The 576,716-nt window shown below is 46.3% G+C and overlaps 1 protein-coding gene and 2 long non-coding RNA genes across 6 annotated transcripts in view; 2 read left to right on the forward strand and 1 right to left on the reverse strand.

Moving 5' to 3' along the window:
* The first annotated feature begins 66,055 nt into the window (after positions 1-66,055).
* USF2 (upstream transcription factor 2, c-fos interacting) lies at positions 66,056-307,371 on the forward strand. Of its 4 annotated transcripts, none has more exons than XM_078655437.1 (10): positions 66,056-66,188; positions 117,176-117,222; positions 132,977-133,092; positions 153,031-153,153; positions 162,217-162,370; positions 167,466-167,553; positions 178,064-178,122; positions 234,315-234,409; positions 292,611-292,739; positions 299,260-307,371. In XM_078655437.1, exons 1-10 carry the CDS (start codon positions 66,151-66,153, stop codon positions 299,347-299,349), a joined length of 939 nt encoding a protein of 312 aa, XP_078511563.1. In that variant the 5' UTR covers positions 66,056-66,150; the 3' UTR covers positions 299,350-307,371. The 4 variants fall into 4 exon arrangements, with proteins under 4 accessions (XP_078511563.1, XP_078511565.1, XP_078511564.1 ...); XM_078655439.1 differs by having other exon boundaries at positions 292,618-292,739; XM_078655438.1 differs by having other exon boundaries at positions 153,031-153,150.
* A 170,243-nt stretch (positions 307,372-477,614) lies between these two features.
* On the reverse strand, positions 477,615-479,083 carry LOC144767657 (uncharacterized). Its single transcript, XR_013598298.1, has 3 exons — positions 478,963-479,083; positions 478,483-478,868; positions 477,615-477,746 (listed from the first exon to the last, which is right to left on the reverse strand). It is a non-coding gene; the product is annotated as an uncharacterized LOC144767657 (long non-coding RNA).
* Positions 479,084-574,469: 95,386 nt separating this feature from the next.
* Positions 574,470-576,716, forward strand: part of LOC144770710 (uncharacterized) — a 6,494-nt gene continuing 4,247 nt past the window's right edge. Inside the window, exon 1 of the long non-coding RNA XR_013598992.1 lies at positions 574,470-574,715. This is a non-coding gene — a long non-coding RNA (uncharacterized LOC144770710). The remainder of the gene's footprint in view (positions 574,716-576,716) is intronic.

Consider the following 576,716-nt stretch of genomic DNA (forward strand, 5'->3'; position numbering starts at 1 on the left):
CAGTTTTGACTAGAGCCTGTGAATTAAGTAACGATTTGACTGTACATATCAATGTATATGCCTTTGGAGTTGCCCACTCATTCGGACGACTGAAAAAAAAGGGGCTTTTTGACTTTGCATGGTGATAAGATATAGTATGAGGAATGAATAGTAAAGTTACTGGATACCTTCATGTTACCAAAAAGAGTTGCTATTGTTAAATGTTTTGTCCACAAGAAAAGTATAGAGGAGGTAATACAGGGAAATACCTTTGCCAATGAAACAGCTAAACGAACAGTCTATTTAGAGTATAGTTTAATGTATATTGTAGGGACAGCTAGATGGACACCTGAAGTGCCTATGTTTAATCAGATGCGACAGGATGTTGGATAGATCTGTCAGGAAAGCAAAGATTAGTGCTTCCAAATTGTTATGTGAATGCTATTGTTACCATGGGCCACAGTTCAGCCCACATCAGTGCTAAAGGAATAGTGGCCACGTCAGATCATGTATGGTTCCCAGGGTGGCAGAGTTCTATGTAAAGAGGTGCATGATGTGCCATACTTGTAGCACAGGAAAAGGTACCCCGTTTCAACAGGATATTTTATACCCCCAGTTCTGACATTCGAGGTCTTGCAACCAGTTGAGGTGGTTATGGGGAGGCCAGCAAATGTATAGGGTGTACTAAGATCAAGGACAATCTGACAGTGAATTTACCTTTCTTGTTGATTAAAGATTTGCATTTGATTCATTCATAGGTGAAGGCCAGTCTCTCTCCCAGTCTTAAAGTTCCAGGTCACAAGCTGAGGTCTAAAGATTGAGTCTTTGCTCAACAGTTTCAGAGGCCAGAGCAAGTTCTCTTCACCACTCAGACTGCTGTTAAGTGCACAGGGCACAGACACTGGATCCATGCCAGTGATGTGGAGAAAGCAAGCGCCACTCCCTTTGTCATATAATCAGTGGATAACAAGAGGAGCACCTGATTTTGGATAGGATCAGATCTCTCAGCAAGTGCCTTTTGGGGATGGTGATCTTTTTGAAACATGGTGAACATGGTGAAATGGTGTCATAGGAACAATAACTTGCTGCCAGAATGCCTTACCCAGATGGACAGATTCTGTTTGAACATCCTGACATTGTTCAGCCCTGATACTGAACTATAGACTGCGATTGAAGAAACTATCTCTGGAGAGGTATCAACCCATGCCGGTGGTCAAAACCACCAACGTCAGGGCCGGTACATAAGCTTGCCAGTGAGGCTTTGAAGCAAAAGACACTTAGGACTTAATGCTCCCTGATAGTGTATTGAGGGAAATTTGGAAGAATTGGAATTACATTGCTCTGTTTCTGGCCGATCGTTACACTACTCTTTGTTACCTTGGCAATCAAACAACAAATACTACAGTAAGAGGAAGGAAGGTTAAGAAACATACAGGTTGAATATAAAAGATCAGCATAGGGAATAGTGGTTGGTGTGCTTCTGAAATAGGTATTTGTATATAGATTCGGTTGAAATGGGTAGAGCTGTCGATCTGCCATTAAGGCCCTTTGGGAAGGTGTTTTTTTACCTATTAGGAGTAATAGATGTTCTTCCCCCGAATGCCCCCGCTAAAAGCGGACAGTTTTGGATTAAAAGGAGAAAACCAGGGATATTTGTATCTCTTCTATTGTTAGTATTGGGATTTTTGGGTCAAGTTTGGAGGCTTGAAACAGATTACCCTGTCCACAGCCTAGTGTCCCCTACTCCTATCGCATCTGAACATTATCACTTCACCGTGTCCTCTCTTAAGGATTCACACTGTCAAATATATAAGCACAATACATTTGTTCAATATTGATATAAAACGCACTTAATGTTAATTGAGCCACACAAAAGCTTCACCAAATGGCTGCAGAAATACACCAGGGAAAAGGAACATGGACTTGGTCAGAATGGTTTTGGTTTTTTTCTAGTTGGGGCTGGAAAATATTGATGGGAATAGTAATTATAGGAGCCATCTTTCTCACCTGCTGCTGCTGCGTTCAATGTGCCCCAATGATATGCACACTTTTATAAATACTTGCAGTAGTATTAAGCCTTCCCCAATTAATGTTCATGATCTGAATCGAGAAATGATGGTACAACTTGAAATTGATGAATTTATGAAGATTGATATTTAAATTAATACATGTACCTTTTTTAAAAAAAACATTTTTATTGAAAAAGATTGTCACTGGAATACACAGCGACACGCCTACAACCCTGGAGCCGGCGTCTTACTAGAAGGAGGCACTTTACACAGCTTTGTTGCCAACATCCCATGGGGAAGGCAGCGTCACATACTCAGGATTACCGCAAATATTACCCTGCGAATCTTGTCTTTGGTGTACCAGCAATCATGAACATTTACAAAGAAATTTCTGCATGGTTTGCTACTGTCAGGAAATCCTACAACCTGCATCAATGCCTAGCTACAGTGTCCATAGCACGTTACCAGCTTATACATTCTCCCTCCTGCTAGTTGTCTCCAGGACCATCGGCTCTCCTACCTGGGCCTACTATTCTGTCTGTGAGTCTGGGCTCTCCTCTGGTCCCACTGTTAGATGTGCGTCTTTATTTATGTACCATAAACTCCCATCTACTGAGTTGAAATACTAGTGCTCTCTCCAGGCTCTGTCGCTGTCTCATTAGTCGGATGAGATAAGTAAAGAAATACAGTTCAACCGAATGAACCAACTGTTTACAATAATAATATAATTGCCCAGGTTCATAGGGATACTGGGTTACCCCATTTGATACTGAACTAGTCTCATTAGTCGGGTCATCCCCCTTAATAAGCAGTTATGTTGTGTATAGCCCCCAAAAATTCTTCGGCCTGATCCGGGGAGGGAGCAGTTTGCTGACATTTTCCGATTGCGTCCTGAAATATAGAATATCATGTGACCACTGTGTTATCGAGGGAAGGGGGCCTCTCATCCAACACATTGCAACTCTGAGCTTTGCCATTAGTAACCCCATGTCCACTAATTTGCGCACCGCCTTAGGCAGTGGTTTAGAATATCCCAATAGTGCAATTGCTGGGTCAGGAGCAATCTCCGAGTCTACTATGGTACCCAGCCTTTCCCAATAATTAAATACTCCCGGGCAGCTCCATGCTAAGTGCATAAAGTCTGCTGCTGGAGAGTGACACCTGTGCAGGTTGCATCCTCCCTCAACCCATATCTATGCAATCTCTCCGGTGTGTAGTACACTCTATTGATGTATTTGAAGTGTATTAGTCTATGCCTGCCGTGTAGTGAAATGTGTCTCGTGTAAGTGCAGCAGTAGTTCCACATTGCGTCGTCTATCGTCAGTTCCAGATTTCGTTGCCAGGCCAGCATGGCCTTAGTATACTGGTTTGCTCTGTGGGACATCGCGAGAGGTGTGGCGCCGCGGCCAGGGCGACTGACGCTGGAATTTGGGGACCACGGTTCGATCCCCGGCTCCGGCGGCAGGTTAGTCCAGCACCATGTGACTCTGGGCAATAGCTCGCTTAATCTTCCCGACGGCCCCCAGCGCCTAGAGACCCTTACGGGTGATTGTGCGCTTTACAAATGTGGACTTTACTTTACTTTTATATATGTTGGAGACGATCTTACGGGGTGACTTAGTTTTTATAATATATGACCGTTCTTGTACCTCTGGGAGTTCATTTAGATCTTCCCCCAGCAGGTTGTGTAGAGCCCTACGCACTCTGTGAAACTGAAAGCGTTGCAGCAAGGTCACTGCGTCTGCAGAGGCCGTGACATATGTACCTTTTAAAATGGATTCAGCATAGCTGAAAAGGAATGACTGTTGAAATGTAAAATCTAATTCTTTCGTTTATTGATTAAGCTGTGCCTCATCCATTTTTCACCCCTGCCCTGCTTTCAACCTGGCTCTCTCCTTGACACCACACCTGCATAAACATTGGTAAAGAATCTAGATTGGGGCATTGTAGGCTGTGCAAACATGCACAGTCAGCGCAAAAGAACAGCTGGCAATCTGCTCGAGGGTTTTCAGGCAAGGGTTAATCCAGAAGTAAAGTCTACTCAGATAGCCTATCTTGTTGTTCAGCCCTAGGAGGTAGCAATTTCACAAGATACCGAGGCTGTCGATTCTTGCCATTACCTCATTTGTGTGTTTTTCCCAAAGCTCTATTTACCTCTGGGCATCCCTTCTTTGTAGTCTATCCCTAGCGCCGGGAAACCCATTGTGGGTAGCTGTGCGCGATATAAGCTTAAAAAAAAAAAAAAAAAAATCTCTTGCTATATAAACCCATGTAACCATCATTCAGTGTGCTCTCTCCTTGAGTATCTCTATGGTGCTTGTCGGACTGAGCCCCATCATGAATGAAAAATAAATGACCTATGGTTTGTACTTTGCTCCACTGTTGATTCCTCCTTACTTGTTAAGAACCCGTGGGCTAAGGGTGACCCTGCACTAGTGGGTTAATAATAATCCACTTCCACATTATCATTGTGGTTCAGCGTATCATCTTGTGTATTTCAAGAGGTGTCCTGTTACAAACCAAAAATGCTCTGAGTTTGACATTATTGGGCACTTTGCCAAAGTATGCAGAAGGAAACAGTAGAATACTAAAAAGGAATCGCACTGAATGGATGAAGATATAGGGGTGAATTCTGATGATTCAGTTGACTAACACCACCAATGTTAACCACGTATTTTGTATTGATTATGACATACTGGATGTTAATCAAGTTACAATAAAGAAACCTGTGTGTGAAGTAAAAATAGGAGGGATGCGGTTGAATGTGGTAGCTGACTCTGGCTTCACTATAGTCAGTAATGTATGGTTAAATAATTTTGTTGGCAAATTGGGTTGCCATTTAGACAAGTCAAAGGTGATTGCCAAGAGTTACATTGGAGGCAGAATAGACTTTGTGGGTTGTAGAAGTCTAGAATTCCAATTAAAAAAGATGAAAGCTACTTGTAAATTGTTTGTAGCAAAGAAAGGACCCTATGAGTTTGGTTGAAACGATCAGGGGGAGTTGAACATCCCCTTGAATCCCAATTGTATGGATCCTGTGTTACCTATTAATGATAGGGATGAAGATTGTGCTAAATTGTTAAAGAATACCCCAAGAATTATTTCTGATAATGTTGGTTTATTGAATGATTTTTCAACATAGAAATAATGTAAAATTAAACAGCAGTACCCTGTGTATACAATGTAAGACACTTACCCATATCCATCCATCGATCTAAAATATACCTTTTATCAAGTGCCCCTACACACGGATAGTAAGAATCAGGCTATATTTATCACACCATTTTAGCTGCCATCAATTCACCAGAGTACCATTTGGGTTAGCATCTGCCGCAGCCCTATTCCAAAGAATAACAACTATTTTTAAAGGAGTGGATGGCGTAATGATTTTTCAGAATAATATCCTAATTATGGGGAGAAACAAGGGTGAGCATGATGCAAGACTGAGACAGATCCTGGATATCCTAAGTGAGAAGCGGTTAACCATAGAATTCAATAACTGTAAATTTACACAGAATGAAGTCGTTGATTTAGGGCACAGTATTTGAAAAGTTGATAATAAACCCAAACTGGGTCTATTTGGCGCTATTAAGGATGCACCCTGCCTTACTGGTAAAGATGAAGTTGGCGCTTTTCTTAGGCTTATGGAATATTATGTTAAATTTATTTAAAACTTTTCTGAAACAATTTACCACATTCTGAAATTACTTAAAATGTAGGATGGCCTATGTGTGTTCTATCATGTGATTCCATAGGTGACTGTTATACCAGTGAGAGCAGCATTACCACCTGGGATGCTGAGTTAATCCGATGTGTCTGTTGTAATAAGCTTATCTAGAACCATACAATCTGCGTGCTATCATTACTACACGGTTGACTTACAGAATATCCACACATTACCATTTACAACTTTTTAATACAGTTCACAATTGTCAATACGATATCACAACTATACACATTTTCTGTACTCATGGGTACATTTCGTGTGAAATTAAATTACTAAGATTTTCAAAATAACTTTTACAGGTAAATATAGGTTATTTTAGTTCCCAATACAACTACTGATTTACAGAAACGCAGAAACATTTAAAAAACAAATACTTTATACAACAATAACAAGAACCGGAACAAGATCAATATTTGGTTGGTTATCTGGCCTACTGTAAAAGTGCCTGGAGCTGATGGAAGAGAAAAAAAACCTTTAACAATGCCACATATAAGAGTAGTTAACAAATGTACAATGAATACAGTAAAAGAAAACAATACTGCAGAAATAGCCTATGAGCTCAAATGTGAGGTGTAAAACATAGGATTACAAAGAGGAAACTCATTTTAAATATGTGAAAGTGTGAACTAATGTTAAGGCTTTAGTGGGCTTCATGGAGGTATGAAGCAAATTCACAGTTAAATAATGAAATAGAACATCCCGTTAGGATGTTTGTGTGAATTTGCACTTTTCTCGTATATAAGCATTTATTTAGGCATGTATGGAAGTAACTTCAAGTTCTCATTGCAAAAGAATTTGCTTAACTTGTACGCACACTTGCACCATTTTAAGAGTTGCCTGGCTCGGATTAGGATTGGCACCATATTTTAGCAGGTTCTTAACCCTTTATTGTAATTTTATTTGATTTCCTCACAATCATTTTAATTACTATTTATTTCCAAGTATCCTGCCTTTCATGGGGGAGCCTGCCGAGGCTCCTGGGGACCCCAGTTTTGTGCATTGATTTGCCCTACCTGTTTTCTGACTCGATTCGCTCTTGTAACAGAATGTGGCCACACCTCCATCGCCGCGCAGGCTATTTTTCTTTAAGGATAGCTCGTTCGCGCAGCCTAGACAGGACGGCTTTACTTTGCCCAAATCTGCTTACCTAGTAGGCACATCTGTGCTGTTTTTGGAGCGGTCTCTCTCGGATTAGGCTGGGTGACATATTTTAGCGGGTTCCTAACCTTTATTTTAGATGTATTATTTGATTTCCTCACAGTTATTTCAATTATTCGTTCAGAGTATCCTGCCTTCCGTAGGGGAGCCTGCGGAGGCTCATGGGGAAGCTAGCTGGACCCCAGTTTCGTGTATTCATTTTTCCTACCCGTTTTCCGACTTGATTTACTTTAATGGCGGAATTTTCCCACACCCCCCTCAGGCTTGCCCCTCTCGCTGGGCGGGTTATATTTTATAAATTATAGCGCATTCGCACAGAGGACTTGCGCTGCTAGTGCGCCTCCCATCTGCACCAGTCTGTGGCTGGACTGCGCCCTGGACTAGGAATTCTGACCTTTTGGTAAGTACTCTAAAATATGCCTTTTATCAAGTGCCCCTACACACGGATAGTAAGAATCTTGCTATATTTATCACACCATTTTAGATGCTATCAATTCACCAGAGTACTATTTGGGTTAGCATCCGCCGCAGCCCTATTCCAAAGAATAACAACAACTATTTTTAAAGGAGTGGATGGCGTAATGTTTTTTCAGAATAATATCCTAATTATAGGGAGAAACAAGGGTGACCATGATGCAAGACTGAGACGGTACTACTTCAATATAAAAATGTGGGTGCACACAGGGGGCAATCATTTTAGTTTTTAACCTGTCACAAGATAGTTTGTGAAGTCTGCCATTTCTCTTGCCACTTAGGTAAGAGTTCTCCCATAACACCTTTTTATTGCAAGCTCACCAACAAAACTGCACTTTATTGAACTCATGTTCCATGATTAAACACAAGGAAGAGCTTTTTGAGTATCTCGAAATCCATAGACCTGATGTTTCTTTTCTCTCGGAAACCTGGGCAAATACTTTTTCTGACCCAGATCTAGTCACAGCATTACCAGCCGGTTTTCTAATTAACAGATTGGATCGAGAAGGAAAACGTGGTGGTGGACTAGCACTAATATATAAGGACTCTTTACAGCTCTCCTGACACCCAGTAAAGATCCCCAACTGTGAAACCTTATCCTTCAGCTGTAAAGTAAACCACAATGCCATGTTTCATGGACTCTTGGTTTACAGATCCCCAGGTCCTAGAACTACTTTTACATAATCTCTTTGTGATTTCTTGGAAGGGAGTGTGCAATTTAGCAATTTTACTGTATTAGGGAACTTTAATTTTCATTTAGAGGACCTAGACAATAATGACTCAAAATCTCTCATTGATAGTCTTTTTGGGTTTGAACTCCAACAATTGGTGAATGTACTGACACATTGAGCTGGACATATACTAGGCGGTATGTTCCCGAGTTTCAGCTAGTAGATGTTCTCCCACTGGTCTAACCATATGGCATTGAAGTTCGGTGTGAATTTCAATCCCGAAAATGTAACATCTGAACATACTACCAAGGAAAAAATGGTCAGGCCCTGGAGTAAAGTCAATCGAAGAGTTCTGGTAAGGAACACTGAGGCTTCTCACCCCATCTTCAATGATGCTTCTAATGTAGCAGCTTCCATTATTTCAATTGGTTCCAGGAAGCAGCAAACAAACTGCATCCACTTAAGGTCACTAATCATCGAAAGCGCCTCCCGGCCCCTTGGTACTCCCTTAGGGACTTAAAAAAGAGAAGTCGTCGCCAAGAAAGGATTAGGAGGAGTAATTCTGCTTCAGATGAAAAAAAGAAAAGCATGCTACTTATTCAAGACTATAAAAACCTAATGATCTCTGAGAAAATCAGCTCATTTTCTGAAAGGATCAAGCCTGCTGCCAACTCTTCCCAGGTACTGTTCCAAACAGTACAAACACTAGTATTTTGGACGCAGCAGGTGGAGTAGCTATTCACGCAACAGCTTTGTAACGATCTAGCTACTTTTTTCAGAAATAAAGTAGTGTCCATTTACAGCAATTTTAATATCAGCAAAGGTACCCATACATTTCCTTTGGCTACTATCTCGCCAGATTCCAGGTCCTCAGTTCTTCACAAGTTCCCGAGTATCACGACTAAATGCATGATTGAACTGATAAATCTCACTGAGTCTGAAGCTCTGACGGACCCTTGTCCCACCAAAGTGCTTCAAGAAATATCACATCTCCACTGGCTCTACTGTATAATAACTTTTTGAAGGCTGGTTGTTTTCCCTTAGAATGGACCCTTTACTCAAAAAGCCATCCCTAAATCCCTTAGAGAAAAAGAATTACAGACTAATTTCCCAGTTCCCTATGTGTGCCAAACCCCTAGGACGACATTTAAATATCTCGCTTTCTGAATTAAAATGGCATTCTGGACAGTGCCCAGTTCGGATTTAGGAAAGCGCATAGTACAGAAACTAGTAGCAGTTACGGAAGAGATCAGGGACATTATGGGCAAAGGAGATATGGCTGCAGTGGTCCTTTTGGACATATCCGCAGCCCTCGACACAGTGAGTCATAGGCTCTTGAAGCAATGGCTGATTGAGCCAGGCATTCAAAGCTTAGCCTTCAACTTATTATGCTACTTTCTTGATGAGAGGGAACAAATAATTAAATTTGGAGATTTCAGCTCTAAGCCTTTCACCCGGACTTGTGGCGTCCTGCAGGGGTCGTACTGAAGTTCAACACTAATCAATATATATATGGTTCCCGTTGCACCTGGAATTCTTGGTGAGGGTGTCCCATGTATTTTTGCCTTTTTTCCCTCTGTTTTTACTGTATGTTGGACTTTGTTTTTGCTGGTCTAGATGCTTTGGACACTATGCCACTGCTATTCAGTGGCCAAATGCAAGTGCTCCCGCTGTAAATTGTTGTCATGGATTAGTGTTTCCATAATTGGCTTAGATGCTTAAGTCCCTAGTACAGTGCACTGTGTGTGCCTAGGGCCTGTACACTAAATGCAGCTAGTGGTAGTGCCACCCACCCAAGCAGCCTTGCAAAAGGGTCTCAGGCCTGCCATTGCAGTGTCTGTGTGAAAGGTAGGACATGTCCTGATGTGTATGGCATGTCCTGATAGTGAAATACTGCCAATTTTGTTCTTTACTACTGAAGGATGTCTGTCCCATAGGCTAGAATGGGAGTTCATTTATATCATATATATATATATATATATTGCTCCAACCGGTCACTGTGCATTCAACCTCATGCACGCTCACCAGTACGCAGACGACAGAGTATACGTCACAAAGCCAGTCTTCAATATATGATTTTTTATTTGTTAAATCATAAAGTGCAGGGGTGCAAAAGATCGTCGGACAGACGCGTTTCGGGCGTGAACGCCCTTGCTCACTGTTGACGTTGACTGTTATATATATAAAACCTCCCATTGGGGCAAGATAGGAAGGTAAAGTTTAGTATGCCTGAACTCCGAATATAAAGATGCATCTTTCAGTGTGGATGATTTTCACATGCTGTGTTTGAAGATACCACTTTTAGAAAGTAGGTATTTTATCGATTAGCCATCCTGTGTGCCTCTGCTAGGTTTGTATATGGACTGCCTGGCTTTAAAGTGACAGGGGCTGGGGATGTGCATTCTGTTCAGCCAGCCACTTTTGGGGGTGGGGGTGATGTGTGTCCTGCCTTTCCAGGGTGAGTCAGACCTGGGCTAAATAGACTTGGGCCGCATTCAGAGTAGGGGGGAGATTTCTTTCACACCTGAATGGACGTGGTCTGCCTTGGACAATGCTGTCTCCACCTCCTGCCAGGATGCTGCACCAAAGCGGACAGAACTGATTTTGGCTGGGCAAAGAGCTTCTCTGCCACCAGAGAGCAAATAAATTTGTGCTATAAAAAGTGGGGCCCTGGCCCCTGACCTGTAGATTACTTCTGGGATTCAAAAGGAACCTCTGCCCAGGAGAAGAGCTGGAGAAACAGAAGGAGAAGTACTTCCCTTTTGCGGGGTGCTCTCTGGGGTTTTCCTGCAGTGGCTGGTTCTACCAAAGAAAGGACAAGGACCTTGTTGTGTGATGTGTCCCCATCTTGAGGAAGATCTCTAAGAGCTTGAAGTAGAGCTTGCCTCCTGTTCTGAAGTCTCTGGGACACAAAGACTTCACTCTCAGTTCCCCCTGAACTTCTTTGTTGGGAGTTCCGACCTGCCAGGAGGTGCCTGCCAGTGTTCTGGGCCTCTGGGGGTTGTTTCTGGGGCTGGGATCGGCAGATTAAAGAACTGTGAAAATCAACGTATCGCAGCAGTGCAAGATGAATTTCTGATGTATCGCCACAGCAGAAGAACCAACCTGCTTGTGCCTGAAGTGTCTGCCGTGCGACGAGGCCTGTGCACCGATCTCCAACGTCCGAGATCACTGCATCAACTCTGATGCAGGACCTGCTGTGAAAGAACAGACGCATCGAGCAGAGGCGGCTGGAATCATTGCAGTGCATCACGGATCTTCACGCATCACATCGAGGCAGGTGGTCCGTCGCATCGCTGGGGGATGCAGTAAGAAACAGGCGCAACACCTCCCCAAGCAGTAAGAAACCAACACATCACCTACTCTCCGGTAAGGAACCAAAGCATCATCTGACCTGCGCGCAGTAAGGAACTGACAGCATCAACTTCCCTGTGTGTAAGGAACCAGCATCACCTTCCCTGCGACCCTTTTTGCTTGTGTTTTTGACACATCCAATGTGCTTTGTGTTGAAAGTGTCACAACCACCATTTTCTGTGAACAGAACTATTTCTACCTTTTAAAAGTAACATTTTGATTACTGTATTGTGGATTTTTATCATTTTGGTCTGGTTTGGTTTAGATAAAGATTACTTATTTTTAGGTCTCGCCTAGGCAGTGCACATGCGCTGATCTAGGAGATGATCTCTAGATATTGGTCAGCTCTTTTCAAGCACTCGTGCTTGTGCTGGCATCTACCTTGCGGGAGCGCGAGCACCGATGTCAGCACAAGCACGAGTGCTTGAAAAGAGCTGTTTGGACTTGCCTGCTCACTGTTATGTTCTTGTACTGTACGTAAACTCCATCTACTGGCCATTGACTGCAAGGTATTGGCAAAATGTTCAACTTTTAGACTCTGCCACATTACAAATATCTGTGAATAAATAAACTTGTGAACAGCGTCCCCTACAAATGTTGAGCCACAATGACATTATTGAAGATAGGTTCTGTGTTTGGTGTTCAGTTTCCTGCTTTTTACTTTCATACCAATAGTGATGTTTAGACAACCTATGCTTAGAATTTGTTGCACAGATACATCATGATTATTCATGCTAGACATGCGTGGAAGGTTTCTTGCATTCTCGTATGAACAATTAAGAAGTAATATCTCGTTATTCATGCTCAGCAGAGATATGCAAATGTTACTGGAGAATAATTTCTTATGCTGAAACTTGCTATGATACAGAAACTTCCATTCTTTGAAATTGACAAATTAACTAGGATTTATTGCTTATTGGTAATTTCAGAGGAATCTTATATTATTTGCAAATCCTAATCACGTCCATTCTTTATCACTCATTCGGGTATCCTGTTGCTTCAAGCTGTGCTTTTAATATTATAACATGTGTTTTTCTATAAATTGGACTTCAGAAATGGGATGAAAAATGTTAAACTTATTGAATGGCCACTACTCACTCCCTGTCTGTTATATGTTATATGGCTTTCAAAAAATATTTTTCTAATTGCTCCTTACCTATATGTAATGTAGATCAAGTTATTAGTTCAGAGTGTTGCATATTTGATTGAATATGTTTTAGTTTTTAAGATATAACTTTTGTAAGAGAGCAGATTTTGCCTTGATGTGAAATATTCCAATTGCTGTTATACACCTTACATGGCTGGGGGGTGTACGGAGGTGTCAGACAATTGTGGGAAGAGCCATGAAACACACTGGGTTCTGTCAATCTTGCAACAAGCACTCTTGGCTCCATTTTCTCCTTCAGTTTGTAGTAGTGCAGCCCCAAAAGCTGAAGTCAGGCTCTCTAGGGACCTATAGTAACGACATGTGGTAGTGCAACCTAGTGCACCCAGTGCTGGATATTCCTATCCAGGAACCTCTAGTGACTACCTGTGGTAATGCACCCATAGCTCACCCTGCGCTGACATTGGCTGATAATGTGCTGCATGGTTATACACTTATAAGGTCCCAAAGGCGAGACCTATTGGCTATGCCAATGCTTGTTCTAAACTATTGTTGTGTCCATTTGTAGTGTTTTCACTGTATTACTGTATGTGTGCACAAATGCTTTACACACTGCCTCTGATAAAAGCCTGTCTGCTCGTACCATGCTACCAAGGGGGTGGGGCGAGTAGGGGTCATTTTAGAAGTGTATCCCTACTTGGACAAAGGAACCTACCTCTGCCAAACAGAGAGCCCCATTTATTACAGCTCCTATTTTAAATTTGATCAGATTGTTTGGCTTCTCCACAGTTTCTTATGCTTACCATACCCTAATTGTGTTATCAACAAATAACGACATTAACAAGGTGTTAAAATCTAGATTGCGACGTAAACATTATCGGCGCCATCTTGTCCCCTTTTAGCTCAAATGTGCGCGTAAGTAGCAGCCATTTTGAACGCCATGGCCTCTCTGCCCACTGACGATAGCCAGCGCGTCTCTCTCTCTCTCCCTCTCTGACCCCGCCAGCATCCCCCGCACGCTGACAGCCCACGTTCTCACATGCTTGGGCCATAAACCACCCCTTCAGCGCGGCCCTGCCTCGGAGCCACATCCCGTACCCGACTAACACCTCCCTCCGTCCCTTTAATGATCACGCATCCTTTGATGAACCCCCTTCCTCTGTGCCCGATTGTCCCGCCCGATCCCAGGCCATCACCTAGCCCTGCGGATACAGTTTATTGCCCCTTACAGTAGGAAGCTGTCCTTCTTCAAAGAATCTATGACTGATAAAAGCCCCCACCCCATGAGATCCGATCAGCCGCACACATTCCGGGAGCCGGCGAGATATCCAGCTGCGCGATAGTCATCACCTACTGAGATCGGGGTGGGGACTTTTATTGTAAATATGTGTGGGAACGGGTTTGGAGCGGAGATTCAGAGGATGCCTTTCCGTACATCAAAGTATTAACAAGAATGTGTTCCATGTAATAAAGCAATAAACCTGTGTATAAGAGGCCAGGCCTCAAGGATGCGTTTAGAGCACCTCGAGAAGATACCCTGTTGTCTGATTTGACGTGTTCTGCTCCGTCGGAATAAACTCCTGTTTCCTGCCTTCTGTCTCCAGCACCTGCCTCTTTGTTTGGTAATCTCGAATGGTATGAGAGGCGGCTAACGCCGGGCAAATACTGAAGGGTTCTTGGTCTAATTCGGCCCTACCATTCTACAATTGGCGTCCCAAACGTGGGGCCCATCAGCGACGCGTGGATCCAGTGGGAGAGGTCCCGACGACAGAGTGAACGACTGCAACGATCGGGAAGAGCTCCTGCCCGATAGACCCTCGTCTGGCAGCCGATCATCCGAACTTCACTGGTTCCGAGCAGACCTTTCTCGAGTGATCTACGGTCCTAACTGGGAACCATCAGGAGTGCCACAGCAATTACGGAGAATAGAGGACGATCGGGCGCTGGAAGCGGAAGACGAGAAACTGTCCATGCGGTCCGGGTAAGGTCGTGTAACACGACGAATTGCGAATTGATTGTTTGAAAACACTAGTATTACTCATTTGATTGTTTCTGAGAGATTCTCTATTTGCAAACAAGCACAGAGTCGCCATACTCTGTTTAGTCTTTGCAGATAGTGAAGGGTAGGTAACGCAGGCCTTTGCCCCCTTTGTAATCCGTCGTGCCTGCTTCCCTCTCCATTTGATTGATTGTTATCCAAGCATTTACTGTTTTGGAATTGGTTCTCTTTGGATCATTCTCTATTTGCAAACAAGCACAGAGTCGCAATACTCTGTTTAGTCTTTGCAGATAGTTAAGGATAGGTAACGCAGGCTTTTGCCCCCGTTGTAATCCGTTGTGCCTATTTTTATCCCTCATTTGATTGATTGTTTATCCGAACATTGATCGTTCGGAATTGGTTCTCTTTGGGTTATTCTCTATTCACAAATAAGCACAGGGTCGCAATACTCTGTTTAGTCTTTGCGGATAGTGAAGGATAGGTAGTGCAGACTTTTGTCCCCTTTGTAACCCGTCATGCCTGTCTTCGCCCCGTTTGTTGGTAGTTGGTTCAGCCCGGACCGCTTATTAGAGGTGAACCATCCGGCTCCACTGGAGGGCACCCCTAATAAGGACATGTTTACTAAATATGGACTAGTCACCGTGGCTTATAGTAAGCTGTGGCATAAATACACGAGAAAGGATCGGGGAAGTCAGTGGCCACTGATAGGATCCTTTGATAACGACAAAATAAACGCGCTGGAAACAGCCCTTTATAACAATAAGACAACACCCACTATGCTCGATAGCTTCGGCATGTGGCGCAAAGAAACAGAACAGCGAAAGAAGAGAAATGAGGTCAGGTTAGAAAAGGAATTACGCAAGGCAGCTCACCTGGCCGCTGACAAATTAAAGGAAGAAATAAAAGAAAGAGAGGAAACCAAGCTAAAACAAGATTCCGAATCGTCAGGCCAGTGTTCCGTCAGGACACCCTCTACACTTTACCCCGAGCTACCTTCGAAACAGCGAACGAACGATGATTTACTACTAGGTCCCCCGATCATCTACATGCCCCCTCCATATGCCCCTTCCCAACCCTTAGCACAGCACCCGCAACCCCCAACGACAGGCGAGAGTAGTGCCGGAGCCTCGGTCCTCATGGCCTCTGCGCCGACCGAACCCCTCGCACTCAGCGCAGCGCGAGCAGCGACTTCAGGTGATCCCGAAGCGGGGAGGAAAGACCCCGCGAGATCGAATAGATTAAGTAAGGATGAACGAGCTGGGATCGATAAGATTGTAAAGACACTGGTGGTGCGAAAGGAAAGCGAGGATTATATAACGGATATGTACAATACATATGCCAATAGCCACAGACGACACTTTGTCGTACGCCTTTGTTACCACACCCTTAATGCCTACGAGGACCGTTACCAAGGAAAAGGCCCTGAAAACCTAACGACTCTGTATAGGAAAATTGATGTCGGAGATGGAGGCGAGTGTGATGTGGCGAACCTCTTCACGCGTACGCTCGAAGTTTTCCGCCACCTCACGGAACTGAAACCAGAGACCAACACCACGACTCCTGCAGTGACTGAAGCCAGAGTAGAAAAAAATTACACTATGATGCCCATAAAGGAGGCCGCTCCCTATTGGGTTCTCCCACGAGGACAGGGAACACACGACGATATTAACCACCAAGATGCGAGAGGGAGGGTAGTTTACAACTGGGTTTACCAACCATGGGATCGGCAAGACATCCTGACTTTCCGAAAGTCCTTGCCTGATCTGCGAAAGAACCCCACAGCCTTCTATACAGAATTAGCCACCACTCTGGGTTCAACGATTATGACCCTAGCGGATATCGTTTTGTTTTTCGGGTTATGTCTGCCAGCTGATGTGTGGAAGCAAATCCGGAAAGTCGACCACCTTGAGCTGTTCGGACATACCTGGATACAACTCGGTGATGTAGACAAACAGCGAGAGCCGGGACAGAAACCTATGAAAGCCATTCTAGACCTACCAGATAAGATCGTGCAGAAATTAAAAACCTTAGTCCCAGAAAGGAAGGGGGACTGGTCGGTAGTAACGGCCTGTCGCCAGAAACCCCAGGAAGACGTATCAGAATACTTCTCCCGGTTTGAAACGGTGTTCTCCGATTACAGCGGCCAGGACATGACCACTGCAACCGGACATCACTTGTTTGTCCAGAACTATGTGAAAGGCCTGACACCAGAAGTCTCGCAGAAACTACAGACTAGCGAGAGTAGTTGGGCGGCCTCCAAGCCCGCAGCTATCCTTCAGATGGCTCAATACTATGAGCGACAAAAGAACGAGAACGATCAAGCGACTGAGAAAAAGAAAAAGGACTTGAAAGAGAGGGTAATGATTGCTCAGTTGCAAGGGGTGACTATAGGAAGGGAACAGTATAGAGGGAACTACCAGTCGAATGCTCCTAGAAATCCACCCCCTAGAGACCGCACACCCGCACCCGGCGCTCCACGAACAGACCTCGATGAGAACCAGTGTGCGTTTTCAAAGGATTTGGCCATTGGAAATCTCAATGTCCAGTTCTGCAAGAAGCACTCAGAAATAAAGACACGAGAGACGTAGCGGGCGGGCCGAGAAATAGAGGACATGGACGAGGGCACACAAGCGACACCAACAATGTCAGACCTGGTAGACCGAACACGTTTGACCGTCCCCGACAGAATCAGTGCCAACAGTCTGACTGCGACAATGCCCACGACTTTGCATAGGACTGCCAAGGGCAAGGAAGGGATCCAGTCGAGCTCTATGTTGACCAGCAAGGCCCCTATGTCACCGCTAAGGTCCTAGGTACGAAGTCTCCATTTCTGGTAGATACTGGTGCAACACGTAGTGCGTTGTCTAAACGATTGATTCCCAGGGCACCCTTGTCTGGCTCACATGTGACATCAATAGGTTTTGATGGAACGCCCTCCACTAATCCCTTGTCCACACCGATCTCTTTTAACTTGGACAATAACACCACTGACACGACGTTTTTGCTCTCCTCCAACACCCCCGACGCCATTATGGGACTTGACTTATTGAAACATTTTCGAGCTACTATTAGGTGTTCACAAGACGGAGTTCGAGTCATTCTGTACGACAACCCAACACTGCTCAGATCTTGTCGCACACAACGCATGTTTTCTATCACTGACACTGACTTGTCCTTACTCGACACCCTACCTCTTTACCTATGGGCAAAGACTGACTCAGACGTAGGACGCATGATGATAGACCCTGTACACATAACTGTTCGACAGGACGCAGTACTCCCCAAACTCCCGCAGTATCGGATATCGCCCGAAGGCGAGAAGGCGTTGGTAAAAATCATCCAGTCCCTGGTAGATGCAGGAGTGGTAGAAGAAGTAGTTAGCAATGTTTGCAACAGCCCTATCCTACCCATTGTGAAGAAGCAGGGTGAGGGAGATGAAAAAGCGTACCGCTTCATCATCGACCTACGAGAAGTCAACAAAGTGGTTGTACCCCAGTACCCTGTAGTCTCAGACATCACCACCATTCTGACCCTGATTCCTTCCACTGCCACCACCTTCACGGTAATCGACCTCAAGAACGCATTCTTCTCCATCCCCATTCACTCGGACAGGCGCTACCTTTTCGGCTTCACTTTAAAATCCCGCTCATACAGATTTTGCAGAGCACCCCTGGGCTACACTGAAAGTCCAAGCATCTACAGCCAGGCCCTCAAGAGACAGCTGGATGCAGTCCAATTGCCGGATGGAGTGGTGTTGATACAGTACGTCGATGATATCCTTTTGGCGGCCGACACCACTCCACTTGCAGTCACAGCCACCATCCAACTCCTGCACTTCCTGGCGGAAAACGGCCACAAGGTCTCCAAGAAGAAGTTGCAATTCTGCCAACCTCAAGTCACTTACCTAGGCCACCTCTTGTCCAAAGACAGGAGAAAGCTCACACCCGATCGAATACAGGCTATTCTAGAGACCCCTATCCCTAAAACCCCGAAGCAAGTTCGCTCTTTGGTAGGCCTCACCTCCTTCTGCCGACAATGGTTGCCAAATTTCAGCCTCATTGTGAAACCACTACTTTCCCTACTGGCTAAAGATGTCCCCTTCCCGCTCTCTTGGACCCCTGAATGTCAATCCTCCTTCAAGGAACTACGAGACGCCCTTTGTTCAGCGCCCGTCCTAGGAACCCCTGATTATACAAAGCCCTTCTCTCTCTACACTCACGAAAGGGAGGGATGCGCTTTGTCTGTCCTGACTCAGTCCATTGGCCCCAAACAACGACCATGTGCCTATTTCTCTGCCACTCTTGACCCTGTAGCAAGAGCTTTGCCTGCCTGCCTTCGAGCAGTAGCCGCTGCTGCTGTCTCTATCCGACAAAGTGAGGGGATGGTACTCTCGAATTCCCTCACGGTACTAGTGCCTCATGCTGTTGACACCCTCCTAAACCAGACAAAGACACAACACCTGACCAGCGCGCGACTGACTGGGTACGAACTGACACTGCTCGCACCTCACATCACGCTGAAACGATGCACCACACTGAACCCAGCCACCTTGCTGCCTCTGCCTGAAAACGATCCCGATGTGCCCCCAATACATGACTGTGTGACCCTCACGGACGAAGAGACTAGGAGTAGAGTTGACCTCCGAGACACTGCCTTCCCAAACCCTGACGGAGAGCTATGGGTAGACTGCTCTTGCATTAAACTCCCCGACGGCACCACCTCACCTGCCTATGCAGTTACCACAGCCCGAACTGTAGTTGAAACCGTCCGCATCACGCAACGATCCGCCCAGGCGGCAGAACTGATTGCCCTCACACGAGCATGTATCCTAGCAAAGGGGACGACAGCAAACATTTACACGGACAGCCAGTATGCCTTCGGGGTGGTTCATCATTTTGGGCTCTTATGGAAGGAGAGGGGATTTCTGACATCTCATGGCACGCCCATCCTGCACGGAGATCTAGTCTCCGCTCTGACTGAAGCGGTTCTCCTCCCCAAACAACTTGCCGTAATCAAATGCCAAGCACACAAAAAGGTGACAGACATCATTGGACAGGGAAATGCACTGGCCGACATCACTGCCCGAACCACAGCTGAGAACAGGACGACGACTCGCATGTATGTGACTAGGTCACAAGCAGAAAAATGGACGGACGCTAGGGAAACTATTAGGGACATCCAAATGGCCAGCTCACCACAAGAATTGACTGAATGGGCACGGGTGGGATTAAAGGATGATGAAGGCTGCTGGCGGACAAAAGACACGAACAAATGGTTGCTACCCAACTCGTACCTGATCCCCATATTGACGATGGCCCATTCCCCTGCACACATAGGATCTGCCCCTATGGCCGAACTTGTCTCCCGAGTTTGGCATAACGATAGAATTACAGACTCAGCCAAACGATTAGTCCAACAATGTCTAGTCTGCCTGCAACACAACCCTGGGAAAGGAACTGTCGTACCCCGGGGAGGGTTTGGGGTCCCCAACCATCCATTTGAAGTCCTACAGATGGACTATATTCAGTTAGAGAGATGTCAAGGACTGAAGTATGTACTTGTTGTTGTGTGCGCTTTTAGCAAATGGGTGGAAGCCTACCCGACGCGTGACAACACTGCTATTGCCACTGCAAAAGTACTACTGAAAGAGTTCTTCCCTCGCTACGGCCTTTGCCGTATTTTATGGAGTGACAATGGCCCCCATTTTGTAGCCGAGGTTATCCAGCTCATCCTGAAAGGACTGAGGGTACGACAGAAATTCCACGCAGTTTTCCACCCCCAATCTGCTGGACTGGTCGAGCGGCACAATGCCACATTGAAACTAAAACTGGCGAAAATAGTGGCTACCACAGGACTAAAATGGCCAGACGCTCTCCCCCTAGCATTGCTGTCAATGCGTTCCACCCCCACCAAACACCACTTGACCCCTTACGAGGTCGTTTTCGGCCGGCCCATGAGTATCTCGTCCGCACCCAAACCGACATCTATTCACGACGTCCCGGACGTCCTAATGTCTGACTACCTGTATAACCTAACTAAAACACTGTCTGTTATTCATCATCAGGTGCTGCAGGCCATCCCCGATGCTTCCAGGGGCCCCGGACATACCATCCAGCCTGGAGATTTCGTCCTGATTCGGAACTTCCAGCGGGAGAAGAGTCTGGAACCCCGCTGGACGGGCCCCTGGCAAGTCTTGATCACCACCCGAACAGTTCTTCGAGTGGAGGGGAAGCGAAATTGGCTGCATGCACATCATTGCAAGAAAATCTCTCCGGCCCTGACGTCGACCAAAGACGTGAGCACCCAGGAAGAGCTCCTGAACAAAGACCGACCATCCCTGAGCTGCTACCCTGAAACAGAGACACTCGAATTGGCGAAATTCCCTGATCCCACTGTGCCATCCAGAGAAGGGTATAACCTGCGACGAAAGGAGGGAGCTTCGGTTAAGTAGACCACTGACTAAGTTATCATTCTCAGAGCGGCGGCCTAACACTACAAAGGCTGCCAGGAGAGAAACCAAACGAAGTCTGTGGTTCTGCCCGCTACCGAGCACCTTGAAGATGATGGAAGCGCCCGATACGAAGATGATGGAAGCAACCGGACATCCGAAGACCCGCTACAGGAACCCGAAAACTGACAGTTTGCACAGCTCAAAGACTATTGCTCTTCTTATCACTCTTCTCTTTTGCCTCCTCCTCATTACTACCTTCTGGATCGTGGAAGAGAACGCACCGGCTCATAAGAGATTTCTAACGACTGCACAGCCTACCACCATGAAAGAACACTACCTGGTCTCTCTTTCACCTCAAATCCAAGAAAGGCGTAAGGAGTTCTGGAACAACTCCTTCGTACAGTTGCTGCACCAACACAACCTTGCTGCAAATGCCACGAATTGCTGGATCTGTGGGTTGATACCACATGCCACCGGACATTCCATCCCCTTCATCCCCTCACCTTTCTCTGTTCATGGATCCTGCCTTGCCTGGCTGATCCTCTTGCAAGAGAGCTACAGAGACAACGCCACTTCCAGCGAAACTATGTCACACTTTTATCATGGAGTCTGACTGAACAAAACCGGGAGAGCTGCTGCTCCTTTTTGCCCTCTATCCTCCAATGCCTCTGTTCACATGGACATCCCCGCCAAAGAAAGGGTGGAGATGCAAATATTCAACAATCCAGCCAGACCCACCTTCTCCTACCTCCGGAAACGAACAGCTGCCACCCTGACTGTGGCCCTATCTGTCGTCAATGTCTCGGGCCTCGTATGCATCACAGGCCATGGGACACAAATGGTGGGCCACAGCACTTGCCGCATCACCAGAACTTTGTACTCAACCGACCCACCCTCTTTTGTCACCTCTCCAAACATGTACTTCGTCTGTGGTACAAAAGCCTACACCTGGCTCCCAAAGGGCTGGGGAGGTACCTGCTACATAGCCTTCATCCTTCCTCCAACCTATGTGGCTCCGGCAAACCATCACCGACAGAGGCGAGCAAAGGACATCGAGCAGGCCGACTCCACTGGAGCACAATTCTTGGATGCAATGAAAGGACTTGTTCCACTTTGGGGTCCGATGGCGAACAGTCGACATTTATCCCAGGCAGTCGAGACAACGATGAACATTACAGCTGGTATCCTCACAAACAATACAGCCGAGCTTCAGGCGGTCCGTCTGGTGGCTCTTCAAAACTGCCTTGTTCTGGATGTGGTTCTGGCGGGCCGTGGAGGAGCATGTCGTATCATCGGTTCCAGCTGTTGTACCTACATACCAGACAATTCACCCTCCGTTTACAAGGCCATCGAACACCTCCACAGACTCTCCTCAGAAGTTCATCAGGAACAAGAAGGATGGTCGCTCGGGAGTTGGTTCTGGAGTACTGTAAAGGACTGGGGATGGAGGTTGCTCATGATTGTACTGATACCAATCGTCGTAATATGCGGACTCTGCCTGGGTATTCAATGCTTGCCACCTCTGTGTTCACTATTTGCTAACTGTGTTTGCCCTAAGACTCCGAACTTTGAAGCTGAACGCATGAAAGCTTTGTATGATGTAGAAATCCGTAATATGATGGGGATAGACATAAATTGACAAGCTGGCTAGATATGTTGAAAAGGGAGGACTGTTAAAATCTAGATTGCGACGTAAACATTATCGGCGCCATCTTGTCCCCTTTTAGCTCAAATGTGCGCGTAAGTAGCAGCCATTTTGAACGCCATGGCCTCTCTGCCCACTGCCGATAGCCAGCGCGTCTCTCTCTCTCTCCCTCTCTGACCCCGCCAGCATCATCCGCGCGCTGACAGCCCACGTTCTCACATGCTTGGGCCATAAACCACCCCTTCAGCGCGGCCCTGCCTCGGAGCCACATCCCGTACCCGACTAACACCTCCCTCCGTCCCTTTAATGATCACGCATCCTTTGATGAACCCCCTTCCTCTGTGTCCGATTGTCCCGCCCGATCCCAGGCCATCACCTAGCCCTGCAGATACAGATTATTGCCCCTTACAGTAGGAAGCTGTCCTTCTTCAAAGAATCTATGACTGATAAAAGCCCCCACCCCATGAGATCCGATCAGCGGCACACATTCCGGGAGCCGGCGGGATATCCAGCTGCGCGATAGTCATCACCTACTGAGATCGGGGTGGGGACTTTTACTGTAAATATGTGTGGGAACGGGTTTGGAGCGGAGATTCCGAGGATGCCTTTCCGTACATCAAAGTATTAACAAGAATGTGTTCCATGTAATAAAGCAATAAACCTGTGTATAAGAGGCCAGGCCTCAAGGATGCGTTTAGAGCACCTCGAGAAGATACCCTGTTGTCTGATTTGACGTGTTCTGCTCCGACGGAATAAACTCCTGTTTCCTGCCTTCTGTCTCCAGCGCCTGCCTCTTTGTTTGGTAATCTCGAATGGTATGAGAGGCGGCTAACGCCGGGCAAATACTGAAGGGTTCTTGGTCGAATTCGGCCCTACCATTCTACAAAGGTAGTCTCTCAATTTAATAGGTGTATGAGCGCCATAGTCAAATGGATGAGCTCCCACTGTCTTAAACTAAATTCTGGAAAGACAGAGGTGCTTCTCTTCGGACGGAACATGCTGTTTTGGAATGATGCTTGGTGGCCACAATCCCTCGGCACTCCCCATTCCTGTACCAATAACAAGGAACCTGGAAATTATTTTTTATTCCAACCTTACCTTTAAGGATCAAGTCAGTCAACTCAATCTCGTGTTTTCTTGTTCTAAAAACCTTGAAGAAAATTCTTACTTTCTTACCATTGGATTTGGAGAAAACAGTGGTAAGCTCCCTTGCATTATCCAAACTGCATTATTGCAATGCCCTGTATGTCGGTGTCCAGGAGGGAATTCTTAGAAAACTTCAGAGACTACAAAATACTACCCTTGGGCTACTAAAAAAGATCAACAAATTTGAACCAGTCTCTAAGGTTATGGAAGAACTACACTTGCTCTCTATCAAAAAGAGAGCTGCCTTTAAAGCACTTTGCACAGCTCATAAAATACTCAACATTTTGTCCCCGCCTTTTAAAAAAAAAGAAAAGAAATTCTCTGGCACACCCCTACTGATTGCTTCGATCAGCCACAGCGCAGAAAGTACAGGTCCCCTTTATTCAGAATACCTTTTGGGGCGGCAGACGTTTTTCCTACGCCACTTCCCGTCTCTGGAATCAGTTGCCATGGCACCTGAGAAATCAGCCCAATTGCCTCATCTTCAGAAAAAAAATACTTAAAACTTGGTTGTTCACTCTTCCCCTGTAGCGCATCTCCGTAGCAGTGTATATAAGTAGAAGGCAGCGCCACGATGCCCACGGGCAAGCGTTGCGCTTTACAAACCTCAAATCAGATCAAATCAAAAGGATGATTCAGTTTGCGTTTAAAGGCATGTGGCTCCCATCGCAAAAAGTGATGGTTAATTAGGAACAGATTGGGTTTTGGTGCATGGAAGATCATAAGTGAGGAATGGATGCAGATATGTGCCCGTTTTGTGATGTTTGAACGCTGAGAAGATGGAATTTGAAAAGTGTCCTGAAACTAATAACGAGGGACTGACTCTGACGTCACTCAAGTCAGTATTCCAGGAGAGGGAATCAAGTAACTGGGAGAAGCGATGAAAGGCATAGGGAGTTTTGGGAAGAGACGGGAAGTTTAGTGAAGCATATTTTTGACTAAGAGAGTACTGGGATCTGGAGTTGGCAAGAAAGGGAGGATAGGCCATGTGAAGAAGTGAATGGAGATCAAATCGCTCCCAAGGAATGAGAAGGAACATTGCGGGAGGTAAGAAATCCACTTAAGAGCGGCGTTTTACACGAGTGTTGAGTAAAATGGTCTGATTAGCAGTGCTGAATGCTGTGTAGTATCCTGTGTGACCTCATTCTTGTCATGAGTGAACTGAATAATTTAGTGTGTGATGTAAAAGCTTGGAACGTTCATTCTTCCCTGGTTTCACCCGTGCCTTTTTGTCCAGTAGAGCAGAAAGCTGAGCAGGATATATGTAGTTCCTCATGGGACCTCAACATGGACCTTGTGCTTGAAATAAAGACACTAAATAAACCTGCTGTTGTGTCCCCTCTGAGTCACCTGAGTAACTTGCATCACAACATGCTGCCAATGGATCATGGAGGGCCTGCATGGATTAAGTTCGAGGTATGAACCGCTGTCTGATAGAGCGGGGTTCAAGGAAGTCAGTTTAAAGATGCCTAAGTAGGTTGTGAAACGAAAGGAAATGAGTGACCCAAATGTTAAAGAGCCACATGCAGTAGATGGAAATAAGAGTGTTTGGCCAATTTTTAGTATTTTATTACATACCGAATAAAAAGTTAGTCAAAAATGTGCATAGAAACTAATACAAAGCCACTCTAGCTATAAAATAAATAATTGCAGACAGACCCACTACATAAAGAAATTAATCTCTACAGGCTACTTTCTATCCCCACAATTGAGGCGATTACAGCAGACTATCTACACAACAGGGGCAGTATGAAAGTATTTAGTTCAGGTGCAAATGACTAGGGTCTACTACCTTATTCAGGGCTCGAATTTTTTTTTTTTAAAGTTACTAAACCTACAGATCTAGTAACTTTAATATTCTGCTCGGCCTAACTGTAATGTACTTGACCCATGAACTGGTCTCAAATTGTGTGATTCTAGGCAAATACTTTGCCTTATGGAGCTGCCTTTTTCTTTATTATCACATAGGAGCGCACATTCAAATATGCACGCACTTTAGAACTATTTAGCATTGGTAAAGTGCATAAAGTCCTAAGGCCAACAAAAGTGGCCTTAGGACTCTAAGGAAAGCAAAAGGTTTGCAGGTGGCCCTGCAGAGAGGGCCAGGTCCAACACCTTTATATATCTGAAAGTGCTCCTAGTCGCATAAACCAACACACATCTGTATGCAGACCAAGGCAGTAGGTGCGACAAGAATAACTAGAACAAAAGTCCCACCAGTAGGATAGCCCAACAACCATGTTTTCTCAGACTGTGATTCCTGTTGCCCAAATGAATCACAATGCTAAAATAAAAAACAACAAGAGCAATGGCAAAGTCAATAGGTAAGCTGCAGTGATTTTTTTATTTGTTTTATTTGCAACTACACCGAAAAGAGATTTGTATGAATATATAACCATGCATAAAAACAAGTATTGCTGATCTGGTTATTCCAGGCCTCACATATATCTATAACTCCATGTTCAGGTCCGGATGCTTTCCCTCGATCCGGAAGGATACCCCCATCTTACCATTACTAAAAAAACCCTTGCTGGAGCCAACGGACCCTAACAACTATCGTCCCATCGCCCGGCTACCTCTACCAGCCAAAATAATTGATAAAATTATGAATTCTCAATTGACTCAATTCATTAATGACAATGACCTGCTGGACTCCTCTCAGTTTGGCTTTCGCCGTGAACATAGCACGGAGACTGACCTGATTAAAGCCACTGAAGAGATCAGGATGGCGATGGATCGGGGCGGCACAGCCGTGCTCATACTCCTCGATCTGTCAGCCGCTTTTGAAACGGTTGACCATTCTCTCCTGCATGTGCGGCTTGAGAGAATAGGGATCGGGGGCGCAGCATTGGCTCTACTATCCTCCTTCCTTAAAGACAGAAGACTCACGGTTGAGTTGGACGCCTTCCGCTCGGATGCGTACACCCTTCCTTGTGGAGTGCCCCAGGGCTCATCCCTAAGCCCTTCACTTTTTAACGTTTATGTCTCAGAGATGGCCCCACTTATTCAGAGCTTTGGTTTCTGCCTCACGTCTTATGCCGACGACACTCAGATTGCCATAACAGTACATAAACAAGCATTTACAATGCAATGGTCTCGGCATTATTAAAGGTAGAGCTATTGGCATTGCTTATGACATTTTTTCATTTTTTTTTTAAACATAAGCAATGCCAATAGCTCTACCTTTAATAATGCCGAGACCATTGCATTGGGGGGTTGAGATGCACTGCTCAGTGCCCCCCAGCGGGCTCCTCTGGCGTTGGGGGCTCCTGCCCCCCGTAGGTAGGGGCAGGGCAGTGGTGCCGAGTACAAGGGCAGTCGCAAAGGGCAGATGTTTAAGGCAGAGTGCGGAGTCTGCTCCGGATGAGGGCAGGCATAGCTCCCAGCAGCACCGACAGGCAGGGCGAGGGCACGAAGGGGTTAATCACGAGATGCAGCAAACACTGCCAGCTTTCAGCATGAATGGGGTCAGGCGCTGGGAGTCTGCGGGGGGGAGGAGGTATGCAGGGGGTGAGGGTGGGGTGAGACACAGGGAGGGATGAAGAAAGGGGGCAGGGATGATGCAGAGTGACACTGCGAGGGTGGTGAAATGAGGGTGGGGTGAGGCAGAGGGTGTAAGGGTGGGGTGAAGCAGGGGGCAAGGTGATGCAGGGGTGGGAAGGAAGTGAGTGGATGGTGAGAGCGTGCAGGCGCGTGACAGGTGAGGGATACGACTGTGAGGGTGAGGTGAGGGAGGGGGCTACGCGAGGCTGGGAGGTGTGACAGGGTGGGTGACGGAGGAGTGGGAGATGTGAGGTCGGGGGGTGAGGATGTAAGGGTGGAGAAATGCAGGGAAGTAGTGTCGGAGGGCAGACGGTTCGTGGTGATGCAAGGTTAACACTGTGGGGGAGGGGGGGCTGAGAGGAAGAGGGCGTGAGGAGGACCTGGGGCCAGGTGGCGCATCAACTTGAGCCCCCGGATTCGGGCCCAACAACGGAGGTCTGAATTTACCGCCTGGACTGATCCCCTACGTCTGCCTGTACAGTATGTAGCCTGTAGTGTATTGGGGGACCTCCGACATCGCTGCATACAAGTAGGGAGTCCATACCTGCTCCAGGATGACGGCACGTCTTCCATCGGCGAGGATACTCCCCCCCCCCTTGTGCTGCGCTGCTTGGGCCACGAATACCAGTGTCATTTCTCCAACATCGAACCATTGCACATCAGTAAAAATAGAATTGTAAGCTTCAGTCGTGCCAGCCCGGGCCACACCGACACCCTCTTCCCTGTCTAGTGGCGGCCCAGTGAAGCTTTTGCTGAGTTCAAGCTCGGGGCTCTCTCCACAACGACTCTGGTGGCTCCACCCTGGGCGGGGGTCTCGCTCGGAGACGGCTGAGTTCTTGTGGCCGTGCGAGGGGTGCCAGGGACTGCTAGACTACCATGCGGCGGCCCGAGGTGAATGATTGAGCCGCAGAGTGCCTGCCTGGCTGATCCCCGTGACTCGCAGCTGCCTCCCCAGACGCTGTGCGGGCCTCGGAGCTCGCGTAGCTTCGCACGGCGCGGACCTGAACGGCGCTCACCTGCGCTTTTAATTTTAGCCTCGTAGCAGCTATTGGGGGGCACCCCCCACACTCACAACTGCCGATCAGAACCCAGCCAGAGGATTAGGAGGGAGGAAAGCAGCGCGTTGCGGCTGGAGTGCGGCGCCGACAATGGGGGGGGGGGGAGCACGAGGAGCGCTCTGCACGTGCTGCCTTCAGGCGACAACACTTCCTTGTTTCGCAGCCCCACTGCAAAATAATGACATAATATGTACTTATGGGGCATGTGTTTTGAATAACTTGTGTGATTTATTATCCTTGTAGTATTTTCATACAGATGCAAATGTATCAGATCTTGTTCTGATTTTTATGTCACCTTCCCAACTTGCACTATCCTCACTCTTCACTCATCCTTGTTCTTGGGCACTATCCAACCACTTAAGATTCTAAAATTTGATAAATTGTTTGATACCATATTCTGGCTTCATCTACCGTGTGATTAAAACATTGTAGATTCATTTGGTGCATATATTATTTGTGTTTATTTTCTGATAAAATAATTTGTTTGATACATTAACATAATCTCACTGGGACCCCCCTCTTTGCAATACCTCATACAACCCAGGTCCCAGCGACTCTATTGGGTAAAACCCCCTCGCTATACCCCGCCTTCAGGCTCGCGGCCTCAAGCGCTGTTTGCAACGGCCGGGGTAGGCAGGAAAATGGATCACCTTCACTGCGGTGCTGCCTTCAGGCTCGCGGGCGACTCGAGGAGGAGGCTCTCTGCACTTGAAGACTCGGCGGTGGACAGGCAACAATGGCGGCTAAAAGCTTCTGAAAATTTTCGGATTCGGGGGTGTGATTTTGCTGTTTTGAGTGACAGACAACGCCACTGTCTAAAGAACAGCAAAACTTACGCCCCCAAATCCGAAAAAGACGGGGCTAAATCGGAGTGACGCATCTCTCCTCCAATGGCTGGCCTCCGTTTAGGAAGCCAGCCAATGGAGGAGAGACAGGGCAGGGAGGCGGGTTCCAAAGCGCTATTAAGGGACATTAAATCTCCGACCCCAGACTGCGCAAGCGCAGCCTTTAGGTCCGAAACCTAACAAGAGACATCTCCCGCTGCACAATTTCCAACTTGCATGCGGACAATCAACCATTGGATGAATTACCTAAGCCCTTTACTACAGAGGTTGCGTAGCAATCTCCTTCTCTATTGGTCTCTCCGACAATCAGTCTTTTACAGGTATCTTGCTCTACCGCCCCCCAGGCCCTCGAATCAATTTCCTCTTGAGTCTCAACAATCTTATTGAGACCGCAGCTGGAGCTCCTCACTATACCATACTAGGGGATTTCAATTTTTATTTGGAATCCCTCACTGACAAAGACACAAGCTTCCTCATCAGTGATTTGCTGGCAGCTGGACTTCGCCAACTTGTCACCTCACCCACCCTTGACAGAATATTTACCAACAATACTGAAATCATGGTATCCACCCCAATTCCTCTCACCTGGATAGATCACTCTGCAGTCCTCTTTACCATCAAACCTAGATGGTCCCCTCCCTCACAAGCCAAACCCATGTCCCCTTCATTAACCAGAGATTGGAAAAATATCGACATCCCCTTTCTTACTTCCATGCTGACAAACTCCCTCAATGCGGTGGAGTCGGATCCGGTACTAGCATCTAGCAACTACCTCACACACCTGGACATTGCTTGTAGCGCTTTGGCACCCCCTAAGACTACTCTCCGTAACCGGAGGTTTCCTTCTGCCCCTTGGTTCTCTGAATCCCTTCGTTTACAAAGACAATACTGCAGAAACCTTGAAAGACATTGGCGCAAGCATTATAACCCTCTCGATAAACAAATCTATAAATGCGCCTTGGCCAAATACAAAACTCTCATCTTCTCTGAAAAAAGCAACTACTACATTACCCAAATCAAACCGGCACACAATTCGGCTAAAAAACTATTTCAGGTGGTCAACCATCTTTCCAATCCCCCTAACCCACCCCCTGACTCTTCGCAAGCCCTTTGCAACTCCCTGGCAGAATTCTCTGACAAAGTTACCTCTATTTTTTCTGACTTTGTTCACAAACCTTCCCCCACTCAGAACACTTCTGTGCATGTTTCCACCATCAATTCCTCTAACTACTTTTCTTAATTTTAATCAGATTCCTTGCGAACAGATCTCTCATTTAATTTCCACGATCAGATCAGGCTCACCTTTGGATCCTTGTCCTCCTTCCATTCTTAACCTCATCCCAGAGATCATTACCCCTGCCATAGCCAACATTTGTAACACCATGTTCCTCACAGGCTCTTACCCTTCCGTTTGGAAAAAGGCCATCATTAAGCCGCTTTTGAAAAAACCCACTCTGGACCCCGCATCATCCTCCAGCTATATACCTATTGCCTGTCTCCTTTTCCTTCTAAGATTTTTGAAAATCTAATGAACAGACAGCTATCCGAATTCATTGACACCAATCATCTGCTTGATGACACACAGTTCGGCTTCAGGCTAGGACATGGAACTGAGACGGCCCTCATAAAAGCGGCTGACGAAATCAGGATGACCTTAAGACAAAGGCGGGCGGCAGTTTTGATACTGCTTGATTTGTCCGCGGCCTTTGACACGGTCGACCACGTCACCTTGATCGACCATGTCTCAGCGATGGGAATCCAACACAAGGCTAAAGATCTTCTTGTCTCTTTTTTAGCCTATCACACCCAATCCGTAAAATTAGGCCCTTTCTTCTCTCCCATCTTCTCCCTTCCGTGTGGAGTGCCGCAGGGCTCCTCGCTAAGTCCGACCTTATTCAACATTTACGTTTCGGACTTAGCGAGGGTGATAAAGTCACATGGCATCAGTCTCACAACTTACGCTGATGACACCCAGCTGGTCCTATCAGTTCATCATGATGGAGACACAGTTGCAGCTAATTTTCGCGAGGGAATGCTTGCCATTAGCTCCTGGATGACTTCCAATTTTTTAAAATTGAACTCTGGAAAGACGGAGGTCATGACCTTTGGGAAGCTCGAGCCTAGCTGGTCCCCCCTTTGGTGGCCTCGCGAAATGGGTCCTCCACCTCCACCCGTCACTAAAGTCCGAAATCTCGGGGTCGTGTTTGACGACAGACTGCTCTTCAATCAGCATGTCAATGCGGTAGTATCCACCTCCTTTTTTACATTAAGAAAAATTAAGAAACTTCTCCCTTACCTCCCCACCTCAGCAGGTAAAACTCTGATCACCACCCTCATCTTCTCTAGAACCGATTATTGTAATGCCCTCCTCCTCAATGCACAGGAAAAGGTTCTAAACAAGCTCCAATTGGTACAGAACGCCTCAGCGGGAATTTTATTAGGTATCCCCAAATTTAGCTCCATCAACCCTTTCATCCGCCAGCTCCATTGGCTTCCTGTCAAAAGCCGGACTAAGTTCAAGGCACTTTGTATCGCCTATAAGGCTATTAACAACTCTGGCCTGCAGTTCCTTAAATAGGCTTTCCGTCCACTTGTACCATCTAGGACACTTCGCTCAGCCTCAGCACACCTTCTTAATGTTCAACAAACAAAAAAAGCCAACTGGGGCGACAGGTGCTTTGTGATCTCCACAGCTAGACTGTGAAACTCTCTTCCCCTCATCATCAAAACCTGTCCCACACTCCTCAGCTTTAGGAAGCAACTAAAAACCTGCCTCATTACACACTAATGTGTACTCCACTTGTCTATCTTCAGAATCTTAAGCGCCGAGACACCCCCGGGTAATTGCGCGCTATACAAATTGCCAAAACATAAACATAAACATGAACACCCATTGCCTTAAACTAAACTCTGATAAAACAGAGATCCTGACCTTTGGCAATGTACTACCATGCTGGGGCAACCTTTGGTGGCCAGTGGAGATGGGAGAACCCCCAAAACCGGTGGCTAAAGTCAAGAACCTGGGGGTGTGGCTGGATCCTAAACTTTCTCTTATTCATCACACTAATGCCACTGTGTCAGCAAGTCACTTTCTTATCAAAAAGATCAGGAAGATTCTTCCATACATTCCAGCAGACTCTAGAAAAGCTGTAATAACAGCCTTGGTCCAGTCTAAACTGGACTATTGCAATGGATTATTGGGAAATGCACAAAAAAAATGCCTAAAAAAACTCCAAAGTGTGCAAAACTCAGCGGCTCGACTCCTTCTTAACATCCCCAGAAACAACTCTGTTACCGCCGAAATTCGCAAAATGCATTGGCTCCCAGTGGAGCAACGGATCAAATTTAAGGCCCTGTCCATAGCCTACAAAGCCCTGAACAATAAAGGGCCGATCTTTCTACAGAACATGCTTTCTTGGTACGAACCCCCCAGAAACCTCCGTTCCTCTGGCACAAAACTTCTCCAGGTACCAAAAATCTGCACTGTGCAATGGGGCGGGCGCAGTTTTCACTTCTACACCTCCAAACTCTGGAACTCTCTTCCTTTCGAGCTCAGAAACTCCCCCTCTCTCATCATCTTTATGAAGGGCTTGAAGACCTGGCTATTCCAGAACTAGCCGCTCGCGCAGACCCCCTCGCTGTCCATAGCGCCATGACAGGTATACGCGCGCTCTATACATTAAAATAACATAACATAAGTATTGCCAAAGACAACAGATCTGAGGATGTGAAGGAGTGATCTGTTGCCTTTGACAATGCTTGGTGCCATAACTAATAACAATGGAAACAAGCAATGGCAAAGTCAAGTTCGAATGGTATTGCCAATGGTTGTTCATGCCTTAAGCATGTTATAAATCGGTCTTAATATGAAGGCAGAGAATTCCAGCACTCGAGGGCTAGCACAGATGTACCTAAAACAAAAACAAGCAAATTGTCAGACATAGGGAGTAGCTTTCTTCTAGGGATCTAAGACTATAAATGTTTCTTCTAAAAGGTGCACTCCTGCAAAGGTGTTAAAATACACTTTTGCTCTGTCCTGATCAGTAACCAATTCAAGTTTCTAGATTTTCCCATACAAATCCACTGCTCCACAGTAGTGGTTCTACATGGCAAATCCTATAAGATCTAGAGAGTAGGCTGGCTGCATTGTATTGGACTAGATGTAATTTACTGAATAATAAAGAGGCAAGCTCCAAATACAAGGGATCTTAGCAGTTCAAGCTATTGCCAATTAAGACGGAGATAACCATGTTAGACCATTCTGGCACCCGGTAGCAGATAATCCTGTAGGGCTTTATCAACTGGAAGATATCAAAGAATTCACCTCAGCATCCAGTTGCAGGAGGTGATCAAATTTGGTCGGCAATGGACAAGATTTCATTTCATTATGCTAGAAGAATGAAGTCTAGAAGATCAGTCCTGCAGCATACAACTATTATCTTTCTACTGTCAGAGTTAAGCTTCAACTAATTGCAACTCATGCCAGACACTGCTTACAAGCAGCTGATGAAATGCCATTATCACCCTGCCTAAGCAGGGTCTATGTATTGTCTATATAAGTGAAAAGTTGGGAGTCCAGGGGCACAGACGAGAGCTGTTGACTGAGCCACATAGATACTCAAGAATAGAGGACACAGTGCGGGCTTCTAGACATTCACAAGTGAATGTTAGCAGCCTCAGAGGAATAAGGGCAGAGACACCGTCTGTGTCTCCCTATGGGGAGTGGGCCCCCCTCAGAACCAAGTATTTCAGGTGGATGGTTTACTCCCCAGCTACTTATTAAAAAAACTATGTAGAAAACATGAGAAGAAATGGCGTACCACTCATGAGGTGAGCGATAAAACCCAGTTTCTAACCTCTCTGTCAAGCTATCACAGTAGTATTACGAAAGAATTACATCTCCACCCAACTTACATTAGCCGGTAATGCGCCAAAGGTTTTATATAACATCTTTCAGTCGTTTACAAAACCCAAGGCATGTGAGAATGCAGAAGCACCCTCACAAATACTTTGTGACGACATTGCATCTTATTTCTCACAAATAAATGGAATTAATTTATGATAACATTGTCTCTTTGGGGAGTTCACTGTGACAATAGATGCAGCAGGATTGACTTCTCTTACGCTGCTTGAGAACTTCCCTCCTCTTACTACTACAGATGTAGAAGCTTTAATGCATCAAGTGAAGACCGGCTCCCCGCGCGACTTGATTCCTGCAAGAATAGCTAACACTCTAATTCCTCAACTTGCCCCACTGATTTAACATCTTTTGAATCTTTCTTTAAAAGAAGGTTATGTTCCATCGGAATGGAAAGCAGCTCAGAAAATGCTTATCCGAAAGAACACAGAGGCCCCTTTGACCGATCAGACCAATCTTCATCCTCTCTCACTCTTGCCATTTCTGAGTAAAATACTAGAGAGGTATGTCAATAAACACCTCTCTAGTTATGTTGAATTGTCAGGCAACCGAGACCCTTCTCAGTCAGGATTTAGGCCCAAATATGGCACTGAATCAGCCCTGCTAAATGGTCACAGAGAACATCAGAATGACTCTAGACAAAGGCCACTCAATGATTATGGTGCTATTGGACCTATCCGTGGCATTCGACACTGTTTCCCATCAAGGATTACTCAGAAGGCTGAAGGAAATAGGACTAAGAGATTTTGCCCTTCGCTGAATGGTAAGTTTTCGAACTGGTCGAACTCAGACAGTCAATCTAGGCCTGTATCGATCGGCACCCATGGAACTGACCAAGGGAGTCCCAAAGGCCTCTTCTTTCCAGGCTCTGCAAGAAAGACTCTGACTCAGGCTCTTATACTAAGTCGCCTAGATTATTGCAATTGTCTATTGCTTTCTGCTAGTGAAGCGTCAATCAAAAAACTACAGGTGATTCAAAAATTTGCTAGCATTCGCGACAAGAATTTTCAATTCTATTAAGGACACGGAGGCGAGGATTATGCTTCTCAATCTTTACTGCATAAAACACAGCAGCCAATGAAAATGGATATTTTCACAAAACAGTAAAACAAACTTAATTTCCCATGAGTACACATGAGCATAGGCACGCCACCACAGTCCATAAGAACCCCTTGCGTGCTCCCATCATCCTCTTTCTTTGAGGCGAAACAAGTCCAACAACTTGAATAATCACAATCCTCCAACATGGAAGAACAGCTTCAGATTAACATCCTGACATCCGATGTCGATCAATCCAACTTCTTATCAGATCCTGCAATAAAGGAAATAACACCACCGTAATCACTGAATAATAGGGTGGGTAAGCTTATTACAAACTGTACATTAAGCCGGGTGGGATAATCCTCGCCTCCGTGTCCTTAATAGAATTGAAAATTCTTGTCGCGAATGCTAGCAAATTTTTGATTCTATTACAGGACCGGAGGCTTCAGATTATGCTAGTTTAACGCTGAGTAAATACTACTGAAGTAATATCTCCCACCGGCTTATAGTAAAACGTTTTAAACGTTGATTCAGATGACCAATCTGCACAACGCATGATATCTTGGATACTTGATCCCAAACCATATGATTTCGACACCATCGCGCCTCGTACTGAATGAGCACCAAAGATCTGTGTATCAACACCTGCTTCTTTCATAATGAAGCGAAGCCATCTGGCAATAGTAGCAGCCACTACAGGTTTAAAGGGCTTTTGAATAGCAATCAACAATTGAGTACAGCCCTGCGGCCGCAAGGCCGTCGTACATTCCTCGTAAGTCTTCAAACATTGGACCACACATAATTTTTCATTTTCAGGAAAGGAATTATAAGAAATATGTCGAGACAATGTTTTAGTACGACCCGTAATATGAAAAGAAACCCCTTCTGGGGTAAACACTCTACCTGTAACGTCGAGTGCTCTCACATCTGAAGACCTTCTGCAAGACGATAAGCATAGCAACATGGCCAATTTCGCCGACAATTGTTTCCTGGACAGGAGAGTATTAACCGGCCATCTGTTAAATAACGAAATCACTACAGAGACATCCCACAAACCGGTATACTTGGGTTTGGGAGGGTTAGCTACCCTGATTCCTTTCAACAACTTGCAGACTACCGGATGCATGCCTACCGGTTTCCCGTCTACCTGAGCATGCCCCGCTGAGATAGCAGAATGAAAATTATTGACCAAACGGTACGCCAGACCATCGGCCGCTTTTTCCGACAGAAAGTTCAAAACTTGGGATAACTCTGCCCCCACGGGATCCAGGTGTCGTCCCACGCACCAATCCACCCAGTTCTTCCAGGCAGCGGAATAACGTTTCCTGGTGGAAGGAGCCCATGCCTGCTTGATGAACTCGGCAGTTTTGCTCGAAACTCCCGGCAGCTGCCACTGTTCCAGGAAAGCCTCCATGCCATCAGCGTCAGTCTGCCCACCAACAGCAACGGATGCTGCTCCTGACGAGGGCCCTGCAACAACCACTTCAAGTCCGGTAGCAACCGGGGGCGATCGCAGCTCCACTGCAACAACTTGGGAAACCACGCTTGTGACGTCCACCACGGAGTCACCATGACTAATTCCGCCTTTTATCTGATCACCTGAGTCATCACTCTGGGAATCAATAAAACGGGAGGAAAGGCATACTGGATCCCCTGTGACCAATCCTGCAGAAAGGCATCGGTCGCTGCCGCTATCGGATCCGGCCTCCAACTGAAGAACCTGGGAATCTGATAAGTCAACCTGGAGGCGAACAGGTCCGTCTGGAAAGGACCCCAAATCGCCCGCAACCAGTGAAAGACCTGGGGAAGCAGCTTCCAGTCGCTGTAATCCCTCAGGTGTCTTGAATTCCAGTCTGCCACCTGGTTGGACTGTCCTGGAATGTACTCCGCTATTACCGATATCTGATTCTGGAGGCAATAGTGCCAAAAGTCTTTGGCTATTTGGACCAGAAGAGACGACCTCGTGCCGCCCAACTTGTTGATATACCTCACTGCGGACACATTGTCCAGACGCAGGAGGATGCAACAAGTCGTCTGCTTCGGGGATAACGTGAGGACCGCAAACGATCCTGCTAGCAGCTCTAAGCAGTTTATGTGAAGCTCGAGCTCCTGCGTCGACCATCTGCCGCCTGTGGAAACATCTCCACAGCGCGTGCCCCAGCCCCATCTGCTAGCGTCTGACTCGATCACTACCTCTGGTTGAGATCCGAAGATCGCTCTGCCGTTCCAGGCATCCACGTGACCTAGCCACCACTGAAGCTCGGTGCGGACCTCGTCCGTGAGGGGGACAGAATCCGTGTACGAGAGTCCCCTCTGAAGATGCTTGATCTTCAAGCGCTGAAGGGACCTGTAATGCAGAGGGCCCGGGAATATTGCCTGGTTGGACGATGCCAATATCCCCACACTCTGGCCAGCGCCCTGAGCGTTACCACTTGCCTGTCCAGCAACTTCACTATTTCCTTTTTCAACTCCCTCAACTTCGCCTGGGGCAGACACAGTTGCGCTGTCAGGGAGTTGATCGTGAAGCCCAGAAAGTCTATCACCTGAGACGGGACCACTACTGACTTCTTCAGACTTATCACAAACCCTAGGCCCTGGAGTAGCAAAGTAGTCATGGTCAGCTGTTGCTGCAAAATAGACTGGTCCTGCGCCATGATCAGGATATCGTCTAGATAAATAATCAGTCGCACTCCTCTTTCTCTGAGATAGGCTACCACCGGCTTCATTACTTTGGTGAAGCACCAGGGAGCCGAGGAGAGACCGAAAGGAAGAGCCAAGTACTCGTAACATCGGCTGTTCCAGAGAAACTGCAGGAACCTGCGGTGTGGAGGAAAAATCGGAATAGAAAGATATGCATCCTTCAGGTCCAGACGGACCAACCAATCCCCGTCTTGTAGCAAATCTGCCAATAAATGAATACCTTCCATTTTGAAATGGTTGTAGGTCAGATACTGGTTGAACTCTTTGAGGTTGAGCACTAACCTGTTGCCACCCCCTTTCTTCTGAACGATAAAGACATTGCTGGAGAAACCGCGAGGGCTCCTTTGACATTGAGCGATCGCTCCTTTCTGCAGCAAGTCTGCCACCTCTTTGTCTATGAAACTGTAATCTAGTTGGGAAAAATGGAGAGGTGGCGGGGGAGACGCTTGCGTCGGGTGAGAATAGAACTCTAGTTGAAACCCCTGAATGGTCTGCAGAACCCAAGCATCCTGAGTTAGCGCCTGCCACTGCAGAAGACAACGCTGCGTGCGCCCCCCCTATGGAAACTGAGAGACATTTGTTACACTCACCGGAATTCTGGTGTGACTTGAAACTTGCTCTGTTGTTTCCGGACTGGAAACGTCCCTTGTTGAATTCTCTCCTAGACGGATAGAAGGTGCCACCGCGGGTGGAGTCCCACTCTCCACTCCCGCGACCAAAATCTCCTCTTTGGGAGCCTCGTTGGAACCCTCGGCCTGACGAGCGACCCCCGCCTCGCCCGGCCCTGTTGAAAACCCCCTGCGTGAGGGCGCGTTTGATTCCACTCTGCGCTTTATCCAAGGCGGTGAATGTCTCCGAAGAGACAACCCCCGGCCAGGGGGCCTGGTTCAGCCTCCGCAAGCTCCGTCAGGTTACTGTCCATTCTGAGCAACAAGGACTTGCGCCTCTCCGAAGAGATAGCGCAATTTGCATTGCCTATAAGACAAATAGCGCGCTGAGCCCAGCCAGCCAAGATGTCTGGATCCACAGGTGTTGCCCCTTCCTTGGCCACCAGGGCCATCTCTAAGATCTTCGCCAGGGGCCCCACAACATCAAGCATTTTGTCTTGGCAGCCCCGCCAAGCCCGGTCCAACCCCCGTTTGGGGTCCTTTGAAAACTTCTTCAAAAAGGTTAACATACTGGCTTCAATCTCCGGAGTGTCAGCCACACTGTCCGGGATATCTGGACGCGGACACTCTGACTGCAGTCAGTTGCGAACCTCTCTATTGAAACTCTTCCTGAGGTTTTCGTGAAGGTACTCAGAGACCTCCGTCGGCGGGACCCAGTCCGAAGACCGAGGGTGTACTATGTCTGATGGGTCAAAATTAAAGGTTTTGTCAGTCTTGTCCTCCGCCGATTTGGGGGCAGCCTTGGCCTTCTTAGGAGGGGGAGGCTGTTCCTCCGAGGTGTCCGTGTCCGTGTTGGTATCAGTATTGGTAGTGGTGGTATCTGTGTCCACTAAAATTGGCCGTTTACTCTTCGCCTTTCCACCAGTACTTGGCTGATCCAAAGCCTCTCTAGCTGGATAGGAAGCCAAGGACTGAGCATGCGGCCATTGCATTTGTTCGTCCGAACCTGCTGCGGAAGAAGAAGGGGCTGCTTGCTTTTGCTTCTTCTTCTTATCATAGCCGTAGCGTTTTGCAAAACCTTCAAGCTGTTTTCTTATGGGGCGTAGGGCCACTGCAAGTGCCTTTTGCACAGTCTGAGGGACCTTAGTCTCCATGGCTCGATTCACTAAAGCTTGGACAGAGGCATCCAAAGCTTCTACAATATTGTCTTCTAAGACAGCTTCCTGTTGTCCATCAGCAATCTCCTCTCCCTCTGCATCTTCCTCCTCTGGGTACTTAACCCAATCTTCCATAATGAATGCACACACTGCAAGATATAAGGGATAACACCCTGACAGGTCACACTCTTGGGCGGTAATGGGGGGGGGTCAGCCCACAGCACACTGGAAGCAGAAAAAGTCTGGTAATGTTACCTAAACCCCCTCAGCAAGGCTGTAATCAATAAGGTCAGTGACCTTGGCCCCTATAATCTCCTGAGCATGTGCACACTCTGGGCATTTTTAATTTTACAACCACTCTCACTGGCGATCTCACAAGGGGCAAGCCGGTGTGTAGAACGAGCGAAAACGCGCGTTCCTGTGAGCCAGGGTATCGCGGAGCCCAAACGCTACCAAATCATACCAAAAACTAGCCCAATTGGTCAGCATTTTGGGCGCGCGCGTCGGCCGAGAGCCACCCGGCCTGAACGTCAGGGCGTACCAGGGAAGCCCATGCGCGCCTTCAGGCTGCCGGTACCGGGCTCCTTTGCAGTGCGCGGCGGCCCCTTGCCGGTCAAGGACCGATTAAGCTAGCGCTCGAGGGCGCGCGCTCCTATCGCGGGAGCCTGTATGAACAACGCCGATCGGCCCAAAGCGGAAAAGAGCAAGAAAAAACAGGTCAGAGAGCGGCACCAATTATCTATGTAAAGCAAGCATTAATAAATGAAAACACATGTGCCAACACCCACAGCATGAATCATAAGCGGATCAACCCGCCACAGCATCAAACAATGCAAGTGAAAAACCCCAAACAGCGCCCCAACTACAAGCAGAGTGAGGGGACCAGAGGGGAGGTGCACTTAACTCTGACTTGTGAGCAGCAAAGAAAGAAAATAGTATATAAAAAATAGTTGATAGGAAGTATTCAGTCCATCGATGCTCTACATTTAACTGCATACTTCAGAAACTTAGCCACTGCTGTCACAGTGACTTCATCTTGTAACATAAATAATTTAATCAAGGCTGGTCTGCATTGCCTAAGGCCCCATAATTTTAGCAGCGGAATCAAATACCTCTTTCTTCCCCATTCGTAATATTTACAGAATAAAATGCAATGGATATTTGATTGATTTGAGGTATCGTCACATGGGCAATTAATCAATTTGGCAGACCAATCATTTACAGTGGGGAATGTTATCAGTCTGAAGAAGCAGTCAGTCCTCATCCTTGTTAGTAATAATCTCGTATAGGCGGAGTATAATGGTGATAGGTATAATTGAATACCTGCTCCGCACAACAGGAGGTGATGATGGGAAATAGTTGGCTTTTTTCCCTCTAAATAAGAGCGCCTATCTTCCAACAAACCTAGGCAACATTGTTTGAGGGCCTTTTTCGTAATTGAAAAACATGAAGTAGGATTTTCAAACAGTTCAGCGTGGCCTATAGAGTTTAGAAATTTACTAACATAAGAAAGCCACGGTATATTTCTTGTGGCGGCTAGACCCATACAGTCTCTAATAACATCCTTGCTAAAGTCTGTTTCACTAGAGGTCCATATCTTATGCCAAAGCAATATTGGACTTATCTTAATTACGTCAGTGACATGGACCCGAGCAAGTTCGTTGTGGCAGATGGTAGTAGAGATAGATCTAGGTACTGCTAATAAGTATCTCAAAAAAGCATTCTCACTAATTTGGATCTCTGTACAGTCCGCCATGCCCCAGATTCCTGCGCCATAGGTCGCAGTAGAAACGCATTTCGCTGCGTAAATATTGAGCAGGATCTGGACCGGCTTACCGCGCAATTTTTTTAGCAAATTTCTTCAAAGCGCCTATTTCGCGACAAAAGGCCAAATTGCGTGTGTTGATGGCTGTGTTCCATGATCCCCTACTATTAAAAACAATACCCAAATAGGTAAAGGTCTTTGTCAAGCTTATCTTTGATTGATTTAAAAAAGTATTGCAGTCTTTTTTAACGTGGAACACATGGTAAAGGTTTTTCCCACATTTATCCTAAGTCCTCTAGAACCCATAAATGAGGAAAAGCCAGTCAGTGCTTTCTGCAGACCTAGTTGTGTTCTTGACATTATGACAGCATTATGTTGTTGTCATTAGAAGAGAGAAAGCTCAATGACAAAGGCCAGTACAGTTTCAGCACTTTTAATTCACTGAAACTGTACTAGATCTTTTATGCAGCCTGAAGCTGGTTTAGGTGTCATGGAAGATATGATTTTCTTCCCTACATATTGAAAGGTGATTGGCCACTTGAATGTCTTAATAGTTTTGCTCCTGTGGTTGGCAGAGAAATTGGACTGTGACTTGGCAACAAGACAATGTTATGTCCTGACTTTTGAAAGCGGGAAGGAATGATCACTTCCTTGGATACAATGATAACAAAACAAAACTGTTCATAATTGCAGAGAGAGCACCATGGACCTGAGCCATATCACAAAAAATAAAGACAGAGCAGGGAGCGAGAGAAAGCCAGCTATAAGAGTGTTGCTAAAGGATTGTCCCCTGCCCCACGCTGCGTACGGGCAGGTGCCAGGCACTGTAGTTGCTTTCAGCCCCCACAGATCCGCACTAGAATCCAGGATTAATCATTTGGGGGGGGATATATCAGAGCGCTTTGCATTAGCAACAGTTGCTTACAGACGGACACATTGATTATTTTATTAGGCATGGGGAGATTCAGTGATTTGCTCAGAATCACAGGATGTTAAGCGTCCCTGCCGAGACTGGAACCTGGCTCTCCAGTTTTGAGGTCGACTGCCCCAGCCGTTAGGCCAAAATCTTCTTCCCATACTTGAAAGCTCAGGTATTTATTTTTTATTTATTTAAAAGGTTTTATATATCTCTGGCTGGACTCAGGAGTATCAGAGCGCTTTACAAGTTATATAAAAGACTCAGTTGAAATATAGCATTGGTACTATTGAGACAGTAAGATAAACAATAAGTACATGTGGCGCATACATTTAACCACTTCCGTGCTTGTGACGGAACCACTCCGTCACGAGCCACGGGTGGCGTGTGCTGATGACGGAGTGGTCCCGTCATGCTGCGGCGGCTCTGCCCACGCGGCACTGATTCCCTGCCTGTGCGGGCGAATTAGTGAGTGGGCGGAGTGGTGACGGAACCACTCTGTCATAAGCACAGCCCGCCCGTGGCTCGTGACGGAGTGGTTCTGTCACAAGCATGGCAGCGCCGCGCAACCCCCCCTCCTCCCCAGCGCCGCGGCGAAATTACCACCGCGGCCAAGGGGTTAAATGGAGCAGAAGATAGAAGATCAAGCTTAAACAACAGATCGAAGAAATTAGAGAGGGAATGATAGGATGGGATAGAACTGCAAAAGGCAGAGGGGGAGTTGAAGGCCAGTGTCCAAGTAATTAAGAGCTCCAGTATTTGTTATGAAGGAGCAGCTTGAGCTCTTTTTTTTAAGCGGGGGTAGGAGGGATTACAGCGTAACTCTTTAGGGAGAGCATTCCAGACAGAGGGTGCATTTCCAGAGAAAGAGCAAGATTGTGTTGTCTTCCTTTTTAGTAGAGGAGGGACAAGGGTAAGAGCGTTGGTGCTCCTCAGTGATCTGGTGCAGCCCACTTTGTGGAATTTTTCGGTGAGGTAAGATGGGGTATTTTGATGCAGGGCTTTGTGGGTGATGCAAGCAGTTTTATTGGTGGATCTGCCTTCAATCGTCAGCCGTTTGAGGTCCTTGAGAATGGGAGAGATGCGGTCAAATCGTTTGCAGCCAGTGATCAGCCTGGCAGGAAGGTTGAGAACGGATTCGATAGGGGCAAGGTGGACTTTAGGAGTACCTGTGAGAGTGGCATTCCCGTAGTCAATTCTTGATAGGACCAACCGATTTAAAGTCATCGGTTTGAATGAAGGGTTTGATTTTTTTGAGGTGCTGGAGTATGAAGAGAGCACCTTTGGCCGAGTTTTTTATGTGGGGGGTGAGGCTGAGGTTCTGATCAATGCTGATGCCGAGGGATTTGACAGAGTTGGAGGTGGAGAGAGAGCAGTTGAGGGCTTTGATGTCAGAGATCCAGAGATGAATGGGGAGCGGGTTGTTTTTGGGAAAGAATAGAATGATTTCTGTTTTTTTAGGCTTAAGTATGAGGTGGTTATGATGGAACCATAGTTGGATCTTAGTCAAGGCATCATTGAGATGTAGGACGTCAGCATGGGATTTGATCCTACAGTAAAGCAGGGTGTCGTCGGCATAGAGATGGTAACCAATTTTCGCTTGTTTGAGGATGAGGGTGAAGGGTTCCATGAAGAGGTTGAATAGGGTGGGAGAGAGAATGGATCCCTGGGGGACACCCATGGTGACAGGTAGATGTTTGGAAAGGTAATTACTGATTTTAATTTGTTGTGTTCTGTGTAGGAAAAAGGAAGTGAACCACTTAAGAACAGTTCTGTCAAAGCCAAAACGGATTTTGAGTATGTTGAGTAGGGCAGCATGGTTAAAGTATCAAAGGCAGCGGAGAGGCCAAGAAGAATGAGAAGGGAGGCTTCACCTTTGTCTAGGGAGCGATGGATGTCGTCAGTGATGCTGAGCATGGCTGTTTCAGTGCTGCAGCAAAAATACAGTGTTAAAAAAACATTAACAACTCCTCAAAGAGTTTCAACAGGAATAGTGTCACTGTTCGGCAGTGCAGATAGCTGTGAAGCCAGCACCAGGGAAACTCGCTTGAGTATCCGTGCTCTTTAGAAATCTCTCAAAAATAGATTGTTTCAAGTGAACGAGAGGGAGCTAACAACAAATTGCCTAGATAAAGACAGAAGAGTTCCTGAAAGAATGTATAACCTTCAGTGGAAGTATTTTCAGCCAAGGCAATTCTGAAAGAGTAATACATGTAGGGTGTCTGTACTTTGTGGTGTTGGAAGACTAAGCCTGGAGAAAGAAGTTGTTTGAAAAGCAAACTCAGTGGTGTCACCATTTGTGCTTTGTGTTTTTGAATGTGATCTCAAGCACAACAAGCATTTGCAAAGCAATCGGTATCGCCTTTGGGACCTTATATGTATTTAGATATGCAGCACATTAGCCTGGGTGCTGAAACATCTACTGTTTTTTAACATGGAGGAAAAGTAAGCACCAAACTGTGTGACATGCCAGGTATGGGAACACATGGAGAGAAATATTGCCTTTCAGCTAGAAATGGTATAGTCCAAAGCTGTTTTTAATATAAAATCAGGGCCTTCGGTGGTCATATCACTGAAAATACAAGATTTTAAAAAATATTATTGTCTATGGGTGCTCGTGGAAGACAATTTCTATGGACCGGAATCTAGAGAATGCTAAAGTGATTCTGGTATTTTACTGACCTCTGCTGGTCGTTTTCTATCAAGACAGTTAAATAGAAGCAGTTGAACAAGAGAAAAAAAGTCCCTAAGCGGAAGCAGACAAGTCCTAGGGCTGATCTCCAGAGCCCACATAGTACATACACATATAAGTATATACTAAAGTATATACAAGAGGTCTTGAATGCTCGACCTAACAAGAGGTCTTGAATGCTCGACCTAAAAAGGTGCTGAGAAAGCCAGGGCGAACGTTAGGCATGAGACTGTTGTGATGTACTGTTAGAGAACCCTAAGCATTATATAAACAGTTAGTAAATAAGCCATATTAAAAATACCTCTTGCTGCCTAATAATTACAAAGGCAGCTTAGCTAATAAGTTAATTACTGCAGACATATTAGCCTTGTGCCAGTCTTGTGACAAAGAGGGAGACTGGTGAGGCTACTGAAAAAGGAATATGGAACAATCTACAAAAAATATCTCACAAAATGACATGAGTGGGCGTTGCTTTAAATGGGCCGGTATGGAGTACCAGCACTTCTTTTTTATTCCCCCTCGAGAACCAGAACTTGTCCATGCTCAGGGAAAGTACCGGTACTGCCTGCAGCATGTCAGGCTTTCCCGAAGAAATGGTGATCATATGAGCATACAAAGCATTTCTACTCTGTGGCGCATGCTCACATGATAACCATTTCACAGTGGCAGTGACGAGCACGTTGGCGTCAACACAAAGTGTGATGTCACCAAACAGGTCATTGTGTGGCAGGAAGGAAGGGAAACCCTTTGAAAATGCAGTCTGCGATACAGGGCGGATTGTCGAGGAGGGGCAGCCAGGAGCAACACCTACTGAGCATGTTTCCCTCCAGTGCCAGCCAGAGACCCAGGGCCGGATTCCTGTATCCAGTGCCATCCGTGACCCAGGAAGCAAGGATCAGATTCCTGCAGCTGTGCCCCTCATCCATGCAGCGTTGTTGAGCACTCAGGACTGGATTCCAGCAGCTGCTGGACCCTCCACCAATGCAGCGCCTGCTGCAGGGATCTTCAGGGGATTAAAAAGGTAAGTTGGACTCACCACTTTAAGCGAGGCTAATGATGGTGCTCTGTGAGCACAATTCTCATGTATTACAGTGGGGCTTATTAAAAAAAAATATTTTAACATTTATGTTGAGTTGTTAACTCCTGGGAAAGCGGCACGGGTGCTGGAAGTATTGGGTAACCCCCAAAATAACTATGATGGAGTTAAGGAGGTGAAAGAGCAACAAGATGTATTTAAAATTTCGTTTTTTTCTCTTGCCAGAGGTCGAATATCAGGTGATAAGTCTGGCAAATTGCTGCTTATTCATTTAACATGGAGTTTGAGGTTTACTTTTATTTCTCTGACTGCAGAGTGCAAACTGAAAGTCTGTAGGAGCACTGAAACTCCAATACCGTCGTTGTGAATGATGGTGAGGCCTCTTCCTTCAAGTTTTCAAATAAAGTAACTGAATTAAACTTGGGGCAGTTTCAGTTAAACTCTCGAACTAGGTAAGCCTTTGAAGGCTTCTTTTGTGAGGCACAAACTTTGTACTACTTATATGGCTGTTCTGCTCAGACTGCGGAGTCACAGATGTTTGGCAAAAAGGAGACGGCTAGGTTGGCCTCTACCAGGTGCGTGAAACAATGGGGAAAGACATAAATGAACGAACGGGTTTGGGTTAAACCGCTCAAAAGAATACATACTGCCAAATTAACAAAATAATTAAAATGAAAAGCAAAAAATTAAAAATATGCACCCAACTGCTCATGTTACAAGCCAGATACTTTCCAATTACTAATAACCAACTTAGAGGAGGAAAATAAAAGAAACCAACAGATTACCAATACAACAGAATTATAGAACAACCTGAATTGAAGGAACAAATCAGCAGCCATTATGCCACTAATGACCTGGCACCCAAAGCAACAACCTGATTAGAAAGGAAACAACAGCAGCCATTAAGCCACAAATTGCTCTTGTATCTTCCAAACAAAACTATGTTTAGAAAGACATGCCCCTAATCAGGATGTACACTAAAATTCCAGATGTTTAAGATATAAGCTAAGTTACTACTCTTAAGACCTAGATTTTATGGCGCTATCCTACGCCTCTTTGAAGCAGGTCTACTAGAGAAACTCGCATTCGTAAGTAAGTCTTTACTGTATGTTTAATAAAAACTATTACAATCTTTAGAGTATGGACAGCTGTTATCACAGTAGTTGATAAGATCCGTAAGAAAAATATATAATTAGATAAAATAAAGGAAGATCACTAAAATGTCATCACTTTCAACAGACATGATACTACTAGTGTAAGTAATGTAGAGAGAACATGCCACACTAGAACATTGATACCACATAAACACGATATTAAAAGTAGCTTTTCTGTTGTTGTTAATTATCATAGTTTCTGTGGGCATTTCTTTACTGGTGAGACAACTCCATGTTTGCACACAATCTTTGTGCTTAGCAATTTTCTTTACTCCACTTCTATAAAGTGGCAGCGTGCCTATTTCACTGTGCTCTGAAGTGTTAAAATAAAATTATAAAATGTACCAATGCCCATTACTTTTAATACAGAATTGTTAAAGTGCCTCTGAACATTAAAGTGATTACATGCAGCGCCTTAATGCTAAACTGAACTGTAAACAGGGAAAGAGTCAGGGTACCACGCGGGTGGACGGTGCCCCCCCACTTATTTTTCAGGGTGCTTATCAAAACGCCGTCCATCCTGCCGTGCTCATCCAAAGCGTGATAAAGTGCGCACCAACCAAACTATGCGAGAGAGGGCGCCTTCTAAGAGGAACCTGCGCAGACATGGGTTTAAACCGAGCCAACTTTGGTGTGAAAGGTCACACCAACGCCCTACGGATTCCTAACAGCTGGGTATTATCTGGCTAATCCAAGCTGCTCCTTCATCGTGGTTATCTCTGATCGACAGCTGCTGTAGGAGTCTCTCATCCGATCGATAGTTTTCCCATCCAGCGGTTTGCAATGAGACAGGCCGGACTCGCTCGAGCAGAGGGAGGTTTGTGCCCACGGCGTCGTGAGTGCCAGCTGCGCCCTGGCAGTTTATGGGTAGACATCTAGGATGAGGGCAGGGTCGGCTAAGCCTCGTTACATCCTTGAAGTGCTAGGAGAGAAACTTCAGCAATAGTACGGTGCTAGGTCAAGGTTAAAGAAGCGACCTTTCAGAGATGTGGAATTCCTATAGCCCGACGCCCAGACATATTGTTTGGGGTCAAGGGCAACAAGTTGTAATGTGTATTTTGTCCTTGGGACAAATAGGCCCAACCCCCCGCAGCACAAACCCTTTGGCTTCCAGTTTGCAGTACCAAATTAAGGATCAGGGAAGGGTACTGCCTGTAGTTAAGTTAATATTTGTGTGCATGTGTTAATGCTGTTCAAACTTGTATTTACGGTTCATTAATTGAAAGCCTTTATTATTAGGGTGAGCGCTCTAAGTAAATGTACGTTCTGACTGCACTACTGAGTGGTTCCAGTATGCAAATGTGTACACACGGTTTCAAAGTTTAGCAACATGAGGCTATGCATGATGTTCAAAGAATGCTCTCTGATTAGATGCAAATATTTGCAATATAAAATGCTCCTTAAAAATTAAGGTAGGGAAAAAAAACATTTTGCTAAACTACTGTAAAATTTCAGGTACCATTTCTTTGCAGCATCATTTAGTAAAATGTGTTGATGCATGCTAGTATTTCCCAAAAATATTCATATTGGAAAATTTGTGTAACCAGTTTCAATAAGATTATGGGAAACAAAAATAAACAAGCCTTGGCAAAGCCAGTAGGTCTGACATTGGTGGTCAGCTTTTTAGTTTTGGCAATGCGTGACTTGTTTTGGCATGGCTTTTGTAAAACCTTATTGATGTGAGAGCTGCTGGGCCCTCACCATTATAACAAACATTGGCAAACGCAAAAAATTTTTTGGGTCTCAAAAAAGTACACACTGCCACATTAGTTACTGGCACTGAACAAAACTACTTTGTGTACCGATATGCTCCTTGTGAAAGAGCAGAATGCTGTCACTCACAGTGAAGCCAGCTGATTCTGAGAGAGAGAGAGAGAGAGAGAATTTTAATAAACACAAAAAGTCATGGTTAACGCCAGACCAAATTAGGGGTCCAATGGTAAAGACAGTCTCAAAAGTGCACCTTTGGTTATATGGCTTTCGTGAATTCACAAGAATTTACATTGGTAGGGCAAGAAATTGTACTTCTACAAAATATTTGTGAACTGCATTTTAGCATGAGCAAATGTGCAGGTGTAGATTTGCTCATGTGAAAACCTGGATGTTTGAAAGTTCATTTTCCCTCCAACTACTTTTATCCCAACTCTGAAAGAAGGTTTACGTCTGCCACTCTCAGGAGTAAATTTCCAACATTTCTCAATATGGGAAAGATTAGAAAAGAGTTGCTGAAAACCCTTAAAACATGCAAGTTAGTAGGTTTACACAGTCTCAAAAGGGCATTCAAACCCTGGAACTACTGCTCACCATTATCTTCAGTCCCAGTATGTAGATCTGCGGAAACGTGGCAACATAAAATGATTACTAGTATTCAAACACTACTATGGTATATGCCCTGGCATAATCAGAGAGGCTATATAAGAGCTCTTATATAATGAGATTGCTGTCATAATTTGTGGCTGCACTACATGGCACCAAAGGGACAAGTGGATTTTGTTACAAGACAAGTAGATTTATGAAGCAACCTGCCCCATGGACAAGTAGATATTTTAATAAATTCCACACCCCTGGACCTCTGTTAGAGAGCAGGATAGACATGTTCGGGTATATAAAACAGGTCTTGGTTCAAGATACTTCCGTTCTTATCATATGCATTTCTTCCAAGCACAGAATTGCATACGCCACAAGACACAACATCCACGCACACCCAACGCACATGCAGATGTTTAATGCATATACATGAACTGACCATGCAACACTCACATACCCTCACCATATGCCGTACAGGATACCACACGTACAATCACCACAAACTCGTGGTTGGTGCTGTTTATCGCACTCTGTGAATTCAGAACTTCTGGGTATCGGATTTCAATTGGTGCAGAAAAGGGCATTTTATTTGCAGTTTTTCAGTACAAGCAATCAAACAACCGGAAAAGAGTGCACGCCATCTCTTTGTGTTACAGCTTTGGAATGTGGGTCTTGCATTATCATGGACACCTATGGTCCCCATACACCCAGGGATAGAGAAAGTGCACCATGTACACCTTATGAAGAGATATCTGATTCTGTGCCATTACCAGGGCCACTGGCAGAGGAGAACCAAATTATGTAGCAAGAAAAGGCAAATTATTCGCACTTTTTATGATACTATTTCTTAATTCTTTTGTAACTTTATTACATGTTGACACTGCCTGGGCAAAGGTTTTACCTCATCCAAATACAGTAATGAGCAACAGAAAGCCGACCGATCAGCCTTTGCATAGGGTATTCCACTGAGCGGCAACACAGGACAATTTAAGTTATTCTGGTCAGTTTGAGCTAAAAGAAATTGTTGTTAAATTCTGTGTTCTATGCGGTAGATGATGGATAATGTGGCAAATACAGAATGCCTATAATAATGTGTAGAATTATGTCACAGAATCGGTTTAATGACTTAATTCCAGTGGCTCTAGGTATAATGCACAGAAACCTGAAGTAAGGCTCCCGGTTTTATGGTATTTGTTTTTTTAACATTTTCGTCTGTATTTACCCATAGTTATCTTTTGGCCATTTTATCTGTATTTATCCATATTTATTTTGTGCTTTGCGTATAAATGAGGTTGCCAAACTGTACATTCAAAATCACGATTGTAGTTTCTAGCATGTGGTTTTCTTTGGGTTTTTTCAACGCACAGACTCTGCTTTTGTTCATGGAGCCATGGTTTGGAATGCCTCGCTTACAGCACTTAATGGCTTGACTAATGTAGTTGTACGCCAAACTTCATCCACATTTGGACTGTTAATTCCTCCATACAGGGACCTTAAGTCTCAGGCTTAAGTACTAAGCAGCTTCAATTGTTAAATCTTGCAATATGTGCAATTGATAGATCTGCTGCACATGTAATGTCACTTCCTGCTGTGATGTCGCTTCCTGTGACATCACCTAACTTGGAGAGTTCCCCCACTTCTTTTTTTTAGGACTTGTGCCCTGACTGTAAACATTATATTTTTATCAGTAGGTAGGATGTCAATAAATGCTTCTGCTTGTTCTCGCATTCGTATTTTCAGTCTCTGGTAAGGAATATGGAGTCCATCAGATAATTCTCCAATTGTACACTTAAGTCTTCAACGTTGGTCCGAAAAGCTCTAGTTTAAAATTTATCTTGCGGAATAGACCACTCCTACAATTATATCACATCTCCCTCTTCGAGTTGTTTTATGGGCACAATCCTCAGGAATTGATAGTTGGAACCCCCAAAAGATAACGAGGATAAATCAATCAAATTGCTATGACAATAATGTGGCTTCTTTACGCTGCCAACTAGCAAGAGAACTGTTAATAAAAAAAATGTGTAGCCATAGATCTTTCTAGGATGAATGCTTAGTTTTTTATTCAAACTACGCAGAGCAATAAAAGTAACTTTCAATGATGATGAAATATATAAAAACGTACTTTTAGTTTTAAAACGGCGTGGGACATAATGAAACAATTGAAAACGGACATAAAGTCATAATGTATCAACTTCAAACTAGCCCAGGACTGCCTGTGTTCTGTTTCAAAAGTTTTGATAATTTTCTTTCTTGCAGTTTGCAGTGCTGATATGCTATATGGTAAAAGAGCATCTTTTCAACGTCGAACCCTTTCTTTAAATGTTGACATCTTTAAAACTGCATATTCTACTACATTTGGGACTCATTACTGAGAGAGCGCAAACTGATATAAATGTATGAGTACATCACACTTACCTATAGTAAGCACAAGTCATGATGAGAAATGCCATGAGTGCTAATAGTATCTGAAATTATATTCTAAATGTATAGCTAATATAGAGATTTAAGTAGAAGTGGAATTAATACAGAAATGTGTGACATTATATGATTTTAGTAGACGTGATTATTTTGAATCTATGTCGTGTAGCTGTTAACATATAAGATGGTCTGTGGTAAAACGCAGAACGTGGTAGGCCTCAGGGCCAGAGCTGGAGCTAAAAGGGAAGGTGTTTCTTTTCACGACACAGATTGTTTAACGTTTTTGGTCATTGCATTAATGGGCCATGATTTAGAGTAATGTTTTCTAAATAATAGAATAAGAGTTTTAACATGCTTTAATTAAATGAAGAAATTGAATGCTATAATCATAATGTGAAATATTGTAGGCCTGAAATGTTTTAGCATTGATTTACACGTACATGTCTGGGCTGAGAAATGTTGCAAGCCTTTTTAGAAGTCTATGAGAGTTGGGTTCTTGGCGGCAGATATCTGTCTGCAACAGGAAAGGGGGGATCCAATTATAAGTGAATGAATAGAGGTCTGTTCAGTAGACTGCCCAGACATGGAGGAGGGTTCTGGAATGTTTAAGGGGTATCAGCGGGCCGGAGAAGAGACTGAGAAGCAAGGTCAACTCTAACGTCTGAGGCCCAATACAAAGCATCATGGAAAAAGCCTGAAGTTGCACCACGTGAGAGGCGTTTCGCAAGGGGCGTCTCAAATGTTGTTGACTGTTTTGTATTAGGGACAGCACCCCTGGGTGGAGTTAGAGCAGAGACCTGAGGACCCTTTAGAGAGAGGATGGGTAGGCAGTGAGGGGTCATGACTGGAGAACTTTAGGTTTTCACCAAGAGACTTAGAGTGGGTGACTTCCCTTGGGGGTCATTCATTGCTGACACCTTTGTTAGGTTGGGATTTGGTTAAGTAGGGATACCATCTAGAACAGGGTAGGGACGCCTAACCTGTGTTTGTTTTCCTCCAACCTAAATGAAGGAGAGATATGCGTCTATGCTGATAGCTTTGCTATTTTTAGAACTTGTGTTAGTGATTTCTGTTGCTCGTCTGAGGGCTTTTCGAGAGCACATGTATGTAATTGGACCTGTGTATCTCGTGAATCTCATTCTGAGATGCTTGTATTTGCAGCTCATCATTTCTTTACAATAAACTTTTGAAACCTAGAAGTTGTCCGTGATCTTTGAGAGTAGAGTCCTTTCTTGGGTGAACTAACTTGCAGATAGGTGTACTGTTTCCTTCCAAGACAGGCAATAAAGGTTCAGTCGACCAGATCGAGGTTTGGATCAATAGAGATAAGGTATCGATCAAAATCTCGCCCTTTCAGTTGGTAGCTATAGAGGATGGTTGCCTTCTTGAGGACGGTGACCTAGGCCAGGTTAGCTTACCCCAAGGCCCCTAGAAATCGATGATCGGAAGAACAGCCCGCAGATGAAGATCCGGATGACGTGAGACAGAAAAAGCAGCAGTATCAGAGAGAGTGAGTATAAAGGGTTATGCGTGTTAGATTGCGGTGTTTTTGTATTGTATCTATGTTGTAATGTTTGGCGGAGTTGAATGTCTGTAGAGTGACTGTGGAACAGGTTGTGAGCGCGCGCAACCGGTGGAAATCTTAAGTTCAAGGAGAGCTTAAGTGGTTCGGGTGTATCGGACACCCAGAGTAATTGTCAACTAGTGTGAAGGGGGTCATGAGGTACCATTGATCACCCGAGAGACCGAGATAGGGGGAACGTAAGAGTGAGTGCGTGAGTAACGGACGCTGGTCGGAAGTTACTGTGTGTGTAAGTAACCTATCAGAAAGACGATAGACATCTCGTCAGTTGTGTTGACAATTACAGATAGACTGTGGACGTACAGTCGAGAGAAGTGACCGCTTGGTCGGAAGTAGTCATTTTTCAGCGTATGAATGGGACGCATGCATAACCGGGAGACGAGTTGAGAAAGGAGGGGTGCTGCTGCGAAGCGGAGAAAAGAGACGTCAGGTGGTGTCGCGCAGTGATTGGCTGACAGGAGAAAGACCGCGCTGTGATAGGCCAGCTAGCGAACACGTCATACAGGGTCGCGACGTGATTGGCTGACAGGAGAAAGACCGCGCTGTGATAGGCCAAGCTAGCAAAGCCGCGACAGGATTGGTGGATTGTCATCAGGAAGTAAACAGAGTAGCGAGGCTGGATTTTGTGCGCATAATTATGAAGTGTTTTAAATGGTTGAAAGCGCTGTTTAAGAAAGAGAGGCGAGGATCGTATGAAGGGGAAGAAGCCCCGCCGGAGGGTACGCCAGCTCGTTATATGGCAGTAAATGTTGGGTTGCATACGATCCTTTGGATATCAGAGTGGAGTAAGATTACTGAAGGAAACGAGGAACTGACGTTCCCGAAGTACGGGACGTTCAGATTAGAGGTGTTACATCGATTGAAATCAGTCATGACCTCAAAGAGACCCTTGCCTAGACCAACCCAGTTTGAAGCCCTTGAGGCATGGCTTAGGGCAGCGCATGAAAGGAATATGAACAGACGACAAGAAAGGGTGAAACGCTCGGTAAGGGCAGTGCAGGATGCCAGGTGGGATGCGGATGCTAAAAGATGGAGAGTGCATAATTTGGAAATAAATAAACTGTACCCAGTGTTAGAGGCGCCAGTAAATAAAAGCCCCATAGAAGAAGATGACGAGAGCGAAACAGAGGACAGCCTGATAAACAGATTACTGACAGACAGGCCACCCCCGTATAATAGAGCAGGGGGAGAGGTCGAGAATACTGAAGGAGAAAAGGGGGGCATTGCAGGAGAGCATAGACCGCTTCCCAGTTCAGAGTGGGATCCTGAGCCAAAGAAAGAGTTGCTCCAGCCTAGTCAGGTGCAACAGGTAGTCGGTAGGTTTGTGGTACAAAGAGCGCCGGAAACGGAAAGCGCCACATCCTACCCATTACCAGATGCACTACAGGTACCTGTTACCATAGGTCCTATAATATCGATATATGACCAAGAGAGAGCAAAAGGGGAAGAACGGAAACGGAAAGACAGAGAAAGAGCAGAGCAGGCAAGGAGGAACGATACCACTAATTCCCCAAGTCAGATGCCGATACCCAGAGAGTGGAGTACCCCGATGCACACAGCAGGGGACCCAGGAGGAGATCCTGGGGGCCCCAGATGGCCAATGGATTTGAGGGGATCTGGACGAAAGTCCTTTCAAGAACTAAATGAGTACATGAAGCAGTGGGATGAGGCAGTGAAGGCTCAAAAGTGCATCAATGCTGCAGAAGCAGAAAGGGAAAGTCAGGACAGCAGAGCACGAACTCACTGCGGGGCTGGGGAGAGTAGCCCGGAGTGGGACTGTAGAGGGAGTAGGGGAGTCACCCATTGGGCCCGAAATGGAGGTAGAACAGACCTGGAAAACGGGGGCCCCGGGAGTGGAGGGGTGGCGTGCCCGATACTCAGTGAAGAGGAGAGGAGAGCGCAAGAGTACAGAAACAGCTTTAAGTGTCCACACTGTGTGCCCGGCACCAGAGAACTGAATGGGAGTTGTGAGAGGTCGCACCATAGTCCCTGTGATGACAGAAATGAGCGCAGCCCAGGGAATATGGGGAACCAGGAAGGATCGTATCGGATACTGAGCGATACGAGGCAAAGGGAGTGTAGCGACCAGAGGGAAAATAACAGAGAGATGTGCGGTGAGAGGAGAGAAGAAGACGAGAGTAGGCAGAGAGAGAGTAGGGATAAAAGGCCCGTGTTCCATCACCTTCCAAGATTGGATGGCCGAGCATGGGACCTGGAGAGATGGGAGCAAGGGAGGCCACCCATTAATTCTCCTGAGCCCAAACGCAGAGCTCGAAGTTGGGATGGTAGGGAGACCAGTGAGCCCCCTTCAAAAGACATATTGCGAGCTGAGATAAAAGCCAAGAGACTTGATGTCTCCAGCTTAAGGTCAGATCTGGATGACATGGTAGATGGTACCCTGCCTTTGGAAAGAATGGAAATGTATGAACAGGATGAAATACTGTATATGGCAAAGGACATCACACGAAAGGCGAGAGCAGTCCATGAGAAGTTAGTCGAACTAGCAGGCAAATATATGGTGGACTTGTCAAGAACCAAAGCATTACAGGGTAACCACAGGCTACATTACTCAGATCGAGATCTAGATGAGAGGAGAACGATTGGGCTGAAAACACACATAAGGGAACTGATTACTGGAATAAGGACATGGAGGGCACTAGATAAATGGGAAGAGAGGTGGTCCAAGAAAGGGACCGGCAGAAGAAGCATGATTGGTATAACACCAGGACAGCAGGGAATAGAAGCTTACCCTTTGCGTGAAGTTGCCAATGGGAGCTATGTACATGTCCCTTGGAGTAGGGGAGATTTAGCTGCTTTTACCACATCTTTCCCCAAGTTACGAGAGAGCCCCGTGGAGTGGTACAAGCAGGTCGAGAGGTTTGTAAAGATCTCAAAAGTCCTATGGATAGATCTGAACACGCTGTTTGACATTGTAGTACCAGGAGATCTGTGGACAGCATGCAAGGTTAGCGCTGAGTGGCCCACAACGGAACCAGAGAGAGATGCTAGGACTAATGGGCCGTCCGAGATCGTGATGGCAAAATTCGAGAGAGTGATGATTTGGCTGAAAGAGAAGGTGCCAATGCAAGACATAGATTGGGTCAGAATAGACAGAACGAGACAGGAACCCAAAGAGACAGTCCATGAATATTACGAGAGATTGCTGAAGGCGTTTAAACAGTATAGCGGCTTGGATGTAATGGATCCAAAGGACATAGGGCAATTCGTGTCCAAGTTCGTCCTGGGACTGAGACCGGATATTAGTTTAATGATTCAGCAACACTCGATTTGTTGGCAAAGTAGACCCCTAGATGAAATACTGAGATATGCCAGGTACTGCTGCGATGAGGTAGACTCCAAGGCTAAGAAACTAAAAGAGAAGCTGATGGTGGTACAATTGCAGGCAGCAGGAAAAGGGGGACCGCAACAACAGCAGCAAGGGACAGGTACAGGAGGTAAGAAGCAGTACAGTCAGAACAAGGGTAATGAGGAGAGTACTACCTTCAGACCCAGAGTAGACATAGCTACCTTGAAGAAAACGACTAGGTGTCACCAGTGCAACGAGTTGGGGCATTGGAAACGCGAGTGCCCTTACAATGTGGAGATCGGAGAGCAAGAGATAGAGGAGGAAGAGGTCCAGAGCGCACCTATGAGAGGGGCGACGCCATACCAAGGAAAGGTGCTCAAAGGGGGGGGGGCTCCTCCCCGAGCCCAGTTCCCGCAACCTCCTCGAGTAGGGAGTATGGGTAAGACCTATAGACAAATGCCCCTGTTTGTGGAAGGTGAAGAATGCTATTATGTGGACCCATTAACCGGACAGAGAGTGGAAAGAGAAGACTGCACCCTTGGGGCAGCCTTAGAGGTAGATCAGAGGGGACCCTATGTGGAAGCAGAAGTAGCAGGGTGCCCTACGACATTTCTGGTGGACACAGGAGCCACTAGATCCACGATCAGATCAGCTGCAGTTCCAGACCTGCCCATGTCTGGAGAGACCATACAGGTGGTAGGGGTCGCAAACAGGAGAATAACCAGCCAATTGACAGAACCGGTACAGGTGAAAATAGGGAAGTACAGCGATGAGCACCAATTTGTGGTTTGCGATTCAAGCCCTGTGTGTCTGCTAGGAAGAGACCTGTTGTGCAAATTGAATTGTACTATATATTGTACACCCCAGGGAGTGGAGGTATTGACTAATGATGATGATGCAGATTTCAAAGTTGCAAACTCAAGAATATGTGTGGAGCTGTACCCTACTTTGACAGTAGACGAGCTTCCCTGGGATTTGAGAGAGACAGTGGCATCAGAGGTATGGGATTTCACTGGGGAAGAGATTGGATTAGTCAAAGGGGTGGACCCAGTGAAAATTGTAGTGAAACCGCATGCTGAGTTCCCAAGAACACCCCAGTATAAATTGACTCCAGAAACGATTGCAGGCATAAAACCCGTGATCGAGTCCATGATTAAACAGGGAATACTGAAAGAAATCGTGGGTAGTCCATGTAACTCCCCGATTATGGGTCTGCAGAAACCAAATGGGAAATTTCGGATAGTGCAGGACCTTCGAAAGATTAATAACATAGTCGTTTCATGTTGTCCAGTGGTACCGAATCCATCAGTGATACTGTTTCAGATTCCATTCCAAGCAGAGTGGTTCACTGTGATAGATCTTTGTCAGGCTTTCTTTTCGATCCCTTTGGACGAAGATAGCCATTTTCTTTTCGCATTTAAGCTGGAAAATCGCGTCCTAACATGGTGTCGTATCCCTCAGGGGTATACAGAGAGTCCATCGATCTTTAACCAGCTTCTGAAGAAAAATCTTGAAAGTCTAGTGCTGCCCCAGAAGTCAGTTCTGGTCCAGTACATAGACGACCTCCTTGTGGCGTCAGAAACAGAAGAAGCTTGCAGGGAAGATTCCATTGCTTTGTTAAATCACCTAGCTGCCAATGGGCACAAGGTGTCCCCGGGAAAATTGCAGTACTGCCTGACAGAAGTACAGTACTTAGGACACAGAATTGAGAAAGGCAAACGAAAAGTGTCACCAGACAGGATAGAGGCGATCATGAAAATGAACGCGCCTCAGACACAGAGAGAGGTCAGGATGTTCCTAGGGATGGTGGGTTATTGCCGACAGTGGATCGTGAACTTTTCACTGAAAGCAAAGCCCTTGCAAAAACTGACGCACAAAGAGGTGAGTGATCCGGTACCATGGGACAAAGACTGTTTGATGGCATTCTTACAGCTGAGAGAGGACCTGTGTCGTGCTCCGGCATTGGGAATGCCTGATTACAATAAACAATTCTTTCTTTACTGTTGTGAGAGAGAAGGTTGCGCGTTGTCTGTGTTGGTCCAAATCCATGGGAATGCCCGTAGACCAGTTGCTTATTTTTCAGCTACTTTAGACCCAGTAGCCGCAGCGTTGCCCGGATGTCTCAAATCCGTTGCTGCAACGGGTGTCAGCATTGAGAGATGTGAAAATATCGTCATGGGGCACCCGTTAGAGGTGTGCGTGCCACATTCTGTTGAACTGTTGATGACCAGGACCAAAACACAGCATCTGACCAATAGCAGGCTCACGCGCTATGAGCAAGTTATTCTTGCTGCAGAGAACGTGACCCTCAAGAGATGCTCTGTTTTGAACCCTGCTACCTTAATGCCACTTCCAAATGATATTGATGATGATGATGAATATACAGACCATGACTGTCTCGATGTGACTGAACTATGCACCAAACCCAGACCCGACATCGTAGATGAGCCACTGACGGACCCAGATGAAGTTTTCTTTGTCGATGGCTCATGTGTAAGAGACGAAGTTGGGCAGTTGAGAGCAGCTTATGCTGTTTGTACAATTGAAGGAGTTGTGGAAGCTGGGTGCCTGGAAGGAGTACACTCCGCTCAGGTAGCCGAGATTATTGCCCTAACACGTGCTTGCTTAGCAGGCAATCAAATTCGAGTCACCATCTACACCGACAGCCAATACGGGTTTGGGGTAGTTCATGATTACGGGCAGTTATGGTCTCAAAGAGGGTTCATGACTTCTTCAGGCTCTCCCATTCGCAATGGAGAGTTTGTGCGCTTGTTGTTAGAAGCATTGCAATGTCCAGCAAGTATCGCAGTTGTAAAGTGCATCGCACATACCAAAAATGAGGACTTTGTTTCGAAAGGCAATAGATATGCTGATGAAGTTGCGCGGTATTGCGCAGAACAAGGTTACTCTTTCACAGAGGTGGATGTGGGTGGAATAAATGTGAGAACTGAATTAGCCATGATACTGGAAACTGTTGATACTTGGGATGAATTGTCAACCATGCAAGAAAATGCTCCTGATTCAGAAAAGGAAACATGGGTAAAGGCAGGATGTGTAATGGGTGAGACTCATTTTTGGGTCTCAGCAGACGGCAGAGCAGTGTTGCCCAATGAGATGGTGAGTCCAATGGCTAGACTCATACATGGTCCCGTACACTTAGGGAGAGATGCTATGCTGAGAGTGTTTAGACAGACTTGGTACAATCCTAAGTTTAGAATAGCAGCAGAAGCAGTGTGCCAGCGTTGTGTGACCTGCCAGCAGCTGAATGTAGGGAAAAGAACACCAGTTGCACTAAGTCACATAGGAAGGTCTGGAGGTCCATTCAACAGAATGCAGATAGATTTCATTGAAATGCCAAGATGCAACCGCCTCCGCTATGTCTTGGTGGTTGTTTGTGTGTTCTCCAGATGGGTTGAGGCATACCCTACACGTAGGTGCGACACCCTCACAGTGGCTAAGTTACTGCTTAGAGAACTTATCCCTCGGTTCGGGGTGCCGGCCTTTTTGGAATCAGATAGGGGAACACATTTTAACAGCGAGCTTGTGAAGATGATTTGTGTTGCACTGAATATCGACCAAAAGCTCCATTGCAGTTACCGACCAGAAGCCTCAGGAATTGTGGAACAAATTAATGGCACGATCAAGTCCAGAATAGCGAAAGTGTGCTCCTCAACGACCCTGAGTTGGCCTGACGCCCTGCCATTGGTACTCATGAGCCTTCGTAGTACCCCAGACAGAAGAACAGGGTTGTCACCACATGAGGTGTTAATGGGGAGAGCAATGAGACTGCCATCTATTCCAGCTACTGCACTGTTAAATATCACAGATGATATGATCCTGGACTATTGTAAGGGGCTGTCTGACGCCATGCGTTCTGTGTCCCTTCAGGTGCAGGCTGCAGAGGTTCCAGCGTGCCAGGGCCCTTGCCATGACCTGTATCCGGGGGACTGGGTCCTGGTGAAGAAACATGTGAGAAGAAGCTGCTTGGATATTCGTTGGCGTGGGCCCTACCAGGTCATCCTGATCACAAGTACAGCTGTAAAGGTGGGAGGCCTGCCCAACTGGATACACGCGTCGCATACGAAAAGGGTTCCAGCACCTCTGGAAACAGCTCCTCTCTCGGATGGACGTCCAGCTGAGGACCAAGAAGCCATAGAGGGGGCTAGCCAAGCTGTAGAGGTGCCAGTGGAAGCAGGGAACGAGTCTGACCAAGCTGAGGACGGTCAGTACAACAGCGAAACAGAAGACGCTACAGAAGGAGAAGACAGCTGGGAGTACGAGTCTGACCCTGACAGGTCTGAAAGAGAGCGAGAACAGACCAGAAGGAGAAGGAGTAGAAGGGCACGTGGAGAAGCAAATTGGCCGCAAAGAAGAAGTTCTAGCCTGAGGTCAACTCCAGAAGCAACCCTTCCTCCGATATCAGAAGACTCAGACCCAGAAGAAGGTGCTCAGGGCGCTGAAGCACCAGACCGAAGAAGGTCAAGAAGAGTGCGTGTGCCTAACAGAAGATACTCCACACCTGAGTGGACATATCTGGCGACAAATGTCTGTGAAACCGGAGACAGGGAGGATCCGAGCGGTGGTGGTGTCCAGTTCTGAGCCCATTATCACCGTGGAAATACAACTGTTGGTACCCGGTGTCGAACAAGAAGGGTCACTAACATTCGTGCTCCCCAGACCTCCCCGCCTCAGCAAGTTAAAACACATGTTTCTTACAGAATTGAAATTCCCCGACTTTGGTACCACGATAACAGCACATGAAGAGCATACTCTTCGCATGGAAATATTGAACTATGCTATTGAAGCTGCAACCACAAATCTAATAGTCGATTGTTAAAGGACTTTGTAAATAAAGCAAGCAGAAGAAAAGAAGATTACCTAGCGCCCAGGAAGCAGAGAATTTTAGGGAACCCCTTGAGTGGATGGAGAAGGGCTAGGGTTGTCTTTTTGAACTGTGAAAGGACTTTTTGCGAAAAAGGCTGTCAGCCTCCAGCTGTGTGGATTCTAAAGACAAAAAAGGATTGAAAGAGACTGTAAAGGAACGAGAGGAAAAGAACTTTTTTGCAAAGAGAAAGGGAAAAGCTAGATTGTCTGACGAAATGGAGGCCGGCACCCCGAACCGCAGAGCTAAATGTATAATAGGTACACTAATAGTAGGAGTGATAATATTAATAGCTTTAGTGGTAACAATTTCTTATGTAAAGGGACATGAGGAAGAGGTAAAGGTAACTGATGCGAATTCTGTAGTAACACTTACACCCACTGTTGCAGGTGAGAAAAGGGAAAACACTCAAGAGAAAGCGTTATTGGCTGCAGAAGCCCGCAGGTTACATGTAGACGAGTCCCAAGGAGACTTTAGGTCAAATGCTTATGCTAAACTTTTGTATGAATACGTGGATGCCATGGAGGTTAAGGATTGCTACGTCTGCATGCAGTTGCCTGCGTCTGTAGATGAGGGAATTCGATATCATCACCTCCCTCTGACATATGGCATTACATGTAGCTTATTGCTTAGTATATTTTATGAGAGAGATAGTTTTGAATACTATTTCTCCAATTATGATTCTGTGTTGCCAGAAGTCCCGAATTATAAGCAGATGAATAAATGGGATTACTGGAAGAGTGAAGACAGATTGGCCAAGTTCTTCATTCCTTGGATTACCTTAGATACTTCACATGCCCGTAGAAATAATCTGACATGCAAGGTGTCAGAAGTCGAGAAAAAGTTCATAGGGCAGGTGGATGATCGTTACAGGAGACAAAAGATTTTGAAAAAATCAGGACAAGGGAAATTAGATTGGACCGAGGAAGAGAAGTCACACAAGAGAAAGGGTAGTAGTGGTCCAATAGCTTTAGATAAAGCGCAGAAAGGAAAGTTATGTCTTCACCGAGCCAAAACGTATTATGAAAATGTATACGTGGGTGAAGTTGACTGTGAACATGCTTTTAATTTAGAGTACTACACTAAGGATTTCCTGAAGGGAATGCAGGTGATTCCAAATGTGTATTTTGTATGTGGAAGAAATGCTTACGTGAGACTACCTGACAACTGGTATGGATCATGTTACTTGGCAATTGTCTTCCCCAAAATATATCATGCACAAGACTTATTGATCATTGAGGGCCAGACATCATCGAGGGGAAGGAGAGATTTAGGCGATGCAGAAATGGTTGGAGATGTCTTTGGAGCTATGTTCCCTCTTTTGGGAATAATCCTTAATGATGTTAAAATTAGACGACTGGCAACAGTTGTCGACAGGTTGTCTGCCAGCACTGCTCAGTCCTTAATGCTGGTAGAAGGAGAGATGCAATCGATAAGGGCTATGGTTCTTCAAAATCGGCTTGCATTAGATGTCTTATTAGCAAAAGAGGGCGGAGTCTGTAAGGCTTTGAAGGTTCAGGAATGTTGCACTTACATTCCAGACCTTTCAAAACCCCTTGAGAAAGTTATTAAGAACATAACTAATATACACAAAGAGATCGAAGACTTGAGTAGAGAAAATGTCTGGGAAAAGGTGGGCCATGGAATGAGTACAGTTGGAGGGTGGTTTTCCACCTTAGGCAAAAGCTTTATTTGGTATATCCTAAAGCCTATCATCATAATATTGATCTGTGGGATAATATTGTGGGGATTGGTGAGGGTATTCAAATGGTACAGAGCAAGAAGGTCAGAAAGGGCCCAAAGAGAACAGTTGCAGAGATTGGCTGCCATACAAGATAATCAGTACAGGAGCCTGAGAGCTCTGGAAGCGCAGAGAATGCCAGCAATAACTGCAGTTTAAATGTTAGTGATGACCCCGAGAGGTCATCAAAGGGGGGAACTGAGAGAGCGCAAACTGATATAAATGTATGAGTACATCACACTTACCTATAGTAAGCACAAGTCATGATGAGAAATGCCATGAGTGCTAATAGTATCTGAAATTATATTCTAAATGTATAGCTAATATAGAGATTTAAGTAGAAGTGGAATTAATACAGAAATGTGTGACATTATATGATTTTAGTAGACGTGATTATTTTGAATCTATGTCGTGTAGCTGTTAACATATAAGATGGTCTGTGGTAAAACGCAGAACGTGGTAGGCCTCAGGGCCAGAGCTGGAGCTAAAAGGGAAGGTGTTTCTTTTCACGACACAGATTGTTTAACGTTTTTGGTCATTGCATTAATGGGCCATGATTTAGAGTAATGTTTTCTAAATAATAGAATAAGAGTTTTAACATGCTTTAATTAAATGAAGAAATTGAATGCTATAATCATAATGTGAAATATTGTAGGCCTGAAATGTTTTAGCATTGATTTACACGTACATGTCTGGGCTGAGAAATGTTGCAAGCCTTTTTAGAAGTCTATGAGAGTTGGGTTCTTGGCGGCAGATATCTGTCTGCAACAGGAAAGGGGGGATCCAATTATAAGTGAATGAATAGAGGTCTGTTCAGTAGACTGCCCAGACATGGAGGAGGGTTCTGGAATGTTTAAGGGGTATCAGCGGGCCGGAGAAGAGACTGAGAAGCAAGGTCAACTCTAACGTCTGAGGCCCAATACAAAGCATCATGGAAAAAGCCTGAAGTTGCACCACGTGAGAGGCGTTTCGCAAGGGGCGTCTCAAATGTTGTTGACTGTTTTGTATTAGGGACAGCACCCCTGGGTGGAGTTAGAGCAGAGACCTGAGGACCCTTTAGAGAGAGGATGGGTAGGCAGTGAGGGGTCATGACTGGAGAACTTTAGGTTTTCACCAAGAGACTTAGAGTGGGTGACTTCCCTTGGGGGTCATTCATTGCTGACACCTTTGTTAGGTTGGGATTTGGTTAAGTAGGGATACCATCTAGAACAGGGTAGGGACGCCTAACCTGTGTTTGTTTTCCTCCAACCTAAATGAAGGAGAGATATGCGTCTATGCTGATAGCTTTGCTATTTTTAGAACTTGTGTTAGTGATTTCTGTTGCTCGTCTGAGGGCTTTTCGAGAGCACATGTATGTAATTGGACCTGTGTATCTCGTGAATCTCATTCTGAGATGCTTGTATTTGCAGCTCATCATTTCTTTACAATAAACTTTTGAAACCTAGAAGTTGTCCGTGATCTTTGAGAGTAGAGTCCTTTCTTGGGTGAACTAACTTGCAGATAGGTGTACTGTTTCCTTCCAAGACAGGCAATAAAGGTTCAGTCGACCAGATCGAGGTTTGGATCAATAGAGATAAGGTATCGATCAAAATCTCGCCCTTTCAGTACTGAGTTATTATATACATTTAATGAGAACGCTTCAATATTTAGCCTACATGAATATTTGATGACTCTTTAGGCGTGCCAGTTACGTTGTTTTTCCATAGTAACATTCATCAGAAGATTCACTTTCTACTTTCCCCTACTGAGGCAGCCATGTAAAGACAGGAGCGCGCTCAAGACGTGTTTGCTGCAGCAAGTAACCAAGGCTCGGGTGCGAGCACGCTCGTGACGTTCAGGAAGCCTTGTACGCCCTCCCGACAGCGGTGCGTGCGCACTAAGAGGCGTGGTTGCAGCTCAGACACTTCCACGACATAGCTCCGAGTTCTAGACTGCAATGCCAACCAATAAGATTACTTACCTTCAGGACGAACGTTCGCAAAATATTTTACTCCCTTCATCCCGACACCAGGGGCTCATTGAGAACACGCTGATACCGTATTGGTGCATAATAACAAAAAAATAAGCATAATTAGGAAGTCGTGAAAGCGATATTGTAAATAAGAAAATGGCGCCGATAACGTAAATAATCTTACCAAGTTCCCTTATACCGTTGAATTGACATCTGAAAGGGCGTTTCAATTACAATATTACAAAATAAAGCATTATAAATAAGCCCCTTGCGCGAGATAGCCGGTGGCGCGCGCGCCCCGCACAGGCCATACGCAATTACAAAGGCCGGGCTGTAGCCTGGTGCGCGTGCCTGCGCCGCCGTTTTTTCCCCTCCCCTCCCTCCTCTCTCGCAGGCGTCTCGCGCCCCCTCCTTTGCAATCGCCAGCGCCCTCGCACCGCTTCGCCTCGCGCCGTTATCGTTCTTTCCCCACGGAAGGCTGGCCCGGCGCCCCCGCCAGCTCGCGCGCTCCTTCTCTCCCGTCCTGTCTCGCGCTCTCCCTCCTCACGTGTTCTCCCTGTCTCCCCGGCCGGAGGTGGGGGGAAGGCAATCCTCTCCCTCACATGACCCGAGTGTTTGTCCCCGTGATCAGCAGCGCCGATACCCCGTGTCCCTGCGGCCCGAGGAGGGAGAGGGAGGCCCGCCTGCCGCCCGCGTGACTACTACAGCCTGACAGCAACCAGGAAATAAGAGGCGCCCGACCGCGGCGGGCCCTGCGCCCTCCCGCGCTCCCCCTTACAGAAATTTCCACCGCCCCATCCCCACCCCCATGGACATGCTGGATCCAGGCCTGGACACCAACTCCAGGTGAGTGCGGGGGAGGGCCCACTGACAGCCACGGGCGGAGGGAGGAGGCTGACTTTGTGAATAGCAAGCCGCGGGAGCTCTGTTTGTGTACCGTATGGCAAGAGGGACCAGCCGTGTATATCTAAAGAGAGTGATTTATTATTCTCGCTTCTAACTCGTCGGTATCATGCATTGGAGAGTATAGCATGTACGTGCACACTGTAAATGCGTAGAGGTGAATAGTTTTGTGTGCACTCACAACATTAGTGTATTATGTTCTATGGGTTAGTATGTCTGTTATAGGTACTCTATATACATACGAAAGTTATTCGTACACAGGCCTGCACAATCTGTATATATATGTGCTAAAAAAATAATATTTCCCCAAGTGGCTTTACAGTAATGAAAATGCAAAACAAATATGCAACAATGTTCATGGTAAGTATTCTGAGAAACAATTTCACTGTTGTAGTGTCCAGCGATATGCCTGTTTGGTTCTTTCCCTACACTGCTCAGAGACAGTTGAGTCCTGACAGGTCCGTGCCGCCTGATCAAATCTCAAAAGTAACTTTGCTTCAGCTTTACCATTTTTGTAAACCCCAAATTACCATTAAAAACAATGCATATCATACCACACTACACAAAATGTGTGCAGCAAATTTAAACAAGCATTGGCATAGCCAATAAGTCTCGCCTTTGGGATCTTATAAGTATTTAGTTATGCAGCACAATATCCTTACTGCAACAACATTAACTGTTCCATGGCTACACACTTTTAAGGTCCCAAAGGCGAGACCTATTGGCTATGCCAATGCTTGTTTATTATTATTATTACATGAGGCTTGTGATAGACAGAAACCTGTCTCCAGGCTACATCTAAGATTGTTACGGATACAAATGTCAGGTGCCCTACTTTGCCAAATATACTACCTAAGTACAGGTCCCGTGGACAAAATTTGGGATTTCTGTTCAAGTTCTTCTCCCAGAGAACAGACATCGGAGTGGCTGCCGAATTTCAAACAAGTAAATATTGAAATATGACATGAACTACGGCTGGGAACTTTCTGCTATTGGCCTGAATAAATTTTTTGTACCAGTACTGACTTAAAATCGTCGAAATTGTCTGTACTGTAGGAAACAACTTGCTGATTGGATTACACTAAAATGTGTGTTAATTGCACGTTAAAAACGAGGTTATTAATTGGTTGTGATGTTAAAAGCTCTTAATAGGAAAGTACTTTAGATATGTAAAAAGAGCGTTAAGAGAGGTTGAGTACAATTAATTTTTTGAGTACAATTAATTTTAATCCCTAATGAAGAGGGTTGAGTGGAAAGGGGAAGTGATATTCTAAAGTGAGAATTAACACGTGTGTGTCTAGTATGCCTAATTTAACTCCGAGGGTGTGCCCAGGTACAGTGCTGACACGTTTGCCTTTCTTGAATTGTGCTGAATGAATACATCACAGGGCTATTTGTAAATGTCAGTGTAAGCACAACAAAAAAAGCACTTACAGCAATCTAAAGTGAGGAGTTTTTAGATGTGTTTTTTCAGTTAAATTGTTTCGGAAGGACAGATAATGAAAAGTTATCAGATCAGGCTGGCACACTACAGCATTAAAACAAGCATTTGCAATGCAATACGTCTCGCATTATTTAAGTTTGAGCTATTGGCATTGTTAAATAATGCAACACCAATAGCTCAAACATTAATAATGCGAGACTTATTGCAAATGCATTAAAAACAATATAAGTATCCGTGTATATATTCAGCACGCACGCACGGTGCCCCTCAGTCCACTAGAAAAGCCTGAACTACAACAGCATTCCATTCCATGAATTTATCACTTATGGATTTTGTCTTATATTCTTCACTCCTATAAATTGATAGAAAACCATGACATTTTTAGCAGTGATTTCCTGCCATCTAAATTAAGACTATCTATCTATCTATCTATCTATATATATATATATATATGTCTTAATTTAGATGGCAGGAAAAACCTTCTAAAAATGTCATGGTTTATATATACATCTAAGATCATATATATATATATATATATATATATATATATATATATATATATATATGTTTATACAAACGCCTGAGCTATTTGAGGGTCACACTGCAGGGCTCTGCCCTCCGGGCTCTTTGTGTTCAGCGAACGTCCTCGCACTGCCAATTAGTTGTTGCCCAACGCGTTTCTGGGGGAACCTCCCCCCCATCCTCAGGGGCTGCTTCCAACAGGCACTCGCAGATGCACCTTTTAATTTCGTGACCTTTTAGGCGACGCCCCAAGGTAGGCGTGTGTTTCCATCCAACGTCATGCCTGACTTTCTGGGACTCGTAGTCACTTTAATGATGCATGTTTCTTTTCCACTTTATAGTTAAGTCGAGGGTCTTGGAACAATCTTGCGTGCGATTAAAACCTTAAGTAGGCTGCCTGTGTGATTCTGTGCGCTGTAATGAAATGGAGTCCTGCGCCCCTAATGCTTCCAATCCGTTTGGAAATCCGAGCTCACCCTGCTGCTCAGGTTTGTTCAGATTAGCAGGTGAAGGTGCTCCCTCCACGGCCAGGCAGCCGTGTAGAATGTGTTTATACAAACGCCTGAGCTATTTGAGGGTCACACTGCAGGGCTCTGCCCTCCGGGCTCTTTGTGTTCAGCGAACGTCCTCGCACTGCCAATTAGCTCAGGCGTTTGTATAAACACATTCTACACGGCTGCCTGACCGTGGAGGGAGCACCTTCCGCCTGTGGTTTTGAGTGCGGTAACTTCTGCTTGAGCGGCGAATCCTTTAAGGGCAACCTTGTGGACAAAAAAAAAAAAAAAATAAAATATATATATATATATCTCAAGAAAGATTCCTGGTGTCGAATCCCCGACAACAAAACAGACACGAACCACTCCGTGTAAGTTTTCAAATTTCAGTGCTTTATTCCTCTTTCACTCGGGCAGCATGACGCGTTTCGACCGGGGCAACCCGGTATATATATATATATATATATCCCAGACATGCCGGTGCCGCTCGTTGTGAGGATTCCTTTGCCCTTGCTGTTGTAACGCCGCTACAGGAGTAGCTGTCAAGACCTTTTCCAACCGGTTTGACTTCCTGCGTGAGGAGGAGACCAACTGCCCGGCCGCAGAGGAGGTGAGAGGCGCGGCCCCGGGACTGCGAGGACCAGCATCCACCACCACCAGCTGGGTCCTCTTCCCGTGTGAGCCGCGCCCCCTCCCAGTGCCGCGCCCCTTCCAAAAAACCCGCTACACGGGTGCTGCTCGTTGTGAGGATTCCTTTGCCCGTGCTGTTTTAACGCCGCTACAGGAGTAGCTGTCAAGACCTTTTCCAACCTGTTTGACTTCCAGCGTGAGGAGGAGACCAACTGCCCGGCCGCAGAGGAGGTGAGAGGCGAAGCCCCGGGACTGCGAGGACCAGCATCCACCACCACCAGCTGGGTCCTCTTCCCGTGTGAGCCGCGCCCCCTCCCAGTGCCGCGCCCCCTCTCCCACAAACAGGACTTTAAGCAAGGCTACTAACGCGCATCGCGGGACGCAGCCCGGGGCGAAGCCCGGGCGGGCCCGTTGTTGCCCGTTAGTGACCGGTAGAGTCCGGTCCGGGCCACCCCCCTTGGTCCTCTCAGCTACAAACTCTCCCCATCCCAGAGCCCACAGGTTTGCTTCATATGTTAATCATGCCTACTAAAACCAGAAGCACCACAAAAAACAAATCCAAAACCGCCCTGGCTGTAGCCCAATTAACTGGGCCGATAGACCAATTTATCTCACGGACCACCGAGGTAATAGATCATAGTATCTCTCTCCTTGAATGAAGAGTGTCATTGGACCTCATGAACGCAAAACGCTCGTCCTTGGGCCTTTTAGCAACTGCAGCTTCCCCTATCCAGCAATTACTACCTATTTCTTCCCTTCCCGTGAGTGTGACTAATGCTGACATCAACACAGTCCCTTGCACTGTTGATTTATCTGTAACTCAGTCTGAGTCCGAATCTCCATCATCAGTCGACCTAGAGGCAACTCCTGACTTATTAGCCTGTCAAACACTCGAAGGGGCTGACACTAATATAGATATTTATCTTCGAGGAGTAAGGGAAGGAGCCATTCCCAAACAAGGTAGCACGAACCCCCTTGACAACGCTGTAGACTCGATCACCATCCCTACAGGCTACGAGAGGGACCCTGGGAGGGAGCAACCTAACCAGTTAACACAACTCACACAACAAACAACGATAACTCCAATAGAAACCAACCTCTCACTCCCTATCACCCTCACTGAGGATATAGATAACCCCTGCAAAATCTGTAAAACTACATCTCACATACTAACCTCAATTAAAGATCTTCTATCTCAGCAGCTAAAGCCCATACAATTAAGCATACGGAATCTGGAAGCCCAATTGGCAATTTTATCTTCCGCACATCCCAATACAAACCCACATTTTGTTAAGCAAGGGTTGAGAAACGTTATTCAGCCCTCAAAAACACCTCTCCTCTCACAATCACCTGTAGTAATAAAACAACCAAACCCGATCATCCCACCTTCTCACAATCCTAAACAAAATGTCCCAATGCAAAATTTACAAAACGCAACGCTCAGGGCACAAAAGGCCAAAATAACCACGGAGCTCCCTCAACATACGCCTAGTATAGGCTTGATAAAATCAGGAATAACAGGGATTACACCAGGGAATGCAACCGCAAGCCAAATTACACCCAAACCGACGTCCATACCTTCCAAAACAACGGTCCTACCTCAGCTTCTATCTAAAAAGACCCCAAAAAATTCACCAGGAGTCAGGCGCCCAGTCCATCTGCCGCCAGAGGCTACCATATACACAATCATCCTCACTGGTGTACCTGAATTAACGGAAGGTATGTCAGAAACTGCCTGGTCACTCAAAAATAAGGTCATGCAGTGGCTAAGTATTAATAGGCCACTAGAACTCCATCATTCCGGAGGGATCTCTTCAGTTCGTAGAGTAGCATGGGTAGGTGAAGCACCTAAGTCGATTCGTGGAGACTGTATTATAGTAACATGCAGAGATCCTTCTACCGTGGAGCACATCTGCTCATGGCCCTCACTGGAGAAAAAAGGTGGAATAGATGCCCAACACCTTTCTTTCTTCTATTCGCCAACGAATTTACATCAATATGTCCCATCCTGGAACTGGCACCATCCTCAAGAAGACCACTGGAAACAGGTGGGTTATACCTATGACCATGGAACGAGAAATAGACCTAGAGACTGGCAAAGGCAGCAGCAGACCCTATCACCCACAGGAGGGTTGGCAGGGTTTTCCAATACGAAATCGCTTTGACTGCCTAGAGATGGTGGATTGACCGTTTAGGTCTCAACCAAAGATCCAAATTATTAACACCACTCCCTCACTAGCAAATTTTAGGCACCAGCTACTCTTACCTAAATCCAGTAGCCAAGCTAAACAAATTCCGCCTATCTACACAAACACTAAATCAGCGTCCATGGCAGATACCTCCCATACCTCAATTAATGACACGACCGTTAGACCTTCCGTCTTTCCTAGGGTTAGGACTGATCCAAATTTCCATCAACAAAACGATCCGAGAGATCACGTTGACCCTTCTCTGAGCTTGACAGTGAACCCGACAGTGAGTTCTTTGAGGGACCCCCTTGTTCCGTACGCATCCCTTGATCCCAACAAACTGAATCTTTCCATTATATTCTGGAACGTAGCAGGACTATCCTCCAAAATAACATCAGATGCATGGTCTGTTACAGTAAGGGAACATCAAATAATCTGCCTCCAAGAAACATGGTGCACGATCCCAAAACATCTAACGGGATACAAAACTTTTTTCACCCCAGCAGTACAGGGACCCATGGGTAGGCCTAAAGGGGGTCTTATGATTTACATCGCTAATACTCTCCCTTGTATATCCACAAAACTGTTAAAAGAATCTCAGACATACCAAATCATCCAGACAAATTTTACTAATGACTCCACCTATACTCTCATCAACTATTACAATAACGCTGGTACATCGGACTGTCTGTCAACCCTAGCAGAGATTGCCACATTCTTTACAACCCTGCAAAATGACTCTAATCAAAGCACAGTACACCTAATATGGGGCGGTGATTTTAACCTCCCTCTGTGCCCTAACCATAAAAGAGGAATTTGTGGGTTGCAAAATGAACATGGCAGTCCCATGCCCCACTTCACCCACTCGATATGTGGAAACAAATTAAACGAGATCATATTCTCTTTAGACTTGGACTTTGCAAATGAACTACTAGACCCACAGCAAGACTTTTTGCCAACTTTTCACGGAAGAGGCTTCCTAACAACCATAGACTACATGTTATCCTCCCACTCACTGAAGGGGCAACTAACAGACTTTGCAACTGGGACAAATGTAATGAGCGACCACTATCCACTCACTGTAAGAATCACTACAAAATTGGTAAATGCTCACCCTGTAAAATTAAGTCTTTTAAATCAGCATTCGCTTACTATGAATAAACTGAATGGCTACACAGTCAAATGGGCCAAGATTGACCCGGTAGAGACGACACAGAGGATCCTTGAAAAATCCAACCATTGGATACTGGAATGCACGTCCTTAGAGACGACACCACAAACGATCGTTAGTAGCTTTCACAATATCCAAGAGACAATAAGTAAAGAACTCTTCGTCAAACTAAAGAACAATAAGCCCTCTACCATGAGATGGTTCGACGTAGCCTGTCGGAAGGCCCTTTCAACCCTAAAAGAAGCCTTGCATAGACCCATAAGAGACCAAGTGGAAATTTCCAACCTAAGAAAATCATATAACTTAGCCAGGAGGGAACGTAAAAAACAAATCAAGCATGACCTATGGTCACAACAGCATGACAGCAGCCTAAGGAAGGACAGTGCCCTATTTTGGCAAGTTATAAGATCTCCATTTTTGGCCGACAGCACTGAAGGCCAACACCTAGACGTGGCAGTAACTGAAGATGACTGGGTCACGCATTTTTCCAAAACTTTTGGTCCATCCTCCGAAGTCACGGCAGATATCGGTTCAGAAGCAAGCGAAGTCCATATATCGACAAACAACTCCTATCTGATAAACATTCAATTCCAACTTAGTGAAGTTGTTAAAGCAATCAAGGCATCGAAATCAGGCAAATCCCCGGGCCCCGATGGAGTTCCAATGGACATCTTCCTCCATAACATAGAATTTTGGTCACCGATAATCACCCGGGTTATGTCAGCAGTAACTTCGGTTGGGCTCTTTCAGTCATGGTCGACATCAACTCACTTACCCATCTTTAAAAAAGGCGACCGCAACGACCCAGCCTGTTACAGGCCAATTTCCCTTCTGGATTCCATGGGAAAAATTGCAGGTCGAGTGCTCCTGGACCGTCTACAATCTTGGGCCCAGGAAAACAACATCCTAACCGATCTGCAATACGGTTTCCAGAAGGGGCTTGGGACCGTGGAACAGGCTCTCAATCTAGCCCTCCTGACCGGGAAATATGTTGGCGCCAAAGGAGGTAACATCTTCCTCGTCTATGTTGACCTTGGCGCGGCATTTGACTGTGTCCAACATGGGAAACTCTGGGAAATACTCAGCAATCTTGGAGTGGACCCTCCATTAATAGTTTTCCTACGAGAACTCTATTCAAATGCCTCGGGGCGAGTAAGATTTGGTACCAGCGGTGAGTTGTCCCGCTCTTTTCCAATTACAAAGGGAGTAAGACAGGGTTGCGTACTGGCTCCCTTCCTGTTCAACCTTTACACCAATGGACTAGAGCAGGCCATGCTGGAAGGGAGCCAGGATCTACCCCAGATAAACCACCGTCCGATACCTACACTGTTATATGCCGATGATTCAGTCATCTTAGCCCGTACTTTGAATCAACTTCAGATCCAAATAGACAAATACGGCAGCTTCATGGACTCACTTGGCCTCAAAATAAACATAAAGAAAACTTTTACTATGTACATTGGCCCCAGGGTCAAAAACCATAGACCGATAACTGTGGACAAGACGAAACTGGAAAAAACCTCAATTTACCCCTATCTGGGAATTCTGGTGGATGACACGTTAACCTGGCGTCAAGCCATTGCCGCCAGAAACCGTCATTTTCGACGTGCAACATCGGCCCTGATCTCTTTTTCGAGAAAATTGGGGAAACCCGCGCCACCCGAACTCTTGAAAATATATTACGCCATGTGCCATAGTGTGGCCACCTACGGAGCAGGCGTATGGGGATATGGCCATATAGACCACCTTCAAGTAACTGAGAATGGCTTTATTAAATACGTTCTAGCCCTTCCGCAAAGTTCCCCGATCCTCGCTTCGCACTGTGAGCTCGGTATGGAATATATTTCTGACACTATTCGCTCTCAACCCATCCTACTGTGGCAACGTATATGGACCAGACCTGAATGTCACTTAACACGCTCCCTCATCACAGACTGCTTAGCCTTATGTAACTGGCATAAGATTCCATGGTTGACTTATGTACGGAACTTTTTCAACGACCTTGGTTGCAACTCTTACTTTGAAGATCCTGCTACAATCGAAGACATCTCCAGGAAACGCCTAAAATCATTGTGTTTGACACACCTGAGAGAGCTCCGAAATCAAGTTGAGATCATAAAACCATCAAACGAACAAATCTGTGCAATACAACCTATCAAAGGCATGCAACCATATCTGTCCTACTTTTTGTCTAATCATGAGAAATTCTTACTAACAAGATTTCGTTTCAATACTTTTTTTAGGTTAGTCTCTTTTCCGGAACCTCAAAACTGGTCTCGTAACCTGATGAACTGTCCGTGTGATGGAATCTCCCCACAGACAACGATCCACGTTACATTGTTTTGCAAATATTACAAACTTCCACGAAAAACATGGATCATTCCGCTACTTCGAACCAGTGGCCATAGACATTGCTACTCGACATTTCTTTTTTTGCAGTCTTTAAACACACCACATGAAGCTAAATTCATAGTGACTTTTCTTAAAGCAACCATCACATTACGCCAAAAACTTTTAAATTAATCAGAAACACTTAAATAGTAAACCTTTGTTAAGTATGTTCCTTAAACTTGTATATTTTTTGTAACTTATGTTTGTGATGAAAATTTTTCTATGTACTTTTTATGATTATACAATTGATAATCGAATAAAAGTTATTGAACTGAACATATATATATATATGTGTATGTGTATATGTATATATATATATAGAACCCAGACATGGCAATATAGACCCACATCACATTAAGGTTACCCATTAGGTATTGTTTTTTACATTACATGTTCATTTTGGAGGAGAAAACTTGAAAAAACTGTTCTCTCTTCAAAGTGCAGCTTACAAAGAGCACAGACTGAAATTAGAATATTTAGGTTTTAGTCATGAAATAATTGCTGATAAAACTGAAAAACGGTAAAGTCCGGTGGATTTATGCGATTCTCTGGCTGTAGTGTTTACCACATAATTATATATTTACTGCATTTGCCACATACTTTTCAGATATTACACAAAAGCTTCTTTCTACTGTAAATGGGTGAAATTTATACTGCGAGAGAACAAGCTGCAAAATGTTGCCCCGTAGCAACATAACTGAAATAACTTGCAAAGGAAACTGTAGTAATGGCTATAAAAATAAATTTCCCGGGGATAGATATATATATTTTTTATATTTGTCAGTTTCATGGGAGAGGTGTATATATAACAACAACACACATGATGCGCGTTAGACGAGTGTCTGTGTGTAGATATAAAGCACTGGAAGGGGCCCAATTATACTAATCATTCGAGGCCACTCTCTCTATAATTAGCCACAATATAAACCCTGTCACACCCTTCCTCTCGCCCAGCTCTGGCAAACAAGCTATATGAGCAGTCTATAGCTCCTTCGACATTTTGCAGGCGGGAGATGGATGGCGCTGCCAGGCGCCTTGGCCCCTCTGATGAGGACTAATGCTTGGTTTACACAAGTGGAACTTCATATGTGTCTGTTTGTAGATATAAAGGATTGGAAGGGGCCCAATTATACTAATCATTCGAGGCCACTCTCTCTATAATTAGCCACAATATAAACCCTGTCGCACCCTTCCTCTCGCCCAGCTCTGGCAAACAAGCTATATGAGCAGTCTATAGCTCCTTCGACATTAGCAGGCGGGAGATGGATGACGCTGCAAGGCGCCTTGGCCCCTCTGATGAGGACTAATGCTTGGTTTACACAAGTGGAACTTCATATTTGTCTGAAATATTGATCCGGGCGCACGCCGCTGGCCGAGACCAATGAGGGAAGTGTATCTGTTTCTCTCTATATAAATCCGCAAATATGCCCCTCAGGGGCTGAAGTAATCCGGCGCTAATGACCCCAGGAAGAAACAGGCGGTATGTTGGGCAAATAAACAAACGGAGGAGGGGGGCTTTCTCTCAGTGTTTAACTTGTTGTTAAATAAGCATTGGCCGCGATATGTGGTGAGGGAGAAGCGCAAGTGGTTCGCGCGCACTAGCGGCGGCAAGTGAAAGCTGCTGCACGTGTAAGGGTTGAAAGCCAGATGGTGCTGTAAGGCGCGCGCTGCTTTGCGCACGTGCACTCTTCATGCACTGTAGCTGTATGCCAGCGGTAGCACTTTGAAGACTCCCCTACTAAATGTCTCTCTAGTAGGGCATGCGCAGTGGCTCAGCGAGACCTAAAAAGCCAATAGGTCTCGCCTTTGTTGAGGCCAATTTGGTTTTGGCAATGCTTGCTGTTGATACACCCGCCTCTGCATTGCTATGTCATTCAATGCTACACCCCCCCCCCAGCCTGGAATATTTGTGTGGAGGACAGTAAGGCCCCTTTTTCACTGCCAGGACAGTAAAATGTTGATGCCAGGCGGCATCAGACACATGAGCCGAGGAGGAGGCGGTGAAGGTGGGACAGAAGCAGAAGCGGCTGGCAGACGGCCCCATTATAAACACAGTAGGGGCAGAAGTGATCCCAGAACAGGCAGATGGGAAAGGGTGGAGGGTCTCAGGTTCAACTGTGTCTAAACCAGACCTCACTGTGTGCACGATGGTTGCATAGCGCAAGACTATGTCACAGTGTGAATTTGAGGGTATGGATGCACCAATATGATTGATACTACAGAAAAGGTCAATGTGTGATTGCGGCAACTTCCGAAATGAGGAAATACTCCTTGTGTATAAACACCCCCACTGAGGCACTTTTATAACATACCTCCATGTATATGCATCATTTGCTCAGAGACGTTTTTGTAAGAGCCGCTGGCGGAGGTCTTTTCTTTTTCAACTCAACCCCGGAAATGCAGAAGCAATTCAAATTAAATCAGCGGAATTGAAACAAGATGCCCTTCCACTATTAAGCAAAGTGGGCATGGTGGATTGAAGTGTTTACCGACCCTCCTGGAAGATGAGACAAAATAAACTGCACACCATTAATGTTACAGCATATTCAAGTTTCCAGAGTGTGCCTGCGCTTTGATCAATTGAGTACTACATTCTTTCCAACACAAACAAGCAATGGCCGCGGGACCTGGCTGGGAGTTAACTAAAACAAGACGTGAAAAAAAACGCCGAAGTAAGTCAAGCCAACATAATGAGAAGGACAGGGATACAACGCAAGGGATGGGCGTGCAGCAGCGCGCATGCTTGTTGCTCATTCTAGCAAGCTGGTCGCCGCTTTGGGAGCACCAAAGTACCAGTGCAGTACATGATTGCACACTGATTCAGTACTGATGAAGAAATTCCTTTAAGTGACTTTTTTCAGTTTGTTTTATTTTTCCACCAGATAAGTTGTGTCTCAGAATCAGTTGCATCAAGTCATTAGAGGCTGCTTCGATTTCATAAGGAGCTGGTTAAACTGGCATTTTAATTGTAAGCCGGTGTTTACGGTCAGTGTGTTTTATGGGATTGACTTTCCTTTTTCCCTCAAATTCTAAAAGAACAACCGTCCAATCAATACTTTGCTGAGAATCCGTGCTGGTTTGTTCGGCATGCTTAACTTGCAGGTAGTACCTTTTTGGTATAAACTTTAGGCTTTTAGAATACTGTCCCCAATCAGTCAGTATCGTCATCTCCCTGTTGAAATCATGCCTTTTAGAACCGCCAACTCTCGCTTAACATCTGTGCTATAGTTCGGATCCAGGCTTTGCACCCGTATGACTGGCACACTCTACCAGCCTAGCAAACACAAGGAGATGATGGACGGAGCACTGAAACTTTTCAGACACTCACTCCCAATCACAGATCTGGATTGAATCCATCATCATTCGTTAGCTCACTTCGCCACCTCAGTTCAGACCCAGCTATATGCAAATCAGTCTTGACTCTGTGCCTCGTGGGAACAGTCCAGCCCGAATTGCCAAGCCAGGTCTTCCCGGAAACAAGCTTCCTGGGACCGGTTTTTGGGTAACACCCTTGATCAGCCAGGCTAGAGTGACACTCACCCTCAGTCACAGATCTCGGTTGAATCCATCATCATTCTTTACCAGCCTACTATGATTCCTAAACTTGTAGTTAATTTTTCCGTTCAATATACAGATCTCTTTTTGGGGCATTTGTAAAGATAATATCGGATGACTCCAAGTTTTGGGTAATATTGAAACTATAGTAAATTCTAATTCCTTGTTTTAGAGGACTACACTTAATTATGAATTGTGAATGTATATACAATGTGTCAATTTTTGCATGGCAGCTGTGTCGTCAAAGCTAGCTTTTAATAAAAGACATTGTGGTTTTAGTGTGTTTTGTGTCATCTACGTATATGTGGATTTACCTTCATATGTGTGTTGATAGAAGCAAGTCTTAATATTTTAGTCTGATTTATAAATAACATTTAGTTAATGAAATATGGAAATTCATACATGCAAGGTTAGCTGGGGAATGCCACATGATGGAAATATGCATTGTACACCAACCAGACGTGTTTATAGGGTTCATTATTGTTTCATTGCCTGTTTAAATTACATGGTAATGCTTCCTCTTTTTAACCCCTTCGCTGCAAGGCACTCGTCCTAACTCCCCACCGAACCCCCCCCCCCCCCCCCCCCCCCCCGCGCTCCCCGTGCTAAGCCTTTTTTGCTATATGGGGTAGTTCGCGCTTAGGCCCCTGTAACTTTGTGACCACATAAGATATCTACGCCAAATGTGCATCCTTTTCTTCCAACATCACAGGGATTCTAAAGGTACCCAGGGTTTGTAGATTCCCCTGGAGGGGACCCAGAAATTAGCCAAAATGCAAGTACATTTGTTTGTTGTTGGAAAAAAGTGGTATCATCAAAGGGTTGTGGGGCTGAAATCACAATTTTCCCAGCTTTTTGGGACTGACAGACTTTGCTCAGATAACCACAAATTTTTATATAGTTTTGTCATTTTACCCGGACTGTGGGACATACCCTTTCTTTGCTATTTTTTGTGCTTTCACTCTTCTTCCAGTTAATGGTAGGAATGAGTATGAAAGCAATAATGGGTCCTGGAAAGCTATACATTTTAGAAATGTAGACACAATTCTGAATTCAGCAAGGGGTCATTTGTGTACATCCTTCAATGTTTCTTTATAGAAACTAACAGTTGAAAATAGGAAAAATTGCAAATGAGTTGAAAAAAAACGGCCATTTGTGCCAATGTTTTCCCATGTAACTTCTTCTAAATAGGACACATGTTTGAACGCAATATACAGTTACTTCCGCAGGACCTTTCTGGTTGTGGGGTTATATAGGACTTGTAGGTTCACCAAGAACCGGACTAACCCAGAGCCAATAACTGAGCAGCGTCTTGCAATGGTTTTTAGGTTTCGCCTATGCAGTGCACAAGCGCTGCTTAGCGAGACCTCTTGGCATCGCTCAGCACTGTGGTAAAACTCGTGCATGTTTTCTACTGCTCTATATGGACACTCGTGCAAGTTTGGCGCTTCCCTTGCCAGAGCAAGCAGCAGCGCCATCTGTTAACAAGTATCGCGGCTTGCTGCTCACTCCCGTAAGGGAAATGCCAAATGTGCACACCTGGCAATAGACAACTGTTGGCGCATGGCTGTGCGTCGTTTTAACTTTTGCGGCTGGGGGCCGCTCTTGTTTAACTTGTCTTTGTGCTCGTAATTAAATCTAAACTCTGCTGTGGGTACCTGTTTCGGGCGTTCTACAGAATCGGGGCCAGAGCGGCCCCCAATGTAGAGTTTCAAAGCATGTTTATATGTATTCTCATTGTATCTTGCCCTCTGGTTCTCTGCCATGTCAAGAGCGGGTACTTCTGACTTCAGAACCGCATACCAGAGACACGAGCGCCATCTTGCGAATTGATTCTATTACTACATTCCATTGCAAAACGTTTTTGGGCGGAATACAATTTCTCGAAACTGTCTCGAAAGTTAAATGTCATATCATTTTTCAACTACATTTTCAGTCGGCTGCCTTCTCCTGCCATAGATTTCATTCTAAGTCTGCTCATCAGGTTTGCGACAATATTGGTCTGGCACTGCATGGCATCTCATTACTAATTTCAGTTTTACGTATTCACTTTGACACTCTATAAAATGTTTACCTTGTCCAAAATATATCTGCCTTTTCAGCGTTTTTCGCTGGATGAAAAATATTTTTTTTTTAATGAAAGAACAGCTCTCATGCTTTATTTCGTGGTTTGCTCAATAGAAAATCTCTATAAAAAAAAGAGAAACCTGTTTTAAAAATGCATGGAAATAACTCATGGAAAGGACAACAACAGAATTTTGTGTTTTCATCGTTGATTACCCAGTGAACGTCCAGTGTCAATCTTTGGCAGAATACTGAAGTTAAGCCATGCTTCCTCTATAGTTCTGATTTAAAAAACAAAACAAAAAAAAAAAAACAAAAAAAACCCGGTCAATCCTAAAATCGGTCCCACGGTAAACTTTCCGCAGCTGCCTGTTGCAAAACTGACACATACATGAATATTTCAAAGCCTATTAAAAAACTAGACGGCTCTGGTCCCCTCTAGCTCAGAGACTGAGCAGACTTACCAGGATCTCCCATCAGTACTCATTGACAGCCACTAACACAAATAGCCCTACGTGGGAGGTAGCACGCAGCCCAATTCTCTTGGGCCTTGAGATCTGGAACAAGCAACCGTGAGCCTATTTGCAGGAGAATGGTCTGCTAGCATGTACTTAAAATATTCACAGAAGCAAGACAAGCTTAGAGGCAGACCCGTGCAATATTTTTATTTGCGCGAAAAATTGGAGCAGAAAATGTAATGGGAGAATGTTTCAAGCAGAAATTATTCTGCGGTAAACATTATCTACTCGAACCAGGACGCTTGTCTCGATCTCGCATAAGTTTTGAACTGAAGGTACGATCTCTCGTTCACCTTTTTACATCAAAACGCCAGAGCTGTTTTTTTTCTTTCAATTTCAAACACATTTCCTTTGCAAAATTTTGCAAAGTAAAAGTTCTTAGATTTTCCTAGCTCTCTTTAGTAGGAATCGTTCAACATAACAGGAAATTCCGAATCTGAAGATAAATGAGGCAATGACACACTAAAGGTTTACAGGGGCATGCCATTCCATATCATGCCATACCATAAATATAGATGTAAATATCACTACACACTGTGACCAACATAGGTTTTAGAATGAACAGTCCTTGTACCAGAACATATAGTTTAGAAGTCATAACTTATTGCGTCAGAACAGATAGCTTAGTAGGCTTAGCGTAGTGCAAAATGATATACAGTTTTAGAACTTGGAATTTTGCAATCGAAATTGGAGGTTTAGACAGATCGTCCTAGTGTATAAGAACATTCAAGCGCAGGTGTGGCATTGAGTACTAAATCTGACTGTGATGCCGCCTCTCCACAGTAAAAGAACATATCTGTAGCCACCAGGCGCAGTGTGGGTGACCTGTGCTGCTATCTTTTTGTTGTGCCTTAACTGACCTTATTTTGCCAAAGCCAATACGATCCTACTGCACTGCTCTTGCATTATCCCAACAGTTTGACCCTTCCGGACAAGATAGATGCCTGCCTATTTAAAGCAGCGCGTGTAACCCAATGAGTGACATACCATGCATCAGTTCCTTCTAAAGAACCAGAGAAAAACCGCTAAGACTACATACACAGAAACTGCTTAAAAGTCTTGGCTGATGATGCTAAAAAGCATTGTTGATTTAATCCTTTATACCACCAGACTTGCCCTTTTGGAAGATATCATCTCTGTCTCACCTTTTCCTTATCAAAAGATATCCTCGGTGGACATATGCTAACACTGGCCTTGTTGGATTGAGACTGACCTTTCGCTCCGCCATCTGTCGCACAGCCAATAGGTCTTGCAATTGGGACTTTATAAGTTTGGCCATGCATTTTTGACATTGCAAATAACAAATGACTTTTTTATTTTTGTTTTTGTTTTTAAAACGTAAGTAAAAGGTATTGTCATTTACAATGCCAATAGCTTAAACTCGCTTAAATGCGAGACCTATTGCATTGCAAATGCTTGTTTATTATATACCGGGTATATATCAATTAATTTGGGAAGATATATTCAGTGAAAATTGAGATGAAGGCCCCCTGATATTTCTGAAATGGGAACAAAATATAGAGTTTACAAACAGTAACTATTTGCACATTTCTGAAACTGAGTACCCATACTAGCATGAGAATTATAGGACATTTTTTAAAGTGACTTCTTTTTTACACATTGTCTTTCATTTGGAAGGCAAAAATGCATCGAAAGTCAATAGGTAATAAAAGTTGCTCTGCAATTCTGTGTTACCCTAAGTCTTCCGATAAAAATGGTACCTCACTTGTGTGGGCAGGCCTAGTGCCCGCGACAGGAAACGGCTCAAAACACAACGTGGACTCACTTCATTTTTACAGTGAAAACGGACCCTTTTTATGTCTCGCCTAGACAGCGCTTGAGTTGTGTTGTCTCTTCGGGACATGCTGTATTGAGGACATGGGCATTAAGCGCCTCGCATGTTCCGCCCATCTTTACAATTGCTCCTCTTCCTGTCCTTTGTAAATGATGGCTTTTGATTTGTTAATAGGCTTAGTAGTCCCTCCTTAGTACCTCCCGGTCTCCTGTTGGTACCGCCCATAAGGACAGCCCCTCTTACATATGTCTCTACTCACTAGCTTTCAGTAGGAGTTAGGGAGAACTATTTACTTAATTACTGTCTTGCAGAAGCAGGCACAACATGCTGTGCATGCGCATAGCAATTACTGCTGCTTCTTTTATATGGCGCTTGACTCAGCACTGCCTCTTTAAAGCATCGCTTTAGCGTGTTGTCCAACCCCTCCCGAATTTTAAATCTTTTTTTCAGCGCACCATGTGCGCTTTCCGTTTCACAGATAGCGGGATGGAAATGCTTCCTCATCCCTCCTCCGGCAGCCATTTGCTGCTCTGCCCAACCTCCTTCCCCTCTCTCTCTCTCTTCCGGGTCACTTTTTCCCCTATTTCTTTACATGCTGAAAGCAGACGCCAGCCATTTCTTTTTGTTTTTATTGCGTTTGTTACAATTACGTTGACTGCATCTTTACTTTTGATGCAATTGCGGTACCCAGGCGGGTAATGCTATTGTAACAAAAGTAATGAAAATTAAAAGAAATGACGGGCGGCCACCTTCAGCATGTAAAGAAATTGGAATAAAAGTGTTCATCTATTTCTTTACTTTTGATGCAATTGCGGCACCCGCACGGGTGTTGCGACTGCATCAAAAGTAAAGAAATAGATGAACACTTTTATTCCAATTTCTTTCTTTTCCATTAGTAGAAATACGTTTTTTTGGGGGGGGGGTTTACACGTACGTTCCTGCACTCTTAGTACCCTTGACAATGGGTCCAGAACAGTAATGCTTCTTTTAACGCACATAAACATGGTGTTGAGTATTCCTTGATTTCTCTCTTCACCTACGTTAGTCTCCTTGCTATGGCTGTGAAATGTAATATTTAAAGCATTCCAACATGGCGACTAAGTAGAGCACCGATTGAGTTACATTATGCGGTTTTAACAATTGTTTTGGGAGTACTAATTATTCTGGCCGTTTTCATTTACCATTCCTAAGAGACTTCTTGATCTTGTCTTTCACCTCTTGTCCCATACTTGGTTCACTGTCTGCCTGTGTTTGAGATCACAAGGCCTGCCTGCTCCGGTTTTTAGGTCGAGCCTAGACAAAAGCAAATGCAAAGCATTTGCTGTCTGGATCGACAACTATAGTCCGCTGTCTTGGGGGAATGTGAGACAGGGGCCGGGCACGAGCGTCGACTTCATCTCGTGGGCGCGCACGCCCAGGCCGGCGCTGTGCCCGTCCCCTGGCTCAGATTCCCCGCAGGCACGCACACAGGCACACACACGCAGGCAGGCAGGCATACACACACAAAGGTAGGCGCGCACACACAGGCACGCACCCCCATCACCACCACCACTCACGGGCTCGCGCGCACACACACACACACGCGTGCACACACAGATGCACACAGACACACATATCCCCCCCCCCCCCTCCACTCACCGTGCTCTTTTGTCGCGTCGCCTCGCTGCGCTCCTTTTCTCCGGCGCATCTCCACACGCGGGGCACTTCTGTGGATTTTCACGCTACCGCGGGGCTCTCCCTCCATGAAGGGAGCCCCGCATGAACGGGCAACACTGGCTTCTTCCGGCCGCGTCACAGGCAGGGATGCCTGACTTCCTTTTTTTTCTCGAGTCCAGTCCAGCTGCATCCCGGTCATGGTGTCAGCAGCACCTGTCGGACAGCACCGGCCGTATTTTGCAAAGCAGCGCAGAGGCAACGGCGCCGCCGAAACTAACACTGCAAGTGCAGGCATAGATAGCCGTCAGACAGGGGTACGCATGCGCATCTCAAGGCAGAACGAGGCGAGCCGGGCGCTGCGGGATGACTTTTGGTGACTGTATTCTCCGTCAGTGGTATCACTTTCTCTCTCCCACTCCAAACTTTATCGCCCTCTACTTCGCTCTTTGTCTCTTCCCCTCCTTACCTTTCCTATCGTTCTCTCGCTGTCTATAACGCATTGTCTCTCACTCTAGCATTCCCTGCCTCACATTCCCTCATCTTCCCTCCCCAATTTCGTGCGTTCTCTCTTTCCATCACTCTCTTGGTTTATTTATATAAATTTTAACTTGTCCACATGCTTGATATGCCCTCGTGCTCTTTGTGTTATGGCGTGTCCCTATGTAGCCATGCACTGCTATTCTGTTTTTCTTGGGAACTGCCCGAGCGCACAGTTGCTTTCTGCATATAGAAAACCATATATATTCATACACAGTGTGATACGTTTTTTTACGCTTTCATCGCAAAATCTTGTCTGGCTGGGTGTTTAGTCTTCATATATGTATGTGTATTTAGCTATGTTAATATATATCCATGTCGGCAGTGACTGGTTCTTGTAGCTCAGAGTTCTCAAGCGGGCCCTTCTAAAGTATTCTTTTCTCACCCGTGCTGCGATTTTAGTTCCACTTTTTTCACACAACACACCCCAACCCTCAATTCGACCCCTACTCATTTTTAGGGCTCGGACTCCTCCCCCTGGGGGAGGAGTTAGAGAACTAATGTTAAAGGAGAAAAAAAAGAAGAAGAGGGCCTTGGAGAGAGAAATTCCAGACATTCCTTAGCGTTTTCTGGCATCTGGTCAGTGATTCGTCTTCCCTGTGCTGTGTATGTAGTAGCCTTGAAGTGATAGGCTGTAAGTAATGTACGCGTGCCCGATGTGGCATTTTGTGTGCGAGAGCGAGCATGGCAGAGTGATTAATCTTAATTACGAGCAGTCAGAGTGCCCGTGTAATGCAAGCCAGATGATGCGAACGCGTTCACAGCGGTGAGCGCGTTCAATGTTAAATGACGAGAGGCAGCAGGCGACGCTCACAGAAGATGACTCATACATGCTCGTCCACACTGTAGTTCTTGTTCTAAGTTGCTACGGGGTGTCTTTTTTCTGCCTCTGCGTGACAGTCTGTAAGAATAATGAGCGATGGTGTGCTGACTGTTTATTTTTAGGGTCTGGGAAGGGGAGTGTGTCCGTCCGTTGTTTGAATGTGTGTAGGTTTCAGTTCAATGATCTAGAACACGGAGGAGAGAGACGTTGTCTACGTAATCAGATTTTTAAAAACTTCACTGCCCCACAGTTTCTAGAACAGGCTGTTGACTGCAAGACTGATGCACATTCCCAGACTTCCGTAATTTCTAATGAACTTTAGGCATTTTGAACTTTCTGAACCCTGTCTGATGCAGCCACTTCACTAATACATAACAGAACAGGCACAGTTTCCCTCGCTGCTGTATAACCGCCAAATGGTTCCAAGCCTATACAGTCCATGGCCTCTCTGGAAAGGTTTCCAGGTGGATGCTAGTTCGCTGAGGGAAAAAGTTGGAAGCGCCTATTAACTGAAAGACCGGCAAGGCAACAAGGAACGGCAATGGCCGTGAGTGTGACAGTGGAGGAGGGTGAGCGGCGGACATGGTATGGGCACACAAAGTGAACTAGACGGCTAGAGTGAAGTCACCTCACATGCGTGCATAGAATATATTCTTTGAGATTTAGGAACGCGTGCTGCTTGGCGAGTTGTGCTGGTGGAAGCTGTGCACAGCGCGAACAGGGCTACCCGCCCAAGGATGTGCATAGTGTAACTCGTTTCTGCACCCGTGGCAGTGCTTGCATCCAGGGTCATAGGGTCACTTTCTATGGGTCCGTCACCTGAGCAGCCCCAGATCGTTTTCAGTCCCGCTTCTTATAGCCCCTTTAACGTGATTCCCCCCTTGCTGACATATGTTTATATTTCTTACCAGGTCTAGTTTTATTATTTATTTTAATCCCAAAGCACGTGTTTGAGGCTGCACTGTTTATGGTGGTCTTGAAAAGCCTGGCAGACTCCGAGATAAAAGGGAGTGGGGGGCTGCTTCTGCAGATGGAAACAGTGATAACTCACTGAAAGAGGTCAGGGTGGGATTTGCAAAGCAGGCGCCCTGTAATAGAATTCTCCATAATCTTTTATCTCAACAGGACACCCAGAGACCTATTTCAAGAGATGCTGCCTCCTTCTGCGGCCCTTTCAGTTACCCTAATGCGTTATTAACCGAGAGGAAAGTCCAAATGCACAATTGCAATTTTACACTTCTGGGGGCCACGTATTTCCATTTTTTTGTCGCAAGCACGTGCTGCTATTTACGTTCTATTTCACCTTAAAGAAAGTACTTTGTGGGGCGGCGACAGAGTATACCCCAGCGGTGGGAATGAGAGGGAATTTGGGATCGACCCCAGCACCTCATTGCCATTCCCGCACATACTTAAAACTATAGTTCCTCGAATTGATTGTTAGCAGCACTTGAAGTGTTCCCTCTGACTCAATGTTGGTTGACTTTTGAAACTGTTTAAAGAGAACAACAGAAGCTTAAAGAGAACAGCAATGGATAGGGAGGAGCTATTGTAGTAAACACAGTGGGCAGTGCAAGAGGGGCAAGGAAGCACTATTTGACTGGGTCATCTCGTTGTAGGGGGGGGGCTGCTTTAAACCGAGCACGGGGCAGGAGAATGGGACGGGGGCACACCTTAATGCCTTTGCAGGGCCATTGTAGGATCACAGCGTGCCCTCTGCCGACACGTGTTGGGCGGTGCCCTTCTCTGGGGCGTCGCATATAATCGACTGTGCAGGTACTTTGGGAGGGGGGGGCTCTCTGGTGTTAAAAGAAACGTGTTATTCTGTAAACACACCACACACGGACACCCCAGAAAAAGAACGATTCGTGTATTTCCTTCCTTTAGTGACTGCAGAGTGAGAACCATGCACTTTAATCCCCAACTGGAAAATGGTTAAAACAATTGTCGACCTATTTATATTTTGGCATTGTATCGGGCACAAACACCACCAGCCGTCAGTGCAGGCTTCCACCAGGTACACACCACCAGACGTCAGTGCACACTTTCAACAAACACACACACACACACCACCAGCCGTCAGTGCACGCTTTCACCAAGCACACACACCATCAGCCATCTGTGCACACTTTTACCAGGCACACACACACCACCAGCCGTCCAGTGCATGCTTCCACCAGGCACACACACCTCCAGCCAGCAGTGCATGCTTCCACCAGGCACACACACCACCAGCCATCAGTGCACAATTTCTACGAACACACGCACCACCAGCCATCAGTGCACACATCAATTGTTAACGCATCCACAATTAAGTATTGTAGCAGGGTGTCCAGGGCCAGCAGTGTGTGTGTGCAGGGTGAGCAGAGTGTGAGTATGCAGAGTGAGCAGAGTGTGAGTATGCAGAGTGTGAGTATGCAGGGTGAGCAGAGTGCGAGTATGCAGGGTGAGCAGAGTGCGAGTATGCAGGGTGAGCAGAGTGTGAGTATGCAGGGTGAGCAGAGTGTGAGTATGCAGGGTGATCAGTATGTGAGTATACAGGGTGATCAGTATGTGGGTGTTCAGGGCCAGGAGTGTGAGAGTGTGCAGGGTCAGGAGTGTGTGAGTGTGCAGGGTCAGCAGTGTGTGAGCATGCAGGGTGAGCAGTACGTTGGTGTCCAGGGCCAGCAGTGTGTCAGTGTGCAGGGTCAGCAGTGTGTGAGTATGCAGGGTGAGCAGAGTGTGAGTATGCAGGGTGAGCAGAGTGTGAGTATGCAGGGTGAGCAGAGTGTGAGTATGCAGGGTGAGCAGTGTGTGAGTATGCAGGGTGATCAGTATGCGAGTATACAGGGTGATCAGTATGTGGGTGTCCAGGGCCAGCAGTGTGTGAGTGTGCAGGGCGAGCAGAGTGTGAGTGTGCAGGGTGAGCAGAGTGCGAGTATGCAGGGTGAGCAGAGTGCGAGTATGCAGGGTGAGCAGAGTGCGAGTATGCAGGGTGAGCAGAGTGCGAGTATGCAGGGTGAGCAGAGTGCGAGTATGCAGGGTGAGCAGAGTGCGAGTATGCAGGGTGAGCAGAGTGCGAGTATGCAGGGTGAGCAGAGTGCGAGTATGCAGGGTGAGCAGAGTGCGAGTATGCAGGGTGAGCAGAGTGCGAGTATGCAGGGTGAGCAGAGTGCGAGTATGCAGGGTGAGCAGAGTGCGAGTATGCAGGGTGAGCAGAGTGCGAGTATGCAGGGTGAGCAGAGTGCGAGTATGCAGGGTGAGCAGAGTGCGAGTATGCAGGGTGAGCAGAGTGCGAGTATGCAGGGTGAGCAGAGTGCGAGTATGCAGGGTGAGCAGAGTGCGAGTATGCAGGGTGAGCAGAGTGTGAGTATGCAGGGTGATCAGTATGTAAGTATGCAGGGTGATCAGTATGTGGGTGTCCAGGGCCAGGAGTGTGTGAGTGTGCAGGGTCAGCAGTGTGTGAGCATGCAGGGTGAGCAGTACGTTGGTGTCCAGGGCCGGCAGTGTGTCAGTGTGCAGGGTCAGCAGTGTGTGAGTATGCAGGGTGAGCAGTGTTTGAGTATGCAGGGTGATCAGTATATGAGTATACAGGGTGATCAGTATACGGGTGTCCAGGGCCAGCAGTGTGTCAGTGTGCAGGGTCAGCAGTGTGTGAGTATGCAGGGTGAGCAGAGTGCGAGTATGCAGGGTGAGCAGAGTGCGAGTATGCAGGGTGAGCAGAGTGCGAGTATGCAGGGTGAGCAGAGTGCGAGTATGCAGGGTGAGCAGAGTGCGAGTATGCAGGGTGAGCAGAGTGCGAGTATGCAGGGTGAGCAGAGTGCGAGTATGCAGGGTGAGCAGAGTGCGAGTATGCAGGGTGAGCAGAGTGCGAGTATGCAGGGTGAGCAGAGTGCGAGTATGCAGGGTGAGCAGAGTGCGAGTATGCAGGGTGAGCAGAGTGTGAGTATGCAGGGTGATCAGTATGTGGGTGTCCAGGGCCAGGAGTGTGTGTGTGTGCAGGGTCAGCAGTGTGTGAGCATGCAGGGTGAGCAGTACGTTGGTGTCCAGGGCCAGCAGTGTGTCAGTGTGCAGGGTCAGCAGTGTGTGAGTATGCAGGGTGAGCAGTACGTTGGTGTCCAGCGCCAGCAGTGTGTGAGTGTGCAGGGTGAGCAGTGTGTGACTTTGCAGGGTGAGCAGTGTGTGAGCGTGCAGGGTGAGCAGTATGCAGGGTTAACAGTGTGTGAGTGTGTAGGGTGAGCAGTGTGTGAGTGTGTAGGGTGAGCAGTGTGTGCGTGTGTAGGTTAAGCAGTGTGTGACTGTGCAGGGTGAGCAGTGTTTGAGTATGCAGGGTAATCACTATGTGAGTATGCAGGGTAATCAGCTTTTCACCAAGCTCACACACACCACCAGCCGTCACTGCAAGCTTTCACCAGGCGCACACACACACCATTAACCATCAGTGCACACTTTCACCAGGCATACACACACCACCAGCCGTCAGTGCACGCTTTCACCAGGCACACAGAGTAGTGAGTGCAGAGTAGTGAGTAGAGTAGTGAGTAGTGAGTAGTGAGTGCAGAGTAGTGAGTAGTGAGTGCAGAGTAGTGAGTGCAGAGTAGTGAGTAGTGAGTGCAGAGTAGTGAGTAGTGAGTGCAGAGTAGTGAGTAGTGAGTGCAGAGTAGTGAGTAGAGTAGATTAGTGAGTAGTGAGTGCAGAGTAGTGAGTAGTGAGTAGAGTAGTGAGTAGAGTAGTGAGTAGAGTAGTGAGTAGAGTAGTGAGTAGAGTAGTGAGTAGAGTAGTGAGTAGAGTAGTGAGTAGAGAGTGCAGAGTAGTGAGTAGTGAGTGCAGAGTAGTGAGTAGTGAGTGCAGAGTAGTGAGTAGTGAGTGCAGAGTAGTGAGTAGTGAGTAGAGTAGTGAGTAGAGTAGTGAGGTGAGTAGAGTAGTGAGGTGAGTAGAGTAGTGAGGTGAGTAGTGAGGTGAGTAGAGTAGTGAGGTGACTAAAGTAGTGAGTGCAGAGTAGTGAGTAGTGAGTTGAGTAGTGAGTTGAGTAGTGAGTAGAGTAGTGAGTAGAGTAGAGTAGTGAGTAGTGAGTGCAGAGTATAGTAGTGAGTAGAGTAGTGAGTAGTGAGTGCAGAGTAGTGAGTAGTGAGTGCAGAGTAGTGAGTAGAGTAGTGAGTAGAGTAGTGAGTAGAGTAGTGAGTAGTGAGTAGAGTAGTGAGTAGTGAGTAGAGTAGTGAGTAGTGAGTAGAGTAGTGAGTAGTGAGTAGAGTAGTGAGTAGTGAGTGCAGAGTAGTGAGTAGAGTAGTGAGTAGAGTAGTGAGTAGAGTAGTGAGTAGAGTAGTGAGTAGAGTAGTGAGTAGAGTAGTGAGTAGAGTAGTGAGTAGAGTAGTGAGTAGAGTAGTGAGTAGAGTAGTGAGTAGAGTAGTGAGTAGAGTAGTGAGTAGAGTAGTAGAGTAGAGTAGTAGAGTAGAGAGTAGAGTAGTGAGTAGTGAGTAGAGTAGTGAGTAGAGTAGAGTAGTGAGTAGGACATCACAGGCAGCAGCTGTGCAAGCTTCTTACACTCACAAGGAGACCACAGGCCGCAGAGGTGCAAGCTTCTCACACTCACAAGAAGGACATCACAGGCAGTAACGGTGCAATATTCGCACACTCACAAGGAGATCACTGGCAGTACACACCACATGAACACACTCCATAACACATAGCAACAATACATTGGCATTTACAATGCCATTAGCTCAAACTCAAATAAATCCGAGCCCGATTGCATTTCTAATGCTTGTTTAATATTACTATGGCACAGCGCCGGTATTCTGTTGACAAAGCCAATCACTGCAAGGCTGGGCTGCAGACTTGCAGCTATTAGCTTTGTCAACAGTATACCGGGCGCCCGCTTTATAATTATGACGGTAGGCACTGGGCTGATACAATGTGATTTTTTTTTTTTCTACAACTCACTATGTTTGTCCCATTTGTTGCCTCCTTACTCGCTCACACTCATTCCTTCTTCTTTTGTTCCTGCTCCTTCAACATGCCTTCAGCTTCACACAGCAAGCCTGCAAGCAGCAAAGTGTGTTGTGAGGAACACATGATGGGGTGCTGGGTATTAAAAGACCAGATTGTGTTGCTTTTGTTAACTTTTGTTTACACCTTGTGTAAGCTTGCTGTGTTTTCTAAGTTACTTAAAAGTAGATTTTTATTTGGGCGTCGTTTACATGTTAGAGCCAACCCTGCTTGCTCCACTTGCATTTTCATACCAGGTTTCTAATGCAATTAGGAAACTTAGTCAGGCGTTTTTTTACTAGAATTAACACATTTCCAGACCAACTCTTGGTTACAAAACCTCATTCTTTCTGCTGCCATGCTTTCTTCCCGTTTCAGATTATGGAGACGTGTAAAATGCACAGGAAGTGTACTTAACCCATTCGGCCTCGTCATCATTTGCGCCGCTCGCACGCTGATGACGAGCTGAGCTCGTCATGTAACGCGGCTTTTGAAAAAAGCCGCGTAGCGCGAAAATCGCCGCAGCGCGCCTGCCGTTAATGACTGGTTTCCTACTTTGAACAAGTATTTGCAATGCAATTGGTCTCACATTTACGTGAGTTCAAACTATTGGCATTGTAAATGGCAATGCGTTTTATTTATGGTTCTAAAACCAAAACATAAACATAAGGCATTGTCATTTACAATGCCAGTAGCTCAAACTCGCGTAAATGCGAGACCTGTTGCATTGCAAATGCTTGTTCTTTCACCTGTTGTCACTTACCTCTTAGACGCAAGCAGACAATCACCAAGTACCTAAGTTCACTGGGCCTGCCTGCTCCTGGTTGCCTCAAGCCTCTGTCCGCTGGGCTTCAAACAGGCCCTTCATGATCTGTCTGTATTTGCTCCTCTTGACTTTGAGCAGGTTCCCAGTCTGCATCATTTCCGTTTGTTGTCATTGTTTTATCTGCTTTTTCTTAACTTTCGCAGCTTCTCTAAACAGTTGCTCTGATTTGTATAGACCTGGATTGCATTTCCTGGTATGACAGGCCTCAAGCAGGGAGCTCCCCACGGCCCATCCTTTGTTAAACAGGCCCCTGAAGATGGCCTCCACTCCATAGGCTAGCTGAGAAGTCAAGTCTTTAGGGATGGTAAAGGGCGCAGGTAGCGCCACTTTCAGCTCTTATTTCCTGCACTAATTCCACCTGTGGTGGGGATGAGGTTGCAGGGTAAACACATCGCTAATTGTAGGATGTTCTTAGAGGGGACAGGACAGGGCGCTCACTGCCACCAGTTAATGCCTGGTTGCAAAGAGGATGAGTGGTGCATTAATGCCGCATGAGTGCCCAGTTTAACACAGGTGTGCGCACACAAGCAGGAACCCGGGACAGGCGGAAATTGAGATCAGGGCTGGGGCCTATCCAGGCTCAAAAGGGGGCAAGATCAAACCTTCCTCCTCTTCACAGTGGCCTTTTCCCCCGACCCTCTTACCTTCCACCTCTCCCCTCTCTTAGGCATTTGTTTCTTGCTCCCCCGTGTCCCCCCTGCCTACCTTACATGCTTGTATGAGTCATGGAGCGTATGACTTGTGTCGCCAAGCGCTGTAATATAATTTGTTGCTACCCAACTCCTAATATTTCATTCATTGACTCAGAAAGATGAGTGTCTTTGATGGCCTTTCTTTCATACACACAACTCTCCAGCACACATTTTCTCGTTCCCTTTAAATGCTTTTCTTTTGCTCTTCTGTGGTCTCAATGTCTTTCTTCTTTTTTGCTCTTCTGCATCCTCACGTTCTTAGTTGCTTTTCTATATATTTAATTTGTTCTTCTGGAGTTTCCTTATTTTTATATCTTTACTTCTAAATTTTTTTCTCACCTTACCCTTAAATCCATTCTCTCTTTAAATTCTCTGGTCTATTGCATCCCCTCTGGTCTCCTGTTCTCTTTTCCTGGCTTTCTCCTCTTTCACCAGGTCTTTTCAGTTTATAAAAATAGGGTTATTTACTAATATTTATGAGCGCTTCTACAAAACGACACAAAGCACTTAAGTTGATTCATGTACCACTTTAAAAGCTGCAGGTGCAACACAGTATTGTGCAGCGTAACCCTTAGTAAGAAAAAAATATTTTTGCTTTTTGATCTCTTGCCTACTCCTGCCCCTTTGCCTCCTTACAAGACTCCAGTATTTGCCCGTCACCCCCTCCTCCCCGTTTGTCTCCATACAAACTCCAGTATTTCCCCCTTACAATCAGCCCACACTGCCCCTACTTAATGTGTTTTTATTTTGTCTGGTCTGCTTTTGTTAGTAACCACAACGTGCCCTTACCTGCAGCAGTGTCTATAGTAGCCCATATTACACCCAAATTCTACCCTCCGAAGAACCAAAACAAGCATTGCCAATAAGTCTTATAAATGAAAGCACCTTTTAAGTCGCTGGTGAGTTTAGGCATTCAATAAGTCATTGTTGATGCACTCTAACACTCACTTGCACCTATTCACCCACTCATTCTTACATCCACTGACTTCCCCATCCGCTGTAAAAATAATTACACAAGCTCAACAAGCATATTGCAAGATACATTAAAAGAGTAAAAGTTGAAACAAGCAGTGAAAGAGGTGCATTTACTGCCAGCCTTTCTTCTCGTAACAATCACTATAAGTACAAAGTGCGTGTTTACGCACCGATTGCAGGTTTTAAAAAAAAACATAAATAAAAGACATTGTCATTTACAATGCCAATAGCTCAAACTCTCGCAAGTGCAAGACCTATTGCATTGCAAATGCTTGTATTGCAAAGTGCCTAGCTGTAGGTTTTGAACCCTAGCTCTGCCGGCACCTAGGGAAACCTAGCAATTCTATACATTTTTGAAAAACAGACTCCCAGGGTAATCCAGTATGGAGTGACTGGTCTGGCTCTCACCAGGTTCTGTAACCCAGAATCCCTTGCAAACCTCAAACTTTGTCAAGAAAACCACATTTTCCTCATATTTCCGTGGAGGAAAGTTCTGGAATCTACGTGGATCCACAAAATTCCACCCACCCCGCATTTCCCAAAGTCTTCCGATAAAAATGGTACCTCACCCGTGACAGGCAAGGGCCCAAAGCGTATTGTGGAGACATCAAAATTACCTATCACAAAACGATTTGCATTTACAAGGGGGTTCCAATGAGTTTTTGGTCCCGGGCTTGGCGGCCATCTCGGGAAACCTACCAAACCCACACATTTCTGAAAACTAGAGACCCGGGGGATTTCAGGGAGGTATGTCTTGCGTGCATCCCCCTTACGTTTCCCTACCCAGAATCCCCAGCAAACCTCAAACTTTGTTGAAAATAATCAAATTTTCCTCAAATTTCCATGTGGGAAAATTGTAGGATCACCGGGCTGACACAAATTTTCTACCACCCAGCGTTCCCACAGGTCTCCCGATAAAAATGGTACATCACTCGTGTGGGTGGGTCAAGTACCCGCGACATGCAAGGACCCAAAACGTATTGTGGAGACTTCAAAATGACCTATCATAAAACAACCTGGTTTTGCGGGTTTTGGGGGACTTGGGTTTTTGGCCCTGGGCGCACGGCCATCTAGGGTTACTTGACCCAGCCACGTGAGTGAGGTACCATTTTTACGGGAGACCTGGGGGAACGCTGGGTGGTAGGACATTTGTGGATCCATGGAGATTCCAGAACTTTCCCACACAGAAATTTAAGAAAAATTAGATTTTTTTTTCCAGCTAAATTTGAGGGTTGAGTTTGAAATTTGAGGTTGTGGGGTCCACGCTAGCCATACCTCGCTGGACTCCCCCGGGTGTCTAGTTTTCAGAAATGTGTGTTTGGTAGGCTTCCCAAGATGGCCGCTGAGCTCTTCCCCCAGCTCCCGAGGCTGTTAGGGGTGGGGGGGGGGGGGCGGGGGGGAGAGTGAGAAGCAATCCCCCTTGTACCCGCACCAGAGGGATTTCTAGTGCCATGTGATCGGATGGCTGGGGGACGTCCTACGCACATGAGCACTGCTGCGTTGGTTGGCCCCTGGCCTTCCGACGCACCGAAGGGATTAAAACAGACCCAAATACTCCCGGCCTCGATTACGAGCATCAGATAAAGTTTCATTTGTACAGTAACTTTTTTTACAACACATATCGGAGTATCTTGGCACACCCTGTAACCAGCAGCAATAAAATCTGTATTCTCTGATAAACTTTAGTAGATCAAACTGGTCCAGATTTACCAGTGAAAATGCACATTAAAGACTGGTAAACCTAGATTTTGCACCAAAATACACATATAATGCCCCATTTATGAAGACACCTCACAGAATAGGCAAATATTATTGCACAAAAACTTCCAGGTATCCCGCCTGGTGTCCCAGCAACATGGCTTGATTGATTGGAGGGGGGGGGGGGGGAGTGCTCGCCCTAACTAGAATCCACATCACTAGGCCCAGAAAGGAAAGTATTCCTTTTCTTTAAATAAACCTCACACACTCTAGTAGTGTCATGCATCATCATCAGGTTCACTCTGACTCCCATAGGTCCGGCTAGGCTCATCCATGTTCCAGGTAGCTCTACTAAGGGGGCGTAAGTACAGATTAAAAATCCCTCCATCGCTCCAAGGTGTCCCAATACCCGTGGAGAGGTCGGGATGATAAAACTAAATAACAAAGAGTGTTTAGGATACAATGGTCCTATGACCCTTCATTGTCCAACATGTTTCAGCTCTACTCTCAAAGCTTGAATGGGTTCGAGGCTTTCATCAGGGTGATATGACTCGCCTCCCTAATTTGTTTTGCCATTTGTGCTGTTCTATTCACTATTATCAAATTCCTTTATTTGGTTATTCCCACAACTATAAAAGATTATATCAAACATGGAATTAAAATCATTACTCATAACTGCGTATAGTTAAAACAAAGAGCATTCTTGATCATTTTAAAGAAGAGAAGACCGTGGGCAGAGTGCTCATGTGCCAATATGCATATAGATAGTCAATGAGTCTTAATAATATCCATGTTAGATGAGCGACTTACAACATATATCAGTCTCGTTCAATTTGTCAAGAAGTCACCGTAAGTCAATAGGCATCATTTGAGCTCATTATCACAGTTAAAAAATCCAAAATATAATACATTTTACATAAAAAGTATTGCTCATTATCAGGACAGCGAACTAATCCTTTTACCTCTAAATTACGTAAGCGAACTGCAGCAGAGAGCAAATTATAAACCATCTGGCATATTTCTTCTGTTTTCAAAAGCTGTAGATAATACAAAGCCTGTCTACATTTCCTCATATTCAAGGCCTTTAATAGTGGGATAATGACATTTCTCTGTGGTCCGAAATAAAGCTGGCAGAAAAATGAGAAATGAACCATAATTTGTTTAGACCCTGAATCACACGGAAATAGTTGGAGCTCAGCATCACAGTATGGCTTACGGGGATAAGAAACCAAGAAGTGAGCTATGCTGAACCTAAATCTAACCAAATAAAATTTGCTGAGCGGCTTAGAGGGAACAATAAATAAGGCTTTATATTTTCAGTGCAAACCAGCGGCAAGTACTCCTGGACTTTCTTCTTACCTAGCTCTACTTGCTCATTTTCCAGTTTTAACCTGGATAACAATGTCTTGAGTCCTTGTTGACACTGGCTTTGTGGAGTTTCTCCCCGGCCTCCTGTCTATTGGTCAGTTTGCGACTTGCTAGTGCTTGCTTATATAAAAGTCGACCGCTTCGGACTACCATATTGTCCTTCTGCTTTTGTTTTAGGGCGATTATAAGATTACTGTGTGTCCATGTACAATTGCTGTCAAACCATTTGGAGGCTCTTGGTGATGTTGAACTCCTACACCCCTGCAATGCTACATTTATTGACCCAATTATGTCAGCAAAGGCCACAAGCATACGACTTGGATTAATAGTACTCTTCAGACACCCCTCTATTTCAGTCCTGTTATTTGACACTATCTATTCCAAGATGACATCTGTGTTTATAGTTAACCATTTGCGTAATATGCCCTTATTGTTATGATGTGATATGGGGTGTAATTTTGGTATCTCACTGGATTTCTTATCGATTTACAAGAAGCGATAATGGCAAATGGTCACTTAAACATTCTTCATAGATGGAGAAACTAACCATCTGTGGTTTAAAATAGTCAGAAATAGCCATAACATCAACGAGGCTTCCTTGACCTTGACCCATGTATGTAATTTGGTCTGGTATGTATTCTGTAGAAAAACCATTTGTTAAAAAATTAGAACATTTTGACACTACAGTATTAAAAATATCGCCACATGGGTTGTGTTTAAAGTGGCACCTTTCTTCCAAACCCTCCAAGCAGATGTCTGAGATAAGGGGCACAATCTACAATTAAAATCCCACCCCTCTCCCAAAATATAATATAGTTTGTCTTAATGTTCCTAACATATACCCTTTAAAGAGTACTCCAGCTTCTCCACTATGTCTGTTAGTGTACAAGAAATTATTCTAGTAAAAGTTAACAATAACCAATGTGACATTTGGCTTGAATAAAATGTTAATAAATTGGAAGTGCGAACAACAGAGGGCTGTCTTGGAGAGAGAGAGAGAGAGATACCTTATTTCCTAAGGTGATAGCTACTAGTGTCAGTAGGCCCCCTTTATGGTGACCGCCCAGAGCCTGTCCAGCTGGGGTGTGGAAAGAGATGAAGCCATCTATGTAAGCGACTTCCCTGGTCCAGGTTTCTTGCAAACTGTCAGGACGCAAATTCCTCAGAGCTTGCTCGATGTCAGAAAGGTCCACCTCCAGGCAGCTCCAACTCTGGTTGGTCGTTATGACACAGAGTATTAGAGTAGCCAGGTTGGGGAAAGGGTGTTGCCCATAAGTGCTACAGGACTGAGGATTAACTGGGCATGTTGTTTGATAGGAACACTCAACCGATTTAATGGGATTATTTCCAGGTCTTGGCTCTCGTGGGTTGATCCCATTGGGAATAGGAATGGTGCCCCTCTCACTTGTGGGCATATAATTAGTAAGCATTTCTATCATTTTTTTAATCACACTAACCTCTTCCTCAACCTTAGTTAGTTTAAGGGTCAGTGCAAATATCAAACTGTGTGTTTCGTCGAGATGAGGGTACAGGGGGGAATATAATACAGGAGGATTACTTAAACTCCCATTGGATATTTGTCCACCACCCTGGAAAAACTCTGGGCGTGTCTCTGGGTTTTCAGCTAGAACAGAATATCTATTGGAACATTCAATAGTTACAATTCCATCTTGGATGTCAATATCTGTGAACTGTTTATGTGCTGGTTCTTTGTTTGGAACATCAGGTTTACTGGTTGGAATCAGAACCTTTTGTGACGGTGGGGCTGGCGCTACAGGGAGAGAGTCTTTTCCCACTGTCTGGTGAACTATAACTACTCCGCTAGCGACTTCCCTGCTTGGAGACTTATTCTTCTTGCAATAGTAAGATGACATTTTATTTCTGCCTCTAGTGGTGGGCTCCTTGCCATCAGCTTGCATATTCTCAACCTCTTCAATGAGATTGTCAATGTCTGCTAATGTGCAATTCTCTGCTGCTGATTTTGGGGGTTTCTGGATTCTTGGGATTTTTTCCCTACCATTCGTTATTTCTACAGCTTTTCTTTTCCCCATCTCTAGTGTTCTTCCAAGGGGGAAAATTCAATCTAAGATGGCAGTACAGGAATGACAATCGTACAAAACCCACGACCATTTTTAGCTAATGTATCTCCTGTAACCCAGAACACCCAACCCGAAGTGATTAAAACATTATCAAGATATTACACTTAATAAATGCGCAAAAATAGCTATATAAAACTATTATAACTTCTCAGCACATATCCTCCCATTAGAGAAACTACTGTATAGCTATAAAGGTCTCCACGTATCCTGAAATAGGACACACAGCCTGTAGTAATAGATTTCAAGATACGAGGAATTTATTGCAGTGAGCTAAGTGCCAGATAGCAATGACCACGAGCTATAGTAAATCAGTTCTCTTACCGGTCAAAAAGTTACAAAAGAAGTTTCATAAAAGGACCGGGAAGTAAACTTTAAGGGGGTGGCCCAGTCCAGTCTTAATCGAGCTTAGACGGGCGCGACTGGCCTGCCCTTGGCCCGGGCTTTGCCTGGGCACGCCCACGTGTGTCCCGCGCTGCTTGAGGCCTCAAACGTTTTTAAGTGCCTCCTGGCGCTCTACTGTGAAGCGGTGGTCCGCGCCACAGAGCCTGGCTGGGCAATGTAGTCTTGTCAACCCCCTGGCAAGTGTGGTGATGGCGGCGGCGGCGGCGGCAGCCGTGAGAACCAACAGCGGCAGCCGCGAGAACCAACAGCAGCAGTCCCCGGCTTTAGCTGTATTGTCTATCACCAATGTTCTAAATGCTACTGGTTGTGCGGTCATTGATTCCTGTGCACATAGTCAATTAATTTGCTCCAGAGGAGAGAAACTGAAAAGCGGACACAAAAAAATATTGTATAGCACTGTGGTCCATGGGGTGGGATCTTGGGGGGAATTGCATCACTGGCTCATAGAAATAACCTAAAGGAACTGCTGTAATATTCCCTCTCAATGAACTGTGCCAGGTGAGTTTTTCCAAAAGGAAGCTAACCAAACTCCTATTTCTAAAATTGATGACGACCCAGTCGCCGGTGTCAACCTTTGCCTGTAAACCCACCAAAGAGATTTCCTGGACATTGTTTCCAAATAAAGTGTCATAAGCCACTTTTTTGTTCTTGAGAGCGAATTGATCACTTTGTTTTTTAGTTGAGATGTGTCTACTTCCTTCTCTGGACTTAGGGGAGGAATGTTTTTTAACACTATTGATAGAGCGATCCGGAACCAATTAGCTCAGTTTTACCATACTCACCTTGGGACCATATAACATTCACACGTTGAACTAGTAGTCCTTGCCTACCCAATTTACTAATTTAATCACTCTATCAGTTTGCCCAGAGGTCCGATTTAGGACTTATACCTGTAAACCATGACTTACCAATCCTTGTCACCTTACTATAAGTCCTGTGGATCAGAGAGTTAGCATAAACAGATAGTATTTTTTTTTTTGTGTTGAAATTTTTTATTAGAAATTTTTAGATGACAATACAAACGCACATACATTTGCAAGCGTAGAATAAAATAAGGTATTGATAAATGAAGCATAATACAAATAAAGAAATGATATAGTTGTACATGACATAATAAATGTGAATAATCAAGAAATAGCAAATATTCAATGAACTATAAAGCAGGAATAAGAAGAGAAAAGAAAAGAAAAGAGAAAGGAAGAGAGAGAGAAAGAAAAAAGGAAAATCCCATATTAACAAGAGAAAGGATAAAAGGAAGCAAAACCAAAACATATGAGAAGATTTAAAGAACAAATGGAGTAAACTAAGAAGGGATAACAGACGCTAAAGAAGAAGGGATAGAAACAGGATCATCATCATCATCCACTGTGGTGTTTAGAAATGGGGACCATGTTTGGAGAAAAACAGAAGTCTGGTCTTGTAAGTTATAAATAACACGTTCATAAGAGGCTGTTTGCACCATGGCCACTAGCCACTCCTCCTGGGAAGGAGGTAAAGCAGACTTCCAATGGCGTAGCCAAAGCAGTATGAAGAAGACGGGTCTGTGGTTTAGACAATTTCGGAAGATCTCGAAAGTCATGCAAAATAATATTTGCAGAAGTCAAGGATGATGATAGTGACATAGTGGAAGCCAAAGTCTTTCTTATAAAAAACCAAAATGCTCTAGTACAGGGTCATTCACATATAATATGCGTGATATCACAACCAGAAGCGGAACATCTCCAACACAAAGAATGTGGTACCAATTTAGCATGATGTAATTTAGACGGAGACCAGTGCCATTCATGAAGGATTTTAAAAACACAAAATTTGAGACGAGCCTCTCTGACACCTTTATGTAAACCTTCTAGGATTTGATCCCATTGAGTGTTAGAATATGTGACTAGGCGAGATTGCCATCTTGATTGAAGAGCTGTTGAAAGAGGTTGCGAAAAAAGAGGATGCAGGAAAGTTTTATAAAGACCGGAGGTGACATCCTTAAAATTTTCCCACAAATGTAAATAAGACAAAATAGGAGATGCAGTCAACAAATCGGGTGGGGAATTCAAATGCTTTGTGATAGCCTGTTGAAGTTGGGTATATTGGCGGGATTGTGTGGATGGTAAATGGAATTCCTCACTAAGTTGGGAAAAGGGTTTAAAGTTGTCATTAAGAAATAATTGGTCCAGAGAGTGAACACCAGCTTTCTGCCATAGAGGCCAGGATATCATGCGACCACGAACCCGAATAGCCAAGTTAAACCACAAAGGAGCTTTGATGTGAAGCCTCGGATTAGATTTAACCACTTGGATGCTAATGACAAGGGTAACTCGTCATGGAGTGCCCATTCATTTCAATGGAAAGTACATGAAATCGTTGGACATGCCATAGCATCCAAGTGGTAGACGGTGGCTTCTTTGCCAAGATTTATGCATAGCAGATAAGATAGGATTTTTAGGATCAAAAGGACTAGTACCTTTGCCATATAGAAGGGACAAACCAAGGCCGGAAGTTAATAAGTGACGTTCCAGTGGGACCCATTGAGGTATATCTTTAGACTGAGGCAAAAAGAAGGAAAGCTGTGAAAGATGAAGGGCTAATGAATAGTGTTCAATAGAGGGAAGACCCAGGCCCCCATATAATTGGTGAGATTTTAATTTGGCCAAGGTAAGACGTGGTTTAGCCGTACCCCATATAAAAAGTTTAATTTTAGAGTCAATAGACCGAAGGATAGTTAAAGGGATGTTTAGAGGAAGCATACCTAGGACATATAAAAAACGTGGAAGAGTAACCATTTTTACCGCCTGAACCCGCCCCCAGAGAGAGAGACCGAGAACTTGCCATTTATCAAAATCTCTTTGCTCAAATGCAATCAACGGTGTCAAATTATCCACAACTATGTTATCCAATCCCCTGTTAATCAGTATCGCTAAATATTTAAGCCGGGATGGTTGCCAATGAAATGGGAAGCCAGAAATTGCAGCTTTTGTAGTACCTATGGACATGGGCAATGCTTCGCTCTTATCCCAGTTTATCTTATAACCTGAAAAGGAAGAAAAGTCGTTGATGATATGAAGGAGAGCAGGAAGAGAACGGGGAAGATCAGTTAATGTGAGAAGAATATCATCCGCATATTAATACATTTTTGAATGACCAATTGGAAGAGGAACTCCAACCACCGCAGGCGATTGACGTATTGCAGCAGCCAAAGGTTCCATTGCCAAAAGAAAGAGAAGAGGGGAGAGAGGACAACCTTGACGAGTACCCCTTCTGATTGGAAATGGAGTAGAGAGAAAACCACCGCAATTGACTTGAGCTGATGGGTTATCATATAACAGTCGCACTTGAGCTATAAATTGGTCACCTAAACCAAATCGTTGCATTACGGTAAAAAGATACTCCCATTCAATGCAATCAAATGCTTTTTCAGAATCCAAAGAAAGAAGTAGGGCATCTTGCGTAAGGTGTTTAGTTGACCATAAAGCATGAGAGAGAGTACGTAGATGATTTCTAGATGAACGGCCGGGGACAAAGCCTACCTGTGAATTATGAATTAAAGAAGGTAAGACCTTGCGAAGACGTGATGCAAGAATACTCACAAGAATTTTAACATCAGAGTTTAAGAGAGATATGGGGCGGTAACTAGCACATAATAAAGGATCTTTACCAGGTTTTGGCAGAACAGCTATGATGGCCTTGTTAGAAATAGAGCCAAGGGAAGATTCCGCAGTGGCTTCTACAAATGCGGCATGTAAAGTATCAACTATACTCTGACCAGTCCACTTGAAAAATTCAGGGGGGAAACCATCATCACCTGGTGCCTTATGGTACGGTAAAGCAGTGATAGCTGAGGAAATTTCGTCCTTCGTAATAACTCCCTCAAGTAGAGCTCTGCCGTCATCAGAGAGACATGGGAGACGCACCGTATCCAAAAAATTTGACAACTCTGATGTAGCTACGCGAGTACTTGGTGAGTAAAGAGATCTGTAATATGAAGCGAATTCTTCGACAATTTCTTGCGGCCTAGTAATCACATCACCCGAGTGTGATTTAAGAGCCAAAATTGCCACAGCAGCCTCCCTCTGACGTAATTGAGCAGCTAGTAGCCGGCCAGCTTTCTCTCCCTGCTCATAATGACGACTTTTCATCTTTTGTAATGCATATTCAGCCTTAGAAGTAAAAAGACTATTGAGAGACATGCGCGCTTGTTCCAATAATTTATGATTTTGAAGAGTTGGTCTCGAAATATATAATTGAGAGAGTCGGCCAATGTCCTTCTCCAAATCAGCTTGTTTGGCTGCATTTTCCTTGTTATATAGAGCAGCGTCTCGCATAAGCTGACCTCTGATGGTGGCCTTAGCAGCTGCCCATTCCATTCTTTTAGAGGAAATTTAACCCTCATTAGTCAAAAGGTAGTCACGCAAGTGTGACTGCAGAATAAGTTTGCCTGTTGGGGTTTTATATTTATTGATATTTAAACGCCAGGGCTTACGCCCCGGACGGGAAAGACCCAAATCAAGAGACAAGAAAACGGGGGAATGATCAGAAATGGCTGCTTCTAGGATTTTCGATTCTGTAACTAACCGGACTATAGTTTGCGACAGAAGAAAGTAGTCAAGACGGGAGAATGTCCCGTGAGTGGAAGAGAAGAAAGTGTACTCTTTGTCTTGTGGGTGACTGAGTCTCCAGTGGTCAACTAAACCAGTATCAGTAAGGATGTCCCGTAAAATGGCTCTATCAGATGCATTGACGGTGTCAAGGCAACCTGTTCTGTCCAAGGTAGGATCTGGAGCCAAATTCCAGTCACCTCCAATGAGAAATTGGGCAGCATTTATTTCTGTGAGGAGACGATTAAGTTGAAGAAAGAATTGTTTTTTGGGACCTAATGGAGCGTAGACAGAACCAAGACAAATAAAAGAGTTCCCAATTTTCAACTTGACAAATACATACCGACCATCCGGATCAGACCATGTCTTGATGATTTTAAAAGGTAGCGACTTCCGAAGAAGAATGGCCACCCCACACTTACGAACAGGGTGAGGGTTGGTGGGATCAGATCTAGAAACACTGCTATGAATGACTTTACCAACCTAATCCCTGCCCAGCTTACTAGATTCAACATCGTCTAAATGAGTTTCCTGTAGTAAGGCAACATCTACATGTTTAGAATGCAAATAAGAAATAACTTTCTTGCGTTTGATATAGTGAGTGAGGCCATGAACATTCCAGGAAATCACCGTCAGCGGATGAACAGAAGACATGACAATAGTATTGAACAAGGAGGTAATAGGAAAAGAGGAAAGAAAAAGGAAGAGAGAAAGGGGAGAAGAAAGTTGTTACTCTGGGTGAGGAGAGAAAGGGGGGAGAACAGACAAAAGTAAATAGAGATAGAAAGAAAGAAATATTAAAAATGGAGAGAAGAGAAAAGGAAAAAAAAAAAAAGAAACCTAGACTGTTAACTACGGGTCTGGGTGCACCTACATCAACGCCAAGGGTGACCAGCCCCCCCCTGAGCCAAGAAAAGTGGGGATGAAGGGGAACAAATGATAATATATGAAACGCATTTAAAATCACAGTTATAACAATAAAAATCTCAGAAAACACACAATATTCTCATGAAACATAATCAGTATATTAGGGAAAGCCTGATAAGAGAACCATATAAGAAGAGAAACATTCGAGGAGAAAGGAATTAAAATAAGATGTGTGAAAGGTGGAGTAAAAGAAATATGAAAGGTAAGTAAGGCATCATAAGAAGGGGGAGAGACAAAGGAATAGAAAGCATAGATGAGACAACATGTAAATAGAGGCAGAAGAAAACAGCAGCATTTATTAGAAAAAATACATGAAACCATCCAGGGCGGGATGAAGGAAATGGATAATGTCACAATTGACAACTAATACAGCATCACAAGAATAGGAATGTGTTGGAAAAAGGACCGTCATGTGATAGATAACCCTTTTGAGAAAAACCTGCGGTCCAATAAAAACTGAGGTCAAGCTCCTAATGCACAAACATAAAGGAACAAGAAGGCATAAGCCACAATATGAAATAATAAACAAAAGTGATCATATTACAAAAGGAAACACGACTTTAGAATAAAACCTGGACGACAATAATAGAACAAGAAGAAGAAAAAACATAACTAGTGAAGGAAAAACACATCAACAGTGTCATAGAAAGAAGAGAAAGCGATAATAGATAGAAGAAAAGGAGGGAAAACCATAAAGTCCTACAACAGAAGAAAAAAATGATCAAAGACAATTTAAACATAGAGGACAAAGAAGCAAAGAGACATCATAGAAAACTGGAGTAAATAAGAAATGAAACATTTAGTAATAAATGTAACAACAATAACAATACCATAGCTATAGGAAAGAACAGGCGGAAAATAAATATCTCCTGCGGAATAGATAATACCCTTATAGTGTATAACAAACAAAGTCTGAAAGATGATTAAATAACTATAAGACTGAAAATCACATATTAGTAGTAATTATAGAAGAATAGCAGGGCATAAAACACTATATAGAACACTTAAGAAAAAATGAATCTTATTATATCATGCAGTAAAATCTCAGTGTGCTAAGTGAGCAACAAAAGCATTGCGAATATTAAACACTACTATAAACTTATATAATAAGAAAATAAGGAAGCATTAATGCATCTAAAGAATTCAGTCAGCATCAGATGGCGTCTTAAGAGGCGATCTGGACTTGTTTCTTTGCTGTGTGTTGGTGTGAGAAGAAACAGAGCGTAAAGCCGAATCCTTGTAACCCTGAGAGTGAGGCAGACGAGTGAGATCTCTGCCACGATGTCTAGAGTCAGGAGAGGTACGCAAATGAGACGTTGGTAAATTCGTAGATGAGGACTTGGATTGAGAAGAGTGAGCATTGGAAGGAGACTGGGTTTCCATATCCTCGGACCTGGTATTATCCAAAAACTGCTGTAGAAGTATAGGATCATAGAAGTCTCTGGACTCTCCATTCCTAGTAATACGAAAACGTGCAGGCTCAAATAATCCATATTTGATGTCCATTTGACGTAACTGGGGTCACATAGTGAGAAATGCCTTCCTCCGTTCATTCGTTTCTTTAGAGAAATCTGCAGCCATGTATATGGTATGACCCTGAAACAGAAAGGGGCCTCGTGTTCGAGCCATTGATAGAATCTGTCTAGTGTGCTCATGTCGAAGGAAACAAGCAATGATTGGTCTAGGTCTTGCCGAAGGTCCAGGACGTGGCGGACCTAACCTATGAGCACGTTGGAGCTCAAGAGGAGGGGTAAAAGAAATTCCAGTCAAAGTGGGGAGGGCATCACAAAGAAAGGACTTTGTATCTTGTTTTTCAATATTTTCTGGAAAACCAAAAAAAACGGATATTATCTCTACGACTGCGATCTTCTAAATCGATGATCTTACTGTGTAGGAAAAGTAAGTCTTGACCTGAACCCTGAACAGAGTCCAGTCGACCTTCTATGTCTATTATTTTAGAGTCAATAACATCAATCCTGGTGTGAAAAGTAGTAAGTTCTGCCCTAATAGACTTAGTTTCTGTAGCCAGTGAAGTCCTAGTAATATCCAAGCCCTCCAGTCGTCGGTTGACTCCAGAAAGTTCTTGCAAAATACGTTGCATGGTGTCAGACAGGGATTTGTCGCTCTGAGGCAATGTAATTTGCGACGAAGGAGGTTACGTGGAACCATTACCTTTAGTTGTCAAAGGAGAGGATTGCTTTACTACTTCATTGTAAAGTGGTTGTTTAGACCCACGGCCACCATTCCTATTGTTAGACATGGCCACGTACCGTTTTAGTTGTGGCCTACAATAGCGGATATTGGGAGATGAGGCAATGGTGAAGTCAGGGGCGTGCCAAGTAACAAGGAGGCAGCCAAATGTATACAGTAAGAAAGAAACCAATTCAAACAGCATAGAACTAATGCCTGAAATCGAAAATATTATTACAATATTACCACAAAATAGCAAATAGGGTATCACAAAACCAGTAAGGAGTTGAAGTAAGTAGTCTTGTGTATCAAAACTACCTCATAAACTGAGCATGTAAATATAGTAAATAGGCACGACAAAAGCATAACAATGTAATGGCGGTAAAATAGTCATACACACTGAGAAGCGCGCACTAAATTTGAGGGTAAAGCGCTTCTCAAGGAAAAAGGTAACGTTTGATAGGAGAGATGTCATATATTCGGGACTTCCTCAAAGGAAAACATGAGCTTGTAGCATTTAGATAGGAGACAATGTCTATGAATAAAAGTTTTTTGAAGGCAGAGCTGGGAAAAATACACTGAAATGTTATTTATATGCCTGTCTGTAAAATTCCGACATGTAGCAGTAGTATTCCATAAGTTTGTAACATAATATTAGCACACGAGGTATATAAAGCTGAGTTGGAGGTGGCAGAAGAGAAAATCCTGCAGTAAATAATGAAGTACGTCATGTAAAAAGAAGCCTCAAGGGGTTCATTTACTCTGCTTCAATGAAATCCTCTGAAAAGCTTCTGAAAGGAGGGTGCCGTGTATTAAGGATATGCACAATGTTAAGTGCATCATGTGGTCAATGAAGATGAAACTCAGCCTCGTCGTCTGAGAGGGGCGCGGCCTAGAGTAGGAGGAGGCCCGGCCCTAGATTTGTAGGGGCGTGGCTTACCCTGAGGAGAGGCGCGGCGTCATACACGCGCTGCTCACGGTGCACGCTTCAGGACGGGCAGGCTCTGCGGCGACATGCTGAAGAAGGAGAGCGACGCTGCCGAGCCTCGGAGAACCACCACCGGGCTCAGCAAAGCTTCCGCTAGCACAGGAGCACGAAAGCAGGGGTCCCGTTCACCAGGTGAGGGCAGTAAGCTTGTGAGGGGTCCGTCCCTCGGCGGAGCTTCCTCGTCAGGCGGCCATCTTCCTGCGTGGCCAGACCACGCCCCCCAAACAGATAGTATTTAAACACATTTACTTTTCTTATAATAATCAAAGACTCAGCGAAAGTTTTAAAACCTTTATTTATGATATATTTTCTGAGTCAAATGAAAAAGGCCCCCAATCTCGTGACCATACATTTTAGAAGCAGGAATATAACCAGCAGGACGTGAAGTTTGTAAGAAATCACAGTAACCCCTTTAGACATAGGTACCTGGGAAGGTAAGAGGGAAATAGCACAGGGACATATTACATTGATTTATATTTACCTAGAATGGTGCAATGACCAATCCTGGCCACGGACTGGGGCAGAATATGGACCAGCACCAGGCTCCCGAATAATCAGGTGCCCACGGGAAAAGACATGTGCAGATCAGGAAAGGTGACCTCATGCCAGCGTCACACCCCTCTCTCTAGGAAAGCCAATTAGTACCCTGATTGGGTAATCGATTCTTCTGACAGAGTGCTCCGCCAGCACCTCTGCTCTCGATCGCCTATTGTTGTGTTGGGTCAGTGACAGGTCAGCTATTCAGACAAGTCGGACAATTTCAGACAAGTCAGACAATTTCTCTATCTAAGCCTACCTTAGTTATACCATTTCGAGGGCAATGCACCACCCCTAAATGTTGCAAATCTATGTGTTCCCCCTTCAGTGATTGGTTGGAAAGACGAGGAGAGGTTATCTCACCATACTAAGATGATGTCATTTCAATTCGAATCATATTGATTAAATCCCCACCCACAATATTATTTTCACATAATTTTATTCTGCCCAACAATATTGCTACACATTTTGAATACTTTGTATTTGGTAGCTGCCTTTCTAGAGGTCAAATGAGCAGCTTCCCAGGCACATTGTGGGTAAGAAGTGGGTTGGTAGGGGTTCAATGCCAGTGCTTCAGCAAATTCAGAGTCTGGGTGCGCATGTGCAGAGTCATCCAAGATGGAAGATGTGTCAGGGGTCAGGCCCACAGTACGAGCTAATAGCAAAGTCAGAACAAGCATTTGCAATGCAATCGGTCTCGCCTTTGGGATCTTAAAAGTTTTTAGCTATGAAGCAAATTATTGTGGGCACAGCAACAATAATTCCAGTTAAGCCTAAAAATAATAGTCAATCAGAGATTATACATAGCGACTTGGTGTTTTAGGGCAGTGGTCGAATTGCATTACAAAAAAGTAAAGGGATCTTTGATATTGTGTGCAATGGGGCAGGGTCAGTGCGTGAGGGGGCAGGGTCAAAGGTGTGGTTAAAAAAAGCATGCAAGCAGCTTGCTTGTCACTGCTCGTTTCTGAGGCAATACTCCATGGAAGTAGACTTGTTAGAAAAGATGGGGCATACACAAACTATTAGCCATTTGCAGGGTATGATTTTGGAACGACCCAGACATAAGCCAATCCAAAGCGGTTGAATGGGTCAGACCCCACAAAGTACATACAACGGATCACCTGACAGCTTCTCTGGTGATGTAAAGTTAATGAAAATGGGAATTCAGCGTTCCTACAACGCTCTGGTTCACAGCCGCAAATGTGTGTAACGTCATTAGCAAGGGGGTAAAAACTGGGGGAGAGGAAGCGAGCTTCAAGGTGGGGGATTACCACCCCACATTTTTTTTAGTGGGAGGGATATCACCCCTCCTCTCTGCCCCCCAATATCTTAAAGTGAAAACTGCAGATAAAACAGGTGCAGTCACAACAGGTTTCTCTGAAGCCCTGCTACACATTACATGCCTCCTTTAAGTAGTGTGATTGGTGGAGCAAACTCTGTTGTGAGGAGCAGGGAGGCAGTCGGTGTTCTTGTTGTTTTATTGATTATTTAATTGTGGCTACTGCAGTGTTGAACCGCTCCTAAAATCCCCCTGTGAAGCCAGCAGAGTAACTCAAGGCAGGCGAGGCTGTTTTATGTTAATCAGCAATAACAGAGATGGCTCCGAGGCCCTACAGAGTCTGTTCTTCCAGAAGGCACTTGGAGAAGTGCTGCATGGTTTCAGAGAGGCATGTTCTCTTCGATTTCCAGAGTTTCTGTAAACATTAAAAACAAACGCACAGCTTCACATCTCATGATTATGCACATGCATATATGTGTATAGTGCAAGTCTGATTTAAGGAGTGATAAATGTATTTATTGAACTTCATATACTATCACTAATTAAATACATGAATACCACTGATCTTTTGTGTTCAAAAGAAGAGAGGGATGTGAGAATACAGTCTCTGCCTGAAATGCACAATGCATACAAGGAAACCGTGTGCACCGTGTTCCCTACTTTGATCCCCCATTGGGACATCGTGGCCCAGACCTCAACAGCTAGTGGCTCAATCGCCAGGGCAAACAGGAGCGGTGAGAGGGGACACCCTTGACGAGTGCCCCTCCCCAATGCCCAGTCCGCGGAACGTGCGGTCCCAAGTTTAACCCGGGCTCGAGGCGCTCGGTACAGAATTTGGACCCACCTGCAAAACACGGGTCCCAGTCCGGCCCGTCGGAGCACCTCAAGCAGGTATTCCCAGCTAACAGTGTCGAACGCCTTGGCTAAGTCAATCGAGACCAGGACTCGGGGATCCTCCCCGCCGCGCACCTCATGTAGGATGTGGTTCAACCGTCGTAAGTTCATTGCGGTGTTGCGGCCCGGGATGAACCCACACTGGTCCTGGTGTACTAGGTGGGCCATAAGCGGTGCCAAGCGCGCGGCCAACAGTTTGGTCAGGACCTTCACGTCCGTGTTAATCATCGTTATAGGGCGGAAGGCCGCGGGATCACAACCATCACCGCCCGGCTTCAGGAGCATGCAGATTTCCCCTTGATACATCGTGGGCGGGAGGAATCCGTCATCCAGTGCCCTCAGGAAGACCTGGAGGAGGAGGGGGCCGAGCATATCCCCAAACGTGTGGTAGAATTCGGAAGGGAACCCATCACTCCCCGGGGATCTAGCCCGTGGCAGACCAGCCATTGCCACTCGTATTTCGTGAAGCGTCAGCGTCCCACCCAACTCCTCTGTCTCCTCTCTCGAGAGGGCCTGAAGGGTCAGTCCCTGGAGGTAAGGCTGATACGAAGCGTCCGTGACCAAGGGATCCGCCCGATACACCTGCTGCAGGTGGGTCTGGAGGACATGGAGGATATTCGACTCCGAATGCACCGTAACCCCATCGGAGCCCCTCAGGGCAACTATACGTGCCGGGGCCGTTTCTCTCCTCAAAATCCAGGCCAACAGTCGGCCGGACTTGTCCCCCTCTCGGTGTAGACGCTGTCTAAATTGACCCAGGGTGAACTTATCTAGGCGGGTAAGTATATCGTGTACGCGTTCCCGGGCCTCGCGCTCCGCCGCCAATTCTGGTTCCCCAGGGTCTGGTGAGGCTTGGCTGATCAGCAGGGTGTCTTCTGCCGTCTGCAATTCACGAGCCAGTTGTTTCCTGACCCCATAATTAAGCCCCATACATTCACCCCGTATCACAGCTTTCAGAGCGTCCCATTTCGTCGAGAGGGGTATGCCGTCCCCATTCCAGTTCAGATCAACGTAGATCGTTAGGGCCGTCTGCACCTGATCCCTACCCACCGGGTCCTGTAAAAGGTCCATGGGCATTCGCCACGTGCGGGGGCGACAAGGCCGGTCCACCTCCTGCATGGCGCACTGCACCGGGGAGTGGTCGGACAGGAATCGGGCCAGATGTGTAATCGTCAATGAAAACGACGCATCCATGTTCGCTGCCAGGACCCTGTCCAGTCTGCTATGGGTGTTGTGCGTAGGTGTATAACAGGTGTACAGTTTCTGAGAGGGGTGACCCAGGCGCCATATATCCTCCGCCCCCAGATTAAACATCACCTCTCGCAGCCCTGCCGTCATGCGAGGTTTCGTTCCTGCACGGGGAGGGTATCTATCTAGGACAGGATCCAAAACACAGTTAAAATCCCCAAACCATAAAAGGGGGCTGTCCAAATCCGACACCAGGACCTCCTGAACCTGTGAATAAAAGGCTGCGTCATCTACATTGGGCGCGTATGAATTGAGCAGTGTAAGGTCCCTCCCATTCAGCTTCACTTTCAGCAGCAGGTACCTGCCCTCAATGTCCGCCTCCGCATACTGCACCGCAAGGGGGATCCCGGGGGCCACCCAGATCAATACCCCCCGCGCATATGTGGAAAAGGAGGAATGAAACAGCTGCCCCCACCACTTTTTTGCCAGTTTCTGCGCACCCTCCTCATTCAGATGCGTTTCTTGCAAACATGCGATAGAGATGCCATGTCTCCGGAGGAAAGACAGGACTCTGTGTCGTTTGGTGCAGGTTCCCAACCCACGCACGTTCCATGTTAGGAATTTGTACCCCATAATCCCTGTGATCGCCCAGCCGGGCCATGCAAGCTACTGTCAACACACCACCTCCTAGGGGTCCGAACGGTGATACACATGATGCCTACAACATAGTAATTCAAACCCCCCCCCCCCCCTCCCACCAATCTCCCTGTTGCATAACTGTTAAAGAACATATCCCCCCACCCCCACCCACGAGCAGGATGACAGCAACAAACCAACAAGTCACCCCGCCCTTCTCCTGCTGGTGCCAGGACGTACACAGCCACCCCACACACCCCATACTACCCATCACACCCCCACACTACCACAAAAACTCCAGCCACCCCAGCCCCCCGTACGACCCCGTGTATACTAAAGATACATCTGGCTCCGCAAAAACTTCCTCAGACAAGAAAGACCTAGAGCCCACACCCGCACCCCCAACCCCCGACTATACACCAGCCCCCACCCAACAACGGACGGCTCCCCGCCCCACCCCACAATGCGGAGGCTGGTGGTTCTGGGCACAATAACAGTCAATATACAACTATACCGTAGTCCCCCTCTAGGAGTTACTCCAGCCAATCAGGCACATCATGCACAGTCCCCATATCACCTTATGAGGGGCCCTTCACCCCCGGCGCATCAGCTCCACCAGTTTCCGGGACCACCAATTCCGAAGGCGTCGTGCTCTGCTCCGAAGTCTGTAGCGTATCCGGGACCAGGACGTCACCCGGCTCCGGCTGGCTCGGGGTCCCCGACTCGGCCCCCAGGAGCATAGGTTCCAGGAGCATGCCACCATCCGCCCCAACCGTGATCCTAGGTCCTCCGGTACTCTCCGTCGCAGAGCGGTGTCTTCGTCTACTCCGTTGCCTCCGCCGAGGGCGACTACCCCACATCTCCTTAGGGCCACCCCGTTCTCCCGGTGGCACGCCATCTCCCCTGACCTCCAGCCATTCCCACACCTCCTCCGGGGATTCAAAGAAGTGCGCCTTGCCCTGTGCGAGCACTTTAAGTTTGGCGGGGTAGAGCAGCATGTATTGCAACTGCATCGTACGGAGCTTCTGCTTGACCCCAAGAAAGGATTTTCTCTGTTCCTGAACCAGGTGCGTGTAGTCTGGGTATATAGAGATCCGTTTGTTCTCAATGGTCAGATCCGGTGTTTCCCTCGCAGCTCGCAGGATGCAGTCACGATCACGGTAGTTCAATATTTTAGCTATCAGCGCTCTTGGGGGGTCCCCCGGACGCGGCGGGGGGACTAGCGCCCGGTGCGCCCGCTCGATGACAAATACCTCCGAGAGACCCTGAGGACACAGCTTCGTTCTGATCCATGTTTCCAGGAAGCGTTCGGGGTTACCAGCCTCCATCCGTTCCGGGACCCCTAGGACTCTTATGTTGCTGCGGCGGGCCCTCCCTTCCGCATCCTCCGCCCTCCGTTCCAGGGCGCTCGTCGTCGCCGTAAGGTGTGTGACCGTCTTTCTGAGGGAGGCCACTTCCCCCTGCAGCTGCTCAATGTTACCCTCGGCATTCGTGACCTTGTCCGCCACCTTCCGGAGGTCCGTTCGCAATAGATTGACGTCTATCGAGACGGTCTCAATCTGCCTCTCCAGTGCTGAGTGGGAGCCCTTTATCGCCTGCAGCAGCTCTGCGCGGGAGGGTTCACCTGGGTTCTCCGGTTCCTCATCTTGGCCCGTTTGGCGCGTGATCCTCTGGGACGGCAACCTCTGCGTGGTGTACTGAGTGATCGTGTTGGGTTGCGTCGTGCGGGGCATCCGGTCCTTGCCCATCTCCAGGGTGCTCCCAACGGAGGGCCGGCTCGTCTATGAGACAACAGCTGACTGAAGCACACCGTTCCCCAATCGGCAGTCCGTGCCGGGGGGAGCCTTATCGCTAGACTCACTCCCTCGCAGAGGAAGGCTGGCCCTCCGCCGCCGTCACCCCACAGGCCCAGGACTGCCACAGGGTATGCAAGACATAGGCAGGGGACTCCGCAGGCCTGGGGGGCAGACAGGATCCACCGCAGTTCGAGCCCGGTGGGACCAAGAGCCCCCACCAGCGGTACCTGCAGGCTACAGCCGGATGGACACACAGCCTCCCCACTCGTGCAGCCGGTCTCCAAAGGTAACAAGCCGATGTCCAGGAGCAGTAGATGAGCCCACAGGACCAGGGCCCCCAGGGGGCCAGCGGCAGGTCTCACTCCCCCTGTAACACCGTGTGCAGGCAGGCGGGGGGGGGGTCGGGGGGGCAACAGGTGTCGGCTCCCTGTCCCTGGTTAAGGGTCCAAAGACCAGTTCCACATTGTCTGGGCCCTCCACACCACCACGTTGTGCCCCAAGCTCACCGCCTCCTAAATCGTCTGCAGGGAAGGAGGTCCTCACTCCGCCCCAGGCCCTGCAAGGATCGCCGGCGTCCGTCTCCTTCTCCCGGAGAGTAGTCCCCAAGATGGCGGGACTGTGGGGGAGGGGCACGGTCACTCCACACGCGCTCCCGCTGTACCCCCGCTGCAGTTGGGCCGCACCGTACCTGCGCCGACCTCCTGTGACCTCGCTCAAAGAGCCCGCCTCCGGAGCATCCCCGCGGCCGAGGTGCCCCCTCACCGGGCTCCGGAGCGCGAGCCAGGAACTGTCGGGACCGCCGCTCCCCGCCGCCGCTCACAGGATCTCCGGCCTCCGCCCGCAATGATCGGGGCAAGTGCTCGAGCCAGCAAGGCCCCCGCCAGACACTCCGGTCCTCTCCGCCGAACTGGGGCTCCACAGGGTCAGGCTTCTCACGGGCGCCCAGGCCCAGACCACGGTCTCGCGTAGGCGAGGCGGCCGACACCTGGCCACCAGCACCCGTGTCCGGCGGCGCCAACGCTCTCCTCCGGCCGCGGCTCGGACAGTTGGGTCCCCCCGCCTTCAGCAGGGCAGTCTGGCCGCGGTCGCGGCAATCTGAGCCCAGACAGGATAATCAAAAAGGATTTAGGGGTCCGTCAGACGGGAGCTGGTGAAGCTCACGTCCTGTCGGCCATGCTGCTTGGCCACGCCCCCCCACCATGCAACAGTTAATGTTGTTGCACCAAGGATATTGTGCTGCGTAACTTAATACTTATAAGTTCCCAAAAGCGAGCGCTATTGGCTATGCCAATGCTTGTTTATTTCTGTTCTTCCCACTTACTCCGTTTACTTCCTGCAGGAAAGATGTCTGCCTTTTTTGCTGCTATCCTACAACTCTTTCTTCTGCTTTAGAATGGCATGCCTGTTTTCTTCTATAGTGGCCCTTACATCTAGGGGACACTATAGAAGCTAGAGAGTTGGGTACCTAAAATGATGGAGAATGATGAGCACACAAGGAGAGAGGCATCTACCAGGTCAGTTCCAGAAAACATAAAACTATGTGTGTGCGTTCACCAGTGCTGTTATTCCTACATTGACATAGGTCTATTTCTAATATTAATGTATTTCTTTTTTCAAAGGAAACCATTTAAGGTGTTTATTCTCCGCTTATGGGTGGACACTGTATTTCTACCACAAGTTTGTCCGGAGGGTAACTCTGATTGCTTTGCAAATGCTTGTACAACCAATGTCTGTGGTCAAGCTTTCAGAGTATTTGATTATACTATTTGTGTGATGAGTAAAGCTATTCAGAGGACTTAGAAGTGGATGACGGGAGTTGATACCTGGTATTTAGGCACTCTATTGGCAACGCACCACGGTACAAAGTTTTGTTAACCTAACTTGTCATGTTCTAGACCCGATACCCACACTGTCTAACTCAAATTTCATATAAACCAATGACAGAATGCAAAGTTACCCTAAATCGTTTTTTTTTGTTGCAGTAAACCATGTTCATTACCCTTGATTTACTTAGTCTACGGTGCTTTTAATAGTTGTTTCCTTTATTTCAAATTTTGAGAATTCATGTGCCTCATGTCTTTTTACTTTACATTTTTCAGCCACGAAAAAGGACAAGACACAGAGGAGGGAATAGAGCTTCAAGAAGGTGCGAATTACACATTTTGCAGTTCTTTACACTAAAACTTACTAGAGCAGCAGTACTTAACCTGTGGTCTGGTAACCTCTGGAGGTCCACGACGCACACCCAGGGGGTCTGTGACGGCTTAGAAAATCAAATGATATTAACAGATTTATAAAATGCATAGAAATAAAGTAACATGTCATTTTGAAATGTTTTGTAAATGTGATGGAATTTGAAATTGGGGTCTAACAATTAAGTTGAGACCCTCCAATTGATTCTTGGGACCAGTGCATTGGCATTAAAGAATATAATATGGGGAATGGGTGACCGCAAAGGAATTTAGCACAGCTCCAACCTTCCCATTTAAAATTCGGATTTTCTCTTATATTTTTATAAATGTAAAATAAAATATTTAATCATTTGTATAGGTGTTTAGTCATTGCTTGTATTTTTGCGTACTGTTCTGAAGTTTAAACAATGTAAATGATTCAGTGAGAATCCACGGATTCCAGTAAGGGTTAACTAGGGGTCAACAGACATCAAAAGGTTAAGAGCCACTGTACTAGAGCAAGCATCGAGCACTCGGATAGTGTTTTGTTATCTTAAATATTGCATGTCCTTGAAAATGTGCCAATTATTGCGTGATAGAAAATGGGAATTGTGAGAAGTTGGCCTGATATATAATGTTCACTATTCTAGTGAGCACTTTGTATCAGTCCAAACAACCCTTATTGATGATTGGTTGTAAGTCAACCTTATAGACCAGCTATCCTAGTAGCATGGATACGAGCGGTCTAAGGCTAAGACTATAGAGGGCGTGTTAAGCCAGCTGTTTTACCATCACATTACTCCTTGAACACCAAGTGAAAGGACACCACACAAGTTGGTATGAAAATAAACGTATATTTATTTATAACAAGTCTACCCTGAACTCTTTATGAGTCAGGGAGCTAAGCACACAACAAAACTCTTACGAAAATACTTTAAGTCGCACAATTTACACAAATGCCCTAGGGGCACGAAAAACCATATACACAGTAAGTGGAATGCGAACTTGCTAGCAGGTAAGTAATACTTTTCTAGACTCATGAATCGCTAGGCCTACAATTCTAAACACTGGGATTAGATGCAGGAGGCCTGTGGACGTCGTGTGCAGAGTGGGAACTCTCACGCGTAAGGCGGGAAAAAGTCTATGGAGGCTAGCAGTTCCAAAGTTACTTTTCTCGGGCGAACCCGACTAGGTGTGTCGAAAACGAGAGTGGATCCGAACACTTAGGGTGTTGGACTATGCTGGAGCACCGGAGTAATCAGTTTACCTAGCCCAGGGGCTGCGGCTGCATAGGGTTCAAGTTGCGTCGGAAACCCTCGTTGAAGATCCAGGAGCCTGAAGAAAGAAGTTGCTGGCAGGCGGCCAGTGAAGAAGTTCGAGGTGATCCAAGCCTGGATCAGGGAAGAAGAAACCTGTAAGCAGAGGGGACCAAGTTCTGAATCACTAGCCAGTGATTTGAGTGGGCACCAGGATGGCACCGGACGAAGTCACCTCAGCCAGGTGAGTGGGCGCTGCTGGGCTCTGCAGTCTCTCGGACCAAGAGGCGTTGTCGGCGACCAGGATGGAGGTGCGAGCTGTCCCACGAAGGTTCTTGCTGTCGACGTCGCTGAACCCAGGATTGGGCAACAAGTCTTGGCAAATGCAAGGCCCACGCGGTGGACCTAAAATGGCGTCTTGAGTGGACCAGGAGGGTCCAAGGGGCTTCTCTGATGGAGAGAAGCAAGGGCCAGTCTGGAGCAACCAGACCAGCAGTAGTTGTCGTCGTGGAGCGTCGTGAAGGGGTCACTAGCCAACGGGCAAGTGACCTGGACAACGCGGTGAGCAGCAAAGAGCAGAAGGGCCCCACGCAGATCTCGTGGATGCAGGGGGGCTAAACTTCGGTGCTGGAGCTGCTCAGGGTCGGGGTTTCTCTTACCCCAAAGCACTCAGTCGAGGGTCACTCGGGAGTCGTGCTGGACAAGCGTCGTGCAGTTCTGAAGATGGCCAGTCCCTCGAGGTCTCGTCGCACCCACGGATCACAGCTGGGCTGATGATGTAGGTTGAGGTCAGAGGTGCCAGGGAAGCCGGTTCTCGTCGTGCTGGAGCAGTCTTGATCCGAAGGAGAGACTGGCATCAAACCGCGATACTTGGTTGGTGCCTGCTGCTGCAGGGTGACTACTCCTTAGTCACAAGGGAGAAATCTTGAGAAGAGTCTTGAGTTCCTTCTTGCAGAAAGTAGTTTCAGGATTCAAAGATGATCTGATTTGGAAGGGGGCCAGTTCCTACCTTTATCCTGCAAAAAGGGGCTGGCACGCGACTAAGTCCTGCCCTATGGGTGGGACTAGGAGGGGGGTGGTTACACCCCTCTCCTTTGGCGGGCTTTCCCCAGATCAGGGGCTGGAGTGCCCCTGGAACTGGTTCCAGCCGGCCTATGCACAGTGAGCACCGGGGTGCCACTTGCAGTCACCTTCCTCTAAAGCCCTGCCTACCTAGGATACACAAAATCCTGTCTGGGACGGTGCTGGCACCGCCCCTGGCAGGAAACCCTTTGTCCTTGCCTCCTGGGCTGGGAGGACTCCCAGCAGCAGGAGGGCAGACTTGTGTCTCGGTGGCAGCATCCATTTTGTGGAGCTAAGGCTCTGTCTGACTTTAACCGGGGTTACAGGTTACATACATGTCGTGTCCCTCTAGAAGGGTGGAATGCTAACCCCGTCGCCAGAATTGGCGAGGGGTTAGTATTCCAATTCGTATGACACCTTACTCGACATGTGTTGATAAAGCGATACCAGAGTTGGCACATAACCGCGAGGATTATAATGCACTTAAGAGTATATGGTATGCGATATCATGGAAACGGCTAAGGGATGGATCCCGAAAGCCGCAGACAGGCTCAGCTCATGCCAGAGCACTATCTCACACGATTCCAAGCACTCTGCCTTCAGGATTGTTAAGGCCTGCCATAGGAGTGACTGATAGGAGATCTGTGTGCCCATTTAGGTTTAGATATAGGAATACTATATCTAAAGCAAAGGGTGATTACACCACTTTGCCCCAGCTGTCAAGCAGCCAGTTGTGTCTGATTTAGTTAGTCAGCCCAGGGGTGGCATAATACATGCTGCAGCCCCTGGGAGACTTCTGGGTGCACCTCAGGCCTGCGTACAGGGACTTGAGAGGGCCCAGTGCCAATTCAGTACCTGGGTACAATTTGGAGTAGAGAGAACAGCTAGGCTGTGGGTCTGATTAGCAGGCCCACAGCCAGGGAAAGTCGTAAACCAGTGAAGCAAAAAGCAAAAATCTGGGTGATCATAGGATTGCAGACCCTACTCTCCTACAGGAATGACATCAAAAGCCTTTTCCTTTGTGGTGGGAAATTGAGAATCACGCGGTCTGTTATGTCTAGCTAAATAGCACTACAATTCTTTCTAGTACAACCTAAATGGTACAGTAGAGATGATAACTAAACTCAATCATGTTGGTCACTTAAAGCCTATGTATATTGAATGAATTTTGACTGAAAGGTAAATGCTATGTCCTTTTCCAAAAGAGTGCCCACTCTGGAACTCTTATTTTTTTAATGCACAATGCAGAGAATGGCATATATTTGTTGCACAAACTTCAGAGTACAGTCGCCCACTCTGGCTACTGAGGACTTGTTTGTGGTTTCTCAACGTATATGTACCATCCTCTTTCTTTTCATTGCCTCCTCCCTTGTATCCTTCCTTCTGTCGTCTTTAGAAGTCGAAACAGACCAGAACACTCCTTGGTTGCTCACAATACTTTTGCCAGAGCTGACCCTTTGTGAAGACAAGTGCTAAGGAATTTTCATTTGGCAGGCGGATATCCCACAGCCTTTGCTACACCCTGATTTATGCTTTTATAGGCCGCAAAGTTGGGCAATCTCTAGGCCTCTCTTCCCCCCCAACCCCTCCTCCTTTTTTGCTAAACACCCTGAGGATTCTAAAGGTACCCAGAGTTTATGGATTTCCCTGGAGGAGAGCTAGAAATTAGCCACAATACAGTTACATTTTTGTGTTTTTTTTCCTAAAATGGGGGGAAAGTGCTGCAGAAGAAAGAGTCTGTTTTTTTTCCACCCGCAAATGGTCTTTCAGTCATTGCATTCATTTATAGGTCATTGGCTCACAGTTCTTTTTACATCCAACCACTCATCATCATCACATTTTTATTCGGTTTGAAATATTAAAACCATAAAAGCACATATTAAATATAAAATACAATATGTCTAATAAAAACAATACTCGCAGAGATCAACCGGCGAATTAAAATAACTTGTACCTATGGGGATGCAAGAAAATCACTAACTCCAATTTCAAACATGTTACAGGCTGGTTAATCAGAGCTGGATCGGAGTCTGATAGGGGATTTAAAAAAAATTAAAGTACATAAAACACAGTGATGCATGTCATAGATGAAAGCTTGGTGCACTTGCCTAAAATTAGCCTTTTTCAGAATTGGAACTTGCTGGGAATTTCATAAAAACTACAAAACATTATATAATGGTCCTGTGGAGATTGACCATCACAGCCACAGGACAGCTACATTTGGCCCTTACCACAGCCCATAGGATGAGCCAGAAGGAGGTGCAAAAGGGCAAACCGAAACCTCGTTAGCAGGAATCTGTCATTAAAGTTTATAAATCCCAGTAAGTATGGCTCCGCCGTCTTGACGGTTTTTAACATGACAAAGCTGTTTACACTCGACTTCAGGAGCACACTCTCCCTTGCCATTACTTTCTGCTCAGAGAAACTTGTCTTTATAAGGTTCATGTCTCTTAGTTGTCCGGTCTGGGTTAATAAAAAGATCACCTCTCCCCAGGCTTGTTAAGGTCACTTCAATATGCTTGAGCCACGATGTACGTGGGGCGTAATCAGGAGCCAGACAATTTTTTTTAATGAATTTATATAATTGTTTCCTCTTGCCGGCCGATATTTTTAACCAGACAGGACGAAGCGCTATCAGATCGGTTATATATTTCATACCAAGCTCCTCCTCATGTATTGTGAAGAAGGGGGTGACTTGAGGAACAGATAGAAGCCGTCTCAGAAACTTATTTTCTGCGATTTGGAGGTCCTCTGTGTCGGTGTACCCCCAAATTTCACTGCCATATAATACCTTGGAAAGACACTTGGCGCTATAGAGCTTTAATAAAGCTCTCACTTGTATTTTCCCCAATCTAGTTGTAAAATTAAATATGGCCGCTGTCTCTCTAGATAATTTGTTTCTCTTACAAGTGAGTTGGGGCCCCCCATTTCACTTTCTCATCCAGTAAAACTCTAAAGTAGAAAAGACGCTCGTCCTTGGGACGGTAGAGAACCCTACCTTAAAAGTGTATGGCCTGCTAGGGTGGGCCCTGATTTGCATGATAAAGGACTTAGAGTTGTTAACATGAGGTCCTGCTCCCCCATAAACTGGACAAAAGAGTTTATTAACAATTGTAACCCCCATTCTGTCCTGACCATCAAAACTGCGTCATCTGCATACAGCAGAACAGGAAGACCACAACGTCCTACCCGTCCTGGTCTCTATAGGGGTCCTCTCCAGGCAATTGATATAAACATTAAGTAGAAAAGGGGTCAGGATACAACCCTGTTTTACCCTCTCCTGACAGGGAACAAGCCTGAGACCTTCATGTTTCCAGAATAGAAAGAGGTCCATAAAGGCTAGGAAAATAGTGCAGTGCGGGCAACCATGTACTTGTTCACTATCAGGGAGAGGTTCAGCTATTGCTTTAACGAAATCCGTATTGGGAGTCTGACCCAATGTTATTCTCTGCGGCCCAGATGGATAGCCTATCTAACAAGATTCAACATACCACTCTGACTCTTCCGGGGGTATCCTCATCAAAGTCATAAGCAACCCACCCGCCTCCGCAGGTAAATGAGACGCTGTCTAAGTGTTAATGGATAATGTCGAGCCCTGACTTTCAGGGTTATGCAAAGAACAACTGACCTAACTGTCACCCCTGAGGCATGATGGGAAGCCCAGGGTCATGGCTGCCTTAAAGGCACAGTGCCAGTTTTGTTGAAAATGCTTTAATTTTCTATGCTTTTGGTTTGTAATGCAGCCTGTAGGCTAACAATGTCTACTTTATTTGCAGTTTTCATGATATGAGTGTTTGGCTCATTAAAAAACAGAGTTCAAGTGTTACTTGCCCTCATGTGTTTTTTATATGTTTGCAAATAATCTTTATATGGGTAAATCCATTGTTTAGCCTCCTATGGGGAGCTGCATTGTTATGAGAAAAAATGATATATGTACATACTGGACACCGTGCACATTTGCAAGCTTTTCCGAAGTTGTGCATTGGGCTACTTGTAGTCCAAGCCAGAGCACCATCTGCACCGAAGATTGTGGGCCTACACTCCACAAGTGTTCAGTGAGCCCGCTTCTAGCATTTCTGCTCGAGGCCCCTTCGCGATCCCTGGTCCGTCGACTAGTGGGTGCCCAAGAAGGGAAGTCTTCTTTTCCTTGAGACTCCCTGGTTGCTCCAGACGTGCCCTGACTCGGACCTGGCTGGTCTGCACCGAAGCCAATCTCTGTTTTCTGCGTGGGTTGCTGTTGCCAAGGCTTGTTGGTTCCAATCCGGAAACTGACACCGCAGCACTCGACATCCTTCGTGGGACAGCTCGAACCCAGCACCTGGTCGTCAACGCCTCCGGATCCTCGTGGCTGAAGCATCAAGCTTCATCTTAAATCACCCGACATCGGTGGGCATCCACTCCACGCCTTCCTGGTCACTGGCAAGTGACCCAGACTCTGTTGCCTCTGCTTTCAGGTTCTTCACATCTCCGATCCACCCAGAGACTTTCCACTTGGACGCCAGCAGCAGATCGCCATTGAAATCGACGACGAAACACGACACGAAAAGACACCTATGCACCCGGCTTCCCTGGGTGAGGTAACTCGAGTACACCGGTGCTCCCATGGATGTTGACTCTAGAACCTTCTAGTTCTAAAGGGATTTGCTCCAAGTCCTCTTCTAAGTGTCCTTAATCTTTAAAATTCCAACTGCGACTTTCCCCATAGATGTTAATGGTGATTTGCGGCTGTGTTTAGACACTGCACGCGTCCCCCCGTGGGTCCCCTGTGTCACTACCTTGGGCGGTTCTACAGGCTGTAGTCCTTGCCTCTATGCGGGTCGTGGTTCTCATACCACTTTCTTAATATATGTTTTGGTACGCCCCTAGGGCTAAATGTATATTATGCTAATTTACTGTGGGCTAATTAGTTTACTGAATGTACTTTTGCCTCTAGCCTCATAAATAGACTAGAGGGATGTGTTTAGAATAAAAACCTATATTTTATATATAACCCTGGTGTAGTTCTCCTTTCATTTGGTCATTCATGAGATTATAGACTGGTAAAACAAGCTGCTTTACATTCCTTCAAGACATAGCCTGAAGGCTGCTCTCCACAGCTACCACTAGGATAGCTTTCTATTTAGGTTGTCTTTAAACCTAGCACCAATAAGGGTCGTTTGGACTGGTGGAAGGTGCCCACTAGAGTAGTGGACAGCATATGCCAGGCCAACTTCTGTAGTAGGGGATCTCTGTGTATAGTCATAATCTAGTGAATAGTCCCGCCCATGTGCGTGGACCCCGGAGCAATCAAAAATAATCTCTCTCAAAGTGTCGAAAAATGCAGACCTGCATAGACACTTAAGAGAGAATTAAAGACAGATAATGCAGCCTATAACACAGGCTACACTGTCCAGTACTTCAACTAGAAATTCCACTAAAAAAATCCACAAAACAGCAAAGCCTGTACAGATTTCCCTTGCTTCAGCAGCAAAAACCCTCTGGAATGATAGAGAGAAGGATCTGGACAGACAAGCACCATAGGCTGCCATTATGTGGCTCAGAACAGGATAATGTGCCTTTAAGAGAACCTTCCAGAACTTCACAGTATCCCAGAATGCACTGCAGGTCCCTTTTACTTTCAGTTCTTTTTTCCGGCTCCTGCAAGCAGGACCCTGGAGCATTGAGCTCTCCCTTTTCAAGGGTTTATTGGTGATTTTTCACTATTAATTTCGTTTTGAGTGCTTCTAAAGTACTTTAGTGCTGCTCTTCTTGGTTTTTGCTCCTTTTTGATGTCAAATATGCCTGCATTATTTGACAAATGCCCGGAGTGTTCCAGGAAGAAGGCCAAATCAGATCCCCATGAGGTGTGTATCCTCTGCCTTCCCTCTTCCCATGTCCCAGAGGAGTGTGAGATTTGTCAGGGCTTCGTTGGCAGTACCCTGAAGGACAGACAGAAGATCAGGCTTCAGGGACTCGAGGAAAGAAGGCTGAAGGCGCAAGGTGGGTCTGGAGGGGCTTCTTCTGCCCGTGCTGAGGCCTCTGGAGGGCTCCCCAGAGGCAGGAAGACCAGCAGGCGTGCCCACTCTCCGTCTGGGTCGATTGCACCGACCACGACGTCGAGACGGATGACTACGACCTGTTCGCCATCTCCCCAGGGCTCTGGGGCAAAGCGCCGTCGACGCTCGACGTCGAGGGAGTTTCACAGACCGCCGTCGAAGTCTCCTGTGACGATTTCGTCGTCATCCTCGTCTGACTCGACGTCGAGTGATCGACGTCGAAGGGCCCGGCGTCGAAGCGACATCGCCGTTCGCCGTCGGTGAAGAGGAAAAGATCGGCATCGAGGGGAACCTCGTCGTCTAGGAGTGGACCAACGTCGAGGCGGAAGAGGTCGCCGTCGAGGCGGAAGAGGTCTCCGTCGAGGTCGCCGTCGAGGCGGATGAGGTCGCCGTCGAGGCGCAAGAGGTCGCCGTCGAGGCGCAAGAGGTCGCCGTCGAGGCACGAGAGATCGCCGTCGAGGCGGACGAAGTCGCCGTCGAGGCATGGAAGACGGTCGGCGCCAAGGAAGAGACGCTCGACGTAGAGGGGCCGACGTCGAGGGGCCGACGCTCGCCGTCTGGTCACCGTTCTTCGACGTCGAAGAAGCGGGAGAAGAGGCCTGATGCCATGGAAGGCTCGCCAACGTCCCAGGCTGGTGGTGGATCACCGGGCTCGGTGTATTCCGAGGTGTATACGCCTTCGCAAGTTACGCCTCCGCCTCCATTGCCGAGGGGTCTCCCTCCGAGGGCTCCTACCCCTCCTCCTTTGCCTCCGCTTCCGCAACCTGTACCTCGACCTCAGGTGCCAGAGAGGCCGCCCCCGGTTCCTCCGAGGTCGGCTTCATTACCCAGGTTTCCGACCCCTCCCAAAGGGACTCCTAAGACGCAGGCCCCGGTCAAACCTAAGACGCCCGCTCCGGTGGAACCGGCGGATCGTCCGAGGCCTAGGAAGTCAAGATCACGCTCCGGACGGAGAGGAAGATCTAGGAGTCGGCGCAGATCCTCCACTAGATCTAGACATCGCCATAGAAGGCGAGGATCCAGGTCCTGCACAGACTCCTCCAGGACACGATCCTATTCGCCGACCTTGTCGGATTCCCCGGGGACAAGGGAGTCCCCGGTGGAAGACATCAGCACGTTCCAGGAGGTTCTCCTGAGGGGGGCGACAAAGTTAGGCATCACGGTGACTGCTCCTACACCTACGACGTCCGTGATATTTGAGACACTTCACAAGAAGCATTTGTCTCGCCCCCTGCTGCCATTAGTGGCAGGTTTGGTGGAACCTGCGGAGGAGCTGTTCCTTACGCCAGCGGTGGTGAAGGCCGCTCCCTCCCGACTTCTGAAGAAGTACAGGGCCCCGGATTTGGACCCGGCTTTCCTGCGTATGGATCCAGTACCCGACTCTGTTATAGTGACGGCGGCCAGGAAGTTACACTCTACCTCCCCGTCCTCCACCGTGCCGCCTGATAAGGAAAGCCGATGGATCGACTCGGCTGGGAGGAAGGCTTGTGGGACTGCTTCCACTACCATGAAAGTCTCCAGCGATTCGGCTTTGCTGGGGAGGTACGACCGTGCCTTGTGAGATTCCCTGCAACAGTTCACGGACCTTCTGCCACGAGACAAGAGGGAGGACTTCCTAGAGATCCTTCAGGAAGTGATGCTGGTTTCTAACCAGGTCATCAGCGCGGCTGCGGATATCTCTCTTTTGGGGGCCCATGGGTACTGTCATGGGATCAACCAGCGCCGTCATGCTTGGCTCAGGCTCACGTCACTCAAGCCGGAGACCCAGCAGCGGGTGGCCAATCTGCTGTTTTCAGGTGAAACACTGTTCGGAAAACATGCCGATGATGAGATGGCCCGCATGAAGGCGGAGGCAGAGACCCTGACGGCGGTGGGCTTGGAGAAGCCCAAGGAAAAGAAGTCCTACCGACCGTTACAGAGACGGTTCGGTGCACAGGGCAGAGGGCGAGGACAGTCTTCGGGACAGCAGCAGCAACAACAGCAGCAGTTCCGGAGACCCTTCCAGAAGCGCCAGAAGGGTAGAGGTGGACAGCAGTCTTCTACAGCTAACAAAGGCCCGGCCGGGTCTCGACCCTGAGCGGTTACTTCCCCTTTATCCGTTACCTGCTCCGGTGGGGGGGAAGCGTTCAATTTTTTCTGGCAGAGTGGAGAAAAATAACTCAGGACAAGTGGGTGCTGAATATTGTTTGCAATGGATACAGTCTTCGGTTCACCGGCCCTCCTCCATCGATTCCTCCGGTCAGCTCGCAGTATCAACTGGCCGATATCCTGTTAAGGAAAAGGGCGATAGAAGATGTACCTCTGTCTCAAAGAGGAAGAGGTCTGTACTCCCGGTTCTTTCTGGTCCGCAAGAAGGACAAGAACGAGTTCAGGCCCATTCTGGACTTGCGACAGGCAAACAAGTGGATTCGCAGAGAAAAGTGTCTCATGCTGTCGTTGCATCAGATTTATCCTCAGTTGCAACAGGGAGACTGGCTATGTGCAATAGACCTACAGGATGCGTACTTCCATGTGCCCATTGCAATCAAACACAGGACTTTCCTGCGATTTCAAGTCGGCACCAATCACTATCCGTACACGGTACTTCCATTCGGGCTGAAGTCTGCGCCCAGAACTTTCTCGAAGTGCATGGCAGTGATAGCGGCACACCTGAGGAAGAACAAGGTGTTTGTCTACCCGTACCTGGACGATTGGTTGATCAAGGCCTCCTCCTCGGAAGCTCAAGCGCACTTCCAGAAGACGTGCGTTCTATTGAACAAGCTGGGGTTGCACATCAACATGTCCAAGTCTGTCCCGACTCCGGTCCAGTGCATTCAGTACTTGGGAGCCACCATCGATACGATGTCGGCAAGCGTGTCTCCTTCGGAGGAGCGACGATTATCACTCCTTCGGAAGGCTCAGGCTCTTATGACCACTCCATCTACAACAGTGAGGAAGGTGTCTTCTCTACTGGGATCGATGGCCTCTTGTATCTTCCTGACGCCACACGCGCGGCTGCACATGAGACCGCTGCAGGAGTGCTTGGAGGATCAGTGGGACCAGAGGAGAGGATCTTGGGACGACAAGATACGACTGTCTCAGCATGCTCTTCTGTCTCTGAAGTGGTGGTGTTCAGCGGAGAATCTCCTCAGAGGAGTTCCCTTTCACAAGGACATTCCCACTCAGACTATCGTGACGGATGCTTCTCTCCAGGGCTGGGGAGCGCACTCCGGAGATTTACAGATTCAAGAGACGTGGACCCCGACGGAGTCCACGTACCACATCAATTTCCTGGAACTCAGCTGTTCACTTGGCACTGAAGGCCTTTCTCCCGTCCTTTCAGACCAACTCTCTGCTTGTACAGACGGACAATACGACCACGATGTATTACCTCAACAAGCAGAGGGGTTTGAGATCGCGCACCCTGTCGCAGGAGGCGCAGGTGATCTGGCACTGGCTTCTGGCCCGAGGACTGACGATAACGGCCACCCATCTGCCAGGTGTGCAGAATGTTCAGGCAGACGCACTGAGAAGACTGATTCAGGAAAACCACGAATGGGTCATAAATGACGACGTACTAGGAGAAGTCTTCACAAGGTGGGGAACTCCAGACGTAGATCTGTTCGCCACCGCAGAAAACAGCAAATGCCGAGACTTCGCCTCCAGGTACTACCAGCCGGGGACACTGGGGAATGCGTTATGGATCAACTGGTCGAACAGCTTTCTGTACGCTTTTCCACCCATTCCCCTGATTCCGGCGGTGCTCATCAAGCTGTCCCAGTCCAGGGCGCGGATGATACTGATTGCCCCGGAATGGCCCAGGCAGTGGTGGTTCACGGACCTGCTTCACCGATCTCTCCTTCCTCAATGAAGTTGCCGTGCAGGCCGGACCTTCTCGCGAAGTTCGGGGGGCAGATTTTGCACCCCAACCTCTCGTCTTTGAGTTTGGCGGCATGGCTCCTGAGAGAGTGCAATATGGCCATCTTAATCTCCCAGAAGATTGCATGGACATACTGAAGGAGGCTAAGCGACCTTCCACTAGGACTTCTTATGCTTACAAGTGGAAGAGGTTTTGTATCTGGTGCAAGTCCAAGAACTATGACCCGACGACATGTAAGGAAGATGTCATCCTTCCATACCTTCTACATCTGGCGCAGTCTTGCCTTAATGTCCATTCCATTAAGGTCCATCTGGCTGCATTGACTGCCTACAGGAAATGCCCTTCACAGACTTCCTCCTTCCAGATCCCTGTGATCAAAGACTTTTTGGAAGGCTTGAAGAAAGTGTTTCCGCCTGTCAGGCTTCCTTCGCCTTCATGGGAACTGAACGTGGTGCTGTCCAGGTTGATGAAGGAACCTTTTGAACCTATTCATAAGGCTTCGTTGCAGCACCTGTCCTGGAAGGCGGCGTTCCTCGTGGCCATTACATCGGCCCGCAAGGTGAGTGAAATTCAGGCGTTGTTTTGCCAAGAACATTATACTGTATTTCATGCTGCTAAGCTTGTTATGCGTACTCACCCTAAGTTTCTTCCCAAGGTTATTTCTGATTTTCATGTCAACCAGACTATAACTTTGCCTACGTTTTTTCAGAATCCTTCATCTCCGGCGGAAAGGTCTTTACATTCCCTGGATGTTTGGAGGGTGTAGAAATTTTATCTGGATAAAACCAAAGATATTCGTAGGTCGGACCAATTGTTTATCAATTATGGTTCAGTCAGGACAGGTCTTGCTACCGCTAAGCAGTCCATCTCTAGGTGGATTGTGTCCTGCATACAATTGTGTTACCAAAAAGCTAATAAGACCTTAGGGGGTAAGCCTAAGGCTCATTCCACCAGGGGCAAAGCTGCCACGACTGCTTTGCTCCGTAATGTTCCAATTGCAGAAATCTGCAAGGGGGCCACTTGGAAGTCGGTTCATACCTTTGCTAAGCATTACTGCCTGGACACTGATGCCAGAGCAGACGCTCAGGTTGGGCAGGCTTCGCTGCGAAATCTTTTCGCACAGTAGTGGTGTTATTTCTCTTTCCTCCACCGCTGCTTTGGTGTGGGGATGGGCTTGCCATTCTATTCACTAGATTATGACTATACACAGAGATCCCCTACTACAGAAGGAGTAGTCTGTAACTCCAGTTCTGTAGTAGGGGTATCTCTGTTATAGTCATAAGCGCCCGCCCTCCTCCCCGGTCCAGGGAGATATTCATGTAAGGAATGCTACAGGTCTGGCGTGTTACACCTTCAAAAAAGAACTGAAAGTAAAAGGGACCTGCAGTGCATTCTGGGAAACTGTGAAGTTCTGGAAGGTTCTCTTAAAGGCACAGTATCCTGTTCTGAGCCACATAATGGCAGCCTATGGGGCTTGTCTGTCCAGATCCTCCTCTCTATCATTCCAGAGGGTTTTTGCTGCTGAAGCAAGGGAAATCTGTACAGGCTTTGCTGTTTTGTGGATTTTTTTGGTGGAATTTCTAGTTGAAGTACTGGACAGTGTAGCCTGTGTTATAGGCTGCATTATCTGTCTTTAATTCTCTCTTAAGTGTCTGTGCAGGTCTGCATTTTTCGACACTTTGAGAGATTATTTTTGATTGCTCCGGGGTCCACGCACATGGGCGGGACTATTCACTAGATTATGACTATAACAGAGATACCCCTACTACAGAACTGGAGTTACAGGACAGAAACTACTCCTTCTCACACAGAGTACAGCCTAATCTGGTATTAATATAATAATAATTTTGTCACATTTCAAAGCTACTAATAGTATACATGGACTTGGCTAGTTGAATGCCCTAGTGGTACTGTCTTGCATGCAGTGCATTATGGATAGGGTAGTTTTACCATATCTTCAACGTTTATGATGCCCACTAGGGACCTCTAGCCACAGCTTGTGCTACAGCACCTAGACAAGCAGTCCTGGTGCCTTGCTCATAGGGACACCTACGGGCAGTTTGCTGTACTGCACCTACCCCATCTCCTTTATATTAGACCTTCTATAAATTTCCCTTCATCAGCTCCACATAGAGTACAACCTAATCTGGAATTAATATAATAATTATTTTGTCACATTTTAAAGCGACTAATTGTATTTGTACTTTGCACTTTATAGTCGTTGCTTATAAGAAGCAAGGCTGGCAGTAACTACGCCTCTTTTACTGCCAGCCTTGTTGTTCATAAGAAGGGACTATAAGCCCAAAGTGCGTGTTTAGGCACCGCTTGCAGGTTTGTCACATGCTATATCACTTATACTGATTAACTGACCTAGGTTACTCAGTCTTGCCCTGTTGGATGTTTGGGCGATACCGACTTTCTGCAAATTTCTATCCTCGCTATCAATATTAGCAGGAACCTCAAGCCCTTTTGCCAATTGTTCCCTTTATCAGATACCGTATTGATCCCAAATAATATTAAGGCATGGCTTACCTTCACCTCAGCACCCATGCCTTCTTAAAGCCCCACTGACCTCGTTCCAATAGGGAGCTAGCCCATGGCATTCCACAAGCATGTGTTTGTCGTCCACTTCGAACGCTACATCTCTTACATCTTAAGGTACCTCTTGCATGTTAAGCCATCTTTAGAGGAGTCCAGTAGGCCCTGAAGAGCGTGAAGCGGTGGTTTTAGCAGTGCAGGTTTTACCTATTTATAAAGGTTGTTAAAAGATACTTACCATAAGTGCTGAACTGCAAGCTCGGGCAAGTCCTTCCAGATTTGTGAAAGCTTCCTGCTCTTATCTTTTGCTACCACCAGCAATAGCACAGAGATCCTTCTTTTTTTTTTTTTTTTTTTTTACATTAAATGTATGAAACATTTCTATAAGGAGCAATGTTTTTGTGTCCTTTTTCCTTTGTTTTTGCTTTAAAAGTAAATCCATTCCGACAGGGTAAACCTACTGACTGTTCCAGAGGGAGTATGGTTTTGAAACTTTTTTAAAAAGCAAGAAGTAAAAAAATAAATGTAGCCTTTGATAAGCTATGTGTATTAATTACTTTTTAATCCAGCATCTTTAAGAGTTCCGATACTGCCAGCCTTCCCATGATGCAACGATCAGTCAGTCTGTAAGGCAGTTTGCTATTAGAGGAAATACAATAGAAGTAAAATTCTAGTTTACAAGACTTTCTATTCCTGACTAGATATCGAAAAACCTAGGCAGGAGAATAAGTCCTAATGTAGGCGAATAAGTTAAACTGAGAAACATTACTATCGCCGTGGCCAGTGCAATAGTATGGAAACTATTTTTAAGTATTCCGGGGATTCCGTATATGCACGAGGATAATCTGTTCATGGATTTGGATGTAATGCTCTAGACAGAAAACTACTTTTACAGGTAGGTAACCTATTTTTGTTATCCAAGCGCTTGTTTCATTGTCTTTGAATGATTGTTATATTAATTTATTTTGCTTACTTTAAGGAGACGGCACAAGTGCTGATGAACAAACTGAAGTGGCTATTACAACTGTACAGCAAACATCCTACGCAGACCACAATATACAGTACCAGTTTCGCACAGAGAACAATGGAGGACAGGTGACTATTAACATTGGCTTTCTGATGCCCACATTAAAGAAAATGGTTAACAAATGGTTAACAAAAACCTATCCAAACATATTGGTCATAATTGTACTAGCGCTCCAGAGAAATTTGGGCGATATTACAGCCCTTTTTAGGAACTGAGGACTTGACAGGAAAAATGGTACTGCATTACCTTCTTTGTCAAACTTAATCTTGGTTAACATTTTATTTTATATTTAAATTAATTTAAGTGAATTGTTAGGCTATTGAGAAAAAGAAAAGTTCATTTTGGAGTCCTAGTTCTGCATCGTAGACTGTGGCGTATTTCCCGGCCAACATTTCTAATTTGATATCCCCCCTTAATCCCCCCACCCCCCCCCACAGAATCTTCATTGATAGTTGCTAACCTTAGAATATAATAGTAAGCTCGTCCTCTAGACTCTCGGTCTTGAATAGAAACATGGTTCACAAGGTGAACCATTGAATCAATTGATGGGGACTTGCACAAAATAGAATTTTCTTCGAAGTTTGACAACATACTTAGCTAAGAATTACAGCCGTAGAAATATCCAATAAGACCTTTCTCATCCGTGCACGCATATCAATTTCACCCTGTTTCTATTGAGCCAATATTACCAAACAAATAAGAGGATTTTCTTAAGTCTTTAGTTTTGTCTAAGTATCGAGGGACCTCTCTGCCATAGAGCTATGGTTCTTAAAAAATACGGGTAAAGAGATAGGATGGTTTTGATGAAAGTCAGAAGCAACCTTGTAAGGAATGAAGGGTGGGTTTTCAAAATAGCTTCATCCGAACGAAAAACCATGAACAGCTCTTGAATCCGTACCCCTATGAAATCATATGATAGTATTAATGACACAAGTAACTGTATCTGCTAAACTGTGGAGCCATTAATCCCGAAAATGCCACATTTTGCTCCCATTGCAAGATGGTTTTCATATTGGAAGAATAACTTTCTTCAGACCACTCCAGAAATCCTTTGAGTGATATGGTGAAAATTATTTTTAGAAAGGCCTCTTGGCTGTAAGATGTGATGGCTGCTAAACCTATTTTAATGGAGCAATATTGCAGCCCTGCTTTTAGCAAGATGAATTAAGTAAGAGAAAATCGCTTCTTCCTGCCAGGTAATCGGGCCTATTTTGAAGCATATTCAGCCCTTGCATTCGTCTTTGTTGCTTCTTTAAGGATGTCCATGCTGTCGTTTGGCAAGTTCAGATGGGAACATTGAATGACTTCAGGAGCTATGCTGCCAAGTTGAAGGAGATTAGGCCTCACTGGAACACACAAACCTAGACTTGGTTAATCTTTTTAGCTTGCATGGCGTTGTCTTTTCAGGCCTCTAAGATGTGTGAAATAAATCTGTGAACCACCGATGTCCTGATAACAGTGGCGGCTGGTGACATTTGAAAGTGGTGAGCCGGAAACTGATAATCATACTGCACCGTAGCGAGCGAGCGTAGCGAGCGCGCCCGAACCCCCCAAGGAGGGTTCGGGGGGATTTCCCCCCGAGAAAATTTTGAAAAAATAGTGGAAAAATGGAGCATTTCCAAGCAAATTTGAGAAAGCAGGAAGGTTAATAAAGCAATTGTGAAAGTGCAGGTATTACATTATTAAAGAGCTGTCATATAAAATACTAGGTAGCTGCTTATTCAGTATAACAACAGAGCTTCATAACAGACTTCAAGATACAATGCCGAGAACCTCACAGATTGTTTTTATTTAAACTGAACACAACAAAACAGACAACTTTTTTGATTTAAACTGCAAACCACTTTCTTCCCATAGGAGGAATGTCTCTCTACATAGTTGTTGATGAGCTTATTTTTTTCATGCAGAATAGTTCCAAAATCTTATTTCAGTAATAACAAGGGTGGCAGACCTTAATGTATACGTGTGGTTATGGCACACATTGTAGTTGTTTGCCTAAGCGTTTGTTTTACAGTATTTTTGGAGTCTGATTTTTTACTGGTAGTAGATGCACCAGATTTTTATTCTGATAGACGGACTTTCACCTTTTCCAGATTAATTTTTTTTACCGTTTGTTCCCGTGCTAGACGGACTTTCATCTTTTCCAGATTATTTATTTTTACAGTTTATTTATTTTTTACAGTTTGTTCCCGTGCTGTCAATAAGTGTGCGTTGTCTGGGGGATGGATTGAAGTAAACCTCTGATGCTAAGGGCCAAACCAGAATAGATTGCAATGTGACAACATGTTTATGGATGACACATATAAATGTGTATTCAAATTCATGTTAACATGTTACAGTACTCGTGTGGCCATATGCACTGTCTTTGCACCCGTCTTGGATTTCTGCAGTTTCTCCAAAGAGTTGCAGACCGTGGGAAATAAGTCTCAGGCAATGTCTTAGTATGGCTGAATCCTATTGTACACTCGTCTGTATCACGCACTTCCCAGTCCCTCATTTGCTAGCCACATGCATTCATTTTTCCCCAACTTCTCTTTGTCTCCCTCCAGTTTGTCTTACCGTTTCTCTCCCTTTCATTCATATTGTCTGCTCTCGTCTTTCTCTCTCGCAATCTCTCTGGCCCACTCGTACCTTTTTCAGACTCACTATCTCCTTTCATAGCACCTACAATCTAGCTGCCACTGCCCTTCATTCTCTCTGTGCCCTTCCTCTCCCCGTGCTCTGCCTGTTCTATGCCTGTGCCTCTCCGCGGCTTGTCCTGCTCGGTGGATTGTCGTCTTCCATATCTGCCTTTCCCCTCCTGTTTCTCACCGCATGATCTCTGTCTGCGGCACTCTTCTTCCTCAAAGCCTGCCATCCTTTCTCTCTTACTCCTTCTTTGTGTCTGTTTCTCAGGCAGTTTCTGCCTTCTATCTCCCCTCCTCTCCCTCCTTCCCTCTCGTCCTCCCTCTCCCTCCCTCTCTCCGTCTACCTCTCTCCCTTTCCCTCACTTCCCTCTCCCTCTCTCCTCTCTCACCCTCTCCCTCTCTCTCTCCTCTGCCCCTCTCTCTCCTCTCTCCCTCTTTACCTCCCCCTGCTCTCCTTTTTCTCCCTCTCCCCCTCTGCCTGCTCTCCTTTCTCTCCCTCCCCTCTCTCTACCCTCCGTCCTTCGCTCTCGTCCTCCCCCTCTCTTCTTACCCTCCCTCCCTCTCTCCCTCTACCCTCTCTCCCTTTCCCTCACTTCCCTCTCCCTCTCTCCCTTTCCCTCTCTTCCCTCTCCTCTCTCCCCCTCTCCCTTTCCCTCACTTCCCTCTCCCTCTCTCCCTTTCCCTCTCCTCTCTCCCCGTCTGTCTCCTCCCCCTCTCTTTCTCATCTCTCCCCCCTCTCTCCTCTCTCTCTCTTTACCCTCTCCCTGCTCTCCTTTTTCTCCCTCTCCCCATCAGCACCACCACAGCATCACTCAGCACCACCACAGCATCACTCAGCACCACCACAGCATCACTCAGCAGCACCAGTCAGCATCACCACAGCACCAGTCTGCACCACCACAGCATCACTCTTCACCACCACAGCATCACTCTTCACCACCACAGCATCACTCTTCACCACCACAGCATCACTCTTCACCACCACAGCATCACTCTTCACCACCACAGCATCACTCTTCACCACCACAGCATCACTCTTCACCACCACAGCATCACTCTTCACCACCACAGCATCACTCAGCACCACTGCGCCATCACAGCATCAATCTGTGCAACCATTCAACAACAACTGGTTCAATTATGTTCTCTCAATGTTTCAAGATTTATTACAAATGTCACAAAAAGATGTTAATATTTCACTTCTGTTCTTGGATTTTCGTCACAATAAAATACACTGAACATAATCTTCACAAAAGTTTTTTACAAAAGTTTAAGCTATTGCCATTATAAATTACAATCACTTTTATTTAAGTATTAATTACTTAAAAAATTAAAAGCCGTTGTTATTTGTAGTTCGAGGCATGTGGGCTGCTAAATTCATATCTTATGCATAGATCGCCGCCTAGTGTTGGGTCCGGATGATTGCACATTGTTGTCCTGGAAGAGTCTTCGAAGTATCACGAGATAGGTGGCTCCTCCCCTGGACTACAGTGCGCATGGGCATCGACTCCATCCCCAGATTGTTTTTTTCCGCCATTGGGTTCGGATGTGGTTTCGACGTCTCCGTGTCGGAACCGATAAACTTTCATCTTAAGGCCAAAAGGCCTTTGTTACCTGCGTCGGTATTGTTTGCGTACGGTCTCGTGCGTCGTCCGACTCTCTGAGCCGGAAATCTACGGAGTCGAGTAACTCCTCGGACATCGAGGCCCTCTCGTCGCAGCAAGACCGGCGACCTTAACATGGAGCGGAGCCCGTTCAAGTTCTGCCCCGTCTGTGGATCCAAATATCCACACATCGATGTGCATCCGGTCTGTAATAAATGCCTGTCGCCGGACCACAACGAAGAAAACTGCATGGCCTGCTCTAAGTTCAGGTCCAAGAAGACGCTCAAGCTTCGGCGCGCGGTGCGCCTTGAGGCCCAGCGAGCGACACCGGCACCCGACAACATATTCGACGACCCCGAGGAGGAAGGCGATAGCCATCATCTCCAGATTTCGCCACCGTCGACGGAGGTCCAGGCCGATCCAGAGGAATACATCGAAGGACAGGCCCCAGACCTTGAATACGTCGAGGAGGTAGGGGACGACGAAGAAGTTTATGGGGCCGTGGAAGATAGCTCAGAGGAGGAGCTATGCCCCGATGTCTACATTATTCAGGCTCAGGTCACGGGATCGCCACTCGGCCTTACCCACGACCCTGCCCCGCTATCCCCGGCCCCGCCTTTTGGCCCGGCCACGGACACTCAAGCGGAGCCGCCATTGCCCGTATCGAAACCGAAACCTTCGGATTCTACGGCACACAAGATGGCCGGCGTCCAGTCGAAACCGAAACCTACGGAATCGACAAGACCTAAAATGGCCGACGTCCTACAAAAAATATCGAAGCCTGCTCCTTCATCGACTCCGTCGCCCTCCGGCCCACAAAAGTCGAAGAAGGCTGTTGAGTCCACAGCGCCGCAGAAGGTGCACAAGGAGCCCTCCTCTAAGAAGGCCGTCCATCAGGCGTCGACCACGGTTGCTCCGGCGCGGACACCTAAACCTCTTGACACGCCTTCGGACGCTGCTACGGCGCCATCAAGTAAACGCACGGCCGACCCAAAGTCGACTAAAAGCCACGACCCAAAGGCCGCTGGCTCAACGCATCGGCACAAGAATGCCGGATCTGCTGCAACGGCGTCGGCGCCAAAGACTTCAACGGAGCCGCGACACATTGCAGCCGAAGATTCGTCGACGCAAATACCGTCGACACCAAGCGGCTCCGACGCCACCGAACATCGGCCGTCGGTTACAAAACCCTCTACCTCCTTCACAAAGCAGGTTACCGACTCCCTTCAACGTATTCGGGAAAAGACTTTGTCATCCACGGCTTCCACGCCATCGGCTCCAAAATCAGTGGACACACCTCAGAAGTCCTCAAGCAAGCTTCTTTACACTCTGCCACCGAAGGTGGCCCCAAAGGCCTTTGCAACCACGTCGGTGCCAAAACCGTCGGATCCGTCGACGCCAAAGAGCCTCTCGGATCAATATCACGCCTCAGAGGACCAATCTGAGCATTGCATCGATGCCCAAACAGGGAAATTGACCCTTTATAAGAGGAAAATCACTTCCCAACCACTGGAATCCTATATTATTCCACTGAAGAAGAGGCCAGCACAGGACATTCCTTCACTTGTTGAGCCTATTCTGCCACCACCAAGAAGGAGTCCATCACCTTCCCCCAACCAATCAGGAGGAGATGATGATGACCAACAGGACCAATACAATTTCCCAGTTGGCAATGACCCTGATGTTCAGCAGGACTCATATGGCGACACGGGGGACCAAGGTGGACATCAGGTGGTACAAGATCCACAAGGCTTTGGGACACGTACTTCTCCAACAGAGGATTCTGCTGCATTTAATGCTTTACTCGAACGGGCAGCAGCAAATCATAATGTGGACATGCATGCTGACCCGGTAGAGGAAGACTTTTTATTTGACACTTTCTCCGTCTCAGAGAGAACAGTTAAAATACTTCCTATGCTTAAAGGTGTCCTTAAACATGCCCCAGAGATCTTTAAGGAACCTACCAGGGCGAGAGTGGTGAACCCACGTATCGAGAAAAAATACAGGCCAGCACCTGGAGATCCTGCATATATTCGAGGACAGTTGCCTCTGGACTCGTTGGTGGTCGCCAATGCCCGCAAGAGGGCAAACTCCCAAACCACGGGTGAAGCTCCTCCCCCAGACAAGGAGTCGAAAGTGCTTGAGGCATCGGGCAAGAGGGTGGCGGCGCAGGCTGCCAATGTATGGCGTATTGCAAACACACAGGCACTATTGGCACGATACGATAGGGCGCATTACGACACCCTAGAACAGCTCCTTCAACACCTACCTGATGAGTTTCAGGAAGCAGCCGAAATGCTCATACAAGAGGGAAAGCTTATCTCCAACGCTGCAATAAAGTGTGCACTTGATGTGGCAGATACAGCGGCTAGGGGGATTAACACTAGCGTCATGTTGAGGCGACAAGCTTGGCTTCGCATATCTGGATTTAAGCCTGACATCCAAACTACAATCCTCAACCAGCCCGTCAATCCTGACACACTGTTTGGTCCAGATGTAGACACCACCCTTGAAAAAATTAAAAAGGACAACGAGACTGCTAAGTCCATGGGGGCGCTTCAGTCACAACAATTCAGGGGAAACACTTTTCGTCGCTCAGGAGCACGTGGTGTTACCAGAGGACAATTGGGTCAACGAACACAATACGCGAAGGGTGGTGCACAATCCTCGTACCCCAAGCAGGGTAGAGGGGGTTACAGAGGTAACAGTGCCAAGGGCAGAGGCAGAGGGAACAACAACTCCCGTACCTCTGCCGCCAACAAACAGTGACTCTTTGTCTCTGCCCCCCGACCATACCACACCTGTCGGGGGGAGACTCCAGCAGTTCCTGCCAGTCTGGACGTCCATCACCACGGACAGGTGGGTGAGAAAACTTATCCAGTACGGTTACTGTTTGGAGTTAACATCCACTCCTCCCAACATTCCCCCAAGACACCGTCCTATGTCGGCAGAGCACTTGCACTTATTGCAGCAGGAAGTACTGGTGATGCTGCAAAAAGGCGCAATCGAGCTCGTGCCAGTGGAAGAGGAAGGCACAGAGGTCTATTCCCTGTACTTCCTCATCCCAAAGAAGGACGGATCCCTCAGACCTATTCTGGATCTACGCCCCCTCAACATGTACATACTGTCAGAACATTTTCACATGCTGACACTGCAACAAATCCTTCCCCTGCTCAATCAAGGGGACTTCCTAGCAACCTTGGACCTCAAGGATGCTTATTTCCACATCCCACTCCGCCCATCCCACAGAAAATACCTCAGGTTTACCATTCTAAACAGGCACTATCAGTTCAAAGTCCTACCCTTCGGGGTGACTACTGCCCCCAGAGTGTTTACAAAGTGTCTGGCGACGGTGGCGGCGCACCTCAGGAGACAGAACATACATGTCTACCCGTACCTAGACGACTGGCTTGTTCAAGCAAAGTCGGAACAGCAGTGCGCCGCGGACATGTCCCACACTATTCAACTCCTTCACAGCCTGGGGTTCTCGCTGAACTACCCGAAGTCGCACCTTCAACCACACCATGTGCGGCAGTATCTGGGCGCGACAATAAACACCCTGACTGCTATGGCTCAGCCAAACCCAGTCAGAATCAACAGCATTCAGTCGCTGTGCCAGAAGTTCAGACCGCAACACTCCCTGCCAGCGAGAGTGTTCATGCAGTTGATAGGCATGATGGCCTCCTGCATCTTCATTGTCCCGCACGCGAGGTTGCACATGCGCCCGCTCCAAGAATGCTTGGCAAATCAGTGGACACAGGCTCGGGGACAGCTAACAGACCTAGTGTTGGTGACCGGTCGGGCATACAACTCTCTGCATTGGTGGAATCCACACAACCTTTGCAAGGGCCGACCATTCCAAGAGCCAGTGCCACAGATAATCCTAACAACGGACGCATCTCTCCAAGGGTGGGGAGCTCATGTGCACCACTACACTGTGCAGGGACTGTGGTCCACCCAGCAGCAGAAGTTGCACATCAACTACCTGGAATTGATGGCAATCTTCATGGCGATGAAGTCCTTCACAGTACATTTGTGCAACAAAGTCGTGTTGATCCGGACGGACAACTTGACCGCCATGTACTACATCCAAAAGCAGGGAGGCACACACTCTCCACAGCTGTCTCATCTAGCTCAGAGCATGTGGAAGTGGGCCATTCAGAGAAACATTTTCCTCATGGCGGAACACCTCCCGGACAAGGACAATTAGATGGCGGATCTGCTAAGCAGATACAGCCATCAAATGCACGAGTGGGAGATACATCCATCAGTACTCCACCCGTACTTCCAGCAGTGGGGTCTTCCAGAGATAGACCTGTTTGCCACAAGGGAAAACGCAAAATGCCAAAGCTTTGCCGCCAGGTTCCCTCACCCGGAATCGCAAGGGAATGCGATATGGATGAACTGGTCAGGCAAATTTGCGTACGCTTTTCCCCCAGCGCCTCTCATTCCGCTGGTGGCGAGAAAGCTAAAGCAACACTCGATGACTCTCATCCTGGTTGCTCCAACATGGGCACGCCAACCATGGTACACCACGTTTCTAGAACTTTCCGTGGTACCGCATCAAAGGCTGCATCTCACATCCCGGCTCTTGACGCAGAACCATGGCGACATTCAGCATCCAGATCCGCGACAGCTCAATCTGGCGATCTGGCTCCTGAAGTCTTAGAATTTGGCTACCTCAGCCTGCCTCCAGAATGCATGGACATCATCCGGGAGGCACGAAAGCCCACTACCCGAGCTTGCTATGCAGCTAAATGGAAGCGGTTTGTCATGTACTGTACCGCTAGATGCATCCATTCCTAACATCATCTGCTATTTGTTACATCTTTACAAATGCAATCTAGCGTACGCTTCCATTCGGATACATTTATCCGCCATAGCGGCTTATCTCCAGAATAGGCAACACCTCTCTGTTTTCAGGGTGCCTGCCATTAAAGCCTTCCTAGAAGGACTGAAGCGAGTCATTCCTCCAAGAACACCACCAGCTCCAGTGTGGAACCTCAATGTGGTCCTCACTAGGCTGATGGGCCCACCTTTTGAGCCACTGCACTCCTGCGAGATTCAGTTTCTCACATGGAAAGTGGCTTTTCTCATTGCTATCACATCGCTCAGACGTGTAAGTGAGCTGCAGGCGCTCACAATCCAAGAGCCATTCATACAGATACATTCCAACAGAGTGGTCCTCCGCACTAACCCCAAATTCCTTCCTAAAGTGGTGTCACAGTTTCATATCAACCAAACTATTGACCTGCCTGCATTCTTCCAAAACCCACAAACAGTAGCAGAAAGAATGCTTCATACATTAGACGTTAGGAGGGCGCTAATGTACTACATTGACAGAACACAACACTTTAGAAAGACACAACAACTTTTTGTTGCCTTCTCAGCACAGCACAAAGGCAACCCCATTTCCAAAGCAGGAATAGCCAGATGGATTGTTAAGTGCATTCAAATCTGTTATCAAAAGGCTAAACGTACTTTAACAATACCCCCAAGGGCGCACTCCACACGCAAATTGGGGGCCTCCATGGCTTTCCTGGGGAACATTCCCTTAGAAGACATTTGTAGAGCAGCCACATGGTCTACACCACACACATTTACCAAACATTACTGTGTAGATGTGCATTCAAAACAGCAAGCAGCTGTAGGACAGGCTGTTCTCAAGACACTTTTTCAAGCTTCTGCAGCTGGCACGGGCAACCGCCGTTAATGGAGGGACTGCTATGTATTCTATGCATAAGATATGAATTTAGCAGCCCACTTGCCTCAAACTGAATATGCTACTTACCAGTATGCATCTGTTCTTGGCATGTAGGGCTGCTAACATTCATATCGCCCGCCCTCCTCCCCGGTGCCCGTAGCGGCTGCAGATACTCTCTCTATATTCATCATTAGCATGGACATCCTTTACACTGTTTCACTCCATCTCTGCCACAATGGCTAAAATCAATCTGGGGATGGAGTCGATGCCCATGCGCACTGTAGTCCAGGGGAGAAGCCACCTATCTCGTGATACTTCGAAGACTCTTCCAGGACAACAATGTGCAATCATCCGGACCCAACACTAGGCGGCGATCTATGCATAAGATATGAATGTTAGCAGCCCTACATGCCAAGAACAGATGCATACTGGTAAGTAGCATATTCAATATAAATACATCTAAGTCACGTAATTACAAATCATGTTGCATTACAAATGCTATAGGTGTCACATTTGCGAAAATTATAACTATTGGCATTGTAAATGACAAAGATATTAATTTAGCTATTTTCAAAACCAAAACAAAAATTAAAAAATTGTCATTTACAAGACCAATAGCTCCAACTTTTCTAATGCAAGACCTATTGCATTTCCAATGCTTGTTACAGGAGCACTCTACAACATACTTCTATGCTCTACTAAGAGGACAATCTCTTTATTTCAAAACCATCGGTCCATTTTACAAGGGTAAACATTACATCACACTTGATGGAGCCCTCTGGGGAGATAGTAGCAGGATACTTATAATATGGTTGGGAGAGAAGCCCATCATTGATATTGGATGAATGGTATCTACACTGTGTTATGGCCTGTTGCGCTCGCCTTTCAGCTGCGGCGCTTCACGGTGGTGGCAGACAGTGGCACATTAACATACTCAGACTCAGTTGGTTGCAATGCCACTTACACAGATTTACACAGCTAATCTGTGAAAATGCCTAAGTAATACTACCCTTCCCTAGAGTATGTGAAATATTTGCTTCCCCTTTTAAAATACTCCAGTATTTAAACTCCTCCACAATATATGCTTCAAGAATGTTATTATGTAAAGCTCTCTAATGTGTACTACGTCTTAGTGCATCAATATGTAATAGAAGCACACCTAGGGGGTTTATAATTAGCAATATCAAGCAAACCACACTGTGCCATTGCATTGTCTGTAGCAGCACCAGACCAGCATCACTCAAAGACCCGCTGGTCTAGTCTCTTCCCTCAGTTCACAGCCAAGGGCTTCGTACATCTTTCATGTCAGGCTTCAGTGTGACAGATTGACTTTTCCCAGACGAATAGCCATCATTATTTCATTTCCAAAAGGCCTGCTTTGCCACACTCACCATTTAAGTGAACGGGGTGAGCAGGGCACGGTTATTTCACGGACTATTAACTGCTCACATAACAGTGCACTAAATTAATTTCAGGTCCCGCCTACTGTTGGCTAATGGCAAAATGTTCCTAATGGCAACACGGACTTAAGGGCAGCGTACACATAAGTGCAGATGATTTAATCATTATTCAAGTAACGCAGCATAGAGAACACATTTGTTGTGTGTGCAAGGGGATAACAACAGCACAAAGCCATGTCGACCGCATGGACAAGGGAAGGCCAGTGTGGCCTGGCACAGAATGTGGCTGACATTGGACGTCACCACTCCCATTCGATCTGCTCTTGGATTTCAGCCATTAAGTTGTGCATGGTAGAGCTTTGCTAGGAGGATATTGTGTGAGTATAGACCCCTAAGACAGATACAAAGTTTAAGCCAACAGTTGGGCACGTTTCTTCCACCCCAATGCTTTGCAACCACTTACCAATCGTTTGGCCAGCAGCATACTACATCGGTTATAGGGCCGTTTTTTTTTTACATTACAACATTGTCCTTTCTGTCTGTCCTTTCCTTTCGTGGTTCCTGTGTCCCTCTCCTATCTATCTTCCTTAGCCCTCCTCCCATCACCACTAGTCTATCCCATTCATTCCCCCTTTCCCACTCTCACCCCGTCTGTCTCCCCCTCACTTTCTTCCTACCCCCCTCCCCACACCCCCTTGCGCCATCCCCTTCCCTCCCCTTTCTTCGATCCCTGTTCTCTTCTTCCATCACTCTTCCATTACTCCCTTCCTCTCTCTGCGTTTCCCTGCTCTCCCGCTCGTTGTGCCGGCCCTCAGTCAGCTCCCCGCTCTCTTTCACTGTCCTCTCCCTGCCCCCATCATTCTTAGAGTTCCACGTGCCACAGGCGCACCGTGCCTCAGGTGTCTCATTAGACAGGTATTCCTGGGTAACCAAAGCACGCTCAGCTGGTAGAGTCCGGTGCATCACGTGACATATACAAGCATCCATCTTAAGATCAGCTTGCATGTGCCAGACTCACCGAAGGTGTCACACATGGCATGATGTCACTTGGCGCCCATGTCCGTTAAAATTATATCAGAGTGAGACAGAGCTGGGCTCGGGCTCCACATGGCTGCACCCTGTCCAAGTAGCAGGGACATTATCAGAGACAGACTCCATGGGCCTCAAGCAGCCGTCTGAATAGACTGCTGTGGCTGCAGCAAATCTCGGCTGTGTGTGCATTCATTCCAGTCTCACCACCATAATCGCCGTCAGTGTGCGCGTGCCGTGACAGCATGGCAGCATGCATGTCACTTTAAAAAGAATGCATTACCATTATTATACCAGGCTTATCATCAGTGCTAGTGCTGGAGTGGCGGCACAGGAAAAAAACTTACGTGGTGGTGGTGGGTGGTGTGGCGGTACGAACCCGTACAGTCTGTGGCACAGTCTAGAGACTCCCTCAGCTCTCACTTAGTTTACACAGACACAACCAACGCCGACGAACTGGAGACTCGACTCGAGTCAGTGGAGTGAGCAGTCTGCTGGTGGTCACTCAGTCTCTCTACTCACTGGTCTTGTTGTGACTAGACTTCGTTCATTCGTGATTTTCTGTACTTTACTACTTTCACACTTTCTGCAGCAGTGCACCACGCACGGTGACGTGACGGACAGCGTAGAAATGGCCAATCACCTCGACATGGCTGGAATTAGCCATATGGTGATTGGCCATACAGTGCGGTCTCTAAGCAGAGCAGCCAACACCCACGGGCGCCACCATCCTGCTGCAGCAGCCAATCCTGGCGCAGCGTTAACAGCAACACTGCGCCAGGATTGGGCTACGAGCAGGATACTATCTGCCCATTAGGAGACCGGGGGCCCCGGGTCCCTGCCTGGCAGTCCCTGTGTCTCGAGTACCATAGAGGGGGGGGGAGGGAAGGTCTACTACAATGCGCATGCGCGGGCAAGTAGGAATTTGTAAGACTCCTGGATTCCACATGCGCATTGTTGCGCTGTCTACTCGGAGTCTCCGACTGCTCTGTTGTGCGCTGCCTCCTCCTGTCACTCTCTCCCTCAGCCCCGCCCCCCACGGCCCACTTCCTATACGATGCCCGATTCTGTCGGGCTTTTCCGGGCAGCAGGTAGCGCGCAGTGCGCTAGATGATTTATTTATCAGACATCGATCGATGCATTTTTAAAAAAGCCTTTAAATGCATTTGTGGCGTGTGGGGTCGTCCATGGCTAGTGGGGCAACGCCCCAACGCCCCCAATGGACGCACCGCCACTGCCTGATAATTCCCTGGCAGTAAGAATCATCTCGGTCTTTGAATTTTCCATTCTTATAAGTACAACTCGCATTGTAAAAAATCCACATAGAATAAATGAATTCGGAAGTAATATGCACTGAAAATGTTGTGACCATTTAATCAAAAGGACATGAGAATTCTTTAAACAGATCCTGCTGGCTGTTCTGGACTCCTAGAAGGTGTATTGCAATGTTTGTTAAACTTCTCAGAATGAGCCACTTCAGATAGCCTCTTCCTCCTTTAAATAATACATGGTATTGTGTTGGTCGTCTTGATCAGAATCCTGTTCATTACCTGCAGTGCTTTTTAGAAAAGCCTGAAATCCAGCGTTTGGTTGCTCCGATTCCCTAGGTAGGTTCACTGCTCAACACTGACGGACATAACAGATGAAGTCAGGACTTGTTGATTGAATCTTACTATTAGGTTAAACTGCTTTTCCCGCCATGGACCTTTATTTCCATCAAAAGATGTAATTTGTCCTCCCAGGTCCCTTGACTATGTTGCCATTGGTTCGATTAACATTGCTGAAGGAGTCTCCTGTATAGACTTACATTTGGAACTATGAAGATGCATGCTGCGGCGGACTCCAGAAGGGAGTACATTTTTTTATTTTACTGTAGGAGTCCGGTTTGTTTTTCCTGTGAAAAAGAAAACATTTGACAGTTAAGGATAGCACTCTTTCCACCAAAGGAAATTATGTCACTTTTTCTATTTTCTAAATTATTGGGCCTCCTATGTATTTCTGACGGATTTGTAGACAGGAGAAGTTTGATTTCTGATAGCAGTAACTCCCTCATGCTGACAGGTGGCGCAGTTAACCTCTGTTTCAACTCTGTCCTGCCTCAGTGTGCACTGGTTTCAATTCCTTTTTTCCCACGCCTGATGATGCTGATTCGGAGCTTCGCTCAAACTTAGTTCGGATTTCACAGAATTCTCTAATTGTAAATGAAAACAAACTTGGCAGTGTCCATGAATGTTGCCCCTGAAGGCAACCAGTTTCAAGCTGTTGTGAGCAGATGTCTGTGCTGACCCACGCATCTTCTGCTTATGGTGCCTTGGGACTTGAGCATAACTCAAGTTGCGCAACATGCTTTCTGTGATGCACACAAAGTCCACCTGGGGCAAAGAAGCCAAGCTCATGTGGTAGAACACTGTAAGTGAGGCCGGTCTCACTTTTGTAGGGCAGGGTAAGGTGAAGTCGAAAGACAGATGGAGAAAGAAGCACGACTAGCTCCTTGAAACCGGGGCGCTGCTGATCCAGAGGGAGATCACTCGGCCCAGGACTCGTGGCATCTGGCTTGGACACCAATACTGACCTGAGATTCAGTGTTCCCATGTTCCTCAGGATATCGATTCTGCAGAACTCAGCAGCCTTCAGGATAGCCACACTGCAGTTTTTTAAGTTCATTCCAGCTTCCTCAGTTCCTGCTTTGTCGGAAAGGGCACTATGCACTCTTCAGGGCCTTCGCCCGCACTAACTGAACCTGAGCAAAATCAACCTGCCTCACTAAACGTGCTAGGCTGTGCCGCTCACTCCTATGCTGCAGGCCCTGCATTCTGAATCTCTTTTGATAGTGGCTATATTTCAGGCTGTGCCAGGTCTGGGTCTATTTAAGGGTGGGAGAAGAATTCCACTCTGGCACAGTTTGCAGAGTTTTGCCCACTCAGCATGTAGTGCCGAGTCCCGTAAAACTCAGCTAAGTGACGTGGTGCAGAGTTTTTTTCCTCTTGCGTGGCTCGCGAGCTTTAAGATCTGAAAGAAACACTACTTAGTTATAGATTCAGGCTTCAGACTGGATCCGGAAAGTTTTTTCGTCAGCAGTACCTCTGCGCGTCGGAAGGTGGTGTTGGTCGGGTCCGCATTAGTTGTTGGTGTCGTGTCGCCGGGATGACGTCGTGGTAGCTACTTAGACTCTGCCCTCGCGCCCTTACGTCCGTTCCTTCTTTTTCCACGCCAGCCAGCACAGTTCCGGAGAGCGCGGCACCTCCAGTCACTTTTCGACTGACTTTTTCTCGTCTTTTGTCGACTTCTTTTTTGAGTCCATCGACTCCTGGTGTACGAGGGTTGCCCTGCTTCAAGACATGCGGTTCGTGTAACTGACTGATGTCGGTGACGGATCCGTACCGCATGTGCCTCTTTTGCCTGGAGCACTGCCACAACCCCAAGTCGTGCTCCGACTGCCGGTCGATGGCGCCACAGACTTTGCAAAAGAGGTCCCGAAAGCTGCTTGAGCATCAGCAGTCGCCTCTGCGCCGTTTGAGGTTTCGGGACTGGTCGCGGAGCCACCACCATTCGTCCAAGTCATCGAAGTCTTCGCACTCTGGGTCGGGTAAGTCTAAGTATAGGTAGAAGTCAAAGAAGCATTGTCCCTCTTAGACTTCTTGTCGGTCGGCCACCCGATGAGGGATGCAGGTGATACCCCTCCCGCGTGCGAAGCCCGAAGAGTCAACACCGCGTTTCCTTCCCTTTCCGGGACCCGGAGCGGCTCCCGCCCAGCTTTGTACGTTCTCCGAGGCAATGCATGCCATCTTTGGGCGGCCCGAACCCGCTGGCGTGCCTTCGGGCCCCGCAGACTCGGTTGGGGGGGCCTAGGTCTTCTCTGCTGACGGCTCTGGCCTTGGCGCCGCAGGCCCCCCCCCTTGGATCCAGGCCTGGTTCTGGATTGGCGTCGGTTGGCCTGATTACGCCTCCACCTGCGCTGCTTCCTTCAGCACCACTTCCGCATCCGACTCCGGCGCTGAGAGGGGTTTTTGTGCCCCTATTCACTCCTGGGGTCCCTTTTCGGCCAGATTGGCACCCAGAAGATGAAGAGGACTGGGAGGGGTCAGATGACCCTCTGACTGACCAGTTGGACAGTGAACAGGACTGAAGAGAGGAACTGGGTGATGCCAGTGGTCTGGACACCTCCCCTGACCTTGGCATGTTGTCTCCTCCTACCGTGGCTACGGAGGGGGTTGCGTCATGCGCAGTGGTGTTGCGTAGGACGGCTGAGACTCTCAACTCGAACTCCCTACAGTGGCAGTCAGAACTAACCTCCTGACAGAGGTGCTTCAGCCGGCGGCAAGCTCTTCGGAACCTCTGCTTCCGTTTAACGAGGCCCTTACTGACATTCTTTTGGGCACCTGGTCCAGGCCCAACACGGGGGCTCCCGTGGATAGGATTGTTGCCTGACGCCACTGCCCGGCGACCCCACTTTCCTTTCCCAAGACCCCACTCCAAAGAGCTTGGTGGTCCAAAAGCGCATTCCCTACTGCTCCACCGGAAAGGGAATCCAAGAAGCTGGATCATCTTGGAAGTAAGATTTTCTCTTCCGCCAGCTTGGGACTGCGGCCAAGTTTACCATCCACTGTGGGCTGGATACCGCCAACTCTCTCAGTAGGACGATTTCCACGTCAGTAGCTCTTCGACGCTATGCCTGGATGAAATCGACTGGCTTTTCAGGACCCTCATGGACATGCCCTATGATGCCGGTCGCCTTTTCAGGGACAAAGCGGACACTGCTTTTGAGCGTTTCAAGGACTCCTGAGCTACGGCCAAGTCCTTGGACCTCTCCAGCCACCTTGCGCAGTCCACTTTTCGCCCTTTTCGTGGCTACGAAAGGGGTGCCTGCTACGTCCCGTCCAGAGCCACAGGCCGCAGCAAGTTACCCAGCCTTCGTGCGGCTGGGGACGGGGGACAACCGTTGTGGTTCCGGGGGCCAGCGGGCGGGCCAGCCGACCAGCCCCCGCCCCCCCCCCCCCTCTCCCCCTCTGCGGCAGCCTCTTAACCTTCCTATTCTGACGTTTCAGGCCCATCAAGTGCCAGTGGGTGGCAGGATTCACCATCACCTCCCCCACTGGTGCACCATCACGCCAGACAGGTGGGTTTTGCAGATAGTCTGAAGGGGCTACTCCCTCCTCTTCGAGGCTACCCCTTGAGATACGCCACCACAATACCACCATATGTCGGAGGATCATCTGGCCCTTCTCCAGCAGGGAATTACAGCTCTCTTGGCCAAGGGAGCTTTCAAGCACGTTCCTGTTCCATAAGTAGGTCGTGGTTGTTAATTCCACTACTTTCTGGTTCCCAAGAAGGACAAGGGCCTGAGTCCTATCTTGGATCTCAGGAACGTCAACCTCTTCCTCCGGAAGGAGAAGCTCAAGATGTTGTCCCTTGCTCCGGTTTTGTCTGCCCTCGGCCCAGAAGACTGGATGGTAGTGTTGTACTTGCAAGACGCTTATTTTCACATCCCTGTCCTGCCTGACCTCCGGCATTACCTTAGGTTTACGGTAGGCCACAAGCATTTTCAGTTTACCGTGCTTCCCTTTGGCCTTACTAGTGCCCCTCGGGTCGCAGCTCATCTGCGCATATTACGGGTTTCAGTCTTCCCCCTATCTCGACTACTGGTTGTTGAAGGCAGGCTCACCCCAGGTAGTAGTCTCCCACCTCCAGATTGCGGCCGACCTCCAGCATTCGCTGGGGTTCTCCATCAATGTGCCGAAGTCACACCTGATTCCCTCTCAGAAGCTCCTCTTCATAGGAGCAGTTCAGGAAACTGCGCGGTTTCGGGTCTATCCTCCCAAACAGCGAGTCCGGGATATTTGGGCTATGAATACGATCTTTCAGCCTCTATCCCGGGTTTTGTGTCAGACTGACCCTGAGGCTGCTGGGCCTCATTATTCAGCAAATACCTACAGCACTTATGGTGAAATCACGAGTGAATCTGACATAAGTGAAGGAGAGATGACAAGTGGTCCAAATCCAACATTGAAACTGACTTTTTTTTTGAGGAAATGCGGTTGAGGCACATCAACCAAACAATGACTTGGGAAGAGGAATGTATTGAGGCAGAGGAACTTCAGAAGCCTCAAAAAATCAAGAAAAACAAGCCGATCAATACGGAAGAAACCAGTATCCACTCCGCAGCCTGAACAAATCATAAAAAAATTTTGATTGTGAATATATCACAACACAAATTAATAGAAGAAGAAATGACACTATTAAATAAAGGACTCTCCTTCTGTCCGGAAACCCATTATGATTATACCCAAACAAAAATTGATTTGTTTCCGGTCCAGGGAAGACATGGCTTGGCAGTTCGGGCTGGACTGTTCCCATGAGGCACAGGGTCAGACTGATTTGCATATAGCCATGTCTGAACTGGGGTGGCCGAGTGAGCTAAAGAATGGTGATGGATTAAACCCAGATCAGTTGACTGGGGGTGAGTGTTTGATTTGCTCAAACGCTCCGTCCATCATCCCCTTTTGTATTGCTTTGTTCGCCCTAAGTGTGGCAGGGTATGCTCAGACGTGAGTCCCTTGCTCACTTGGCCACTGGATTCAAGATAGCCTGGCTGATGAGGATTATGAATCCGAAACCGGTCCCAGGATGCTTGTTTCCGGTCCAGGGAAGACATGGCTTGGCAGTTCGGGCTGGACTGTTCCTATGAGGCACAGGGTCAGACTGATTTGCATATAGCCATGTCTGAACTGGGGTGGCCGAGTGAGCTAAAGAATGGTGACGGATTAAACCCAGATCAGTTGACTGGGGGTGAGTGTTTGATTTGCTCGAACGCTCCGTCCATCATCCCCTTTTGTCTCGCTGTAATTCAAGCATGGCACCCATAACTTGTGGAATTCTATAAATCGATATTTATTTTCACATGGATGTGGATAGTGGTGTTTAGGGCAGTTTGTTTTCAGTTAGTGTTTTTCACAGTTTTTACCTGCGTTCTCTGCAGATGGGGCTTCAGCTGGCCAGCTTGTAGCCAGGGATTATTGAAAAGGAGGGCAAGACCTAAATGTTATAAAAATGTTTGGGATGGCATTTTTGCTGAAGAGGCTCTAGCACCTTATGATTTTTCTCCATGAATAATAATTGTAACACTTCTTTTTACTTACAACTTATTAAAAGTTCTGTTCTTCTTAGAAGTTGTAGCACTGACTGGATTTTAAAGTATTTCCTGTATTGTTTGTTTTCTTACCCTTTACACTAGCCCCTCGGCCTCCTGCCCCGTATTAAGCCTACGTTGCTCTGCTATCTCCTGAGAGTGATGCACATGCAAAAGGTGTGCAGTAGTATTAGTCACTTTTCTTACTAAAAGATTGTAACAATGTAAGATGGTGCCCAATACCCCAGGGGGGAAAACCTTAACCTCCAATGGTCTTTTGCATATGAGTGCAGTTAAAGCCAAACCTAAAAAATAAGTACAATGAAAGTTAAAGGAAGAGAGAGAGTGTGTTTGTTTGAACCCTTTGGGGTGGTCTAATCGCTTATGTCTTTCTCAAGACTTTAAACTTACATTTCTAAAGTCCAGTGCAAATGTTGTCTTTAACAGTGTTGCAAGAATACTAGGAGGATTTGGAGGTTACATTATGGCACTCAAAACATTTTGAAATATTTAAAGGTGACATACAGAGTGGTCCAGGTGACGAATGATCAGCTGGATGGACAAGGGGACACATCGGGAGCAGTCAGCGTGGTCTCCACAGCAGCCTTTGGTGGAACACAGCAAGCTGTTGCTCAGGTGGTAATAAACATTCAGTTTTTTTAATTTATTTTCTGCATTGGGGTCTGGTATTTCTTTGTAATGTCTTTTAAAATTCTGCCTACCTACATGATGGTGTTAAAACTAGAAATCTGCTTTCCGTTGCATGTCAATCAAACATTCATAATGAGTATGAGTTTATTTACGTGGATAACCTTGTCATTTTTGGAAGAAGTGTATTTGTTGTTTGTAAGCATCATAATCACTTTATTTGCCATAAGCTTGTGTTCGAAATTAGGATGCCATTTATTTTTTAAATGTTATTTTTTCATGAGTTTTTTTTTTCTTTCATTGCTGTCCCACATGAACAAAAGGCTCCTTGGGGACAGCATTTACCACCTCCGCACTTGGTGCATACTTAAGCTGATTTCCCTCTGGGCCTATCAGAACAAGCATTTGCAGTGCAATAGGTCTTGCATTTACGCAAGTTTGAGCTATTCACATTGCAAATAAGAATGCCTTTTTATTTTTGTTTTTATTTTTAAAACATAGATAAAAGGCATTGGCATTTACAATGCCAATAGCTAAAACTTGCGTAAATGCAAAACCTATTGCATCGCAAAGAAACTTATAGTTGTTGTGAGCGCTATACATTTTTGTAATAACAGATCATACCTTTGACTCAGTTCTTCTGCTGAGTGACCAAGGTGCTGCTGTGCATCAACGGACAGCAGACATGACTTGGGCATGAAGGCCGAAGCCGAACATCCTGGGACAGACTTGACCAGGAGGCAGGTCCTGGCCCCGGGGAAGGCTCTTTTCCTCTGCCTTCAGTTGCAGCTCTTTTGATGCTGTTGGTAAAGGGCAAGTCCTGGCTGGGCTTGTCCAGCACAGGCTGTGGCTGGAGCCATATCCCCGCCTGGAGAAGGCGCATATGGCACCATGCGGTCCTGGTTTAGCACCTGGGTGGGGGCAGGCACCAGTATGCAGGCACTTTGCTATTTTCAATTTCCGGAGTGAAGGCAGCCCGTGGAAGATGTATGGGGGTGTGGGCTTGGGGGGAGCCAAAGGCAAATCTGCAACGGGATAGGCCTGTGCTGCATAAACTGCATCAAAATTCATGCAGGTTTGTGCGTTTGAATTAAAGTCTGGGTGTATGGATGGACACCAGCTCAGGCGAAACAAAGCCAAAGCAGAGTGCTCTCAGCCTACCTATGGAGACAGCAAGATGGCTCAGTGACTTGTAATGTGACTTGTAGGTCACATGTTTATTAATCTCGACAGGGCCAACTCCGCTTTTCATCCTTCCGTGATCGGCACATGGATTACTATTAAAGTGGCATTAGCCTTTTAAATATGTAATATTTACGTGACTCGGAAATGGAATAGCTGGGACAGTGAGCACTATATAAAAATTGTTATCCTCACGCTGTCCACCTATCACCAAACCCATACAATGCGCCACCAATCTCTATCAGCCAGTCCATCTATTCGTCTATTGCTCACTCGATCTTTCGTGCTCTCTTGGAATTCATTTAATTAATTTGCAGCTGTACTTTCATAGTCCAGATCATTTTGGTGATGGAGCCATGTAGTTGAGGCTTCGGTATTTCTCTCTCTTTTTGAACAAATCACAGTTTCTTTCCCTTGCTTGAAGAATGGAAACTCAAAAGCCAGAAGTGTATCAAAGGCATGGTGTTGGTACAAACTGAACCATCAAGATCCTCCTGGTACCCAGAGACGTCTTGGGTCCCTCTCGACTGCAGACACTCCAAGGATTGGTACATGTTCCTCTAACTTTACACTGTTTCACATTTCCATTTGACTAACAACTCCTGCAGATCAGCTGTCTCCTGCGCCCCCTCGAGCAATCAGGATGTACATCTCTTGAGCGGTCACTTTCTAGAGCGAGAAACATCTTAAAGGATTGAGGAATCATGCCTTGTCCCCTCTGAATGAGACAGCAGTGCAAAAATAACAAGCTGTCGCCATTACGCAAATGCTGCCGCTTGTTTATATTTGCATCACGTGTTCAATTTAATGAAAAAAAAACGACTTACCGACTAATGAAAGAGACAGTGTAACGCCGCAAGTAAAAGATCCAGCTCTGATAAGCGGTCATAAAAGGGGACAGGGCGGTTACAAGGAGGGACTAAGAAGCCACATTATCAATCGGAAGACAGCTTTTACCATGGACAATGACACCAGCCAATGAAAAAAAAAAATGGGTGGAGCACCCACAGCACCTCTACAGTAGACCCTACTACAGCATGCCTCGCAGAGCGCCCAACGTATGCATTGCAATGCTGGGCTCGACCTTTAAAAAGGCAGCTTGACTGTCATTCTTGCTTGCTGTCCATGTCGAGCCATTTACAGGAACCTGTTGGACTTTTGAGGCAGATCTTAATGTTGAGGGTTTTTAAGTGTAGCCATTAAGCACACTTAAGTTTATTTGTTATTCAATGTCGAGACATTGCTCCCCAGTGAACAGCCACATCTGAGTCTTTGTCATTTGAGAATAGAAGAACACAGTCTCTCCATTATCCTATAATGCATCCTCCTCAGCGGAGTTCCAACTGCCCATTTTGTGCCGAAGACATACCATCCACTCCCCATTCACAGTAGGCGTAGTCTGACACCTGCATCTCTGCTCCTATTGTATTGCTTTCACACAGATTTCCCAGGGTAGTACATCCTAAGAAGAGAAGTTTGGTGAAGGACTCGCTTGATCCGGTGCCAAATTACCACATTATAACCATAATGTTGCTTTTCTTGTGGTAGGTTAAAAATAGATTGTCGGATGGTCAATATGGTTACAACATTAGATTTTCCAATTCCCCCACAGTAGCAATTCTCAGACTGGTTGGTACAGGAGGTTCAGTCTCACACAATAGCGTGGAGACTCGTAATTGAAGAATATTAATGTGTACCAAATTACTAGCTTTTATATGTCCTCTTCACAGCCTGTAGAGAGTGTGCCACTGTAGAAAAACTAAAAACACATCCTCCTTGAAATGTTGAGGAATTGGACTGCCGTGCTTTGAACAGGTTTGGATACATTCTTTTTTTTTTTTTCAGCCACCGACAAATGTGTTCACTGGAATCATCCTCACAATATCATGCAACATACCCCAGAAATGATCCCTCTTATTTGCTCTTGCATATCTTTGTACATCCGCTGTCGTAACTCCTCAAGCAGTACCAGGTGAATTTTCAAATGGTCACCTGAATCCTACCCATATCCTTTCTAGTAGAACAACCTAGAACAGGAAATGTTACTTGTTAATCCTAGTTCTCGACCACAGGACTCTGCACTGAAGTGAAAAGCATGGACAATTCATGCCGGCCTATGGGGACCCAGGAACACTTCTGTTTAAAAAAAAAAAAAAAAAAAAATGTTTAAGTCTGTGCATTGTTTTGGAGATAAAAGCTATAATAAGCCAATGTAGACATAACCTCCGTAGCCTAAAAAGCCAATATTGATTTCTGATGGATACTTCTAAATGCAGACTCATCACCTTAGAATACTCCTCACTTGCCAGACTGGACACAGAAACTTCTTACAGGATGCATATTTTCATATACCTTTTCTGCACTCCCACAGACAGTACCTGAGGATCAAGGTTGGCCAAATTCACACCTTGTTCCTTCGCAGAGGCTGCCAATCATTGCCACTATTGTGGATACAGGGCAGTTCAAGGCCTTCCCTCAGGCACAGGGAGTCCAGGAGATTCAGGTTATGATCTTGATGTTTCAGTCTCTGTCCTGAATCTTGGTGAAAGCAGTTTTGAGGCTTCTGATTTCTGGTCTCTCAACCTCCTGCATCTACCTGGGCACATGCAGGCTCTCCAAGGGAACCCGTAGTTCGGATGGGCCCGGCACCGAGGAAACCTATTGGATGTCCTCCAGATTTTTGCCACGACTGCTCATAATTTGTAGTGATGGCTGATCTAATGCAATTTGTGAAGTTTCCCTTCTCCGCCCAGAGCGGTGGTGACTGATGGATTACTGCTGAGCTGGGGAGGTAGTCTTGGGGAAGCCTGGCCTCAAATTCCTCTGTTAGAGATGCAGGGCATTCGTCTAGCACTAAAGGCATTCTTGCCGTCCGTCATGGGGAAGCTGGTACAGGTTTTCATGTACACCACCACCATAATGTGGTATTGCAACAAGCAAGGTAGAGTGGTGTCCTGAGTCATGTGCCAGGAGGCTCTGCACCCCAAGTTGATTAGAGCATTGGGGCATTTAACTAGTTACAACCGCCTGGTGGGACCCTTGAATAACACAGTGGACGAGTTAAAAAGGAAGTGTGTGGCAGAGTAAAAATGGCATCTACATCCCAGTGTGGGGACTGTGAATCTTTCTTGTTGGGCAATGCATTATCCCGTCTGCGTTCTCTGCTCCCCCTTAAATCATGAAAGCGAAAAGACTCCATTGGCTTGGCCCCAAAAGGTCGTTAAACTAATACATTAATTGGTATTAAGTAACATGGTTGTGTAGAAGGGGTATAGTTGTGTAGAAGAGGACCATTTCAAGGGTTGTTTTTTTTGCAGAGTTTTATATAGCGCGAACTAGACCCGGACCGAATCAGGTATCAGAGCGCTTTACATATTTTCCAGTTACGTTACAGGAGGACACCCTTTCATTTTAGGCACGGGGAGATTAAGTGATTTGCCCAGAATCACAGGAGATTTTGGCGTCGTTACCGAGACTCGAACCCAGATCCCCAGGTCCGATGTCGAGCGCCCTAGCCGTTAGGCCAACTCTTCTCCCCTAAGGTTGATATTGCTCTTCATCAAGACTTACTATGTGCTGGCCGAGAAGCAGTCTCCAGAAGGTCTTCAAGTCTACCTGGGCTACTTTTTATCCAGTCGACACATTCGATGATGCTCTGTTTCGATTCTGCCCCCAGTGCCATTCAAAATACCTGCTGGCCGACCTTCACGAGGTATGCAACATGTTTTTGTCCCCCGAGCATAAAGAGGAAGATTGGTAGGCCTTTCAGTCCTTTCGATCGAAAAAGATTTCACAGGACCACCAGGTACGGTGCAGAGAAAAACAGAAACGGGAGTTCGAACACACACCTGATACCTTCGGGCAGGAAGATATTAAACAGGAAGATTTAGAGACTTCTGCTCCAGAATAAGGGAGCCTTTTCGGTCAAAGATTCAGAATCCAACTTGGAGATCGTTCTGATGTTGCACAATCTACGTCCAACCCTCACACCTGTCCACACTAAAATCTTCCATCCTCACCAAACAAAAGGCTTCTCGGCCGCCACTCCATTTCGCACCCTCTGGCTCGGCACCAAAAGCATAGGGAAAGTCTTTTGTTTCCGCACCTGGCCAAAATCCCAACTATTCGGCTCAGACCATTCCGATTCTGAAAACTAAAATGGGTTCGGTTCCGAAACCTTTGGTACTCAAAACCTAATCTCCTCCTCCGCTCCTGGAGACCATTTTGGAGACATCACAGGAGAGACTCGATCCAAAACAAAAACTGATCCATATACAGCCTCTGACTGGCCACATCTTTACAAGGACTGTGTCGGTGACTTCTACTAAGCGGCAAAACTAATTTTCTTGACTTCCCAATACCTATGAAGAAAAATCTTTTACAACAGAAGGAAGTCAAGGAACCCATTCTGAAAAGGACGGAGCTTGAAGAAAAAGAAGTACGTCACCAGGACCTCTTCTCCAATGGCTGGCCACCGTTTAGCATGAACGTTGACGCCAGCCAATGGAAAAGAGGGGCGGGGCTTAACCTCGCTAGTGAAAATACCTCTATCTCATTAAATCTCGCCAGCTCGACTGCGCAGTCTTACGCTAGCTGAGACCTAAAAACAATAAGGCTACCAGTCCTCTGCACCCTATTCTTCCTCCTTCTCCATCTTACATGCCACCTGTGCCTTCTGTACCTCATTCACCACAGAATCCCTTAAACGTTACACCTCATGGATCTCCACATACAGATGCAGATGGGGGACATGACACTTGTGGTGCACCACCACCATCAGACCCTAGGCAGAATTATGATATTGACCCTCCTCCTGCCAACCCCTCACCTCCTGAAGATACAACATCATATCAAGGGCTCATTACTCTGGCAGCAATATATCATGGGAGTTACTTTACATAAAGAATCTATGGAAGAATTTTAATTTGAGACATTGTGCACCACACATAGGACATCAGTGTTAGTAATGGCTTCATGTAGATGTTGAAAAGCACGGGTGAAATGATATAGCCTTGAGGGGCCCCTGCTTTTGTGAAGTACGGTTTGGACGAGAGAGGTGGGGTATGGATGACATTAGTTCTGTTGCAAAGGTAGGACGCAATCCAGTCTAGAGAAGTCTCCTCTATGCCAGCTTGATTTAGTCTTTGTATCAGAGTGTCCTGGTCAACCGTGTCAAAGGCAGCCTAGAGGTCCAAGAGAAGTCAAAGAATCTTATATAGCGCACAAATCACCGTTAGGTCTCAAGGGGAGAGGAGTTGGCCTAACGGCTAGGGCGCTCTACCTCGGACCTGGGGATCTGGGTTAGAGTCTCGGTAACGATGCCAAAAACCTCCTGTGATTCTGGGCAAATCACTTAATCTCCCCGTGCCTAAAATGAATGCGTGTCCTCATGTAACGTAACTGGTGCTATGTAAAGCGCTCTAATACCTGATTCAGTTCGGGTCTAGTTCGCGCTATATAAAACTCTGCCAAAAAAAAAAAAGGCAACCCCGTTGCAGTCAACTGTGGTCTTCAGGTCATCCCAGATGGCAAGGAGAGCAGATTCTATGCCTCTTCCTGGACGGAATCCTGTTTGGAATTCAAAGTATGGCATTCTCTTCAATGAATTGTGACATCTGGGCGAAAGCTGCTCTTTCTATCAATTTGCCCAGGAAAGATTCATTTGAAATCGGTCTGCGGTTGTCATGGTTAGGCTGCTCCAAGTTAGTTTTCTTCTGTAATGGTTGTATGTATGACTTTTTGAGTTTTCTGGAAATATTCCAGTAGTTAAGAAATTGTTGATGATTCTCCTTACTAGAGTGTCAGCAGAGGTTGTTAGAAGAATTGTCTTGAAGGTTTGCAGTGGACATGGGTTAGAAGGGCTGCCGTCAGGCCGCCTTGCTCTGATAAGGTCCATAGATTCATCATATGAAATGTGTTGAAAGGAATAGAGAGGCTGGGTTAGAGTATTTATTGGACTGTAGCTTTGTAAATGGGTTAGTGATGTTGCTTTGTCTGTTTTTTTAAGTATGAGTCTTACATGTCTGCTTTGTCCGCGTAATGATTTGCCAGTTTGTCTGTGAACTCTTGAGTAATGGGATGAGCTGCTTCTAGGCAATTTGGTTTACGAAATTCATTGAGAATTTGATAGAAATCTTTATTTGCACATTTAGCATTTTGAATTCTGTGTATAGTATTTTTTCTTCGCTTTATTGATAGCTGGCTTGTACAATCTGTTAAGTTTCTGTATGCGAAGTTTGTCTCGGTTGGCATTTGTTTTGAGCCAGGCACGTTGCAGCTTTCTGATTTGTTGTTTTGTCTCTTATCTCTGTATTTCTCCAAGGTGCTTGTTTTCTTTTGTTCAGTTGTGTGGTTTTTATTGGTATCAGGATATCAATAGTTTAGGTGTGTCGCTTAGTGTTTTATGTCGGAAGGCAAGCAAATGGTGGTCTGACCATGGACTGGAGTCATTGTTTGATAGGTAACTAGTTCTGTAGTAGCAAAAATGACCTCTAGGATGTGTCCAGCGATGTGTGTGGGTTTGTGGACGATCTAATGCAGGTTCAGTGCTTTCTAGGCAAGCAGTGATTGTTATCGGATGGGGCATATTTGGTTTGTCAAACCAAATGTTGAGGTCACCCAGGTTGGAGTGTAGTGTTATCAGGTTTGAAACAGTGTCTAGTAGTGCGTCTGGGAAAGTTGCCTTGCTAGCTTGAGATCTGTAAAGGAGCAGGAAGTTACAGGAGGAAGACTGTGTAGGATTGCATCTGGTGAATAAGGCCTCACAATTTTTTATGGAGACGTCATCCACTTTAGTGATATGTAATATTTGCCTGAACACAGGGCCACCTCCTTTCTTCTCTATACATTTCAGGTGATCGTTTGATAGTCTAGAAGATCGTTTTAATGCAGGAGTAGAGCCATATCATCTCCCAGCCATGATTCAGTAATGAATAGTATGTTTGGTTTTGCCTCCGTGAGAAGTTGTGAATGTAATGTTTGTTCTTAGAGAGCGTCCGAGAATTTATTAGTAGACCGTTTAGAGAATATGCTTTGGAGATAGTGTGACTTTGTTTTGTAGAGGAGTGAGCAGTATTTTGTGGACTTGCAGCCGGTGTCATTAGTGTTAGTATTAGTCATATGAGGATAGCAATCCTGTAGCTTTTCTGTATTGTGTTCTTCGCCCAGTAGGCTAAGAAGGTATTTAGATGGGTTTGCGTGCGTAGGTGGTGAGACGGGGTTTACAGGTGAATGTAGTTCTGTAGATTCACATGCGCCCCCTCCCCAGACACCTATGGTTGTTGCAGTTCTTAACTATAATTCATATGCATGGACATTTCTTGACTTACACTTACTTATACTTATACTACATGTTTACCCTCCAGCAGGAAAACAAACTAGCAATGGAGTCGCTGTCCATGCGCGCTATTACCAAGAGGAGGAGTCACATTGCCTCGTGCCTTCTTATAAGAAAAACAACTTTCAAACATCCAGACCCAATACTAGATGACAGGAGTATGAAAAGCATGTGAATATACAGCACTACATCCCAAGAACAGATGCTTACAGGTTAAGTAACATAATCCTTGTCAGAGGTTGAACGTTGTCGCTCAGACAAGGTAAAGTAAATGCATGCATTTGACACTCCTCACTAAACCATTTGAATAGAGTGTCCCCAGCTTGATGGACCCGAAACAATTCAAACAAGTGAATCTATAAAAGGTGCCAGTGCTGGATAATCCTTATCAGAGGTGAGTACATTTTTGTTCTCCAGTATTGTCACTTTAAAGAATATTGGTAAATTAAGTGGGAAGACCTCCCTGGTCCTCTATTATTTGTCTCTTTATCTCCTGAAACTGATTGCACTCAACGATCAATGCCTATTGTTTGCAGGCTGTAATACAGAATCCTTTCAGCAATGGCGGGAGCCCAGCGACAGACACAAGTAGTGGGGAGGCACGATTTGCTTATTTTCCCGCTTCCACTGTGGGAGATGCCACAGCAGTGTCTGTACAGACTACAGATCAATCACTGGCTCAAGCAGGAGGTGAGACTTGACACCAGCTGTTTAAATATTTGTTTTGCAGGAAATGTTGTTTAGGCAACCTATTTATTTATAAAGCATATATAAAATATGTTCTGTTTTTGTTTGTAATTTGGTAATGCCAAGTTGTAGTAGTGGATTAGTAAGCTGCATAAAACTCGAGCCCCTGTAAAGTTGAGCCGATGAATTGAGAAGTCCCTGTAAAATAAAAAGTAAAATAAACTATTGTTCGAGGCATATGAGCTGCAGATTACACACTGTGCATAGATAGCCACCTAGTGTTCGGCCCGGATGTTTGCAGTTTGTTTTTGTTCTAGAAAGTCTTTGGAAGTCACAGGATAGGTGATTCCTCCTTTGGACCATACTGCGCATGGGCATCGGCTCCATCCCCAGATTGTTTTTTTCCGCCACCGGGCTCGGATGTGTTTCCAACGCTCCGTGTTGGAACCGATTTCCTTCGGCGCGCAATCCTCACCAGCTTCGACGGTATTGTTTCGAACGCGTTTCCAGTCGATGCTACTCTTCAACTCCGTAGTCTTCGATTTCGGTCGTCGACGAAGGCCTTCGGGCATACCTAGACCTCAACTTTCAACTCATGGAAAGGACGCCATTTAATAAATGTCCTCTATGTAGGGCGAAGTTTCCCCACACAGACCTACATGAGGTGTGTAACCTTTTGCCTCTCACCGGAGCACGAGGCCAAAGACTGTTCCGCTTGTGCCTCTTTCCGCTCCAAAAAGATGATCCCGGACCGAAGAGCTAGGAGAAGAATGGCTCGTTCAACAGGAGATGCTCCCCCTCCTGACAAGGAGTCTAAGATCTTAGAAGCCTCAGGCAAAAGGGTGGCCTCACAAGCTGCAAATTCATGGAGGATTGCAAACACACAGGCTTTATTAGCACGCTATGATAGAGCGCACTACGATGAACTTGAAGGTTTGCTGCAACATTTACCAGAACCTTTTAAAGCTAAAGCCAACGACCTCATTCAGGAAGGCAAATTTATAACTAATGCTTCCATTAAATGTGCGCTTGATGCAGCTGATACAGCAGCAAGATCCATTAATACTAGTGTATTACTATGCAGGCATGCGTGGTTACGCATCTCTGGTTTTAAGAACGAGGTGCAATCCACAATCCTCAACCAACCAGTTAACCCAGATTTCCTGTTTGGTCCAGCAGTAGACTCAATCTTAGACAAAATGAAAAAAGATACTGAAACTGCTAAGTCTATGGGCGCACTTCAGTTTCAACAACACAGAGGTTCCTTTCGTCGCTCCTCCTACAGAGGCTCCGCAAGAGGCAGCACATCACAGGCTTCCTCTACATTCAAAAGTAACACCCAGAGTACCTTTAATAAAGGCTCCAACAGAGGGGGTTATAGGGGAAACAATAACAAGGGCAGGGGACGTGGCGGCAATAACACCAGAGCCTCCACTGCCACCAAACAGTGACATTTTCACACTCCCTCCAGACCTTCCAACACCGGTCGGAGGCAGAATAAACCAATTCCTTTCCAGTCTGGAATTCCATTACCACAGACAGGTGGGTCAGACAAATTATCCAGTATGGTTACTGCCTGGAACTCACTTCTACTCCACGCAACATACCACCCAAACATCGTCCTATGTCCAAGAACACATCACACTGTTACAACAAGAGGTCGCGTCCATGCTAGAAAAGGGAGCCATAGAGCTAGTCCCTTTTCAACATCAAGGGACAGGAGTATACTCTCTATACTTCCTAATTTCCAAGAAGGATGGGTCCCTCAGACCCATTCTAGACCTCAGACCGCCAAATCAATACATACTCTCAGAGCATTTCCATATGATTACTCTACAGCAAGTACTCCCGTTACTCCAGCAAAACGACTTCCTTGCTACATTAGACCTCAAGGGCGCATACTTTCACATACCTATACATCCAGCTCACAGAAAATACCTCCGGTTCACAATAGAAGGGCAACATTATCAATTCAAAGTCCCCCCCTTTGGGGTAACTACGGCCCCAAGAGTTTTCACAAAATGCCTAGCGGTTGTAGCAGCACACCTCAGAAGGCAACACATCCAAGTGTTTCCATACCTCGACGATTGGCTCATAAAGGCTAACTCGTACGCGCAGTGTGCAAGCCATACGTCTCAAACACTCCAGCTGCTGCACAGTCTGGGGTTTTCCATAAATTACCCAAAATCACATCTACAGCCCTCCCACATACAGCAATATCTGGGAGCCACAATAAATACCTCAGTAGCAAAAGCATATCCAAATCCAGCCAGGATAGCCAATATGCAGACTCTCATTCAAAAGTTTCAGCCACAACACTCCTTACCAGCTCGCGTGTTCATGCAGCTCATAGGCATGATGACATCCTGTATATTCCTTGTCCCTCATACCCGACTTCAAATGCGTCCACTGCAAGAATGCCTAGCAAGGCAGTGGAACCAAGCTCAAGGACAATTAAAAGACCTAGTGTTGGTGGACAGTCGCGCTTACAACTCTCTGCAGTGGTGGAACCCACAAAACCTTTCCAAGGGGCGACTGTTCCAAGAGCCGGTTCCACAAGTACCTCTAACAGCGGACGCATCACTCACAGGTTGGGGAGCCCACCTACTTCAATTCACAGTTCAAGGGCTCTGGACAATCAAACAAAAACACTGCACATAAACCACTTAGAGCTGCTCGCAGTATTTCTAGCACTGAAAGCTTTTCAGAAGTACTTGTACAACAAGACGGTGTTGATCCGGACGGACAACATGACTGCCATGTGTTACATACAGAAGCAGGGAGGGACACACTCTCCACAGTTCTCACCTAGCACAGAGCATATGGAGGTGGGCAATTCCAAAGAACATCTTTTTCCTAGCAGAACACCTGCTGGGGAAAGACAATCAAGTAGCAGCTCTGTTAAGCAGGCACAGCCAACAGCTAAATGAATGGGAGATTCACCCTCAGGTTCTCAAACCATTCTTTCAGCAATGGGGGCATCCAGAGATAGACCTGTTTGCCACAAACGAAAACTCAAAATGCCAGTACTTTGCCGCCAGGTTCTCACATCCGTTGTCACAGGGCAATGCGATATGGATGAACTGGTCAGGCAGATTTGCGTACCCTTTTCCACCAGCCCCACTGATTCCGTTGGTGGCACGCAAACTACGCCAGCAGTCACTCACAATGATCCTGGTTGCTCCCACATGGGTAAGACAACCATGGTACACAACGTTTCTAGAACTTTCAGTAGTTCCCCACCAAAGACTGCGCCTCTCTCCACATATTTTAACTCAGAACCATGGAGAAATCAGGCACCCAGATCCCAATCAGATGAACCTAGCGATCTGCTTTGTAATAACCAAATCAACCCATTAGATGCTTCCATCCAAAATATTATCTGTTACCTATTGCATCTTAAAGATGCAATTTGGCATACTCTTCTATAAGACTACATCTTGCTGCTATTGCAGCTTACCTCCAAAATAGACAACACAAGTCTTTGTTTAGAGTACCCCCAATCAAAGCTTTTATGGAAGGACTTAAAAGGATAATCCCTCCAAAGCACCCACCTTCACCAGTCTGGAACTTAAATATAGTATTTACCAGACTTATGGGACCACCGTTTGAACCACTACATTCATGTGAATTACAATTTCTAACTTGGAAGGTGGCATTTTTGATTGCCATGACCTCCCTCAGAAGAGTGAGTGAGCTACAGGTATTAACCATTCAAGAACCTTTCATGCAAATATATAACAATAAGGTAGTGCTTCGTACTAACCCTAAGTTTATGCCAAAAGTTATATCCACTTTCCATATCAATCAGTCCATAGAATTGCCAGTTTTCTTCTAAAACCCGCAGTCAGTGGCTGAGAGAGCCCTACACACACTAGATGTAAAAAGGGCTCGGCTATATTACGTTGACAGAACCAAATCTTTCAGGAAAACAAAGCAACTATTCGTTGCTTTTGCACCACAACATAAAGGGAATCCCATCTCAAAATCAGGAATAGCCAGATGGATAGTTAAATGCATTCAGATATGCTACTAAAAAGCTAAACGCACTCTAACAGTTCCCCCAAAAGCACACTCAACACGCAAAATGGGGGCATCCATGGCATTCCTAGGAAACATTCCCCTAGAAGAGATATGTAAGGCAGCTACATGGTCTACCATACACACTTTGGCTTAACACTACTGTGTAGATGTGCAAGCAAAGCAGCAAGCTGCTGTGGGCCAGGCTGTCCTTAAAACTCTTTTCCAAACTGCTGCAGCTGGTACAGGTGACCACTGCTAGAGGAGATACTGCTATACAGCCCATGTAAAGATATGAATTCAGCAACCCACATGCCTCGAACGGAATATGCTACTAACCATGTATGAATCTGTTCTTGGCATGTAGGGCTGCTGACATTCATATCGCCCACCCTCCTCCCCGGTGCCTGTCACAGCTGCAGTACTTTTCTACATACATTTACATGGACTTCTCTTACTGGTGCTTTGGTTCCATGGGGACCTCCCACAAGTGCTAGAACAGTGTACACATGCCTAGAATTACAAGTTTAAATGGTAGTCCACTACTGCAAATGGTCATTGACACTTCAGAGATGGATGAGAGTCTGAACAAACATATGCATGCAACCTTGGCTGAAAACCTGAGACAATCGGGGGGAAAAAAAGAAATCATGTGGTTTTGGGGGCGGGTACCCTTTGTTGGGAGTCATTCATTGTGAGAGAAATTGGTTCTCTTCCATAGTTCTGTGCAAAATAAGGGACTAGACAAAAGTGTGCATTTAAGCAAATGGGAGGTGTGCTGATATTCACACATGCAAGCCTGTGTGACATGCAGATCTCTCAAAAGTTTAGAAGCAGTCTACTGCTTTGTGCAAGGTACCCAAAAAGTTGAGAATGGAAAAAAAAGCTATGGCAGAAGATTACTTCTTAAACAAGTAATTTAATACTTTTATTGTGTGTAATTTACCAATTTTAGCCAGATGTCAATAATTCTAAATGTAATGTAAATTTTTGTGACAAGAAAATCAAATGTTTTTGCTTGTCCGAGACTCCCTGAAATCATCAATGGTTATCGGCATCTATTCCTTTCCTTCCTCAGGACAGTTTTATGTAATGATGACACCACAAGACGTGTTACCCGCCGGAACACAAAGAACTATTGCTCCAAGAACTCACCCATATTCTCCGTATGTACCCTAGATCACTCCTGTGTGCACTTCTAATTGTATTGCCTTGTTTCTGTTGTCGGTGGTATGTGATAATGGTACTATTTTTTGGGCAGTTAGCCTTAAATCAACATGATGACCTAGCATGGTCAGTCTTTTATGAACTAAACCCAAATATAGCTGAGGATTCTGCATGACCGTATGACTTAAAAACAAATTGTCAGTTTAACTGAAATGGCTGCCTAAAATCCAAGACTGAGGTACTGAGCACTAGTGCAGTGTCTTTTTAAAAAAATGAAGACCATTTAAAGAAAAGTGAGCAAACTGGTGTTAGTCTAAAATGGAACAAAAAACTATACTGAATGTTATCTGTCAGTCAGAAGTTCAGTTTGTTTACCACGAAGAACCAACCCATAACACGTGAAATAGCATTTCTTCTGGTATTATTGGCGTCACACAACTCCATAAGCCATGCTTGTTTGGCAACAAGTAATAATGCAATCCACTGTTTATCTAACTGTGACCAATTAAGAAGCCAGCTCTCCCTACATACAAAGAATAAGGTGATGTTTGGCCTTGTGCATGTTTCAGTAGTATCATAAAGCTTTTTTACCATCACATTTATGTATATACCTTTCTGCCAATGAGGACCAGTTAGATAGAGAATGTTGTCTGAAAGATGTAAAAATTACTTTACCTTTTTAAGCTGGAGGACTTTGTAAGACTCATCCTCTCACAAAGCTCAAGAAATCTCTTGTTGATACAGACAGAAATACATTTCCAGAATAAGTATTGGGAGAACTCCAGATTTCCCACATGAAGCAAAACATTGAAAGAAAAGTAAATGAAGTAATGTATTCTTTAAAGGTGATTTATTAAGCGAATGATGCTGAAAGTGAATGTCTGGGAGGGTAAAGAGACTGGAAATGTGATGGGGAGCTATTCGCGACGGCACACCTTTTGGAATAATGCCCTCTTATCCAGTATTTGGGTGTCTTTCATAGATTCACATGCCTGAATCATTCCCCGTCGTCGAGACGGGAGCCTCCGGTAAATAAAAAAGTAATGTCCTATAGACATACATAGAGAAAATAGGCCCAAGGGTCTCCCCTTAGTGGCCTTTCCTTGTCCTTATGTAAAAAGGACCAAACTCTTACAGTCAGCCAATCAGCTCCGACCTCCCTCTAGGACCTCCCTGGGAGGAGCCCCAGTCCCTCAGATTTTCTACCGCACGTTGTGCTAGGGAGTCTCCAGCTTGAGCTCTGCTCAAGATTACTTATAATCATCTAACTTTCTTCAAAAGTGATTCCTCGCTCTCAACCCTTCAAGGATTCTTCACTACACTGTTTTGCAGTAAGTGGCTTCTTTCCACAAACTTCTTCCATGTCGGAGTCACAGAAGAAAGCCCTGTTCAGGGCCTGCTCTTCCTGTGGGAAGAAGAGGATCCATGTGGATGATAAGCATGAGCTATGCTTGTACTGCCTTTACCCAGATCATGTCTCGGACAAGTGCAGGATCTGTAGGTCTTTCCCTAAAAAGACTGTGAGAGACAGGGAAGGACGCCTTCTCATCTGGCTGGACAGGCTGAAGGACAGAGATAATCTTGAATCTTCTGAGAGCAGTGTTTCCAAAAGCTCAGAAGTCTCTAAAAAGAGGCCTAGGGTATCTTCCCCGGGCCCCTCAGACACTCCTCCTACGAAGACAAAAAAGTCTTCAGAGGCAAGATCTACGTCATCTTCAGTGTCTGTTCAGGCTGATCACACCTTCAAAAGGCCTGCTCCATCGTCTACCAGACAGACCCACAAAACAACCTCTGTCACAACCACTGTGTCGACGACATCAGCGTCATCGCCTTCAGCGTCGACGACGACGACTACTTCCTCAACATCATCAGGTAGACCTGTTTCCTCTATTATATTACTGCAATCGTCGTCGACGACGAAGACCCTGTCGACGACGAGAACCACACCATCGACGACGGCATCGTCATTAACGAGCCCACCGTCGTCGAAGAACTCACAGACGTCGACGAAGACGTCGACGACGAAGACACCGTCGACGGCGGGCTCGCCGTCGACGAAGGTACCGACGACGACAACATCGTCATCGAAGTCGTCGACGACCAAGGTACAGTCGTCCACGCAGTCGACGACGACACCGTCGACGAAGACACCGTCGACGAAGACACCGTCGACGAAGGAACCGTCGACGAAGGAACCGTCGACGAAGGGACCGTCGACGAAGGGACCGTCGACGAAGGGACCGTCGACGAAGGGACCGTCGACGAAGGGACCGTCGTCGTCGTCGACGCCGACGACGAAGGAAGACTCGTCGCCCATTCTAGACCTTCGGGCACTCAATGCCTTCCTACGGAGCCAATCGTTCAGGATGGTGACGATTCAAGAAATCCTGGGCACTCTCGAACAAGGAGATTTCATGACATCCTTAGATCTCCAGGATGCCTACTACCACATCCCCATCCTCAAGCGTCACAGAAAGTTCCTGCGGTTCGAGGTGGCGGGCCGACATTATCAGTTCAGAGTCCTACCATTTGGCCTCAAGTCCGCGCCGCGGATCTTCACGAAGTGCCTAGCACCGGTGGCGGCATTTCTGCGTCAGTTGGGTCACCAAGTCTTCCCTTACCTAGACGACTGGCTGGTGAAAGCACCCTCAGCCGAGGACGCGGCAGCATCCTCCTGCGCCTGCACCAATCTTTTTCAGAGGCTAGGATTAACCATCAATCTCAAAAAATCCTGCACCACCCCTACGACAAGGATCACCTTCCTAGGGGCTATCCTGGACACGGAGTGCGTGAAGGCCTTTCCCTCGAAGGAGAGGGCGGACAAGATACTATCTCTGGCCACGGCTGTGGCGACAAAAACATACATCAAAGTGCGCACTTACACATCCCTCATGGGAATGATGTCTTCGTGCATACTCCTTATCCCTCACTGCCGACTCAGGATGCGCCCATTGCAGGAAGCTCTCGCAACCCAATGGACCCAAAGCACTGGCTCTTTCGAGGACATTGTGCAAATCACACCAAAAATGTCCACAAGCCTAGCTTGGTGGAGGAATCGAAAAAATCTGAATGTAGGATTACCGTTTCTCCTTCCGGCGACACCTCTGGTGATCACCACGGACGCCTCCTTGGAAGGATGGGGCGCCGTTCTACAAGATCTTCGAATCAGCGGCAAGTGGGACTCTCAGGAAAAACTGCTCCATATAAATCTCTTGGAGCTGAGGGCGGTATATCTTGCTCTACAGGCATTCCTGCCACGCATCCAGAACTCCCCAGTGCTCGTCAAAACGGACAACACCACGACGATGCACTACCTCAACAAACAGGGGGGAACGCGTTCGCTCTCTCTATCACGCGAATCGCAGAAAATCTGGAACTGGCTGGTGTTACACGGGATCCAACTCAAGGCGGACTATGTCCCCGGAAAAGACAATACTATCGCGGATGCCCTGAGCAGGCAAAGATCCCTCTCCCACGAGTGGGAGCTGAGCGACAACGCCCTGGAACACGTCTTCTCTCAATGGGGAGTCCCGAACATCGACCTGTTTGCCACCAAAGAAAACACCAAATGTCCGCACTACGCAAGCTGGCATCCCCAACAAGGGTCTCTGGGGAATGCATTCTCCATCGGATGGTCCAGCGCGTTTGCGTACGCCTTTCCTCCGTTTCCAATGATCCCGAGGCTCCTCAGGAAGATGAAGGCGGAGCCATGTACCCTAATCCTGATTGCCCCGTTCTGGCCGAGACAACACTGGTTCTCGGATCTACTTCGACTTTCCATCAGGTCACCGATCCGTCTGAGGCAGCACCCGAACCTCTTAACAATGTCCAACGGTCAGGTGCAACACCCGAACCTCCAATCACTCAAGTTGTCGGCCTGGCTCCTGAGCACAGGGAGTTCAGTGGACTAAATATCCCGCAGGACTGCAGGGATATCCTGTCGAAAGCGAGAGCGGATAGTACAAACAAAACCTACACTCTCAAGTGGAAACGGTTCTGCATGTGGTGTGTGGATCGGGATCTACGACCACTCTCAGTCACCCCTGAACAAATACTACCATACCTGCTGCATTTAGCACAGTCAGGCCTGGCACATGCATCCATAAAGGTTCACCTCGCAGCTATCTCTAGATTCACTAGGACTTTCACAGGACCTTCTCTGTGGTCCAGTAGACTAGTCAAACAATTCCTGAAGGGGCTCTACAGATCCTTTCCGAGGCCTCGGAAAGTCCCTCCAACATGGCAACTGAATCTGGTACTCAACCAACTCATGAGAAGTCCATTTGAACCCATCCATCGAGCATCCATCAAACACATCTCCTGGAAAACAGCACTCTTGCTCGCTCTAACATCAGCCAGGAGAGTTAGCGAGCTGCAAGCTTTGTCCATTCAGGAACCATATATGCAATTCAGACAAGACAGGGTAGTGCTGAGACCAAACCCTAAATTCATACCTAAAGTCTCTTCGGACTTTCATCTCAACGAGCCAATTGTCCTCAGGTCCTTCTTTGCAAATCCGTCCACAGCAGCGGAAAGAGCGCTGCGTTCTCTGGACCTTCAGAGGTGCCTAAAATTCTACCTGGACAAAACTAAGGCTCTCAGGAAATCTTCACAGCTGTTTGTGGCATACAGCAGACCAAGAGTGGGCCTGCCTCTCACGAAGCAAAGCATCTCCATATCCTCAGCGATTGCATTCTGCCACGACAAGGCCGGACGGCCTTTAACTGAGCATGTTACTGCTCACTCCACCAGGGCGATGTCCACGTCCGCAGCACTGTTCGCTGGGGTACCAATCTTGGACATTTGCAGAGCGGCGACTTGAAAGTCACCGCACACTTTCTCCAGACATTACTGCCTGGATATCGAACTTCAGAAGGATGCGGCAGTGGGCCAGGCAGTGCTTCGCCATCTCTTTCAGTGATGTGAGCCTTCCTACATCCCGCCATCCAGGTATGCACGTTCCTTGCTATTGTGATGTTACTGTTATGCTGTCCACATGTTGTATGACGACACATGCATTGTCTACTGTGACTACAGAGCATTTCCATCACGCAGGTGCATATCTGATTGCTAGCTATTCTGATTCAGGCATGTGAATCTATGAAAGACACCCAAATACTGGATAAGAAATGCGTTACTTACCTGTAACAGCAGTTATCCAGTATTGGTGTCTTTCATAGATTCACATGCAACCCTCCCGCCTCCCCTGGAAGGTCTCACATCCCTCTCTAACAATATTACGCCAACCTAGTTGGGTGCGTACGAAAATCTGAGGGACTGGGGCTCCTCCCAGGGAGGTCCTAGAGGGAGGTCGGAGCTGATTGGCTGACTGTAAGAGTTTGGTCCTTTTTACATAAGGACAAGGAAAGGCCACTAAGGGGAGACCCTTGGGCCTATTTTCTCTATGTATGTCTATAGGACATTACTTTTTTATTTACCGGAGGCTCCCGTCTCGACGACGGGGAATGATTCAGGCATGTGAATCTATGAAAGACACCAATACTGGATAACTGCTGTTACAGGTAAGTAACGCATTTCTAAACTGCCTCTAAGACGTTATCCATCCACATCTTAACCCCTTCCCTGCTGAGCTCGTCATGGCACACACTGCTCGTGTGCTGATGACGAGCTCAGCTCGTCACCACACCCACACCTGGAAATCCCTCTGGTGCGGGCACCAGAGGAATTCCCTCTTTTTCCCCAGAGCCTCGGGAGCTGGGGAAGAGCTTTCCCAGCTCCCGAGGGCCCCCCTGGTTTCCCTGAAATGACGGTCAGCGTGCACGCGCGCTGACGTCATTTCAGTGAAACCGAAACTGAAATGAGCCAAGAGGCTCATTTCAGTTTCCCTTTCTTCGTGCTCAGGGGGCTATCTCAGCCCCCTGAGCATGTAGAAAGACGGGAGATGTATCATTGGAAAGGGGAGAATCTCCCCTTTCCAACGGTATCCCTCCCACAGGAGGGAGACCCCAAGCAGGGATCCACCCACTAGACCCCATGGATGGGGGAGCGGCCCCTTGGGCAAGGGCCTTTGCTCCCCCCAATTCTATTTGGCAATTTTTTTGTCTTTTTCCCTCCCCTAGGGGGCAGATGGGGGCATAAGCCCACTAAACACCAGGGATTTTACAATAAATTTGAAATAAGAGTGGGGGCTGCCCAAAACGGGCATGCCCATGATCCCCCCCCCCCCGGCCCCACAATTGTTAGTCTTTCGGCATTGGCCCCTAATCTGCCCCTTCGGGGGGGCAGAAAGCCCACTAAACACCAGGGATTTCTTTTTTGAAAGTTTTTTTTTTAGGGTGGGGGCTGCCCAAAATGGGCATGCCCATGCCACCGCCCCCAATTGTTAGTCTTGTATTGGCCCCTAATCTGCCCCTTCGGGGGGGGGGGGCGGAAAGCCCACTAGACACCAGGGTTTTTTTTAGATAGTAAAAGTAAGGGTGGGGGCTGCCCAAAATGGGCATGCCCATGCCCCCCTCCCCCGGAATCATTAGTCTTTCTGCCCTCCCGGGGGCCAGATGGGGCATTGGCCCCTAATCTGCCCCTTGCGGGGGGGGCACGCCAATGCCCCCACCCACCCGCCACCATTACAGCCTTTCTGCCCCCCCCCCGGGGAGCAGATGGGGCATTACCCCCCAATCTGCCCAGCCGGGGGTGGCAAAAAGCCCACTAGATGCCAAGGATTTTTTTGGGGCAAATTTGAAATAGGGTGGGGCTGCCCAAAACAGGCTTGCCCATTCCCCCACCAATTACAGCCTTCCTGCCCCCCTGGGGGGCAGATAGGGCAGTAGCCCCCAATCTGCCCCCCCCCCCCCCCACGGGGGGCATAAAGCCCACAAGACACCAGGGGTTTTTTTGGGCAAATTTTTATTAGGGTGGGGGCATTGGCATGCCCATTTTGTGCAGACCCCACTCTGATTAAAATTTGCACAAAAACATCCCTGGCGTCTAGTGAACTTTCTGCCTCACCTGGGGGGGCAGATGGGGGCATTCATCCCCAATCTGCCCTGCCGGGGGTGGCAAAAAGCCCACTAGACGCCAGGGATTTTTTGAGGGCAAATTTGAAATAGGGTGATGCTGCCCAAAACGGGCATGCCCATGCCCCCACCTCCTCCCCCACAACAATTACAGCCTTCCTGCCCCCCCTGGGGGCTGATGGGGCAGTAGCCCCAATCAGCCCCCCCGGGGGCAAAAAGCCCACTGGACACCAGGGATATTCCAAAGTAGAACAGGCTAAAAATGTATTTTTAAAAAATTGTAGCGTTTGGTATTTACAAGAAAGTACCGAGAATTCTACTGTTTTGGGGTCATCCTAGTCACAGGCCTTTGGCCCACCCACACACGTGAGGTATCATTTTACTTGGGAGAACAAGGGGAACGCTGGGTGGTAGGACATTTGTGCCGGCACGGAGATCCCACGCAAAAAAGTATGGAAAAGTGTTTTTTTTTACCTAATTTTAAGGTTTGCAGGGAATTCTGGTAGGAAAACGTTGGGGGACCCACGCATGCCATACCTCGCTGGACTCCCCCGGGTGTCTAGTTTTCAGATCTGTTTTGCTTTGGTAGTTTCACAAGATGGCCGCCGAGCCCGGGGAAAAAAACTCAGGTGCTCCGCCCCCACAAAATAAGGTAGTTTTGCTGTAGGTAATTATTAAGTCTCCACCGTACGATTTGGGCCTTTTCCAGTTGCAGCCACTATGCCTACCCACGCAAGTGAGGTACCCTTTTTATTGGGAGACATGGGGGAACGCTGGGTGGGAGGATATTTGAGGATCCATGCAGATTCCACAACTTTACCACACAGAAATGTGAGAAAAAAGCGTTTTGTTTTGTTTGCTTTTGCGAAATTTGAGGTTTGCAGTGGATTCTGAGTAGGAGGATGATGAGGGACCCACGTAAGCCATACCTCGCTGGACTCCCCCGGGTGTCTAGTTTCCAGACATGTGTGTGTTACATAGGTTTCCCTAGATGGCTGCCGAGCCCCAGGCCAAAAACTCATGGGAACCCCTTTGCAAAACCAGGTTGGTTTGCGATAGGTCATTTTGATGTCGCCTCATTAGGTTTGGGCCCTTGCCTGTTGCGGGTCCTTGAGCCACCCACGCAAGTGAGGTACCATTTTTTTCGGGAGACTTGGGGGAAAGCTGGGTGGAAGGAAATTTGAGGATCCACGCAGATTCCACAACTTTACACACAGAAATGTGAGAAGAAAGTGAATTCTTTTGCGAGATTTGAGGTTCCCAGTGGATTTTGGGTAGGAGAATGATGAGGGACCCACGCAAGCCATACCTCGCTGGACTCCCCCGGGTGTCTAGTTTCCAGAAATGTATGAGTTAGGTAGGTTTCCCTACATGGCCGCCGAGCCCCGGGCCAAAAACTCATGGGAACCCCCTTGCAAAACCAGGTTGGTTTGTGATAGGTAATTTTGATGTCATCTCTTTAGGTTTTAGGCCCTTGCCTGTTGCGGGTCCTTGAGCGAATGTGAGGAAAATGCGTTTTTTTGTTGTCCATTTTTTAGCTTTGCAAAGGATTCTGGGTAACAGAACCTGGTGGGAGGCAGTCGAGTCACACCATGCTGAATTCCCCTGGGTGTCTAGTTTTCAGAAATGTATAGGTTTGCTAGGTTTCACTAGGGTCCGGCAGAGCTAGGGTTAAAAAATGACAGGTAGGCACTTTGCCAAAAAAGGCCCATTTTTCACTGCGAAATTGAGGTGCGACCACGTTGTGTTTTGCGCTGTTTCCTGACGCAGGAACTAGGCAGACCCATGCAAGTGAGGTACCATTTTTCTCAGAAGACTTTGGGGAACGCAGGGTGTGTGGAAATTTGTTGATCCACGCAGATTCCAGAACTTTCCAGCACAGAAATGTGAGGAAAATGCATTTTGTTTGTCAATTTTTTAGCTTTGCAAGGGATTCTGGGTAACCGAACCTGGTGGGAGGCAGTCGAGTCACCCCATCCTAAATTCCCCTGGGTGTCTAGTTTTAAAACATGTATAGGTTTGCTAGGTTTCCCTAGGTGCCGGCAGAGCTAGGGTGCAAAAACTACAGGTAGGCACTTTGCCAAAAAAGGGTCAATTTCTAACTGCGAAATTGAGGTATGACCACGTTGCATTTTGCCCCGTTTCCTGTCGCAGGCACATGGCCGACCCACACAAGTGAGGTATCGTTTTTATCGGGAGACTTAGGGTAATTCAGATTTGTAAATCAACTGTTATTACCTATTGAGTTTTCACGCATTTCTCCCTTCAAAATGAAAGACATTGTGTAAAATAAAAAAATCATTTTGAAAAATCACCAATAATTCTCATGCTAGTATGAGTATTCCCAATTTTGAAAATGTGGAAATATATACTGTTTCTAAACTCTATAATTTGTACCCAATTCAGAAATACATAGGTGTCTTTCATACAGATTTTTCCATGCATACATTTTCCCAGAATAATTGCTCTATACCCGGTACATAATAAAATACCATTGCTAGTTGCTGCTCAGTTTATGGCTCGTCGGGTTCTTGGCGAAACTACAAATCCTGTATATTCCCACAACCAGGAAGGTCTAACGGATGTAACGGTATATTACTTTCAAAGAGCTGTCAAAATTACAAGAAGTTACAGGTGAAAACGTTGAGACAAAAGCCTGTTTTTTTTCAACTAATTTTCAATGTTTCCAATATTTAACTGTTAGTTTCTATGAAGAAATCTTCATGGATTTAGACAAATGACCCCTTTCTGAATTCAGAATTTTGTCTACTTTTCTAAAATGTATAGCTTTCCAGGATCCATTATTGCTTTAGAACTCATTTCTACCATTAACTGGAAGGAGGTTAAAAGCACTAAAATAGCAAAAATAGGCTATGTCCCAGAAAAATGCCAAAACTGTGTGAACAATGTTGGTTCTCTGACAAAAGACTGTCATTCCCTAAAAGCTGAGAAAATGCTGATTTCAGCTCCAGAAACCCTTTTTTGATAACATTTGCAGGGAAAAACCCAGAGGCTTTCATTTGCAACCCGTTTTCCCAATTTCTCTGAAAAAAACAAAATTTTTACTGTATTTTGCTTAATTTCTGGGACCCCTCCAAGGGAATCCACAAACCCTGGGCAACTTTAGAATCCACATGATGTTGGAAGAAAAGGACGCAAATTTGGCGTGGATACCTTATGTGGTCAAAAAGTTACAGGGGCCTAAGCGCGCACTACCCCAAATCGCCAAAAAAAGGCTTAGCACAGGAGGGGAAAAGGCCTAGCAGCGAAGAGGTTAAATGCTGAGAACAGTAGACTCATTAATCTGTCTTTTTTTCAAATAGAAGCGCTAGGCTAATCTGGTTAGTGGCATGCATGAACAGAAGACTTATTTTGATGTTGGGAAAGAACCAAAACTGTGGCCTGGGCTAAAGCAATTCTTTTAGTTCAAGTTGGAAGCACAGTGAAAGTCAGCCAATTGCTTTTCTTGCTATAAACTGTATGGGCATAAAAGGGCAAACTAAAGCTATTTTATTAATTTTCTCTGTGAAATTAGGAAAAGTGATGGATCCAGAACACCCCGCGATGAAAGGAGGCGAGCGCAGCACAACGAAGGTAAGGATGTTTATGGTGCCCTGACTTGTGCCTTTAACCAATTGTGTGGTGTTCATTCACATTAATGATTTAAAGTTGTTCACTTTTTCAAAGATCTTAGAGGCCCAGGTCTCGGATATGGGGTTTGGAGCTTGAATCTTTTCTTTATTCATGTGCTACACAGTGCACTATTCCACCTTTTAGTGTGTGGTTCAGTATTTGTTCGTGTTTCTTTCCCCCAACACCCAAGCCTAATTTGGTCGTCGACCAATAATGAGTATTCTAATATACATTTTTTGGTATTGTCATAGGAAACATAGTGGATTTGGTCCAATTAATTTAAGCCCTGACATAGCTTCAAATCATACAAACAATCTGATTATAGGCGACACATTCACATCAACATCTCTGTTGAAGAGGGAAGCATTCTGTGTATAGTGATACTGTTAGATTTGGGGGTCTCTAGTTGGCATAGGTAGGTACCTGTGACAAATGGGGACCCTAGCGTCTAGTAAGGGTAAGGGGGTACACTCCTAAAATAACCCCTGCTCACCACTTTGGTAGCTTGGCCCGAGCAGACAGGCTTATCTCAGATCTCAGAGGCAGTGTGTAACTCATTTGTGAACACATACAGTAATCAAGTGACAACACTACAGATGGACACCACACAAGTTCTATATTAAAAATAAGTTTTCTTTTTTATAGATTTAACACAAGACCATAAACAACACAAATAGGTACTTCCAAAGAACTCTTGGGGAGCTGGTGGTTGAAGTCTGTTGCCCCTGATATTTCAGCAGGAGGCAAGCTCTTCTCTCAAGCTTTTGGAGATCCTTTACACGTTGAATAAAGCACACACAACGTTCATTTCTCCTTTCTTTGGCAGTCAGGCAACCACTGCATGCCAATCCTCCAAGCAGCACTTCAGCTTAGGGATAGTCTCTCCTCAGTTTCTCTGGTTCCACTCCTCAGCAAAGGTTTCTTCTTGTTGTCCAAAAGTGATCTAAAGTTCTGGGGTTTCGATCCCCTTTTTTTTTATATAGTTTCTCTTTGTTCCCTGAAGGCAAGAGGACTGCTTTACTGCCTTTATCCTGACCACAAACCTAAGGATTGTAGGGTACGTTTTAAACAAATACTTTGAAAGATCGGGAAGGGAGTCCTCCCTTGAGGCTACAGAGGCTTCAGAACAGGGATATTGTGGTCTCTCTCTGATAAGGAGTATTGGGGTATCGTTCATAGATTCACATGCCTGAATCATTCCCCATCGCCGAGGCGGGAGTCCCACGGTATATAAAAAAGCAGTGCCAAAAGCACATTACAGTAGTAGGCCCAATGAGAAAGGCCTGAGGCCTAGATTGTAGTAGCCTATCTACCTCATTATGCTAAAAAGACCAAAGTCTTTGTTTTCCAATCCGCTCACAGCACCCTCTAGAACCCTCTCTGCTGAGCCAGTTCTCCTCAGATTTTCACCGCACGTCGTGTGGAAGGAGTCTCCCTGAGTGGCTACTCAGTTTTTTCTCTACTTCAGGATGTCTGACAAGAAGGCCTTGTTTTGACCTTGCAGAACATGAGAAAAGAAAAGGGTCCATGTTGATGACCAACATAAGGACTGCATTTATTGCCTTTATCCAAAACATTAGGCAAAAAATTGTAAGATCTACCGCACCTTCCCTTCCAAGACCTTAAGGGATAGGGAGGCCACAGTCCTTTCATGGCTCAAATCCTCTTCTACTGATGATGAAGACAGAGCTTCGACCTCCAGTGAAAGAGCAAGATCGCAAGAGGATTATCCAAGTGAGGGGAGAAAACATATTAAAACCTCCCACTCAACTTTGGGCTCTCCAGAGCTCTCCAACTTCTCTCTCTGATGCCCCACCTCTCAAGGAATCTAAAAAGAAAACTGTGAGTAAAAGCTGTTCTGTCTTCTCAGCTTTTCCTGTGACTACCATCTCAGTTACATCTTCTGCTTCTTCGTTGACGGCGTCAACTTCTACCACAGCTATCACCTATCCTGTCTACTAGGATCTCTATTGTGGCAAAAAGAACCATCGTCGACGATCCGTTGACGACAGCCTTGTCTTCGAAGAAGCACTTGTCGACGAAGATACCATCGAAGCCCCCGTCGTGGAAGACAACGGTGGTCCCGTCGACGTCTGTTCTGTCGACGGTGGTCTCGTCGACGGCGAGTCCGTCGAAGGTGGTTCCGTCCGTCGAGTCCGTCTACGATGGTCCCGTCATCGACGCTTACAACAATCCAGAAAACTGCTTCAGCAAAGCCTCCAGCCATAGAGACCTTTTCTACACCACTTTCTTCAAAAACTTTCCAGTTAATATCTTACCGGAGGCAAGAAGATTCTTATATCTCGCCACTTACGCCCTCTCACCTCTTAGAGACTTACACTCATGAAGAGGAGGATGATTTTGAGGATGATTACCACGAGGGAGCTTTTGGGGGTGGCTCACCATCCTTCGGAATTGAACATTAAGTGTCAGGATGATGAGGAGGATGATGACTATGCTGAGCATTACTATCAAGAGGACATTATAATGCCTCATCGTACAGAATACCAGAGGCGATCTCGGGCTTCAGAGTCCAGCCATTTGCCACCGAGCCTTATTCAGGATTTACAGGCCATGCTGGCAGACTATAGACAACGCTTTCCACCACAGCAGGTCGTTCCTCCACCCCAGCCTGCAGTCCCTGCTCCTCAACCTGAAATTCCACCACCTACGTCTCCGGTCATGGAAACTAAACAACCTGATTTGCCTGCACACACCCTGGACACTTCTTCGGATGAAGAAGTAGAGGAAGGCGAGTTACCAGATAATCCTCCTTTGGATCCGTGGGATGATTGTTATTCCAATGCCGTCTCCGCCAACCCCACAACCTTCAGACTCACCACCTGAAGATATAGGTGGGTTTCATAATCTTATGCAGCGAGCTGCGAGTAGATTTCAACTGCCAGTAACAGTGGAACAAACAGACTGTTTTCTTCATGATTTTAAAGAAGAAACTAGAAAGGTATCTAGAGCTATTCCTATTATAGATTATATCTGGAAGGAAGGCATTAAAGTGATGAGAAATCCTGCTTCTGTACATGCCGTGTTACCACGGATTGACAAAAAATATCGAGCTCCTCTCAGTAGCTCTTCATGCCTTACTGGACACCCGCGGCCTGGATTCGGTCATTTCACAGGCTGCACAACAAAGATCGAGAAACCCGGCCACCCCCATCACGACACCACCAGATAAGGAGGGGTGTCGTTTGGACTTTATCGGTAAAAAAATTTCAACCATGGCAGCTGCCTCAATCCGCTCTGCAAATTCTTTGGCGATTCTAGGGCGCTATGATTGCCAAATGTGGTCTGACATGGCTAGTCGGATTGATCTAATTCCGGAAGATAAGACCGGAGGCTCGCAAGATCTTGACGGAAGGGGAACGTGCAGCTGCAGAAACCATCGACTGCGCTTTGGATATTGAAAATACAAACTTTAGACAACTGGCAGGAGCTGCAGTTCTCAGACGTCAGGGCTGGCTAAAGGCTACCACCTTTCGGCCCGAGGTCCAACTAAAGATCCTGGATATGGCCTATGACGGAGAGTCTCTATTTGGGAAACACATAGACGAAGCCCTCCAGGCAATCAAAACGGACACTGGTACCGTGAGATCCCTGGGTTCCCTGCAGTACAAGCGGGGATCCTTTAGAGGTAATAGAGGACGTGGATACTCCTCTAGAGGAAGCTATTACCAACAAGGCAGACAATATCAGCCTCTATACCGGCAGAATTATCAGTCTTCTTACCGCCAGTCTGGAACAGCTAGTTTCTCTCGCCAAGGCGGACGAAAGCGCACAAACAATCAAGGGCGAGATACTCACAGAAAACAGTGAGATCAGTTGGGCGCCAACCTTATTTCCTTCCCTCCCTGTGGGCGCGAAAATATCTGGCTTTCTACAACAGTGGCAACAGATCTGAAAGAAACAGGTTAGTATTAGATTCCTTACCTTAGAATATCCTCAGGCGTCAGACTGGATCTGGAAAATTTTGCTTAGCAGTATAGTACCCCTGTGCGTCGGTAGGCGTTGTATGCCGCTCCGCGTCTGTCGTCGGCGTCGTTGGCGCCGGGATGACTTCGTCGGAGTACATATACGCCGGCCTCGCGTGCTGACGTCAGTTCTTCTTTTTTCCGCGCCAGCAAGTGCAGGTCCGGAGAAAGTGGTACCCTTTAGTCACTTTTTGACTAAGCTTTTTTGATCTTTTTTGGATCCGATTTGAGTCTACGACTCCATCGATGCCGGTAGGGATGCCCGGGTTCAAGCCCTGTGCCGACTTCAACCGACTGATGTCAGTTACCAAACCCCAACGCCGGTGCCTACATTGTCTGGGGCCCGACCACGATGACAAGTCGTGCCCCGACTGCCGGCCCTTGACGTCAAAGGCTAGGCGGGAGCGGTCCCACAAGCGCCTCTAGCTCCAGCAGTCGGCCCCGCGCCGCTCAAGGTCCCGGTCTGGAAGGAGGTCGAGGGACCGGTTGTGAGGCCGGAGTCATCACAGCTCGGCGAGTCGACACCACTCGTCGGGCTCCAAGTCCTCACGTAAGAGGCACAAGAAGTCGAAGAGGCAACATCGCTCTTCTGACTCCCATCCCACCCCCCCAACCCCCCCAATTCCCCCCCACCCCCGGCGCTCGAGAGCCGCAGGCGTCGCGGCCTGCTCTATACTTGCTGGTCCCTGGTCAGAACGCGACGCCGGAGGAGATCGATGCCTTCCTCATGGTCATGAGGTCGCTCTCTCCTCCGTCGGGGTCTGCGGCGCCTTTGAGCCCAGTGGACCCGATTGGGAGCCCAAGCGGGCCGGGTGCTTCGGCCCCGGCGCTGTCGGCGACTTCCGTCCCGATGCCGCAAAGCCCCACTGGTTCCGGTTCCGAATCCGGGTCGCTGCTGGTCGACCTTACGACCCCGCCGGCGTTAACCCCTAGGGTGTCCCCCCCGGCGCCGTCCTCTTGACGTCGTCGTCCCTGGTCCAACCCTCGGTCCGGATCCGCCGTCGGAGCGGCGTCACTCGACGCCGCATTCGGCGCCGGCCCATGAGCAATTCTTCGAGGATCTGGGTCCATCCTTTATCCCTGAATTTCAGGACATGGACGACAAGGGAGACTGGGGGGGTATCTGAGGACCCCCTAGCACGTGAGTGCCAGTCATATGAGGACTGGACACAGGAATTAGGGGAAACCAGTGGCCTGGATACCTCCCCAGACACTGGTTTTGTCTCCCCTCTTACCGTGGCTACGGAGGATGGGGCAGCTTATAGTGTGGTGCTGATGAGGGCAACCAAGGCCTTGGCTTTTGAGCTCCCCGTCGCAACAGTGAGGTCCAACATCCTCACAAAGGTCTTTAAACCGCAGGTAAGCTCCCCAGAGCCTCTACTGCCATTTAATGAGGCTCTGAGACTTCCTGTTGGGCACTTGGTCCAGGCCCACTACAGGCCCTTCTGTAGATAGGAATGTCGCTAGGCGCCACCGCCCAGCTCAGGGCGACCCTAGTTTCTTGTCCACCCACCCCACCCCCAGAGTCTGGTTATCCAGGCCTTTACCTCCCAATCCGCATTACCGACGGCACCACCAGATCAGGAATCCAAGAGGTATGAACAGTTCAGAAAGAAGATGTTCTCCTCCCTTAGTTTGGGGTTGCGGTCAGTCAACACCGCGTGCCTCTTGGGCCGTTACACCCACTCTCTGTGGGATACGGTTGCGGCCGTGCTGCTTGAGTGCCTGGAGGGAGCCCGGGCGAAACTCGCTCAAGCCCTTGCGGAGGGAAGGGACGCAGCACGGTACTCTATCAGATGTGGACTGGATACCACAGACTCGCTAGGAAGAGCGATTTCAACGTCTGTGGCGGTTCGCCGCCACGCCTGGCTGAGGTCCACCAACTTTTCGCCCGATGTCCAAAACACCCTTATGGACATGCCGTTCAATGGCAGCCACCTCTTCGGTGGCAAGGCAGATCATGCGCTGGAACGCTTTAAGGACTCCATGGCTACGGCCAAGTCCTTAGGCCTGTCGGCTCCGTGCCAGCAATCTTCTGCCCAGCGCTCATTTCGTGGCCACGGAAGGGGTGCTCCCACACGTCCTGCTAGCCACGGGCCGCAGACTAACATTCAGCGTGGTGGCGGATGTGGTTACCGTCGCGGTGGTAACAGGGGACAACGGCGCGGGCAGTCCACATCCACCCCCGCAGCATCCGCCTCAAAGCCTTCCTAGTCCGAACTTTCAGGCCCATTTGACGCCAGTGAGAGGCAGAGTTATCCAGTATTAGGGGTGTCTTTCATAGATTCACATGCCTGAATCATTCCCCGTCGTCGAGACGGGAGCCTCCGGTATATAGAAAAGTAATGTCCTATAGACATACATAAAGAAAAATAGGCCTAAGGGCCTCACCTTAGTAGCCTATCCTTGTCCTTATGCAAAAAGGACCAAACTCTTAGAGCCAGCCAATCAGCTATCACCTCCCTCTAGAACCTTCCCTGCAGGAGCCTCAGTCTCTCAGATTTTCTACCGCACGTTGTGCTAAGGGAGTCTCCTCTGAGCTCTGCTCAGATTCTGTGTTTTTTCACTTAATTAAATGACTTTGTTGTCAAGGATTCTTTTCTACTATGGATTATCTTCAAATACATTCTCTAAAGAACGTCTGGTAAGGAGAAGAAAAGATTTTTTAAGAGCCTGTGCAACTTGTTTCTAGAGGTTGCTCTGCTTTGATCCTCACACGGACCGCATTTACTTTCTATACCACAGGCCAAAGACTGCAAGGTATGTCTCACTTTCTCAAGTAAGTTGTTGAGAGGTCGTGAAGGGCGATTTTTAATATGGTGTCAAACACTAAGACCAGAAAGGAGGTTTTTCATTTTCTCCAGTGTCCGTGATGAGGCATTATCCTCAACGTCTAGGAGACCTCAGTAGAGAATCTCCTCAGACTCATTCCTCAGGGGAAAATCCTGAGAAGGCCCTCAAAAATCACCCATGGGTCTTCTGGGCGCAGTTCTTAAAAATCTCCTCACTCTGTGGTAAAGGAGAGTACAGGACTTGCTTTTGGGAGAAAAAATCATGTAAAAAAGACGACTTCTGAGCCGTCAAAATCACCTCCTCTGGTCATAAGACCCTTCAGGAAGGCGTCTTCTATACCTCCTGAGGTAAAGACTAAGAAGCCAACAACGTCAACAGGATCGTCGACGAAAAAATCATCATCATTGCCTATTACAGCCTCTTCGTCTACGATGGCCTCGTCTACGATGGCCTCGTCTACGATGGCCTCGTCTACGATGGCCTCGTCTACGATGGCCTCGTCTACGATGGCCTCGTCTACGATGGCCTCGTCTACGATGGCCTCGTCTACGATGGCCTCGTCTACGACGGCTCGTCTACGACGGCTCGTCTACGACGGCTCGTCTACGACGGCTCGTCTACGACGGCTCGTCTACGATGGCTCGTCGACGATGGCCTCATCTACGACGGCCTCATCTATGATGGACTCTTCTACGCCTCGTCTACGATGGCCTCGTCTACGATGGCCTCGTCTACGATGGCCTCGTCTACGATGGCTCATCTACAATGTCTCGTCTACGATGGCCCGTCGACGATGGCTTGTCTACGGCGGCTCGTCTACGACGGTTTGTCGACGATGGCTCGTCTACGACAGCTCATCTACAATGGCTCATCTATGACGGCCTGTTTACGGCGTCGGCAATGGCCTCGTCTACGATGGCCTCGTCTATGATGGCCTCGTCTACGATGGCCTCGTCTATGATGGCCTCATCTACGATGGCTTGTCTATGATGGCCTCATCTACGATGGCTTGTCTATGATGGCCTCATCTACGATGGCTTGTCTATGATGGCCTCATCTACGATGGCTTGTCTACGATGGCTCGTCTACGACTGCGTCGTCGACGACTGCCTCGTCTATGACTGCTCGTCTACGACGGCCTGTCTTTGGCGTCGACGATGGCCTCGTCTGACGCTCGTCTACGACGGCCTGTCTATGGCTACGATGGCCTCGTCTACGATGGCCTCATCTACGACGGCTCGTCTTCGATGGTTCATCTACGACGGTATCGTCATCGACGGCTTTGTCTATGACTGCTCGTCTACGACGGCCTGTCTACGGTGTCGACTATGGCCTCGTCTACCATGGCCTCGTCTACCATGGCCTCGTCTACCATGGCCTCGTCTACCATGGCCTCTTCTACGATGGCCTCGTCTACGATGGCCTCATCTACGATGGCCTCATCTACGATTGCTCCTCTGCGATGGCTCGTCGTCGACGGCCTCGTCTACAACGGATCGTCTATGGCATCGCCTACGGCGGCCTCGTCTATGACTGCTCGTCTACGACGGCATAGTCTATGACGCCGATCTCGTCGACGGACTCGTCGACGAGGGAAATTCTGACAATTCTGGAATCTTATAATGTGGTAGAGAGGGCTGCTCAACCGTTTAAGATCTCAATGGTCTCTCAAGAACAGGTCTGCTTCTTGTATGACTTCACAGAACCTCTCAAGAAGGCAGTAAGGTCAATACCGATTATCGATTGCTTATAGTCAGAGGGGTAAGGGTCATGCAGAACCTCTCCTCTGTATCACCAGTGATCCCTCAGTTGGATAAGAAGTATAGGGCGCCAGATACAGCGCCGGCGTGTTTAACAGGACATACTAAGCCGGACTCCGTGGTGACACAGGCGGCCCGGAAGACCTCCAGGAATCCTTCGGCCCCTCTGTCGCTTCCTCCTGATAAGGAGGTAAGAAGAGTGGACAACATGGGGAACAGGTTTTCCTCAATATCGGCAATGACGGTAAAGGCCGCGAACGCCCTAGCACTCTTAGGACGTTATAATAAGCAATTGTGGGCACACATAGCCCCATAGCTGTCGGAATTGCCAGGTTCATCCACTGAGGTAGTAAAGATGATTCTGCTAGATGGTGAAGCATCGGCGTCAGAAACTATAGACTGCGCGATGGATATCGCTATGACAGGGTTCTGCCAGTTGGCTGGAGCAGCAGTCTTGCGGCTCCAAGGAAGGCTAAAGGCAACCTCTTTCCGTCCTGAGGTGCAAACAAAGATTTTGGACATGCCATATGTTAACCAGTTACTATTTGGAACAAAAAATTGACGAAGCTGACCTTGCAAGAGCTTTGGGCACTCTTCAGTATAAGGATCAGTCCTTTAGTAGAATAGAGGAAGAGGACAGTCTTCCTACAGAGGAAATTATTAATACAAGTCTTCCTGCCGTTCAGGCCAGAGTAGACCGCAATACCAACGGCGCCAACAACAGCAAAACAAGCAATCCTCTTTTGGGAGGTCGTCCTTTCAGGGTAAAGGACAGCGGACATAACAAAAATCTACGGCTGTGTAGGAGAGTAGGGTCTGCAATCCTATGATCACCCAGATTTTTGCTTTTTGCTGCACTGGTTTACGACTTTCCCTGGCTGTGGGCCTGCTAATCAGACCCACAGCCTAGCTGTTCTCTCTATCCAAATTGTACTCAGGTACTGAATTGGCACTGGGCCCTCTCCAAGTCCCTGTACCCAGGGCTGAGGTGCACCCAGAAGTCTCCCAGGGGCTGAAGCATGTATTGTGCCACCCCTGGATTGACTAACTAAAACTGATACAACTGGCTGCACGACAGCTGGGGCAAGGTGGTGTACTCACCCTTTGCTTTAGATATAGTATACCTATATCTAACCCTAAAATGGACACACAGATCTCCTATCAGTCACTCCTATGGCAGGCCTTAACAATCCTGAAGGCAGAGTGCTTGGAATCGTGTGAGATGGTGCTCTGGCATGAGCTGAGCCTGTCTGCGGCTTTCGGGATCCATCCCTTAGCCGTTTCCATGATATCGCATACCATATACTCTTAAGTGCATTATAATCCTCGCGGTTATGTGCCAACTCTGGTATCGCTTTATCAAAACATGTCGAGTAAGGTGTCATACGAATTGGAATACTAACCCCTCGCCAATTCTGGCGACGGGGTTAGCATTCCACCCTTCTAGAGGGACACGACATGCCTGTAACCTATAACCCGGTTAAAAGTCAGACAGAGCCTTAGCATCCACAAAATGGATGCTGCCACCGAGACACAAGTCTGCCCTCCTGCTGCTGGGAGTCCTCCCAGAGCAGGAGATAAGGACAAAGGGTTTCCTGCCAGGGGCGGTGCCAGCACCGTCCCAGACAGGGTTTTGTGTATTGTAGGTAGGCAGGGCTTTAGAGGAAGGTGACTGCAAGTGGCACCCCGGTGCTCACTGTGCATAGGCTGGCTGGAACCAGTTCCAGGGTCACTCCAGACCCTGTGCTGGGGAAAAGCCCGCCAAGGAAGTGGGTGTAACCACCCCCCTCCTAGTCCCACCCATAGGGCAGGACTTAGTCGCGTGCCAGCCCCTTTTTACAGGATAAAGGTAGAGACTGGCCCCCTTCCAAATCAGATCATCTTTGAATCCTGAAACTACTTTCCACGAAAGGAACTCAAGACTTCTTCCTAAGATTTCTCCCTTGTGACTAAGGAGTAGTCACCCTGCATCCGCAGGCACCATCTTAAGAACACTGCGGTCTGCTGCAAGTCTCTCCTCCGGATCAAGACTGCCCAGCTCGACGAGAACCGGCTTCCCTGGCACCTCTGACCTCTACCTGCATCATCAGTCACGCTGAGATTCGTGGGTGTGACGAGACCTCGAGGGACCGGCCATCTTCAAGACTGCACGACTTCTTTCCAGCAAGCCCGCCGAGTGAATTCCTGGTGAGTGCTTTGGGGTCCGAGAAGCCCCCACCCTGAGCAGCTCCAGCACCGAAGAGCAGCCCCCCAGCATCTCCACGATCTGCGTGGGGCCCTTCTGCTTTTTGCTGCTCACCGCGTTGTTTGGCTACTAGCCCGCTGGCTTGTGGCCTTCCTGACGACGCCCGACGACATTTCTGCTGCTGGTCTGGTTGCTCCAGACTGGCCCTTGCTCCCTTCCAGAAGAGGAGCACCCCGGACCCTCCTGGTCCACTCAAGACGCCATTTTAAGTCCACCGCGTGGGCTTGAATTAGCCAAGGCTTGTTGCCCACTCCTGGGTAACTTCGACGCCGACGACTTCATCCTTCGTGGGACAGCTCGCACCTCCATCCTGGTCGCCGACAACGCCTCCTGGTCCGAGAGACTGCAGAGCCCAGCAGCGCCCACTCACCTGACTGCGGTGACTTCGCCCGGTGCCATCCTGGTGCCCACTTAATCACTGGCTAGTGATTCAAGAACTTGGTCCCCTCTGCTTTCAGGTTTCCTTCTTCCTTGATCCAGGCTTGGATCCATCGAACTTTTCTTCACTGGTCGCCTGCCAGCACTTCTTCCTTCCAGGCTCCTGGTCCGGCAACGAGATCCCCGACGTCTTTTCAGACCTATGCAGCTGCAGCCCCTGGGCTAGGTAACTTCGGCACTCCGGTGTCCCAGCATAGCCTCACTATCCAAGGGTCAGGATCCACTGTCGTTTTCTCCCTACCAGGTCGGGTTCGCCCGTGAACACTAACTTTGTGAATTCTAGCTTCCATAGACTTTGTCCCGCATCCCGCGTGAGAGTGCACACTCTGCACCCGAGTCCCCTGGGCCTCCTAGTAGTAATCTAACGATTCCCTAGTCCAGTCCTAGCGATTCCAAAGCCTATTAGAACTGTACTTACCTGCTAGTAATTTCGCATTCCACTTTTAGAATATATGGTTTTTCGTGCCCCTCGGGCATTTGTGTATAACGTGCTAACTTAAGTATTTTCGTAAGAGTTTTGTTGTGTGCCTAGCACCCTGTCCTCATAAAGAGTACAGGGTTGTTGTGATTCTAATAAATACACTGTTTATTTTCATAACACTTGTGTGGTGTCCTTTCACTGGGTGTTCAAGGGGTAATGTGATGGTAAAACAGCTGGCTTAACACGCCCTCTAGAGTCTTAGCCTTAGACTGCTCGTATCCATGCTACTAGGATAGCTGGTCTATAAGGTTGACTTACAACCAATCATCAATAAGGGTTGTTTGGACTGATATATAGTGATCACTAGAATAGTGAGCACTGCACATCAGGCCAACTTCTCACATTGGTGGGCAGCGGTTGGGATTTGAGCTTGCTGTTGTTTTACCACACATATCCTAAGAATATCTTGTGAAAGATCACATAAGTACTAAAGGTACATATAACTTAGCTTAGAATACTCTGAGTTCTACTGAACCAGCTGTTGTAGCTCCTAGGGCCTAGCACACCCTAAACTACAACTCTAGCAAGGGATCAGTAGGCAAACATATAGTGTAGGTAAGTGCACCACTTACACCTCACTAGAAAAGCATGTCGACTCAGGAGGACTCTACTGAGACTCCCCTGGTCAGTGTTGACCCTCCACAGGTCACTTCAAGATATGCAGCTCTCAGCTTTCATGAGATGAGACAGATCTGTGTCTCCAGAAAACTGAAGCAGGGGTCTAACCCCACCACTTCCTTTCTGATAGGTCTCCTAGAGACATATGATGCCAGAAAGCTTTCTCAGTTACATGAGAACATGCCAGCCTTAGAAGGAACCTCTGGGGATCCAGATCTCCACAACACTGATTCAGCAGTTGAGGAGGAGGATAAGGAGGTACTCTCTGGGGATGAGGTAGACAAGGGTCTTGAGGTAGTCAGAAGGCTAACTAGGACCAACTTAGACTTACTTGGGCTAGGATCTGGGGGCCCCCCAGTACTAACCCGAAGTGGGCCTAACCTTGGAGTTAGGAGAGATAGATCTCTTTCTAGGGACTCCAATAGATCTCTGCACTCTAATGCCTCTTCTCAGGGGAGAAGGAATCCTCCACAGAGGAGATTTACTTCCCCTCAGAGAAAGGAGCATGAAGCTAGGATGAGACAAGCTGAACTGAGGATTGAAAGGGAAGAAATTGCCCTGGCCAAAGAGAAGCTTGCCCTGGCAAGAGAGCAGCAGATGAGTGGGCTAGCTCCCACTGGTGGCAGCAATCTCCCAAGAGATAGAGAGAAGGGTTTAGATACTAAACACCTGACTAAAATAGTGCCCCCCTTTAAGCAAGGGGATGATATCCAGAAATGGATGGCTGCTCTGGAGAGGGCCTGCACTGTGCAGGGCATTCCCCAGAGTCAGTGGGCAGCTATACTGTGGCTCTCCTTTGATGGTAAAGGTAGAGATAAGCTCCTCACTACAAGAGTGGAGGATGCTAACAATTACCAGGTCCTGAAGAATACACTGGTTGATGGGTTTGGTTTAACCACTGAGCAGTACAGGTTGCTGTTCAGAGACACCCAGAAAACTCAGTCTCAGGACTGGTCTGATTTTGTGGATTGTGCCACTAAGGCTTTGGAGGGCTGGTTGCTGGGTAGCAAGGTTACAGATTACACAGGATTGTATAATCTAATGATGAGAGAACAAATTTTGAACAATTGTCAGAACCAGTTGCTGCACCAGCACCTTGTTGATTCAGATCTGACCTCTCCCCAAGAATTGGGAAAGAAGGCAGACAAATGGGTCAGGACAAGGATCAAGCAGAACCAGAACCAGAACCAGGGTGGTCAGAAGAAAGCAGACCAGAAGGGTAATGTTAAGAATGAGCAAAATGACCAGAAGTCTTCACCAGTTCCCCAACAAACCAAAGAGGGTGGGGGTCAGGCTTCCCAGAAGAAGAAGACTCAAGAAGGCCAGTCAAAAAGGTGGTGCCAGTACTGCAAAAGTAAATCTCACTGGTTTAGTGAGTGCACCAAAAGAGGAGGAGGACAAACTCCTGCCACTACAGCTCCTAAAGCAACTGCACCCCCTAGTACAGTCAGTAGTGGTAGTGTCACTCCCAAGGCATTAGTTGGGTTAACCTTGGGTACTGAGGGGTCTGACAACTTAGTTGGCACACTCACTCAGGCTGTCCTTGTCTGTACAGGGGATATGGATATGTCCCCTGAGATAAGTCCCAATACTTTGGGCAAATACAGGCAGACACCTTTGATTAATGGCAAAATGGCTCAGGCCTATAGGGACACTTGTGCCAGTGTCACCATGGTGACACCTAACTTTGTGGACCCTGGACAGATCATGCCAGGTACTGATTTCCTGGTGACCAATGCCAGCAATGTCACTACTAGTCATAGTGTGGCAATTGTAGCTTTCTCCTGGGGTGGAGTGAAGGGACAAAAGAAAGTTGTAGTCAGTTCAGACCTCCCAGTTGATTGTTTGTTGGGCAATGATTTGGAGTCATCACAATGGTCAGAAGTGGAGCAGAGGACTCACATGGAGATGTTAGGCTTGCCAGCACATGTGCTTGCTGTGACTAGGTCACAGGCCAGACGATGCCCCACTGAACAGGTGCTGGATCCTGAAATTATGGACCAGACACCTTCCAAGAAGAAGAGCAGTAAGGGTAAGGCTTTGCCTTCCCCCTTGCCCCAGGTTGAGGATCAAGTCTCTGAGGAGGCTGATCTAGAAGAGCTGAGGGAAACTGAGCCTAAAGAGCTTGAACTTGATCAAGTTGAGTTTCTGGGCTCAGGGGGACCCTCCAGAGCAGACCTGGGGAAGGAACAGTTGAGCTGCCCTTCCCTTGAACCCCTCAGACAGCAGGCTGCTGCTGAGGCTGCAGGGAATGCCACAGGTGCCCACAGGGTATACTGGGAAGATGGACTCCTGTACTCTGAGTCAAGAGACCCCAAGCCTGGTGCAACCAGGAGGCTGGTCATCCCCTTGTCTCTGAGAGGTTTCCTTCTCACCTTGGCCCATGAGATTCCCCTTGCAGGTCATTTAGGTCAGACAAAGACTTGGGACAGGCTTGTCTCACACTTTCACTGGCCCCATATGAATGAGAATACCAAGGAGTTTTGTCGCTCATGTGTCACTTGCCAAGCCAGTGGTAAGTCAGGTGGCACAACAAAGGCCCCCCTCATACCACTACCTGTGGTGGGGGTTCCCTTTGAAAGAGTGGGGATTGACATTGTTGGTCCAATGGAACCCCAGACAGCATCAGGACACAAGTTTATACTGGTGGTGGTGGACCATGCCACCAGGTATCCTGAGGCTATTCCCCTTAGGACCACTACAGCCCCTGTAGTGGCAAGAGCCCTAGTTGGAGTGTTCTCCAGAGTGGGTTTCCCTAAGGAGGTCGTTTCTGACAGAGGTACAAACTTCATGTCAGGATATCTGACTGCTATGTGGAAAGAGTGTGGTGTGAACTACAAGTTCACCACACCCTATCATCCACAATGCAATGGGCTTGTTGAGAGATTCAACAGGACCCTGAAAGGGATGATTCATGGACTACCTGAAACTCTTAGGAGAAGATGGGATGTCCTGATCCCCTGCCTCTTGTTTGCTTACAGAGAGGTCCCACAGAAGGGGGTTTGCTACAGCCCTTTTGAGCTTCTGTATGGACATCCTGTAAGAGGACCCCTGTGTTTGGTGAAGGAAGGATGGGAGAGACCTCTCAAAAAGCCTGCAACCAACATAGTGGACTATGTACTTGGTCTCCGCTCCAGGATGGCTGAGTATATGGAGAAGGCATCTAAAAACCTTGAGGCCAGCCAGGAACTTCAAAAAGCTTGGCATGACCAAAAGGCTGTACTGACTGTGTACCAGCCAGGACAGAAGGTGTGGGTGCTGGAGCCAGTGGCCCTAGCAGCTCTGAAAGACAAATGGTCTGGGCCCCACACCATCATTGAGCAAAAGGGAGAGGTTACCTACTTGGTGGACCTTGGAACTCCCAGGAGCCCTCTCAGAGTGCTCCATGTTAACAGGCTCAAGGCATATGTTGACAGGAAGGACATGAGCTTGCTCATGGCCACAGATGAGGGACAGGAGGAAGAGAGTGACCCTCTCCCAGACCTGCTCACTCAGAATCCTGATGATGGGTCAGTTGATGGTGTTGTCTTTTGTGGCAGCCTCACTGAACATCAGCAACAGGATTGCAGGCAAGTTCTGCAATCCTTTCGACATATGTTCTCTCTGACACCCAGCCAAACTGATTGGTGTACCCATGATGTTGACACTGGAGACAGTCTGCCTGTCAAGAGTAAAATCTACAGGCAGCCTGATCATGTTAGAGACTGCATCAAAACTGAAGTGCAGAAAATGTTGGAACTGGGAGTCATTGAGCCCTCAGATAGCCCTTGGGCTAGCCCAGTAGTTCTAGTGCCAAAGCCTCACACCCAGGGTGGTAAGAGAGAGATGAGGTTTTGCGTAGACTACAGAGGCCTCAATGCAGTCACTAAGACTGATGCCCACCCAATACCAAGAGCAGATGAGCTTATAGATAGATTGGCTTCTGCCAACTTCTTAAGCACATTTGATTTGACAGCTGGGTATTGGCAAATCAGGTTAGCTGAGGAAGCCAAACCCAAGACAGCATTTTCTACCCCTGGAGGGCATTATCAATTTGTGGTAATGCCCTTTGGACTGAAAAATGCACCTGCCACCTTCCAAAGGTTGGTGAATCAAGTCCTCACTGGGCTGGATGACTTCTGTGCAGCTTATCTTGACGATATTGCTGTCTTTAGCTCCACCTGGGAGGATCACCTGGTCCACCTGAGGAAAGTGTTAGAGGCCCTGCAAAAGGCAGGCCTCACTATCAAGGCCACAAAGTGCCAGATAGGGCAGTCACAGGTTGTATACCTGGGCCACCTTGTAGGTGGAGGCCAGGTTCAGCCACTGGAGAGTAAGATACAGGCCATCAAGGACTGGACTCCTCCAATCACCCAGACTCAGGTTCGAGCTTTCTTGGGCCTGACTGGGTACTATAGGAAGTTTGTCAGAAATTATGGGTCCATAGTGACCCCCCTTAATGACCTGACAAGCAAAAAGATGCCAAAGAAAGTTCAGTGGACAGCAAGCTGTCAGAAAGCATTCAATGACCTAAAGCAGGCCATGTGCACAGCACCTATCCTCAAGAGTCCAGATTACTCCAAGCCATTCATTGTCCAAACAGATGCTTCTGAGTTGGGTGTGGGAGCTGTTCTGTCTCAACTGAATTTTGATGGTAATGATCAGCCTATTGCTTTCATTAGTAGAAGGTTGACACCCAGAGAGAAAAATTGGTCAGCTATTGAGAGGGAGGCCTTTGCTGTGGTCTGGGCCCTGAAGAAGCTGAGGGCCTACTTGTTTGGCACTCACTTCACCATTCAGACAGACCATAAGCCCCTCTTGTGGCTAAATCAGATGAAGGGTGAAAACCCCAAACTGCTTAGGTGGTCCATTTCCCTACAGGGGATGGATTTTACAGTGGAGCATAGACCTGGGACTGATCACAGCAATGCTGATGGGCTCTCCAGGTATTTCCACTTAGAGCAAGAAGACTCACCTGGTCAAGGTTAGTTTATTGTCCCAAAGTTTGGGGGGGGGGGTCATGTAGGAGAGTAGGGTCTGCAATCCTATGATCACCCAGATTTTTGCTTTTTGCTGCACTGGTTTACGACTTTCCCTGGCTGTGGGCCTGCTAATCAGACCCACAGCCTAGCTGTTCTCTCTATCCAAATTGTACTCAGGTACTGAATTGGCACTGGGCCCTCTCCAAGTCCCTGTACCCAGGGCTGAGGTGCACCCAGAAGTCTCCCAGGGGCTGAAGCATGTATTGTGCCACCCCTGGATTGACTAACTAAAACTGACACAACTGGCTGCACGACAGCTGGGGCAAGGTGGTGTACTCACCCTTTGCTTTAGATATAGTATACCTATATCTAACCCTAAAATGGACACACAGATCTCCTATCAGTCACTCCTATGGCAGGCCTTAACAATCCTGAAGGCAGAGTGCTTGGAATCGTGTGAGATGGTGCTCTGGCATGAGCTGAGCCTGTCTGCGGCTTTCGGGATCCATCCCTTAGCCGTTTCCATGATATCGCATACCATATACTCTTAAGTGCATTATAATCCTCGCGGTTATGTGCCAACTCTGGTATCGCTTTATCAAAACATGTCGAGTAAGGTGTCATACGAATTGGAATACTAACCCCTCGCCAATTCTGGCGACGGGGTTAGCATTCCACCCTTCTAGAGGGACACGACATGCCTGTAACCTATAACCCGGTTAAAAGTCAGACAGAGCCTTAGCATCCACAAAATGGATGCTGCCACCGAGACACAAGTCTGCCCTCCTGCTGCTGGGAGTCCTCCCAGAGCAGGAGATAAGGACAAAGGGTTTCCTGCCAGGGGCGGTGCCAGCACCGTCCCAGACAGGGTTTTGTGTATTGTAGGTAGGCAGGGCTTTAGAGGAAGGTGACTGCACGTGGCACCCCGGTGCTCACTGTGCATAGGCTGGCTGGAACCAGTTCCAGGGTCACTCCAGACCCTGTGCTGGGGAAAAGCCCGCCAAGGAAGTGGGTGTAACCACCCCCCTCCTAGTCCCACCCCTAGGGCAGGACTTAGTCGCGTGCCAGCCCCCTTTTACAGGATAAAGGTAGGAACTGGCCCCCTTCCAGAGCAGATCATCTTTGAATCCTGAAACTACTTTCCACGAAAGGAACTCAAGACTTCTTCCTAAGATTTCTCCCTTGTGACTAAGGAGTAGTCACCCTGCACCCGCAGGCACCATCTAAGAACACTGCGGTCTGCTGCAAGTCCTTCCTCCGGAATCCGACTGCCCAGCTCGACGAGAACCGGCTTCCCTGGCACCTCTGACCTCTACCTGCATCATCAGTCACGCTGAGATTCGTGGGTGTGACGAGACCTCGAGGGACCGGCCATCTTCAAGGCTGCACGACTTCTTTCCAGCAAGCCCGCCGAGTGAATTCCTGGTGAGTGCTTTGGGGTCCGAGAAGCCCCCACCCTGAGCAGCTCCAGCACCGAAGAGCAGCCCCCCAGCATCTCCGCGATCTGCGTGGGGCCCTTCTGCTTTTTGCTGCTCACCGCGTTGTTTGGCTACTAGCCCGCTGGCTTGTGGCCTTCCTGACGACGCCCGACGACATTTCTGCTGCTGGTCTGGTTGCTCCAGACTGGCCCTTGCTCCCTTCCAGAAGAGGAGCACCCCGGACCCTCCTGGTCCACTCAAGACGCCATTTTGAGTCCACCGCGTGGGCTTGAATTAGCCAAGGCTTGTTGCCCACTCCTGGGTAACTTCGACGCCGACGACTTCATCCTTCGTGGGACAGCTCGCACCTCCATCCTGGTCGCCGACAACGCCTCCTGGTCCGAGAGACTGCAGAGCCCAGCAGCGCCCACTCACCTGACTGCGGTGACTTCGCCCGGTGCCATCCTGGTGCCCACTTAATCACTGGCTAGTGATTCAAGAACTTGGTCCCCTCTGCTTTCAGGTTTTCTTCTTCCTTGATCCAGGCTTGGATCCATCGAACTTTTCTTCACTGGTCGCCTGCCAGCAACTTCTTCCTTCCAGGCTCCTGGTCAGGCAACGAGATCCCCGACGTCTTTTCAGACCTATGCAGCTGCAGCCCCTGGGCTAGGTAACTTCGGCACTCCGGTGTCCCAGCATAGCCTCACTATCCAAGGGTCAGGATCCACTGTCGTTTTCTCCCTACCAGGTCGGGTTCGCCCGTGAACACTAACTTTGTGAATTCTAGCTTCCATAGACTTTGTCCCGCATCCCGCGTGAGAGTGCACACTCTGCACCCGAGTCCCCTGGGCCTCCTAGTAGTAATCTAACGATTCCCTAGTCCAGTCCTAGCGATTCCAAAGCCTATTAGAACTGTTACTTACCTGCTAGTAATTCGCATTCCACTTTTAGCGTATATGGTTTTTCGTGCCCCTCGGGCATTTGTGTAACGTGCTAACTTAAAAGTATTTTCGTAAGAGTTTTGTTGTGTGCTTAGCTCCCTGTCTCATAAAGAGCCAGGGTAGTCTTGTTATAAATAAATACACTGTTTATTTTCATAACAACTTGTGTGGTGTCCTTTCACTGGGTGTTCAAGGGGTAATGTGATGGTAAAACAGCTGGCTTAACACGCCCTCTAGAGTCTTAGCCTTAGACTGCTCGTATCCATGCTACTAGGATAGCTGGTCTATAAGGTTGACTTACAACCAATCATCAATAAGGGTTGTTTGGACTGATATATAGTGATCACTAGAATAGTGAGCACTGCACATCAGGCCAACTTCTCACAGCAGGGCTTTAGAGGAAGGTGACTGCAAGTGGCACCCCGGTGCTCACTGTGCATAGGCTGGCTGGAACCAGTTCCAGGGTCACTCCAGACCCTGTGCTGGGGAAAAGCCCGCCAAGGAAGTGGGTGTAACCACCCCCCTCCTAGTCCCACCCATAGGGCAGGACTTAGTCGCGTGCCAGCCCCTTTTTACAGGATAAAGGTAGAGACTGGCCCCCTTCCAAATCAGATCATCTTTGAATCCTGAAACTACTTTCCACGAAAGGAACTCAAGACTTCTTCCTAAGATTTCTCCCTTGTGACTAAGGAGTAGTCACCCTGCATCCGCAGGCACCATCTTAAGAACACTGCGGTCTGCTGCAAGTCTCTCCTCCGGATCAAGACTGCCCAGCTCGACGAGAACCGGCTTCCCTGGCACCTCTGACCTCTACCTGCATCATCAGTCACGCTGAGATTCGTGGGTGTGACGAGACCTCGAGGGACCGGCCATCTTCAAGACTGCACGACTTCTTTCCAGCAAGCCCGCCGAGTGAATTCCTGGTGAGTGCTTTGGGGTCCGAGAAGCCCCCACCCTGAGCAGCTCCAGCACCGAAGAGCAGCCCCCCAGCATCTCCACGATCTGCGTGGGGCCCTTCTGCTTTTTGCTGCTCACCGCGTTGTTTGGCTACTAGCCCGCTGGCTTGTGGCCTTCCTGACGACGCCCGACGACATTTCTGCTGCTGGTCTGGTTGCTCCAGACTGGCCCTTGCTCCCTTCCAGAAGAGGAGCACCCCGGACCCTCCTGGTCCACTCAAGACGCCATTTTAAGTCCACCGCGTGGGCTTGAATTAGCCAAGGCTTGTTGCCCACTCCTGGGTAACTTCGACGCCGACGACTTCATCCTTCGTGGGACAGCTCGCACCTCCATCCTGGTCGCCGACAACGCCTCCTGGTCCGAGAGACTGCAGAGCCCAGCAGCGCCCACTCACCTGACTGCGGTGACTTCGCCCGGTGCCATCCTGGTGCCCTCTTAATCACTGGCTAGTGATTCAAGAACTTGGTCCCCTCTGCTTTCAGGTTTCCTTCTTCCTTGATCCAGGCTTGGATCCATCGAACTTTTCTTCACTGGTCGCCTGCCAGCACTTCTTCCTTCCAGGCTCCTGGTCCGGCAACGAGATCCCCGACGTCTTTTCAGACCTATGCAGCTGCAGCCCCTGGGCTAGGTAACTTCGGCACTCCGGTGTCCCAGCATAGCCTCACTATCCAAGGGTCAGGATCCACTGTCGTTTTCTCCCTACCAGGTCGGGTTCGCCCGTGAACACTAACTTTGTGAATTCTAGCTTCCATAGACTTTGTCCCGCATCCCGCGTGAGAGTGCACACTCTGCACCCGACTCCCCTGGGCCTCCTAGTAGTAATCTAACGATTCCCTAGTCCAGTCCTAGCGATTCCAAAGCCTATTAGAACTGTACTTACCTGCTAGTAATTTCGCATTCCACTTTTAGAATATATGGTTTTTCGTGCCCCTCGGGCATTTGTGTATAACGTGCTAACTTAAGTATTTTCGTAAGAGTTTTGTTGTGTGCCTAGCACCCTGTCCTCATAAAGAGTACAGGGTTGTTGTGATTCTAATAAATACACTGTTTATTTTCATAACACTTGTGTGGTGTCCTTTCACTGGGTGTTCAAGGGGTAATGTGATGGTAAAACAGCTGGCTTAACACGCCCTCTAGAGTCTTAGCCTTAGACTGCTCGTATCCATGCTACTAGGATAGCTGGTCTATAAGGTTGACTTACAACCAATCATCAATAAGGGTTGTTTGGACTGATATATAGTGATCACTAGAATAGTGAGCACTGCACATCAGGCCAACTTCTCACAGGCTGCTTCTATGAGAAATCTCGATTATGCTGCAGAAAGGAGCAATAGAGAGAGTACCTCCATCTCAGAAGGGAAAAGGGTTTTATTCCTGCTTCTTTTGGTCCAGACAAAAGACAAGAAGTGGAAACCCATCTGGGACCTTAGGGCCCTCAACAAATTCCTAAGAAGCAGTTGTTTCGCTTGGTAAAGATCCAGGAGGTCTTGCGACTACTGTAACAGCAGGATTTTAGGGCGTCCCTGGACATACAGGACGCTTACTTCCATGTCCCAATTCACAGGAATCACAAAAAGGTACTTGCGATTTGCAGTAGCGGGCAGACACTTGCAGTTTCGCGTTCTACCCTTCGGGCTCAAGTCTGCACCGCGCATATTCACGAAATGTCGTACCCCGGTGGCGGCATATCTCAGACAGTGCCCTCACCAAGTCTTTCTGTACCTGAATGACTGGCAGGTCAGGGCTCCATCCTTAGAAGACACGTCCAGGCCTTCCAACGCCTGTTTAAGGCTTTTCGATTGCTTGGGTCTCACCCTCAATCAGGAAAAATCGGTCCTACAACCTTCTCAGTGCATCAGTTTCCTAGGTGCAACCCTGGACACACGGTCAGCAAAAGCTTTCCCATCCAGAGAGAGGATGAACAAGCCCCTTGCACTAGCTGCTATAGTAGCCACGAAGAAAGTCTTGACAGTCCGTCTCTTCAAATCCCTCCTGGGGATGATGTCAGCGTGTATCCTCCTGATTCCTCACTGTCGACTACGAATGAGGAATCTACAGGAAATGCTCTCGAAGCGGTGGGTCCAATACACAGGGTCATTCGACGACCACATAAAGGTGAATCCTCAAATGGTCGGAGACCTGCAATGGTGGATGTAATCTCAAAACCTGTCTCAAGGCTTGTCATTCCTGCTTCCGGCTGCTCCTCATGTTCTCACAACAGGCACCTCCTTGGAAGGCTGGGGAGCTTTTCTGCAAGAGCTACAGATAAGCGGGTAGTGGTCTCCTATGGAGAAGAAACTACATATCAATCTGCTTGAACTGCGGGCGGTCTTCCTGGCCCTTCAAGCTTTCCTGCCAAGAATAAAACATTCCCTGGTGCTCATCCGGACAGACAACACCACGACTAAGCACTACCTCAACAAAGAGGGAGAGACACGCTCTCTGACACACTCTCGCGAGTTGCAAAAAATAATCTGGAATTGGCTCACACTCCACAATATAACCCTAAGAGCGGAATATGTCCCAGGCATGGACAATGTGCTCACTGACGTGTTCAGCAGGCAGAAAACATCGTCACACGAGTTCGAATTAGATCAACAAATTATCGACCACATCTTCTCCAGATGGGGCACGCCGCAAATCGATCTATTTTTGACGACAATGAACGCCAAATGCCCACACTTCGCAAGTTGGCATCCCCAGTCAGGGTCTCTAGGGAATGCATCTTCCATCGCATGCCGCAACGTCGTTGAAACGCCTTTCCGCCATTCCCCATGCTTCCCAGAGTCCTCAGCAAAATTTAGGTGGAGCCTTGTACTCTAATTTTAATAGCCCCAACTTGGCCGAGGCGGCATTGGTTCACGGAGCTCCACCGTCTATCCCTGGAGCCGCCGGTCCACCTGCGGCAGTATCTATCTCTGCTTACAATGAACAACAATAAAGTGCACCATCCGGATCTAAAGTCTCTCAGGTTCGTCGCCTGGCTCCTGAGTTCAGAGAGTTCCACAATCTGAATATTCCACAAGACTGCAGACATTCTTGCCAGAGCAAGGGCGGATAGCACGACCAAGACGTATTCCCTGAAATGGACGCGCTTTTGTGTTTGGTGTGCAGATCACGGAATTCGGCCTTTCTCCACATCACCGGAGCAAATATTAACTTATCTATTACATCTGGCACAGTCGGGCCTAGCCCACTCCTCCATTAAAGTACACTTAGCAGCAATATCTCGTTATAAAGAACTTCAACGAGTCCATCGCTCTGGTCAAGCGGGTTGATTAAGCAATTTCTAAAACGATTATACAGATCTTTCCCGCCAGTAAGGATGTTGCCACCTACCTGGCATCTTCATGTGGTTCTTAACCAGCTCATGAAACATCCGTTCAAACCAGTACACTGAGCTGACCTAAAGTATGCCTCGTGGAAATCAGCACTCCTCCTGACGCTCACATCTGCAAGGGGGGTCAGTGAGCTACAGGTGTTTTCAATCCAGCATCTTTTTCTACTATTTAATAACGACAGAGTAATCCTGAGAACCAATCCTAGGTTTATCTCAAAAGTCCCGTCGGACTTCCACCTTAATGAACCGGTGGCTCTACGTTCCTTCTTTGCAAACCCTACCACTGCAGCAGAAAGAACATTACACTCCTTAGACCTCAAAAGGTGTATAAAGTTTTACTTGGACAAGACGAAAGGCTTCAGGAAGTCTTCACAACTTTTTGTGGCCTACAGTAGACCAACGCTTGGTCTACCTCTAACAAAACAGAGTACATCTAGGTGGATCTCTTCAGCGATAGCATTCTGCCATGACAAGGCCGGCCGGCCGTTGAATGCCACGGTTCATGCACATTCCACAAGAGCAATGTCCACATCAGCAGCGCTGTTCGCTGGAGTGCCGATTCTGGACATATGCAGAGCAGCGACGTGGAAGTCACCGCATTCGTTCGCCAGGCACTACTGCCTGGATGTTGAGCTTCTGCAGGACGCAGCAGTGGGTCAGGCAGTGCTTCGACATCTATTCCAGTGAGGTGAGCCTTCCTACATCCCGCCATCCTGGTATGCACATCTCTTCTATTTGGTTGTGTTGATGTATCCTAATGCTTACAGTCGCATGATACTAAGTGTGTTATATCACTGATTATATGGCATCATTGCTTCGAAGATGTGCATAGTGTATTGCTAACTACTCTGATTCAGGCATGTGAATCTATGAAAGACACCCCTAATACTGGATAAGAAATGCGTTACTTACCTGTAACAGCAGTTATCCAGTATTGGTGTCTTTCATAGATTCACATGCAACCCTCCCGCCTCCCCTGGAAGGTCTCACTTTCTCTCTACCTGCATTACGCCTACCTAGCTTGGTGCGTACGAAAATCTGAGAGACTGAGGCTCCTGCAGGGAAGGTTCTAGAGGGAGGTGATAGCTGATTGGCTGGCTCTAAGAGTTTGGTCCTTTTTGCATAAGGACAAGGATAGGCTACTAAGGTGAGGCCCTTGGGCCTATTTTTCTTTATGTATGTCTATAGGACATTACTTTTCTATATACCGGAGGCTCCCGTCTCGACGACGGGGAATGATTCAGGCATGTGAATCTATGAAAGACACCAATACTGGATAACTGCTGTTACAGGTAAGTAACGCATTTCTTCGCCATCACCTCCTCCACTGGTGCTCCATCACATCGGACAGGTGGGTGCTGCAAATCGTCCGACGGGTCTACTCCCTCCCCTTCCAGCCATGCCACCGCAGTACCACCGCATTTCGGGGGATCACTTGCAAATTCTGCAAGAGGAAGTTACGGCCCTCTTGGCCAAGGGGGGCATCGAGCGCGTTCCTGGGCCAAAAGTAGGGTGTGGTTGTTACTCCCACCACTTTCTGGTTCCCAAGAAGGGCAGAGGAGGCCTACGCCCTATCTTAGACCTCCAGAACGTCAACGGCTTCCTCCGGAAGGAGAAGTTCAAGATGCTGACTTTGGCTCAGGTCTTAGCTGCCCTAGACCCAGGAGACTGGATGGTAGCGTTGGACTTGCAGGATGCCGGGCCACCGGCGTTACCTGCGGTTCACGGTAGGCCACGAGCACTTTCAGTTTACCGTGCTCCCCTTCGGCCTTTGCAGAGCCCCACGGGTGTTCACGAAAGTGATGGCGGTGGTCGCAGCTCATCTGCGCAGGTTAGGGGTTTCAGTCTTCCCCTACCTTGATGACTGGTTGTTGAAGGTGGGCTCGCCCCAGAGAGTCGTCACCAACCTCCAGACTACAGCCGACCTCCTGCACCTGCTGGGGTTCTCCATCAATGTGCCAAAATCGCACCTGTGTCCCTCTCGGAAGCTCCTCTTCTACGGAGCGGTTCTAGACTCTGCGCAGTTTCGGGTTTATCCTCCCGAACAGCGGGTTCGGGATATTCAGGCTCTGAGTCCGAACTTTCAGCCTTTATCCCCTAGTCTCGGTCAGGTTGACGCTGCGGCTTCTGGGGCTGATGGCCTCCTGCATCCTTCTGGTGCATCATGCCAGGTGGCGGATGTGGGCTCTGCAGTGGGACCTGAAGTTTCAGTGGGCCCAGCATCAGGGCAACTTGTCCGACCATGACTTGATCTCGGAGGGCACTGCAAGACCGTTGCAGTGGTGGCTCACGGACCGCGATTGGGTCAGTGGCGGATCCCTCTCCCTACCCCAACCGGAGCACGTAGTTGTGACGGACGCGTCCCCCCAGGGCTGGTGGGCCCACATGGGAGAGGCGGAGATCAGAGGCCTCTGGTCTCCGACGGAGTCCCAGCTCCACATCAACCTTCTGGAACTGCGGGCGATCCGGCTTGCACTGAAGGCATTCCTCCCCTCTGTCCAGGGGAGTGTAGTGCAGGTGTTCACGGACAACACCACCACCATGTGGTACTGTAACAAACAGGGCGGGGTGGCGTCGGGTCATGGACCCTTTGCCAGGAGGCTCTGCGCCTCTGGCAGTGGCTGGAACATCAGGGCGTGACCCTGGTGGTTCAACACCTGGCAGGTTCCCTGAACTATAATTACACAAAGACGCACCTGGAGTCTAAATCATGTGTTAAATTTGATCATAAACAATGACAACCTACTTTTCTCGAAACTTGCACAGGTGTTATGTATAATATTAAGGGGGAGACATCCCTTAAGGATTAGAACCCTCACTCACCCGAAGGTGACATGCTTCATCATATGGGTCCTCCTTACCAGTGCAGAAAACCTAGTTCACTGGGAGCTACTACTTCGGAGTTTTTAAGGAAGGAGCTCAGAGATGTTTTCTGGGAGGAGGATGGGTACTAAACCCATATGTGAGAATGATGGGTGTAGTGAGGTACGCAGCGCTGTGTGAATTATAGTAATTATAGTAATGAGGGAATACACACCCACTGGTCTATAAACTGTCCCTCGTGACCCCCAATCTACGGTAGTGTGATGAGGTTCCCTGAACGCCAGGGAGGGCGAACTCCGCTGTCGATGCATGATGGATCACGAATGACGTCTGAACTCGGATGTGGCGAAAGGCCTCTTTCAGCAGTGGGGAGAGCCTTGGTTAGATCTATTCGCCACAGAAGAGAACGCGCACTATCATCAGTTCTGCGCGTTGGAATTTCCAAGGCGGCACTCGCTCGGAGACGTTTTTCGTCACGAGTGGAGTTGCGGTCTGTTGTATGCCTTTCCGCCTATACCACTTCTGCCCAGAGTGCTGAAGAAGATCAGGCGCGACCGGGCCCACGTCATCCTTATGGCTCAGGACTGGGCATGAAGATACTGGTATCCCGAGCTACTCAGCATGTCAGTCGATCCCCGATTCGTCTGCCTATTCAGGAGGACCTATCCAGTCTCCACTTACATGCGTGGAGATTGAGCGGTGGCAGTTGAGGCCATTTGGCTTGCCTCCTGAAGTCTGTAATGTGATTCTGGCAGCCAGGCGTCCCTCCACAAAATGGGTACACGCCTGCAGGTGGAACACATTTGTGGCATGGTGCACAGCAAATGCTGTGGATCCCCTTTCTGCCCTTCTTTCAGAGGTTCTCCTCTTTCTTCTTTCTCTTGCCCAGCAGGGCTCTGCTCTGGGCTCTTTAAAGGGCTACCTCTCTGCCATTTCCGCCTTCTTAAGGCTCCCTGATCAGCCCTCTTTGTTCAAGTCCCCGGTTGTAAATAGGTTTTTGAAGGGAATCGCTCATATGTTTCCTCCTGTTCCTTTTGTGATGCCTCAGTGGGACTTGAACCTTGTTCTGACTTATCTGACGTGCGCTCCCTTTGAGCCACTTCATAACTGTCCTCTTCGTCTCCTTACTCTTAAGACTGCATTCCTGGTTGCCATCACCTCTGCCAGGAGACTGAGTGAGCTCCAGGCTCTTTCTTCTCAACCTCCCTTCCTTTCTGTCCATCCGGACAAAGTTGTGTTGCGGACGCGACCCTCTGTTCGAGGCATGTGGGCTGCTAAATTCATATCTGTAGCATAGATCGCCGCCTAGTGTTGGGTCCGGATGATTGCACATTGTTGTCCTGGAAGAGTCTTCGAAGTATCACGAGATAGGTGGCTCCTCCCCTGGACTACAGTGCGCATGGGCATCGACTCCATCCCCAGATTGGTTTTTTCCGCCATTGGGTTCGGATGTGATTTCGACGTCTCCTGTTCGGAATCGTGATAGAACTTTTTCTAGGCCAAAAGGCCTTCTTTGCACCGTCGGTATTGTTCGCGTTCGGTCCCGTCTATCTTCCAGCTCGTAGAGTCGGATATCCGGGGGGGTCGTGAGACTCTTCGGTGATCGGGGCCTAGTCGACGCAGCAAGACTTCGACGGCATGGAACGGAGTCCGTTCAAGAAATGTCCCGTGTGTGGATCCAAGTACCCACACATCGACGTCCATCCTGTGTGCAACAAGTGCCTGTCGCCGGACCACGACGAGGCCAACTGTATGGCCTGTTCCAGATTTCGATCGAAGAAGACGATCAAGCTTCGGCGCGTGGCGCGCCTTGAGGCCCAGCGATCGGCTCCGGCACCGGTAGACATCTTTGACGACCCCGCGGAAGACTAGCAAGTGCGTCACCTGCAGATTTCCCCTACCCCGGTGGAGGTCGAGTCCGACGACGGTGCAGACGTCCACAGTCCCGACATTGAAGAAATCGTCGAAGGTAGGGGACGACGACGAAGCATATGGGGCCATGGAAGATAGCTCGGAGGAAGAGCTATGCCCCGTTCGTACTCTTACAAAGGCTCAGGTCACGGGATCTCCACGCGGCCTTACCCAAGACCTTACACCTCGATCCACGGGCCCGCCTTCCGGCCCGGCTACGGACACCTCCGCGGAGCCGCCATTACTGAAATCGAAACCGAAACCCTCGGTATCGATGAAAACAAAGATGGCCGACACCCAATCGAAATCGAAACCGAAGACGTCTGCTCCGGTGCAGACGCCGTCATCTTCGGGGGCCCCCAAACAGACGCAAGCTGCCGACCAGGCTAAGGTGCCGACGGTGGTTAAGGAGCCAAGCTCGAAGAAGCCCGTCGAGCCGGTGTCCACCAAGGTGGTCAAGCCGACGCCCAAGAAGACTGTCGAGCCTACATCGGGACAGTATGTCGCGCCGAAGACCAAGGGGCCCGTGGGCGCGAAGTCGGTGAAGGGCGCAGAACAAAGGTCTGGGGCCGTGACTCCTAAAGGAACACCTATCGATCCGAAGCAATCGGCATCGACGTCTGCGGCAGTGGACAGTGATCGAAGCGCACCAGTCAAGAGTGCTCCTGCGCCTCGTCCGGACAAACACAAGTCAGCCACGCTCGGGTCTTCCCCGGGGGGCGGACCAAGGACATCGGTCGGATCGACGAAACCGTCCGCTTCCTTTACGAAGCAGGTCTCGGACTCCCTCAAGCGCCTTAAGGACAAGGCTTTGGCATCGGAACCGAAGACTCCTTCCGCACCGAAGCCGGCAGACGCACCGAAGACCACATTGGCACCGCTCCTCTACACGTTGCCACCTAAGGTGGCGCCGAAGGCCTTTGCACCGCGGTCGGTGCCCAAGGACACTGTGTCGACGTCGACTCCACCGGCTGGGACTGTGGGTCATCGACACCCTTTGGTTGAAGAACGGTCGGAGCATTTCATCGATGCCGACACCGGGAAACTCACGCTATACAAGAGGAAGATTACTTCACAACCTTTGCAGTCCTTTACCATTCCTCTGAAACATAAAAAGCCTGCAGAAGAAACACCAGTTCTTATGGAGCGAATTCTTCCTCAGCATGGGCGGAGTGCAACACCTTCACCCACATACTCTGATGGGGATGGAGGGGAGCAAGATGAGGAGTACAATTTTCCTGCTCATACAGAGCCTGATGAGCAGCAGGACTCATGGATGGACACTGGTGATCAAGGGGACCAGCAGACGGTCCAGGATCCCCAGGTTTATAACGTGAAGCCGTCTCCCACTGAGGACTCTGCGGCATTTAATGCCTTAATGGAAAGGGCAGCTACAAACCATAAAGTGGAAATGCATGCTGACCCCGTGGAGGTGGACTTCCTTTTTGACACTTTCTCTACTGCTGAAAAAACTGTCAAGACTCTCCCCATGTTGAAAGGGGTCCTTAAGCATGCGGCAGACATTTTCAAGGAACCCACAAGATCACGGGTCGTCAACCCACGCATTTAGAAGAAGTACAGACCGGCACCTGGAGACCCGACCTACATCAGGGACCAGTTGCCTTTGGACTCCTTGGTGGTCTCTAATGCCCGCAAGAGGGCAAACTCCCAAACCACGGGTGAAGCTCCTCCCCCAGACAAGGAGTCAAAAGTGCTGGAGGCATCTGGGAAGAGGGTGGCAGCTCAGGCGGCCAACATATGGCGCATCTCAAACACGCAAGCTCTGTTGGCCAGATACGATAGGGCACACTACGACACCCTAGAGCAGCTGTTACAACACCTCCCAGACCAGTTTAAAGAGGGAGCTGAAATGCTTATCCAGGAGGGGAAGCTCATCTCCAACGCTGCTATAAAGTGTGCGCTAGATGTTGCGGACACGGCAGCGAGGGCGATCAACACTAGTGTGATGTTGAGGCGTCAAGCATGGCTCCGCATCTCGGGATTCAAGCCAGAAATACAAACTACTATCCTCAACCAGCCCGTTAATCCAGACAGGTTGTTTGGCCCAGAGGTGGACACCACCCTGGAGAAGATCAAAAAAGATACCGAGACTGCCAAGTCCATGGGAGCTCTCCAGTCACAACAATTTAGAGGGAACACTTTTCGTCGCTCAGGCAATCGAGGTGTTAACAGAGGGCACATGTCGCAGCAGACGCCATTCAATAAAAGTGGTGCGCAAACCTCCTACAGCAAGCAGGGCAGAGGTGGATACAGAGGAAACAGTGCCAAGGGTAGAGGCAGAGGCAACAACAGTTCCCGTTCCTCTGCCGCCAACAAACAGTACTGCCCCCCGACCATCCAACACCTGTCGGGGGAGGCTCCAACAGTTCCTGCCTGTCTGGAAGTCCATCACCACAGACAGGTGGGTCAGGAAACTTATCCAGTTCGGCTATTGTTTGGAGCTGACATCAACCCCACCACCCATGCCCCCAAAACACCGTCCTATGTCAGCAGAGCACTTGCACTTATTGCAGCAGGAGGTTCTGGTGATGCTGCAAAAAGGCGCAATAGAGCTCGTGCCAGTGGAGGAAGAAGGCACAGGGTTTATTCCCTGTACTTTTTAATCCCAAAAAAGGACGGCTCACTCAGACCGATTCTAGACCTACGCCCCTTAAACCAGTACATTCTTTCAGAACACTTCCACATGTTGACACTGCAGCAGGTTCTTCCCTTGTTACAACAGGGAGACTTCCTCGCAACCTTGGACCTCAAGGATGCTTACTTTCACATACCACTCCACCCATCCCACAGAAAGTACCTCAGGTTCACCATCCAAAACAGGCATTACCAGTTCAAGGTACTCCCCTTCGGAGTGACCACTGCTCCCAGAGTGTTCACAAAATGTCTGGCGACAGTGGCGGCACACCTCCGGAGACAGGGTATACATGTCTACCCTTATCTGGACGACTGGCTCGTTCAGGCAAAGTCAGCCCGGCAGTGCGCCGCTGATATGTCCCACACCATTCACCTCCTTCACAGTCTAGGATTTACACTGAACTACCCGAAGTCACACCTTCAGCCGGCCCATGTGCGGCAGTATTTGGGCGCGACGATCAATACTCTGGCTGCCACAGCTCAGCCAAACCCAGCGAGGATCGACAACATCCAGGCGCTGATCCAAAAGTTCAGACCCCAACACTCACTCCCAGTGAGAGTGTTCATGCAGTTGATAGGCATGATGGCCTCCTGCATCTTCATAGTCCCGCACGCGAGGCTCCATATGCGTCCGCTCCAAGAATGCTTGGCGCATCAGTGGACTCAGGCTCAAGGACAGTTAAACGACCTAGTGTTGGTGACGGGTCGGGCCTACAGCTCTCTGCATTGGTGGAATCCACACAACCTTTGCAAGGGCCGACCGTTCCAGGAGCCTGTGCCACAGATTACACTAACAACGGACGCATCTCTCCAGGGATGGGGGGCTCATGTGCTCCACTACACGGTGCAGGGACTATGGACAACGCAACAAAGGAAGATGCACATTAACTACTTAGAGCTGATGGCAATCTTCATGGCTCTCAAGTCCTTCAAAGTACATCTGTGCAACAAAGTCGTGTTGATCCGGACGGACAACATGACAGCCATGTAATACATTCAAAAGCAGGGAGGTACGCACTCTCCACAGTTGTCTCATCTGGCTCAGAGCATGTGGAAGTGGGCCATTCAGAGGAACATCTTCCTCATGGCGGAACACCTCCCGGGCACAGACAATCAGATGTCGGATCTGCTTAGCAGGTACAGCCACCAGATGCACGAGTGGGAGTTACATCCATCAGTACTCCGCCCGTACTTCCAGCAGTGGGGTCATCCAGAGATAGACCTGTTTGCCACGGAGGAAAACGCAAAATGCCAAAGCTTTGCCGCCAGGTTCCCTCACTGTGAGAAGTTGGCCTGATATGCAGTGCTCACTATTCTAGTGAACACTATGTATCAGTCCAAACAACCCTTATTGATGTTTGGTTGTAAGTCAACCTGGTAGACCAGCTAACCTAGTAGCATGGACACGTGCAGTCTTTAGGCTAAACTCTAGAGGGCGTGTTAAGCCAGCTGTTTTACCATCACATATACCCCTTGAACACCAAGTGAAAGGACACCACACAAGTTGTTATGAAAAATAAAGTATATTTATTTATTACAAGGCTACCCTGGCTCTTTATGAGACAGGGAGCTAAGCACACAACAAAACTCTTCAAGAAATACTTAAAGTCGCACAATTTACACAAATGCCCGAGGGGCACGAAAAACCACTATACAAGTGGAATGCGAAATACTAGCAGGTAAGTAACTATTCTCATAGGCTTTAGAATCGCTAGGACTGGACTACTGAACCTTTAGATTGCAAGCAGGAGGTCTAGGGACGTCGTGTGCAGAGTGGGAACTCTCACGCGCAAGGCGGGGAAAAGTCTATGGAGGCTAGTAAAAGCAAAGTTAGTGTTTTCGGGCGAACCCGACTAGGTAGGTCAAAAACGAAAGTGGATCTAGACACTTAGAGAGTTGGTCTACGCTGGAACACCGGAGTACTGGGTTTACCTAGCCCAGGGGCTGTGGCTGCATAGGGTTCAAATGTCGTCGGGTTTCTTCGTTGATGAACCAGGAGCCTGAAGAAAGAAGTTGCTGGCAGGCGACCAGTGAAGAAGTTCTTGGGGATCCAAGCCTGGATCGGAGAAGAGGAAGACCTGTAAGCAGAGGGGACCAAGTTCTGAATCACTAGCCAGTGATTTAGGTGGGCACCAGAGTGGCACCGGACGAAGTCACCTCAACCAGGTGAGTGGGCGCTGCTGGGCTCTGCAGTCTCTCGGACCAGGAGGCGTTGTCGGCGACCAGGATGGAGGTGCGAGCTGTCCCACGAAGATATCTGCTGTCGACGTCGCTGGACCCAGGATTGGGGCAACAAGTCTTGGCAAATGCAAGCCCACGCGGTGGACTTAAAATGGCGTCTGGAGTGGACCAGGAGGGTCCAGGGTGCTCCTCTGTTGGAGGGGAGCAAGGGCCAGTCTGGAGCAACCAGACCAGCGGTGGTTGTCGTCGAAGTTCGTCGTCAGGGGGCCACTAGCCAACGGGCAAGCGACCTGGACAACGGGGTGAGCAGCAAAGAGCAGAAGGGCCCCACGCAGATCTCGTGGATGCAAGGGGGCTGAAATTCGGTGCTGGAGCTGCTCAGGGTTGGGGCTTCTCTTACCCCAAAGCACTCGGTCGAGGGTCACTCGGGAGTCGTGCTGGGCAAGCGTCGTGCAGTCTTGAAGATGGCCGGTCCCTCGAGGTCTCGTCACACCCACGGGTCTCAGCTGGGCTGAAGATGCAGGTAGAGGTCAGAGGTGCCAGGGAAGCCGGTTCTCGTCGAGCTGGGCAGTCTTGATCCGGAGGAGAGACTTACAGCAGACCGCGATGCTTGGATGGTGCCTGCTGCTGCAGGGTGACTACTCCTTAGTCACAAGGGAGAAATCTTGAGAAGAGTCTTGAGTTCCTTTCGTGGAAAGTTGGTTCAGGATTCAAAGATGATCTAATTTGGAAGGGGGCCTGCTCCTACCTTTATCCTGCAAAAGGGGGCTGGCACGCGACTAAGTCCTGCCCTATGGGTGGGACTAGGAGGGGGGTGGTTACACCCCTCTCCTTTGCCGGGCTTTTCCCCAGATCAGGGGCTGGAGTGCCCCTGGAACTGGTTCAAGCCGGCCTATGCATAGTGAGCACCGGGGTGCCACTTGCAGTCACCTTCCTCTAAAGCCCTGCCTACCTAGGATACACAAAATCCTGTCTGGGACGGTGCTGGCACCGGCCCTGGCAGGAAACCCTTTGTCCTTGCCTCCTGCGCTGGGAGGACTCCCAGCAGCAGGAGGGCAGACTTGTGTCTCGGTGGCAGCATCCATCTTGTGGAGCTGAGGCTATGTCTGACTTTAACCGGGGTTACAGGTTACCAACATGTCGTGTCCCTCTAGAAGGGTGGAATGCTAACCCCGTCGCCAGAATTGGCGAGGGGTTAGTATTCCAATTCGTATGACACCTTACTCGACATGTTTTGATAATGTTATACCAAAGTTAGCATATGACCGCGAGGTACATAATGCACTTAAGAGTATATGGTATAGCGTTATCATGGAACAGCTATTAGGACTTGGTTCCGCAAGCTGCAAACGGGCTCAGCTCATGCCAGAGCACCATTTCACATTATTCCACGCACTCTGCCTTCAGGATTGTTAAGGCCTGCCATAGGAGTGACTGATAGGAATATATGTGCCCATTTTAGGTTTAGATATAGGAATACTATATCTAAAGCAAAGGGTGATTACACCACCTTGCCCCAGCTGTCAAGCAGCCAGTTGTGTCTGATTTAGTTAGTCAACTCAGGGGTGGCATAATACATGCTGCAGCCCCTGGGAGACTTCTGGGTACACCTCTGCCCTGGTTACAGGGACACAAGAGAGGGCCCAGTGCCAATTCAGTACCTGGGTACAATTTGGAGTAGAGAGAACAGCTAGGCTGTGGGTCTGATTAGCAGGCCCACAGCCAGGGAAAGTCGTAAACCAGTGAAGCAAAAAGCAAAAATCTGGGTGATCATAGGATTGCAGACCCTACTCTCCTACATGACCCCCCCCCCCCAAACTTTGGGACAATAGCTAACCTTGACCAGGTGAGTCTTCTTGCTCTAAGTGGAAATACCTGGAGAGCCCATCAGCATTGCCATGATCAGTCCCAGGTCTATGCTCCACTGTAAAATCCATCCCCTGTAGGGAAATGGACCACCTAAGTAGTTTGGGGTTTTCACCCTTCATCTGATTTAGCCATAAGAGGGGCTTATGGTCGGTCTGAATCTTAGTCAGTGCCAAACAAGTATGACCTCAACTTTTTCAGGGCCCACAGCAAAGGCCTCCCTCTCAATAGCTGACCAATTTTTCTCTCTGGGGGTCAGCCTTCTGCTAATAAAAGCAATGGGCTGGTCGTTACCATCATAATTCAGCTGAGATAGAACAGCTCCCACACCCAACTCAGAAGCATCTGTTTGGACAATGAAGGTCTTGGAGTAGTCTGGACTCTTTAGGATAGGTGCTGTGCACATGGCCTACTTTAGGTCATTGAATGCTTTCTGACAGCTTGCTGTCCACTGAACTTTCTTTGGCATCTTTTTACTTGTCAGGTCATTAAGTGGAGTCACAATGGACCCATAATTCTTGACAAATTTCCGATAGTACCCAGTCAGGCCCAAGAAAGCCCGAACCTGAGTCTGGGTGGTTGGAGGAGCCCAGTCCTTGATGGCCTGTATCTTGCTCTCCAAGGGTTGAACCTGGCCTCCACCTACAAGGTGGCCCAGGTATACAACCTGTGTCTGCCCTATCTGGCACTTAGTGGCCTTGATAGTGAGACCTGCCTTTTGCAGTGCCTCTAACACTTTCATCAGGTGGACCAGGTGATCCTCCCAGATGGAACTAAAGACAGCTATATCATCAAGATATGCTGCACAGAAGTCATCCAACCCAGTGAGAACTTGATTCACCAGCCTTTGGAAGGTGGCAGGTGCATTTTTCAAACCAAAGGGCATTACCACAAATTGATAATGCCCACCAGGGGTAGAAAATGCTGTCTTGGGTTTGGCCTCCTCAGCTAACCTGATTTGCCAATACCCAGCTGTCAGGTCAAATGTACTTAAGTAGTTGGCAGAAGCCAATCTATCTATAAGTTCATCTGCTCTTGGTATTGGGTGGGCATCAGTCTTAGTGACTGCATTGAGTCCTCTGTAGTCTACGCAAAACCTCATCTCTTTCTTACCACCCTGGGTGTGAGGCTTTGGCACTAGAACTACTGGGCTAGCCCAAGGGCTATCTGAGGGCTCAATGACTCCCAGCTCCAACATGTTCTGTACTTCTGTCTTGATGCAGTCTCTGACATGATCAGGCTGTCTGTAGATTTTACTCTTGACAGGCAGACTGTCTCCAGTGTCAACTTCATGGGTACACCAATCAGTTTGACTGGGGGTCAGCGAGAACATATGTCTAAAGGATTGCAGAACTTGTCTACAATCCTGTTGCTGATGTTCAGAGAGGCTGCCACAAAAGACAACACCATCTACTGATCCATCATCAGGATTCTGAGTGAGCAGGTCTGGGAGAGGGTCACTCTCTTCCTCCTGTCCCTCATCTGTGGCCATGAGCAAGCTCATGTCCTTCCTGTCGACATATGCCTTGAGCCTGTTCACATGGAGCACCCTGAGGGGGCTCCTGGGAGTTCCAAGGTCCACCAGGTAGGTGACCTCTCCCTTTTGCTCAATGATGGTGTGGGGCCCAGACCATTTGTCTTTGAGTGCTGCTGGGGCCACTGGCTCCAGCACCCACACCTTCTGTCCAGGCTTGTACAGAGTCAGGACAGCCTTCTGGTCATGCCAAGCTTTTTGGAGTTCTTGGCTGGCCTCAAGGTTTTTAGATGCCTTCTCCATGTATTCAGCCATCCTGGAGCGGAGACCAAGTACATAGTCCACTATGTTGGTTGCAGGCTTTTTGAGAGGTCTCTCCCATCCTTCCTTCACCAAACACAGGGGTCCTCTTACAGGATGCCCATACAGAAGTTCAAAAGGGCTGTAGCCAACCCCCTTCTGTGGGACCTCTCTGTAAGCAAACAAGAGGCAGGGTATCAGGACATGCCATCTACGCCTGAGCTTTTCAGGTAGTCCATGAATCATCCCTTTGAGGGTCCTGTTGAATCTTTCAACAAGCCCATTGCACTGTGGATGATAGGGTGTGGTGAACTTGTAGTTGACACCACATTCCTTCCACATTGCAGTCAGATATCCTGACATGAAGTTTGCACCTCTGTCAGAAACAACCTCCTTAGGGAAGCCCACTCTGGAGAACACTCCAACTAGGGCCCTTGCCACTACAGGTGCTGTAGTGGTCCTAAGTGGAATAGCTTCAGGATACCTGGTGGCATGGTCCACCACCACCAGTATAAACTTGTGCCCTGATGCTGTCTGGGGTTCCATTGGACCAACAATGTCAATCCCCACTCTTTCAAAGGGAACCCCCACCACAGGTAGTGGTATGAGGGGGGCCTTTGTTGTGCCACCTGACTTACCACTGGCTTGGCAAGTGACACAGGAGCGACAAAACTCCTTGGTATTCTCATTCATGTGAGGCCAGTGAAAGTGTGAGACAAGTCTGTCCCAAGTCTTTGTCTGGCCTAAGTGACCTGCAAGGGGAATCTCATGGGCCAAGGTGAGAAGGAAACCCCTCTGAGACAAGGGGATGACCAGCCTCCTGGTTGCACCAGGCTTGGGGTCTCTTGACTCAGAGTACAGGAGTCCATCTTCCCAGTATACCCTGTGGGCACCTGTGGCGTTCCCTGCAGCCTCAGCAGCAGCCTGCTGTCTGAGGGGTTCAAGGGAAGGGCAGTCTAACTGTGCCTTCCCCAGGTCTTTTCTGGAGGGTCCCCCTGAGCCCAGAAACTCAACTTGATCAAGTTCAAGCTCTTTAGGCTCAGTTTCGCTCAGCTCTCTCAGATCAGCCTCCTCAGAGACTTGATCCTCAACCTGGGGCAAGGGGGAAGGCAATGCCTTAACCCTACTGCTCTTCTTCTTGGAAGGTGTCTGGTCCATTGTTCCAGGATCCAGCACCTGTTCAGTGGGGGCATCTTCTGGCCTGTGACCTAGTCACAGCAAGCACATGTGCTGGCAAGCCTAACATTTCCATGTGAGTCCTCTGCTCCACTTCTGACCATAGGGATGACTCCAAATCATTGCCCAACAAACAATCCACTGGGAGGTCTGAACTAACCACAACTTTCTTTTGGCCACTTACCCCTCCCCAGGAGAAAGCAACAATCGCCATACTATGACTGGTAGTGACGTTGCTGGCATTGGTCACCAGGAAATCTGTACCTGGCATGATTTGTCCAGGGTCCACAAAGTTAGGTGTCACCATGGTGACACTGGCACAAGTGTCCCTATAGGCCTGAGCCATTTTGCCATTTATCAAAGGTGTCTGCCTGTATTTGCCCAAAGTATTGGGACTGACATCAGGGGACATATCCATATCCCCTGTACAGACAAGGACAGCCTGAATGAGTGTGCCAACTAAGTTGTCAGACCCCTCAGTTCCCAAGGTTAACCCAACTATTCCCTCGGGAGGTGCACTACCACTACTGACTGTACTAGGAGGTGCAGTTGCCTTAGGGGCTGTAGTGGTAGGAGTTTGCCCTCCTCTTTTGGTGCACTCACTAAACCAGTGAGACTTACTTTTACAGTACTGGCACCACCTTTTTGACTGGCCTTCTTCAGTCTTCTTTTTCTGCTGTGAAGCCTGACCCCACCCTCTTTGGTTTGTTGGGGACCTGTTGAAGACTTCTGGTCATTTTGTTCTCTTGTTACTACCCTTCTGGTCTGCTTTCTTCTGACCACCCTGGTTCTGAGTCTGGTTCTGCCTGACCCTTGTTCTGACCCATCTGTCTGCCTTCTTTCCCAATTCTTGGGGAGAGGTCAGATCTGAGTCCACAAGGTGCTGATGCAACAACTGGTTCTGACAGTTATTTAAAATCTGCTCTCTCATGATCAGATTGTACAACCCTGTATAATCGGTAACCTTACTGCCCAGCAACCAGCCTTCCAAAGCCTTAGTGGCACAATCCACAAAGTCAGACCAATCCTGAGACTGAATTTTCTGGGTATCCCTGAACAGCAACCTGTACTGCTCAGTGGTTAAGCCAAACCCATCAACCAGTGTATTTTTCAGGACTTGGTAATTGTTCGCATCCTCAACTCTAGTAGTGAGGAGCTTATCTCTGGCTCTCCTTTGAAGGCAAAGGTACAGTATAGCTGCCCACTGACTTTGGGGGATGCACTGGACAGTGCAGGCCCTCTCCAAAGCAGCCATCCACTTGTGGATGTCATCCCCTTGTTTAAAGGGGGGCACTATCTTACTCAGGTGTTTAGTATCTAAACTCCTTTCTTTATCTCTTGGGAGATTGCTGCCACCAGTGGGGACTACCCCACTCATCTGCTGCTCTCTAGCAAAGGCAAGCTTCTCTTTGGCCAGGGCAAGTTCTTCCCTTTCAATCCTCAGATTAGCCTGTCTCATCCTTGCTTCATGCTCTATTCTCTGAGGGGAAGTCAATCTCCTCTGGGGAGAATTCCTTCTCCTCTGAGAAGAGGCATTAGAGTGCAGAGATCTATTGGAGTCCCTAGAATGAGATCTATCTCTTCTAACTCCAAGGTTAGGCCTCATTAGGGTCAGCACTGGGGGTCCCCCAGCTCCTTCCCTAAATAGGTCTAAGTTGGCCCTAGTAAGTCTGCTGACTAACTCAGACCTCTTGTCTGCCTCATCCCCAGAGAGTTCCTCTTGATCCTCCTCCTCAACTGCATTTTCAGTGTCAAGGAGGTCTGGATCACCACTGGTACCCTCTAAGGCTGGCATATTCCCATCTATAGGAGAGGCTTTCCTAGCATCATATGTCTCTAAGAGACCTATCAGAAAGGGAATGGTGGGGTTAGACCCCTGTTTCAGTTTCCTGGAGGTACACACTTGTCTCATCTCCTGGAAACTGAGAGCTGCATGTCTTGATTTGACCTGTGGAGGGTCAATAGCCACAAGGGGAGTCTCAGTAGACTCTCCCTGGGTAGACATGCTTTTCTAGTGAGGTGTAAGTGGTGCACTTACCTACACTATGTGTTTACCTACTGATCCCTTGCTAGAGTTGTAGTTTAGGGTGTGCTAGGCCCTAGGAGCTACAACAGCTGGTTCAGTAGAACTCAGAGTATTCTAAGCTAAGTTATATGTACCTTAGTACTTATGTGATCTTTCAAATGATATTCTTAGGATATGCGTGGCAAAACAACAGCAAGCTCAAATCCCAACCGCTGCTCACCAATGTGAGAAGTTGACCTGATATGCAGTGCTCACTATTCTAGTGAACACTATGTATCAGTCCAAACAACCCTTATTGATGTTTGGTTGTAAGTCAACCTGATAGACCAGCTATCCTAGTAGCATGGACACGTGCAGTCTTTAGGCTAAACTCTAGAAGGCGTGTTAAGCCAGCTGTTTTACCATCACATATACCCCTTGAACACCAAGTGAAAGGACACCACACAAGTTATGAAAAATAAAGTATATTTATTTATAACAAGGCTACCCTGGCTCTTTATGAGACAGGGAGCTAAGCACACAACAAAACTGTTAAAGAAATACTTAAAGTCGCACAATTTACACAAATGCCCGAGGGGCACGAAAAACCATATACTATACAAGTGGAATGCGAAATACTAGCAGGTAAGTAACTATTCTCATAGGCTTTAGAATCGCTAGGACTGGACTACTGAACCTTTAGATTGCAAGCAGGAGGCCTAGGGACGTCGTGTGCAGAGTGGGAACTCTCACGCGTAAGGCGGGAAAAAGTCTATGGAGGCTAGTAAAAGCAAAGTTAATGTTTTCGGGCGAACCCGACTTGGTAGGTCAAAAACGAAAGTGGATCTAGACACTTAGAGAGTTGGTCTACGCTGGAGCACCGGAGTACTCGGTTTACCTAGCCAGGGGGCTGCGGCTGCATAGGGTTCAAATGTCGTCGGGTTTCTTCGTTGATGAACCAGGAGCCTGAAGAAAGAAGTTGCTGGCAGGCGACCAGTGAAGAAGTTCTTGGGGATCCAAGCCTGGATCGGAGAAGAGGAAGACCTGTAAGCAGAGGGGACCAAGTTCTGAATCACTAGCCAGTGATTTAGGTGGGCACCAGAGTGGCACCGGACGAAGTCACCTCAACCAGGTGAGTGGGCGCTGCTGGGCTCTGCAGTCTCTCGGACCAGGAGGCGTTGTCGGCGACCAGGATGGAGGTGCGAGCTGTCCCACGAAGATATCTGCTGTCGACGTCGCTGGACCCAGGATTGGGGCAACAAGTCTTGGCAAATGCAAGCCCACGCGGTGGACTTGAAATGGTGTCTGGAGTGGACCAGGAGGGTCCAGGGTGCTCCTCTGTTGGAGGGGAGCAAGGGCCAGTCTGGAGCAACCAGACCAGCGGTGGTTGTCGTCGAAGTTCGTCGTCAGGGGGCCACTAGCCAACGGGCAAGCGACCTGGACAACGCGGTGAGCAGCAAAGAGCAGAAGGGCCCCACGCAGATCTCGTGGATGCAAGGGGGCTGAACTTCGGTGCTGGAGCTGCTCTGGGTTGGGGCTTCTCTTACCCCAAAGCACTCGGTCGAGGGTCACTCGGGAGTCGTGCTGGGCAAGCGTAGTACAGTCTTGAAGATGGCCGGTCCCTCGAGGTTTCGTCACACCCACGGGTCTCAGCTGGGCTGAAGATGCAGGTAGAGGTCAGAGGTGCCAGGGAAGCCGGTTCTCGTCGAGCTGGGCAGTCTTGATCCGGAGGAGAGACTTACAGCAGACCGCGATGCTTGGATGGTGCCTGCTGCTGCAGGGTGACTACTCCTTAGTCACAAGGGAGAAATCTTGAGAAGAGTCTTGAGTTCCTTTCGTGGAAAGTTGGTTCAGGATTCAAAGATGATCTAATTTGGAAGGGGGCCTGCTCCTACCTTTATCCTGCAAAAGGGGGCTGGCACGCGACTAAGTCCTGCCCTATGGGTGGGACTAGGAGGGGGGTTGTTACACCCCTCTCCTTTGCCGGGCTTTTCCCCAGATCAGGGGCTGGAGTGCCCCTGGAACTGGTTCAAGCCGGCCTATGCATAGTGAGCACCGGGGTGCCACTTGCAGTCACCTTCCTCTAAAGCCCTGCCTACCTAGGATACACAAAATCCTGTCTGGGACGGTGCTGGCACCGCCCCTGGCAGGAAACCCTTTGTCCTTGCCTCCTGCGCTGGGAGGACTCCCAGCAGCAGGAGGGCAGACTTGTGTCTCGGTGGCAGCATCCATCTTGTGGAGCTGAGGCTATGTCTGACTTTAACCGGGGTTACAGGTTACCAACATGTCGTGTCCCTCTAGAAGGGTGGAATGCTAACCCCGTCGCCAGAATTGGCGAGGGGTTAGTATTCCAATTCGTATGACACCTTACTCGACATGTTTTGATAATGTTATACCAAAGTTAGCATATGACCGCGAGGTACATAATGCACTTAAGAGTATATGGTATAGCGTTATCATGGAACAGCTATTAGGACTTGGTTCCGCAAGCTGCAAACGGGCTCAGCTCATGCCAGAGCACCATTTCACATTATTCCACGCACTCTGCCTTCAGGATTGTTAAGGCCTGCCATAGGAGTGACTGATAGGAATATATGTGTCCATTTTAGGTTTAGATATAGGAATACTATATCTAAAGCAAAGGGTGATTACACCACCTTGCCCCAGCTGTCAAGCAGCCAGTTGTGTCTGATTTAGTTAGTCAACTCAGGGGTGGCATAATACATGCTGCAGCCCCTGGGAGACTTCTGGGTACACCTCTGCCCTGGTTACAGGGACACAAGAGAGGGCCCAGTGCCAATTCAGTACCTGGGTACAATTTGGAGTAAAGAGAACAGCTAGGCTGTGGGTCTGATTAGCAGGCCCACAGCCAGGGAAAGTCGTAAACCAGTGAAGCAAAAAGCAAAAATCTGGGTGATCATAGGATTGCAGACCCTACTCTCCTACACTCACCCACTATCGCAAGGCAATGCGATATGGATGAACTGGTCAGGCAGATTTGCGTACGCTTTTCCCCCAGCGCCTCTCATTCCGCTGGTGGCAAGAAAGCTAAAGCAATACTCGCTGACGCTCATCCTAGTTGCTCCAACGTGGGCGCGACAACCGTGGTACACCACGTTCCTCGAACTCTCCGTGGTACCGCATCAAAGACTGCACCTCACACCCCGGCTCTTAACGCAGACCCGTGGCGACATTCAGCACCCGGATCCGCAGCAGCTCAATCTGGCGATCTGGCTCCTGAGGTCTTAGAGTTTGGCTACCTTGATTTGCCCCCTGAATGCATGGACATCATCCGGGAGGCAAGGAAGCCCACTACCAGAGCTTGCTATGCAGCAAAATGGAAGCGGTTTGTCATCTACTGTACCGAGCACGCTATCAACCCGCTCGATGCATCCATTCCTAATATCATCTGCTATCTGTTGCATCTTTACAAATGCAATCTAGCATACGCTTCCATTCGGATACACTTATCCGCCATAGCGGCTTATCTCCAAAACAGGCAGCATCTCTCTGTCTTCAGGGTGCCTGCCATTAAAGCATTCCTGGAAGGGTTGAAGCGGGTCATCCCTCCCAGGACCCCGCCAGCTCCTGTGTGGAACCTCAATGTGGTGCTCACCAGATTGATGGGTCCCCCATTTGAACCTCTGCATTCATGTGAGCGTCAGTTCCTCACATGGAAAGTGGCTTTTCTCATTGCCATAACGTCTCTGAGACGTGTTAGTGAGCTACAGGCGCTCACCATTCAAGAGCCATTTATACAAATTAATTCCAACAGGGTGGTGCTGCGCACTAACCCCAAATTTCTCCCTAAGGTGGTGTCGCAGTTTCATGTCAATCAAACCATCGAACTGCCCGCATTCTTTCCCAACCCAGAAACGGTAGCAGAAAGGATGCTCCATACGCTTGATGTCAAAAGAGCGCTTCTGTACTACATTGACAGAACACAACTCTTTAGAAAGACACAGCAACTCTTTGTTGCCTTCGCAGCCCAGCATAAAGGCAACCCCATTTCCAAAGCAGGAATAGCCAGGTGGATCGTTAAGTGTATTCAGATTTTCTATCAGAAGGCTAAGCGCACTTTAACGGTCCCCCCCCCCAGAGCACACTCCACACGCAAGTTGGGGGCCTCCATGGCATTCCTGGGTAACATTCCTTTGGAAGACATTTGTAGGGCAGCCACATGGTCTACACCACATACGTTTACCAAACATTACTGTGTAGATGTGCATTCCAAACAGCAGGCAGCTGTAGGACAGGCTGTTCTTAAAACACTTTTTCAGACTTCTGCAGCTGGCACGGGCGGCCGCCGTTAATGGAGGGACTGCTATGTATTCTATGCTACAGATATGAATTTAGCAGCCCACATGCCTCGAACTGAATATGCTACTTACCAGTATGCATCTGTTCTTGGCATGTAGGGCTAATAACATTCATATCGCCCGGCGCCCGTAGCGGCTGCAGACTTTTCTTGTATTTAATCTCTAGCATGGCCATCACTTTCACTGTTAAACTCCATCTTTGCCACAATGGCTAAAAACAATCTGGGGATGGAGTCGATGCCCATGCGCACTGTAGTCCAGGGGAGGAGCCACCTATCTCGTGATACTTCGAAGACTCTTCCAGGACAACAATGTGCAATCATCCGGACCAAACACTAGGCGGCGATCTATGCTACAGATATGAATGTTAGCAGCCCTACATGCCAAGAACAGATGCATACTGGTAAGTAGCATATTCATTCCTGCCCAAGGTAGTCACAGCCTTCCACATCGGGCAGTCCATCACCTTGCCCACCTTCTTTCCGCCTCCAAATCCCTCGAAATAGGAAGAGAGGCTCCACCGTCTGGACCCAAAACGTGCGCTCTCATATTATCTGGATCGCACACGCCAGTTCCGGGTGGATGACCAACTCTTTGTTGGTTACGTGGGTGCTAAGAAGGGACGGGCGGTGCACACACGGACCATTTCCCGATGGGTCATCTTGTGCATCAAGGCTTGTTACTCTCCGGCTAAAAAGGAGCCTCCTGTGGGGCCACGGCGGCTACTACTGCCCTGGGTCGGGGAGTCCCCTTGCAGGATATCTGTCAGGCAGCTATGTGGGCCTAGCTGCACACGTTCGCAAGACACTACTGCCTGGACAGCCAAGTCCGGAGAGATGGCTTTTTCGGCCGTTCCGTTCTCCAGGACTTTCTTGTATGATCATTGGTTCGCAGACCCACCACCGGGGTTGGTATTGCTGGGGTATCTATTCTAAGGTAAGGAATCTAATACTAACCTGTTTCATTCAGATGCACAAGTTACTTACCTTCAGTAACGATATATCTGTAAGAAACAGTAGTTAGTATTAGATTCCTTACCGCCCCACCCATCCTCCTCGTTCTGCGAACCGATATCTAGGGTTAAGGTCATCCCCTTTGAGGGCCCTAGTTTTTATGGCACCAGTGTTGGTTTTTATCATGGCTCTGCGTTTCTGGCGCGGAAAAGCTGTGTATAAGAAGGGACGTCCGCGCGCGAGGGCGGCGTCTAAGTACTCCGACGTCATCCCGACGATGGACGCGGAGCCGCAGACGACGCCTACCGACACGCAGGGGTTCTGCTACGCAAAATTTTCCGGATCCAGTCTGACGCCTGGAGATATTCTAAGGTAAGGAATCTAATACTAACTACTGTTTCATACAGATCTATCGTTACCGAAAGTAAGTAACTTGTGCATTACATCCGATCAATGGGTGCTAGACCTAGTTCAACATGGTTACACCCTATAGTTTGTTACCAAACCACCAATGTCTCTGCCCAGGGGTCCCACTCCTCCTCGTCTTCACTTATTGTTCAAGGAAGTTCATTCAATGCTCCTCAAGAACTCTATAGAAAAAGTTCCAGTTCATCAGAGGCGGACGGGCTTCTATTCCTGTTTTCTCCTCATAAAGAAGAAATCGGGGGAATGGCGACCGATCTTGGACCTGCGCAATCTCAACAGATATCTCAAGAAGCAGGGTTTTCGCATGGTCACTCTTTCGGAAATTCTAAATTGCCTGAACAAGGGAGATTTTATGGCTTCTTTGGACATGGAAGACGCATACTTTCACATTACGATTCACCCAAAACATCGAAAGTATCTCCGTTTCACTGTGGCTGGCACCCATTATCAGTTCAAAGTACTCCCATTTGGCCTCAAGTCGGCTCCAAGGATTTTCACAAAGTGCCTGGCCCCGGTAGCAGCAGCACTACGCTCTTCAGGGGTCCAGGTTTTCCCGTACTTGGACGACTGGCTAGTCAAAGGTCCATCAAAATGCAAAGTACAGAACGACATAACAGCATGTCGCAAACTCTTTGCATCCCTATGTCTCACTGTGAACGAAAACAAATCTCAATTGATTCAGAGAAGAATCCTGCCTTTCCTAGGAGCTCGTCTGGACACAATACAATGCAGAGCATTCTTTTCTCAAGAAAGGCAACTCCGTCTACAGACTTTGGCCATAAAACTGTCAAAAAGAAAGTCACTGTCTGTTCGCCTGTTCGCTTCCCTTCTAGGAATGTGTTCCTTGGCCATAAATCTCATCCCACTAGCACATCTGAAAATGCGGCCTCTGCAGGAGGAGCTACATCTTCAGTGGGAGCAAGCGACAGGTGCCTTCGATGACATCATCAATGTAACCCCACGCATGGTAGATGCTCTTCAATGGTGGACGCAACTACGCAATCTAAAACAAGGACTCTAATTCTTGCAAACTCCTCCGGACTTCGTTTTAACGACAGATGCGTCCATGGAGGGCTGGGGAGGTCATCTACAAGACTTGCAAGTGCAGGACAAATGGTCTCAGAAATCCAGACAATGTCACATCAACAGTCTGGAGTTAAGAGCCATCTTTCTATCCCTACAAGCGTTCCTTCCCAGAATCGCAGGGTCTTCAGTCCTGGTCCGAAAGGACAATACCACCAGCATGTTTTACGTAAACAAGCAGGGAGGAACAAGGTCAGCTACGCTCTCAAAAGAGGCTCAGGAGTTATGGGAATGGCTAACGCTTCAGAACAACAAAATGAAAAGGGAGGTCTCCTCACAATCCGTTAGGGGACGAGGAGAGAAACAATTGTTACAACTGACGAGTAGTCCCTAGTTGGCCTATAGATAAGGCAGAGAGGGAGGTTCCTCAGTTAGATTGACAATGGGGTAAAGGGGAGGGAAGGGGAAGCCAAAAAGCCACCAGATGCCATAACCACATGAAAAATAAATCACAAATAATGAGGGAAAATTATAGAGACACAATTCAAAACACAAAGTATATGTACTTGCACAAAATTTTTAATTCACAATATACAACAGTTAATATATAATACCAGGTTAAAAAACATAAAAATGTACTTAGAAATGTACATGGGTACACAGGAATAATTTAAAAACACAAGAACACAATTTGTCGCAGAACAGAACTCTCAAGGCGGAACATGTCAAGGGCCTCCACAATACCCTGGCGGACAAACTCAGCAGATCCTTGTCGGATTGCCACGCGTGGGAACTGGACAACACTCAATTGGTAAAGGTGTTCCAGACATGGGGCCAGCCAACGTTGGATTTATTTGCGACCCAACAGAACAAGAAATGCTCGTATTACGCCAGCAGATACCCTCAACAGGGATCAAGAGGGAATGCCCTGTCAATGCGATGGTCAGGGATTTATGCTAACACCTTTCCTCCGATCCCGTTGATTCCACGAGTGTTGAGAAAAATGAAGCTGGAGAGCTGCCGTCTCCTCCTAATTGCTCCCAGATGGCCTCGTCAGTATTGGTTTCAGGAGCTCATGTTGCGATCACAGGAGCCTCCAATCAAACTTCTCCCGGCTCCAACACTACTGTCACGCAGCGGGGGTCAGATACTTCACCCAGACCCTCAATCTCTGAAATTGCCGCATTGGCTCCTAACTTCTTAGTTTCAACACCTCCAAATCCCTCAGGATTGCCGGGACATCTTAAAGAAAGCACGAGCCCAGAGCACATGAAAGACTTATCGTCTCAAATGGAAGAGATTCTGCTCCTGGTGTACTTCGAACACTTTACACCCTATTGAAGCTCCTGCAGAAAAAATTCTTCCTTATCTTTAACATTTGGCTCGTTCTGGCCTTTCTTTCTCTTCGATAAAGGTCCATCTGGCGGCTCTATCCAGGTTCAGGAAGATGGCTGACTTTCCTTCAATGTGTTCTTCATCGCTGATAAAACAGTTCATGAGAGGCCTTTTCCGGACTTGTCCTCCGGTAAAACCTTCAACACTAAAATGGTAGCTCAACACGGTCCTCTCACAACTGATGAAGCACCCGTTCGAGCCAATTCACAAAGCCGACCTCATGTACCTGACATGAAAGGTAGCCTTGCTTTTAGCCCTGACATCTGCCAGGGTTTTCACTATAAAAGAACCCTTCTTGCATTTCTCTCAAGAGTATGTCACTCTTCGAACGAATCCAACTTTCATACCCAAAGTGCTTTCTCAGTTCCATCTAAACGAACCAGTGAAATTACGAGTTTTCTTCCCAAATCCTACAACCCCGGCGGAAAGAGCACTGCATTCTTTGGATATCAAGCGATGTTTGAAGTTTTATCTTCAGAGAACAAAAAACTTCAGGAAATCAGATCAGTTATTCGTGGCTTATGGCAAAGCTACACTGGGGAAAGCGGTCACTAAAGCCACAATTTCCAGGTGGATAGCCTCTGCGATCCATTTTTGCCACGTCAAATCTAACAGACCATTACAAAGAACTGTCAGATCTCACTCTACAAGAGCTGTAGCAGCGTCTACAGCACTGTTTGCAGGAGTGATGCTAGAAAATATTTGCCGTGCTGCGACATGGAAGAATGTCCACACGTATACAAGACATTACTGCCTACAATCAGCAAGCCAAGATGATGCGGCAGTTGGTCAAGCGGTTTTACGTCACCTGTTTCCGTAAGAACAAATTCAGGTAACCAATGTTTTATTCATCTTATAATGAATCTATGCCTTTCAATATATCTGTGGATGTAAAGATGTACATGTATTACAGATTACTTGCTTGTTTTGCGTGTGAGTACTTTTCCTGTTTAATATTATATGACTGCTCTTTCGAATCTAGTCATATTTATCACTAGTAATGTATTTTACTTCGCAATTGTTAGTTGTTAAACATATGTTTATGGGAGTGTAACACTATAAGTCTCCCACCATCCGCAACCGACTTTTGCCTGGCATACTGCTTGCTACTCTGATTCAGGCATGTGAATCTATGAAAGATACCCCAATGCTGGATAAGAAAACAAGTTACTTACCTGTAACTTCAGTTATCCAGTATTGGTATCTTTCGTAGATTCACATGCACCCACCCTTCTCCCCGGAGATTCAGTTTTCTAGTTTTTGGGATACTCATTCCCACTTGTGCTAACGAAAATCTGAGGAGAACTGGCTCTGCAGAGAGGGTTCTAGAGGGTGCTGTGAGCTGATTGGTTGGAACAAAGACTTTGGTCTTTTTAGCATAATGAGGTAGATAGTCTACTACAATCTAGGCCTCAGGCCTTTCTCATAGGGCCTACTACTGTAATTTGCTTTTGGCACTGGTTTTTTATATACCGTGGGACTCCCGCCTCGGCGACAGGGAATGATTCAGGCATGTGAATGTATGAAAGATACCAATACTGGATAACTGAAGTTACAGGTAAGTAGCTTGTTTTCTTCCTGATCCTCCTCCAAAATGCCTAAAAAAAGACCTTTAGATGACCCTGCAGGTCCATCTTCAAAACATGTGGGGGAGAAGGTGATTCTAAATTGAAGAATGTCAGTTAGTCATAGTGAGGAGTGTAGTGGAGCATCTAAGGCCTCTTAATACATAATGGCGAAACCAGCTCCTATTTTACCCACTTGATTGTATTGTATTGTATTGTATTGTATGTATACTTATATAGCGCGGTCCTGTCACCCCAAGGGCATCCTGGCGCTTGAATCGACGTTCACACCGTATACGCTGCTCAGGCAACCCTTGGGAAGAGATGTGTTTTCAGAGCTTTTCTAAACGGGAGGAGGTCCCTTTGGCTTCTTAGGGGCAGTGGTAGCGAGTTCCAGAGCTTGGCCGCTGCGACACTAAACGAGCGGCCCCCCATCCTCACTCTCTGGAATCTCGGTACCACGAGCAGGTGATCCGAAGAAGAGCGCAAGGACCGCGCAGGGGAGTACCAGACAAACATATTCTGCAATGGAACTGGGCCTTGTCCATGCACCGCCCTGAACACTAAGCATGCAGCTTTGTAACACATACGTAGGTGCACCAGCAGCCAGTGTAGGTCTCGTAATGCTACTGTTGAAGAGCTGTGATCCTGTTTACAGAGACAATAGCCCGGTGGGGAGGGCCATGACAACATCTGAGGTTGATCTCTCTTTGAGCCAGGTCTCCTTGATCAACAGTGCATCAAATTGTTCTTCCTCTACTAAGAGCCTAATCTCTATTTTATGCTGGTAGTGCCATCCAAGCATGTACTGTGCAACAAAGTCCCTTCCCATTTGGACGGTGCACTAGCCCTTATTACTCTAATGAACTTTCTAAGCCGCAAAGTGTCCTATAAACATGGGATTTTTAGGTCGAGCCTAGAGCAGCGCATACGCTGCTTGCTTGACTTTTAGTAAGGGGGTTTTCAAAGTGCTACCCACAAGCTTTTCCTGGCCTAAAGCTTGCGTGCATGTGCGCGTGAACATGTGCAGCCGCCATCTGCCTTACTTATCTCATTAAGCCTTGGTTTAAAGTTACGAGCCGTCATGGCTCATTAAATGCTTTCGCAAGCAGCGCACACAACTCCCTCCGCCTCTCTCCCGCTGCAGCCCCCATCTATGCATTCCACACGGCCAATGCTTGTTCTTCCTCATTTCCTTGATTTCTTTTCCCATTTTTGTACCCAATTCTTTTTATTTCCCAGCTCGTCTACGCCCTCTGCTTTCTTTCCTCTTTATCTTTCCAAGTACTCATCTTTCCGATCATCTTTGTATTTACTACATAGATGCATCCCAAGATCTATTCCAGCATTGCTTTGATGTGCCACTAGAGGACACGATAACCCCATGAATACTTTGTTGTTGAATTTTAAGGTTACATTTATGGAAGAATTTAATTCCTGTCCTAGTTCTCGAGTGGTGTAAACTTTTCTAATACATTCTCCAAGGCCGAGGTGCAATAGATTGCAAGTGGTACGAAAAGGACCATATGCCTTTTAATAAATTGGTTATACAGCATCATACAACAATAAAACATCTCTTTTCACTCTGAAACTCGTGTAAGTGGAGTACGGCTGTTAAATATTATTGCTATCCCCTTAAGGCGCTTCCTCAGTTTTCTGCGTCACGTGTTAATTGAACCTACATCTGCCCCTATGCAATGGACCCTGCTTTCACTCTTTAATGTTCGGCGGATCCGAGTACCCAGTACACAGATAGCTTTTATTAGCCTAACGCAACATGTCAGTGTGGTGTAGTGCATTATTCCACGTCCAAAGAAGGGGGAAGGCCTAAATTCAAAGATCCTGCACTGTCCATGACAGTGCCTGTCTACTTTATGGCTCAGCGAGTTGAACCCTCACTACTAACACAAACCATGACTTGCAGGTCACAAATTCAAATCCAGCCTTCCATTGTTTGGAGATTGGTAATCTGAGCATCGTTTGATAAGGTAACAGAACCCCCTGCTCTTTAAAAGGCTTAGAAACAGAAAAAGTGTGATATGAGGCACTATATAAAACGTATTTTTGTTATTATTTGAAGCCCTTTTGACTTAGAAGTTTGTTATCTAGGCTCCTACACTGCATATTTATGGGTTCTTGTGGATTAGCCGACAACAGATAACACTGCTTCTCTCAATAAAATAAATCATATTTTTTAGTCTTTCTTTGGGGAGTCTGGTGCTGCTGCACTCAACTTCGCAGCGGATATCGAATGCAGAGAGAGGGCGCCCTCAGGTACGGGCGCTGCCAGGCTTACAGTCCTGGTTCAACAAGCATTGGCATAGAATAGAAGTGGCATTTATAGAGCGCATGGCTACCCATGGGCATCCCAGCGCTTGGAAATAAGAGGCCTTTGAAGCTTATCTGGGGAAGAGCCAGGTTTTTAACAGCTTGCGGCGTTATAGGAAAAAAGCCGACCTCCGCTTCTATCTCTTCTAATCCATGGTACAAAGGCCAGGTGCAATTCATCCAATCTTAGAGGCCTATTGGCTTGATAAGATTTGACTAAAGGGGAAATCTTAGGTCCCTTCCCTCCAAGCAATTTGTGAGTGATGCAAAGAGCTTTAAAATGGACTCTCTCCCGAATGGGCAGCCAGTGTAGAGCTTTCATTGCAGGTTTGGCGGACTGTCGATAGGGAGGTCCCATAAGGGTTCTTGACGCACAGTTCTGAATCATTTGAAGTTTAGAAAGTACTGCCTCTGGAGCACCCAGGTAAAGTACGTTGTTGAAGTCCAAGTGTGATAGAATAAGCGCTTGGACTGCAAGTTTCCTGGCTTGAAAGGGGAGTTGAGGCAGTACTTTGCGTAGCATTCTGAGCATGCTGAAACAGGCGGCGACCACCTTTCTGGCTTGGACTTTAAGAGTACGGTCTGAGTCCAGCCAGAACCCCAAACTCTTTATATTTGATTCGGGAATGGGTGCTGGTCCCATTGCCGTCGACCACATCTCAGTTGGTCTAAATAATGACGGATTACCAAGGAGCATGATCTCTGTCTTGTCCCCATTCAGCTTCAAATGGGAGTAGTGCATCCATTTAGCCACTTCTTTGAGACCGGTACAGAGGCAGGATGTGGATGGATCGGGATGGTTAAGCGAAACCACTAGCTGAGTATCATCAGCATATGTTACGATGTTTACTACATAGGGCTGTATGAAATCTGCCAGTGGAGCCATATAGGCGTTGAAAAGACAAGCCCTGTGGAACTCCACATGAAAGGGGCCAGGGCTTGGAAGTCGCTTCACCCTCAAATACTTGGAAGGATCGCCCTTCCAGGAATGACCTCAGCCAGGTTAACGCTGTTCCGGTCACCCCCAAACTTCTGAGACGGTCAATCAAGATACGGTGATTCACCGTATCGAAGGCTGCGCTCAGATCCAAAAGGATCACGGCAGATGATCTCCTGAATCAAGAATTTTTCTTGATTCTTCCAGGACAGCTAAGAGCGCTGTCTCTGTGCCGAGATCGGGACGAAATCCTGTTTGGGTTGAGTGGAGAAGATGGTTGGATTTTTAAGTAAGCAGAGAGTGTAATATATACATATTTCTCTTCAGATTTTGCTGATTCCCGGGAGAAGGGAAATCGGATGGTAGTTGGCCAAACAGTCAGGATCTAAGGTAGATTTCTTCAAAAAAGCACTGACATAGGGATCCAGGGAGGGGGAACTACTCCGGATACAATAGAGGAATTAACCACATCTAAGATGACTGAGCCAACTGTCTCTGTTACTTGTTTAAGAATACTGAGTGGGGCAGGGTCATTAGGTGATCCGCTTTTTACACGGCCAGCCGTCGCTAGCAGACAATTATAGTCCATTATAGGAAAGGCTGCTAGACATGTTTCCTTGCCCTCTGAATAGGGCTTATCGTGATAGATAAGATTGGGGTCTTCGGTGGTAGAGAAGAATCCATAGATATTCTTGATTTTATTATGAAAAAATCCGCCATTTCGTTACAGCGTAGATCTGACGTGGTGGGGGAGTCAGGGAGGGAAGGGACATTCATTAATTTCTTGACAATTTGGAAGGTTTCCCGAGAGGAGTTAGCAGAGGAAGCTATAATCTTGGGTGTTTCTAATTTCCTGTAGTAAATTTTGATGGCATTCTTATATTCCTGCTTCTTGTCTGGGGAGAAATTCCTTCTCCAGCCTCTCCACCTTTTTACATATTTGTTTCAGTTCTCCGAGCTTTGGAGTATACCAAACAGCTTTATTAGGACCTTTATGCAGCTTAATAATTGTTTTAGGAAGAACTGAATCCAAGGAGTTGTTAATCCAGTTGTCAAATTTCTCATTGGCCACTATCGGGTCCGGGTCAAAAACAGGCCTAGATCTCTCCAGAGTTGATGTCCAGGAATCTAGTGGGAGTTTTGACCAGCATCAGGACTTCGTTTGTACTAGTCGAGTTGAGGAATTGGTGTAAGCAGGGGACCAGGAAAAGGGATGAGGGATTGATCCGACCAGGGAATGGGTATTGGTGCTTGACAGGATAGCTCCTTCAGACCTGGAAAAAATAGGGCCTAGGAGGTGTCCTTTTGCATGTGTTGCTAACTGTACTTTTTGAGTTGGCTGCAAGGCCGCTATATCTGAGATCAACTTGGTTGCATGTTTAGAATTTATATCATCGAAATGAATATTAATAATCTCTAAGAATGGTAAAGTTGGCGGTGGAATTTGCAAATTTGGACACCATGTCTGTGTGAGTCGCAGAATTGGCCTATGGGTCCTGGGGGGCAATAAATCAGGATCCCTGAAAAAGTTAACGTAGGTGTGAATCGTTTTGAAAAATGAAGATTTTCGCAGTTTAAAAGGACTCCCCAAGATTCTACAAAGGAGATGATTCTTTAAAATAATGGCAATTCCACCCCCCTTGCCATTAGTTCGATCTAGTCTCTGTATTATGTAGCCGGGAGGGAGAGCAAGTTGCTGCGGTTTAGCTGCATGTGAATTGGTAGGACTAAGGTCCTGGAAATTATGGGAACAATGCTTACATCTATAGTTCCACCGGTCAGGAGCGATGGAGTGAAGACAAGCGGGATCTGGGGTTGGGTTTAGAAGTTTAAGTTGATTTGGGTTATACCGTAATTTTCCTGGTGTGGAACAGGCAGGGGTTCTGGCCAATGATCCCAAATGGGCGCAGACGGGCTTGCCTTTGGAAAGGCCCGTGGCATGTCCGCTGCGTGGTCGCGTCATTGGGCTTAATATAGCCCTGGTAATCTCAGCGACTAGAGAGCTGACTTGCAAGATGGCGGGCAAGTTATGTGGCAAAGAGTTCCCCCCTCAATTTCCACAAGTGCAATGAGCAGTACGTGCAGCAGTGCAATTTTAAACTAACAGGTGACGATTTTAAAATTCTATTTGCAAACATTCATAAAAAATTTTCAAAGTTCATTTGCAGTCTTTCTACTCGTATAACGCGGTTCTCACGCCAGTAAAGATTCAGGCAGCTTCTTTCACGCTGCGAGGTCGCGTCAGCGGGCTTAATATAGCCCTCACGATCTCGGCGACCAGAGAGCTGACTTGCAAGATGGCGGGCAAGATATGTGGCAAACAGTTACCCCCTCAATTCCCACAAATGCAATGAGTAGAACGTACAGCAGTGCAATTTTAAACTAACAGGTGACGATTTTAAAATTCTATTTTCAAGCATTCATAAAACAATTTTTAAAGTTCAATTGCAGTCTTTCTACTCGGATAACGCGGTTCTCGCGCCAGTAAAGATTCAAGCAGCTTCTTTCATAGCACAGCCAATAGGTCTCACCTTTGGGACCTTATAAGTGTTTAGCCGTGCAACAGTTGATGTTGTTGGACCAAGGATATTGTGCTGCATAACTAAATACTTCTAAGGTCCCAAAGGCGATACCTATTGGCAATGGCAATGCTCGTATTTCTTCCCTGTGAGTGTGGGGGGGAGGAGGCAGGATTCATATGGGAATTTTCAGCCACATGTATTTTATAAAGTTGAACAAAGTATAAATGCTATTTTATTTGTTTCAAACTAAAGACATTGTTGCGGACTCTGAGCATGTTAGATGAAAAGGTTTGTTTGAAATGAGTAATACTAATACCCAATGTAGTTGAAAGCTTTCTGTGTTTTTTTCTCCATAGTGGAGAGGAGAAGACGGGACAAGATAAACAACTGGATTGTCCAGCTCTCTAAAATTATTCCAGATTGCAACATAGACAATACCAAGACAGGAGCGGTAAGATGATGCATTTTAAGCTGATTCATGTCTAAATAATAGTGCTACATATTAACCCCTTAACTGCTGGGCCTTTCCTCCCAGTGCTGAGCCCTTTTTTGGCTATTTGGGCGTCGTTGGTGCTTTGGGCTTCATAACTTTTTTCCACATAAGGTATCCATGCCAGATATGCTACCTCCCCGCCCATCCACAAATTGGGAATTCTAAAGATACCCAGGGTTTGTGGATTACTCTGGAGAGGACCAAGAAAACTGGAAAAAGATGGCTAATGTTTCAGGGGAAAAATATGAAAAAGGGGCTCAAGATAAGTCTTCTAAACCTATGTATTTTTGAAATGGGCACAAGATATGGAGGTAAAAATGCTTAAAAAAACAGATTTTTTAAGATTATCCGTGCCACAAGGCATACACTGGCAATCTATGATATGCCAATTGTCAGACACTAGATGGCCACAAGAATCACTTCTGTCCCAGGATCTCTCCTTTCTCCTAGTGATTTCAGAATACATAGTAACAAAAGATGCTTCTATGGAAGGTTAGGGAGGACACTTACAGTTGGACAATGTCTTCTACCCAGTACACTCAGCTTGGCAGAATGGCTCCTGAGGAAAAGAACAGTTCTTTAATGAGATATCTTTTATCTCTTTCTGTAATGGTGCCGGTGAAGACTGCCTTGTTCACGACGGTAACCAGTGTTTCCTTGAAATTGTTGGTGGGATCAGTATTCAAAGGCATATAAAGATCAGAGTTGTTGAGATGGGCGTCCAAGTTTTGAGAGTAATAACTGGTGTCTAGAGCTACTAGCGCTCCTCCTTTGTCTGCTTTACAGATTGTTAGGTCTCTGTTAGAAGAAAGGTGCCTTAGCGCTTGGTATTCACTAGTAGATAGATTTGAACGCTGTTTTTGAGTGGTTCTGTAGATAGTGTGTAAGTCTTGTTGAACATCTATTTCAAATGTGTCCAAAACTTTGTGGCTGGAAGGCGGAATGAAGGTGCTTTTCGGTCTTAAACCCATGAGTGTCCCTGATTCTTGAGTTGTTTGGGGGGGACAAATGTTGGTAAAGAAGTGTCTAAGACGTAATGTTCTCATGAACTTGTAGAAAGATATGGTAGTATCAAGCTCGTTCGTGTGGTATGTGGGTACAAAGTTCATGCCCTTTTGAAGAACTTGTTGTTGGTTTGTAGTTAACGGTATCCGTGAGATATTGATTATTAGATTCTGTGACTCCTGGTATATTTGGCCGGTGGTGGTAAGTCGGTGGGTCCTACGGGACCTCCTGGGTCTACTGTTGGTACTCGGCCTGTTTCTAAAAAAGACGATGATTCAGCGAGGTTCCTAAGGTTGGTTCTGGGGTCACTGGGTGCACCAGAAGTTGAAGGCTGGTCAGATCTTTGAGGGCCGGTTGGAAAAGGTCGTGGTCTGGGTTGTCCTCGGGTAAATCCTGGTCGTGTCGTGTCCTCAGACGATGATGTATCTCCGTCAGTTGATTTATTCGTTTGAGTACGAATTTGTCTTCTGGCAGCGTAAATAGAGGAGAGTTAACTTGAATCACGCACTTTCGTGCATATCAGAGTGCCCAGGAATTGTCCTTACTAGATGTAAGGCGTACTTTGCTCTTAGATTTGTAACACCTTTTGGACCCAGAAGGTGTTTTCCTGCGCACCTATCACCATTGAAGAATATCTACCTCTGGATAACACTTTCTACCTTGGAGTGCAGCGGTCCAATCACATTCAGACTTCAAATGCGCCCATTACAAGAATGCCTAGCACGGCAATGGAACCAGGCTCGAGGACAACTAAAAGACCTAGTGTTGGTAGACAGTTGCGCTCACAACTCTCTGCAGTGGTGGAACCCACAAAACCTTTCCAAGGGGCGACTGTTCCAAGAGCCGGTTCCACAACTAGTACTAACAGCGGACGCATCACTGACAGGCTGGGGAGCCCATCTCCTTCAATACACAGTACAAGGGCTCTGGACAAACAAACAGAAAAAGCTGCATATCAACCAACTAGAGTTGCTAGCAATATTTCTAGCCCTGAAAGCATTTCAGAAATACTTGTACAGCAAGACGGTGTTGATCCGGACGGACAACATGACCGCAATGTACTATATCCAGAAACAGGGAAGAACGCACTCTTCACAGCTGTCCCATCTGGCACAAAGCATATGGAAGTGGGCGATTCCAAAAAACATTTTTCTCCAAGCAGAACTCCTTCCAGGGAAGGACAATCAAATTGCCGACCTGCTCAGCAGGCACAGCCAACAACTACATGAAGGGGAGATTCACCCCCAAGTTCTCCAGTCATTCTTCAAAGAGTGGGTCACCCAGACTTAGACCTGTTTGCCACAAAAAAAACTCCAAATGCCAGTACTTTGCCACCAGGTTCCCACATCCGTTGTCACAGGGCAATGCGATATGGATGACTTGGTCAGGCAGATTTGCGTACGCTTTTACCCCAGCACCGCTGATCCCGCTGGTGGCGCGCAAACTGAGGCAACACTCATTCACGCTAATCCTAGTTGCTCCCACATAGGCGAGACAACCGTGGTACACAACGTTCCTAGAACTTTCAGTAGTTCCTCATCAAAGACTGTGCCTTGCTCCCCATCTTCTAACTCAGAACCATGGAGAAATCAGACACCCAGATCCCAATCAGATGAACCTAGCGATCTGGCTCCTGAGGTCTTCGAGTTCGGATACCTTAACTTGCCCCCAGACTGCATGAACATCATTAGGGAGGCAAGACGACCAACCACACGAGCGTGCTATGCAGCTAAATGGAAAAGATTTGTTATTTACTGCAACAATAACCAAATCAACCCATTAGACGCTTCCATACAAAACATTATATGTTACCTGCTGCATTTACAAAGATGTAACTTAGCATACTCTTCTATACGACTACACCTCGCTGCTATAGCAACATACCTTCAAAACAGGCATCACTTTTCACTGTTTAGAGTACCAGCAATCAAAGCCTTCATGGAGGGTTTGAAAAGGGTAATCCCTCCAAGACACCCCCCTTCCCCAGTCTGGAATCTAAATATAGTGCTTACCAGACTTATGGGACCTCCTTTCGAACCCCTACACTCATGCGAACTACAATTCTTAACGTGGAAGGTTGCATTCTTAGTTACCATTACCTCACTCAGAAGAGTGAGCGAATTACAAGCACTAACAATTCAAGAACCTTTCCTGCAGGTACATGCCAACAGGGTGGTTCTTAGAACCAACCCTAAATTTATGCCTAAAGTTGTATCCAATTTCCATATCAATCAATCAATAGAACTGCCAGTATTCTTTCAAAATCCACAGTCAGTAGCTGAGAGAGCCCTACACACACTGGATGTAAAAAGAGCTCTACTTTATTATGTGGACAGAACTAAATCATTTAGAAAAACAAAACAACTATTTGTTGCTTTTGCACCACAACACAAAGGAAATCCTATTTCAAAGTCAGGAATAGCCAGATGGATAGGTAAATGCATTCATTTCATTTCATTTCATTTCAATCTTTATTCGGTTTAAAAAACCTTATAAGATACAATACATTTAATCATAATACATCATATCACAATTTAAATACATAAAATAGCGGGTAGATAAAAATATCAATACACTTCCTTTGTATATAATACATAGAATTCAATTCATTTCCCAGTTTGTCCACTTGGGGGTGGCTTGGTCCTAGTTGGCCCCTCTAATGTACAAGAACACTGAATAAATATACAGAATAATAAAACAATAAATTAAGCATCTGTTTTTGTTAAAAAGTGTACACCAGAACATTAAAGCAGGCAGCACTTTAGCAGTCAACAGGTGACTCAGTAACATGGTAAACTAGCCTATTTCCTTACGTTTTTTGGTCTTTCATCTTCCTAATCAAGGCTAAGCATAAGAGGAAACGGCTCAGGCTGAACACAATCGGTTGGGCAGTGTCTCCCTTAAAAATTCTAAGTCCAACCTTAATTTGTCGGAGACCTAACTTTTTACAGATTGGCTTTAGCCATTTTTTCCTGGCTTTAAGATATGCTGGGCATATAAATAAAACATGGGACACATCCTCTTTCAGCCCCATCTCGCAAAACTCACATATATCGGATCCGACGGCCCGACCAACCCCTTATTGCAGTTCCAGCTAGATGTCCTTTCTTTTAATTGCAAAATACCATACCGGAACTTTAAGTATAGGCTTTTGGCCAATGGAGGGTAAATTTCATCCATAAGGGGCTCTAATTGCATGGTCACTTTAAATTAAAAAAAATTCGAAGTTAGAGTCCCTGTTCTGGGGTTTGATAGCACTGAATCTCTAATATAGTCCCAGTACCTTTGTTTCAAGATCCTTTTTGAGCTATTTGTGAGAGAATCAGGGTCAAACCAAAAATCACTTAACCCTAGCTTTTCGAACCATTTTTTGACATACTCTAACCATGGCAAATGCGTGATATTCCTTATAGCCAATATCTCTTTCAATGCTTCTCTGTAATCAGTCAGCTCCTCAATGGACCATAAGCGGACCCAATAGAGCAGCGGACGGAGAGAAGCATAGTCATCTGTACGTCGAAAATTAAGGTCCCATAGTACGGGTGTCAGTGGTGTTGACCCAGGTATCCCTAAAAGTTGCCTAATGAAGGAATTTTCCCTCACTCGGAAGGTATCCTTTAAAGCATAGGCCCAGAGATCCGCGCCATAAAGTGAGGATGATTGCACTTTGTACTTAAATAGTTCAATGGCTGGTGAGACTGCTTTAAAATGGCTATTCTTATGCCTCTTTAAAATCGGACACTGATTTTGAGTTAGCCTTAATTTTGAGTTCTCCAATTGTGTTTTCCATGTAACTTTACTGTCTAAAATGATACCCAGGTATTTAAAATTGGGGACTTCTTCAATCGGTTCGTTATTTATCTTAAAAACTTTGCTAAAACCTTTGTGAGGATTGATTGTCATAACTTTTGTTGTTGAGGAATTAATTTCTAGTTCCTTGTCATGACAATACAAGCTAAATTTATTTAAAAGGTTTTGAAGCCCCCTGGGTGTCTGAGAAATTAAAATAGTGTCGTCTGCAAACAATAATGCCGGAACGGCTTGCCCGCTCAATTTGGGAGAGTCATGCTCGCAGCCCAAGAGAGTGTCGGGAATATCATTGACGTATAAGGAGAATAAGGTAGGTGCCATTACGCACCCTTGCCTTACCCCTTTCGCTATTTTTATCTTCTCACTGACTTCTCCGTTTGGTCCCCATCTAACTCGTGCGTAGTTATTCTCGTGAAGTCTAATTAAGATTTGAAGGATGTTCCCGGGGACGCCCATCTTGTTTAATGTCTTCCATAGTGCTACCCTAGGAACCATATCAAAAGCTGCCTTCAAATCGACAAAAGTCACGTATATATGGGAACCTCTTATAATCGTATATTTCCAGACTAAACATAAAAATCTAAAAACCTGGTCTACGGTGCTTATCTTTGATCTAAAACCTGCCTGGTATTTTGTATAGATAGTGTTCTTCAATCCAAGCTGAAAGGCGGCTAAGGACTTGGCGGGCAAAATTTTTTTGCAACACGTCAATTAGGCTGATAGGCCGAAAATGCGAAGGATTTGACCTGTCACCCTTCTTGAACAGTGTTACAATCTCCGCCCCCTTCCAGGTTTCTGGGACAGGAGCTCCTCTAGCAATATCATTAGATAATAAATTGATATAAGGAGCCCAAATATAGTTCTCGTGCTTCCAAAGATCACCTGGTATTCCGTCAGGGCCTGGCGCTTTCCCTGGCTTAACTGCCTTGATTGCTAGAATTGTTTCTGGCAGAGAGAAGACAAGAGGTGTGTCATGCGCATCTAAAAGAGGCTGCAAGCTGTCCCAGCCTTCAGCCTCGCCAGAGTTTTCACAAGCATATAACAAGGAGAAATGCTTGACCCAAATTTCCTCCTCTAAGAATCTATCTTTACATTCAGTCGCCCCCCTGGTGCCTCTAGCGATGAGGCTCCAGAAGGAGGTCTGATCTTTACACTTACATGCGTCCAACAAATCTGACCAAACCCTTTCGTCCCACTCTTTTTTGGCCATTATTAATGTTCTTTTGTACTGAGCTCTCTTAATTCTCACAATGTCCGCTGAATCCCCCCTGACCGCTGTAATTAGGTCTGTTTTGGCTCTCCGGCATTCCTGGTTGTACCAGGTGATCCCTGTTTGTTTACTCTTTTGGGCGTTATATGGTCTTTTTACCGCCCTAGTTAGGATCTCGCCAAGTTGATCAATTAAATGATCATGGGATTCTATCAGACAAGGATTTTGGGTAACAGTACTATTTCCTATAAGAGGGGACATGTGCCTCACAAATACATTATAGATTTGACTGATTGTTGTGTTACCCAAAACCACTGGCCACTTCAGAGATCTACGGTTATTTGCCACTAAAGGGTCCTGTGGTAAGGAAACAGTACTTTTGGCACTTTTAACAAGGGTTTTAAAGATCTGAGTCTGGACAGATAGAATCAATGGGTAGTGGTCGCTTTCCGTGCGGTCATCCACCATTAGATCGATGATCATGGGCCATAAATTCAGAGAAACTATCAAATAGTCTAAATGGCTAGGATTAGCCCCTCTGGTAAAAGTTGGTTTACTGGGGCAATCTGAGGGCAACCGCCCATTGCAGGCGCGTAGGCCTAACTCGAGGGGCAGATTCAATAGTTGTAAGGCACTCACTGTGCAAGGTGCTTTATAATTTGTGTCAACCATGGGTTATATTATTAGCACTGTCCTCGTCTTTGTGGATGTCTTCTAGGCCTATTATAGGTTCGAAACCTCTATTAATGTCACCACCTATAATCATTATTGCGTTTTGGTCAAACCCCGCCACAATATTACTCAAATGGGTTACAACTGATGATTCTTTACACGATCAATGGGGTCTACTGTAAATATTGATCACGTAAATGCTACAACCCCTGGTATTTTTTAACTCAAGTAATAAAATGTCGGGATTATTTGTATCAATTTGCTTAAAAGACAGGCCACCTGTAATTTTCACCCATATTGCTAGTCCGCCAGAAGGTCTTCCCCCATTTGTGTTGACTGCGGGGATGAAAAAGGATCTATAGTCAACCTTGAAATAATTCTCGAGCCCCCAGGTTTCCTGGAACATAATTAAATCCCCACTAGCCAAATAGTCATGCCAGGCCGGGTCTGAAAGGTTTTTTTTCAAACCTGCAATGTTCCAACAGATTATTTTTGTTATTTCTAGAACATCTGGTTTCTCTGTTACCTGCTGTTGTATAATAGGCCCATTTGCATCAAAATGTAGTGTTTGTGCCGTTAAATCAACATAGTACTGTGGCTGTTGAGAATTTTTAACAAGTGCAGTCTGCTTTGGTACAACTTCAGGATGCAAGCTAGGATGTGTATATTCTATGCCACATGACATTGCCAAAGCCCCACCATTAAGTCAATCGCAATCAGCTAAGCCAGCTAGGGCCTCAAACCTATTTGAGGTACTAACTCCCCAATTATAAGATGGAGCCCCAGGACCCCAACCATTTGCTGGTGCATTCCATCTAGGTACAGGGGTAATAGGATATGCTGGATTCAGATGAGCACCCAACCATCCTCCGTTATGGTTGCCATTGCCTATGGGTGCAGGAGTAATAGGATATAATAAATTCTGCTGCACCCCTGGCCATCCTCCGTTGTAATTGCCATTACCTAAGGCCTCCCAGTTGTTGGCAAATGTGCCCGGCCCTCGTCTGCCCATTAGATTCCAATTTTGCCCTGGAGTGGTGGAACAAGGAATGTTATGTTGGTTAACTTGCCATGGGCCAGCCCTATTTTTAGCAACATAGTTCGTGTCAAACATTTTAGATCCCCCACCCCATCCATTATTTCTCGCTATCCAAGCTGGCTTCAGGGGCTTATGATTGTTGGCTTTTTGCGACTCATTATAAAAGAATTCTAATATAAGGGGGATTATAGAACTACTTCTTCTTTGTGGTGGAAGAATGTTGGATAGAATATCGGGAAGAGCAGCTGGGTTTGAAAGATTTAATATCACACAGTCGCCCTTCCATTTTTTTGCTTATTTCCTATCCATCTAACCCTCCTTGCCATTTTGATTTCGTCAGCCAGCCGCTGTTCACCCCCCTGTGCTGTCCGCATATTATTTGACAGCCAGTATAGTGCCTTGCTTTTTAGTGACGATGTTGACTCGGTTTGACCCGGTGATAGGATTGGTGTATTAGCTAGAACTAACACCAATGGCGATGCTTCAACTACAAATTGTGTTGGATCTTCTTCTGAACTAGGGGGCACTGTAGCATGTGATGGATCAATTTGTTGAGCAATTGGGGCTTCTAATGGCAAATCATTGATAATGGGGCCAGTTTGCGGGCATTCCGGAAGAGTTGGCCCTGGTGGAATAGCATCTGAAGTTGACCCAGATTCATTATCTTCCTTTGGACAGTCGTGGCCCTTATTAACATTGCTTAAGACAGTTCCTATCACATCTGCTAATGCATTTTGTGTAACTCCCAATTTCTTTATGTCCGCAGAAAGTTTATCAATCTTGCTAATAAGTGGCTTAATGAGTGTCTGAATTTTTATTTCTAACAGCTCTGCTATTCTTGACATTAGGTCCTCATCCGATATCTCCCTCGAATAGTTCTCCTCATCGTTCTGGCGAATATTTTTTCTCTTTGGTGGTGACATAACCTTACTTTTCCAGAGCGTGCCCCCCCCCGCGTTTGTTTTGTAATCTACGGCAGGCTCTAACTGCCCTCGTGGTCTGCTTTGCAGATGGTTCGTCCTCCACTTCTTCTTTTTCTTCAACCACAATGACGGCCTGTGCATCTGAGTCATTGTCCACATGTGGCTCAGTATCCACCACATTTGCTGCACTGGTATCAGTACTAACATTTACTGGGGAGTTTGTTTCATGAGCATCATTGTTAGAGTCTAATAGCAGAGACACATTTGTTTGCGAGGAAGTCGGTGGGCTCATAGGAGGGAGAATAGGTGACTGGGACAGTCCCAACGACTGTCTGCGCTCACTGTTTATCTTGTTGACCACTTGAACAAGATAGTTTTCCATGGTGTTCTTTGGTGTTTCAGATCCCATGTGATTATTTTTTTTAGGCATAATTATACAAAGGGGTGTGATAGTCTTATACCCACAACTCAATAAAATGACAAAATATAAATCTCAAAGGTTTAAAAACAAATGTCTTACTTCAGCGCCTTATACAGGTATCCAGCGGACTATTTTCCTGGTTCATAGTGGTGTTGTGTGTGCTATCAACTTCTCACCGAGGGCCCCCTCCTCTTTCCAAGCTCCTGGGCGATTCGGTGGCAGCTTTTACAGGCTACGTACCGACCCCCGTCTGGTAACTAGGACTTTGGAGGCGATCAACAAAAAGCAATAACACTTCCACTGGATGAGCTGGCTGGAGCTGATACCTGGTACTCAGTGAAAATTTTTAGGGAGGTGGCCTAGCCTGGCCTACTCGTGCCGATGAGGGCCGTAGAGGGCCCGCCCTTTGCCCGGGCTTCGCCCCGGGCGTCCCGCGAAGCGGGGTGCAGCGCTGGTTACTCCAGTATTGGAACTTTCATAGATTCCCATTGCTTGTATCATTCCCCGTCGTCGGACTGGGAGCCTCGGTAATAATAAATATATATATATATAAATATATACTTAGGTAAATACACCCTAATAGGTGTAAAAAGTAAAAAATTAGGCCTAGGCCTCATTATATTTTGTAGCCTATAGGTGTCCTTATGTAAAAGGACCCAAACTCACATTAGCACCCAATCAGATTAGCCTCACCCTGTGGAACCTTCCTGAGAAAGCTCAGAGCCTCAGATTTTCTACCGCATCGTTGATGACAGGGAGTCTCTTTAGAGCTCTGCTCTAACTTCTACGTTGAGGTACTATTTAAGCTGTTTTTTGACAGGATTCCTTTAAATTCTTACTATGGCTGATATGGAAAAGAAGAGCCTTTTCAGGCCTTGTGCCACTTGTGGCAAAAAACGACTTTATACTGAGGATAAACATAAGGATTGTATATACTGTTTATACCCTGACCACAAGCCAGAGGGTTGTAAGATATGCAGGATGATGTCTGTTAAGACTCTTCGAGATCGTGAAGGTCGGTTACTTCTTTGGCTGAGAAAGTTGGAAAAGAAGGAAGAAGTGGTTTCTAGTGATGATGAAGATGCCAGATCATCATCTTCCAAGACATCTTTGAAGAGGGGTGTACCATCTGAGGAAGTTTCATCTGAACCCCCCTCAAAGGCTTTGCGTGGGACCTCTGATAGGTCTGGCAAGCCCGGGCCTAGCGAATCTCCTCACGTGAGTGTAAAGGAGAGGGAAAGGCTAGCACCTCAGGTGCTGAAGGCAAAACTGGATGAGGGCTCGGCTGGGCCTTCACATCAGGAGAAAGTTTCTAAGTCCTTCAAGAAACCAACTGTAGAGGCTTCAACAGTGGTCAAAAAAGGCGCCAAAGCCTCTGTGGTGACTTTGTCTCCTCATACATCGACGAGCCATCCATCGACGACGAGGATGACGACGACGACAGCGTCGACGAGGACTTCGACGACGATGCCGTCGACGAAGACTGGGTCGACTACAGCGTCGACGACGATGACTACGTCGACGGTTACCACCTCGTCGACGAAGACAATTCCGTCGACGATGACTATCCCGTCGACGGTGGCAATCTCGTCGACGACGACGATCTCGTCGACGAGGGTGAGCCCGTCGACGATGGCAGTTCCGTCGACGATGACGAACCCGTCGACGATGACGAGCCCGTCGACGATGGCGATCCCGTCGACGGTGAAGTTTGTCTCGTCGACGGTCCCGTCGACGACGGTTCAGACTATGGAGATGCCGTCGACGGCAGGTGATAGAGGCACCAGGAAGAGGAGAATAACGCCGGATATGACTTCACCTAGAAAGGTGTCATCATTACCCCCAGCCCTGTTGTTGGATGAGGATGAGTACTCGGAGAATGAGATGTATGGGGATGCATATAGCCCATCTCAGTTGCATCTGAAATACCACGATTCTGACCAGGATGATGAGTACTATTATGGGCAGGAGCAGCGACATCAACAACAGGTCGCATACCAGGAAACTCAGGCACAACAGGGCACGGTTACAATGCCTATGAGTCTTTTGACGGACTTGAGAGCAATGCTGGAGGAGTATAGAAGCAGGCAAGGGTCGCGACCAGTGGAAGGTCAGGCGCATGTTCAGCCTCAGGTGATGGCAGTTCAGTCTGTGGCCCCTTCACAGGGGGAAGAGGAGAGGGAATATCCTCGGCAGACACAGGTCCAGGATGATACCTCGGATGAGGATGAACAGAACCAGGATCAGAATCCTGATAACGAATGGAACCAGTATATAGCACAGGATCCGGCTTCTCCGGTGCCGGACCCGGTAGATTCACCTCCGGCGGATGTGGGAGGTTTCTTCAGCTTGATGGAAAGAGCCACGGCACGCTTTAAGCTAGCCATGCCGGCAACATCTACGGATTGTTTTTTGTATGATTTTAAAGAGGCATACCGTAAGACAGTGCGTTCGATTCCCATTGTAGAGCACATTTGGGATGAAGGAAAGAAGGTGATGCAGTCTCCAGCGACAGTCATTCCAACACTTCCACGCTTGGAGAAAAAGTATAAAGCTCCGGATGACAGTCCCGCCTGCTTGATTGGACAACCTAGACCAGACTCAGTCATATCGCAGGCGGCGCAGAAGAAATCACGGAATCCTTCGGCCACCCTCACAACTCCACCGGACAAGGAGGGTAGAAGGTTAGACAACGCTGGAAAGCGATTTTCTTCTATGGCTAGTTTGTTGGTCAGGGCGGCCAATGCCTTGGCGATTCTAGCAAGATATGACCGCCAGATGTGGAGTGATGTTGCGCACTATGTGGAATTACTGGCGGATGACCCTAGAGCTGAAGCTCGGAAACTTCTGGAAGAAGGACAACGGTCTTCTTCTGAGATGATTGATTGTGCGATGGACATCGCCACCGTTTCTTTCCGTGCTCTGGGCAGCGCGGCTGTTCTTCGACGGCAGGGGTGGCTACGAGCGACCTATTTTCGACCAGAGGTCCAAAATAAGATTCTGGACTTGCCCTTTGATGGGGACATGTTATTTGGGAAACATGTCGATGACACCCTACAGGGAATAAAGAAGGACACAGAGACAGCAAGGGCTCTGGGGAACCTACAATATAGAAAGACACCATTCCGTGGAGCGAGAGGAAGAGGCTTCACTTCTCCAAGAGGTGGTTATCAACAACAGCGATACTCGCAGCAGTCGCAGTCGTACAGACCACAGTACGGCAATCAATATTATCAGAGACAGTCACAGTCTCAATCGTTCTCTCGTCAGAACGCTCGTGGACGTCAGGGGCGTCAGGGCAAAGACGCTGGCAAGCGTCAATAGCGGCCTCCTGACTCTGCCAACTGTTCCTCCGCCTCTGGTATCTCCAGTGGGCGGCAGGATATCTCAACATCTGAGCAGCTGGGAAGAAATAACATCGGATCAGTGGGTATTGAACATCATCCGACATGGGCATACTCTAGAATTCCAGGAGTTTCCACCTACAAGAGCTCCCCACGCCACTACTTCAAAACATCTAAACCTTCTGCAATTGGAAGTTCAACAAATGCTTCGGAAGGGGGCGATCCAACGTGTTCCCCTATCACAAAGAGGAGAAGGTTTCTATTCAAGATTTTTTCTGATCCGAAAAACGAAACTAAAGTGGCGTCCGATCCTGGACTTAAGGGAGCTCAATACCTATCTCGTGAAGCTGTCGTTTCGGATGATTTCACTCCAGGACATATTGCGCCTCTTGAATCCAGGCGATTTCATGGCTACACTAGACCTGGAAGATGCCTATTTTCATATCCCGATCCATCCGGCTCACAGACGTTATCTTCGCTTCACAGTGGGCAAGAGTCACTTCCAGTTCATGGTGCTCCCATTTGGATTAAAATCCGCTCCTCGGATATTCACAAAGGTGCTGGCCCCGGTAGCAGCTTTTCTGAGAAGACAGTCGCTGGAAGTATTCCCGTACTTAGACGACTGGCTGCTGAAGGCACCAAGCTTCCAAGAGGCAACAGAAGCAGTGGACACATGCTTGAGCCTCTTCATTCATCTGGGTTTGCAACTCAACAGAGAGAAATCGGTTCTTCAACCGTCAGGTATGGTGAAGTTCTTGGGAGCGATCCTCGATACTCAGTTGTGCAAAGCCTTCCCATCGGAAGAGAGACAGTTGAAACTCATGTCTTCAGCCGCTCGGCTGCAGAGGAAAACTTGGATGACAGTCAGGATGTACAAATCTCTTCTAGGGTCGATTTCATCCTGTATTCAATTGATTCCGCACTGCAGGCTGCGAATGCGCCCCTTGCAGGAGGAACTGGACCTTCAGTGGAGACAAGTGGAAGGGTCGTTCGACGACAAGGTAACGGTCACCCAGCAGATGAAACGGACGGTTTCATGGTGGATGAAGAAATCTCACCTCGCAGTGGGTCTCAGTTTCAGAGCGGCACCGGCTCCTCGCGTCATTACCACAGACGCCTCCCTTCAGGGTTGGGGAGCGGTCATGCAAGATCTCCAGGTCAGTGGCCATTGGACACCATTAGAACGTCGCTTGCATATCAACGTTCTGGAGCTAAGGGCTATTCGATTGGCAATGTTGGCGTTCCTTCCAAGGATTTCAAATTCGGCCATCCTGGTGCGTACGGACAACACCACCGCAATGCATTACGTCAACAAGCAGGGCGGCACAAGATCACAACTGCTTTCTCAGGAAGCCCAGTTGCTGTGGGAGTGGGTGATCTCACAGAACATCACGCTCGTGGTGGAACACCTTCCAGGAGTATGCAACACGAAGGCAGATACGCTAAGCCGCTTGAGGGCAGTCTCACACGAGTGGGAACTGGACAACACAGTGGTCAAGGACATCTTCTCCCGTTGGGGAACCCCAGCGATCGACCTGTTTGCAACACCGAGGAACAAGAAATGCCGGTGTTATGCGAGCAGGGAACACCATCGAGGGTCACTGGGGAATGCCCTTTTGATGTCTTGGTCCGGCGCATTTGTTTACGCCTTTCCGCCATTTCCCCTGATTCCTCGTGTCCTCAAGAAGCTCAAGCTGGACAAGTGCAGGATGATACTAATAGCGCCTGCCTGGGCTCGCCAGTTCTGGTTCACGGAGTTGCTTCTTCTATCGGAAAAGCGGCCCATTCATCTGCACCCCAACCAGACCCTTCTATCAATGTACAACGGCCAGGTTCTCCACCCGAACCCGAGCTCGCTTCAGTTGACAGCTTGGCTCCTGAACACAGAGAGTTTAAGGATTTAGACATTTCAGAAGAATGCAGGAACATTTTGTCACAGGCACGAGCTCCTAGCACTAATAAGACATATAGAGCGAAATGGAAAAGGTTCTATTTATGGTGCCAGAGGGATGGAGTGCATCCATTCTCATCAGCTCCGCATCAGCTCTTGCCATACATTCTATCTTTGGCACGGGCAGGTCTGGCTCATGCTTCCATCAAGGTCCACTTGGCAGCTATTTCCAGGTACAGAAGGACAAGATCGGGCCCTTCTTTACTATCAGCAAGGGTAATTAAGCAATTCCTGAAAGGGCTGTTTAGAGTTTTTCCGCCAGTCAGGCCCCCACCTCCGGTTTGGCACTTGAATGTGGTCCTGGCTCAACTGATGAGATCGCCATTTGAGCCTATTCATAGGGTTGAACTGAAGTTCCTATCATGGAAAGTGGCGCTTCTTCTGGCACTCACATCTGCAAGGAGAGTAGGGGAACTACAGGCTTTAACTATCAAAGAACCTTTCTTGCAGTTCAAGAATGATACATTGATCCTACGAATGAACCCCAAATTCATTCCGAAGGTACCGACAGACTTTCATCTGAATGAACCGGTGGTTCTGAATTCTTTTTTTCCTCGGCCTTCCACTCAGGCTGAGAGGACACTTCATTCTCTGGACGTTCAGAGATGTCTGAAATTTTATCTGCAACGCACAGCTGGATTTCGGAAGACGCCCCAGCTGTTTGTGGCCTTCGGGGCCCCAAGAAAAGGATTTCCTTTGTCAAAGCAGGGAATTTCCAGATGGATATCAAGTGCGATCCGTTTCTGCCACCAGGCGGCAGGCAAACCGTTGGAAGGACAGGTGAAGGCGCACTCCACAAGATCGATCTCATCGTCAACAGCGCTGTTTGCTGGAGTATCGATAAAGGATATTTGCAGAGCGGCCACCTGGAGCAGTACTCACTCATTCACGAGGCACTACTGCCTGGAGGCGGCTGCAAAGGGGGATTCGGCTGTTGGACAAGCAGTCCTGAGAAATCTCTTCCAGTAAGAGGTGAGCTTTCCTCTCTTCCCTCCTCCTGTTTTTTCAAACATTTCGTTTATTATGATATGGTTGCTGATTTATATGTTGTTATGATGTATAATATCATTGGTTTATAATGGTTCTATAACTATGCACGAAATGTTTGAGGTATGCTAACTGCTATCTACTCTGATACAAGCAATGGGAATCTATGAAAGTTCCAATACTGGAGTAAGAAACAAGTTACTTACCTGTAACTTTAGTTCTCCAGTATTGGTAACTTTCATAGATTCCCATGCGCCCACCCGCCTCCCCTGGGAAAGCTCACTTCTGGGCTAGGTGATTATGTGGCAAAGCAACGGCTACGAAAATCTGAGGCTCTGAGCTTTCTCAGGAAGGTTCCACAGGGTGAGGCTAATCTGATTGGGTGCTAATGTGAGTTTGGGTCCTTTTACATAAGGACACCTATAGGCTACAAAATATAATGAGGCCTAGGCCTAATTTTTTACTTTTTACACCTATTAGGGTGTATTTACCTAAGTATATATTTATATATATATATATTTATTATTACCGAGGCTCCCAGTCCGACGACGGGGAATGATACAAGCAATGGGAATCTATGAAAGTTACCAATACTGGAGAACTAAAGTTACAGGTAAGTAACTTGTTTCTTATACGCGCCTCCTGGCGCTCTTTGCGGTGTCAGAGGACGCGCCGCCGTGTAGGCTGCCGGGAGCTGTAGTCCCGGAGCGACGGTGCGTGTGGCAACAAGATGACTCCTGGCGGTGGCGGCGTGCTCGAGGTGGCCCTGGCTGCCCCAGTATGACTCCTGGCGGTGTCGGCGTGTCTCGGGACCCACAGGTAAGTGGTTGTCAGCTTCCCCTTCTCACCCGCTCCGCCGGGTGCAGCGCTGGTTATACGCGCCTCCTGGCGCTCTTTGCGGTGTCAGAGGACGTGCCGCCGCGTAGGCTGCCGTGAGCTGTAGTCCCGGAGCGACGGCGCGTGTGGCAACAAGATGACTCCTGGCGGTGGCGGCATGCTCGAGGTGGCCCTGGCTGCCCCAGTATGACTCCTGGCGGTGTCGGCGTGTCTCAGGACCCACAGGTAAGTGGTTGTCAGCTTCCCCTGCATTCAAATATGTTATCAAAAGGCAAAACGCACTTTAACTGTCCCCCCCAAGAGCACACTCTACAAGGAAATGGGGGCATCCATGGCTTTCCTAGGAAATATTCCTCTTGAAGACATCTGGAAGGCAGCCACATGGACCACCATACACACTTTCACAAAACACTACTGTGTAGACGTGCAAGCAAAACAGCAAGCTGCTGTAGGCCAGGCTGTCCTCAAAACTTTTTCAAACTGCTGCAGCTGGCACAGGTAACCACCGCTAGATAAGATACGTCTATACAGTCTATGCACAGATATGAATTCAGCAGCCCACATGCCTCGAACGGAATATGCTACTTACCAGTATGCATCTGTTCTTGGCATGTAGGGCTGCTAACATTCATATCGCCCACCCTACTCCCCGGTGCCCGTAGCGGCTGCAGACACTCTCTTGCATTCAATCATTTGCATGGACATCCTTTACACTATTTCACTCCATCTCTGCCACAATGGCTAAAAACAATCTGAGGATGGAGAAGATGCCCATGCGCACTGTAGTCCAAGGGAGGAGTCCCCTATCTCGTGATACTTCGAAGACTCTTCCAAGACAACAAAGTGCAATCATCCGGAACCCAACACTAGGCGGCGATCTATGCACAGATATGAATGTCAGTATCCCTACATGCCAAGAACAGATGCATACTGGTAAGTAGCATATTCCTTTAGCATGTCGCTCGCTTTTATATTTTTTCCCCTGGCACAGTGAAGCCTTTGTAGCCCACACCCTGTTCCTGGCGGCTGTACTTGACAAACAAGCTGCTGAGTGACCACAGCTGCGTTCACTTTACCTACAACAAGCCCAAACCCAACAATCACCCCCAACCAACTCTGCAAAGAAACTGGAACAAAATCACCATCGACCAGATCTCCTCATCGCTTCTTCTAAACCCCCCAGCCCACTCCTCAAACCCCGACCAAGCCGCCTCCAACCTCTCCCTTTGGCTATCTAACAGCGCCGACATCCTAGCACCACTGAAAAAGCGTCAAAGCAAACTTGGCAGCAAGAAGGCCTCATGGTTCAACGATGAGCTTAAGAAATCCAAGAAACTCTGCCGCTCCCTTGAGAAAGCCTGGAAAAAAGACCCAACCACCAGCACCAAGGACGCCTTCAAAAACGCCACCCGCCTACACCACCAACTGATCCGAAAGGCCAAGAAAACGGCCTTCAAGGAACGACTAGATAACAACGCCCTCAACAGCAAGGAACTTTTCAACATCGTCAAGGAATTTACCAATCCCTCGGCCAACTCTAACAACATCACCCCCTCTCAAACACTCTGCGACTCACTAGCCTCATTCTTCCACAACAAAATTGCAGACATCCACAACAGCTTCGACAACCAACCCGGAGACCAACCCTCCCATCCATCTACCGGACCCGCACCCCCCTCGAACACCCTTAATGACTGGAACCCTATCTCCACTGAGGACACCATCCGCCTGATGAATTCCATCCACTCAGGATCCCCCACAGACCCTTGTCCTCACCGCATCTTCAACAAAGCAGACTCCATCATAGCACCGCACCTCCGAGACGTCATCAACTGCTCCTTCAAATCCGCCACCTTCCCAGAAAGCTGGAAACACGCTGAACTCAGCGCCCTTCTGAAAAAACCCACAGCTGACCCCACCGAACTCAAAAATTACCGCCCCATCTCGCTCCTTCCATTCCCGGCCAAAGTCATCGAGAAAGCAGTCAACAACCAGCTCGCCGCCTTCCTCGAAGCCAACAAATCCCTCGACTCCTCACAGTCCGGCTTCCGAGCAAAACACAGTACTGAGACCGCCCTCATCGCAGCAACAGACGACATTCGAACTCTACTGGACAATGGAGACACAGTCGCCCTCATCCTCCTCGACCTCTCCGCAGCCTTCGACACAGTCTGCCATAGCACCCTTCTACAACGCCTCAGAAACATCGGAATCCAAGGAAAAGCACTGGAATGGATCACCTCGTTCCTCACCGGAAGAACCCAGAGAGTCCGCCTTCCACCATTCAAGTCAGAAGCCACTGAAGTCATCTGCGGCGTACCACAAGGATCATCACTCAGCCCCACCCTCTTCAACGTATACATGAGCCCCCTCGCGGCCATCGCTCGCCAACACAACCTCAACATCATCTCCTACGCGGATGACACTCAACTGATCCTTTCACTCACCAATGACCCTAGCACCGCCAAAACTAACCTACACGCAGGTATGAAAGAAGTAGCCGAATGGATGAAACACAGCCGTCTAAAACTGAACTCAGATAAAACAGAAGTCCTTATCTTAGGCACCTCCCCCTCTGCATGGGACGACTCTTGGTGGCCACAAGCCCTTGGAAAAGCACCCATCCCGACAGACCACGCACGGAACCTGGGCGTCATCCTGGATTCCTCACTTTCGATGAACAGACAAGCCAACGCCGTCTCTTCATCTTGCTTCAACATTCTTCGCATGCTCAAAAAAACATTTCGTTGGATCCCCACCGAAACTAGGAAAACGGTCACCCACGCTCTGGTCACGAGCCGACTGGACTATGGAAACACCCTCTACGCCGGTACTACAGCTAAACTCCAGAAAAAACTCCAACGAATCCAAAACGCCTCAGCCAGGCTCATATTAGACATCCCGCGTAAAGAACATATCTCTGATCACCTGAAAAACCTTCACTGGCTTCCCGTCAATAAGAGGATCACTTTCCGGCTCCTAACCCACGCACACAAAGCACTCTACGAAATCGGACCAGAATGCCTCAACACACGACTGTCCTTCTACACCCCCTCCCGCCAACTACGATCAGCCAACCAGGCCCTTGCCACTGTACCCCGCATCAACAAAACCACCATGGGAGGTAGATCCTTCTCCTACCTGGCAGCTAAAACCTGGAATTCACTTCCCACTTACCTTCGCCTTACCCAGAACCATCTAGCATTCAGAAAGCAACTTAAAACGTGGATATTTGACAATTAATTCCCCACCCCTCCTCAAGCGCCTTGAGACCCTCTGGGTATGTAGCGCGCTATATAAATTCTTTGACTTGACTTGACTTGACTGAGTTGGTATGCTTACATGACAAGTCTTATGTAAGCGTTTCCTTTCTAGGATAGTGTCACAAAAATTGCACTGAGCCTGGAAATAGTTAGTAAAACTTTGGGCTGTTCTGTACAATATTTGCTGTTCTCGACGTGACATGCTGAAGAGAGCTATGGGTGAACAATGTTTTTGAGTAGATATGTTTATTATGATATTTCATCAAGCATAAATATTCATACTATTAAATCCGAATGATTGTAGGCTATTAATCTTAAATTAGCAAAACAGAGAAAAAAAATGTATTTCTCCTCTTAAAGTTGCTGGAAAAAGTATGTGAAACGTGGTTTTTCTAGACTACAGCATTCATGTTCCAGGATGCGGTCTACTGCTCATGTAAGGAATTGCAGACTTTGAATTCATTGAGTAATTCTGGAGTTATTTTCCCTATGCAGACGAAGTCTGTCTTACAGAGGTACAATTATTGGGGACTTCTGAACAGGCAACCGTTTTAGGTAGGGCATAGATCCTCGCGAGAAACGTTCTCTTTGGGGCCTCTTGGCAAAGTTTGAAATTCCTCCTACCTTTGTATACACAACCTATTTAGGTACACACAGCGAACCTCTTTGCAGTTAAATGTAATTGTTAGTTCAGTTAATTGATATTTGCAGATTTACTACGGTCTTGAAAGACCTTTCACCAAACGTCCTCTAAATTTATGTAATGATATTTGTTTTTCAAATGCCCCATAGTTTTTAATAATTTGGGATTTGTCTACATCTCTTTTTTAGGTAGAGCCTAGCAGCCCGCATGAGCTGCTCTGCGAGGCTTCTTGCGTTTACTCTGTGTGAGTCTGACTGCTCTCACACATAGGATTGGCTTTTGCGTGTGTCTTTCAATAATAAAAGCACGTAGATGGCTAAAGGCGGGCGCATGTCCCACCTCTTTTTTTAATGTTCACTCCCACAGCTTTTTGCTCTCTGGACCGAGCAGCAGTGCGCAGGGTGGCAGCTGCATTCTTAGTCATGGATCAGGTTACTAATGAAACACAACGTGCCATGCTTTTTTTTGCAAATGCTTGTTGTATTTCCTCGTCGTGTATCAGGTTACTAATTAAACACAACGCGGTGTGCTTTTTTGCAAATGCTTGTTGTATTTGTTGTGAAAACACAAACATATTTTGAAGACCCCATTTCTGACGGGTCTGTTGAGATTTTCTCCTATGGCCACAACCAATCTGTGTTCATCCTTCAGCAATTGTGTTGATTTATTTATTCTCTTCCTATTGACACTTAGGGATTACAGCGGCACAGGGTTGAAGGATTGATAGCGAGTGCTGAATAAAGCACTGTAAATGTGATTAATTTAGACCGGTAGTCCCTCAGCTGAGTCAGGGACTGTTAGAACTGGCCGGTAACCGGTTTTCCAAAGCAACTCGAGCTTGGCAACTCGCTCCCCCTTTCCCCAATAGCCTTATGGTACTGCCCACTCGCCAGCAGCACTTATGTGAGTCAATTGGCGGTTCATTTTGCATCATTTGGGCTTTGTCTTCTCTTAAAAGCCTGATTGCTTTCAGTATTTCTGTACACGCTGCACATTAGTAACATCTTTAACGTGGAACTTGATCAGAGCCTGTCGTAAACAGACTAATAAACCCATCTGAGCCACCGAGAGGCACAGCCCCGCTGGTGCGCAGAGTACCCTGGGTCACTACTGCAAACTACTGTCAGCCAGGAGCTCAGCCGGCGCCAGCACAGCATAAACACAGCACTCTTGCATCTCCTAATTGAGCGGACCCACGTGCTGCAAACAGTTGATATTCAGGGCACTGCCCGGTGATTGGCCTGATGTAGTATTGTGGTCAACGGCTAGAACACATTGTCTCCTCTGTCTTCGGCCAGCAGTAATCCGTTTTAAAGTTCCCGTTTTCAGCAACAACATGCTTTTGCAAAATGCCCATTAGTGTGAACTGCAGGACCTTAAACAACAGAAGTTTATGCTGAAAGCAATATGTTAAAACAGGCTTGGGTGCTAGAAATGTGAAAGGGTGGTTCTTAAAAATGTTTTAAACTACACCATGAAAACACAGTACTTTGCTTCAGCCAAACGATGCATACATTGCTATTTGCACCATTTCAGTCCCTCAGCCTTCCAAAGTTGATATATTGAAAACACCACACATTTTACTAAAACATTAAGGTTCTTGTATCTTTTTAATCCACACTTATAAGATCTCCAATCATTCGGTACACCAAATGCTCTTTTCTTCTTAGGCACCGGTTGGGTCGCATAGCTTAAAAACAATCCAATACCTCTGGCTAAACACTTGCAAGGTCCCAAAGGGGAGACCTGTTGGCTATGCCAATGCTTGTTTTGTTTGTTATCTTCATTTTATTTTCTCGTTTATTTAAATAATAGACGCACACACCACTGAAATGATTTTAGGTTGTCAGTGCGCAAGGTAACCATATAAAATAAAATTGTACTACCATCGGAAAGCATTCACAATTAAATAGTAGCACGGTGCCTATCTGCAACCTTATTAGACATCCTTATCATTTTTTGTACTCTTTGTTCCCAGTGAGGAAAACTGGTGGCCTGACTTTCACAATTAAAAGCTTTTTTAGGTCTGGCGTTACCCAAGACATTTAGAGTTTAAAATCATATATATGTTTCTGGCGCACATCCCTGCGCCACACGAGATGGGACGGGAAACTCACCAGACAGATGCCCTTGTATTGCAGTGTTTGGCTGAGAGAGGCCTCATCCCTCCGGGATTTCCGCAGGTTGGACCACATTGGGATCTCGCTGCTTGGAGACATCTGGGTTGGGGACCACATCAGATCCTTTGCAGATTTACAGCACCCCTATTCCCTTCATTCCTCCCAATTTTATAAATCTCTACAGCTAAGGCATGCCCTTTGAGTTCATATTCAGTCTCCCACCTCCTTCCCTGAATGTAGTCCCCTTGAGGCCCAAGTGATGTTGGGGAACCTGGGTAGAGGGGTGGTGTCGCTGATTTACCGCTCCCTTGTGAACAATCGCCCGGCATCCCTGGATCTGTTACGTGCCCTCTGGGAGGGTTGGCTGGGTCCCCTAGAAGATGCGGACTGGTGATACACCCTCATGGCCCCCAAGGTCTTGACGACCTCAAATTTGTGTCTAGTCCAACTCTATTACCTCCATACGGCCTACCTCACTCCTGCGCGCCTCTACAGCACCCATATGCAGCCCTCCCCGACCTGCATGCGATGCAATCATGCCCCTGCGGACTTCTACCACATGATTTGGCAATGCCCTGTCCTTGCATCATTTTGGGTGGGAGTGGAATTGGAACTGACACAGACCCTGGGGTGGACGGTTCCTCATGACCCACTACGTCTGATCCTGGGTGTGTTTGATGGCCTAGATGGATCCCGGGCCGATAAGCGCTTCCTAGGAACAGCAGTGGCAGTAACAAAGCGCGATATAGCGGCACTCTGGTCTCAGGCCAAGCCCCCTACCATACGGAAATGGCGACTGGGTGGACTGGTGTCGAACTCAACAGGAACCCCTCTTTGAGACCTGGGGCTGCCCCAAGCTTTTTGGCAAGATATGGGGAAAATGGTTCAATCTACTGCCCTAAGGGGCGCGTGTGTTTCTTGTACACACATAATCGTATGCAAGTGTCCTTATTCACCCTAAAGAATGATTTACAAGTCTCTGTTGTCTCTTGTTCAAATGTTTTTTACCCCAATAACGTGCTTGATTTTGCTGCCAATGTATTTTATGATTGTTCTTTAAAACCCAATAAACTTGATTATCAAAAAAAATGATATATATTTCAACATCCTTATTTAAAGGAGCTTTCAGCCGGCTTTCTTTATCCATTGGTCTGTTGGTGTGTCATTCACATTTTACTACCGTTTACAGAATGAGGCAGGGGCTCGGCCCACTTCAGCCACTGGATAACTTCACTTTGAGTGACTGCATTTTGCTCTTTCACACAGAGCACATCCCCACACAATCTTGTTCTCTTCTGTGTCTGTTTTTTGTTTTTAATTCATTACTTTTATGTTGCCTTTGTGTTTAGAGTCTGTGACAGCAGAACTTTTTATACCAGATGTCAGCACAGGCCATATTCCATGCTACTGCAGTGCCTGTCTTCTGTCAATGCTGCTTTTCATTCCTTTTGGAGAAGTAGTTTGTATGACTTTCCCAGATAATTATAGATACCCCAAAAGTAATTTGCAGCACATGTAACAATTTTGTGTTCCTACTTTTGTCCTTTCCTTTTTCCTTTTTTTTTTTAATCCCCTCTGTTAACTGTGAAAAAAAATACCTTGCACGAAAACTAGTCCCTTTAAAACATTTGCTCATTCTACAGGCTGGCAAAGCATGTACTTGCTTTTCTCCTGATTAAAATAATTCATTTTTCCAGTGTGTAAACCCAACCATGTCTTCCGATTGATAAATAAAATGTGCAAGCGGTTTGTGAGCGCTGCAGTTATAAGGTACCATGCCACATAATTCCACTATACAAATCCACTCCACTTCACACCACACAATTCCAGAACTAAGAACTCTAATGCAAGCCACATAATTCCACAGCACACCACAGCTAATGGTTATGGGCAACCACTCGGGAGAGGTGTGGCGCCGCGGCCAGGGCGACTGACGCTGGAATCTGGGGACCACGGTTCGATCCCCGGCTCCGGCGGCAGGTTAGCCCAGCACCATGTGACTCTGGGCAATAGCTCGCTTAATCTTCCCGACGGCCCCCAGCGCCTAGAGACCCTTACGGGTGATTGTGCGCTTTACAAATGTGGACTTTTACTTTACTTTACTTTACTTTTTACTCTATCTCCAATTTTGGACTGGGCTGGCTATGGGGTCTGGTCGGATAAGTCTTTCAAAATTGACCACCAAGCAGTAAGCTAGCAGGTACCTGCTTTGGCATCCTCAGACTGATCCGGAAAATCCTACCACTCCTTCCTATGCCAGCTAGGAGAGTCATGGTTCAAGCATTAGGTCTCCCCCGCCTGGACTACGGGAACTCCCTCTACCTTGGTGCCCCAAAATCCACCATTAGAAAACTTCAAGTCGTGCAGAATTGTGCAGCGAGGCTGCTACTTGATACCCCCAAGACTCATTCTGCCAAGTCCGCCCTTATAATGCTACATTGGCTGCCAATAAACGAACAAATACAACTTAAAGCACTGTGTATAGCCCACAAGACCCTCTAAGACAAAGGACCCACAATTAATCACTCCCTTATCGCCCATTGGGATGTCTTTGTTTAGCCTACATGTTTTTAGCATCAGTCCCCAAAATCAAAATGGCTCATCTGAAGGGCGATTTCCTGTTATAACACAGCCAGATTATGGAACATCCTTCCTCCTCATCTTCACTCAACTGCTCAACACCTCTTTTCGGAAGCTGCTGAAGACTTAGCTGTTTCAGAATACGAAATGAGAACTATTGCTGTTGCTTGCCTGTCGCCACTAGCGCTGGGATGCCCATGGGTAGCTTTGTGGTCAACAAATGCTAAATAATAATAATACATACACACCATAACACATGGATAAAAGTCATTGTCATTTACAATGCCAATAGCTATAACTCAAACTACTGCGAGGCCTATTGCATTGAAAATGCTTGGGTATTTTTTTGTACAAGTTGCAACATGGCAACATTACATTCTTGTGAGAATCTAAAAAATTTAGCTGAGACAAGATGTATTCTGTGTGATTTGTAGAAATTCTCATTAACCAAATTTATGTCTGAGCATTATTCGCTTACATCTATTTTTCAGACCTTTTGAAATTAATAAACGTGAAGTGCGTTACCTACTTAGTCAAATACTGCTTGCATTCTGGTCCTTTTCATTCTTTTTGAACTAGTTGGAAAATAAATATGTTGCTAGTTCAGTTTTTTTCACATGTTATTCAGGCTTCTACATTTGAAATGCTTCTGTGTATCGAAACTAGACTGTCATGCCTGTTCTCGTGTGACACATATAGCTTTACCCTGCTATTGTGCTCATGACCTGAAAGTTAAACAGTTTTAAAGAGTCTTATGATTCATGTGTTTTAAGGGGAAATGTAATGTATTTGCCAATCCGTTATTTTGCACTGTAAAAATGTATATTCACTTATTTCTTTTATTGTCTCTAAACAATGTTCTGACCTATGATCTAGTCACAAAAGACTGTTATTATTCTGTTCATATGAATATGATGTAGTGGTATTGTGGAAGCGAAACCATTTCCGCATGTGTACTGTAGAAACGCATGCTTTGCATAAGTCTGCGATCTAGTGTTCTCCTCGGATGATTACAAGTTGTTTTTGTTCCAAGAAGCTTTCTTCCACACACGAGGCTATGTGACTCGAAATACTGCGAATGATCATCGACGTCATCTTCAGATTGTTGTTTTTTTTTGCACCAACAGGTTTAGATGTAGTATATCTCGCGCTCCCGTTCGAGACTCCTTCGGGTCGCTTATTCCCATTCGACTGTATTGTCTCAATTGGTCTACTTTGCATCTCATACAACCTTTCCAAAGGTGGTCTTCAGCTCGCTTCCTCCTCCCACGGGCCGCACCTGGCCTGGCAACAACTTCTCCATTGCCACACTTGCAGAGAATATTGTGCTAATGGAACTCACTCCGTTCCTGTCCAACTTGAAATATCCTCACTCTGACCAATATCCCATTTGTAGCATATGCCTCTCGCCCGTGCATCGAGAAGATACCGGTGAGGACTGCAAATCCTTTCAGTCCAAAAAGACCCTTTGGAATAGACGTGCAAGACAATAAGTAATGCAGCGTTAACAAGCAGATGATATCCCAGAAATAGTCAGTCGACAAGAAGAAGCCGCTTTAGCAGCACAAGAGAAATCACTCCCCTTCTCCTGTATTGGATCTTTCATAGATTCACATTCTTGATTCATCCCAGTCGTTGTAGTGGGAGTTCCACGGTATACATCTAAAAGCAGTAGATAATACTACAATAGGCTACAATGCATTGAACAGTCACTGCAATAGCCTATCCATTTTCTTTTGTAAAAAAAAAAGAATCAAACTTACATAGCAGCATCAGGCGACAGCACTCTCTAGAACAATCCCAAGAGAAGCTAGGTTCCTCAGGTTTTCTACTGCACGTCGTGTGAAAGGAAGTCTCCCTGAGCCCTGCTCAGTTTTCTCTTCATATTTCCAGACTTCATCCTAGAATGTCGGATTCTTCAAAGAAAGGTCTCTTCAGGTTGTGTGCATCTTGCGGTGAGAAGAGACTGCATGCTGAAGATCCACATATGAACTGCATCTATTGCCTTTAACCTCACCATAAGGCAGGACTTTTTCTAGAAAAACCCTCAAAGACCGAGAGGGTAGATTATTGATTTCTCTTCAGAAACTTAAATCTAAATCTGACGTTGTCTCTGAGGATGAGGAGAGCTTACCTCACAGCCAAAAGGAGACATAGACCTCCTTGAATCTCCTGAGGTTTCCAAGAAAAAGACTTAAAGTCTTGTCTGGAAGATATAGGCACCTCACAAAAAGGAAAGCTTCCATTTCCTACTGAGGAAAAAAACCATAGAATGGAAAAGCACTCTTCTGTACATTCTATGAAAATTGTTGTCTCTAGAAATCTCGTTTCACCGACGGCGTTCCTTTCTGGATCACCGTCGACACAAAAATCACCTTCTAGACATGCTTCTCCTACCTCGTCGTCCAGAAAATCTACATAGTCGACAGCAGATACGACGACTGTCCTGCCGACGGCACTTCTATAACGACAATAGCTTCAACTCCGCTGACTACCTCATCGCCAACGGCGACTTGGATGAAGACTACAGCCTTTACGACAATATCGTCTACAATGCTGATGATGACTTCATCCGTTCCTGTCATGTCCTCGTCGACGACGTAGACTTCGCTATCGTCAACGAAGTTGACAACACTTTATCCCACGCCTGGTCATAAGTGTCAATCGTCCTTACAGCTTATGCCTATGTACCTGCCGCCGACGTTCTATTCAGCAAGGCATTTTTTGCAAAATCCAGCAATAGTTTCACCTTTCCACCTTCAACTTTTCTAGAATCTGATGATGATGGAATGTTTGGACCTGCCGATAGTCCTTCTCAGCTGCATGTAAAATATCAAGAGGAAGAGGATGATGATGAATATGAGGGTTACTACCAACAAGAATATTCAATATATGGAACCTGTCACTCAAGATTTACTACATGATTATCGAACATGCTTTCCCTCAGCAGTTGTTCTTCCACAGCCACCACCGTCTGCCTCCTCGCCTCCACATACCTCTGTAACTTTGCCTGCGACATCCCCTTTGGGGGCTACTGTTTTACCACAACATCAGGACACTTCTGATGGAGAAATTGAGGACAGTCTACCTCAAAAAGATGGGCAAGCAGGAGATGAATTGGACGACTATTATATCGACACCTGCTTCTCCTTCTCCTCAAACTGTAGTGTCTCCACCACAAGATATTGGCGTCTTTCACGCTCTATTAGAAAGAGCAGCTTCACGTTTTCAACTGTCTTGAACAGTCAAGCAATCCGATTGCTTTTTCTAGGATTTTAAAGATCTATCCAGAAAATCTGTCAGATCTGTATCCATTGTAGATCACACCTGGGAAGAAGGTCTAAAAGTAATGAGGACACCTGTCACAGTTATCTCTGCCTTGCCCAAGATCGACAAAAAGTATAAAACTCCAGATGATGCTCCAGCTTGTCCGGTAGGACATCCTAAGCCTGACTCTGTTAAGCCGCCCAACGGAGATCAAGTATCCCTCTAGTGCCCATTACTGCACCACCTGACTGAGAAGGAAGGTGCCTAGATAACATTGGCAAAAGATTCACAACCACATCAGGTGCTACTGTTCGCGCAGCTAACTCGCTAGCGATTTTAGCCATATACGATCGCCAGATCTTGTGGTACATTGCTCATTTCATAGATCTCCTTCCAGAGGATTAAAGGATGGAAGTAAAAGATCCTGCTAGAGGTTGTAAGGTCTGCATCTAAAATCATTGATGTTTCTATGGACATTGCTTCCTTGGTCTTTTGTCAGCTTGTTGGAGCTGCTGACCTCAGACGCCAGGGTTGGCTGCAGGCAACTATGTTCCGCCCTGAGATGCAAAGCAACATTTTGGACATGCCATTTGATGATGCAACACTATTCGGCAAACATATTGATGACGCTTTGCAAACCATCGACACGGACACAGCTAAGACCCTGAGAATGCTCCAATATAGAAAGACTCTTTCGTGGAGCACGTGGCAGAGACGCCTATTCTTTTCGAGGAGGTTACCAGACTTATACCTCTTTTCGACCTTCCTACCAGCAGCAACAGCAATACCGTGCACCACCACAAGATGCTTATTCCAGACAACCTAGATGGAAGCAACAAGTTCAACCCAGGGATTCTGCCAGAAACCCTGGGTTTCTGCCACCTGCAGCTCTTCCCTTGTCTACCTCACTAAAGAAAATTCCCCTTTCACATTGCCTACATCAATGGCCGAAAATAACAAACAAATAGGTCATGGATATAATCAAATATGGCCATACCCTAGAGTTTACCTCAACGTCACCTCCTCATCCGCCTCAAAAATCAATACCACCCCATCTTCAATTACTAAAGAAGGAGGCTTTGCTAATGCTTCAAAAGGGAGCAATAGATTGTGTACCACGCTCTCAGAGAGGGAAAGGCTTCTACTCTTGTTTTTCCCTGATAAAGAAGAGAAAGTCAAGCGTCCCATTCTAGATCTCAGAAAACTCAACAAATACCTGCTGGGGAAATCCTTACGCATGGTAACTCTCCAGGAGATATTACAGTGTTCGAGGCTTGTGGGCTGCTGAATTCATATCTGTGCATAGATCGCCGCCTAGTGTTGGGTCTGGATGATTGCACATTGTTGTCCTGGAAAAGTCTTCGAAGTATCACGAGATAGGTGGCTCCTCCCTTGGACTACAGTGTGCATGGGCATCCTCTCCATCCCCAAATTGTTTTTCTTCGCCATTGGGTTCGGATGTACTTTCCTACTCTCCAAGTTCGGAATCTAGAAAAACTTTTCACAAGGCCAAAAGGCCTTCGGATCCGTCGGTATTGTTCAGCGCTCGGTACCGATACACTTTTTGAACGTTCGTTGCACTCCAGTCGTCGAATAGGGCCATGAGGCCTTCTCGACACCACGTGGACCAACCGTCGATGGAACGAAGTCCATTCAAGTACTGCCTGGCAAGAAATGCAAAGGTCGGCGCCAGCACCCGAGAACATCTTTGACGACGGAGATCTAGCAAGCGCCGAGGACTCTGATCAAGATGATCAACAATACTCGGAGCACGACTCTGAATATTACCGCGAGGAAGGAGAACTAATCGTCGACATCGAGGAATATGATCAAGACATCGTAGCGGTCGAAGACGACTCCGATGACGATGAGGGGCGAAACGTGAGTACACCGCCCATATAGACACTACACCTCTATCAGAGACTCTGGTCAAGGCATCGCCAGCAGGCCTTAGCCGAGATCAACAACCTCGTGCTACAGCGCCGCCATACCGCCCGGCTAAGAACACACAAAAAGAGCCCTCTGAGACACGATATACGACACCGGTTCAATCGAAACCGAAACTCGTCGACAATACTGTCTTCGGACCGAATTACGTCGAACCGAAGGTGACTAAGCCGAAGGGCGTCGAGCCGAAGGCCACAGTACGGATACAACCTTCGAAGCCAAAGACTATCGAGTCGACATCGAAGACCAAAGCTGTCGAATCGACGTCGAAGCCGAAAGCCGTCGAGTCAACCTCGAGGCCAAAACACGTCGAATCGACACAAAAACAAAAGCACGTCGAATCGACCCCCAAGAAGCACGTCGAATCGAGCAAACCAGCCTCGGGTATCGACAAGGGGAAAACACCGGTCGACAAAAGCACAAGGCCTGCGCCCAAGACTACCGTCGAGCCGAAACCGAAACAGAAAGTGGACCAAAATAAATAGGTCAAGCCGAAGCGCATCGAGCCGAAAAAGGGCGTCGACACAAAACCGCAGGCTCCAAAAACACCTAAAGACACTGTCGAACCGACAACACCGCTCGGTCCGAAAAAGGTGGTGAAGCCAACCAAAGAAGTTGAACCGACAAAACCTGTTGAAACATCATAAACCGGTCCCAGCACCAAAAACGGTCCAAACGCCAAAAGGCGTGGACCCAAAAAAAGACAAACCAAAGGCTACAGCACCAAAACCAAGGACTGTGGAAGAGGAACTTATTCATCCAGATCCCTCCACAGAAGACCAGTCAAAACTGTATATTGACCCAAACACTGGTAAAGTCACTGTGTACACCAAAAAGAAAAGACCTCTGCCAACTGAAGACTTTTTTCAACAATTCCCCTGAAGAAAAAGAGACTGTGCTACCTCTCCTATATTCTTTGAACCTATCACTACAGCTATGCCTCATACCGCATATGCCCCAGCCTCACCAGAACGCTCTGACTACAACCCAGACGAAGATCAGGACGCAGATGTAGGGTTTGGCTATCCACAAAACCCACTTGCAGACCCTCACTCAACCACGGGGTGGGGGAGGGGAACCAGACACTGAGGGAAGTATGCCCATTACAGAGTCTGCAGTTTACCCTACTAAGCCTTCTCCAACAGAAGACACTGTAGCCTTTAATTCACTGCTGGATAGAGCAGCAACCTACCATAATGTAGATATGCACTCTGATGCTGTTGAGGAGGACTTCCTCTTCGATACATTAACAACATCTGAGAGACATGTTAAAACACTCCCAATGCAAAAAGGCGTATTAAAACACCAAGTGACATTTTTAAGGACACCGCTAGAGCACGGGTCATAAACCTTAGAATTGAAAAGAAGTATAGGGCTGCTCCTATAGACCCTACATATATCAAGGGCCAGCTACCCCTAGACTCCCTAGTGGTATCCAACACACGTAAGCGTGCCAATTCCTAGACTACTGGAGAGGCTGCCCCTCCAGACAAAGAGTCTAAAATCTTTGAGGCATCGGGCAAAAGAGTAGCAGCTCAAGCAGCAAACTCATGGAGAATAGCCAACACACAGGCCTTGCTGGCCAGATATGACAGGGCACACTATGACAGCTTGGAAGAAATTCTCCAACACCTACCTGATCCCTACAAACAGCAGGCTGATGAACTCATACAAGAGGGAAAGCTCATCACCAATGCCTCAATTAAATGTGCCCTTGACGCGGCAGGCACAGCTGCCAGATCCATCAATACAAGCGTGCTGCTCCGGCGACATGCCTGGCGTCGCATATCGGGCTTTAAAAATGAAGTCCAATCCTTAATCAGCCCATCAACCCAGACTTTTTATTTGGTCCAGCAGTTGACTCAATTCTGGACAAAATGAAAAAAGATGCTGAAACTGCGAAGTCTATGGGAGCTCTCCAGTCCCAACAACACCGCGGCTCCTTTCGTCGCTCCAATTATAGAGGAGGAGCGCGTAATAATGCATCGCAGCAATCCTCCAACTACAAAAGTAACACACAATCCACATACAACAAAAACACCAACAGGGGTGGATACAGAGGAAACAACACCAAGGGAAGAGATCGTGGAGGCAATGCAAATAGATCCTCCACTAACACCAAGCAGTGACTACTTACCACTACCCCCAGACCATAGAACACCAGTCGGGGGAAGGATACAACAATTTCTGCCAGTGTGGTTAAATATCACAACAGACAAATGGGTCAGGCAAATTATCCAACATGACTATTGACTCGAACTCACCTCCACCCAACATACCAACCGTGCACCGTCCAATGTCACAGGAACATATTACGCTACTAGAGCAAGAGGTCATCAGTATGCTACAAAAGGGGGCCATAGAACCAGTCCCACTACAACATCAGGGAACAGGAGTATACTCTCTATACTTCATTATTCCAAAAAAGGACGGGTCTCTCCGGCCAATATTGGACCTCAGGCCCCTCAACCTGTACTTTTTGTTGGAGCATTTCCTCATGCTCACTCTACAGCAAGTCTTACCACTGCTTTGCCAGGGAGACTTCTTAGCAACATTAGACCTCAAGGACGCATACTTTCATATCCCAATACACTCTGCTCACAGAAAGTATTTAAGGTTCACCCTTCAGGGACAACACTACCAGTTCAAAGTCCTAACATTTGGTGTCACGACAGCTCCAAGAGTGTTCACCAAATGTCTAGCTACAGGGGCAGCACATCTCAGACGGCAACACATCCATGTGTACCCCTATCTGGACGATTGGCTAATACACGCGCCAACAGCCCAGCAATGTGCCAACCACATGTCACAGACCATACATCTCCTGCACAGTTTAGGATTCTCGCTAAACTACCCAAAATCACATCTACAACCCTCCCACGTCCAACAATACCTGGGAGCAACAATAGATACACTGGCAGCAAAAGCATATCCCAACTCAGCAAGAATCAAGGGAATGCAAACGTTGATACAAAAGTTCAGACCCCAACACTCACTACCAGCTCGAGTGTTTATGCAGCTAATAGGCATGATGGCATCGTGCAAATTCATAGTCCCTCATGCCAGACTACATATGCGTCCGCTCCAAGAATGCCTATCAAGACAGTGAACCAGGCTCACGGGCAATTAAAAGACCTAGTGTTGGTGACCAGTCGGGCATACAACTCTGCATTGGTGTAATCCACAAAACCTTTGCAAGGGACGACTGTTCCAAGAGCCTGTCCCACAAGTAGTGTTAACCGCGGACGCCTCTCTCATGGGATGGGGAGCTCATGTCCTACACTACACAGTACAGGGACTCTGGACTGTACAGCAAAAGAAAATGCATATCAACCTTCTAGAGTTGATGGCAGTCTTTCTAGCCCTAAAAGCTTCCAAGAGACACTTATGCAACAAAGCTGTGCTGATCCGAACGGACAACATGACAGCTATGTATTACATTCAAAAACAGGGGGAGGACACACTCGCCACAGCTGTTGCACCTAGCTCAAGCAATGTGGAAATGGGCCATTCAAAGGCACATGTTTCTCATGGCAGAACACCTCCCAGGCAAGGACAATCAGGTAGCCGGCCTGCTCAGCAGGCACAGCCAACAGATACACAAATGGGAAATTCACCCCAAAGTGCTCCAACCATTCTTCCGGAAGTGGGGACACCCGGAAATAGACCTGTTTGTCACAAGCGAAAACGCAAAATGCCAGTTCTTTGCCGCCAGGTTCCCACATCCGCAATCACAAGGGAATGCGATATGGATGAACTGGTCAGGCAAATTTGCGTACCCTTTTCCCCCAGCTCCACTAATACCGCTGTTGGCACGCAAAATGCGCCAACATTCCCTGACACTAATCCTGGTTGCTCCCACATGGGCGAGGCAACCATGGTACACAACGTTCCTAGAACTGTCAGTGGTGCCTCATCAAAGACTGCGACTCACACCCAGTCTTCTAACTCAGAACCATGGCGAAATCCAACACCCAGATCCGCAACAGCTGAACCTGGCGATCTGGCTCCTGAAATCCTAGAGTTTGGAGAAGCACATTCAAATGGTGCTCTCCAATTTTTTGGAAGGGCATGAGCTTTTGCATCCCTCCCAATCAGGCTTCCGCCCTAATCTCAGTACTGAGACTGCACTCCTGGAGGTGTCGGAAGACATCAAAGGAGTCCTGGACTCTGCAGGCAGGGCCATGCTGGTCATGTTGGACCTGTCGGTGGCGTTTGACACCGTCCCCCATGATCGCCTGCTCTCGAGACTTTTCGAGATAGGCCTCAGGGGGACGGTGCTCAGCTGGTTTGTTTCATTTCTAGCCGACCGCCGACAAACGGTCTGGACCCCGCCGGATTCTGCTGTGATGCCGCCACTGGGTGTTGGGGTCCCTCAGGGCTCTATTTTGAGCCCGACCCTCTTTAACATCTTTATGACCCCTTTGGCGACTCTGGCGGAGTCTTTCGGGGCCCGGATCGTGTCCTATGCAGACGACACTCAGCTCCTCTTCTCCTGTGAGAGGGGAGGAGATTTTAATGGGGAGAGCATCCGGGATTTCCTTGGGGCTATTTTCAGATGGTTTCATCTGAGTGGCCTCAAGTGCAATCCAGAGAAATCTGAGGTGCTCTTCTTTGGGTGCGCGTCTGACCCTGACTGGCATGGCTGGTGGCCTATTGACATGTTTCCACCTTCCTCCCCTTCTTTAGTTGCCAAGAACCTGGGGGTGAAGATGGACAAGGGTCTGTCGATGAGAGCCCAGATTCTGGGAGTGACGGGTTCTTGCTTCGGTCTCCTGAAGGTACTTAGAAAGTTTCTACCCTTGTTATCGGAAGAACATCGGAAACTGACTGTGCAGGCTCTGATCGGGTCCAGGTTGGACTATGCCAACGTCCTCTACCTGGGCCTGCCGGAGTATCTGTTACAGCGCCTTCAGGTGACGCAGAATGTGGCGGCTAGAGCCATTTATGGCTTAAATAGGCGAGCTAGGGTGTCGGGCCTCTTGCAGGCCCTGCACTGGCTGCCTATTCGCAACCGTATTATCTTTAAGACGCTGACTTTGACCTATAAGGCCCTACACTCTGGAGGCGCAAAGTATCTCCAAAGGAGATTGTCCTTTTATCATCCGGCCCGGGCGCTCAGATCAGAATCACAGTTTTTGGCTGTTGTGCCGCGCGTCCAAAAAGCCCGCATTGGAGGTCGCTCCTTTGGTCTGCGCGCCCCCCAGTTGTGGAACGCCCTGCCGCTGACACTTCGTGGTGCCACTAGTCTGTTGGCCTTCAGGAAAGGTCTTAAGACTTGGTTGTTTACTTTATAGGCTCCTTTCTCCGTTTATTTTATTCCCTGCTGTTTTTATTGTCGTGTTGTGTTACTTTCTGTAGGTCTCGCTGTGAAAGCGCCAGGATACTCTTTTTGAGTCGCTGTGCGCTATATAAAAAAAACTGTAACATAACAGTTTGGATACCTCAACTTGCCTCCAGACTGCATGAATATTATCAAAGAGGCAAGAAAACCCACTACCAGAACATGTTATGCATCAAAGTGGAAACGTTTTGTCATTTGCTGTAATAACAATGACATTAACCCTCTTGATGCTTCAACTCAAAACATCATTTGCTATCTCCTGCACCTACAATGTTGCAATTTAGCCTATTCATCCATCAGGATACAATTAGCTGCGTTAGCAGCATATCTGCAAAACAGGCAACACCTTTTCACTATTTAGGGTGCCAGCAATTAAAGCTTTTATTGAAGGACTTAAACGCGTCATTCCTCCAAGACACCCACCTTCACCAGCCGGGAATCTAAACGTTGTTTTAACCAGACTTATGGGACCACCTTTTGAACCACTTCACTCATGCGAAATACAGTTTCTTACTTGGAAGGTGGCTTTCCTTATTGCCATTACTTCGCTTAGAAGAGTTAGCAAGCTGCAAGCCCTAACTATTCAAGAGCTATTCATTCAAGTACACGCAAATAGAGTAGTTCTCAGAACAAACCCTAAATTCATGCCAAAGGTGGTATCCCATTTCCATATAAATCAAACTATAGAACTGCCAGTGTTCTTTCAGAACCCACAGACAGTAGCTGAAAGGGGCATTGCATACTCTAGATGTAAAAAGAGCCTTACTCTACTATATAGATAGAACTAAGGCATTTCGGAAAACAAAACGGTTGTTTGTTGCTTTCTCACCACAACACAAAGGCAACCCTATTTCAAAGGCAGGTATAGCCAGATGGATCGTTAAGTGCATTCAGATATGCTACTTAACCACTTGGATGCTAAGGTGTTTTATGGCTTTGAATGTAATTTCCATTGAAGTCAATGGAAACTCCATGACGAGCTGGGCTCGTCATGAGCGTCGAAGGGGTTAAAGGCAAAACGCACCTTAACAGTTCCCCTAGGGCGCATTCCACACGCAAGCTAGGGGCATCCATGGCTTTCCTAGGAAATATTCCTTTACACGAAATTTGCAGAGCAGCCACATGGTCAACAACACATACATTTACAAAACACTATTGTGTAGATGTACATTCAAAACAGCAAGCTGCTGTAGGCCAAGCTGTTCTCAAAACTCTCTTCCAGACAGCTGCAGCTGACACAGGTGGCCATCGCTAGGGGAGATACTGCTATACATTCTATGCACAGATATGAATTCAGCAGCCCACATGCCTCGAACGGAATATGCTACTTACCAGTATGCATCTGTTCTTGGCATGTAGGGCTGCTGACATTCATATCGCCCACCCACCTCTCCGGTGCCTGTTGCAGCTGTAGCATTCACTCTTTGCATGGCCATCTCTTACTGTACTATACTCCATCTCTGCCACAATGGCGAAAAACAATCTGGGGATGGAGAGGATGCCCATGCGCACTGTAGTCCAAGGGAGGAGCCACCTATCTCGTGATACTTCGAAGACTCTTCCAGGACAACAATGTGCAATCATCCGGACCCAACACTAGGCGGCGATCTATGCACAGATATGAATGTCAGCAGCCCTACATGCCAAGAACAGATGCATACTGGTAAGTAGCATATTCCTTCTGATCCATTCAGATTTTTTAGCAAGCTTGGATTTGGAAGACGCATATATCCATATCCCTATCCATCCCAAGCATCGAAAATGTCTACGTTTCTCTGTGGCAGGCACGCATTATCAGTTCAAGGTGCTTCCCTTCAGCCTTCGTTCAGCTCCTCAGGGTTTCACTAACTGCCTAGCTCCCATGGCAGCATACCTAAGATTGAAAGGCCTACAGATTTTCCCATATCTCGATGATTGGTTGGTGAAAGCTCCTTCTCTTCATCAAGCTTCAGAAGCCATCTCCTTCTGCCTACAGCTCTTCCGCTCTCTAGGGCTGGCAGTCAATCTTCAAAAATTCATTCTAGCTCCTTATCATTGGATAATGTTTCTAGGAGCAACATTGGATACTCTCCAAAACAAGCCATTCTTATCAACAGAAAGACTGAACGCCATTCTATCTCTGGCTCACAGTCTCTACAAAAGAGTTCGCTTCTGTCGATCTCCTCAAATCCTTTCTCGGAATGATGTCTTCCGCCATTCTCATGGTACCGCATGCTCGTCTAAGGAGATCCCATTTCAAAAGCAGTTGGCCATTCAATGGCTTCAAGTAACGGGATCATTAGACAACATAATTCGGATTACTCCAATCATGAAAGACACACTTCTTTGGTGGCAGTCTCCCAGCAATCTCTGTCTGGGACTCACATTCCTTTCTCCTCTTCTAGAGTTTGTTCTGACCACAGATGCATCTTTGGAAGGCTGGGGAGCGCATCTGCAAGACCTCCAAATAAGTGGCAAATGGAGTCTCTCTCTCCACAATGCACATCAATTTCCTGCAAGTAAGGGCAATTTTTCTAGCCCTCCAGTCATGTCTTCCAAGGAGAAGAGCATCCTCAGTCCTCATCTGTACAGACAATACCACCTGCATACATTATCTAAACAAACCGGGAGGAACAAGATCTCCGATCCTATCCTGGGAAGCTCAAAGAATCTGAGAATTGGCACTGCAACATCACATAGCTATCGAGGTGGAGCATCTCCCAGGAGTAAAGAACAACCTAGCAGACGCTTTGAGCAGGTTGAACCAAATAAATCACGAGTGAGAACTCAATCAACTGATTCTCGATCACATTTTCCAGAAATAGGGAACACCCAACTTGGAACTGTTTGCGTCTCAAGGGAACTAGAAATGCCTGTTCTTGGCCAGCAGGGAACCACAGATTGGGTCATGGGGGAATGCGTTTTCAATAAGATGTTGAGGAATCTGTGTACGCTTTTCCCCCATTCCCCCTCATCTCCAAAGTACTGATGAAAATGAAACTGGAACCGTTCCAATTCATCCTCATTGCTCTGCGTTCGCCACACCAGCACTGGTTCACGGAACTACTCCTGCTGTCACAGTCCAAGCCTCATCACCTGCCAGGTTCTCTCCCGCGACATAAGCTGATGCTGGTAAACCTGGGACTGGTAGTAGCTAAAAGGGATATAGCTCGCTACTGGGGTGCACCCCAACTCCCAACACTACAAGAATGGAGAAACAGTCCGAATCTGTATATGGTAGCAGAGAAAGTTACATATGCGGCAAGGGGGTGTCCTTGAAACTTTCATAAGATATGGACTCCATGGTTACAATACTATGGTTTGGAACTAGAATCAAAGGGGGAGGGGCTGGATCCGGTATTGGACGAACCGGGAAAAGAGCCTTGAAATCTGTAATTCCTGACCTATTGTGGGAAATGATGATTGACTCTGATGTGATCTCTAGCACCTGATCTCTAGCACCTGTATATATGTATCATTGCGAACTTGGATTGTGCTCTTTCAGAGGAAGTGTTGTACTATTTTCTGTATCCTACTGATTGTCAATGTTCATCGACCTCTCTGCATCGCGCACTCACGATTTAATTGTTTGTCTCAATTTTAAAAAGCAAATAAAAATATATATTTTTTTAAAACTAGATTTGCTGCATCCGCTAGGGTTTACCAACAATCTACAAAAATCTCATCTACAACCAGCCAAGACTCAGTCGTACCTAAGGGCTAAACTGAACATGTACTCCGCATTAGCATACCCAAACACAGACCGGATACACAGCATAGTAACATTAAGTCATGTAGCAGGGTTTCTGTTCTCCCACAGAACTGTGCACAGAGGATTGGAACCTCAGCGAATTAGGGTGACCCAAAACTCACCTTAGTACCCAACAAACCCCTTACCGAGCTAGCTACAGTGTCTCATTGGTCATAACAAACTCCCAATGTTTAGACAAACCAGAACATGAGCTTACAATACCTCAGGTTACGTGGAACACATGAGCCCTCTTTCGTTATACAATCATTTCAAACCAGAACATGGAGTAAATGAGGACACGTGCACATTTGAAATATTTATTTACTAATGCCGTCTTCTCAGGCGCAGTATCTTAGATAATACAAGGAAACATATTATCAGAAGCAAAGTTATCAGCATAGTTACTAGTCCATAGAAAGCAAATGGTGACAGCATGTTAACATGCTGTAATGAATAAGAGTTAACAACACTTATTTCTCACCCTCCCTAACACACATATTATATTAATAGCTAAGAAGGTCTCTTTGGGTTTGAATTAGGGCGGGCCCATACCTCAGGATCCTAGAATGAAGAGATCACATCAGCATACACCAGCTCTCTCTGCATGCGAACAGCATCAAGTGTGCTTCAAGCAAAGCAATATAAAACCCGCCCAAAGTTGGCAGAAGCTGCACTTATGTTATGTCTATGGAGGCGCGAAGATCAGACCTCATAACAATTCAGTATCGTGTTGTTCCTGAAGCTTCAGCACTCTCTGTACAGACCTAGTTTATTAAGCAAAGCTGATATCAGAGTAATAACATATTATTCTCATGTAAACCACAACGAACTACTAGGTTGAAAGCTAAATCAACAATTAAGTGTCGTGTGCAGAAGCAGCAAAAAGGAAAAATGGCGTTTAAACATGTAATGTGCCTATGCTAACTTAACGTATTATAAAGATATATAGTAGCTATATGACACCCCCCCATGATCCGAGGACGGATAAGATAAGATAAGATAAGGGCAACTTCATGAAAGCAGAGTTCAAGAACAATGAACAACCCTATAACTATACAAAACTGTAGTAATCAAATCAAAATATGAAAAATGTCAATTTCAGAATTCCACAGCACTCAAGCCAATAGGACTGGGAGGTGAAAAAATGCAAAAAGCGGGGCATCATTATAAACTTCAAGGCAAGACCGAATATGCAAAATATGCAGCAACAGCCTCCAACATGAAATCACCGTCTTCATCCGAAAACACTTCAGCCATCCAATTCAAAAGAGGAAAAGAACAAACGTGTTCTCCCAATACTGGAGCCTCTATTACCATCAGAGGACAACTCGGTGGGTTTTCAAGAAAGCTCAGTGCCAAGAAATCTTGCGCTGCTGTAAGAATGTTCCAAGGACCCATTAGTCCATGCATCGCTGCTAAGGCCATAATCCTGTCGCCAGTACAAACCAACTCGTGAGTAACGATGGGACTCATCAGCTGATTAAAGTCAACTTCAGGAGAAACCGGTCCGCAGAGACACAAATCAATGGCCCAGTCAAAATCACAGCTTAGACAATGAAACACAGGCTGGGCACAGGTGAAGTAGGAAAATCGAAACGATAATCCATATGCTGTGCTTAAAATCGCAAGCGGCAGCGTGCCATAATATTCAAGCATCCGGTTGCGAAACAACGCCAGGAGGGGCTGGGCGGCTCCTTCCACATGTGGGGCATCCATAGTTAAGGAAGCAAATAATCACTAGAACGGCTGCCGCTAGTGCCAGGACAACCGGGAATCCACCAAACAAACTCGAAAAAATGGAATGGAAGAAAGCAGGGATGACTCCAAAGATTTTTTCAAATGAAGTTACAAGACCACTGCTAACAGATTTAAAAAAATGCGCCAGGCCAGTTGTGGAGGACGCGTTAAAGATAGAATGTACCATCTCGCTGAAATGCAACGGTAAATCAGTATTTAAAAGGGCCTGAACTTCAGTCCGGGTGTTAGCTATGTGAAGAACGAAAGTCTCCCTAGCCGAACTCAAGGCCACTTCTTTCTGGGACAATAGAGCCCTTATTCTGCTCATGCCGCTGAATTCTGCTTTCAAGGTTGGGATGCGTGGCCAAATGGAAACCTCCCTATTTTCATGTGTGGGTGGGTACAGGACATTTCTGCAGCAAACGACACGCTCAGTTACGGTTACCACATAAGCTACACTTTTAATCAACCCGCAACAATCTTCATTATTCAAAAGTAAATAGCTTCCGTTCCCCAGTAAGGTAAAAGTCGGGGTGATTGCTGGTACAGGAGTCCCTTTCAAAACACAGGCTAAGTTTGGCCGGTACTGGTTGCAAGAACCGTGTAATTGTATGTGTCTACACATTAACGAATGGTCTGGTGTTTCTGTACACTCCTCCCCATTCAGATAAACCTCCTGTCCGTCTTTCAAACATCTATAAGTGAAAGGAAGGGACCAGACTTCATGGAGAAATGCACTACCTAAGGGCTCATAGCGACCTATGGCAACATATCGCATACAATTTGTAAATTTATACAATGCAAAAGGTAAAGTTATTAAACCGTGGATATGCCACGTTGCAGCATTGGCCTCTGCCACTGAAAAAGGCAAGGACTCCAATTTCTCAATATGTAACATAGAAAATGAAGCATCTCGCATGGAAAGCAAGCGCTGCTTGTCAGTCAAATTAAAGGGGGAAAAGAGAGAAGAAACATTCATGTAGGTCCATGGCACCTTGCCAGCTTTCAACGTTTGAAGGGTCCATGCAAATTGCATGATAGAACGTAATTGATTCTGACCATGGTACAACACAGACACTTCATCATGCACAATATCCACTACAGAAGACACAATATTATCTAAAGCGTAAATGCGGGAAGAAAGCATGTTAATACTATTATCTACCACAGCAAGCACCTTTTCTAGATTGGCCTGATCTATAGCTCTAAGGCGTGTCGCAGCCTCAATCTGTGATGTCTTCCAGATTTCATTGTAAACAGCATATATCCATCTCTTTGATCTACCACTAGCCGGGCCCTTTATGAAGTCATTTAAATCCACATCATCATTCAGCTTTGCAAGATGTAATTTTACTGCAGACAATTGAGAATGTTTCAACCAATTTTGACATAATTTGCCCACAGAGTAAGTCGTGACAGAATGCTAGATTTCAAAACGTGGATCAGGTCTGGCCTGTGTAAAGCCATCAGATAAACCTAGAAAACGGTTCTGGCATGAATCAGCACTTCTGTGCCACATCAGCCAACCTTTTGGATCCATACTGGATATGTTAAAGGATGAATTTAACAATAGGGCTTGCAAGTCCCTAATCGAAAACTGAGTATAATTACTCCAGCCAGAATATTCCTCTAAATCAGGGATTGTCGGAGTATTCAATTTTTTAGAAGTAGCCAATCCAAAGCACGTTGTCTGTGAAATAGAAGAATTCAAAAACAACATCTGATTCGGGATGAGACAAGCACGGTGCAAAGCCTCAGTGCCTTGTACCTGCCAGCTTTTAGAACCCCAAACTCATTTTAGGTCAATAGTTTCCTTTCACAATTCATAGCCGCCAACAGCCAGCTGATCAAGAAAGGACTTCGAGTACAATAACTTGGTATCGGTAAGTCTAACCTTGGAGATAGGCTTCTGTGTCATTTTGAAATAAAAGGACTCTGGATTAGACTGATTGAAGTCAGTAAAATAAGTGTACTTTTTTAAATAAGTACTCGAACTGCCTTGTTTAGGAGCTGGGCAATGCTCCCATTGTGTATAATTTACAGTATTCCTTCTGGATGCTGTTTTATGTAAGAAGTGATTGCCAAAATGTTGAAAGCAAAACAAATCACCATAATTAGCAGATTCTAAGTACAAATCATCAGCATCAAAGGCAGCATAGTATTTCAAATCAGAAAACAAAGACTCTACGGCCTGAACATCCCAATCATCAGAACGAATGTTTTGTTTCACAACATCCCCCATGTTAACCCGAAGCACATTGGGGACATTAACAACCTCTGTAGGGCCATGAATTTGAAACCTAACGGCATCCCACACTATCCCATCAAGGACAGGCCAAGCAGTGATGTTAACAAATGTCAAGTCTCTTTTCAATCTGTGTGCAGAATGCGATGAGGAAAGGGGGGCCAAAGTTCCATTCAGATGTCGAATGCATGTTCTTTCTTCGACATAGTGTCCATTCATAAGACGGAAAAAATAAAACACAAACCCAATTGACATAAAAAGGTAAAGTGAAAAAAGGACCAGCCAAATATATGTCCAAGGCGGAATTAAAAAATGTTTTTTAAACAAGCTGGCATAAACTGCAAAACGTGAGGGTTTCTTCGAGGCATTGGAAACAGTGTCAAATGAAAATCTGGATTCTGTGGCCAAACGGGCTTGCAGGTCAGGCATGGACAAGTCAGTGGGGTAAGTATAGTCTATTTCAGCAAGGTCTGTACCGGGCAAAGTTCTTAATAAAGGACTGGAAATAGCAGGCAACTCGATTGCCACTTCAGTTTCATGATTAGAAGCAGTGTGTAAAACTGAATTTCTCACAATGGAAGGACAGGAAACAGCCGGAGTCATGCTAAGAAGAATCGGCCACTCTGTGTATCTTGACATTGTCAATTGAGATAAACCTGTCTTCCTTACGACCAGGAAGTGGTGGTAAAACGACTATTCTTGTGCCCTTCACTCCAAGTACTGGAACCGGAGCTCGATAGGAAGGACCAAATTCTTTCTTGTTGTCGATCTTCTCTCGAACCAGTTCTCCAACTTGGGGTAGCCAGCCGACTACCGGGATCTGCAACGCAACATCCGACGTGGAGGGCAAATGTTCCTTCGCAAGACTGTCTCTGGTCTTTTGTAGATCCTGTAATACATTACAATGTTCATCTACGTCAAAGGTAGTGGCGTGAGCCACGCAGTCTAGACCGTCAAGGTCAGGGACGAACATCTTGATGCCAAAGAGCATTTCGTATGGGGTCCGCCCACCTAGAGACCTTCTAGGGAGATTATTAAGAGCACGCTGCACGCCATAGAGATGGGCTAGCCAGTTTCTGCCAGTGCCTATAACTCTAGCTGTCAAAGATTGCTTTAAATCACGGTTCATTCGCTCCACTACACTATTACCCTCCGGTCTGTAGGGAGACGAAAACTTGACTTGGACCCCCATCGAATTCATGGCATCCTTCTACGCCTTAGAGGCGAAAGCAGGACCCTGATCCGAATGGAAGGTACCACAGGCAAAAATCCCTACAAAGATGCGCAAATCTCTAATGACAGTCCGTGAATCAGCGCTGCGATGGGGCCAGACCCACACAAAGCGTGTGCATGAATCAACTGCTACTAAGATGTACTTATAGTGGTTTATTAGAAATGTACAACTGTGTCTGTGGCGGACGCGCAGCAGTCGAAGGTTTAATCTGCTGACAAATGTCACAAAGAAGGACATAATCACGCGTCTGTTTGTACAGTCCCCGCCACCAGAAACGTTGTTGTAATTGAGTTACAGTGGCTGAGACGCCCGCATGCGCAGACGCCACACCTTCATGAGCTGCTGTAATCAAGTCAGCCCTGCGATCCGAGTTGGGAATCAAACGTTCCCCAACTTAAGGAATTTTCACAAAAGGAACCTTTTCGGGACTTAAGTTGTATGTGTACTTCGAAGGGAACCCCGTAGGATGTTTACCTCCCTTCTCAGTGGCAGCAACAGCCGCCAAGATGTCACTATCAATCTTACTTTTGGACCGTGTAACTGCTGCAACTAAGTATGTAGACACCGCTGATTTCGCTGCTTCATCAGCAAGCGAGTTACCGACAGCGTGGACTCCAACACGCTGGTGGCCAAGAGTATGAATTACAAAAACGAGCGGCAACGTAGCCTTAAGCTCCGCCACTCGAACCCAGATCATCTTATGTTTTATTGTGCTACCCTTGGAATCACGAAATTCATTCTGAATCCAAAAGAACAAGTTTTCATTGTAAGACTGGACACAGTAGAAAGAATCACTTACAATAAGAGTAGTAACACTAGGATCTGCGTACTCCAACGCTAGTAAGAGAGCACGAAGCTCCGCTAATTGTGCGGTGCAATCTCCCAGTGGCAACGTGTGCACTTCCCTGGAGATGAACTCATCGTTCAACATAGCACCGACCACAATGGCGCATGCGGAAACGTAGGCATGTTTAGAGCCATGCGCAACCTGCGCCGAACCATCAGTGTAAATGATACAATGGAAGTCCTCCAAAGGTCGCATAGCTAGAGGAGCAGGATGGACAAACTCATACCGCAAGTACTTTTGCGACCGCAACGAGGCGTCAAAAATAAACGTGACATCCGTGGACGTCAAGGACGCAGCCCACTGAATCCACCGAGGGTGCAAAGCTTTTGAATTTGGTACACTGGCTTTCGTGACTGCCTCCAAATGAGGACAGGGTGTTACAACCAACATGCGTTTCCCCTGTGACAGAGCCCGTTCTTTAAGAATAGCCATCTGCACAGCTGTTAAAACCTTTTCCACAGTGGGAAACCGCATCTCAGCCGAAGTGTACAAGTGTGACTTGTAAGCAATAGGTACTGTGTCTCCTTCATTAAAAGTGAGGTACGTGAAACCCACTGTCCCCGGAATTATTCTGATCACCAGGTTGGTATGGTTATCACGAGTCAGTAAGAACTTAGAAGCGAGCAGATCAGCCTGCAAGGACTGCAAGATGGCTGAGTGCTCAGGCAGCCAGCATGATTTGGAAAAATTTGGTTGTATCAGAGCATACAAAGGCTTGATACGCTGGGCATATTCCGGAATGTATGTCCTCCCGAAATTTAAAAAGCCCAGTAATGACTCATAGCCCAGAAACACTGTGTGCTCAGCAATGTGCGATTTTGCAAAGTTGAATTTGTAACCCATGTCTGCAAAGTTACAAATAATAGAATTTACACGACACAGATGCTCCCAAATTTCGTCGTCTGTGAAATATGTCATCCACATACGCACAAGCATCCGGGTCGAGTGCTTCCAAAATAGAGACTATGCGTGCGGTAAATATACCAGGACTATTTTTTATAGCCCATTGGGAGACGCCGGAATTGTTTTTGGACTCCAGCGCATGTAAAACTGGTCCATTGGGAGCTAAAGCTGTCCAATCTGTGGGCATAAAAACCGATGGATATGTCAAGCGTTGTCTTAAAACGCTTACGCACGAGACCATCCACCAGGGCAGAGCCGTGAGTATTCTGTACTGCACAGTTACGGCAATGCGAGTTCAAATGCCGGTAATCCAATACCAAACGATACGATCCGTCAGGCTTGGTCACAGTAAAAAGAGGATTATTCATCGGTGACACACACGTTTCAATAACTCCCTGATATTCCAATTGTTCAAGGATTTCCGCGACTGAAGCTTTGGCTTCACGCCGAATGAGATGTTGAGGCTGCGGCTGAGACCGCAAGGGAATTTCGTGGCATGGGGATAATTTGTCCCAACCACATTGGTTACGGTACAGAGCCGGTGCGAGTGCCCGAGCCCACTCTTCTGCAAAATGCTGCGCATGCTCTTTCGAGACAGTGTTCGCGAAACTGGGGAGGATCACCTCCTCCCCTCGGGGCGCCGCGAGCACAAAAGGTGGGGGCCAGTCAGCCTCCGAAAGCAAAATATCATACGTAGAAGACAGATTTTCCCAAAATACCCCTTTGACGGTACGCTGTATGTCACCTTCTATTAACAGGACAATTTCATAAAGTCTTTCAGGGGGAGCAAGTCTCGTATCGGCTGTTTCTATTACAACGTAGACATCAGTCGCTGTCACCCTCAGTAGTGGACGCAGCGCCTCTCTCACTATGGTAATCGCCGCCGCGCTGTCCAGCAAGGTCAGAGCCCACGTTCTCACTATCTGTGGCATATCGATGCGCTGTTAAGGCAGCGACTTTCTTTTTTGCAAACTGCGGTCTCTTTGGCGTAGAATCCTCCTGCTTCGCTGCGCCGTCTGTCTGGCGGGACTGGCCACGTCCTTGTTGGCCACCACGTCCCCTACCGCCTCCTCCTTCACCGGTCTTCGGGGCCGATGAGTCCTGAAAGGAACGAGGAGAGCGTTGTTCAGAAACCTGAAATCTATCAGGTGATTTAATCATCGCGCGATCGTGAAAATCATATACTCTTTCTGTCGGCGCAGGAACTTGTGGCGCAGGATAAGACTCCTGAGTCTGCTGTTGTTGCTTCCCCTGTTTCTGTTTTTGAGGCCAATTTTGTTTTTTGGACTTGGGCTGGACATCTGCTGTAGCAGACTGCCCTTGTGGTTGTTTTTTCTCCTTGATAGGAAAATATTTCAGACCTTTACTTGTGCGACCTATAGTTTTATATGCGTTCACAACAATCTTCGCTAACTGTCGGGGTTTGTCGGCATCGGGCAGAGCAGCCAAAGCATTCGACACCTGAAAGTTCACTGCATCTCCCTTTATATTGGAGAGGATGAGATCGCTAACAATCTCAAAAGAACCACACAGGCGCATACCCAATTCAACCGCTGCTTCCGGTCCGTGATCATCCTGAACACGCTTAACGATCGTAGGCAGTACGGACATAGACGGGGTGCCGAAACACCTCGTATAAACGGCCGCAAAAGTTTTCCCCCAACTTTCACAGTCAACGAGTTCAGGAGTTAAATCCTTAGGCAAAGTAATCGTCAACATTCTATGTTTATCAGCAGGAGTAGAATTCGGAAACACAGCCTCCAGTTGGTCAAATTTCTCGGCAAGCCAGAAAGGGAAATCATCTTTATCATCGGGTCGCTTACCAAAAACCGAATTGACCATAACCGGATTAAGTCTTAAACCGCCATGTTCCGTTTGAACGGCCGGACCCCCCGGGGGACCTCCCGGGAGATGACGACCTATGTATTACATTAATGCGCGAATCACGGCAATCGAGACAACATGTAGTCTGCGAATATCCACTAAGGGACAAGCGCCGTGATTCGGGTGTGGGGTGAATCCACCCAATGCAGGCCAATTTGTGCCTGGAATGGACAATGGACCCAACCTCGCAGCGGACAAAGAGTGGGGTAGGGCGCCATCAAACCAAACGCGATGCTGCCAATGATCAATAGGTATTTCCAGTGCCCTGTATGGTGTATATTCAGCCGGTACAGGTGAGGGTGTGTAGGTGTGGAACACGTTAGAATTAGCGTCCACTTCCGGAAACGTTACCCACGAATAAAACAGTTTGAAAGGGTACGCCGGATCTGCACACACCACCAAAATCACAGCCAAGCCATCTAACGGGATTTGGTAAGCCTGTAAATGGTTGCGCACCGCAATGCGACTATGCTGCGGGATGACCACAGCCTGCGCCATGATTGCACCGGAATAACAGAAAAAACAAAGGAAACTTTGTAGCACAACTGGGTAGTAATTCAAAAGAAACCGTTTTAGATAGAATCAAGCTTGAAAAGACCTATTTCAAAAAATAGGTAGGTTTCACCGACACCACCGTTTTCCGGAAACGACAGTGAAGGGGTTAAGGTTTGAACGATATACTACTCGAGTGTCATGATATAAGTCCGCCAACGTATGGGCGCCATGTAGCAGGGTTTCTGTTCTCCCACAGAACTGTGCACAGAGGATTGGAACCTCAGCGAATTAGGGTGACCCAAAACTCACCTTAGTACCCAACAAACCCCTTACCGAGCTAGCTACAGTGTCTCATTGGTCATAACAAACTCCCAATGTTTAGACAAACCAGAACATGAGCTTACAATACCTCAGGTTACGTGGAACACATGAGCCCTCTTTCGTTATACAATCCTTTCAAACCAGACGTTGGAGTAAATGAGGACACGTGCACATTTGAAATATATATTTACTAATGCCGTGTTCTCAGGCGCAGCATCTTAGACAATACAAGGAAACATATTATCAGAAGCAAAGTTATCAGCATAGTTACTAGTCCATAGAAAGCAAATGGTGACAGCATGTTAACATGCTGTAATGAATAAGAGTTAACAACACTTATTTCTCACCCTCCCTAACACACATATTATATTAATAGCTAAGAAGGTCTCTTTGGGTTTGAATTAGGGCGGGCCCATACCTCAGGATCCTAGAATGAAGAGATCACATCAGCATACACCAGCTCTCTGCACGCGAACAGCATCAAGTGTGTTTGTGTGCTTCAAGCAAAGCAATATAAAACCCGCCTAAAGCCCAAAGTTGGCAGAAGCTGCACTTATGTTATGTCTATGGAGGCGCGAAGATCAGACCTCATAACAATTCAGTATCGTGTTGTTCCTGAAGCTTCAGCACTCTCTGTACAGACCTAGTTTATTAAGCAAAGGTGATATCAGAGTAATAACATATTATTCTCATGTAAACCACAACGAACTACTAGGTTGAAAGCTAAATCAACAATTAAGTGTCGTGTGCAGAAGCAGCAAAAGGAAAAATGGCGTTTAGACATGTAATGTGCCTATGCTAACTTAACGTATTATAAAGATATATAGTAGCTATATGACAGTCAACAGTTTCTAACAGAAAATCAACTTCCTGGCAAAACATTTCTCAGACTTCTAAACATGATGGCATCCTGTATTCACATAGTACCACATGCCCGACTAAATATGAGACCACTACTACAATGTCTCTCTCAACAGTTGACTCGATCACTGGGTCACCTACACAATCTAGTGTTTGTAGACAGCTGCACAAATCACTCTGCAATCGTTGAATCCACAGAATTTATCCAAAGGACGTCCATTTCAGGACCCCCTCCACCAGATAATATTCACAACAGATGCTTCCCTAACCAGCTAGGGTGCACATGTCCACAACCTCACTAGTCAGGTAATATTGGATTCCAAGAATCTCCAAATCAATCACCTAGAGATGCAAGCTCTTTATCTAGCAATCAAAGCCTTCCTACTCACCTGTAACACAAAGTTTTCCAAATTTGAACAGTCAATATGACAACAATGATTTATTTACAAAAACGGGGGGTATTCGCCAATTATCTCAAGTAGCACAGAAAATATGGGTATTAGCAATACATCACAACATTCATCTCCTAGCAGAACATGTCCCAGGGACAAGCAATCAAATTGCAGACTTTCTATGCAGAACGCAGCCACAAGTCTACGAATGGGAGATTTACTCCAATGTTCTTCAACCATACTTTCACAAGTGGGGGTTTCCATAAACAGACCTGTTTGAAACAAAACAAAACACGAAATGCCCACCCTACAAAAGCAGGTACTCACACCAGCAATCCAAAGGCAATGCTCTATGGATGAACTGGTCAGGGATATTTGCATACGCTTTGCCACTTCTCCCACTACTTCCATTAGTGATCCAGAAACCCAGACAGACATCTCTCACCATGATACTAACCGTGGTTTTCAACACTCCTAGAACTGTCTTTACTCCCACACGAGAAGCTTCACCAGAACGCGGACATTCTCACACAGAACCACAGAACACTAAGACATCCCAATCCCAAAGAAATGAAGTCTTAGAATTTGGATACTTAAATTTACCTAAAAAATGTATGAACATTCTTAAAGAGGCTCTTAAAGCAACTACAAGGCAATGTTATGCAACAAAATGGAAACGCTTTATGTTCTGCTACAAACAAAACGTTAAGCCTCTTCAGGCAAAGGTACAAACACTTATTTTATACCTATTGCATTTTCAAACTGCAGGACTAGCATATACTGCTATAAGACTACTTCTTGCCGCTATTGTAGCATATCTTCAAAATAGACAACACATAGCGGTGTTTAAAATTACTGTTCCAAAAGCCTTCATGGAGGCACATCTATAATTCCTCCTAGACTTCCACCTGCCCCAGCATGGAACTTAAACATTGTCCTAACTAGATCAATGGGTCCTCCTTTTGAGCAATTATGTTCTTGTCCATTGCAGTATCTTTCATGAAAACTGGCCTTTTTAATAGCTATTACTTCTGTTCGAGTCAATGAATTTCAGGTGTTAACTCTAGCAGAGCCTTTCTTTCAACTACATAGGAACAGGTTAGTACTTGGAACCAACATTAAATTCCTACCTAAAGTATTATTAATATTATTATTAATTGGCATTTATTGAGCGCATAGCTATCCGTAGGCATCCCAGTGTTACTGACAGCAAGCAGACAGAGTTAGGGGTTCTAAGATATATTCTGGAACAGCCAGGTCTTCAATTGCTTTCGAAAGGAAAGGTGATGGGCCTTAGATCGTAGATGGGTAAGCAGGGTGTTCCATAATCTAAGGCATTATACAACAAACATTAAAAATGCAATAGGTCTCGCCTTTCATTAAGTTAACGCCATTTGCTTTGCTATACAGTACCATTAGCAAAGCAAATGGCTTTAACCTAATCAAAGGCGAGACCGATTGCATTTTGGTGCAGAGGATAAACCACTGGGGCTGCTGTGTTTCTATGGCAGAATTGTAGCTATCAATCTGCATGCATGCAGTGTCAATGATGCACTTGTGTGTGTGTGTGCATGAATGGGAAAGGTGTGACAGTGTGCATAAAGTTTACATTTAGCTGCCTTTTCCTGTGGAACAGGTGCGGAGAAGGCTATTGAGAGATTAGGGGCCTTCCAATTCCACTTATTTTGTTTAGAAAATGATTTTTTTTGCAGGCACCAGGAGTCTCTATAAAGAGCGAATAGCGCTGCAGGGTGTCTGCAGAGAGACAATGAATGCCCAACAATGCCACTGATGCAAAGTCCGTAAAAAATTAAAACAAACAAGACAGAGAAGCTCTGCAATCTGCTCCTCGGAGCAAACAAATTCTCTGTTCTGTTTCCTGTTCCATATGTACCCAAGACCCTGTCCGGATCACAAATTGCTCGATTTAAATTTAAGACCACCCCAATACCTCCTACAGAATGCAAATGAGGCTGGGTGAAGTGTGTGAGTCTGTTGAAAAACAGCCTACTAAAGGCAGAGTGGAATCTAGCATACAAAGGGAAGTCCGGGTACCAAATCACACACTGCGTTAAGGGTTTTACATGGGAGAGGACTCCCTGGGCACCCTTTCCAGAACCGCACCATTCAAGCAAAAAACCTAAACCACCCAAACAGAAAACCAATGTTAATTCATCCAAGGAAAACCACCAGCGTGAACGCCTGCAGCTTGTCAGTTTTTTTTTTTTACTACTTGTCCAAAATGTTAACTCCTCATTGTTATACTAAAAAGTTCTAATGTTTGGTTAAATCCAGTAACCAGCCGCCTGTATGAGGACATCACACACAGTTGTACCCTTGCCCACCTCCCTCTGCCTGGATTGACAGGCGATGCATCAGTCCCGAGGTGTGCCAGAGCAGAACCCATGCCAGTTGGAACTAGTAGGCCCAGCGAGGCATGAGTTATGCTTTCTTCACTTAATGGCTGCCTGTGTGGTGCCCATGTTACATCATGCACGAATACGCACACTCGTTTCTTTAAGTGGGATGAAAAACCTGGGGGAGTCTCAAAGGGGCATGGCCCATCTCATAAGGGCGTAGCTTTAAAACACCTCAGCTAAAAAATCTGTGCTTTACAACAAGTAACATTACACATACAACAAGCCAGGACTATTGGCTTTGTCACTGGTTGTTAGTTGCATGAAATAAAATTAGCATCAATTGTTGCTTCGTTGTATACAGTATTGAAAACGCTTCCATTTTGAAATGATGAGACTGTGAAAGAACTAAAACGAGCCTATTTGAAGTTACCTCAAAGGCAATGAAGGGCTGCAGAGTTGATATTTTTTTCACCCTGCGAGTGAGGGCAAAAGTAGAGCCCGATAGGGACCCGCCGCGGCACCTGCTTTTTAGAACTGCAGCACCGGCAGGACCCGGCACACTTAAAGCCCTGGTCGGGGGCATGAGAGTAAGCTGCCAGTGCCTTGCCCTCGGGCTTTCATTTGAAAGGCGGAATGGACACACCTGCCTTGCTCTTAGTTCTTAATGCTAAGGTTGGGATCAGGGTATGGCTGGGGGTAGCAGTGTGAGCGGAAGCTATGCCAGTTGGAACTGGTAGGCGCAGTGTGAGGCAAGTGTTATGTTTTCTTAGAGTATTGGCAGACGCAAAGCCCGAGATAAAGACGCCCAAGTGGGCCGGCACAAAAAGCAAACGGGAGGCAACTTAAAACCCTCCTTTTCAATGGGAAGTCAACATTTAACATAAACGCTGACGCTACCCAATGAAAATGAGGTGCGCGCCTAGAATCCCCTTCGCCAAACGTAGCTGATTACTATAAGTCTCGAGGCAAGGAGTGCATGCGCCGTAACGTCAGCCGAGACCTAAAAAGGAGCTGCCCCCAGAGCGAGTTCTCTTGATTTTGGGTACAGATGCCAGAAACAAGGTGGTTGAACGGAGACATCTTAAGGGACGATAGAAAGTGATGAGGGAATGATTAATTTTGGGACCATTCCTCCAAAGGGTCTTCGGAGATATACATACTGATTTAAGTATTATGCGTTCATTTATTGGTAGCCAGTGCAGTTACTTGAGAGCAGGCATGGCAGAATGCATTTTTGGAGTATTGTGTAGCAGCCTAGCTACACAGTCCTGCACGATTTGCAGTTTCCTTATAGTAGCTTTCGGGGCGCCAGTTAGAGGGAATTCCCATAGTCCAGGTGGGAAAGAACCAGCTCCTAAACCATGACTCTCAGAGCGGGTAACAGAAGAAGTGGTAGAAGTTTCTGAACCAGTCTGATCATACCAAAGGAAATTACTTTTAGCTTCACTGTTTGGTGGTCGAATTTAAAAGATCTAGCCAACCAGACTCCCGGGCTTTTGATCTTGGGTTTAGGGGCTGGTGGAGGGCCAAGAAAATTGGGCCAGCCCAGTCCAGATGTAGAGATGGAGTGATTGCCCAAGATCATTAGCTCGGTCTTGTCTCCATTAAGCTTGAGGCACGACTGGTCCATCCATTTTGCCATAGTTTCCAGACAGCTTTCTAATTTAGCTGGCAGGTTATTCGGGTGTTTTAATGCTACCACTAGCTGCGTATCGTCAGCATATGTGATGATGTGGATTCCATATGGCAGGGCTAACTCAGCAAGAGGTTTTAGATAGACATTAAACAAAGTAGGGCTTAGTGAAGAGCACTGGGGAACTCCACATGCGAGTGGCGCACGTTTAGAAGTATTGTTGCTTTCAAAAACCTGAAACGATCTGTCAAGTAAAAAAGGACTTGATCCAGGCCATGATATCACCTGAGACTCCAACCATTCTAAGTCTGTCAAAAAGAGTGTTATTTTGACCGTGTCAAAGGCGGAGCTCAGGTCAAGTAGGATAATGGCCACCGCTCCTCCCCGGTCAAGGATTTTCCTCGATTCCTCCACTGCTGCTAGAAGAGCGGTTACCGTTTCATGTTGTGGAGAGTTATGCAGTAGGGAATGAGTGTCTAAGAACTCGGAGATAATTCAATTGATATATTTCTCTAGTATTTTGCTTGTACCAGGTAAAAGTATGGCCGGGCGATAGTTACTCCAAACCTCCGGGTTAAGATTAGTTTTTTAACAGTGCTCTTATGGCATGTTTCCATGATGAAGGAACTTGGCAAGTGGATATAGATAGATTTAACACTTCTAGTAAAACTGGGAGAATGATTTCCTCTACCTTACAAAAAGCACATGGAGAGGTACTGGGTCAAGAGGGGAGCCAAATTTGACCTAAGCAAAGAGTTCAGAAAGGATGGACAGGTTCATAGTTGGAAGTTCCTTCAGTCGTGGTATGCTGCCAGATGGAGTATCACCTTCCGCAACCGTGTTGTCAGGGCAGAGAACCAGGGGAAGGTATTGTATATGTCTAGAATTTTCTTATTTAAGAATTCTGCAAGTTTATTATAGCGAACCTGAGAAGAGTCAGGTGGAGTCTCCGGCGAAGGACACTTCATAGGTTTTTAGCTTCCCGAAAGATTTCCCTGGGGGCGTTGGCAGCAGATGTAATTTTTTCATCAAAGTACTCTGGTTGTGCTCTTGGTTTCTGTTTGGTAAATTTTGATGGACTCTCTATATTTTTTTTTAGGGTGTTGTACTCTCCTCCAAGCTCTTTCTAATCTTTTGCAATTTTGTTTAAGTTCCTGGAGTTTTGGTGAGTACCAGGGTGTCATTTTCTCCTTAGGCGTTCTCCGGCTCAGTTTAAGCGGTAAGGTAGCATCCAGAGATGATCAATCTAATGGTTAAAATTATCAATGGCTGTGTTAGGGTTGCTGTCCAATAGAGGTCTAGTCTTTGTCAAGGCTAAGGTACACCCTTCGAATGAAAGTTTCGCCCAGGGTCGTTCCCAGCTACTGGAAGATTGGATATTAGCAGGTTGTGATGGGTTGTTCCATTGAATCGGGATCAGAAAATGATCTGACCATGGCACCGGGATGGGGTTGCCTACTGAGAGCTTTTCGTTATTTGAGAAGACTGGATCCAAGATGCGACCTTTACTATGTGTCGGACTTGGGACTTTTTGGATCAGTTGGATTGCCAATAAGTCTTGGTTAAGATCACAGGCTTCAGATTTAGGAGGGTCCTCTAAGTGCAGATTAAAATCGGGTAATGTTGGGCGAGGTACTTGCTAGGTACTTGCCCACACGGACCTGATAGATGAGGATTCCTGATGGGGAGAGGGTGGGAGACAAAAAGATTGGGAAGAACATATTTTCGCATTCTTGATAGTTTCCAATTTTCATATTAACCCATTGATTTACCTATTTTTTTCCCCGCAACCAGACACATTTGCAGAAAGGGCATTACACACTTTAGTTGTCAAAAGGGGCATTGATGTATTACATCGACAGGACTAAATCATTTTGAAAAACGAAACAATTGCTTGTTGCCTTTGCACCTTCTCGTTTGGGAAAGGCGATTTCAAAATCGGGCAATTCAAGATGGGTAGTTAAATGCATCCACACCTGCTATGCAAAAGCGAAATGACTTTTACCTGTTCCACCAAAAGCACGCTTCGCTAGAAAAATTGGAGCTTCTGTGGCTTTCTTAGGGAACATTCCTATTGCTGATAGTTGTAAAGTCTTAACATGGTCTACTCCACATACCTTCACAAAACATTGTGTGGATGTATTTGCACGCCAGCAAGCCATTATTGGTCAGGCAGTACTTTAGACTCTTTTTCAGACAACTGCACCTCTCACAAGTTAACCACTGCCTAGGGAGAGGGACTGCTTTACAGTCTATGTAAAGCATGTGTATCTACAACATACATGCCTCAAATGAATTGTTACTTTTCCTGTAAGCATCTGTTCTTGGTATGTAGTGCTATAGATACACATGACTTTTACCTGTTCCACCAAAAACACGCTTCACTAGAAAAATTGGAGCTTCTGTGACTTTCTTAGGGAACATTCCTATTGCTGATAGTAAGCATCTGTTCTTGGGATGTAGTGCTGTAGATACACATGCACCATCCCTCCTCCCCAAAGTTCTTGTGTAGGTTGCAGTTCATGCACCTCGTTTCATACTAACTCACGGACATCTCGGTGCTTACGTATACAGCATTCTTACATTCTCACCTACCCATGGCAAAAAAAATCTGAAGGTGGCGTTGACGACCATGCGCAGTATTACCAAGAGGAGTCCCACAGCCTTGTGACTTGAAAAAAAACGTATTTGATCAAAAACAACTTGTAATCATCTGAGCCTTACACTAGATGGCTGACATATGCAAAGCATGTGAATCTACCGCATTACACGCCAAGAACAGAAGATTATAGGGTAAGTAACATAATTAGGCTTTCCTGTTTTCAGTTTCTATTTTTGATAAATTCTGGTGGGGTTTTTTCACTGTTTTCCTGTGATTTTAAATACCCTAAAAAAACATTTGTGTACCATTAAAAACTACAAAGTCTTTTTCCTGTGTTTATGGAACATTTTGCTTTTGTTATTGCTTGCTTTTTGCACTGATAGTGATTGGTATATAGAAAGCTAACGTACAGTGTATATGAGGTCCAAATACATATTTACAAATCAGACCTATTGCACTACACCCTACAATACTTCAGTGAGTCTTTGATCATGTGCGCTCTCTTTCTTTCCCATGTAAACATTTATCTGTGTATAGGCCCTCTCAACATTGACACTTGAGACGGGCAACGCCAAAACAGCCAGTACACAATTGGCTAGCTCTGGCCACGGACATAGCTTTCCATGCCAATACTGGTGCATCTGAGGATTGCAATTCTCTAGGACAGGTTCTGCAACGTATGTGTTGAAATGGGCGCATATGCCCTCAAATTTATTGATGTGTTCAAAAATGCAGCAGGGCTTTTCAAAGTCTGGGGAAAATTACCCTTTCCCGCTATCTCTGATGCTTGGTGAGAGCACTCTTTTCACATATACCTTTAACCACACCTTGCATTGAATGTTTAAAGCCTGGGTTGTTAGGCAATTCACCTACTATCAATACTGACTTGCTAGAAAAGAGGGCTGAGGAGTCACAGGGGTTCACCCATTCTCTGGGTAAATGTGATGGTACATATTGGGAAAGCTTCTTATGAAACCTTCCATTTTACCTATCAGTGAAAGAATCAAACATAGACAAAATCTTAAATATGGTTTTGATATCGGCTGGCTCCACAGTTCATAAAACAATTAAGACCTAAAACATGCTTCTAAACCCTCCATCTTTACACCAAAGACCACCAAACTAAAAAAAGCAAAAGGAGGAAGAAACAATAATTTTGTGACCTCCCTACACAATAAAACTCAAGCAAAATAATGTTAGTCTTTCTTGTTGCTAACTTGTATAGCAAAGTTACATTGTATTGGCCCCTTTAGAAAGAAATTAAACTTTCACTCTCCTTTTCCTTTTTTTGAATGCCATTTAGGTTTTTTGTTCAGCAAGTGTTTATCTGTTTGCACTACTTCCCTTTCGGTTGGGATTTATCAGTTATTATAGGTTTAAACCTACAACAGGATAGCCTAAACATAATTCTTTCTATGCATCTCTTGTTACTGTAATGCAACAAGTGTGTTGTAAGATTTAAGTAAAACCTAGTTGTGAGCTTGTTGTGTCAGAATTGTATTTTTATGAATTTGTTACACTGATTTAATTGACTTAAATAATTTATTTTAAGAGTAAAGGTGGTATCCTCTCCAAAGCTTGTGATTATATACGGGAGCTTCGTCAGACAAATCAACGCATGCAGGAAACTTTCAAAGAAGCAGATCGTTTGCAGATGGACAATGATATGCTACGACAACAGGTAAACGCACTCATTCTAAATGTATGTAAAATGCTTACACAGTGATAACACTGCTCCAATTATCTTAAAATGGAATGGAGCAACTACAAATTGATACTGCTACAGAATGAGGAAACCACCAGTAGTTTAGCAGTAAATACATGGGCGTGTATCAGCGGTAATATCCTTATGGAGAGGAGTTCCTTGAGCTATTGAGCCTCATTTCAGTGAGGTCATTCAGGTGTCTGTTACTTTGAGCTGTGCATTACAGCCTGGGTAAAAGGCAGTCTGCCATAGAAGCCGGATCATTCATTAGTTGTGCAAGTCTCCCTGCAGCACCTATTGTGCCACGCTTAGAGGCCCTGTACCCTTACACACACACACTGCTATTGCAGGCTGCAAGTTTTGGTGTAGAACAAAGTGAAGAGTAGACATGGCACACATCCTTGTGTGCCATGCCTTCAGTCCACTGTCCTGGCATATGTAAGCCAGCCCTCTAGCTGGGTGTACTATACCAGTGGTGAGGGTACACGTGCATTAGCCCTTTACCCCGACAGTTTCTAAGTCAATTCTTTGACATTGTAAGTGCAGTAATGCCATAAAGAGTATATGATCTGGGAGTTTGTCATTACGAACTCTACAGCACCATAATGGCTTTTCTGATAACTGTGAAGTTTGGTATCAAACTTCTCAGCACATTAAACCCACACTGATGCTAGTGTGTGATTGTAATGAAAAATGCACTCAGAGGGCATCTTAGAGATGCCCCATGGTAAAACCTAACTCTAGTGTCCTGGCTGAGTGGCTGCATGCCAGCTGCCACCACCAGATATGTTTCTGGACCCCTGGGTTGAGAGCCTGCCGCACTTGGGGTCCTAAAACAAAGCACATCTTGGGACAAGGTGCCAAACCTCCTCCCCCAGGATGGGCAGGGTCCACGAAGTGGAAGCTTCAAAGGCTTGACACCTTCGTGAGCTACCCCAGCCATTTTCAGCACCCAGCAACTGGCCTCTGCTGTTTCTGACCTCCACTTTGGGCAGGAGCATCAGCGGGAAAACCAAGTTAGGAGGAGAGGTGTGCCCACCATTGCCAACCCCACCCCTCAGGTGGGGGGATGTGAAGTGAAGCACAACTCAGTCGCTTCCATCTTGCAGATGGGGGGGATCCATGAAACAAGTGAGGCTTATGCCCTGGAGGGTGGCATAATAGGCGGTGTACCCACCCCAAGGAAGGGGCCCATTGGTCACCATCTGTACCTACCTGTAACGCCCATAAATTTATTATTCAGGGGAAACCCTGAACCTTGCTTCCTCAGACAAGAAGAAACGAGAAGGACTGAAGAACCATGCTGCAGAAGAAGAAGACACCAACTGACTTGGCCTCAGCCCTACCGGCCCGTCTCTCGTTAGACTGCAGCGAAATCCCGGTGTCTCCTGCAGCCAGCTGACGCCAAGAACGGAAGACCTGCCTTGCCTTCCCAAGCCAGACTGTGTCTCCCATGAGCACCGGATTTGCTTAACCACAGACTCTGGCTCCAGCCAAATCCGCGAGTGTGCACCACTCCACACCCGATGCCCACGGCCCAAGTTAGAGTGGCCCAACACCACAAGTAGGTCTCCCCGGTGATTCTGACCTGGGATCTGGGAACCCTGACCTGCCTCAAGTCTCCAGCTGACGCCTGCAGCCCCTTTCCCGGGGATCCTCCGACCGAGACCGGAGCTGGTAAGAGAAACCCGATGCCAAAAGACACCCCTGTACCCGACGTCCCACAACCTTGGGTGGCCCGGCATCCCAACTTACCTCTCCAACCAGTGGTCGCCTCCAGAAGATCTTCGTCCCTGAGCCTGCAGTGTTAGTTTCGATGGGGATTCTCCAGTTGCAACAAACAGGGTACCCAACGCCAAAACATCGTCCTGCACCCGGCCGCCACTGTGGGTGCACCTTGTGTGCTGAATCGGATCCCCCTTTGCCTTGAACTGAACGCCAGGAGTTTTGCTCCCACAACCTTGTGGGCTGCTCGTGAACAGTCATCAACCAGAGGCCTCCATTGGATAACATAGGGCCTCAGCACTCTGCACCTGGCTGCCCTAGTGCCGCTGAGGGTGCTTAGAGCATGCATCCTCGAACCTGGGGAAACCTTGGTTCTCATCCAGGGAATACTCATCAATAAATCAACAAAAAGAGAGGTAAGGAGAATGCGGAAACACTCTTAGTCCCCGGTTATACTTATTTCAACAAGAAAGAGTGTCAAAAAACAAATATTTCATAACAGAAAGGAGCAAAAATTTGGGAACGGATACACAACCCCACTCAGGTATGTATGGAAAGCCCTCACTCACCAACCTGTTTGGTGACATGCTTCATCATCGGGCCCCACTGGAGAGGCCGAGTGCCTCCCCAGTGTGCTTCAGCGCCAGATTTACTGCGTAACAGATTTTTTGTGAATAGACGTGAAGTGAGTGATTTAAAGTGATAGTGATGTTTAAAAATGTCTGAAGTGTATCAAAAAAAGGTTTAATGTTTGATCACTTGGACATATTAAAAATAAAGTGTGGGAAAATAGGCCAAATAAATTGTTTGGTTATTTCCAATATCTTAATATTCAGTCAACATGTTTCTGCCTTGAAACTGTGTGAATTTACCAGGCATTCATCAGGACATATGTGAACCCGGCGGTGTGGACACGCAAGGCCCACCCTAACCTAGGGACGTGAAAGTAAAAAAGTGTAAAACAGTGCATGTAGAAGGAAAGCGATGCTCCTATGGTACTCCCAGTTCGGGAGACCTCAAAGTTAGTGTATTATGCACTTGAATGGTGAGTAGAATGTACATCATGGATCTCGGGAGGGGGGTGGTGGCGTAATTGGCACACCGCCCTCGACGCCAGGCACCCACTGGAAACCTGCTTCTGCCCTCGAAAACCGGATGCTTCGGGATCAGGTTTTCGAGTTTAGTTCACATAAGTTCCAAAGAACTTTTCAGGACAACAACAAACTGCAAACATCCGGGCCCAACACTAGGTGGCGATCTATGCACAGTGTGCAACTCTGCAGCTCTACATGCCAAGAACAGATGTATACTGGTAAATAGCATTTTCCTTACTGTTTGAACCCACCAGCATAAAGTAAAGGACTGCAAAATGTGTAGAACTTTCTCAACCAAAACCTTTAAAGACAGAGAGGGTAGGTTGTTGATTTGGTTGCAGAGATTTAAAAGTAAATCTCCATCGTCGACTATCTCGCCGTTGAAAAAAACATTGTCGACAAAGATCTCCGATGCGCCTTCAACGGCAGCTCCACCGACTATGCATGTACCGGCGGCAAAGGTACCCTCTCCACTGACGCCTTCCTCGTTGGCGATTTCTTCTCAGTCGTTGACTTCCTCGTCGATGTCTATATCCTCTTTGACTATGCTTGTTCAGTCGATGACCACCTCTTCAAGGACAACCACAATGACGACGACAGTATCCGCATCTAGGGCGATGGCAACAGTAATTTTGTCGTTGGTTCCCATTACGTCCTTGTCGATGACACAGACACCACTGCCGTTAACGATGCTGACGACGCTGCATACTACTCTCAGCCTTAAAAGACCATCCACCTTACAATTTACTCCTCTATATCCGTCGACAACGTTCTCGTTGACGACACAGGAGAGGCATTTTATTCTGAATTCCTAACTGATTTTGCCTTTACTTCCGTCAACATTTTTCGAAGAGTCCGATGAGGATGACATGTTTGGCTCTGCTCACTGTCGCTCTCAGCTTCACATCTAGTATCAAGACGATGATTAAGAGGGTTATTAGCAACAGGACTTTCACACCCTGCAGTCTAAAATGTAATGCATAAACCTGTTTGTGAACCCATCGTTCACCTTCCTGTGGCATAAGTTCAAGAATTGCATGACCTGTTGCATGATTATTGTACTTATTTGCCTTCATCGACAAGTGCACCTCTGCCTCCACCTTCGTCAGCATCTCCGCCAAGTATGTCGCCAACAACAGATAGTGTTCTACCTCCGCAACAGCATAACACCTCTGATGATGGGGCTGTAGAGGAAAGCGAAATTCAAAGTACTAGACCAGCTGGCAATGAGTGGGAAGGTTAAATATTCTCAACACCTGTTTCCCCAATCTAGGAAGACTGTGCCAGCAATCCCTATAACAGACCATATTTGGGAGGAAGGTCTAAGTCATGAGAACACCTGCTACAGTGATCGCAGTGTTGCCTCAAATAGACAAGAAATACAAGGCTCGTGATGATGCTCCAGCTTGTCTGGTAGAGCACCCGAAACCAAACTGCAATCACTCAAACTGCACTACGGAGATCAAGGAATCCTTCAGCGCCTATCAAAGCTCCACCAGATAAAGAAGGGAGGCGCTTTAATAACATAGGCAAGAAGTTTACAACCACCTCAGGTACTACTGTGCGCACTGCCAACATGCTAGCGATATTAGGTAGATAGGACCGCCAAATGTGATCCGATATCGCTCCATACTTTGACCTTCTTCCAGAAGGTAAGAGACCAGACGCAAGAGATTCATCTAGAACGTGAAAGATCTGCTTCAGAGATCATTGATGCCTCCATGGATGTGTCTTCCTTGGCTTTTCGTCAGCTTGCAGGAGCAGCCGTCCTTAGACGTCTGTCTTGGTTGAGGGCAACAACATTCCGCCCTGAGCTGCAAACTCCTAGATATGCCTTTTGATGGCAATGCGCTTTTAGGTAAGCACATTGTTGACTCTTACAGGCCATTAAGGCAGACACCGAGACTGCTAAAGCTGTGGGCACGCTCCAATCCAGGAAGACCCCCTTTCTTGGTGTCCATGGTAGAGGAACCTATTCATTTCGTGGGGGCTACCAAAAATTCCAGCCTTAGACCCATCAGTCATTTTGCCCTTCCTACAAACATCAACAGACCTATTGTGCACCACCATAGGCTGCATACTCCAGGCAACCCAGACTTGTACAACCAGTACAGTCCAGGGATGCTGTTCGGAAACAGGGACGATGTCCCGCGCCTGCTGCTCTCGCCCCTATCCTTCCAGCCAAAGGAGCTTGCATCACACGCTATTTCAGTCAACGGCAAAAAATTGCCATGGTCAAATGGGTCCTGGATATAAAAAAGTTTAGCCATACCCTGGAGTTTAACACAATACCACTTCCTCATCCACCACAAAAACCTGTGCCATCCTATCTTTGTTCACTCAGGAAGGAGGCATACGTGATACTACAAAAAGGAGCCATAGAAAGAGTGCCACTCTCTCAAAGGGGAATGGGCTTCTACTCCCGCTCTTTTCATGTGAAGAAGAAATCTGGAGAATGGCGTCCCATTATGGACCTCAGAAAACTCAACAAATACCTAAAGAAAAAATCCTTCCGCATGGTAACTCTCCAGGAAATATTGCCGTTTCTGAACCTACAGCTCTACAACATCTTGTGGAGGAATGGTTGTCAGATTACGGTAGATGCCAGTGCTTATGTTTTAGAAGCAAGTCAGGTAGAAAGCCGAGAAAAGTTTATCATAGAGTTTGCATCCATGACACTTTGACCTACTGAACGTAGGTTCAGTAATAGAGAATTAGATGTTGGCCCGAGTTTTAGGGAGTGGAGAAATTCAAAGCATATTTATGGGGTAGTCCTTTTCTCAAATGATCTGCTTATAGATCTTTGATTGACTTGCCGTCCAGTAACAAAACAAAGATGTTAACAACAAGATTAGCCCAGTTGGCCATGAAATTGTTGGATTGAAGTTTCCATATTGAGTACATTCCTGTTAGACCTGGCATCCTTGGCGTGGTCTTCCCCCTAACTTTTTGCATTCAGACCTCCTATCTTGCAGACTTAGTTTTTTGCTGACCATGGGACTCTGTGCACTTTACCACTACTAACCAGTGCTAAAGTGCTTGTGCTCTGTCCTTAAAACATGGTAAGATTGGTATATACGCAATTAACATATTTAATTTACTTGTACGTCCCTAGTAAGGTGGCACTACCTGTGCCCAAGGCCTGTAACTAAATACAACTAGTGGGCCTGCAGCACTGATTGTGCCACCCACTTAAGTAGCTCTTAAAACTGCACACATGCTGCAAAGGCTAGCCTGAGCTATATTAAAACTGCTGTGTCGACCTGGCAAAATAAACCTGAAGGTAAGTAATCTATTAATTATAGTTATCTTGTTATTTCTTTTTTTTCAATCTAGCTTTTAATCTATGTATTATAATGATCTGTGTACATATCCTTTTTAAAGCAAATGATTGTATATGTAGTGCACATAATTTATGATCTATATTACCTGCCTGTGACTAGTTCACTAAGGTCTATTCAATGAAACTAATAAAAAATATTTAAAACTAGCAAAATGATTCCCTGAAGTAGCTTGTATTTGTTTAGGGCTCATGTTATTCCTTTAAATATATTTGAATACAACCTAATTAGTTTATCAAAAAAGCATGGTTGCTTTATTTTGTTTTTCGAGAAAATTATTAACTATTCAAGAGTTCTAATTATTTGTATTTTTTATCACCTCTACCGATGTTTTAGGTAGAAGAGTTGAAGAACGAAAATGCACTTCTGCGAGCACAGCTGCAGCAACATGGCATAGAGATTGTGGGCGACACACCTGGGCAGTGATCTTTACATGGCATTGTCATCCAACAACTGCACTTGAAAGGCTAGTCTTCCGTACTGACATATGCCTGCTCATCCGTCATCTCCATTTGTAGTGCAGAGATTTTCAACAATCCTTCTGTAAATATGGCCCGGAAAAACTACTTGTAGCTTGGAAATAATGGTGCATCTTTCTCAAAAAAGCAAGAAGTGGTAGCCTTACATGCTATTGCTAGCCACAAGCGGCTTTCCTTCTAACAATGTAGAAAATATTTACTTCATTTTTATAGTACATTTTTAGCAACAGAGACAACAAAAAATGAACGGATTCCAGCAGAGTGTTTGCGGTTTGACCTCTATTTTTTCTTTAATTTTAACTAACCATGTCTGCTCTTAAGAGGCAGGAAGCAGCACACATCAGTTGTGCTTGTTTTTGGCGAAAGTACTGATTTAACCAGTCGCTCGGTATCTTGCTTCAGACGGTATGAACATAGTAGCCATCAGCGTAATACTTGCTTGGCTGACAAGCACGCTTTATGTCTTCATTTTTTTTTTTTTTTTACAAACAAAACCATAAGCTACTTTATTTGTAGTATTCAAGCCTTTTGTTGTGTTAACGTTTTATTCGTACAGATGGCAACAATCGAAGAATGGTTGAGACAAGTTTTCTTCTAAGGCCTTCATAAAAGATTTTCTAACCTAATTGACCGAAGCAATATTTCCCCAAGTACACATTGGTGAATCTTATTTTTCTGACTCTGCAATTGGGAATTAGCCACCAGATCACTTTGGATGGAGAGAAATCTGACGGAGGCCTGTTATTCTTCTTGCTGTTCCGAAAAAAAATCATGTCAATATTTGTGGGCCTTTAAAACTTCCAGCAACTCAGCACTGTGTGTTGGAGGGCTGCATCAATATTTGTGCAATGCATCACTTATTTGCGCCATATCGCAAGATCTGGGTTCTTTGTATTTATATAGAAGAGATATGGCACTTTGCCTTCTTTATCCTCGTTCACTATACGTTCCACAGTTGTGGAAATTTCTGCTGTCTAATAGAATGCAAAAAGTGTGAAGGTGTCAGATCAAATAGGCCTCGTGTGTGTGTGTGTGTGTGTGTGTGTGTGTGTGCGCCTTCAAAGATTTTAGGATCAAAGTCTGAATCACTGTTTTGTTAATGCGATATATAATAGCCATTCAGACATGAAGCAGCTATGAGACTGCCTTTCAGCCTGCAAAAGCGTGAACTGAATCTCATTGCCTTTATTCCGTACTTTTTGAAACAGAGGAAGAAAAGTATTTGTTGCCACACTTTGTTAAACTTAACTTTTTCCTGCCATATATTTTGTGATGCAATATAGACCAGCTGGGCAGCACAGCTTCCATTTTCTCCAACTTTCTCTATATTAGTTTAGCTGAAGAGCTTACTGTAGGCTATTCACAACCGCATAATTGATTCATGAATGTGACTGCTACAGATGTTTGTAAAAATGCCATTGCTGCTAGAAACTGGACTTCAGTTGATGTAGCTTTGTCCATTGCATTACATAGAGGCAAATTCATGACTTCCCCTGAATGTTCAATTATGGGGCTCTGCAATATGCAGAGTGTTTAAAAATAATGGTATCCTGCTAAAATAAGTAATGAGGTCCTTCCTAATACAGTGAATGTAAAAAATAACCATGCTAAAGTTGATAACCTAGAGTGCTGCATGGTTTTGCTCCAGTTAGCAGCAGTTGATGCTTGATTTGTCATCTTCGTCATAAGAGGAAAATGGTCGACTCAGCAGATGGCAGTCTTTGCTCCCATTCTAAATATGCTATAAAGAAATGACGTTTGTGCTTGGCATCAAGTTCTGGTTCCATTTGGTATTGCTCCAGTCTGATTGTTATGACATGAGAAGAAATGTGTCTGCATCCCAAACAGTATGAGATAAAGTGGGACGGTGAAGGGTTTATTACACTGTATATATTGTGCCCAAGTAAATAGATGAGTATTTAAATGTTGCCGATCCTTGGTCCATTGAACTGTACATTCATGAACTGCTTAAAGTTTCATTGCAGAGATTGACATTCTTACCTAGCTTAATTCAGCTCTAACACTGAGCGGCTACATTATTGAAGTTTAAGGTCTGCCTGGTGATTTTGGTAAGAGGAAAACGAGAGGGAAACAGCAAGTGTAGCAATGAAGGAGAAATTATAGGCCCACCTTGTTAAACACTATTTAATTTATTGTCAGAGTCCCTCATTTCAAGACTGTGAGTCTTCTACATTCTACTGTAGTGGAGTTTCATGTATTCAAAACTAGGACATTGCCCCTCTTCCATATGTAGATGAAGAGATAGTTCTGTTGGACATGTCCTGGTCCTGCTCTGAATTTCTAGCTATGAGGTTGGAAATGGGTACTCACTCATCTGCTTGATTTCTTTGGTCAGGCCCTGATCTATCAACTTAATATTTTGCAAGTGCCCCATGTTAAAGTGTCATGATAGAAAACCTGCCTGCTCTCTCATACTATTGTATGTTCGGTTTATGAGAGCTTCTCTGGGAATTGGTTTTGAGAAGCAAATTCAAATAAAATAGTCCTAGTCATGAGCATCTATGTTTTTCCAACAACATAATACGGTTTGTCCAGTCTGTTTACTGGGGCTAGTTCTACTCTCAGCACTCGTTCAATACTTTATTGATCTTTTAATGCAGAGATCCTTGTACAGCTTAACTTTTACGTGGAAAAGTAGACCGGAAATATAAACACTAGAATTTAAAGAACTTTTTTCTTAGGGATATTTGTATATTTAATTTCCTTTTGTACAATTGTGAAATTGAATTATCAGTCAAAAAAATAACTAGAGGGGGCATTTTCATAATTCTTTTTGAAAATGTAGCTGCAGGAAAACAAAGTGAAAAGGCTACGGCCAGCTACTTAACCCTCTCCATGTAAATGCTAGTACGGCCACATATAGGCCGAGTACACCATTTTACAAAAGAAAATGAGTTTTCTTTTTCTCCAACTGGTAGCACTCTGCATTAGAAAAACGTGTTTTTATTTCGAGCCTTTGGAAATTCAACTTTTTTATTAACTTTTTCAAAAAATGTCATGTACTCTGTGACCTATTTTCTATCCATGGCAGAATTATTGGTGATAAAATATTTTACGTCACGGCCCTTACCACTCCTCTTCCACGTAGAATATCTCCCGAAATATTGCATTTAATTCAAGTTATGTTATGATTTATTGACACTTTGTCTGATGGTAACATTATTTACCAAGGGATCATCAGCACTTATTTTGTTTGTTTTTTAAATGTCTACAGCATAAATGATCGTCAATGCATCTAGTCCTCCACTGAAAGGAATCTCCAGTTTTGAAATTAATACATTTTATTCTGGCCATGTGATGCTAGACTGTGCAGCGTAAAGACATAATGGAGTCTGTAATGCCCAACCGCATTTAGATTTCCGAATTAAGAGCTCCTCAGGCTCAAGTGTTAAAAAGAAAATGAGTAGAAACTGAACCACGTTAGAAAGTGGCATGTCGAGGTTTTCAAGGACAGCCAATATGTATATAAGAAGCCTTGAAAACCTGCTCGGATTTACTTTCCAGTGATTTCTTTTGTACTCTCTCACAGAGCTAAGTAGCAGAACTTGAATTTGCACATCTGGGTTGCCCCACATGACTGCTATTTCTAGATTGGGTGTTTTAGTATGTTTATGGTTGCTGATGTCTGCCTCACAAGTTTTTCAACATTTCAGCTTTCTTCCTACGTTGACAATTTCATTTGACAGTAATGGTTTTGTGACAGCAAGAACAGTAATTGGAAGAATACTAGCGAGTCTTGAGCTTTTAAAAGCAAATTCATTCTCTATGTACAATATAGCCTTTCCTTGTCACAAGTGACAATTTTGTAGCTCCCTGTAAACTTCAGGTATGATTAATGGCCAATCCGTTGTGTACATGTATTGTGTGTATGCTTCTTGTACACTATTTGAACATGTAATCTCCTTCAGAGAAATAGATGGCTGGTTGGGCTATTTAAACAGGCTACAAAAACTCATTTGACAGTTCAAGGGAGTGAGGGCGATTAGCTCTGTCATTAATGCCAATCAGCCATCAAGCCGAATTCTATTTATGAAACTCTTTTGTATAACCCAATTTCATGCACCACTTTTCCATCAGTAGTTTTTTGTATATCATTTTCATAAAAGCGTTTGGTTTACACTTTTTGCTTAAACTTTACACCTTGCAAGTTAATCATTCCAATGCTTGCAGAGTGTCCCCTTAAAAATAAATGCTGCCACTTGCACCAGTAGTTCGTCTTGTAGCACAGAGTAGCCTTTAAGACCAGATATTGCTACTTTAGTTTGAGAATGTCAGTTCTTGATATGCACTTTGGCCAAGTGAAGAGGGATGTTACAATGGGGCCTGTCATTCACCAGTCTCCTCTGGTTAAACAATTTGCAGTGGCTAGGAGTGATAATCCACCACTTATCTTTCCCTGGAGTTCAACAAGTTTATTAAAGCTACTGGATTGGTCTTAAAGATTCAGTGCCTTTCAGTCTGTCAGACTTGGATGGACTCTTAGTGGGTTATGTCCAAAATGTTCATTCCCTTTTGCGCGCAGTTTTGCTTTTATTTCAGACTTGTTTGCGAGCATCTCTTTGTGGTTAAGTCAAAGTTCTGCAAATTAATGAATTTTTCAAAGGGCTACTAGGTTTCCCTTCCTTCTGAGTTTCTTAACAAGGCGTGTCTTTAATAGAGCTTCTTTCTTGCTAGATCCTAGGAAGTGTTGAATTTGTATATCTGTATGCTTTGTGGGGCCTGTGGGCTTCCACTGTGCCCAGAATTACCCACCAAATATATTCTAGATAACTGTTGTGGCATTTCTCAGTTGTAGCTGGATGTCTTGGTGTCTGGTTCCTGGAGCACCTCATCATAGCCTAAGGAGTGAAGTGGTGCTTTGTGTCACTTCTTTAGAGTCCAGGCAAAGATGTTTTATAGACGCAAGTGACTTTTCATCCCTCAGTTGTGCCTTGACATTTTTCCTAACTCTTGTGGCCTATGCGCTATTCCTAAACCATTACCATACATACTCCTTTGAGAAACAACTCCTCATACAGATTACTGTCCTATTGAGAAGACCATGAGGTGGAATTCGAAGAAAAAATTAGGTTTTATTACAGTTCTACTTGGAGGAATCTCATTTTACTTTATTTTTTTTCAGAAACCCATTTTTCTTTATTCACTGATAGTCAGGTGGTCTTCCTGAAATTCCCCGACAAATGCCTTGTGTTACTCAAACTGTTGACCAGTGTCCTGTCCAAATAAATGTGCTTTCCTCAAGTAGTTCCAATGATCAGTTTTGATTGCTGGGTTTTTCATATAAGCCTATCGTTAAAGTCCAGTGCATTCAGGAGTGGGCTGCATATCTTGACTGTGGAAAAACACCAACATGGTTGATGTTAATGCTGCTCTGCACAAAACAAGGCTAACTTGAATCGACTCAGATGAAAATATGGACTTGAAGAGCACAGGTCTTGCTTAAATGTCTTGGAACTGTAGCTTGGTGTGTCTCAGTTACCCTTGTTGGATATTCGGCATAATAAACTAACAGAAAGACTCATTTTGATATTTCGTAATCAGTTTCTAAGTAAACACTTCCATCTCTTTGGAATATTGTTTGCCTCTAATTAAAGATTCAATTGGATTATTAGTTAGTGATTGGCAGGTTTCACAGAAATGAAGGTGAAGGATTCAAATTCTTATATATCAATTTCAAGGGGCTTGAGACATTCATTGGTATCTATTCCCTGTGTGGTCTATGTCTGAAGACTAAGTGTAAGTTTTGAAATGGCGTAGTTATGGAGAGTTATAGTTATCTTTAGGGGAGCATCTGCCAATTAAAATTATTTACCCGATGTCTTTTATATCGATGATTTGGCAAACAAGTACATTCCTTTTCAGAAATCTAATTCCGTACACTGAGTTTTCCTTTCTGCAATTTAACAAGCACTGTGGAGGATGAGCTATGTACGAAACAAAACCGAGAAATATAATCTGTGAATATTTTTTCTTTCTGATGAAACCAGCAAATGAACTATAGCAAAAACGGGCAAGTTCTTAAAAGCAGACTAAACCTATGACACTTAGAATGGGAGTTAAGATTTCCCTCCATTCTGTTATCAGACTTTTTAATTTGTTCTCCTTTTTTGTATCTGTTGTCGAAAGTGTATTTTCCATAGATCAGATTAATACAAAGAATGAAGCTTTTCATTAGTACAGCTGAGTAACTTGGAACATTTTTTAGACCCACAATTTAGTATCCTGGTTTGGCATTCCTGGCTAGCAAAGCTTTTATTCCAAACCAAAATGTGGTAAAACATTTGAAACTTGAAACTCCCTTCGCTCTATTGCCATAAAGTAATGCAATAATGTTTGCATATTTTCTACGTTCTGTGATGGTTTCAGAAAATTTATGAAACAGAATGGTGATGATCTTTTGTTAGTTCATTTTGCACTGAAAAAAAAACATTTTTTAAAAATGTAAGTGTCCATTGGTGTCAGTAACATGCTTTGCTGTGTGACTGCAATGGATATAAACAGCATGTTCTAGACTTTACTAAGCTAAATCAGCTTCGTGGAAGCTCCCTTTACAAAGTTAGATTTCAATGTGATTCCCTGTTACAGCATGGCATGGCGTGTGGTTGGGCAAACCAAGTAGCAAAAGGGAGTTAGAATTCGAACTTGAGTCCTGTGTTTTAGCAGTACTACAAAGACCCTTCTTTTATTTTTCAATGTATAAATGAATTGTGTTGCCCCTGTTCTGCTTTCCGTGTAATGATGGCACATATTTTCATAGAAAGCTTCTATTTTCCTAACATATTCACTTAATTTCTCTTTTAGTTAAGTGTTACAGGTAGTGATACCTTGTGTTTATTTGATGCAGGCATGTACTACAACACCGGCTTTGATTTTGATGTTTGCTATAGTGAACACATTTCAGAAATTGAAACTGTTAGTTATCCATAATTGGATGAGTGATGGATGGATTTTGTTTATTTGGAGGGGCCAGGTTTATTTTCGAAGAGCTGATTGACTACTTATTAGGAGTTCTGCTGCTTTAACTTTTTTTCCACAGCTGCTTTAATCAACCTTTTGCATTGATGAACCTGGATATGTATTGTGTCCCTCAGAGTAAACATACCAAACTGCTGCAACTTTACTATAGAGGTGTGCTACAATGCAAATATGCGTTCAGAGGAGAAGATCACTGCAACAGCTATAATACATTCTAAGGGTTAGCCAACTGTTGCGAAGCTTGTCTTGAGAATTCCTTAGCATTTTAAAAGTGGGACTTGTCCCAGGTGCTTTATATCAGTTAGTATGTTGTTCACATGTACTCAGCACAATTTAAATATTAGGTGAATATATCTGTAAACTCCAAGTGTCCTACATGAACAGTCTGGATGTTATGTCTTAGTCCTAGATGCTATAGACAGTTTGTTGTAACATCATACCAGACATTTCTTGTAATGTGTATTCTGCACCACTGAAGACATTTTGTAATTCTGTAGACTACACATTCTCATTCTAGTTGGAACAGACAGAAGCATTAAAGCTACGCTCTGATTTGCTTGTCCAAGCAGAATGCAAAGACTGATTTCCATGCATTTATCTGCCTCCCCAGATTGTTTGACTGTCACTTTAGCTAACATTAATGGGAAAGCATTGTTAAGCCCTCACTTTTTTTAAGAAAAGGAAAGAGGACCGAACGGCTGGCGAATGGTTATTGGAGACAGGCAGATGCCAGAACTTATCAGACCACAGAAGAAAAGACTTTAGTATGAAGAATGACGATCCATGCAAGCAAGGGACTCTTTGAGGTCTAGGAAGTTATAATCTAACCATGTTAAAAAAATGTCAAACAGCAATTGCTGAATCCGTCTTCGTTTGTATATATTAGTAATTAACTGAAAAATAAAGTTAACAGCATCTGTGATATTGCTGTTTTTTTAAGGAAATTAAAAAAATACTTTTGTGTGCGTTGTAATTATTTGTTGGACTGGATGTTGTTTTGTTCTAGCAACAACTGCGTATCCTTTGCAAACTCCGAACCATGAATCTCCCATATAAACCAATTCCTTACTTCCTCACTCTTTCCCATTTTTAGGTCTTGCCTGAGCCAATGCGCATGCGCATTGCTCCGGCGAGATTATAGTAAGCGGAAAAGAAAGGTCTACCAAAACGTCTGCAGATCACATACAGTTCATGTGATCTATGCGCGTGCACACCATCGCCAGCCACATAACACACCACCATTTGTCTGTGCCTCAGCATCAGACTTCAAAGGCTGCCGCTCCCCCGCCCCCCCGCATGCACATCGCGCACCACCATTTGTCTGTGCCTCTGCATCAGACTTCAAAGACTGCTGTACCCCTGCCCCCCCCCACCCCCGCGTGCACATCGCGCACCACCATTTGTCTGTGCCTCGGCATCAGAAGTCAAAGGCTGCCGCTCCCCCGTCCCCTGTATCAGACTTCAAAGGAATGCGCTCCCGCTCCCTCCCCCACGCCCCCCACGCCCCCTGCCACAGCAATGCCGATAGCTTGTTTCTGGACGAAAGTGAAAGCCTACCGTGCTTGTTTACAGTAGCCGTGCTCCTCAAATGATGTTGCTGTGTTACCATCTCTGTAGGACAAAAAATGAGGGTAGAGGGTGCACAGCAGGAGTTTGAATTAAATGTGTGTAAAGGCTTGAACAGTGAGGTGCACTCTTTGGAGGCGTTTCCGTCCAAACGCCTATGAATTAGTAGAAACAGTCGTGTGCGCATAGATATGCGGGTACATCCCAGAGAGGCACACAAGGAGTGGATCAAATGATTGATTCCTTTGTTTTAAACATAATTGTTTATTTTCATTATGATGGAAAGTTCTTTTGTGATATTGTCGTCATATCAACAAAGATTTTTTACAGCAAAATCCACATATAATCATTAAGTGAAGACTCCGATGCATTTCGGCGGACTGCCCTTTGTCAAGGAGCGCTGAAAGAAGAGGAAACGAGCCTGAGTGGAATGTAAATGAGGGAAGGTGGTAAAGCATGCATTGTACGGGAGTGAATGTGGGCTCTGGTCCGTGGGTGATGTGGCATTCCGGAGTGGGTGGTGAGCCGGGGTGACGAGGTTAGTAGCGGTCTAGTGAATCAAAAAAACGTGATGAATTAAACGAACAAGTGGTATTGTGAATGGGTCACGGGTCGGGGTGATGAGATTAACTAAGATCGTAACGTGGTGTAAAGATAGAAAAGTTCGAGTTAATACCCAAACATAACCGGCTTAAAACGAGCGAGTGATTTTTAGACTGAAAAATATAGGCAAGTGCTCAAATTACGTGCTTACAAGACAAACTTACTTCATGGTGGAGGCGTCGGTAGGCGAAGGTTCGGTAGCTGAGTGGATGGGTGTAGAATGAGAGAACCGGTGAACTCGGGTCGAGTAATGGTAGAACGTGAAAATGAAGGAAGGACTAACGTGATGTGTGAGGAGGAGACGTGGCAGCCATATTGAAAAAGTAAAAGTAGAAGAAAAAGTGATATAAAACAAGAGGAAAGAATGTAAGGAAAGGTTGAATGGAGGTGGATAAAGAACAATGCGAGATGTCAACCGATACAGTAATTAATACATAATCAACATTTATAGATAACAACTGAATTCGACGCGATCATTTAAACCATGCGGCTTCAAAGTTTGCAAAAGATAAATCCATTCTAGTTCTCTTTTGAGGAGAAGTTTGCGATTGTCTGTTCCTTCGCTTTTTGTGATGGTCTCTAGAACGATAAATTGAAGTTGAGCAATGGTGTGGTTAGATGTGTTGAAATGAACAGCTACATTAGATTTCTCATTTTTAGACTTGTGTTCGTTCATACGGGTCTTGACTTTCCTCTCAGTTTTGCCTACGTATAGTTGGCCGCAAGGGCATTTAATGGCATAGATCAAATTCGTGGAGTCACAGGTGGCATTGACGTGTAATTTGATAGGGTGACCTTTCATGGGGTGTCTTATAGTGTTGCCTTTGATTATGCAATTGTTGCAGTTCATGCACGGCAGAGTTCCTTTGTAGATTTTGTGAGTGGGAGATTTCTTGGTAAGGATTTCCTTCATGTTATTACTGCGAGTGTAAGCGAACAGTGGGGGAGTTTGAAATCTGTCCCTGAAATCGGGTTCCATTTGTAGGATGGACCAATGGTTGAGGATGATCTTCTTAAAGGTGGCACTAGTTGTTTAGTATTTGGACACTAATACCATACGTTGATCGGTAGGTCTGTTTTTTTTTGGTGAGACTGTTTCTACCATCTGTGTAGGGACACTCAGCTTGAAAACACTCGACTTGCTAGCTGCAATGCTACATCCGCTATACTTTGCCTCTAGACACGTTGATCCCTCGCAGGCTGTGCTGACTCTGCCCCTCTTGATTCTGAAACTGACCAACGCAGTCACCACACAGTTTCTTCTCTCTGTCTTATGATGTCTGCCCTGCCCCCATTTATTTCGCACCCTCACACCTCACCCTCATACACCCTCACCCACCCTCACAACCCCCTCACCCCCCACTCCCAACACCCTCACCTCCATCACCCTCACACACCCTAACTCAACCTCACACCCCTCTCACACACCCACACACCACATTACTCGGGGGCACCGCCACATCACTCGGGGGCACCACCACCACATCACTCAGGGGCACCACCACCACATCACTCGGGGGCACCACCACCACATCACTCGGGGGCACCACCACCACATCCTCGGGGGCACCACCACCACATCACTCGGGGACAACACCACCACACTCGAGGGCACCACCACCACAATCGGGAACGCCACCACATCACTCGGGAACACCGCCACATCACTCGGGGGTACCACCACATCACTCGGGGGTACCACCACATCACTCGGGGGTACCACCACATCACTCGGGGGTACCACCACATCACTCGGGGACACCACCACATCACTCTGGGACACCACCACATCACTCGGGGACACCACCACATCACTCGGGGACACCACCACATCGCTCTGGGACACCACCACATCGCTCTGGGACACCACCACAAGAGCACGGTCATTGCTTGCTAACAACAAGCATTGCCGTACCCAATAGGACTCGCATTAGGAAAGTGTAAGCTATTGGCTTTGTGAATAACAATGCTATTAATTTATATATTTTTCAAAGCCAACACATTAAAACAAATTGTCATTTACAATGCCAATAGCTCACACTTTCCTAATGCGAGACCTATTGCATTGCAAATGCTTGTTTTAAATGTAGCTATTTCTGCCTTTTGTTGGGGGGGGTGGGTACACACAATACGAGCTTAGATTAGCTACCCATGGTATACTTTCATATCAAGCCGGTATCCAAAGATATTAGGAGAGGTCACTTCACCCACTATTTATTGTGGCATACTTCATCATTGGTGACCGCTCCACGTCAAGGTAGGTGAAATCATCTTGACTGGCTTTAACAATCCTGGGAGTTCCTGATACATTTCAGCTAGATAAAAGCAGAGATCCAGATGTGTTAAAAAAATATCTTTGGGTATACTATAAAAGTATGTTCGAGGCATATGAGCTGTAGATTATATACTTTTAAAAAGATCGCCATCTGGTGTTGGGCTCTGATGTTTTCACTTTGTTTTTGTCTTGTAAGAAGTCTTTGTAGTCACGAGATAGGTGACTCCTCCTTACGGTGATAGTGCCATTGGGCATCTACTCCATCACCATATTGTTTTTTTCCACCATCGTGTTCAGATGTGATTTGCTGCGCTCCGGGTCGGTATCGTTCTCGGACCACCCCCTTCGACACACAAATACTCACCACTCGATGGTATTGTCTTGATCGCCTTTCCCTTCCAACGTGCATGTTCGGAAAATATAAAATCCTCAACCTTGATCTTCAATGCGGCCTGTTGGGCCTATCCGCGCCAACCATGCGAGCAGTCAATGGAAAGGATTCCTTTTAAAACATACCCCAGGTGTGGTGCTAAGTTCCCACATGGGAACTTTCACGAAGTTTGTCATCCCTGCCTCTCCCCGGAGCACGTAGACAAGATCTGCAAGGCCTGTGCATCTTTCAGGTCGAAGAAAACCATCCGTGACCGTCCTGTTCGACGTCACAAAATGTCCAGCGGAAGCAGCTCAGTTCTGGACATCTTTGGAGCAGATCCCAATGTCCATCCAGAACAACAAGCTGATGAAGGAGAGATCTCCGTCTCCGAGGCCGACGACTCAAACATCGAAAACTAGACAGTCATCCCGGCTCAAGGGTCCGTGAGTACCGAGACCCCTCTCATAACAAATCCCAATCAAAAGGCTCCGGTAACACCTTTGACCTCGGGCTCAGGTCAACACCAGCAGCACATTTCAGATGCCCCGCCCTCGGGCCCGGCTATGAAACCAAAAGTAAAGAATTCCGGCTCGGGCTCGAGCCAACCCCATTCGAGTGCAGACAAGTCACGGCTGCTACGAAGCCCAAACCTACACCTGTGCCACACCCTTCTTCGTCTGCACTGAAAACAACTTGGACTCCGAAGCCCTATGCGTCGAAACACAGGACGAGCCTTCGGAGCCGTAACAGATTAAATCAAACCTTCGGGGCCGAAAATGGTCTCGGAGCTACAAACTCCTACACCAAAAGCTTAAGAGTTCAAGACCCCGCAGAAAGCTCCAGAGACAGTCAAAGGAACATTCTGACCCTCAGCACCGAAAAAAGACATTGTATCCAAACAGTCTGTGCCAGATTTTTCAGATCCCAAGCAGAAAACACTACACATTGACCCAGAAATGGTCATGTTACCACCAACCCTCCTAAAAAGAGGAAACTGGACCATTCAATAGACTCTGAAATACCTGCTAAACAGAAGGAAATGGCCACTAATACTTTTCCACCTTCCTCTCCTTCTCCAGCTTATCCCAATTTTTTAATTTCTCCAGCACAATCCCCACAACATACATTTTCACCTCAACCACGGGATAATGAAGATGATTATGCAGATGTGGATGGGAATGGAGATCCAGATAGGGATGGTGACGCACATACTATCCAACATGATATAGACCATAGGGATGATTATAATCCCGATCCTCTCAATGACCCGGACCTCTACCCCTCTAGACCATCACCACCATATGATAATATTGGGTTTGTGCAACTAACTAATAGGGCTGCCCAAGACCACGGGGTGCAATTACACTCTGATCCCTTCGAAGAAGACGTCTTATTAGAAACATTTGCATCCTCACAAAAGTCTACACACACCCTGCCAATGCTAAAAGGCATGCTAAAACATGCACCAGAAGTGTTTAAAGACCCGGTCAGAGCCAGGATCTTCAACTCCAGGGTAGACAAAAAATATATGGCAGCTCCCAATGACAGTGTACATCAGAGGTCAGGTCCCTTTAGATTCCCTTGTGGTGCCTAATGCACGCAAGAGGGCTAATTCACAGAGCACATGCGACACCCCTCCTCCTGATGAGGAAGCAAAACTCATACACTTATCCGGCAAACTAATTGCGTCACAGGCTGCAAATCATTGGCGGGTCGCCAATGCCCAAGCTTTGCCGGCTAGATATGACAGCGCTCACTATGATGAGCTTGAAAAGCTTATGCAACATCTTCCTGAGCAATATAAAAACAAAGCTAATGACCTTATACAGTTGGGTAAACTAATACCCAACACATCTATAACATGTGCCCTCGACGCAGCATCTCGTGCTATTAATACCAGCGTTTTACTACGCAGGCACGCTTGGCTCCGGATATCCGGATTCAAACAATCGGTGCAATCCACTATTCTTAATCAGCCTTTCGACCAAGAGCATCTTTTTGGGCCCACTGTTGATACATCTTTAGAAAAGATGAAAAAAGATACTGAAACTGCCAAGTCCATGGGGCCTTGCCGTTAACTTCCCCTAGAGGCTATTTTCGTCGCTCCTTTTACAGGGCTGGCTCCATAACTACTGGCTCAGAACATCCATCTTCATATAAAATTCCCAATCAAACCACCTCCTCCAGAGGATTTTTTTCAAAGACGATACGGGGGTAGCAATAGGGGAGAGCCCGCGGTAACAACTCCCCTACCACCAAGCAGTGACTTCCGATCATTCCACTCCTTTTGGGGGACGTCTCACAGTTCCTACCTGGAATTCCATCACAACAAACAGGTGGGTAAGACAAATTACCCAGTATGGTTATTGCCTGGAACTCGCCTCCACTCCCACAAATATCCCTCCCAGACAACGTCCAGTGTCCTCAGAACGTCTGACTCTTCTACAACAAGAGGTTCTCTTTCTATTACAAAAACATGCTATATAACCAGTCCTCTTGCCTCATCAATGCACAGGGGTTTACTCCCTATATTTTCTAATTCCAAAAAAGGACTGCTCTCAGGCCAATACTGGACCTCAGACCGTTAAACCTTTACATTCAGTCAGACCACTTCCACATGGTCACTTTCCAGCAGGTGCTACCACTGCTCCAACAAGGCGACTTTCTCTCCACTCTGAATATAAAGGATGCTTATTTTCATTTTCCCATTCACCCCACTCACATGAAATATCTCAGGTTCCCCAGTATTGAATCTTTCATAGATTCACATGCTTGTATCTTCCCCATCATCATGGTGGTCTCATGGTTAAAAGAAATAGCAGTAAAAGAAAAAACTGCATAGGTACTATAGACTTTGGTATCCCAGTATCATCATTATGTGGACCAAATGTCAGCCAATGAGACGCCAGCCCTGAGATCACACTCCCCAGCAGAGCCATCATACCGCAGATTTCCAACCGCTGTCGTGTGAGGAGTCTCCCTTGGTTGTACTTTTGACCTGTATTTTACAGCAGTTTTCTTCAAAATGTCTGAAGGCTCTAAAAAGAGACTTTTCAGATCCTATAGATCTTGTGGGCAGGCCAGGTTGTTCTCTAAGGACCCCCACAAGGATTGTTTATACTGCCTCTATCCAAAGCACGTCCCTATGGCGTGCAAACATTGTATGACATTCTCAGCAAAGACACTTTAGGATAGAGAGGCACATCTGTTATTGTGGCTTCAAAAGAAAAATGCCACTTCAGAATCTGAGGATGATTCTAAGGCTCACTCTTCAAAACGCAAAGGAGGAGCTACTGAGGCAAAATCTGATTTAAGACAAGCATTGAAAATGCAATAGGTCTCGCCCTCGTTTAAGTTAAAGCAATTCTGTTTGTAATTAGGTGGCTTTTTAGCTTTGCTTTTATTAGTGTTTTTCAAACGTTCATGTACATAACTTGCATATGTATGCATAAATGTATATGTATGTATGCATGCATTTATATTTGTTTTTATATAGATATGCAGATTATATATATGTTTATACATATATATACTTTTGAACAATCCTGACCGCTATCGAAGCGGCGTCACAACAGGCGCAGACCTCTTCTCATTCACATGAATTATGTTCGTAAGTAAAACGCCATCACTCCATCAGTTAAATTCGCAGTGGAAATTTATTGCAGCAAAAAGTGCAGAGCAAATGCTCTCCTAGACGCGTTTCGCTCCGCAGGCGGAGCTAGGTCACATGCATATATAAATACATATATATGTGTGTGCATAGAGGTAGAGAGTAGAGATTGAGTAATGGAGTGTGAGTAGTAGAGTGAGTAGTTGAGGAGTAGAGAGAGTAGCAGAGGGAGTAGTAGAGAGTGAGTAGCAGAGAGTAGTAGAGGGAGTAGCAGAGCGAGAGTAGTAGAGAGTGAGTAGTAGAAAGTAGAGTGAGTAGTAGAGAGTGAGCAATAGTGAGAAGTAGAGGGAGTGGTAGAGAGTGAGTAGTAGATCAGTAGAGGGTAGTAGTAGAGAGAAGTAGAGTGAGTAGTAGCGAGAAGTAGAGCATGAGTAGTAGACCAGTAGAGACTGAGTAGTAGAGCAGTACAGAGTGAGTAGTAGAGTCAGCAGCTCTACTGACCTGGTTTCTCTGGCTCTGGCAGCTCTGCTGACCTGGGTCTCTGGCTCTAAATCAGCTCTGCTGACCTGGTTCTCTGGCTCTAAATCAGCTCTGCTGACCTAGTTCTCTCCCTCTAAAGCAGCTCTGCTGACCTGGTGCTCTCCCTCTACAGCAGCTCTGCTGACCTGGTGCTCTCCCTCTAAAGCAGCTCTGCTGACCTGGTGCTCTCCCTTTAAAGCAGCTCTGCTGACCTGGTGCTCTCCCTTTAAAGCAGCTCTGCTGACCTGGTGCTCTCCCTTTAAAGCAGCTCTGCTGATGACCTGGTGCTCTCCCTCTAAAGCAGCTCTGCTGATGACCTGGTGCTCTCCCTCTAAAGCAGCTCTGCTGACCTGGTTCTCTGCCTGTAGAGGAGCTTTGCTGACCTGGTTATATGCATCTAGAGGAGCTCTGCTGACCCGGTTCTATGGCTCCAAAGCAGCTCTGCTGACCTGGTTTTCTGGCTTTAGAGCAGCTCTGCTGACTTGGTTCTCTGGCTCTAAATCAGCTCTGTTGACCTGGTTCTCTGGCTCTAAATCAGCTCTGCTGACCTGGTTCTCTCCCTCTAAAGAGCTCCGCTTACCTCGTTCTCTGGCTCTATATCAACTCTGCTGACCTGGTTTCTCTGGCTGTAGAGCAGCTCTTGTTCTCTGGCTCTAAAGCAACTCTGCTGACCTGGTTCTCTACCTCTGGAAAAGCTCTGCTGACCTGGTTCTCTGGCTCTAAAGCAGCTCTGCTGACCTGGTTCTCTGGCTCTAAAGCAGCTCTGCTGACCTAGTTCTCTGGCTCTAGGCCAGCTCTGCTGACCTGGTTCTCTCCCTCTAAAGAGCTCTGCTGACCTGGTTTCTCTGGCTGTACAGCAGCTCTGCTGACCTGGTTCTCTCCCTCTAAAGAGCTCTGCTGACCTGGTTTCTCTGGTTGTACAGCAGCTCTGCTGACCTGGTTCTCTCCCTCTAGAGCAGCTCTGCTGACCTGGGTCTCTGGCTCTAGAGTAGCTCTGCTGACCTGGGTCTCTGGTTCTAGAGCAGCTCTGCTGACCTGGTTCTCTGGCTCTACAACGGCTCTGCTGACCTGGTTTCACTGGCTTTGCAGCAGCTCTGCTGACCTGGTTCTATGGCTCTAAAGCAGCTCTGCTGACCTAGTTCTCTGGCTCTAGGCCAGCTCTGCTGACCTGGTTCTCTCCCTCTAAAGAGCTCTGCTGACCTGGTTTCTCTGGCTGTACAGCAGCTCTGCTGACCTGGTTCTCTGCCTCTAGAGCAGCTCTGCTGACCTGGGTCTCTGGCTCTAGAGCAGCTCTGCTGACCTGGGTCTCTGGTTCTAGAGCAGCTCTGCTGACCTGGTTCTCTGGCTCTACAACGGCTCTGCTGACCTGGTTTCACTGGCTTTGCAGCAGCTCTGCTGACCTGGTTCTATGGCTCTACAGGGGCTCTGCTGACCTGGATCTCTGGCACAACGACTCTGCTGACCTGGTTCTCTGGCTCTAAAGCAGCTTTGCTGACCTGGTTCTCTGCCTCTAGAGCAGCTCTGCTGACCTGGTCCGTAGGCTCGAGAGCAGCCCTGCTGACCTGGTTCCCTCTAAAGCAGCCCTGCTGACCCGGTTCTCTGGCTCTAAAGAAGCTCTGCTGACCGGGTTCTCTGCCTCTAGAGCAGCTCTGCTGACCTGGTTCTAGAGCAGCTCTGCTGCCCTTGTACTCTGGCACTAAAGCAGCTCTGCTGACCTGGTTCTCTGCCTCAAGAGCAGCTCTGCTAACCTGGTTCTTAGGCTCTAAAGCAGCTCTGCTGATCTGGTTCTAGAGCAGCTCTGCTGCCCTTGTACTCTGGCACTAAAGCAGCTCTGCTGACCTGGTTCTCTGCCTCAAGAGCAGCTCTGCTAACCTGGTTCTTAGGCTCTAAAGCAGCTCTGCTGACCTTGTTCTAGAGCAGCTCTGCTGCCCTGGTTCTCTGGCACGCAAGCAGCTCCGCTGACCTGGTTCTCTGCCTCTGGAACAGCTCTGCTGACCTGGTTCTTAGGCTCTAGAGCAGCTCTGTTGCCCTGGTTCTCCCGCTAAAGCAGCTTTGCTGACCTGGTTCTCTCCCTCTAAACCAGCTCTGCTGACCTGGTTCTTAGGCTCTAGAGCAGCTCTGCTGACCTGGTCTCAGGCTCTAGAGCAGCTCTGCTTACCTAGTTCTCTGGCTCTAAAGCAGCTCTGCTGACCTGGTTCTAGAGCAGCTCTGCTGCCCTTGTACTCTGGCACTTAAGCAGCTCTGCTGAGCTGGTTCTCTGCATCTAGAGCAGCTCTGCTGACCTGTTTCTTAGGCTCTAAAGCAGCTCTGCTGATCTGGTTCTAGAGCAGCTCTGGTGACCTGGTTCTTAGGCTCTCCTGGTTCTCTCCCTCTAAAGCAGCTTTGCTGACCTGCTTCTCCCTCTAAAGCAGCTCTGCTGAACTGGTTCTTAGGCTCTAGAGCAGCTCTGCTGACCTGGTTCTCAGGCTCTAAAGCAGCTCTGCTTACCTAGTTCTCTGGCTCTAAAGAAGCTCTGCTGACCTGGTTCTCTGGCTCTAAATCCGCTCTGCTGACCTGGTTCTCTTGCTCTAAAGCAGCTCTGCTGACCTGGTGCTCTCCCTCTAAAGCAGCTCTGCTGACCTGGTGCTCTCCCTCTAAAGCAGCTCTGCTGACCTGGTGCTCTCCCTTTAAAGCAGATCTGCTGACCTGGTGCTCTCCCTTTAAAGCAGCTCTGCTGACCTGGTGCTCTCCCTCTAAAGCAGCTCTGCTGATGACCTAGTGCTCTCCCTCTAAAGCAGCTCTGCTGACCTGGTTCTCTCCCTCTAAATCAGCTCTGCTGACCTGGTTCTCTGCCTGTAGAGGAGCTTTGCTGACCTGGTTATATGCATCTAGAGGAGCTCTGCTGACCTGGTTCTTAGGCTCTAGAGCAGCTCTGCTGACCTGGTCTCAGGCTCTAGAGCAGCTCTGCTTACCTAGTTCTCTGGCTCTAAAGCAGCTCTGCTGACCTGGTTCTAGAGCAGCTCTGCTGCCCTTGTACTCTGGCACTTAAGCAGCTCTGCTGAGCTGGTTCTCTGCATCTAGAGCAGCTCTGCTGACCTGTTTCTTAGGCTCTAAAGCAGCTCTGCTGATCTGGTTCTAGAGCAGCTCTGGTGACCTGGTTCTTAGGCTCTCCTGGTTCTCTCCCTCTAAAGCAGCTTTGCTGACCTGCTTCTCCCTCTAAAGCAGCTCTGCTGAACTGGTTCTTAGGCTCTAGAGCAGCTCTGCTGACCTGGTTCTCAGGCTCTAAAGCAGCTCTGCTTACCTAGTTCTCTGGCTCTAAAGAAGCTCTGCTGACCTGGTTCTCTGGCTCTAAATCCGCTCTGCTGACCTGGTTCTCTTGCTCTAAAGCAGCTCTGCTGACCTGGTGCTCTCCCTCTAAAGCAGCTCTGCTGACCTGGTGCTCTCCCTCTAAAGCAGCTCTGCTGACCTGGTGCTCTCCCTTTAAAGCAGATCTGCTGACCTGGTGCTCTCCCTTTAAAGCAGCTCTGCTGACCTGGTGCTCTCCCTCTAAAGCAGCTCTGCTGATGACCTAGTGCTCTCCCTCTAAAGCAGCTCTGCTGACCTGGTTCTCTCCCTCTAAATCAGCTCTGCTGACCTGGTTCTCTGCCTGTAGAGGAGCTTTGCTGACCTGGTTATATGCATCTAGAGGAGCTCTGCTGACCCGGTTCTATGGCTCTAAAGCAGCTCTGCTGACCTGGTTCTCTGGCTTTAGAGCAGCTCTACTGACTTGGTTCTCTGGCTCTAAATCAGCTCTGTTGACCTGGTTCTCTGGCGCTAAATCAGCTCTGCTGACCTGGTTCTCTCCCTCTAAAGAGCTCCGCTTACCTCGTTCTCTGGCTTTAAATCAGCTCTGCTGACCTGGTTTCTCTGGCTGTAGAGCAGCTCTGGTTCTCTGGCTCTAAAGCAACTCTGCTGACCTGGTTCTCTGCCTCTAGAGCAGCTCTGCTAACCTGGTTCTCCACCTCTGGAAAAGCTCTGCTGACCTGGTTCTCTGCCTCCAGCTCTGCTGACCTGGTTCTCTGGCTCTAAAGCAGCTCTGCTGACCTAGTTCTCTGGCTCTAGGCAAGCTCTGCTGACCTGGTTCTCTCCCTCTAAAGAGCTCTGCTGACCTGGTTTCTCTGGCTGTACAGCAACTCTGCTGACCTGGTTCTCTCCCTCTAGAGCAGCTCTGCTGACCTGGGTCTCTGGCTCTAGTGCAGCTCTGCTGACCTGGGTCTCTGGTTCTAGAGCAGCTCTGCTGACCTGGTTCTCTGGCTCTACAACGGCTCTGCTGACCTGGTTTCATTGGCTTTGCAGCAGCTCTGCTGACCTGGTTCTATGGCTCTACAGGGGCTCTGCTGACCTGGATCTCTGGCACAACGACTCTGCTGACCTGGTTCTCTGGCTCTAAAGCAGCTTTGCTGACCTGGTTCTCTGCCTCTAGAGCAGCTCTGCTGACCTGGTCCGGAGGCTCGAGAGCAGCCCTGCTGACCTGGTTCCCTCTAAAGCAGCCCTGCTGACCTGGTACTCTGGCTCTAAAGAAGCTCTGCTGACCGGGTTCTCTGCCTCTAGAGCAGCTCTGCTGACCTGGTTCTAGAGCAGCTCTGCTGCCCTTGTACTCTGGCACTAAAGCAGCTCTGCTGACCTGGTTCTCTGCCTCAAGAGCAGCTCTGCTAACCTGGTTCTTAGGCTCTAAAGCAGCTCTGCTGATCTGGGTCTAGAGAAGCTCTGCTGCCCTGGTTCTCTGGCACGCAAGCAGCTCCGCTGACCTGGTTCTCTGCCTCTGGAACAGCTCTGCTGACCTGGTTCTTAGGCTCTAGAGCAGCTCTGTTGCCCTGGTTCTCCCGCTAAAGCAGCTTTGCTGACCTGGTTCTCTCCCTCTAAAGCAGCTCTGCTGACCTGGTTCTTAGGCTCTAGAGCAGCTCTGCTGACCTGGTCTCAGGCTCTAGAGCAGCTCTGCTTACCTAGTTCTCTGGCTCTAAAGCAGCTCTGCTGACCTGGTTCTAGAGCAGCTCTGCTGCCCTTGTACTCTGGCACTTAAGCAGCTCTGCTGAGCTGGTTCTCTGCATCTAGAGCAGCTCTGCTGACCTGTTTCTTAGGCTCTAAAGCAGCTCTGCTGATCTGGTTCTAGAGCAGCTCTGGTGACCTGGTTCTTAGGCTCTCCTGGTTCTCTCCCTCTAAAGCAGCTTTGCTGACCTGCTTCTCCCTCTAAAGCAGCTCTGCTGAACTGGTTCTTAGGCTCTAGAGCAGCTCTGCTGACCTGGTTCTCAGGCTCTAAAGCAGCTCTGCTTACCTAGTTCTCTGGCTCTAAAGCAGCTCTGCTGACCTGGTCCTCTCCCTCTAAAGAGCTCTGCTGACCTGGTTCTCTTGCTCTAAAGCAGCTCTGCTGACCTGGTTCTCTCCCTCTAAAGCAGCTCTGCTGACATGGTTCTCTGGCTTTAAAGCAGCTCTGCTGACCTGGTTCTCTCCCTCTAAAGCAGCTTGGCTGACCTGGTTCTCTGGCTATAAAGCAGCTCTGCTGACCTGATTCTCTCCCTCTAAAGCAGCTCACTTGACCTGGTTCTCTCCCTCTAAAGCAGCTTGGCTGACCTGGTTCTCTGGCTATAAAGCAACTCTGCAGACCTGGTTCGCTCCCTCTTAAGCAGCTTGGCTGAACTGGTTCTCTGGCTCTAAAGCAGCTCTGCTGACCTGGTTCTCTCCCTCTAAAACAGCTCGGCTGACCTGGTTCTCTCCCTCTAAAGAGCTCTGCTGACCTGGTTCCTTGGCTCTAGAGCAGCTCTGTTGACCTGGTTCTCTGGCTCTAAAACAGCTCTGCTGACTTGGTTCTCTGGCTCTAAAGACTCGGACCATCCAAACATATCTCTGTAGTCCAACCCCACCTCACACTAAATCTACTCGTCAGCTCATCATAATGTGCAAATGAATGCATGAATCGATTGCTTTAAAAAGCTAAACACCAGAGAGATAAGGTGCGTTGATAATGCAGCAGAATTCCACATTTTGCGAGGGTGGGGGGCTGAAGCAGGAGAGTCTGTCGGCGGCCATTTCAAGCGAGTGAACGGCGCTGCAAATTAGAAAAAAAGTGCATTGAGTCCTTTAAAGGAATGAGTGTAAATCTGCCCGTAAACGATCCAATCCCAGTGGGCGTGCCTAAAAGGAGACAGGGTAGCAACAAAGAATGATTGGCATGCCTTCAGTGCAATCATTGCACTGCTTTAGGCATAATTTGTGATGCCAAACGACGTGCACAAATAAAATCTGCAGGCAGAGCTGGGACGAGACTTCTAGAAGTCTTGTATGACGAGAGCAGCGCATGTGCTGCTGACGTCAGGCCGAGACCTAAAAATGAGTAAATCTAAGGAAAAGGAGTCATCTTTCTCCTCTCTGCCTCATACTCCTGTCAAAAAATCCTCAGAGACGAGGTCTCCATTGTCTAATATGTTGACGAACAAAAGAGTTTCTACGACCATTCCATCGACTACGACCGCGCCGACGACAGTTATGACTACTACGTCGTTGACGGCGATAAAGACGACTACACAGTCGACGGTTGGGTCGTTGACGGCACTGTCGATGACTGGTACGGAAACAACATCGTTGACTACTACTTTTTTGACACAGCCGTCGATTTCGTCTAAGATCTCTGCCAACGACAACTTTGAAATCTCCACTGAAAAGATTACTGACGATGATCTCTATTAAAAGGTTACCCCTGTCAACAGAGAGATCTGGCAATTCAGAATTTACTTCTTGGACAAAAGTTTCTCCACTGCCTCCGTCAAATCTTCTTGAGATGCAGGAATCTTAAGAGGAAAGTGCATATGGGGTCGCATACAGCCCTGCTCAACTGAAAATTAAAAGTCGGGACACTGATGAGGAGGAATATCAAGAAGTGCAGGAGGATTTCTCTTTTAAAAATCTACCTCTAACCAGTTCAAAAAGATAAGAGTCTTTTCAACAATCCTACGACTATGAGGAGGAGGAGGAGGATAACGCCCCTAGTGTCAGAGAGGAGTCTGTGTCCATGCCTCTATCACTGGTATCAGATCTCAGGAGCATGATTAACTATTACTATTGTCACTTCCCTGAAGCTAATGCCTCTTCTGTGGAAGTTCCAAGTAAGCAGCAACTACTCGCGCAGTCTCTGCCTCCGGTGCAGAAGGTGCCAACTCCAAGGGTCATTACCATCAGAGATGACTTAACTGACTGAGGTTGAAGACCAACCTGAGGAAAGAGAACTGAGCCAAGACGAGCCTGTGGGCGATAAATGGGACAAATACATTATTCCATCGCCATCACCCTCCCCCGCGACATTTCCACCAGAGGACATCCTGGGATTCCATGAACTCATGGAAAAGCGTCTAAGAGGTTCGATCTTCCGGTTAAGGAAACTGAATGTTTCCTATATAATTTTAAAGCGTCTTCTAGGAAATCACTAAGGACAATTCCCACGGTAAAACATGGGAGGAGGGATTGAAAGTTATGAAGACTCCAGTTTCCGTCGCAGCCTCTGTTCCCACAATAGAGAAGGAGTACCAAGCTCCCGAAACCTCTCCGGCATGTCTTAGTGGTCATCCCTGGCCAGAGTCGGTGGTGATGTAAGCTGCACAAAGATGATCAAAGAATCCATCAGCTACATGTTCAGCTCCTCCTGACAGGGAAGGAAGGAAACTTGATGGAACAGGCAAACGCTTTGCAGTAATGGCAGCAGCTTCTATTAAAGCATCCAATGCACTCGCCATAATTAGCTGTTTCAACAGGCAAATGTGGTTGCATATAGCTCCTCTTTTATCACATCTACCGGAGGATAAGAAAGAAGCCACTCTAATTTTTCAGGACGAAACTAGAGCAGCTTCAGAATCCATAGATATAGCCAAGGACATAGCAGTGGCGTTCAGACAAATGGCAGGAGCCACAACACTTTGCAGGCAGGGATGGCTTAAGGCTACCTCATTCAGACCAGTAGTACAGAGTATGATAGTAGACATGCCCTCTGAGAATATTTATTTGGCAGCCACGTGGATGATGCCCTGCAAGGTATTAAGAAAGATACCGATACGGCGAGGGCATTAGGTTCACTGCAGCAAGGCAGATTTCAGTCCTTTTGTGGCAGAGGATCAAGAGGACCCTTTCAACAGAGATCATGCTATCAGTCCAATAGGTACCAGCCGTACCATCAACAAGGGTACCGTCAGTATGCAAATACACAGCAATTTCGATCCTCAAATACATCTTACCAGCAACAGTCCAGACGGAAGCCATCGGCAAGAGGAAAATTACAGGATGCCAATCGAAGACTGTGACAATTCCAAGGCGCCAACCACCTCGTCTTTCCACAGCCTCCATCAGACCCATTGCCTTTCTTCCTATTACCACCAATGGCTGTCTATAACATCGGATAGATGGGTGCTAGACATAATTTGTCAGGGTCACACCCTAGAGTTCCTCTGCAAACCACCAGATCGTCCTCCCATTCACAGGAAACCGCAACATCTCTCGGCCCTCAAGGCAGAAATTCTGTCGCTTCTGGTAAAAGGAGCAATAGAGGAGGTCCTTCTTCAACAGCGAGGGAACGGATTCTACTTGTTTATTTTTCCTCATCTGGAAAAAGCAGTCAAACAAATGAAGACAGGTAATGGATCTATAAACATGGAAAAATCCTCTATAATTCCATCCCAGTCCCTTCAATTTCTTGGAGCCTTATTGCAAACCAGAGGCAAAAACATACCCTTCAGAGGAACGTATCCGAAAGATTCTGAAGCTAACTTCACATCTAAAGAAAAGAAAGTCCACTTCAGTAGGAATATTCAAATCCTTGTTGGGGATGATGTCATCCTGCATCCCCTTACTTCCAAATTGTCAGCTTTACATGTGGCCGCTACAAGAACTTCTAGATCTTCAATGGTTGCAACATCAAGGTTCCTTCGAGGATCGGATACTCATCAATCCTCAAATAAGGGAGGCGCTGTCATGGTGGGGAATAAGACAGAACTTATCAGAAGGGTTAACCTTCGAGCCTCAATCTCCCAGTTTTATAATGACAACAGATGCTTCATTGCAGGGATGGGGAGCACACCTTCAAGACCTAGAAATAGAAGGACACTGGAGCAAACAGGAGGCTCCATTACACATCTACTTATTGCAGCTAAAAGCGGTGTTCTTGGGCCTTCAAGCCTTTCTCTCCAGGATTCACAATTCTCCAGTACTAGTCAGGTCAGACAGTACAACAACAATGTTTTATCTAATAAAATGGGGGACCAAGATCGAAGCCACTATCAGCGCAAGCTCAAGAAATCTGGAAATGGTTTTAATGCACAATATCTCTCTGCAAGTTCAACATGTTCCTGAGATACACAACATAAAAGCAGATTCGGTAAGCAGATCAACAAGTGTTTGTCACGAATGAAAACTGAATCAGGAACAACTCATTCGAATATTTCGCTTATGGGGCACTCCAGCTCTGGACCTGTTTGCCAATCGAAACAAACAAAAAGTGCAAACAGTTTGCAAGCAGATTCCCTCAGCCAGGATCTTCGCATATGCAATTCCCCCATTCCCGCTGATCCCAAAGGGGCTCAGGAAAATGATATGGGAACCGTGCCACTTAATTCTGATAGCCCCGGCATGGCCGAGACAATTCTGGTTCCCGGAGCTTCTTCACTTATCAGTCACTCCCAGAGTGCAGTTTCCTCTAATCCTGGATTTGATTTCTATGAACAGGGGGCAAGTTCTTTATCCCCAGTTGTCCTCGCTGAACTTGTCAGCATGGAACCTCATGAGCTCGAATTTCAGTCCTTAAACATTATTGAAGAATGCCGAGATATCCTCTCCCACACTTGTGCAATATCCACAAATAAAACCTATGTGGCGATGTGGAAAAGATTTTGCCAATGGTGTTTGACACAATCTCTTCATCCCTTGCACTTTTCACCTGGAGCAGGTTCTCCCTTATCTATTACATCTAGCCATGGCAGGCCTTTATCATGCATCAGTCAAAGTGTATCTTGCTGCCATTTCAAGATATGGCAGGAACCCAATCATCCATCTCTTTGGTCGCAGAGAGTGATAAAGGAACTCTTGTAAGTATTATTCAGGGTTTCCCTCCAATTCGACGTCCATCAGTTCCATGGCAGCTTAACACAGTCTTGGCGCAGCTAATGAAACCACCTTTCGAACCAATTCACAAAGCTGACCTACAATTTGTATCTTGAAAAGTAGCACTACTCCTGGCTCTGACGTCAGCAAGAAGGGTCAGTGAGATTCAGGCTTTCTCCATCACAGAGCCTTCAATTCAAATCAGACAAGGTGATATTACAAACGAACCCTAAATTCATTCCGAAAGTACCTTCAGATTTTCACCTCAATGAGCCTATTGTTCTACCTACATATTTTAAAGACCCATTGTCTGCAGCAGAAAAATCTTTGCACACATTAGATGTCAGGAGGTGTTTAAAGTGTTATATTGATAAGACAAAGTCCTTTAGAAAGACAAGTCAGTTGTTAATAGCGTTTGCTGGTCCCAGGAAATGTTTGGCTTTGTCAAGGACTAGTATATCCAGATGGTTAACTTCAGCCATTACTTTGTGTCACAAGAATGCCGAAGTCCTTTACGCTCGAAGGTTCGAGCTCACTCAACCAGAAGAAATGGCGACTTCAGCTGCATTGCTTGCAGGAGTATCGCTTCTGACTATTTGCAGAGCGGCAATGTGGATGAATGTCCACAAGTTTACCAAGCACTACTGTTTGGACACAGCTTGGAAGGCAGATTCAGCAGTGGGACAAGCCGTGCTACTCACCTGTTTCATTAAGGCATTTACAGTTTCTAAAAAAATGTCTCTTTTGTTCTTGTTAAATATCTTTTCCTTAAATGTTGCATTGAATAGTTCTCACTAAATGTCTTTGATTTTTATGTAATATATTGCATTAAAATACAGATCTTTTAGAATATATATTTTAATCTCTTTAACGGGAAGCAGAGCCTGAGAAAAAAGTGTGCTATCCTGGAAACGCTTCCTTACTGGAGAACCATAGTGCACAGGTAAGTAATGTGTTTTTTCGTGGTAGACTGTCAACACTACCAGTTCAAAGTCCTCCAGTTCTGGGTGACCACAACACCCAGAGTCTTCACCAAGTGCCTCGCTGTAGTAGCAGCTCACTTACGATGACAACATATTCACGTGTTCCCTTATCTGGACGACTGGCTCATAAAGGCCAAGTCGCACAGCTGCTGTGTACAACACACAAACAAAACAGTCAAGTTGCTTCACAACTTAGGATTCACGGTGAACCTCACCAAGTCCCTCCTCCAACCGTCCAGCACACAACAATATCTAGGAGCTACAATAAACACTTCAAAAGCTCTAGCATACCCCAACCCAGTCAGAATACGCAACAAGCAAGCTCTAATATCACAATTTCAGCCTCAACACTCATTACCAGCTTGAGTGTTCATGCAGTTAATTGGGATGATGGCCTCTTGCATTCTCATCGTCCCTTATGCAAGACTCCGAATGCGTCCCTTACAGGAGTGTTTGGCACGTCAATGGAACCAGGCTCAAGGTCAGCCAACAGATCTGGTGTTGGTGGACAGCCGCACACATCGCTCTCTGCAGTTGTGGAACACACACAAAACCTTTACAAAGGGCATCCGTTCCTCAACCCGGTTCCACAGATAGTGCTAACAGACACATCCCTCACCAGCTGGGGAGCTCCTCTTGGAAACCATACCATTCAGGGCATATGGACCCCCTCCGCAAAAGCAACTCCACATTGATTACCTGGAATTACTGGCACTTTTCCTGGCCTTAAAATCCTTTCAAATCCATCTGGTAGGCAAAGCTGTCCTGGTCCGTATAGACAACATGACAGCAATGTACTACATACAGAAACAGGGGGGACACACACTCTACAACTTTCACACCTAGCTCAAAGCATATGGAGATGGGCCATTCCGCAAAACTTATACCTCCTTGCAGAACACCTCCCAGGAGTACACAATCAAATTGCTGATATTCTCAGTCGTCAAAGACAGCAGATCCACGAATGAGAATTTCATCCTCAAGTTCTTCTTCCAATCTCACTTGTGGTGCCACCCAGAAATAGATCTGTTCGCCACACACCAACACGCAAAATGCCCAAGCTTCGCGTCCAGGTATCAACACCCATTGTCCAAAGGCAATGCGCTATGGATGAACTGGTCAGGCAAATTTGTTTATGCTTTTCTGCTCTCTCCCGCTCATTCTGTTAGTGGTTCGGAAGCTCAAACAGCATTCCCTCACAATGATCCTGGTTGCTCCAACATGGACCCGACAACCATGGTTCACAACCCTCTTGGAATTATCCATAGTTCCTCATCAAAAGCTGCGCCTCTCACACAATCTTCTCACTCAGAACTATGGAGAGCTAAAGCATCCAGACCCCAGTCAACTCGACCTTGCGATCTTGCACCGGAAGTCTTAGAGTCTGGCTACCTCAATCTCCCTCCAGACTGCATGAACATCATTAAAGAGGCTAGACATTCTAGCACCAGAGCAATCTTTTACAAATAACAAAATATTTCCACTAGATGCTTCTATTCAAAACATTATCTCTTGCACCTACAACAATGTAATCTAGCATATACATCCATAAGACTACATCTCGCTGCAATAGCAGCTTATCTCCAAAACAGACAACACTTGTCTTTGTTTAGAGTACCCGCTATCAAAGCATTTATGGAAGGACTTAAAATAATAATTCCACCCAGAGCTCCACCCTCAGAACTATGGAGAGCTAAAGCATCCAGATCCCAGTCAACTCGACCTTGCGATCTTGCACCGGAAGTCTTAGAGTCTGGCTACCTCAATCTCCCTCCAGACTGCATGAACATCATTAAAGAGGCTAGACATTCTAGCACCAGAGCAATCTTTTACAAATAACAAAATATTTCCACTAGATGCTTCTATTCAAAACATTATCTCTTGCACCTACAACAATGTAATCTAGCATATACATCCATAAGACTACATCTCGCTGCAATAGCAGCTTATCTCCAAAACAGACAACACTTGTCTTTGTTTAGAGTACCCGCTATCAAAGCATTTATGGAAGGACTTAAAATAATAATTCCACCCAGAGCTCCACCCTCTCCGGTGTGGAATCTAAATATTGTCCTTCCAAGACTCATGGGTCCCCCATTTGAACCTCTGCACAAATGTGAATTAAAGTTCCTCACTTGGAAAGTGGCCTTCCTGGTCGCTACCACCTCCTAGAAGCGTTTGTGAACTCCACGCATTGACCATACAAAACCATTTTTGCAAATCCATCATAACAAAGTGGTTCTTAGGACTAACCCAACATTTTTACAAAGTCGTGTTTGCCTTCCACCTTAACCAGTCTGTAGAACTCCCATTGTTTTTCCCTCTACCAGACTAAGTGGCAGAACAAGCTCTTCACACGCTAGACGTTGAAAGAGCAATACTCTACTACATTCAAATAACAAAATCCTTTAGAAAAACTAAATAACTCTTTATAGCTTTCTCCCCCCCTCATAAATCCAATCCCATCTCAAAAGCAGGGATTGCAAGGTGGATTGTTAAGTGCATCCAAATATGCTATCTTAAAGCCACACGTACATTAACCATTCCACATGAAAACTAGGGGCTTCTATGGAGTTCTTAGGGAACATTCACCTAGATGACATCTGCAAGGCAGCAACTTGGTCTACATCTCACACTTTCATAAAACACTATTGTGTAGATGTGCAAGTAAAACATCAAACTGGTGTGGGCCAGTTTGATGTATTAAGAACACTTTTTCAGACCACTGCAACAGATACAGGTTAGCCACCACTAGGGAGATAACTGCTGTATAGTCTGTGCAAACGTATATAATCTATAACTCCTATGCCTTGAACGGAAAATGCTACTTACCAGTATGCATCTGTTCTTGGCTTGTAGAGTTGTAGATTCCTATACACCCACCCTCCTCCCCGGGTACCTTTATCTGTTGCAGTGTTATCTTACTTAGATACATCACACATGGACATCTCTTTCTATTTCTTACTAACTCCATTATCCCCCTTTATGGCGAAAACACTCTGGAGATTGAGTCGTTGCCCTTGAGCACTATCACCGTAAGGAGGAGTCCCCTATCTCGTGACTACAAAGACTTCTTCCAAGACAAAAACAAAGTTCAAACATCTGAGTCCAACACCAGATGGCGATCTATGCAAAAGTATATGAATCTACAGCTCTACGTGCCAAGAACAGATGCATACTGGTAAGTAGCATTTTCCTACTTGTATTTGGTAGGTACCCTAGTTATCATTAAAAAGCTTATATTTGGATTTTTTTTTAAAGAATATCAATTACTTATCTAGTCACAATATCTTGTCAACCTGTTTTGGCCTAATTAAATGCCCAAACTTATCAAAAGGCCTTCAGGGTTTCTAAAATCGTTGTCTCGTATACATTCACATCATGCAATCAAATGAGGTGTAGGGCTCTCATACCTGTTGCAGTAATAATCTCATTTAACGTCACTAATAAGTAAATAAAAAAGAACAATTATTGTAAAGTATGTTCTTATTAATGAATTTCAAAACCGCACCCCATCAATGGAGGTCTGTCAGACCCGGGAACGATAGCTGGCGTCTTCACCGGGGTGCCTTGGACGGAGCGGATAAAATGGTGACTGTGGAGAAGATCGCGGACTCCGAAAGGCCGTGACCACAGATGGCACTGCGGGACCCCGAGAGCTGTAATGACACCACCGGAGCCAAGGGACACTGCTTGAGAGGTGAATCGTGCATAAGGAGGGCGAGAGGTGTTGGAACGGCCCGCTGCGGAGGGCCGCACTGCTGCATAGCGGGCTGCTGCGCTGCGAGTTGTGTGGACGAGTCTGCCCCCCCGGGACCGGCTGAGTGCAGTAAGACCGTCTGCGGGGCTCCTCGGAGCGGACCGCACAAACGAAAGACGGCTGAGGTAGAGGTCAGCGCATATCGCGCTCTGTTGACTGCGCGCGAGGTGGGGGCTGTGGGCCGCTCTCCCTCCTCGTTCACCTATCCGACCCGGAACGTGGGGACTGTCTTGGGGGCTTCCGGGAGGAGTCGAGGCCTGCTTCCCGCTGCAGCTGCACTTGGGGCTAATATCCGGGGGAGACGGTGTTGCGAAACAATCCACCGGGCCCCCAAGACCTTTGATTGCCTGCCTTGACTTCACTAGAAGACGGACCTTATGGGGCTCTGCAATGCTAAAAAGGCCTGAGGTCGGGTGGCCTAGAGGTCCAGCACATGAAGCTGGCAGGAGTGAGCCGCAGAGCTGCCTGAAGTGCTGGGGCCCAGACATCGAGCGATGGTCCCACTGGTTGCCCCCTCCGGGCCCACAGGAGGAGTGAAACCCATTAGTCACCATAGTGAAGGCGGCTCATATCTACCGGAGTCAAGTGGGGTGCCGTGAGGGGAGCTGCAGCGGAGCGAAGGGTAAGCGTAGCGGCGGGGCGGGGCGCTGCGCTGGAGCTGACCGGTGGGGGTGCGACGGAACCTCACGACAGAGACCAGGCCCGGCACCAAATAGAGATGAAAAAGGACTACCTGGGCGAGCCTTGGTGGTAACGAACAGCAGTCCGGGGCGGAAGCTGCAGACTGCTTTGGAACGATCGCTTCTCCATGGGAGAGCAGTGCAGGCCCGAACAGCGGTCACAACGCAGTGTGTGAGCACCTATGATTACACTGAAAGTGTCTTTGGAAGCTGCATGGCGCACTCGAGGGTTCCCTTCCGGATCCGTTCTTGGACCCCTGTATTCTGAGACACACCTAAGTGGCTGAGTGGCGGGGGAGCGGGTCATGGTTGTAGACAGTGACCCCGCAGGCGCTTACGGCAAGAATTGGCGGACTGATGAGCTGGAGCTGGGGGAGATACGATGCGTGCCCTCAGGTATGATTGACCTACGACGGTCTCCGCGCTGAAATCCGTTCCACCGTTGAACCCGCAGCAAACGGCGGAATACTTGTAGCATACCGATGAAGCTGTACTGAAGACAGCAGAACGGGACACTATCGAGAATAGAAGGGCCCTACATTGAACCGCTGAAGCTGAGAGTAATAGGACTGTGGCCCTGACGACTATCGCCTGGAGTGGTTCCCCCGTGTTCTTGCTGGGGACCCCTGCGCGTAACACGCCTGGATTGTGCCTCGGACAACAGCTGAGGTGAAGACTTCGGAGCGGAGGGCCGAGCAGATCTTACCAACTCTGAACTGCATCTTCCTTGCTACAAGCAAAGGGGCGGATAGTACACCCCACTATGGGGAAACCTAGAGTGGAGCCCAACCCACATCGGACACTGAGGCACCGGACAAGGGGGAACCATCTGACCTCGGACAACCACGGGACACACAACTGCAACTTCAGTTGGACAAAATTCTGACCGCGATAGCGGATTCCTGCGCGGCCCTCCAACAGGATATAGCGCAAGTGACCACAGGGCTGGGCCTACTGAGAGCTGATCATGGGAAATTGTCCGATAGGGTCAAGTTGATAGAGGACACAGTTCAAACCCTTGAACCAGCACATGAGGACCTCACAATCACTATGACAAATGCACTGGACCGCATAGATGCGCTTGAAAGGAGAGCGGAGGAGGCCGAAGGGCGCAATCGCCGGAACAACATCGGGATAATGGGTCTACCGGAAAAGGTGGAGGGGCAGGACATGGTACGCTATCTCGAGGACTGGCTTCAATCCATTTTTTTACACACTGGAGCGGGCACATAGAGTTCCGGCTAGGCCGCCGCAGAAGGGCCACCCTCCGCGCCCGATGGTAGCCCGGCTGTTGCATTATCGGGACAGAGATCTGCTGCTCCAAAATGCGCGAGTAAACGGTCCATATCAGGTGGAGAACAGCAAGGTTAATATCTTTCCGGATTACACCTACGAAACACAGCGCCAACGCACCTCTTTCCTGGCAGTTAAGAGGGAACTAAGAGCTGAAGGTCTACAAAATTCCCTACTCTTTCCAGCAAGGCTACGAGTAATTGTGGATAGCACAACTAGGTTCTTTGATACTCCAGATGAAGCCTGTGCATGGCTAGAACTATACAAGTCCGGCAAGGACGTCTTCGGACAAAGATCAGGATTGGGCTAGGAAGGATTACCTCGACGAAAGTCGCGACGGATCCGGAATAGACAAAGGAGACTGAGGAGGCCTTCGCAATTGGAAACAACTGCGGAGCGACTGGGAGTCCTGGAGGTGGTATCCGCCTTGTCCGGAACGCAGGCCCCTCTTTCACAGGAAGATGAGGAATCGGAAAAAGGGGATAACCAATCCGACACTGAGCGGTCGGAAACAGGCAGTGCACCTTTACCTGTGGTTACCCCGGCGACAGCAGAGGGCATGCTAGACGAAGGATAGAAACACCCGGTGAGCTGTATGAGATCGGCATAAAGACTAGAGTGAACTGCTCGCTGTGACTATGGGCGGGAGTTGCTGGATGTGGTTGGGAGGCGGGTGGTCATTGAGATGATGTTTATTTGGGACTCGATCGATCAGTGAGGAGCTTGGGAGCTGGGCGGCTACCCGTTTGCAGCCAACCCTCCCTTGTCGCCCTTAAGGCGCACCCACAGTGACTACTGGTGGGTTAGTCATATGTTGCTATTAGGGAGAGTTTGGATGGGAACTAGATAGAGGTTACTAGGTCCTGTTCTGGGGGGGGCGTGGAGTTGGGACTGTTTTGGGGAGTTACGGGGAGGGCTCATCATCGATGTAGGCGCACTACCACACTTAGAGCTCCTAGAGGATGGTTGGGATGGAATGCACAGGACACTGGGACAATGGGTGATTCAGCTAACTTGTGATGTATAACCTGGAATGTGAGGGGGCTTCATACCATGATGAGACGCCACAAGGTCCACGCTTACTTAGTGCATAGAGGAGTGCAGGTTGCATTACTCCAAGAGACACATTTGACAAAGGCTGAAGGGCTGGCATTGCAGCGCAGGTGGAGGGGCCAAGTGTATAACACCACATACTCAGCATTTGCCAGGGGCGCTTTAATTTGGATTAGAGCTGGGGTCCCATTCCAATTAACCAAGCAGGTCATTGACCCAGAGGGAAGGTTCCTAGCAATAGCAGGAAGGTTACAGGGTAAGGACATTGCCTTATGTAGTGTATATGCGCCCAACGTTGACCAGTGGTCCTTTCTAGCGACACTATCCGAATCCTTGGCACACTTTTTTGTAGGGCCACTATTAATGGGGGGCGACTTTAACTCTGTCCTAGACGTCTCTCTTGATAGGTCACACCCCCCATTGCCAGACTCTCCGACATACCGCACGGCCAAGGGTAGATTAGAATGGCAAACGAGATGGGGCCTCATAGATGCCTGGTGCACACAACACCCGCAAGACCGTGATTACTCCAACTTCTCCGGTATGCACGAGCTTCACGTGAGGATAGATGCGGTATTAGGCTCCCCAACGCTAATGCCGGCGATAGTACGAACTGAATATCTGTCGAGAACAGTGTCAGACCATAATCCTTTATTACTTACTATGCAATGGCTTCCTACCGTCTCCAGTGTCCCTACTTGGAGGCTGCATCCGGAAACACTGGAAGACCCCCCCTTTACATGATGCACTGGAAGACTGGATCACGCAATACTTTGACGACAATACTGGCACGACCGGGGCAAGGGTGACGGAATGGGATGCCTTCAAGAAGTCATCAGAGGATTTTGTATAGGCAAACATGTAGGGGTGCGGAAAGTTCTACTGGATGACCTAGACAGGGCTGATAAGAAGCTTCGCGAGGTGGAGCTACTAAGACCTGGTCACCCTGAGCTGCAAGGACAGGTTAGCAAGGCAAAAGAAGGGGTTGCAGCGGAAACGGAGCGCCTACGCGGCTTCGATTATAAAGCATATACAGCGAGGACCCATGCAGAAGGAGACAAAGCAGGACCCTGTTGGCTTGGCTTGCCAAACCCATAAAAAGAGAATCCCCCATAGTGGCCTTGCGAACAATGAACGTAGACGAGGTTTACACCCAGCCTGAGATTTCGCATTGCTTTATGAGCTATTATGAAACCTTGTACAAAAGCACATTAGCGACCAGTAACCCAGACACAGATAGCTTCCTGGAAGGGCTCTGTTTTCCGGAATTGGACCACGACCAGGCGAAAGAGCATGGCAAGGAGATAGAGCTAGGGGAAATACGGAGCGCCATAAAACGGATGGCGCACAACAAAACCCCAGGGCTAGACGGGCTTCCAATAGAATTTTATGGAAAATACACTGATCTTCTAGCGCCCAGACTGCTCGAAGTCTACAAAGAAGCAAAGCGGTTGGGGCGATTACCACAATCCATGCGCGAAGCATTGGTAATACACTTATTGAAGCCAGGGAGGGAGAGCGGAGACACAGCGTCCTATAGACCGCTGTAGATGCTCACTACTGATTATAAAATATTAAGCAGTATCCTGGCGTTTCGCCTGCTGCAACACATGACTGCGTTGGTCCATGAGGACCAAGCTGGTTTTATACCAACGCGTAATACGGTCACGAACATACGCCGACTGATGCGGTTACTGGAGGGTGAGCATCCCGGGGCTCGGCAGCCAATGATATTATCGGTAGATATAGAAAAGGCGTTTGACAGCCTAGAATGGGAGTATCTTTAAAGTGCTGAGACGTTTCGGAGTGGGGGAAGATTATCTGCAGTGGACGACGGTACTATATGTTATGTTATGTTAAAATAATTTTATATAGCGCACGGCTACTCCAGGGAGTGTCCCGGTGCTTTAATAAAAACAGGAGGCAGAAATCTGGGGAAAGAGGGGATGGAGCAATGAACCTACTGGACGAAGAGCCAGGACTTTAGCTCCCTCCTTAAACCTAATAGGCTCGCATTGAGTCTAATGGACACTGGCAGGGCGTTCCAAAGCTTGGGAGCCAGGTAGCGGAAAGAGCGTCCACCGATCCTGGCCCGTCTGATGGAGGGGACTTGGGCCAGAGCCAAGGAAGCTGACCTTCGCGTCCTCATAGGCAAATAGTATGCCAAACGCTTTCTTATATATAAATACGGTACTATATGTTATGTTATGTTAAAATAATTTTATATAGCGCACGGCTACTCCAGGGAGTGTCCCGGCGCTTTAATAAAAACAGGAGGCAGAAATCTGGGGAAAGAGGGGACCGAGCAATGAACCTACTGGACGAAGAGCCAGGACTTTAGCTCCCTCCTTAAACCTAATAGGCTCGCATTGAGTCTAATGGACACTGGCAGGGCGTTCCAAAGCTTGGGAGCCAGGTAGCGGAAAGAGCGTCCACCGATCCTGGCCCGTCTGATGGAGGGGACTTGGGCCAGAGCCAAGGAAGCTGACCTTCGCGTCCTCATAGGCAAATAGAATGCCAAACGCTTTCTTATATATAAATACGGTCACGAACATACGCCGACTGATGCGGTTACTGGAGGGTGAGCATCCCGGGGCTCGGCAGCCAATGATATTATCAGTAGATATAGAAAAGGCGTTTGACAGCCTAGAATGGGAGTATCTTTAAAGTGCTGAGACGTTTCGGAGTGGGGGAAGATTATCTGCAGTGGACGACGGTACTATATGCTATGTTAAAATAATTTTATATAGCGCACGGCTACTCCAGGGAGTGTCCCGGCGCTTTAATAAAAACAGGAGGCAGAAATCTGGGGAAAGAGGGGACCGAGCAATGAACCTACTGGACGAAGAGCCAGGACTTTAGCTCCCTCCTTAAACCTAATAGGCTCGCATTGAGTCTAATGGACACTGGCAGGGCGTTCCAAAGCTTGGGAGCCAGGTAGCGGAAAGAGCGTCCACCGATCCTGGCCCGTCTGATGGAGGGGACTTGGGCCAGAGCCAAGGAAGCTGACCTTCGCGTCCTCATAGGCAAATAGAATGCCAAACGCTTTCTTATATATTTAGCTCCAGTGCCGTGAAGCGCTTTGAAGGTCAGTGAGAGAGCCTTAAAAGTTTAATAGGGAGCCAGTGAAGACTTTTCAATAAAAAAGTCGCATTAGTTCTGCGATGGAGCCCGTAAATGGCTCGAGCAGCAGCGTTCTGCACGACCTGCAGGCGGGAAAAAAGAAACTCCGGCAGGCCCAAGTAAAGAACATTGGAATAATCCAACCGTGGCCCAATGAGTACCTGGACCGTTACCTTCCGATGACCAAACGCCAACAGAGGCAATTTTCGCAGCATCTTAATAATGCCAAAGCATTTACCAACAAGACCCAAGACCTGAGGCTTCAAGGTAAGACCATCGTCTATCTGAACCCCCAAATTCTTGGCTCTGGAAGACACAGCTACGGGGGGCAACATAGCCGGCGGCCACCAGGCCTGCCATCTTGGGTCTGCGGGACAGCCAAAAAACAGCAGCTCCGACTTGTCGGAGTTGCATTTCAAGTTGTGCCGTTCGAACCAATCAAAGACGGCTCCCAGACAGCCTCTGATCTGCCCCCCATCAAAGTCTGACCCCTTCTGGCTGGTAAAAAGCAGCTGGGTTCATCAGCATAGGACATGATCTGGGCACCAAAGGACTCCGCTAGAGCTGCCAGGGGTGCCATATAGATATTAAATAACGTAGGGCTCAAAACAGAGCCCTGCGGCACCCCTACCTCGAGAGGTGGCATCTCAGCGGAGAACGGAGGGGCCCAGACCGTTTGCTTCAGCAACGGCCAGAGTGAAGACTGGTACGCTGATATCGCCTCAATACCCGGTGGAAAGGGGCACGAGGCAGGGATGCTCACTATCCCCCCTATTGTTCGCATTGGCAATAGAGCCTCTTGCGATGTCAGCCCGGACTGGAAACCACTATGGAGAATTATACAGTGGGGTAGGGCGACAATATATATCGCTATATGCAGATGACCTCCTCCTTTTCCTGGAGGACGCTGGCGAGGCAATGGCGGGCGCCGCAGGCCTACTGACGAGCTTTGGGAGACTATCCGGCCTGCAGGTGAATTGGTCTAAGACGTGTCTGTTTCCAGAGCTTCAGGGGGAGCTCCAACCCCTCATGACCCGAGATGTACGATGGGAACCCAGCTGCTTGAAATATTTGGGTGTATACATCTACCATACGCCAACTGACATGCTGGAGGGCAATGTTGGACGTGGACTACGGGCATTGAAGGGTAGTATGGCCTTTTGGGCTACTCTCCCGCTATCAGTGGCAGGCCGAATAGCACTACTGAAAAGGATAGCGCTTCTACGGCTCCTATATTACTTCAGGACACTGCCAGTGTGGATCCCCGGCAAAACTTTCCGCCTACTAAGGTCCATGATAGTTTCCTTCCTCTGGGGGGGTGGGACGCCGAAGGGTAGCACTAACAACGTAAATAAGACCCAAAATGGAGGGGGGACTGGCGGTTCCTGATTTCTAACTATACTATCTGGCAGCTCAACTGCAGATTTACACACAGGAAATAGCACGAGAATTCAGAGGGCCGGAGCATAAAAGAGGCCTAGGCATTCCTCGTCATGTTCTATCTTTTATAGCGCTACAGCAGAGACTAGACCGTAGGGATCTGACGCAGGAAGAAAAAATATCCGGTTGTGTTGGAATCGATCGCAGCGAAGGGCTGGCGTATTACATCCATATGCCCCCGAAATCCCAATTGAGATGCTAACAGCACTACCACATGGTGGTGATTGGTCGCAGCTGCGAGATTGGGAAGAGGCGGGAGTTCAAATACTGGGGGACCTATATGAAAACGTTGGACTACTGCCATACCCGACACTCCTAGAGCGGTTCGATTTACCTACAGGGAGATTCCTGCTGCATGCAGCACTAACGCGAGCAATACAGAAACACTGGAGAGAGGGATTGGTGGAGCCAAGAACAACAATGGCTTGCCAATATAACATGATGGCGGCGGGCACCTATAAGGCAGTCACGTGCCTCTACTCCAGAATGCTCGGTGAAAGGCTGCCACCTTTGGAAACGCTGAAAGGAAAATGGGAAGCTGACATAGGGAAAGATATTCCCGAGGCTGTCTGGGCACATTAATGCAGAGGGCCTGGAAGAGCACGCGCAATGCAAGATTCCAGCTCGTGCATTTCTATATCCTCCATCGGGCATACCTGACACCAAGAAAGATCAAAAAATACTTTGAAATAGATTCTGCAGCGTGCCCCAGGTGCACGACGATTGGGGCAGAATAGATCATATGCTTTGGACGTGCCCTATGTTAGGTTCTTACTGGAAGGAGGTGGGAGACACTCTGAACACAATAACGGAGAGGGGTCTGGAATTCGATTTGGCCGTAGGTGTCCTACACTGGTTCCCCCATACTCCCAAGAACAAGATCACAAGCAAATTCATAGATATGGGACTCCTATTGGCAAAGCGCGAAATCGCAAAGCACTGGAATGCGACAGTGGGACCCAATAGTACTAGGTGGAAAAAATGAATTCCTTAAGTGGGCCGGGGGCGAAAGTGTGCTAAGGTTCCATACTGCGCGGAGGCAACGCAATCAAAAGGCCTTAGAAGCAGCTCAGGCATGGGACGCATTAGTGTAATCTCTGCGCGACTTTGGCATACAAGAAGAAATAGTGGAATAATAACACAATTTGTGACTATCCCCGAGACATGACAGGCACATCACACAAGAAAGTACCTGACAACTCCTGTGCGCACAGAATATTACGGTTAGTGCTGAGTATAAACATCGATGATGGGATTTGGGGGGGCGGGAGGGTTTATAAGGAAGTTACTTAAGAACTGGAAGGGATTGTTGGGATGCAACCTTTACTGGGGTTCCGAATGTTTGATCTTTTTTGCATCCTAGCCTATTATCCGAAAATGTAACCAAGGGGGGCCTATACTGGGGGCGTAGGGAAGCATGGGAAATGTAATTGAATTTATATGTTGTACGGAACAAAACCCAATAAAATTTGTTTAAAAAAAAAAAATCAATAGAGGTCTGATCTCATTGCCGTGGTTAGGGGCACACATGCATGTAAGAAGACTAACAAAAACATAAGTTCATTCCACCAATTGGCAAGCACACGTAACAGCCACATGGAATCCTGGTTGATGGGGAGGTGGTGATTTAGTGAGTTCCAGCCTTTCTGTTCAGTACGTGGTATTATCAGCATCTGCTTTTAAAGGAATTGCTGAGCTGCGAAAATGATACTGTGCAATAGAGATAAATAGTATACCTCTAATGATCTCAAAAAAGTGATTAGTAAAAACGTAGTTCATCAAAGGGTTAGTGTCACTGATCAACCTATCTGTTCACTCATCCCCCTTTTGTTGAACAGTGGAATGAAGGAGCCAGTATTTACACAGCAAAAGGCGCGTTTGGGTGTAGCCCTGCATACGTCATTGTGTGCTACTTGCTCTCTGGCGCTCAATAGCAGCCAGGAATGCTGGGAAATGTTTCCATTCAGAGAAATGGCTACTGGTAATTGTTTGTGCTTATTTATTCTAAAGACTAGGGGATTTCCAGCCATGAAGGGCCATTTTTGACGTAATACAAAAGCAATTCTCCAGTATTGGATCTTTCATAGATTCACATACTTGAATAACTCCCGTTGTCGAATTGGGAGTGCCACGGAATCATAATAAACCAGTATGTATTGTAGTCTAAAATGGTAATGAAAAAGTCAGTTTAATAGTACATCTATGTCCTTTAAAAAAAAAGGACCAAACGTGAACTATAACTAATTGGGCGACAGCACCGTCTAGAACACTCCCAACAGAGGCAGAGTCCCTCTGATTGTAGAACGCATCTTGTGTGTAGGGAGTCTCCCTGAGCTTTCTCAGTTTTTCCAGTTAATAATTCTTTTTGGATTGTCCAACATTATATTTCATGTTTAATTTCTCTCACTGGCACTAATATGTCAAAGTAGCAGAAAGCAAGGTAATGTACTAACCTTTTCCTCAAAAACTCTTCAGTTTAGAGAGATGAGACTATTGCAGCTACAGAAACAAACCTATCACTTCTGATGAGGAGAGTGATGAATCCTTCACCTCACAGAAGAGGTCAAAGGAAGAGGTTGTGCCAAGTGGCCCCAGATTGCACCAAAAAGCCATAAGGACTTGTCATGAGTCTTCATAGGGCACTTCTTGAACATTTGAAAAAAATTCCTCTGAGGCAGACCCTGCAACTTTCTCTTCAGCCCTGATACTATATCAGGGAAATACTCAACCTGACAATAAGGCATCTACGGCAAAACCGCCATCAAAATCATTGTTTACAATTATGATGGCAAGGTTGACCACCACAACCATGTCTGCTATTACTGCCTCACCTACAATGACCTCATTTACGAATGGCCTCAACTAACTCGTCTATAACTGTCGTCTATGACGGTCATCTACAACGATCGTTGACATGTCTACGATGGCCTCGACTGTGGCTGCCTCGTCTATGATAAAATCATCAATAATAACCATGTCTGACTGCCTCGTCTATGGCTGCACCGTCTATGACGGGAATCTGCACCCTTGTTTATGACGGTTGTCTATGACGGCATCATCTACAATGGTGGTCTGGGGCAACCTCGTCTACGATAACCACATCAACGGCGGCCTCATCTACGACGGAGACCTTGTATATAACTAGCATTGTTAAAGTCAACCTACTCTACGTCCGCCTCATCGGCGACTCTCTTGACCATACAAGCGACGACTAAAGTAACGTAGTCGTCCGCAAGAACCAAAGACACATAATCCAGCATAACTTAATGTCAAGAATAAAGGGGACTAATAGGAGGAAAAGGCAATCTGTGGAGCAATTTCACCACTTCACTCTGCCTCCAACTTCAGAGCATGGATCAGGGTCAGGTCTATTACTAGACCTACAGGACATGGTACAGGATTACTACAGACACTTTCTTAAGCCCTCAAGGTCATATCGTGTCTGATATGTCAGCATCCTTCGTTGCTCCTGCCACTCCAAGAATGACCTCTGTCATATTGCCATGCTTCCCTGGAATGACCCGTTCACCTCTGGTGATGATAGACAGAAGGCCCACAACCAGCATTTGAATATTCTCGCCTACGCGCGGCGACCCCGGAAAATATATAAAAATTATATATGACAACATATATATACAGTGCTATATATATACACATATAAAAAATATATATATATTTTTTTAAACAATAAATGCAGCCTTCCAGAAACAACACTATAAGCAATGCTTTAAAATCTTGTCTTTGCACATATACAAACCAGAAAGTGAAAAAAGACTCTTGAACTGTTTATAACGAACAGCAGAAAAGTAGTCCTACAAAGAGAAAGGCAGGCATTGTTAACAGATAGGCTGCATTGTAACTTCAATAGCATAGAAACTGAAAGCAAATGTAGAGAATCACAAAACTGACACCATGCCTTTAAGGCAGCCACGACCCCTAGATTCCCATCATGCCTCAGGGGTGACAGGTCAGTTCTTTCCGGCTCTGTCAGTCAGGACCCTGGTTAATCAGCTCCACAGATTTTTGACAGAAATGATCTATTTTTTTCACTTAAATAATTTACTTTGACACACGCCCCTTTTTTTCCCGCACTTATAGCCGGGCTGAATCAAGAGCTCGCGCTAGTTGAAACGTACTCCTGGGGCGGAAAGCCGGGAGAGAGACGCTCGCATTTTAACAACCTACCTGACTGTTTTTATCTGCTGTCACTGCTCCCTGGGCACCCCCCCTTTACAATCCTGATCTATAGCCCCGCGCAGCTGATGACAACGCTGCCGCGGGTTAGGTAAGAAATCGCCGCCATCAGGCCACGCCCACAACCGGGAGGCCACGCCCCTTCCCCCCCGCACTTATAGCCGGGCTGAATCAAGAGCTCGCGCTAGTTGAAACGTACTCCTGAGGCGGAAAGCCGGGAGAGAGACGCTTGCATTTTAAAATAACTGTACAATCTACCTGACTGTTTTTATCTGCTGTCACTGCTCCCTGGGCACCCCCCCCTTTTACCATCCTGATCTATAGCCCCGCGCAGCTGATGACAACGCTGCCGCGGGTTAGGTAAGAAATCGCCGCCATCAGGCCACGCCCACTACCGGGAGGCCACGCCCCCCCTATAAATCATGTGCTTTCCTAGAACGCGCAGCAGACGCGCGCAGCGGGCGCGCCGCCAGCGCGCCAAAGGCAAGCCCGTCTGCGCCCGTCCGCGGGCGACAGGCGCCAGGGGCCACCCCCCTTGGCTCCCCTCAGAGGATTCAATACAGCAACATCACCCTCCTCAAACTTAAACCTCCTGCGGAAGCCTACTGCCATCATCGCTACCATCCCCTGGACCTTCCCAGCTCCTGTCAACACTGTGGCATGAGGCTCAACCAACGGTACAAACCTGAACAGCAACATTTTACCCTACTCCTTCTTAACTGCAGATCCCTGCCTAAGCATAGCGCAGAAATCTTCTTGTTAATTGACGAGCGGAATCCGGACGCCGTCTTACTAACTGAGACTTGGCTAACCCAAGAATGTGATCCAGATGTAATTCAAGCACTCCCCCCTGGTTACCAGATCACTCGCAGCACCCCCCCGCACAATGAACATGGCTAGTCAAACCATTCTCCCTACTCTCATGGAGCTATTGAATAGCTCCTTGCAAAAGGGAGTTGTACCCCCTATTTGGAAACAGGCGATGGTGAAAGTATTAATGAAAAAACCCAACCTTAATCCTAACGACCCTAACAACTACCGTCCCATCTCCTTGTTACCCTGGGCAAGTAAGATGCTGGAGAAATATGTCAACCTCCATCTCACAAAATTCCTTGAAGAGAATCTTTTACTGGATGCCACCCAGACAGGGTTCCGCCCAAAACATGGCATGGAAACGGCTCTCCTGGCCGTAATGGAGGAATCCAGGAGGATCCTGGATCGAGGGGGGTCAGTGGCAGTGGTCCTCCTCGATCTCAGCGCTGCGTTTGACACAGTGTGCCACAAAACTCTGCTACAACGACTGTCCGGTCTGGGAGTCTCCGGAGATGTTCTTGCCTGGTTAAGATCTTTCTTGAGCGGAAGAACTTTCCAGGTTTTCGACGGTGACTCCTGTTCCACCAGTAGACCGCTTAGTTGCGGGGTACCGCAGGGCTCCTCTTTAAGCCCTACGCTGTTCAATGTATACATGAGACCGCTGGCTGAGGTCGTTCGCAGATATGGCATTAAGATCGTCTCGTATGCGGACGACACTCAGCTCGTGGTCTCTCTAGCTCAGAAGAACAGCGGGCACCCACAAGTCAATCTGTCCGCTTGTATGGAAGAGGTAAGAAGATGGATGACAGCATCCTCTTTAAAACTAAATGGTGAAAAAACCGAGATCATGCTTCTCGGTCCTCCCTCTCTTACCACCATCGACCAGCTATGGCCCTCCAGTTTAGGCCCAGCCCCACCTCCGTAGGAGGACATCAAAAGCCTAGGAGTCTGGCTCGATAAATCTCTTACCCTCCATACTCATGCAACAAAAACATCAGCAATCTGCTTCGGGCTTATTCGGATGCTAAAAAAGATCCTACCGATCTTGCCCTTTGAAGCTAAACAAATTGTCATTCAGGGCCTCATTCAGTCCCGGCTTGACTTCAACAACGCCCTTTATCTGGGAGCCCCTGAATATGTATTACAAAAGCTTCAGCGGACCCAGAATTGCGCAGCTCGTACCCTACTCCAAATACCTCGCAGAGAATCGGCCAAAGCTGGGATTCGATCACTCCACTGGCTTCCTGTCAGGGAAAGAATACAATTTAAGGCCCTCTGTATTTCCCACCAGGCCTTTTATAGAGTTGGCAGTGAGATCAACTATTCTCTTCTTACTCCCTACTGCCCCGCCAAACAGCTTCGTTCAACGAATGCATGTCTTGCTGCAGTTCCCCGCATAAAAAGATCCAGGGCAGGAGGCAGATTGTTTACGCTCAATGCCGCCAAACTCTGGAATTCCCTTCCCCCCTCACTAAGAGCCAACCGGATCCTCTTGACCTTCCGCAAAGAACTAAAAACCTTCCTCTTTGGAAACTAACTACCCACCTCCCTCAGAGTACTATGTCTTCTACTTAGCGCTTGGACGCCCTCGGGCAGCAGCCCCGCTTTATAAATCCCCTTTTCATTTCATTTCATTTAACAACTTTTGGAGTATTCCTTTACTTTTTATCAGGCAGTTTGGCATTTTCTCTCTCTCAGAAATGCCTTCTCTGTTTGATCCTTGCCCTTCCTGTGGCAAAAAGAAGGCCAAAAAAGACTGTCTATTCTTTGAGTTACAGGTTCTCATGTTCCTGAGACTTGTCAACACTGCCAGTCTTTATCAAGACGCACTCTCAAGAACAGAGAGAGGATTCGCCTTTATGTCCTCTCTGAAAAAAGGTAAAGCTTCCACCTCTAGAGGCAGGTCTCTTGTGAGACAGAAGAAGGGACCCAGATCATCTTCCCGATGCAGAATTCTGGTCTGTTTTTTGTCTGTGACTGGCTCGACGTTGAAAAGGCCTCCACCAGCGAAGAAAATGTCAATGACAATTCCATTGACGGTGGGCTCGCCGTCGAGAGAGCATCGGTCATCGTCGAAGGCTTCCAAACACAGAGGTACATCATCAGCGTTGAATCCTCTGCCACTGTCAACCCGTTGGCGTCGAGGAGTCGCTCTCCATTGGTGCGGGATCGCCCAATGTCGAGACATCGCTCTCATTCGTAACCGTTGTTCGCCGTCTGGGTGCAGACTTCCATTGCTGTTAACAATTCGGCGGTTGACGTTTAGGCTTTGGTCATCAATGACTTCACAAAAGGGTTCGAAGTTAAAGCAGACTCCTCAGTTGCAGCCGTCAAGACGGGGCTCGACGTCGAGGCACAGATATTCTGCGATGTCGAGAAGGGATTCGACGTCCAGGCGGACCCCTCCATTGCTGCCCACGAGACACTCAACGTCTAGATTGACTGTCGAGAGGTTCTATGTCAAAGGATTTCACCATCACCTTCCCGTGCAACGTTACTCCATTGGGTTCTCCTCTTCCGACATAGATACACAAGTCTCCATCAATGGGACATCGGTAGACGTTGAAACAGAAGGAATCTACACGGCCGAGGCTGCGGTCTCCTACAATGGACTCGCAGGTCTTAGTGGTGCATAGCCGCTCGACATCGAGACACTCACAATTATCGACGTAGTCACTAGTCACATCTTTCGACCTCAGGGAGACACCATTCCGTGTCGGCTGCAGGATCTCCACAGAAGCTCATCTTCTCCGTCTCCAGAACGGCGGGTACACAAATCCACTCTGCAGATCACGGCTCCGCCTACACAACAAGGAGAAGACCACAGATCTCCCTCTGTTCATTTCTCTCCCAGGTGGCTTCTCCCAGTCCATCACTGGCAGAACGAGCCTTCAGCACCGGTGCAGCAACCTTTGGACTATTGAAGTCCTCTGCATAGATTTCCTCTGGCTCGCTGGTACAAGCAGTTGACTGATCACCCACCACACCTTCCAGAGGTTGCCATCGGGACAAGTCTCCAACACGTAAATCCGCTTCTCATGGTCGTCTTAGGAGACTAAAATCATCTTCTTGGTCATCGTCCTCGACCCACACCTCCAAGAGGGATTATTCTCCCACTCTTACGGACAGTCCACCCTCCTGAGTGTCACCCGTCGATGACATCAACACCTTCCATGATGTCCTGTCCAGAAGAGCACAAACGTTAACATAGAGATGTCTGCACCTCAGACATCTACATCTGTTACATTTGAGACGCTGTATCAGAGGTCCACGTTGAGGCCTTTTCTGCCATTGGTCCCTGGTCTTTTACAACTAGTCATGGACACTTCTCTTACCCCAGCAATGGTAAACACGGCTCCAACAAGGATCTTAAAGAAATATAGAACACAAACGAAGGGCCCCCAGACCTATCTGGGCCTCTAGGGCCTCAACAACCTCGAGCGGTGTGCCCCATCCTGCCTCCGGACTCTTGGGGATGAAGTAGGGGGTGAAAACGGGCACGGGCACAGGCATGGGATGTAAGGAAAGGCTGCAGCTAACGAGGAGACCGCAGGGACTTCACACAGCAAAGATGTGGAGAAGTCTGCAGCCAGGACCAGGGACCCAATTAAAAACTAGTAGGAAGTGTGAATGTGGGGGTAAAGATTGTATCTAGTTTAAACCCCATGCTAGGCCCAGTAGCCATGAGGGGTTAAGGTGGGTCAACAATAACTGGGACATCACCCGCTACCCCTTGGCACTAAAGGAACTGGTTCTTATATCCGCATCACCAAAGATCCAGGAGCAATAAACATTAAGACTACCAGAGCTGGTTATAGCTAATGTATGCAACAACGGCTATATTACGGCCTGCTTCTATCCATGGATAGAAATTTGAATTTTGAAAACTTATAAAATAAGAGCTAGGATAGAAATTTGAATTTTGAATACTGATAAAATAAGAGCTAGGATATACATTTGAATTTTGATTACTGATAAAATAAGAGGCTTGGATGGAGTAGTACACAATGAATCTAGGATAGAAATTTGAATTTTGAATACTGATAAAATAAGAGTGCACTGAAGAACTCAACTTTTTTTTTTTTTACTGTTGTCTATCAAACAGAAGTGCAATCTCCTTCTTAAGTGCATCAGCCCTCAGTTCAGCAAGTTGCATCACTCCTGGGGTCGATGGCATCTTGCATGTTTCAGGTACCCAACTCCAGACTGAGAATGGGACCTCTGTAGCAGGACTTGGAAGACAAATGAGATCAGACGCCGGCACAATGGGAAGACCAGATTCTTCTTTCCCGGTCCACGAGAGCATTCATTCCCTAGTGGACTCATCGAAAAAATCTCCTGGTGGGAGTCCCTTTCCACCAACCTCCCCCAACGCAATCCTTGATCACAGATGCCTGACTTCAAGGTTGGGGAGCACACATGGATCTTCTGCAGACTCAGGACAGGTAGTCAAGCAAAGAACAAACATATATAAACATGCTGGAACTACAGGCAGGACATCTAGCCTCAAGGCGCTCTACCCATCGATACAGTCCAAGTCAATACTAGTACAAACGGACAACACGACCACCATGTACTACCTAAACAAGCAGGGGGGAACTCACTCTTGCTCGCCGTCCCTGGAGGCTTATGCGATCTGGCATTGGCTCCTTGCCAGGCAGCTCTAAATTACAGCGTTCCATCTGCCAGGGGAACAGAATTCACAGGCAGACTCTCTTAAGTTGTCACTTCAAAGATCAAAAAGACTGGGTATTAACCTGTTCGATGCGTCGGACGGCCCCTGGTCGTCCAACGTCACAGTGGGTGTGGGCATGTGCAAAGGACGACCGGGGGCCGTCCAAACCCCGCCCACTCATTATTTCTCCCGCACTGCGACGGAATTCGCACCGCGGTCAACGGGTTAAACAAAATGGTGGCGGACATTTTTCAACAATGAGGTTATCCAACCGTTGATCTCTTTCCGGACGAGGTAAACAAAAAATGCCACATCTTGGCGTCAAAGTTTTCCCAACCATGATCGATAGGGAATGCCCTTTTGATCAACTGGTCAGGAACCTTTGTTGACACTTTTCTGCCTCCTTCTCTCATCCCGAAGGTAATAGCCCAATTCACACTCTCCAGTACGAGAATGTTTGTGATAGAACCAAATTGGCCACGGCAGTGGTGGTTCCTGGACCTGCTACATCTCTCGGTGTGTCCACACAGGAGGCTTCCATGCAGACCGGACCTTCTGTTTAAAATGAACGGGAGGACCCATCATGCTAACCTGCCATCACTGAGCTTAGCAGCAGGGCTCCTGAGGTCCTTCAGTACGGCTACTTAAATCTCCCTCATGACTGTATGAACATTTTGAGGGAGTTCAAAAGACCTCCCAAAAGACATTCCTATTCTTTTAAATGGAAAAGGATGTATTTGTGGTGTATACGTAATGGTTTCCAGCCTACCAGTGGGCAAGAGGAGGTCATTTTACCTTATCTCCTGCATTTGGCCAAATTAGGTCTAAAGTATACTTCCATTAAGGTACACTTGGCTGCCATTACGGCTGACGGAAAGTCTCCAAATTAATCTTCTTTCTTCCAGCTCCAGGTAGTTAAGGATTTCCTTCAGGGTTTAAAGAAAGTTTTCCCCCCTGCCCGGCCTCCTTCTCCTCCTGATGGGTCCCCCTTTTGCACCTATTATCAAAGCCACCCTTCAGCACCTTACATGGAATGCCGCTTTTTTGGTGGCGATTACTTCAGCTCATAGAGTAAGCAAGATTCAGGCGCTCTGTTCCAAAGAACATTACACGGTTTTTTATCACAACAGACCCACCCCTCCTTCCTTCCAAAGGTGGTGTCGGATTTCCATGTCAACCAAACGATCTCTCTACCTTCTTTTTTCCCAATCAATCTGTGCCAACAGAAAGGTCTCACCATTTGCTAGACCAAGAGAGTTCTGAAATTCTACTTAGATAAGTTCAAGACCATAAGAAAGTCTGATATTGCTAAACTATCGTGCCATCAGTACTGGTTTCCCACCTTCCAAGCCTTCCATTTCCAGATTGATAGTGTCTTGTATCACGCTGGCTTATCAATTGGCAAATAAACCTCTTCTGGCTTCTCTCAAAGCATATTCCTCTTGGGGAAAGCAACTACAGAGGCTTTTTTACACAACGTACCGATGGCTGAGATCTAGACCTGCAAAGCAGCCACTTGGAAATCGGTGCATACTTTCACGAGTCACTATTGTCTCGATTCTGATTCCAGAGCACATACTCAAGTAGGCCGAGCCTCCTTAAAAATGTATTTGAATGCTAAAGTCATTTGAATAGGATTCTCTGATGTTAATGGTTTTTTATGGTACTCATTTGCCTGAAGGGGGTGGGCTTGCTACTCAATTCAAGTGCTTATGACTATTGATGAGGATCACCTGGAAGAGAAGGATAAGTTACTTACCTGCTATCCTAGTTCTCATCCAGGGGTATCCTCATCAAAGTCATAAGCAACCCACCCACCTCCCCAGGCAAATGATCCAAAATTGTCATCTCTTTGTGCCCTGACCTCTGGGTCTCCACAAAGGACATCTGACCTGTCACCCCTGAGGCATGATGGGAATATTAGGGGTCATGGCTACCTTAAAGACACGGTGCCAGTTTTGTGATTCTCTACTTTTGCTCTCAGTTTTTATGCTATTGAAGTTACAATGCAGCCTATGGGCTAACGATGTCTGCCTTTCTCTTTGCAGGACTACTTTTCTGCTGTTCATTAAAAGCAGTTCAAGAGTCTTTTGGTCTTCCTGTTTCTTTGTATATGTGCACATACAAGATTTTACAGCATTGCTTAGCCTGCTGTGTCTGGTAGTCTGCAATGATTGTTTAAAAAAAATGTGTGTGTGTGTGTATATATATATATCTATATATCTATATATATATAGATATATATATATATGTCTTTGCTCCAGCATTGCACCGAGTCCTTGCACTCACGGGCGGGTGCTCCTTAGCGGATGGTGCCCTCCGCAATATTATTGCTCCCAGATTCCTGCGGTACTCCCCGCAAAGAAGACAAGCACTCAGGGTGGCGAGCTCAAAGATTTATTTTAGAGCTCACAGTGTCCAGACGCGTTTCGGCATTCGCCTTTGTCGATGGTAACATGGCGGTGCCGAAACGGCCGTTTTTTATGTTTACTTTTCCATAGAAATTGTTAACGGACAACAAGTTAATTCATCATCACCATCTTGGAACATGCAAGTCATCACAGTTCGTTCAACACATAACCACATAAATAAGTGAATGCATTGGCATACAATTTGCATTTTATGTAATATTTGGTCTCTTAATATATATCATATTTTTCTTCAAACCAAAATCACAATCATAATCTCGCCCACAGATGGGCACTCCGGAAGTATTCACTTCCGCTGTCTACATGATACCGCCCTGAATGGGCATATGCCATGTGAACCTTTGTCCAATCCTGTCCCTCGGCGGTCACACAATGTCCGTAATCAATAGTCTATATCACAACCATCCTATCTGAATTCATTATTCACATTTCCTTTCCACAGCTCCCTAGTCACCCAGATGTACAGCCAATTCCTTATGTGTGTTAAGACCTCCCGGGGTCTTGGTTTGGAGGTCGATTATGTACCTTGATTCCAACCTCCTAAGGGTCATAAGCCTGTCCCCACCCCTGGGGTTGATAGGTACATGATCTAAACAGAAATAAGTCAACAGGTCCCTGCCTCCTTTATGTAGATTCTTAAAGTGTCGTGCCACAGGGTACGTCATATCGCCGTTCGCTATCGCTCTGGCATGTTCTAACACTCTAATCTTTGCTTGATGGATGGTACTTCCTACGTACTTCAACCCACACGGGCACTGCAAGCAGTACACCGTATAGGGAGTAGTACAAGTTAGGAATTTGCTTATTGTTTTCGGTTTTTCTATCCCTGGTATCTTGTAGGTAGCAACTTTCTTGCTTCTTTCACAGGCTTTGCATTTATTACAGGGATGAAAACCTTTCACATCCTTAACGAAACCCTTCTGTTCCTTCTTCTTATAACTACACGTGAGGCTGTCTCTGAGTGATCTGGCTTTTCGGAACGTCAGGAGGGGTCTCCTTGGAATCTCCATTCCAATGATAGGGTCCATCTGCAACAGGCCCCAATGTTTCCTGAATATCTGCCTGAGTCTTGTAGCATCCTTTGAGTATGTGGTGATCATTCTAAAGCCCACATTCTTTTCTGCTTTTTCTTTTCTTCCCTGAGCTCGGGGTTCTAACAGTTCTTCCCTTTTCTGATGATCTACTCTGTTCTTAGCTTTCCACAACGTCTGTGTGTTATATCCCCGATTTCGGAATCTTTTTATGCATTCCCCCGCATCTTTCTGGAAGTCTACCTCCCTTGTGTTGTTCCTCTTTATACGGAGAAGCTCCCCATAGGGAATGCTGTTGATAAGCCTGGGTGGGTGCCCACTGCCGGCATGCAAGATCGAATTGCCCGCAGTGGGTTTCCGGTACAGTTTGGTACATATCTGATTCTCAACCACTGTTACTTCTAAATCTAGGAAGTTAACCGATTGAGTGCTCATTTTCACCGTGAATTCCAAATTATAACTGTTGTCATTGAGAGCTTTCACATATTCTTCCGCACTCTCTCTCGGACCTCTCCAAATAATGAAGAGGTCGTCGATATATCTGTGCCAGATGACTATTCTCTCAGAAAGGAGTATGGACTGAGAGAATAGTCACCTGGCCCAGATATATCGACGACCTCTTCATTATTTGGAGAGGTCCGAGAGAGAGTGCGGAAGAATATGTGAAAGCTCTCAATGACAACAGTTATAATTTGGAATTCACGGTGGAAATGAGCACTCAATCGGTTAACTTCCTAGATTTAGAAGTAACAGTGGTTGAGAATCAGATATGTACCAAACTGTACCGGAAACCCACTGCGGGCAATTCGATCTTGCATGCCGGCAGTGGGCACCCACCCAGGCTTATCAACAGCATTCCCTATGGGGAGCTTCTCCGTATAAAGAGGAACAACACAAGGGAGGTAGACTTCCAGAAAGATGCGGGGGAATGCATAAAAAGATTCCGAAATCGGGGATATAACACACAGACGTTGTGGAAAGCTAAGAACAGAGTAGATCATCAGAAAAGGGAAGAACTGTTAGAACCCCGAGCTCAGGGAAGAAAAGAAAAAGCAGAAAAGAATGTGGGCTTTAGAATGATCACCACATACTCAAAGGATGCTACAAGACTCAGGCAGATATTCAGGAAACATTGGGGCCTGTTGCAGATGGACCCTATCATTGGAATGGAGATTCCAAGGAGACCCCTCCTGACGTTCCGAAAAGCCAGATCACTCAGAGACAGCCTCACGTGTAGTTATAAGAAGAAGGAACAGAAGGGTTTCGCTAAGGATGTGAAAGGTTTTCATCCCTGTAATAAATGCAAAGCCTGTGAAAGAAGCAAGAAAGTTGCTACCTACAAGATACCAGGGATAGAAAAAACGAAAACAATAAGCAAATTCCTAACTTGTACTACTCCCTATACGGTGTACTGCTTGCAGTGCCCGTGTGGGTTGAAGTACGTAGGAAGTACCATCCATCAAGCGAAGATTAGAGTGTTAGAACATGCCAGGGCGATAGCGAACGGCGATATGACGTACCCTGTGGCACGACACTTTAAGAATCTACATAAAGGAGACAGGGACCTGTTGACTTATTTCTGTTTAGATCATGTACCTATCAACCCCAGGGGTGGGGACAGGCTTATGACCCTTAGGAGGTTGGAATCAAGGTACATAATCGACCTCCAAACCAAGACCCCGGGAGGTCTTAACACACATGAGGAATTGGCTGTACATCTGGGTGACTAGGGAGCTGTGGAAAGGAAATGTGAATAATGAATTCAGATAGGATGGTTGTGATATAGACTATTGATTACGGACATTGTGTGACCGCCGAGGGACAGGATTGGACAAAGGTTCACATGGCATATGCCCATTCAGGGCGGTATCATGTAGACAGCGGAAGTGAACACTTCCGGAGTGCCCATCTGTGGGCGAGATTATGATTGTGATTTTGGTTTGAAGAAAAATATGATATATATTAAGAGACCAAATATTACATAAAATGCAAATTGTATGCCAATGCATTCACTTATTTATCTGGTTATGTGTTGAATGAACTGTGATGACTTGCATGTTCCAAGATGGCGATGATGAATTAACTTGTTGTCCGTTAACAATTTCTATGGAAAAGTAAACATAAAAAACGGCTGTTTCGGCACCGCCATGTTACCATCGACAAAGGCGAATGCCGAAACGCGTCTGGACACTGTGAGCTCTAAAATAAATCTTTGAGCTCGCCACCCTGAGTGCTTGTCTTCTTTGCGGGGAGTACCGCAGGAATCTGGGAGCAATATATATATATGTGTGTATATATGTTTTCATATATATTTTCCGGAGTCCCGCGCATGGGCAGGAATATTCAAGTGCTTATGACTTTGATGAGGATACCCCTGGAAGAGAACTAGGATTAAAGTTAAGTAACTCATCCATCTTGTCATCTATGGCAGAAAATAGCATCGGACAAAAGTCCTGGATCTCATCACATATGGTCAGATGTTACAGTTCACCCAGATTCCACTCACCACTCCACCAAAATGAAGGCACCCACCTCATCTCCATCTGCTTTGGAAGGAAGTGGTAGTTTTGCTAACCAAACATCCCATGGGGAAAGGCCCACATTCTCAGCCAGGAATGGGCTTCTAGTCTTGATTTTTCCTCATAGACACGAAAACAGAGGAGTGGCGATCCATCATAGACCTTTGGAAATTAAGCAAGTATTTCATGAAACAATCCTTTTACATGGTCACCCTCTCAGACACCACATGGCTGCTCTGAATTTACAGGTTTCATACTTCCGTATCCCCACCCATGTATCCATGTTCTCCCATTTGGCTTCAAATCAGCTACCTGCATTTTTACCCACTGCCTAGCCCCTCTAACAGCTTTTTTTCAAGGAGGACGGTCATCAGGTATTCCCCTACCTTGATTGGTTGCTAAAAGCACCAACGGCATTTCAAGCATCCAAGGCCACAGAGGCTTGCCTAAAGTTGTTTAACAAACTAGGTTTCCTTGTGAATTATCAAAGATCAGCTCATCCATCCAAGAAGATACTGTTCATGTACCTCAAAACTAGATCATGTGAAAGACTTTCTATCCCAAGACAAGCAACGAATGCTCTAAGAACTGTCTCTCAAACTATTAAAAAATATATATCTTTCAGTTCCATTTGTTCAATTAGCTTTTGAGCATCATGTCCTCCGTGATCAGTATGTTCCCCATAGCAAGCCTGAAAATGAGAGCCTTACAGGAACAGCTACAAAAACAATAGATTCAAACAAAAGGATAATTCAAGAATTGGTGAACTTCACACCAGATATGAAAGAAGCTCTAGCTCGGTAATCCAAGTCCTCTCACCTGTCAAAGGGCCTAATATTCTTACCTCAAATGCCTCACTTTGTAATGGCTATGGATGTATTTTTGGAGAGTCGGGGTGGTCATCTACAGAACCTCCAAAATCGAATGAAAGTGGTCTCTGCTCCAGAAGAACATACATATCAATTGTCTGGAGCTCAAAGCCATCTAACTCAGTCTTCAAGCTTTCCTGCCAAGCAGGGTGTTCAGCGTTCGTTCTCACGGACAATACCACCAGCATGCAATACGTGAACAAACAAAGCGGCACAAGGTCACTGGTGTTGTACAAGGAAGCTCAGGAAATCTGGAGAAGGCTAACAACGCCCAGAATAACTCTTCGGGCCGAACATGTTCTTGGGCTAACAATCTCTTAGAAGTCATGCTAAGCAGAACTGGAAACAGCCTCTACGAATGGGAATTTGATCTGCCGGCGCAAAAAATTATAATCTCGTTCTGGGGCAAACCTACTTTAGATCTCTGCAACAAATGAAAACCACATATGCCAGTTCTATGAAAGTTGCCATCCACATCCAGGATCATGGGCAAATGCCTTTTGACAGATGGTCCCGGATCTATGCCTATGATACCTTTAATACCAAAGGTTCTTAACCGAGGAAAGCAGAGGGTTATCGTTTTATCGTGATAGCCCCCAGGAGCCTCACACAGCATTGGTTCACGGAGCTTCTCCTGCTATCTGAATACAACTACATTCACCTACCAACATCCAGAGAATTTTTGACAATGAAGTAAGGCCATGCCCTTTATCCTCACCTGACCTCTCTCCTCTTATGTGTACAGCTCCTAAATTCTATTAATTCAAAGATCTCAATATTCATCAGCACTGCACGTGTATTCTCTTCAACTCAAGGAGAAAGCCACAATAAAGGCATGTAAACCGTAATGGAAACGTTTCTGCCTTTGGTGCCACAAATCAAGCCCACATTGTGGGAACAAACGCCTATTTGTTCCCACACCCGCCGCCCAACTGCTCCTCCCTCCCGCCTCCACTTCTTAATGGCGGCCGCTGCGTGGTTAAGAGATCGACCCTTAACCCTGTTCCCAGGCAGGTCGCTCCCCACGCCGCACAGCTCCACATGACTGTGCCCGTGTTCCCACTTTCGCTGCTGCCGCAAGTTTGTGATGTCAGTATTCTGTGTCTGCTCCCTCTGTTTTTCCCTATTTGCCTGTTTTCTGCTTGTCTGCTGTTTTCTCCTCTATCTGCCTTTTTCTGCTCTTTTAGCTCTCTGTAGCTCTCTTTTTGCATTTCAGCCTATTTTTGCCACTTCCCCTTCCGTCCCCTGTGACCCCGCCCCCCTCGATCGCCCATTTGTTCCCACACCCGCCTCCCACCTGCTCCTCCTTCCCACCTTCCCTTCTTAATGGCAACCGCTGCGTGGTGAAGAGAGTGACCCTTGACCCTGTTTCCAGGTAGGTCGCTCCCCTCACCGCACAGCTCCACCGGACTGTGCCCGTGTTCCCACTCTCGCTGCTGCCGCGAGTTTGTGACGTCAGTATTCTGTGTCTGCTCTCTCTATTTTCCCTATTTGCCTGTTTTCTGCTTGTCTGCTGTTTTCTCCTCTATCTGCCTTTTTCTGCTCTTTTAGCTCTCTGTAGCTCTCTTTTTGCATTTCAGCCTATTTTTGCCACTTCCCCTTCCGTCCCCTGTGACCCCGCCCCTTCGATCGCCCATTTGTTCCCACAACAGCCTCCCACCTGCTTCTCCTTCCCACCTTCCCTTCTTTTGTATTTTAGCCATTTTTGCCACTTCCCCTTCCCGCCGCTGCTTCCCCTGCGGCCTGCCCCCCTTGATCACCCATTCGTTCCCACACCCACCTCCCAGCTGCTCCTCCCTCCCACCTCCCCTTCTTAATAGTGGCAGCTGCACTGCCGCGGGGCAGACATGCCTAAGGCAAGCCCGTCTGCACCTGTCTGCAACTGTCTGCGCCCAGCGCCAGACCCCCAGGCCCCCGCGAGCGCAACGACGCTCACCGCGGCTACAACGCCAACATCCTCAATGAACTCAACGCCGGCCGATCATCCACCTGCTTCCAGGCCAAGCCGAAGCTCACCCACTGATGCTTCTCCTGCCGCAGCTGCAGCTTCACCAGCCACCGAACATATGCACATCCTGCCCCTCCCATCAGGGCAGGACGCAACCATCTCAGATGCATACTACTTAACACCCGCTCCGTCCACAAGCACGCAATCGAACTCTGGGACCTACTCGACTCATCCTCCCCAGACGTTGCCTTCCTGATGGAGACCTGGATGAACCCCTCCTCAGCTCCCAACATTGCCATAGCCATCCCGGACGGCTACTAGATCACCCGCAGGGATAACACCAACAGAGCAGGAGGAGAAATCAGCCATTGTCTACCGGAAAACCCTGAGAATTTCGACCAGCACTGAAAACACCATCAGCTCTGCCGAACACCTGCACTTCCAGATCCACATCGATTCCAACACTACCCTCAGAGGAACCCTCGTCTACAGACCCCCCAGACCCTGTACACAGTTCCGCGACTCCATCACCGACATCATCAGCATGCACGCCCTTGCACCCACAGACTACATCCTCCTCTGAGACCTTAACTTCCACCTCGAGGACGCCAATGACAGCAACTCCACCACCCTGCTCGACAACCTCGGACTCAAACAGCTCATCAGCACACACACCCACTCCGCCGGACATAAGCTCGACCCCATCTTTTCCGCCAGCAACCATGTCACCTTCAGCCACACCACCGAACTCCACTGGACCGACCACCGCTGCATCCACTTCTCCTTTGAGAAATACACCATGCACAACCACCCGCAACGGATCCCCCACCGAAGTTGGAACAAGGTCACCGAAGACCTACTTATCACTACCCTCGGCCAAGACCCACCAACCGATCCCACCGACACAGCCGCCCGCAACCTCAGGCAATGGATCGACGACTGCGCCAACACTCTCACCCGATCAAGAAACCCTCAAACAGATGCATCGACAGAAAGGCCATCTGGTTCACCACTGACCTCCAGGCATCGAAGCAGACTTGCCAAAGATTCAAGAAGAAGTGGTACAACGAACAGACACCGGACAACCACGCAGCCCTCAAGAACACCAGCCGCAAGCACCACCAACTCATTCGAACCGCCAAAAGGACCTCCTTCAAGGAACGCAGCAACAACAACGTGCACAACAGCAAAGAGATCTTCAACATCATGAAGGAACTCACCAACCCCAGCTCTAACATCCCGCCGTCTCAAGACCTCTGTGACTCCCTAGCCACCTTCTTTCACCGTAAGATCGCAGACATCCATGACAGCTATAACACCCAGACCCCCCGACAGTCGCCGACACCTCAAACTCACCACCCCCCCAACCTAACCGGCCTCCTGCTCTCCTGGAACCACCTCATCGACGACAACGACACCATCAAAATCATGAACACCATCCGCTCCGGCTCACCATCCGACCCCTGCCCTCACCACATCTTCAACAAAGCGAGTTCCATATTCGAAACCCAGCTCCGGAAGATCCTCAACAGCTCCTTTGAGACTGCCACCTTCCTGGAGAGCTGGAAACACGCCAAGATCAACGCCCTACTCAAAAAACCCAAGGCGGACCCAAAGGACCTCAAGAACTTCCGGCCCATCTCCCTGCTTCCTTTCCCAGCGAAAGTCATCGAGAAGATTGTCAACAGGCAACTGACCCGATTCCTCGAGGAGAACAACACCCTGGGCTCATCCCAATCTGGATTACGCAGCAACCACAGCACCAAAACCGCCCTCATCACAGCCACCGACAACATCAGGACCCTGCTGGACAATGGCGAAACCGTGGCCCTCATTCTCCTGGACCTCTCTGCCGCCTTCGACACCATCTGCCACCACACCCTACACACACGCCTCCACAACAATGGGATCTGCGTCAAAGCCCTGGACTGGATCACCTCCTTCCTCACCGGCAGAACCCAGAGAGTCCGCCTCCTTCCATTCGGATCCAAAACCACCAAGATCACCTGCGGCGTACCCCAAGGATCTTCCCTCAGCAACCATTTTTTCCATTCAGGATCTGATCTTTTGTGATGCAAAATATTATGTACGCCTGAAGTAGTGGGTTTTTCAGAACCGGTACTGAACCGGTAACCCAGCGGTGCCAGGGACAACACCCTAAGACTTTGGGTCCTTCCTGTTTCAGACTACAGAAACACAGAGTCTTCTAGGTGAAATCAAAGATCGAATTTATTGGCTGCAACCAAGTAACAGGTATCCTAGAAGTACAACACGGTGTATATTCTCAAGAGACTGCTCAATCTTACAAAGTCAGCCTTCTCTAATTATATACAAAATATTATGCTTCAGGCAAAAATTCTTTAGTTTACAGTTGACCATTCATATATTTTCACTACAAAGGAAAAGCAAAGTCATGATGACAATCCCACATTTCAGTTTGTTTCAGTCCACAATCAATTACCCGGCAAGGCCCAGTATTTTCATCAGATATCGACGGAACCCCAATAAAAACGGGCACCTCCTCCTCGTAAAGCAAGTCATAAAGTAGGAAACAGGGACAGGTGTGTGCGAGATTAGGCATGGTTTGTGTGCGATGTAAGGTTTATGGCACGTTGTGCCTTGATACTATCTCGTTTGGCCACTGGGAGAGGAACTGACTGAACAGGTTTGGCCTGGGGCAGTGGAGTCAGCTTGCCCAGGTCGCAGAGAAGTCAGGAAAGGTGTAGGTGTCCTTCAGGACCGTGTTTGGCCTTTATCATTGACCTATGTGAGGGCAACTCACAAAATGGCTGCCGTACACAAAATGGAACCCGAGGGTTCAGAACGAAAACTACGATTTCAAGGTGAAATCGTCACTCGAATATGACGAAAATGCGTGTGCATAGTGTACTAACCATTCTCGGTCTTCTGATATCAAAATCGTCATGGTACGTTGATGTTTATAACACGGGTCCAGAATTTTCAGTACTACAGACCCTCCTTTTGCCCTTACATAGGCAATAACCTATACTCATGCTAATCTGAGTCCAGGTCTATATTCCTAAAGTCATTGAGATGTTGCTGTAGCATCATCCTATTACTTAGCTCGTCCCTCGATACAGGTTTCCTTATAAACGACGTAGCACAAAGGCCACATATTGCAGGTGCACACTGTACGCACAGACAGAACAGGAAAAGAATGGCTAAGACCATCCCAATGACCATCAGAATTTTCCATCCCCAGCCGGATACCAGTTCCCAGAACCATCCCATTAACGACCAATCTCCTTTGTCTACATGAATAGATTCGGAAATCTTATGCAGTTTGGAGATGGCCTGGTACACTGTTGGAGCGTTATCTGGAATGAAAACACAGCAACTCGATTGGATCAATTTACATACCCCACCTCAGTCTAACGCGACTCTGTTCTGAAGGGTCATAAGACGATCCGACTGGAGCTCAGCAGTCAAGTTACTAAGGGCACCAGCAGTTTCAACCACGGTGGATTCAACCACCCTTGTTAGTTGCCTTATGTTCCTGCTGTTAACCATGGGTCCCCAGAACGGCAGAAAACCCCTCACGAAGTCTCCAAATTCTTGTTCTGCAGTGTCCTCTTCACTGAAGACACCTCTAACTATCCTTGTCTTATGGTAATCTGCCGCCGCTGTGTAGGTGAGAGGCAACAGAAACGAAACAAAGCATGTGCCCGAAATGTCAGGGGGCAACTATGTATAGGCTCTATCATGGCAGATGAAATAGGTACCCTTAGCTGCTAAGAACGGAGGGGAAGTCTGAGACGCAAAAACATATGTCTCAGTGCAGGTGCTTTTCCCTAGCTGAGCTCTGGGATTCTTGCCAATACCTTGCAGACATAAGTGACCCTGATGGGGTACAATCCAAATCGGGGAAGATCTCTTAGCTTGCTGTTTCTCACTCATAGTAACTCCATATCCGGTCACGTTCCATCCTATATATACTAGTGTCTCATCTCTCGGGATAGTCTCATAGGAGATATCTTCCTTAACCATGTCTACTATACCCTTAACTAGAGCACTATTCTTAGGATTATCTTCCACAGAACGTAGGGGGTAGGTCTCATGTGCGTAAATGAACATTGTTCTGTATGCCCACACGGAACCATTATGGCTGAAAGGCAGAACCAGATAAGGGATACCTTTATCCGTTGTGTGAGGCATAAGACCACACACCCAACAGTTAGTTGTGTTTATTACTAGTTGGTGTTGGTGCAAAAGTTGAACGAAGGAGTTATTAATAAACTCTAATCTCCTAGCGGATTCATGTTCAGGAAAAGGGTGGAAAGAATGTGAGGAAACAGTAGGAGGAGGTATGGGCGATGTAGTGGGTGCAAATGTCACTCGAAAAGAGAATAAAACATATCCTACTAAAAACATCATAACACTGAACAACATGAAAATACACAATATCAAAAAACGTTTCTTGGTCACCATTCTACAAATTGTAGTCTTAAAGTTCATTTGTTTGGCAGGTCTCTCCATCTCGAAAAACTCCATCCTCTCTAAAATGCTGCTCGCGATGGTAGGGTGCTCTATGCTAAGGAATGCTTCTGTCAGTCCAGGGCAACTCCCTTAGACCAACCAGAACTGTTGACCTAACGTCTTCAGCTGCACCCCAAAGACTTGGGCACCGCGACCCTACAGCGGAACCCGGATGGTGGTTCGAAAAACAAAAATAAAAAAGTTTCTCAGATGAGAGAGCTGCACTTTCAAAAATAGCAAAGAAAAAGGAATATTTATTTGTCCATAGTTCTCGGCTATTTGTCCATAGTTCTCGGCCTCAGATCATATCTTTTCTTTCCAGGTACTGTCTGGTCTTGAAAAAGGAGTTCAGGCTCTGTAGTGTCCAATCGAATTGACGGTGGCACAGCTTCTTGCAAGAGATTGTCACTTTCTTGTTCAGAGATTGTTCCTTTTATGCGTGCATCACTGAAAGGCAGAAATCGAGGCACAGTTTCAGTCTCTGAGTCAGCGACACCCTCCTGGACCCACCGGTCGTACGGTCGAGGCAAAGGCACCCTCTTGCAGTGTACGCCGTGGATCCAGTGCTTCTTCCCTTCCACTCGAACGGCTGATCTTGTTGAGAGAAGAACTAGATGAGGGCCGGTCCACCGAGGCTGGTCATTCTTTGTTCGCGGGAAGTTTTTCACCAGAATCCACGAACCAGGATTGATGGGGTGACCCGGATCTTCAGAGACCTGAGGCAGAGAATCGTGAACCTGTTGGTGTAAAACACGCAATTTAGCCGTCAATTCGTACAAATAGTCAAGCAGTACAGGGTGTTCGATCTCACTGAATATTTTCTGCATTGGTACTCCCCATATGTTGGCCGGACGGCCGAACACTATTTCGTACGGACTAAGTCCCACTCGCGAATGCACAGTCATTCTGATTGATAGGAGTGCCAAAGGCAGAGCGTCAGGCCATTTAAGGCCAGAGCTCGCTTGAATTTTGGCCAATTTTAGTTTTAACGTGCCATTGTAGCATTCTACTAGTCCAGCTGATTGGGGGTGATTTGCAGCATGGAATTTTTGTTGGATGCCTAGCCCTTCACATACTTTCTTCATCACTCGACCCACAAATTCACTCCCATTGTCACTCCAGACCATTCTCGGCATTCCAAATCTAGGGAAGAACTCTTTGACAAGGGCTTTAGCTGTGGATAAGGCAGTGTTGTCCTTTAAGGGATACGCTTCTACCCATCTTGAAAAGGCACAAACAACAACGAGTACGTATTTCAAATTGTTGCACCTTTCCATGTGGATGAAATCTAGCTGCAAAACCTCGAACGGATACGTTGGAGGCGCAAAGTGACCAGCTGGAGTTGGGGTTCCCCTACCAGGATTGTATTTCAGACACACCATGCAATTCTTGACCACATTCTCTGCACACTTGGGAATTCCAGCATTTTGCCATACTGGAGCTAACAACTTACAAATGAATGAATGAATGAATACTCATTTCTATAGCGTGTGGTTACCCAGAGGCATCCCAGCGCTGCAGTGAACCAATTCATCACCCGAGAGATTAAAGAAATAGGAAGGTTTTTAACATTTTTCTAAACCTAAGAATGGCTCACACTGATGTGAGCCATTCCATGAGCCATTGTAACAACTGCAGGCACATACGCATCGGGTAACAACCATCTCTGATGCTCTGACAATTCAACCCAACAACCATTCACATCCAATTTCCCCTTACTTTCTCTCCATGTACTCAACTCTTTATCTGTAGCTTCAGCTTGAATGGACTTTATACTCTCTATCGTGTCTTCACACATTCCAACGTCACCAATCCATCTTGCAGGGCCCGCAACATACATTCGACTCATCACATCCCTTGCTGTTTCTTTTGAGACTTCGTCAGCAAATGCATTTCCACGACCAACATCATCAGTCACTTTCTTGTGTGTACTGCATTTTACAATCGCAACTTGCAACGGCAAAGTAGGTGATTCAAGGAGCTCATTCACCAATTGACCATGCTGAATCTTAGTTCCATGCAAAGTCAGGAACCCACGTTCTTTCCACGGTCGTCCAAAACTGTGAGCCTCACCAAATGCATACTGGCTGTCGGTATATATGGTCACTTTCATTCCTTTCGACAACACACACGCTCGTGTACGTGCAATCAACTCTGCTGCTTGAGCTGAATTATGTGGGATACGTGCAGCTTCAACAATCGTATGCAAAGTCGTAACAGCATATGCCGCAGTCGTATCTCCATTCGGAAGCTTGAAGCATGAACCATCCACCCATAAGGTACCATCACACTTTGCAAGGGGAGTGTCACTAAGATCTATTCTCCCTTTCGTTTCTTCTTCTGTTCTGAGAAAACAATCATGGTGTTCAGAAGTATCTAACTCTGTTTCAATCGGCAACAACGTAGCTGGGTTAAGCGTGTTGCAACTTTTTATGTGCACATGACTCGCTAACAATGTCAACTCGTAACCTGACAATCGAGCACTAGTTAAGTGCTGTGTCTTGGTTCTGTTTAACAACGTGTCCACTGCATGTGGAACCATCACAATCAATGTATTGTTCATCACTAAACCAGCAGACTGCCGAATAGAAACAGCTGCTGCCGCTGTCGCTCTCAAGCAACTTGGCAACGCTTTAGCTACCAGGTCCAAGGTTGACGAGAAATACGCACATGGACGCTGCTTGTTTCCGAGCAATTGTGTCAACACTGATAATGCACAACCTTCTTTCTCATGGACATACAATGTAAAGGGTTTACTGTTGTCGGGGTAACCCAACACAGGAGCCGAACATAATGCATTGCGCAATTCAGAAAAACTTTTCTGACACTCTTCAGACCATGGAAGGGGATTCAGTGTATCTTTACAAGTTAATGCTACCAAAGGTTTGGCCAACAACGAAAAATTTGGTATCCATTGTCTACAATATGATGTAATACCCAAGAAAGCACGCACTTCTCTCTGTGTCTTTGGCACACTTAGTTTCGCTATTGCCTGAATTCTCTCTGGGGTCAGTTTCCTTCCCTCCTTCGATAAGAGATGACCTAAGTAGGTCACTTCTTGTCGACAATATTGCAATTTGGAAAGCGACACTTTGTGATGTAAATCAGACAAATGACGCAACAATGACAACGTGGCTTCTTTACAGATTTTCTCAGTATCTGCAGCAACAAGCAAATCATCAACGTACTGAATAAGGGTAGCGCCATCAGGTAAAATAATCGTATCAAGTTGTGTTTCAAAGCTTGACTATATATTGATGGGCTTTCACAGTAGCCCTGGGGAGCGCATTTGAAGCGGAAGCTTCGACCTCCTAAACTGAAGCTGAAAATACCCCTACTTTCCTCAGCAATCGGGATGCTGAAGAAAGCATTCTTCAAGTCAATCACCGAGAACCAAGTCGCAGAAGCTGGAATCATAGTCAATAGGGCAGTGATATCAGGAACAACTAGAAATTGTGGCACAACTATTTTATTTACCTCTCTAAGATCAATCGCGAATCTGTAAACAGGTGGCTGAGAAGGATCAGTACGTTTCAAAACAGGCAGAACAGGACTATTGCAAACGTTGCCTCTTGTCTCTTCAATTACATCTTTTTCAATCAAATCGTAAATGATCGCTAGCAACGCTTTTTCACCTTCACTAGATATTTTATATTGGGGAATTCGTGGCATTTTCACATTGGCTTTCAATGTCACAACATATGGCGGTATTTCCAAAAGACCCACATCATTAGGACCAGTAGCCCAAAGAATATCAGGAAGAAATGACAACTCTGTTGGAAGTTTGTCCTTTGACAAATACATTGGAGAAGACAAATACATTGGAGAAATCACTTTCTTACCCAGTGTAAGTTGTACTCCTGAAGGAGTACAATATAACGTCGCATACAATCTTTTCAACAAGTCCAATCCCAACAAGTTTTCACCACAACCTGTCGTCAGAATAAGGGGTGCTTCGAATTCACAAGGTCCAACAGAAAGGGACATAGGACTAGAAATTGGGTTTCTAACCGGGGCACCAGAGAAACCTACTGAAACATTCGTTTCGCCAGACAGAGGTGCGCCAGGGAGTTTAGAGTGCATAATAGAACTCTTTGTAGCACCAGTATCCAACAGAAAAGGCTCTGACACACCTGATGTAATTACCTCAACATAAGGTCCACTCTGATCTACTGGAACTGAAACAACTCCCTCTCTTTGTCTACGGCTGTCCTAGCAATCATTACCTTACATGTGCTCATCTTCTGCATAGTAGTCATCAGCATAGATTGATTGATTGAGCTTTTATTCGATATGCAAGATATCTTGTAAGCGTCAGCATAGTACTGAGCTGTCCTACCAGACGCATTATTCTGCTGATCAAACCTATTCATTGAATTTTGAGGCGGAAAGGAACGCGCGTTCTGGGGGAAATTTCCACGTCCTTTACCTCTAGGTGCTTGTGAAATACCTCGACCTCTTGACCTAGAAACACTATTCATACGCTGTAATAAAGCAGGACAGCTACTTTTAAAATGGCCCTCCTCTTTACAATATGCACACTGATTAGGGCCTACAGGAAAACGTTGTTGAGGATATTCGGTCCTTTGCGTGTCTCTCTGAAACTGCTGAGGATGCGGATAGTTACTCTGACCACCACGAGGCGGGTACGCCTGCTGTAAAAGAACCTTTGTTTTTAACTCTTTCGTTTTCTTGTCTACTCTATCTTTCTCATCTTTATCTCGATTTTCATAATACTGTGAAGTAGCCAATATCTGTGCTGAAGAGGAAACGGCCCAAGAATAAGACACCCACCGTTTTAATTATGCATAGGCCCCGCACCATCACTTTAAAAGCGTCCCACTCCAGTGCCAAGGTCGATGCTGTACCCTCATTTCCGAGGAAATAGTGCTCTATACCCTCCTGCACCTACTCACGGAATACGGGGTCTTCCAAAGCCTCCGGGCGCAAGCGCCAGGTAGGAATTGCAGGCCTCTCTCTCGAGTTCAATGCCAGCAATAAAGGGTTATGGTCCGAGATCGTCCGCGCTAAATATTCACTGTGTCGTACCATCGCATGGATGTCCGGGATGCATAGTATGGCATCCAATCGCACATGCAAGTGCGGAAAAGTAAGAATCCCCTAAGTGTTGCACATGCCATGTGTCTATTAACCCCCACTTATCTTGCCAGTCATGTCGGAGTTTCAAAAGCCTATGTACAGGTGCCTCAGGCAACGGGGGATGAGACCTATCCATCTCGGTATCTGTTATAGAGTTGAAGTCACCTCCCAGTAACACTGAACCAGTCAAGTAGGGCGTCAACTTCCCCAATAGTCGAGCAAAAAAGGTCACCTGTTCTTCGTTAGGAGCATACACACTGCATAATGTCACCTCTTTCCCATCCAAATGCCCTACGACTGCCACATATCTCCCCTCTGGGTCCACTATCCGCTGAATCGGTTGGAAGGGAACCCCCACCCTAACCCATATCAGTGCGCCCCTAGCAAAAGCAGAGTACGTCGTATAAAAAAGCTGCCCACTCCACCTGCGCTGTAATGCCTGGCCTTCAGTGTGGTCAACATGGGTTTCCTGGAGGAAAGTAATCAGCACTCCCCTATGCACCAAATAAGCGTGAACCCTGTGGCGTCGCAGCATCATATGCATCCCCGCACATTCCATGTTATGCATTTTAACTCGGGTATTGTCCCCATAGTGTTGACCCTTCCTTAACCATAACTGCAGTCCTTCCATTGGCACACCGGTGGTTCTAACTACCCCAACGAAAACCCTTAAAACACTCCCAACAACCCCTCCCCAGAACAGGCTCTAAACAGTTAGCACCCATCCAAACTATCAGATATCAGTCCATCTGGTATCTACCAGGGATCTACTCAAAGAGCGAAACTAAGGGGGGGGACCCTAGTGCCGAGATGAGCAAAACCCCTATCCCATTGAGTCCTAACGCCGTACCCCACTATGAGTGAATCAGCAGCACCTTCGGAAGGGCCCTAGTTGGTAGCAACTGCACAATACTAATAGCCCCGGTTACAGCCATCCCAGCTGTGTCCTCCCCCGATTGCCCCCCGGGAGAAAAGTGGCCAGCACCATTCGCCCCTCTTACTGGTCTCCGGATTTAACTGCACAATTTCAGGCGTCAACAAGCTCATCTGCAGTCCCTGGTGTGACATATGGCAGTGGAGCACTCCCCGCAGCGGTCCCTTCGGAATCCGTCCCAGCCGACCCTTGTTCTGAGTCCGTCGCCCCCATCGACCCTGCTCCTCTCGCCTGGGATACCGCTGTCACAGCCTGCAGTGCTGCAGATCTCTCCTTCTCGGTCTGAATCGTAGAGGATTTCTGCGCTCCAGGGCGGTGTCTTCTGGAGCGCCATGCGCGGCGCGGTTGTGGCACCTCCGTCCGCCTTCCCTGGACACTTGCTGCCTCGCCCAACCCTGCCCAGTAGGATTCCAACCAACTCCAAGCATCCTCAGGGTCTCTGTGAAAAAACTTTTTACCGTCCATTGTCACTCTCAAGTGTGCAGGGAACATCAGTGAATATTGGATGCCCTCGTCCCAGAGGGCCATCTTAACCATCAGAAACGAGGCTGATGACATTGCACGTCAAAGGTGTAATCCGGGAACAGTGGCACATTACTATTGTCCACTCTGTATGGACTGACAGTGCAAGCCTTATTCAGAAGCAGGTCCCTGTCCTTATAGTGGAGTAGGCTGGCAACCACTGGCCTGGGCGGTCTTCCAGGTACCAACGGTCTGGCCGGCACCCTGTGTACTCTTTCCAATGTGTAGAAAGATGTCAGGCCCTCCGGAGCTACCTCCGTCCGCAGCCACTGTTCAGATAGTCCACCATATTGTCCCCATCCACTCCTTCTGGCAGGCCCACCACTCGTATGTTGTTCCGTCTATTGCGCCCTTCGGCCTCTTCCGCCCTCCTCTCCAGTACCTGCAACCTGCAATTGACTTCCCCCATCTGAGTTTTCAGTGCTTTCTGGGTGGGTTCTAGCACCTCCAACGTGGATTCAGTCTGCTTCACCCAGTCAACCAACTTCGCATGATCCGCCCGTAGGAGGCCCAACCCCAGAGACACCTGAGCAATGTCCGGCTGAAGTGCGTCCTTTGTATCCGCTATAGCTTTGAGGATCTGATCCACCTGTTTTGCATCAGTCCCTCCGGGTGCGATTTAGCCGCATCCTGCTTCCGCTGCTCTGCAGACTCGTCCTCCGGCTTGGGGGTGAGCCCCCCCCCTTGCCGACCTTGCGATTTCCCCATGAGTTTCCGCCAGGACCCCAGCCGCGGTCTAATCACAGAGCTCTTGCCTCACCTCGGGAGTCTAGGTCACAACCCGCAACTGGCCGAGGGGGGGGCTTTGTCCACTTTCTAGTGGCCGCAACAGGTCACCAACCGCGCCTTCCACTGCGCTCCCAGGGGCTCATTGTCTCCCTTTTGCACCCGTTGGTGTGCTTAATGGCCCAGCCCACTACGGAGCTGGCCGCCCATCTGCCATGTGAGGTGGACCAAATCGCCCAAGCCGAAATCCTCCACAGGTGCCTCTTCTGCCACCCCCGCACCCGACATGGCCCAGGAGGCTCCTCCAGCTCAAGTCCCCCAAAGGCCACCGCCTACCACAAGAAGAGCCCAGTAAACAGTCGCCAGGTGAGGACTCCCAGCCAATGCATGTTGCCTGCCCCAGGTAACGGAGAATTTACTCTGCTCCGCCTGTGCCACTTCCCACCAGGGCACCGCAAGGCACCACCTCACCTCTAGTGCCCAATCTCCGCTGGCTCTCTGTCCTGATCAAGGGCAGCGCCAGCACTCTTTGCCCGCAATCTGCCTGCAGTGCTAAACCCGGCCCCGCAGCCTCAGCCTGTCTCCACTCCGCCCGCCGGGCGGCGGCTCCACTCCAGGCCCCCACATCCGGGCCAGGGGGCCGATTCCAGGCCCAAAGCCGGCACCTCACGGAAGTCCACTGACGTAGGTGCCATGGTGGCAGGACCGCCTACCAGTCCTTCCCGCTGTTTCGCCGGCCCAGGCTGTGTGTGTCACCAGCTCTCTTCCGCCGCCGGCCGTCTGTTTCCTTGCGGTCGGGTACTCCAGGGGCTGCTCGGGGTTTGCAACGCCAGCAAATTCTCTGTCCCCCTCACCGGACTTGGCCGAGGATCTGGTCCGCTTAGCGTTCGTGCAGTGTCCGTTTCACACCAGGGGGGGTCACCCGCCCTTCAAGGCCGCGGTCCGACTCCGCTCACCAGGCTCATTCAGAGGGGCGTTCGGTCTACGCAGCCGCCATTTTAGATGTGCATGGGTCGGACTCCGTACCTCTCAGGGTCGCCGGGTAGAGCACCCAAACTTGATCTCTGGAGGTCCCAACCTCTGTGGGCACCTTCCCCGGCTCGCAAGGATGCTATGCTGCCCTCCTGCCAGGATAAACGGTGGGGTCGGCGCGGAGCTCTCAGCTCATGCGACCGTCCTCATTGGCTCCAAAGCCATGCCCCCCTTGTTGAGCCCCTCATGATCTCGTGCCTGTACAACAGAGATAAATTTGTTCCCTGAGGCTATGGATGGATTGAGTGGACCCCCTATGTCCACACCAACCCTTTTAAAGGGAACCCCAAACTACTGGTAGTGGAATTAAGGGGGCCTTTGCATGTCCACCTGTTTTGCTACTAGCCTAAAAGGTGACACCGGAGCTGATGAACTGCTTTACTTCCTGAGACATCAGGGGCCAGTAAAAGTGGCTAACTAGTCTTTCCCAAGTTTATCTGGCCCAGGTGCACAGCCAGGGGGATATCGGGCCAATGGGAGTAAAAACTCTCTATACAACTGAGGCACTAACACTCTCCTAGTGGCATCAGATTTGGGTTCTCTGGCCTCAGTTTATAGGAGCCCCTCCTCCCAATAGACCCTGTGGGAGCCACTGACACCTCCATGTTTCTGTGCAGCAGCTTCCTGTTGCAGGCTCTTAAGAGTGTGACAGACTGGGGTGGACTTGCTGTCCAAGGCACAACTGTTCCCTAGAGGCTTCCCCAGGGCCCAGGAGCTCAACCTGGTTATGTCCAAGTTCCATAGGCTAAGTTCCCTCTGGGGCTGACAAGTCCTCTCCTTCAGGAGAAGGGGTCCTGAGCTTGTTGCTGTGTAGAAGCTGGTCCCTCAGTCTTACCTTTCCTCTTGGAAGGGTGGGCCATCCTTTCCGGCTCTAACACTTCTTTTTCACCCAGTGTTCGAGTTTGTGCTCTTGGCTTCACACAAACTAACTCAGGGATTGCAGCATGGATTGGCTTCCCAGCTCTACCTCAGCCCATGCTGAGATCTTCAAGTCATTTCCAAGCAGACAGGCAGCTGGAAGTTTTGGTGAGACCACTACCTGTTTCAGGTCAGTAACCCCACCTCCCGTCTAATGTCCCGATGGCCATGGAATGGTCTGTTGTGACACTGTCAGTGTTGGTGACTGGATAGGTTTTTCCAGTCGGGTATTGTCCTGGGGAAACCAGTATATCCTTCACCATAGCAACATTGGCACCTGTATTCCTCAGGGCTTCTATCCTAGTCCCATTCACTAAAGGGTAGTGCAAGCACTTTTTTAAGTTAGGGGGCCAGACAGCTAAGGTGGCCAACTCTCCCTACCATTCAGAAACTAGAACAGCTTCAGTGTCAACCCTGATTTGCTCTGGGCACACTGTTGATCCCCTCTGGAGATTTCCCACACTACTGCGTACTGGAGGGGGACCAATGGCATTTTTGTTGGGACAGGCAGAATCTCCAGTTTGGTGTCCAACCTCCTTAGAGGTTCGACACCAGGCCTTTAGGGGATCAAAAGGTTTACGCTTATACCCACCAGTGAGCTAGAAAGATTTCTGGGGCCCACCCTCCTGAACAGATTTTTGGGGGCCCTTAGAAGACTCTTGGTTTTTGTTTTTGGGGGTGATCACCCTATTTCCCTAGAGGAAGTTGTACAACCCCTTTCTTTTAATCATCCCCAGTGGAAGTTTTAGTCACTCTAGCCTTGAGCCAATGGTCTGCCCTCATGACCAAATCTACTAGATACTGATGCAACATTTCATTTGTGCAATTACTTAGCATGTGTTCTTTCATCAACAAACTGTAAAGTTCAACATAGTCCTGGAAATCACTTCCAGTTAACCAACCATCCAGTGTATTTACTGAGTAGTCTATGAAGGCAACCCCGGATTCACTTGGGGTTTGTGAGCCCCCCTGAATCTAATCATGTACTCCTCAGTTGTGAGTCCAAAGCCCACAATCAGGGTGCCCTTCATGAGGTCATAGGCCTCAGCATCTGATCCAGTGAGGTTCAGAAGTCTGTCTCTGCAGTTACCAGAGAACAGTTCCCGATGTGAAGCCCCCTAGGGTGTGACTTATTCACTTCCCTCATTCCACAGGCCCTCTCAAAGACTGTGAACCATTTGGCGATGTCATCACTTTTCATATATTTAGGGACAATCCCTTTGGGGATTTTAGGGTCTTTCTAGTGCCAGTAGTATGGACTCTAAGTCTAAATTTTTGGTCAGCCTTGCTAGAAGGATATCCTCTTCACCGAGGCTGTCCTCAGTGATCTCACCAAGACCTGACCCACCTGTGTAGGTTCAGGGTGTTGTGAGTACTATCCTTAGAGTCAGAGGCACAGTAGCTCTGTTATTCCTATCTAGTGGGGAGGCGGACAGGGGTGGGTGTTGTCCTCCCCATCGCTGGTTTCATCTACTTCTGCGGGGGGAATCTTCCCTCTAAGAAGGGCGGTCCCTGGAGTATTCTGCCAAGAGCTCTTGGAGCTTGACTTTGGAAGGAAGGCACACCATGGGTATTTATTTTAGTTTGCATAGGAACCTTAACTCACTCGTCTACAGATGGAGGTAAGGGGTGGTGTTGAGCCCATCCTCTCTATTCTCTATGTCAGCTATTCTGGTAGTCATGGTTGGGATCTTTTTACAGGAGTTAAAAACTACTTTGAAACACTTTTCCTCTTATACAATGAGTTGTTAGTTTTTAAAAATGCTAAAGGGACTTAACCAAGGCCCTAACAAGACTTTTAAGAATTTAGAAAAATTGTCAATTAAAAAAATTAATTGAACTAAAGGCAATTTTTGGATTGTATTTATTTGATCAGGTGTTAACCAAATGTTCCAACACATTGAAGGTTGTAAACTCTACCGCTGATCCATCAATGTAGGAAGCTGGCTCTGAATATAATATACCAAAGTAAGCTATACTGTGCACAGTGTCCATTGTATCCCAAATGTATAGTAGTGGGAAGGGTGCATCAGTCCAGAGAAAGGGGTGAGGGGGAGACAGTCCCCAATGGAAGGACAAGTGTGTCAGGGGCTTCCAGTTTTGAGGTCAGAGCACCCGGGGACTGACCCTCGTGAGGCCACTTCTGGACAGGGGGAGGAGGGGTCTTCATGCACTGTCAGGTGGACAGGAGGCTGGAGAGCTGCATCAGGCAGACTCTTGCACAACTCGTGAGAAGTGTGTTTCCTTGGGGGGTGGTGTGGGAGTCCTGGCTTGCCATGCCCAGCCTCAGGGTACAGACCCTGGGTTGGAGGGCCAGGCTCAGGGTGTCCCCCCTCCCGCCCTGAGAGGGGTACCGCCCAGGGTGGGAGGGTACAGAGCCCCAGGAGGGGGAGCAAGGGGAGGAAAGCCTTGCTCCAGACTCCTGTCCATCCTAAGGGTACAGACCCTAGGCTGGCAAACTAGTTGCAGGATAGTGGGAGAATGGTGCAGGATGGCTGGCCCAGTTGCCCTGACAATACTAGAGCATGGGGGTACATCTCCCCAGTGGACGGTACAGAGTGTGGGCAGGCAGTGGGAAGCCTCACCCCCTGACCCAGGCTGGTGCATTAGGATAGCACCCCTAAACTAGTGGGAGAATTGTACAGGACACCTGCCACAGGTTATCTGACAAATCTGGAGTTTGGGGGTACTGATCCAGGTGGGACTGTCCTGAGCCCCACGGGGGAGGGGTTCAGGATGTGGGAGATCCCATCTCAGTGTCCTGTCCAGCCTCAGGGTACAGACCCTGAGGGACAACGCTGCTGCCACTTTTTGCACTGCAACCTGCCAGCACCACTACGAGCACTGCCCCACTTTGCACTGCAGCCCTGGTCTCACCGAGCCGTTGCATGCCCCGTGACCTGGGGCACCATTTGCCTTACCACGACACTTTGCACTGCGGCAATGACACCAGCGCTCCTGACTTCAACCGCACGGAGTTCGATCTGCAACGCATGTGACTTCGAGGGCCTGGCGACTCCTGCACCTACCTCAGGAACCAACACTGGCTCTTCGAGGCCCATTGTGACGTCACCCACACCCTACATCTCTAAAGGTACTGTTTGCGGGTCTTCCTGACACCATAGCTGGCCTGCGACGCCGCAGTCAGCCAGAACTGTTTGGATTTTTTGTTCACGATGCCGTGATAGTCCCATACGGAGCTATCGAATACAACTGTATTTTTAAGTCTCTTTTTGCTTAGTGATAGAACTGTGTTTTTGGTCTTGTTTTTTTGTGTAAAAATGGTGTGGTGTCCTTTTGTAGTGTTTTCATTGCATTACTGCTGGTTATGTGCAAATGCTTTACACACTGCCTCTGAAATAAGCCTGACTGCTTGTGCCAAGCTACCAAGACAGTGAGCAGGGGTTATTTTAGAAGTATATCCCCCTTATCCTGACTAGAAAGCGTTTCTACTTGGACAGGGTAACCCCCATTTTTAACAATAACAAGTACTGCCAATAGATGCCATGCATTTGCAGAACGAATTCATTTTCAAATTTGAAATAGTTTCTTATGACTGCCTTGTTTGCGCAATCTAATACAAATTTGGATGATGGACTCTCATTGAGTGTTCATGTGAAATTGATCAATTACTCTTAGTGACTCCTTGTATGGATTACTTGTATATAATGTCTCCAGTTCTGTGGTTCCCAGTATCTCTGTGAGGAGGTCAAACTGTATTCCTTCCAATTTATTCAAGATCTCTTTAGTATACTTTATGTAAAATGGCATTTTGAGAACCAGGGATCTCTAGAAATAAGATGCAAATTAAGACAGGGGCTCTACGATTCACCCAGTGCCTGATACCATAAGTCTTCTTGGTGGTGGATGCCGACTATGGACCGTGGACAGTATGTAAAAATAAACTGGTGTTGCTATTCACACTGGAAATGAGCTTCATGTTTTGTGATCCAGTGATTTTCTTCTACTGTCTTCACCATATATTAGATATCTTTCATAACCTATTGGGGGGTGGGGGTCTATTTCCAATTTCTTGTAAATTCTGGTTATCATGAAGTAATTGTATACGTTAATTCCTGTACATTTGTGTAGGCATGACCATAATTGCATCCCCATTTCTCAACAGGTTTGATCAGCATAGCATCCACATTTTATAGTTTGGTAAGTACATCTTGCTTAGCTATAGTTAGGTTATGAAAAGAGTAGATTCTTTATTCAGGAAATTTGTCATGCCAACTGCCTGTTCAAATGTTGCTAACAATTCATGCGGCATATTTGAATGAAGTGGGTTAAACCAGGATTCCTTACGTAATCCTATGTTGGTTTCACAATCTACTTTTGTTTGGCCACTATTCCGTAAGAATGTTTTTAATGTGACTTTTTTCTGGAAAATTCTGAAATCTCTGCGAAGATTGAATGTGTCTGCTTTGGGAGTGGGGAAAAATTCAAGCCCCATATTAAATTGCTTGAACCGTGTGTCAGGGAAAGTGTAATCACTGAAATGTATGACCGCATTCATGGTTTCCTCCTCTCTTGTTGTGGGTGTGGTCTCTTTCTCTTTTTGGGCTGTCCAGTTCCACAGGAGTCTTCATCCCGACCTGTGATTCCGGTCGGGTTTGAGAAGAGATCTTTACAGCCAATCGTTTCGAAGGCAGCCTTTAGATACTTCAGCCATGGAATGTTCATTCCCCTGTCCCTACCTAGACAATCGATAATTATTTGTTTAGTTAGTTTTGCTTCAGGATTGTTCCAGATCTTTAGCCATGCTAACAGGGGTCTGACCTGAACCTTGTCCTCTATATAAAAGACCACACCCAGTTCTTCATGAACAATGTAAGAGGGAACACACTGTGGGACCTTGAGGAGCCTTCTCATAAATGTATTCTCCTCTACCTGTAGTTTCTCAGAATTGACAAACCCCCAGAGTTACGCCCCATACGCCGCTTTGGAGTAGCAGATTGAATTATATAGTTTCATCATTTGATCTGGGGACCAGCATCCGAGTCTGTGGCCAAAGTTCATAATTGCCCCTGTGCTAGACACTAGCTTATTGCAGCGTTCTTCAATTAAAGCTTTAAAATGTAGGTGCCCATCAAATAAAATGCCCAGATACGAGAAGGACTGCACCTTCTCTAATTTATGATCACCTATTCTATAGTTATAGCTTTTCCGAAGTTTTCTCCCTGTTTCCATTACACACGACTTGGTCAAGTTGGCAGACAAATCTAAATTATTCATAAAATCCACGAAACATTCTTTCAATCTCTGTATTCCCAGTGGAGTGCGTGCCAGCAGGACCGGGTCATCTGCGTAGAGCAGGACAGGGATTGCTCTACTGCCTACTCTGGGTGAATTCACATTTAGACTTAGTAGGGCTTGTTCTAGACCGTTTATATACAGGGAAAACAGGAATGAGGCCAGAATGCACCCCTGTCGCACACCACTAGTGCAAGTTATACCTAACTTTAGCCGAGGTGTTCCAGTGTAGGGCTTTCATAATCTTTATAAGTTCTTGGTCTGCCCCTAAATTACTCATTAGAATCCACAGCTTTTCCCTATTAACACAGTCGAATGCTGCGGTAAGATCCATAAAGGCTAAATAGACCGCTTCATTGCTAGTGATAGTGTATTTAACCACCAGTAAATATAAATGTAAGCATTGATCTGTTGTTGATCTTTTAGCCCTAAATCCATACTGGGCATCGGTGATAATATGTTGGTCCTCAGCCCAATCCATCAGGTGAATTAGAACAACATGTCCCAGGACTTTCGCGGTAACATCTATCAGGGAGATTGGGTGGTAACACTGGGGACTGTCTCTATTCCCCTTTTTAAAAATGGGCACTATTGTGGCAGATGATCATGATCGAGGGAGCCCCGTGGCTATAGCAGCATTTATTGTTCTTGTTAGGATTGGCGCCCATAGATCTACCTTGCTGAGGAAGAGGTCCGGAGGGATCCCATCTGGGCCCGGTGCTTTATTTCTGGTGAGACCCAGGATCCCAACGGTAATCTCTTCTAGGGTGAATTCGAGTTTAACATTCCACACCTCCCTCCCCTCACCATTATACGGTGGCTCACTGGTCCCCCGATTATACAGCCCACTAAAGTGCTCCACCCACTGTTCCAGAAGAACATTAGAACCTAGTGCTGACTGTTCGCATCTTGAAAAAAGGGATTGTTCATTATTTTCCAAAAGGTGGTCATGTCTTTCTTTTCGGTAGCTTCTCTCAGGTCCTCCCAAGTTTGGGTTTGGAGAGCACACTTCCTGTGCTTTACTGCCTGCTTGTAGTTTAACCTACATTGCAGGACCCTGTGTTTGTCCCTTGGGTTAAATCTTAAAGCACCTCTAAGATTCCTCTGTGCAAGGGAACATGCCTTATCAAACTATCTAGGGTCATTTTTGGGCTTACCCTGTCCTGTCGTCTTTAAAAGGCCATCAATTAGACAACCTAATCCCTCAAATAGCTCCACTAGATGTGGCCCTTCCACTGATAAGTCTAAGCAGTCCTCCAAAGGGTGTTTGCCCTCTATTGCTAGGGACCTATAAAAACTTTCACCATTAATTCGAGACCATTTCAGGCGCCTGCCCTGATCGGTGGCCTTTTCTAAATTTGACCCGATCCCCCTTTTCGTGACTCTGCTTGTGGTTGGGTCTTCTAGAGACAGTACTAGGGGGTTGTGGTCACTGAAACCACTCAATTCTATTGAGAATCCCCGTAACCTCATCTTAAGCAGTTCGGACACTAGAATAAAATAAATGAAGGAACTGCAGCCCCTTCCTTTAAAGGTAGGAGTGACCAGCTTGTTTGGTTCAACCACCAATAAATCCATTGTATGTTCAAGCATATGGGTTTTCATCATCCTAGTCACCTACCTACACTCCAATGTGTGCTTGAAATGTGGGCCCTCCTCTGAACTACACGAGGTCCAATCTTCTTTAATAGGTAATAGGTTGGGGCACAAATGGCAATTGAAATCCCCCACAATTAAAAACATAGCTAACGCTGTCCACTGCTTCCGCTCCGTCAGCCCGCTTAGTCTTTCATCTAGCTCCCTCACTCTGGAACCTCCAGAGTTATAAAAGTTCACCAGGGTTATGTTAAGACCCCTCATTCTAAGACCGAGGCTAATCATATTTTCTGAATTCCATTTCAGATCAACCCAGCCCCCTTCCATGCGCAAATCTACAAATATTAGGAGGCCTCCCCTTGCTCTTCCGGACATGGATTTGCTTGCCAGGATCCCAAACGATTTGTACCCAGCTAGGTGAAAGTTAGAATGGTCTACCTTCCAGGTTTCCTGAACACAGATTATTTTACATTTGTTGATGTATTTTAACCATTCCAGATTCTGAAACTTGGCTGACAGGCCTGCTACATTCCAGGATATTAGCTCAATGGTGCTCACTGGTGTGTTTACATGAGGGCCAGTGCCTGAATTCGGTCTATCAATGCCTTGGGCTACTTCAAATCTGGGGGTCCTTATTTTACCTGGAGCTAACCGATACGTATTCGATATTACTCCCCTTGCATGCTCCTCCCCCCGTGATTTTATATTTGGAGGAGCCACACTCAAGACTATTTCTTGACCTGTTTTCTCTCTCTGTAGTCAGTGAGGTGTCTTATCCAGTGGAGTGGTACATATCTATTATACAATGGAAGTACCGGCCCTCCCCCCTCCCTCATTAATGGTACCTGTTGACCGAATATGTTTCCTCCCCCTGATACTACCGACAGTGGCACATTCCTTGCCCCAGCCGCCCCTACTCTTAGCCATCCTGGCTGGCCAGTCCTATCCTTGTGGCAGTCCAAGTGATCAGAATTGGATGTGTAGTCTGGGGCCTATAAAAATAGGTTAAATCGTGGACCTGAATAAGAGATCGTGAGTGTGTCCAGGTACCCCAACAGACATGGTCCACCACCTTAGGGTCATTAAAGTTAATGACAATGCAATCTCCTGCTAAATTTTTTGTCCTGCCTCCTACCCAATTCACTCTGCTTACATAGAGAATTTTACATCTCCGGGCAGTGGTCTATTATTATTTCGCCAGTGTATTGCCTTATTTTTTAACTGGTCGTAGGATTCAGTTTTGCCATCTTCCAATTCCGGAGCACCGGTCAGAACAGCCACATAAGGTGTACAATCTGGGGGTAGGTCTAGGCAAGAACCCGAGTTCTTAGCTACATTCTTGTCCCGGTCCCTATCATTACTGCTACTTGCGCCATATATCTCTGTGGGGGTACATTTCCGCCACTCATTGTCTCACCCCTTAAATTATCTGGATCCATAGGGTGCACAACCGGGCCCACAATTGATGACACTATAGCATTGGGACATACAGCAGTATCCCTTCCTCCCTCTCTCCTTGATTCCTTTGCAGAACCACAACTTGCTACTTTGTTTTCTATGCCTCCCAAAGTGGACATTATCACACTTTCCGTTTTCTCAAGTCTATTTTCGATTGATGAAAGTCTTTTCATTAGTGGCTCCAGGGAAGATGATATGAGAGCCCCTATTTCTGCGTGTACCACCGGGGGATACATCTTGGTCCTGAAGAAAGCTGAGCTGAAATTAGCCTTCAACAGCAGAAACATGTCGACCTACACTATTTAGGACACAGTGGTTCAAGTAACTAGGCCACCAAGTGTCCGTTTCACTTGATTTTATTGATGCCAGCTGGCCCTTTATTAAAGACAGTATAGGGCACAGCTGTTTATCTTTTAAATTCACTGTCACTTCACTCTGAGCACATCGTCACGATTCCATCACGAAAAACCAGCTCCGCTGTAATTCAGGCATTGAAGCACACTGGGGGGACATTCGGTCTCCCCAGTGGGAACCCTATGATGAAGCATGTCACCCACCAGGTTGGTGAGTGAGGGTTCTTTTAGGAAATATGTTTTTTCTCCTCTTGTCTCACACCTGTCCACACCCTCCTGCTTTTTATGATCTTATTTTTGATGGTTGCTATTTGAAAATATTATCATTGCACCTTTAGTCACTCTTATGTTGTTGTTACAATATAATTCCTCAGTCAGCGGTAAGCCAGTCATAATTTCGTCCATACTTGTAGGATTTGCTGCGGGCACTATTTCATGTGGGACTTCAATGATTGGCAGGTCTGTTTGTGGTGGCTCTCTCTGTTTGCTCGAGTTAGTGATTTTGGGCTTCTTTCCCTTATGCTGAGTGCCTCCTCGTGTGCCTCCTCTTTTTCTCTTGGACCCCCCCCCCCCCCCCGCGTGTGATTCGTAGAATCAGAGGGCTCCTTATAGACTTCTGCCACGCACATAACCATATTGTTCGATGAGTCAGGCAAATTACTACATGGTAATGTGGAGGGTTCCAGGGGCTCTCGAGCTCTAGTGGATAATACCAGGGTTTGCTGTGAGCTTACATTGCCAGACTGGGAGCCAATCTCAGGTACAGATTGGCAATGTCTTTCCGGTGAGCGCGCATTCATAATACCCCCCAGCGATGATCGTTTTGAGAACATGGGCTCAATCGAGAGACGCCGCTCCGTGATAGCAATCTCATGTGCGAGCTCCAATGTAGCCCTAGTTAGAAACTGGTCGAGGGTTCCTGCAACATAACCAATTCACGCTCCTTTCCTCCCCTTTCCTTCCCGTGCTGCCATATTAAGTAAGTTCAATTACAACTAATAAAAAGAAATGTATTTGCATTTGGCTCAAATACTGGTCTTTAGGTCCACTTACTGATAGGCAGCTCACCTGATTCTGTCCAAGACCTTAGAGGGGGGCCCAGCCCAACCTCTGCCTGTCTCGAACGGGCTCAAACGGGCCCGCCCTTGGCCTGGGCTTGACCCGGAGCACGCCCCGCGAAGCGGCAGCCGCGAGCCTTTAAGTAGCACTGTGGGCGGGTTCAGGCACAGGTGTGAAGGATTGCGGGGCTCCTGGTCGTTTTGGTCCCCTCAATGAGCTCGGCGAGTCTCCAATAGAAGGGTGGCCCAGCTCAGTCTCCTCCAGTCCAGTCTCCTCCAGACGCTTGGGATCAACATAGGTGGCGTGTGCGCAGCTGAGGCTGCTGGTGTTTGTCGTCCCCGGTCGGCTTCTCACTCCTGGCCGAGACCGGTACCAAGATTACCCCCAAGTGACTCCGTTGGCGGTTACAGCAGGCACCAATAGCAGGTACCAATGGCAGCCAAAACCGATGCAGGATCCAGTGGCAGACAGGAGTGCAAGTGCCGCTTTGAAAAATGTTTGGCGGCTCCTGCAAACACTGGCGGCTCCAGCCACGTGAGGGAAATGTGTGGCGGCTCCTGCCGCGTTTGAAAACACCCCCGGTTCACAGGTCATGAGTAACTCCTTAGAGGAAGTATCAGTTTTGTCTAAACCCCTAGGTTGATAATCCAGTTTTGAATAGTGGAGTGCCATCATGCGAAAAGCGTTTCTGATCTTTTTGGAATTCAGTTTGTCACTAATCTTTAACTTCATTAGAAATGATTCTTATGGTTTTTTTTGCTGTCTGTATAATGAGCACCAAAAAAACCCTAGTACACTTCCAAGTCACCCCTGACCAGATCTTCCTAAATTCTGCATCCTCCTGAAAAATGTGTGGTTCAGTGGTCACAATAAGATCCCTGGGTGTTTCATTTCATCAGAGATACATAGTCATTATGGTCAGTCATTATTGTGCAGTGGAATTGGGTTTTTATCTGTGATCTTTTCAAACATGATGACCATTCCACGTCATTTATGTTTTTCAAAGTTTGCTTTAAAGCAGTGTCACCTATTAATGTGGGGTGCTGAAAGAATAGATTCTACGCTGTTTGCAAGATGAAAGACTGTACACCACGGTAGCTGGATATCTGAGGACACGAAATAAGGTGTTGATGATGGAGGCCTAATAGCCGACACCGGCTGACTTATTGAAATTAGCAGTAGATATGAGGATCCACTGCACACCGAATTCACAACTGGTGGAATATTGGAATGAGATGCCTATTTGGCAGGTGCATAATTACAATTGCCCTGTGGAAGTTTACATGTGGTGAATGAAACGCGTTGGTTGTCTTTTGTTATCACCAAAGAAAATAAAGATGACGTGGAATTCATATAATTCAGAACTGGACTTGTATCTAAACGGACTTTAACTTTTTGGTGAGGAGCGGCCCGTGCAGGTAAGAGCAGTGGGGCAGGGTTGGGGGGATTCAACAGACAATCACGAGGGAAAATTAAATTAAATACATTTTCCCTCCTCGACGTCTGTCAAAATCCGGCCCACCGCTCTTACTTTCACGGGCCACTGCTGTTTTTGGTTCGCCACCATTTGTTCAATTTGGATTTAGCTTGACCTGGTCGCACCTTGTGAGCAGCAGGTGCCCTGGTGCACGTAGTAGGATTACATTATTTAACATTTTGGGATAAGGGGGAGGTGCAGTATCTTGGGTGGCTCACTGCTCTGTTCTGTTGTGATTTACGGCATACCTAATGTCCCTCATTACACTATAATGATGATGAGGAGGGGAGCTATCTACTTAGCCTCATTACAGTGATGCAAGGCCTGTTTTTAGACTTGCAAAATATCAAGGGGTTTGATACCTCAACAGAAACAGAGTTTAACTCTCCACCTGGTTACCCAATGGAACGTTCCTCTTTCGCTGTAATAGTGAAAGGGCAGCAGAAGTGCTAAACTTGCAATTGTCTACTTTGGAAATTAAACCTAATATATTTACTGACATTTTCCAACCAGTTCAACTTAATTCCCACAGACTCTGTCTCCTGTGTGCAGATTTGCTCAACCAAAGACTCATCTCCAGAATCCAGAGTCCGTCGACTCTGCAATTCTGCACCACTGTGCTCATGGCGCCCACGGCCCAAGTTTGAGTGGCCCAACACCTCCAGGAGGTCTCCCCAGCGATTCTGACCTGGAATCTGGTGATCCCCACCTCCCTCACAACTCCAGACGACGTATACTGCCTCAACCTGAAGGGTCCCCCTGACTGTGATCGGAGCTGGTAAGAAAAACCCTGCACCCAGCTGTCCCAGTGCCGCTGGTGGTGCAACGTGAGTGCCCCTCTAGACCTTGGTGAACATTGGTCCTAACCCTTAAAGCTCATCCTCGTGAGTCGAGTACTTACCTCCAAAACCGATAACCCTTTTTTTTCCATAGGAACCCATGTTTTAAGATTTTGGGCCTAAAATTGTTGAACGCTAATAGATGGAGAAAAGTGTATAATAAAACATTGCACTTACCTTGTATGTGGAACTCTTAGGGTGTGTTATCTAGGCATACCACACCCAGTCTTCAAAGTAATTCAAAAGTGATCTAAAAGTATTTACTGGATGATACAAACTGAATTTGGTAGTGATACATACATGTAACAATTGTAATTTCAAGTACAACTACATTACCTTGAACAGTCTTGTATTTTGAACTTATTACTCACCTTTTCCAAGTCCTGCTTGATTCTTAAATAACAAGGGGAAAGGATCACTTGTCCCGCTTAAACCTTGGGTTTGTAGGTCGAGGAGGTGGTATCTCCCAAAATATGACCCTCATACACGTGTATGTTGGAAACTTCTCTAAGCGGTATATACTGTGTCCCCGCTTTGATACACGTGCGTGCGTAATCATTGGATCATTTTTTGTGTGTGCACCCTCCACCAGGAGGTTTTGCCTTAGGTTCAAGACAGTAGTGATCGTGGAAAGTGGGGGGTTGAGTGGTGATATCGTTATTAAAAAGTCCGGACAGCCAGAAGGTAAATTTAATAAATCTGGATTCGGACTGTAGATAAAATTCTAGGTGCACTCTTCGAATTGGTGAGGGATTCAAGTGCACTATGTATAAGGTTTAAAAAGAGGTCAACATGTTTCAGCCTTGGGCAGTCAGAGGATCTATAGGCTTTCGTCAGGACCAATGGGGGTGAAAAAATAATAGTGAAATATTGTGAGAAGAATAAAGGGTTATTGACCTGATTCTTCGTGAGTTTAAGGCTTCATTGTACCTGTAAAGGAGAAAACATACACACACACAACAACAAACAGGGAGATGGGGTATAGAAAACACATAGTTATGTACAATAGTACCCTTGTAATTTTAAGGAACTAGAAAATGGCAATACTTTTCATTTAATCAGACTCATTTCAGGCGTCAACTCTTCCATTGTCATGCTTCGGTGGGCAAAGATGAATCGACTAGTACTGTAGTGGGGTGCCCATAGTTCTAACACATTACTTGATCTAGTGCGTGGTCTATGGTGAAAGACGCTCTAACTGTGGCCGCCTCGTGGTTGCGTTTAAATACGCTACATACATTCCATACTTGATCAGTGAGTATTTTTGAGCGTATGGTATACATGTGAAAAAACAACAGGCTAAACATGCTTCTGGTGACCAAAGGTTATTCAGGAGTCATTATGTCGTGATATTTGTAATGCGTGACTCGGTTCGTGATAAGTACGCTATTTGTGCTTTCATTTTGGGTGCGTACCTTATTTTTATCGGAAAATTGCTTCCTCGGGGAGTTAGGCTGGACGAGAGAGGCCTTACTGCGGGGTTATTAAGAGAAAGGTGTTAAGGTACGGGGTCTCTTACTTGCGGTTGTTGTATCCTGAACGCGCGCGGTTCCCCCGATTACCTTAGTGCCTTCTGCTCGGTCCTGGCAGCATGTGCTGACTCTGCCTGTCATCACCCGGAACTGAGGCTAATGCGTTTCCGGGTGAATATGTACTCTATAGCGGTAAAGATAGAAAAAGTACTACAACTCTCGGTTCGATCTATCGATGGGTTTAATCTTTTTTGAGAATAGTGTGTTACTTTGCACAAAAACGTTAATTGTGTATGATTTTTTGTGGGGAAGCTTGCATTAAAAAACTTGGGGTGGTAGTTAGACGGGCTGATTGTCATTAAGATTTTCTTTTAGGGTAATTTTTAGTACCTAGTTGGAACATTTTTCAAGCCTACTGCCAAAAACAGTCTGCTATCCTTCAACAGCTTTCACCCCCGACCCTTGAGGGAAAACCTTCCGTACAGCCAGTTCCTACGACTAAGGAGAAACTGCAGTTCCTTGGAAGACTACAAAGCCCAAGCTAGTGACCTCTGTGATAAACTCACAGTTAGAGATTACCCTAAGAAAATAATCAATTCCTGCAAAAAACGAGCCAGAAATCAACCCAGAGAGTCTCTACTTGAAAGCCGCCCAAAACAGATTGACAACAGGACTACATGTGTCACAATCTACAGCCCGATAACAAATCAGGTGAAGAAAATAATTAACCGCAATTGGAAAATTATAACATCCAACACCTTGACCTGGTCGAAGCCAAGATTTGCGAACAAAAGGAGCAGCAACATCAAAGATCTACTGGTCCACACTAGACCACCACCAAAGAAAAAGAAACAACAACCAGGTTTATGGAACAATCCTCCAATAACTGGACACTATCCATGCGGCACCTGCATAGTTTGTGCTATTACAGAGCCAACAAAAGAATTGCAGTTACTTCCGAACTTCCTATGGAAAATGAAGAAACACACTAACTGCAATACTAGTCACGTTGTGTATATGATCACCTGCCCATGCAAGATGAGATATATTGGGATGACATGCCGCAAGGCAAAACAGAGACTCTGTGAACATCGGAGCAACGTTAACTGCAAAAAAAGCACAACAAAGATGTCATCTCATTACAAAGAACAAAACCATACAGCAAACGACCTCCATTGGGTAATCTTAGAAACTCTAGAGACAGTAGACAGAAATGCAGCAAAAATACTGTTCGAGAAGGAACAACGCTGGGTCCATAGGCTCAAAACAGATACCCTTGGTCTCAACGATTCTATTCCTTGGTTTTCCCTTAACAGATGATCTAATAACTAAAAGTCCTACTTCAGCATTATGCCAAGAGTGCCTCACTCCAGTGGTCCCAGAACTTTGACCACCATCAATAGATGTTCGCCCAAATGGCCCACCTGATTAACATCGAAACCAATGAGCTTCCTTCTAGAGTCTAGTAATTGTCGTGACTACATAAACCTAACCAACTAGGTACTAAAAATTACCCTAAAAGAAAATCTTAATGACAATCAGCCCGTCTAACTACCACCCCAAGTTTTTTAATGCAAGGTTCCCCACAAAAAATCATACACAATTAACGTTTTTGTGCAAAGTAACACACTATTCTCAAAAAAGATTGAACCCATCGATAGATCGAACCGAGAGTTGTAGTACTTTTTCTATCTTTACCGCTATAGAGTACATATTCACCCGGAAACGCATTAGCCTCAGTTCCGGGTGATGACAGGCAGAGTCAGCACATGCTGCCAGGACCGAGCAGAAGGCACTAAGGTAATCGGGGGAACCGCGCGCGTTCAGGATACAACAACCGCAAGTAAGAGACCCCGTACCTTAACACCTTTCTCTTAATAACCCCGCAGTAAGGCCTCTCTCGTCCAGCCTAACTCCCCGAGGAAGCAATTTTCCGATAAAAATAAGGTACGCACCCAAAATGAAAGCACAAATAGCGTACTTATCACGAACCGAGTCACGCATTACAAATATCACGACATAATGACTCCTGAATAACCTTTGGTCACCAGAAGCATGTTTAGCCTGTTGTTTTTTCACATGTATACCATACGCTCAGAAATACTCACTTATCAAGTATGGAATGTATGTAGCGTATTTAAACGCAACCACGAGGCGGCCACAGTTAGAGCGTCTTTCACCATAGACCACGCACTAGATCAAGTAATGTGTTAGAACTATGGGTACCCCACTACAGTACTAGTCGATTCATCTTTGCCCACCGAAGCATGACAATGGAAGAGTTGACGCCTGAAATGAGTCTGATTAAATGAAAAGTATTGCCATTTTCTAGTTCCTTAAAATTACAAGGGTACTATTGTACATAACTATGTGTTTCCTATACCCCATCTCCCTGTTTGTTGTTGTGTGTGTGTATGTTTTCTCTTTTACAGGTACAATGAAGCCTTAAACTCACGGAGAATCAGGTCAATAACCCTTTATTCTTCTCACAATATTTCACTATTATTTTTTCACCCCCATTGGTCCTGACGAAAGCCTATAGATCCTCTGACTGCCCAAGGCTGAAACATGTTGACCTCTTTTTAAACCTTATACATAGTGCACTTGAATCCCTCACCAATTCGAAGAGTGCACCTAGAATTTTATCTACAGTCCGAATCCAGATTTATTAAATTTACCTTCTGGCTGTCCGGACTTTTTAATAACGATATCACCACTCAACCCCCCACTTTCCACGATCGCTACTGTCTTGAACCTAAGGCAAAACCTCCTGGTGGAGGGTGCACACACAAAAAATGATCCAATGATTACGCACGCACGTGTATCAAAGCGGGGACACAGTATATACCGCTTAGAGAAGTTTCCAACATACACGTGTATGAGGGTCATATTTTGGGAGATACCACCTCCTCGAACTACAAACCCAAGGTTTAAGCGGGACAAGTGATCCTTTCCCCTTGCTGATTAAGAGAGTAAACTACGGAGACTGAAAGGATTCTCACTCTACCTCCTCCATCCCTATGATTATACATGATTCTTAAATAAAACATATGTATATCTTTTTTATACTTAACTAATTGGTCTGGATTCTGTCTCAAAGTGTGTGTATCAGTCCTTGATTGAATAAATACAATAAATGCGTAACACACCCTCTGGATAAGCCTAACTGTTCGCCCACACTACCACATAGAGAGCTGTTAGCACTTACCTAATTTAGCTTCTGCTATACCTCTGGGGACTCTCTGGACTCTGTGCACACTATACCTTACTTTGGTATAGTATATAAAGAGCCATCTTACTACATGTTTGTATTACTGAACAAATGTTTCCAACCTCAGTCCTGTAATCATTGGATTGTTGCCATGATTTCCAAGTCAAAAGGCTCGCCCAGATACATTTTGCTCTCAGATCACCCTCCACATCCATCTGAGAACTCTGATTTACAGCTCTGACCCAGTGGAACTCGCCCGGAGCATATACAGGTGTCCAATTTATGCAAATGTCCCTGCATGCCAGCAATATCAAATATAAAAGTAGCTGCTCCTCTGCTTTATTATTTTGCCTACTAGGCACAGAATCAGTACCAAATATTATTAAATATCGCTTAGTTTTACATCAAATATAAAAACCTCAAACAGGAAAGTACTCACATACTGCCACAATGAAGAAAGCTTTGGACATTCAACAAAGCAATGCTTGTCAACCACTTCGGTTAAACCACACTTCAGACATGTACATGCTTGCTTCTATATTTTAGGCAGTTTTTGGGGAGTCCAGTATATTCTATGTAAAGTAAAAAGATGATTATGCTTTAAGGTGGCAGGTTTTATTGTGTCATGGAGTAGTTTAAAGGATTTTTGCTACAGATCTTCGAGGATGGGCGATAGAACAGTATCCACTCAAATTTGGTAGAGCTGATGCCTTTTCCATTCTAAGCTTTAATTTTTTCCCAGTCCCAGAGATGCATCACCTCACTTTTATAGTGACTGCCTTGATCTGATTCAAGATAAACTGACAAGCCAAACCTCAGGGTGAATTCCTTCAGGAGTAGTTTGACTGCAGTCAGACTATCACATTGACTAGTCGGTATTTCTCCACTCACTTCGAAAATAAACATATAACGACCAGGATATACTACAGCTGGTTACAGTGGAGCGTCTCCAAGAAGCTGGTCTGAAGCAGATTGAAAGGGCCATATGATTTCCCTATGTGATTCGTGATCACAACGGGTTTGCTTCCTGCGTTTATTTTCTGATACACTATACATCATTGATGGAAAAGTTCGGCCATGACGCTGAACATAAAGTGTATTTGTAAAAGCGCATGTTCACCCGTAGGTATCTTGCCGCTAATTAACAGATGTTTATTGTTACCCAACTCCATAGTACTCATTTTTATCAACCTCAGATGGATAAGAGCCTGAGTAAACCCACCAGGATTTGAACCTATGACCATGAGGTCGAACATAGGCTCCTGCAGTGGGCGCATTAGTCAACTGAACCACCAGACCAGGCAGAAGGGTGGGTTGAGGTAATAATGCTTGAAGGTCGGCATCATCCCATCTCAACCGACTGGGTCAGGCCATGTAAATATTGGACCAAGGATGGCAACACGGAAGTGGGCTGAACTGTCTTCCCATTGTTTGACACTCAAATGTTACTGGAGGCTTTCACACATCCTACTTATACTCATTTTCTTTGTTTCTATTTTGGAAGCCTCATGCTGCAGCTGTTTAAGCTCACTGAGGGTCTGTACAGTATTCAACAGCCTATTTGAGACCATCACACCTTCATCACCTGCATGGTTCATCCAAGGGAAATGTGCTGGACTCAAGAGTGCACTACCCAGCAATCTCTTCTGTGTCTCCTGTGGTGAGAAAATCATTGCCAGTCCTGTGGACAACACAATTCACAATTGCTATTTCTTCAGAACACTGGAGGACATTTAGCAGGTTCATTATATACAGGCTATTATAATAATAAATCTTTCTTTATTCGGTTAATCACAGGGAAAACCATAAAAGATACATTCAGCAAATTCGATGATATACATAAAAAGAAGACATTTCTAATAACGTTTAAAATTTGATAACAAGAAGAAGGATATATTTTTTTTTTATAAAAAAGAGAAAAAGAAAAATATTTGCTTTAAAAGTTATAAGTTTTTTCAGTACGTGTTGCTAAAGGTTTTTTCTGTGATTCATGATACATTTAAAAAAATTTAGGACTAGGTAGCAAATTTCCTCAGACTCTAGAGATTGCAGTCGATAGAAAGCCGGTCGGCACTGTCTGAGGCCCCACCGCCTGCATATCGGGAGAATCCAACGTTTTCTGTGGGGATGATAAAACTTACAGAACAAGAAAGCGTGGATATTCGATTGAATTGAAATCCCGTCGCAGGGGCATGGGGGCATGTTTTTTTCCCAAGCTTTATTTGTGGGAAAAGCTACCAGTCTGTAAAAAAGATTCAGTCTGAATCTGGTCAGTAACATCCTCTCGTAAGTTTTACTCTGTAGGGTAAGGTAGGGTTGTATGCCAAAAAATTGCTGGATTATATTTGCGTGAATTACTGAAGGTTTAGCAGCGTCAGTTGACAATCTTAGTGTTTCCAAGTGTCGCAGGGCAAGTTCCGTGAGTTCCTTTTTTGGAAGGCAGACAATCGACTCGGGTTGGAGAAAGTAATTTTCAAGGCCAAGGTCAGTGAAAAAGTTTTTGATGTAACAGAGCCACTTCAGTCTAGAGGAGTGGTCGAGTGACATTGTATCGGCCACTATCGACTGAGATAATGTGTTCACATCCGAAACCCAGATGCGCCTCCACAGGAGTAAAGGCTGGATTTTGATAAGATCCTGAAGATGCGGTATTCCCAGTTCCATATGAGAGGCGTAGATTGATGTGCCTTTCGGGGTCGCTAGGAGAAATCTTATGAATTCATTTTCAATTTTCTGCAGGGACTCAATATTTGTGTGACCCCAGAGTCCTGCTCCATAAAGAGCTATGGCCTGGCACTTGGCTTTGTAAATTCTCAGCAATTCTACTGGACGTCTCCTTCCCAGTTTTCGCGAGAAGGACTGCAAGGCCGCTGTCGAACGTTTAAAAAGATGGCATCTGGTGTCCATCGCTGGTTTCCATGATAGCTTGTCGTCTATCATCACCCCCAGATATGGATATTGTGTGGTGGTCTCATCCCATCTAAACCGACTGGGTCAGGCCATGTAAATATTGGACCAAGGATGGCAACACGGAAGTGGGCTGAACTGTCTTCCCATTGTTTGACACTCAAATGTTACTGGAGGCTTTCACACATCCTACTTATACTCATTTTCTTTGTTTCTATTTTGGAAGCCTCATGCTGCAGCTGTTTAAGCTCACTGAAGGTCTGTACAGTATTCAACAGCCTATTTGAGACCATCACACCTTCATCACCTGCATGGTTCATCCAAGGGAAATGTGCTGGACTCAAGAGTGCACTACCCAGCAATCTCTTCTGTGTCTCCTGTGGTGAGAAAATCATTGCCAGTCCTGTGGGCAACACAATTCACAATTGCTATTTCTTCAGAACACTGGAGGACATTTAGCAGGTTCATTATATACAGGCTATTGCTTCTGGGGCAACCAGAGGAGGGCAGGAAACCTCTCTGTGACCACAACTGCTCCAAGTCATCCATCATGCAAAATCCATACTAGCTATCAGTGTAAATGATAACTTTCTGCCCATCAGACGCACTGCATGCCCTTGTCAGAGCTATCAACTCAGCCACTTGTGCAGAGGTTAAGTGGCTTCTACACACGCATCCATTCTCAAGATACCATGTCTGTCTCCTGAACAAGAGCCATCAACAAAAAATATCTGATGAAATTCCTCGAGGCTTACATCCAGAATTTCTGATCTTGGCTTGTGCGCAATGTTGTTACATCAACACAACTGCTGTCAAATTCATAATCATCAGTGTCATCCTCGGAGTGGGCAAAAAAGGTTGCCGAATTAATGTATTGCATCTCCACAATAAGGCATTTTCAGTGACTAGTGTTACCTATTCATACAGAGTGAGGCAGCTATTTGTTATGTGTTGAATGCGAGTGTTGGTCATAAGGATTTCAATTGAATGTGGGACCACAACAATGAGGGGATGACCTATTACAATACTTTCACTTTGCTGTATGACTAAGCTAAGGACCTCTACCTTTTTCAGGCTGCCAAAAAGTGGTGCGGTCACTGGTTTGAGTAAGCTGAAACGTATTCTACTGGCTGCTTTTCTTCCCCGTGTATCTGTGTCAACACAGACCGCGCACATCCATCACGTTTGTGTCAGTATACATTGAATTCCTTGTTGTAGTCTGGCATTCATCGAGCTGGCGTCCATGCATTCTTCATTAAAGGGTAGCGGTCATTGATGTTGTTCTGCGTGATCCCCCATATGGGCTTCGTCGTAAAGGAAACATTGGAAATCACTGTTGACAGTAGCCCACCATCCTTAAAATCATTCTCACCTCTCGATGTGTGGAAGGGCACTTCATCGTCAACCATGGAGATGCGCTCATGCAACACTCTCCATAATACTCAATTTGGTGGTCTAGGTAATGGACTTCCTTCTGACAGTCAGACATTTTTTAAGGGGAGACCTTGTGCCCATTCTCAGCAAGTTGGTTGAGAAGGCCAATCGTGTCCTGTCTGCATGCTTCTTTGGTCACAGATGCCATAAGCAGATCTTTGATGTACTGCACCAATGTCAAACTGCAAGGCAACTGCAGGCTGTCTTGGATTTTCTTCAGTATCTTAAAGTGTTATGGGCTTTCTGTATGCCCTTGATGCGTTCTACACCACACGCTAGTTTTAACTTGTAATTTGAACTTGAGAAAGTATTGACTGTCTTCTGTAGAGGAATCGATAAAAAGTCTGACACAGATGAATGACCATTAACCACTCAGTCTCTGAGGGAATTTGGAAAATTGTAATTGTAATTGTAAAACATTTGTAAAGTGCATGGTTACCAAAGGCATCCCAGCGCTAGAGGCCAAAGTTCATGAACTACATATCAGTTTATGGAAACAGAAAGGTTTTTATATGTGTCCGGAACACCAGATGGTTGGTTTCACACCAAATGGAAAGGGGGAGGGAGTTCCATAGTCCTGCTGCGTTATATGAGAAAAGACGACCCCCTATACATGCTTTCCTAATTCTAGGAATAAAATTAATTTGTTATGTTTCGGTACCACTCAGTAACATGGAAATACAATTTTTTTTCTCGTGTCCTGCACTATCTCCAATTTTTTGTTTGATTTCTGAAGATCCATGATCAGAGAGTTCATGGACTGCCCTCTTCTAGCATCCTTTCAAGGACTGGCAATATATTGCTTCCGGTGAGAGCTTCTATTAGGGTTTCTGTGGGAAGACTGCGTTTTGCCTCAATGTAATCTTTAGGGGTCTTGCATTTTTAATCAGCCCAATTTCCTTTTATCTGAAATCCCACACCTCTGCCTTCACCGTTTACTTCAGGTCAAGAGGTGAATCCAATTTTGTGAGGACAGGTATAACCTGGTTATGCACTCTTGAGACTTTATTTTAAAATCTGCATCAGCTGCCTGAGTTTCCATCTCCACATCTTCCAGTGTGCAGTAAGTCAAGCAACTGAGTTTGCAAAACAGGCTCCTTACTTTTAGGTTTACGGGACTTAAATTACAAACCGCAAATTGGTGACTGCCTCTGATCTTACCTATTCTTAACTAGACTAGGGCTGAAACGTTATTTGTGCACTGCTGGTTTGTAATACCTACAACTAGGTTCTCTTTTATTAAACGTTCTGATGAGCGAGCAGGTAGCTCCATTGTCAATCAAAAATTATATGGGGTGGCCATTCACCTCACCTTCTACCTATGGACCACTCTGATCCATTGGAGTCGGATGGGACTATGAAACATCATGTGGACATGGGTCCCTTGATCATTGACCATAAACTGGTTCTGCTGGACTCTGGGATGGGGCTGAACATAGGGCTACCATTCTGAATCTGTGGTTGCAATGGGTAACTTTCTTCAACGTATTAATATTTGTACCACCGACATAACACTTCCTGTCCCTTGTGGGACCACATTACAACTTTGTGCATACAAAATTGCAAATTCCTGCATGTCCACACTCACACCAAAAGCAGGGACTAGACCTGAATCTTCCACTACCGCCATTATGTGCCAATTTTTCCTGTGCAATCAAGAATTTCCTCTTCAACTTTCTCTGCTTTATGTCTTGGGTGTCACAACAATATTTTGCATACTGTAGGATCTCATCAAGGAACTTTGTCTGTCAACAAATCACATTCTGCTACATCTGCGAGGTAATCGACAGGCTCAAATCAAGAACAAAAGGTGGAAAAAATCTGCATACATACTTAGCAATCGGGTCATCCATTCCACTATGCTCTCTATAAACCTGCATTACACCTTCAAATAAAGGATACACTGACTCTTTCAGTTCCTGGGTAGTCCTCAAAAGATTAGGCCAATTCTTATCTTTTGGTGGTACCTTTATTTTCAAATTCGCAATCACAGCGTTATATTTTGCCCTTTGTAAGAAATTGGGTTGCTGGTTGACTGGAGTGTGAGCCCAGGTCAAGCAGCAACCACAATCCTTGTCATGGTGAAGCCATATGCAACCCCAAATTAACCTGTGTTCAACCCTTCAGTAGCTTAGCACAGAGCGGTCAAGCTAAACTTAGAAGCAATGTGTAAAGTATTTATGCAACACTCCAAAATGTAACACAGTGAAAACACACCATAAAAGGATACCACACCAGTTTAGAAAAAAAGTAAAATGTAATAAATAAAACAAGAAGAAAACATAAAAAATTCAATCAGTAGAATCAAAACTTTAGATTTTTCAATATTTTTGTGTAAAATTGCACCAAAAAGCACAAAGTGGCAACCGAGGCAATCTGGTCACGCTGGACCAGGTCAAAGTCACATTTTCAGGCTAACCGCAATGGAATACACAGGTGGGATACAGTCACCAGGTAGGGCCCGCTAAAGATTACCTTCTCAAATCTGTGCCAAGAGTCCCACTTGCGATGTAGCAAGTAGATCATAATAGGAGGCTGCTGGTGTGGCACGAAGAGTAAGCTGGTGTCGCGGGCAGGCCTTAACAGAGCTTGGCATTGGCAGTCTATTTTAGAGGTCAATGCTGTTGCGTGAAGAAAGACTGTCAGAGCTTGACGCTGAATTGGGGTGCAAGCGGCACGGTCTTGATGCAAACGGGCCTATTTGCGGTTGCTTGCAGAGGTACTGGGTTTTTTAGAACCGGTACCGAACCGGTAACCCAGGGGTGCCATGGTACACCCAAAGACCTCGGGTACTTTCCTGATCCAGACCACAGAAACTCAGAGTCTTCTAGGTGAAGTCAAGGATCGATTTTATTGGCTGCAACCAAGAAACAAGCGTCCTAGAAGTACAACACACGGGATGTATATTCTCAGGAGACTGCTCAAATTTACAAAGCCAGGCTTCTCTTTTTATACAAAATATTAAGCTTCAGGCAAACATTCTTGGGTTTACAGTATACTATTCACATTTTTTCGTTACAAAGGAAAAGCAGAGTCATGATGACAAGTCCATATTTCAGTTCGTCCAGCCCACAACAAATCACCCGGCAAGGCCCAACATTTCATCAGATAACGGTGGACCCCCAATAAAAATGGGCACCTCCCCATCATAAAGCAAGTGAGAGAGAAAAGGGCAGGGACAGGTGTGAGCAAGATTCGGCAGGGTGTGTGCGATGAAATGGGTTTATGGCCTGTTGTGCCTTGATGCTATCTTGTTCGGTCACTCGGAGAGGAACTGACCAAACAGGTTCGGCCTGGGGCAATGGTTTCAGCCTGCCCAGGTCAGAGAAAAGTCAATTAAGGTGTACGTGTCCTTTGGAATCGAATTTGGCTGTATTATAAGCCTATGTAAAGGGCAACTCACAAAATGGCTGCTGTATAAAAAATGGAAGCCAAGGGTTCAGAACGAGAATGACGATTTCGAGGTGAAATCGTCACTGGAATATGACGAAAATGCTTGTACATAGTGTACTCGTCATTTTCGGTCTTTTGATACTAAATTCGTCATGTTACGACGAAGTTTTATTCTCAAGTCCAGAATTTTCAGAACCACAAACCCTCCTTTTGCCCTTACATAGGCAATTCAACCTAATCTCATGCTAATCTGAGTCCAGGTCTATATTCCTAAAATCATTGAGATGTTGCTGTAACATCATTCTAGTACTTAGCTCGTCTCTTGATACAGGTTTCCTTACACATGATGCAGCACAGAGGCCACATATTGCAGGAGCACACTGCACGCACAGACAGAACAGGAAAAGAATGGCTAGGACCATCCCAATGACCATCAGAATTTTCCATCCCCAGGCGGATATCAGTTCCCAGAACCATCCCATTAAAGACCAATCTCCTTTATCCACATGAATAGATTCGGAAATCTTATGCAGTTTAGAGATGGCCTGGTACACTGTTGGAGCGTTATCTGGAATGAAAACACAGCAACTCGATTGGATCAATCTACATACCCCACCTCGGTCTGCAAGTATGACATCTAAGGCGACCCTGTTCTGTAGGGTCATAAGACGATCCGACTGGAGCTCAGCAGTCAAGTTACTAAGGGCACCAGCAGTTTCAATCACTGTGGATTCAACCACCCTTGTCAATTGCCTTATGTTCCTGCTGTTAGCCATCGGTCCCCAGAACGGCAGAAAACCCTTTACGAAGTCCCCAACTTCTTGTCCTGCAGTGTCTTCTTTGCTCAAGACACCTCTAACTATCCTGGTCTTGTGGTAATCTGCCGCTTCTGTGTAGGTGGGAGGCAACAGGAACGAAACAAAACATGAGCCCGAAAAGTCAGGGGGCAACCATGTATAGGCTCTATCATGGCAGATGAAATAGGTACCCTTAGCTGCTAAAAACGAAGGGGAAGTCTGGGCTGCAAAAACATACGTTTTAGTGCAGATACTCTTCCCTAACTGAGCTCTGGGATTCGTGCCATTACCTTGCAGACACAGATGACCCTGATGGGGTACAATCCAAATCGGGGAAGATCTCTTAGCTTGCTGTTTCTCACTCAGAGTAGCTCCATATCCGGTTACGTTCCATCCTATGTATACTAGTGTCTCATCTCTCGGGATAGTCTCATAAGAAATACCTTCCTTAATCATGTCTACTATACCCTTAACTAGAGCACTATTCTTAGGATTGTCTGTTACAGAACGTAGGGGGTAGACTTAATGTGCGTATATGAACATTGTTCTGTATGCCCACACAGAACCATTGTGGCTGAAAGGCAGGACCAGATAAGGGATACCTTTATCCGTTGTGTTCATTACAAGTTGGTGTTGGTGCAAGAGCTGAACAAAGGAGTTATTAATAAACTCTAATCTCCTAGCTGATTCGTGTTCAGGAAGGGGTAGAAAAGAGTGTGGGGAAACAGTAGAAGGAGGAGGTATAGGCGATGTAGTGGGTGCAAATGTTACTCGAAAAGAGAATAACACATAACTTATTAAAAATATCATCACACTGAATAACATGAAAATGCACAATATCAAAAAGCTTTTCATTGTCATTATTTTACAAATCTTGTGTTTAAAGTTCATTTCCTTGGCAGGTCTCTCCATCTCGAGAAACTCCATCCTCTCTAAAGTGCTGCCCGCGATGGGAGGTTGTTTCTGCTAAAGAATGCTTCTGTCAGTCCAGGGCAACTCCCTTAGACCAACCAGAACTGCCGACCTAACGTCGTCAGCTGCACCCCAAAGACTTTGGGCAATCGCGGCCCTAGCAGCGGAACCCGGATGGCGGTTCGAAAAACAAAAATAAGCAAGTTTCTCAGATGGGAGAGCTACACTTTCAAAAATAGTACTTGGAGGGAAAAATATTTTTTTTATTTGTCCATAGGTCTTGGCCTCAAATTATAGCGCTTTTTCCCAGGTACTGTTTGGTCTTTGAAAAGGAGTTCAGGTTCTGTAGTGTCCAATCGGACTGACGGTGATACAGTTGGTTGCAAAATATCGTCGCTCTCCTGTTCAGTGAGTGTTCCTTTTACACGTGCATCACTGAAAGGCAGAAAACGTGGCACGGTTTCAGTCTCTGAGTCGGCGACACCCTCCTGGACCCACCGGTCATATGGCAGAGGCAGAGGGATCCGTTTGCAATGGATCCCGTGGATCCAGGATTTCTTCCCATCCACTCGAACAGCAGAACCTGTGGAAAGAAGAACAAGGTGCGGTCCGGTCCACCTGGGCTGGTCGTTCTTGGTTCGCTGGAAATTCTTGACCAGCACCCAGGATTCAGGGTCGATCTGATGTTCTGGAGCTTCAGAGACTTGAGGCAGTGTATCATGCACCTGTTGGTGTAAAACACGCAATTTAGCCGTCAATTCGTACAAGTAATCAAGCAAAACAGGGTGTTCTAATTCGCTGAACTTTGTGGGCCTTGGCACTCCCCATATGTTGGCCGGGCGGCCAAAGACTATTTTGTAGGGACTAAGTTTCACTCGCGAATGCACAGTCATTCTGGTGGATAGGAGTGCTAATGGTAGAGCATCAGGCCATTTAAGACCTGTGCTCGCTTGAATTTTGGCCCGTTTTAACTTAAGCGTGCCATTGTAACATTCTACTAATCCAGCTGATTGGGGGTGATTTGCAGCGTGGAACTTTTGCTGAATGCCTAGCCCTTCACATACTCTCTTCATCACACGACCCAAAATTCACTCCCATTGTCACTCCAGACCATTCTAGGCATTCTGAATCTGGGGAAGTACTCTTTCACAAGGGCTTTAGCTGTGGATAAGGCAGTGTTGTCTTTTAGGGGATATGCTTCTACCCATCTTGAGAAGGCACAAACCACAACGAGTACGTATTTTAAGTTATTGCACCTCTCCATGTGGATGAAATCTAGCTGCAAAACCTCAAACGGATACGTAGGAGGTGCAAAATGACCAGCTGGAGTTGGGGTTCCTCTACCAGGATTGTGTTTCAGACACACCATGCAATTCTTGACGACATTCTCTGCACACTTGGGAATTCCTAAATTTTGCCATACTGGAGCCAACAACTTGCAATCCCTTTCACGCTGATATGAGCCATTCCATGAGCCATTGTAACCACTGCTAGCACATATGCATCGGGTAACAACCATCTCTGATGCTCTGACAATTCAACCCAACAACCATTTGCATCCATTCTACCCGTACTTTCTCTCCACATGCTCAACTCTTTCTCTGTAGCCTCAGCTTGAATAGACTTCACACTCTCTATTGTGTCCTCACACATTCCAACATCACCAACCCATCTTGCAGGGCCTGCAACATACATTCGGCTCATCACATTCCTTGCAGTTTCTTTCGCGATTTCGTCAGCAAATGCCTTTCCACGACCAACATCATCAGTCACCTTCTTGTGGGCACTACATTTCACAATCGCCACTTGCAGAGGCATGGTCAGTGATTCAAGAAGCTCATTCACCAACTGACCATGCTGAATCTTAGCTCCATGCGAAGTCAGGAACCCACGTTCTTTCCACAATCGTCCAAAACTGTGAGCCACACCAAATGCATACTGGCTGTCGGTGTAGACAGTCACTTTCATTCCTTTTGACAACACACTTGCTCTCGTAAGTGCAATCAATTCTGCTGCTTGAGCTGAATTATGTGGAATACGTGCAGCTTCAACAATTGTATGCAAAGTCGTGACAGCATATGCTGCAGTCGTGTCACCATTCGGAAGCTTGAAGCATGAACCATCCACCCATAATGTACCATCACACTTTGCAAGAGGAGTGTCCTGGAGGTCTATTCTCCCTTTCGTTTCTTCTTCTGTTCTAAGAAAACAATCATGCTGTTCTGAAGCATCTAATTCCTCTACAATTGGCAACAACGTAGCTGGGTTTAGAGTGTTGAATCTTTTTATATGCACATGACATCGCTAACAATGTCAATTCGTAACCTGACAATCGAGCACTAGTTAAGTGCTGTGTCTTGGTTCTGTTCAACAACGTGTCCACTGCATGTGGAACCATTACGACTAACATAATATTCATCACTAGACCAGCAGACTGTCGAATAGAAACAGCTGCTGCTGCTGTTGCTCTTAAACAACTCGGCAGTGCTTTAGCTACCGGATCCAAAGTCGATGAAAAATATGCACATGGACGCTGCTTGTCTCCAATCAACTGAGTCAAAACTGACAATGCACAACCTTGTTTCTCATGGACATACAATGTAAAGGGCTTACTGTAGTTGGGGGTACCCAACACAGGAGCCGAACATAATGCTGTGCACAATTCAGAAAAACTTCTCTGACACTCTTCAGACCAAGGGACAGGATTGGGTGTATCTTTACACGTTAATGCCACCAAAGGTTTGGCTAATAACGAAAAATTTGGTATCCATTGCCTGCAATATGATGTAATGCCCACGAAACACGTTAATGCCACCAAAGGTTTGGCTAATAACGAAAAATTTGGTATCCATTGCCTGCAATATGATGTAATGCCCACGAAAGCACGCACTTCTCTCTGTGTTCTTGGCACACTCAATTTCGCTATTGCCTGAATTCTTTCTGGGGTCAGTTTCCTTCCCTCCTTCGATAAGAGATGACCTAAGTAGGTCACTTCTTGTCGACAATATTGCAATTTTGAGAGAGACACTTTGTGGTGCAAATCACACAAATGACGCAACAATGACAACGTGGCTTCTTTACAGATTTCCTCAGTATCTGCAGCAACAAGCAAATCATCAACATACTGAATGAGGGTAGCACCGTTAGGTAAAACAATTGTATCAAGCTGTGTCTTTAGAGCTTCACTATATATTGATGGACTTTCACAGTAGCCGTGGGGAGCGCGTTTAAAGCGGAAGCTGCGACCTCCTAAACTGAAACCAAAAATATCCCTACTCTCCTCAGCAATCGGGATGCTGAAGAAAGCATTCTTCAAGTCAATCACCGAAAACCAGGTGGCAGAAGCTGGAATCATAGTCAATAGGGCAGTAATGTCGGGGACAACTGGAAATTGTGGTACAACTATTTTATTGACCTCTCTAAGATCAATCACAAATCTGTAAACGGGTGGCTGGGAAGGATCAGTTCGTTATAAAACAGGCAGAACAGGGCTATTGCAAACGTTGCCTCTTGTCTCTTCAATGACATATTTTTCAATTAGATCGTAAACGATCGCTAGCAAAGCTTTTTCACCTTCACTAGAAATTCTATATTGGGGAATTCGTGGTATTTTAACATTGGCTTTCAATGTTACAACATATGGCGGTATTTCTAAAAGACCTACATCATTAGGACCAGTAGCCCAAAGAATATTAGGGAGAGATGACAATTCTGTTGGAAGTTTGTCTCTTGACAAATACATTGGAGAAACCACTTTCTTACCCAGTGTAAGTTGTACTCCAGAAGGAGAACAGTACAAAGTCGCATACAATCTTTTAAGCAAATCTAATCCTAGCAAGTTTTCACCACAACCTGTTGTCAGAATAAGGGGTGCTTCGAATTCACAAGGTCCAACAGAAAGGGACAAAGGGTCAGAAATCGAATTTCTAACTGGGGCGCCAGAAAAACCTACAGAAACATTCATTTCGCCAGATAAAGGTGCGCCAGGGAGTTTGGAGTGCATAATAGAACTCTTTGTAGCACCAGTATCCAACAGAAAAGGCTCTGACACACCTGATGTAATCACCTCAACGTAAGGTCCACTCTGATCTACTGGAACTGAAACAACTCCCTCTCTTTGTCTATGTCTGTCCTAGCAATCATTACCTTCCCAATGCTCATCTTCTGCATCGTAATCATCAGCATAGTACTGGGCTGTCCTACCAGATGCGTTATTCTGCTGATCGAACCTATTCATAGAATTTTGAGGTGGAAGAGACTGTGTGTTCTGGGGGAAATTTCCACGTCCTCTACCTCTAGACGCTTGCTGAACACCTCTACCTCTTGTGTTTGAAACACCATTCGCGCGCTGTAACAGAATAGGGCAGCTATACTTAAAATGACCCTCTTCCTTGCAATACGAACACTGGTTGGGGCCTACAGGAACACGTGGCTGAGTATACTCGACTCTTTGCGAGTTCCTCTGATACTGTTGAGGCTGCTGATAATTATTCTGATAGTTACTCTGACCACCATTATTTTGACCACCACTATTCTGGCCACCACCACCACCACGTGGCGGATATGCTTGCTGTAACAAAACCTTCGTTTTCAGCTCCTTAGTTTTCTTTTCTGCTCTATCTTTCTCGTCTTTGTCTCGATTTTCGTAATACTGTGCAGTAGCCAATATCTGTGCTGAGGAGGAAACTGCCCATGAACTCTCTCAATCTTTCAACTTTTTACACAACTCCGGAAGCAGATTGTGCACGAATTTATCGACGAACAAACGCTGACCACCTTCTGTGCTCATATCTTGGCCACTGTGGTCGACAAAAGTCTCTTCAAACCTGGTGAAGAAATCTGAGACCGTTTCATCTTTCTTCTGCTTACATGCAGACAACTTATCCCAATTTATTCGCATGGCAGGCATTAAAGTCTTCATGTAATTAATAATCCTACCAGGGAGATCTGCTACTAAAGGCTCAGGCTTAGCACCACCAACTTGTCGGGCATCTGCAGCAGTAATATTAGCCCATGTGTCACCTAACTCTTGATCATGATCTGCATGATGAATCTTTCCCCATAGAGGCTGTGGAACAACGTTCCCAAACAACATGTCTATGTCTGCTAAATTCATGATACATGACCCAGCAGTTTGTGACAACTCTTTGTAATACCCTGCGGGATTTTTACGGGGATCAGGCAATGTCTGTTTAAGGGCCAAAACTTCAGCTCCCTTCCAAGGAACATGTACCCACACACGCTGAAAATGTGCTGGCACAAGTGGTGGAACATTACCATGACCAGCTGCTACTTCTTCCTTCCATACTGGAGGGACTTCTCTCATGGGGTACTGTCGCGCCTTTTTCCTACCGGGTGCGTCATGCTCAAATAGTGATTGAGAAGTGCCCCCCTTACTCCGATATGACAACAAAGTCTCAACCGCTCTCTCGACATCGGGACCTACGATCATGCCCTCTGCGAACTCGAACCGCACACAACACAACTTGGGCGGGTTGTATTCCAGATCATTGTCTTCCAAATCCTCACAGAGAAAAACACACATTTGTTCAAAAACATATCTCTGCTTCGGTGCTTCCCATTGACGGAAGACTTCCATGACCGAGTCTACATCATACCTTACAGCGTCGATAACCCATTTATGCGCTAAACGATTCAGTAAATCTCTCTCTCGATAGTCAGGCAGTTGACTTCGCAACTGTCTTCGTTCCATGTTAGGGGTCGTATTAGGCGACCCGAAAAAAGGTGAGAAAAGATTGGTAACAGTGTTGGCCATTCTCTGTCGAACGGAAGGAGAAACTGACGGAAGAACGGGTGGAAAAACAGGGTGAGATAAGGCAGGGGCAGAGGCAATAGCAGAGGGATGATTAGGAGAAATAGAAGGTGCACTAGGCAAAGTCGTAGAAAGCACAGGTGAAGCAGATGTGATCGGTGGGCCTTGAGGAGGTTGCACCGAAGGAGCAGGAGCCAGCTGAAGAACAGCTGGTGGGTGCTGTGGAGGAACAGGAGGCACAGGTTGCACAACTAAAGGTTGCGAAGGTGCCATGGCATTTTGCGCATAGGGGGGTGGCGAACTTAATAAATGCGCCATTAACGGATCTTTTCCAAGCTCTTTTGCTGCATCTTGGCTATTACCATTTTACATTGCCTGTGCAACTGCTCACTCATCTGTTCTTCTTCATTGTCTTTATACTGCATAGCAGCTTGCATTATCGAAATACCCCTTACTCTCTTATTTTTCTTTGCTAATTTAATTTCCTTCTGTTTGGCTTCCTTACGCCATAGAAAAGGGGGTGGTGATGAACAGAGTGTCTGAATTAAGCAGACCACTCTTACCCAGTCCAAAGATCAGGGCTTGATCCCTCACCGTTATTTAGCTCACTGCCCCATCCCAGCTCAGAACCTGGCTATATGCAAATTAGTCTGTCCCTGGCCCAGTGCATCATGGGAACAGGGCAGACCAAACTACCAAGCCAATTCTTCACCAGAAAGGAGACAAGCTTCCGGGGACCGGTTTCTGCCATTTCAGGCGTCGTCGGCCCGGCTTGCTTGAATCCTGATGGAGCAGTGAGCAAGGGACTCATGTCTGAGTATACCCTTCCACGCTTATGGTGGACAAAATGATTCAGAAAAGGGGGTGGTGATGAACAGAGTGTCTGAATTAAGCAGACCACTCTTACCCAGTCCAAAGATCAGGGCTTGATCCATCACCGTTATTTAGCTCACTGCCCCATCCCAGCTCAGAACCTGGCTATATGCAAATTAGTCTATCCCTGGCCCAGTGCATCATGGGAACAGGGCAGACCAAACTACCAAGCCAATTCTTCACCAGAAAGGAGACAAGCTTCCGGGGACCGGTTTCTGCCATTTCAGGCGTCGTCGGCCCGGCTTGCTTGAATCCTGATGGAGCAGTGAGCAAGGGACTCATGTCTGAGTATACCCTTCCACGCTTATGGTGGACAAAATGATTCAGAAAAGGGGGTGGTGATGAACAGAGTGTCTGAATTAAGCAGACCACTCTTACCCAGTCCAAAGATCAGGGCTTGATCCATCACCGTTATTTAGCTCACTGCCCCATCCCTGCTCAGAACCTGGCTATATGCAAATTAGTCTGTCCCTGGCCCAGTGCATCATGGGAACAGGGCAGACCAAACTACCAAGCCAATTCTTCACCAGAAAGGAGACAAGCTTTCGGGGACCGGTTTCTGCCATTTCAGGCGTCGTCGGCCCGGCTTGCTTGAATCCTGATGGAGCAGTGAGCAAGGGACTCATGTCTGAGTATACCCTTCCACGCTTATGGTGGACAAAATGATTCAGAAAAGGGGGTGGTGATGAACAGAGTGTCTGAATTAAGCAGACCACTCTTACCCAGTCCAAAGATCAGGGCTTGATCCATCACCGTTATTTAGCTCACTGCCCCATCCCAGCTCAGAACCTGGCTATATGCAAATTAGTCTGTCCCTGGCCCAGTGCATCATGGGAACAGGGCAGACCAAACTACCAAGCCAATTCTTCACCAGAAAGGAGACAAGCTTCCGGGGATCGGTTTCTGCCGTTTCAGGCGTCGTCGGCAATGAGCTAAAAAACGGTGTTGGATCTAGCCCTGATCTCTTGACTGGGTGAGAGTATTCTGCTTAATTCAGAGACTCCGTCCATCACCACCCCCTGTTGTAAATATTTTTGTCCACCCTAAGCGTGGAAGGGTATACTCAGATGTGAGTCCCTTGCTCATTGCACCATCAGGATTCAAGCAAGCCGGGCCGAAGACGGCTGAAATGCCAGAAACCGGTCCCCGGAAGCTTGTTTCCTTCCCAGTGTAAGAATTGGCTTTTGTAGTCTGGTCTGCCCTGTTCCCATGATGCACTGGGCCAGGGACAGACTAATTTGCATACAGCCAGGTTCTGAAACTGGGATGGTGCAATGAGCTAAAAAACGGTGTTGGATCTAGCCCTGATCTCTTGACTGGGTGAGAGTATTCTGCTTAATTCAGAGACTCTGTCCATCACCACCCCTTGTTGTAAATATTTTTGTCCACCCTAAGCGTGGAAGGGTGTACTCAGATGTGAGTCCCTTGCTCATTGCACCATCAGGATTCAAGCAAGCCGGGCCGAAGACGGCTGAAATGCCAGAAACCGGTCCCCGGAAGCTTGTTTCCTTCCCAGTGTAAGAATTGGCTTTTGTAGTCTGGTCTGCCCTGTTCCCATGATGCACTGGGCCAGGGACAGACTAATTTGCATACAGCCAGGTTCTGAAACTGGGATGGTGCAATGAGCTAAAAAACGGTGTTGGATCTAGCCCTGATCTCTTGACTGGGTGAGAGTATGCTGCTTAATTCAGAGACTCTGTCCATCACCACCCCTTGTTGTAAATATTCCTTACGCCATAGGCGGAAAGAGTCAAACATCGCCGGCCGGGCGTTCTTCTTAAAAAGTTTAACTTCGAGGTTATCTAAGATTTCTGTATCAAAGCTACCATATTGGGGCCATTTTAAAACACTATCTTTTCTGGTGTATTTGATCCACTCTTCATTATATGTGATGGGACCTACGCCATGTTTTACATATAATTCATAAGTTGGAGTTCCAATCGGAGGAACCGGACACGAGTCCTCCAATCGGGAATCCCTATTATTACAACCAAGACAAAACAAATTTCCAAGTCTGCTAAGACCAGGCATCTTCGCTCACTAGTCTAGCTTCAAACTTCAAAGGATTATCGATTACGATATTTCTCGTGAATACACGAGTCCTTTGGCTTTGGCACTTGCAAGTTCCAAAAAATGATCCCAAAGGGAATACCCAAACTAAGACCAACTAAGGACTGGGAGACGCTCCACTTATACTTAACTGAGATATCGATGACGTCACCAGAAGACTCGTCTTATCGTTTCGCTCTACCAAACTTCAAGGGTTCAAATCAGGGCGATAGCCAGGGCAGCAGTCCTTTGTAGCCGTCGGGAAGCGGGGAACCTCGCAGCAAAGACTTTCGGACCACGTCGACATGCAGGGGTCGATGAAGTGGATGGCCTTTCTCCAGAATTTTCATACGAAGCTCCTCACGAACCTCTGGCTGGACTGGAACCGCTGGTATCGCCCCACGTTGGGCGCCAACTGAGGTACTGGGTTTTTCAGAACCGGTACCGAACCGGTAACCCAGCGGTGCCAGGGTACACCCAAAGACCTCGGGTACTTTCCTGATTCAGACCACAGAAACTCAGAGTTTTCTAGGTGAAGTCAAGGATCGATTTTATTGGCTGCAACCAAGAAACAAGCGTCCTAGAAGTACAACACACGGGATGTATATTCTCAGGAGACTGCTCAAATTTACAAAGCCAGGCTTCTCTTTTTATACAAAATATTAAGCTTCAGGCAAACATTCTTGGGTTTACAGTATACTATTCACATTTTTTCGTTACAAAGGAAAAGCAGAGTCATGATGACATGTCCATATTTCAGTTCGTCCAGCCCACAACAAATCACCCGGCAAGGCCCAACATTTCATCAGATAACGGTGGACCCCCAATAAAAATGGGCACCTCCCCATCATAAAGCAAGTGAGAGAGAAAAGAGCAGGGACAGGTGTGAGCAAGATTCGGCAGGGTGTGTGCGATGAAATGGGTTTATGGCCTGTTGTGCCTTGATGCTATCTTGTTCGGCCACTGGGAGAGGAACTGACCAAACAGGTTCGGCCTGGGGCAATGGTTTCAACCTGCCCAGGTCAGAGAAAAGTCATTTAAGGTGTACGTGTCCTTTGGAATCGAATTTGGCTGTATTGTAAGCCTATGTAAAGGGCAACTCACAAAATGGCTGCCGTATAAAAAATGGAAGCCAAGGGTTCAGAACGAGAATGACGATTTCGAGGTGAAATCGTCACTGGAATATGACGAAAATGCTTGTACATAGTGTACTCGTCATTTTTGGTCTTTTGATACTAAATTCGTCATGCTGCGACAAAGTTTTATTCTCAAGTCCAGAATTTTCAGAACCACATTGCGAAAAACCGAACAACTTCAATTCTGCTTCCTTGAGCAACACCAGGGGGTCCAGGACCTGAGGGGCTCCACTTGTGAGTCAGAAACACACTTCAGCTGGGTCCAGGGGCTGGTGCAGGATGTAGGGGAGCCTTTTATGGCTTTGAGGCTGTAATCAGGAGGCCAGTGGTCAAGCCCTTGGAGTCACTGTCCTTTCAGCAGCACAGCAGTCCTACCTGGCAGAGAATCCCCAGGTACAGAATTGTGCTGAAGATGTGTAATTGTACCCAGTTGTGCCTTTGAAATAGGGGAGAAACTTCTATAGGTTTCTCTTTGCAGTTCCCAGGCATTCGGACTTCCCTATTCTGGCTCCAGACTAACTATAGGAGGTATGCAGACCTTTGTTTGGAGGCAGGGCACAGCCTATTCAAGTGTAAATTGGCTGTGCCCAGCTTCTCCCTCCCATCCTGCCAGTAATGGCCCAGCCAGGCACACCTAAGCTCCCTATTGTGTGTGGCTGTCTAGGAGGAATACACAAAGCTCAAGTGTCAGATACACACTGTTACAGCCAAAAAAAAACGATGTCACCCTTCTTCAGCCCGGCTAGCTTGAATCTAGTGGCACAGTGAGCAAGGGACCCACGTCTGGGCATACCCATCCCACTTAGTGCGAAAAGTGTTACAGCAAAAAAATAATGGACGGAATGCTGACAATGCACATATTCTCCCCGAGTCAAAAGATCTGCGTAATCCATCGTTCTTTTGCCCACTACGTCACTCCAGTTTGGACCCAGCCATATGCAAATCAGTCTTGGCCCTGTGCCCCATGGGAACAGTCCAGACCGAATTGCCAGGCCAGGTCCTCCCTGGACCGGGAACAAGCTTCCTGGGGCCGGTTTCAGGGTATGTCACCCTTTTTGAGCCAGGCTAGCTTGAATCCAGTGGCACAGTGAGCAAGGGACCCACGTCCGGGCATACCTATCCCACTTAGGGCAAATAGTGTTACAGCAAAAAAATGATGGACGGAATGCTGACAATGCAAACATACTCCCCCAGTCAAAAGATCTGGGTTAAATCCATCATTCTTTTGCCCACTACGCCACCCCAGTTCGGACCCAGCCATATGCAAAACAGTCTTGACCCTGTGTCCCGTGGGAAAAGTCCAGTCCGAACTGCCAGGCTAGGTCCTCCCTGGACCGGAAACAAGCATCCTGGGGCCGGTTTCAGGGTATGTCACCCTTCTTCAGCCAGGCTAGCTTTAATCCAGTGGCACAGTGAGCAAGGGACCCACGTCTGGGCATACCCATCCCACTTAGGGCGAAAAGTGTTACAGCAAAAAAATTATGGATGGAATGCTGACAATGCAAACATTCTCACCCAGTCAAAAGATCTGGGTTAAATCCATCGTTCTTTTGCCTACTACGCCACCCCAGTTTGGACCCAGCCATGTGTAAATCAGTCTTGACCCTGTGTCCCATGGGAACAGTCCCAGCACAAGTGAGTGGGGACGGAGGGTGAATTTGTAGCCCTTGACCAGTCATGCGCACTTATGTTTTCACTTGTTTGCGCATGCCCATCAGGAGCCCCTCTGTCTCCTAATGGGAGTACGGCGGGCGAAGAGTAGCTGTGCCCAAGCCAATCCTGGCACTGAGGGGCTGCCAGTCCACTCCAGTGCTGACGTGAAGGCGCCAACGGCAAGCAGAGGTGGGGCGGACCGGCTGTGAGGTAAGATTTCTGTTTATTATTTAATTCCCCCCCCGTAATTTCCCCCCTCCCCGTGATTTCCCCCCCCGCAAGCCGCGACTGTCCATTCTGCCATATATTATATTTTCACAGCTTTTTAGGTGCTGCCACATTGATATTTTCCTGTGGAAGCACGTTACTTTTATCGCATCTCTAAAGAGTGATAGCACTGCTTGTCCTTAAAAAAAAAAAAAAAATTGGCATAGCCAATAGGTCTCGCCTTTGGGACCTTATAAGTGCTTAGCCATGCAGCAGTTGATGTTGTTGCACCAAGGATATTGTGCTGCATAACTGAACGCTTATAAGGTCCCAAAGGCGAGACCTATTGGCTATGCCAATTTATTTTAATTTTTTAAAGGACAAGCAGTGCTATCAGGCTCCGGCTGCCACTTAGTCTGCCGTAGACGCTGCAGCTATCTTTAAATGGTTTTAAAGCCAATTCAAAAGCGGTCGCCAGTGCATGTAAATCCCTATCTCAACTGTGAGACTGTTCTCCTGCTTCCTAATTCTATTTAATACAAATTATGTAAAATAAACATCCCTTTGTAAGCTGCATGGCTCATCCTACCCACGTTTCACGCGCAGGTTTGAAATACTGATGGTTTGGGCTTCCCGGAATTCAACTGGTTGGGTCCTGACTAAGGGGAGCGTAGCTATGATAAATGTATTGATTGCACAAGAAACGCAGCGTTTCACTTAGAACAAAGCACACACAAAAGAACAAAAGTCAAACATCAGTGATTTAATTCGGATTGGTGAAAAAGCTTCAAATGAGTATCTGAGATAAGGGGAGAGGGATTGGCCTAACGGCTAAGGCGCTCGACCTCGGACCTGGGGATCTGGGTTCGATTGCTGCTCGACCTCGGACCTGGGGATCTGGGTTCGAGTCTCGGTAACGACGCCAAAAACCCCCTGTGATTCTGGGCAAATCACTTAATCTCCCCGTGCCTAAAATGAAAGTGTGTCCTCATGTAACGTAACTGGTGCTATGTAAAGCGCTCTGATAACTGATTCGGTTCGGTTCTAGTTCGCGCTATATAAAACTCGGCAAAAAGTGTGCGTCAGAAGACGTGTTTCCGGCCGAATGGCGTGACCAGGACACTGGGGCAACCCCAAGTAGGCAGGGATGAGATCTGTAGATGGGCGCCTTGCTGTGTAGTGGCCACAAGCACTCCACTACTCTCCCTAGACTCGGTGCGGTGACATAGGCATGGGCCTTTCGGTACCCAGGCTGTCTGCGTAGATTTTCCTCACTGCCCCCATTCGTGCCAGCGGAGTCAACGACTGCCCCAATGATGCTCCGGGTGAAGCATGGCACTCTGCTTTGGCCAGTCAGAGCGATGACCCTCTGGACTGATGCACCAGAGGAAGGACTCCTACCTTCATCAGGCAGCGCCAGGGACCTCAATAAAGAGGTCACAGTTTCGGGTTCATAAGCCTCTGGAAGGCACCCCGCCTGGGCCGCGCGCCAACAGGAGAAGATAGCAGCGTGTGGGCATTTAAGCCCAGTAGTGGACTAAAGCAGAGCGGACTATCGCGGCCTGCGTGGGGGATAATCCCAGCTGCAAAGGAAAATGTTTTTACTGAGGTGGCCTGAGACCATGCATTGACGGGACCGGCTTCCAGACAAGGGATGTTGACGTGAACGGTTCCTCAAGAGGGTAAGCCTCCGAAGGCAGTCCTTCCCTGGCCATACATCTTAACAAAACAAAACAAGAACTGCGCAAAATGCACACTTCCACGAAATGCTAATTAATGTTTCTTGGGAAGACTCCAGGATTGGAGGCTGCATGTGGATGCCTGGCTAAATTTAGACCAGGGAGCCCACAAACCCAAAAGTCTGGAAGCAATCATGGCGTCAGACGAAGGACTTAAGAAAAGCTTCCAACAGGTCTTAATGGGCCGCAGCTTCAAAGAAAAGCTTCAGATTGGCGTTGAAACATCCCCGTTTTAAACTTCTACCCAATCAACATTATATATGAAGTTGACATTAATTGTAGCAGTTGGCAGCTGCTACTGGATGCACATGACCCTATGTAAACAAACTTTGTTTTTATCAACTTAAATTAATTATGCGTTGAGTCTGAGAACAGGGCCACGGAGACAGAGAAGCGCCTTCTCCCCACCAGCAGCTCAAGTCAAAAGAGAGAGAGAGAGAGAGAGCGAGAGAGAGAGAGAGAGAGAGAGAGAAGAGGGGTAGAAGAGGGATAGAAGAGGGGTAGAAAGGTAGAAGAGGGGTAGAAATAGAGGGGTAGAAGAGGGGTAGTAGAGGGGTAGTAGAGGGGTAGTGGGATAGAGGGGTAGAAGAGGGGTAGTAGAGGGGCAGAAGAGGGGTAGAGGAGGGATAAAGGGGTAGAAGAGGGGTAGAGGGGTAGTAGAGGGGTAGTAGAGGGGTAGAAGAGGGGTAGAAGAGGGATAGAGGGGTAGTAGAGGGGTTGTGGGGTAGAGGGGTAGAGGGGTAGTAGAGGGGTATAAGAGAGGTTGAGGGGTAGTAGAGGGGTAGAGGGGTAGTAGAGGGGTAAAAGAGGGGTAGTAGAGGGGTAGAAGAAGGGTAGTAGAGGGGTAGAAGAGGGGTAGAAAGGTAGAAGAGGGGTAGAAATAGAGGGGTAGAAGAGGGGTAGTAGAGGGGTAGAGGGGCAGTAGAGGGGTAGTAGAGGGGTAGTGGGGTAGAGGGGTAGAAGAGGGGTAGTAGAGGGGTAGAAGAGGGGTAGAGGATGGGGTAGAGGGGTAGGAGAGGGGTAGAAATGGGATAGAGGGGTAGAAGAGGGATAGAGGGGTAGTAGAGGAGTTGTGGGGTAGAGGGGTAGAGGGGTAGTAGAGGGGTAGAAGAGGGGTAGAGGAGGGGTAGAGGGGTAGTAGAGGGGTAGTAGAGGGGTACAAGAAGGGTAGTAGAGGGGTAGAAGAGGGGTAGAGGGGTAGGAGAGGGATAGAAATGTAGAAGAGGGATAGAAGAGGGGTAGAAATGGAGGGGTAGAAGAGGGGTAGTAGAGGGGTAGAGGGTAGTAGAGGTGTGGAAGAGAGGTAGAGGAGTAGTAGAGGGGTAGTGGGGTAGTAGAGGGGTAGTGGGGTAGAGGGGTAGAATAGGGTTAGAGGGGTAGTAGAGGGGTAGTGGGGCAGAATAGTAATGGGGTAGAGGGGTAGAGGGGTAGTAGAGGGGTGGATGGGTAGTAGAGGGGTAGAGGGGTAGAAGAGGGGTAGGGAGGTAGAAGGGTGGAAGGGGGTAGAAGAGAGATAGAGGGGTAGTAGAGGGGTGGAAGAGGGGTGGAAGGGTGGTAGAGGGGTTGAACAGGGGTAGAGGGGTATAATAGGGGTAGAGGGGTAGAGGGGTAGTAGGGATGTAGAGGGGTAGTAGAGGGGTAGAGGGGTAGTAGAGGGGGGTAGAGGGGTAGTAGAGGGGTGGTAAAGGGGTAGAGGGGTAGAAGGGTAGAAGAGGGGTAGAGGGGTAGAAGAGGGGTAGAGGGGTAGAGGAGAAGAAGGGTAGAGGGGTAGTAGAGTGGAAGTGGGGTAGAGGGGTATTGGGGCAGAAGGGTAGAGGGGTGGTAGAGGGGTAGAAGAAGGGTAGAGGTGTAGAAGAGGGGTGAAGGGTAGAAGAGGGATAGAAGAGGGGTAGAGGGGTAGAAGAGGGGTAGTAAAGGGGTAGAAGAGGGCTAGAGGCGTAGAAGAGGGCTAGAAGGGTAGAAGAGGGGTAGAGGGGTAGTAGAGGGGTAGAGGAGGAGTAGAGGGTTAGAAGAAGGGTAGAGGGGTAGAGGTGTAGAAGAGGGGTGAGGGGTAGAAGAGAGATAGAAGAGGGGAAGAGGGGTAGAAGAGGGGTAGAAGAGGGGTAGAGGGGTAGAAGAGGGGTAGAGGGGTATAGGAGGAGTAGAGGGGTAGAAGAGGGGTAGAGGGGTAGACGAGGGGTAGAAGAGGGGCAGAGGGGTAGAGGGGTAGTAAAGTGGTAGAGGGAATCTCCAAACGTGCAAGCGTTGCCATTAAAAGCAATGCAATGCATGCACGTTTTTTGCGTGCACAAAGCTGAATCGATTTCAAAAGGTCTTTTCCTATGCAGCGCATGTGCGCTGCGTAGGCGAGACCTGAAAAGTGGCCCATGATTGCAAATCGGGGCAGTTTCGAACTTGTAAAATCAAACTTAATATATGTTTTACAAGGTATGGGAGACTGCATCCATGTATGCATGGTGAAGGCAATGTTTGTGGTAATATCAGTAAAAACTGTCCTAGTAAAACCATAAAACAGTCCTGGAATCAAAGCACTGTCTCCTCAAATGATCTGTTAGACCTCTGGTTAGACCAGACCAGAGGTTACAGCGCCTCTGCTAGTTCACATGAGGGCTACGGCTGCCTGCAGCTGCCGAGGCCACGTGCACTTGGAGAACTTGTCAGAGGCATATTTACAGGAATGGGCCAGGCTTGAAGCTCCATTTCGCTATCATGTCATGTTTTCGTTTGGCCTAGATGGGTCGTTCATTTTTATAACGTTAACAAAATATGGTCTCAAGCCTGGGGTTATTGGTATCCTTCGATGGGAAGAAGGCTTTGTGAGTTAGCCAATGGCTACTGAAATCTGGTGAAACCTGCTTGTTAAGCAGTCAGAGTGGACCATAAATGCTAAACATCCAAGGTGGATAGACAAGCCGCAATCATGCAGGGACGACCTAGAGGAGAATCAAGACGATAGAGGGTACAGTATTCAAGGCACTGATCTCGAGGAGGTATTGCAGCATCTCAGAATGAATCTGGCTTTTCCAGATCCAGTCTCAGATGATGGAGATGATGATTGTCTTCAACCGTATCAAAGGAAAGAAACGAGAGCCATCCGCCCCCTTTGCACAACACTGTTTAAAAATGTTGGTCTAGGGACTGAAAAGAGCTTCATAAACTACATTTCCACAATTCCGATCCCAGGCATATCCACAAGGTTTCAATGAGGAGCTCCCACCTGTAGTGAAAGTGGATTCCCTTATCAATGGATTATCTCCCCCGGGTCCAACATATCAGAAGATGCTTCACTTTGGGATCTGGTGGTTAAGAAGGACATTGTTGTGGCAAAGAAATCCTATTCCGCAGCAAATTTCTACATTCGAGCTACCAAAAACACAACTTATCTGGTCTTGTCATTGCTTAGAGACTGTTAGTCATTAGCATGGAGTATGTAACTGGGGGTAGGTTGTACTTCAATCCTGTTAAAGATAGAGCTAGGTGAGATTCCTCAACTCTCAGTGTGTGGCTGCTACAACCAACTACTGGTTTGTCAATTGCAGCCAGTTGTCAAATGCAGATCAACTTCTTTAAGACAACAATTCTCAGAATCCCTTCTCATGCATTAGCCCTTCACATGAGCCGAATTGTTTTCTCTCCAACTCGAAGGAATGATCTAGAGATCTGCGAGAGTTCACAAGTTGATGACTCCTATGTTGTTGTTGGGAGGGGACACGCAGGGAGTTCCAGAAGATTTATTGGATCATCCTTTTCTGAAAACAGCACCACAATCTTGAAGGATGAGTCAAGTCCCAGGCCCAGGGAGTTCCTTTCCCTCCTTCAGCCCTGTCAAATGCATGACCATTTGCTGGATAAGGAAATGGTGGGAGGTTGAATTGAAACATTTCCCATGGTTTGGCTCTCAGCAATTTAAGACATGTGAAGAACTTATTTTGAAATCTAACATCATTCCAGTTTAGGAAGACAACTCAGCAACAGATCCCATACAATCACTCACTCAACAAATGATTCACCGTTCTATCCATTCATCCATCCATCTTCCACCCACTCACTCCACAGTCTTCCAATTACTGTCTCAACGGTATGTAACGTTTACAACAAAATTTTTACAACGCACTACCATTACAACGCAGGCATTACCACGCATACCATTACAACGCATTGCGCTGGGGGGCGCTCTAGGATAGGGAATAAGTTTAATTTTCTATTCAACACCTTCCCTAGTGTCCACGGGGACTGGAGTTGGAATAGAAAATTATACTTACCACTATCCAGCACCTCAAAGCGCTATGCGTTGTACCGGTATTCATTGTAAATACCGCGTTGTAAAGGTATGCGTGGTAAAAGTATGCGTTGTAACGTCATACATCCGTCTCACCGCATCCGTTGAATCACTCACCCATGCATCAGAACATCCATCTATGCACTGGCTCACATGCACTCTGGTCTCCGTTTCCTCATGCACCCAGCTACCCACATTTCAACCCACACATCCATAATCTCATACACACATCTACTCATCCATCAATCTAGCTATGCACCTATTCATCCAGCCATCCATTCATCCAACCACCACCTCCCACCCAGTGTTATCCAATCACTTATTCACTAACCCATCCATCCCATCTGAACTCCTCTCACTCACACATTCGCCCACTCACCCGTCACTCACTTATCTAACATTGTATGCATTCAGCTGTCTAGGCATTCACCTGCCAATATACTCATTCACCCACCTGCCCCCTCATCCACTTTCTATCCACCCACCCACTCACTGATGAAACAATCCAACCACCACCTCACTTATAACCAGACAGGCAAAAATCCGACTTACTAGGAAGGAAAAATAGTAACAGAAACGTCAAAGAAATTAAAGTTCTATGGAAGGCTATCTGACAGTTATTGATATCCTTTAAAAACGTGTCTGTTGCTCACATGCTTTTTTCACCAGTTCAGCACTTTCTCTGGGTGTGGCGGCGCATCTATGCTACCTAAGTTCAGTCCTATCTCTCTTACCCACAGACAATTTCGCTGGCAGCCTCGATTTTTTCCCTGACACCCACCATCGAGGCTCCAGGGATGAAGCTCTGGGCTGGCATTTAGGAGTTTAGGTATGTTTCATATCTCCTCTGCCTTCCCTCTGCCTAGCGCACTCAGCACCACTTTAAGATGGCGGTGCCATGCTGTGTTATGCTGTGCATATTCAGTTTCCAGCGCTACGAAAAGAGGGCTGGAGACAGACAGAAAGCTCCTGGCTGCCGCTTCCCCACAGACTGCTTTGGGAACCAAGGGATGCGCTGTTAGGGGGGGCAGATGTGCTGGCTTTGGAGGTTTTGCAGAAGACCCTGGGAAGAGAGACCTCCAGTGAGTCATGGTGTGGCGGGGGCTGCTCTGAAGAAGGCATCGGTGGGTGTGCTGCACCCTCTGTTGTCTGCGTGGCCCCTCCATTCCCTCTGTTCAGCCTCCCTTTATTCACACCCTTAGATGGCCTCCATCCACTGCTTTCGCCATCACATGCCTTCATCCTCTCCTGCAATCAGGACACAAGTCCTAAAACAAGCATTTGCAATGCAATAGGTCTCGCATTAGGAAAGTGTGAGCTATTGGTATTGTAAATTACACATTTTTTTTAATGTGTTGGCTTTGAAAATATATACATTGATAGCATCGTTATTCACAAAGCCAATAGCTTACACTTTCCTAATGCGAGTCCTATTGGCTATGGCAATGCTTGTTGGTATTTTTTGAAACATATAGAATCCACAAATGGTGTGAGGATGATCCCTACAGTGGTGGGGAGCACACAGTGATTTTTAAATACCCCTCACACACCAAAAGGACCCTTGGTGTCATGCTTCATCATCGGGGTCTTCGCACCCCTCTACGGGATGCAGCGTGCTGCTACACTACGACTACGCGGGAGCACTTTATTGGCTATGTGTGGTGTTTTGGGGTTAATTTAAGTGTAAGTGAGTGGTGGGATCATGGGTGAATAAAGTGAATTTAAAAAGGACCTGGCGCGTGGGGTTTTACAAAAAACTGTAATGTACCCCCGTGCTGGTACTATTAAAAGGGGTGAATACTCGAGGTAATTTGTATATTATGGTACGTTACCTCTTGTGTGTGTCAACATGTTTCGGAGCATAGCTCCTTCTTCAGGACAGGGTACACAAATCCCGACCTTACTCACGTATGTTTGAAAAAAGGGATCTGATATTTACAGAAAAGTGAAAAGAAATAATAAAGGCTAAAATGTGCCTAAATTCCTTTGATGAGGCTTCTGCATTTGAGAACCTGAAAACAAGAGCAGAAAGGGATGCAACAATTGATTGGTAAAATGTCAATCTTGCGCCACCTCAGAGAGGTTCAGTGACCTAGAAAAATATATAGTGAGGGAAGCAGCAACTAGACAAAAATTGTCAATCTACTGGTGATGGTGCTCCCTGTAAAAAAGAACAAGGACAAAACAGACATAATACTAAACATAAATCACACGCTCTAGGATTTCCTGCTTCCGACCTCTCCCACAACGCGGCTCCAATGGGATAAAGGAGGCTCATGGGAAGGCGCTTTTTATATCCGTGTCGGCGCCGGTTAACGAGGTCATTGATTGAAAACGGAAAGCGTTTGTGCCCAAATACGGTCATTCTGGACCGCTTCCGAGTGTTTTTCGGCAAAGTAAAGTGGCACGCGTATCGTGCATGCTCCGGTACCAGAGGTCCATGCGCATGTGCAGGAGGCGAGAGGGAGTGTCTCAAGCTTCTTGCATCGTCAGCGTGCTAGTCGCATAGGCGGGTGAGTGCGCATGCGCTAGGGCGGGACGGAATGTCTCAGACCCTGCGCGTGTGCGAAAAGGAAGGAATTTCCTTCAGCGTATATTAGTCAAGTTCCAAGCCTGGAACAAATGTTATTAGCTCAGTCTGTGTGGGAGCGATATCACTATATGGAACAATTTAAAAAAGAGTTGTAGATACAAAAATGCTGGTAATTCTCTGTGTATAAAACAGCGCCTGATCTTTGAAAAGTTTTAATAAAGGAGCTCCAGGGGCAGTTCCTATAGGACAGTGCCAGTAGACCTCTATTCAGGTACTGTATGTGAAATGTCATACACAAAGGAATGTGTAGGTTAAAAGTTGTGTGTGTTCCAGTTACTTAAGCTGGCTCCACGGAATGTCGCCATTCAGACCCATCTGGTGGGTCCCCAGCCGGAACACCCATCGTTGCTCTTTTTCAAAGAGGCCTTTGTCAGAGGGTAGTTGTTCGATGATGGTCCACTTCAGATCATTCACACAATGCACCTCATTTAGAAAATGTGTTGCCATTTTTGTCGTGCTTTTCTTGCACCTTACATTACTCTTGTGCTCATTTATCCTGGTTTTTACAGGTCTTGTGGTCATCCCTATGTACTCAAGACCGCATGGACAGGTGATAATATATACAACGTTCTTACTGTTACAGTTTGTAAATTTTCTTTGGTCCCAGGTTGTACCATTCCTGAACAAGAGTTGCCTGCTTTTTTTGGTTAGATGACAGCTACTGCAGTTGCCACATGGGTGGTGCCCCTGTATCCCATGTAATGTGGGTTGATCCTGGTGTTTTATTTGAGGGCGGGTATGCACTAGTATATCTTTTAAGTTTCTACCACCCCTATGTGCGAACAACGGTTTCTCAAATTCCAGATCGCCACACAATAGGGTGCGCCAATGTCTATTGGTAATTTTGGATACTTCATTGGACTGAGTGTTGTAGGTTGTCACACAAGTGGGTCTTTTCTGGTTAGTCTCTTTTTGTACTTTGTCTTCCAGGAGGGCCTCTCTGTTATTGTTGTGGGTTCTCTTCATGGCTTTTTTGATCACGGCGGCAGGATATTGTCTCTGTTGAAGTTTCTTTTTTAGGTCTGTCGCCTGTGTATTGTATTCTCCTATATCTGTACAGTTTCTCCTGAGGCAGAGAAATTGTCCATACGGGAGGTTCTCACTAAGGTGACGAGGGTGGAAACTGTCAAATCTTAAGAGACAGTTTCTTGCAGTTTAAAGTGTGTAGTTGTTTTTAGCAGTCCGTACTCTGGATAGATATTGAGGTCCAGGAATACAAGTGTTTCATTAGAGACAGTGTTAGTGAATTTCAGAAATGCGTTCTGAGTACTGTGCCACTTCATAAATTGGGTCACAGATTGTAAGTCGCCGTTCCAGATGACAAAAATGTCATCCATATAGCGTCAATATATATATAGATATATAAATCAATATATTGCTACTGAATGGGTTATCTGTGTGGAGGATTTTTTGTGTCTCCAGGTGATGGACGTACAGGCTGGACAGGCTGGGAGCAAAGGTGCTCCCCATGCTCGTATCATGGCTCTGTAAGTACAGTGTTTTGTTGTACTCAAAAAAGCTTTTGGTTAATGCCGTGGAGATGCATTCAAGGACAACACTTCTGGGAGTTTGGTATTTCCAAGGAGTGGAGAAAAGAACTTCTTCAATGATGTAGAGGGTTTCATCGTGTGGTAAGCTTGTGTACAAGCTCTCTACGTCCAGGCTCAGTAATAACTGAGTTGTGAGGTCAAAGGGTAAGTCTTGCAACAGTTGCAGAACTGCTTTTGTGTCCTTCAAATAGGTGTTGGTGGCTTGTACAGGGGGACGCAGGAATGCATCCGCGAAGCGGGACAAGGGTTCGAGGATTGATCCAATACCTGACACGATCGGTCTGCCTGGCGGTGTATCTAGGTTTTTGTGTATTTTTGGTATGATGTAGAAATAGGGCACTTTTGGTGCTGCCTGAATTAGAAACTCTGCCTCTTTTTTCGATAACCAGTCATGTGCCAGTGCCTCCTCCACGATACCCGGTATGCCTGTGCGTATAGATTCTGTAGGGTCTTCTTGAAGGACAGTGTAGTTCCTCCTGTCTGATAGGAGCCTTAGGCATTCAAGGTCATAGGCAGTGGTAGTTTGCACCACTATTACCCCCCCTTTAGCTGACGGTTTTATTATCATATCTTTGTTTTCTGCCAGTTGTTTTATGGCCTTCCGCTCCAAATTGCTGGTGTTGTGGCAAACTCTAGGGTTAGTGTTCAGTTTTTGTAGGTCTGTCATGATCGCTTTCTCGAAGGCGAGTACCTCTTCTGGTAAAACTGCATCTGGTGGTGTAGAGGTTGACTTCGGTTTTAAACCAGTGTCAGTTGTTGTAGTGGTGTCTTCTTTGTTGCGGAAAAATGCCTGGAGTTAAATTTTCCTGACAAATTCCTGCATTTCCGCATGCTGTTTGAAATTGTCCAATTTGTTCGTTGGTACAAAGCCGAGGCCTTTATTGAGGACTGACTTCTGTATATCGGTGAGGGCCCAAGGTGTTATGTTGACCACTAGGTCCCCCTTCTGCTGTTCGAAGGCTGATTCTGGAGAGCACCCGCCATGCTCCTTGTTGCCACCCGAGGGTCTTCTCGCTCCTCCTCCTGCCACATCACATTGTTGCCCCTCTTGTTCCTTCCTCTTCGTGGTCCTGGGCGTGATCCTAAAAAAGGCTGCGCACCATAGAAACCTCCGTCGAATTCAGGGTACCATTGTTGGTATTGGGGTCCTGTTGGTGGGGGGCCATATTGGTACTGCTGATACGGTGGTTGGCCTAGTTGCCTTGTTGGTAGCAAGCAAGGACAGTGCTGTTGTGGTTGGCCTAGTTGCCTTGTTGGTAGCACGCAAGGACAGTGATGTTGTGGTGCTGAATGATGATGTGGTTGGGCTGAGTGATGTGGTGGTGTGTTAGAGTGATGCGGTGGTGTCCCAGAGTGATGTGGTGGTGTCCCAGACTGATGTGGTGGTGTCCCAGAGTGATGTGGTGGTGTCCCAGAGTGATGTGGTGGTGTCCCTGAGTGATGTGGTGGTGTCCCCGAGTCATGTGGTGGTGTCCCCCAGTGATGTGGTGGTGTCCCCGAGTCATGTGGTGGTGTCCCCGAGTGATGTGGTGGTGCCCCTGAGTGATGTGGTGGTGCCCCTGAGTGATGTGGTGGTGCCCCTGAGTGATGTGGTGGTGTCCCTTAGTGATGTGGTTGTGTCCCTGAGTGATGTGGTGGTGCCCCTGAGTGATGTGGTGGTGTCCCCGAGTGATGTGGTGGTGTCCCCGAGTGATGTAGTGGTGTCCCCGAGTGATGTGGTGGTGTTCCTAAGTGATGGAGGGTGGATTTGGAGGGTATAGTTGGAGGGTGGATTTTAAGGGTGGATTTGGAGGGTGGAGTTGAAGGGTGGAGTTGGAGGGTGGAGGGTGGAGTTGGAGGGTGGAGTTGGAGTCTGAGGGTGGAGTTGGAGGGTGGAGTTGGAGTATGAGGGTGGATTTGGAGGGTGGATTTGGAGGGTGGAGTTGGAGGGTGGAGTTGGAGTATGAGGGTGGAGTTGGAGGGTGGAGTTGGAGGATGGAGTTGGAGGGTGGAGTTAGAGGGTGGAGTTGGAGGGTGGAGTTGGAGTTGGAGGGTGAGGGTGGATTTGGAGGGTGGAGTTGGAGGGTGGATTTGGAGGGTGGATTTGGAGGGTGGAGTTGGAGGGTGGAGTTGGAGGGTGGAGTTGGAGGGTGGATTTGGAGGGTGGATTTTAAGGGTGGAGTTGGAGGGTGGAGTTGGAGTTGGAGGGTGGAGTTGGAGTACGAGGATGGAGTTGGAGTATGAGGGTGGAGTTGGAGGGTGGAGTTGGAGTTGGAGGGTGGATTTGGAGGGTGGATTTGGAGGGTGAAGTTAGAGGGTGGAGGGTGGAGTTGGAGGGTGGAGTTGGAGTTGGAGGGTGGAGTTGAAGGGTGGAGTTGGAGTTGAAGGGTGGTGGAGTTGGAGGGTGGATTTGGAGGGTGGATTTAGAGGGTGGAGTTAGAGGGTGAAGTTGGAGGTTGGAGTTGGAGGGTAGAGTCGAAGGGTGGAGGGTGGAGTTGGAGGGTGGAGGGTGGAGTTGGAGGGCGGAGTTGGAGTTGGAGGGTGGATTTAGAGGGTGGAGTTGGAGGGTGGATTTGGAGGGTAGATTTGGAGGGTGGAGTTGGAGGGTGGATTTGGAGGGTGGATTTGGAGGGTGGATTTGGAGGATGGAGTTGAAGGGTGGATTTGGAGGGTGGAATTGGAGGGTGGAGTTGGAGGGTGGAGTTGGAGGGTGGAGTTAGAGGGTGGAGCTGGAGGGTGGAGTTGTAGGGTGGCTTTGGAGGGTGGAGTTGGAGTTGGAGGGTGGAGTTGGAGGGTGGAGATGGAGTTAGAGGGTGGATTTGGAGGGTGGAGTTGGAGGGTGGGGTTGGAGGGTGGAGTTGGAGGGTGGAGTTGGAGTTAGAGGGTGGAGTTGGAGGGTGGATTTGGAGGGTGGAGTTGGAGGGTGAATTTGGCGGGTGGATTTAGAGGGTGGAGTTGGAGGGTGGATTTGGAGTATGAGGTATGAGGGTGAGTTAGAGGGTGGAGTTGGAGTATGAGGGTGGATTTGGAGGGTGGAGTTGGAGGGTGGAGTTGGAGTATGAGGGTGGAGTTGGAGAGTGGAGTTGGAGGACGGATTTGGAGGGTGGAGTTAGAAGGTGGAGTTGGAAGGTGGAGTTGGAGGGTGGAGGTGGAGGGTGGAGTTGGAGTTGGAGGGTGAGGGTGGATTTGGAGGGTGGATTTGGAGGGTGGAGTTGGAGGGTGGAGTTGGAGGGGGGAGTTGGAGGGTGGAGTTGGAGGGTGGAGGGTGGAGTTGGAGGGTGGAGGGTGGAGTTGGAGGGCGGAGTTGGAGTATGAGGGTGGATTTGGAGGGTGGAATTGGAGTATGAGGGTGGATTTGGAGGGTGGATTTGGAGGGTGGAGTTGGAGGGTGGAGTTGGAGGGTGGAGTTGGAGTATGAGGGTGGAGTTGGAGGGTGGAGTTGGAGTATGAGGGTGGAGTTGGAGGGTGGAGTTGGAGTATGAGGGTGGATATGGAGGGTGGAGTTGGAGGGTGGAGTTGGAGGGTGGAGTTGGAGTTGGAGGGTGGAGTTGAAGTTGGAGGGTGGATTTGGAGGGTGGAGTTGGAGGGTGGAGTTGGAGGGTGGATTTGGAGGGTGGAGTTGGAGGGTGGAGTTAGATGGTGGAGTTGGAGGGTGGAGTTGGAGGGTGAAGTTGGAAGTTGGAGTTGGAGGATGGATTTGGAGGGTGGAGTTGGAGGGTGAAGTTGGAGGGTGGAGTTGGAGGGTGGAGTTGGAGGGTGGATTTAGAGGGTGGATTTGGAGGGTGGAGTTGGAGGGTGAATTTGGAGGGTGAATTTGGAGGGTGGATTTGGAGGGTGGATTTGGAGGGTGGATTTGGAGGATGGAGTTGGAGGGTGGAGTTGGAGGGTGGAGGGTGGAGTTGAATTATGAGGGTGGAGTTGGAGGGTGGAGTTAGAGTATGAGGGTGGATTTGGAGAGTGGAGTTGGAGGGTGGAGTTGGAGTATGAGGGTGGAGTTGAAGGGTGGAGTTGGAGGACGGAGTTGGAGGGTGGAGTTAGAGGGTGGAGTTGGAGGGTGGAGTTGGAGGGTGGAGTTGGAGTTGGAGGGTGAGGGTGGGTTTGGAGGGTGGATTTGGAGGGTGGAGTTGGAGGGTGGATTTGGAGGGTGGATTTGGAGGGTGGAGTTGGAGGGTGGATTTGGAGGGTGGAGGTGGAGGGTAGAGTTGGAGTATGAGGGTGGATTTGAAGGGTGGATTTGGAGGGTGGAGTTGGAGGCTGGATTTGGAGGGTGGAGTTGGTGGGTGGAGTTGGAGTATGAGGGTGGAGTTGGAGTATGAGGGTGGAGTTGGACGGTGGAGTTGGAGTATGAGGGTGGATTTGGAGGGTGGATTTGGAGGGTGGATTTGGAGGGTGGAGTTGGAGGGTGGAGTTGGAGGGTGGAGTTGGAGGGTGGAGTTGGAGGGTGGGGTGGAGTTGGAGTTGGAGGGTGGAGTTGGAGGGTGGAGTTTGAGGGTGGAATTGGAGGTTGGATTTGGAGGGTGGAGTTGGAGGGTGGAGTTGGAGGGTGGAGTTGGAGGGTGGAGTTAGAGGGTGGAGTTGGAGGGTGGAGTTGGAGTTGGATGTATGACATTACAACACATGCTTTTACATCGCATGCCTTTACAACACGGTTTTTACCACGCATGCCTTTACAACGCATAGTGCTTTGGGGCGCTGAATAGTGAATTGTTTAATTTACTATTCCAACTCCAGTCCCCGTGGATAGTAGGGAAGGTGTTGGATAGTACATGAAACCTATTCCCTATCCTAGAGCGCCCCCCAGCGCAATGCGTTGTAATGGTTTGCGTTGTAAAAGTTGCGTCGTAAAGGCACTGCGTGGTAAAAGTTGCGTTGTAAAGGTTGTTCACCGTTGGAGTTGGAGGGTGGAGTTGGAGGGAGAGCAAGGAGTAACAGAAAGAGTGTGGGTGCGAGAGCGAGAAAGAGACATAGAGAGAGGGGTAGGAGGAACAAAAATTACACACGAGTTGTGCGCACGTAGAAAGTGAAAAAGATTGAGTTAAAAACACCTGGCGACTGCATATATTTTTCAATATTCAGCATTGAAAGGGAAAGTAGGTTAGCGAGAGGGATGTCACGGTGAGAGTGAGGGAGAGCGCAAGAATGAGAGAGAACTACAGGGGAGGAATGGAGATAAAGAGAGCAAGGAGTAACAGAAAGAGCGTGGGTGCGAGAGCGAGAAAGAGATTTGAGGAGAGGAGCTTTTAGTGAGGGGCAAAAGGCCCACTGGTGAGCTTTAGCTAATGCATGGCAAATGTAAGGAAAAAAGAACAAGACAGCGGGGAGTGCATTCCTTTGAAGTCGGATGGGGGGCGGAGGAGCGGCAGCCTTTGAAGTCTGATGGGGGGGCGGGGGAGCAAATGGTGAAGCACATGCACTGGCCATAATCCGCATTCCAAAGCCCTCTGGCATCAAAGGAAGGGTGGGAGGGAACGAGCTTATGGAGTGAGGCCGAGCGCGCGCTGGCGAAAGCAGTCCAGATGCCAGCTTCGCGCTTCGTTTTGGTTAGTGTGCAGTGGCCTTTGGGAAGTTATAAGTGTTTAGCGATGCCTCAATGCTGTGTGTGGGGGGGGCTACTGTTGTGCTAGTTATTTACAGAACTCTGCGTGGTGAGAAGTGAGGACCCCCCTGTCTACTGTCTTCAGCTTGGGGACAGAGGAGAAGGGCAGACGTATGTGAAAGGAAGCTAGGGAGATTGCATGAAGAGAAAGTTAGGTGGGGTGAGGGGGCATAGAGAGGGTTAGGGGGTGAAGAAAGGGTGGGTGAGGAGATGGTAGAATGGAAAAGGGAGAACACGGAATGAGCAGAAAGGTGGGACACGGATCCAACTATTGTGGTGAGAAAGAAAAAAAAACAAACGAGAAAACACACAAACCCGAGGAGGGCCACAAGAGGCAGGTGGAATAGAGAGAGAAGAGACTGAAACGGAGAAGAGAAGACAATTGAGCAGAAAATGGGAGGAAGAGTGTGACTGAGTGACATCATGTGCACTCGCCTAGGTGCTTTGAAGCCAGCAGCAGCACAGTGCTTGGTGACTAGTGGTCTCCTTGATGGCTGCAGTGCATTTGTAAGGTAGTAGTGCACACTGTGACCGAGTGGCTGCTACTGCACAGTGTACTTGGTTACTGCCTCTAGGCATGGTCTAGTGAGTGTTGTGGCTTCCACTGCACACTGTAGTGGTGACGCTTTGTGCAGCGCCGAGAGTGCAGCTGTCACTACCGGAAGGCGCTGTCCATACCATAGGGCTTGTGTGAGGGTGCTACGAAGGCTGCCTGCTATACAGTACATGACTGTCCCTGATAGCGCGAAGAGAGGGTTAGTTGAGGTGAGGGGCGAAGAGAGGGTTAGTGGGTGAAGAGAGGGTTGAGTCAGGGGACGGTAGAGCAGAAAAGGGAGAACATGCAAGGAACAGAAAGGTGGAACATGGATACAAGCACTTTGGAGAGAGAGAGTAACAAGAATAAAAGTTAAGCAAAGCCTGGCGAAAGACGCAGCCGCCATAATTACAGATAAAGCATTGCTTAAAGGAGGGACACGGATACAACCAATTGAAGTCTTTGAAGTCTGAAGTCTGATGCGGGGGCGGAGGAGCGGCAGCCTTTGAAGTCTGATGCGAGACACAGACAAATGGGGCAGTGGGGCAGAGCATGTCGGGGAAAGCACTCCAACGTGAACGCGAGCGACCATATGGAGTGGGAGGGGGTGTGCTGCCTGGTGAGTTTAATGCGTGTGGCAACAGAGGGAGAGCACGGCGCGCGTGCACCAAGTGTCTGGGAGCAAATGGAAGCTCTTAAAAAAATGTGCGTGGTTGTGGCAGCTGTTGACAATGTGCGTGATTGTGTCCACATGAACTGTACGTGATCCGCAGTTGGTAGAGATTTTGAACTGCCTACTATATACTCGCCTATCTATCCCTGTGGGATAGAATAGTCGAGACCTAAAAAGAAATGGGGGGACTGACCTAGTGTGGCAGTATGCAAGTGACATCACAGCGTGCGACATCACGGCGCGTGAAATCATGGTGCTTGACATTACAGCACACAACGTACGGCGCACATCATCACACATAGCATCACAGGAATTGACATCATAGAAAGTGGCATCACAATCCATGAATTTAAGGAAGTGGCATCACAAGAAGTGACATTAGATCTAAAGCCTTCACATATATGTTTAGCAGGTATATTGTGTACGTGTGAGCTCATTGTGAGATCCTTTTCATCGCGCGTATTGCCGAATACTGCTACTTATAATTTTAAAATTGCACTTGCATAATCCTGGGCACTTTGCTTTTAATTGCGCCGCTTGTGTTCGCGCTGCTGTATTTTCTTGCCTAATCATCTGGCCAGCAATTCGGGGGCATAGTGAGGCTCACCTGCACACTAATTGTTTTTTCACCCGCATTTGGCGGGGCTTAGGTAGAGGGGTCCCTGGTTGTGCTGCTCCGACCGCCATCTTGGGTGGGGGCTGATGCTTGGGCCACTTCAGGCGCCATATTAGGCGGGTTTAGAGGCTCTAGTAGCCAGAAGCCCACGCATTGGAGAGCTTATTTAAGCTGCTCCCTTGGTAAGCGCTACAGATCCTTTTCATCGCGCGTATTGCCGAATACTGCTACTTATAATTTTAAAATTGCACTTGCATAATCCTGGGCACTTTGCTTTTAATTGCGCCGTTTGTGTTCGCGCTGCTGTATTTTCTTGCCTAATCATCTGGCCAGGAATTCGGGGGCATAGTGAGGCTCACCTGCACACTAATTGTTTTTTCACCCGCATTTGGCGGGGCTTAGGTAGAGGGGTCCCTGGTTGTGCTGCTCCGACCGCGATCTTGGGTGGGGGCGAACGCTTGGGCCACTTCAGGCGCCATATTAGGCGGGTCTAGAGGCTCTATTAGCCGGAAGCCCGCGCATTGGAGAGCTTATTTAAGCTGCTCCCTTGGTAAGCGCTACAGATCCTTTTCATCACGCGTATTGCCGAATACTGCTACTTATAATTTTAAAATTGCACTTGCATAATCCTGGGCACTTTGCTTTTAATTGCGCCGCTTGTGTTTGCGCTGCTGTATTTACTTGCCTAATCATCTGGCCAGCAATTCGGGGGCATAGTGAGGCTCACCTGCACACTAATTGTTTTTTCACCCGGGGTCCCTGGTTGTGCTGCTTCGACCGCCATCTTGGGTGGGGGCTGACGCTTGGGCCACTTCAGGCGCCATATTAGGCGGGTCTAGAGGCTCTAGTAGCCGGAATCCCGCGCGGCGTAATACTATAAATAGGCATGAGCGAACGGGCGTGCAGCGGATGCGCGCAGCGGTCGCGCCGTAGACGCACCAGAGGTGCGCCTGAGGTAAGCCCGTTTGCGCCCGTTCGCGTCCCGGACGCGTCCGGTGCGCCCGTTACGGATACCTCTCAGTCGGCGGCTCCTCGGGAGGACTTACATATTTCATCAGGCCACACTAAGGGGGGAGAACAACATCTGTTGAGTACACCTGCTCCTAGAATTCTCTCTTGTGGACTATTAAATGTCCGCTCCCTTGTAAAGCACTACGCTGAAATCGCTCTGGCAATAGAATCCTTCCATCTGGATATACTATTCGTGACTGAGACTTGGATCAAGGCAGATTGTGGGGTGGAACTCGGTTGGGCTTGCCCACCGGGCTACCTCATAAGACATATTCCTCGAGTCTCTGGTAGGGGGGGTGGAGTAGGATGTATTTTTAGAGATTCAATCTCCCTCTTGCAGTTAGTGGTAAAGGAAGTGCAGGGGTTCGAGCTTATGGGTTTTTCCATTACTGCCCAGGGTGGTACTCTGATCGCAGGTCTTTTATGCTACAGGCCACCCTCGTTAACTACAGCGGCCCTTCAGTCACTGGTTGACTTGATCTATGACCTTTCAAATTCCCATGCCAAATTCTTGGTACTGGGTGATTTTAACCTCTGGCCCTCCGGCCCTCCGGCCCTCAAGATCTAGCCTATAGAGAACTTTGCCAAGCGTGTAGTAATATTCAACTTGAACAGTTGGTATACAACCTTTAGAACGCAACTTTTACAACGCACTACCATTACAACGAAACTTTTACAACGCAAATACTATTACAACGCATGTATTTACAACGCAGGTACCTTTACAACGCAGGTACCTTTACAACGCATACCATTACAACGTAAGTATTGGTAAGTATATCATTATATTTAAAATGTTATATGTTTGGTTTTTTTTAAAGGGGTATTTTTAGGGTTCAGGGTCAGTTTTGGGTTTTTGGGTAAAGGGGTATTTTTAGGGTTCAGGGTCAGTTTTAGGTTTTTAGGTAAAGGGGTATTTTTAGGGTTCAGGGTCAGTTTGGGGTTTTTGGGTAAAGGGGTATTTTTAGGGTTCAGGGTCAGTTTTAGGTTTTTGGGTAAAGGGGTATTTTTAGGGTTCAGGGTCAGTTTTGGGTTTTTGGGTAAAGGGGTATTTTTAGGGTTCAGGGTCAGTTTTGGGTTTTTGGGTAAAGGGGTATTTTTAGGGTTCAGGGTCAGTTTTAGGTTTTTGGGTAAAGGGGTATTTTTAGGGTTCAGGGTCAGTTTTGGGTTTTTGGGTAAAGGGGTATTTTTAGGGTTCAGGGTCAGTTTTGGGTTTTTGGGGTACAGGGGTATTTTTAGGGTTCAGGGTCAGTTTTGGGTTTTTGGGTAAAGGGGTATTTTTAGGGTTCAGGGTCAGTTTTGGGTTTTTGGGTAAAGGGGTATTTTTAGGGTTCAGAGTCAGTTTTGGGTTTTTGGGGTACAGGGGTACAGGGTAAAAATAAAGTAAAATTAAATTTAAATTAAATTAATTAAATGAAATTAAATTAAATTAAATTACATTACATTAAATTATATTAATTTCAATTAATTTACAATTAAAAAATTAATATATACTTACCAATACTTACGTTGTAATGGTATGCGTTGTAAAGGTACCTGCGTTGTAAAAACATGCGTTGTAAATACATGCGTTGTAATAGTATTTGCGTTGTAAATGTTTCGTTGTAACGGTATGCGTTGTAAAAGTATGCTTTGTAACGTCATACATCCTGAACAGTTGGTTTTGTCGTCTACTCACGCGAAGGGGCATACACTGGACTTGGTATTTGCCGAGAGGGAGTTGGTTATTGTGGAAGAAATCGTGGATCAATGTTGGACCGACCACTCACTGATTCTCATGTCCATTGCTTTGCCTGCCTTAACAAAACTAAGCAACCAGGGGAGCACTAAGCTTAATCGAAAATGGGCTCGCCTTCTTAGGGAGCCGATTCGACCTATATTACTGTCTGGACCTTTATGGTGGAGGACAGTGTGGATAAGAGCTACACTGCCCTTTGTCAGCAAATCTCAACGTCATTGGATGAGGTGGCTCCTCTACGAAAAGTGAGGGACAGACCTAGAGGGACTAATGCCTGGTTTACTGAGGACCTTGGTCAGTCCAAGCTCCGCTGTAAACAGGCGGAACGCACTTGGAGGAGAGGGTACAGGGAGCTGGACAGGGCAGCATATAAAGCTGCCCTGCTGGAATATAAGCTTCAGCTAAGGAGTCCTAAAGCAAAGTTTTTGGAAGATACCTTGGCGAAGGCTCCTAATAAATCGCAGACCTTGTTTAAACTGGTTAATAGTCTATCCAATCCTTCGTGTGCTGCGCCAACCACTCCGGCCTCTCAAGAACTGCTGACACGCTGCTCCTGAGGCGGAAAGCCGGGAGAGCGCTCGTATTTTTAAAATTGTTTATTGTGTTATTCTGTGATTTTAAAACAAAGCACCCTTACCCCAAGCCTCTGCCAGACAGTAGCGGACCCTCCGCTGATCAAAAACCGGCGCGCAAAGCGCTTGCCAGCGCCACGGCCGATTGACAGGCCACGCCCCCTCTGGAGGCCACGCCCACCGCCCACAGCACAAAAGCGACGCTGAACACTAGCGTCTCCAACTGCTGACACGCTGCTCCTGAGGCGGAAAGCCGGGAGAGCGCTCGTATTTTTAAAATTGTTTATTGTGTTATTCTGTGATTTTAAAACAAAGCACCCTTACCCCAAGCCTCTGCCAGACAGTAGCGGACCCTCCGCTGATCAAAAACCGGCGCGCAAAGCGCTTGCCAGCGCCACGGCCGATTGACTGGCCACGCCCCCTCTGGAGGCCACGCCCACCGCCCACAGCACAAAAGCGACGCTGAACACTAGCATCTCCAACTGCTGACACGCTGCTCCTGAGGCGGAAAGCCGGGAGAGCGCTCGTATTTTTAAAATTGTTTATTGTGTTATTCTGTGATTTTAAAACAAAGCACCCTTACCCCAAGCCTCTGCCAGACAGTAGCGGACCCTCCGCTGATCAAAAACCGGCGCGCAAAGCGCTTGCCAGCGCCACGGCCGATTGACAGGCCACGCCCCCTCTGGAGGCCACGCCCACCGCCCATCTACTTACTATCCCATAAATATGTGCCTCCACAGGAAGCGCAGCGGACGAGCGCAGCGGGCGCGACGATTGCACGCCGAAGGCGCGCCTAAGGAAAGCCCGTCTGCGCCCGTCCGCGACCGACCGAGGCCTGAGGCCTTACACCCTGCTCCTCGCATTCAATACTCCCATTCACAACTCACTGCTCAGCAAGGTAAGTGGACTCTACCTGCTACCACCTTAGCTCGTATTTCTGATCTTGGGCTACTAACTGTACATGAGTCAGTCCACACTAACAGCTTGCCCTCGCCCCTAAAGACCAGTTCCTCTTATCCGTTTCAGAACGTCCTCCCCCCCTCAGCAATAACTGCTATGTACTTAAACACACGTTCAGCAGTTAAACACCAACTTGATCTTTTTACTCTACTGGAATCCCATAAACCTGATTTATTATTCCTCACTGAGACCTGGTTCTCAGACAGTTCTCTTCCCTCCCTGCTGGCGATACTCCCCCCGACCTATTATGCCATTCGAGCCGACCGCCCCTCGGGCAGGCCTGGCGGAGGGGTAGCCCTTATCGCCCGTAAGGAGCTCATTTTTCACCCCTTAGGTTCCCCCTCCATGGGAACCTCAGACTGTTTAGTGGTTCGATCCCTGTTCTTTTCCCCCCCTCTGACTTGTGTCCTCGTGTACCGACCCCCGTCTTCCCCTCAAACGTTCCTTCCCTGCTTTCAAGACCTAATGGCAACTTTGGTTGTTAACCACTCTTCCATCATTCTATTGGGAGATTTTAACTTCTGGCCCTCCGACCCTGCGGAATGTGCCACGTCCAAGGAATTCTCAGATTCTCTTCAGTCGCTCAACTTTACATCAGTCGTCAACACTCCCACTCATAGGTTGGGGCATATCCTGGACCAAATCTGGCAACGTGACTGCCCGGTTAGTTCTCTCTCCATCTCCCCATGTCTATGGTCGGATCACTCTCTGATCACCCTATCCCTAGCCCCCGTTCCACCACTCAAGCTCACTCCTGCGAGGAACGTCTGGGCCCGCTCATGGAATCGTGTCGACATCGATGCATTATCGACCCTCCTCTCTTCTACCAGTCCCGACCTGACTGCGCTACCCTCCTCTGGCCAGGTAGACGCCTTTACCAACTGGCTGCGAGCCGGGTGCGATACCGTCGCCCCTCTAAAACGCATCGCAACCAAACGCCCTAAAGATGCAAACCGTTGGTTCTCAGACGATCTAAAGAACCTAAAACTCGTTCTCCGCCAAGCCGAGCGACAATGGAGACGAAACTACTGCCCCATTGCTAAAACCAGATATACTGAACTTCTTACTCAGTACAAGAAAGCCATATTAGACACAAAGAAAGACTATTTCTCCTCTAAAATCCAACTAGCGGAGAACCGGCCAAGAGAAATCTTTTCTATCATCCAAGACCTCGCTTTTTCTGATAGAGCTTCGCTTAAACCATCACCCTCTCAATCATTATGCGACTCCCTTAATCACTTCTTCCTAGATAAAATCAGCAAAATTAAAATCAAAATTCCCCCCCCATCCCCAACCTTCACCGACCACCGACGTCCTCCAGCCACTGCATATCTGGACTCAATTCCCCCCCTATCGACCGACGCATTTCTCTCCATTCTTCCGCTGGTCAAGTCCGGCTCCCCGCTGGACCCCTGCCCTGCCTATATCTTAAAGCAGATCTACACCTTCTGCCCCTCACCACCTTTAGTGCTCCTCAATAGCTCACTGGCTCAGGGCATCGTTACCCCAGCACTCAAATCGGCAGTGATCGTACCGATTCTAAAAAAACTTGGAGCGGACCCTTCAGACCCTGCCAACTTCCGTCCAATCTCCCTCTTGCCTTTCCTGGCAAAGGTATTGGAACGACACGTGGTCAAAACACTGAGCGACTTCGTGGAAAGTCATGGTGTCTTGGCCCCAAGACAGGCCGGCTTCCGCCCAGCCCACTCAACTGAGTCCGTCATAACATCGGTTCTGGACAACCTCCGACAAGGAATGGACACCAATCAACATCAGGCCCTGATCCTCTTAGATCTTTCCGCCGCATTCGACACCGTGGACCATACCATCTTACTTTCACGGGTCGAGGCGGCGGGAATCCGAGGAACAGCCCTACTGTGGCTGTCCTCCTTCTTGAGCGGTCGGACTCAGGCGGTTCGTCTGGGAGAGTTCTCTGCGGAATCTTTACCCATCCAGTGCGGTGTCCCCCAGGGCTCCTCACTATCCCCCCTTTTATTTAATCTTTACATCGCCCCCCTTATTTTTGCTTTACAGCAGCTGGAGGTCTCTGTGTACAACTATGCAGATGATCTCCAGCTCATCTTCCACCTTTCCTCTGCCCCAGAGTCCATGTCTAAGGTTCAGTCCATCATGACCTTCATCCAGGACTGGATGAATTTCAACCACCTGAAACTCAACCCCGATAAAACGGAGTTGGTGTTGACAGGTGGTTGCTCCAGTCCCTGGTCCCCCTCCTTCTGGCCCCCATCATTAGGTCCTCCACCCACTCCTGTATCCTCTGTCAAAACCCTTGGTTTCAAAATCAATAACCAACTTTCTTTACACTCCCAAGTCTCTGCTGTGGTTTCCTCAGCCTTTCTCTCACTCAGGACTATCCGCAGAGTCTCACGATTTTTTGCCCCAGACGCGCTCAAACTAATTCTTCTGGCCATGGTGACATCTCGCCTAGATTACGGCAATGTCCTTTACCATGGCATGCCTGACTACCTCATGAGGTGCCTCCAGCTGGTTCAAAATCAGGCCGCTCGGCTGGTTTTTAACCTCTCTAAATCACACCATGTTACTCCTCTTCTCCTTTCCCTTCATTGGCTCCCTGTCCGCCAGCGCGTCTTATTTAAGCTCGGCTGCACCATCTTCAAAGCCAGGACAGGTTCTGCCCCTTCCTTCATCCACTCGGCTATACAATCCTATACTCCCTCACGAGACCTCCGATCCTCCTCCCAACACCTTCTCGTGGTTCCCCGCTTCAAGCGGAAGAAATGGGGTGGCTCCAAATTTGCTACTACGGGCCCAGCTTTTTGGAACTCTCTCCCACTGTCCCTCAGATCCTGCACTCAATACCCCCTCTTCCGCAGAGATCTCAAGACCTTCCTTTTTACCCAAGCCTTCCCATCCTGAAATCTTCACCTTTCCCTTTTCCGACCCATTGAGTAGCTGTTACCAGTGAGCGCCAAGAAACCGCCAGGTGTACGAGCGCTATACAAATCCCTTCAAATTCAAAATTCAAATTCAAGAACTCTGCAATTCTTTAGCCCTCGCGTTTGAGGAGAAAATTAGGAACATTCTGAATGGACTTGCAGCACCCAGACAGTCTGTGCCATCCTTATTTCCTCCTTCGATATTCCCCTGTCACTCGGAATCTGAAGAGATTGATAACAAGGAAGGGATCTCCCAGTTGTCTAGTTTCCCTACTCCCTCGCTGGAGGAATTCTGCGCCTTGGCCAATTGCGTCTCCTCAGGTTCACCACTTGACCCAATGCCACATAGGATCTGGAAGGCTTTTCAAGATGAGTTGTTCCCCCGCTCCATTTCATCTGTTGCCAATCGCTGACTACAGCATCAGTCCCAGACAGTTGGAAGTTGGCAATAGTAACACCTCTGTTAAAAAAGGCTACTCTGGACCCTCTATGCTCAGCCAATTATAGGCCTATTTCGCTTTTACCATTTGCGATAAAAATCCTCTAGAAGTGGGTCACGAGAGCCTTGTCCAACTTCCTGGAAACCAACTCCTGCCTGGATGCAGCCCAATTTGGCTTCAGACCGGCCCATGGTACCGAGACTGCACTGGTCACCGTGTTGGACGATCTGCGAACGCGTGTCGACAGGGGCAAGTCCGCATTTTTAGTGCTGCTTGACATGTCAGCCGCGTTCGACACGGTGGACCATGAGGTTTTATTGGGTCGTCTTCGGAACGTGGGAATAACTGGTCTGGCCTTAACCTGGCTAACATCGTATTTCTGCAATAGAGAGCAAGCTGTGGCGTTACCACCTTTTCGATCTGCCACAAAACAGGTGAGTCAAGGTGTCCCCCAAGGATCTGCGGTTAGTCCAATCCTTTTTTATTTATATCTCCGACCCCTGATACATCTGATAAAGTCATTCGGCATATCAGTCATCAATTATGCCGATGACACTCAATTGATTTTTTCATTTGAGGGTACTGAGATAGTATCGAGGGACACATTTCACCGTTGTATGTCGGCCACAGCAGAGTGGTTGCAAGCCAACTCACTCCAATTCAATGGGTCGAAAACAGAGGTACTTCATTGCTCCCTAGATCGACTCCCCCGCGCACTGCCGGATGATTTCTGGCCAACCTCCATTCCGGGCTCGGTGGAGGCTGCAGAATCGGCTCGTAATCTGGGAGTTCTGTTTGAACCAAACTTACAACTTGATGCCTCGGTGAATAGGACTGTAGTGACCTGTATGGGCTTGCTCCGTGCTCTACGCAAGATCTTGCCACTCCTTCCTCGGGAAGCTAGAGCAGAGGTAGTGCGTAGTTCTATTCTCAGTAGGCTAGACTACTGCAACGCACTACTTCTGGGAGCCCCTAAGATCTTGATCCTTAAGCTGCAGAGGATCCAAAACATGGCGGCCAAATTAGCTCTATCTCTCCCGCACTCTGCCTCTTCTTCTACAGCTTTGGCTGATCTTCATTGGTTACCGGTCCAGCAGAGGATTGCCTTTAAGGCTTTATGCCTTGTCTTTAGGGCTCTGCATGGACTAGGACCGATACCACTGCAAAACCTTTTTTCTTGGTACCAAGCTGCCAGACCTTTGAGATCCGCCTCGGCGTTCCTAGTGAGAATTCCTAGGATAAACAGAGTGAGGATGGGCGGCCGCGCTTTTAGCTTTGCAGCCGCCACAATATGGAACACCCTACCTCTGACGCTGAGGAGTAGACAAGACTTGTCCTCTTTTAAAAGGGATCTCTAAACCTACTTATTTCCAAGAGCAGTCTAAAGCATTCACTCGACGGTTGGATTGGTCTCAGCGCCAGGATACCCTTCGGGTGACAGTTGCGCTTAATAAGCATTAAATACAATACAATACAATACATTGCGAGGACAATAGTACAGTGAGCTTTGGAAGATGATATGTGACTTCTACATCTTGCAATCTCCCAGTTTTATGTAACACATCCTGTACATTCATTTACAAACTTATATAATTTATTGTACATGTAATATGCGCATGTTGATGTAAAGTGCGCTGACACCTGCATTGGAATGAATAGGGCTATACAAGAATAAATAGGGGTACTTAAATTATTTCAACGCCTTCTCAGGAGAAGCAAGCTCTATATAAATGCAATTTGCTTTCTGTAAATACTGGGAAAGACCAACACATCTGATATTCTTACAGTGCATGCACATCTCCTACACAGGGACTGAACAAAGAGAAAGGCTGCCTCTCTTAAGTATGTGTAAATTACAAAAAATGTGTGAGCCTTTGTTTTCCCTCTGCTTCATTTGCATCAGGTGTGAGGCTCCTGACTGCTCCTAGCCAAGAGATTGGAACAAAAGGAGGCCTGATGACCCCTTAGATTCGCCCTTTGTTATGGTCCCAGCACGAGCCCCATCCCCGCCTGCACCTTGCTGCGGATCAAAAACTGACAACAACCTGCAGGCGCTGCTGAAAGTGTCCCGGTGTTTGGAAATTGCACAGGGACGAATTCAGCACATTATTCAGTGGGACCCAAATTCTTGGCAGGGTGGACGGCGTACACCTGCAGAGCCGAGTTGGACGCATCTACCCGTCCGCCATTCCGACAGCTCTTCTCAACTGGGGGCTCGCAGGCGGCAAGAATCTGCTTCCATCTCTGCAAAGGTCTACTTACGTCGCCTCGACGCCCTGCAATCTCCACGCACCTCTTGCCTGAGTGGCGCGGCATGGAGGAGGAACTAACTTCAAGCAGTGGCGTCATTGGCGATATGGTTAAAGAGGGGGGTATTTTAACTTTCTGGCAACTACCATGCTTCAACATTGGCGTGAATAGTGGCATAATACAAAATGATTGGGCCCCCCTGCAGAATGTGATGAGGGGCCCTGCCGTCTCCCAGATTGCACAGATATACATTGGTCTTGGGCTAAATGGGTGTCCCCTGAACGGTTGGCCCCCTATGCTGCAGGTGCCTTCTTAGGAAAGCAGAATGGCTTCCCTGAGCATTTAACTATTTCTTATTCCATGCCATTGTGTGCATTCTGCAAGGCATGCAATGGCATGGGATAGAGGGTGAGGAGGCCACCTCCAAAACAAGAAACTGTGGGGGCCCACTACACCAAGGGGGCCTCCGTTACGCCCTTTGTCGTTTACCAGCAGGTGCACTACCCGCAGATTTTTCCACAGACTGCACAGAGCAGTGCCATGTGCAATCTCCTACTGGTAGTGCAACCAAGTGACAAAATCATCACCACCCAGCGTTTTCAACAGGGTATTTGGCTCACCAGTTACACGTGGTTGCTGAGTGGACTCAATCCCTCATTTTCTGGCAGAAAGCGATGCTGCTGCGACCAGTGTGACCTGTCCCTGCCACCGTTCATAAGGCCTTGCACTGCATCGCTAAGGAACCCATGCTGCCATGTTTGGACAGTGCTGCAGACTTGCCAAGTTGTCAGTCGCAGTCATCACTTTGGCCCTCGGTGCATTCCTCACACCCGTTGATAGAGCAAACTGAGTCTTCCCGCTGCCACTCTTCTAACTACACTGATTGCTTTAGTGCGCAGATTTGCCAATGATGCTGGTACTTATCCCAGCGGCACCAACCCCCCAGCTCAAGTTGTCCATCCTGGAGGTCCTCGGTAAACACACAACCCTCTGTTGGCCCTTCGGTGAATTTACTGATGTATCCACTGCCACGCTTCGAAGGAAGACCTGGATCAACTGTATTAACTATTTCAGGGTCACTATGCTGGGGAGAAAATTAACCCCTTAACCCGGCGTAAATTCCGCCGCAGGGCGTTCTATTGAGTGGGCGGGGCCGCGTCGGCCAACGGACGTGTGCAGCACTACCGAGTTAGTGCTCGCAAAGGCCGTTGGCCAACGGGCGCAACAAACGGGTTAACAAACTCTTGAAACATCTTGCCGGTTTCTGGAGCCGATGATGACTATGGCTCAGTGGTCAGGGCACTTAATGTACACTTGAACAGCAACAAAATCCAGACTTTGAACATTTCAAACTGGTACAGGAACATCAGCGTGATGGGGAGCCCAGTGACATATTCTACGCACATGTGCATGAACTGTCGAGCACATTCACAACAACACTCAGCAGAAAGAAATTTGCTGGCAACTCATGCAAGGGTGCAAGTCAGTGACACTATGGGATCTCATCCTTTAACAGACGGAGATCAACCCAGAGATCATTCTGATCCTTGCACAGTTCCATGACCTTTCAGCATATTGTGTCTCACAGTGATGACAACGGTGCTCACACCCACCACCGTAGAGATGCCGAACATCAAAACGGAGACAGTTGAGGCCAAACAGAGAGGATCCACCCCTAGGTGGTTGAACCATGTGGAGAAAAAGAGCTGCTAGAGCAAAGAGCATTCCACAGACCTCTTCCATGTTCAAAGAAAGACCTGCTCGAACTGCAGTAAAATTAATCACTTTGCAAGAGTGTGCTGGTGTGGGAGTAATGGGCAAAAAGGCAGGGGAAGAGACAAGGAATCCAGAAAGATCCAGATCCTGACACTCAAGGACAAAGAAAGGCATGATGCCAACAGCCATACTGCATGAATATGCCAACACCTTTAGGATTAAATATCCAATGAGGAAGGTGTCTTCTTAATATCATACACTGCTCCAGCAAAAAGTAGTCTGTGACCATAGCCAATGTGCCAAGTAAAGGTAACTGACAAGGCCGTCATTGCAGTAATCGATGCAGGAGTGTCCATAAATCTGATGGACATCGGACAATACCAGAGCCTAATAAAAACCAATGTTAATAGCAACGAAAATATGAATGTACAGCTGTGGTGGGAGGCAACCCTCTCCATTGGCACGGGCAACTGACATGACAGTGCATCATGGGTGCAAGACGGTGCCAGCCGGATTCTACTTTATTAAGGAAGGAACTGAGATGCTGTTAGGATACCACACCGCTGCAGATCTCGAGTTAGTCTTCTTCACCTGCGCTATTCGTGTCTGGCAAATAGAACACATCCAGGAGCATTTTCCACAACTGTCAAAGGACTCGGATGGCTAAAGCAGGTACCAGTAAAAATGCATATAGACAAATCTCTAAAGCCCATAGCGCTGCAACATAGAAGAGTACCATTTCACCTGTGGCCATTGGTAGAACAAGAGCTAGAGAAACTTGAACATATTGATGTTATTGAGAAAGTGTTAGGCCTTACTCAGTTGGTCTCTCCAATGGTCATCGCAGAGGAGCCAAAGCAGCCCAAAGCGATCAGGTTGTGCATTGACATGCGCCTCCCCAACCGAAGATAACAAAAGGGACATGCTTATAACTCCCACTATGGACAATATCATTGATGACCTCAACAGAGCCAAGTAGTTCTCCAAATTAGACCTCAATGCAGGCTACCATCAACAGCAGCTAGACCCAGAGACTCAGAGAGCAGGTATATTCAGGTATATAACAACCATCTTGACACACGTAGGCCTTAGGCAATACAGGCTGCTAAACTTTGGGGTCTCATCCGCAGTAGAGGTGCTTTAAAACCCCATCCGAGAATCCCTCTCAAGTCTACATGGGATACTGAACATCATTGATGATATCCGCATGTATTCGACTGTTTTTGAGGAACGCCAATGCTGCATCTGGGCAACACAATGACTAATGCCTTACCTTACACCAGGAGAAGTGCTCATTCTTTGAGCCACAGATTACATTTTTTGGTTATCTATTTAACAAAGACAGACTAAAAGTGTACCTCAGAAAGTCGGTAGCCATACCATATGTTCCTGCTCCCAGCAATGCCACAGAGGTCCGCAGCTTCTAAAGCATGGCGATTTACTGTGGTCGGTTCATCATCAACCTCGGAGCCCCTCCATGCCTTGACATAGACTTCCGTGAAATGGGGCAGCAAGGGAAGCCAAATCCTTCACCAAAGTGGAGAAACCCCTGTTCGATGGCGCCTCAGTGGCCTACTTTGACCGAAAGAAAAGAATGGGACTGGTCTTCAACAGTAACCTGTTCGGCTCAGGCGGTTCTGACACAAGAAAGAGTACTAGCAGGCCAGTGGACCTCCATTGCATTCACCAGCAGGGCACTCACAGCAACAGAAATTAGCTATGCACAAATTGAAAGAGAGGCTGTGGCTATCAAGTAGGGATGCAGACACTTTCATTTGTACTTATGAGGCTGAAGAGTTCACGGTCATCACCCAACATCAACCTCTTGTTTCGCTGTTTAGGAGTGACCACTAAAAATCGCCAACCTGAATCAAAAAGTAGGTGGTGCAGCTCGTCTATACAAATTCACCATTGCATACCACCCAGGAGCATGAATTCCAGCCGACTTCTGTCTAGCTTCCAGTGGACGAAGGAACTGACCAGAATGCCACAGAATCAGACACTGTGGACTGTATACGGATGATGAGCAACACTCATGTCTGAAAGCACTCATGGTGTGTTAGACTTGGCCCTTTTTGCAGGGTCATCCCTGTACTTTTTGCCTTCCTCCTATATTTTTTCTGACCTGTTGTTGGCTATTTCATGACTCTGGGCACTTTACCACTGCTGATCAGTGCTAAAGTGCATTTGCTCTCCCTATTATAACTTGATGTATGGATTAGTGACTCCATGATTGGCTGATTTGGTTTACTTGTCAGACCCTAGTACAGTGCACTGAATGTGCCCAGGGCTTGTAAATCAAAATGCTGCTGGTGGGCTTGCAGCACTGGTTGTGCCACCCACAGAAGCAGCCTATAAAATTGTGTTTAAGGTCTGCCATTGCAGAGCCTGCGTGCAGTCTGGTGCAGCCATGCTGACTGGGCAAGTGCACCCACTTGCCAGTCCCTGAACCTTCCCTTTTCTTCATATCAGACACCCCTATGGTAGGCCCAAGGGCAGGGTGCATTGTAAGTATAATGTAGGACATGCCCTTTAGTGAAGTTGATTTTAAGATTCTGTGTTTGAAAATAGCACTGTTAGAAAGTAGGTATTTTCTTGTCTAACTATCCAAGCCTGCCTCTGCTAGGTTGTGTATTCCTTGTCTGGAGTTTTGAGTGACAGGGCTGGGGGATTCCAGGAGACAGAATGAGTCAGCCCAGTGGTAAATAGAGAGACCTGCATCTAGATGGGAGGGAGGAGCTGCACCTGGGACCTGGATAAGGCTGTGCCTTCTCTCCACAATGCTGGCTCCACCTCCTGTGGTGTGTCTGATGTCTCTGCCCTGCACTGTGAAAGGAGAGAAGGAGTCATGTCAACAGAGTGCTCCAGGGCTGGACCTTTCCTCCACAATGCTGGCTCCACCTCATGTGGGGTGTCTGATGTTTCTGCTCTGCACTGTGAAAGGAAAGAAGGAGTCATATAAACAGAGTGCTCCAGAACTGCCTTGGACTAGGCAAAGGCCCCTCTGCCCTCAGAGGACAAAGAATTTTGGGGTATAAATATTGGGACCCTGATCCCAAGAAATTAGATTACTTTTGGGCAAACAAGGAGAAACCTTTGCTGAGGAGAGGAACCTGAAGAAACTGAGGAGAGACTATCCCTAAGCTGAAGTGCTGCTTGGGGGATTGGCCTACAGTGGTTGCCTGACTGCCAAAAAAAGGAGAAAGGGACTTTGTGTACTTTCATCAACTTGTAAGGATCTCCAAGGGCTTGGAACGGAGCTTGCCTTCTGCTGAAGTCTCTGGGACAACAGACTTCAACCCCCAGCTCCCCAGATTTCCTTGGGAAGTGCCTGCTGCTGATTTGGTCCTTCTGAGGGGCTGCGTGTCACAAGGAGCTGGAAGTGCAACTCAAGAGGAAGAAGCGTGTCGCCGTTGCTGCTTCTGCCGTCGCATCCACGATGTCGCCGCTGTAGCTGTCGTATTGCACCGCATCGAGAGAAGCATCTCGCAACGAAGGAGTAGCGTGTCGCCGTTGCTGCTGCTGCCGTCGCATCTTGGATGTCGCTGCTGTAGCTGTCTTATTGCACCGCATCGAGAGAAGCATCTCGCAACGAAGGAGAAGTGTGTCGCTGCTGCTGCCATTGCATCTTGGATGTCGTCGCTGTAGCTGTCGTATTGCACCGCATCAAGAAAAGCACCTCGCATCCACGGAGAAGTGTGCCACCGTCTGAGCTGCTGTCGTCGCATCTTGGATGTTGCCGCTGTAGTTGTTGCATTGTGCGGAAGCGCCTCGCAACGTCGGAGAAGAGTGTCACAGCCAAAGCTGTTGTCGTCGCATCGCGGAACAAGGGTGTCGCCGCTGCAGCTGACGCATCGAATCGAGACTTCTCACATCATCGGAGAAGCGTACCGCATCTGGAAGATCTTCACGTCTTTATTTCTTTGCACTGGAACTTTGCCACATTTTCATCGCTGCAACACTTTTGTTGTGGAAGCGTAACGCATCGTAAGGTACATTGACTTAAAGTGTTGCATTTTAAGAACTGAACAGAACTAAACTAAAACTACCATTTTAAGTACAGTAATGTGGATTTTTGTTGTTTATGGTCTTGTGTTAAATCTATATAAAGAATACTTAATGTTTATATAAAACCTGTGTGGTGTCCATCTGTAGTGTTGTCACTTGATTACTGTATGTGGTCACAAATGCTTTACACACTGCCTCTGAGATAAGCCTGTCTGCTTGTGCCAAGCTACCAAGGGGGTGAGCAGGGTTTATTTTAGGAGTGTACTCCCTTACCCTGACAAGAGGCAAGGACCTCCTGTGCCAACTAGAGCCCCCCAAATCTAACATGGTGCAAGAGGTCAGCCAAGCCACCCAGGGAGATGAAGCACTCCAGAAAGTTCTCACCACCCTCCAAAGGGGAACCTTCTTGAGGGAGCCAACCAATGGAGACCTGAGAACAAAGAGTAGATGTCTCAGCTGTGGAGGGTGATGAATGAATTGAGGGTGGAGCCAGATGGGCTTCTTCTAAGAGACCACCGCATTGTAATGCTGGCGGTGCTGTGCAAAAGAATTTAGTTTACAGAGAGTACCAAAAAGAAGGCCTCCCTGGGATAAAAGGTCTGGTTTCCAAGACTGGACACCCAGTGGATGACCTACTGAATAACTGTATGGCATGTCAGGTGACAAGTGGGCAAGAGACACCCACACCAGTGCTCACCGAAGAAAGTTGCATGCGCCCCTGGACCAAAGTCAGTTTCGAATTTAGCAGTTTTCCAGACACACATCTGACTATGGTGCTAATCGATGGGTACCCCAAATACCTGGGAGTGTAGCTCACAGAATCAATGGCCTTCTGCAAAGTTGGCCCACTCCTTGAGAAAACCTTTGCAACATTTGGCACCCCTAAGGAGATATGCACTAGCAACGGAACCTCCTTTCAGGGAGCACAATTTAAGGACTTTGTCTAGCAGCTCGGAAGATCACAGGTGCATGTGGATGTCGAAATATTTATGTGGATGCTAAACAAATCAATTCGACTAGCTGCTGAGGAAGGCACAGACCTAGAAATGAGCCTACATCCATTCCTGCAAAAGCACCCCTCACTGCACAAAATGATACTCACACTGGACTTTGATGCTAAAAGGTCTCATTTGGGACACCAGTCCTATGAGCCCCACATAGAGAGGGCCAACCCTTGAATGTGCTGTAGCGCAAGACCGAAGGAGGAGGAATAATGAGAGAGCAGCAGGCACAGGAGAGCTCGGACTCCCCATCTGATACTGGGAGAACCAAGTCTTAATCTGTGATTGGCACCCATGATGGAGGTTTCCCACCCCATATGAGTGTGGGCTGCGGAAGCAACCCCAGAAAGGGTACTATGGTGTCAACTCATCGAAGCATGGAACAAGAGAGTGGAAGCTCAGGATGCCAAAAGGCAAGGCAACCTGGCTGAACATACGGTCTGGGAGGTGACAGCACAATGAGAGGAAGGGACGAACGAGCCAGAATCAGACCAACCAGCCCAAACCAACAAAGGAATAAAGTTGACCCCATGGGCCATCGAACTCCACATCCAGTGCCCTCGGGAACGGACCGCTGCCAAGAAACCACACTGGCCTCAAGCAGGAAAAGAAGCCGCCCCTACAACCTTCAACCAAACCCACCACCCAGTCAATGACTCCGAGACTGTGTGTAATAATCAACTTTACAAGGAGGACTGGCTGTAAACTAAATTGGAGGGCAAGTAGTGGGCCACCCAGCTCTTCCTGAGTAATCCCTGATCCCCCACGCAATTCGACAGCTGGCCACGGCCGAAGAATATAAATAAAAGAGATATAAGCCAGTCGGGGCTTAGTATCGCAACTCCAGTCACTGTATCTGTACGCATAATTTCGGAGCACGGCCAGGCCCCGCAAGCAGCAGTGCAGGCTGGCCTGTGCCACCACAACTACCAATATCACTCTCACACTATTCCACCAAAAGAACAACAGTTTCATTCAACATACAGCACTTTCAAACCTCCCGCAGAGCAGCACTCTCACACTATAGCCAGTGCTCTTGCCTCCATGCTGCTCACGGAGTACCTATCTGTTGTACTGCTGCTGCTCAGCCTGGGAGGCTGTGTGTGAGAATAGTGGTGATTAGAATGTTCGTGTGTGAGAGTGTCAGTTGGATGAGGGGCTGTGCAGCAGTAAGGCTGCTCCTGGTGGGGCTCTGATTTGTACCATCATACTGGAATCAATTACCTACAAGAAACTACATGGACTGCGCTACTTTTATTACAACACTATCTCAAATTACCAACAGCACTCTCACACCCCTCACAGACTAACATTCACAAAGTACCAGAGCACACTCACACTACACCTAACTAAAAGGATCTCTGATAGCAGCTTATCTACGGAGATCACTTATGCTTGACCCGAATGACCGCCATAGGATTCTGCAGCCAGTGGTGTACTGCGTGCACTGGCATAATGTTGAGTATTGCCTTTATGTATTGTGGGCATTCTTAAAATAATGAGTTGCATAGTCTTTATCAAAGCTTGTTAAATCTAGTAGGAGATGACATCTTACTGAGGAAGTAATCCAAATGTACTCAAGGGTGATGACGCCTTTAGAATTCAGATTAGAAACTGTTTTTCTATAGATTTATGCCAAATAGCTGGGCAGCTTCCGGTTATGTGCTATTTAATCTAATTCCTCTACCGTCTCTGTATATATATAGTTTACCCAGAATGATGGTCACCCCTTTGAAAGCCTACTAGTGAGGCATGGTAACGTTTCAGTCTTTTATTGATCTACTGTAATGTGCTGCCGTTTAAAACAAGCATTGGCATAGCCAATAGGTCTCGCCTTTGTGTTTAGCCATGCAACCCTTGATGTTTTTGCACCAAGGATATTGTGCTGGCTAACTAAACACTTAACAGGTCCCAAAGGCGAGACCTATTGGCTATGCCAATGCTTGTTCAGTGTATCTGCCACCAACTGCCAGAGGATGTGAGGGTTAACGCTGAGTAGGCCAGACATGCTCACTATGGGGAAAATTTATTTTTAGCACAATGCAGGGTAGCAACCAGAGGTGCTATGTGGAGCTGCTCAAGGTGGAAAAAGCAACGCAGTGCAATATTTATCATAAATAGCCTGCTGCTGCCTACTACCCCTGAGCTGGCGCACATCTGTACACCATTGTACGGAGGCGTGAGTGTCCTGTTTAGCATAGGATTTGTACTGCAAGCTTCTCCAGTACAAAATCCCATGCCTAGACACATTCTTAATTATTCCATACTTTGTATATGTGCTATACATGCATTTGTGTAATGTGTGCAGAAAGCGCCTTTAAGTTGGAGGTATTTTTTGATGCAAAGCCTGGTCTGGCTATCTGAGCAGACTGGGCTTTGCATTGAAAAACTGTGGTCCTTGCTCTAATCTGCTCAAATTACAGCAAAGTAATGCTCTTCTTGATGCAAAGTGGTGTGGTGCAGCTACTTACACTGCGAAAAGGGCACCTGGGGTTGGTACCACTGCTCCTTTAGACCGTTCATATGTGCATCGCTGGCTGTCAAGGAGTAGGTACAGACTAGCGATGCACAGACAACCCCAGAACAGCTGAGCACAGACCACCTGAGAGGAGCCATGCACAGAACACCAGAGAAGCTGCCCACTAACTGCCATAGAGGGTCTGAGCACAGACCGCCACACACAGAACAGATGTACAGCTACAACAGACCAGCCCACTTTGATTGGACACATATCGGAACTTACAGAGAAGCAATAAACTAGCTGACGGCCACCAACCAGCGCCTGCAGGAAGTCAGAGTATCCCCATAATCAAAGACAGCAGCTGTGGGCTCACAGAGCAGAACACGCACACATGTGCATCATACAGATAATATAGCAGGCATTGGAACAACTACTAGAATTAAAAAGCCACAGATCTACCACACAGAAGTAGCTACAGAGCAGCCACACAAAGAGACACAGTAGTAGGAGCACCCGTGCAGGAAAAAAGAATACAGACATACTGGGGGATCACAGAACAGTCACACAGCATCAGCGCACTAACAGCCACAACACACTGGCACACACGCACTCACAGCACACTGGCATGCACAGTCCAACACATATGCACACAAGTTCTCACAGGGCAGTTATGCACATGCAGTCGGAGCAGCCATCACCCATGTTTACCCTTCAGGTCACCTCCTTAAGCAGTCACAGGAAAGTCTTCTGCGGTCTCTACAGTGGTTACCTCTGACATCTTCAATCATCTGCTTCGCTTCACCTCATTTGCTGCCTGATCTTCCGTCATTTTGATGCGAAAGGATAACTATTGCACTGAGCTCCTCTTCAGCCGCCCGCACTGAACAAGACATGAGAAGTTATGGTGCTCTGGCCATCACAGGGGCCGCTTGGAAGAACCAGCCGAGCACACAGGGACCAGACAATAAAAAGCACCCGCTTGACCCTTCGCTCTGACGCACTTCAGTGCTCCAGACACGCAAGAGCCAGCCTGAAATTGTAGAGGCCTTCTCTTCACTCTTTCTCTTGCGCCCAAGTGTGAGCGCGCGCATCACTGTTTCTTTAGTGCTACAGCATTCTTGTATAATGTAGAACAAGCGCGCGCGGGAGGGGGGGAGGGAGAGAGGAGGGGGCCTCCACCTGTTTCCCTTGTGGGAGCGAGCAGGATCCATCTGTCAAAGCTCGCTCCCGCAAGGCGTAGGCGAGACCTTAAAAAAAAGAAAAATATACTCGTGTGGGTTTTCGAGGTGGTCGGTTGGGTCTGAAGCAACTCAGCAGGCAAGATGTGAAGCAACACAGCAGGTTTGGGGAGCAGGAACACGAGGTAGAGAACATGGGAGAAAGAGCAACCCAGAGCGCATGTGGTGAGAAGCAAGCCAGTGAGAGAAAGCAACAGGGGTGAGGGTCAGAAAGAAAAACACATAGGCAAAAGACAGCAATGTGGACGGCCCCCACAACGCGAGGGATGCCTGGTCTGCACCATGGGGGTGCCCAGAAGTGGACACTTCACAGGGAAAGCCAGGAAGGGTTCCCTTGCGGTATTCGTACAAGCGCCGGGAAACCCACTGCGGGTAGCTGTGCGCTATCCAAGTACAAAAAAAAAAAAAACAAGCAGGAGAAACATTGAAGCCAGCCAATCAAAGAGGTGGTCGGTAGGCCATGCTCCATGGGAGGGACAAACACAAGATGGACAGGCTGAAACAAGGAAACCATCCAATGGAAAGCATGGAAATAAGAGTTACAGTAAAGTCAAGCAATGGTAAATACTGGGCGAGCTGTAAGTCCCTGTATGCTCTTGGTAAGTCTACAAAATGTCTTTCAAAAATGAGTGTTGTCATTGGTTTTTAAAATTGCAATTTGTGGAAGTTCCTATAAAAACAGACTGTAATCGGCATAAGATCAACATTTCGTTCAGTATGTTAGATGTGTTTCAAATGGAGGTATTCATGGTGCTTGAAACATTGCAAGGTTGAAAAGAAGAAAACATAATTTGTGCTCGCTTGGATTTGCATGTATTGCCGCTTTAAAGCCAGACCTATTGCCTTTGCCAATGCTAGGTTTTTGTGGAGTTCTCCTGTAACTTTTCATCTTTCAGAGTTGTAAAGAAAAAAAACCTGTTCTTTGTAAAGATGCAACTTTGCCTAGACTTTTCATTGTGTGTAATAATTTATATCATTCACCAAGCGAGCTCATGTTCCCTTGCCTGCTCACATTTGCGGTCTGTCAAGGATCCCAAAGGAATAATGTGGTCATCCATTTTGAGTGCTGTAGTGTCGAAGAGATGAGAGGCTATTATGAAGACATTACCCACCAGAGAGGTTTCTCAGAAGGCATTGGCTGTCTCAAGGCCACAGAGATATCAGTCATACTTAAGTCTCCTTGAAGACTCTTCTTCCAGAGTTGATGAGATAGCCATTCATGGACCCTGTAGTAAATATGTTCATAGCCATGCACTGAGCGTCTTCCGCGTAGAAGCTTCTACCAATTTCTGGCATAAATGGTGGCATCTTCTACACAGAAGACACTAAGGAACACCCAATAGCTATCCCCAGACATGTAATAGGATTATTATTAAATGAACAAGTATTATTAAATGAAGTATATGAAGTGGCCCCATTGTTCTGGGGAGCTTCTATTTGAAACTATTGCTACGTTAAAACATTTGTAATAGATTTTGAGACTGGGCACGTGGTTTGATGTCTACTGTGTATTTAACTTGGTATACTGATACACATGCACTTATTTCCTATTGAAATATGTACTTTCTGGCTGCCTTCGTTGGATGCACGGTAACAGAGCCAGTAGGAGACACCTTGAATACAATAATAAACAGATTAAATGTCTCTGACTGTACTTGTATTTTTGTAGTGAACTCCCGGTCCGGTGTTGCATGTTTACCCCGGCTCTCCACCTATCACGCTCTGAGATGCTTGGCTCGCACCACAGTGTGTTTGGCCTGTGCCCTGTAAAGAGAGGCTCCTGGCAGTCGCCGTCCTACAGACACGAGGACGCCAAACTAGACACCTTGCTTGGCACGGTAACGAGGCCAGTGACCCCAGGCTCCCATTCGAGGCAAACGCAGGCAGACCAGCTCTAGGGACGGGAGACCCCGACTCTCCTAGGGGGCTCTATCATGGGCCCCCCTTCTGCTTGGGCCTTGAACTAACATGAGTTGGGGCCGTCGGTGGGAGTCATGCTGGCCTTTCTGCATTCTGTGGCTGGCCGACGTAAAAAGGCTGAAAGTGGACTATCATGGAATGGGAAATTTCTTTTTAAGATATATTTTTTAAACAATAAGCAAGTACAATCTCTAAACAGATGGGGGTGCCTGGACGGGCTACTAAATCAGAAAGAGTGCAACATCTGGATAAGAGTTAATTGCATGTCCGTGGTTCACGTCTGGCTTGTACTTAATTGCTTCAGCCCCACCAGGCACCCAAAGGCCTCAGTAAATTATGGATTATCCCAACCTTTCTTCAGACTAACATTTGTTTTAATGTTCCCTATTCAGACAGTAGACTGCAAGACAGGAAGTTAGTATTTCTGTCCAAAACTACAGATCTCCGAAGGCCGCCTCGCTCTCATTCTGCAATGGATGAAACTCTGAAACTCACTCCCACCGGAAGGATCTCCTTCAATTCTAGACACATTTAAATATGCATCTAATCAAACTTTACCTAAATGAGTTGCTAACGCCAACATTGAGCTATTTCCTGATGCCCTTTTCCGACCTCATTAGTCTGCCTTATTTCTCCTTTACCTACATTTCTAATCTCCTGAGTCCACCTCCCATTTCATCACCTTTCACCCTCCATCTTAATTTGTATCCCTTTGGTGCTGTTTCTACTCTTAATGCTGCTTAATGCTGCTTCACCATCATGTCCTTCTTTCCCTCTGCACCTCATCCTTTACGCTGATGGTCCTTTGTTGACTCAGGTCTGTGACTCTACTCTAGTCTCCTTCTCTTTGCTGATGACTTCTCCTCTATGTTGTGTTTATTCATTTCTGTTCCTGGTGATTTAAAAAATGTCTGTTCCCTCCTTGTCTGAAGATTGAAAATGCCATGAACTATATCTGTTTTAATTATCTCTATGTATCTTTGTATATTGTTTTTATACCAGTTCTATGTAATGGATGCTACCAGGGGCGCAACTGGACCCGAACGGCGGGGCCTGTAAGACTCCTCGGCAGTGCCGGCTCGAGCACTGATGACGGCTTTTAAATAGTCTTTTTTGGCACTCTCCTCTCCCATAACCTCCTTCTCCACCATGAATTCCCTCACTACCACTGTCCAACAGTGCACCTCATCTCTCTGTAGCCAATTATTGACGTATATTTCATTTTTTTATAGTGCTACTCATAGTTCGCTCACATTCAGTTCTGTGATCTGCATGGTACATGTTCTTTGCAGCAGGCACATTAGCCCTCTGCACTACTTTACGATGAGCAAAAACTGCCACTAGACAACATTCCCAACTCTCACCAGTATGAACATTAATCACCAGGGTTTTCATGACATTTGTATTGTTGCCTGAAAACTACGGAATGCACACTGAAGCAGATATGTTTTTAAAGCAAAAATGGTTTCTAAAACACAGCACCCCCCACCAAAGTCAACACCAGCTGCGGCTGCACTGTTCGCACCGCCCTAAAGCCAGTTCTGCTCCCAGCGATGGAAACGGACAAGCACTGCCAGAAAAGGGTCAAAGCTAACCTCATAACCATTAAATGATCTATGTAAGTAGTGGGGTGTGATACTATCCCCAAATTCCAACAAGCAAAACAAGTTAACAGATTTCTTGTAGATGATTTAAGGGAGAGTAGACTTCTCCCCTGAGAATTGTTTTAAACGTTTGGGATCAAATTTGATAAAACACTATAGACCCTTACAGGGCCTCCATGAAATATTCCAGTACTTTCAAGGTGCACTAGGGAAGCCTGGCCTTTACCAGGAGTAGATCTAATTTCTTTCAAATGTCTTAAGTCAGGAATTACTTCCACTATACCAAGGTAATTATTTTTTCATGGGTGAGACCATTATGCCAAGGAGTACATTCCATGAGACAGTGTCAGAAATGTACCATGGATACTTCAGCCAAAGTCATGGGTCCTCAAAAAATTCACTCCACTATACAAGGTTCAGCATTTTGCGATTGACAACCCACTATAACAGGAACTCTTACGACAAGAGCTCCCTCAAATATCAGTTCCAAAATTTAGATATGGATCCAACCCATATGCAAAGAATTAAATGCATTATGTCAGCGCCTTTAGCCAGATGTGGTGGTGCGTGTCTGGTGTCCCTGCCACTAGGTACGACTGGGCTAGCTGCTTTCTCGGTTAGACAGTTCGAGTCCCCACAGCCAATGATGGTGTGAGCTGTGTAAATGCAGGGTGAGTGGTGTGCCTCTGTGTGGTGCAGGATGAGTGGCGAGAGTAAAGAGTGATCTGTGAGAGTGACTGGTGAGTGATGTGTCCCTATGAGTTCTGGCAGACTATTGTTTCTGTGTGCAGACAGGATAAAAAGAGTGCCTGTATGTAGGCTGGCTGAGAGGTTTGTTTCTCTGAGTGTAGGGTGAGAGGAGGAAGTGCAGGGTGAGTGGTATGACTCCAGGGTAAGTGCTGTGCTTGTTTGCGTGGTGTGAGTGCAGGGTGAGTGCTGTGCCTATGTAAGTTAAGGCGAGTTGTGTGAGTGGCAAGAGTGCCTATGTGAGATCACAGTGAGCGATGTGTCACTGTGAGAGTAGGATGAGAGGAGTGGCTGCAGAGTGATGTGACATATGAGTTTGTGTGTGGGTGAAAGTGCAGAAAGGGAGGAATAAATGCACGGTGAGTGATGTGCTTGTTTGAATGAGATTGTAGAGTGAGTAATGTCAGTGATAGGTGAGTGAAGTGTCACATGAATTCAGGGTGAGTAGTGTACTTGTGTAAGTGCAGGGTGAAAAGCGTGAGTGCATGGTGAGTGGTGTGAGTGCAGTGTGATCACTGTGAATGCATGGTGAGCGGTGTGCTTATGTGACCTCAGGGTAACCATGAGTTCATGGTGAGGGGCATGAGTGCAGTGTGGGCGCTGTGTGTACGGGGGAGTGGTGTGCTCGTGTGAGCGCAGTGTAAGAGGAGCATGAACTGTGTGAGTGCAGGGTAACATCGTGAATGCAGTGTGATCACTGTGAGTAAAGGGTGAGTGGTGAAAGTGACAAGTGAGAGGAGCATCGGGCATGCATGGTGAGCGGTATGCTTGTGTGAGTGCAGGGTAGGAGAAGGGTGAATAGCATGAGTGCATAGTGAGCAGTGTAAGTGCAATGTGATAGCTGTGATTGCAGGGTGAGTGTGAAAGTGAAGGGTGAGAGATGAGAATGAGAAGTGAGTTGTCTGAATGCTGGATGTAATCCCAGACACCTGGAGTAACTCAGCATTGCATTGACGGCTGGTGTAGAGGTTCAGATGTCAGCCAAACTATTGCTATTCAGCATCAATCAGGGATGGAGGGTGGAGGAAATAAATAATGTGCTGACCCTACAACAGACTTTCAGTCTACTGATTAGGGTTGCCAGCACATCGGATTTCTGCCAGCACCACTGGTATTTTGATGTCCCAGACAATACAAAAATAAGGTAAATCACCTAAAGCCGGTATGTTTAGCACTTATCTGTGCATACTTCAAACAGCAAATATAAATAGACAGCACTTCCATATGTGTTTCAGGGCTGTATTAGATGGAAAAGTCATGTTACAAATGAATTCATACTATTTTATTTACAACGCCATTCAGGGTCAAGGCGAGGCCTTTTCAGACTCTTTAAACAACAGATGGCCAGTATTTTTTTCTTTTGGAAAGGTGCCAGCCCTGCTCATGAGATGCCTTTTTACTAAATGCATTCTATCACTGTGGCAGTAAAAATAAAATACAAATGCAAGGAATATACAGAGTGGAGGCCCAGAGGGTACTGGAACCAGTGAAAATAACAAACGTCACCTCTTTAACCAGTTCACAAAAGGCATGTAACTGATCTTTTAAAGACCTGTGAAAACGTATGTGTGGCTGAGATAAGTCTCCAGACAATGCCAAGCCGCCGATGCTGCAGCAGCATAAGCTGCAGCAGCCCAAGCTGAGAGACACAACAGGGGGGCTAAGGCCCTTTTAGCCCTATGGGTGTTGCATGCCTGGATTCTGGTGCCTCCTGGTTTGTGGGCAAAAAGCTGGTGCTTTCTTAGCTGAGTTACGCTTCATAAAAATGTAAGATGAAAATAAACCTAGAATTAACCCTCTGAAACTAATTGACAAACTTCATCTCCGCTGTTAGTACTGTTCTAGGCTACATAGCAGTCTAGACTTTAGTAGTGATGCTCTCGCTCCTTTATTGTTCCTGAATATCTGACAGTGTCCAGTGTCTAAATTATGGGACTGTAGCACAATATACCATCATCCCTCCCAGAAGAGGACTTCATATATGTTTTGTTGTAACTTCATATGTGTTTTGTTAAAACTTCATATGGGTATTGCCATAAATTCATAAATCTATGTTGTAACTTCATATGTGTGTCATTATAACTTGACTTGTACACATGTAGGTTACTATGTGAGTCAGGCTTCTTCCTTTAAGGAAGATGGCCTGGTGCTCCTCTTTCTTGTGACTCCATCTGAGATGGTAAATTAAGTTTACGCCTGGTAAGTCCATAGATCCAACAGAAATTTGTGGCCTGCTGCCTAGGTCTTATACTGAGTTTGAACTCGTTTTTATTCAAAAGTTGTCTCTACGGTCTTGTCTTATGATGTCTATTTACTAGTCCATACCTTTTCTGTGACTCTCCAGTACTACTCTTTTTCTTCCCCACTTATAGACTGTCTTGTTTAACGTTCCTCCCCTTCAGATGTTGTATTGGAGAGAGAGGGCAAAGGTCTGACAGACTATGGGGCATATTTACAAGGACATGGCAGAGCGTGAATCTGCGGCAGATTTCGCAGCGCTGCATTCCGCCATTTCCAAAATGCAGGGATGCGCCGTATTTACAATATGGCTCACCCCTGTGTTTTCCCTAGCTCTGGTGCTTAAAATAGCCTAGCGCCAACACAGACACCCTTGTGCCATAGTGCAAGGGTGCCTGCATTGCAGGGAATGATTGTTTATGTGCATAAAGGTGTTCCTTCCTGAACATAATCAATAATCAAACCAAATCAATAATCAAAGGCAGTCCACTGACCTTATTTGTGGACTGCTCCCTTCTCTGCACAGCTCCGCCTGGTAGTTGCTGGCCCCGTTGCTGCTTCTGATAATCTGGTCAGGAGATCGAGGCCCTCCTCCACCGCCTGCACCTCATCCCTAGTGGTAGAGAGGCACTGCTCTGATTCTAGGCTGCCCTCTGTCTCTCTTCGTCTGCTTTTTTCTGACTCTTTTGACTCTGCCTTTTTCTGATTCTTTTTCTGTCCCTTTTGCTCTTTTCTCCTTTTGCTTGCCGCTCCTGCCCCTGAAATCCCCAGCTGCCCCATCCTCCTCCAGTGGCACTTTCCCTCTCCACACGTTTCCCGCCTCATAGCTGTCCATCCCCCCACACACTACTGAGTCACGGCATCTGCGCGGTGAAGATGCAGTCCACTGACCAACACAGGACGACACACCACCTGCCACCTCCTGTCACCAAAGGACACCCAAGGACCCTTCTCAGGCCGAAACTGCAACCACACCCCAACCCACTTCCACACTCCAGCTCCTCTCGCCACCCAGCTGGCCAAGAGCGCATCCGGCCGGCTGAACTGCATCCTCCTCAACACGCGCTCCCTCCACAAATACGCCACAGAAATCTAAGACCTCCTCGACTCAGTCTTTCCCGAAATCGCCTTCCTCATGGAAACCTGAACTAACTTCAGCTCTGGCATGGACATCGCCACCACCATCCCCGACGGCTACAAAAGCACCCACCAGGACCACACCCAACATCCAGGAGGAAGCTTCACCATTGTTCACAAGAAAACTCTCCGCGTGACCACCCACTCGGATGACCCAATGACAACCATGGATCACTTCCACTTCTAGATCCAGACCAACCCCAACTCCACCCTCCGCGGCACACTCGTATACAAGCCGCCTGAAACCCGCCCGCCCTTCACTGACGCCATTGTTGACTTCGTCGCACCCTAGGCTCCCGCATCCACTGACTACATCCTACTCTGCGACTTCAACTTCCACTGGACAACCCCAGTGACAAGAACACTGCATCCCTTGTGGAGAACCTTGGCAACATCGGACTCAAGCAGGTGGTCACCGCTCCGACCCATGCAGCAGGATACATGCTCGACTCCTTCTTCTCTTCCAACAGAAACATCACCTGCACTCACATCACTGAACTCCACTGGACTGACTACCACTGCGTGCACTTCACATTCACCACACCCACCGTACACCATCGCCCTCACCACCCCTCCTGTCATAGCTGGAACAAGATCACCGAAGAACATATCACCGCCTTTTTCAGTACTACCACACCGCCGACCTCAGCAGACTCTAACACCTCAGCATGAAACTTCCACCAATGGATATGGATCACTGCACCAACTTTCTGACACCCCTCAAGAAGGCACTTGGCAAGCAACACTCCAAAAAAGCCAGCTTGTTCACTCCCTCCCTCCAAAAGTCCATACACACCTATAGATGGCTTGAGAAGAGATGGAGGAACAACAAAATCCCAGAAACCCTTGCAACCATCAAAACTGCTGTCACCGCACATCACCTCCACCTCAAAACCACAAAGAAAATGGCCCTCCAAGACAGAATCAACTCCAATGCGCACAACAGCAAAGAACTCTTCCCCATCGTCAAGGAGTTTGCCAGCGAGACCACAGGCGTCCCACCCTCCCAATAACTCTGCAACAAACTTTTTCTACCACAAGATCAGGCAGTTCTAGGACATTTTTGACACCCAAACCATCCCACCATGCCTGACATCTCTGCTCCAACCACACTACACCCCAACAGATCCTGCTCAACTGGACCCCACTCACCACAGATGACACACTCAAGACCATGAAGAGCATCCACTCCAAAGCCCCCTTGGATCCTTGCCTGCACCACATCTTCCATGGAGCAGCCACCTCCTTTGTCCCCAAGCTTTGCTGCACCATCATCTTCTCCATCGAGACCGCCACCTCCTCCAATGACTGGAAACACTAGACTCCTATCTTATGACTAAGCCTTGAACCTGTTTCAACTTATTACTGGCTACCCTGCATCCTCAGTTACCACATTTACCTTCTGAATTAGTCAGTTTGCTGGAGAAAAGTCTTCATTGATGGGGTCATCGGTCAGTCAGGGTGCAGGCAAGAATGGACTTGTCGATGGAAGCCAGCTGAAGTGCTCAGAGGGTGCCTTGGCTCGGGGTGGAAGTTCAAGGCTCTCAATGCCAAATGTGGGAAAACGTTGAGTGGGTGAAGTCCCAAGTCGAGGCCCAGAAACCGTTGCCATCGTTGGGTTGTTGCTCAGTGTTGGTTCTGGTGTAGTCCTCAAAATTTAGACTTAGAAACTTTTGTGAAGTTTGGATCCTTTCAGCGGGGAAAATCAAGAATTTGAGTCCGATCACAGGTTCTGCATCGGCGGCTGTGGCTCAGCAACTGTCTGGTGGTCGCTACTGGTTCTCTTTGCAGAAAGTTTGGAAAAAAATTCTAAGTGTCCAGTTTTACAGTTTTAAGGGGGAAAGTGTAGAATCTAACCACAACAAAGGGTATAGGATCTTTTGGGCACAACTTGGGGGTCTTGGATTCAATCTCCCATATGCCACCAGCAGGGTCTAGAGCAAATCCAGTTGGAACCGGTCAGCTGGGCTCAGCAGAGAGTTTGGCTTCTTACAGCTTTTGTGTTCCTGGAGTTGAACATGAGGCTAGCCAACTAGCCCTTGGAGTCAGCTCTTCTGTCCTGGGTACAAGTAGGAGCAGGTCCAGGCCTTGGGGTCTCTCTCCACAGATTCAACAGCAGGTAAAGCCCTTCTTCTGTCTTCCACAGGTCCAGAATTGTTCTGAAGAAGATACCCAGGGGATGTTACTTTTATGCATGGCACTAGATTGTGAGTGGGTGGGACATCACTTCCGGGTCGTTAGCTCTAAACAATCTCACAGTGCACCGTTCTGAAGAAAATCAACAGGGCAGCACCTTCCTTCCCCTGGGCAGAGCTCTGGGCACACCCCTAAACTCCCCCTGCAAGCCAGTTATGAAACAGGGTTTCCTTATACTAAGAATGGTGTCAATCTGATTACTTGGACAATGGGAGTCCTAGGTGCCAGTTAAATCTGCCTGTGAAAGAGATGCCCCTCTGTAGCTTGTGCAGATTGTGAGCACATCCCTCAGGCAATCCTGTCAGGAAGAGGTCACACCTCCTCCCAGACAAGGCCCTAAGCAGCGTGGGGTTGGCTGCTTGTGGGGGTTTGCCACTTTTCATCAGTGAAGTCATAAATTATGTCATAGAACATGTCATGAGTGATTTCACTTGTGAAGTCTTAAGCAGTGCATGGCAGGGGAGCACGCTACAGTTACCTCTGCTAACTATACGGGGTACATTTCTGTGTTTTTTTTTACTTCACAACATTACTGTTGTCACTGACATATTCACCTAACTATAACGTTTGTTTTCTTCAGTGATTATGGATATAGGTATAGATATAGAGATAGCTGTGTCTATGCCAGATGTCAAAATGCAGTAGAGGTTTTGCAAGACCTGAGGATGTGATGACCATCTTAACAGAGTCTGCCAGCCCAAAACAGCTATTTTGGAGAAAGATATTTGTGGTAAAATAGGTCACACGATGACGAGAATTTAGAACAATATCTGGATTGGGAGCTTTTGAGTGAGTCAGTGATAGAGATTCACTACTACATGTGTATGTATGTATATATATATATGTATATATATATATATATATATATATATATATATATATATATTACCTACTGGCGGTCGCCAGTAGGTATATATAGTTAGGATTTTTTCTCTATGGGATTTTTGAAAATTCTATGTCTAATAACTTTGCCGTTTGTGGACGGAATTGGCTGAAATTTTCAGGAAAATGGCACATTTTGTTTCTGAGCAGCCCTTGAAAATTTGGGGGGGTTCGTCAAGGGGGGGCCGAGAAAAAAGGGGGGTCCCAAAACGTGTTTTTAACATTGAGTTTTCCATAGGGCGGTTGGCCTCACTTTTAGCCCGAACGGCTGAATGGATTTGCACGAAACTTGGCAAAATTGTAGGGACTGGTAGCCCGATGTGCCTTTTGTAGGTCTCAATATATGTGCTCCAGTGGATTTTGAGAAATTAACGTTTAAAAAAAGATATATATCTGTAACAGCGGACCTGGCAGCGTCCCAGGACGCGTACTTTACGCGCAACGGAGCTTTGTGAAGCGAAGCTGATTGGTTCTCCGGCGTCTGTCAACATTCCAAAAAGTCCGTAGCGGCCGCCATCTTGTCTCTCGGTAGGATCGAGAGACAAGAGGAGGTCAAAACAAAGGGGGAAATAACTATAAGGGGGCATAGTAGATCCTCGCTGACCCCCTAGGTTTGATGTGGAGGTTTTAAAAGGGCCCCGCGGGGCAAAAAAAAAAAATAATAATAATAATCGAATGGCTGAATGGATTTGCACGAAACTTGGCAAAATATTAGGGACTGGTAGCCCGATGTGCCTTTGCTAGGTCTCAATATATGTGCTCCAGTGGATTTTGAGAAATTAACGTTCAAAAAAAGATATATATCTGTAACAGCGCTCCGCTTCGCGTAACGGAGGTTTGCGAAGCTGATTGGTCATTCTGTCACTGGGCTATAGTTGGGCTACATCTGGCTGATATTTGGGCTACATTTGTTTTTTTGTGTGTCTGGCGGCCATCTTTGGGCTACATTGGGCTACATTGGGCTTCATTGGGCTACATTGGGCTACATTTGGGCTCCAACATATATATAGGCCAATGTAGCCCAATATATATTTTTCAAAGTTAATTTTCGTAAAAACCACTGGAGCATATATCTTGAGACATAGCAAAGGCACATCGGGCTACCAGTCCCTACAATTTTGCCAAGTTTCGTGGAAATCCATTCAGCCGTTCGAGCTAAAAGTGAGTCCAACCGCCCTATGGAAATGAAGGAAATGAATGGGTAATTTGTAATTAGCAAATAGCTAATCGCAAACTAGGAATGGTAAAGAATCGCTATTTATTCCTTAAAGTTCGCTATTTAGGAAATGCAAAAAACTTTGATGATACATATGGCGGTTCATCTCTAACAAGATAAGAAGCATAGGGATACATTTATGATGACTGGCGCATCACCAGGGATGTGTTAGTCATTCTGTGCCGCTGTTCCGTCACCTATGGTGTGCTGCATTTACAATGCGGCGCATCATGGGGCAAAAACAGCACAGATGCGTGATGTATCTGTGCCGTAAAGGTGGCGCATTGCTGGAGTTGTATCGCAAGTGTGATGAAGCTCCAGCAAGGGTCGGGGGTGCCCCTGTCGCAGGGTTTCTGTTCTCACACAGAACTGTGGACAGAGGATTGGAACCTCGGCGAATTAGGGTGTCCTAAAACTCACGTTAGTAATCAAAAACCCCTTAGCAAGCTAGGTACAGTGTCACATTGGATATAACAAACTCTCAATGTTTAGACAATCCAGAATATGAACTTATAGTACCTCAGGATACGTGGAACTCATGAACAGTCGGTCGTTATATATTTCTTAGAAACCAGAACATGGAGTTAAGAAGAACACATGTGTATTTGAAATGTTTATTTACTAATGCCGTCTTCTCAGGCGTAGTATCTTAGATAATACAAGTACACATATTATCAGTAGCAAAATTACCAGCATAGTTACTAGTACATAAAAAGCGAATGGTGATAGTATGTTAACATGCTGTAAATGAATAAGAGTTAGCAACACTTATAAGCAGCCGCGGGCCGTGGAGGGAGTTACGGTGAGGCAGGGAGGCGGGGAGGGGGAGAAGCAGGGTGGAGAATACAAGTACACATATTATCAGTAGCAAAATTACCAGCATAGTTACTAGTACATAAAAAGCGAATGGTGACAGTATGTTAACATGCTGTAAATGAATAAGAGTTAGCAACACTTATAAGCAGCCGCGGGCCGTGGAGGGAGTTACGGTGGGGCAGGGAGGCGGGGAGGGGGAGGGGCAAGGTAGAGAGGGCTCCACCCTGCTTCTCCCCCTCCCCGCCTCCCTGCCTCACCGTAACTCCCTCCACGGCCCGCGGCTGCTTATATCTCACCCTCCCTAATACACATATTATATTATTTGCTAAGAAGGTCTCTTTGTGTTGGTTTAGGGCGTGCCCATACTTTAGTGTCTTAGATTTGAAGGAATCACATCAGCATACACCAGCTCTCTCTTCATGTGAACCGCATCAACTGTTGTGTATGTGTGTTCGGCAAAGCAATATAAAACCCGCCTCATGCCCAGAATTGGCAGAAGTTGCACTTATGTTATGAGTATGAAGTCGTGGAGATCAGACCTCATAACAATTCTGTATCGTGTTGTTCTTGAAACTTTAGCACTCGCTGTACAGATATAGTTTAACAAGCAAAGCAGATAGTAGAGCAATAACATATTATTCTCATGTAAACCACGATGAACTACTAGGTGGAAAGCTAAAGCAACAACTAAGTGTCGTGTGCAGAAGTTGCAAAAAAGGAAAAATGGCGTTTAAACCGGTAATGAGCCCATGCTAACTTAACACGGTGTAAAGATATCCAGGACCTTGATGACACCTCCCCATGATCCGGAAACAAACTGAATAAGATAATAGAAGTGCCATCTCATGAGAGCAGATTGCAAGTTTATATGTGGACGGTCCGCAAGGTAAAGCATTAAAAACTAGGAAAATTTAATGCTAAAGAAAAATAAAACAGCCAAGTACTTTATCGAGTCTTAAGCCAATAGGCAAGGTAAATAATAAAAACTTGACAAATAAGTCAATGAATTGTCAATGAAATGCTAGTACTCAGCATATCAAACATGAAAAAGGTCTATGACATAACTGTGTATGCAAAATAAGCTGCAACAGCCTCCAATAGGAAGTCACCGTCTTCATCCGAAAACAGTTCAGCCATCCAATTTAAAAGCGGAAAAGAACATACGTGCTCTCCCAGCACCGGATCCTCTATCACCATCAGAGGACAGCTCGGTGGGTTTTCAAGAAAGCTCTGTTCCAAGAAAGACTGTGCTGCCGCCAGTAAATTCCAGGGACCAAGTAGTCCATGCATCAATGCCACAGCCATAATCCTTTCGCCAGGACAAACCAACTCGTGAGTAATGATAGGAGTCATCAGCTGATTAAAGTCGACGTCAGGAGAAACCGGTCCGCAGAGACACAAATCAATGGCCCAATCGAAATCACAGGTCAGGCAGTGAAATACAGGCTGGACACAGGTGAAGTAGGAGAATCGAAAAGATAATCCATATGCCGTGCTTAATATCGCCAACGGCATTGTGCCATAATATTCTAGCATGCGATTGCGGAACAGTGTCAGCAGCTGCAGGGTGGGAGGTTGCATAGGAGGGACATCCATATTTAAAAATGTAAAAAAGCACAAGAGCGTCCGCTGGTAATGCAAGTAAAAATGCCAATCCACGAACCAGAGTGGAGAAAATAGAATGAAAGGAAGCAGGGATGACTCCAAAGATTTTCTCAAATGAAGTCACGAGACCACTGGTAACAACTTTAAAAAAGTGCGCCAGGGTCTTTGTGGAGGATGCGTTAAAGATAGTCGGAACCATCTTGCTGAAATTGAAAGGCAAATCTGAATTGAAAAGGGTCTGCACCTCTGTACGGGTGTTCGCTATGTGAAGCACGAAAGTTTCAAGGGCCGAACTCAAGGCCACCTCTCTCTGAGACAAAAGAGCTCTTATTCTTGCCATGCCGTTGAAATCTGTCCCAAGGTTGGTATTTGTGGCCAGATTGAAAACTCCCTATGTTCATGTGTGGGAGGAAATAGAACATTTCTGCAGCAAATAACCCGTTCACTTACTGTTACGATAAAAGGAATACTTTTAATTAACTCAGAACAATCTTCATTATTGAGCATCAAATAACTACCATTTTCCAACAACTTGAACGTGGGGATGATAGCAGGAACTGGCGTGCCTTGCAACACGCAAGCCATATTTGGTCGGTGTTTGTTGCATGAACCGTGTAACTGTATGTGCCTACACATTAGTGAATGATCTGGCGTCTCAGTGCATTCCTCTCCATTCAGATAAACTTCTTGATCATCTTTGAAACATCTGTATGTGTATGGAAGCGACCAGACCTCATGAAGAAAAGCACTACCTAAAGGTTCATAACGACCTATTGGTATATATTTCATACAATTTGAAAACTTATATAAAGCAAAAGGCAGCGTTATTAAACCCTGGATAAGGCACGTTGCCAAAAAACCCGCAATCCTCTGCTGATGATGTCACTGAGCATGTCATGAATGATGTAATATGTGACATCATCAGCAGTGGATTACGGGTAATAGTATCTCTAGTTTACTCCCCTATAGCTGTCTTTCTTTTAACATAAGTGTCTGTTTCCTTCCCTTATACTTACTGTTTTTGGTTCGCTTCTGGTTCGCGTACCGGCGAGCGAACTGGGAAGCGAACTAAGAGAAATAGAGGTTGGCACAGTTCCAAATATTGTACCAATTTTTTAATAACGGGGAGGTAGTTCTGAAAAGAACTTTTTTTTTTATTGTTTTTGTTGTTTTATATTGTTTTTATTATTTTTCGGAACATTTTTTTACTTTTTTTGAATTTTTCTGAACAGTTTTATATTTTTGGGGGTTTTTCTTGGAGGGGGCAATGAAAACGATTCATTGTAAAGGGCTCAACAGGAGCAACAAAACAAAAAAAGAAGTATTTATTATTTTGGGCGTTTCGTACAAACTTGCATATGATAGTCAATAGCTCTGTTGATCAGAGTGATGATTTTTTCTCCGTAGGAAATGAATCCATCGCAAAATACGCAGATGTGTTTTACTTCACCAAATTTCATTTGTATATTTGGCACCATCTCCCTGCCCTCTGGTCCCGTTACTTCCGGTACAACAGATCTTCTGGCCATAATAGGGAGATTATCTAGGTCGTTCCGAAACTGTGCAGCACTGTAGTTGTTAGGATGCCACCTAGTCATATGGCGATGCATTGTGTAGTTTCCAAAACTGTATTTTTTCTCGGTTCCTCTGGACAGTCTATCTTGACATATAAGGCAAGTTACGTATCTTGCATTTACTTTTTTCTGACCTTTGGGAATTTTAAAAAATTGCCAAATGAAGTTTTCTTTCCGGTGAGACGTCCTGGGCTGCTCAGGCAAAAACTGCCTCTCTTCGTGCTCGTCGTCCTGTTCCTCTTCTTCTTCTTCTTGTTGAATTATAACTTGAGCAGGTGGTCCACTCTTCCTTGGATGTGGTGGAGGTGGTGGGGAAGCACCAGCTGAAGCTACTAAAGAAGCCATTGCTCAGTGATCACAAAGGGTCTTTCTCTCACAATGATGAAAGTCAGAGTGAGGAAAGAAGGAGGGATTTTCATCATTTGGGAAAAACAAGAGTTCTCAACCAATCAAAAGTGTTCATTTTAGATTATATGACCTAGTCTTACATCATTAGGAAACCAAAAGTGAAATGAACCAATGAAAAGTGTTATTACCAAGTCACATGACTTGCTGTGTTTACGTTAAGCGCTTTGCAGGGCCTCCCGGTTTGCTTCCAGAAACCTGCGCTTTGCGACTCGCTTCGCGTACCAGTTCGCTAACGTAGCACGTCATATGACGTATCACGCGACAACGTGAAACGTCATGCGGACGGGAGGCGTCACGATGTTGTTTTCTAACGCGGCACTTGCGGTAAAGAAACGTTTACCGGCTCGCGGTCTATTTCGCGGCATCAAGGTCAGCTAACGGGAAGCTTCCCGATTCGCGAAGCGGGAACGAAGAAAAAAAAATATTAAAAAAAAAAATTATTCATAAACATATAAAATATATTTTTGGATTTAAAGAAGAATACATTTTACAGCTACAGATATTAGCTGTTAAAAAAACAATGAAATTCACAGAAAAAACCCATAGGTTATAGACCATATATAGTTAGGAATTAGCATTTACAAAACCTTGAAAATTCACTGAAAAAACCATAGGTTATAGACCATATATAGTTAGGAATTAGCATTTAGAAAACCTTATTTTACTCACACAAAACCATTGAAATTCCATATATAGTTAGTTGCACTAACTATATATCGCGCACCCGCAATCCACTGCTGATGATGTCACATATTACATCATTCATGACATGGTCAGTGACATCACTGATGACATCACTGATGACATCACTGATGACATCTCAAATGACATCACTGATGACATCACTGATGACATCTCATTTGACATCAATGACCACATCACTGATGATATCATTCATGTGACAATACAATGCATCTCCTCACATTTTAATATAACCTCTGTTTCACCCAGTGTTAAAAAGAGAGTATAATTTTTGAAACCATTGACACACCAATACTAGTTACTACATACGCACTCACTGATTGCTACGTCTACACACACCTTCACTCATTCACCCATACAATCATTCATACATACAATCACTCATCTTTACAACACTATCATATGCACTCATACACCTATACAGACACTCACAGTCTGCCACTCATCCATGGAGTTACTCACACACCTAGTCAGTCCTGTAAAGAATCAATGACACTTCCATTTTCTTGTCTATACAGTTAAACATAGAGCACCTTACATTTTCAAACATATACTAACACATACTTACCTTCTTATACAATCATTGATACAAGTACAGATTGATCTGCACAGAGTCACACACCTCCCAGCTAGCCACACACACACTCAGTCTCCCATACAAATACTTGGGCAATCAATCAATAACCCATATAGTTACTCATATAGCTACTGATCAACACATGCAGCAGTTTACAGAACAACAGACATAATGATGCACAAATTAAGACAGTTTAGTCACTAACCCATGCAGTCAGTGAGACACATTTAATCACTCACTCATACAGTCAGTCATGCACCTACTAAATCCTTCGTCCAGACACTTACACATCCACTCATTCTTCAATATGTAAGACATATTTAAACTTTATAGAAACAAAAAATCACTGGATGTTGTTATCAGTGATGTCATCAGTGATGTCATTTGAGATGTCATCAGTGATGTCATCAGTGATGTCACTGACCATGTCATGAATGATGTAATATGTGACATCATCAGCAGTGGATTGCGGGTGCGCGATATATAGTTAGTGCAACTAACTATATATGGAATTTCAATGGTTTTGTGTGAGTAAAATAAGGTTTTCTAAATGCTAATTCCTAACTATATATGGTCTATAACCTATGGTTTTTTCAGTGAATATATATATATATATATATATATATATTGAAGCTCATCGATCTCCCTCACAGCTCGGAAAGAGAACTTAAAGCACTCCGGGTATGGCAGTAGATTTTATTCACCGCACACGGCAAAAGATGACAAACGCGTTTCGGACAGCAGTCCTTCCTCAGTGTCGCTGACACTCAGTTTGCAGCACATTTTTGTATACGCCCCCATAGAGACTAAGGGCGGACGTATTTGCAAAAGCATTTGAACGTGATGTCAAACATAGGTTAAGTGTGGCAGCCATATTGTACACATTTTATATACAAGCAAAAACGTAAATATACGATTACATTGAAACGTTTACGATTTCTAAAAAATCAATTTAAAGATATAAATCATAAACTTTATACAGACTATTCACCACTGCCAGAAAACAAAACTATATCGCCGTGTATCGGCATTGAACTGGCAGGATTAACCAGAGGGGATTTACTCTAACATCCAACATGTGACTCGCTGTATATTTAACACCAGAGACAGGAAATAATCTCGCCGTATATCGGCATGGCTCCGGTAACATACAACTATATGTAGTCCGGAGAATAACCTGTCCAGAAATACATTTGATCATATTTACAAAGTACAATATACAAAGGGTTTGATATAATGTATAAAGAGATTGCATCAAGAAATGTATATATACATAAAGAAATCACATTTCGCCTAATTAATTTGCTCTGGATAGGATACCAGTTCTCTTATTCCTTATTAGTATTGTTACTATCCATAAGGATGATGCATGTGACTGTTTCATGTGATCTAGGGCAGGTAAGAAAGCAAATTCAAAACAACACAAATAGAAACAGGATGGTGGGAGAATATTTACATGTACTAAATCTGGAATCTACAGAGAAATTTACTAGTACAGCATGGGACTTGTCTAGTTTCTACAGGAGGTAGTAGACAGGGACTTTATCAGATTAATGGTGGGAACAATTTGTTATCTGCCCAGATGTACTGTTAGTTCTTCCCCTACATTCAAACCCAAAGGGTTCTTAGTTTGTAAATCTATTATGAATCTAGACTCAAGTCTGCGAAGACTCAGCAGTCTATCTCCTCCTCTGGGATGTAGGGGCACATGATCGATGCCATAATAACGCAGCAGTTCCCTATTGCTGCCATGTGTCTCGGCAAAGTGTCGGGCAACTGGATAGGTTGCATCCTTATTTGTGATTGCCCTTTGGTGTTCCAGTATACGGAGTTTTACGTTGTTGATAGTACTTCCAATATACTGTAACCCGCAGGGACAAACTAAGCAGTACACTACAAACGGTGTTGTACAGGTGATAAATGTATTTATCATTTTGGGTTGACTGAGACCAGGTACCTTGTATGTTAAAGTCCTTCTACTGTTATCGCAGGCTCGGCATTTACCACAGGGAAAGAACCCCTTCATGTCTTTCAGAGTGCCCGTAGATTTCGGAGGAAGTGGCATAAGGTGGCTCTGTACAAGATTATCCTTGATTGACTTGGATTTTCTGAAAGTTATTAGGGGTTTGGCTGGAACATCACCTCCTATGATAGGATCTGTTCGGAGGATGTGCCAGTTCCTTGTGAGAATCTGTCTTAGTTGATTAACTTCGTCCGAGTATGTAGTAATCAGACGGAATTTGTTTTTAGAGTCTGCTTCGTCAGCAGTTAGAGATGTCTGAGTTAGTAGATGTTTCCTAGGGATTCTCAGAACTCTCCTGAACACATTATCAAGGAGAGATTGGTCATAACCTCTAACTAGAAATCTAGCTATGCTTTCATTTGCTGCTCTGACGAACTCAGAATCCAAAGAACAATTTCGTCTCAATCTTAGTAGCTCCCCATATGGGATGCTACGGATCAGACTAGGGGGGTGGCTGCTTTCAGCATGCAGAATGCTGTTGCCAGCTGTCGGGTTGCGACAAAGACTTGTCTCCAGTTTACCATCTTGTACATAAACCCTTAAATCAAGATAGTGTACCTCCTTCCCACTTATGTCCGATGTAAATCTGAGATTCAGATTATTTCTGTTGAGACCCTCGATGAATTCCTCTGCCTGAGTGGTGGAGCCCCACCACACCAGGAAGAGGTCGTCGATATATCGACGCCATGCGATGACATGATTGGCCCATCTCAGGTTTTCACCAGCTAGGGCAACCTGCTCCTCCCACCAGCCTACGAAAAGGTTCGCGTAGCTGGGGGCGAAGCAGGTTCCCATCGCTGTGCAACTTGTTTGCCTGAATAGGTCATTCTGGAAGAGAAAAATGTTATTTCTTAGACAGAAATTTAAACATTCAATCAAGAATTGTCCATGCACAGCATATTTCGCTGGTCTCTTGTCCAGAAAGTATTTGACAGCCTCTATACCCTGATCATGTTGGATACTTGTATAGAGGCTGGCTATATCCAAAGTGATTAGCACATAAGATGGATCCCAAGTGATCTGATCAATTTGTCCAATGAAGTCCTTAGTGTCTTTCACATAAGATTGTAAGTCAGTGACGAAGATGGAGAGAAAAGAATCAATGTAGACAGATAAGTTCTCAGTTAGACTCCCCTTTGAAGAGACGATCGGTCGTCCCGGTGGATACTTTGAGTCTTTGTGGATCTTCGGTAATTGATAGAAGGTCGGCAATACCGGTTCTGGATTTCGGAGAAATAGGAACTCATCAGTGTCTAACATTGATTTATTGCGCCATTTGGTCAGTAAGATATGATAGGATTTGATGCTTTCTGTGTATTCTTCTTTATTGATCTTTTGGTAGTATCCAGGATCTTGCAATTGTTTCAATGATTCCTGACAATACTGATTTCGAGTTAATAGAACCACATTACCACCCTTGTCTGAGGGTTTCACAACTATCTCTCTTTTGTTATGTAAGTTAGTCAAAGCATCTGATTGTGCCAGAGTTAAGTTGTTCTTTTTATGAGTTCTTTTTCTACTGGAGTCTATGATGAATCAAATCTTGTGTTACTGTGTCCGCAAAGGTGTCTATTGCGTCATACGGCATCTGCGGATTAAATTGTGATGGAGCTTTAAAATTTGTTATTGGGGATTGTTGTTCAATGCTTCCTACTTCTGACGTGTTGATATTAACATCAGCAATTGTGGTCTCTTGATCAGTTTGAAGCTCCTCCAATACTCGTGCCGTATAGAGATCCTTGATGGATAAGACATCGGTGGGACAAGTTGTGACTTTCTTTCTTGTTTTCTTTGTGCCCTCAGTTCGTGGTTTCAATTTGTGAAATTTATGTAATTTGATCTTACGGGTCAGATTGAACAGATCAATACGAGTTTGCGTGTATTCAAGTCTTTTGTTAGGGCAGAAACTCAGCCCCAATTGTAATGTGTCTTCCTCATCTTGTGTTAAAGGATGTTCCGTGAGGTTGACTATTGTTAGACTAGCATCTACCACTTCTTGCCTCTTCTCTTGCTAGTGGATTGGGCTGTTACACTGCCCCTTCCTCTTCCTCTGCCAACCACCTCGTCGGGTTCTCCGTCGTTTTCGGGTGGTTTCAGTTTTCCTCCCCTGAGCCATGTGCTGCGGATAAGATCGAATTCCAAATGAAAAGGGGTCTTCCTCCCTTCTTTGCTTGTAGTTGGTCTTTCATCTCCTGATGGTTCTTCCTCTGTGGCCGAGGATTCGGAAGTGGGAGGTTCTTCAATCGGTCCGATGCTTTTCGTTTTGTTTAGAGCCTTTCTAGGACCGTCGAATTTTTTAGAGAATGTTAGAATTCTTCCTTGTGTGTAGTCATGCTCGTCTCTCTCAAACTTGTCTTGTTTACGCTGTTGTATCTTGAGTTCATATCTGACCTATATATATATTATTTTTGCAAAAAAGCGCTCCTTCTGACCTTCTGTAGCCCCGAGGGAATTGGCGTACACCACCAGCGGAGCACGCCGGTAATTAATTCGTAATATTTCCAACGTTCAGTATGCTCTCAGTGACAAATCCACACACCAGCTCAAATTCCAAGGGTTTTTAATCCAAAAAACAATATGTTTCGGCTTCCCTGAAGCCTTGTTCACGTTCAATAGAAAGTGCCCACCATTGTGTTTAATAAAGCATTAGGCAATCAACAGATCACGTGTGAATTGTAAACATAATGAAAGGACTACATAGGTATCATACCTAAAACTGAGAACATGCCGCCATGATGGAATGGGGCAATACGCACATACTTAGCAAAAAATGAATTGAAGCTAAGGGAATAGCCGTTATATCAAATTAATTGCCATGGAATACATGCACGAAATTAAATTCATGTTAATACTGTGCTCCCTCAACTTAAATAAATTTGAATTCATTTCATTTACAAACCTGATATACTTATAAAATACGTTGTTAAATACATTACATCATGTTATTCAGGTATGCAGATTTTTTTATACCGATCGCTAGTCCCATCACCATGCGTGTAGTCATAATCTCATTGGTATACATCATGTAATTGTTCAATACGTTGTTAAATACGTTACGTCATGTTAATAGGTATATAGATTTCTCTACCGTCCGTTAGACCCAACATGCTGGATATGATCATTATTTCAAATGAAATATTGCATATGAAAAATACGTATAAGATTAGTTCACTGTTCATGTACGGCATAGATTCCATATCCTATTGTGAGTACTTGCGCTTCGCTGGCCAGAATGCTGATCATGTTACAAAGTGCTCGTGTGGAAGGAAAAAGAGGATGGTGTAACCCGTGCTCAAAAATATATAGTGTTCAATCATATATTTTCCTGTTGAGAGAAAAGGAGTCTATTGGTAATCCAGACATATTGAAATACATTCCCATAAGTATCACCCATTAAAATCAATACAGTTCTCTCGTATGCGCTGCACATAGAGGGTATTTATGATATTCTATGAAAGAAGGCAGACTTAGATATAACATTCACAGTGAAATAACCAGCTAGTTATGTTAATCAGATAAATGTATCTATGATTAAGTCACTGATGTATCCATCAAAGATATATATAGTACACTTGCAGATAAAATGAGTTTGATTATTCCCTCAGGTGTATTGCCAGTTCTTCGTCCTGGTTGAGCCCACCAGGTTCTTCGGTCTGAAACTCAATTATATATTTAGATTCTCTTTGTCTCAGCTTCAACATTCTGTTGCCACCTCTAGGATTTTGTTTTATCTGTTCTAAAATAAAGAATCTAACTTTGGAGGTGTCAGAGAAATGTTTATCCCTGTAGTGGCGGGCAACTGGGTATTTGTCGTCGTTATTTTTAATTGCCGGTAGAAGTTTTTTTGCAGCACAGGTTGTGCTCCCTATTTACCATCTCTCACATGGACATACTATAACATAGACAACATGTGTAGTACCACATGTCAGGAATTGTTGAACCTCCATGCGGTTCTCATTGTACTGTATTTCCTTTGTGAAGACACTATCCTTACAGGCTTTGCAGTGGCCACAGGGAAAAAATCCCTTGAGGCCATGTTCGGAGCCCACAGCATAGGTGGTTACATCGCTGTGGACAAGAAGATCCCTCAGGCTCTTGCCTTTCCTGTAAGTGACACTGGGTCTGTTAGGCAATTCATCACCAATAACGTTGTCACTTTTAAGGATTTTCCAATTTTTTGCAACAATCCTCTGAATATTCTGTGATTCAGCATTATAGGTGAGAATTAGTCTAGTCTCATTGGCTGCTAGCTCATCTTTTTCTTTGGTCTTGTCACTCAGAATGTCAGGTCTAATTATGGTATCTGCCCTGTCTTTGGCTTTGCGAAGAACCCATTTAGGATAACCTCTGGCAGAGAACCTAGTTAGCATGTTCTTGCATTCCTCCTGGTAGGTTTCTTCAGTGTTACAGTTTATTTTCGCCCTCAGCAGCTCCCCATAAGGGATACTCCATGTGAGTGTATCTGGGTGGCTGCTGAGGGCATGTAGAATACTGTTCCCAGCAGTGTTTTTTCTGAAGAGGGTTGTCTGAAGTGTATTTTGTATGATGTTAATTTTAATATCTAGATACTCTGCTGTTTTATTGCTGATGTGACTGGTCAACACTATATTCCTGTCATTCGTGTTTAAAGTGTCAATAAAGGCTATGGCATCTTGTTCAGTGCCATCCCAGATGACAAAGAGATCGTCGATGTATCTCCACCATGTGATAACATGGTGGAGATACGGGGCACATGTGGGGTCGGCACTGATGTCTTGCTCCCAGCTTCCCATAAAGAGGTTCGCGAAGCTGGGAGCAAAGCTCGAACCCATCGCAGTACCGACCACCTGCCTGTAGAGGACACCATCAAAAAGATAAATATTATTGGAGGGACAAAATGTCATCAGACTAAGCAACATTTTACTGTACTCTCTGTATCTGAGGGGACGTTTTGCCAAGAAGTGACCACACGCTCCCAAACCATCCCTGTGATCGATGATTGTGTACAAGGATTGTACATCCAATGTTATCATCAGGTAGTTTTCCTCCCAATTGATGTTCTGAATTTGATTGAGGAAATCTTTAGTATCGCGTATGTAACTGGGTAAACCAGCCACCCACTCCCTGAGATAATGATCTACATATTTGAATACATGATCCGTTGCACTGTCTCAGGAGGACACAATTGGCCTACCCGGGGAATTAAGGGGATCTTTATGCAGTTTGGGAAGTAAATACATAACCGGAAGCACCGGGAAGTCATTTTTTAGATAATTGTATTCTTCCCATTCAAGGATGCCCTTGTCCTTCCACATTATTAGTTCGTCCCATAACTCAGTTAAACTCTTATTGTAGATCTCACGGGACACAGGCAAGTAAAATCTCTCATCTTTGAGTTGTTTGAGGGCCTCATTGATGTATATCTGTTTATCTAGGATGACAACGTTTCCACCCTTATCTGCGGGACGTATGACGATACTATCGTCCTCCATAAGGGATTTAAGTGCCTGCCTTTGGGTGTAAGTCATGTTGTTATTGAAATCTTCTCTCCTGTTCTTTTTGTGTTTGTAATTACAAAATGCCTTACTGGTACTGTCTTGAAAGGTATCAAGGGAGTCATGTGGTAATAGAGGGAAAAAAGTGGATTTGGGCTAGAAGCCCGAATTTGCACTGCTGTCAATAACAAATTCAGCTTCCTGGAGAATTTGGGTGTCTTGGGGGATGGCTGATTGGCTAGCATTTTCAGTACTATTCTGTTCTAACAATACCATATTTATAATGGTATCAGAGTCGCTGATCATAATGTTGTCAGGCTGATCAGTATGAATGGTATCACTTCTTTTTGTCCATCCTAGCATTTTAAGTTTATGCCATTTTCTTAACTTAAGCTTCTGTGTAAACTTAAACCGATCTATTCGTGCCTCAGCATAGTTAAATGGCATTGATGGACAGAACGAAAGTCCTAAACATAATGTCAGTTTTTCAGTGTCAGTAATCACCTTTTTAGATAGATTGATGACTGTCTGATTGGCCATGTCTATATCCATTAGCGGCCTCTTCTGGTCCGTATTCTGCTGTTCCCACATGCGCCTCTTGCCTTGCCTCTTGCTCCACCTTTGCTGTAATCTTTTTCCTCTGTTGTTACGTTTCCCCTTCCTCTGCCACGACCTCGGCCCCTTTGTCCTCTTGCTGTTGCTGCCGGAGTCTCCTTTACAGTCCATCTGCTCCGGCGTAGATGACTGTATTCCTCTAAAAAATTGATCTGACGTGAGGGTTTAGCAATAGTAGTTGTACCGCCATCCATGGAGATATCAGACTCTGTTTCGCTTGTTAGAGAAGGGGTAGTCTGGTGGGGTGGTTGTTCTTCATCATATATATATCAAATATTTTTCATATGCATACATAGAGGGGATTCAGGCACTATTGGGAGAGTAAGGAAGACATTCAAAAGTGGGGCAGCGAGGATGTGTAAGAGTGCCCATGTAAGCCATTGAGCACAAGTATGCAAGAGAAGCGTGGCAATGGATGCAACCCATGCAGAGAGACAGCTAGTGTACGTCGGGTTCCAATTTGAGAACCAAACTGCTCAAAGGAGCAAGTGAGGGCTTCCAGGGACAGAAATTGCAGCTGGTTCAGGGAGTTAATCTAGTATGGTGGAGCAATGAATACAGACAGTGTGCCGGTGGAGCCGGTCAGTCTGGAGTACATGGAACAAAGCAACAAAGCGACCTCCCAGGTGGAGGGTTATACTCGAGGACGTTGATACATAACAGAGTTGAAAAATCTCTGAGCACAGACATCCTATGTAAAGATGGCTACCACAGGATGACTTCACTCGCTAACTGGGTGGACTCACAGGTGTCACCTCCAATCTTGAGGTAGTCCCTTCTGTGGTGAAAACAATTCACCGTTGCAACCTTATGTATTTAAGGATTTAATGCAGCACAGTATGGTACACGACTGAGGGTTTTACAGAAGGAACTGCAGGCGAAAAGCTGAAGTAGGGATCAGTACAAAGGCAGAGGTTTACATGAGGGAGAGGCAGAGTGATTAACTTCACACTTGAGTCTTTTATTTCATATCTTATATTCTTATTGTGGTTGTTTACAAGCCACTTTTCTCTGAACAGGGTGTATTGTACAATGAGTGTGTGAAATTGTAAACACCTACTAAATTTGACAAAATTCTGAATTTGTTTGACCTATTTTGCCTTTGGCTAAATTCTCTGGTGTTCTGGTGTGAAAATGGGCTTCAATGGGAATTCACAAGGGCGTATTATCAAGCCCATTATCACCACTTTAGCGGCAGTTTTCCTCCGCTAAAGCGACAATAATGTTACTGCGGTTTCTTGATAATATGCCCCTTAGAGTTTACTTAGAGAACCTTCAACTGTTCTACAAGTTTATTTATAACTACACCTGATTAAAGGGGTTAAGTACCTGCCCAGTTTGTAGGCAGTTCATACAATTATACAGAAGCATTACCTGCAATATTCCTCAAATTGCTCCCTTCATCTTCTCGCCTTAAAGAATAGGAGAAACATTCTATTCCATATCTCCATTCTTTGGAAGGATTGGAGTTTACCCTGTGGGAAACACCCCTGTCATCAAGCTCATTCTCTTTTTGTTTAGGGTGTATTACAGAAGATGGCAGGGCTGAGGAAGATCGTGCATCTAGTTTAGGGCTGAGTGATTTTTTGTTTATCTCTTTCGGATCAGAGCGGCGAGGAGGAAGGATAGAGGATGACAGTGGATGGTAGGACACAGAAGAGGGAGTGGAATAGAGAAGGAAGGGGAGGGACACAGGAGAAAGCCAGGACAGCGGACAGAGCAGACTGTAGGACACAATTCTGAATTACCACAACATGACCTTTTGTTGTCAGTCCTCGTTCATTACATGATCTAAATTCATACATGAAACTACCTAGAACATTCATGAGCCGTTTTCTGAGGATATGACGTTCAGTGGGCAAATATAAACTGGCTACCAACTTCATAGTATGATCATCTTCTTTGCAACCCCAGACCTGTATTTCTCAATGCACATAACAGGATCTCTTAGGACGGTGTCAATTTGTTAGTAATGAACAGGCATTCAAACCTGATGGACAAATAAGGGAATGAAGCAAAAAATCCAATTACATGGCACCTCCAAGTGAATATGACTACTGAACAAAAATCATTGATGATACAGCAAGACCAGGGAGGTGATTGTTGCCTACTTGTGAGAACAGTCTCCGACATTAGCCTTGAAGGCACACGTTGACTGATATTCCGGTGTAACATCCACAAGTCTGCTTTGCCTTCCTGACTTCCAGTTAAGATGAGATCATGTGTAGGTTAATCATTCAGGAAAAGTGGAACAAGCAACTGAATCTTCAGATAATAAAGATATGTGAGGGTAGCCAGATTCATTAGATGCTTAAGCAAAAGGCGTTGATCTGGTTAAAAATATTTTTAATCAAGAGAACAGGTACTAAGCAAATGTCCACTGAGGAAGGCCAAAAAAATAAAATATTTAGAATATTTATATCGAAAAGGTGAATTTATATAGCTAAGCATAGATTTACTTTTCTCCACATACCTTGATAATATAGATATGTTCCAGGAATGTAGATGTGAAATTGAGAATAATACATCTCTACATGCCTATATGCACTTTCCTTCTCGATATTTTTGTTCTCGATATTTTTGATGTAATAATCTGGTACCACAATATTTTTGCCCTCTATACTTCAACATATAACGGACCACGAGAAATGGCAGCAAGGTTTACAGAAGATAGGTGATGGGATATCGTCCACGTTGAAAGAAGACTCAGAGCAGGGCACATGTACTAAGCAATGCTTTATTAGAGAATCCCTCTTATTCCTCTACTTCAGAGCTTTCCAAACTCTGTGTCGGGACACAGTAGTGTGTCACCTGCCATGTGTGGGTGTGTCACTGGATGATGCTTAGCTGCCAAGGTTTCAGATTGCCATCATGGTTCCCTCTACAATCAGCGCGCACTACAAAGGATTCCACTGCATTTAGCAAATACTTCACGGGAGCCTCTGAAGTGCGGCTGATGTTGATGCTGCTGCGTGTTTTCTGTCTTTAGAAATGCTAATGGGGGATGTTTAAATACCCACAGAGCTGTCATTAAAGAGCAGGAGACAATTCCCAGAGCTTTCTCTGCAGCCTGAGTCCTGTTTGCCATGTCCACAGACCTCTGGCTCCTTCACCTTTTGTTTTCTCCTCCTGTCTGGCTGTGGCGTCACACGTGCTTGTCTGAGGCCTTACCAGTCGGTATGCTGGTTGGTCTCATTCAGCAGCCTCTGCTATTTTTGCTGGCCATTCACCTCTGCAGTACTTGTTAAACTGTTCTGGACTAGACTTTTGGTTCTCGTTTATGAAATGCAGATAAAATATTTGGAAACAAAAATAAGTAAGAGGCGCAGCTAGAAGGCTGTGCTGATCTTGGAGGCTGGTGCTTTTTACCTGAAATCTTAGCTTTGAAACAAGCATTTGCAAAAGGGTAACCTGATTTAGTCCTTACTAGACTGTACCTCATCAGTACTTTGAGAACCCCCCTCCTCCCCCCCCCCCCAAACCTCCTTAGGTGCATTAGGCTCGCTCGCTACACCAACATGAAAAGTTTGAAAAGCTGTGCTCTACTTCAAGGGGAGCATGTCTGCACCCTTGCAGTTTCTGCGCTAGGCTATGTCTGGAAAGCTTTCTCCTCCCTGCACAGCCTTTACACTCCCTAATCAGGATTGTCATCCAGTTAGCTGGCTGTGGAAGCAAAGTGGATGCAAATAAAGAAAATGCAAGACAACCCCAAAGCAAAAACAATGGGGAAACAAAAATAGAATGCAAATAAACCCATCAACCCTATATTTTTCTTTCAAAGTGATCAAAGTCCAAAATATTGAAATTGTCTAATGACGAGTACAGTGCCTATATAGAGAAACTACTACATAAACTATCATATCAATACAAACAGAATGGAATATTTCACAATCGACCATTTATCCACAGTCAACCACAATCATACAAATACATACTATAAAAGACTCAAAGTCATGACGGGTCGGATCATCACAATAAGCTCATGGTTTTTGCCACATTTGATTAATGAATACATTTCTTACTTTCATTTAAGCTTTTTACTTTTCTATATATACCAACTTCTAGTGTCCACCATATCTCCTTCTCTTGGCGATGCAGCACGCTCAAAGAAATATCTTTTATTTATTTGTTTGTGTACTTACCTCTGTGCAGCCATATTCTGAGGTTTACTACACCCCACCCTGCCCCTCCCCGCCCCACATCAGCATGCAGCAGCACTCCTAACACCGGCCGCTACTGCTTCCTGCACATAAACAATCATCCCCATGATGCAGGCATCCTTGCACCATTGTGTAAGGCTGCCTACGTTGGCACATGGCAGCAAATTGTGCACCAGCGTCGGGGAGGGCAAAGGGATCCGTCATATCCTTTTAAGATATGATGAATCCCTGTGCTTTGAAAGTGCTGCAGCGTGGCTCAGCCAAAGGGCTTGCGGTGACGCACTGCGGCACGTTCTTGTAAATGAAGCCCTGTGATCTTCATAGATATGGTGCTGTCCTGCTTTCTACCTTTCATATGACTCAGCACAGCAACTTTGTTTTTCACACAGCTCTGCGTGACTACTAAGTAAATTTACCCCAACGTGCACATCACAAATATTCAATTGACTTCAATGATCATCAACATATTTGTGCATGGACTTCTCAACCCTAGTTGAGATTTTATAGTGACACGTAACAGAAATATCACTAGTAATAAATAAAGATACAGACGAACACCAAAAAGGAATATAATTAATCCATACAATTCTACAACTTGCAAACATTTTTGCTGGTTGGAAACCTCTTATATTCACTCAAATATTCAGTTCTCTCCTATTTATTTTGTATCCATTGCCCATCTTTTCAAGGAGTCCTACCCCCACATGCATCAATGTGACAAATTGCGAATTCTTATTTGCGAAAAATAAGGAATCGCAAATAAGAATTCGCATAATGGGATGCATGAAATTAATCGCAATTTTTACCGAATCGCAAGGAAAATGCGATTCCTTATTAGCGAAATCGCATTTTGCGAATTCGCTAATAAGGAAAACACACACATGATGAATACTGAAGTGATTGTAGTGTGCCTGCCTCTGAAACTAATTACAGACACCTGTGGGCTACATTCTACTTGAATTTGGCAGTTTGGAAAGAGTGTTTGGAAGGTGCTGGAGAGGTTCCTGTTTTCTCATGTGATTATGGAGCCAAGCAATGAGGTCTTGGAGCCCCAACAACAGCAGCAGCAGCCCAGGAAAAGGAAAGTCAAATTTAGTGACAAAGAATTGGAGATACTAATTGAGGAAGTGACAGCTAAGCATGAACAGCTTTTTGGTAAAACTTCTCTAAAAGTACCTGAGGCTATGAAAAGAAAAATTTGGATTACAATACAGGCAAAGGTCAATGCTGTAGGTGTCGCCCATGGAGACATCAGCAATCTCCAGAAGAGATGGTATGATTTGCGCAGCAGAGCCAAAGAGAAGATTGCGACACGCATTAAATCATCAAGGAAAACTGGTGGGGGAGCTCCAAAAGACATACCAACTACCCCTTGGGAGGAACTAGTAGAAGGGACTTTACCAACAGAAGCAGTGATTGGAGTGTTTGACATAGACACCTCTGAGCAGCCAGGACCAAGTCAAGGTAAATTTTATTTGAAATCAGGGTACTGTCATTGACTGCATTACTTGTCATTAATTTTGAAATGTTAATAATGTGTTAACTACATTTGTGGCCAAAGTGCATGACATTTTTGATACATTTAGCTTTAACAAATTGCATCATGGGACATGTAGTTTTCAAAATATTTCTTTATTGAAATCACAAAAACAGGGTCTTTTCAGGAAATATGTAGAGCCACTTTAAAGAGTATTTGTGAGCCATGCCTCAATATGTGAGTGTCATATGTTAACCTGTAAAAAAAGAGTAGGCATTGGGAAATTTTTTCTAACAGTTTACTCCCACTGTCTCATTTTCAGATGCAGATTTGGATGCTGAATTCATTCAATTTGCAGAGTCCTTTACACAAGACTTATTAAATGATACTGGTAATAATTTTGACCCACCACCTTCACCCACTGTGGAACCACAAAGTCAAAGACGCAGACTGCGTCAACTGGTAGACACAGAATCTGAGGCAGAGGATAATGTGAACACTGAAGTCCCAAACACAACAGTCAATGCAGAGCCTGCACAAAGGGGCCCAGGCAGGCGTCAAAGACTGCGACAATTCATCCGGCGTCGCAGACGTCCTTTTCAAAATCATGAAGCAATGGATGACATTGTCAATGGAAGTGTCATTGAGAGGAAGTTATTAAAAGTACAGCGCCTGCAAGGAAAGGATATTAGGGTTATCAAGGGTACAATCACCAATATGGCCAAAGACATGAACATTATGAGTACAGCACTTGTCAACATGGTCAATGTCTCCTCAGATAAAATGGAACGCATGACATCAGCAATAGAGACACTATCTCAAGCAATGCAGGGCAACCAGGGTGCAGTTTTACAAAGAGCAACAGTAGTAAATATGCATTCCAGCACAAGAGCCATGCACAGAATGTGCAATAACACTTCAAAATTGATAGAAAGTACTGTTGCCATTCAAAAGGAAATGATGAAATGTTATGGAGAGCTGTCCTCTGGCATGAAGTCAATGCAAGGCCTCATTTCAGAGCACCATCAAGGGCAAAGTATAACTCAACCAGAGTCTGCGGTCACTGCATCTTCTGCTGAAAATCCAAATCTAAAAAGCAAAGCAGCTTCAGAAAGAAGAAGTGTGAGAAATGTAGCCAAAGATACCTTTAAAAACCTTACTTCAAACCCTGTGCAGGTTAAAGCATTGGGGTTAAGAGGAAGGAAAAAATGAGTCATATGTGGATATTTTGGGAACCTTATTTTGCACTGTTTTTGAATGTCAATATCCATACCTTTGAAGATTACATTTAAATGAGATTTTTTTTGAAAAACAGCAGATATGTTTGAATAAAGGCTCACATTACATTACTTTTGAACTGAAATAAAGTCCAAAGTTACAGCAAAAGCATGTTTGTTCCGTGTCATACCTTTATTTAAAAGTAATGCTGAGTTATCTCTGCTCTCCTTCTCCTTCCCTCTGCTGCATCAGGACCATTGATTCTAGGTTGGGGTTGGTGAGGTTGGTTGAGGTTGTTTGGGATGTTGTCTTCAAATTCCAATCCAAGTCCTCTTTTCATGGCTACATTGTGGAGCATGGCACAAGTGGCAACAATCTTGCAACAGACATCAGGACGATATTGTAATGCACCTCCAGTTTTATGAAGTATTCTGAATCTGGATTTCATTATTCCAAATGTCCTTTCAATCACATTTCTGGTAGAGATATGAGCTTGATTATAATTTTGCTCTTTGCGGGTTGTAGGGTTGAGATAAGGAGTCAGGATAAAAGTTCTCACACCATAAGCACTGTCACCTGTGGAAAAGTTAAAAAAAATTAATTTGAATGCAAACATGTAAAAACATTCTTTGGCTGACAACAATATCAACAACATAACATGATAACTTACCCAATAAATATCCATCTCCATAATGTCCTGCTTCCAACTTTGTGTATATGGCACTCTGTTTAAATATGTAGGAGTCATGAGCACTTCCAGGGAAACTAGCAACTAGGTCTGTGATTATGGTTTTTGAATTACAAATGGCTTGAATGTTCAATGAATGATACAATTTCCTATTCCTAAAAATGTACTCATTGTGAGAAGGTGGGCATATGGGGATATGAGTACCATCTATACAGCCTATGACATGAGGGAAATGAGCCATATTATAGAAGTCCAACTTTGTCTGTAAAAGTTCCTGCTGAGTACTTGGAAAAACTATGTAATGCCTGATCCTCAACAACATAGCATTAAAAAAAATTCTGAAAAACCTTGAAAGGGAACTCTGTGACACCCCCCAGCAATGGCAATCACACCTTGAAAAGAACCAGAAGCCAGAAGATGTAGGCAACAAAGTACTTGGACATGAGTAGGAATGGCTTGTGTTCTAAGGGTGGGCCTCTGTAGTATAGGATCCAAATCAGCAATTAATTCCAGTATAGAATCTACATTTAACCTGTATTTATCATAAATTTCTGCCTCAGTCTGCCCAAATAAATTAATGCGCACCCTAAATATCCTTTCACTCACTACTCTGCGCCTCAGAGCAGCTCTCAATCTCCGCCTACGTGCCAAGACTATGACTGCAGCCATGGTGAAAGGAAATGTAATGGTGAGAGTGTCACTTTTATAGCAAGAGCAATGAAAAACACATGTGCGTTTGGTTAAGAAAAAAATAACACCAAGTCTGAGCTCTTCTTATTTTAGGAAATGCTATTTGCGAATTTACAGAGAATCGCAAATAGCGTTTTTTCATGCATGCCATTTTTTCTTAAAAATGAGCGATTCCTTAAATTTGCGACTTATTTAAGAATTCGCAACCGATATGCGAATTTTTAAATAGCGAATTTTCACAAAAAACATGATGCATCCCAATATTGGATTTTGCATTCGCAAACGGCCAAATTCTCCGATTCGCACCGTTTGCGAATACAAAACACAATGATGCATGTGGGGGCTAATCTATAGAGAATTGTGCAAACACTGTGTCAAGTTCTCCCAAGTTCCACACTTGAGCTATCAGCTGCACGTGGCACTTTGTCAGTCTTGTCACAACATCTCCAACGAGCTGTTTGAAAGGAGGAGTGAGGGAGACACAACCATTGAACACAGTGTGGCCGACTGCTCTCGGTCTGGACAGGCTGGCTCCGCAGGAGACCTGCGCTGCTGGTTGCATCATCTCAGGAGTCGCTGATGTCAGGTTACGGGACAGCAAGAGGTAAAGTTCATGCATGTCAAACACAGAGCCTGGCCGAGTGGCGCCGAGCTGGAGTAAGAGGCGACAGCCGGACTGGCCAATGCCCAACGCAGGCAGACCTCCTCACCCTGCCAGCTACTGACCTGCCAGTGCACCAGACCAGCTCTGATGTTGTCACTTCTTTTCAAGGACATCTTTACTACAGGGCAACAGCCCAAACAGTGGAAGGGCCAACGAATGGCCAATGTGACACAACACGCAGGAAATGAGTAACTATTCATGTTTCAGGTCATTTGCGCAGTTGGGCACGTGTCTCGAGATTAGGAGCAACAGAGCACGGAAATATTGAACTGAAGCATTTGTTTGCCCTGTAATTTATGATGCATTCTAAAAGAGCTGGGGCCTTGCCTCAGTTTTGCGCTTCCGATGCGTCACTTTTTGTGACGCATCGGCGGCGTAAAACATGCCTCCTGTTGCGCACTATTTACAAAGTGACGCATCTAAGCAGATGCGTCACTTTGTAAACCCCTGCGCTACATTATACCTGCGTCAGGTATAATGTATGCAGAGGGGGCGTTCCCCCGCAAAAAGCCTCGTAATAGTGACGCAGTGAAATCTATGAGATTTCACTGCGTCACTTTTAGGACGCTGTTGCGTCAAAATCTTGCGCCTGCCTCACAGCAGGCGTAAGACTGACGCAAGCCCTTTCACATGGGGCTTTCCCCATGTGAAAGGTCGCATTGCTGGATTTGCGTCACTTTTGTGACACACCCCAGCAATGCGTGACTTTTGCGCTTACAGATTTGTCAGAAATACTGACGTATCTGTAACTCCTTGCGACATGATGTGTCATACTGTAAATATGACGCATCAATCATGTCGCAAGGAGTGCGCACTGAGAAGTGACGCATCGCTGCTTTCACGCAGCGATGCGTCATTTCTCATGGGGCGGACAGGATGCAGTGAATTACGGTAGCTGAATGAAAGCCGGGACCAGCAAGCGCCTGGATACCCTAGCTGGCGATTAGATTAGCCACTCTTTATAAATCCTGACTGATTGATTGATTGATTAAAGCTTGCATCTTTCAAAATTCCTCACTGGGAAATTTTCAAGTGTGTGACACAATATATCTACAGGTCAGAGGGCTCAAAATAAATGTCATATGACCTAAAGATATCCCACTATTTGGTATAATGGTGTAGAATCAACAGTCTCTAATCTGAATACTAAGGGGCATATTATCAAGGACCGGTGATAAAATTATCGCCGTTTTATCGGCAGGAAACTGCCGATAAAACGGCGAAAATGGGCTTGAAAATACGCCCTTTTTAATTCCCATAGAAGCCCATGTTAACACCATAACATGGGCTTCTATGGGAATTAACAAGAGCGTATTATCAAGCCCATTATCGCCGTTTTATCGGCAGTTTCCTGCCGATAAAACGGCGATAATGTTATCACTGGTCCTTGATAATATGCCCCCTAATGTAGTAGACGTGTCCTGACTGGGTCGAGCATCTTGCTCCCTATACAGATGTCACCTAGATGGCATCTGCAACTAAGATATGCAACCTAACTCTAGTGAGCATTGGGAGTCAATGGGGCTCACTATTTTAAGAATACTGACTATACATATAAGCAATTACTCAAATTATGCAATGCAAGCATTACACCACTGGCTGCAATACCTGAGTCTGCTACTAGAGGTCCTTTGAGTCAAGTGCTTGCTGTAGTCAGGCTGCTATCAGAGATCGTTTGAGTCAGAAAAAGTGCTTCTGGTAGCGTGTGATTGCTAGTCTGTGAGGGATGTGAGAGGATTGTTGAAAGTTTGAGACTGGTACCCTGTGAGGGGGCTGTTACTCTGTAGAGGTGTATGGCAGTCTTATCTGTAGTGTGACTGCTAGTCTGTGAAGGCAGATAATTTCATACAGGGTGTCTGTGGGATGGTCTGTGTATGAGCTGTTGGCCTGGGGAGCAGTGGGTCAGTAGCAGCGGAGCAGGCAGTATCCAGTCAGAGCTCCCAGGGATTGGAGCAGACGAGATGCTCAACTGAGCATAAGGAGTTGGGGGCACTCTAGATCGCTCCATCTGCAGCAGACAGGCCGCATGCAATGCCTCTGACGGCTGCAAGGATTGATACAGCTGTGCGACCACGACTCACCCAAGGTAGGTGGAGCCAGCACGGTGCCAGTGGCCCGCAGAGCGTACTGCGCAGCAAGGGCTGCGTTGATACCACAGTGATGATGGCTCAGCAGCCAGGAAGCACACGCCAGCAAGTGGGAAGCAGGTGGGGCCAGTATTGTGCCAAGCCAGTTGTGGGGGTTGTAGCCAATCCAGAAGGGTGTTGTTGGTGGGGTCAAGAAGTCTCACCCTCGTTGCCAGTGGGATGGAGCTTGTGGGTATGGGCACACTGGGGGTCGTGTCGCAGTGGGCGCAGAAGAAAATGATACTCACATAGTTGGATATATTATGGGCTAAAGACCCCGTCTGGTTTGAGCCCCTTTATTACATAGCCTCTTGCTGCACCAGGCCAGAGGATGTACAAGGCGCGGTTTCCGGGTCAGATCAGCACTGCGGGACGGTGCTAAGGTCATTACAGGGCGGTCTACACACCCACCGCTGGGGGGCTCCAAACCTGGAGGTTGCTGCCACATCCAGACCCCTGCTTCATATTTGTTCTGAGCACTCCCAGCCACACCATAACTCCCTGCAGACCACTGTGTTATGTGTGTTTGTAAAGTGCACTATCACCAGTGAGGCTTGCCAAGATGTGACTTATTATAACTATTACAGGAAATTAGTAAAATAACTTAAGATCTAGAAGTTACCTAAAGCAGCCTTGTAGCAGCCTTTTCTGATTGGTCATCCTTTTACACCCTGAGCCAAGCTGCTCCCTGAGTAGGTGTGAAGAGGCCTGGGGCTTACAACAATACAGCCATTTAGTGGGAGGAGATTTGCTTCCTGGATAAGGCAGGGATAGGAAAGGGGCTGGGGAGATAAGCTGGATTTCAAAGGCAGGAGAACAGATGTCGCAGGACTCAGGCCCGCCCTCACTTCATTGATCCCCCGCCAGATGGGAGACCCCCTAGTTAGGTTAGGAGAGGGGTTGGAAGGGGAGTGTAGTCAGATGTTAAACCTCACCTCTGGGTTGGGTTACATAGACATGAACACCTAGGAGAGAACCTCTCCATTGTGATTTTTGGGAGAGCAGTGCATTCAGGGTCAAAAATATGTCACACTTTGCAGGAAGTGCTTATAGCAGAGGGAGGGAACTTTACCAATATTGGTCAGGTGTCCCCCCTATTGCAAGCCCAGAAAGGATAATACATATGGGAGAGCTGTAGCAGCTCCTCTGATCATTGCCTTGAACATCAGAGGGAAAAGGACTACCCAGCTGGACCATTGGACTACACCACAGAAGGCTTGCACTCAGAAGGATTGCACCTGCTGCACCCCAAGGCTTCAACAAGAAAGCACTGTGTCTGATTCAAAGGAAAGGGAGTGTGCTCCTTGAGCAGCAACACGTACAAATGTGCTGAAAGAAGGCACCTGCAGCAGACAAAGAGAGGACAACCCCAAATGACCAGCTACAACTGGATTTTCCTGAAATGCACAGTCCAAGCCCCCAAGAGGCAATCCAGGGCCTCTGAACCCTTTGTTGGCACTGCTGGACTCTTCTCCATAAAGGAAATCACAAGGAGCAAGATCAGAAAGTTTGTCAACTGTCTACAAAATGTTGCTAAAAGGCTACAGAAGCCCGGATCGATGTTGATAGTCAAGCCACCATCGTCGACTCAAGAATTTGCCTGACAGCGCTGTTTTGTTCCGCTGAAAGCTCCAGAGCTCCTCGACGTCGACTCCGAGGACAAAGACTTCCAAGGGCTCACCGATGCATCATGCTGCAACAGGCCACAGTCGCCAAATGAACTCTGGATGCAAGGAACCCAAGTACTCGACGTCAAGAGAAAAGCTAAAAAAAAAGGCTACGTTTGGAGGTACATTTTTGACCTGGACCAATCGCTCAACCTAACCGACCCACGCGGTCAACCAAGAACCTTGACTTTGTCTCGGTCCAGCACAACCAAATAACTCCGAGTGGCGCTTTAAGCTTTTTGGTGCTAGAATGCTCATGTTTTTATTTAATCTTTAAAAATTTCTATCTCCCGTTCCCTATATTTGTTTATTCCATTTTGGTGTCATTTTTTAGATAACACTATTCTCTTTCTTTATAAATTGGTGTTGGATTTTTATTGTGTTGTGTCTTTTACTTATTTACTTTTTGGGTGATATTAAATACTTTAAACATACCTGTCTCCTAAATTATGCCTGACTGCTCGTTTGCTAAATAACCAAGGATTGAGCAAGGATTAATTTATTGAGATTACACTGACCTATTAGTGATTGTGGTATTATTACTTGCTAAAGGGGAATACTCCCACCTACAAATATTACACTTTCCTACACACTCACAATACAATGCATGCATTTGGGATAGTCCAGGACATGGAGAGCTCCATTTGATAGCTGCCAAGTGTCCAAGATCTATGTTTGGCTAATTATTCCAGTCCGGTTATTTCCTTAGAGTTGTGGTCCTGGATTTATTCTTGGTTAACTAAGACCACAAATCCCACAATTCTAAGAAAAAAAACTGGACTTCCCAAACTACTCACGCACAAACCTGGAAAAATTGGCAGCTGTGCTATTTTTTGGCAACTGCTAGGAGAACTCATATCTGGTGGAGAGTTTTTTTCCTTATGTTTGTGTACACTATTAGATACACAATAATTAAAGGAGAATGGATCACTTGTACCTGCATTACAACCAGGGTCAGGTATGGTGACCATCTTAAAAACCCTCATTCATGTACAGGAGTGGTCAAGCAGTATATCTTGATTATCCGCTTCTTATATCAACAGGAAAGCATCATCATTGTTTTTTGTGGAAAATATGCTTTCCTCCAGCCGGAGGTATACCATCTGGTGACAACAGTAGTGATCAGTAATAAAATGTGGTTGAGTAGGGTGAGTTAAAATTGCCTACATCTCCATACTCAAAAAACTTTACGTGAATGAGGGTTTTTAAGATGATCATCACACCTGACCTTGGTTGTAATACAGGTACAAGTGATCCATTCTCCTTTGATGAATGATTCTCGATTGGAAGTCGAATTTATCTCAGCTTCTCTCTCCCTACTTTGACTAAATACTACTATTAGATACATACATGTATATTCTACTTAGATTACAGAACAAAGAGTTATTCTTGTTCCACAGGCAGAAAGACATAAAAAGCTGCAGACAAGCACTAAGAGAAGTTTGTGGACTTAGGTTAGGGATGCCAGCTGAGTAATACCAAGAGCCTCTCACCATTTTGCATTTCCTGAATCTGATCTTCCGACAGAAAGGGTCAGACATACTGGCAAATAACTATTCAACTATGTCCTCCGGGAATGCATGTTGTTTTCTTTCAAACTTAAAAGCTCCACGGAAGTCCAAGGTGAGGTGTCAAAAAGTGTGCCATGTGGAATAGTCATTTGATTTTAAAGTTGTTGCTGCGTTCACGGCTGTCAGCAGGGACAGGAACAGTGTAGTGTCCCTCTCACACAGCACTGGCTCATTTGATCCTTATATCCCAATACATTGGAAATGGTGGTGGCATGAGCAGTGGTATGGTTGGTGCAATAACGAGTGTTGGGGCATAAAAGTCCTCTGTATGGTATGAGACATGTACCCACTGCCCTGAGTGCCCAACTGCACTGTTGTCTGGATCCCTAATGCTGATTTTTTATCATAGGCAAACATGAATCATGCGTGTGTGCCATGACATTGACCTGTCTCACAGATTGGGGTATTCTTGGATCGGGAGGGGAGGCCAAAGCAACCCTAGTAGTGTTGGAAGCCTACCGTCTTCACCAGGAGTTAAGCAGCACAAGCACAAGGGTGGCAGCATACCGTGTAGTGATCAGTAGTAGTAAACAGGACCTTTTTACCCTCTGTCACTGGAGTCAGGCCTACAGGCTCACTCACCTTCTTAAAAAAGGTCCGCGACTGTGTGCTGAACTCACCTTTGGCCTACATCAGGTAGATGTGGAGGGCTATAAAGCGCAAGAGTAGGGACTTTGTGTTAGTTGTATGTGAGCCTGGGAAGGGTACAGTACAAGGATGGAGCAGCACGAAGCAGTACATGTGTGGTTAATAGATGTACTGGGTACATGTATGCCTGAGAGAAATACATTGTGTGAGAGATGTAGTGCTCTGCATTGTGTGAGCAGAGACAACATGTGGTGGGTGTATGTCTGCTTGTGGGAAGTACAATACATGATGAGTGAAGAGTTGTGCAGCGTGCTCTTAGTGAGTGTGTGTGTTGACAGTGCATGTGTTTTGAAATACACCCTGGTTAAAAATAGAAAGGCTTTTGCTGAAAAGTGAACACATACTGAGTGTGTGTGTTGAAGCCATGTGTAAATGTGAGGTGTGAGGGTACAATGGTTAGAGATATTAGTGCTCTAAGCAAAAGCAGAAGTGGGCCTGCAATGGTACATAGTATGGAGGACCCTGGGTTCCATTTTGGGAAACCCAGGCCTGCCCCGTCAAGACATGAGGAGAAGTGAAATCCCCAGACAGATTTGTGTATTGCATTGCTGCATTCCTGTGAGCTGGGTGTGGACACACTGGAGTGAAGGATGAGACCCCCTTTACATATGAAGGGACTGCTCTTTGATTCATTGATAGAAAACACGGAGGGGGACTACACACCTCTCAGGAAGATAGGTGGGGCTGATAAGAGAATCATAAAGAGTAGGGCTCGGGGTTTGGGATGAACTCTCTGATGCACATATCACTGTGTAAACTCTGGTCATTCCCATGAACTTATGTTGTGGACAATCGGCTTCAGAGCTGTGCTTGCTTTGACAGACCTATTTCATTAAGGAAGATGAAAAGGAGAAGTGCCTACTGCAAAAGCAGCAGAACCCCAACATAATAGACCCCAAATTCAAGCCATTGCTTGTGTGCAGTATCAGCTCTGCTATGATCATATGCTAGGAGAGGGCTGCATTGTTCTAAACTGTATCAGATGTGCTGGACAGGAAGCACCAATCCGCACCGCCACGGTGTTCTTGAATGCCAGAGGGGGTTACCGGTGAACTGAGTTTGGGCCAGGTGTGCAGCACCTGTGACTGCTGAGAAAGGGGCTCCCGTGTGCCAGGAGGGGCTGACGTAATAAGTACAATCTCATACGGAGACTCTGCGCCTCTCCCCGCAATAGCAGCGGTCCTGTGGCGGTCCCAGAATCCTAGTCGTAATGTGGCGGGTGGACGCCAGTCTGGCAGTCCAGGGACCGCCACCACGAGACCGCAGAACTCATAATTTGGCCCTTAGTTTTTTCTTTGCAAAGCCTAAAATTCTTTATTACAACAAAATATTAAGAGCAGAAAAGATCACGTGGATGTGACACCTAAGATGGTTGAAAAACAAAGTTGTTCTAAGATAACGAAAGCTCGATTTCTCATCCATTATGCACCATCATTTTAAAAACAGATCCCACATGAGTGAGTGACAATGTGCAGAGGACATTGTCATTGAACACGGTGTGACTGATTATCTCGGTCTGGACAGGCAGGCTCCGCTGGAGACATGCGTTGGTGGTTGCAACATCTTAGGAGTCACTGATGTCAGGTTACTGGACAGCAAGAGCTAAAGTTCATGCATGTCAAACACGGAGCTTGGCCGGGTAGGCGCCATTATGGAGTAAGTGGCGACAGCCAGACTGGCCAGTAACTCACATAAATATTCCAAAGGAAATAGACAAATCCTACTTTATTGTTGGACGAGCACCCAAAGCTGATGCTCTAGTCTGCTTCAATATCCATACCTCCTCCGCACCTGTGTTTTTAGCAATCCGGTGATGGCTAATGTTTTTGCACCAATCTTTATATGGCCCAAGATTTTTGTGAAAAATATTAGTGTTTAATGTTTTACATCCAAATGGAAATAGCTGCATTTGGGGTACATCATTTTTTGATACATTTTTAGAAGTGTTTCCCTTCATTATTTCCTAGTCTGTAGATCCTTTGCACTCCTTTGACTTTCTCTACATATTTATCCAGCACACATACATGCTGTCACCAGTAGCAGCTAGCAATAACAAAATACGGTGGGACGCAACGGCGCACAACTCACCATAAACATGGCTCCTGCCCTGTGTGGTACTCTGCCAGCGATCCTAGTGCCCACGAGCAGGAAAAGGAAGGACTTCCTTATTGCACAGTGGAATGCAAATCCAACCAATCCTGGAGCTGCTCTCATGATGTTTTCATGAAAAAACAACAGTTGATGGACAGAATTCAGAACAATGTCATATATTCAACCCAGTACAGAGATCTTGGCCTAAATCCATCGTTGTTTTGCTCACCATGCCATTCCAGTTTGAACCCAGCCATTGGCAAATTAGTCTTGACCCTGTGCCCAATGGGAACAGTCCAGCCCGAACTGCCAAGCCAGGTCCTCCCTGGACTGGAAACAAGCATCCTAGGACCGGTTTCGGGCTTTCAGCCCTCATCAGCTAGGATAGATTGATTCCAGTGGCATGGAGAGCACGGGACTCACGTCTGAGCATACCCGTATCACTCATGATGACCAATGCAAAAAAAAACAGTTGATGTGTGGTAAATAAATAAATAATACCTCTATTTTTGAATGAATATATGAATAACAGAAAGCTCAATAAATAAGAGTCAAGATTCGAGGTAGTAGGAGTCTGCAGGTTTAATACAGCATAAAGGACAGGAACAGGACAACCTGCACGAACAAGATCTGGGATGGCTAGCTAGCACAACTTTAATAACAGTGCACAAGTATATATACTAAAACAATTGCATTACAGTGAATTACAGTAGGCGGAGCAGTGGGTGTGGTCAATAGCAGTCGCGAAAGATAAGGGTGAAAGTGGGTGTAACAAGAGGCGTATACATAGACATGTGATGTAAACGTAACAGAATATGTCATAAATGGGGCGGAAAACATGGAGGGGGCTACCTAAGGAGCCGGGACCTCTAACCTAATGGTGCGCGCAAACTGACAATGACGTGTTACTAGGAGAAGCTGGGGGCTATGAACTCTGTGCTAGGAGCAGAGACTGAAGTCTGGAGAGTCAGGGCGACATGTACCTAAACCCTATCTAGTATCTTATGTTTAGAGAACATGTTGATATAAACTAAAAGTCAGGAGGGGAAAGGCTAACAGACTCTAAGACTGGTGCATGCATTATTCTACATGTAGTGCGTGTTGAAGAATATTAAATGACCATTAATACAGTATTTCTCCTACATGGAGACGTAAAGGCTAGACAATGACGGAAACTATTGATGCGATTCAGTAGCTTAGGAATGCAGAGAAGGAGGGCTGGACTGATAACTAGAATCATAACATACTCTTGGCAGACTCGTAGGCAGAGCCAGGCCGAGCCGGGCACTGCGAGGCAGGAAGTAAGTGAAGGGTCAGGAATACAGGTGGGGGCTGTATCGCTCCTCAGCGAGGGCTCAGGAGACAGAAGCTGAATCTGGTGTCCGGGCCCTTTTGAGGCCTAGAAACGGGGACTTTTCAATGAAATAACGTGCACACTGAGAAACGTGGCAACGTAACTTTACATAGGCCTAATACTCGTAGCTTTCACGAGAACTGGAAACTAGCATACTAGTGATGAACACAACTGTAATTGCGTCTTTAATCAAACATGGGGAATACATATGCATATTAATCATGCACACATAACATAAGATGGAGGACACGTAGGGACACAGAACATGGCAAAATTTACTTTTCCACATTCCCTCCTTGTCACTACGTTTCCATCAGGAAACATCAATATTCATGATACCATCTATCATTTCATACAGTATCATTTGCTCGTCTCGAATTTTCTTGGAACTGGATTTAGAACGGGACTTGGGACTAGGAATACAAGAGGTAGCACAAATGCCGCAAATCGCAGGGCCACATTGTAAACAGAGGCAGCAACTGAATATGATCGCTACTGCAATACCCAGAAATGACAATACTTTCCATCCCCAGGCGGAAATTATATTCCAGAACCAACCGGACCATGTCCAGGTGCCTGGATTTTGGTGTAACATATGGGCAATATTATGGAGTCTGGTAATAGCTGAATAAACAGACGGTGCGTTATTAGGAATGAAAATGCAGCAACTAGATCCGATGACTCTACATGCCCCGCCCCTATCGGCCAGTATGACGTCAAGGACGAGACGATTCTGGAGCACGACAATTCTCATAAAGGATTGCTCTTCGGTTAAGTTACCTAGAGCAGAGGTAGTCTCAATCACTACTGCTTCAAGTGTTCTGGTTAATCTACGTATCAGTTTACTATTCACGACAGTACCTAAATAGGGGAAGACACCTTTATTGATATCTATGTATCGTTCTAGAGCAGTTTCAGTATAATCGACAATCGGGAGGTCTCTCTTGTGTCTAGTATGTACTAGGTGGGAATTCCTATGATAATCAGGTGGGGCTAGGAAAACTGGTGGCAGTAGGAAGGCAATGTAACAGGTTCCCTCCCAATCGAGGGGCAGACGGACATATGCGGTCTGACCACAAACAAAATAAGAATGACGTGAAGCTTTGAAAATAGATTTCCTACTGTCACTATACTTGACAATAGTAGTACAATCACTATGGCCTACATGTATGGAACCATTATTTCTGACACATAATTCGCCTTTGACTGGTAATACTGACATAGCAGGTAAGTCTGGAGTAGAATCAGACTGAACATTCAGGACCATAAAATTCGAAGAATAATTACCCAAATTATAAACTTCATTTTCTAGATCTAACCCTGTTCTGTGGGGAAGACCTTGCTTGCCTGGGAAACATGTACTGTTAAGAAAAGACATATCTGTCAAGGATGACGTTAACGTGGACCATGCTCCACACGAACCATTATGTGAAAATGGATAAGGAAAGAGTGGCAGAACTCCCTTCGGTGTCTGGAAAGGGGGGAGTCGACCACACACCCAACAATTAGTGGCATTGCTGGTCTGGTGTGAATAATGTAACATGCGGATAAAGGAATTATTACGCATAGCAAGACGATATGAGAGTTCATGAGGAGGCAGATCACTAAACGTGTGCTCTACTGTAACATTAGCAGACTTATTTCCATGAGACACTGGAAAACACAAATAAAATGCATAACATGTGCAGGTAATCATAAGGCTGAGATATAGCAGAAAACATAAAATAATAATGCAACTTTTAGAGTTCTCACTAACTCTCTCTCTGTGGGGGTCTATTATATACATGTCAGAAACCGGTCTAACCGTTTCACCTAGGGGAGGACTTAGACAATCAAACTGGCTGACTTATTTTACTAGACCTTAATTTAAGCTTATACTCCTGCTGCGGAGTTTTCTCTAACGGGGAGGAATCTGTATCATTGTCTTTTGCGGGACAGTCCTTGAAAATAATACTTTGGCAGTCTTTCAAATCCTCGGAAATGTTCTTGGTAACAGGTTTTAGTCCCAAAAATCTTTTCACATGTGACAGGTGGACCCAGCCCTTCCTGCCTTCCAACTTGACGGCAGTACGGGTGGCCAGGAGGACCTGTTTGGGTTCCTTCCAGCGGGGCTCCAGCGGACTTGAACGATCAAAGTTCCTCACAAGAACCATGCATCCGGGAACGATTTCATGCGGTGCCACCTCGGTATTGTCTGGAAATGCGGCGGCAACCTGTGAACGACAAGAGTGTAGGGCAGACATCAAGGAAGCTAGGTAATCTGTCAGCATATTACTTGAAACATCGGTAATACTTCGGGGTCTAGGTGTACCCCACATATTAGGGGGGCGGCCGAATACGACCTCGTACGGGGACAGACCTGATCTGGAATGTGCGACCATGCGCATATAAAACAGAGCGACTGGCAGAGCAACTAGCCAGTCCACACCTTTCTCTTTACATACTTTTGCAATTCGAATTTTCAGGGTCTGATTATGTCTCTCTACGAGACCGGCTGCTTCAGGGTGGCGTACACAATGGAACTTCCACTGGTACCCTAACAAAAGGGAGACATGTTTCATAAGCTCAGATGAGAATGGCTGGCCGTTATCAGAATATACGACCCTTGGGAGTCCGTAGCGGGGGAAGAATTCACGAACCAACTGCTTGGCAGTGGTCGCGGCTGTCTAATCTGGGACTGGATATGCTTCTGTCCACCTGGACAAAGCGCATACAACTACAAGGACATACTTGAAACCTCGACATCGCTCCATCTGAATATAATCCATCTGGAGGACTTCAAAAGGGTGGTCAGGGGGCTGGAATCCACCTTGTTCCACCGGGACACTTTTACCTGGATTAAACTGGCAACATATCATACAGGTACGGACTTTCTGCTTGGCTGCAGCTCGTAAATGCTTGTTGAACCAAATGTTCTGGATACTATCTAACATAGCTTTTTCTCCTAAATGTGCTGGACTATGTGCGGTATTGATAATGACTTGAACCATAGAGTCGGGGAGAAACCATGTGGCTCTTCCCTTCGTTACCCATCCCTGATCTGTCTGGACCCCTCCCTGTTCGGACCATTTCTTGATTTCATCGGGAGTAGCATGTAACTGGATATCTATGACATCTTGAGTAGGGTCCTTAACTGTCATACAGGTAGTCAGATTTGGAGTGTGTGTCGGTGTCTTATTAACTGGAATGTCTGGTGTCTGAGCTGTAAGCTTGGCTGTGCGATCTGCTAGATCATTACCTTGAGAAATAGTGTCAGTAACTTTCGTATGTGCTTTGCATTTCATAATAGCGATAGATGTCGGTAAGTGTATGGCATCTAACAGAGCTTGAATAAGGAGACCATGCTGAATCTTGGTTCCATGAGAAGTCATGAAACCTCTCTCCTGCCAGAGCACTCCAAAGTCGTGTACGACTCCAAATGCGTAACGTGAATCTGTGTAAATGTTAACTTTCAGGTTCCTGGCACGTATGCAGGCTTGAGTCAGAGCAACTAGCTCCACTGCTTGAGCAGACAGGGTGTCAATACGATGTGTCTCTATAACTTCAGTATCAGTAGTCACTGCATACGCGGCTACTAGTTCTCCTGTACTTGTTCTCATACATGAACCATCCACATAAAGTGTCAGGTCGGGATCTGGTAATGGAATATCTGTCAGATCTTGTCTTGGCTTAGTCATAGTGTTAACTACTTCCACACAGTCATGTGTGGCAGGATTTGAAGTAACTGATGGTAACAGTGTAGCAGGATTTAGAACGTTGCAGCGTCTGATTTCTATGTGTGGCTGGAACAGTGTCAGTTCATAACCTGTCAAACGTGCAATTGTCAAGTGCTGAGTCTGTGTTCGGTTTAAAAGAACTTCCACGGAGTGTGGAACTTGTACTGTCAAGGAGTGTCCTAATACTATGGAATCACTTTGTCTGATAGCTAGTGCTGTGGCTGCAACTGACTTGAGGCACGCAGGCAGAGCCTGGGCTACAGGATCTAGTGTGCTCGAAAAATAAGCACAGGGCTTGTATTGTCCTGCTTGATCTTGTGTAAGAACAGATAATGCTGTACCTTCACGTTCAGTGACGAAAAGTGTAAAAGGCTTACTGTAGTTCGGTGTAGCTAGAACTGGAGCTTGGCATAAGGCTTTCTTTAACTCATTGAAACTAAGTGTATGTTCAGATGTCCAAGGGAGGACAGTCGATACGGCTGCCTCCTGTGTCGTTAACTGTATCAGTGGCTTGGCTAGAAATGCATACTGAGGAATCCATTGTCTGCAATAAGAAGTGAGGCCGATAAAAGCACGTACCTCCTTCTGGGTCTTGGGCTGTGGAAGACTCGCTATTAACTGGATACGGTCAGGTGTCAACTGCCTACCCCTCTTGGACAGTAAGTGGCCTAAATAGATCACTTGCTGGACACAGAATTGAAGCTTCGAAGGGGACACCTTGTGCCCCATCTCTGCTAGGAAATACAAGACTGTAAGGGATGCTCGCTCGCAAGCACGTTCAGAACGGGCTGTGATCAGTAGATCATCGACATACTGGAGCAGGGCAGTGTCAGTTGGCATGTGAATGTTGTCTAGTTGTCTCTTAAGTGCTTGACTATAAATACTAGGACTTTCTGTGAAACCTTGAGGAGCTCGTGTAAATTGGTAGCTCCTTCCATTTAAACAAAATCCGAAAAGAAACTGGCTGTCTGGATGAATGGGGACACTGAAAAACGCGTTCTTGAGGTCTATGACTGTAAAAAATGAGGCTTCGGAATCAATGGCTGTCAATAGGGAAGAGATATCTGGGACAACTGGGTACTGGGGAATAATACATTTGTTGAGTTCTCGAAGGTCAATCACTAATCGATATACTGGGGGTGCATTTGGATCAGTACGTTTCATGACTGGAATGATCGGAGAATTACATACATTGGAGTCAGTTTCTACAACTACTCCTTGAGCGATGAGCTCGTCAATAATTTTGGATAAGGCTGTTACAGCCTCAGGTGGCAATCTGTACTGTCTGATTCGCGGTAACACTACACCTGGCTTGAGAGTCACACGATGGGGTGTGATTTGCATATAACCTACATCAGTTGGACCTTGCGCCCATAGATGCTGCGGAACATTAGACAATCTCGGATCAAAATCTCGTAATACATAGTGACCCTTGAAGTCACGTAAGAACAATCGTATTCCCTCTGGGGAGCAGCAAATAACTGCACCTAATTCTTTCAGTGTTTTAATACCTAACAAATTTTCTGGGCATGACTTCGTAAGTAACAGATCAGTAGTGCGGGACAATGGACCTACTTCTAGAGTAACTGGCTTAGATATCTCGTTTACAATAGGCTTTCCTGAAAATCCAAGGGAAACATTTCTAGAGCCTGAGAGCGGAGCCCCTGGAACTTCGGCGTGACTTATAGTGGTCCTACTTGCCCCTGTATCAATCAGAAACTTTCTGTCTTTCCCTAGTACTTGACTATGAACATAGGGACCTTCTTGATCTACAGGTATCTCGATGAGAGGCAAGCCTACCTCCCTCTCTAGGCTGTTTCATGAATATGGCTGATACTCTGGATACTCGGACTGTGCATACTGGTACATCTGTTGTGTAACATGCTGTGTTGCAGCAATGGGCTGCGGCGCTGGAACTGTCTGTTGTGCATTCTGTGGCTGAGAAGCCTGTGGAACTTGTTCTTGTCTAGGCGGACGTGGTCTTTCTTTAGTCTTACCGGTAGCTATGTTGTGTTTCAGAACTGCACACTCGTTTATATAGTGACCTGGCTGTTTACAATAATTGCAGGTCCCTTTAACGGGAACTGCAGGATGACTGGCTTGATTCGTACCCCTCTTCTGACTGTCTTGAGGAACAGATTGTGCAACTAGTACTTTCATTTTCGTGTCTTTCATACGTTTTCTTTCATGATCTTGCTCTTCTCTGATTCTATTCTGGTGATATTGAAGCATCTGTAACATTTGGGACGGGGTATTAGCTTGCCAGGTACTTTCGACTTTCAAAACTCGGTTCTTAACTTGTGGACTTGAATTCTCGACTAATTTAGTAACAAAGAGATGAGGGTATGACTCGCTACTCGTCTTCAAGCCACTGTTAATACTAAAGCATTTCTCGAATCTAGAATAAAAATCACTAGTGTCTTCGTCTTGTTTCTGTTTACAGGCTGAGATTGCATCCCAGTCTTCCTTTTTAGTGGCTAATAATCTTGGCAAAACTTGTATTAACAGTTCTGGTAATTCTTTACATTTCTCTCCAAGACCGGTACCTGGTACTCGTATCTTGTCTTCAGCTTCTAGAACTGCCCAATCGATCTTTTTCTCTCCCACCTCCCATTCTTTTTCCTTGAGTTTTTCATATACCCCTGCGGGCAACAGGACTTTTAACATTTTAATAATATCTGGATACGTGTATTCTCCCATACGGAGCATGTCTTTTAATTCTCGGTGGAACCCTGCTGGATCTTTGTCATGACAGGGAATTAATTTCTTCATCTCTAAGAGTTCCATCTTTGTAATCGGAGTGTAAACAAATACTCGTTGCATTTCACCATCTGCTGTCCTGACTGGGTGTACTTCTCGTAACGGATTCTGTCTATCTATGTAAAAGGGTTTACTTTCTGGGGGTGAGACATGAACAAAATGCGGGTTCAAAAACGTTCTATATTTGTGACGCTGTTCTAGGATGACACTAATTAAATCGGTACCTAGACCTTTCCATCTATACTGGAGTAACTCGTTCAGGACATCGTGTAACGGACCTGGATCAGAATGTTGACCCTCATACAGAGTAATGAGGTGCTGGATCATATACATACCCACCAGTCGTTGCTCGGCTGGAGGCAGTTTCAGAAACATTTGTGCCACTATTTCGTCTGGAAAAGTGGTAGAATCAGTAGTCCATCGGACTGCTGATCGGGCTAGTTCTTGTTCATGCATAGTACTTAACTCACTGTAACCGATTCGTGATTTCAGAATGTGATCGGTAGCTTGAAATACTTGTTCTAGAGAACCTTGTTCTGGTGCTGGATGAGGAACAGTTTTCTTGTAATCTAGACGTGAATGTCGGTCGGAAAGTCTAGTTCTACCTACGTACGCTATTCTAGTGGGATTCTCGTCGTCTACCTCTTCAGTAGAAGAGTCATTTTCTTTCTCGTTTACTAGTGCTTCTTTGCGTTTCTCGTGTAACCTTATTATTTCTTTACGAATTTTCTTGTACATACTCTCTATGCTACTGATGGTTCTGTGCTTACCCTCGGCTATGTTATCACTCCACCTTGTCAGGATTCTCATTTCGGCCGGATCTTTAGTCGGATAATCTTGTTCTCTTATTAGACAATTAATCAGAAACTTTAATAACATGAGCTGGATCTCAGCTTTCCTTTGAGACATGGCTTCGCCAATACTTTCTGGATCATCCCCTGTACGGATGAAACGATATATTCTGTCTAGATCTCCTTTCATATCCGGTAGGGTGTCCAAATACCCGGTCACCCGTCTTACACGGATGGAATATATAACTGTACTATCATCACCTGCGACTGGATCATAGCGGCATTCAGTGAGAGCTCGTCGGATATCTGCAACGGACTTATATTTGGGCGTACGCTGTAACGCACATTCATGTAACTCGGCCAACGTTCTACGTTGGTGTGGTGGCGGGGTACCAGGAGGACCTCCTCCTGCGGCCCCTAAACTAGAATCATCGACTGATACTCTTCGTGCTGGCGCGGCGGGAAATTGTAATGTTGGCTGGACCGGGGGTACCGTAGCAGGTACTGCAAGAGGTGCCCCGGTGTCTGGAGGAGCTGGATTTACATTATTTACAGGGACTGGCGGAACAGGATTCGCATATTCTGGAACTGTGTCGTCCAAATAGGACGAGATAAAAATATCAGCTGCGGTCGGTTTGTGACGTAGCTTGATCGGAACTAATGGTGGCGGAAAATTACATGGTGCTTCCGGGGTTGCTTTTGGCAAGCCCTCGGCAAGAAGAGGGTACATACCCTTAATAAGGGCATTCCTCTGTCTGTCTGACTGTTCGGTTTTAACTCGTTCACCTATCTCGATTAATTCCCTTTTCTTGGGCTCGTTCTAAGGATTCTCTACTTAGTTCTGACTTTCTGATTTCTTTTTCGGTTCTTTTATGAGATTCTTTGCGCCATAACTCGATGGCATCTTTCTGTGACTGTCTGGCTTTCTTTTTCCATAATGCTTCTTCTACTCACATGATGCACTCGGCATCCCACGTACCTGATACGGGCCATCTATACTTTTCTTCTAACTCTTTGGTGTACTCTACCCATAAATCTAGATATAATATGGCACTTATGCCATGCTTCTGATACATAAAATGACCTGGACTGTCCCTAGGCGGGACAGGAACTGCTGCTTCTAGCAGACCTTTTCTAGTTTTCAACTGACGTAGTTTAGAAAATAAGGGCATGACTGAACTGTAATCTAGACACAATACAATACACAATGAACACGATAACTACACCACTTTCATACCACGACATTAAAAATACATGAAGAACATTTAAAATAACAGTTCGAACAGAATACTACCTGGAATACTGAAAACAGAATACATGAATCTTCTCGAGAACAGAACTGACTAGAACAGAGACTAGATGCACTGCTGAAACAGTACGAAACTTACCGGTCTCATAAAGAGACACTTCAGGACCCGCATCCACCGAAGTGGACACTTCGTTTTGGGTCTGTGTACCACCAAAACCCACGGACCAGAGTCAATTAGATTGACCCTGTCTAGATACTACCCCAGCAACGGTACTCACCGGGCAGCAAGAACGGAAGGCCTCGGACTGGACTGGACTGCTTCGACGCCGGACGGACGAACTTCGGACTTCAGTTACGGGTGGGCCTCCGGATACCTCGGACCTTGGACTCTCGGCTTGGGCTCTGGTCGGGACTCGCCGCGTTCCTCCACCGCCTCGTCTGGATGCTGGACCGCCACCTCCGTCTCCTCCGTGGGCCTGAGGGATACTTGAAGCAGAAATATCTGCACGTGCACGGTATGGTTCCGTCACAGCTGCAGAAGGTCAGGGGGCCGGCGTGGCTTCACCGGCGCGTGGGGAAAGGGCAAGTCCCTATTCGGGCGCCATTATGTGGTAAATAAATAAATAATACCTCTATTTTTGAATGAATATATGAATAACAGATAGCTCAATAAATAAGAGTCAAGATTCGAGGTAGTAGGAGTTTGCAGGTTTAATACAGCATAAAGGACAGGAACAGGACAACCTGCACGGACAAGATCTGGGATGGCTAGCTAGCACAACTTTAATAACAGTGCACAAGTATATATACTAAAACAATTGCATTACAGTGAATTACAGTAGGCGGAGCAGTGGGTGTGGTCAATAGCAGTCGCGAAAGATAAGGGTGAAAGTGGGTGTAACAAGAGGCGTATACATAGACATGTGATGTAAACGTAACAGAATATGTCATAAATGGGGCGGAAAACATGGAGGGGGCTACCTAAGGAGCCGGGACCTCTAACCTAATGGTGCGCGCAAACTGACAATGACGTGTTACTAGGAGAAGCTGGGGGCTATGAACTCTGTGCTAGGAGCAGAGACTGAAGTCTGGAGAGTCAGGGCGACATGTACCTAAACCCTATCTAGTATCTTATGTTTAGAGAACATGTTGATATAAACTAAAAGTCAGGAGGGGAAAGGCTAACAGACTCTAAGACTGGTGCATGCATTATTCTACATGTAGTGCGTGTTGAAGAATATTAAATGACCATTAATACAGTATTTCTCCTATATGGAGACGTAAAGGCTAGACAATGACGGAAACTATTGATGCGATTCAGTAGCTTAGGAATGCAGAGAAGGAGGGCTGGACTGATAACTAGAATCATAACATACTCTTGGCAGACTCGTAGGCAGAGCCAGGCCGAGCCGGGCACTGCGAGGCAGGAAGTAAGTGAAGGGTCAGGAATACAGGTGGGGGCTGTATCGCTCCTCAGCGAGGGCTCAGGAGACAGAAGCTGAATCTGGTGTCCGGGCCCTTTTGAGGCCTAGAAACGGGGACTTTTCAATGAAATAACGTGCACACTGAGAAACGTGGCAACGTAACTTTACATAGGCCTAATACTCGTAGCTTTCACGAGAACTGGAAACTAGCATACTAGTGATGAACACAACTGTAATTGCGTCTTTAATCAAACATGGGGAATACATATGCATATTAATCATGCACACATAACATAAGATGGAGGACACGTAGGGACACAGAACATGGCAAAATTTACTTTTCCACAGATGGACCGAATGCAGATCACTGTCATACATTCACCCCAGTACAGAGATCTGGGTCTAAATCCACAGTTTTGTTTGCTCACCATGCCTTTCCAGTTTGAACCCAGCCATATGCAAATCAGTCTTGACCCTGTGCCCTATGGGAACAGTCCAGCCCGAACTGCCAAGCCAGGTACTGCCTGGACTGGAAATAAGCATCCTAGGACCGGTTTCAGGCTTTCAGCCCTCATCAGCCAGGATAGCTTGATTCCAGTGGTATGGAGAGCACAGGACTCACGTCTGAGCATACCCGTCCCACTCGGGGTGACAAATGCAAACACAACAGTTGATGGACAGAATGCATAGCAATGTCACACATTCACCCCATCCATCAATTGTGTGTCTTTTGCTTTCTCGCACTAAGGGGCTCATTAGGATGGCGGACGGACTTGCGTCCGTCCGCCACCCTAGAGGAGGAGGGACCGTCCGCAGGGGCAGCGGCGGTCCCTCCAGTGCAATTAGGATGTGACCGCCAGCTTGGCGGTCACATCCTCAATCTTTAACAATGCGGCGGGTGCAGCTTCAAGCTGCACCCGCCGCAAAGTTAAAAATGCAGACATTGCATTTGTATGCAGCAAGCGGCAGGCACCGCGCGGTGCCTGCCGATTACTGCATACAAATGCAGGGGGGTACCATAGGTACCCCCCATGTGCACCCCCCACCCCCCCTTCACCCAGGGAGCCTGCAACGGGCCCCCGCAGTGAAGCTCCGTATGCTTTTCCACGGCGGAAAATCCGCCGTGGAAAAGCATTTCTTGTTGGGAATCCTAATATGGCTGACGGTGTCTGATAGACACCGTCACCATATTAGTGCTTTTCCACCGCGGTTGTAAGCCAACCGCGGCGGAAAAGCTGAGGACGGAAACCAGGACCCACCAGCCATCCTAATGTGGCGGTGGGTCTTTGGTGGGTCCGCTGCGGTTTTTCCGCATCCTCCGGGCCGGCGGTGACTTCCGCCGGCCCTGAGGATGCGGAAAAACCGCTATCCTAATGAGCCCCTAAGTGCGCCGGGTATGCCCAGATGTGGGTCCCGGGCTCACTGTGCCACTGGAATCAAGCTATCCTGGCTGAAGAGGGGTGAAACCCCAAAACCGGTCCTAGGATGCTTGTTTCTGGCTTGGCAGTTTGGGCTGGACTGTTCCCATGGGGCACAGGGTCAAGACTGATTTGCATATGGCCAGGTCTCAACTGGGTTGGCATGGTGAGCAAAAGAATGATGGATTTAACCCAGATCTCTTGACTGGGGGTGAATGTTTTGATCGATCTGCATTCCATCCATTAATTTGAGTCTTTTGCTTTCTCTCACTAAGTGCGCCGGGTATGCCCAGACGTTTGTCCTGGGTTCACTGTGCCACTGAAATCACGCTATCCTGGCTGAAGAGGGGTGAAACCCCGAAACCGGTCCTAGGATGCTAGGATGCTTGTTTCCGGTCCAGGGAGAACCTGGCTTGGCAGTTCGGGCTGGACTGTTCCCATGAGGCACAGGGTCAAGACTGATTTGCATATGGCCAGGTCTAAACTGGGGTGGCATGGTGAGCAAAAGAATGATGGATTTAACCCAGATCTCTTGACTGGGGGTGAATGTTTTGATTTGCTCTGCATTCACTCAATCAATTGTGTGTCCTTTGGTTTCTCACCCTAAGTGCGCCGGGTATGCCCAGACGTGGGTCCCGGGCTCACTGTGCCACAGGAATCAAGCTCTGCTGGCTGAAGAGTGGTAAAACCCCGAAACTGGTCCTAGGATTCTTGTTTCCGGTCCAGGGAGGACCTGGCTTGGCAGTTTGTGCTGGACTTTTCCCATGAGGCACAGGGTCAAGACTAATTTGCATATGGCCAGGTCTAAACTGGGGTGGCATGGTGAGCAAAAGAATGATGGATTTAACCCAGATCTCTTGACAGGGGGTGAATGTTTTGATTCGCTCTGCATTCTGTCCATCAATTCAGTGTCCTTTGCTTTTTCATCCTAAGTGCGCCGGGTATGCCCAGATGTGGGTCCCGTGCTCACTGTGCCACTGGAATCAAGCTATTCTGGCTGAAGAGGGGTGAAACCCCGAAACTGGTCCTAGGATGCTTGTTTCCGGTCCAGGGAGGACCTGGCTTGGCAGTTAGGGCTGGACTGTTCCCATGAGGCACAGGGTCAAGACTGATTTGCATATGGCCAGGTCTAAACTGGGATGGCATGGTGAGCAAAATAATGATGAATTTAACCCAGATCTCTTGTCTGGGGTGAATGTTTTGATTGGTTCTGCATTCCGTCCATCAATTGTGTGTCTTTTGCTTTTTCGCCTTAAATGTGCCGAGTATGCCCAGACGTGGGTCCCGGGCTCACTGTGCCACTGGAATCAAGCTATCCTGGCTGAAGAGGAGTGAAACCCCGAAACTGGTCCTAGGATGCTTGTTTCCGGTCCAGGGAGGACCTGGCTTGGCAGTTCGGGCTTGACTGTTCCCATGAGGCACAGGGTCAAGACTGATTTGCATATGGCCAGGTCTAAACTGGGGTGGCATGGTGAGCAAAAGAATGATGGATTTAACCCAGATCTCTTGACTGGGGGTGAATGTTTTGATTCGTTCTACATTCCGTCCATCAATTGTGTGTCTTTTGCTTTTTTGCCCAAAATACGCCAGGAATGCCCAGACATGGGTCCCGGGCTCACTGTGCCACTGGAATCAAGCTATCCTGGCTGAAGAGGGGTGAAACCCCAAAACCGGTCCGCCAGCCGCTACTGGGTACGCCACTGAGCCCATCCACCTCATTTAATGACCCAATCAGGTAGATGAGCTCAGAGCTGCAGCCCTCCTCAGTGGCACCAACTGTCAAATTTTCATAGCTCATGTCTTGAAGTTATTGGTAATCTCATGAACAGGTCAGGGAGAGGGTTCATGTGAATCTATGAAAGATACCACTGCTGAAAAACTGTAATTACAGGAAAGTAACTTTTTTCTCTCCAGAATTAAGCATTGGATTGGTAATAGATCATCATGTCTGCATTAAGATTACCAACATAGTCCATTATAGAAGCATAATGCATAGGCAAAAATTAAGTTCATCTTAATGAAAACGATTACTCTGTCATAAATATCACAGGTATCCTCTCTGCCTCATAACAAGAGCATGGTATCCTATAGCACGTTTAATAAGGCAGACGTGATAATTGTCACGTTGTGATGGAGCAACCCATTAGGCAAACCCTAAATCATGCCCACAGTCTTTAAGATATTAACAGCATCCACCAATGTGTCTTGGCGATTCAACCTGGATTCTGAACATTTTAGTGCCTTGATCTTACTAGACTTATCTGATGCCTTCAATAGGTTCATCTTTCATCTTCTGAGACGATATCAAGGTGGTTTGTATTGAGAGCAATGCTCTTCGATGGTTTGAGTCCAACAAAACCCAAAACATAACTCATGCAGGAAAGCTACCACCACATGTATCCCAAATCGCCTCTGTTCATTATGAAGTTCCTCAGGGTTCATCTGTTTAATGTCTGTGTGAGATGGGAGTCACAGATTCCATACCATATTTCCTTGTTTGTTGATGACACTCAAATCTTGTTTGAGTGTCATCAACAACTCGATGTGCAGCCATCAAAAAAAATATTTCAGGAAAGTTCTTCCTTACGTCTCCTTTGAGGGATGGACTATGGTGGGGACTACCTTCGTAGATGCACGTCTGGACTATGAAAACTCTGTGTATTTTAAATAATCTCTTATCTTGATTAACACACTCCAGGTCATTCGTCTGGGCTTCTGTGGACTACCCAGGTCAGACATATTTTTTTACAAATTACATTGGCAGCCAATCAAATACATCTTTCAAGGGTTTGTGCGTATTGCATAAAGCTCTTATGAGTAGGTGCATACCTTCATTAAGAAACACATTCAGAGATACTGTCCTATGCTCTTCTTTTGGTAAAGATTTACAGTCCCTAAAGTCTGCAGGAGTAGTTCAGGACCTTGTAGTTTTTCTTCATGATCGCAATGCTTGGACTCTGCAAAGGTAAGCGGCATCAATAGCAAGAGTTACATGCTGCTTTAAAACCTGTTTATTTTGTGTGTTTCTCTCATTTGTTCGGAGCTGAATTGTAGTTTAACTATGGTGATAGTGCACACTACAAGTCCAATATGACATAACATAAATTAGAACCTACCACCACCTTTTCCATAGCTCTTGCACCATTTCTTTACAAGGCATTCCTGCTTAATAAATGGTAAACAACTGTACAAACACTTGTCTAACTCTAATTACTTCACCACTCCACCTAAACAGTCTAATAAGTGATGACAGATATATTTTCCTCTAGCCCAACCTCATTCTCTGATACGCACCATCAACAGCACAGGTTGGTCTTGATAAGCAATCAGCGCCTTGTTCTTGACATCGGCCGTGTATTCCTGTAATTCCACAATCACTTTCTGATTCTTGCTGACATGGCATACATACCCTTCCTAATCAAGATCTTATGCATGGGTTAATGGTCAGATCTAACTTTGAAGACTCCACCCCACAAAAAATATCGGAACATTTTAGTTGCCCAAGTGATAGCAAACTATCCATCCTGGACGATCAAGTCATTCCATTCATTTCTCAAATCGGTTAATGCACAAGCTATGGTTTGGTTCCTCCCTTACTCCACTGGAGCTACAACCGCACCCATGCCTTTGCTGCTGGTCTCTTTAAAAAAAATGGCCTCCCAACCTAGATCGAAGACTTACAAATTTGGCATATTTATCAAATCCACTTTTATAATTTCAATTGATTTGTTGCGCACAGTAAATCAAGAAAATCAACATCTCTTTTAAACAATGTCCTCAGCGCTCTACACATATCAGACAAGTTGTGAAGGAAACAACTATAAAACGTCTCATTCAGTAAGGATACCACTTCCTCTTCATTCTCTGAAGCCCTCAGATTGAAGATGTCATCTACAAAATCCCTGGTTGATTTGTTTGATTGAGGAAGGCTCAGATTAGGGATCTCCTCCATACCAAATTGACATTTCTCTACTTTTGAGGATCAAACCAGCTTTCCTGTGTTTTTTGGAACTGCATGGATCCTCCTATTATGTACATCCTAAGAACGTCCATAAGTTCTTCCATAAATAAAATTCTCTGAAACATTGCAGATCATCCTTCTTTGCCATAACTGTCCTAAACATGGATCCCTCAGACACCAAGCCAAATGGGATCTTCGGAAATTTGAAAGCACCCACTGGTGTGATACCATTGTAAAATCATGAGACTCCTGGTCCATTTTAACTTGATGGTCAGGATGGGTGGATGAAGTGGACATCATTTCAAGGATGAGTAGGAAAAATGTGTCAACCATATCAAACTAATCAACCACCACCTCCCTATTAAGTGCCCTGAGATCCACACACAAACAAATCTTGCCACTAGGGTTGCGTGCAACCAAATAGGACGAGCCATTTTGTAGCTTCAACAGAAAGAATCACATGCACTGCGCATAGTCTATTTGAGTGAATCCAACCATCTCCTCTTTGTTCAAGTGCCTCCACCTAATTCTAGAGACTACAGGTAAGGGCCATTCCTTCTGATCAATCTTGTGCATGATGCTTTTAAAACATTCAGCTCAGTCTTAAATACATCTGGAAAGCAACCTGAAATGTCAACACGCCCATCCTTTGACAGCTGCACATACACACGGAAGGCCCGAGTCACAGAACTAACTTAAGACAAAATCCTAAACCTACTACCATTTTCGTATTCACAGAAGGCACTTACTCATTTTGGTATTCACAGAAGACACTTACTCATTTCGGTATTCACAGAAGTTAGGAGTCCTAACTTTAGGACTCCTAAATGCCATCTGTGAATACCGAAAGTCCTAAAGTTAGGATTTTTCTCAGTTTAGGAGTAGTAAAGTTAGGACTGCTAATTTTAGGACTCCTAAATGCCTTCTGTGAATACCAAAAGTCTTAAAATTAGGATTTTTCTTAATTTAGTAGTAGTAAAGTTAGGACTCCTAACTTTAGGACTCCTAAATGCCTTCTGTGAATACCGAAAGTCTTAAACATAGGAGTTTTCTCAGTTTAGTAGTAGTAAAGTTGAGAAAATTCCTAATGTTAAGACTTTCGGGATTCACAGAAGGCATTTAGGAGTTCTAAAGTTAGGAGTCTTAACTTTACTACTACTAAATTGAGAAAAATCCTAACTTTAGGACTTTCGGTGTTCACAGAAGGAATTTAAGAGTCCTAAAGTTAGGACTCCTAACTTCTGTGAATACCAAAATGAGTAAGTGCCTTCTGTGAATACCAAAATGAGTAAGTGCCTTCTGTGAATACCAAAATGGTAGTAAGTTTAGGATTTTGTCTTAAGTTAGTTCTGTGAATCGGGCCCATGGGGTTGGGGTCAAGAATCAGCACTTATTGGCGGGGCAACCGCAAAATGTTGTTGCTTTATATAGCTAATAGATTTTCTTCACACAATCCTCACTTTGCACACAATAACTGCATAAAAATGTCCTCTCATTTCAGTCTTTCTATCACTCGGTATCTTCATAGTCACCCAATCTGATGTCCATTGTATGCAATTCAACATTGGGCCCTATTCACAAATGAAAATGTACACATGTAAAGTTACTCACATGTACATTTACTATGACACTTGGTAGTTTACATTACTACTTTTCGCTATTCGCTATTTTCGAGTGCAAAGAGTAGACTTACATGCCCACCCCCTGAAACTACGGAGTGGAGCCAAATTTACAAGTGTAAAGTTACTAGGAGTAACTTTTCACATGCAAGCGAAGGTCTCTGCCACCAGGGCAAAGATCTTCCTACGGTAAAGTGCAGGGAAAAGAAAAAAAGCTTTTCAAACTTTAAACATTTTCCGCAAAAATATTTTAATGTTAAATATTAGTGTAAAATAACTATACTTTTTAATATAGTGCGAATAAAAAAGGCTACAGGACTAATATCTTAAAAGTGTATTAACATTAAATTGATTTAAATATATGGATATTTATATGGACATTAATTTACTTACACAATTATTTTAGAACAATCATATCTACAGCAAATAGTTTATTTGTATTTAATATTTATGAAAAATTACTGTTATTAATAAAATACATTTTAATTAATTTATGTTGTCACAAAAACATTTTTAAATTTTAAAACTTATTTTTAGAAAAATAAAAAAAATATTATTTATTTTTTAATTATATAAATAACATTATTTCCAATGAGGTTGTACTTTAAGTCCCTATCTCCATTATTTTCTTTAGAAAAGTGCAAGTAGCTGGCTGCTTGAAATTGGGCTACTGGTTTACTGGTGACCCCTGGTCAAGCAGCAACCACAATCCTAGTCAAGGTAAGTGTTGGACTTGACCCTTTTTGCAGGGTCATCCCTAAACTTTTTGTATTTCGCCTAGCCTTGTTTCTGACATGGTGTTGGTGGTTTTAGGACTCTGTGCACTTCAGCACTGCTGTCCAGTGTAACGTGTGTGTGCTCTCTGTGTTACATATGGTAAGATTGGTCTACACCTGTTTGGCCTATTTAATTTACCTGTCAGTCCCTTGTAAAGTGGTATCTCATTACCCAGGGGTGGTAAATTAAATGCTACTGGTGGGCTTGCAGCGCTGATTGCGCCACCCACCACCTCTGCCATTGGAGGGCCTGTGCGCGCAGTGTTACTGCAGCTGTGACGTGGGACCTAACGTATGTTCCATGTCTGTGACCCCCCTTTTACTACATATCAGTCACCCCTAAGATAGGCCCTAGCTAGCCCTATGGGCAGGGTGCATTTTAGGTAAAAGATAGGACATATACCTTAAGTGTGTGACATGTCCTCTAAGTGACAAACAGGCATTTTGGTTTCTCCCTAATGTGGGCCTGCCCTCCCAAATGAATGCATTGGGGATTCCCTGATCAGTGTTTCAGTGGTAGTTTCTGATATGAGAGGCGCAGCGTGGTCAAGTTTGGTATGTTTGAAATAGTAATAATAAGTGCTACGCAATGGTGTGCGCAAATTTTGTATAACTATTTTAGAACTGCCACTTTTAGAAGTTGGCATTTCTGTGTGCCATGTGTCTGCCTGCTTGATGTGAATTGCATGTCTGGCTTTTGAGTGACAGGAGCTGGTGAGGTGTGCGTGGCTCCAGGAGGTGCAGGGTGAGTCAGCGCTAAACTGAATAGGACATCTACATTTGGAGTGGTGGGAGGAGAAGTCCCTGGTCCCTGAATAGGACTGTGCCTGCCCTAGTGAATGCTGGCTCTGCCCCTCTCTGGTGTCTGATGACAAGCCCCCACCTAACAATGGAGGAGAGGAGCCCTGTCAACAGAGTGCTCCAAATCCCCCCTAAACCAGTTGCATCTGGTTCCCCCAAGCCTTGTACTTGGGTAGACAAAGGGAAAAGGTGATATAAATGTAGAGGCTGTTACCCCATATGATGAGCTTGTTCTGACACTGGGGGCTGCTGCTGCTGCTGGGCTCCAGGAGGAACCACCACGAGGAAATGCCTCCCTGCTGGAGGGCACTGTGAGCTGGCCTGCCTGAGCCCAGCCGGCGACCCTGGCCTTTACCCTGAACCTTGCCTTGGGCTTAGCACCTTGTGAGCGCTAGATTATTCTATTGATGGATTCCTTGCCCAGCCGTCTGCCCTGAGGACTTTGGAGGACTAGCTTTGGCACTGCAGAAATCTGTACCCCAAGGAGAGGCCTTGTGCAGGGCTAATCTGCTGCCCGGCAGCAGGAGCGGCTGTTTTTGTCCTTCTGAAGGGGAAGCGCTGCTGGCTCCTTGCTTTCATGGAGAGTGCTGCGGGAAGATCCCCCACTGTGAAGGAGAAGGAGTATATAGAGCCCCCCCCCCCGATGGCTCTTCGATTTCACGCTCACCAGCGCAGAGCCTGCGGGAATCGGCCTGCAAAAAGGAAGTCAGGCAACCTTGTGCCTGGTTGGAGGCGGGACTCCCGTGTGGCTGGAGAGAGCCCCGCATGGTTCCCGAGCCAGAGTAAAAGCTCAGACATTGCCAGAGCCACTGGGGGATGGGCACTCTGTAGCCCTTGAATCGAGCCCCAAAGACGGGGGCTCCACCTCAGCTGGAACAGAGCTCAGGAATCTGGCGAGGTAAAGCGGAAGTCAGGCAGTGGAAGCCTGTCTGTGGGCGTGGCCCCTGTAGTGACGAGGAGGGCCGCGTGTGTAGCTGGATTGGTTCTAGGGATGCGGGACGCCGACGGAGACTTCGCTCCATAGAGAGAAGCCGGTCCATACCCTGCAGGCAGAAGGAAGCTCGGGGGAACCTCAGCAGAGGTCCCTGTACCGAAGTGCTCTTTATCACGGCCTCATCACAGCGGCGCCCCATGCTAGCGGGCAACTGCATGCTCATTGGTGGAACACAACAAAAGGAGCCCAGGTGAGTGTTGCGGAAATCGAGCCTTGTCATTGCTGGGCACTGTGGGTGCTGAGTAAGCATGGGCGGATTTTGCGGATCCACGATTCACGGATTTGCGTATTCACGGATCGTGGATCCGCAAAATCCGCGTATTTGCGGATTAGCGTATTTGCGGATTTGGGGCGGGGCTTCCATGCGAGTGCACATGCCTCTTGTGTGTATAAAAGGTCAGAGACCGATCAGAGCAGCGGATTAAGAAGATACAGAAGCTCCGGGTCACAGGAACAGCACGAGGATTGCACTCGTGACAGCCAAGGATGCAAAGGCCTCTGTCCAGCATCACAGCCGATTTTCGATGGTATATTTGGGAAGAGGGCACAGCTGCCCAGCCTTGACAACGCTCACGATTGTTTTTTGGGCCGATGAATGAGTCACTGAATTTAAGCTTCAACTAGGGCACATGCTTAATTGATATCTGTAAGTGCTTCCGGTTGAGGTTTAATTTTTGTGCCAGGACCATCGTGCCACAATGAACCCTGCCCTTCATATTTATTCAAGAAGACGCCACCGTTTTGTGCCATACCTCTACTCAACTGGAGTACTTTCTACTGGATAATCAGTAAGTGCTACCTCGTTGGGTAAATGTATAGTGCTTTTATTACACTACAGCTGCCTAAAGTGCCAGAGAGTTGTCTACAGCGACCAGGTGTGTGTTACTATGCAATAGCGCCGAAGGGCGCAGGGGTCCCTTGAGTGAGCTATAAAAGCTCCTGGCCACAGGAACTGCACGAGGATTGCGCTCGTGACAGTCAAGGATGCAAAGGCCTCTGTCCAGCATCACAGCCGATTTTCGATGGTATATTTGGGAAGAGGGCACAGCTGCTTGGCCTGTTAACTATTTTACGATGGCGCCGGCAAGCTGCCAGCGCCATCCTAAAATAGTTACTAAATTAGCTTCAACAGGAAGCTCGAATAGATAAAATAAAGCAGATGCACGAGCGCCTGCTTGATTTTATCTATTAGTGCTTCCTGTTGAAGCTAATTTAGTAACTATTTTACGATGGCGCTGGCAGCTTGCCGGCGCCATCGTAAATTAGTAACAACAACAGGCCAGGAAGGCTTGAACTTTTGGCCTCGGAATCCGCCGCTCGCGGATTGCGATTTTTCGGTAAATTCGCGAGAGTTCGCGGATCGCGGATTTACCGAACATTTGCGAAATCCGCGAGCGTAGCGGATTTTGCGCTCATGCTTAGTGCTGAGTGAGGGCTGAGTTTGTTTTTGGGTGGCATTGGAGTACTATGAGAGGCACCGGAAGGGTCCTAAGAAGGAGGGGCTCCCAAGGCACTGTTGGTGCCTAGCATTGGCCACACAGATGTACTGACCGATCTCGGCAGCTGCAACACCGGGGCATTTTCTTTTGTGTGGGCTAAACCCAGACAAGGGTGAGCGGCCCTGTCACCCCTATTACCTTGTGGGCCAATTCGGGGGCATCATTGCGACCCTACCACGCAGTCCCGGTAGTAAGGGCTGAGGGGCAGGGACTGCCAATTGGGGGCCAGTGGGCACCCAAGGGTATTCGGACCTGACCATGTTTAGCGATGTGGCAGAACGTGTTTAGGCTAAGTGCCACTAAGGTGCACCGCTAATGTAGGATATATGTCCAGGGTGGTTTATATCGAATGCGTTTAGGCCTAATGTGATTGCGTAATTTGACTTATGCTGGTGATGCCTATGACATAATGTGTTTCTGTTTAGGATGTTTATGCATAATGTGGTTATACTGGTGAGGCCTAATGAGTAATGTGTTTATGCTAATGAGGTTTTGGCCTGATGTGGTTATGCCTAATGTCATGTTATGATATTTTAGGATGGTGTCTAATGCTAATGTGATAATGCTTAGGTCATTATGCAACCAGTCGTTACTCGTTGTGTTTTAGATTTACTTAGCTGATCTGATGGTTCTGACCGTGGCCCGATTGGCCTGGTTCTGTATATAATCCCCTGTGAATATTGCCTAGTACCAGTTGGCACAGTGTAAATGTGTGATTATGTTTCTAATGTGTTTATGAGAATACAAAGGCTATTTTTTATATAACCTTGTGTGAAGTTTCTTTTGTGGTGTGCCTAGTTTGTTGCTGCTGTGTGTGTGTGTGTGTGTGTGTGTGTGTGTGTTACACAAACGCTTCACACATTGCCTCTGGGATAAGCCTGACTGCTCTTGCCAAGCTACCAAGGGGTCGAGCAGGGGTTATCTTCAGCGTGTTACTCCCCTGCCCTGACTAGAGTGGTGGTTTCTGCCTGGCTTAGGTGCAAGCCTTAGCCAACCAGAAATCCCATGTCTAACAGTAAGGCACAAGCAAACCCCAAATTAATTGTGCTCAACCTCCTAGTACCTTGCCACAGAGAAGTCAGGCTTAACTTAGAGGCAATATGTAAAGTTTTTGTGCAACACTTCATACAGTAAAACAGTGAAAACACTACACAAAAGTATCTCACACCAGATTAGAAAAATAGAGCCAGATTAAATAAGTCAAACAAGACCAAATTGACTAAACTCCAATCAGTAGAACTGGCGTTATGAATTTAAAGAATAAAGTGTAAAATAGTGCATAAAAGCAGACAGTACCGACCGTGGCTATCTCGTCACTTTGGACTGGGTCAAAGTCAAAAGTTCAGGCCAATAGTGATGGAGCGCGGGTCAGATACAGTCCCGGATTAATCTTGCTGAAGTTATACCTTCTCAAGTTTTGTGCCTAGAACCCCATTCGTGTTGGGGAGGTTCACAGAGAGAAAAGAGAACGTCGCGGGCGGTGGATAGCATGTCGTGAAGAGCAGGCCCGGAGTCGTGGATGGGTGGGATGCAGCTTCGTGGTGGTGGTCCTCAGCGAGCCATCGAGGCTTGCTGTGTCACGAGATGGGCTGGTGGCGGCTTGCACTAAATTCCGGAGTGAGCGAAGCGGTGCCGTTGCGAATGGGCCCGTTGGCATTTGCTAATAATCCAAAAGCTTGATTTCAAGAGCCAGTGAGCCACATCAAGGTCCATAACCTAAGAGGCACATTTTGGGAGGGCAGGAACTCGCTGAAGCTGGGACCTGGAGCTGGTTGGGGAGTCTTCTAGGTCCCTGAGTTTCAGATCAGGCCAGCAGACTAACCCTCTGAGTTGCTCTGGGGTCTTGGGTTCAAGATAAAGTTGCAGGTCCTGTTCTTCTTCCCCAAGAAAGAGGGCAGCAAGCAGCAGGTCAGGACAGCAGGGCAGCAGTTCCTTTAGAGCAGGGGTCTCCAAAATAGGGCCACATCATATATTTTATAAATATTCCTGGGCCGAAAAAAAAAACGTTTTATAAATTATTGAATAAAATGTAAATGAATGAATAAGGTTTACATGGATCTTTTTTGTACTCAGCATGTTATGATTCAGAATAAAAAAGAAACATGACAATTACAAAGAAACAATGCTGTGCTTAAACTGAGAAAAGATATATTATGAGTTAAAATGTCAAAAATTAGCAAATGCTATGACAAAAAAATCATTTACTTAACTGTATATAAGAAAAGCAGGCTACTCATTTTTTTATTTCATTTTTAATAATAGAGGAGACTAAAGAGGCTCTACTGCCACCTACAGGCAGCCAAAGCAATTGGATATATATTTCCCTTTTATCATCGGAATCCAATGCTTTGGAAAACAACAGAGAAATTGCATTTTAGCCTATTAATGCTTAAGTTGCATCAGGCTGAATAAAATCTTGTAGAGGGCCAGATGTGGCTATAGTTTGGAGACCCCTGCTTTAGTGCAGCAGTCGAGCAGATTGGCAATCCTTATAGCAGCACAGCAGTCCTTCATGGCAGAGTATCCACAGGTCGAGAAGTGCACTGAAGAGTTAGGGCCCGATTCACAGAATGAACTTAAGACTAAATCCTAAACTTACTACTATTTGGTATTCACAGAATGCACTTACTACTTTCGGGATTCACAGAGTGAACTTACTACTTTCGGGATTCACAGAATAAACTTACTACTTTCGGTATTCACAGATTAGATTTAAGACTACTAACTCTAAGTCCGAAATTGGGGAGTAAATTCCGGCCCGGAGGCGGAGCTTCTGGCTTGGGGGCGGAGCTTGCAGCCCAGAGGCGGAGCTTCTGGCCCGGAGGCGGCGCTTGCGGCTTGGAGGCGGAGCTTCCGGCTCGGAGGTGGGGATTTTTGCCATGCTGAAATCTCCAACTCTGGGCCGCAAGCTCCGACTCCGGGCCGGAAGCTCCGCCTCCGGGCCGCAAGCTCCGCCCCCAAGCCGGAAGCTCCACCTCCGGGCCGGAATTTACTCCCCGATTTCGGACTTAGAGTTAGTAGTCTTAAATCTATTCTGTGAATACCGACAGTAGTAAGTTTATTCTGTGAATCCCGAAAGTAGTAAGTTAACTCTGTGAATCCCGAAAGTAGTAAGTGCATTCTGTGAATACCAAATAGTAGTAAGTTTGGGATTTAGTCTTAAGTTCATTCTGTGAATCGGGCCCTTAGTGTTTGAGATCCAGTAGTTATACCCAGTTGTGAATTTGAAGTGGGGGAGAAGCTTCTAGAGGCATGCATTTGAAGTGCACAAATGCCCTGGCATTCAATGCAAGATAATATGGTTACTCAATGAGCAGACCAGAGAATGAAGGTGTATTCCGTACACCTCAGCCATGGCATACCAAGTGGTAATTACGGAGAGCACAGGGTCCTCATTCTACATTCTAGAACTTTGTGAACGCAAGGTTCCACTGTTCTAGTCTATTCTGCAATCTTCTCGTATTTTCTACTGTGCAAGCAACACGGGTGACAGACAGACGGATAGATACCACACATCTCGCTTTTTTCACAAAATATACTCTCCTCAGATTCCCTTCCCAGAAAGCATGGAAACACATAACAGTAAATAACATATTTGAAAAAGACAAGTGAAATATAAAAATAAGTAAAGAAAGGATTTTCATTCATGGCCTCACAGGTTTAAAAGTAAACATGAGTACCATTTTACACTTTCAAAATAAGGGGAAGTCAACAATGTAATAACTGCCACTGTATTACTTGACTAAATAATCTTTTGAGAAACTCAAGGGGCGAGTAACTCGTCCACTTGATCTGACTCGAACAGGAGTGCTTTCCCCCTTTTGTATCAAAGGACTGTCATTCATTTGCTGACCTTGCTTCCTGGTTGTTTTCAGGTGTCTCCCCATTGGGTCCAGGCCAGTAATGTATCACCACCCTCCTCAGATTCCACATTCCTCCATCCTGTGTCTTGACTACATTGAGAAAGTGCTTTAAGATTTTCATGGGTTCAGTAAAATTTGACCATTGTTTGTTGCCAGTTAGAGCTTTCACTCTTACCCAATCACCCACTTTAAATTCGATAACCTTAGTCTTATGAGATTTGTCAAACCTCTCCTTGGAAGCTGCCTGCAACTCTAACTCCTTTTTCCTCCACTGTTGGCCTACATCAACCCTCACCCAGCCTTCATGCATTTCATCCACCCATGTCCCAGTCTAGAATTATGCTTCCTACTCTTTAACAACTCAAAGGGAGTCATATCTGTTGACTGATGAGCAGTTAAGCAATACGCCATATTTTGCCTCCTTACCCCTTCTTACCAGCTCAACCCATTGGCTCTTGCCAGCTGAATTACCTCTTTGTTTGTTTTGTTAAATCTTTTTTCTGCCCTATTGGTTTCTGGGTGATACAGGGTACTAAGTTTGTGTGTTATTCCATTCCATTACATAAATTCCTTAAGTTCGCGGGAGCAAAACGGAACACCATTTTCAGTTGAAAGGGTGTTGGGTAGCACCTTTCGTAAGAAGACCCCTACCAGGAAGTTTATAACTGAGGTTGAGCTGAAGTCAGAGACAAATTTGATTTCTGACCATATTGAATATAAGTCGACTAAAACTAGAATGTATGGGGAATGCCTCTCTCCTGTCAGTGGCCTAATGATATCCTTTGGCACACCCATCCAAGAACCTTCAGGTAGGTTGCGACAATGCATAGCTGGAGTGTGCAAGTTTGTAAAGCAGGCTTTACAATTCCTTATCGCTCGTTCCACCAGTACATCCATCCCAACCTTTGTTTGCTTATGGTGATCCCCAGATGGCCTTCATGTACTATGTCAATCCGTTTTCTCCTGAGGGTTTCAATTTTGTGCCTCTCAGAAGGCATCCATCTACTTTTGATAATTCTTCTCTGACCATCCAATATGGCCTCAGCCACTCTTCATTCTGTTTTACACCACCACCCTGCATTACCAAATGTTGTACTTTACTTAGAATGGAATCTGTTTTGAACCCTTTTCTCCAATTCTCCTCCTCAACCACCCCTATGATGATCACACACACATTTTCTTTGTGTAATTCTATATCATCACTTTGGTTGTCACAGACTTTTTCTTCCTTTTCAGGACAAACAATCTGCTGCAAAGGTAAGTGTACCAGGGATATATTCTACTTCAAATGTATATTTTTGTAGATTAACAACCCATCTTTTAATTCAATTGGAAAATGCCTCCAGCCCTTTTTTTGTAAACACCTAATTGAGTGGCTTGTGGTCTGTCCTTACCTTGAACACAGTCTCCCATATAAAGTTCTTGAATTTGTTTAATGCCCAGTACACTGTGAATGCTTCTTTTTCAATGATAGAATAGTTGACCACAGATTGCCTATGTGCTCTTGAGGCAAATGCAATGGTTTCCTCACTAGTCTAGTCTGGATACTTGTATTGCGCAGCATATCACTTCCCAAGGGAGTCTCATGGCGCATTTTCCACTTTCTTGTAGAAGTGCAGCACAAACCCATTTGAACTGGCATCTGATGTAATGATGATTTTTTACCTGGAACAAATGCCTTCAAGTCTGGTGCAGTGGTCAGGGCATTCGTAACATAACTAAATTCCCTCGCGCAATGCCCATCCCACTCAAAGGTCACCCTATTTTTCAACAACTTGCGCATACAGGATTTTAAATTGGGATTCCAGAGAAACCAAACATGAATTATTTGTCTCCTCACAATTATAAAATGTAATAAAGCAACTCCAAAGTTATTCTAAGGAAAATATAACTCTTGTAGTAGTGAAAAACAAATGTAGTGTTTTCACTACCAGGACATGTAAAACTTAAATGTACATGTCATGCTTTTTAAATACATTGCACTCTGCCCTCTGGGCTGTCCGTTGCCTAACCTAGAGCTGACATATTTATTAAAAAGGAAAGTTTGGGCTTGGAAAAAGGTTTACTTTGCCAGATTGAAATTGCAGTTTAATGTCTGCACACATAGGCTCTTCAATGACAGGCCTTAGACATGTTTAAAGGGCTACCTAAGTGGGTGGCACAATCAGTGCTGCTGGCTCATTAGTACCATTTAATTTACAGGCCCTGGGCACTTGTAGTGTCACTTTACTAGGGACTTAAAAGTAAATTAAATATGCCAATTGGGTATAAGCTAATGTTACCATGTTTTAGTGAAAGGGCACAAGTACTTTAGACCTGGTTAGCAGTGGGGACATGTGCAGAGTCCTAAGGCCATCAAGAACAAAGTCAGCAAAGGCAACAGGTTTGAAAGCAAAAAGCTAGAGGGAAACCATGCCAAGGATGGCAGGTCTAACACTGGCCATGCGAGGCACTGGACTTACTCCTGGTTTGTTTGGGACCTTTTTAGCTGTAGCCATTTTAGAATAGCAATGGGCTTACTCTTTTGTGGGTGGGTGTCTGTGCCTCCCTATACCCCTCCTTGGATGTATGACATTACAACGTATGCTTTTACCACGCATGCTTTTACATCGCAGTTTTTACAACGCATACCATTACAACGCATAGCGCTTTGGGGTGCTGGATAGTGAATAGTTTAATTTACTATTCCAACTCCAGTCCCCGTGGATAGTAGGGAAGGTGTTGGATAGTAAATTAAATCTATTCCCTATCCTAGAGCGCCCCCCAGCGCAATGCGTTGTAATGGTTTGCGTTGTAAAAGTTGCGATGTAAAAGCACTGCGTGGTAAAAGTTGCGTTGTAAAGGATGTTTCCCCCCTCCTTAACCATCGCTAAACCACTCATTACGTTTCCTTCCCCACTCTCCCATTTAACAGCAAGTATTCCCCGTTTTCACGCTACAAACACCTGTCTTCCTCACATTTAATAATAAAACATAGGCTTACATGTGAGGAGATTGCAGCAATCAGGGAGATCTCAGGGTAGAAAAGATTGGAGAGCTTTTTGAATAGCGTTTTGCAGTATGTGAATAGTTGTACTGTAGTTCTACTAAACAATCTACAAAATTCAGTTTGTGAATGTCGGTAAGTGCCTCTTTTTGCATGATCACTCCCATATCTTGGACTGATGTTGCTGCTTGTTTTTTCTGGCTCTGTGGACTAGCCCCATGCATGCACTCTGACCCCTAAAATGGTGAAACAGTCTATCCTGCTAGTTGGCATATTTAACTCATCTATCAATCCCTAGTACATGGTATGGTACAACAGTACCCATGGCCTCTAAGTTAAATGTCACTAGTGGACAGCAGCACCCATTGTGACACACACTACAGCGACAGTACAAACTTGACAGCTGGCCTATGACTGTAGTCTGTTTGTGCAGTTTTATAACGGCAAATTCAACCTGTTCAAATAACACCTTTTAACATCCTGCCACCTGCTTTTATAACGTCACCCCTAAGTAGATCTAAGTGCCCATAAGGCATGGTACATTGTATATAAAAGTAGGACATGTGAAAATTAATGGTAGACATGTAGTTGCAGTGACAAGACTTCAAATACTAGTTTCACTGTATCAGGGTCAGCTGTTCTACAGGAAAGCATTGGGATGCCATATTCAATTTAATAATGTTATCTTCACCTAGGAAACAACTACAAAGTTTGTTCTTGGACTTTAAAAAATATTTATTATAAGCCTAATTCCCTGGAAAAAGCATATTTCTAAATAATATTTTAGAGCATGGGACTTTTAGAAAGTCACCTCTTTTTTTTACTAAAACCCAAAGAAGCCTCTTTGCATGAGCTTCCAACTGTCACCAGTGAGCTGAATAGCCCTTGAAGAGGAATGGACTTTCTCCCACACCTGAGTCAAAGGCCTTATGTATGAGGAAAAGTTCTGTTCCTCTGCGGGAGGCTCATCTGGGCTGTACCCAGGAGAGATATTAAATTCCTACCCTGTCACAGGCAAATGTTAGCTGACACCTGGGCAGGGCATTCTTTTGTCCCCTTTGTAAGCTAGGCACCAATCCCAGTGGGAAATCAGCTGCCCCATTACTGGTCAGAATTGACCAGAGAAGAGGGGGTTACTCATTTACCTGGTCATACCTCTGGGGCTCAGCACAGGAGAAGAAAGAGTCTGCCATGTTGGATTTAGATAGAGATGGTTCCTGTCGGATTGGGTGCAGTAAGGCACTCAGGAACTACTGCAAAGTGGGAAAAGTTACCCCAGGAACTTTTTTCTCTATTGGACAGAGAGGGACCAGAGTCAACCCCACCCACAGGGACACAGCAAGCCACTAGAAGCTCTTTCTCTGAAGAACCATGATGTCAAATTCCAACTGGACCTGTCCTGGACCCTTCTGGTGACTTCTGCTCGAGTGAGTCTTGACCCTTCTGGCTGTTCCTGAGGTCCTTGGCTGTGTTAAAGTGTACTCTTTCTAACATCCTACAAAGCCTGGTAGGTTTTGGCTCCAAAGACTTCCAGAAGTTTGAGACAGACCTGCCAGACAGACCTCCCAAGTTAATCTGATGAGAGTGCATTGCCGCTGGGCCAACGATTTAGGTTGCTAGCTTTTCCGCAGCAGTTAATATGTTTCAGCGGGATGTCGTTGAGAGGGCACCCGGCCTCATGGTGCCCGGTTCGACTAGAGCTTTCAGCCTTGCTCTGCTGAAGGACTCCAAGCTCCAACAAGCATTGGCATAGCCAATAGGTCTCGCTTGTGGGACCTTAGAAGTATTTAGTTTTGCAGCACAATATCCGATTATGCAACAAGGATATTGTGCTGCAAAACTAAATACTTCTAAAGTCCCACAAGCGAGACCTATTGGCTATGCCAATGCTTGTTATATAGTGCGGACAACAGTAGTGATACATGAAGCAAAAATTACAAGTGAGCATGTTACAAAAGCAAACGTTACGTTACATGAGACAATAGTGACAGTTGTGCAAGTATCAAGAGCAAACAAAATACAAGAGGTAGCAAACGATATGTTCTTAGAGGAAACAAGCTTCTTAGCATTGCTGGGTCGGAGCAGCAGGCAGATGTGAGTGGAGCGTGCGCTGGAGAGGGAGGGGGTGGGAGGACTAGGCAGCGGGAGAGAGGGAGAAAGGAGCGCGAGAGCCCAAGGCGATGGCGGCGGCAGAAGAGCGAGGGAGCAGTTTTTATAAAGCGAGGACAACAGTAGTGATACATGAAGCAAAAATTACAAGTGAGCATGTTACAAAAGCAAACGTTACGTTACATGAGACAATAGTGACAGTTGTGCAAGTATCAAGAGCAACAAAATACAAGAGGTAGCAAACGATATGCAATAGCATATCTGAGGGAACACGGCCTGGGGGAAGCTGGCTGGGGAGGGGGAGGAGAAATGAAAGGAAGGCTGTGTGCCGCGTAATTAGGGGAGGAGAAGCCGCAGAGCGCACGCTGGGCGAAGCCCTTTGATGTGCTGTGCGGCAAATGGAGGGAGGCTGATGCGCGTTCATGTTTGAACACGTGGTTCACATGAACTTCATGAAAACGCCAGCAAAAAGCTGGTGGTTTCATGATGTTTTCGCCGCTTGAATTCTCGCTCTACTCGATGCGCATGCGCGCATCGATAGGTCGCGAGACCTAAAAAGTAGTCCCAAAGTAGAAATCTTCACCAGGCAAAGTCGCCAAATGTATCTTTAGGCAAACATTTTGAATTTCTCCTGCTCTGAGCTTTCTCAGCAAAAGGCAGCAGCTTCACAATGACTTAGGTAACAGCGTCACAATGACCTAGTCCATTAGCCATCTGGCCACGTAGAGCTCTTGTGGCCACAGCCTGTTACCTTGCCCCACTGATGATTCCAGAGACCATTCAACGTTTCCATCATGCTCGGCCTTAAATCATGCCTAGTCCCAGTCAAGTGCACCCAGATGACCACTTTTGGAGCTTAAAGTGTTTGGGTGCTTTTTTATTTAAAATGTTAAAGATTCATACCTCTGTTTCAACTCATTACATTTGTATTGTTTTGGTATAATTTTGCTAATTAAAATAGTTTGTTCATACATTGGAATGGTATTTTTTTGTGTTGTGTTTTTGGCTTTTCACCTGTTCGTCAATGGCACTTCTAAATGCTTTACACATGGTCCTAAGTTAAGTCTGTCTGCTCTGTGCCATAGCAATCTAACATGAGTAGTGACATTATTGCATATTTTGTTGGGGTGGATGGTATATTATATATACCATCCACCCCAACTAACAATCCACTTTCTCACAGTGAATAGGCTCCACTGTGTTAAAAATTTTGTTTCAAATCATATTATAGTCAATTGTGAACATGAGTCAATCATAATCTCCAAAGGTGTACTCCCAAACAATACCACATCTGAAGAGTTTCCCATGGCTCTTCCACCATTGCAGTACCAATTCTTTGCACACTTTTTGCAGTCTTCTTATTGTAACCCCTTTCCCTGGACTGCTGCAACACTTGTGCTCCTCTACATAACATGACATGCTCAACTCTTCTAGCAGTTGCAATAACATCCAACAAAGGTGTTTCATTCTTTAACCATAATTCCTCCTTGATCTTGTCACTTTTACAGTTCAACAGAAATTGATTTATCTTGTGCTCATCGATATGTGCACTGAATTTATATATGGCAGCCAACTCCCTGAGCACAGTGATGTATTCCTCCGCAGTTTAATCATCTCTAAAAACCCTAAACAGCACTAAAAAGCCTGGTGAATGTTTCCAAAGTCCAAACTTTGAGACGCCTAGAATCAAGGTACATAATCGACCTCATGACTAAAAGTCCAGGTGGGCTAAATCATGGGGAGGAATTGGCGGTTCATTTGGGGAAATAAATACTAAGAGATTTTCCCGACACTTCTTCATGAACTGATGTCCAGTGACTTGGTGAAATCAACAGCGATATAGTTTATGAACTGTTCATTAATTGTTTATTATAGTTTAGCTTACTAAGTTCATTGATGGGTTAAGGACGTATGGGGACACTGTACATATTAGACACTGGAGTACTTGCCAATACATGGCAGGATGGACTTTGGAAACATTCACCAGGGGCCTTATCTTAGAGCACCCCGCATCACCCCAGATGTGGATATACGGGGTTCCATGCCGATCCACGGCTTGATTTTATTTGTTTCCCTTGGGTAATATGCACCTTAATGTGAACTGTATTAACATGTTCCAAGATGGCGCGCCCGTTAGACTGAGGTAGTCCATCTACCATGTTGATGATTATGTTGATGCTATATCCCAGGCAGGTCCTCACAGTGTAACTGACACTGAGGAAGGCGTATTGCTGAAACGCGTCTGTCAACAAGTGTGATTAAACTTTTGGTGTGAGCACTGCAACCCTTTGGTTTCCACGAGTGCGGTTCTTTGGATCTTACATTTCCGAGGCTGAGCTGAATACTGTTGCGGGTACCCATTACCGCAAACTGCACCCGCTCGCGAGTGCCCCGACTCTTCAGTGGGACAGGGAGCACCATATATATATATATATATATATATATGTATATATATATATATATATATATATATATAAACATATTATTAAATAAACATATTAATATAATATAATTTATTTTAATTTAATTTCATTAAATTAATTTAAGTTAAATTTAATTTTACTTTATTTTTACACTGTACCCCTGTACCCCAAAAACCCAAAACTGACCCTGAACCCTAAAAATGCCCCTTTTCCCAAAAACTAAAAACTGACCCTGAACCCTAAAAAACCCCTTTATCCAAAAACTAAAAACTGACCCTGAACCCATAAAATACCCCTTTACCCAAAAACTAAAAACTGACCCTGAACCCTAAAAATACCCCTTTACCCAAAAACTGAAAACTGACTCTGAACATAAAAAATACCCCTTTACCCAAAAACTAAAAACTGACCCTGAACCCTAAAAATACCCCTTTACCAAAAAACTGAAAACTGACCCTGAACCCTAAAAATACCCCTTTACCCAAAAACTAAAAACTGACCCTGAACCCTAAAAATACCCCTTTACCAAAAAACTGAAAACTGACCCTGAACCCTAAAAATACCCCTTTACCTAAAAACTGACCCTGAACCCTAAAAATACCCCTTTACCCAAAAACTAAAAACTGACCCTGAACCCTAAAAATACCCCTTTACCAAAAAACTGAAAACTGACCCTGAACCCTAAAAATACCCCTTTACCCAAAAACTGAAAACTGACTCTGAAGAGAAAAAATACCCCTTTACCCAAAAACTAAAAACTGACCCTGAACCCTAAAAATACCCCTTTACCAAAAAACTGAAAACTGACCCTGAACCCTAAAAATACCCCTTTACCCAAAAACTAAAAACTGACCCTGAACCCTTAAAATACCCCTTTACCCAAAAACTAAAAACTGACCCTGAACCCTAAAAATACCCCTTTACCCAAAAACTGAAAACTGACTCTGAACATAAAAAATACCCCTTTACCCAAAAACTAAAAACTGACCCTGAACCCTAAAAATACCCCTTTACCAAAAAACTGAAAACTGACCCTGAACCCTAAAAATACCCCTTTACCCAAAAACTAAAAACTGACCCTGAACCCTTAAAATACCCCTTTACCCAAAAACTAAAAACTGACCCTGAACCCTAAAAATACCCCTTTACCCAAAAACTAAAAACTGACCCTGAACCCTAAAAATACCCCTTTACCCAAAAACCCAAAACTGACCCTGAACCCTAAAAATACCCCTCTACCCAAAAACCCAAACTTAAATTTAATTTCCAAAACCAATTACTTTTATTTACGAAGTTAATTTTATTTAATGGTCAATTATTAATTAATTAACAAATGTAATTAATTTACATATTTAATTAGTTATTATTAAATTACTCCCCACCCTATCCCCCTATAAACTCACAACCCACTACAGAAATTAATTTACTAATTATTATTTATTTATTCTTTAAATATTTATAATTACCAATTATATTTTAATTATTTACAAAATAATAATTAATTAACAATTATTATTAATTTACATATTTAATTAATTAAATTTAAATTACTTCCCACCCTATTCCCCTATAAACCCACAACCCGCTACAGAAAATATTTTACGAAAATATAATTATTGATCAATTAATCAATTATTATTAATTACCAATTATATTTTAATTAATTAACAATGAATAATTAATTAACAATTACTATTATATTACAGATTTAATTAATTATATTTAAATTACTTCCCACCCTATTCCCCTATAAACCCACAACCCGCTACCGAAAATATTTTACTAAAATATAATTATTGATCAATTAATAAATTATTATTAATTACCAATTATATTTTAATTAATTAACAATTAATAATTAATTAACAATTACTATTATATTACAGATTTAATTAATTATATTTAAATTACTTCCCACCCTATTCCCCTATAAACCCACAACCCGCTACAGAAAATATTTTACGAAAATATAATTATTGATCAATTAATCAATTATTATTAATTACCAATTATATTTTAATTAATTAACAATTAATAATTAATTAACAATTACTATTATATTACAGATTTAATTAATTATATTTAAATTACTTCCCACCTTATTCCCCTATAAACCCACAACCCGCTACAGAATAATATTACACAAAAAATTAAAAATATTATTAACTTACCTTAAATTCGATATTTTTGTTGTCTATATTATGTCTAGTCGATATTATGTCCATTCTATATTTTTGATTCGATATTATGTCCATTTTAGTCGATATTTTTGTTGTCTATATTATGTCTAGTCGATATTATGTCCATTCTATATTTTTTACTCGATATTCCGTCCAGTCGAAAAAAACAACTCGATATTATGACTGCACACCATGTTTAGGGTCAAACCCAACTGATTTAATATCTTAAGATTTTTTTGAATTCCACTATTCACCGCTGTTAGACTTGGCATCTTTGGCATGTGTTTACCCTGTCTTTTTCGCTTTTGACCTCCTGTATTTGACTGTGTGCTGAATTTCGTTTTTGCTGGTTTTAGAACTCTGGGCACTTTACCACTGCTGATCAATGCTAATGAGCAAGTGCTCCCTGTGTAGATTGTGATTATGATTGGTTATCCATTAATGCCAAATTTAATTTACTGGTAAGACCCTAGTAAAGAGCACTGTATGTGCTGAGGGCCCGCATATCAAATACTACTAGTGGACCTGCAGCACTGATTGTGCCACCCACATGAGTAGCTCTGCAACCATGTCTCAGGCCTGCTACTGCAGTGTCTGTGAGCACAATTGTAAACTTCCATGTCTACATGGCAGGTGCATCCCCTTTCCAGGCCCAAACCTTCCCTTTTATTACATGTAAGGCACTCCTAAGGTAGACCCAAGATAGTCCCATGGGCAGGGTGCAGTGTATTTAAAAGGTAGGACATGTACTGGTGTATTTTACATGTTCTGATAGTGAAATACTGTTAATCTATTGCAAGGACTAGCTCTCCCTTATGTTATCATTGAAGCTTCCTTGCAACCTCTTACAAGTGTAACTTCCATTTGGGAAGAGATAGAGATTTGGAGTTTGAGGTCCCTCAACTCCTAATTCAAAAATACATGTTTTAGGAAAGGTGTTTTTTAAATAGCGTGTTTGAAAATGCCACTTTTAGAAAATGGGAATTTTCTTGTATTCCCATTCTGTGCCTTTACCTGCCTGTGGAATCCACATCTGGTTTAGACTGACAGTTGGGCTGTTTGTGCATTCACTATAGACAGTCACAAAAAGGGAGCTGAGGTGCCCTGCATGTCCTGATGGCCCTTCATCAGACTGATGGGTCTTCAAGAGCTAGAGTGGTCGGAGGAGTTGTCACTGACACCTGATTAGGGCTGTGCCTGTCCTCACACAAAGCTGTCTCCACCCCACTGTAGTGTGTTTGGAGCCAGGCCAGGGGAAGGCACTATCTTGTGCGCTACAAAGACCTTCTTTTGAAGTTTGCTAAATTCAAAGGCAGAAACTGGTATAAATACTTGAGCTGTGATACCATAACTTCAGAACACTTCTGGACTAGGAGGAGATTCTGCTGGACAAGCTGTAGGAGGGGAAACTGTCACTCTGCGTGTTGCTGTGTTCTGCTAGCCTGCTGCTTCTGTCTTGGAAAGTGTTTGTAACTTGCTTTCCAAGGTTCTCCTAAGGCTTGGGTGTGCTTGCCTCCTGTTAAGAAGTCTCAGGGCCCTCAAAGACTTTACCTGCAGCCTCTGCTGGGGGTTCTGACCTGCCAAGTGGTGCCAATTTCAGTTCTGGGCCTTTGGAGGTGGCTTTACTGCAAAGAAGAGAAGAAAATCCGTGCTTTGCCCTCTAGCGCCTAAATTTCCAGATGTAACACCGCCGTGTATGTAAAAAACCAACGCATTACTGTGGCTGAAGAATCTATGCAGTGCTTGCAATGGTGCTGAAAGATCACTACATCCTGAGTCCTGAGCACTGTGTCTGCAACATCCGAGGCACGATCTCCGAGGTCATGTGGTGATGCTGAAGAAATGAATGCATTACCTACCACACGACTGGAAAATCCACACAGCACCTGTTTCACCACAACCACATCAAGCCAGCGTATTCGGATTTTCAACATTCGACATTGTCCAGCATTTGACATTGTCCAGCAGTAAGGAACTGAGCCCGCTAGTTTGGAGTTTGATGCATCACCACCCTTTGCAGTAGGGGATGTGTGCATCACCTCACCTGACAGCAAGGAATGGACGCATCACCTCCTCTGCACCGAAGCAAGGAATCAACGCATCACCTCCTCTGGTAGGAGTGAATAAATGCATTGCTAGGTTTTCTGGCACCTCATCTCCCCTGCGCCTTTTTCGTCTTTGCTTTTGACGTACCCCAGGCACTTTGCCATAAAAGTGACGCTTCCATAATTTCCTATGGACTGAACTGTTTGAAACCTTTTAAAAGTGATATATTTGCTTGTATTTGTTGGATTTTTGTCATTGCGGTCTTGTTTTATTCAGATAAACATTGGTTAATGTTTTAAACTGGTATGGTGTCAATTTGTAGTTTTTTCACTGTGCTACAGTGTGTGTTTGTACAAATGCTTTATACATTGCCTCTGAGATAAGCCAGACCGATTGTGCCAAGCTACCAATAGGTTGAGCAGGGGATATCCTAACTGTGTAATGCCCTTACTCTGACTAGAATAAGGGTCCCTACTTGGACAGGGTGCAAACCACTGCCAACTAGAGAACCCCATTTCTAACAACCCCCTGCCGCAATGGTGCCACGATGAGCCAGTCGTTTCAGTAAGGTAAGACTCGCACACCAAGTTGATCAACAGTGCCAGATACTAGCGAGTACATATCTGTAAATGAAAGTATGCGTCCTTTAAGTCTAAGGACACCAGAGAGTTGCCTTCATCTATGGAGTCAAGGACATCCAACAGCGTTACAATCTTGAAGCTTTGCTTTCTAAAAAACGTGTTAAGTGCCATTAGATTTAAAATAATAACAAGTATCCCATTTTAGTTTTTCTAAGGAAGATTCTAGAATAAAACCCTTGTTTTCGGTGGTCTTTTGAGTTTGCCTTATTATATTCTTCAGAGGGAGCTTTAAAATTCTTTCCTGGAACACCTCCATTTGTAGATGGTTTCCCTTTTTTGGGAGGTCAGAGAGGTGGTTTTCAAAACAAACTCTGCTGAATGTTATATAGGATAAGAAAAGAATGGAAAGAATGCCCAGATCTTCCCCATACATGTATAGATTGCAATACAATGGCTGAGGTGTTAATTTTTGCTGATGTTGCTGTAAACATACCTACACATTTTCCAATAGTGTCTAATCCTGCTCTTCCCTATCAGGGGTGGCAAGCAAGGGGCTGTGGAATTTTTGGGCAGCGCTGCACTGCTGACCGAATCTGTCTTAAGCTGATTTAAAAGGCACGCTGGAGACATATCAGGACCCTTATTCTTCTATTCTGATATTGTGCCAGGATTCCGCATATAAGGAAGTTTCTCTTTCAACAGATGGTCCAGAATTTGGATTGAGCTACAGGACCTCCTGGACTTGTCTTTTAGAGCAAAAAGGAAACTATTATTGACTTCTGATTGAATGGAAATGTAAAACTTTGGAGCTGCACAATAAGTTAAGTGTGGAGCTTTCCTATGTCATCAGCTGTATAGTAATGAGAAACAAAGTATTGATCTGCTCCTTCTAAAGGAATGTAAACATCCTACTCCAGCATTTGACCGCCTAGCAGTTGTGGTTGATGGAGACGATCCACTTAGTCATCAGCATCATCTCCTGCTTGGCTGTTATCCCCATCTGATGAACAATCATCATCTGTCACATGAGGCTATTCATAAGATGTCCCAGGTAAGACCAACTTTGCTTCTGTTGTCATAACAATTCTATAATCATAAACAACAAGCATTTACAATGCAACCGTCTCGCCTTTGCAAAAGTTAGAGCTATTGGCATTGTAAATGACAACATTTTTATTTATGTGTTGATTTTGAAAACAGATAAATAAATTGCATTGTCATTTACAATGCCAAAAGCTTAATCCCTCGCAAATGCGAGACCTATTGCATTTGCACCCACACACACACACACAGCCACACACACACACACACAGAGCCACACACACACACAGCCACACACACACACAGCCACACACGCACAGAGCCACACACACACACACAGCCACACACACACACAGCCACACACACACAGAGCCACACACACACAGAGCCACACACACAGAGAGACACGCACACACACACAGAGACAGACACACACAGAGACACACACACACACAGAGAGACACACACATGGGCTAGCCAATCAAATCGTAGCTAATCGTTAGTGACTTTCAATTACATTTTACAAAAGGGTTGTAGGTGTGCCCCCACGTGACCAAAGCGAATGCAGCCAAATCAAGGCTTGATACATGAATGAATCCAGGGGACGCTACTGTAACAAATAAACTCGGGTGAAATTAGGGAGGCTCAGAAAAACAATGACAAAAGCAAATAGTCTCTACTTGCCAGAGTATCTAAAATTCTTACAATCTTCATCCGGACGTATATATAGTGAAGCGTGCTTTGAAGACAATGTAACAAGCACCTGTTAAACCAGCACGCGTATAGTTAGTTCGAAGCGGCCAATCTTATTTCATGCCATACAACTTGTCACTCCCCCCTCCTGGAGGCGCAGCGGACGCGCGCAGCGGGCGCCCCGGCGGCGCGCCGAAGGCTCGCCAAAGGCGAGCCTGTCTGCGCCCGTCTGCGCCCCGGAGTGCCCAGCGGCCACAAATCCTGCCCAAATTGCGCCTGATCCTTGCAAACCAGTGGTCTACTCTTGCGGGGAGTTACATCGGCTTAGAGGTCACTCTCTCACCTGCTCGCTCCTCGACCCATCAGCTAGTGACCTAGCTAAATGCCCTCAATGTAATTTCTCCTTTAATCAGGAGACGTTGTCCACAATGCCTTCGACCTTACTCTACAAGTTTTGGAGCATTAACTGCGGATCCTTACCAAGAAACAAAGACCACATCTTCGACCTACTTACCTCCGCTCAGCCAGATGCGCTGTTCCTGACTGAGACCTGGCTTCACGCTAGCTCTGACCCAGACGTGGCCAGTGCTTTACCATCTGGCTATGTCATAGTCAGACAAGACAGGGATACTGGGAAGGGCGGAGGGATAGCGATCATTTTCAAGGCTACTCATTCTTGTCAACTGGAAGCTCTTCCATTTCCCGACTGTGAAGCCGCTTTATTTAAACTCTCAGTTTCCTCCCAACTGACATTTTCGGGAATACTCATCTACCGCCCCCCCCGACAAATCCACCCGGTGGCTTTCATCGTTCGCTGAACGAGTAGCCCCGCTAGCACTGAAGTCAGGCAACTTTACGATTTTGGGGGACTTAAACCTCCACCTAGAAGATACTCAAAATAGCTCTAGTAGTACGCTTTTATCTGACTGTGAGGCTATTAATTTAATACTCCGCAATCAGGGCCCAACTCATCAAGCTGGCCACTTACTAGACCCAGTTATCTCAAACATCCCGCTTGATGGCAGTACCCCTGCCCTTCCCCTTGATTGGTCGGACCATTTTGCCATTTTCTTCAGCCTGTCCGCAGTGAATATCAGTAAAACGTCCCCCCCCCGGTCACCATGGGCAGCTACAGAGCCTGGTCCAAACTTGATATTCCTGCACTCAATGCTTCGCTACTTGCTAGCCGCCCTACTTCCAAGCAAATGTGTACCTCACTGAACCAGGAAGTCTCCCACTGGCTGTCCTCCAACATTAACCGCCATCTGCCGTTAAGCTCCAGACGCCCCATCACCCATCTCCCTCCAGCGGCATGGTTCACGGCCGATCTGAAAATGCTGGAGTCCAAATTTAAACAGCTAGAAAGATCCTGGAGAAAGACATACACCCTAAATGATAAATTAACCTATCGTTCTGCACTTAGGCAGTACCATCTAGCCTGCAGAAAGACGAAAGCCTCTTATGTCCTGGAGTCCATAAACAGCGCCACTAACCGGCCGAAAGCTTTATTCTCAATGGTGAAAAAGCTAGCAGGTTCAAATTCCTCCCCTACCCCACCGGCTCTGGGAGAAACCCAATGCAATGACATTGCAGATTTCTTCATTTCTAAAATTGACATGATCTACAAATCACTTTCTTCATCTCCCTCTGGGACACTGCATGATCTTTCCACCCCGGATACATCCGGCCCCCCCTTCTCTGATGGTACAGATTTCAGAATGGCCCCAGCTCCATAAAAGTTCGCTTCGCGACTGCATGGCCAAGGTAAATTCAGGCTCTCCCCTTGACCCAATTCCCATCCATATTCTTCGTCAGCTTTCACCTGATCTACTTCTAGTTATTCAAGATCTCTTGAACTCCTCACTACGAGAATCTATTGTCCCAGAGGAATGGAAAAGAGCCATGGTGATACCACTCTTAAAAAAACCTGGCGCAGACCCCAAGACCTTCTCCAATTACCGCCCCATCTCCCTGCTGCCAATGTTTTCAAAAATTCTGGAAAGGCATATCAATACTCACCTTACCTCCCACATTGAGGCCACAGGCTTTCTTTACCCATCTTAATCTGGGATTCGCACCCATTTTTCAACAGAAACCACCCTTCTAGGGGTTACTGAGAACTTACGTTCCCGCCTCGACCAGGGCGAAACCTCGGCGCTTATCCTTTTAGACTTAAGTGCCGCATTTGACACGGTTTCACACCCTGTCCTTTTGAAAGCATTGAAGGCGGCCGGAGTGACCGGTCCCGCATTGGCCTGGCTTTCTTCTTTTTTGAGCGGTCGTTCCTTCCAAGTCTTCTCTCCCAACTCAGTTTCCTCTGTTCATTCGTCTGAGCATGGGGTGCCTCGGGGGTCCTCACTTAGCCCTATGCTATTTAACATCTACGTGAGGCCCCTGGCAAGAATTGTGGAAGACTCCGGTCTTTCCCTTTACTCATACGCAGACGACACTGAAATAATTTTCTCCCTTTCCCCGGCCAAGGCTGGAGCCCCGTCTGCTCTTAAACTTGAGGTAACAGGTTTTTAGGAACCCGCTGGTGTCAGGGGATAACACCCGAAGACCTCTGAGTTCCCTTGTTCCGGACCACAGAAACACGTAGTCTTCTAGTCGCAGTCAAAGATCAAGTTTTATTGGTAGCTACCAAGTAACACGTGTCCCAGAAGTACACCACACAGAGAGTAGGTTCTTGGGAGACTGTTCGTTTTTACAGAACCAGCCGTCTCCTTATATATCAAATATTTGGCTTCAAGCAAGAATTCTTGAGTTTATGGTATGGCAACACACATATTTCTACAACAATACAAAGAGCGAAGTCATGTAAGCAAGCCCATATTTTAGATGTCCAGTTTGCTGATAGATTACCCAGTTGGACCGGGAACTCCCATCAGATATAGATGAACCACCAATAAAGGAAGGTACAACCCAGCCATAAAAAGGGCCATAAACAAGATACGGGGACAGGTGCGTGTTTGAAGGAAACATGGGCTGTATGTAGTGAATGGTTTGTGGAATGTTATGCGTAGATGCTATCGTATTCGGCCACTGGGCGAGGAGCTGCCTAAACAGGTTTGGCCGAAGACAGTGGAGTCAGTTGGGACAGGTCAGGGGAAAGTCACGAAAGGTGGACGTGTCTATTTGGATCAAGCTCGACCTTTAATTGACTTATCATGAGGGCAAGATGCAAGATGGATGCCGTTCACAAAATGGAGTTTAAGGGATGGGACGGAAACTGTGATTTAGGGGTGTTGGCAACCCTCGATTGTAACGCAAATACATAGGAATGATGTCCTAATCATTATCGGTTCGTAGACACCAAAATCGTCTTGGTACGTTGAGATTTTGTGACACGGGTATTGGACCTCGATATCGGGAAAACCACAGGGTCCAGATTTTGGGAACCACAAACTGGGGCTCAGTCGAGTGGCGGAATGGATGCAGACTAATCTCCTGAAATTGAACGGAGATAAGACGGAGGTAGTCATCCTTGGCAAACATAAACACCTCTGGGGCCCTCAACATTGGCCACCAGAAATGGGGCCACTACCCCTGCCTGTCACACAGGTACGGAACCTTGGCTTTGTTCTGGATGACTCACTATCCATGCGGCACCAAGTAGTCAGAGTGGCAGCCACCTGTTTTTCCATCCTTGGGTGGCTCCGTAAAATCCTCTGGATGCTCCCGGACTCGACAAGGCGTACAGTAGTCCAGGCTTTAGTCATCTCGCGTCTGGACTACGGTAATGTACTTTACCTTGGAATCACGGCGGAGACTCAGAGGAAACTCCAGCTTGTTCAGAACTCAGCCGCTCGTCTACTCTGTAAAGTTCCTTGGAGATCCCCCATCTCCTCTTATCTTAAAGATCTACATTGGCTCCGCATTGAAAACAGAATCAAATTCAAGGCCCTCTGTGTTATGCATAAGATTAAGCAGGGGCAAGCCCCTGCTTACCTCCAGTGTTTCGTCCAATCTTATGCTCCTTCTCGCCTTCTCAGATCCTCGTCCCAAGGGAATTTTCTGATTCCACGCTTTAAACTAGCAAGAATGGGCGGACGCTCCTTCTCCTGTCTTGCCCCCAAACTGTGGAATGCTCTTCTAGCTCCACTGAAACTTGAGCCTTCCCAGACCAATTTTCGTAAAAAGCTAAAACCTTGCTCTTCCCTCAGTGATGACCTCCTGACCTCATTACCACGGACTTTAGCTGGCGCCGGGAGACCCCATGCGGGTAGCTACGCGCATTATAAATTTAAATACAATACAATACAATACAAAACTCCGGGAACTCAGTTCTGGGATGGTTGATTCTGTAATAACGCCTTCAGATTTAATAATCTCTCTTAAATCTGTTAGTCAGCACTGCTGAAGGCGGTCGAACCGAGGTGTGCCATAAAGAGTAACCCAAAAATTATTTTCTATGAGGATGCCTAAACTACGCCCCTAAATAAAGGATTTATGCTTTACCCTATAGCATCCATTGGCATAAAACTTATATATAAAAAATAATGCATTGCAAAAGTCAGATCAAGCCAGCTTTGATACCTCACCCTTCCAGTAAAAGGCACCTATTGATGATGCCGCCTCCATAGGGATTGTTACAACCTGCCCTACACCGGTTACGCCCTCCTCACCTCCTCACCTCGCGAGTGGTGACCTATTCCTTCTCCGAGATCTTGACCATGAGCCGGTCCTTCTCCAGCTCCAGGGAGAGCACGCGGTCGATATACACAGCCAGACGGTCGTTGAGGTGCCGCAGCTCCCCTTTCTCCTGCAGGCGGGTAATGTGGTTGGGTGAGAGTGGGGGCCGGGCTCGGGGTGCTGCTGCAGCTCACCATACTGCCTGGAAGGGTAGGGTGTGGGGGGGAAGTCCGGTGCTCCTATGGGCGCGCTGCGGCGGTCCTCTACCCAGCTATGGTTGCTCCACCGCTCATTCAATCTCCAGCCCGCTGGAGCAAATGGAATCAGAAGCACGGGCAAAAGCAAAACATAATGGCCATCCCCCTCCCAGCGCAGGCACGCCTACAATAGGCAGAGACAAGAGTGGGTCGAAGAAAGACCACACCCCCAGGGAACGACTATTGGACTGCTCCGTTCTAGAATGTCCGCCCTCGGCGAAATTGGTCTTTTAATTTGCAACATTGTTAGCAGGAAGATGGCACATATTCTGTTGAAAGGGAAAGCACGTTTTCCGAGGTCATTTCGGCCCAGAGATTGTCCTTTAGTATTCACGAACACAAAAGCCTCGAAATACAACTATTAGAAGCTAAACTAACAAGCAAAATGGTGGCAGCAGCTGCGGATAAGCCACGTCCTTTTCAGACTGGGGGGCGTGTTTTTTGTTGAGTGACTGAAGACCTCACGGAGAGAAAGGACAGCAAACAACACGCCCCTCAATCCAAAACGGACAGGGCTTAGCTTAAAAAAATGACATCAAAGAAGCCTCTTCTCCAATGGTTTCATATTGTTTCTCAGCATTATGATTTCCTGCACCAGTTATGCATTTTACCTGTATTTTCCAGTTTCTCATGTAAATACGTCTTCTAATGTTACAGTAGAGCACACGTTTAGTGATCTGCCTCCTCATGAACTCTCTTACCGCCTCGCTATGCGTAACAACTCTTTTATCCGCATGTTACATTATTCACACCAGACCAGCAATGCCACTAATTGTTGGGTGTGTGGTCGACTCCCCCCTTTTCAGACACAGAAGGGAGTTCTGCCACTGTTTCCTTATCCGTTTTCACATAATGGTTCGTGTGGAGCATGGTCCACGTTAACGTCATCCTCAACAGATATGTCTTTTCTTAACAGTACATGTTTTCCAGACAAGCAAGGTCTCCCCCACAGAACAGGGTTAGACCTCGAAAACGAAGTTTATAATTTGGGTAATTATTCTTCGAGTTTTATGGTCCTGAATGTTCAGTCTGATACTACTCCAGACTTACCTGCTATTTCAGTACTACCAGTCAAAGGTGAATTATGTGTCCGAAATAATGGTTCCGTACATATAGGCCATAGTGATTGTACTACTATTGTCAAGTATAGTGACAGTGGGAAATCTATTTTCAAAGCTTCACGTCATTCTTATTTTATTTGTGGTCAAACCGCATATGTTCGTCTGCCCCTCGATTGGGAGGGAACCTGTTACATTGCCTTCCTACTGCCACCTGTTTTCCTAGCTCCATCTGATTATCATAGAAACACACATCTAGTACACGTTAGACATAGAAGGGAGTCCCCGATTGTCGATTATACTGAAACTGCTCTAGAACAATATACAGATTTCAATAGAGGTTTCTTCTTCTTTATAGGACCTATCCAGAATAGTAAGCTAATCCGTAGGTTAACCAGAACCCTTGAAGCAGTAGTGAATGAGACTGCCTCTGCTCTAGGTAACTTAACCGAAGAGCAATCTGCTATGAGATATGTCGTTTTACAGAATCGTCTCGTCCTTGACGTCATATTGGCCGATAGGGGCGGGGCTTGTAGAGTCATCGGATCTAGTTGCTGCATTTTCATTCCTAATAACGCGCCGTCTGTTTATTCAGCTATAACCAGACTTCATAAAATTGCCCATCTGTTACACCAAGATCCAGGCACCTGGACATGGTCCGGTTGGTTCTGGAATATAATTTCCGCCTGGGGATGGAAAGTCTTGTCCTTTCTAGGTATTACAGTAGCAGTCATATTCAGTTGCTGCCTCTGTATACAATGTGGCCCTGCGATTTGCGGCATTTGTGCTACCTCTTGTATTCCTAGTCCCAAGCCCCGTTCTAAATCCCGTTCCAAGAAAATTCGAGACGAGCAAATGATACTGTATGAAATGATAGATGGTATCATGAATATTGATGTTTCCTGATGGAAACGTAGTGACAAGGAGGGAATGTGGAAAAGTAAATTCTGCCATGTTCTGTGTCCCTACGCGTCCTCCATCATATGTTATGTGTGCATGATTAATATGCATATGTATTCCCCATGTTCGATTAAAGACGCAATTACAGTTGTGTCCATCTCTAGTATGCCAGTTTCCAGTTCTCGTGAATACTACGAATATCCGGCCTATGTAAAGCTACGTTGCCACGTTTCCCAGTGTGCACGTTATTTCATTGTAAAGTCCCCGTTCCTAGGCCTCAAAAGGGCCCGGACACCAGATTCAGCTCCTGTCTTCTGAGCCCTCGCTGAGGCGCGATACAGCCCCCACCTGTGTTCCTGACCCTTCACTTACTTCCTGCCTCGCAGTGCCCGGCTCAGCCTGGCTCTGTCTCTGAGTCTGCCAAGAGTATGTTATGATTCCAGTTATCAGTTCAGTCTTCCTTCTCTGCATTCCTAAGCTACTGAACTGCATCAATAGTTCCGTCATTGTCTAGCCTTTACGTCTCCATGTAAGAGAAATACTGTATTAATGGTCATTCAATATTCTTCATCACGCACTACATGTAGAATAATGCATGCTCCAGTCTTAGAGTCCGTTAGCCTTTACCCCGATAACTTTTGGATTCTATCAACATGTTCTCTAAACATCAGATACTAGATACTGCTTAGGTACATGTCGCCCTGACTCTCTAGACTTCAGTCTCTGCTCCTAGCACAGAGTTCGTAGCCCCCAGCTTCTCCTAGTAACACGTCATTGTCAGTTTGCGCGCACCATTAGGTTAGAGGTCCCGGCTCCTTAGGTAGCCCCCTCCATGTTTTCCGCCCCATTTATGACATATTCTGTTACGTTTGCATCACATGTCTATGTATACGCCCTGTTACACCTACTTTCACCCTTATCTTTCGCGACTGCTACGCGTCACGCCTATTGCTCCACCCACTGCTACGCCTATTGCAATGTAATGCTATGTGTTTGCGTTATGTATATATGCTCATGTACTGTTATTAAAAAGTTATCCTTATCCTTGTCCCGATTCTGCCCCCGGCAGCGCTGCCATCCTATTCCTGTGCAGGTTGTCCTGTTCCTGTCCTTATGCTGTATTAAACCTGCAAACTCCTACTACCTCGAATCTTGACTCTTATTTATTGAGCTATCTGTTATTCATTTATCCATTCAAAAATAGAGGTATTATTTATTTATTTACCACATAATGGCGCCCGAACAGGGACTTGCCCTTTCCCCACGCGCCGGTGAAGCCACGCCGGCCCCCTGACCCTCTGCAGCCGTGACGGAACCATACCGTGCACGTGCAGATATTTCTGCTTCAAGTATCCCTCAGGCCCACGGAGGAGACGGAGGTGGCGGTCCAGCATCCAGACGAGGCGGTGGAGGAACGCGGCGAGTCCCGACCAGAGCCCAAGCCGAGAGTCCAAGGTCCGAGGTATCCGGAGGCCCACATGTAACAGAAGTCCGAAGTTCGTCCGTCCGGCGTCGAAGCAGTCCAGTCCAGTCCGAGGCCTTCCGTTCTTGCTGCCCGGTGAGTACCATTGCTGGGGTAGTATCTAGACAGGGTCAATCTAATTGACTCTGGTCCGTGGGTTGGTGGTACACAGACCCCCAAACGAAGTGTCCACTTCGGTGGATGCGGGTCCTGACGTGTCTCTTTATGAGACTGGTAAGTTTCGTACTGTTTCAGCAGTGCATCTAGTTTCTGTTCTAGTCAGTTCTGTTCTCGAGAAAATTCATGTATTCTGTTTTCAGTATTCCAGGTAGTATTCTGTTCGAACTGTTATTTTAAATATTCTTCATGTATTTTAATGTCGTGGTATGAGTGTGAAGTATTTATCGTGTTCATTGTGTATTGTATTGTGTCTAGATTACAGTCCAGTCATGCCGTTATTTTCCAGACTACGCCAGTTAAGAACTAGAAAAGGTCTGCTAGAAGCAGCAGTTCCTGTCCCGCCTAGGGACAGTCCAGGTCATTTTATGTATCAGAAGCATGGCATAAGTGCCATATTATATCTAGATTTATGGGTAGAGTATACCAAACAGTTAGAAGAAAAGTATAGATGGCCCGTATCGGGTACATGGGATGCCGAGTGCATCATGCGAGTAGAAGAGGCATTATGGAAAAAGAAAGCCAGACAGTCACAGAAAGATGCCATCGAGCTATGGCGCAAAGAATCTCATAAAAGAACCGAAAAAGAAATCAGAAAGTCGGAACTAAGTAGAGAATCTTTAGAACGAGCCCAAGAAAGGGAACTAATCGAGATAGGTGAACGAGTTAAAACAGAACAGTCAGACAGACAGAGGCATGCCCTTATTAAGGGTATGTATCCTCTTCTTGCAGAGGGCTTGCCAAAAGCGACCCCGGAGGCATCCAGTAATTTTCCGCCACCACTAGTTCCGACTAAGCTACGTCACAAACCGACCGCAGCTGATATTTTCATCTCGTCCTATTTGGACGACACAGTCCCGGAATATGCAAATCCTGTTCCGCCGGTCCCTGTAAATCAGGCACTTCCCGCTCCTCCAGACACCGGAGTACCTGCTACGGTACCCCCGGTCCAGCCCGCCATACAAGTCCAGCCTGCATTTCAATTTCCCACTTTGCCAGCACGAAGAGCATCAGTTGACGACTCTAGTTTAGGGGCCGCAGGGGGAGGTCCTCCTGGAACCCCGCCGCCACACAAGCGTTTAACGTTAGTCGAATTACATACACAAGCGTCACAGCGTACGCCCAGACATCAGTCTGTTGCAGAAATAAGAAAAGCCCTTACCGAATGTGGCTATGACTCAGTCCCAGGCGAGGATAATATGGTTTTATATTCATTACGCGTAAGAAAGGTGACCGAGTATCTAGTCACCCTACCAGATATGAAAGAAGATCTAGACAGAATATATCGTTTCATCCGTACAGGGAATGATCCAGAGAGCATTAGTGACGTCATGTGCCAAAGGAAAGTTGAGATCCAGCTCATGTTATTAAAGTTCTTGATTAATTGTCTAATAAGAGAACAAGATTCCCCGATTAAAGATCAGGCCGAAATGAAAATCCTGACAAGGTGGAGTGATAATATAGCCGAGGGTAAGCATAAGAACATCAGTAGTATAGAGAGTATGTACAAGAAAATCCGTAAGGAAATAATAAGGTTACACGATCAACGTAAGGCAGCACAAGTAAGCGAGAAAGAAAGTAACTCTGATACTGAAGAGGTAGAGGATGAGAATTCCGCCAGAATAGCGTATGTAGGAAAATCTAGATTTCCAGACCGACATTCACGTCTAGACTACAAGAAAACTGTTCCTCATCCAGCATCAGAACAAGGTTCTCTAGAACAAGTATTTCAAGCTACCGATCACATTCTGAAATCACGAATCGGTTATAGTGAGTTAAGTACCATGCATGAACAAGAACTAGTCCGATCAGCAGTCCGATGGATTACTGATTCTACCACTTTTCCAGACGAAATAGTGGCACAAATGTTTCTGAAATTGCCCCCAGCCGAGCAGCGACTGGCGGGTATGTATATGATTCAGCACCTCATTACTTTGTATGAGGGTCAACATTCTGATCCAGGTCCGTTACATGATGTCCAGTATAAATGGAAAGGTTTAGGTACCGATTTGATTAGTGTCATTCTAGAACAGCGCCACAAATACAGAACGTTTCTGAACCCACATTTTGTTCATGTCTCACCTCCAGAAAGTAAACCCTTTTACATAGACAGACAGAATCCGTTACGAGAAGTACACCCAGTTAAGACAGACGGTGGTGAAATGCAACGAGTGTTTGTTTACACCCCGATCACAAAGATGGAACTCTTAGAGATGAAAAAGTTAATTCCCTGTCATGATAAAGATCCAGCAGGGTTCCACCGAGAATTAAAAGACATGCTCCGTATGGGAGAATACACGTATCCAGATATCATTAAAATGTTAAAAGTCTTGTTGCCCGCAGGGGTATACGAGAAACTCAAGGAAAAAGATTGGGAGGTGGGAGAGAAAAAGATCGATTGGGCAGTTCTAGAAGCTGAAGATAAGGCACGAGTACCAGGTACCGGTCTAGGAGATAAATGTAAAGAATTACCTGAACTGTTAATACAAGTTTTGCCCAGATTATTGACAACTAGAAAGGAAGACTGGGATGCAATCTCAGCCTGTAAACAGAAACAAGACGAAGACACTAGTGATTTTTATTCTAGATTCGAGAAATGTTTTAGTATAAACAGTGGCCTCAAGACAAGTAGCAAGTCATACCCTCATCTTTTTGTTACTAAATTAGTCGAGAATTCAAGTCCACAAGTTAAGAATCGAGTTTTGAAAGTTGAAAGTACCTGGCAAGCTAATACCCCGTCCCAGATGTTACAGATGCTTCAATACCACCAGAATAGAATCAGAGAAGAGCAAGAACACGAGAGAAAACGTATGAAAGACACGAAAATGAAAGTACTAGTTGCACAATCTGTTCCTCAAGACAGTCAGAAGAGGGGTCCGAATCAAGCCAGTCACCCTGCAGCTCCCGTTAAAGGAAACTGCAATTATTGCAAACAGCCAGGTCATTTTATAAACGAGTGTGCAGTTCTGAAACACAACATAGCTACCGGTAAGACTAAAGAAAGACCACGTCCGCCTAGACAAGAACAAGTTTCACAGACTTCTCAGCCACAGAATGCACAACAGACAGTTCCAGCACCGCAGCCTATTGCTGCAACACAGCATGTTACACAGCAGATGTACCAGTATGCACAGTCCGAGTATCCAGAGTATCAGCCATATTCATGAAACAGCCTAGAGAGGGAGGTAGGCTTGCCTCTCATCGAGATACCTGTAGATCAAGAAGGTCCCTATGTTCACAGTCAAGTATTAGGGAAAGACAGAAAGTTTCTGATTGATACAGGGGCAAGTAGGACCACCATTAATCACGCCGAAGTTCCAGGGGCTCCGCTCTCAGGCTCAAGAAATGTTTCCCTTGGATTTTCAGGAAAACCTATTGTAAACGAGATATCTAAGCCAGTTACTCTAGAAGTAGGTCCATTGTCCCGCACTACTGATCTGTTACTTACGAAGTCATGTCCAGAAAATCTGTTAGGCATTAGGACACTGAAAGATGTTGTACAGTGCTTTGCTTCCCTCCCGAGCTAGCACTCTAGATCTCACCATGTATTCCAAGTTCTAGAGTTCTCTCTTGCCCTGTTGGCAGTTGGAGCTCTGGTCAGACAGGGAGCTGATCTACTAATCTCTGTGCTGCAATAAAGCTTATATCAAGCTTACCTCTACTTGTGGTCTTCAAACAATTTACATCATTTGGCGACTTGGTCTGGAGAAGCGTCTGACCACTGTTCCCTCCTGAATGCTGCAGCTTGAATCGGTTTCCAGAGAAGTAGAAGCGCATCAACTCCCTAAAGAACCCCGTAAGATCTACAGCGTGTACACGGAGTATCGCCTCCGTTTCTTCAGCGACAGCGACTTCCTGATGAAAATTTGCGGATTTTTAGGTTGATTTCCTACTTTCGGCACAGTGTATGACGTCGTCTCTTCTAACGTCTGAAACTACGTTTCCTAGCAACTAGTCACCGACAGCCACGTCATCAGCCTACGTCCTCGGACTTCAGCAGCGTCACCAGAACCAGCTATCTTTGCCGGTGAGTCTCCTAGCGACGCTGTGTCACTGAGCGCTGAGCGCGTCTTCCTTTGCGCGCAGTCTCACGCTGTAATCAACGTGAAGCGTCTGACATGTCACGTACACGCACGACGTTGTCGGCCATCTTGGTGCCGTTACCCTGGTTACACGGCAATAAATACAGGAACGTAGCACACTCGCCCAGCGCACATTAAACGGAAAATAAAAAGAGAACGTCATTTCGATTGCCAGAGTACACATAGCGCTTGCGTAGTAACGCACATTTCAGCCTGGAAGCTCATCATTGCACAGATACTTGTTTCGACATCGTTGGATACGCCCGTAATAAACTAGTAAGCATCAACAATCTACCACAATTCATTTGTAATAACAGTAACTAATTAACGATATAACTTAAATTTGCCCTGCTGTGAATTAGGTGCAGTTATTTGCTGTTCCCCAGAGGGAATACGATTGTTCCTACGTGACTTCAAGGGTCACTATGTATTACGAGATTTTGATTCAAGATTGTCTAATGTTCCGCAGCATCTATGGGCGCAAGGTCCAACTGATGTTGGTTTTATGCAAATCACACCCCATCGTGTGACTCTCAAGCCAGGTGTAGTCCTGCCACGAATCAGACAGTACAGACTGCCACCTGAGGCCGTAGCAGCCTTATCCAAAATTATTGACGAGCTCATGGCTCAAGGAGTAGTTGTAGAAACTGACTCCAATGTATGCAATTCTCCGATCATTCCTGTCATGAAACGTACTGATCCAAATGCACCTCCAGTATATCGATTAGTGATTGACCTTCGAGAACTCAATAAATGTATTATTCCCCAGTATCCAGTTGTCCCAGATATCTCTTCCCTATTGACAGCCATTGATTCTGAAGCCTCATTTTTCACAGTCATAGACCTCAAGAACGCATTTTTCAGTGTCCCCATTCATCCAGACAGCCAGTTTCTTTTCGGATTTTGTTTAAATGGAAGGAGCTACATGTTCACACGCGCTCCTCAAGGTTTCACAGAAAGTCCTAGTGTTTACAGTCAAGCACTTAAAAGACAACTAGACAACATTCACATGCCAACTGACACTGCCCTACTCCAGTATGTCGATGATCTACTGATCACAGCCCGTTCTGAACGTGCTTGCGAGCGAGCATCCCTTACAGTCTTGTATTTCCTAGCCGAGATGGGGCACAAGGTGTCCCCTTCTAAGCTTCAATTCTGTGTCCAGCAAGTGATCTATTTAGGCCACTTACTGTCCAAGAGGGGTAGGCAGTTGACACCTGACCGTATCCAGTTAATAGCGAGTCTTCCTCAGCCAAGGACCCAGAAGGAGGTACGTGCTTTTATTGGCCTTACTTCTTATTGCAGACAATGGATTCCTCAGTATGCATTTCTAGCTAAACCACTGATACAGTTAACGACACAGGAGGCAGCCGTATCGACTGTCCTCCCTTGGACATCTGAACATACACTTAGTTTCAATGAGTTAAAGAAAGCCCTATGCCAAGCTCCAGTTCTAGCTACACCGAACTACAGTAAACCTTTTACACTTTTCGTCACTGAACGTGAAGGTACAGCATTATCCGTCCTCACACAAGATCAAGCAGGACAATACAAGCCCTGTGCTTATTTTTCGAGCACATTAGATCCTGTAGCCCAGGCTTTGCCTGCGTGCCTCAAGTCAGTTGCAGCCACAGCGCTAGCTATCAGACAAAGTGATTCCATAGTATTAGGACACTCCCTGACAGTACAAGTCCCACACTCCGTGGAAGTTCTTTTAAACCGAACACAGACTCAGCACTTGACAATTGCACGTTTAACAGGTTATGAATTGACACTGTTCCAGCCACACATAGAAATCAGACGCTGCAACGTTCTAAATCCTGCTACACTGTTACCGTCAGTTAATTCAAATCCTGCCACACACGACTGTGTGGAAGTAGTTAACATCATGACAAAGCCAAGACAAGATCTGACAGATATTCCATTACCAGATCCCGACCTGACACTTTATGTGGATGGTTCATGCATGAGAACTAGTACAGGAGAACTAGTAGCCGCGTATGCAGTGACTACTGACACTAAAGTTATTGAAACACACCGTATTGACACCCTGTCTGCTCAAGCAGCAGAGCTAGTTGCTCTGACACAAGCCTGCATACACGCCAAGAATCTGAAAGTTAATGTTTACACAGACTCACGTTACGCATTTGGAGTCGTACACGACTTTGGAGTGCTCTGGCAGGAGAGAGGTTTCATGACTTCTCATGGAACCAAGATTCAGCATGGTCTCCTTATTCAGGCTCTGTTAGATGCTATACATTTACCGACATCCATTGCTATCATGAAATGTAAAGCACATACGAAAGTTACTGACACTATTTCTCAGGGTAATGATCTAGCAGATCGCACAGCCAAGCTTACAGCACAGACTCCAGACATTCCAGTTAATCCGACACAGACACATACTCCAGATCCGACTACATGTATGACAGTTAAGGACCCTACTCAAGATGTCATAGATATCCAGTTACATGCTACTCCCTAAGAAATCAAGAAATGGTCCGAACAAGGAGGGGTCCAGACAGATCAGGGATGGGTAACGAAGGGTAGAGCCACATGGTTTCTCCCCGACTCTATGGTTCAAGTCATTATCAATACCGCACATAGTCCAGCACATTTAGGAGAAAAAGCTATGTTAGACAGTATCCAGAACATTTGGTTCAACAAGCATTTACGAGCTGCAGCCAAGCAGAAAGTCCGTACCTGTATGATATGTTGCCAGTTTAATCCAGGTAAAAGTGTTCCGGTGGAACAAGGTGGTTTCCAGCCCCCTGACCACCCTTTTGAAGTCCTCCAGATGGATTACATTCAGATGGAGCGATGTCGAGGTTTCAAGTATGTTCTTGTAGTTGTATGCGCTTTGTCCAGGTGGACAGAAGCATATCCAGTCCCAGATTACACAGCCACGACCACTGCCAAGCAGTTGGTTCGTGAATTCTTCCCCCGCTACGGACTCCCAAGAGTCGTATATTCTGATAACGGCCAGCCATTCTCATCCGAGCTTATGAAACATGTTTCCCTATTGTTAGGGTACCAGTGGAAGTTCCATTGTGTACGCCATCCTGAAGCAGCCGGTCTCGTAGAGAGACATAACCAGACTTTGAAAATCCGCATTGCAAAGGTATGTCAAGAAAAAGGTGTAGACTGGCTAGTAGCTCTGCCAGTTGCTCTGTTTTACATGCGCATGGTCGCACACTCCAGATCAGGTCTGTCCCCGTACGAGGTCGTATTCGGCCGCCCCCCTAACATGTGGGGTACACCTAGACCCCGAAGTATTACCGATGTTTCAAGTAATATGCTGACAGATTACCTAGCTTCCTTGATGTCTGCCCTCAACTCTTGTCGTTCACAGGTTGCTGCCGCATTTCCAGACAATACCGAGGTGGCACCGCATGAAATCGTTCCCGGATCCATGGTCCTAGTGCGAAATTTCGATCGTTCAAGTCCGCTGGAGCCCCGCTGGAAGGAGCCCCGACAGGTCCTCCTCGCCACCCGTACAGCCGTGAAGTTGGAGGGACGGAAAGGCTGGGTGCATCTTTCGCACATCAAAAGATTTTATGGACTGAAACCTGTCTCAAAGAACATTTCCGAGGATTCTAAACATTGCCAAAGTGCTATTCTTAAGGACTGTCCCGCAAAAGACAATACTACTGAACCCTCCCTGTTAGAGAAAACTCCGCAACAGGAGTATAAATTAAAACTAAGGTCTAGTAAAATAAGTCAGCCAGTTTGATTGTCTAAGTCCTCCCCTAGGTGAAACGGTTAGACCGGTTTCTGACATGTATAAAATAGACCCCCATAGTGAGAGAGTTAGTCAAAACTCAATCCGATGTACCGTTTTTCTAAGTTTCATATTGTTTCTCAGCATTATGATTTCCTGCACCAGTTATGCATTTTACCTGTATTTTCCAGTTTCTCATGTAAATACGTCTTCTAATGTTACAGTAGAGCACACGTTTAGTGATCTGCCTCCTCATGAACTCTCTTACCGCCTCGCTATGCGTAACAACTCTTTTATCCGCATGTTACATTATTCACACCAGACCAGCAATGCCACTAATTGTTGGGTGTGTGGTCGACTCCCCCCTTTTCAGACACAGAAGGGAGTTCTGCCACTGTTTCCTTATCCGTTTTCACATAATGGTTCGTGTGGAGCATGGTCCACGTTAACGTCATCCTCAACAGATATGTCTTTTCTTAACAGTACATGTTTTCCAGACAAGCAAGGTCTCCCCCACAGAACAGGGTTAGACCTCGAAAACGAAGTTTATAATTTGGGTAATTATTCTTCGAGTTTTATGGTCCTGAATGTTCAGTCTGATACTACTCCAGACTTACCTGCTATTTCAGTACTACCAGTCAAAGGTGAATTATGTGTCCGAAATAATGGTTCCGTACATATAGGCCATAGTGATTGTACTACTATTGTCAAGTATAGTGACAGTGGGAAATCTATTTTCAAAGCTTCACGTCATTCTTATTTTATTTGTGGTCAAACCGCATATGTTCGTCTGCCCCTCGATTGGGAGGGAACCTGTTACATTGCCTTCCTACTGCCACCTGTTTTCCTAGCTCCATCTGATTATCATAGAAACACACATCTAGTACACGTTAGACATAGAAGGGAGTCCCCGATTGTCCATTATACTGAAACTGCTCTAGAACAATATACAGATTTCAATAGAGGTTTCTTCTTCTTTATAGGACCTATCCAGAATAGTAAGCTAATCCGTAGGTTAACCAGAACCCTTGAAGCAGTAGTGAATGAGACTGCCTCTGCTCTAGGTAACTTAACCGAAGAGCAATCTGCTATGAGATATGTCGTTTTACAGAATCGTCTCGTCCTTGACGTCATATTGGCCGATAGGGGCGGGGCTTGTAGAGTCATCGGATCTAGTTGCTGCATTTTCATTCCTAATAACGCGCCGTCTGTTTATTCAGCTATAACCAGACTTCATAAAATTGCCCATCTGTTACACCAAGATCCAGGCACCTGGACATGGTCCGGTTGGTTCTGGAATATAATTTCCGCCTGGGGATGGAAAGTCTTGTCCTTTCTAGGTATTACAGTAGCAGTCATATTCAGTTGCTGCCTCTGTATACAATGTGGCCCTGCGATTTGCGGCATTTGTGCTACCTCTTGTATTCCTAGTCCCAAGCCCCGTTCTAAATCCCGTTCCAAGAAAATTCGAGACGAGCAAATGATACTGTATGAAATGATAGATGGTATCATGAATATTGATGTTTCCTGATGGAAACGTAGTGACAAGGAGGGAATGTGGAAAAGTAAATTCTGCCATGTTCTGTGTCCCTACGCGTCCTCCATCATATGTTATGTGTGCATGATTAATATGCATATGTATTCCCCATGTTCGATTAAAGACGCAATTACAGTTGTGTCCATCTCTAGTATGCCAGTTTCCAGTTCTCGTGAATACTACGAATATCCGGCCTATGTAAAGCTACGTTGCCACGTTTCCCAGTGTGCACGTTATTTCATTGTAAAGTCCCCGTTCCTAGGCCTCAAAAGGGCCCGGACACCAGATTCAGCTCCTGTCTTCTGAGCCCTCGCTGAGGAGCGAGACAGCCCCCACCTGTGTTCCTGACCCTTCACTTACTTCCTGCCTCGCAGTGCCCGGCTCAGCCTGGCTCTGTCTCTGAGTCTGCCAAGAGTATGTTATGATTCCAGTTATCAGTTCAGTCTTCCTTCTCTGCATTCCTAAGCTACTGAACTGCATCAATAGTTCCGTCATTGTCTAGCCTTTACGTCTCCATGTAAGAGAAATACTGTATTAATGGTCATTCAATATTCTTCATCACGCACTACATGTAGAATAATGCATGCTCCAGTCTTAGAGTCCGTTAGCCTTTACCCCGATAACTTTTGGATTCTATCAACATGTTCTCTAAACATCAGATACTAGATACTGCTTAGGTACATGTCGCCCTGACTCTCTAGACTTCAGTCTCTGCTCCTAGCACAGAGTTCGTAGCCCCCAGCTTCTCCTAGTAACACGTCATTGTCAGTTTGCGCACACCATTAGGTTAGAGGTCCCGGCTCCTTAGGTAGCCCCCTCCATGTTTTCCGCCCCATTTATGACATATTCTGTTACGTTTGCATCACATGTCTATGTATACGCCCTGTTACACCTACTTTCACCCTTATCTTTCGCGACTGCTACGCGTCACGCCTATTGCTCCACCCACTGCTACGCCTATTGCAATGTAATGCTATGTGTTTGCGTTATGTATATATGCTCATGTACTGTTATTAAAAAGTTATCCTTATCCTTGTCCCGATTCTGCCCCCGGCAGCGCTGCCATCCTATTCCTGTGCAGGTTGTCCTGTTCCTGTCCTTATGCTGTATTAAACCTGCAAACTCCTACTACCTCGAATCTTGACTCTTATTTATTGAGCTATCTGTTATTCATTTATCCATTCAAAAATAGAGGTATTATTTATTTATTTACCACACTTCTCCAGCTCCAGGGAGAGCACGCGGTCGATATACACAGCCAGACGGTCGTTGAGGTGCCGCAGCTCCCCTTTCTCCTGCAGGCGGGTAATGTGGTTGGGTGAGAGTGGGGGCCGGGCTCGGGGTGCTGCTGCAGCTCACCATACTGCCTGGAAGGGTAGGGTGTGGGGGGGAAGTCCGGTGCTCCTATGGGCGCGCTGCGGCGGTCCTCTACCCAGCTATGGTTGCTCCACCGCTCATTCAATCTCCAGCCCGCTGGAGCAAATGGAATCAGAAGCACGGGCAAAAGCAAAACATAATGGCCATCCCCCTCCCAGCTCAGGCACGCCTACAATAGGCAGAGACAAGAGTGGGTCGAAGAAAGACCACACCCCCAGGGAACGACTATTGGACTGCTCCGTTCTAGAATGTCCGCCCTCGGCGAAATTGGTCTTTTAATTTGCAACATTGTTAGCAGGAAGATGGCACATATTCTGTTGAAAGGGAAAGCACGTTTTCCGAGGTCATTTCGGACCAGAGATTGTCCTTTAGTATTCACGAACACAAAAGCCTCGAAATGCAACTATTAGAAGCTAAACTAACAAGCAAAATGGTGGCAGCAGCTGCGGATAAGCCACGTCCTTTTCAGACTGGGGGGCGTGTTTTTTGTTGAGTGACTGAAGACCTCACGGAGAGAAAGGACAGCAAACAACACGCCCCTCAATCCAAAACGGACAGGGCTTAGCTTAAAAAAATGACATCAAAGAAGCCTCTTCTCCAATGGCTGGCCGCCGTATAGGGAGCCAGCCAATGGAGAAGAGGAGCGGTTTTAAGCCTTGCTACTCTGAGACATAAGATCTCGCCAGCGAGACTGGGCATGCGCAGCCTACGCAAGCCGAGACCTAAAAACCTGCCCTAAACCGGGATAAACGTCATGAGCATAACCAAAAACACATCTTGGTTCATCTGCTTAGGTACCAGCTAATAAATGCTGTACACACTGGGTGCTCCTATCCCTTACTTAAAAAGATTTCTCAAATGTTTCTGTCCCCCGTACAAAGATAGGTTGTGTACGTTTCTCACACCCAGGATTTTCTCACATCATGTCCAACAAAAAATATGTGAAAGAAGTGGAGACACCTCACGGAAGCGATTTTGGAAAAGGGGGTGGTGATGGACAGAGTTTCTGAATGATGCAGAATACTCTTACCAAGTCAAGAGATCATGGTTTTAATCCATCACCTGTTTTTTAGCTCATTGCACCATCCCAGCTCCGAACCTGGCTATATGCAAATTAGTCTGTTCCTGTCCCAGTGCATGATGGGAACAGGGCAAACCAAACTACCAAGCCAATTCTTACACTGGGAAGGAAACAAGCTTCCGGGACCGGTTTCTGGCATCACAGCCTTCGTCGGCCCGGCTTGCTTGAATCCTGATGGTGCAATGAGCAAGGGACTCACGTCTGAGTATACCCTCCCACACCTCACGGAAGCACCACCATGGGAGCTACTGATAGGTTCTCATTAGTTTGCTCCAATTATCATCATTGGCAACCTCCACAATCGAAATAAAAATGTGAAAAATTTGCTCAAATGAATTGAAAGTGTGAAAAAGTTAAAATACGCACCCGAAAAGTAATGTGTGCCTATCAACCCTGACCCCCTCATGTCAAAGCAAAAAAAGATTTTTTTGTCTTTGCTTTTACAAGGTAAAAACTAGCTAAAAAGTCACTGGCACAACTATCAATTGTAATCACTGCTGTGTGTTTGCTCAATTTAAAAACAAGACCTACTGTCACACTCCATCAGTTCTTTATGGAAAGCCAACATGTTTTGTTGCCTTTTAATACATTTCCGGCAATTTCTTCAGGGCTAGGGGTCAGTCCTTGCCACACAGTTAGTTCAATAGTGTTCCTGGGGATAGTAGACACAGACAACACATAACACTTAGTTAGACACAACTCACGATAAAAATCACTCCACGCAGCGCGTGTACTTGTTTGACTTATTGCTCACATAAAAGGAATATTTACCCGGTTGTTGCCCACACCTTGCACACTCTGGCTGGTGGTGATGATGGGACTAACCAGCAGCTGAAGGAGGATACAAGCTACTGTATCAGATGACTCCATATGGACTCGGAATGTCAATGGATTAGGCAATAAGGTCAAGTGTGGCCTGGTCGTGAAATGTATCTGATGCTTAAAACCTGATGTAGTCTTCCTTCAGGAGACCCACCTGTTAGGGACCAAATGTCGTTTCCTAGGTCGAGGGGCTTATTCTACCATGGCTCATGCGGTGTTCACTTCGGGCTTTTGTGGGGGGCTCTATTGATTAGGAAGTGCCCCCTCTTCCAGGTTAATAAAACATGGATAGATCTCAATGCGACATAAGCTGCAGTTCAGGGTTTGTGGGGGAAGACCAATGTCACCCGTATCAGTATTTATGCACCCACACAGCTGCAAAAGCCCACCTTCATTAAATTTTCAGCTGTATTGTTGAAAACTGACTTTTTCCTCCATATTGTTGGGTGTGACTTCAATGATGTAATGGCCCCTGAGTTGACCTCATTATCTCCACTGTGAGCACGCCTAGAGAGAGAGGCCATTAGCCCCCTTTTCGGCGACGTTGGGATTTTCAGACCTTTGGTGCCTTCATCACCCAGAGGGCAGTGGTTACTCATATTTCTCCAGGACCCAAAAGTTCTTCTCCAGGTTGGACTATGCTTTTGCCTCAGCCGGTGAGGTTAGTAGGATTGAAAGGGCTGACTATTCAGCTAAGGGTCTGTCTGATCATTTACCTCTATGGATTTCCCTTGGCAAGAAGCCTCACCATCTGGGTGTGGGCTGGATATTAAATGTCTGGGAATTGCGTGATAAGACAGTTTCATGTAAACTGCGGATGGATACTGAGCTCTATTTTACTGAAAATAAAGGGTCTGTTTACTCTGCCATATTACTCTGGGAGGCCTACATGGTGGTTCTTCATGACCGGGCACAGAACATGATTGCACATAGGAAAAAGAGGGCTACTAGGGAAATAGAGGATATTGAATATTGACGAGTGGACTTAGAGGGGACCCCTGGGGATTTGGTGTGGTGTATTGTGGATAGGAGTCCTACACAACTGACTTTAGTATAGCGGAGGACTTTGCCCGATATTAGGAGGTCTTGTATGGGGCATGTTCCCTCTAGGAGGCCAAGAAGATTGCCAACTATCTTGAGACGGTGACTACGCCTGCGGCGGTTCGTATAACCCTCTATGAGGAAATCACACTCCTGGAGATACAGGCAGCTATTAAGAAGATAACCCCCGGGCCTAATGGCATCCCGGATCAATTCTTTAAGAGAAATGTCAGCATCCTTGGGCTTCACCTCCTTAATATGTTCCTCAAGGCTCGCACTGTGTGGTGCATTGCCACCTGACCTGCAATGTGCCACAAATGTGGTCACTCATTAAACAGGCAAGCCAGTGCTGAGCTGCAGCTCATTCCACCCAATTTCATGGCTCAATATTCAGACAAAAATATTGGTCATGGTTCATAGGGGCCAGTCACTGATAATTGGCTGATAATTGGGTAGCGGTGGTGTGCCCCCGACAGGACCCATGTGTTTCTTTCCCTTGATGCTTAGAAGGCTTTTGATGCCATTCACTGGCTGTTCTTGTCCTGGACGTTGGCTAAACTAGGGTTTGGCCCCAACTTTGCCGAGCGGATAGCGCTGCTCTACCAGGCCGCTAAAGCAGGGGAGCGGGTCAGTAATGTCCGCTCCTCGGCGTTTCCTGTTGGGAGGGGGACCAGACAGGGTTGTTCCCTACCGCTCCTCCTGTTCGCCCTCACTGTAGAGCTCAAGCATGTGTGGTTCTGGTCATCCTAATATTCAGGAGTTCTGAGTCAATGAGTACACCACGGAAGAGGAAAAGACTTTGCTTTATGAAGATAATATTTTCCTATTCATTAGCCAACCAGCGGAGACGATCCATGTGGTTTTACAGGTCTTGTGGTTTTTCAGGTCTTTGGAGCATATATGGTGCCCACCCTGGGTACACTATAAACTGGGATACATCGGTCTTGTGCTCTATGGGCGGTGCCCTAGACTTCTCCACCTTTCCCGGGAGGTTACAGAGGAGGAATACCTTGAGATGTATGTGAGCTCTCATCAGGAGAGATGCCTGGACCAGAATCTGAGGAGGGTGTTGGCAGATTTCCACATTGATGCAGAACTTTGGCGCAGGTTTCCAATAACAATATTGGGCAGAGCTCCCATATTTAAAATGATTTATTTTCCAAAACTCTTATATGTCTTCTAAAACACGTATTTTAGAATACCTGATTAGCTCTTTGCCAGAATTGATGGGGATGTCAAAAACTAATATGGAATAATGGGCACCCTTGTATAGCATTGAAGACACTGAAGTGTAACCTGTACACTGGTGGAATTGCCCTGCCCGATATCTGCGCCTACTAGTGGGTGGCTCATCTAATTGTCATCAATGACTGAGTGTATGCATCCCAAGACCATCCCACCTGTACCCTAGAGAGAACTCAGTTCCTAACTAGGTCCTATCTGCACTATCTCTTTGGGGAGAAAGGGGCTGGGTGGCTACTACCAGCAACTTAGGTGGTGATTGAGGTGTGGACTTAAGCCACCAGATGTACCTGGTGGGCGAAGAGAGTGACTCAGGCGATACCACTCTGGGTTGGGGTGATTTTTAAAGAAATCAGAATTCTTAAGGGATTCGGAGCTTGGGACCTAATAGGCATATCAAAGGTTGGTGATCACCTAGTTGATGGGAATGTTATGAGCATCCATTCCCTTCAGCGTGATTATCAGCTACAAGGTACCCAGTATCTCAAATACGCTCAACTTTGTCACACGTGTTGCAGGGAGGGCCTGGAGGCCCTTGACCTGCCTGAATATGCCCCCTTAGAGAGTAGGTTACTTATGGGGGAGCTAGAGGATAGGCGGGTTCCTTCTCACACAAAACTCTCAATAATAATATCCCTGATACTCAGACGAAGTTGAGGGAAAAGTGGGAGAGGGCGGTGGGGGAGCTTGACGGCACAGATTGGGAGGAGGCCATGATGCACCCCAGAGAGGTGACCATTAAATCTAGTTTGCTGCTTATACAGCTTAAATTTCTCCCTAAATTCTACTATGACTGTGACCAACTATATAGAATGGTGAGTCCCCTGAGTTCCTCCACACACTCTTTAGTTGGCATGCCATACAGTCATATTCGCAAGCAGTACTGAATGAACTCGGCAGGGTTTTGGGGCGGTTTTCCCAGTGGAGCCCAAATGTATTCTCCTTGGCATCCCAACTGATGTGGCTGTCCTGCGCGCCAAGCTCCTTTTTTGCAGCTTGGGTCTAGTGGTGGCGAAGAGGGATGCGGCCAAGCAATGGTATGCCCCTGAGATCTCGACTCTCCAGGAATGGAGGGATGGGATGGACTTATATATGACTGCAGAAAAGGTCACTTACAGGAGCAGAGGGTGTCCACACAAGTTCTTAAAGAATTGGGGTTGTTGGATTAAATATGATGCCCTTGACCTGGTGGATGATGGAAATGTGACTTCGCTTACCCAGGCCTAATGTCTATGTCTGTGATGTCTACTGTATTCCTCTACTCTAATGGGATCACCCTGGCTTCTGAACCGTTGTTGCAAGATAAGGTTGTTCATGCTGCCAATGTGCTGCTGCTCTCCCTACTCAGGCTGTGTCAATGTTGTGGGTACGAATTCGTGCTCCTTTTTGTGTTTTTTACGCAAAGTGAAAACGCAATTATTTTTTTTAAAGAAAAGTTTGTTTCTATTGTGGAAAGATGTGGCTGTTTTTACAGAAATTTCAGCGTGTGTCCTCACTCCATAATCTGGAGCACCCTGTATTATTTTGGTCCAGTGAATGAGGACTCAAGATATTAGTGACCCACTCCCCACCACCAGACGGTTCTCCCATTGCCCGAATGGAGGTAAATGGGGGCAGCAACATAGGGAAATGGAGACAACTCTTCATGCAGATCTTCCCTTCAATATCCAGCTGCACAACTAAAATTAATACGAGCTTTCATATGGTTTACTGTACTCCGGTAGTATGTCAATACCACACTGGCTTTTACCCCGCATGCCATTACAACGCGGGGATTACAACGAAAGTCCTTACAACGACTTTCGCTGGAGGGCGCTGGATAGTGGAATAGTTTAATTTTCTATTCCAACTCCAGCCCACGTTGACAGTAGGGAAGGTGTTGGATAGAAAATTAAACTATTCCCTATCCAACAGCGCCCTCCAGCAAAAGTCCTTGTAACAACTTTCGTTGTAATCCCCGCGTTGTAATGGCAGTGCGGGGTAATCCCCGCGTTGTTATGGCTGTTCTCCCTGTAGTCCCAAGCCATGAATCGCAGACTCTTCCATCCACCATTTCAAAATCAATGAATGAAAAAGTTCTACAGGATTAAATAGTATAGGCTGCTTCACATAAAATATACAGTAAGTTACATTTTGTATAAAATATCAACTGCTTTACATTATAGTCGTCTCATTGATTGGGAGGGAAACCTAAACTATGTGCCCCGTATTGTAAATTTACCAAGTACCTTTTTTAGTACGTCTCAAAAGTTTGCGAGTAAAATTACTGTTCATACTTGCAGTATGGGCGTAAAATCCCCCAAAGGGGGGAAGTGACCACTGAGAAGTTTTTTTTTACATTTCCAGATTGTTTCCTAAATATGAGATAAGGCTGAGGTGAACTTTGTAGCTTCTGTTTACTAAAAGGCACCATCCGAACCTGACCATATCTATAAATGTTCAGAATCCACGCACAAACGTCAGAGGAGCCGTCGTTTGTGAAATATTGCAGATGTCTCCTTCAGGGGAGAGGGAGAGACAAGGACAGAAGAGGAAAAGAAGGACAGACTAAGACAAAGATGTATCTCTCATCTTCTTTCATTGGACCCTCAGCACATATGTGACTCAAGCAACCTACTGCTGAGAATATGGATAATACATTGACACATTATCTTACTTGATTTAGGCACACTATTCTTATTGTTTGGCTTTTCAGTTTAAGTCCAATTTTTTCAATATTTAAATAAACTGTAAATATAAGTCATCACTAGAGTAAGCCATAAACAGTCCATATGGCAAGGTGCAATGTATTTAAAATGTTGGACATGTAACTTTAAGTTTGACCATGCCCTGGTAGTGTAAAACTCTTACATACATTTTCATTACTGGAAGGCATGCCTCTTTGATAGGATGACACTTTGTTGCCTTATTATTACACTTAAGTGGCGAAGTTTGTTTGAGAACAGGTAGAAATATCATGCTTGGTCTCTAATGAATTGTAATTTAAAACCCTCTTTAATGGTAATGTCAGATTTTAAGTCACAATTCTGAAAATGCCACCTTTGGAAAGTTGGCATTTTCTTGTCTTAACCATTTGGCAGCTGCAGCCTGTGTCCTGGGTCACATGAGTAGGTGCAGTTGGCAGTTGCTCTTTGTATATTCTTCCCAGACAGTATAACAAAGGAGGCATGGGTATTGACAGGAATGGCCATCTGACCCGATTGGGGTGGGGGTGGAGCTGTCACCTACCACACTTGCATTTCAAAGGTGCTGCCTCAGCAGGCACGCAAATAACTTCACACTAGCCTTTTGTGACACCAGACATCCTGGGCTCAGGGCAGGGAAGGAAGGAAATTCGAGAGCCAGATGTGGGGGAAGTCTAGAAGTTTCTCCCATTTCAAAGTGTGCAAAAATATTGGACCCTCAGACCAACCCTTCACTACACTCCCGAACCCGTGGATACTACAGAAGGACTACCTTGCTGCTTGAGGCCTGAGAAGGAAGACTGGACCTGCTTTCTTAATCCCAGGCCACCCAAAGTGACTCCAAGGGTCAGCTGACTGACATCCTGTTCAGAGCTTCAGGGACATACAAAACTTCAGAGGCCTCCCTGTAACTGCTCAGCTGGCCTGAACCTACAACTGGACCTGTCTGAGTCCTTCTGCCTCTGCTGAAGTTTCTTCCTGATCCCAGAGAGGTGCCTCCCAGGTCTTGGACCCTTGGTCTGGGATCAGTTGAGCTCCTCCTGGATGAAAAGGAGAAATCTTGAAGTTTTGGGCTCTTCTCAACTGCAAACAGATCCCCTTCGTAGAATGACTTTGCTGCCTATAAGGACCACCAATGCAAAGCTCTGGTGAACCCGACTGTTCACTCTACAGTGACCGCCAGCAACAACCGACAACAGAAGATCTCCACTTTGCCTTACAGCATTGACAGCAAACAGTGACTACAAACAGGATGCCCAACTGGATCTTTGCGCTCGAGCGACAACCACCTGTGACGTTCGGCCTGCTGTACGTGCTACAGCGACAACCATCCAAAACACTCTCCCTGCTTCTTGCGGCCTCCTCCACCATGAACTGGACTCTTTGCACTGGACTTTGAGAAGGTAACTTTTTCAAGGGGAATAACCTGCTCCCTGTATCTGGTCCATGGTCCAAACCAATCAGCCAGAACAGTCTAGCGGTATAGCACAACCAGATAACAGCAAGTGACTCTTTGAAGTTTTAGGCACTATACTTATCTGAATATTTGAAATTGCATACTTCCAGTTACACTGATTGGAATTTTGATGGTTTGGTGTCAAATAATGTATTAGATTTCACTCTAGTTTTCTAAATTGGTGTGGGAATTTTCTTGTGTTGTATTTTCCTTGTATTACTGTTTGTGTGCTGCATAAATACTTTATACTTTGCCTCTAAGGTAATTCTAACTACTTTTGTGCCACACTACCAGAGTGTTATGAACGGGTTAGTTTAGTGACTTTTTGTGGTTCAGCCTGGAAAGGATTGTGGCTGGTGCTTGAGAAAGGCTCACACCCTCCTCAACCAACAACCCAATTTCTCACCCTGCTCTTTTGTTCATATCAAGTTTATTGCTCCAAAAATATGCAAGGTATTTATAAAATGCTTGTGGTGCAGAGGACAGTTGCTGTACCTTCAAACGCATGTCTCTATATATTTTCTTTATAATTTATAGATGGGCCTTTATAAAGCAAGACCCCAACATGACATGTTTCTCTTCATGTTTTTTTTTTAATGTTTAACCCTTCTTTTTTCTCAATAGTTTTTGTCCATCAGCTTCTTTCTCTTGATTCTTTATTTTCAATGTTCCACTTTCTACCCTATCTTCACACTTTTGTGTCCTTTAGGAGACTCTATTTTCTTCTTCTATTCTTTCTTTCAATTGCTTGAAAGGTAGGTACTAGGGCGACACTGGGAAAAGCAATAAATGCTTCATAAATATCCTCACCTCAATATCCAGCAGCACAATTAATAAAATATGGCTTTGATTCAATTGCCCTTCCTATGCGTTAATGTAGCACCAAGCAATGAAACATAAACTCACTCATCTTCCATTTCAAAATTAAAGAATTAAACAGTTCTAGAGGATTAAACAAGATAGACTGCTTCACATAAAACATTCATTGATATAGTTTGTATAAAATATAAACTGTTTTACATTATCTACATCTCATTCCTCAACAGGAAAACCTAATTTACCCCATTTTACAAATTTAGCAAGTGCCTTTTTTAGCACTTCTCAAAAGTGTGCAAGTAAAATTACCGTTCATATTTACAATCTGGGGAGAAGATTCTCAAAATGGGTCACCTATTCTCTCAGCAGTTTTTGCCCATTTTCAGAATGTTTCCTAAACAGGAGATAAAGGCGGAATGAACTTTGTAGCTCCTGTTTACTGGAAGGCACCACCTGACCCCGACCATATCTGCTATAAATGTTGAGGGTCCATGCAAAAAATTCAGAGGAACCTTCAGTTGTGAGACATTGCAGTAAACTCTTTCCGGTGAGAGAGACAGAAGCAGGGAAGAAAGGAGAAAAGAGGAAAAAAGAAAATAATGAAACTGTTCATATTCTGTCTTATCTGCTCACTCCTGGATCTCACCATCTTCTTTCATGGAATCCAAAGCACGTCTGTGACTCAGGTAACCTTCTGCTGAGAATATGTACTAAATATTGGGACATTATTCTTATTTCTCAATGGTTTGCTTCCTCCTTTTCAACATTGTCACTTAAGGTATCATTCATAGATGTTGATGGCATTAAATTAGTGTACTGCATGTTCTCTGATCCTAGATATTTTTCTTTTCTTGTGTTAATGTGAGATTTATTGCTCAAAACATGTGCAAAGTACTTATAAAATGGTTGTGACCCACAAGACCATCTTTGTACCTTTAAGAGCATGTTACTATATAATTTGGTCGAATTTTAGATATGCCTTTATGCAACAAGACCCCCACCATAACACCACCTTTCTCTTTATATGTCTTTTTTATGGGCCCCTCTTGTTTTTCTCAATAATGTTGTCCCTCATTTCCTTTCTCTTGATTTTTTTGTTAGAAGTACTTCACTTCTTACTTCAGTGAATATCTTCAAATGTTTGTGTCTCTTTATTAGTCTCCTCTATTCTTTGTTTCCTCATCTACTACTGCATTACTGTTTAAGCACTTCCTTTATCTATGAATCATCCTCTTAGTAAACTTTCATTAGTGATGTACAAAATTATATTTCCATCTTCAAAGTTTGATGAAGACAACCAACTTCACAACTTCAAGAAGCTGTAATATTTGAAACCACCGCAAAACTTTACATGAGCAAAATTTCCTACAATTTTCTACTGTGAAAATCTTTGTTACACAGGGGTCATTTAGACAAATGTATCTATTTTTGTTTTTATTCTCTTGTACAGATTACTTTTTGTGGGATTTTTTCCTCTTATTTTTTAAAATTCGTCTTTTTTAAAAATATGACGCAAAAGCCAAAATTTCGCACATCCCTCATTTTCTTAGTCCCTTGCCATCCCACTTTACAACTTTCATACACATTGGTGGTTCTTGCCTCAACACTACAGAGAGCATATTAAAAACATATATCTTCTCACTCACTGCCACACACTGGCCTAATGCGCCTCAATGGGGAGTCGCTCTCTTACTAATCACAATCCTCTTTTGCTCATTCTTACATGACTACCTCTGAACGTGTCATAAGTGTTACTTGTTCTTCATCACTGGGTCACTACACTCAATCCCAGATGAGCGGGTTCGTGCCTTGATGCACCTCATCAGTCTACAGACTGATATAAAATTAAAAATAAACGATTTAGTGCCAACTATCTGCTAGACTAGCAACACCGCTTTAAATAAAGGCAAAGGAGCTTATTGTTGGTAACTTGGTCCTGGTCTGTACACAGGTAAAGGAGGCTTTTATCTCTGTATAATGTTTATTATGCCCCTTTTTGCCCCATGAAGGTACCAGGAGAATAGAAGGTTTGGTACAGTTGAGTCTTACTTATGCTAAAACGCTTGGCTTAGAAGTGTGAAAAAAATGTTGGTGCATACTCACTTATGGTTAGTGGCACTCATTCTTGCAGAACTGTTCTCATGTGAAATGACACATCGCTGGAGTTGCGTTACTTTTTTGACAAACTCCAGCAATGCATCACTTTTGCGCCATACAGATACAACAGAAATACTGACGTATCTGTAACTCCTTGCGACATGATGCTTCACACAGTAAATATGACGCATCAATCATGTCGCAAGGAGGGCGCACTGAGAAGTGACGCATCGCTGCTTTCACGCAGCGATGCGTCACTTCTCATAAGTGAGGGCCTTGGCGTACATTACTGGAGTTCATTTTGAAGTAAGAAAAATGTTTTTCTTTAATGGGTCACTTTGCTATTTATGTCATTCTTTTTAGGGAAGCTTTACACAATTATTCACACCTCATCAGTCTACAGACTCATATAAAATTAAAAATAAACGATTTAGTGCCAACTATCTGCTAGACTAGCAACACCGCTTTAAATAAAGGTAAAGGAGCTTATTGTTGGTAACTTGGTCATGGTCTGTACACAGGTAAAGGAGGCTTTTATCTCTGTATAATGTTTATTATGCCCCTTTTTGCCCCATGAAGGTACCATGAGAATAGAAGGTCTGGTACAGTTGAGTCTTACTTATGCTAAAACGCTTGGCTTAGAAGTGTGAAAAAAATGTTGGTGCTTACTCACTTGTGTTTAGTGGCACTCATTCTTGCAGAACTGTCCTCATTCACTATCAAGCAATGTCTCCTATTCCTAAACCAATGAAAATGAGCCCTTACTGATCCCCCATATTCTTACTGTATAGACCTCAATGGAGTCTTGCTTGTTCTCTTCATGGACTACACAAACTTTGTTGAAATGTCACATATTCCAACATCAGTGGCTTACTACACATCAATACGCTATTCTTCATCCCCCCACTGGCCTCAAGTACTTCAACAACTAGCTTTCAGACATGACTAGCCAAGGTACAACACAGGTGGAAATAAAAACTGTTAGAATAATGTATTCTGTGGCCAACAGAAGCACTGATGTGCAAGTCTTGGTAACTAGTCCATGACTTCTTTAGTCTGTGAATTGATGCTCTGTAGTTTTCTAACCAGTCCATTCTCTTTCCTCAACAGAGAGAGAGGGAGCACCATTCAGTTGATCTTTCCAAGCACCTGATGGAAGCACCAACCCTAGTGGTGAGCTATTTCCTTTGGATAATATGGTTGTCACGGGTGGGGTAGCACATTCTGATGCGGTTGAATAGTTGCCACAAACCTGCATATGAAGCCACTTGTACATAACTAGTTGGGAAAAAAATATTTCCAACCATCACCCAGAGTTTGGATGTTCTTAGGAGTGTGAGTGAATGAAGCCAGCTTGATGGGCCCCTTTTGTCAGCGCAGTGTGAGCTACACCACCCAGTGCGGCTGGGAGGATGCAGTCCTGGCATCCGGCCTGCAGCAATGACCTTATCGCTCTGTTTGCACTTGCAATGCTTCATAATCTTTCTCACTAGATCAATAGAGCAGGCAGTCAACGGTGGCTGCTCCCTGCAAACTGTTTACAAATCGCTCTTGTAGGCGCCAGGGGTGTGACAGTGAGTGCTGCCCGCTGACCGCAGGGGGAGTCCAGGCTGCTTTTGCATTTGAGCAGATAGGCAGGGTATATTAAATAAGCAAAAGCTCCCGTCATAAGAAGAGAAGGACATATACAATTAGTCAACAAGTCACCAGACCCATCTCGATTCTTGTAGACTGCACTTGTAGTGAATTTAAAGACCCATCAGTATGCAATGAAGGTCCCTACCATGGATATGAAAACTCTATATGTGCAGCTAGCAATATCTCTAGACCCCATGGCTTTCTCTAGCATGCACCTCTATAAAATCAGAAACCATTCATGTATAGTCAATAAACATAGAGCAAGTTGATTGTTGACCACATTTACATTTTCATCATGCTCCACCAACAGAATAAGATAGTTTGGAGCCATCGTTCTGAAATGGTATCTACCCTTAGGCTGCCAGGAGGGAGGGATGTATAGTAAGAATGAGCCCACCCAATGGCTGGAATTAAATTTTCCCAGTTGGAAGCCCGACGGCTCAACACTGTGACATGGACACAGAGATCCATTTGATGTGGGAGTATGGCCAGCTGCTCTACTATACCTGCTCCACAGGCAAGTGTACCATGAAAAAGGCTGACACTTGGGCCCAGATTTAGAATTGCTTTCGGTCAGGTTTATATTTCTTTTTTCAACACCGACCCGATGCAAAGTGTTATGGTGGTATTTACAATCCAATGCAATGCAAATCTTGATTTCCATTGGATTGTAGCCCAGAGTAACACAAACTTGCACAAAGAGCTGCCTTTGAATTAATATGCATCAAAGGGGCCTTGCATGGGAGGTGCATGGGCGTTCCCATACAACCATCCATAGATTTTGAGCAAACCCCTTTCTACAATGAATTGTAGGCTGGGATTTGTGCCAAAATCCTGTGCCTCCGAGGCAGGCGTAACAAGGAGAAATGTTTTAATTTCTCATCCTTATTTTTCCCACTTTGGATGTGTGCTGGAGGTACCCGTTCCAGTATAAAATGTATGCTTCCAACAATGCAGACACCCTTGCAATGTGGCGCACAGTATCAAAAGTGCGCCAGCACAGGAATCGTGCAGAACAGCACCACATCTTAGTAGATACTGCGCTATTCTGCTTGCTCCCTTTCATACAAGAAGTGCGGCAACTTTATTTGCTGTGCTGTGTTGCTTGACTTCTTCATAAATCTAGGCCTGGGTAATAATGAGACCAAAATAGTCTGCCAATTGGGATGCAAATGAAGCTACCTCTGCTGCATGCTAAGCAATGTCTCTACAAAGAAACAGAGGCCAGTCTTAGTCTTGTGAACCTCTTCCAAGAAAATTAAATGAAATCTGGAAACACTCTAGTAAGTCTCTTGGAAGGGATTCGGGGACTACAAAAACCAAAGTGCTTGTCAAACCCCAACCCTACCTCCTAGCCACTACTACTGTCCACTAACAGTTTCAGAGGAGTATTTCAAAAAAGCCAAGAGCTATACTACTAATAATTTGCAAGTGCTGTTATCAACAATCTCTGGACAGTGTACAGAAAATACTGTCCATGTTCTAGGAATTTGGGGAAGATTTATTACCAGTCATTCCTTAGTAATTCTCCTGATGACCCAATCCAATGCGACTACTTGAAAAAATCCAAGCGCCAAGGAGTGGTGGAGATGTATTTGCAGCAAGGCCAGGGCATCTTCACTGAAAGTTTGGGTGAAATTGTTTACTAAGAGTCTCTAACTCCTCCTGTTGAACATCTTAGAAGAACAAATGTTGGCAATACAGTGGGATTACCTAACATAGATGATCATTAATCTCAGAGCAGGTTGTTTTGTGAGGGATGTCACCACTGATGCACAGAGTTTAACCAATGGGCCAAATTCTCACCCTGCTCTTGTTTCTTTCTATCTATAGAAGTCACTGCTGCGAACCAAGAGACAATCCCACCTCTCGCTCTGCTCCTACTGCTGCAACTGCTGCAAACTCAAAGGATGTGGGTACTGCTGCCGCACGTGAAGATCTTGCTCTATTGATCCAACGGGGAGAGAGCCACAACCCTCGTTTTCCACTTTGGATTGAAGATATCAGTGATAAACCTAACTGCAACAGTATATAATCTTTAGAGCAGATTTACTTATTCATTTTATAAAGTCATTCAAAACTGCATCCCAGAGGGCTGGACATTAATGTATAAATATAACATAAAACGCATGGCAAGGCATCTATAAAAATTAGATTCCACTGACAGAGGTACTATCTGATAAATCAAACTTTTAATCTCTCAAGAAGAGTATGATTGGGGTGAGGGGTATGGGGTCAAAGAAATCATACTTTCCTATCGAACCTCCTCCTGGCACTACGAAGGGTCTATACATACGATGATGGCATCAGACATGTGACCGAACCATAATTTTAACCAATGCTATAGAATCATTAATACTATTTATTATATCTTGAATGCATTTCTTTAAATAAACATGTACATATATGGTGGCCTTTTGATACAGATGTGTACGCATATATGTCTGTGGAATGATTAATTGCACAATATAACATAAAATAACATACTATATCATGTCCATTTGCAAAGCACACATTCACCCCAACAGGGGTTTATTGGTCCTGACTGAAATAACATATGTGGAATTTAAACTGCAGGTCTACTGCCTGGTGGAGTGCCTGGTTCAATACTATTCAACCAGTTTCAACGATTTAGGTACTACACCTAGGGTGCTCTTCAAGCAGGTCAGGAAAATCGTGTGTATGGTTTGAGTGGATTCCAATGAAAAAGTTTGAAAGCATAACAAGTCAATTTGGCTATGAAAGTTGGTAGCTGAAGCTTACTTAATTATGTTATGGGTTATAAGGAGGAGGACTCACAAAAATGTCATTTTCTACATTGATGTAAAAGCTGCACATTCTCATGTGTTGACCCGGAGAGAGGCTGTCCAAGGAGTACAGTGTCTAAAGTATTGCAAAAAAAGCTTGTGGTTCATTGACTTTGGGTCATATGTATCAAGCCAAATTGCATTCGCAAACGCCGAATGCAATTTGGCCAAATGGTATGTATTAAGCAAATCTGCGTGCAAAATAAGGAATCGCAAAATTTGTGATTCCTTAATCGCAAATTTTGCGATTCCTTAAATGCAATGTAAGAAGCATTTAAAAAATGCAAATTGGCCTTAAGGAATCGCAAATTACCACCAACTTCAAGTTGGTGGTAATTTGCGAATTCTTCGAAAAATGCACTTTTTTGCATTTTTCAAAGTGCACTGTGAAGCACATACATGCCCTTAGGGCAGGTATGTGCACCACATGTGCACCCATGCTAATTTCAGGGGTGCAACAGGGTGTCCTTTGGACACCCCTGCACCCTTGAAATTATTCTCAATTTGCAATTCTCAAATTGCGAATCGCAAATTGAGAATAACTTCCCATTCATTCCTATGGGCTCCTGGCCCATAGAAATGAATGGGAATGCATTCCTTAATTGCGATTCGCAATTTGCAAATCACAATTAAGGAATTTTAAGAAATCGCAAAAAAAATGTGATTTTCTACATACATACCAATTTGCAAATCTCAAATAGCGATTTCTAAAAAATCGCTATTTGAGATTCGCAAATGAGCATCTTCATACATATGGCCTTTTGAGCGGAGTTTAGTCTCTGGTCTGAATTTAACAGATATGTTAGGCTGCCTTTAAAGGGATCTTGGCAGAGCTGTGATGAGTTCCCATGTCAACCTAATTCAAGCTGAGAACCAGGGACTCCTGCACTGCCAGAGCGGTGCTTTGTCTCTGATGTAGAACACAGCAAAGACATGATTATCTGGAGAAACACTGAACACAACTCTAAAGCTAAGACTGGTAACAATCCTTTGCCTTCTGGATAAATTTCAATATTTGCTACTCACTCAGTATGATTGTGTTGCGTCTATGGTAAAAAGTTGAATGTGCACTGAAACAATGTTTGGTTCGCATGACACTACAGCCTAGATTTATGGAAAAAGTCACACAACGCAGCTCAGTAACTAAGGTTGCTGTGTGGCGTGGCGTGACAAGGATAGTAGAAGAGAGTAGGAAAGCGACATGTCTACAAAGATATACATTCAGGCAGACGTGCGCCATGCATACAACTTTGCGCCATAGTGCAAGGGTTTTTTCGTGAGTCTAGCATAGGTTTTGTACTGGAATGTTCCTTTTCCAGAGACAACATTTTCTTTTTTTCCTACTTTGTGTTCGTGCCATAAAGTGCAGCACACATGTAAAGTCAGAAAAGAAAAGAGAAATAAAAGTATTTATCTTTTTACTGCCTGTTTTAAGTGGTAATATTTTTTGGTGCAAAACCCTGTCTACTATTCTTAGTAGATAGGGCTTTGTGTCATAACGTATGAGTGGTAGCAAGGGAAATGCCCATGTACCACCCATGTAATGCCCCACTGACGCAGGGCAGCACCAAGCAGCTCTTCGCGCTGGCTTGCGTTGCTTTTCCTTACAAACTGTTGTATCCTGTTATCTCTTAGTTTCCTGCTGCTCAGCCGGTGTGAATGTAATGTAATTAAATGATCATGAGTGCATGGTTTGGATGAGTGTTCAGTTGGAATGAGTGGGGCTGAGCAGCAGGATGCTGCTCCTGGTTGGGCAATCTTACCATCCTACTTGTAAATGAATAAACCTGCTCTTATAATCTACACCACTGGCTACTGGACTGATCACATACAAAGGACATACTTTGCTTACAAAAGAAATCAATGCAAGTACCAGTTTGCATTGGTTTGTAAATCTTGAACAAGATAGTGCGCTGGATCCGTCGTATAAAAGAAACACAATCTGATGCAAAACCTTTGTAACCTGGCCCTTTGTGTTGAGGTATTGCACAGAGGTGAGCCAGCAGGACCTCGAGTGAGAGGTGTATTGCAGGTACAACCTCACGTGCAAATCCATGCGTGATTACAACCAGCAACGGGTAAAAAGTGTAATTGCATAGAAATTACATGTGACTTGACGGATTAATATTTTGATTGCCAATGTTTGCACTAGCCCCAGTGATGCTTGCTTGGTAGATCTGGCTTTAAGTGCTATCCAAGAGGTGTCTGTGCTGTTTCCACCCTGTTATGCCCCTTTACATACATGTTCTAGTGCACTGGTCCTCTGAGAAGGAAAGCATTTTTTGCACTGCATTTGCTGCAAAATATCTTTGTCCAAGTGCTAACTGACAGTAAATATGAGTTTTTGATATAAAGACTGGTGAAATGTGAGCAAAGATACACTGGCCCTGATTTACAAAACTGTCACCCAACGCAAAGAGCTGGAACGTTCCATATCTACAGACCTATAGTAGTATCCTGCTCTCTCCCAGATCATCCCCTTTGATATCGCTCTCCCTTGAAGTGGCGTAAACTCAGGCTGCTGGGCACCACATGCACAGATTTGCACCTTAGTGCAAAGGTGTCTCATGAGTCTAGCATAGGTTTTGTATTGGAAAGATACCCTTTCAGTACAAAATACTCTGCCTAGAGAAACGTTTTCCTTTTTCATTTCTTGAATGTGCGCTGTACATTGCAGCACACATGCAAAGTTAGAAAAGTTAGGGGAAACAAAAACTTTTCTCCTTTTTAACGCCTGCTTCAAAGTGGCATTATTTTTTGGTGCAGACTCCTGTCTACTATTGTTTGTGGAGAGCGTTTTGCATCAAAAACAATTGGTGGTTGCATTGTAAAGCCCATGTGCCACCCATGGAATGTCCTCTTGACAAAGAGTATGGAAAAGCACTCCCTCCCTCCAAAAGCCCATGATAAAACAACCCCTCCCTCCATCCATAATAAAACTACACTAACATTTTAAATAAATAAGATTTAAATAAACTGTGCTTACCCACTGCTACACGGCCTCCTTGGTGAAACTGCAGTCTTCTGTGGAGCTCCGCAAACCAATCCAGACACTGCTCTAATGCTATTAACTAGCTTCAGAGATGCGCCGGCATTGGATGGAGCAAGTTGACCGGACGCTTCTTTATGCCTTGAAGGCCTGTGCTTGCTCTCCACTCAGCTGTCTTAAACAACTCGGGTTCGAGAGCTGCGAGGTGCGAATGTCGTAAAACAGCCGGCCAAACTGCCAAGCGCACTTTAGAGTGTCCAGCTTGTCACTGCTCCAGTCGCCTATGCTGCCAATCAGCAGCAGAGGACACCTCCATGTCCCGTATGTTCCGGGGGCAATGCAGCATGCACACTGGGAAAAATAAATTGGCAATTAAATCATTTATTTAATTGTAATTTCATTTTTTCATGAGCGACTCGCAGCAGGCGGGGGGAAGGGGAGGTGCTCCCCCGCCATTGCGGAGAAACCGCCGCTGACCTGCCTTAATTTAGTCACATGTGACTGACTCATTCCCAGCATTGCCATCTTTCAGAGGCATCATAAAAAGTATTAAAAGGGAGATGATTCTTACTGCCTGCCCACCACATTTATTTGAATATATCCCACCTGAAACCCCCCCATGGACTGGTCAGCATATGAGCTGGGGTTCGGTCTCCCTTGCGTTCCTCTCTTGGACTCTCAGCCGCCGCCTGTGTTTGGCTCTGACAAAGGTGAGGTCACTAGCCTTGCAGCACTATCAGGGAAGGTGAGCATGTTGGTGCCCTGGTGTCTGATGGACAGCGACTGTCCGGAGCCTGGCTTCCTGGACCCCGGCCAGCACACTGTGGCGTGTGCACTGCGGGTTATAGAGTGAGAGGTGGACAAGGATGGTAAACATGGATCCTCTGAGCAAACAGCGGCCACGAGTTCACTACAAAACACCCCTACAGTAAAGTACATACAAGATTGTTTTTGTGTTTCCAGATATCTCTCAATGGCCTCTGGGGTACCGATAGACAACATATGCCAGAAGGCAACAAGTGCACACTAATAAACTTATTAAAGCATCATTGTCGATGATCCTATCCTGGCTGAAGATGGCTGATAGCCAGAAACCGGTCCTAAGATGCTTGATTCCGGTCCAGGAAAGACATGGCTTGGCAGTTCGGGCTGGACTGTTCCCATGAGGCACAGGGTCAAGGCTGATTTGCATATAGCCATGTCTGAACTGGGGTGGTGTGGAGTGCAAAAAACGATGGATTTAGGCCCAGATCTCTGTACTGGGGTGAATGTATGACATTGTTCTGCATTCTGTCCATCAACTGTTGTTTTGCATTTGTCACCCCGAGTGGGAAGGGTATGCTCAGACGTGAGTCCCATGCTCTCCACACCACTGGAGTCAAGCTATCCTGGCTGAAGACGGCTGATAGCCAGAAACCGGTCCTGGGATGCTTGATTCCGGTCCAGGAAAGACATGGCTTGGCAATACGGGCTGGACTGTTCTCATGAGGCACAGGGTCAAGGCTGATTTGCATATGGCCATGTCTGAACTGGGGTGGTGTGGAGTGCAAAAAAACGATGGATTTAGGCACAGATCTCTGCACTGGGGTGAATGTATGACATTGTTCTGCATTCTGTCCATCAACTGTTGTTTTGCATTTGTCACCCCGAGTGGGATGGGTATGCTCAGACGTGAGTCCCATGCTCTCCACACCACTGGAGTCAAGCTATCCTGGCTGAAGACGGTTGATAGCCAGAAACCGGTCCTAGGATGCTTGATTCCGGTCCAGGAAAGACATGGCTTGGCAGTTCGGACTGGACTGTTCCCATGAGGCACAGGGTCAAGGCTGATTTGCATATGGCCATGTCTGAACTGGGGTGGTGTGGAGTGCAAAAAAACTAAGGATTTAGGCCCAGATCTCTGTACTGGGGTGAATGTATGACATTGTTCTGCATTCTGTCCATCAACTGTTGTTTTGCATTTGTCACCCCGAGTGGGATGGGTATGCTCAGACATGAGTCCCATGCTCTCCACACCACTGGAGTCAAGCTATCCTGGCTGAAGACGGCTGATAGCCAGAAACCGGTCCTGGGATGCTTGATTCCGGTCCAGGAAAGACATGGCTTGGCAGTTCGGGCTGGACTGTTCTCATGAGGCACAGGGTCAAGGCTGATTTGCATATGGCCATGTCTGAACTGGAGTGGTGTGGAGTGCGAAAAAACGATGGATTTAGGCCCAGATCTCTGTACTGGGGTGAATGTATGACATTGTTCTGCATTCTGTCCATCAACTGTTGTTTTGCATTTGTCACCCCGAGTGGGATGGGTATGCTCAGACGTGAGTCCTATGCTCTCCACACCACTGGAGTCAAGCTATCCTGGCTGAAGACGGTTGATAGCCAGAAACCGGTCCTAGGATGCTTGATTCCGGTCCAGGAAAGACATGGCTTGGCAGTTCGGGCTGGACTGTTCCCATGAGGCACAGGGTCAAGGCTGATTTGCATATGGCCATGTCTAAACTGGGGTGGTGTGGAGTGCACAAAAACGATGGATTTAGGCACAGATCTCTGTACTGGGGTGAATGTATGACATTGTTCTGCATTCTGTCCATCAACTGTTGTTTTGCACTTGTCACCCCGAGTGGAATGGGTATGCTCAGACGTGAGCCCCATGCTCTCCACACCACTGGAGTCAAGCTATCCTGGCTGAAGACGGCTGATAGCCAGAAACCGGTCCTAGGATGCTTGATTCCGGACCAGGAAAGACATGGCTTAGCAGTTCGGGCTGGACTGTTTCCATGAGGCACAGGGTCAAGGCTGATTTGCATATGGCCATGTCTGAACTGGGGTGGTGTGGAGTGCAAAAAAACGATGGATTCAGGCCCAGATCCCTGTACTGGGGTGAATGTATGTCATTGTTCTGCATTCTGTCCATCAACTGTTGTTTTGCAATGATCCTATCTCAGCAGTAAACTTCAGCCATCCTTTGATGGAGCACAGACCTAAATAAACCGCACTCTTCAAACAAGCATTGGCAAAGCCAATAGGTCTGGACTACCTTACCTGTATGGATTCTTTAGTACAATGATATATGATGATGTAAGTGTAATGATATCTGATCATGTAGACTAAATTAATGAGCAGTGTGAGAGTAGCATTAATTAAATGCAGTGTATACCCTTTTCAGTGTTTCATATGCGCTAGAGGAATGTCACACAATCACAGGGTACTAATTGGAGTATCCCAGATCCCTAGCTACCCTTAGACATCACCCGCACTTTTAGCGCATTATAAAATAAATAAATAACTGCTGGGTGCATCGTATTCCAGCCAAGATTTCTTCTGTTCCCTAAATTAAAGAGTCAGGAAAATCAGAATGCCGTGCTTGTGCCCTGAGGAGACACTCCCCAGTTCCAGTATCTGAAAAGTGCAGCATCTAAAAGTTGCCCCCCCCCCCCGAAAGTGCTGTAAATAAAACAAGTTGTAGGAAGCACAGGAGGTAACCCATAAACCACGTTGGGATGGGTGTATTATGTAAACAAAAACAGGTCCCAACAGGTATTATTTAAAAGACTGTTTCAAAGGAGTATGCCACAGGCATTACTGAGAACAGAACACAAGGAGTCAAAGGTTTGAAAAAAGGGTGGTATTATTCACCAAGGGCAAGGGGTAATGCATTTACAGTTAAGACAGCACTGTAAAGATTAGATCTTGTGACAACCCAGTGGCACTTGGTGCAAGGTGCTATATACAGTTTTAAGTGAAATGAAAAGTGCAAGTGCTTTTAAAAACAGCATAAGTGGCGCATACATGAAAATATGTACATCATTTAAAGCTTCAATTACAGAACTTGTAACTTGTAATCTTTACAGTGCTGTCTTAACTGTAAATGCATTACCCCTTGCCCTTGGTGAATAATACCACCCTTTTTTCAAACCTTTGACTCCTTGTGTTCTGTTCTCAGTAATGCCTGTGGCATACTCCTTTGAAACAGTCTTTTAAATAATACCTGTTGGGACCTGTTTTTGTTTACGTAAATAAAACAAAACATTTGGCCCAAATACAGGAAGTCCAGAAGAGTGAGGAGCCTCCCGAAACAAGACTTTTAAGAACCAAACCTTCAGCAATGCGTTTGGTTACGGATCAAAAATGGTTTCCTTAGGGAAGAATAAATGCTCAGCAGAGGGAAGCGAATTACAGGGAGTTCCAAGAGGGGTGAGAACAGGAATCAATATCAAAAGCTAAATTTACACCTGTCTGTGAGATCTTTTCTCAAGATTCTGTGTTCAAGTTCTACGACTCCCCAATCATTGCTTCAGGTGGTATTGGGTACTCTGAGCTTCAGTCAGGTTTTACAGCAGTGCTTCTTATGTCTAAGTCAGACCCTCTGCACCGCCCTGATGCTCCCCATCCCACAACCCTTCACCCCTTCTCTAGATGAGGTATTAGACCATGCTGAGTTTTCTGCCCCCTTTGCGATAGTTGAGGGTAATAGAGAATCCAGTGCCAGCAGAACAGTATTCTTAGGTCTCTGTGCCATGGGAGTGGGAGGACCACTTTCCAACCATTAGGATGCCCTCTGTTTGTGGTAGAAGGAGGGGGCTCAGGGAGGCGAGCACACCAGTATCAGGATGGAACAGCAGGTAGTAGCACTGAATTCAGAAGTTAATACCCCTGGCTCCTTAGGGCCTTCGCAAGATACTTCAGTGGAGCAGCTGATAAAACAATATGGGATTATTTCGAGGTTACTCAAAAGTACCAGAGAGACAGGCTCGATTGTGTGAATTTAGGATAGAAGTTAGATGATTTGGCATAGTGAAAAAAGTCCTTGAAGATACAGCAGTGACCGACCATAAGGTTGGTAAAAACTTCTAGGAAAGAATTCAGAATAGCGACAAAGCTTCATCAGAATGAATGGAGATTACCTGCTAACCAGGGTAGATGTAATATCACCAGGACACTAAATATTCTGGAGGCCACTAGGCGTGGTGATGCTAAAGGTTCTATCATCAGGCTACTGGAACGCTACAATATTGAACAACAGTAGCCCCATTGAGCCGGAACATGAAATTTAAAGTGTGCTTGGAGATTTGGTCAGGCTAAACCCCAACTGGAAATAACTTGTGAAGATCCTGGTCAACTTTTTACCCTCTTAAATTAATATCTGCTGCCTGCTGCTCTGAAGGCTGGGGCTGTCCAAACACAGGGCTCTCCTTTTTCACTCCTTATAGGCTCGGATAATGAAAGAACTAAGGATGAGAAACAATGGGAACTGGGGAAAAGAATGGACAAATGAAAGAAGCTCAGTGCAACAGTTCAAGTGATATTTCCTGCACGATTAGTCGGGGATGACAGAGGAAGGTTCCACAACAGGAAGCATGCCACTTAAAGCGTAGGTGAAAGAGAGAATAAATGCAAAATAAAATGCCACTTAAGATCTCGCAGATTTACACAACCTATACCATTATCCTTCAATTTTGTAAAAAATTGATAAAAGTACACTGTGCAAAAGGCATAAGAGGAGAGAGGGGCAGAACGTGGTCCAGGGGAATACTGCAAGCTCCTCCTCAGCCACTCACAGAGCGGGGCTGCAATAAAAAGATGCTGGCTTCTGAGGATGCTGATGCAAGGATGGGGGTCTGCTGTCTCTCCCATACCTCGGCCCAGGCTTTTGCCTCAGTCCAATGGGATTCCCAAACAGAATCAAGCCTCATTCATATTAATGGGGCGTGGCCTGCTGCAAAGTAGTCAGTGTACAACAAACACCAGCGGTGTGCATGGGTCCTTGGTCATTTAATCTACTGTTGATTGCTGAATAGGCAAGTGAGCCCATATTTATGATCTGATAAATAGCCCAGTATTCCTTTGCTTTTCTCCTTGGCAGTGCTAAGTTCTCCTTGTTCTCACTCAATAAACCACAACAATAGACCCAGACCTGCTTCTCCTGTCTCACCTTTCATATACATCATTTGAAAAACATTCAGCTGAAGCTGATGCAAAAAAGTGTCAATGCTGTGTTGGTTCGATAAAAAATGGAAGAGATGACACCCTTCACTGGACTAGGAAAAGTCATATCTATGTATGTTACAGATATATGCACACAATTTGGGACTCTTACGACAAACTATATGAGCCAAAACAAATCATTTACGGCAGCCTTGTTTTCATTGGCTGTGAGCATCAGGTCATGATATAAAACCCCCTGAAACCGGTCCTAGGATGCTTGTTTCCAGTCCAGGGAGGACCTGGACTGTCAGTTCGGGCTGGACTGTTCTCATTGGCCGCAGGATCAAGACTGATTTGCATATGGCTGGATCTAAACTGGAATGGCATGGTGAGCAAAAAAACGATGGATTTAGGCCCAGATGTCTGTCCTGGGGTGAATGTATGACATTGTTCTGCATTCTGTCCATCAATTGTTCTTTTTGCATAAACCCCGCTTGCAACAGCTCAGCATGTCATGCTCATAAGAGCACTCAGCTGTCTACCATTAAATTGGATAAAAATATCACTTGTATAGGAAATAGCAGAAGCGTGATAACAAGTTAGCTATTCTTATAACATCTACGGAAGTGGATGGGGCATTTGGGAAGGGGTCTGTCATTTGTAATCTTTTACAAATTCTTTAGAATAGAAGGTGTTTGATGTGAGTGAAGGGTGTTTTTTTTTTAACCCATGAAAATGCAAAATTGCTATCTAGGGAGTTCCCATCTATGGCCCTCATCTGAAAGCAATGAGAAACACATCCAATAAAAACCAACACCAAGGTATTAGGAGCTAAAGCACATATATCGAAAGTTATTGATCCACTTGTAACAAGTCCTATATAGGCCTGGGCTGTAAATTCCGTTCCGCTTGTGGAATTTGGCTAATTTCGCGTTCCGGAGAGAACGGGCAGAACAAGCAATTCTGCGTGTTCGCGGAACTTTTGCATGCTCACAGAGATTATTTACCATTAGGCGGAGCGTTGCATAGCGCGACTACGCAAATTCCGCCCACCCCTAGATATACTGGTGAAACACCCTGGGAAGTTGAGTTTTAACTGCTGACCAGAGCGATAGGATATGTGAAAGAACATTCAACACGTAAGATTAGAAATACTATTGAATGATTGGAACGAGAGACATTGCCCAGGTGTGGAGAAGATTAAGATAACCACAATATTTATGATTAAATGACAATTAGGGTGTAAAGTCAGATCCTGATATCTGGGCATAGTGTGCCTAAAAACCAACACCGATGAAGTCTGAAAGGAGGTCTGGTTAGTGCAGGGGTAGAAAAATGCAATCACTTTATGGAAAAGAGTTAAGAACATTAATATACATTAGAATTGCCTTTTGACCACAAAGATTCAGTTCCATGGGTTGTCGAATGCACTTTGATGCACGGAATTGAACATTATGGACGACAAAATGTGCCCTCTGCAGTAATGTGTCTGGGATAACTTGGTCTACATGTACCTTATATGGTCGGTTTAACGTCCCGTTATGTAATTCATATTAAAAGATACGGAAATCAGTTTAGAAGTGCAAAACATATTTACATAACTACATGCATTTGCAATTTCCTTGCATTTATTTTTGTAGTAATCTGATAAATGTGAACACCTCCACCTGTTATTCTAAAGTTATGACATACCTTTCGTGTCTCTTCTCGAAATGGACCACGTTTAATTACCGAAAATGTCTTTAAGCAAGGGTGGAAATTCCCCAGGGTGAGTCCTGTGAGCTCGCGGCGTTTTTTTGTTCATTTCCAGAATGTTTCCTAAACAGGACAAAGGTGAGATAACCTTTGTGGCTCCCGTTTACTGGAAAGTGACTGGCACCCATGTGACCCAGGGCAGATCCGCTATAAATACTGGGAGATCGCAGCAGAAACCGTCAGAAGAGCCCCAGTGGTGAGAAATCGCATTGATCTACTACTGAAGAGGCGGCGAGGCAAGGAGGAAGCGTGGAAAAAGGGAGAAGAAAAAGAACACAGAAATACTGACAGAAGAAAAAGAAGGAAAAGAGACAAGATTCTGAGAGAAGAAAGGGAAGAAGGGGGAAGGAACATGAAACTGCTTACAGTCTGTCTGATCTGCGCACTTCTGTCTCTCTCAGTCTTACTTCCAAGGACTCGCAGCATGTCCACGACTCAGGTACCTTTTTACTCTGAATATCAGCCTACGCTTTGAAAAGGTGCTATTTTCAACTGCAAAAGTATTTATTATTTCATTTTTTTTTGTTTTATATCTTATTTAGTGCATATTTCTAATTGTTTTCTCATTTTCTAGTCCTCTTTTTCAATGCAATACTTACTTCAGGTACTTTTATGCAAATGATTTAATGGCAAACAACAAGTCAAAAACTGCATCCCCTGTTTTCAGAAATCGCATTGGTGCAGATTTCCAAATTTTTGGGATTCCCAAGGTTTTCCAAGCCATATCTGCAAACCTGTAATAGTTACTGTTCGAAACTAACTTCTTAGGAAGTTTTGTGGGCTCACGTGTTCACAATTGTACACAGTGTGCAAATGATCAGGGAGAAATGCCTTCCAAGTGTGTGAATGAATTCATTTTGTTTTTCTCTAACCTTCCCACTGGAGGATCGCTTTTCCCTTCCCAATAATTCTGGGGGTGTTGCCTTCCCCTTGCTACTCTAGAAAGGGATTTCCTTTTACACTTTGAATCTCTGTCATTTACCAGGGCGGAGAGAAGATTGGATGTAAATACACGTGAAGAGTATTCTCGCCCCACTTCCAACCCTGGAAGTGGATTTACTTACATGAAAATCATTTAATAAATGTAAAAAAACCTATTGTGAACTGGGAATTGTCTTTGCACTCGTCATTAGGTCTACTGGTGCATGGAAGCTAAACCTAAACATAGAAGCACTTTTGTGGAATGGGCCCCTCGCCTGCATCTCTCACACACCTTTCTGCCTGCACTGTAATAGACTCTTAATTCACTTAGAAACAGTCTCATCTCTACTCTAATACAGCCGTACAGGCAGCTCGGTGCGTTCTCGCCCTAATAATACTCTAGGGTTGTAATAAAGTGGAGAGTTTCTCTCCTGCCCCTCATGGAGTTTACTGTTACCTTTGTCACCTCCTCAGCACGTGCTCCCGCCTTCATTCCTGGGGCCTCACCCTCACACACTTCAAAGGTATCCCTCGCCCTGACGTCACTCGTGTCCTATCCTTCTGCTGCTTGCTGGCATGTTCTTTCTTTACTGTACCCTGTGTCCCTGTCCGCCTTGGCTAAGGTACGGCTGATAGAGAGTGGTCTGTCACTGAGAGAGAGGGCAGCCTTCATGCCAGCTGGGCACGGAGGCCACGCAGACGTGCATCTCTCTCCTGGTGGGGGGCTCTGGATAGAGTGTGCATAGACTCAGTGCTACTTCTGGACTCCTGATCCTGGGCCAATGAGTCTTCCTTTAAATGTAGTAAGATCTGCCGGTTCCTGCGCTCGGGGTTTCTTTTGGGAAGTTTTAATAGTTTAACACATTAATGCCCTAATATAGGGCCAAGGCATGTCCTTATAAACATACTCAGTTTTCCAATAGTGTTCCAGTTTGACCCACATTACAGACAAGACACACTTCTATCACTACACTCATCTCTCCAGTACTAAAAAGTTTAATTAAACCCAGAATAAAAGTGTTTTTGCACTTCTGCTTAGGCTGTCGGTCGTTTTTGCCTATCTCCCCATTTTCACTTTTATGTGATCTCAGGCAATCCGACATCACTGATCTATGCACTTTAATGAACTATCACCAATTGGCACGTCACTGTCCTCGTACCCTTCAGTGGGGTCCCACACTTTCCCAAACTCTAGCCTCATACATTTCAATCTTGTTTTACCCATTCAAACACTCTGGCCTCATTTACTTCAGTATATTCACTCAGACATTGCCAAAGTCTGCACCCACATATTTCAGTGGAGACTCAATCATTGCCACACAGTAGCCTCTGACATTGCAATGTCGTTTCACTCTTTGCCATACTCTAGCCTCACACATTTCAATGTTGTTTCACCCTCTACAACATTGTGGCCATGTACACTTCATAGGGTATCACACCTTCCCACACTCTGGTCTCATACACTGATACCCACACTTTCCCACACTCTGGTCTCATACATTTATACCCACACTTTCCC

Source organism: Lissotriton helveticus, chromosome 7 (assembly GCF_964261635.1).
Source record: "Lissotriton helveticus chromosome 7, aLisHel1.1, whole genome shotgun sequence".
Taxonomy (NCBI): Eukaryota; Metazoa; Chordata; class Amphibia; order Caudata; family Salamandridae; genus Lissotriton; species Lissotriton helveticus.

What these genes read in the sequence shown, in the direction of transcription:
- USF2 (XM_078655437.1), top strand. Translation starts at nt 66,151, where the DNA reads ATGGACATGCTGGATCCAGGCCTGGACACCAACTCCAG. An exon ending in ATCACTGGCTCAAGCAGGAG is followed by an intron (nt 162,371 to 167,465) that starts GTGAGACTTGAC and finishes TTCCTTCCTCAG; the next exon opens with GACAGTTTTATGTAATGATG. An exon ending in GCGAGCGCAGCACAACGAAG is followed by an intron (nt 178,123 to 234,314) that starts GTAAGGATGTTT and finishes TTTTCTCCATAG; the next exon opens with TGGAGAGGAGAAGACGGGAC.